This window comes from Netta rufina (assembly GCF_964035555.1).
Source record: "Netta rufina genome assembly, chromosome: 13".
In the NCBI taxonomy this organism is placed as follows: domain Eukaryota; kingdom Metazoa; phylum Chordata; class Aves; order Anseriformes; family Anatidae; genus Netta; species Netta rufina.
The window spans coordinates 4,028,472-4,605,187 of record NC_140136.1 but is presented as its reverse complement, the minus strand read 5'-3'; the positions used below and the strand labels follow the sequence as shown (position 1 = coordinate 4,605,187).

Sequence of the window (576,716 nt, the reverse complement as noted above, 5' to 3'; positions counted from 1 at the left end):
AAGGAGAAGCCAGGGAGAAGTAGCCGTACAAAGACTGGGTGTGTGAAAAGTAGCCTATGAAATTCAAAGGATTATTTCTTATTGCAAATGACCTTCCAATCTCTAAGGGAGAAAATGGAGGTGCACCCACCCTGTGGTCCAGGGATTGTTAAGAAGACCCCTCCAGAATCCGTATGATGACAGGAGTGAGAAATAGCTGTAAGAAACTTTCTTCTTTTTACCCCCTTGGTGCTTTTCCTCACTCATCCTCCTCTGATTACTGTTCATAGCCTCAGGACTGGTTGCCTGACTGAAGAAACATCTCCTAACTAGTGCCCAAATACTGGAGTTCCTCAGTCCCAGCACAGCCAGAGGGGAGAGGAAGGCCTTGTGGCTCTTTTGCTGGTTGCACAGGCGTCCCCGCGGAGGCACTTTGTAACATTAATACATACACATTGCTACTGCTCACCTCTTCTGAAACATGTTTCCACCCAATGGAACAAATGAGGATTTAAAACCCATGCGTGTCACAGGAATTTAAGGGTGTCATTGATCCCTCCAGTCACACTGTTTTGGGCAGCTTTTGTAAGGTAATAGGCTTGGGTTTAGACAGCTTTGGGAAAGGAGGCTATTAAGCAAAAAGGAAAGTATTGCATGAAACGGGCTAAGCAATTGAGGTGATTACACTTGTCCTTTGGCAGAGAACTAGCTGTGCTGGGGGAGATGCTGTCTCTGGACGAGCTGTTAGATACATGTCCTGGGCACTGAAAGGAACCGACAACCTGGTGGCACTTTATCCGAGATATTTGTGGTGTTCTGGCCAAGCTACAATTTGAGTAATTACATCCTTCCCACCTCTGCTGCTGTTATATTTTCAATCAGATGTAATATTCTTCATATCCTGTCCAAAACAACCATGTGCTATAAAAATAGCTATTTTTATTTATTTATTTTCCCACAGAAGTGACTGTTTTTCAGCTGTGGCTTACGGCTCTTGCAGACATAAAAAATAAATAAATAGGACTTCCATGTAGAATTATTCTGCACAAGCTGTATTCTCTTTTTACATCGACTATAACACCTGATCTTCCTGTATTAACTCAGGACCTCATTAGTTTTTTCCTGCCGAGTGCCTGGAAACACAGAGTCACTTCAGTCTGCTTGGCACCATGTGGATGCATAGGGACAGTCCCAGCTTGGAATTGTTTGCATCCCAAATACCTAAATCAGCTCAGGTAGTACAGAAGCCCAGCAAAAGTAGAGGGGCCTGGCTAGGGTCATCCACAGCTTTCTGTCTTGGCAGCTTCATGGGGACCTCCCTTCATTCAGGGGTTAAGGCTGCAGCAAGTTTATTGACAAACTGAAAAGCTCTGGAGGTTCCTCCAGAGGCAGGATGCCACCTGGAATTTGGATTCCTCCTTGCTGTGAGGAGAGGAAGACCTAGTCTAGGGAGACCTAGTCCCTGCCCGGAGCATCTTCCAGCAACAGGAGACAACCACAAAACCCAGGGCTGCCAAAGATCATACAATATATAGCTCTGCCTTCTTTTCTTTACCTTCTCTCACATTTTTTTCCTCCCCTCAAGGACTGGTCAGAGCTGCCAAGCTTCCCAGCAGCAATGCTGGGAAGAGGTTTTGAAGACAGGGAAGATGGTTGGCATGTTGGGATGGCAGCTCCCAGCCTGGGCTGCAGAGAGGAGCGCAGGAAACACAGGGTGTAATAGGGGAAGATGAGGGAACAAAATGGGAAATCCTCATGAGCAGGTCCTCAAATTTGGACTAAGCTCCAGCAGAGCTCAGAGAGGGCTTTGTCTGACTCAATACTAAAAAAGAAACTCAAGAACTGACTCATAATAAGAGAGCTAAACAGTTAAGATCAAGCTTCTGGCTCCATTCAAAGATTTTGCTGTACACATTGGACATCAGAATTCAGGTTGGAATCTGATACAGCAATAAAATACAGGCTTCACTTTTAGGATGGAAAGTGTAATTATTATGATTATTATATTTCATTCAAAATAAATCACCTGGTTGAATTCAAATATATACCAATATCTTGCTGAATCACAACCTTCAAAAACAAAGGAGAGGAACCTGATGGACATGCAGGCTGAACAATTTAACACTGAACTGGTTCCAGTTAGCAATGGGAAAGCATGGCTCTTACAACCTGCAGCTCCAGAAGAGACACAGTAGCGGGTTAGAGAAAAGACATTTCATGCTTGAGGACCTGGCCCAGAAACTGTCCCAGACCATTTTTTGATGTATTTCACAAACCTAGAGTCAAGCCTAAGGCATACAGAGAGGCAAAATTTCCACTCTAAAACCTGCTGGCTGCAGCACAGCTGTGGAGCAGTCCTAACTGTTATAACCACCCTGCAATGACTGGTGTTCAAAATAAATTGTCATATCCTTTCTCCAACTGCTATTACCATTTCTGTGCATGAAAAGTAAATGGATGTTTCATTTTGTCTGCTACTTGTGGAAGTGAAGTGCTCTTGTATCTGCCATACTCACAGTCTGAGGAATAATGGTAAAATACAACTTGCATGCTTAAGCTTCATCTATATTTCAATTTTTGCTAGCCCAGCTCTGACACTTAGGAGCATGAAGGGAAAAAACTAAAAATCACACCTTCTAATATAACAGCAGTGTATAAAAGTCCTCATATATTTTGCCAAAAATCACTTGAATATCTGGTTTAATTTATCAGTAAAGAACTTTATTTTTTGACGGTATCTATTTCTTGCTAGGGAAGATTTCTAGGTTGACGTCAATATGACTGTGAAGATGAACTTCAATTCTGAAGCAGCCAGCAGCTCTTAGTTTTTGAACCCAATGTCTAAATCTGATGGACTCATATTCATCTGTGTTCAGCCTGCAAAAGCTGACATCACACACCACCAGCTGCCACTGAAGTGAGATCAGAACCCAGCTCTCCATTTCAGCACAGCTAGCATCTCTGTTTGCCTGCTAGAGACAGAGGTTGAAGGAGATGCACTAGCTTCTATTAGACTGTCTGCAACAGCAGGAAGAAACAGGTGCTGTATGGATATGCACACGCTCTTTGCCATTTTTGCGTTATTATTTTTTTCTTACAAGCTATTTATCAGCCCACTGTTGTGCTGATAGGCATTACAGAAACCTACGAAACACACTTCTAGTTTTGCTGTCTCTTTCTTGCTAGTGCTTTTCCCAAATCCCAACTTACCTTCCCCAGCTGCATCCCAGGTGCAGAACCCAAAATGACAGTTTATACGACTGTTATGGTTTTGGCTGGGATAGAGTTAGTTTTCTTTGTAGAGGCTCACACAATGCTGCGCTTTGGATTTTTGATGAAAGTAGTGGTGGTAACACACCGATGTTTTCAGCAGAACCAAGGACATACCTGCCTCTCGTGCTGTCCTGCCAGCGAGGGGGCTGGGGGTGCACCAGCAGCTGGGAGGGGACACAGCTGGGACAGGTGGCCCAGGCTGGCTAAAGGGATGTCCCATAGCATGCAGTACCACTTTGAGCAATAAAAGCTGGGGTAAACATGGAGAAGAAGGCAATGTTCAGAGTGATGGTGTATTTCTTCCCAGGAAACCATTAAGTGTGATGAGCTCTGCTTTCCTGGATGTGGCTGAGCACCTGCCTGCTGATGGGAAGTAGTGAATGAATTCCTTGGCTTGCTTTGCTGGCATGTGTGGCTTTTGGTTTACCTAGTATGCTCACTTTACCTTGACCCATGAGTTCTTGCACTTTTACTTTTCTGATTCTCTCCCCCATCCCACCTGGGCAAGCAGCTGGGAGGTGCCCAACTTCCTGTCAGGTTAAACCACAACTACGAGGGACCCCTGAGATAATGATATGAGATAAGCACACCAAGAGGTGCTGCAGTTGCACTTCCCACCATGCTGCTGCTGTGGCCCACTGGGCTGTCTGTGCCATGGTAAAAAATCCAGGTGCTCCACCTTGGCTGTGCTGAGACAAGCAGCAAATGGGAAAATGGAGAACTTAGCACGATCCCTAGACAAAACATTTCCATAGATTTTCTCCAGAAAGTTCACAGTTCCATAAACACTAGAAGAAGATTTGTGAGCAGAATGGAACTGCTCCTTGCTGCCTAACTCCAGTGGAAGAGGTTTTGGCTGGGCAGAAAGGTTCAGCAAGGGCACACTCAGCTGCACTTGCTATGAAAATGCTTCCAACGTATGCAGTCAGCTCACCAGTGCACCACTGTACTGCTAAAGTTTGCTTTTGCTGGGTAAAACTTCTAAAAAATAACCTCTTCTTTAACATTAAGCTCAGAGCATAGGTATAGCTTTTGGCAATTTGTGGGAAAGTTTTCCTTCCAGCTGTAACGCAGCGAACAATCTGTTCTTCTGATCCATGTTATACATAACACAACAGGAATAATATAACACTCTAAAACAACAGTGACAGGAAAACATCTAAGTTCTGCAGCTTTTTTTCTTATCTGAGCCTCCTCTGCTTAGATATTACACTTCACCTGGTACTACACAGAAGAGCCTATCCAAGTTGGAATTGCTAATGGGCAAACAACAACTAATTGGAAATAACAACCTTTGCCTTTCCTCCAAACTCAGGATAAAATACTGTGTTTTGTTGTTGTTGTTTTGTTTTTCAGATTAAAAATTTATGTTTCATCTTTAAAAGGGGAATGAAGAATATGGTAGAGAGCTAGTGCTGAAAAGAGCAGGGTTTGATGTATGCCAGTGGTTTGTGTGTGTGAGTGTGTGAAAATATACATTGAGTTTGAGTGTATCTGTGGGTGTTTGCAGGTGAGAGAAAGCAAAAAGAAACCAGCTTAGTTCTGAAAAGATGTGCCTGGTTTTCACCCCCGCCTCTGGGGCAAATTTCAGCAGCTGGAGGCTGGCTCCCAAGAAGGGGCACTCTGGGGCTTTTCCAGGCATTTGTGACATCTACTTGGCAGCTGCTTCCCTTCAGAAGAAACCATCTGTGACAGCCAAGGGAGAGGACATCTCCCAGGCAAAGTAAAAGCCCATTTTGCAGCACAGCTTCAAATGACAGCTGGGAGATTTTGAACCGGATGTACTTGGTAAGGAACAGGAGCAAAGGAGGTGAGGGCAGCAAGCTGCTTCTCGAGGAGGTCTGCCCTTATCTGAACAAACGGCAGCTCTCCAAGGCTGCACAGTCTGAACTGATCATACCCAACTGAAGTCACCAATGATGGATGAATCTCTGTGGGTGGAGGTGGATGGGTTAAAGTTATCCTTCTTTATGGGAAAGGCAGCAAACACTTTTAGTCATTCATTTATCGCTACTATGGTGAAATGAAACAGTGTGGATTATGAATCTAGTCCATCCTTGCAGCTCTACCATTGCCAGTGCCGATCCACTTCCACCCACTACAGACACTCGCTGCTTCCTGGAGCTGTTGCTCTGCAGCGTGTCAGCTGGATTGTACCAAGAAGGGTGACACACACAAAAGCAAGGCTGACAAAGGCAAGAAATGACGCCCACCTCCAGCTCACACAGCACAAAAGCCAGAAAGGAGCCTGTTTCTTTCCATAATTTCACCTAAGTTTAACTAAAGTTCAATTGCCTAGAGGGGAAATCTCCTGCTCTTTCATTCTCTAGTCCAATTATCCTAATAAATAAATTTGCTGGCACATGTTCGTAAAAATAAATAGATAAAAATTTCTTTGGTGAGTAGATAAAATGACAGTCAAAGCAAGGAAACAACAAGATAGCTACAGAAGAGCAACACAAACATTATCAGGGAGAAACCGATCAAACAAGGTTCCCAAGGGATTTTAAAATGCCATGCTCTGCTTTGAACGCACACGTTTCACCAATAAAACCTTAACACACTTCTTTTTCACAGCATGAAGAAGCCAAAGGTCTAGTTAAATCTCTGCTCAAATAGGAATTTTAAAGATAAAGACCTACCCTATTAAATATCCACATAAATACACACAAATGCATGCACACACTGAATACTCTCCAGCCTTCCCAGAGTTTTCCTTTCATTTTAGGGTAACGAAACACTAATTGAAGACTTGACTTATAACTAGACTTTGATGAATTTTGGTTCCATCACCACTGAAAATGTGACCTCAAGTCAGACAAATCTGTCTCTGCAAACAGCTTTTAGCATTTTATACGTAAAAAATGTTGAGCTTATTTGAACTGCTGTCTTTCACAATGCATTTTATTTAAAGATACTTTTAAGTTATTGAAAAATCTTCTTTACAGATAAGGGAAGAAAAACTTGTTTTTGAGCTGAAATGAATTTTTTACCTTTCTGTTTACCAAAAAAACCCACCACCAACAATAAACAAACTAAATTCATGTGTATATATATATATATATATATATATATTTGCTTGGGTTATTTAAGAATAAAAAAACACCAGAAAATCAATACGAAATGGCTATTTTTATTTTATTATTGATACATGTCATCTTTAAGATCACTTCTGAACAAGACAGTAGGAATTTCTGCCTGCCATGTCTCCTTTCTGCCCTTTCTCTCTAGCTATTGCTTGCCTTCTCCTGTATGTAAATAATGAAACTAGCTTTTCCTGCTGTTCTGATGAATTAGCCCTCTGTCAAGTTGGGCAGGATCACATACAAGACAGTACCAGTTAGGACATTAATTACAGGTGTCAGGTCTGTTATTATCAGCAGTGTTTGCCGGTGTACTGCAATGCACAACATACAATTATCTTCAGAGAAAGAAAGTAAAGGCAAAACTGGAATTCTAGAACATCCAGGTTTCAGTGTAGTCAACAATAAAATTAAATTTTCCACTTTGGCAAATCATCCTAGCCCTGTCTCTCTTGCTGAAAATGTTCTAGGTAGTGATGTTACAAGGTTCAGAGATGTCACAGAAATTGATGCTATCACATCACCAAGGCAGGTATTTTTTGGGATATCACCAATGAAATGAGAAGGAAAAGGAGTGGGAAAAGATGGTAGAATGGCAGTAAAAAATCAAGCTAACTGGGATTTATTTTTGCTATTAAATACACTTTAACCCAAAGCACCATGCAGGAAATTTACCCATGGCTAACTCCGCACTCTTGGCTCTTCCCAGTAGAGGACAGAGGGAAAGGCACAACTTTCTCTGGAACAGCTCCTGCTACCCCGGCTTTGGCCACCTGCCGCAAACCTCACCATTTTTCCTAGTTACTTCCTACTGTTTATTTTTGTTAGGCAACTCTTTTCAGTCTGAAGAAAAAAAAAAAGAGGAAAAAGAAAAAGAAAAAAGGCAATCATAACTTGCCTTGGCTCCCGATCTGCCAAGGCTGTGGGAACGAGCCAAGGAGGCTCATGAAGACTTTCTTGGTGAGAAAGTCCCCTCCTCCCCTTCCTCCTGGCATTTCCTCACAGAGAGAACTGCAGAGCTGAAGGCAGAGGGAGCCTTTGCTACAACAATTAATTTAGGGAGAGATTTTCCTGTTTTTCAAGGCTGTCAGGATAAAACAGCCACCGGGCTGTCCTAGTCTGGCAGACTGCAGGGTAACCCCTGGAGCCCACACACTCAGCCTGGCGCGGCGCGGTCATCTTCAAGCACTGCGAGGGCAAGGGATGCTTTGCAGTAATGAGCTTTTACAGCATCTGGGTAGACAGAGAAATACTATGATCCCAGAGAAACTGTCGGTCCTGATGAAGTTACAACACATGCAAGTTTGGCACCGGTGTTGCTGAAGGTTCAGAGGCGTTAGCCCAAAGCTAAGCACAAGGAGAAGGCAGGAGGATGCTGCCTCCACACCACTGGCAGGTCCAGTTGTGCCCACAGGAGGGTAAGGGTTCTGGGCCAGGTTAGCTCCACTTAGAAGCAGCTACGGGAACCACCACTGGTCCTCACCTTCACCCACAAGCTACATCTTTCAAGCAGATAAAATGCTCATCATCTCTGCATTTTTGCATTTGTTAAAGGTGTGAATAACCCAGCACAAACACTGTCCTGATTCCTCCCAATTTTCAAGGCATTAAGCACTCATGTTGTTTTAAGTACACTTGAAAAGACACACATTATGTGGACATTGATGGTAAGCTACTATGTCTATTTTAAAACTAGACTAAGTGCTTGGAACAATTTTTTTTTTTTCCCCAGTAAAAATACCTGGTCAATTGATAATCTATGAGTTTGTCAAATGTAATATATTTATAGAAAGAAAAAGCCTATTAAAAAATTAAAAATATTTTAAATGATACATACTAAAAATGAAATGGTATTTCCAACTATATGTTTATACTTTGAAGCTCAAAAATAACAAGAACAGCCAAAGCCTAAACAAATAGAAGAATTTGTTTTCAGGTGAGTGAAAAACTGTATTTGCACCAGAATGATTTTTGATTAGTCTTTTGGTGGTAAAATTTATATTCTTCACTCATGTAGCATTCTCCCCCCCAAACCCCCATTTTATCTCCTTCTCATTTTTCAAGAGAACCTGCAAATCAAAATAAGAAAAAAATCAATTATCCATTTTTTTCCCTGCTTCTCTAACAAGGATCAGTCTTATGTGACAAAATACCTGCACGGAATAACTGTAAATTTTGTCATATACCACACACACTTGGGTCAATTGAGTAACAGCTACATGCTCTCAAAAATCAATCTATATTTATCACGTAACCTAACCATTCTGAACAAAAAGTGAGACACATTTTTTTAAAATGTGTTATGATCCAGGATGCGTGCACGTGTGTGTCAGTAGATGTGTGTGCGCGTATGCCGGAAAACATTTTGACCACAAATGGGGCTGATTATCAATATAATTATGCTGCAATCACACCAGAGGAGAGTACTCAGTAAATCAAACCCAACTGTCCGCCCACTTGCAGTGAAGAGACTAAAACCTGTCAAATCAGGAAAGGAGGAACAGGTGGCCTCATTTGCAAAAAAAGGCTGCTCCTCGCACCACCGGGTGCCGTACATCAATACTCAGACGCATACACACATTTATTAAATACAGAATATCACTGCTTTGTGTGCAGCACATTAAATATGCTTGTGGTGCTCACAACAATATAAAATCTGACACACGGGTCTCTTAATACGCCAAGAAAATAACCTGGGACTTACTAAGTACTGCCATAAGTTTTTGCCTTTTTAACTTTTCAAATTGCTCCTGACAGCAGTGGGCAGTCGGCTACGGCAGCACTGGCCTGGCTCAGCAGGACCATCAGTGGGTGGGTGCTCCTCTCTTCCCTCCAGGGAAACAACCCCCATTTCTGGGTGCTGCCTTCTAGTTAGGGCTTACACACACTCCATCTCAAAAAGCCCCACTGTCCCACCCAAGTGGTCACTGATCCTTTGCTGGACTTTGGAAAATCTGAATATAAAATTTCACTCCATTCTCTCTCCTGTGCTGATACGTTGGGCGGGGGAGAAACACCTGACTTCTTTTAGCAGGGGTTTAAGGAGTAAAGCTAGAGGATATATTTTTATTCAGTTCTGTGGAAGGGTCTGGATGGGCACTGTGTGGTCTAATGACAGTTCGTTATTTACTTGTGGTGGTAGCGGAGCCAGCATCCAAGGAAAGACTGAAACAGCCAGTGTCACAAAGCAGACAGAATAATAAAGCCCCAAACTGCTGAAAGCTACCATCAATTCAATCCTTATTGGAACTGGAAGGAAAAGGCATACAGGGCACATGCCCATCCAACCTATTTTGTCAGGAAGGAGATAGCCAGTGGCAACAGGTGTAGGAAAACACTATCACGAATTGGGATGTAGGCAGCTGCATTCACCTGCTCACACAAGACTGATCTCTAAGCTGTGGATATTGTAACGACCAAACTATGAATCTTCAAACTCAAGGTTAATTCACATTTTCTGTAATGGATGGGAAAAGCTGGAAATCCATCAAGCCTACAAATAGGAAGAAAATGCCTCTGAAAGCAAATGTCTCGAGAAAGTACTAGGTATTAAATGAAATGCAGGTATGACAAATGCTGTGGGCTCTCAAGATTCAAGTATGCTCTCTTTCCAGGGTTATCCAAAGAAAAAGATGAAAATAGCTGAGATGTGTTAGAAGTGAGGTTATGGCAGCTGCCCTGTAACAGGAGCTTCTAAAAGGCTCCAGTCACAGCGATGCCTCTATCGCATAATAACTAAAGGGAGAAAACTTCAGCATTTAACAGTACAGAGCATACAGCCTGAGGTAGCTAGGAAGTGCAGTTATGAGCCCAAGTACCGAACAAGACAAATTTTTAAATGATCTTCGGAGTCATAAAGTCCTCATTTTCCTAGTGGCAGATGATCTCATCTTTCAATTCCTTTTACAAGCATAAAACAGCTCTATTTAGGTGTTGGCACTCAGGTTGTAACCCTAGAGATCTATAGAAATGTGACAAATCTGGTATGTATGCATATTCCTTGTGTCCAGGGCTGAAAGAATACTTTTTATTCCAAGGTGGAAAACTCCAGGAGAAAAAACTATAAAAAGCCATAAAGACCTATGTGAAGGGGAAAGAAGACATTTGTCTTGACAATGATTCATTTTTAATTGTTGTGTGTGATTTCAATGGACACAAACTGATTAGGGAAAGAGACAATTTGCAAAGTACTCCTGGTTAGTAGCTGCATACACTTCACATTTTAATCTGTAAAATGCTTCTCATAATATCCTGTAATATCTTTCCCCTCTCAGTAATGTAGCGGGCAGTTGCCCACGTAAATCCCACACGAGATAGGTGACCCCTTTATGACACAGCACATACACCAGATGAGAGAGATCCTGCTTCGCTCATAAAACCAATCATTCTCCCCTAATAGTCTACAATTTGCAGCTATCATAAAAACACCCTAACCATATTTAGTAGGCAGCGGCACAATTCTGAGCTTGAAGGTTGAAGACCTGCACACATCCATCCCTGTAGCCAGACTGCTAACAGAAGTCAGTAATTCACAGCAAACTACCACCAAACGGCACTGAAAAATAAGAAGCCCTAGCGCGAGAGCAGGGGCCTCCTGGATCTTGCAGAGTTACGTGCCACCAGCCTGCACAGCACTGGGGGATGTCGATAAACTCTGCAGACAATACCCAGGGGTATCAGTAGGAGCATTGTCTTTCTGCAATAGCCAGTGAGGTCTGTAATGCAGAATATAACTTTTCAGCCAACTCAACATCTCACCACCTTCTTCTCCAAGGCAAGCCATACTGAAGACATCTTCCTTATTGTCGATAAAAATGATGTACGGCAGATTGCGGAGTTATTCAACAAACAATTTCCAAAGATCACCTTTACTACAGCATATAAAACAGATCTAGGACTCCCCTTCCAGGATGTCAGAATTTTATGAAGCATCAACACTACGCTTGCAGCTACCTGGAATGAAAAGAATGGCGCTTTGGGTAGATATACAGTGTTTTGCTTGCCTCAGCACATTCCCATGACTGCACAAGAAGGTTGCCTTGATGGGGCTTTTGATTAAAAGCACCATGGAGGTGATGCAAGGCATGGAAAATCATTTGCAAAAAAATCACCTGGAAAGAGCTGAGTAGATATTGCTTCCTACCTGCCCAAGCCTAAAGACCACCCTCAATGTGAATGGCCTGACCAAGCACCACAAATGCAGATAAGCTCTACTATTGATGTGCCTTTTTCCTAATTAATGTTGTTGAAACTGAAAAGATGGCCCTAGGAATCCATTATGCAAATCCCCCAAACGGGTAGAAGTTTTTGCCAACAAGACTGAGCATCACAGAATGATTATTTCTGCCATCAGTCAAAGCACTTAAGAAGGTGGCTTGCCATGATCCCAGCAGCAGTGAGGGCAAGCTTGGACCTAAGCACATGCTTAGAGCTAAGCCCAGGCTGTTAAAAGCATTTTTCTGAATCAAGGACTGAATCTCTTCACATGGATGCAGTGTTTATTTCTAATTGTAGAGATTAGTCACGAAGAGTCAAAAGACATACCCAAAACACATTTGTTACCCTGTTGCTCTGAAGAGGAAATATTTTTCCCATCATAGCATCACACACCCATCCTCGATTTTCCTATCAGTACCTCCCCTCCCGTAGCTATGTTTTCAAATCCAGGGACATCATCATTATTCAGGAATAGGCCCTTGAGCAAAGATGAAATGAAAGCAAAATTACCAACACAGCACTGACCAAGCACGCTAAATCCTACTCTACCTGGAAGAAACAACTGCCTTTGGGTGATTTCTATAACCTGCAATTTACATCTTATTTGGAAATGGTAAATACAAGAAAGTTAACACAAAGGAATCAACACTGGATTAAAAAATAGGGTGCCATAACAGTTACCTTCTGCATTTTAGAGTGCAGGTAGTAGGATATACTGCATGGAAAAAAAGGTAAATGGATTTGCATTTAAGTTTCATCACTTTTAAGGTCCCCAGTATCCAAGCCTCCCTTTAAAAGAGCCCTTGTGGACAATAAACTCTTTTAGAAAGTACACAGCAAAGAAGCAGCGTCTAATAAACAGACATAAAATTAGACTGCTGTAATGTTTCAGCTGTTCGCTTCCTTTGATGCAGGCAGCTGGCAGCAAGACATTTGAATAGACAGAAGAACAAGTAACTTCTAATAGATAAATATATATTTTTTCCATCATATATATATTTTAAACACTTATAAATTCACTCACACACACACATGTACTAAGAGGATAAATTTACAGGGCAAACACAAGTGAACAGTCACCCATGTAGACACTGATCTACCATTAAGCATTTAAAATAATTACAGGTTTTTAACCATGGAAACAAGAATTTTACAAGAATATTTTTGGTATCTTTTCCTTCAGAGCAAAAATTTCTCAGCCATTTGTATCTGAGCAAAACCAGAATTTCGCTACTGGAAAATCAGGAGTGCTGTTATTTTACAAAACTGAGTGACAAATCCAGGGGCACAAAGGATCAGGAGCCCTTCCGAGACTTTGAAGACCACCACCAGCAGGACTTCAAAGCCCACCCTCCACACATGGGTGCCCTCCACCTCTCACAGTGCAAGAACAAGGCTATCAGCTTTTGCTCTGCAAAGCTGGGGCAAGGGATTTCTGCTGGAGCTTTGCAACAAAACGGCATCCTCAGATTGACCCCCCCACCAAAATGTCCCTAGAAAGCGAGTTCTGCTAACACCTCAGTACGTGATATGACTTTGTATTTCGGTGTCAACTCACTGTATGGCAACTCTGTTTTCTTTTAGTACCTTTATCCTTGAAAATGGTAGCTTTTGCCCTTACTGTTTCCACATGAGGCCCTGGCCAGGCATTCTTCTTCACAGACTGACAAGATCTGCTCCCAGGGGAGCTGTGGCAGCTGCCCCCTCCCTCTGCACATTCCTGTTCTTATGCAGAATTGTGCTTCCAGGTACAAGTCCCCAGGAAACTTCCTTCAAAGGGAAAAAGTGGTATGGACAGTTCTACACAATGAATTTCTCAGTAAGACACACACACAGGAATCGAAGGATATTAATTTTCTGGGAAAGACAATTTCGCATTGCAAGCATTTAATTCTGCAAATTAAACTGACCTGTCTTTATACAACAGTGATCAACTAGTGAACCTCTGAAGAATAAAAAAAAAGCCTACCAAAACAAACAAAAATAAATAAAACTACTAAAAATCATTAATTTACTTGCTTCAAAAACCAGTAGGTACCATGAGAAGCCAAGATTCCTGCTTTATGCAGTAGGTCTCTGGCCTTGCTTTTCTGCTGCCCCAACCCAGTACTACGGACCTGGACCACCCTGGCTTGCAGTTCAAATGTGGCCATGCAGCATGGGATGGGTGGCTTTCAGGGCAGTCCCCAGCTGTCTGTCTCCTCCAAGCTTTCCTGAAGAAGCAGGAAAAACTGTTCATTACTCAGCTCCGATATGCTGTAATTTCCTTCTGGATTTTATGTATTTATTTTCACAAATGCAACCTGCCTTGCATGTCAGGCAGAAAAGTCACTATGTTATCAGGCACCACGTGTCAGACCTTATACCACATCTGAGTGCAAGCCCACCCCAGACAGACCGAAACAAATGATCTTTTCTAGAAGAAAAAAACATTTGGCCTGAACGCACAGTCAAATAGCTTTGTGGTTCTTTTTGCACCTGACATATAAAATATGAAAATACCCTACATTTCCATGTACTGCCCCCTCTGAAACACTGCGGACATTTTCATCAGATGCATGCCATAAAGGTACAAGTCCTTGAGATGTTTCCTCATTTACAGGATCTATCATCTCTCCTTTTTGCACTTGCATGATGAAAATAAAAATAAATCAGAGATATATTTTTAACTCTGCCAAGACCGGTTTAGGATGCACAGGTGTGTAGTCAGAAGGAGGGGAAGACACGAATCAAAGTATGCACCACAGCTCCACCAGGCAGGAGCAGCTTTGGTGCTTTGATTAGCAGGCCCAGCCCCAACACCTCCCCATCTTGTGGGGCTGCTCAGAGCCCACAAAGGACCTCAGAGGCTTTAAGCAATGGTGATTATTAAATTGGCTGATCCTGATTACCAGTGGTATAAGACAATATTGAAATTCCATTTTGAATTTCCTGGTTCTGAGACACAATGTGCTTTAACAGTAAGACAAGCCCGAGGCATGAACTGAATACACATGAGCACACAATATCTGCAACTGTTATCAATAAGAATCATACCTATGAAAACAAAACAAAAAAAAAAAACACACACAACAAAACAAACAAACAAAAAAAACAAGACAAAAACAAGTGCATAGCTTCTTATCTTTTTCCATTTGAAAAACATTCTTCTTACAGCGCCTAATACCTTACAGGCTTGTGTTAATGTGAACTATGGCTCAGATGAATGAAACGCTAAGGGACATGTTGCCCAGAGGATGTCAATGCCTCTGTGGATTTGGATGATGATCTGAGAAACCAGACAGCTCCATGGCAGGTGGGAGAGGGCTGCCCATGCCCAACCCATGAATAGATTTTAGGACATTTCATATAGATCTGGGAGTTAGCCTAGACACCGGGTTCTCTTTTGCTCACATTAAAAAGGTTCAAAAGAGCATTGCTGCTTCCTATAAGGCACCAGTACTGCTCTGTATGTTCCTTGGGTGCAGCTGTAATTATTACTGTGTCCTTAGTCACATTAAGCAGATACCCTGAGAGAGAAGGATGGAAAGGAAACAGACAGAAGAACTGAGGAGTAAAGGGTAATGCTTTCACATGGTTACAACTTCACTCCGTGACTGAAATTCCTGGAATTCTCAGTTGTTTCTTATCAAAGGGCTTAAAAAGAAAATTCTTCTTTTAATAAAAATAAATGAAGAAAAATTGATCTCTCATTTCCAAGAGATACAATGGAGATCACCTTGTAGTCTGGCAGCAGAATTGATATGATTTGCATTACCAAGGATGACTAAATGGAGTGTTAAATTATCTCAAAAAAAAAAAGGGGGGGGGGGGAAAGAGATGTAAATTGATATTCACGACATCAACAAGGTTAGAAAAGAAAAAAAGATAGTGAGTCCTTACATGTATTCGTGTACTATACAAGCATTAATCTTACATTCCATGGGCACTACACTACTCAAAACGGCATCTTCTGCATGATACCTCTAGGAAATGGTTCACAATTACATATACTACTGCTGAAATGCGATGCTGCAGCAATCAGTCTTGTCTATAGAAACATTAATTATTTCTGATAAATTCATTCTTTGGGCGCATTCTGAACACACAAAGAAAGTTTAGCAAGCTGTGAATTTGATTTCAGAATAAATATGTTGCACTATAAAGTTTCTGGCATGGAAGGGTTATGGGAGGAGATAGGGTACTGGCTCTGGCACATGTGCACTGGAATCTCTCCAAAAATATTTGAGAACTATCTAAACCATTTAATTATTTTAAAATGTTTTACTGGCAGTTCATTTAGATTCCACCATCATCCATATGTTTTTCTATACATATATGTACATAAATGGAATATTGCAGGAGTACACAGTGAAGCTCTGCTTTGACCGCACCACACAGGATATTTCCTTTACAGAGTATTTGCAGCTGCATGAGCATAAAACTATATTTTGCCCCCACACATTTAGTATTAGCTTAAGTTTGCCCTGGGCTAGTGTTGTCCCATAACTGGTAGTCAGCTCAGAACATGGGCAACAGACCCACGGACCAAAAGTTTCTGCTACATGCCCCAAGGGTCTTGCCACTGCTTGGAAACACAGTAGAGATCACACTTTAAAAAACATAAGATGAGTTTAATTGAGAAAAAGGGACTATAACCTCTGCTTAGTGCTGCCCAACCTCTTCTATCAGCTTTAGGGACTTTATTCCAAGTCTTGTAACAATTGAAGTGATTTTATTTAATTTTTATTAATTAAGTCTTTGCTCTTGGAGTCATGGGATTATAGGTTAAAATTCAGGCAATTTTATGATTTTATGACTGCATAGGAATGCAAGGTTTGTAATTGTTCAGAGAAAACTGCTTAGAATTATATTAATGATATAATGTTAGAAGTTATAATTTCTCCAGTCTTCTCTGGCCCATGTGCAGTGTGGATTTCACCCGGATCAATACAAATCCCTCCCCTCCCAAGCACCACAAAAAAGTTCATATGCCAAGTATCTCCAGAGTCTGAGGTCTGTCCCTACTTGCTTCTTTCATGGTTTACGAATGATTTTTCCTTAGTGTCAATTTTCATGTTTTCCTGTTGGTCCTCCATTTTGTCAGCTCTCTGGCAATAGTATAGATCTGACAATAATCAAGATATTTTCCTCTCCAGTGCCCAACATTGAATGAAAAAGGAAAGCATGTTACGATTATGGAAAAAAATATTAATGTTTGGTGAATATCACAAAGAAACGAAAAACACTGTTGAACACTTTCCTATTAGGTAAATAACATTGCCTACTTCTTTTCATTCATTTCTGAAAAGAGAAGTTGCAAAGAAATGTTTATTTTAGAGTGGAATCAAAAATTCTTGGAGTGCTTGAAGGTGGCAACACTGAATTGTTTACTCTGCCTCCCTCTTCATTCCCAGACTTACTGTATCTCTACAGAAATACAGCAAGCCTATTAAATCTACTGCTCACCTCACTGCCAAGGAATTTATTTATAAGAGTTGATTGAAAAATGTTTTCTATAATTCAGAATATCAGTGAAAAGATTTATTTCCCCTCTTTATCCTCCAATATTTTTGTATAGCTGTTAATTATTCTATTTTATGTAGATGCTACCTTTAGCTTTGCAGATACACATTTATGAATAAAATATTTCACAGGCGAGATCATAGATTAGGGCTAACAAATGCAGTAGTTATTTTTTCATTTGTAGTAACACAGTGACCTTTTTTGCATTGCAAATTTCACTGTATTTGGGTTGGGGTGAGGATATGAAATATGTAACATCAAATAAGGATATATAATATACTGGAAGTAGGTATCGGAGGAACAAGACATCTAGAATTCCCCTTGACTTAGATTTAAATATTTTCAAAGCCTTAGCGTCATACCACCCTAGTTTAGTTCCTAATGAAACTCAGGAAATTACCCTCTGATGTCCTCAAATAACCTTTATATGATGGGTTTGATGGAAGCAACATCTGACATAGCTTTATACCATTTATCATATGTCAGGAAGAGCATCATTTACTCCAGAGCCCTTTCATACCGGTAGGCATTAATGACAATCAGCCCAGAAAAGTTTTCAGCAGTGCAGTGTGGTTTGCAGGGAAATGTAAAATGCCATATTTAACAACGTGTCCATTAGCAGACCCCCAGATGAAAGCTAAATTAAACACCTGCATTCAGATCCTCCTAAACAGCATTTCCTGCTGTACTGACAAATAACACCTAGTTATTTTCCATGAGGGATGATATCTCTTTAGAGGAAATCTGTTGGAGAGAAATCAGTCCCAAAATCTCAAACACACGAGGATGTCTCTGCACATTCTTGTCCTCAGACATCTCCACTTCACAAAAAGAAACTGAGCCTGCCTTCTGTCTCTATTATGGCAGAGTAACAGTAGTGATTTAGAAAAAAGTAAACACTCTGAAAGATATAAGAAAGTGAAGTTATTCCTTTGTTTCTGTGGAAGAAAAATCTTTGTCATGTCTCAAACAAAACACATTCTAATGTCTGGTCCCATATATATTTACAATCAATTTCTATACAATAATTGAGAACAGAAAGAGTCCACTTAGGCATCTCTATATTATCTCATGTACTGTGTTCACAGTATTTTAGACCTACCATTTTTTTTTATTATTTTGTTTTTTTTTAAGAATAGTTCTCAGCTGACCTTCATCCTGAGAAAGGACTTTGAATTTCAACCTTTATTTCACCTAGTTGCTTTTCACTCCAGTTTTTATGCTGCCCCCCACCCTCAGCCTTCCTGATCTGTGTTTAATTCCAGTTTTTGGTGCTACCCACAGATAACTGATGCTTAGGCAATTATCTAGCCAAACATCTGTGCAGCCAACATGTAGTCAATTATTTTAATATTGTCTTCTAAATGAATCACTCTAATCATTCTGCCTACCTACCTCTGAAGCCAAATTAACTTGTCAACATCTTTTGTATCTTAAGGTTCAATTTTAGAAAGGTCTCAGCAACGGCCCAAATCTACTGCCATTGAAATCAATGGCAAAGCTCCCAGGATCCTCACTGGAAGCAGGCTTTGGCAAGTACAGCATGTTTATGAAAATTCCAGCCTTCGGGACAAAGTGTCCTAAATATTTTAATGGTGGCCTCTTTTGTGGCTTTAGAGAATCAGCTACCTGTGACGGGACTTGATGCACCTGCACAAACAGCACCAAACAGGGCTGGCTTTTCTGTGCTCCCTCTCTGCATGGCAATATCATACTTTCTGTGATTGCCTGAGGCCATTTCTCCTTTCTAAGTCCCCTTTTCCACCACACTGTTTATTTACTTCTCAGATTATTTATTTATTTAATATTTATCCTCCCCCTGTTCAATTTACCATTTATTCTATTTTCCACAGTGATGCAAACCTTCATGATTTAGCAAAACCTTGCATTAATCTGCTGTTTACCCCATCTTCCAGTTCATTAAATAGAACAAGGCTTAACACCAATCCCTGAAGTACTTCTAATGAATCTCCCTCTCCAAAACTGATACACCACTGTTTGTCCTTCAGCCAGCACGGACTCCATGTGATCATGCTTGCAGCCAGCTTCCTTTGCTCATCTTTTCCAAGTAGGATTTTGAGAGGCTCTGGAGTCAGCCTGTTATAAAATGTAGATGGATTGTAAGTACTGCTTTTCCTCTAATGACCAGTTTTGTAATTTTAATAAAGAGTCAATCAAGCTAACAATGGTTTGGCAAACCTCCTCTCTGAGGGATCCAGATTTCAACCTTGGGTGCACAAGCCTGGAAGAACAGATCTACACACAGAAAACTATACACAGAAAGCAAAGTGTTCATTTCAGCCACCTATTACCTTTCTTTAAATATTTTTCAGCAACAAAATCAGGATTTTGTTGACTTAGGATACCCAAATGAATGTGTTGTGCTATTTACTAGGACCAAGAAAGGAGATCTTGCCCAATGATAATCTTAAGAAATTACTTAAAAGCCTAAATTAAATACAGGGAATACTTATCCCACTATATTACTTATGTGCATCTGCTCAGCAGTGTCCTCACTGCCTCTGATGGGGCCACTATGGGGAAACACGGCCTGAGGTAGTCCCGTACCTTCCACCATGGCCATCTCTATCATGGAGGACAGCAACAGTGCTTGACTCTGCCCCTGACCTTGACTCCATATCTAGGAGCTGCATCTTGTGCTTCTCCACAAACTGTTTGCTGTAGTTAAAGCTCTGGAAGATCCATCTCTCATCCAGCACCAGCAATTTGCTCCTTCAGCATGGCTTCCCAATTTTTCTGATAAACTCCTTAGAGTACCTTTCGTAATCTGTGGTCAACTGCATTTGTCAACCACCAGATACTTGATCTGAGAAATTCTTCTCCTACACTTGAGAGCACAGTAACCCGTTTCCATTTTCTCCAGAGCAGCTCCATGAATATTTCATCCTCACACTGCTGTAAATACCAGGAAACCTATGGGGCTGTACTGCAAAATACAGCTGACAAAATTTAAATCAATGTGTTGAACAAGCCAGAAGTAGCTTGCTTTCAAAGAGCTGAAAACAGCCAGGAAACAAAGAATAGAAATACCACATTGATTAAAAATAAATAATTTTTTCATCTTTTTTTCATCTTCATTATATGTAATCCAAACACTGTAATCATCCACTTAATTTCTTTAAAAAAAAAAAAAAAAAAAACACACCACCATTCCCACCACACACAGAGAAAATGCAGGCGATTTATTCTTTAACGTATTTTTCCTGAACTGACCATGACCTCACTAGGTGTATATTTCTCTCTATTTGACATTATCACAGAGTGAAAGATTAGTTTTACCTTGCACGTAAGACTTAAGAAGAGTAAGTCATTGATCTTGGTTTTCATTTCTGCCACAAAGGGAACGCACAGGCATTTTTTCTTCCACAAATACGGATTTGGGTAAAAGCCAGCCGTACTTCCTTGGTAATATACACCACCAGTTTGTGTGACTGGCAACTGATGCTCCTGCCTATGAAACAGGAGAGCAGTGGCATTTGTCATGACATGTCTTTGACATTTTCCACAGCAAGGGGCAGATAATATCAAACTCTTACTCATACATTCAACTTCCTGGGGAGAAACAGACTTCAAAAAATAAACACAAGAAAAAATAGACTGTTCAACACTTGTCCTAAATGCTGCAAGGAAAAGAAATGTTTATAAATGTACCACACTGCAGGAACAGAGTTTATCTTTGATTTGCCCTCGTCAGCTCCTGTCCATACAATGACACACCATCCTCTGCTAGGGAAAGACTTGGCCCCAGGGTCCTGGTGGAGCAAAGAAGAGATGTGGGTTTAAGTCCTTCAAGAGAAACCTCCATCAGAATCTCTGCAATGAGAACGACACTACATTCTAAAGCTTTAATATATCTTCTATTGACAATGAAAAGAAACATCAGTAGAAGCAAAGCTGAGCACCCCATGAGGTCCATCTGTTAGTAACTTCCCACACGCTAAATCCCTCAGCAACTGGAAGAGCCACAGGGTTCACCATAACCTTTTTAAGCATCTCCCAATCCACGGGGCTGCACAATGACTGCATGCTGTGCTGCAGAGAACCTCTGCTAGGGAAATGTGACATAGTACTGGCATACAATTCCTCAAAATACATCGAATCCCCACCAAATGCAACTATCAGCCTGGGCAACACCCCATGTTCCAGCCACTCAGGTGGAGATGCAGCATTCTGCATTAAACCTTTGTGATGTCGACTTGTTTAACCAAGCAGTGGTTGGATTGCAAATGTATCTTCAAGCCGCAGCTCCTGCTGCTGAGGGAAGTGAGCCAAATGCTGGGAATGCCAACGGCAGCACTCAGCGTGCCTTGGGTCAGGTTCACCGACACAGCAGGATCTGTCTGGTTCTCTCTTGGTCATTTGAATAGTTGCTATTTCTTGCCTTTCCAAAAACATGACACTTTAAAGCAATTATATAATAATAATGAGAAATAGAGAAGTCTTATATAGCTAGAGCTCCATTATTTTTATTAAATCTCCTACAGTTCATTTTTTTCCCATAACATGCCTCCTTATACTCTGTGTTGTTTTAGTGAATTTGTACACTTGACAATTCACAACAGCTGCAACCTGAAGCCATAATTCATCCATATAAATGTGTATTAAAAAGTTAAATCCAGAGTCTCTTAATCCCTGCCCTAACCCTCTATGAGTTCAGGATTTTTTTTTCCCCCCACAGTGATCTCCTTTATTTAGCACATCTAGTCTATAGGCTGCAGCCCCACAAATGTTTATAGGCATGCCGAAGTTCACATGTTGGAAGGAGTTATTGAAGTCTACTGTGTGCAAAGCTAAATGTGTAGCCTTGTTTTGTAAACTCTTTGCAATGGAAATTAATTTTCTGTGTATTTAAACAGTGCTGTACCTCTCGTTGTTGATGTCTGAGCATGCAAAGATTTTAAAATGTAAAAATATGGGTATATAAAATAATCAGAGTAATAATCCCATGTAATCTGCATGTTCAAATATACAATATGCATGTAAAACTTAGCTGCAGCTTCTAAAGTAAAGAATTCAAGATTTAAACAGAAACCTAACAGAAAAGATAGCTGTTAAGAACAGGGAGAAACAGAGAATGACCAAGGACTGAGCCTCAGTGACCTCCAATCTATCAAAACTTTGCGCAGAACAAGAGAAAAATGCCACAACAACAGGAAAATAATACAGTGCTAACCTGTGGTAAATCAAATTAAGACTTCACCACTTGACTGTTCTGAATGAATGTGTGTTTTGCAGATAGTTACTTTACTTAGCATTACAAATTTAAGTTAGAGCATGTTGCATATAAGCACATCCATATTTCATGAACTTCTATGTAGCTTCGTAGTATTATCATAAAAGCGGTATACATTCCTTTCCTGGCTGTAATGGCAGACTGTTTTCATTTTAATGATCCTTAATACCATGCAGAGTGCAGGAATTCAAAAGATCATCAGGACTTGTACCTTTGAGATTTCCTCGCTGTCATTTTTTTTTTCCTCAATGGGCGTTTTTCTGCATGATTTGCCTTGATTTTTCACACTGGTCGTATTCTGCAGCTAACATCTAACTGATACAGACTCCAGAGCACCTTTGTGCCTCTCAAGGAACACAACGTGTTGGTAGGTGGGACGTTGAGAGCAGAATACTGGGCTCTGGCTGGGCTGGGCCAGCAGCCTTCAGACCATCAGCACTGTGTGATGTACCCCAGTCTGGTTTTCAGATATCTGAATTTTCTGAGAGAGAATAAAAGGAATCTTGATCAAATGTAAATGATGCTTTTGTATGGTAATATATTACTTGGTTTGGACTGAGCATTCAGTGGCACAAGGTAAATTTTAGACATAAAACAAAAATCCTTGCACTGAAGAATTTATAGCTTAGAAGAATGAGCCCTGGGTTTTATCCAAGAAAAAAACAAAAAACAAAACAACACTCCACAGTTTGAAGATATATTTGCAAGAGAGTTTTTCAGGATATTCTATTGATAACACCAACATCTAGAAAACTCTCCCACCATAGCCAAAGCCCTTCTAGTGATAATACCTGGATGGGGCCCATATGACACTATCAATAAGGGAATAGCATCAGATACATAGGCGTGACAGCGAACATGGATCTTCCTCCCACTCTATTAATTTCCTCTGCAGGAACAGAATGCTCCATGAGTACCTCAATTCCCCCCCAGAGATGAAAAAGAGGAAGATTACTATTCCACCTATATTTGTGTGACCATCTGAGATGTCTAGATTGCAGGTGACAGAAAGACTTGGTGTCCCAGGTCCTCAGAGGGGCTGGGCTCCCACTGTGCAGGAGGGAGAGGCACCGCAGCACCCAGGGGCTCTGAGCTGGTGCTGGCTGCAGGGCTGTCTTCTCTCTATTTTCCCATAGAGGGAGACCCCAAAACACTCCACACACACTCATGACTCAGTACAGATGCTGAAATTGTTTCTTTTTTCCTTCTTCCCTGTTAGCAGCATTCTCCTTTGCTTCCAGACCCTTTGAATCAATGAAGTGTTTGGCCTTTGTGCTGCAGTCTCCTAGGTGCAAACCTGTCTGCATCCATGTTCCTGAAGTAATTTGTTTCACGCTGGGCATTTCTTTTGCTCAAAAGCAAAAAGCAGTTTTGTTTGGAGCCTTTAACATGCTACTATATTACACGTGGTGTTGCTGGATCAAACCACCTGCAGTGGGACAGCTGCTGCAGGGTTCACACATCTGGGAATTGTCACATCTTTTTGTCCCACCTCCACAGACTGGATCGAGTACAGCACATTGCTGTGTTAAAACAGTAGTGCCAGGGAAGAACTTGGCCAAAATGCCTAGAGCACTCTGTATAACCTGTGTGGAAAATGAATCCAGCTCAGTGGAGCATGCATTATTAGCTAATGGGATATTACATCCCATCTATTTGCTTTTACCTTCTTTTAAAATAACATGATTATGCCAAATGCATAGTTAGGGTGGGATTTACAGGAACGCTCAGCCTAATGTCTCCCTGTGAGCAAAATCCCTATCTGCAAGATATCACCAGAAACAGCAGCACACAAAAATAAGGATTGTTGAAGAGGACAAGCTGTTGAAAAGATGCACTCTATTACCAGTACATTGAGCATGTGCTGTCAGTGTTTTATATGTTGCTATATTGGTTTAAACAAACAAGAGACTGGTGCAGAGCAAAGAGCCAACAGAAAGAATGATTTAAGATGAACCATCCTTCAGCAACCACTTAAGGGCTGTTAGGAGACAAGCTCTGGGTAATTGGATGGGAGACTCCACCTCGAGCCCCTGCTGAGCAGCAGAACCAGCTCTGGCCAAGCTCACAGCCAGGAAAAGCAGAAAAACATCAGCAAAGCTTAACAGCGTACAGGAAGCCCCAGTATTTGATGGGCTGGGTCTGAACACAAGTGACTTATCAGAGACAAAGAGAAGGGTTCAGGTGAGACAGATGTGTATAGACTGTAGGTTCTTTTAAAAGCACTTTCAATGCTTTGTTTCCAGTACAAGAGAGGGTACCTCTAAGCTAGCATTTTATGGCAGATCAGCAGCGCACTGTTGAACTGCACCTCTCGATCATCCCCACTGGCGTTTGGTTCACATCATGGAGCAGCCCTGAGGATGTAAATGCTGGGCTGAAACAACGCTGGATGATGTGATCCAGAGGCACATGGTGTACTCCCAGCACTAACAGGCAGGCAGTCAACATGGACAAATTAGAGCTAACTGGAAACAAAATCCTTTTACTCTGTAAATTTGCTCCTAGTGGGCTGCACTACCTCCTGATGTAACTGAGCTGTGCTGATATTGCAAGAGAGTCTGCTTATCATGGATGGCCCAAAAAAGGACTTCTGAAGGGAAGCAGCTTGCTTTCCCAGTCCCAGTTAGACATGGGTGTTAGGGGTGGGACTATATTACCTTGAATGCACCATCTTCGTCTTAATCAGTGGCAGATAATCAGAGAGCTGGTAGAGGTTTCACCTCTTTAATCCTCTTGGATATGGCTTACCCAGCCACAGTGCTGCCCCTGATGAGCTTCTTTTTCAAGACACTGATTCCTGCATAATCTGGCTCTATTTCATGCAAAAGCAACAGCGCTGGACACCGCCACCTGAGCTTACCCATAGCCTTCCAGAAAGGCTACTAAAAGCCTACAGAGTCCTTTTGACAGGCAGGATCTTTGCAGCAGCCTGAAGTTATATGTCTCCACTATGACAGTTATTTAGCTTTCACAATAAAAGTGCCTTTCTGATCTAAATGAGCATATTGTTTGGTCAACAGTGAAATTGTCTGGTGGAAAGCAACCAATCCAGGCAACGGAATGCTGCCAGCTCTGTCCACCCCATGGTACAGAAGCCAAAAAGGTTATCCAGTGCAAGCAAGGAATTCTAAAAGGTGAAAATAATAAAGAATACCACTATACCTCATGCAAGCATAATTATAAACAGGAGCTACTCCTAAATAAATAACTAAAAATTATTCATGTGCACTCTCTGAGAAGTCTGCACTGATTGCTCACTGGTCATAATTAGAAATAAAGCTGCATTAACTGATCCTACTATTCAGCAGGCAGGCTCAGGTGTGTATCCCCTAAAACAGACACAAAAATCTTGTTAAATATGATGCAGGACATCATCATACAAGCTACCTTAAACATCTGTCCTCTAATAATAAATGGAGGTCAAGCGTAACATTACAGATGGAAAAAAAAACACCAGCAACATTAAGAAAATTTAAAATTATACTCCAGATTACAGGAGAATCTCAGCAAAACTAATGATATTCTGATTTTCTAAAGAGAAGAGAGAGCTTTCCAATAGAAAATATATATATTTGAAAATCCATGCCAAAGCCAGTAATTATTAATCTGTATTCATTTTTCTCCTTCCTTTATTCTCCTAAGAGCTGAGTCACATAGCACAAAGCATTAAATGGAGAACTGCTGCGCTGCTGAAGTGCCACATGTTGACTTCATCCCTCCCTAGCCCAAGGGCAGGAACCAAGCGCTCACCTCTGGGACATTTTTTCACAGCCTGTCACAGCCACAGGAGCCCAAAGCTGCAATGAACACATCGTCCAGTCTGCTGTAAAACTTCCCCTGAGTCACCACACATCATAAAGAGGAACAAATATCAAATGATAACACCTCTGATAGCATACACGCACCCTGCAGAGTATAACCATGGGACCTGGAAGGTGATATTTGAAGTTTGGAGAATGCAAATTCAAGTAAGCTCTAAGTCAATCAGAAGTGACTGAAATCTGCTTTGGTCCAAATACTTGTTCAAAAAGGTCACAGCTGGTGTAATTATCCTTGCTAGACTTAGCATGCATTCAGCTGTACGCTTAAGACTGCCAAGAGCTGGAGTACATTCAGAATGCTTAAGTGTCACCTTGTTAAAAAAAATAGTTTTCTTTAAATCCAAAGAGGGTCATTAAGAAAAGTTAGCAAGCAAGAAGTAATTTCTTCAGGAAAGCCGTTGAAAGATTTGTCAAAAACATGCTTTCTTTCCCACACAGAAATTGAAATTTGGAGACAAACCTGGTCAGAAACATGAACAAGGACCCTAGTTGAAAGGGATCACGTGCTAATGACAACATGATGGAAAGGGAATAAGAAACCTAAGCCTCCAAAATGTTAATTATATCTCAAAGGGAAAGCAAAATCAATAAATGCTATTTCTAAAAAACTGGTACACAACAGCAAATATAGGTGAAATAAGTGAGCAAAAATATTGTTTTATAAGAATGGCAATTTCAGAGTAGTTTTGCTACTGTAATGGGAATGGATTCCTTTTATTTATTGTCATCACCACGGCATTTTGCCCATCTCTTTGCAAACAGTATTATGATAGTCTTCCCCAGTTATGTCCTGCACTAGGAACAGGCAGCACCAGCAAACTGCAGTGATGTGACAGTGCATGGCTCTAAAGGCAAAACCATAAAGATTTTAATGGCGACCTCCAGTACTCCTAAAGTGGACAGTAATGAACTCAAAATCTATAGGGGTACAGATTACTTTGGACAGAGTAAAAGGCAAGGGGAGAGGTTAGTCTGAAATGTCAGAAATATTAGCCGCAGAGAAATATAGTAAATGAATCAATGAGAATAGAGCTACTGGGTAAAAAGATTAAATGGCTAATAAAAGGGATATGCTACTGACCTCCAACATAGGAAGGAGTTGATAATGAGATAAGTAAAGCTTATGAAGATAATAAGGGTGTAATTATGGTTGAGTTCAAACTACTAAGTGTATATTAGGAAACCCCCGAGATATATTGATATAAAATTCTGGATAGCCAGTAGTAAATGATTACCTTTTAGTCCAAAGTGTAAGAGGCTCTAGTGGTACAGGACACATGACTGGGTTAGAGCTTAACCTATAACCCAAGAGCAGATCTATACAAGACATTTTACATTTTATTTTATTTTTTTTAAAGAAACATACATGAGATGGCACAGAGGTTGTGCAATGACTTACAGCTTCTACCTACTATGATTTCTGTTGCCACCTAGCCACACATAGATGGGGCTTGTACAGGTACAGAGATGTAACAGGAGAGAGGCTTTGCCCAAGAAACAATACCTAGCACCTAAGGAAAGGAATGGCAGATGGACAGGGTGTATTCCTTGCCCAGTTCTCATCCCGGAACCTGTGATCTTACTCTCATAAATGAGATTTTCCAGAACATAACAGCTTACATAGGGCTGAACCCTATAAAAATGCCACTCCCTGCTAGCAGCTTCTTTGTATCTTTGTTTCCCCATTTTTCAATTATTATTTTTTAAATCTGAAGCAAGAGATACCATCCACTGAATACTATCCAAATCAGACATTATCTAACAGTGCATGAAAAATCTTGTATTTATTGGAAAAAGCACAAGCAACTTGAAGGGTCACATTTTTAGAGGGACTTCATCTCAGGCTCCTGCATCAATCCTGCAATCAACTGACAGTGCGAATAGTAGGATTTGATTTCTTATCATCTAATTTGTGGGTGCAAACAACGGCCTTACACTGAGAAGCTTTGTGCACTTACAGTTTCCATCGACTTCATTTATACTTGCTATTTGTGCTTACAAATCAGGGAGATGCTTGATCTTTAAGTTCTATAATTTCCTCCTGCAATTGGTTGTACTCACAAAATTGCACCTGCAGTTGATTGCTGGAGCAGATTTAAGCCTGGTTCTGGAGATGCAGTCTATGATTTCAGAAAAGCTAACTTTCAAGGCATGTTGGAAGAGAGAAAAACAGCCCACATAAAAATGAGAGTCATGTTTTAGCAAAAGCGACAGGTACATGATTGAGTAAAATGGAAGTGACAGACAATACAAGGTCTTAAGAGATACAGTATACACTTCTATCTGGAAAATACAAACAAACACAGCCCAGAGAAACACTTTCCTGAGCAGCTGTCAATCAGAAAGTGGCACAAAAAGTAAAAAAAAAAAATAAAAATATGCAGATTTCTTATTTTAACATCTGAACTCTATTTTTCCTAGCTAGAGCATAAACTACAGTGTATTATATTGCACATGTGGCACTGTGTGTGAAAGTGAGGAACTTGTACAGACAAATGAGTACTTCATTGCAGAGCCTGTAATTGTGTTACTTGCATGTAGCCTCCATCATTGCATCATCACATTAGGTGTATCACTGAGCACAGGATTCTGCATTTATACTAAAAGTATCTATCCTTCCATTGTCTGGTGTGACTATAAAACACTGGGACATGCATAACTAAAAGATTAAGCAAGATTTTTTTGAAAGGACTTTCTCGGATCACAAAATACATAAAAAATAAAGAAAGATGAGTTGGAGGTACAATGACTTAGCTAACCTCACTTATTAAAAAGGTACAGGTGTGTGCTATAAGAGGGAGAGATGGGAACTGACTGTGAATACAGGGCAGTGAATTATTTACATGAAATGTATTTTTAGGACCATGAAAACTGCAGCTGAAAAAAGCTATTAGGCTACTTTGTCCATACTTTGCTTCTAATCCAACCAAAACCATTAGTGCTGAACCAGATCATGCATTTTTAATGCTTTTTCCACTGTTCTTAAATGCACCAAACACAATTCTTCCCACTTCAGGAGACAATTCTACTCTCTGGGGGGGAGGGGAAGGCAAGAGAAGGAGCTTTAACAAGCCAAATCTCTTCTGCCAGCATCCCATGGCTGCTCTTCTATTCCTTTTGAAATGTCACACTACATAGATGCCTTCAGATGGGCATGGTGAGGAGCTACAGCAAACTGCAAGAAAACTTTATACCTAAGAACAGTTCTTCAGCTCATCTTTCACGTAACTTATTTCTGCAGGTAGTCACAAGAGGAGAGAAGAAAGCTAGAAGGGAAAAAACTTCAGGAAGGTGAAATAGGTAGCATGAAACAAAGGTAATACTTGTCTCCTATGTGTCACTTTTAACTCCCTCAAACCTTGATATCAGATGTGCCCCGTTTCCAACTCAAAAGCATCTTTGTGTGTCAGATCTGCAGACTCCACTTTGGATCCAAAACTCACATTGATTTCTCCTCTTTTCTTCTCCCCTTTTGTCTCTTTTCACATTTACAAATAGCAAAGGAATTTTAGGTCAAACAAGGTTCCCAGATCACCAATTCACTATTTTTTAAGCAGACTCCTACAAATTTAACTCGTTTCAGCTCAGGTTATTGTGAGAGAGACAAGACTGAAAGCTAGGGTCCAACACTTCAGCTGTACTTATTCTTGATTTCCATCACTGGTTGCTCATAAGGAGGATGAAAGCTTGTTGCTGACATGGACAGACAGAGCCTGGAGTGAAGAGGCTGACCTTTTTGCCCAGAATTTGTCTTTTCAGGGGAAATGCCTTAAATAAGAATGAGGAACGGAGGAAGAAGTTTTCAATATGCAATGTCCTCTTGGGTCAATAGACAAGAATGATATACATGTACACTTCTACATCCTATGCTACATGAGAAGCCAGAGATCTAGTGTCCCAGCTGGCTTTAGCAGTCTAATGAATCACTTTGGACCTGATTTTGTCCTCATCCACTTGGCACTGCCTTGTTTTCCCACTGGAGTCATCTCTCTTGAGGAATTTGTTGCCTCTCCTTTTAGATGTATATGTGACAAATTTTATAAGATAGGTCTTTCTTAGATTGGGTTAGGAAACTTATTCTTTAAAAAAAATCAATTAAAAGAAATTAAAACATCAAAATTATCACAGAAAACTTTTACTTCTGTGATTTTAATAAATGAATAATTAAAAATAGCTGGATAAACTTCAATAAAAACTGTGTTTTTGTTTTAGCTTTTAGATCAGCTCCAATGCTGAGGTAGCTCTTCAAATAACACCAGGGAGACAAGCACAGCCAAAGCTCTTCTGGGCCTTCATGCCATTTACACAGCTTTTCCTGCTTATTTCAAGAGGGAAGCAAGCCAGCAAGCAGAGCTCTTGACCCTTTAAGTGTCTAGTCCTGAGGTTGAGAGCAAGAAGGGTCCTTAATCACCCGGCTACAAGCAGCTGGGTTCAAAGTGTGTGCTTAAACAGTCAAGCTTATAAATGCCTTACTTTATGCTATCAATTAAAAAAAGAAGGGATTTTTTTCCTTAAAAAAAAAAAAAAAAAAAAAGTCCTTCGCATCTCTTTATGGGCATGAGATGAGAAACAAGCCTCTTAGTCTTGTCTCTATATTCTGTGTTGCACTTTTGAACACTGCAGAGCAAACCCCCAGGGCTGAATTTTCTTTGCTCTGCGTGATGGATCATCAGACATATAATTCCCATTATTGCTAATGGCAGTTGTGTGTCAAATTACTACACACGGCATTTAGATGCTTCTCCTCAGAGCTACCTACGTTCCTCTTGCAGTACAAGCACATAGAATAATATGCTGGGATATTGTTACTTTTGGAGGTCGTTGGCCGTGAAAGTTTGTGAAATAAAAAATTTGCTCAAAGTTGTCATTACCTTAATACTAAAAAACTACATGCAATTTTCACTTTTACTGCAAAGCCACCACCACTTGATACTGTAGAAAGAGTGTGGAAAATGCCAGGGAACAAAATTTAAAGTTTATCCATAGGCCTCTATCAATGATAATTCCAGGGAACTCTGCTAGAGGTTAACACTAGTATATGAGAAATAAAATGCTATTGAAAAAGACTTGGGATATATATATATAGTATATTTTTTTCCCAGTGATATCTTCCAAAGAAACAGTTGGGCCTTGAAACTGCTGAGTAAATGAAACAGCAAGAGTCGCAGAAAGGGCAATTGCTGTTACAGGCACACATACTACCATTGACTTTGATGTGTTGAATAAAAGTTGTCTGTGTATCACAGACAGCACATGAGGACAGCTCTTCTCCTCCAGCATCGTGTGGAAGACGTGCATCCTGTGGCAGGGCATTGCAAGATCAGTCCCACTGATGCAGCCAGCATAGCCCAGGTGCAAAGCACGGGCAGCGGATGAGTTTATCTTTTTTATTTTATTTTTTATTTTATTTTTTTAATAATTTATTTGTATGATTTTCTCTCTTTTGTGGGGAGCACACAAAAATTGCTCTTAAACCCTTGAGGTCTCATCTCTGCCCTTCTTCCTCTACATCATACATTGTTTCCACATTCTGCCCATGCAATTTCAGCAAATTCACACTGATGTACAAAGGAAAATTTAAACAAACGTACATCTGCTTGTAGCTACACTCTGTTTTGTTTAAAGTGTAAGTAGGCATCTGCAATGGGAATAGACAGGTTACTGCTCTAAGACATGAAATATTCATAAAAACACCAGTGCAATGCCTCACCTTTGCCCCTTCAAATAGATGATGCTTTGACTGCCTCCCCAGAGCCAAGTTCCAGTGTCACAGAGACAGTAAGTAGCTTATTGTCGTTAATATATGATTATGTCATCTTTTAGCTCTCTCCATTAAAGAGACCGAAGCGTACATGTCTGAAAATTCCCAACTTGAAATGAAATTGGGGATTTCTTTCCCCACTTGCAAAGCAGCTCAGTTGTAAAATGAGCTGAATGGAGATTCACATGCAAAATGTTCTGCAACTCTTTTGCAGGAATCCTATTTAAAAGGCATCAGAATAGGAATTCTTCTGTACATTGTAAGTCTTCCAGCAGAGGGGGGAAAGAACACCCTGCTACTGGTACTCTCCTCTTGATCCACAGGACAACAATGGTTTAGGAAGCAGGTTAGGTAGGAAGCTCATTGCTTCCTTCAATGGAAGTTTCATTGACAAATTGTACCTGAATAAGGCGTTAGACCTACCCTGCTATGGCCACTGAAAGACAAACCATGTGGCCTCTTCCTTCTTATAAAGGAAGAGAAACAACTTATTTTCTACCACAAGACACTAATAAAAACTTTACAGAATCTGCCTCTTTGCTGGTCCCAAGTCAACTCCTGTTATCACCATTTGAGATCTGTGCTTTATCAAACCCAGTAGTCTTACAGGATCTCCCTGCAGCAATAACTAGTGGGATAAGTGTTCTCTGGAGACTGCAGATCACACCAGCTTCTTGATAGGATGGTTGAACTCATTGTTCACTGTCCAAAAGTCCTTGGGAGTTTACGGTCCTATGTTAAAATCTAAATCTTTTCATTTGAAGTGATACTTCATGATGGATAGTGTAAATTAGTTTAAAGTAAGTTTTTGTCAGCCAAAATAGATAAATTTAAGCAATGTCTTTCTAAGTGCCTCTGTGAATTAACATTTTCATAGTTCCCCCCTGAAACCTGGGGGAAATAAAAGTCTACTGGTGATTATTTCCCCACTTTTCATTGTCCCAAGCGGAATTTTTATTATTATTATTAAGATCCTTAGTAGAAGCCTTCTGATTTATCTAGCTGACATGTTAATGGCCACTAACCTGAGCCCACTTTTCTTTCTTATTTTACAAAATAGATGTTCTGAAATCTGTCAACTCTTGTTTTAGGAAGAGTCTGAGAAAAATCTTTCTGAAGATTTTTTTTTTTTAAAGTTAAGGAACCATGGATCTGAGGAAGAGAAGAACAGAGAGACTTCTGTTTCAAAGTTTTGGCCTAAAAAAGTGGCTCTCATCAAGTCTCTCTGGCTGTCTGGTATTTCACATGGATTTCTTGGGTCATATTTTTCATAAGAATAGCCAACATCAAGCATCAGCAAAGCAGTACTCAAATTACTGGCCACTGTTAATTTCCTCTATTTCAGATGACTCATTTTTGACTTTTATTAGGAGGTGGGAAAATCTTTCATCTAATTCCCAGCATCTTCATTCATGCATGACAACTTGTCTCCACTCTCCGCCTCTGCAGTATGTGTGAAACAAGATGTCTCAAAGTCTAATTCAAGAATTTAAGTACTGAGCTGAAAAAAATGCTGAAGTTTCTTATATTTTTGTAGCACAAGCTAGAATTATTAATAATCATAAAATACAAGGCCTTATGCAGACAGCTGTTTTACAGGTGGAGATACAGCAAACCTGACAAGAAATTTGGCTTCCAACTATTCTATCTGAAGTGCTAGAAGAGAATAAGAGGTCTAATTCTTCAAGGACATACATAACTTAAACCTTGTGCCTGCCAGCAGACTTCAATAGGCCAAGTAAGCATGATAGATTTAATTGTATGCCTGGGACATTGCCGAATTGAGGCCTAAGACTCCAGTGGTTGATTGATAATCTAAATTGCAAGAGTTCACGAAACTTGCTAAACAGCTCTTCCACAAATGCAGCTTGACTTCTGCCTTGTAAGATGATAATGGCAGTGTCTGCTAGCATTCACGTGTCTGCAAAAGAGAATGAAAAAGGCAGGCAAGGCTAAGCAGAAAAAAAAAAAATAAAAATCACTGCACTGGAAGGAACCTGGATGCCACCGAAGGGGAGGATATATTTCTCTGTCCAGACTGGCTGCCTCACTATTTCTGATTGCCCAGGTCAAGATCGGACACCTACCTGGGCCAGCCCGTGCAGTCTCTGAGAAAAAAGAGCTGTGTTTAAGGACAGACTAGAGGTGTTTGGGAGGCTTAAAGATGTAGGGAAGCTAGTTCAATTAAGTACTCATTAAATTTTGGTGAAGTGTCTTTGTTCAGAAATATCCCTAAGCCATTGCAAATAAGAAACAAACACATTTCATAGAAAATTCCTCAATGAATTTTAGCGTCACAGGCTTTGCACACACTACACTCCCACTGGTTGCTGCTAGACCTACTGTGTAATCCAACCTACACAGGTGCTGAAGCCATTTGTTTGGTATGCCAGTATTTTGAAAGCTTCTCTTACTCCAGAGAAGTAAAACAAGAACAGCAAAAAATATCCCATCCTCATTTTGCCTTTCAAATAGATCTGGTTGCGTGGGGAGTGACATGCTAAAAGGTCATATTAGTTGTGCAGATGAAAAATAAGCAATACAAAATTCCTTCTTGGTGTATTTGATGTCAGTGAAGCTGCTCACCGGAAATGAATCTGGCTTCATTTCCTCACACATGTGATATTAAAAAATTTTCTCAAGTTCTGGAAAACCTCTACAGTTCTGGTAAGCCCACAGTTGTTCTCCAGAGGGAAGTTTCTGTTAAATGACACGCCTTTATCCACCTCAGAGTTTCTAAGAATAGGATTAATTAGTTTTAGACATCCCACTATCAAAAAGGTTAAGTTCTTCTTCATTAGGAACGACCTCATCTTGTCTCCAATCTCACACTGCTATCATCTGTAACGATGCACCAGAGAGGCATCAGTTGTACCATGACCGAAAAGGCTGTTGGATGACTTGTTTATAACCAAAGCTTTAATTCATTAAATAATGGAGAAAACAACTTTTTAATGTGAGTTGTGTTATTGCTTTGCAGACTGAGCGCTTGTCTCATTGCTGCTGTCACATCTGGGGCTAATTTAATGAATAATTAAATAATTTAGCTTTTAACTAAATTAATCATTTAGTTAATTCATTAATAATAATCCATTGCACTTCTATGGTGCCTTCCAGGCTAAGATATCAAAGTGTTTCATGAGCATTATGGGGAAGTTCACCCTTCTTCCTCCCGCATATAGCCTGAGTAAATGGGTTTTATACGATAAACCACATTAGCCAGCTTCAAAGAGAGAAGGAATCCAGCTCTGATTATGTGGGAGGGTGACAAAGGATGGCTGAAACAACCAGTCTACCATTTTTAGCAGATGCACTTTCCTCTCTGAGACTCTCTTCCTTTGCTAAAACAGCACATATGGTGTACCCTTGGGATAGCAACATGGGTTTGGTTCCTTATTCTGATAAAGGATTTTTGGGTGCTCCACAGTCCCTGAATGCCTCAGCTGTCCATTGAAACAGCAGGGTGGGTGGAAACAGCTCCTCATTTCAGGAAAAAATACACTTAAGGTTATGAGGTTTTTACAAGCAATGGTGAAGTATGCCACCTGTACAGCCACCTATGTGAGAACACTTGCAACCAAGCTGCAAACTTGCAAATGGTAGCTTGGCTGTAAATTATCATCCCCATGAATCTGGAGGTCTGCAGCTTGTCTTCATGCCCAGGGAAAGCAGAGCCAAAAGACTGCTAAACTCAGACAGCAGGTTGGTGACAGAAGCTGGCACAAAAACAGCACTTCTAGTCCTTTGTGTGCCCAACGGATCCACTCTCCACTCACACTTAAGTAAGGTACTGACACTGTCCTATTTCAAGACAAGCTCTGGACTTGATTATATTTTTAAGCCATTACTAATAATTTCCTCATCAATACTCTATTGTTCCTCTTATTTTTATCTCTTTGATACCCGAATAACCTGTGAAGGTGGTTTCCAGACATTTAATATCATATTTCCATTTATAGTAATTTCACTGTCTCAGTTTGATTCAAGGAGGTGCTGTTTTTAAGGCATAATGGAAATTATTTTTTGTACATATTGGAAGAGGCTGATTACGTAGAATGTCATGGCCTGTTGTGCAGAAGCACAGTCACGAATCTCTCTTCTTTTTTTCTTCAAGTTTAAGCAATGCTAAAATTTCTAATGATGCTCCATAGCGACTATGTGAAGGAAAAAAAGAAAACCTTTCAGTATTCAGGCAAAGTAAGTGGACAAGAACCCAAATAGACTTAACTGTGATTCTGAAGGAGAAAGAAACAACAGCTTAAAAGAGCCATTATGTTCTTCAGTGAAGACGTGCTCATGCAATGTTTAATGAGGGAAGAGCAGAGGCTAAACTGATGTATAAAAGGGGGTAACACGATGCCCCAGAAAGCCTTGTGAGAGGCACAATAAAAAGCCCGATCTCTTCTGAGTGATGTGATGGTCAAGTACACAATTGAAGATCTCTAGGGGGATAGTGCCGCAGAGCAAACATGACGAAGCACCTTCTTGTGGAGATGGCAAATAGGAAGTATGACTCTGAGAAGCAGGCAGCATCAGAGCTGCTAAACATCCGAAGCACTTGTTAAGATAAGAGTAGCACTAACGCTTCTGGTAGTGAAAGCAACTTTCAGATTGTTTAAAGTACCCTGAAGATTTCAGTGACTGAAATTGCTGTGCATATGGGAAATATTAATTTAGGGAGGGTGGATGGGAGCATCGTGCAAAGAACCGAAGAAAAAAAGAAAGAGATCCCAGGGTGTCCTGAGCACCAGCCTGGTTAAGAAATGAGTAGCTCAGAGGTAGATCATGCTGATCCAGTCTGAACCACTGCATACTGCTTCAGGACTGACAGGAGCCACCAGTGCTAAACACATGTTGGAAATTAAAGCTTTATGACTCACATCTGCAAAATTACTGCATTTTACTCCAGATCTACATGGGGAGCCACCTCCAGACTATTTTTTTTTTTTTTTTCCAGTGAAACCTCATGGGAAGGGCAGTAATGGGATTGAAACAGCACTGCTCCTGTTATGATGGAAGTGTTGGGTGATCTACAACTAGAAGCCAAAGGAAATAAAGACAAAAATATTGGCCTGCCTCTTTAAAAGCATGCGTCTATTTACTGCAAGGTTACTGTTATCCTGAAATTTACTTACTTGCTTAAGTGCTTTGTAGGACAGAAACATCATCCTGAAGCTTAAACCTGAGCATATGTTGAAGTGCTTTTCTGAAAAAAAGCAAAGCTTACAGAAAACCTCAGCTGTAGTGAGCATCCAGTCTATTTAGGAGCCAGAACACATCAGCTCAGGTGTTTCCTCAAGCCAAAACCATCAAACATCAAAGCTCTATATAAACAGCTAAGTTTTTTAAAAAGATGATTATGCAGAAGTACTCACTGCATGCTTGGCCCACAAAATCAGTGGGAAAACCCATTGCCAGCATAAGTTTCTGTAGGCCAATGAGGCCAGTAGTCCAATGACAGCTTATGGCAGATCACAATCCATTTGCTAGGTATTTAAGAGTCTCACAACGCTTGCATTTTTGCTGGCTGTTGCAAATAAAGATAATATTTATTGATTAGACATCTAATGCTATTCAACTCTTCACAATCAGTGGCTTGCTTCTTCATTGATAATTATTATTAGGTGAATCAGAGTGAGAAGTAAAGGAAGTTAAAAGGACCTTTTTGAAGACATGCCACTGTACTGTCTTGCCAAAAAAGATGAATTTGTCCTTAATTAGGCCAGGGGAAAGAAAAAGGCTTCTATGGCCTATTAGCATGCTTTTATCACTGCACTCAAAGTTACAAATAATTAACAAAGTGAACCTCATGGAAGTCTGATTGGTCCTGTGAAACATCCCTTGTTAGTTATCACCAAGAACTGCCATGAGGTCCTGTCAAATTTTTGCTAATGTGCATATTAATGGATTTTTAGTAGGACCATTTGCTACTTCAAAGATCATGTATGTTGTCTATTTAACCTTGAAAAGCCCATTGGCTAAAAGTATTTAGGAATATGAAGTGCTTTTCTGCCTAATTTGTTCCATAAGCATCAAATGGAAGATGTGTCATTTGGAAATGTAATTTAGCATGACAGCTAGTGTAACACTCCAGTGCAGGACTTCTCTAACAATTGTTTGTTTATCAGCCATCTTATTTATTGACCATCCAATCCAGAAATTAAGAAGTAAACAACTCTTCATTTTGAAATACTTTGAGGGTTTTTTTTATTATTGTAATAACATTTGCAACTCAGAGTTGCAATCATAAGTGAGTGTACGAACTAGTTTAGCTGCTCAAATAATTAATCTTTACGCTGACATTATTTGGAGAAAAGAAATGAAAATCCTGAATCATTGAAGCCAAATCAAAATATACGGTGAGTCTTGCATTTGCACGTTAATATCACTTATTAAATTACTAAATCAACTAATATTTGTTAAACTCTTTGAAGATTAAAAGCACTCAAACACCATTCTTCTCACCATTACATATTTTAATGTTTTAGCACACAAAATGCATTTCATACAGATGTAGAGGATGCTTAAAATTAGCTTGTTTATATGTTTTGAGGATGCAGTTAATTTATGTAGGTTAATGACTGCTGTGGCATATTGAGGATGGTACACAGAAAATAAATGTTTGCAAGCTGACTCTGATCAAGTAAAAGAAGATTTCAGGATTCTGTTAATTGTCAGCAACAGTAAAAATCTCAGATAAAATTCTGTTCCTTGGCAAAAACTCTGGCAAACCTCCTTCGGTTGCAAGAAATTTCGTTGCTTTTCAGACTGGATATCTGCTTGTTTCCTCGATGAGAAACCAACATTAATAAAGCAAAGTCTTCATACATGGAAACCCTGTCTCAGCAAGGGGGAGCACCAAGACCTGACTACCACGTCTCCTGTCCCACTCCAGCAGGATCTACTTGGCTGATAGGATATGAAAAGGGGGGGGCACACACGACCATGTTTGCTAACTTTGTGGAGGGGAGAAAGAAAGTATCATGATTAAAGAAATGTTGAGGGAAGATTGTAATATTAAAAGCAAGCAGGGAAACTCCTTGAAAAATTGGTAAGGAGATGCTTGTCAGAACAATGAATTGCTTCAATTCTCTTTGATGGAGAGAAATCAATGCTTAAGCAGATTTACCAGGAACAAGACAAAAGTTCTTGTTTGTTCATGCACAAAGAAGAAACAACATGCTCAAGTTTAGAACACAAACAAAACTTAGAACTTTACCTAGTTCTAAAGTAGAACTAGGTAAAAGCGTGACCTTTTTAGGTCAGGAGGGCTAAGCAGCCACTCAGCTGCTGAAAGCAGGGTGGAAGCTGCCCTTTGCCCAGACCACCTCACAGCCTGATGTACTGGGACATTTCTTTGTAAAGAAGGACTCGAAGAAGGCACAAAATTGGACATTTCATTTCCTTCCTCAATATTTACTCAAATATTTAGATTATTACTAAATGGATTACCCATCATTTGCTGTAGTTTCATCATTCCCCTCCCCCTCTTCTCCAGGCTCACTGAATCTGATCTCAGCCTGTTTTGAGTGCTGAAAGCACTTCAATACTGCTTCACTTTGGCTTCCAAAGGCACCAGCTGACTGCTCATACCAGGTCTGATATTGGTACAGACAGAATAAAACCTGCTGACACATGGAAAACCACCAAAACAAACATACATATAAAATGCATGACCAGAGAGGCTATCGGTCACCACACAGGGCTTCCTTGGATGGCAATTCGGATTTAGTAGTCCCAGGCAACTAATTTGGTAGCATGAGTCTCATAAATCTGTTATATAAATTAATCTAAGTTTACCGGTAAATTTGCAACTATGCTTGTGATAAATAACACATTTTCTACATCCTAGAAGTGCCGGAGTTACCGCAGCAGTTTATTTAAAAAAAAAAAAAAAAAAAAAAAAAAAAAAAGAGACCGATGGCTATTAGTAAAGAAAGGTTGGTGGGGAGAACTCTTTAATTAGACCAATGGATATTGTCTTGCTAACTCTAGGTTCATTACATAATGGTTGATTACGTACTATGTTTCTCCTCTCAGATGCCCCAGATAAAATACTACCTACTGCAGGCCTACATTTCCATACTCCCATAATGTTTCCTTAAGCTTCAGCCGTGCATAACATGCTGACAAACTTAATTAAAAGTACAATTCTTTTCCAGTATGCATTAGACCCAGTTTAAAATTAGATCTGGTTTCTCTTTCACTTTCTGCAGCAACTGAAACTTCTGATTTTCCTCAAACTTTTTTCTACCTTGGACAACTGTAAGATAAATTTATGTTAACATAAGCCCACCCTCATCTGTGTTTCAATGTCTTTTAAAGACATGTACCTGGCAGCAGGGAAAACATTACCAGGTAGCGCACAGGTTAGATCCAGCATTAAGAAAAGTTTCAAACAGCCTGGAAAAAAGAAGTAATCTTTTTAAAGCCACATTTGGAAGAGACCGAATATAATTAACCTGTGAATTGCTATGCTTGTTGGCTTGCCCGGTTCAGAACTTCCCAGGGACTATTTATTTCAAGAGGAAAGCATAAATGCTACATAGCACTGACTTTATCAGTGCTATTTTAACTGAACAGCATCCCCAGAGCCACTTAAGGGTTAATCCTTTGTGCCAAATGAAAGGTAATGGATTTTGATTAAAAGGAGCACATTAGCAACTAGCAAGCCTAAAGCAGATACACATATCCCAGCTCTATATTTAATTTAAAGCCAGCACCCTCAAAGATGAATGTAAGACATTTATACCACTAGCAACTAATCCTAAAAATGTAGCACAACTGACCTCAGTGAAATGGAAATTATGACCATGGCTTAGCTGTAATAATTATTTGCATAAGGTTTTAGTGGCAAGTACGTTTAGAGAATAATAGTGCATAGATTCTTAATGAAAACCAGCCCAACTTTTGGAAGAAGACTTCAGTATGCTTTTTCCAGGTACATTTTGAAATGTTACAGACCCTCCCCACCAGAGATTTGCCTGCATGGAGAAAGAAAGCAACCAGCTCTGCTCTGCCATGGGCAAAGCAGGTAGTGGAACCACAACCATTTTGCTGCTCCTCCCACTACCAGACTTGTCTGCTGCCTTGCTCTAGCCCTGAACCCTAGGCCAATTTAAACAGCAACTGAATTAGTTCTTTGCTCTCTAGCTGGTTGGTTGGAATAGAACTTTTCACCTTTATCTTCTCTGCCTGGTGACCGTCCACAGCACAGGAAAGAAGTTCAAGTTATTATCACGTAGTAGCTGATTGCTGGCTTGTGTAAAATGGCTAGGTAGCTCAATTAGGGGACGGATCTGCATGACAGAGGCCCCCTGCAGGACTGGTGGAGATCAACCAAAGATGGACAAAATAAACACGCCAGGACCACCTTGCTACAAAAGCTCTGGTTTTAGGCAGAATTACAAAAAACGTTTGCACAGGTTCTCATGCCAGGATAATACTGAGGAACAGCTGCACATTATCTCACCTTTGAGACCTACACATGGTATCGCCTCCCAGTGTACTAGCCTTATAAACAAGAGTGGGCTGTCTTCATGTGGACAGTGAGGATTTTTATCCAAGGCACATCTGTCCCTTCCATTGATATTCTTCCAAAGCTCTGACAAATTATTGAAGGTTGTCCATTGATAACAACTCAGGAAGGAAGAAAATACCCAGCCCCAGACTATGTCCAGAACAAAAGCCAATGGAGCCAACCATAAAAGAAAGAAATAAAACAGATGTAGAGTACGTGGTCAGCAAGCAAAAGGCCATCCTTGTTTTAGATTTTAATTATGAAAATTTTTCTCTTCTGACAAGTGAAATGAATTTAATCACTCATGCATGGTGTGAAAGTTGAATCGTTTGAGAATTAAATCAAAATAAAAATGAAAACTACAAATGGGGCTTTCACTTCTACCAACAAGGGAGCCATCCTTTAGAGGTGACATTTCACAGGAGTCCCTGAGAAATGTGATTGTTCCTAGCATTAAGTAAATTATAGTCCCTGAACAGTGTGGAAATAATGAAAATGTTTGCTGTTTTTAAATAAATGCTATAAATCCCAAAAGGCTGTTTGAGCCTTGAAGTAGAAGAGAATAAAGTGTTTCATGCAGGAAAATGTATGTGTAAAACACCTGATGGTTTGGCTGGCAATCTCAAGACTTCACCCTGGTATTAGCTGATAGTAGTTTCCCCTTTTCTGCTAATGGGCTCACTTTTAGGAAGTTTCTTTTCCTCCCTCTTCTCCAGCTGACACTTATACATGAAATGACAATACTTAACTAGACGTGCCTTTCGCAGAAACAGGAATGTCAGTGCATAAGCCCAAACATAACACAAATAAAGGCCACATGCCATGTAATGTCACCCCAGTCAAAGAGGCAGAAAATGCGAGTCTGACTGCTGCTTGTGACCCCGGTGCTTCTCCTCTTCACTTCAGAAGCGAGGTTTGCATTAGGCTTGCTGATGCTTTGTTTGTAAAGAGCTTACACCTTTGACAACAGGATTCTGCTGTAATCCTAGGCAGCTTGTTTTATTCATACACAACCTGCCACATCTCATCGCTAATCAGTATCTTCTGATACTCTTCTTCCAATGCTTTTAAATCCTCATCATACCCTATTTGCCATTTCTTCTTCCAACTGTCTGATTATCGTGAAGAATAAAAAAAACTACAATTGTTGAAAATATGTAAAATTGTTGCTTAGAGTACACTTGTCATTTTGTCTTATCACAACAGCGTAAGACTCCAGCCTCAACATAGATATATTTAATACAACCAGATTGTGACACATTCCTTCAGCAAGGAGTCTCTAACACATCCACCCAGCACTCCTCCTGACACAGCGTTAACTGAGCTGGCTAGCATACATCCACCAAACTCTACAATCACGTATTTAACAAACCATTCCTAGAAACCCAGGCTATCATTCCCTGGTGCCAAACACAGGTGCACTGCAACAAACATGCTTGTTCCTTCTGTACGTGCAGTGCCTTCCTGGACTTTTCCCAAGAAGCAGCAACAGAAGAAGGAGAATGAGCTCTCTTGGCTCAACACCAGCCGTGACCCCACCTGCACGGAGCAGCTGCAAGACACGGCATTAACTCCTGACAAGTGGATTACTCACAGCAAGGAGACAATTCGGTTACTCAGAGGAAGGAACAAAATATGTCACCGAAAGGTTTAGGGACTATGGAGCAAACATATAAACATTGTTTAGACACCTATTTATGCATATATGAGCCTAGTGGGATTTGCAAAAGCACCTGCAGAAGTTAGTCACCTAATTTGTACCAGTTGTAAAGGTATTCAGAGCCTAATTGCTTAAGTGGTTTTGAAACTCCCAGTAGACATCAGAAGACCTTTGTAAATCTGCTCCCCTATGCAACCAGGTTTTTATGGACACAGACTATAAACACCAATGTACAAATGCTTATTCATGCAATTTTGATTTTTTTTTTTAAGAAGATCCATGGGTTCAAAAAAGTCCAGCTGCAAATTCATTACTAATCTGCATGCAAAACTGAGCTACATGTTGTATCATTGCATGCAGTTGTTTAAGCAAAACTTTGTATGAACAGAAATATTATTCCATCCTTAACTACAAATAGGCTATTTTTATTAAGACAGTGAAACCACTCTCAACATACTGATATTTGAGTTTTGTTTTAAAAAGCAGGCTTTCCTCTTCACTGGTTACAGTTTGTCCTTCAGTGAACTAAATTCCTTTACAAACATACATCTTGTACACAACTCACAGAAGAAAGTATCTCTTCTTTTTCATTGCAAAGATTTGTGTGGATAGCCTGACTCCATTAATTTCAACTGGATTGACTCTGTGCCATCTGTTTTCTGTGCAGCTGCTGTATTGTGGGAGAGAGGAAGACAAAAAAGTACCCTTCTAAGCTGAACGGATAGTATCCAGAAATAAGACTATAATTGGTGGAAAACCTTCTGAAGTCTGCTGTAATCATAACAGGCAAAGGGATTAGAGTGTGATCTAAAAGAAGAGATGCAGATTATTCCCCCCCCCCCCCCCCAAGAGGTTTTTAAACCTACATACATATGGGTTTCTGACCCTTATCCCCTAAAAATAAAAGGAAACAAACCCACCAGTGTGAGAAGCAATTAAACTCAAATCTGCACAAGCTTTCTCATTGTTTTGCAGCATACAGTAGACAGGTAACAATCCATCAAACTGTGACTACAGTGCCTTTAACAGGAAGGCAATACACTAACATACGTCTGCTGCAAACAGTCATTACAAGGGCAGTACATTAATCTTAGGATTACTCAAAACCAGGGTGGTGTTCTTCTAATCTCCACTCTTATATCAGTGATCTTAATAATTTGCTTGCACAGAAGCAAAACAACTGGTGCAGCCATCCAGAGAAGGGCATACAAACTCCCAGTTTCAAGGGGATGAATCATTTCCCAACAGGAGCTGGGAAAACAACCCCTCAGGGCATGCAATCAGTTGCACAACTGCAGTACAAAAGATTCATTCAACTCATCGCATGCAATATATCACTATCAGGCAGTGCACACTTTTGGTTTTCGTTTGTGACATTACGTGAAGTCTGTGCCTCGCCGTACCTGTTAAGCATACTTAGCACCAAGAATAACAGTGCTTATTTCAAGACTACCCTCAGCAACACTATTTCATGCTCTAAAAGCACTTCATCTTCATCTTAATGCTGCTGGTAGTTTTGGTCAACTTTGTAAATGTGTTACTGGGCCCAGAAACAATTTATTTGTGCTTGAACCTTTTGTGATAAGAATACTGCCTTCACAGGATTAAGCGATGTTACCCATGTATTTATGACTTGGGTAACTTGTTTTTCCCAGCTTTAATAAATAATGAAGTCTGGATGGTTTTGCAGTTGGGTTCTTGCCTTCCTGGAGCCATAACGTGAGTCGAGGGCAGCCAGAGGCAGGAGCTCACCAGAGCAATTCTCAGCAGAACAAAACCACCACTTCACAAGGACAGCAGCTGTAAATACAGCAGTGGCCTGGTAAGGAGCTGAATGGGAAAAACAGGCTGCAGCTGAGCATCTCCCCTCGTACCATGCGCCTATCTGGAGGCTGCTGTCTCCTCCTCAATGCTGAGCACCCTGTTCCTGCCTACATCAAACTCTGCCTAGAGGGCAAGATGAGACCAGCAAGCGAGGTGAAGCTTGACACATAGCAAATACTTTAATAATCCAGACAGCAACAATTAACTGAGGACACACCCCTCCCATCCAGGGCTTTCAGACCTGCTGCGTGTGGAGACGCTGTGTATGGTTTTTGGCACTGTTAGGAAGCAATGATTACATTCTTTATCAAATAGAAGTTCCGAGGGAAGCAATCCTTTTCTTACAAGCAGGATGGTCATTGTGACTTACATCAACAGATCGATAGAGAGGTGGCAAACATCCTCTGAGAACCTACTTGTTCACAAAGACACTTTCCAGAGGTTTTTCAGTTTCAGACTTACATTTTCCGTGCTTATTGTCTACACAACTTCGTGGTCAATAAGCTTACACTGGTGATGGTCTAACAACTAGCCTGTTTCCCCAGGACAGTCGTCTGTATGGCACTGTTGGAGCTCTTTAAACAATTCTGTTTGCATTTCAGCTGCAGAGAATGCTGATAAAAACCTGAAACTCTTTTCTGAAACTTGGTCCCTGAGGTGCACATAGTCCTGCATGACCCTGTCACGCTCATTCAGCATAAAGCTTGCCTCTTCTCTGCAGGCTTTACAGGCAGAAGATTAGCAGAACAGCACACACCTCCACTGACACAGCCCCGGTACCTCCAATTCAAGGCTTTCACAGTTTCCAGTGCCTTTATCTCAACTTCCATCAGCAACAGTGAACTCCTTTTGCCTGAACTGAGGCACACAGAGAATTAAAGCAGACTGTGGCAGAGTAAAGAAGTCAATCTCAGTCTCTTGAGACTCTAATTTGTCCCACACCCTACAAATATGCACCACAGCAACAGCACAGCACTTGAACCAACCCACCTGGACACCAGGCTTAAGTTGCTGCCTAGAGAGGAGGGTGTTTTCAAACCTATGTTCATTTATGCAGCCATTATATATTTAGTCCTACTCCATTCATACTGAAAGCAACACATTTGTTTGGATGAATGGGACTTGAGCTCTGAGTACTTTAAAGTGTTCATAGAGTAGATATTTACATGTTGTACATGGCAGAGTAATATCGTATTTACCTCAAACTTTAAAAACCTAAAACGTTTCAGATGCTTAAATATATGCCTTAAAGCTAACACCATAAACACCTTGTAAAAACAAAATTCCCAAGTGTTGGCAAGTAAACAAGCTGCAGGGAGAAAACAAAGAAAACACACACAAAAGAAGAATCATTGCAAGCTAACAGCAAATGAATAAAACACAGCCACAGAAGTTCTGTAGCCTCATTTAACTCACATCTTTCTATTCCCCTAACCACAGCAAACCAGGCAGCATTCTTAGTTACACCAATATAAAGCCAGAGAAACCCTATCAGAGGCCTGAGTTACTCTGAGCTCACAAAACCACACCTGAGAAGCAGCACAACTGATTTTCCCATCCATCTCCTCCTTTCTCTGGTTAGGTGTAGCACAGATATTGATAGCTCAGGCTCAAGCTTTCAAAAACCTTTGGGACTGCATTACTCCAGAAGGAACATAAAGCAAAGCAAAGGCATGAGGAACACTAAGGCAATATATTTACTGCAAAAAAATAGACCAAAACACAGTTATCATCATTAAGAAGAGAGAAAAGCTAGCCCTTTGTGCTGCCCCTCTCCCAGCACCCACACATGGTTGTTGTTACCTCTACGCTGCTTTGCTGGCACCAGGCTGGGCATTGCAGATTTTTTTCTGCCGAAAGGATGTGACTCTTAGAAGAGATGAAGGCCACATATCCTTCCCTGGTCAGAGGGAGGCAAACTGCTTCCCTGTGAGAGCAGCACTGTGTGCTGGAGAAGGGGAAGCAGCAAGGTGGGAGATGGTCAGAGCCAATGAGTGGCCAAGGCACAGGTGGGGACACCGCAGAAAGCAGCCACACAGGCTGCAGACATCACACACCTGCAGAGCCCTGTCCTAAGTGTAACACCTGACCCAGCCCAAATGGCACCAAAATTTGCTGCAGTGAGAGCAACTTGCCTCCAAGTTCTCAATTCTGCAAATAAGTTGCAAACCTCTCATTTCTGTGCTGCCTCCTTTGGAAGTTTTTGCTCCAGCAGTTGATGAAGTTTTGGTTCCTGCAGTATGCTTGTGAGCAGGCATTTACCATCAAAATTGTGGTCTGCTTAAAGAATACCTCACAGCTTAGAAAGGTGAATTATTGACATTGAATACTAACTAAAATATGTGTGTTTATACATTTAAATATAGACATACATATGCGTGCATTATATAACTATGAATAACAATAATTTCATATATTTGCCCTAAAGCCTTGATCCAACAGAGCTGCCAAGCAGAGGAAAATAATCCCAGAGCCCCATGTTGTACATACACACATTCTGACAGTTTGTAAACCACCATTTTGTTAAAGAAAATATTTGTTGCTACATGCATAGGAACACGACCATGAAAATGTGTGCTCAGTGTTACAAGGTTTGTCTGCGTTAGGCACAGGGCAGCCTATACATCTAATTTCCTGCCTCCTGGGAGCTCCTGCAGGAGAGACATTTCCATTTGGACACATCAGTGTCTGGTTTACACAGAACTGACTTGATCCAAAATGTTTGCTTAATATGTACAGCTTTGGAGCTCCTACTGTGCATGTAAAAAAGCTTACTTTATTATTACAGTGGCAATAAAAGCAATGAGGAGACTTTACATGCAAGAAGAAATACATAAAGACTGGGTGCAGCTGGACTTTGAATAATGTATGAAATCCAAATTTTAAGGCTGGCTTGGAAGATAAATGCAGTTCTCCAAAACAACTGGAACTGTCTGATCACTCTGGCTCATTGATCTTCAAGGGTTTTAGTGCAAATACTCTGGTCCAAGATACTGCCTTTCTCTGTCAAACCTCCTCTGAAAGAGTCAATATTAAGTTGAATTTCAAGCTACAGTGAGAATATCACAGGCTACTCAGGCAGCTCTAAATCCTTCTACACAGCTCTTAGGAAGTGAAACATGAGCAAAGTGAGAAGCAACTTTTTGGTCATGTAGCCAAAAAGTAGATCTGTGATGCTCTCCCCCTCCTGCAGACTGATGGACCAAAGACGGAGGAGCATGGGGCTCAGCTCCAGAAATGTTCTTGGATGTCCCATGACATAATTTATAATACCCACCATATACAAATAACCATTGTGGTCCTCTCCTTACCAGCTATGCTGTTGCAATACCACTATGTTGAGGTTTAAATCCAAATCTTCCATCCTCCAGCTGATTAACTGATGCATCTCTACAACAGTGGAGAAAGGCTGAAAGAAAACATCAATATACCAAAAGGTGAGCAACTAAAATTCAGTGCTTGGAATCTTCCCTGCAGCTCCCATTGCACCTTATATGAAGGGTATGGTCTGGGCTTGAATTTACCCTTTACAAAGGGCATTAGCAAAGCTCTCAACCTTTGACCCTTTCCATGCTGCTAAAGCCTCTGTGTCAGTTTTTTGGATCTGTGTCTCCACAATTTGCTTGTGGCCATGCTGGGAGGGTACAGCGACAGCATTTTCTGGCCCAGGTACTAGGTTGGGCTGCCTAACTTGCATTTGCTGATACAACATGCAAACTGCATGTTTACAAGGATTAGTCATCCATTCATACTCATTCCTCGGGCTTTCATAAGTGGTATTCTAAATGTTTAGATCTACATCAAAAAATGAAAAACAGTAATTAATGGGGAAAATGTGTAGAATTCTTATTTGTGGTCATGAAGGAATGAAGATTATAAATTTACTTTAAAGTCAAGTATTTAATGTGGAGAAACTTCACAACTGGTAAATGTGAAAAGCAATCTCTTCATCTTCTAACCCGTGCTGCTTGCTGAATACAAAGAACCAAGCGATTGCCTCAGTAATGGGTAATCACACCATGGTCAGGCACTAATAACAAAAAAAGAATGGACTTTAAGCAGTTGGTCATTAATATAAAAATCAGAGCCCTGTGGATCACCAGGGATGCAAATGGATTTGTCTTACTGAGTGTTAGCTTCCAGATCTTTTTGTTTCTTATAAGAGGGTAAAGGGTGTGTAGCAAAGCTGGACATGTGATGGACAGTACCGTTTCACTCACTTTGGCCAGATAGCATGGGTGAAAACAGGCATTAATTATCTCTCCCTCCTTGTTGCCAGCCTGTTACTGTCTGGAGGCTGCACATCTCAGGCAGCACCTGATGTCTTTTGGGCAGATTCATGATTAATCCCTGTGCTCTGTGGACCTGACATTGTGCTTCTCCCAGACGCCAGGAAAAGCATGAAAAGGTTTGTGTACACCTCCAGCTCCTCAGCAAAGGGCTGTTGACATGATGCCATCAGTGACAGGAGGTAGCCATCAAGAGATGGGTGGTGGGAGGGCAGCCCACAGCTTCTGTGCTGCTTTAGGGGTGCTGGGATAAAGGAAGGAGAGGCATTAGTGAGGTGCACAGGGGACCTGCTCAGTAGGCTCTAATTTCTGGAGGCTTCCTGAATTCTGTCTGCTGACATGGTGCCTTTCTAATCACATGTGCTCCTGGTGGGCATGGGACAGCCTGAGGGACACCAAGGTGTGGCTCGCTGTAATGCCAACGTCAAGGGGATAAAGAGGTGCAAAGGTACAGAAGTGGTGAGATTGTGTTATAAATTATTGCCTATGTTCAGCTGACACATTCTGGACTTCAAAAGAGGCATAAGCACTACTCACGGGTTTAAACTGTAAATCCTTTAAAAAAAAACATACCTTGAAAAACAAACAAAGACAATGCCAAATCTTCCCTCATTTCATTTATAGGTTAGGGTAGTTCAGCTTGTCAGTAGGAGGTAATTTGTTGTCTCTGCTCAGAAGATGCTCAGAACTGCCACAAAACTGCCAAAAGACACCAACTTTTGTTTTATTTTGTCCTTGCTACTCTATAACTTTAGAATAGGCCAACAATAAACAATATTTAATGTAAAGTATTAAAAGCAAAGTTCTCCCCAGGCTGAAACCTGGTGCATGGACTTTCAGGTCTTCATGATCATGTTATAAATCAACTGTGAATTAAAACTATGTCAAAACCTGGGATAAAATGGCTTTTCTGGTTGCCACTGTTTTTGTAGATAGTACAATATACCATGATTGGTTTCACAATTGAATTTCCTGCATTGCTAACAAGTGTGTTTCCCATTTGAGAATGATGCCCATTAACAGAGATACTTTTATATAGCAGACCAGGCAAACAGATACCCTGCGCTGAGTTTTCTGTTGTTCACAGTTTAATAGATTTACAGATTTCAGGTTCATTAGATCATTGTAGCTGATTTCCTCTGTGGTACACATCTTAGTGTCACAGAACAGAATAGGTTCTTTGTAGTTGTGCAGATGTGAATGCTGTCTGAATTTTATATCCATTACATTTAACAAAAAAAAAAAAAAAAAAAAAAAAAGGAAAGAAAAAAAAAAGAAAGAAAAAATATAATTGGCTAGGGGTTCAGAAAAAAATGCCAGGAGAACACCAGTTTTTCTATTGCTGAGAGCTAAGTCCCCAGTACTGTGGAAACAGTAGATGCGAAACATATTGCTGTGTGTCTTCACAAACATATTTAAAGGATGTGTGCTAATAGTCACTAGTTACTTATGCTTTTGCTGAAATATCTGGGGCCAAATCTTCTCAAAAATCCAAGTGATTTTTTTTGAAGAAAACTGCATTTTGATATGGAAATAGCATTTTCTTTTATAACTACTGCCATCTCCTCTTTACATCAGAGGTTACATTTTGCAAAATAGATGTGTAACTTCTACCTGCAAAACATGCATATGCATATAAGTACAAATAGATTTAATTACCCAGCTGCAAATATTCTCTATTCACAAGCTAAAATGCTGAGCAAAATGCAGGTGGCCAGATTTGGCTCGTAAACTGCATATGAAAACAGCAGTCCAGGGTATTGCTGTCTACCTGGATTCCATACTTGTACCTCGGCTGTTTCTCGACATGCTGTGATGTGCTTCACAAGTCAGGACATCCATGACAGCAAGATTAAACCCTAGGGAAGGCAAACAGCTTTTTGATGTGTTTGTTCTCCATGAGTCTGAGTGTATAACTTCAGCTCAGATTAGTGAGTACTCAGCCTGTGAGTATGTCCACTGGTATCAATGGAGAAATCATCAAAACTGCCCATAACATGGACAAGATAAACTGAATTGTAACTTTAATTTCTGAGTACTTTGGAGTGCTTTACTCAGATGTCTTGCATGTGAATAGCTGCTACTTGCATATGGGCATCAAAGGCCATACATAGACATTTGTTCATGCAGATGGCGTGGCAAACTGATCTTCTCTCTTTGACAACTGCCCCCTTGGTATAACAAAATTCTTCCAGATCTCAAGTGCACACATCTTACAAGAATTGGGTAGGGAAGGCAGATATGTCTGAGTTCTTGCTTTGCAATAAACTCATTCTCTACTCCCTGCTGTTCTGAGCTCAAAATTCATAAATGCCCATTATATTTTCACAGCATAAGAAAGTGCAGTTCATTAATTGTCGTGGTCTGGAGATGATGAGGAATAGCAACACATATTATCAGAGCCTTTCTCACCTTCCTGCTTCTTACTGCACTGGTCAGAAGAAAATAAACAAATAAAGATAACTGAAGATTTTGCTTGAAAATCAGTTGGACTGATTTTATTTATTTATTTTTCATCAGAAAAGGCCTATTTGCCAAAATGAACAAGGTTTCATAAATATGCACATGGGTTTGGCTCCTTTCTGCCAGAGCGCAGATGTGTTTTCCCCAGCCTGCTGGCAGATCCTTGGCTGCATGCTGAGGTACTGAGGCACCCATAGGAGCAGCCCCCTGTCTGAAGAAAGCCCTGTCTGGGACTGCAGGCCTTGGACCCAGCAAGATACCTGTAACACAGGTCCTCTGGGAGCCTGAGATTTTGAGCATACAAACGCTGGGTGCCTCAGCTCAGTCCTGGGTTGCTGGACTTCTTGGTCCCACCACAAGATCAAATTGCTTCCTACAGCCAGGTGGCTGGCTTTAATGTGGTGTGATCTATCCAGAGTAATTTATCTGGGATTTTTCTTCTGATAGGAAATTTCATATGGTCTGATTTTAATTTTTTTTTTTTTTAATCTACCAGGATGGCCAGCAGAAGGGCGTTTTAAAGCATATGGCTTCTCTGCTTTTCATTTTTAGAATAACTTTTTCATTTGCGTTTCTTCACATTTAACCTGGTCAGTTTTTTGTTCTATTTTCTCATGATCTGATTTTCCTCATTGTCTCCTGCTCCCAATTAACATTTAACTTAAGCTCAGAATTATCCTGAACATAAAGACTTCCCTTCCCCTCTAGGACTTCTCACATTTCCCTCAACCCCCTTTCCTTCCCTCTACCCCTAGTTTTATTTTGTTTATTTAGCTGAAAAATAGGATCCTCAGAAATCAGTCTGGAGCTGAAATTCACTTCTTTTGGATGTTTCCTCTTTCCTTCTGGGGGCTCTTGGATTCCCTACTTCCCTCTTGCTCTTACTGCCCAATCTCCAAACATTCTCTAGAGCATTTATTTCTTACGGTGGGAAAGAAAGAAAGTCAAGCAAAGGACCATGTTATTGAGTAGGTCATCCTGTTAGCAGAAACTGATGGCAAGAATAAAAATAAATCACAGAGCTCTGACACTTACTCATTTTAAAAGGACTGATGGGAGACAAGCATAAAAAACAAAAGCCCAAAAGCAGATTTGAACAAGAGGGCAAGAAACATAGATCTAAAAACCTAATAAAGCCTCAGCCAAAACAATCCTAGAGAGGAGAGAGTTCCAGCAGAAGGGAGCATGAAGAGCATATGCTTGACTCAGTCTGATTAGAGGAAATAAATAGGGACACAGCCAGCCTGTGAAAGGAAAATGTCCTGAGTCAGCATACGCAGACCAACCCAGGGGCAAGACTATGATAGAGAAGTACAAGACTCCCAGTGACCTTGTACATGTCATGCATTTAATTTTGGCATTCTTGTTTCAAAAAAAGAAACTGCAAATGTACAAATATAGACTGAATTCAAGGAAAAGCTCCCCTTCCCCCCCCCCCCGCCAAAAAAAAAAAAAAAAGAGGGATGAAAATAGGTGGAGTTTAAATAAAAGAAGACATACAAAAATCATTCATTTCTATAACAGAAAAACAAGATGAAGTTAACTTACTGAATAAAAGATGCTAGACTGAAGGCCAATCAGATTATCGAATTCACTGTTTCTCAGAACAAGAACAAGATACTGAACATAATGAAAAATAACAGGATTTGATTTTTTCTGTTCACAATGTGTAATTATTATGTAGCGTATTCTAACTGGATTTAACGGGAAATGCAAGTTGGTATTCTCAGCAGTTACGTGTACACATCAATTTCCCAGTTTTAAAAAATGAGCATTCATGTAATTTTTCAGGCTATTTTTTTTTCTTGTTTGCAAACAAGACCAGGATGACCATTAAGATGTAAATGAATCAAAGAATAAGACAATGGATTAGTCCAGAGGGAAGGATTAATCCAGAAGGAAGGTCGCTAAAATACAATCTCTCCCAGTGCATGCACAACACCCTGTCAGAACCAGAGTTTAAAATGGGCACGTTTCCAAGAGCAACATTCATTGAGGCTGGAAGAAAGATTCCCATTGACTTAATATATATTGGATCAGGCCTTCAGGAGGAAACATAATGTTCATACTTAATGCCAAGCACTGACCATCAAGGAAGCACGAGGTGCGGGCGAGCACTCCATTCAGGTACACTGCCAAGCTCAATGTGCCCCAGTGCATCCACTTCTCTGGGCTCCTGAAGTGCTTACAAGAGCTGTGCTTTTGCACTGCATTCAAGTCCGTCTGAAGATGTAGAGCCCCAGGACAAGCTGATATTCTTTCACTGTAAAAAGAAATATAAGATGAATGAGTGGTTTTGCAGGGGGCTTTTTCATGCACTGGAACAATGGCTTGAAGACATCCAGTAATGGCTCTCTACCGAGCAAAACTGCCTCTTTATTTTATTTTATTTATTTATTTTTTCCTCTGAATGTTTTGGGCTTTCCTTACTCAGAGCCTCCCTAATTTCTGACAAATTCAAGTGAAATAGAATTGATTGATCGATGTGAGCATAAATTTACACTGATGTAAAATTGATATAAGCAGAAGGGCAAATTTATTTCTAACAAATTGGATGGGAGCAGCAGAGAATAATAAGTCCAACACCAGTTCTGCTTCAAGTCTCATAGAGTTGGCCTCCATGGTTCACATGTGCATCCAGAAATAATAAATCATATAGAAGAACAATTATACATCATACATATCTGTCTTTCTAGAGTGTGGTACTGGGATTAGTTACTGGATTTTTTCTGTGATTTAGTTCAAAATTATTTATATAACATACAACTTTTCATATATGTTAATGTATATTTAAACAAAGAATGAAAAGTCATTCAAAATAAATCACCCTAAAAAAATCTATAAAGACTATAGCCCAGCTATATAATTGGATAAACAAAGTGTGTAATAACTGTAGGAGACTCATCTGTAGCTAAAGCGCCATGTAAAGATGTAATTCTCTATTCTTTTTAATGTCAGCTTCAGCTAGCCCTTAAAGTTTCTATAAAGCACAATTCACAATTCAGGGTTTTGCTGGGATGTTAAATTATACTTTCAAAATATTTAAGATTCATTTCCCACTAAGTGCCAAACTACATTTCAGAAAAAAAAGATGTAAATTCATAGTGAGAATTTAAGTAATGTATTCTGTGAGAGAACAGCAGAGTGCCACATTTCTTTTATAGTGACACATTAACCTCCTCATATCAGAATGTTGAAAGGAAAAAAAAAAATCCCTTCTATTCAAGAAGACCAAAAAGCTTTATTTTTCCCCATTACTGTTTGTTTGCATTTTTAAGATTCCTTTAAAGTAAAAAGCTTAATGCATCCACAGGAAGAGGACTGAAATAACTTCCATCCCAGACTTCTGGGGGAACTAGCAAAACAAACTGCAGGTCCAGCAATGTATTGCTGAAACTGGTATGAGACTAGTGTGACTGGGGAACAGCAAAGACAGTATCACTGAGGCAAGAATAGGTATCTTTATTTAACCCAATTTATTTAACCCAATGGCTAACCATTGGTTGTAGGGGCAATTTTGGTATGGAGAGTGATTTGGGATGCCACCAGTTAAGACAATAAGACAACAGGATGTTGAGACAATAGGATGTTGAAAAAATATATGCATTTGCCACAATCCACCAGAAGGGTTCATCACTATTAGTAAAGCCTCTGTGCAAGGTTCAGAGCTAACTGTGGTGGAAAAAACCTTCTGGAGAGCAGCGAACAGAACATGCAGCTAAGACTTTCTAAAAATAGCTCATGCCAAAATATCCTGATATTTTACTTGAAAACAAAAACCCAAAAGCAATAGATTAAGTAAGCAGAAGAAATGCAGCTGATCTTATTTATCTGAGTCTATAAAGCAGCTGATATAAATTGTTCTGGATGCTGGAGAAAGTGGGGAGCTTTGAAGTCCTGCTTTTTTGCCTGACAAAAGGCAGTTGTGAGAGGAAGGTGAGAGACTGAAAATCATGCCTGCCAAGGGCCCTGCTGAATATTCCCATTAATGATGCAGATACAAGGAGGAGAAGGGTGTGGATTATATCCCCTTATGACACATGTTGGGAAGCACTGCAGGTCACTGGAGGAGGGATCACAGTGTTCATTTCTCCTTGCCATGCCTGGCTTTCTTTTCCTTCTCTGTCTCTGGCCCCATGAATCCTGCAATCTTTGCTGTACAGTTATTCCAAAAGAAGAAAGGGAAAACAGCCTCTGAGGTTAACACACACCCTCCTGGAAATGGAAAGATATACTTTTACCTCTTCAAAACTGAACAGGATTGCAGATGCAGGTTCCCAGCTTCCCAGGAATGTGTTTTAGCTACTAAGCTATTACAAAAGGTGGCTGTGGTTGCTGCCTCCACTTCCCACTCCAGCTGGCCTCCAACCCTGGCATCAACAGCAAACAGAAGTCTTTTACTCAGTGACAAATTAATTCTGGAAAGGGGTTATGGGCTCTGAATCCCATTTTCACAGCCTCTCCTATCTCCTGGATGTGGGTCAATGTTAAACCCAGGATATATGGAGGATTTCAACTACACCCCTCTCTTTAGTATTTCCTAAGGCAGGCTTAAGTGTTCCCTGCTTTACTTTCTGCCTGCTCTGAATCTCATTCTGAGGCACTTAATCCTTTCCATTCACCCCGGAGGGAATTCAGGCATCTCACTCAGCTCTGCGAACTCTGCTGCTGGAAGGAGGCCTGCAACTGCCAGGCACCGCTTTGCTTGGAAATGCAAATTTCTGTTTATGAGGCTGAGTTTTGGGTTCTAATGACAGTAATCATCCGAGAGGGCATGTACCGACACCTTGCACAACAGAATTCAACTGTTGCACTAGAACCTCTTATTGAGCTCTTGATGCAGAGCTGTGGGGCAAATACTTGGCTCTGTCAGAAGTTGCTCATCAATCCATTTAAAGCAAGAGAGGTTCCTAAAAGGGGCTACATCCTCAGAGGCAGAGGAGGAATAGGAGAGTTTATCTGCTCTAGAACCAGTTCTCCAAGAACAATTTTTTTTGTTTATTTTTATCCCTCCTCTCTCCTCTCTCCCCCCTCCCCCCCCCCCCCCTTTTTTTTTTCCACCTGAGGAACATTTAAATCCAAATCCCATGTAAACAAGGGATTTCTTGAAAATAAGGTTAAGGGGTGGTGGAATGTAATTTTGTCTGAGCAGAATTGTCCCTACACAAGACAGGGAGGTTATTCCCCTTCAGATTATTTGGATCCCAGCATGGTTTCTGAATTGAGGCAGTCAGCAACATGAAATGCTGTCAAACAAGACAGCAGTCATAGCAATACTTAAACTTGTCCCTTCCCCGTGGGAAGGCAAGCATGTATTTTCCAATGAGCATAAATTTGAAGTGGAATCCCTTCCCATCCTGGAGCAGAGTCCCAGGCGAACCCACAGCATCACACTATACTATTGCAATCTGTTCAGCATGTATGGGTCACTATAGGCTAAAGTCCATATTTTCTGTGCCTGAGACCTGGTAGCAAGGCTACCCAGTGCCCTTGCCTGTTCCCCCATCTTGCCCACAACAGGTCTCAGGACAAAGTAGGCAACTCTGACTCACAGTCAAATGAAGTGGAAAGGAAATATTGCCAGAATATATTCATATATTCATATATTTATATATGAATAATAGGCAGTAATACTATTTTTATTTACAGTCAACATGAAGTGTTCACCCACAATAAACAGTTATTTTCTTTTCCCTTGCTGTACTTCAGCTATGCCCACACTTTCCCTAGTTGCATCTCACGGAAGTCTGTCAGCCTCTCCTAGCCAGGCACTGCTGCCTAAACGGAGTGGCTTCAGGCTCAGGAGTGTTTCACACTTTCAAAGAAAGATTCAGAAACTCATCAGCCACTGAATCATTTCAGCTTTGCACTGTAATATATATTACAAGTAGACTAAACTCTAAATTGGGTTCTTGGGCTCTCAGCGCTTTCTCTCCTGGTAAGGAAACTTTCCACTTTACATCCATTTTCCTGGGCGTTTTCAAAGCTTTTTTTTTCTGTGACTATTTTCTTTTCAGGTATCTTTAACCTGTCACGAGGGTTTAGTTGCTTAAACTTTTCTAGAACTGCCACTCAACAATATTCATGTAGTGCTGATGCTCTGCCAAGTGAGGAGTGGGAGCACCGCCCTTTCCTGGTGCTCCCTTCACATCACACTGGCTTCAGATCACATCTACACACAGGTGCTTTTCTGTCATCTCATGCACTCTCAAAATCATCCAATTTTCATGGCTTCTGAAAGCTTTTATAATTACTTCCCCACCTTCCATAACATCTCCTTGTCCTTTAGTTAAGTGGGCTAAGTGTAAGTACCAAGAACACAGCTGGGTGGATAGAGCAGGCCTAAGACTGAATAGAAGTGCCAGGAGCTATTGATCCAGGCGTCTTGCCTTTTAACACCATCTAGGAATATGAGGTTGGACTCTAACAGCCACTGAAATTCAGCACTGAAGTTTTGAAAGGGTTTATTTAAATGTATTTTCCTTGGCATTTTCCTTATAAGGTATAAAAAGCCTCTCTCTTGCTTCAGTAGTTATAATGCATATATTCTCTTGGACCTACAAACTCATTCTCTCTTGTTTGGATGCCAAACAAATTTATCTCCAGCTTTCATCTACTTCAAAAAGGTTTTTTTTGTTGTTGTTTTTGTTTGCTTCTGTTATGTTTGGTGTACATACCAACACTGTAAAGACTTATCAAGTGTTAACAGTGTTTATCTCTAAATTTTGCAATTGTTTTCAGATACATTGTAATGTGTTTTTCTCGTGTTCTGCTATATTTCATTAAGAGAATATTATGGCTTTTATAATCTTTGAGTGCTAGTTTTAAGATAGATGTATGCGAATATCTGTCACATTTAATTATCTCCTCCATCAAATTCAGTAAGTGGCCTATTAAGAGCGAAATGACTGGTTCATACACTCATTAGAAAAGGGAGATTTCATGGTACAACAAAGAGGAAAGGATTTTTTTATTTCTGATTCTACAAGAGAGAAAGAAGAAATCACATTGCTTAAAGAGGAATGTTTAATCACTTGTGCGAGCTAAACCAATCCAGAATATTTGTTTTATGCTATTGGTATGAGTTATAAATCCTTTGATCACTGTTTCAAATCCAGCTCTGTAGGTGAAGAATGTAAGCTATTATAATTAAATAGATAGTTGGTGGCCTATATAAGTGAGCTCCTGTCAGTTTACTTTTCAATGGGTAGGGCACAAAAACCCACTTGGGCTCACTCCTCACTCCACAACTTATGCGTTATTTTAAACTAAGATTACTTATTGGAAATGGATGAACTCTATGACAAAGCACCAAAGTAATTTTCCCTTTACAGTACAGTCAAGGGCAGTATTATATTCCCTATCTGGACTTGATCTTGAGCAGCTAAGAAAACTAGCTGGCTTTCTCTCCACAAAGACGTTATTCTGTGATGGATATCCTTGCATCAAAAGCATAGTTCTCATTGGCCATAGAGGCACAGCATCAGTGGTCACGTTGCCCTTGATCTTGACATCTCTTCGGTCCACAGATGCTGTACCTTCCTGGCCATGCCGAGCAGACCCGTGGTGACGGTCCCCAGAGCCCATGACAGCAGCTGTGTGGCACCGCCATCTCCTCTCCTTCACTTCTCCTTGCAGTGCCATTCCTGTGGTTGCCACATGCCCGCCTCTTTCGTAATTTAACGTATGCACTATATTATAGCTCAGTAGTGAGGTTTTTTTTTTTTTCTTCTTGCTCTTGTGCTGTCTTAGCTCAGAATCTGTATATGGTGTGAAAGAATAAAGTCCAGATAACACCGTGATTCATTTTATAGAAACCATGGTTGAAATTATTACTGTTTGCTACTCCAAACTATTCTCACTGTCAACCTGCAGCTTTTCATAACTAATCCCCCAAAAGAACCGTTGATTTATTACTTTATTATTTTTATAATCTGATGCTTTTCCAGGATATTAAGTTGTTCCATTTTTTTCCTAAACTGGACTTCCTCCTCTGCTTTCCCTCCCTCTGGTATGCTTCCAGGAACACCCTGGCTTTCTCTGACCTCCTCTCTTGCCCCTGCTGAACAGGATTCAGCAGAGGGAGAGACAGGGGCCATGGAGATGGTTTGGGAAGGGATGCTTGGTGAGATATCCAGTTCTGGGGAAATTAGCCATTGTTAGCTGTGTTTATTGTAACACTGCTTCCCCCTTCTACTTTTTTCTTTAAGATCTCTAAATGCTTAGATGTAAAATTTTTGTTATCATCTGCCTGGCACCCAAAACTACAATATTCCTTTCTTGTTGGTAATGGTTTTGTGCACCCACAAACCTTCTTTTATATTTCAGCTATCTTCTCATCCTCCTGACCTCCATGGCCCAGTAATCCCCATTTGGCCTTCTATTCAATCCCTTGACATTGTCCTGCATGTATTTCTGCAGACAGATAATCTTACTTTACAATTTAGGCATCTAGGTAAAATGGATCAAGAAGCCTGTTCTGCCGCTGAAACCAGTGAATAGTATTTTTCATCATCATCAACAGTAAAGTGTGTTTTCAAGTACTAGATTTGCTGCTGTGCTTCTGAGTATTGGATTTATAACCTTAGAAAATCAGGATCTAAGGATGTACATATATTATCTACAAAGAGCATAGCTATATGTAGTAATAGGGAGATTTTTCTACAGATAGCTTGTAGTGTGAAACTAATAAAGGTTTCATATAACAAAGCTACCCAAGGCTTTAGAGCGAGATTTCAATACAAGTCCTAATTTATATTTCACATTTAAATAAACGGCCAGATTTTCAGAAATGTTAACAAAAAAGTTTGCCTCTTTTGGGTTCATGAGCCAGAATCTGAAGTGAGAATATGAAAGAGAAGCACGTTGCCTGAGAGACAGACGGAAACCGCAACAAGTGAATATTTCTTCCTCTTCCCCTCATTTCCTCACTTCCCCTAGGCTCCCAACAGCCTGGTCTGTACTAGCTGTTAAAGGAGGGCAAGACAGACAGACTCCAATCAAGTTTAACCCAAATTTCTTCTTCAGAAACAGCTATAGTTCACCAGGGACATGATCCCTCTACAGGGAATGGAGAACTCCCAGAGGCGCTGCAACAGATAGGTGCACCCCAGCCCCTTCCCATCTTTACTTGCTGCTCCTGAGTGTACAAAAAAAAACCCACAAACCAACCAATCACCACCACCAACAAAAAGAACCACAATGCTTTGTGGGTGCACAAAAAACAAACAAACAAACAAAAAAACAACCAGCCATCACCAACACCAAATCTAGGCAGAAGGTTTTAAGAAATCTCTTCCATGGCCTATCCTATCGTTTTTATGAAAAACAACTACAAGCTCTCTGATGTCTTTATTATTTTTTAATGCAATTTTAACTGTTTAAAAGAAATTAAACATAATGGTTTATATAGAAAAAGGACCTGCTGTTCATCCTGATAAAACAATACCTATGTACTTGCAGGTGTTCCACAATATGCTTGGAAAATCTGTAAAAAAAAAAAAAAAAAAAAGCCTCGTGCTATATTTAGCTAATAAGAGAATGGGAGAAACTGCTACATTCTTTCATTTCGTTATTGTTTGATCATTTGATTGTTTTGCAAGCCTTACACCATATGTTGCTAATTGACATACAAAGGATGTGTGCTCTGTTGTCCTCATTAATTTGTAGAAACTAAATATTTTGTCTTCCACTTAAACTTGCTAAGATCCAGTCTGAAAAAACCTCTATAATTAGTCTCATACTGTTTGTGAGGTGCAGTGAGGGTGTCCTGGCTCTGTCAGCTGGAAGGAGGAGGACAAAGAGAAGAATAAAGCTTCATGAATGAAAACTGCAGGCAAAAGAGGTACTGGCGTGAGCAATTATATTTTGCAGTGTCCCTCTCTTAATAGGGCTGGAAAAGAGAAAACCGAGCTTGTCTGTAGTATGCATTAATTGTGGTAACCGTCCCTGTGGGTGTTGACCACATCTGATGTGCCAGGGAGCACCAACCCTCCTACCATGGTACAGCCCCAACCTCTGAGCCCCTTCAAAAGATTAATTAGAGGGAGGTGAAACAGGCTTGGTCCTTTCCCCACTTTGGCTACTTCTGCATAATTCCCACTGCAGCTGGGAGGCTGGCATGCACAGCAATGTGACAGAGCCTCGGGAAGTTGCTTTTTTTCCTTCCCTTAAATCAAGATGATTCAGTGGTTAGTTTAAAAGACCACAATCTCTGGACTGCTAAACTGTTGCCCAAACTCCACTTTTGCCCCCAGCACTGTGACTTTATGGTGCACAGCTCTGGAAAGCCTGAATTCACCCTCCATAAGAAATCCAATATCACTATAATGTTACAAGGCCTCATTAACATGAGTAAAATCCTCACATGAAAGGCACCATAGAGCGACAGAATTTTATCTTTTCCCTTTCTTATAGTGATTACTTTTCCATTCCTGTCACTCAGTGGAATGAACTTCATATTTATTTAGAACCTGAAAATTCAGATTTACTATGCAGAAAAGTCTGCAGAGTTGGCAGCCCGCTTTCCTCCTAGGTGACCCGTAATGGATGCATGGAGGCACTCCACCATCTTCTCCAGTACAGATTCTGGATAGTGTCCAGTGTCCTTGTATATTATCATCGTCTTTTTATGCCTCAAGAGCAGGAAGTAATCTGTGCTCTAAAAAAAGGGAAAAAATTGACCGCCTATCTCACTGACTATATATCCAGAAAAAGAACTGAACACAGCAGAGCAGCAGCTGAAGTTGATCAATCTTATGTGCCGTGGCTCTCACAGATATATCTTCCCAAAGATGAATTTTCTGTCACAAGTCCAAACCACTAAAGCATAAAGAATAGCAGTAGTAGATACAACTGACTATAAGAAGCAGGAGTCTGTGATAGTTATCTAAATACCTCATCAAAAATCATTATTTTCTGTCTCTAGGCTTGCCTTCCAGGTAGAAATGGAATATTGCCTCTAAACTTTATTAAGGAACAGATGGGTCTATGCTCCAGATCAGCTTTCCTTCCAGCAGCAGAAATGTTCTTCATCATGGAAACACGAAAGATTTCCCTGAAACTCATGAATTACTAACCAGTGCTGTGCTCAGTAAAGGGCTTTGTCAGTAGATCTTTGAGAAACAGAACAACAACTACAACAAAAGGCCCTGAAAAGCCCCTCAGCCAAATTTTTGGATAGTAGCATCAAAATACAGTTAGAGAATGTACGTATATTTCTCTAAAGGAGAATCAGAGCAGCTGAAGTTTGTGGTAGCTAAAGGACACTGACTTAGCAGCAACAGACTACAACCTGGAGCACCAACGGCTGCAGCTGGCACCTCTGCAGAGGTTTCAGCTGTGGCTCTGTGGCAGGACTGGGGCACATCTTGGACATGCGTGCCCTGGCAGAGAAGGCAAAGGCCGATTTCGCTTCGCATTGCCTATGGCTGGTTATCGGTGGCATGCTGAAGCAGGACTGCGTGTCCTCAGGTATCCTTGACCATGGTGGTTGTGCTGGTACAGCATGACCTAGAGCACATTCAAGGCCACACTACAAGCTGTGCTACATTTGTGTTAACCAATACCCAAATCAGAGAAAATGTGCAGGTTGACTGATTTCTCCTGGATGTTGATTATCCAAAAAAAAAATAAAATATTTTTTTAGTTTCAAAAACGGCTAAAGTCTCTTCAAATATGCCAAATGGTGTCCTTTGAGATAGATTGGTTTAGAACTGCTTCAGAGAGGACCATGTAGAAGCACACAGCTCCTGACTCAAAGCTCATGGAATTTAATGGAGAACCTCCAGCTGGAATAAGTAGGTGCCACTTAACAAGGAACACCTTTTCCTTGTTTTATGGTCCATTAGCCTATTCTAAATCACAAATTGCTGAATCAGGCTTTTAGCAATTCATGTAATGACTGTACCTCCTCTGTCATTAGAAATACCAGGTCAATTCTCAGACACTGTTCCTGGTTGATGAAGAAAACAGAATTTGGTTCATTGCAAGAATGTGCTGCATCTTTGGATGTTGTCGCCAGCTGTATTTTAACATCAGTGTTTTATTTCATGACAACTTTTCTTCTTCTGTGTAGACACCAGTTTACTTTCTTTGGAGTGCAATAGAACGTAAGAAAATTTACTGTTTTCTGGGCAAGAAAGGCTCTTGCTGTTCAGTGTTAACAGTGAACCCCAGATTGTTCACATAAAATCCTTACTAGTTATGTCAATGTGTTATCAGTTTTCTTGACATTTCAAGATGTCTATTTAAAAAAAGTACATTTAAAATTTCCCCTATATTTTTCCGCAACAATTATAAATATCAATGAAGTCAAAAAGTTACATTATCCCATATACTTTGAAATTTGATTTTGAAATGAATGGGACAATTGATTTAAAGTTCAGATAGAAAGCAAAGTCTTGAAACTACTCAAAAGCCTGGCAATATTTCAGCCCAAGCCATGATGTTTTAAGGGCCTCATTCATCCCATGGACATTTTGTGCTGGACAATCCATTAAGATTTTTGCTGTTCTGTTCTTCTCATAAAGACATCAGGGCCCCCTCCTTCTGTCTATTTTAAAAGAAGAAAAAAAAAAAATAAAATCCAATTCCTCCAGTTAAGTCATTCTTTGGCACTGGGAACACAGGAAGTAATTTCTCACTGCCAGCTGGAAAACCATAAAGTCTGACTAGGTCAAGCCCTTAATCCTTCTTCAGCATCACTGATCACATTACCACCATTATAGCAGTACTATATATAGGAAGAGGACAGGAAAGATGGTGCTAACACAGTCTTTCTCTCCTGACAAGTGGCCTTAGACAACTTTTCTTTGAGCTCTTAGAACTGAAAGCAAGAATACACCTTTTTGTTCCTCCAGAGTTAAGAAATACCTGGGAAGAAGAGCTTGGGAGAAAAGAAAATACAATTTTGAAGTCCAAATGTTGTACGCTGAAGTACTGTGTCATGTAAATAAATGAGCTATACAGTCTGCAGCATAGACAAATAAGTTAGGGGAAAAAAAAAAAAAAAAGAAAAAAAAAAGAGCATTTTGACTGGTAGGATCCATTTCAGATCCAGTAATTCCTGTAGTTGCTTCTCCAGAAACTCAGATCCCACCAGCTGAGACTCACAGTCGGTGCTTTACACTCCACAGATTTTAAATATCAAAATGACAGTTTCTCACATGTTGTTGTCCATCAGTAGGAGCCATGATTGCTGTTTGGAGAAGATGTGATTGCCAACCTGTGGCTGGCATGATTGCTCTTTGCAGTCTGCTATTCCTAAATGCTTTTTTTTTTTTTTTTTTGGGGGGGGAGGGGGGGAGATAGGAGGGGAAGAAGGTAAGTGGTTGGGCTGCAGTGCACTTCCTATATAAATGTTTCTGTCTTGCTTTCTGATTGTAATGCTTATGTAATTATGCTCTTTATATGTTTCAATCTATTGGTCTCTTTTAAATATTGACTATTCGGATAGGTATTAGGAACCTGTAAGTTTTCCGTGGACAAACTGAAAGAATAGAGAGACTTTATTAATATTCTCATTGAGATAGGGTTACCATGTATGACTAGTGCCTAAGAATGATTTTCCTAGGATGTTTAACTTTTTGGAAGGAGAAAAAAGAGAAAATCCATTAGTATCAGATGGGGAAAGTGGCATTATTAAAAGAGAATTCACAGCAGCTCTGATTTGAGACAGCTGCATGAAGCTTTTTTTGGTTCCACTGTACACAGAGCTATTTGTTTCCAGACATTGTCTTGTATACTGAGTGTATATGCAAACCTTGTTCTGGCCTCCAACATAACTATATATCTACAGTGAAAAGCACGGCTGTAATTGCTGGAAGAACATAGGAGTTATTGGCTCTTTAGTCTGCCTAGTCCAGAAGAAAATGATCCTAGGGAAAGTTCTTCTAAACCTTATTAGTGGCAGTTGACTTATGACCTATATCACAGTAATTTTTACTTCATATGAATAAAATCAATTGTGTTTCTCTGTATTGTAACTATCTACATCCACATTATTTGCATATCTAATCTGGTTTTGGATTGATATTTCATTTTGGCTAGTGCTGCTATGGATCATGCTGTTTTCTTTTAATTTTTTATCAGCTGTTAATTTGTTGCCTTTCAGATCAATTGATTGCGACTTCATTAAGTGAGAGGATAAACAGTGGTAACAGATGTATTTTTCCTATCCCACTGAATATATCTCGCTGGGTCCCGTCCATGGGGTTTCTCTTGCTTCTAGATTAAATGGCCTATTCTTTTTTTTTTCTGCCTCCCTCTAAATAGAAGCCTCTCTAGACTGCTAATCACTTTTATTGCCTATATCTGCACATCGTGTCTTCTCTGAGATAGGGTGGTCGAGTTCATAAAATTTTGCAGAGGAGAGCAAGAAAGGATGTTGTTGAACTGATGTTAATGATGAATCTCATAGGCCACTGGTTCCAATTCAAGCTACAATGTCACAGCTGAAACAATGTCAGGACCCATTTCACAACCTATTACAAAAGAAAAACCACACAACAACAGAAGCTCATAACCCTTTGGATGTTGCCCCGAAGACCCATTCACATAGACAGGTTCTGCAGGATATTGGATGTTCTCATCTCACTGAGCAGAAAGCATTCAGTGTTTTGCAGGGAGGGCTGGGCTTCTGGGAAGTTTGAGCCCCTTTCTGCTGCTGTAAAAACAATCTGAAGAGAAGGTCCAAAGTCTCAGATAAATGCCACAGAAATAGAATGGAAAAAGCAGAAGGAAATATAAAACTTGCTGCATCCAAGAAGTGGATTTGAGCCCACGCCAAGAAAAAAAAAAGTCAATACACATGTATGGAAAGAAAACAATATTTTATAGAAATTCAGAGTCACCATTTATCAGATGTTTTGTTTTACCATTGAAAAATAATAGATACACAAATAGTAAAGACCTTCCTCTTTCAAGAGAGTGAAAAAGATTCTCAGCTGCATTGAATTTATGACACTTTGCCTCCTTTTGGTGGCAGATCACTTGTCCAGGCAGCAGGCTGTAGTGCCACCAGTTGCTTTTCTGTGCACATTCACATATCGATTAATGTCCATCTTGATTTATTTACAGAGGGCATAGGCAATGTCCTATAACACACACTTGCATTAAGTAACTGTTGATTCATTTTGGACGTATGATCAAAACCGTTCTGAGGCTTCAAAGCACTTTCTCTTAGATTTCTAAGCTTCTTTTTTTCTCTCTCTCGTTTTGTCCTTGGGGGAAAAAAAGGCAGCAAAGGCATGCAAATGTAATCACACTAGCCTCAGATGATGAATATTAAAACTTTGAAAGGTTGCAGCTTTTTTTCTGCTTTATGTTGATGTATGTTTGTTGCCATGGGTATGTGTGGGCAATGTGTAGGTGGTTGTATTAATGCTTTGCAGCTCATCAAAAAGTTTATCTGTTTGAAGCCAACAATGATTATTGTGCTTGTCCATGTGATATTTACCCTTATATCTTATGTTGTACACTAATTAAACTGATGTAAGAGTGAATAGGTCGACACTATAAAAGTTAATGGCCCACTACTTTAGAACTCCAGACATTTTTAGGGTCATATTTATGGTATTAATTTTGAATGTCGAGCTGTTTGAACTCTGCTGAGTGCACTATTCAGGGATATGTCAAAGCAGCATCTTAACCATGAATTTAGCACTAGAATGCTTCCCTTCTTGTCTACGGAGAATATCCACCACATAGAGCAGGGTAAGTTAGGACAGAGTTAATTCTTGAGATGCTCCCTCCGACTCTGGTGCTCTGAATTGAAATCAGTATCTGTATAACGTTAATGCTGTAATTAAATTTCATTAGATTTAAAGCTCAACCTTTTCACGGTGAGTTAAAGAATACTCCTATATTGTTTTACTGATCATCACAGTAAATTGCTTGAGAAACTAAGTCTTGAAGGCTAAGATCCTCAAAAGGGTATTGAGATGTAGAAAAGACTTTGGCAGAATTGAAGTGTTTGGGTTAAAGGCTGCAGCTCCCCACTCCCCTTCCTCTCTCCTTAGGTGCACTAATATCTATACATAGGAAGAGGGGGCACAGTGGGCTGTATCTACCCCTAAGGGTGATGAGGGTGACCTGGAGTCACTCTGAGTCTGCAATCCCCTTCCCCAAAAACAATTGTGTGTGGTTGGGCTTATGGCATGGAGTGCCTATGCACTTGGGGCTTGGAGTGCAGCTCAGTACCCCACCTAACCCCTACCCCTCTTCTTCAGCTGGAGGATGACAGGAATACCACTGCATTAGCTCAGAGCTGCACACAGGCTAACCTGCTCGTCTTACTGCCAGCCTCTGACCAAACACAGGGCTGTGTGGATTCCTGAGGGTCCCCAGAAGTCAAGCTTTGTGGTAGTCAGCATCGCAACATCTGTGTCCTTTTGTCTCTCTTGCACTTCTTTAACTGCTATCAGACCCTCACTGAAGAAGCTTTCTGTTGACACTGATTGTCTCACTGGCTATTAGCCTGTCTCTAACCTTTGAGTTTATTGGAAAAATTATTGAGACAAAGGTAGCAAGGCAATTTGGGCATCATCTGACAGCTTCTGACTTCCATCAGCTCTCTTGGGCAGAGTCAGCGCTGGCTACTTCAGCATAACCCAAGCAGCGAGCAGAGGTGAGGAGTCCGCGCTGATTCAATTACTGCGACTATCTTTAGTGCCCTCAAAGGTTTGAGGTAACTTGCAGATCAGAAAGAAAGACGAGCTTGTAACTAGCTCAGTCCAAAGGCTTCTGAAGTTGAGAGAAGTCTTTTCATTGAATTCTGTGAGTTTTGGATCAGGGCCATTAAGAGAGCTTTGACAAGTGGGCACAGGGAAATATTAGAGGTTCTTTTCCCACTAGGTATTAAACAGAGTTGGAAGCAGGGAACTAAATGCAGCATCACCTCACCAGTATAGCACATGCTGTATTTCTATCTAAAGAAAACAGGTTATCTCTGCATCTATTCTGTTTGCCTTACAAACTAAATCCTGCAGCTTTCCCTCACACTCTCTAGTATCCTACTGTACTTTGTAGGTGAGTTCTCAGTAAGAAAATACTGTAATTGCAATTAATCAATCGTGCTGTGTTGTAATTAAATGACTATATCAAAGAGGAAGAAATTAAAACGGGAATACTTAAAACAACTATTCAGTGATATAATTACAGCATACCATACAGAAGCAAATTAGCTTCTGCCTATGTGAGATCTGACAAACTAATAAACACCTTGCTGTGTAAATGGAGACCAGGTATATTTTCAGACTCTTAATCACTGAAGCTTACAAAAGAGCAAAATGGCAAATCATTTTTTTTTTCTTTCCTCCTTTGTGAGTGAAGTGCATTCAGTGTTAGTCTCACTTCTTCATATACCTTTGGATAGTTTTTTCCACATGCCTTCCTGAGATGCTCTGTTCTTTCTTTTTGTCATCAGGATGTTTGCGTCCAGAAGGAACTGTCTAATTCATTTATTCACTGCTTCTTGGCAAGCAGAATTCATCAATGCACTCAGCAACAGTAAGGGTTATGAACCCAATGGCCTATATAATCCCTTTATTGGTGCTTTTTAGAAAAGAAGCACATTCAAACTTCTGCGAATGCATCAGAAATCTTAATGATTAACAATATGCACAAAGCAAAAAATGTTCAACAGGTAACCTTACATTTTTTTCTGAATATAATATCAGAGATCTTAATACATGTATATGTGAATCATCCTACTACAGAAAAAAAAATCAACAAAACCCAAAACCACACAACAACAATAAAATGTTGAAAAGCAATTATGTTAGGAACTGAATGCAAAAATGGAAAATCAGAGTTCAGCGAATCATTTTAATTTAATGTCACAAGAGACATAAAGCTAATGAGAAGATAGCATATTCATGCTGAAACGTGCAGTAAATATGACAGTGCATCATAAGAAATGCTCTGATATAATTCACTTAAAGCTTGTTCAAATCAATATACTGCTTTTTCAAAACGTGTAGGAGCTGTTAAGTTTATTTTAAAGAACTATATGGGCTTTAAGAAAGGAACAGTCACAGTGACAGACATTAAAACACTTGACTGAATTAAGGAACATTATACTGGATGTATAGCAAATGAAAGCATGATATCTCTGGAAGGGTTTTACAGTTTGAGAAATCTTTAATGAGGCATTTGAACCGCATGGAGGAACAGCTCTCATAGCCTTTGGAATATGACTACAAAGAAGATATTGATCTGTAGATGTTATCCGATCGTATTCCAGATTAAAAGATGACAAGATCTTCGGGAGGTAGCTGGGTAGCTGAGAAGATTAACCTGTCAAGGGGATACCCCATAATGAGATTATCCCAAAGTGAGACTTTTCACAGAGGTGGAGAGATTATTAAGAAGGAGAAACAGTGTTAAAAGGGATTTTCAGAGTGAGCTGGTTTTTGTTTGTGTGTGTGTATGTGGGTGCATGTGTACACACTTCAGTTTGACAGCTGGGGTTGGAATGCATGAAGGGAAAACACCGATCTACGTGATAGGACATACAAAGATGAAGCTCTGAGAATGCTTCTTTTTTTAAAGTTCATTACAAAGCCCACTCTTCACTCTCCCCATGACCCCAGGCTCCCCCATTGCTGTATTACGCAAAATACATTTTACAACCCCAGAGAGCATTTCTGACAAATAATCACCTGTGTGCTTTTGTTGCTGGCTGCAGGGGCTACAGGTCAGTATGCTACGATTGACTACTACTTGACTACTCTTCCAGATTTATAGGAACTGCATTGTGCATTTAATTCATTCCATGTATAGATCTATATATTTATATATCTGTATATCTGTGCAGCCATATAGATATATATCTTTGTATCTGTATATCTCTATATCTGTACATATATTAGTTCTTATATATACTGTGAGCCTGTCTCCTTACCTACTAATCTATCAGAATATTTATTTTGTGATTTGTAGTCACTGCACATGCAGATTTTGCTTTTATCTTGTACATTTCTGGACAAGCATTTACCTTTTAGAGATTTTCAGACTCCTAGCAGATACAACAGAACAGCTTCTATATCTGCTGTTGTTCCAGGCAGGAACAACCGCACCTAGCTAGTTGCATTTAAATGGTTGCCATTAAAAAGTTATCAGTCACCAAATTCAGAACAAATGTGTTTTCTGTGTTATGGTCTAGCATATATAGTGTCATATCAGTTTATTGATAAAGGGAGATGAACTGATTAGGTAAGTGTATTTTCCTAGTGTGTTAGGACATTTTGTCATCTTGACTCATTGCTTTCTAAGGATGAGTTTATAATATACATCACTTGGCTTTTCTGATGTCTGTGTGCTGTAGTAGCTATTCAAATGTTTGTTGTTGAAACAGCATGAAGGTGTTAGAGAAAGACAGCATGTTTTAACAACCAGGGCATGTCAAGGAAGTTACATCAAGGATTAATCAGATCTCTCTGCTGATTTGTTGCCCTGTAATGAAGCAATATAGTACTGAGTTAACTTTGAAGTTGGAATGATTACCACTCTGTAGTTGCCCTCTTGTTCCCGACCATCATTTATATTCTCAAGGCTGATGTCTATAATTCACACACTGAACGATCTCGTGCTGTCTGGGGAGTTCTGACTGCTCATAGATGGCTGTGTTTCCAAAGATGCTGCTGCAAAACTAGAGCTGGAGCAATTTCAGGAGAGTTTATTAATTGATTCTTTTTCTCTTTTTCAAAGATTACCTCCTACCTATGTTCCAGTTTCCTTCTGTGAAAACTCTGTATTTCAGCTGGAAGAAGCTCACAAGGCTAGACCTGATAGCACTGAAGAACAAAGATGCTCCAGCTTAATTGTGTGGATGCAAAAAGGCCTGTCAATCTCAAGAGCTCTGTGAGATACCTGATGAGTTCATGAGATATCAGGTCTTTCTGGTTCAGGTCTCTTAGGCAGCAAGGAAAGGTCAACCTGCTGCGGCATCTTGACAAATGTTCAACTAGTGCAATGATGAAAATCCTCTCAAATTATCTTTAAAATCTTCCATTTGAAAGTGTGCTCAGCACTGAAGCATGGTTTGTGCTATGCCTTGTTTTCTTTCCTTTAATCTGTCATGGAACTGTTCATCCTCCCTTCTCCTCTCCCTTGGAAAAGAAAGCAAAGCAAACTCTTCCCTAAACATCGGCAGTACCTCTTCTGAATTTTTATTTTCTGCTTTCTCTAGTAACGAGGTGCAGCAATATTTCCACCATTTGCTATCTTCATGTGAAATTAAGGGCTGCCCCACAGGACGATCATGGGGCTGTGCAGCTGAACTTGGCACACATGGCAGTCTCCTGCCTCACTCCCATGAGGGATGTGTGTGAAATTGCTGCGTACATTAGCCGCATCGCAGACAGAGGTGAAGCAGACGATATAAATTATGCAAATTTAGAAGCCATACCACACAAAAGGTTAATCTACAAAGCCACCGTACCTGGTAAGTGGGGAGAACACTGTTCATCTGGCTCCAAAAAAAAGGCTGCTGAGTGACAAGAAATGTCATAAGCAATGTTTCAAAAGGGTAAGTGAGGCAATAGGATTGGTCCCATTAAGGATGATTTAGGGACTACTTTTTATATTACATACATAAACTTGGCAGCAGTTGTATTTTCAAAAGAGAATAAATTTATTGGTATCAGGGAAAAAGGGCAACAAATGTGATGGAACAAAGCCAACAAATTAAAAATAATTTGAGGAAATTAATTAGGCTTATGTGCAAGCAAATATGTGATACTCTTTCCAGTGGGAAAGTATAAGGTAATGCAGCAGGGGGCAGAAAATAATTATAAGGCTATACTCTTAGGAGACATTGATCCTGGTGAGGACTTAAGGATCATTGTAGAAGATATAGTAAACTACTGTGTTATTTATCAGAGCAGAGAAAGTCCAGCAACAATTTCAAGAGCATATTGACTGAAACATGTGAAATGTAAAAGGTGAAACGGAAGGGAGGTTGATGCTCATTTCTTAATATTGATTTGCATTATAGTAGCAACTTTATATACCAGCCAAGTTCAGGATCCCATTCTGTGAGGCTCTGCATCAACACACAGTAAGAGGCATTTTATAATCTAAACAGACAGGGGAAAAAAAAAGATAGAAAAGAATTATAATCCCCAATGACAGACAGAAAACTGAGGCATAGAGATGGTAAAGCTTGAGCTGCTTGGAAAAATGTGACCTTTTAATTAAAAATACTGCTGAAAATGAAAAATATTCAAATTTTGTCACAGTTCTCATGGGAAATTTTGAGTTGCAGCTAAAACCTCAGTGTTTTGGGTTACAACAAAAAAAAACAATGAAAATATTCTTGCATGTCTTTTCCTACTCTGCCCTCCCAAGAAAAGCCTTTTCAAAGGAAGCATAAGCATGAATTCATTAATATGCACATTAGTTCTCTGCAAACCAGGCTTCCAATTTAAATAAACTTTAATTTGAAAGTAAATTTTCAATCAGCTTACATTAAGTTATTTGGTGTCCACCCAACGGAGGTGCGTGGAGGACTTGGACAAAGCCCTCTTCCACGCTAGTACAACCACAAGAAAATCCTTCTCAGAGACAGGGAAGAGCTGCCTAAGAATACAGGGCTTCTCTGCTACAGGAGGTAGTGAGCTGTTATGGATTTGCTCTGCCCTAATTACTACTTTCTAAAGTCCCAAGCACATACAAGTTCACGGTGGCTTACTTCACTTTGAATAGTGGAAGAATTCATCCGCTACTCAGTATGCCCTTAAAGTGTCTATGTGTGAAGTGAGGAGCTATAAATTCAAACCTTGCTTTACCGTGCACTAGTTTCTCTGGGTAGACAAGCCCACAGAACATTATAGTTATTTTAGCATTATGGGGAAACAAGATAGACACCATTAACATTTTATGAGCAATTTTGGTCCTTGAAATATAAGATGCTCTCAGCAGAGATTGAGTTGGTAGAGCTGCAGCAACGACAAAAAATAAGGGTTCAAAGGTTTGGGGAACGTGAGTCAAAAGGAAAGATTAGCTAGACATGGGGAATTATCGTAGAAAAGAGGTAGATAAACTCTTGACGAAGGTGACAGATTTATGCCAATAAGTTATCTGCACTACTAAATAATTCAGAAGAAAGAGGGCAGAGATTGAAGCTAAGGGAGATACTCATGCAAAAGCAGTTTCAGAACAGCTTCATACAAAAGTTTAGCTGCCCAGAGTCAACAGCAGGACTGAGATAAAAAATGACACTACACAAAGGAAAAAGAGACCAAATTTTTTACTTAATAGTTTTTCAGGAGCAGGAAACGATTTAAAAGCAACTATGGAGTTCTTCAATAACAAACTCACAAATTTTCCTGTTTAAATGAGGAAAGTAACCCATGCCATGGCTCTGGGCATTTCAGGCAGAGCCTGTCCATGATTTCTGCCCTACTGAGACTACTTGACTGAAGTGCAGTTGAACTGGGTTTGTAGCCAAAGAACTGGCAAGATACCCTGTCAGATCCAAGTTATTTATTTATCTCTGCAAGGACCAGGAGTTTGGCTGTAGCAATATCCCATTTATTTCCAAAGGTACCCCAAATGGGATTACTGTGACCATTTCAATTGGCAAAAGACCATTATTATGGAAGGTGTCGGGATTAGATTCATAGTTTACCATAAATGTAGTTTGCAGCCTGGCAAATTATTTAATTTCTCTGTTCCTCAGGGAAAAAAAAAAAAAAAAAAAAAAAAAAAAAAAAAAAAAAAAAAAAAAGGTCATATTGTTACTTTTTAAAGGCATTTTGAGATTTAGGATGGAAAAGTGCATTACAAAATTCCAAGTTAGCATGAGAACATTCTGTATAATTGCAGGAGGAAAGAACGAAGATCTAAAGGCTTCACAGAGTTAAAATATAGTAACATAATACCATGAAATCGGTTGTCAACATTCTTTTAAAGTCATCCAGGTAACCTTTGCCTATTTGTAATAATTAAATCCAGGTCAGTATTATTTCATTACATCCCAGCACAGTGACTTTTTCCTTCTTGCAAGCTCTTGATCAACGAGGAAATACTGCAGGAAATATTTTCCTTCTCTTCTTCAGATATAGTGCTCTATTCTTGAAAAAAATCCATCAAAGGGATATTAATTTTATGACGGGATATATCAGAAAGCAAAATCAGTGGAACTGTTGGCTGAATTATTCCTTTGCCTTTCAAAGATGTTTTAGTAACATCTATCAGTGTCCGTCAAATGTTAATAACACTTTAGAGGAAACAACTTTAAATTTCACCTACCCTTCAATAAACTTTTGACTTTCAGTGAATGGCTTATAAGCCTGAGAAACTCCTTTTGTGATATGTTTCTGTCTCTGACCACACTGAAACCCTCATTTTTAAGGGTTTAGGACATGACAAGAAAACTATACCAAGAATAAATTGATCTCTGTTCCTTCACTTTTTCCCCAACATTTAAAATTCCATTCTTTAAAAAGCACCTGGCAAAAAATGATTTACAATTTGAAGATCACAAAAGTAAATTGAGCTGGAACATACAGTAATTGAGAGCCCTATTTTCAAATGTAACAGGCTGAATTCCTAAACAGTCCTCTCCCCATGCAAACAGCAGTTTCCCAACCCTGTCACTAGGTGCAGAAAGTGGGATATAAAGAACAAACATCTGAAAAACAGGTCTGAATTGATGAGGAGTATTATACCGAAACATTAAGAACTGCTCCAGTGTTAAGTGATTATAGAAACGTACGGGCTTACATTAGCACTCAGTGCGAGATGCAGTGGATGTTAACACCTTCCATGAATCATCGGAACAAGGCATTGACATGCCTGTGCGCGTTTGAGGGCACTGCACAGCCCACATTGCAGACCAGCTGCATGTCAATGCAGAAGCTTGTTAGAGTTGTCCGTACGAGCATCTTACCAGGCACAACTTTCGGTCCTGGTGTTCAAATAATACCTGGGAGGTTGCTTCTCCTTCCAGTCGTAAGCACGGTTAGGATTTCTGAGGATATCAATATGCTACTTAAAAATGACAGAAAATACAATGAGTTTCACAAGTGGAGAGAACAAAACCCTCTTGGGAACTGGAACCTGTGTATGTTTAAATATTTAAGTAACTAAAGATGCAAGCTGATTTTCAAAAGACTTCTAAAAAAAAAAAAAAAAAGGTAAAAATTGTAGCAGAAATAAATAACCACCGCAGCATTGCCAGGCCTGTCTTGTTCTCTGTATGTGAGGAGCAGTAATTTGCTGGTTGTGCATTTCTCTTCCAACATCCCAATGCTCTGGACGCTGACATGACACTGTGAATGTGTATTGAGGGAGGGAGGCAATATGAGGGGCTAGTGCTTTGTATTCACAAATACTTGCTGTACTTTCTCCTAAAATCTAGCCATTTGTTAAAGAGAACAAAATAATGCTTATTCTTATATTGCATGCATTGCCTATAGTAAGATGTGGGAAATGCTGCAAATCATCTATGTGTCAGATCGCACTCTCAGCTCAACAAATAAATAATACATATTTACACCTACATACTTATTCCCCTGTGTATTTAGCAAAGGAACATGAGGGATAGGAGCACACATGGGACCAGAAAAAAAGTAGTAACCAGAATACATTCCTCTGCTTGTGCCAATTGTTTTGATGCAATAAATCATCCTGAAATGGTTCTCTGTATTCAAAATGATGTTTCATGGATCCCAAACAAGAAGTCAAGAGCTCACCAAGGATGACATTACAGAACAAAAAAAAAGTTCTGTCTTCTTGAAGAAATCTTCTCCATCTGCACAAGCATTTTCTATCTAAATTCTCTGAGAGATGGAACTTGCAAAAGATTTGGATGGCTCAAGCCCTCAGTGGATGTAACAATGTTCACAACTTTCACATACATGCACATCTGCCAGTTTTATAGAGTGCACTAAGACCTAGTTAGTCTCTGGAATTGGTATTTCAGATGGCATATAACATGGAAGGAGCTCTGTTGCCCAAGAAATGGAGAAATCAGCAGGAAAGGCCAATCAAAAGTGGTGCATTATAAGTTCCATAGTGTGCTACAGCCAATTTGAGAAAGAGCTTGTTTATTTTTATCATCATATCATTAACTAGGCTACAGCTGACAAGCACAACAAGGATTATTAGTTCTTATTTATTTTGATTTGGAAAGACGCTTGGCATTCAGTCAATAGTTTCCTGTCCCATGCTCTGGACATTTCCAATTTATATCCTCATTAAAAAAATATACATACATATATAGTAAGAGAGTGGATTGTTCCCTCTTCATGAATAAATAAAAGCAGTACACGTTACGTTATAGTAAAAACCTTAGCTCCTGCAGGCTGCAGGTCATTTCAATACTAGGTGTATATACAGCAAATCAAAAGGACGATAATTTATTCTTAACCACATAAGACAGCTCAAAATGGTTTCTTTACAGTTTCGAGACATGCATAAATGGAAAATATTCTCCAGTAAGATTGTCCCTTCATATGCATCTTTCAACAAGACTGAATACAGAAAAACACATATGAAGAGACCATTTCTAGCCAAGGTAAAACCATGCAGTGCCTTCAGTGAAGAATTCAAGGCACAGAACCAAACTTACATCCAAGCTGACTTGAATGGAGAAATGGAAATCTTCTGGGATCCATGTGCAGCAGAAAAACGCATTAAGGGTATCAGTTGGACCCATAAGACATACAGTGACCCTGTAATTACTGTCTTCACTCTCCAGTGACTTCTCATCAGCTCCAGGACCGCTACTTAAATTCCCAATCCTTCTCCTTTGGCTTTAGCTCTGCAGAAATTTTTATTGTGCTTGACTATTCCAGATATTTGTTAGAAAAAGATAAACACGGCTGCAGTCACAGCAAGTTGAACCTTTTTCTTCAATATTTCTCCTGCAACTGCTTTTTTTAATGATAACCAACCACATAACTATGCAAAGAAGCACCTTGACTTCTTCATGCTTCACCCGTGCTCTACAGGAAACCTTTCAGTCTTTTCTGTTTCTGAAGACAGACTGTTACCCAAGCATCAACTTATTGCTTAGATGTTGTCTCTACTCACATGCAGCCTCTAATCACATAGCATGTCTCTAATCATATAGCAGAAACCTGGGGTTTGAGTAGTGCAAAATTCAGCTCACAGACTGGGCTAGCAAGGAAAGAAATTAAACTAAAGAATTTTGAAGATTTTCTAAACTCATTAAGGATATCTTTCCTGGCGATGGTCAGGAGGAATTAGCTTTGTAATTATTTCAGAAATATTTGTGATTACTTCACTGTCTTTCAGAGGCCCCACTAAACAACGTTCCCCCATCTGCCTCTTCCATCCAGAGGCTGCAGATTAACATATAGGAAACAGTCTTTGCCCAAAGAAATTGCAATGAAATTATAAGCATGATCCACTTTATTGAATTGCGAAGTGCAGAATGCTTAATTATTAAACACTTGCCAAGTATGTTTTTCTCGGGTTTTGAGTCAATTTTTGAACATTTTGTTAAATATTGGAATCTGCTAGAATAGAGATAGAAGATTACACAGTAATTATTCTTAACTAAGAATAGATCCCCCAAATCCATTAGGAACCATCTTCTTTGTTGTTATCTTTACAAGCAATATGAAAATTGAACACATGGAGGTGACTGGCTCTACCTTAAAACAATTTCTTACTGAATTCTGCTCCTTTTTAGAAATGTACGTATACTTGTTTTTCTTTCTTTTTGTAATGGATCCTGTCTCTGGGAGTTGGGGGCAACAGTATGATTACTGGGAGTCACCAGATGGTGCTATTGTACATTGTCTGTCTTCTGTTCATCTGGATATCCAGGGAATCTCATGAAATGCAAAGCATCAGCTGTGGTACAGTTCCTCCCAAAATCACTGTTAAAGCTTGCCTCTTGCCTGAACATCTCTGATAAAAAATTACATTCACAGGAATGAAATCCATGAGCTTTTTCAGTGTAGGAAGAGACAAAATATTGCATGAAACCAGAAGGTCTGCATTACTCACATGGGTAACGGTTGGTGCTACGAGCTGACCAAATCTACCGAAGTTATGAATTGCCTAAGCAAATTCAGAAAGTAAGAAGGAACTTCTGTAGGTGCCATAACTGTAGACAAATAACACCTGCTTGAATTCTCTTGTGGGGACTAAAAATATTTTTGACTGCTAGACCAGCATGGAGATAAAGATGCAATGTTCAGATGCTTTATATTACTCGGGCAGTTCTGTCAACTGAAGCAGCTGCATACATATTGTAAAGGGCCTGAAAAATGAATCAACCTAAAAGTGTTTTCATGCTATTCGTTTCATTGTAAAGAGTAAGAAACAATGCAACCTGTCGTCTCAGACAGTATCTTACTTGCTGACTAAGGTTAATGCATTTCTTGGTGTGGAAGAAATGGTTTGGGATAAATTCCCTACAAACTGTCAGAGCAAGGAGCTAAGCGTGACTGAACTCACTGCTGCTAAAACCCATGACACCACATGAACTCAGGCAAGATTCGTGTTCAGCAATAGGTGTTTGAAGCAGCAGTGGCTCAGTAGGCTTTTGTGGAATCCATATAAAATAAGAGGTATGGCAACAAACAAAATCTGGCATAAATATGTGACAACACTGATTTCTTTAATCAGTGCCCTCAGGACATATTAGCACTCTGCCTCCTGGCTCCTCCATGGTTAATCAATAAAAAAGTGGTTTCTCTTTAGGGTTAGTGTCACTAGCAGGCTCGGTTAGACCTCCAGGGCTTTTTCCTCAGTGTACAAGAGACTTTTTTTTCTATTTTCCTTAATAGGTTTACAGTATGCAAGTGTTTTGCATAAATGCAGGGGCAGGCTGTCCAAAGCCTTTTTTTTTTTTTTTTTTTCTTCAGCTTTGGATTATGCTGGTGAAAGATGTTTGAAGGAGGCAGTGGCTGTGGACACTGGCACAGCAGCTCACACAGAATTGGCAAATTTCTGCAAATACTCTGTTGGAAAATCCCCCACCCAGTATTTTATAAATGCCCAATACACCAGCAACATTAGGTCAGAAATGCATGCTATCTTTGAAAGAACAACATTACATTACATATTTTCCTGCCTCTCTTTTTCCATTATAGTCCAAATAATGACATTGTGCAGAAGAGTTCATAGTGAGGCAGAGTTTGCAGAGAGAAATTAAACTCTTTTTTTACCAGTTGGAGTAATGGGTTCTGAGGAGCTCAACCTGTCCTTTGGCTTCAGCTCTACTTCCACTACAGCCTGCATGGCTTTCCCTCCATCACTTCAGCTCAAAGCTCCAAAACAGCTGGATCAGCTCCCCTGTTAGCTGGCTGCATAGAGGCACAAAAACAACACCCACCTGAAGTTGCTCTAAGTTAGTGATCAACAAGTGCCCCTCTGTTTACTTCTGTTTATTACAGAGAAAATAGTATTGATATTTTCTTCTTCTGTATTTCTGAGCCAATATCCTGTCATGGCAGAATAGGTCTTCTAATTTAATAGGCCTTCTAATTTATGTACTGACACCTTTCGAATAAAGTATAAAGCTGAAACATTGTCTGCAGCTATTCTTTGCAACTGATTTTAAATGTTGAAGCAGCATTCTGTCTACACTGGAATTCTGTTTCATTATTTTCTTCCTTCTTAACTTGATCTGTGATTAAAACTATATCTTCTCAGCTTTCCGTGCTTAAAAGCTGTTTTTCTGGAAGTTCTTCAACAACTATTGTTTTCTACTTTAAGGCTGATGGCACCCTGGCAACATTATAACTACATGCTTTGAAAAGGTGTTATGTAGATATATAATGATGTTTCCCAAAGAGCATACAATCTGATTGCTCACTTCAGAAAGCAGCTTTTATCACTTTTTATATAGTCAGTCAATTCACTTATTTAGTAAACTACATTCGATCTTGACATAAGAAGATATTTTGATTTATTTTTTTTTCCTGCTGAGTTTATTATCTCCTTTTGCATCTATTTTGACTGTTTTGACTTGGTTGTAATCATAGGTAAAATTTATTTCTTATTATTGGAGCTTGATTGTATGTGATTATCTGTTAAAGCACTTAGCATGTTTAATAACATTTGATTGCTATTATTTTTCATCCCTGGCTATCAGGGTTCAATAAATTGAAAGGGTTAATTACCTTATTTGCATACACTGAACTGTCTTATCCAAGGTGCACCCCCTAGACACTGGCTAGCAAACTCATCTGTACCCCTTCAGCTCACGGTATCTCACTTAACTACTTAAATTTTAGTGTCAAAGGGAGGGAAACCAGGGAAGCACCGACTCTAATATCTGAGTCAGCATTCCCACAAGCTCTCTTCCAAAAATAAAGCAGTACTTCAGTTTGTACATTCTGGCCTGGAGTTTTATTTTAATCCCTCTTTACTTAAAAGAAAGAAATACAAATAAGATATAAAAAGATGCAAAAAGCTTGAAAAAACAACTTCTTTGCCATAGCACAAAATTTTAGCATCTCTCTTGAGTAGGCTGTGTTTAGGCATGGAGCCAATACCTTAAGCTATATGTTTTATTATGAAATGTCCTTTTTGCAGCACCCTGAATATGCTGGGCTCCCAATAAGGGTGGGACACAAAGAGTTTTCTCCCTGTGTTCCCAGAGAAGTTTAGATGCTGGGAAGAGACCAGTGACTGTCCCCACACTGAGCCACCCACCTGAGCCATTCCTGGATGTGTACTTGAGACACGTTCACCTGAGCTTTCTCATAAGAGCTCTTGTTGCCTGGATGCTGTTGAATCTCTTTGAGACTCTCTGAAAAGTGGAAAATTGCCATCTCTCAGCATCTTATCTTTGCTACATCCCCAAACCGTGGTGCATAGAAGTTCCTTTCCCTAGGGCCGAAGCAACACCAACTGACTACACAGGATGTGGTGCATGCGTCTGGGGACCTAATGCTGGCCATTTTTTGGAAACAGACAGCTATCACTGCAAGTAAGCACTCAGGAAGTGATTTTGTTTTCACCAGATTGAAACTGGTGCCAGAAAGATAGGTATTTTATTCCCTACATGAGGGGGAAAAAATGCTTCTTAGAAAATATCTCTATTTCTAAAGAATACTTCTAGGCTCTTCCATGAGGACAGAATGCTGCCTGCATGAGCCAATCCTGTCTTTCCATCCCAAAATGATGAGTCCCCAGCCGCTATAATCACCATCACTGTGCAGAGATGACTACACCAGTGTCACCAACACTTCACTTCTTTTTACCACGCCCCCTCACCTTCTTAGACAGTTATTATTTTTTTTAAGAATGCATTTACGCTTGTGTCTCAGAGGAGATCAGTGGAAACAGTGGCCATAAACAGACACTTAAGAAAGCAGGAACAAGTCACTCTCATATGATCTTTCCCTTGAGAGCTTTTCCAGCTTCCAACTATTTGCAGCCCAGGGGATTTCCTGATCTGCTGTTAACCACAGCATCAGGAAAAAGGTTTTGTGGAGCTGACTGTGTCTTCTTTGATCTATTGGCTTGTCTGTGCTGAGTTCAGCTTAGAGCAGAACATGCCCAGAGCTGCTCTAATATGTGCCAGTTGATTGCAGCTCCCAGGAGAGCATCAACCTGTGGATACTGGCTATATGACAAGCAAGAGAATGTGTAATGCTATTTTTTTTACCAAGCATGACCAGTAGGTTTTCTTAGATTTACCAAAGTCCTACTTTGACTGAACACATAGGAAAAAATAGGGAATTAAATACCTGGATATGGGTAATTCTCACAGCATTCCATTTCTCAAAGCTAAGTGCTTTCTTCCTGTATCAACCAAAGCACATTTCCAACCCATGCTCTAGCTGACAAGAGACCGCAGTGCCTCAGATCTCCAGAATGACCCACAGCAACCCGATTTCACCTCCTTTGAGGGACGTACTCAGCAAAAAGGACAGTAACTTTCTGGACACAAGCTTACCAAGGCAAAATAATATGAGTATATTCTGTTCTAGTGCTAGAGAATTCCTTAATTCAAAGGACATTATTCATTTCACTTTGGAGCTGGACTTAGCAAAACACCATAGACTGACCCCTTCTTGGGGTTACAAACTAAAAACTGTATTAAAAACTAAGCCCAAGAGAGAAATTATAGCTGCACATGAAGCAAGGTAACCTTCTAGAATCCCAAGGGGGAAAGCAAAAGGCACAGTTTTTTTTCTTCATATTTACAAAGGCTTAATGAATTTTACATAAGAAAGATACAAAATTGAAGACAAACAACAAAATACAAAGAGATCTCAAGATACATTGCGAACCAAGAGCTCATGCATAATATACAATATTTCAAAGGCATGTAAAAAAGCAGCCCAGGAATCAGATGTTTTTGGTGTATACGGAGCAGCCTGTCTGGGACTTATTGCTCCTTATGGAGTAGTAAGATGCATCAGGCACACTGCACCTTCAGGATGCAAGAGGGCAAGAGGGATCCCATGATTTAGGTTGAGTTCTGGATCAACGTGCATTCTTGAGGATCATTTTAATATGTTCACTAATAATTGTATTATTATATTCATAATTATATTTGTATACATTATTACAATGCAACGCTCAACTAATTTAAAGGTCATCAGTGACCTATTAAAATTGCACCTAGCTGATTTTAGCTGCTCTTTGAGATGCCACTAGCTTAGTTCTAAAGTAATTGCATAGTGGTATAGTGCTTCTTTTTATCCAACCTGTTATTCAGGCCTTCTTAGATTGGTTAAAGTAACAGGACATTTTCAGATTTAAAATAAATATATAAATAAATACATCTTTCTGGTTATTTAAAGAACATTCAGTTTTCAAATGTATTTTTCCCTTGCATCAAAAGGACTTTTTAAAGTCATGTCTAGATCTACAGAGACAAATTTCCTTTAAGGCTACATAATATCAGACAGCTTTGTCACAAAAGGATTGATAGATCTAGAAAATTCCAAGAGAAAGGCAAACCCACAAAACTTCTCGGTGTAATTCCTACTATTCAAAACTCAGAAAACTTATTATTGAAGGCAAAATCATTATTTTAATTGGCAAATCTGCCAATAATATGGAGACATATCCAAAATCAATTTTTGAAGCCAAACATGTAAGACTAATCACTTTATTTCCATGCTTAACAGGTGCTGATACCAGAGGGAAAATACTAAATAGCATATGACACCCTTGAGAAGCATGTAAGATATTTATCTGCCTAAAAGCCATGACAGTTGCATAAAGAAAAGGTTGTGAATATAAATGGGGAAGAAAGAGTTTAAGGATGGAGGGTGAAATCCTGATGCAGCTGAAATCTTTGGCATTTGGAGTTCAGTGGGACAAGGATATCCTTTGGCATACCCAAAGCTTGTTCAGGCTGCCCAGTGTGTTCTTTCAGGTCAAGGTCCTCATAAATATGTCTTTATATTTTATAAGGGAGGTTTTGCTTATGTCTCTCTTCCTACAACCTTGTCTTTTTTCTGGAGCAGCTGTTAGGACACAGAACCCTAGTATCTGACCCCATTTTTAACTCAAGCCACTTTGGTTGCTGCCCTGCCCAGGGCAGATACAATTGTGATTCTGATGGAGGGGCTTTGCAGCTGCGTTATGTGAAATACAGAGCAGCACTGGCCAGTGCAGAGTAGCCGAAAAAGCCAGGAAACAGAGCTGTGCACATCTCTTATCACATACAATGAAAGCTGGTATGCCCAAAGTCAGGAGGTTTAGCAGCTTTGGGCCTATGTGTCAGCTGATGTCCTGTGCACAGAGATATTCAGACTTACACATTCTCCCTCTCTCCCAACTATATTATTCCCCCTAAAATATACTCATGCATCTGCTGTTCCTCTGTGAAAAGATGAAAGATTAAGCTGGCTTCTGGCTGGATGAGAATGGTGAAATGTGCTACCCATAAGTAAGCCGTATATTCATGGTAGAATATTTAAAATGACCCTTATATCATAAGAAGGGATTTAAAAAAAATCCATAACTGTGGGAATTAAGAGCACATCTCTCACATTTGAATTTCCTAGCTGATATTTGGTTGGGCTTTAGAAACTGTCACACAATAAAGCCATTAAAATTCTGTGGTTAATTTATTCCTACAATATTAACTTTCCCATAACTCATGATGAATATCTTGAGTTTGGATATGTCTTAGAAGAACTCTGACAATGATAACTTCCTTTTTCTCCTGTGTTTCCTGTGGATTTGTGTGTGTGTGTTTAAAAGAGTAACTTTTCTAACAAACTTGCACCGTGGATTTTTAAATAATAACTTTGACTTTGTACATTGCTAAAAAAAAAAAAAAAAAAAAAAAAAGAGAATAAGCTCCTTTGTACTTTTTTTTTAAAAAAAAAAAAAAACAATTCTGAGCACAATTCAGTATAACAGAGGCTTGGAAAATACAGATCCCGTTGCCAAAACAAGTTTTCTCACTCCTATTCATTTCCTAGACAATAGGTGAGGTCAGAAGGGAAATGAGGAGTCATTCCTTTAGTATGGGCAAAGCACTGATGAGCTACCATGCGTCATATTCTGCTCCAACAGAGCTGTAATTGCTTCCAGAACACCTGCACTTAGGCCAGATATAAACATACAAACATGCTTACAGAGGGAGGGCAAAGGAGTGGTGGTCAAATGAGGAGGGAGAGGCCCATGTGGGGAATGGAAATAACCCAGCCAATGAAGATCTTTTCCTTTAAATTGTGTTTTAGCTTTGCTTTTGTACAATAAACGAGGAAGCTCCCGGATCCCCAAAGGAAGGCTGAATGGTTCTTTCAATAGATGGAAGGGCCAGTGTCTAAAGCATTTATCAAGCGGCCCAGTTTTGACCACCTTTATGGTCTTAATCAGTTCCCTTTGCATCCTGTGTCTCAGTTTTCCTTCAGCAGCATTGCAGGAATAATTTGCTATATGTTGTGTTCCAAATGTGTTAATTTATGTCAGGAAACCTCGTATTTCTGAAAAGTAGGTAAATAGGGGAGGCATAATTCAACTACCTGTCCAGAGGTACGGATATAGGATAACCACTAAGCCAAATTGCCTGGGAGCTTCACAGCTGGGGCAAAGTTACAGTGCAAGCTCAGTTGCAATTATTCAGCTGCTAGGCACAATTCCATAACAGATATGAGAAAATACCTGCCACCACTCCAAAAGCCAGAGTTAGATGCTGGATGTCAGCTGAGGAGTTGGGCCCACAGAGATCAGCTGAGAGAAAGTGAGAGAAACAAAGTCACTTCCATGAAGCAGACCCTGTGGAACATCCCACCCAACACATACCTAAAGCTCTCCTTACTCCCACCCAGCTTAGTTCAGATGAAGGGTACATTAAGGAATGGCTTGCTTCTCAAGGAAGGGTTAGATTAGTTATTTTTTTTTCTTTATTTTAAAGTCAGAAATTTTATTTATTTTTCTTTTTGGCCTGGGATAGAGAAGACAAGCCTGAAGGATGCTAACCTGAAGGCTTTTGGGTATATATGTGTATTTATACACATATGCATACATGTATATGCAATCAGAATTATAGTAATTTTCATGTAGTGGTTTTTATAAAGTGCAGAACTGTGTGCCTACCCCTTATCAACTCAACATACCAGGCATTTTAATAGCAGTTCCTGGTTCGAAACATACTAGCTGGGTAAGTAGCAGTGCAGGTAGTTCTTAATACTCAATTCTAGTTCCAGAAGAAAAGGTTTAAGACATGAAAACATATATTTTACAGGTGCATACAACATTACAGTACAGCATTGCAAATTATTACTCTAGAACATTTTACAGCAACTCAATTTTAGAAGTTGAACATGGATTTTTTCTTTATGCTTAAAGGGCTCAGAAATGTAAAAAGAAAAGATAATATGACTTTCTACTTTAAGAGCTAAAGAAATAGCTCTCATAGTCATGATAAACAGGGATTATTTTATTTATTTTTGGAGAGAAAAGGGTGTGCTGATCTCTTCAGGATTTCTCTAAAATGTGCGATTCCTTTCTGACTCACCAACTGTTTTTATCCCCCTCCTGACTATGAAACACACCCTATTTCTTCTCACTGAAGTATCATTCTGTTCTAGTTGCCTGTTAGCATGTATGAAAACAAAACTCATTTACTATTCTAGAGTTTGGGCTGGTATGTAAGGAAACAGCAGCAGACAAAGCATTCAGCAGTCCCACAGGTTTTAAAGAAAGCTACATTAATGCCGAACTTCCTGTTGCCAATAAGCCCCTGGTGTAAGAAACAGCAGTAGAAGTTTGAGGTATTATGGAGGTACTGGGTTGGGTACGCAATAAAAAGCCGTGGGCTCACTTTCAAACTGCAAAACTCCTCTTTTGGTGTTTTTGTGAAGCTTTCTCAAAGACACTCCAGCTGCTTTTAGACTGAGATTGCCACCCAAACCTACTTCGGCAGAACTCCCAAGCAGAAAACCACGGTGACTGGAAACATATTCATTAACTGCTCAATTAATTCACCTCTGTTGTAGCCTTCCGAACCTCTGTCTTCCAGAATAAATTACTGCTGCCACTTCCTTCATTTCTTGCTACTGGAGAACCTCAGGCACAAGATGGGATTTCACTTCTGGTACAGAGTCTAGCTCTTGCCAGGTATATTTAGTACAACTTCTTGGCCTCAGGAAGTGATAGCAGCTCCGCAGGCATGGCATTGCCAAACCTGATGGACGCAGCAGGTCAGACTTGTTTTCTTCTGTTCTCTGGCAGTTCTTGGAGTGAACCCAGCAGGATTTCAGAAAGCACTAACCAGCATGTTTTTTCCTAATAATAAGGTCAATGTCAAATATGCTGCAGCTAAACTTACTCTTGAATTCATTTGCTTGACTGAATTTCTGTTCCACTATGTACTTGACCCATCTTCCCTAGAAGAAATTCAACAATACTGGTCCTCAGGGGCAATTTCTGATCATATGAGGATCAAGTTGTCTTGGACTGTATTATGCTCTCACATTGGCGGTGTGCCCTTTTTGTCCTTGAGACATGCCACTCAAGTTTACACACTTCTGGTTTCTGCCTGGGAATATAGTCTTTTTTCCAGGATTCAAGGAGTCAGAAGCTGCAGTATGGTATGGAAGCCAGAAGTATATAGATTACCAGAGCTATGGCAGAGGAAATTAGTCCCTCTCTCCTACATCCAGGTTTCTTATGTGACTCACATTAACACAAAATTAAACTTAAACTGTTCTGATAGATTCGTGGCAGCCAACCCTCGGGATGTACAAACTGGAACAAGGACAAATCTTCTGAAGGTCAAAAGGTATTTCTGGCAGCATGGAGGTATACCACTCCATAGAGTCCTTCCCTCATCCACTAATGGGTCTATCTCTGGCAACACCTAATGCGTTGCCGGCAATTAGTACTGTTCATAGTAGTCCCAGCTCAGCATTGGCCTCTACTGCCAGAGTATATTATGGAAAGAAAAGTGACCTGAGGTGTTATATAGCTTAAGATTTTATAAGTGAAAAGGATGCCATCTTATATATAAAGACTGAAGAGCACATTACATCTATCAGTTAATTTAGGCTTGGATCAAAAATGCCTTAGCAAGAACTTGCTTCTCTCACAAACCAAAACCCATTTCAGCTATTTCTTAAAATTACCTCACAATTTACATCAGCAGACAGCAGGCACAACAAGCACTGCTTGTCCTAAGAAGGAATGAGCTGAACCCTAGAGCCTGTACTCTGACCATGCCCTAAACCCTATGCTGCCTTCTTCCTTCCCCCCACATTCCTCCCAATTAATCCATAAACATTTTATCAACCTTTTTCTTATAAAATAGGACACGCATTATAAAGAAAAAAAAAATAAATTAGAAAGCAAACTTTCTGCTCTATTATCAGTATCCTTGCCTTCTAGGGCACTCAGCAGAAATATTATGAAGGTTTTGAACCCCCTCCTGTTTTCTAAGGCTTAGAAAAAAAGCAAGAAAGCACCTCTTACTTTCTAATTTATAACCCACCAGCTTTTCATTAATAATCTAATGAGAATTAGTCAAGATCATCCTGCTTCTGCTGTGAGTCCACCTGCAGTGGGCCAAACCCTTGCCCTGGCCCTCAAGGGCTGATTTTGGGGGGCTAGAGGCCCCTAATAACCCCCACCTGCACCCTCTCATCACCCAGGGCCACCCCGTGCTGTATTTCACCTCACACCAGCGGTGCTCTAGGGGCCTTTCCCCAAAAGTGGCTAAGCCCTGCACAGGTGAGCCCTGGAGAAAAATGCTGCTGCCTTACACACCTGCCCTGTTGGGGTTGGCAGCAGCCTGTGAAAAGTTAACTACTGAGGGAGATTAATTGCCCCTCCAGAAGTAGTTAATCATTTCTCTGGGGGTAGCGAGGAGAGGGGGAAAGGCAGGAGGTAGAGGTTTCAGACTGCGGCTGGAGAACAAGCTGAGTGGAACTGCAGGTAAGAGGTTAATGAATTATTATTATTATTATTTATGTTGGTAAAGGATATTTGCTGTTTTGGGGGCTACAAAGGTACAGTGTGTGGTTCCTTTGGTATTTTGGCTGAGGGCTGGAGGCTATGGCCAGGTCCCTCAGGGTGTGAGGCTCTGCCCAGAGTCACACAACATGGCTGCCGTGCTGGCCCGCCCCTCTGAGAAGGAAGGTGATGGGTCCAGCATGGCTCCTTAGGGCTGGAGCACTGTGGGAAGGGCTCAGGCCTGCAATTCCCCTCTTGTCCCCCTTCACAGGGTGGCCCTTTGTCTGTGAGGTACCTTATGTGGAAATTAAATGTTACTATCAGCTCAAATCTTGTGTTACTGCAGGTTTTTATCTTGGAACGAATTATCTACCTCATGGCTTAATTCTTTTTTTTTTTTTTCCCCCATTATTATTTTTTAAATGAGTCCTTTTTCCTGTGTAACAGGATGTAGATACGCTTTTGTTCCACTCAGTCACCACCTACTTCTGGTTGATCTGGAAACTCACTCAGCTGTGTGACCCCAGTTTATGGGGTTTAAGGCATTGTCCAAATCCCACTGCTCCCATATGGGCTGTGTGGTGTGCAATGGTACTGCTGGTGTGGCCCTCTGCAGGCTGTGCCCTGTATAGACCCCACAACCTTCAGAAAATTACAGGGTGCTTCCCTTGAGGCTGGGATTTACAATTTGGGGAAAGCTGAGACTTTGAAGGAGCTATGGGAGATGATCGGTCACTTATTTATATTTTTTAATCCTAAAGAGCTGTATGATTTTTTCTTCAGCTGTCTGGAGAAAAAAAAAAAAAAAGCTCTTAATGAAAAAAGGGATGGAATTTTTTTTTTTTTAATGTGTATGTGATAAACCTTTTGAAGTTATATAGAGTGTTATAACTGCTAACTGTAATTCCTGCTAAGTTTGGTTTTAATTGTGATCTGTTTTGAGTATTAATTGATCCTTAGGTATGACTAAAGGTACTGGAGCAAGTGTTTGTTGTATATGAGGGTCTAGATGTAAAAGACAGTATTTTCCTTTGGTTTTTGTCTAGTCCATAAGTGAAAGACGTGAGCTGCAAGCAGTAGACTAGCAGCAGTTTTGGAAGCTATCAAACCACGTTATTCACTGCAGGAAGCTCCTGCTGATGCTGAGGAACTCAAAGTGTTTGGCAGCTTCTTTGAATGCATATCCCTTCCCATCTGGCTACCTGCCTTCTGCTCCCCATGTCTCTGCTCATCTTCACCGGTTCAGTAGTCACCTGTGGTGGGGCAGAGCAGAGCATCGTGGCAGACGGCTCTGCCTGATGAGCAAGTAAGGGAAAAGTGGCAGTCAACGGAGATGAGACTTGAGAGCCTGCTGAAGATGAGGAAAGGGGACTGCTAAATAACCCTGGTGACTGCAAGAAAACAAGTCAAAAAAGAATAGGATTGTTTTGATAATGGGGAGTGGCAGGAGAGGTGGAGCTGGAAATGCAGAGTGTGTGGGGAATTTGTTCTCAATCTTTGGTCTATCTGCCTGGTGCTACTTGCTTGGTTGCAACACAACCAATCCAGAAAAAGCAGGTTCTTGAAACACCAGGTCCAGACAAGAAAAGTTTTTTGTCATTGAAGGTTATGCACCTTAGAAACTTTGTCCTAGATTCAAGTTCATTGAATCAAAAGCCAGTTCTGCAATTACCTGAGCAGTTAATAAAAATCTATTGCCTTATGATGGATTTTTTTTCTGCAGGCTAGAATTGATGTATTCATTGTGATTTGTGAGATTGAGGGGAAAACAGAAAATATAATCTGTATTTCTGCTGCACTGAAAAAATTCACTATGTTCTTCTGAGGTTTGGAAGAAACTAAAACTGCAGTGTTTTTTTTGGTTTTTTTTTTTTTTTTTTGATTTCTTGAAAGTAAAATACACCTTATTAACATTTTAATAAAGAGAATGTCTTTGCAGTGGTGCTCTGAGTTGCTCTCATTTTTCTCTGTGCAATTTGATTCTCTAAAAAGGAAAATACTATTGAGATCTGTAAGGCGTGATTTGTTAGACTGAAACTAAGCACACATACACCAAAGCAAAATGCTTTCTAAAGGTGCTGTGTTTGTGAGAGGTGCTTGCCCAATATGTGTGATGCAAAATGGGGATGCTTTGTGAAGAAATCATCCTTGTAAAGCCATTGGTTCTGGTCATCAGACTCTATCCAATGCTTTAGTGATGATGCTGCTGATCTATTTGGGAAGTTGGCTGGCTCTCAAGGCAGAGTCTCTTCTCAAAGGCTGTTTCACAGTGAAAATATGCTCAGTGCAGCCGAGTGCATGAATGAAAAAGCCTCTGGTACCTTCTAGTCTGGCAAAATGCAGCACAAAACTCAACTTACTCTGTCTTTTCTGCTGTCCCAGGTAAGAAATGTGTATTTTTTTCCACTTGCTTTCTTTCATATTCCTTCTCTTGTGCATTTGGATTTGGAAGTATTTGTAATTCAGGTCTGATTTCTGAGTAATTATACATTGCTTGAATTACTGTTGAAAGATGCAAGATCTCTGCTGCAAGCCAGTTGCTAGGAATGTAGAATCTCATAGTTCCCTGATTTACAATTACAACAAATTTGCTGTCTGATATATAGCATTTTTTTGTTTCCTTTCGGGGGGGAGGGAGGGGAGGAATCTTTCAAGTGTCTCAGTAGCAGCTGCAGCAGCAATATTTTCTGTCATATCAAATGCTGCAACTTTGATTTGCCTTTTTCCTCTGTGGCTTTTGCCGGGTAGTAGGCATATAGGCTGTTATAGGCAGCTCACATTATTTATTGCTTTTTAAAAACGGGAGGGGGGAATGCGGAGGAAAAATAAAATCAGACCTTGCAAAAGGCTCCCTTCTCCGTACTCTCTCCTGATAGATGTGTAATACTCGGTTAGTGACTTGCTATGTAGCCTTTCTCTTATTAAATGTAATAGATCCCCCTCTGCCAGAAAGCAGAGGAAAAAACACCCAGCCTTGAAAACACGGAGCTGCTAAAGTCCTGCTGCCGCTGTCTGTCAAAGCAAAGGGACTCGCTGGGCTTTGACTTCTCTATACCTTCTGTTTGCTCCCTTTTCCTCTTGCTGCTGTTTCAAGGTTTACTTTTTAGAAGCTCTGGGGAGGTTTGAGAATCCTTTGTTGTCCAGCACAAATGCATCTTTCTTTCTTTTGTCTTAGGAGCTTTGAAAACTCTTGCATTTAGTGGCGGTAGCACTGGCATCCTGTGCGCTGAGTAGAGATAAAAGTTAATTCCTTTTTGACTTGTGATTGAGTGGTTTTGTTAACCCTTAGGGGGTTGGTAGGTTTTAGAGCCAAACTAGTGCTTGGGACGCTGAGTCTGTGCACTTGTGTTTGTGTGACTGCAATCTCTGGAAAGAATTTAGTTTCATTTTCCAAATAGGAGGATAAGGAAAATGGTGAGGGCTGACTGTTGGGAGAGCTTTACTGCTGACAGGAGACACACCAAGAGTGTAAGCAGCAGTCATGTGAACTAACACGTACATGCTGTGGGTCAAGGCTGGGATATTTGTGTCCTGACTGAACCTGATAAAGGGGAGAAGCATTAACGGGGTGGCTGAAGTTGCAGGACAGGAGACTTGGTGGCTGGGGACTTGTGAGCAAGCACACAGGCATTTGGGAGGGTTCAGGGCAACTTCCTCCTTTAGAGAAATATAATAAATGAAAGCTACTGATCTGGGCCATAGGCATGGTGCCTGCAAGCACTGACGAAGGGTGTGTTTGAGGTGCAGGGGATGTATATGGTGTCCCTTGCGGGGTGTCCCCAGCAGCTGGGGCTGTGTGGGCTTGCAGGGGGCTCCCCAATAGGCAGCTCGCCAGCCCTGCTGTCTGGCTCCTGGCAGGGCAGAGTGCCTCTTGGACAGGCTAGGGTGTCCACGGGGCTTCTGCAGCAGAGAAGTTGTCAAAGTGGGCTGAGATCCAGCCTGAGCTGGCACAGCTGCCAGTGGGAGGCAATGCTCAGGGAGCTAGGGGGAGAGCGGGTAGAGGCAACAGGCGGATAGACTGAGCTGGTGCCCCTGGGCTCGAGACCTGCCATCTGATGAACTGCAGTTTGCTTGGCATTCTCTGTGACTCCAGTCCCTTTTCTTTAGCCCATTTTCTGTAGCAGACTTCTAAGGCCTGTTAAACCTCATAGCAGAATCACCCCCACCCCACCTGTTTCTGGAAACAGCATAACTGCGTGCTTCATTGACAACTTTTAGCAATACTTCAGCATTTCTTCTCTTCCCAGGCTGAGGCAAGTCCGAGCACACAGCAGGGATGAGCTTGTGGTACTTTGGCATAGCTCTGCATTTCTGTTTAAACGGCACCCCGCTTCTTTACTAGCATACATAACTTTATCTAGCAACGTCTGTGTCTGGTGATTTAACACACCTCCAGGATTACTTTATGTACTGTGTCTAAGAGTAAATGAATTAGAGTTGTAATAAGCAAGCATTCATACATCCGTCTTCAGGAGTGAGGATGTTGAGTATTGACAGGTTAAAGTATGAACTGAAGTTGATGGCATTCTAGGGAATGAAAAAGGGGAATTACTGAAACGCTGCTCAGCTTTTCTCTTTGACACACCACATGCACAACTTTCATGTGACAGGAAAAGTAAACAGAAGAATGTGAGAAACAACATATTAAACAAATGCAGCCATCTGGCTGTGTAGTGGTTGTAACACATTTTGGGATTTTTCATGAGTTTTCTTTTTTTTTTTTTTTTTTTTTTTTCTCCTTCCTCAGCAGTAGCAATAATGTCTCCTATAATACAATGCTAGTGGAACCAGCAAAGCTCAATTTTGATAAAATGATTTCTAAGCAGTAGCAATCTAGTAATGTAATACTTTCTGTGGAAGTAGAGGATAGGAAGAACTTCATTTCAAAGTAATGATAGCAAAGTTTAGAGTATAGAAAAAGTCTCAAATTGTTGAGACTGAGAGCATGAACTGAAATAAATGAAAGGTATTATAATTGAAAGATATTTATAAAACTGGTAACTTCTAGTTTGTGTGTTCTTAGTCTACATTTAATTCAACTGAATTTATTAAATATAGGAAAAAATCTTTCGAAGCATTAAAAGGATAAGGATATTAATGGGGAATCACTTTTTTGTTCAAACATTTAGTGGGCTGCTTTGTTGATTAAAAGTTGTACTAAACAGGTGGGTGATAAATGTTTTTTTCCTTTTGCAAAGACCTAGTCTACACTACTACCATTTATCCTGTTTTCACCAAGAGGAAAACTGAACATTACTTGGAGTAGCTGAATAAGATATGTTTCAAGGAACCCTTTAATTCATGATCACCTTTAAAACTAGAAAGCGTATCTATAATATGCAGCTTTATTGATCTGAAGTTGACAATAAAAACTGAGTGTACTCTGGTAGCTTGTGCAGTTCACTATAAAATGTACACTAAGCAGTAAATACCTACAGATTTCTAAATCTATCGAGTCAGAGGGTTTTTTGTTTTCCCCAAAGGATGGTTTTTAAGGCCCACGTACACAAATATTCTAAAACAAAAGTTGTTCACAGGTTTGCTTCTGTATGTTATGCATTACATGCAGGCAGATGAATCCGAGATAATTTTTTTAAAGTAAAGCACACAAGATGAGGAAAAAATAATTTTTCATAGCCTTAATAGTAACTGTCATGTTCTATTGGGCTAGAACTAAGTGAATTGGACAAAGTGTGTAAATTTTACAAGCTCATCTTTATAGCAAATAGGGACAATTAGTCCTAAAACTCTCCACAAATGCACAGACCACATTGCTGTATCCTAAAGCTTTTATTTTTTCAAATTTCTCCAGAAGAGGGCTCCATGTACAGCTTGAAAGTCAACACCAATGTGCTAAAAGCAAAAGAAATTTGTCAGCTTCAGGGGAAAAAAAAAAATAAAAAAAAAAAAAATCTTGCTCACAAAGTCTGTTTAAACAACATTAATTACTATGCTCAAATTCTGACCAGACTTTCCCTGTTGTATCTTGTTGGTGCTTGTTTAGTTTAAATAGGATTATAATCTCAGAATTCTAGAGGGAAAGAGTCCTATATCTCTTGTGCTATACCTGAGCTTTTAAAAAGATGCTTTAAAAATGTTAGAGAAACTTCATTGCCAATTACTGTGTAGAATTATTTGTACTGACGAACATTTTGTGAGCAGGCTCACACTTACTCCTGACAGCGTCAGGGCCTTTTTTTTTTTTTTGGCTATGTAGTCAAACATCTTCCTCTTGCATACCTCATTCAAAAGATGGTGTCTCCCAAAACACAGAACCATTCCAGCAGTCCTGCTGTACTATTTGTCAAATATTGCCTTGAAGGGAAGCTTGGCCCCTGGTGAATTAGTCTGATGTTAGGCAACAGCTCTAACCTTTTAAAGACATTCTTACACAGGACCTGACCAGACTCTTTACTGCTAAGCAAGGGGGATTTGATGTAATAGGTGAGTGGAAACTAGTCATGAAAATGCTGTGAGTTACAGCATTGCAGTTAAACTTACTTTTTTTGTGTACTACCTGAGCTACTATTTCTCTACTCCTGAGGCTGCTCGAGCAAAATGTTGGGACCTGGTTTCTCTTTCTGATAATCAAAAACTGAAAAAGGTTATTCTACTGTATATAACATACTTGTGCTATAATCCGTCGGGGCATGTTGACTTTATTCTTAGTAACTTGCCAAGTAAGAAAGGAGCATTTCTAAAAGACAGCTCAATAGACCAGAGCAACAGGAGCTGTTAGATCTATGTAGATAGTAACAGTGGCAAATATTCAAGAAGAGATGTTCTGTCTTTCATTTTCTTCCTGCTATTGGCTAGTTAAGTAGGCTCTCTCCATTCTTTTAGTATGTGAAGGCAAGCTACATAACAGCTGTTAGTGTTATGCTCTTCCTGCATCGCTGCTTGGAGCCACATCTCTTGCCTCTAGCTGCTGGTTTGTACCCGTGTACTGGGTGTGGGTTTGGCCTTTAAGCCTTTGGGGAGGAGGGGGCTCTGTTTGGGACCTCAGGCAGAAACATGGGGCTAGTGGATGGTGCTGCGGCTTCACTGGTTTCATGGAAATCACTTCTTCATTCCTTCTTTGACAGATGCTAACACCAAATATACTTTTTGTGTGTGTATCACTAGTAGTCTAACCAGTAGTCTTTCTTCTGTGTGGACAAAAAGACAATCTACCATGTCTGCTGGGGAGGAGAGACAGAGAAAGATAACATCCTCAGAAGACCTAGGTGGCCAACAGATCTTCCCTGTTAGCTCTGGATGATATTTGTGGGTTCCTAATCACCATACAGATGGGACCGGCCCAGCTGGGAGACTGTGTTTTTGTGTCACTTTGTATGGCCTGCAGCTAGAACAGTGTTAGTGTATACAAATCAGTAGGATATTAAAAGCCAAAGAGGAGTGAAAAATAAGGCTTGCTTTATTAACCACTGTTTCATTATTCAAAAGTCTTGGAAATTTGCCTACTGCTTGTTTTAGTGTTGACTCGTGATGTGGACTGTATTCTCTGTCAAATGGAAGAATCTGATTCTTTAAAAACCTTACTGTTTTGTATGTAGGGGACTCATTCCATTGCTAACTTATTCAGTATTTAATGGTGCAAACCATAGTTGAATATTGATTTGCTTGGCTAAAAAAAAAAAAAAAAGGAAGAAGAAATTTAAGATTTGGTTTGATGGAGCTGGTTAAAACAGTTCTAAGAACAGGCTAAAATAAATATGAGCTATTAAAAGAGGGATGGAGTGAATCTTTTCAGCACACAGCAGTCTATCAGTATCTCTAACCACTTGGAAAAGCTGATTCAGATATTTAAATAACTTCAGATATCTATGAACATCCATGTATGGATGTGTCTTGGTATCTTTAAGCAGCCCTGTTTCTAGGGAGTTGAACACCCACCTTCAAGCTTTTGAAGCATCTCAAAATTGGGTGTCAATATACAGCCCTCTGGAACTCATTGTTTTTTCTCATCTAAGGTTCCTCAGACTTCTTTTGATAAAGGTTCTACTCTCAAAACTGTGACTTAAAGAAAAACTAACAAACAAAACAAAAACTAACAGTAGCTATCTCTTTCAGTCTAGCCTCTTTTGTTCTCTTGCTGTGAACAACTAATGTTTAATTCCTTGTTGGTAGCAGCAATAAACGTTTCCAAAAGCTAGCATTTATTTTATTCCCAAGGACTTTGCAGTCTGGTATCTCATGAAGAGTAAATAATCTGTGTGTTTGAAAGTTATATGCTAACAACAGTACGGACAAAGTGTGTTTCTAGGAGTTTGAAGAAATTTTTGGCAAATCAGTAGTCACTGCAGATGGACCTTGTGTGTAACAAGGACTTAAAATGCTGAAAACCACAGGTTCTAGGCCATTAAGCTGTCACAGCACTTTTAATGTGGCTGCATGCAAAGAAATATGCATGAAGATGGAGCAAGTTGCAGGTCTACATCTTCACTTTAGGATGTGAGAGATGCCCATCAGCAAACGAATATGCCTGTAAGCTTTTTTTCATCTCTTATTACTTCTGTCCTGAAGATTATTGTTAAAGGTTACCCATTGTTTCGCCCCCCTGACAACAAGTGTGGGTGCTCCTTATCTGCTCCAGTGCAAAGTTGGCAAGGATGCACTAACAATAATGCACTAACAACTACCAAATCGTTGTTAGTGCATTGAGTTTTGTTTCAATCACTGTGGAGCAAAAGGTATTTTAGAACATACTTAGCACCCTGATAATTGGCTCATCTGCTTTATAGACAATCAATTTCTTTTCATCGTCTTGGCATAACTTGGAATTGTAAGAAGGGTTTCTGTTCAAAGCATCTTAAAGGAAGAGTCTCTCTGAGTAGAGTCAAATCACAGAATCACAGAATTTTCTAGGTTGGAAGAGACCTCAAGGTCATCGAGTCCAACCTCCAACCTAACGCTAACAGCCCTCCACTAAACCATATCCCTAAGCTCTACATCTAAACGTGTGGGGGATTTTGAACCCATTTGGAGTTGAATAAATGCCGTTGGCTTTCATTATAGTCAGTGTACAAAGGCAGAAATTAGCTACTGTTAATTCATTTGGATCCACTAGGAAATTAGCTCAGCATGCGTGAGTTAGGAATATGATCGATAGCTTTTACAGATGGTGTACAAGGATGGGAGAAAATCACATAGAGTGGTCCCTTCTTCAGACTGTTATAGTTTTCTTAACTTAAGGTGATCTTTAAAATGTAATAGATGCATTTTGACTTTGAACCAATTTTTGTTAATTGCTTGGGCAACCGAAAATCCTAGGACCAGTATTCCAAAAATCTTTCATTTTTCCCGACAAGTTTGCTGGCTTTGAGTTCCTCTACTGCCAAATAAGCTACTTACACACTTCTCTAGAGACAGCCCTATGTTTCCCCTGGGGAGCCACGTTTTATCGAACAACAAACATCTATATCAAAATGTGAGAGCTGCAGGTAACGCTGCTCTGCAGTTAACAAAGCAGGAAATCCAGAGCATCTGGTACTTTGCTCTCTAAGTGAAAGGAAATGGAATTAGCCATTAGAATTGGATGGGCATTTCCCTCCCCATTAAACCCATTGTTTCTGAGCTCTGTCAGAGGAAGCTGAGCAACTCCAACCATGCTACGTGGCAAGAATGGGTATTTCAGCTGTGGGCCTGAGCTGTCCAGTAGTTAGATAACTGGTCAAATTAAAAGGTGTTCAGCTTGACCTTCAGCCGAGATAAGATAACTGGCCTTACAAGTGCCAGGAAGTCATGGATGTTATCTACCATTCTTATCCAGGTGAAATGCAACATGAAAAAACTGTGGGCAAAGACAAATGAGAATGAAATTAAAATAGAACAATACATGAAAATCAGATTCAACTTCTGGATATTTCTATTACCCTGCTACCTGATGGTTGTATTCGGTGTCAGGCTAAGTGGCTTTATTCTTTTTGAAAATGTCTTGTGTTTTCATAATTCATGATCTCATTGAACTAACTGGACTATGAACTCTATAAATCCTGCCTTATGAATATCGATAACCCTGCTAATTTACTAATATAGAACTCTGATCTGAATACCAAAGTAGTTAGACCCATGCTCAGTCACTTTTTCTTAATACATGGTAATATCACTGCAGGAGATATTATTCCGTGGGACGAAGATGTAAGGATGGTCCTTAGAGCCCAGCAGTACTGGGAAGCACAGCTTTTTAAACCCATTTACACTACTGTTCTGAAATAGATAAGGGTCTGACATTTGCTTCTATTTTTTGAATTATTATTTTCTTCTTATTTATTTTAATTAAAAGGTCTCATTTAGAAATGATTAAGCAGAATATGATTTCCAGCTTTAAATGTCATCAGTAGTTTTTCCTAGTTGTTGGCTCTGTGCAGTTTGGTTATCAGAGCAGAAGTGCAGCATTCTGTGCAGCGGGGATGCTGATTATTGCAATCTGGCACACAGCATTTTAGATGATGATTTCAGATATGACATGCTACAGGGAACAGTGATAAGGTTGCTGCGAATAAAGCATGAAATGTGTCATGGGGGAATGACTCCTGGTCGTGCCCATCTCTTGACTTGACTTTTCTGAGTTTGCCGTAACAAAACACTGTTGTGCACGCTAGCACAGGAGCAGGTCTTCAGCAGACGTGGATTGATTGCATCACCCTGCTTTGTGTCATCGAGGTGAGGGATGGTTAGTATTGATGCCACGTGCATTTCTACCGTGTTCATATTGGGAAGCTTACATGGCTTCTATTACTGTTATATCTGTACACCCTGCAAATAATAATGAATTTATCCTTGCTTCCCTAAAATAAATGCTGAGTTACAACAGGAACATTATTCTGAAATGGGAGACAGCCTCCAACATCTGCCTGTTCCAATGACTTTAGTTCTATTATCTTAGTTGAGTAATGATGTAGGCTGCTGTCATTTTTGCTGCTGGTGTTGATTCAGTAGTGACAGCTCATTGTACTATCGAAAGATTAATTCTGATTGGAGGGAGCCCAGAATAAATTCAGTCTTCAGGCCAATCAGAAGCTGGTGCACATGATATGATTTTAATAATTCTGCTTAACTCTCAAGAATATAATTAGTTATGATTTGCCAAAAACCCGTCTATCTCTATACAGCTAATATTTTCACATGTAGAAGGATTATAAAAAGGAAGTGTTTAGCTGACTGCACAGAGCTCTTCTAGGCATAAGGAAAAAGTGTATTTGCTTATTACTGGGTTTTACATGATGGCTGCTGGCAAAATTCTCAGTTGGATATTTCCACCCCAATGTGAGATGTGGTCTCAGTGGCAGAGTATTCCTGAGCACCTGCCTGTGTGTGTTCCCGTCTGATGTAAGGTGATGGTACAATGATATCAATGGGATGATGTTCCCATCTTCCCTCCCTTCCACAGACTGGAGGAGGCAGAGCTACCGGAAGCCTAGGCTGTGCTGGTAGGTGGTGAGCTGTTGTGGCTGTTCCACTTTGGTGTCTACCTCCGGGAAGTCTGGTGTTGCTGTCCTAAAGGCTCATTGTGCCCCTTGGACTAGGGGAGATGCCATTTCCTGCAAGCCCAAAGCAAGAGAAAGTAGACTTGCATGGACTAATCTCCGACTTTGTGAAACAGATGCCTCCTCCTGTTTGATAGTGTCCCTCTGAAATAAGGATTCAATCTTTTCACACTTTTCTTCTGAAGAATGTAACTTTCAAAGCATTTGTTCTTTCATGAGCCAAAGGCATACAAGCAGAGAACCTGTTTCTTATTTATTCTGTGTGGGAACTAAACAGTGATAACACACCCGTAAGGGCTGCTGAAGGAGTTTGGCTAAAATAGAAATCAACTTGGTTGTCTGCCAGAACTCACGTTGAACCTGAACAACGCTGCTTTTCCAACTTGTTCTTGACTTTGATTTTTTTTGTATGAAAAGGAAAAAGTGAATGTGAATAGCATGAGCAGCTCTCCCTCCCTTACCTCCGGGCTGGCTGCAAGCATCAGCATACCTGTGATATCCTTGTTCAAATTACACTTCTTCTGCTCCAAAAAAAAATTCAGATGGTCCGAGTGCTTTTAGTTTTTCTTCCAGAAGTTCTGGTGATGGGAGAAACTGACCATTTAAAGGATTAATAATTTTTACTGCCATGTTTGAACTTGTCCTTTAGATAAGCCTCAGTGGGCCCTTTTGGAAAGTCCATCCTTGTTCTTTTTGGTGCTTGTAGAACATCCTTAGAGATGTTTCTCTTTTGGTGATAGATGAGAAGATGATAGGGGTTTTCCTGCAGCATGAGGAAAAACAGATGTACCTAAGGAGAGTCGCATTCCTTTGTCATCCTACATAGGCCCTGCTTATTTTCACTGAGTAATCTGCAGATTGCCTAGAGGTGGTACAGCATTAAATTGTAACATGTAGTAACCTGGTAAGTAACTGAGTGTTGTGCTGCCTGTACTTGTGTACTAACCCCATGCATTCCTTGGTAAATTCAGATTAACCAAAATGAAATGGAAACTACTATTGCCACTGGAGACTGCCAGTTACGCAAACCTACTTTGGGACTTTGACCTCTTAAGGCTCTCCTCCTTTCTTGAAGGTAGTCTAGTTCTAGTTGCACTTCTGTTGGTGGATTTAATTTCTCTCTTCCATTAATGGTATGAAGCTGGTGATCTCTTAGAGAGCCAGAAGTGCTGGGATAGTTACTACTAATAAACTTCCTGATGTAGCTGCTCCATTTCTTGTCCTGTTCCTTGGCTAACAGAAGAACAAACCTTAACATAACAACTGGAAGGGAAGAGGAAGGCAAAAGGGAGGAGAAAAAAGAATTCCATGTCTTGTAATTTTTTGCAGCTGCTATGATTTTGAAAATAACCTTTTATGCTTATTATGTAGTTAAAAGGTATATAATGGAATAGGGTGCAGCATTCAGTGTGACTCTGTTTAAATGAAGACATGGAAATCCGGCAATCTTACCTGATGCTCGTTCATTTAGGCTGACACTTGTATCTGGATCTGAAGCTGTTGGCATCAAGAAACAGCAGTACTTCTACTCCATTTTATATGTCTTTGTGTATGTATCAGCATGCTGATTTATGAGAGGCAGGAAATTTAATCCTTTTTCACTCTGCATCTGCTTCCCAGCTCTGAGCATTCATTAGCTGCCCAGCCACAGAACTCACCTCCTCTACATTTTATGTTTTTTTTTTTTTTTTTTTTCTTTTGCTTTATGCTCTGTCTTAATAGATGATATTTTTTAGTCTGCGATGTTCACACTGTTGTGTCCATAATCATTAAATCAATTCTACCAATGCTTCGGGAAACTTGTTAACTTGTTACAGGCACAGATGAAATAAAACTTAGGCATTGTCTTTCTGCTAATTGACTAGTTGAATGGGGATGGAATGGGAAGAGAACAGCTGACAAACAGGGATAAGGTCTGAGGCTAAAACAACCTTCATTGCTGGACAGCACCTTGCAGTCTCTTAAACTATTTGTCTGTCAATTCTCCTTTAGCTGTCTGAAAAGTTTATGTGTAGCAAGTCTTTTCCCACACGTCCTGTCTAACACAAGTATACTTTTTAACTGCATAACAAAAAATGAGCACGTCCCAGAGATAAGGGAGAAGAAGGAAAGGTTGGAGGACCTGGAAGGGTTTAGCTCTGTTACGGCTTTCTGGCAATAAATACAAAGAGAGCCAGATCCCAGGAAAAGCTCAGAGTAGGCAATGTCTGTTGCTGAAACAAGTATTATGGGCCCACTGTTATGTATGATCCTGTTTTACTTATTTTCTGACATCTCTTGGAGGCCAGCTGAAGAGCAAAGATTAAAGAGAAGAGAACATGACTTTAGGCATATCTGCAAACTAGCCATTAGTTTCCTACAGGTTCTTCCATGCTTAAAACGGGGGAAAAAAACTCTCCTGACAACTGAGCATACAATTCATGTACAATGGCTCTGCTTCTGACACTGTATTCCTGTGGTGTTTGCATGACTCACGATTCATCTGGCAGTGCTTCAGTTTAAGCCTTGATAAAGAAGAGAGAACACAGGAGAGTGTAAATACATTTGACCTTTTAAAATATTGAAAATAAAACAAAGATAGAAAAATAGTTACTTGGCATATGTAGAAGAAAAAATGCTATGATTGTGAGCAAGCTAGTGTTATTTCTGCTTTGGCAGCCTTGGTAGCACAGGGGTTTCTGGAGCTGAGAACTGTTGTTGTATGCCTGCTGTTCCCAGGACGATGTGTGCAAGCTCCAATGGAGCTGGGGTTGAAGTCAACCTTGATTTTCTCCAGTTCAGAGACTGGCCTGCAGTTGAGGTCTGTGTCGTGGTTTAACCCGACCGGCAGCTAAACACCACGCAGCCGTTCGCTCACCCTCCCCCCTCCCTCTCTGGGACGGGGGAGAGAAATGGAAAGTGAAGCCCGTGAGTTGAGATAAAGACAGTTTAATAAGACAGGAAAAAAAAAATAACAAAAATAATAATAACAATAATAATAATGATGATACAATGGGGATAATACGAAAGTAATAATAGTATGTACAAACAAGTGATGCACAATGCAATTGCTCACCACCCGCTGACCGATGCCCAGCCTAACCCCGAGCAGTCCGGCCCCCTCCCCCCGGCTAGCCACCCCTATATATTGTTTAGCATGACGTCAGATGGTATGGAATACCCCTTTGGCTAGTTTGGGTCACCTGTCCTGGGTCTGTCCCCTCCCAGCTCTTACTGCACCCCCCAGCCTGCCCGTTGGCAGGACAGAGCAAAGGCTGAGATGTCCTTGGCTTAGTATAAGCACTGCTCTGCAACAATTAAAGCATCGGGGTGTTATCAGCACTCTTCTCATTCTAAGCCAAAACACAGCATTCCACCAGCTACTAGGAAGAAAATTAATTCTGTGCTAACTGAAACCAGGACAGTCTGCTACATCCCCAAAAAAAGACATGTGGTGCCCCTAGCTGGCAGCTTTCATAGTTTGGGTGCAGCCTCCTCTTAGTACTGCTCTGAGCAGCTTTAAAAAGTGAGTAATTCTGTGAGTGCTCTCTGGTGTGCCTATGCCCGTTCAGTTAGCGCTGCCGGCAGGGTTTGGCTGTGCCCTGAGCTCACCCTTCCTGGAAGGGCTGGGTTTGTTAAAATAGCATTGTGGCTGAGTCAGAGGCATGCCAGGCCTCTTACACTGCTGCTCCCCGTTCTGGGACTGCTCTGGGAAATGTGCGCAGCTCTCTATGGCTCAAAATATGATGGGAACTAAAAATCCCCCTCTCTTCTTCCTTTTAAAACTGTTGCTGACTTCTGAGCACATTCCTTTGTTTTAAAAGCAGAAGAAGTACGTGCAGTACCTCTTTCCCAGCCTGCAAGCAAGAGATGTGGTGTTTTTTGTGCCAGGCTCTTGGGGTGGGGGTGGGTTTTGAACTAAGAGATCAGGGTTAGCTTTTCTCTTAGGCCTCTTTGGGGGAGACAGGGAAGGCCATGCAGCATCTGGGGTAGGGGATGCATCTCCAGCATGGTATTTCTATGTCTACCTTGTGTCTGGGGCACTGGAATTAGGATTTATTTCTGGGGTCAGAAGCTTAAGTAAATGGTAACAGTAGCTCCTCCTTGATTTGTTTGTAATAAGCTTCTGTCTGATATATGCTGGTCAAGTCCAGTACAGAAGGGAGAAACACTCTTCCCTTCTCATCCCACTTTCTTATTTCCTGGTTCGTGGTGCAGTCACTTTCTGTGGCTGTGGTTACATGAATTTCCTTAATAGCAAATCTTGAGCAATCTGCTTAAATAATAATCAGCATGTCTTTTAATTTGCCCTTCTTCCATAGGTTCTGTTGTGAATCACTGAACTATCTGATCAGCTAGCTGTGTTAGCACCTGTAAACAAATCTCTGTGGTTTTGTTCAGTGCTATTGGCAAAGCTTCTTGCTAAAAGGGAGGGAGGCAAGAAAGTGTGATTGCAGCTTAATGGGTAGAGAGCATCCTTCAAGCAAGGAGTCCCTTGGTATTTGCAGTAACTCTTTGTTGTAAATATGTAATTAGACCCTGGATAACCACTTGAACATCAAACTTGACGTCTTTTCCAGGCAAGGATTTTTACTGTTCCATTCAAAGTTATGTTCCCTTCAAAGTTAGTGGCTGAAGACATCTTATTTGTCTAACAGCCCCATTTCAGCTGGACAAAAGTAGGGCAGAGAACTTTCTTAAGCAAAAGCTGTGGCGCATCCTTAGGTTGAGAATCTCAAGCTTTGCCCTTCCCCACCCAGCAACGTCTCCATGGACTTTGTTTTTTTTTTTTGGAGCCTCTCCCTGCAGACTGTGCTGCTTCACTAGGAATTTAAACTGTATAACAGTGCCTTTTCCCACCGGCCACATGTGTGAGGCTGTCCCTTGGCTTGAATACAGAGTTTGGGGTCAGCCTTGTCCTGTTACCAAATATAGCATAAATCTTGCTGACGAGGTTTCCAGGCAGCTCTGGCTGGGCTTATCTAGGCAGTGAGTGTGTCTGAATGATAGAAGGAATTTCTGATCTTTGTGCTTATCACTGAAGCACATGCCCAACAGACCCAGAAGAGGGCTCTTCCTCGAGTTTCCATGTGGACCCTCTCATTTGAGCTGCTGCTTGCTGTGCCGTGCTGGCTGGTACCCCTGGTGGCTGCTGGCCCTGGTAGGGATAACCGTGCTCACAGCACTTGGAGCTTTGTTTTTCTCTTAACAGCCTCATCCTTCTTGAGCATCTTCATTTCAAGTGTCTGTTGAAGCACTGTAAACAGATTTCCTTCAGTTCTGTGGCACTACATGCTGTGTTGCAATACATTTTGTCTACTTTAAAGCTGTTAGTGATTCATTAGTTTACAGTTCCAAAAACCAATTCCAAAGGGATCACTCATCTCCCTAGAGTGGTGAAGATATTTTCAGGCTGGCTACACAGTGCTATGGCAATGTTTTTGAGACTTGCCTGGTTCAAATCCTGTGGCAGTGATACTACCAAAGGCTGCCAATTCAATGGAGGATTGCACACAGATTCCATGGGTGGGAAATTGCAATATTATTAGACACAGCTAATAATAGTTCCTCTTGACTTCTGAAATGTCAGAATAGTCTTGTAAGTGCACTTTGGAAAACGTTAACCTTTTGTTTGCTGCCAATAGCAGTCCCTAATGTGTTCGACATTGAATTGTGTCTATAATACTGAAAGGAAACATAGTGGAAATAGTCTCCATATATATAATATATCCACACACATATGTATGGGATGATTATCAAGGTTGTGACATGCGGAAAGCAAACTCCACAATCAGTAAGATTGTAAAGTAAGCATGTTTATTCAGCACTGGGTGACACAGGAGGTAGTCCCACCAAAGTTGTGTGTACCCCAATGTGGCATTTGCCTTGGTTATGTGTGCTGAAGAGTTATATATCCATGAAGTTTCTCAATACACCTCTACATCTGCATGACCTATCCCCCCTTTGTATTAAAATTAGTTCCAGGGAGTAACTTTCATAGATTTCCCCCTATCCATGCTTGCACAGTGTTTTCTGGCAGTGGTCTCTGGGGTTCGTGGGGATGAAGATTAGTGAGTCTTCCTCATCACTGCTGGTTGACCTCTCATCTCAGCGCAAACTCATAAGCTTCTCCTTAAACTGCAGATTCGCTTTCAGTCAGTTCTTGAAATGTGTTTCCTGTTTCTATCAAGAACTGCTTTTTGTTCACAATAGGTGGTGGACAATATAGTACATGTCCCTTAGCCTGTCTTATCTACTGAAATCCTTTTGGCTTCCTTTCACATGCTCATTAGCCTATTTCATCTGCTAAAATTCTTTTAGCCTCCTCTCAGTTTGCAGCATCAGTCTGGGGACCTGTGTTTGAATAACAACTAGAAAGATGAGGTTCTGCTACCCAAGATTTTGTAAGACCTAGTGAGCATGCCTCTGCCTCATTTTCCACATTTGCAAAGGGCTTTGAATCCTAGTAGTAAGAAATCTCTCTAGAATACTGTTTAAACTAAAGTGTGTGCTAACACGAAGAAGCAACTCTGTTTTCTTGGTCAGTTATTGGCTGTCAGGCTGTCCTGGAGGGACAGGCTTTCCAGAGTTTCTGAGTACATCTGCCAGGCCAGTTGCTCTAGAGCTGGGGATGGTGGCAGGGAGCAATAACTCTGCTTGGCAGGGAACTTCAGAAGTTTTCAACTGCTTCATAAATCAAGGGAAACCAAAAGTAACAGAAATCTTTAAATGCTCTGTGAAGCTAAGTTAATACGGTTTCTCATGATAGACGTTTATTTCATTTTGCTGTCTAGCACATCCAGCAAGGTACCAGCAGCACGTCTCCAGCTACAGGATTTACTGTAAGATGTTTATGGACTGCTGGAGGCCAATCAGGAAGGGATTTTGATATGTTGGCTCCAGAGTGGCAGAAACTGATAAAAGAAAAACTGCGAAAACAAGTTCTTAGTCAAAAGGTGCTAGCATTCAGAAAAGTTAGAAATTAAGCCATGAGCTTGTGTGTCATTTTAAGGATTTAATAAGAGCATGGCTCTGAGGTGGATGAGCTGAGAATCTAGAGATGCAGGACACTCGTCTACTGGGGTGACTGGGCTGAGATTGGGGTGCTCACCTCTTCCAAAAAACAGAGCTACAGGAGACTTGCATGAAACCAGGCCCTGAACTGGATAACATAACAAAAGGGGAAGACAAGTGATCTGTATTCCTCCCAAATGTGTTTTACAGCTATTTATTATCATTAAGAATACCTAGTGGATGCATTTTTCAGGCAGAATTACATTACTGCGTGCTATGAATAACCTTACATAATGAAGCGACCCCTTTTCCTGTATGCCACTATCTCTCACAGAAGTTGGGAAATTAAGTAAGATAATCATTTTCTTGAGGGAGGGGAAAACTTAAAATGCAATGCAAGAGAAGTAGCTCATGCAGTCCAATAGGAAGCCTTTAACAAAGAGGAGGCAATTACAGCTCAGGAGCCCCAGATCCCCCATCAGTACTTATATCAATACTTATTGCCCCTGGTACAGAGAGCCCAGAGCAGCATACCTTTTCTGGGGGGAGGGACCTTGGGAAGAGTCTTGCATTCTTTCCGTTTATTAGGACTGACTACAACTTGAATTACAGTAAACAGATTAATTTTTATTTTTTAATTGGGATATAAACTATCTATATTTCTGCAGTATATCCAATTGCCAGCATTTAATGCCTGTCTTAAAGATAGGTTGCAGTCATCTTGTGACAATGAAGATGTATTTTTAGTGCACTTGGGGAATTATGGTTAACAGAATGACTTCACCCGAAGGGGAAGCTTTGCTGTTATCATTTTGTTCTTGTTCAGTAATCTGAAATACATTCAGTACAGCATTGATGTCAACAAAGTAAAATAACACAGGGATCAATGGGTTTTGAAGAATATTTTACTTTTCTGTCTGATTTGTTGGGTTTTTGTTGTTGTTTGTTTTTTTTTTTTTTTATTTCTTCAGGAGTGCTCCATCATTTTCTTTGCTTGACAACTTACATTAAATGCTCACAAGCAAGATTTAATTTGAGTTGCGTGCTTACAAATCTGGGAATAAAAGCAGAGAAGAGTTCTATTGGAACATGTTCTTATTTCTCCTGCACTTAATATACCCCACCCTCCAAATCGTGTTCATCAGGCACAAAAATATTTTATGGTGGTCAACATGAGTCCTGGCAGAAGGGCAGCCCATCTCGCCCAGACTCACAGAAGTTGTCAGGCTGTACTCTCTTTTCAGTTTGTCCTCCTTTGTCACCTTGATAGGTGTTCATGTGCAAAGTCATTCAGGAATTATGGAATGAAAACATAGGTACTTGTAGCAATACAATGTCGAACAACTCAGTAGCATGTGTGACAATTGCTGGATCCATGTTTCTGTCATGCTTTAAACTTGCTGAAAGAAGTAGGTTCCTTTTCTCGCCGCATGCTGTCTGCAGTTAGCTGTGATCAAAGAAGAGTGGAGGTGGTCTTCTAGGAATGCTTCTCTTTCTGCATGAGAGAACAAATTACTACAGCTTTCTCCTTCACTGGAATGTGCTCACCTACCTACTTCTGAGTTTGGGCAACAACTGTTTTAGTGCAATAGTAGGACAGAGATTGAATTTTTCTCATACAACTTGACACTGCGCAAGCAGTCCTGGTCCTGTTTGCAATCTTCCATCTGAGATAGTCTGAGGGAGGAGCAGGAAAGAAATATGGTCCGCCCAAACTTCCCCGCATGACCACATTGGTGGTCTCTTTTCTATGTGTAGTGTCCTGGGCAGCTTTGAAATATATAACAGTCCTATAGTGTCTACCGTCACATATTAACTAGGAATATATAATATTGTTTTAGTGGCCATGGTGACATATTGACTGGAAGTCTTGCACCAAATGCTTCACAGCTGACTGCTGCAAATGGGTTTGTTTGTTTATAGCAAGTTTCAAAGTAGAGGTTAGAGCTAACAGCTGAGAATTAATTATTAAAATAAATATCCCATCAGACTCCTGTATGTGAAACAGCAGGCAAGAAATAAAGTAATTCTGGCCTATATGAGTGGTAAAACTTAAATATAAATTTGTATTTATGGCAGCCTGATATGTATATTAGCTCAATACTAGATTTTTTTTTTCTTTTTCTCAGACATCTCAGTATTTGGTGGAATGCAGCATTTAAATTGCAAGGCCTTAAAAAGCAGTGCTTACTCTTTAAATATTGTCATCATTTTGGCATTGTTCTTGAGAACAATGTTTGTGATGTTCCTAAAAATTTAAGGTATGTATCTGTCAAATATCAGTAACAGTTAAACATCTTGTTTCTTCCCCGCTTTTAATATCTATGGTGTTAACAAAAGATAAAAATCAGATCTTCTTTCTCTGAGGAGTCCTTACAACTCAATTAAGCCAGTGTTTTATAAACAAAACTGGCTTGAAAGAAGATAACCCTCCCCAAGCTTTTAGGGAATATACATGTGTCTAAACATCCTTGCTATTCTCATAACTCTACTTGTTGTGAGCTATAAGTCCATTCAGAATATTACCTGAGCAATGACATCTTCAGCATTAGCACAACGCTCTCAAAACTAAGCATTTGTGCAATCTCTGCTCTCAAGGACAAACAACCTAATTAGCTGACCTGCCTGAAATGTACACTAGTGTATTTCTGTTTACTAAGGCACAGCAAATTGCAGAACTTAGGTTTTGAAATCTGAAAGATCTGGAAGGAAAAGCATTTCACGATAGAGAGGTGAAATGAAATGGGAAGGCATTACTCTACCCCAATAAAGTGAATGCTACGTGTATGTTTGTGTATGTGAGGGTATATCTGAATTTTATATGCAGGATTATAAACATCATGTAGCTCAGGCAAAATCAAAGGTAAACTTTGTGGCTTTTGTCATACTACAGTGGCCTCTTTTAGCCGCAAAGGTAATGCTTGGTTTGTAACTCATTAATCTCTTAGTGTGTGCCTTAAGATTGGAGCTTTGCTTCAAGTTCCTTTAAATGAAGTCTGAGATCTCCATATAAAATCCAGTCAGAGCATGGTACGAATTTGCTCTTATATTTTGAATTCATCTGTTTTTGAACACACACTCACATGCCTGAAATGAAAGCAAACGCTCAAATGAGCTGTTTTGAAGAGCAAGGACAGTGTCTCTCTGAGTCTTCAAAGTGACACGTAGCAGGCTTGTAAGAAAGTAGCAAGCATAAACCCCTGATGAAAGCAGTCATAAGGAAAAGGTGATGGCAAAGCAGGTATGTGCATGTAGTAGTTTGAAGGACTGGCCTATCAGAGGTACAAATAAAGACTCACTGGGTTTGATAGCCTTTAAAGGCTGGTAGTTACCTTAAAGAGCATCATTCTGGACCATGGGGGTTTGTTCCTTCCTGTACAACAGGCTGGATCTGATCATTCTTAACCACAAGTGTTCTCTGCTTAAGCATGCGGAGTTACAGAGGGAGTTCTTATTTGAACAAGCATCAGTTGTGAAAATGATAGGCAAAAGTGTTTGGCTCTGCATAACTAAGACAATTGTCCTTTTAAGGTTTTTGGAAATCTTTGTTCCCAAGGGAGTACTGATCAGATATTTGGAAGGAGGCCGAAAGCAAAGTGTTAAAATATCTGCAGACCTTGGAGATGCATCAGTTGTAACAATATGCAGAACAACTTAGAGCAGACTACAAAGTAGTGTTTTTCTTTTCCCCTGTGGTGCGATGTTATAACAGAGAATTGCATATAGAGAAGGGAATGGAATGTTTCCTTTTTTCCCCCTTCTTTTAAATACAGTGACATGTCCTAATTTAGACCTAATTTTCATTCCTGTAACATTACTTGTAATAACGTCTAAAGTCCTCAGAATTAATTTGACTGGAAAAATTCCAGAAGGACTTTCAATTTTTCTCATTAAAAACATTATAGATGTCTTAATTAGGCACTGTTATTAATGGTAATATTACTCAATTTAGAACTACACACTTAAGATGTGGTTACCTCTAGCGTGATTAGTCAGAGAAGCTCTGCTACGCAAGGATGCACACCGAAATTTGGAACAGTTAAATATTTAGAGCCAGATGCTCAGCTGTGTAAACTGTGTGGCTACTGCTACCTCAGAGTTTGATATCTGAAGTTGTAAATAATGGCTTCTATCTCTTCTCCCTCATTCTTTCTCTTTTTTATTTCTGGTGTTTGGTCTCTTTTTTCCCCCTCCAGATGACATACTTAGAGTAGAAAGAATTTATGGAGTAATGCACGCACACTCTTAAGTATAAGATATTTAACTGCTGGAGTTAAGCTGGAGCCACTCTGCACTTGTATTTCTCTTCCCCATGTCATCCCAGGAAAATTGCTCTGACTTAAATAAACTCACCCCTGGTTTAGATCACAGTCCAAAGACTTTTTCACTGTGCCTTTGACTCTACTGGGGTGCTCTCCCAAGCATCAGGTTGAGTTTTTTGCTTGACTTGGTGAGGGCCTTCTGCTGCTCTGTGTGAGGGCAGTATTAGGTGGAATGTTTCATTTGCAGATTTATACAAACTTTTAAAGTATTCTGTGGATCAGCTAATGTGTGTATTTTCCTGTTAGAAGATTGAAAGGAGCTATTTAGTTTTACTCTTTTTGTGCCTGGCTTCATTAGTATAGAAGAATCCATGGCAGTTTTCAGTTCTCTAATTACTGGCTGTCACTTCCCTTTGATGTTGCTTCTGTTTATTGTGGTGGTGGATAGGAAAAGATGTTTGCTGCACTGCCTATTGTGTGCTGCTCTGTGACTGTAATCTGGGGAGCCTGCACAAAATAAAGCATGTGCTTTATGATTATCATCAGGGTACAGGACTTCATGTATTTAAAACAGTCTTCCCCCCCCCCCCCCCCCCCCCCAAAAACAAAACAAAACAAAACACCACACACATAACAGCAAACCCCCCTAAAACTCCACCCTGCAACAATAAATGCTCCAGCCCTTTAAATTATTTGGGAAGTGAGGTGTCTAAATGGAATTGAATGTCACATTGCAATTTTTTGTATGTTTTTGTTCATCCCGTCATTTAGATTCAGGGTGCTTTCGATTCATAAGATGGTGCCTTAGCTTGTGTACAAGCCCATTTGTGTGGCACAAAAAAGATGATCCTTAGATGAACTGTTTGAATCCCAGGCTTGTGTCATCTTGCAGGTAGTTTAACCATGAAATGAACAGTCACCATGCATTCAGGTTAAGATGGACAGATGTGCATGAAGCTGTTAGAGCAAAAGGCATCTGGATATATAATTACTGTATGGGATAGTACTGAAATCTCAAAACGGTACAGACATTTGCATCTGTTCACTGATGTATATAATGACGAGTTATTTGGGGTAGTAGGGTGTGAAGCTTAAAAGGAACTTAATGGATTTTCCTTTAATAAATCATTTGACTACAGCAGTGTCATTTTTTATTAGCTTGTAATTTTGTAAAAGTTAAAATTGAGCATAATGTTGCATATAATTCTAGAACATCTGGTAGCAATATCTAGTAGCAGCTGTTTAGTACCTGAAATATAAACAAAACATGATTTTACCCATAGTTGTCATAGTTAATTTTCCTGGAAGTACTGGTTTTGGAGTAGGTGCAGTAGGAAACATGGCTGGTCAGAACAAAGGATAGGTAGAAAACAAGATATTCAAACCTTGAAAAAATAGACCAGAGCAGTGTGTAAAATCTGCTTAACTAAGAATAGTGGCATATGTATTAAAAGAACAACAACAACAAAAACTTTACTGAAATCAAGGGTTTAGAAGAAATCCTAAACCAAATCACAGTCCTTAAATACACTGGCCATTTGGTACTGAAGTGCATCCTATTAACACAATCTTAACAGATCACAGAACTTCTCATTTATTTGTTAATTTATTCCACACTCCTGTATGGAAATTTTGCAGTGCTTTGAGTGTGTTGTACATAGGATCACCTTTCTGTCCTTTGAGTACCAGAAGAAAAATAACAAAAACTTCAAAACAAAGTAAAAATCAGGTGACAGGTGTTTCTTTTTTTTTTTTTTTTTTTCCTCCTCCTCTGCAGCTGACTTTTACTATCCTATTCTAATTTGAGATTCAAAAGAAATGTGTAGGCTGTGTAGTCATGTGGACTGGGGAGCAGACAGAACTGTGCCTTTGGGCTGCAGAGGTTTGTATTGCAACCTGTAATACCGCCCAGACACCCATTCTCAAGTTTCATGTCTCAGATTTTCTCTTTGTGTCCCAGGGCACCAGGTATATTTTATGAGTGAGGGTAAGAATATGATGTAGCATCAGTTACACCTGCTCAGGATCCCTTTGACATGAGGAATTTCACTGTTTTTGACATGGGTATTACTCATCCAAGGGCATTGCAGACATCCCAACAATTGTAGGTGGTAGAGCTGGATGCACACAATCAAGTAGCTGTCCATCTGATATGTCTTTATAAACATTTCCTTTTAAAATTTGCAATGTAAGGAGCAGAGATGTTAACAAAAAAAAAAAAAAAACCTGACTTTTGTGTTACTTGTAGCAGATTGTGGTAATTCTGAAGTCAGTGGAATTCACACAGCTGCAGGTTCAGATCTCAGAGGTATCGCAGAGCCCTGGAAGAAGCACGCATGGCATCAGCATCTTTTCCTTCTCTTCTGCGCCTCTTTTCCCAATTCCTCTGGGTTGTGAATTCCATTTAGGGCACCAATATTCTAGTAATCCACTTATCTACTCATGTTTAAGCTGTGCCTGTTCTGAATAATATCATTTCAAGGATAGAATAATGTTGATGATATTTGACACGTGAATAGATTTTTCTCACTGTGTTTGCGATAAGGATCCCTGACGAGGGCAACCCGTTAACCGTGGTGCTGGCTGGCTGTTTTTCCTTTTCACTTCCTAGTAAGGACACAAGAGGACTCTTTAAGAACATGAGCACAATGAAGTTTATTTCTGTCTGGGGCATTGGTTTTCTTTTGATGTTTGTTTATTTCCAGCAGTGATTAAAAGTCACCCTTCCGGCATCTTCATCTGTGCCTACCATGAATCTGAATATATTTGTTGCAGAATAACTAGATCTGTGACTGTATAGGCACACTTTTTATTAATTCTAGGCACATTTAACCAGAAAAATTCCTTCATATTTTTTTCTGTTACAGTAAAGTGACACTTCTAATCAATGATTCAGTTGTTTTACCTATAAGTTGATTTAAAAACATTATTCAGTATGTATGTTCAAGTGCAAATAACTTACGGCCCCATGCTGAACAATGCTAAATATCAGTAATCTTGTATTATTATTCACTGTGGATGACATTCTGGCTCCCAGTGGGCTGACTGTAAAACTGCCTTGGCCTCAGTATGCCTGGATTTCAGCATGTTACCTAAGTATTTCAGTATGTTACCTAAAAAATGAAATGATGAAACTTTAGTTCTTACTTAATCTAATTCATATTAATCAATTGCATAGTTTTGTATGCCATTATTATTCTAAAAACTGGGAAGCGTACCATAAACTGTGACTTAAGTCCTGCAGATTTTAATGCATCTACGAAATGTAGAGGTTCCTGTAAGTGCATATGCAGGGTACTTGTGTTCATTTCTAAGTGTTTACAGGATCTCTGCTGGATTGTGTGCAGTGGATTCTCTTGCTACTGAATCTTAGCTGTGTGGAATCTGATGTTCTTTCAAACAGCAAATCCAACCAAATCATCACCAGGCTACAGGTGCTGCATCTTGAAGAGTTTTTTCTATCCACATTGACAAATTAGGGTCCTCTCCTGGGAAAGAGGAAAGTATGGATTTGAGTCTCCTTTGGATGGAAGATGAAACAGAATGTGAATAAATGTTCTTGGCTTTAGAGAAGAAAAAGAGGACGCTAAACCATTAACTTGTCATCTTTCTGTGTCACTTGAAAAGGCTGATCCTCTGAATGAGAAGGGCTAGGATACAATAAAAGGAGAAATGAATTCTTTGGTATTAAATCTCCCCAGATAGAAGGAGCTTCTTCCAGCAGCTCTTGAGCTACCATTAGCTATTCACACACATGCTTAGGAGCGTGATCTAGCACTAGTCAACTATCTTGCTGCTGTATGTGTCTATACTATAAAATCCTCTCTCTCTGCATGAGGAAGGCCTATTGGAAATGGTTCCTTCCCTGTGTAAATTCCCAAATGTCCCAAGGGACTGTTGGGGGTACTAGCTGAGATAGTTGATGCTATGAAAAGCATTTACACACTGTGTGTATGTTTGTTTTAATTCCCCTTTTCTATGTGCTGGGTCTTCTGGGCTGCAGCTGTGCCTGACATTCCCTGTGTAGGGAACAGCAGAGACACCTCTGGGGTTGTCAGGTTCTGGGGTGCGAATCTGAAAGTTGTGGGACTCTGGCCTTTCCAGGGCCTTGTAGCCGATAAGACTGGAAAAGACCAGCAGTTGTTTCTCTGTAAATTGCTTAATTTCAAGCCTGCAAGTGAAGCAGGTTAAGGTGGCAAACATCTATTTTGTCTACGGCGTGCGTGCCAAGTATTGTCATGTCAAGAACTTTGTTATGGCTGCTTTCCTAATCCCTTTTAGCTAAAGACAGCCAAGCTCTCCTTGTAGAATTTTTAATTCACTTGAGTTGGGAGAGCTTTGCTGAAGCTATTACAGCAGTCCTGTGCTGGGGAAGGCGGGGGAGATTTTGGAGACTTTTTAAAACTCAACTGAATGAAGCCCTGAGCAATGTGGTCTGACTTTGAAGCTATCCCTGCTTTTTGAGCAGGAGGTTGGACCAGCTGACCTCCAGTGGCCTCTTCCAGCCCCAAGTAGTCAGTGACTGCAGTAATCTCACTATTTGTAGAGCTCTTGCAAAATGCTCCTTTCTCCTTATGGACATATTTATCTTACAAACTGAAATTGGCTTTTGGTTTTAATGTACCTTTTTAAAAATGGGAAAAATAGAAACTGTATATTGCAAAAGTGACTCCCTGGTATGCCTGCAAACTGAAAGTACATTTTTGATATCTGATGTCCAGAAGAAAAACTAATAGCATTTCTGTTTATGTCTTTCATTCCCTATAATTCATTCTGGCTCTTTGATGACAAATGGCATCAACTGCAATTTCAATAATTTCCAAAGTGCTGTTGTACCTTGTGTTGTGATGTAAGAGCAACTTAGGGTTGATAGGCTTTGAATTTGTCTTTCTTTTCTCAGCAAGCTAATGTAGGCTTTTTATTTTGCTGCATCTGTACACCAGTGTGTGTGTGTTGGTATTGTGAAGGACATTCTACTGTACTCTTACAATACTTTGGTTTTGAAAAGAATGAGGAAGTTCTTCCAGAGTTTGTATAACAGTGGAGGGGGCCCATTTAATCGCATCATTAAACAAATTCTAAACTTAAAGCTTGCTGTAACAAGTGGCTTGGGCTTGCCTTGTGCCTGCCTTTGTTTTGAAGGGGATCAACGGCTTTGTTAAATAAAAGCTTTAATATCACCAGTTCAGGTGTGGAGTCTTTTTATAATTCCACATTTTGGCTACCTTACTTTTCTTGCATTGCAGCAGAATCTAGAAATACTGTATCAGAAAGCCAGAACATTAAGTATATTGCTTATCTTTTCAAAACAGTTCTTGTAAATCACATTGAGAGAGGAAAAAAGCGAAACATGGATGGGGAAAGCACAATGTGAGTACAGCTACATGTATGAGTGTAATGCAGCCTTTCCAGCTTGTTAGCAGCCCTTCATTTATGCCTGCAAAAACAGGCAACAATCAATCTTGAAGAGATTTAGATTGAATAACATAGTGACTTTGTACATATTTATTTTTAGATTTTTTTTGTACAAGGGGCAGCATCAATCCTCATTGATTATGGGTACCTTTTTGGCCCATTACTGTATGTCTCCTAGTTAGTGAAATGTCAACTATTTCTTCTTTCCAACTGGTGATGTAAAAAATGATGGAAATACTTTCACAATGCCGCTATTCTGACCTGGGGAGAGCTATTTGCAAGACCATTTTATAGTCCTCATTTAAGTGTTTTGTAAAGTTCTCTGCTGCTGTAATGCATCAGTGGCTACTTTGAGTCATCTGCAGATAATGTGAATCAGGACCATCTCACTGTGCCTCTCTCTGATTTATTTGTTGTATCCTGGACTGGAAGCCTGGGCATGTGCAATTTTTGCTTCTGTGTCTGTGTGTGAACAAGCTCTGACCCAGGAACCTTACTACTATACATATAAGTAATGAATGTTAGGGGAAATCCCAGAGAGTTGTTTGAGGCATTAGATCAGTCTGAACAAATTTAGTGTGAAACATTCATGATATTGACTCTGCACCTGAATCTCTTGAACATGCTCATGATGCTGCAAGTATTAATTCACAGGCAGATCTGTTAATGGTGTTTTCTGTTTTGCTACCTTCTGGCACTTACCAATTAGTGAATAAAAGGCAGCTTTGAGAGCAAGGTAGGAGAAGATGTATTTATACCATCCAGATATAAGAGCCTAAGCTAGATACCTGTGCTTTCTGATGGTAATTGAGTCGTTAGTAGGCAAATGAAAGCATCTAAATTAGAAGCCTACTTCTCTCTTCTCACAGTGTCATGAAGCTGTGTGCCTGATTTTGACACCTTCTGTTGTGTGAATAATCTAAGCAACAGACTCATTTATTTTTTGAAGCCCTCTGAGCATGAAAAGGGGTGATCGAGCTGTGGAGACAGACCTTTGAACCCCTTCACTGGGGAGTTCAGAGTTCCCCCTTCACATGTAAGGCCCAGGAGACTGATTATGTTGGGTGAGAACAGTACTAGATGCTTTCTACAATTTATTCTTTTTGGTTTTGTTTGTGTTTTTCGAAGCACTAGAGAAAACTAGGCAAATACCTACCTGGGGTTATAGTGCTAATGAATAGAAAAGAAAGTCTAACTTAAGTGGTTCATGTAAGTATCTGAACTGTCTGAGGAGAGACCAAGCAAACGCAATCAACACTTCTTCTCCTTGCTGTAATTCTTACAAAAATATCCTATGCATTTGTGGCTTCACTACTATGCTTTTTCAGCTCTTTCCTGTCAGACATTGTGCAATCTTATGGTTCAGATAAAATGTTACTGTCAAACGCCCGTTTAAATCTGGTATAAAAGTGCTTTTTACCATTTGCATGTTCTGCTGTGGCACTTAAAGGCATGACCCTTTATTCAGTTGTATGATGTGGGATGAATCTCTGGCTAATATAGCAGAGGTCAGACTGCTTTTTAGTGCTGTCAGCCTCCATTAGCTTGTAATCTAAATACATGCAGCAGAAGTGGGGATGTCCTATAAATAAAGACCACTCAGGAGGCAAAATGGCATTGCATTCCACAGCTTGTCTGCTACAAACTGCAGTTATTTATTAACAATTAGATCCATATTTCTCATTCAGGAGCAACAATATGCTTTGTGAACAAGGAAAGTGGAGAAAACTTGTTTATTGTTCTTTGCTGGAGGGTTTTCTTACAAATCAAAAATCTTTGTTTTCGTAAAGATAATATCTACAGAAGCTCTTACAGAATCTGAGTGTTCCGATGCTGCTCATTGGGAAAGAGCTGCTGACATACACAGGTGAAACACAAGCAGTGGCTGGGCTGGTAGAGGTCTGAATTTGTGGCAGAAAATTTGTCAGTGTATTTGGCTTGGGTCATCAGCTTCCTTGCTCATTTCCACCAGCACTGTGGTCTGGCAGTTTCTGGTGCTCAGGTGAGTTGCTGTATCTGTGCGGACAGCTGTAATGAGAAACGTGTCCACCACCATCCTTAGCACAGTTATGTATCTAATATTCTTCCCTCAGTGAAAGAAGACAGCAGTATGCTTTACTGCGTAGCTTGTGAAAGGGTCTGGTTTTCTCAGAATAATCTTTATTTAGGCTAATTCAATTTTAATGTTCAAACATCTGTTTCTCCCCATACAAAGTGCAAGATTTTACTGTAAAGCTGGAAGAGGCTTCTTGGACTAAAAAGTCTTTATTGGTCTGTTTCTCTAGCGAGGCATCTGTTACAGCAGCAGGAAGATAGCTAATGCTAGCACCTGGAAAATAATGGTCTGGGTCAAAGTCCCAGGGCCGCGGGGATGCTCAGCACTGGCAGATGCTGCAGGGAGCTCTGATATCAGATGCAAAGTTATATCAGAGGGTGTATACTGAACGAGGGAAAATGCCACATTTAGGGAATGTTGCTACATATCATAATACCCAGTTGGCTGTGACAGGTGCTGTATTGCTCTAGTGAGAGCTTTAAGATGGTTCTAAGTTGGTTCAGTATACATGAATGAATATGACCTCTCTGTGTCATTTGGCATGTGATCTGCTCCTACTTTTCCCTCTGGAAGAACTCTAAGTTTACAAAAGACAAAGGTTTACAATGTGACTGCACTGGTACAATGGGAGAGCAATAGCTTTTGCCCATTTAATGCAATAGTTAAGCTAATAAGCCTTGTAGGCTGCAATATGCTATGCTGTTGTAGAAGAAAATGATGTGTTCAGGCACACACACAATAGTGGTGAGACATGCCAATAAATGCCACCAGTAGATATGCAAATACTGAAATAACCAAGTAAAAAGTGATTCCAGTTGTCCCAAAGAAACTAAGTTTGCCATGTGCACATGATCTACAGGAAAAAAAATGGCCTGAACTTCAGAGTTTAGCCGTGGTGCTTGTCTCTTCTACTGCACAGTCCAGATGAAAAAAAGAATCGGTGATTATGCACTTTATGGAGTGATTTCATTGATCCCTTGGAGCATCCTGCAATGCTGGGAGACCTGTCTGTCAGCCCTGTTACACTACAGGCTTCAGCCCACCTACCTCATCAGTTACTCAGGGTCTTGCAATCCTTGGCCTGTCTTCCCTCAATTACTTGGTTAAAAGCAGTTTTTGAGACAAGGTGCTTCTCAAAACTTGCCCCGCTATAAGGTGGATCTTCTTGGCACTTAGAATTCTTGGTGCCAAGCCAGAAGTACGTTTGGACAGAAGTTATCTGAATGCTCAGGAATCAGTAGGAAAGAGGTGAGGACATAGGAAAGAGGAGTAAGGGGTGGAGGATTTAGACAAAAATATTTTTGTTCTTTTAATTCCTCTTTTACAACATAAAACTATGCAATAGAAAGGGTCTACTGGTAGAATGTATAAAGATTCAGACAGCTCTCTGCCAGGGTTTCTTCCAGTGCTTGCTTACAACACAAAGGCTGATTCCATACAGCCAATCTCATCTGTATCTACCTGGTGTGCTAGCTGGCACATTGAGGATGGAGGAAAGAGCCAGTTCTGTTTTTATATCCCCTGCTTGTTCCAACAGAAGTGGTGATTTCTGTCCCCCAGGACAAGCTCTGGACATTTGAGGCACAGGTGAATTCTTGCACTGAGTGCAGGGCATAACCTCATCACAAAAAGCTGCAAATGAGTGCCTTGGCATGTGGTTTGCCTAGCTCTAGTAGTAACAGTATGGCATCTATTAACAAATGTTGACAAAGCACATGCTTTGCAAATCCTTTTACAGGCTTGCTTCTGATGCTCACACTAGGAATACTCAGCTCTGCTGTGCTCTCACCAGCAAGAACTTTAATAGGCTTTTTTCCCCCCCTGTCTAACTGCTCATTTGACAATTTATCTCAATGGTTTCTTGGCATCTTTGCTCAGTGTTTGTTTGCATGCCAAATCAACTAATACCTGCTCAGACTTGGCTTTTGACCTTGCTGCCACAAATTCAGCATCTGTGAATGACTAATTGAATGCTGCATACCAGGTGTGAACATGTCAGTGTATGCTACGCTGAATCTATGGCAGTCAAGCTGGTATAATTTTGCTTGTCATGGATGGGAAAGTAAGGGGGCATAGCAGGTAGGGAGGAAAGGCTGCTGTTTTCAGTTTTTCTTGCTTGGCTGAGATGGAGCAAGATGTTGCTGATATAAGCATCAGCTGGTTTAAAACCTGAAGTCTGAACCAAAAAAAAAAACCAGTGTTCCCTTTTGTTAGGGTTTTTGAGAAGTTTTCTTTGAATGCTTTGAAGGAAAAGGGTGTTCTACTTGATTTTAGCAACCAGCTTCATTAAACTGTCTTCACAAAGTGATATAACATGGTTTAGAGTGCTGCAGTAGGAGTTAAGAGTGGTTGCCTCTGGTGCTTGATTTGCTCGCTCCTGTTCCACCTCTCAAGATGTGGAAAATGATATTGACATCTTTTGGAAACCACATTAAGCTCTAGAATGCACTATTAAAACCCTAGATAAGAGCTGTCTATTGCTGTTTTGTAACTTAATCAGGAAAAAACAAAACATCTGGAATTCTGTTGTTACTAGGTTGTGTGACAGTGTCATGGTTCTCAGATTTGTTAACTATTTATGTTGCTTTATTGTACAAGGTTTCTGCAAATGGAACTACTTGAAAACATCTAGCTATGATGATTATAAACAAGAAAACTAAAAATCCACTAGCTTCCAGGCCTGGATATGATAGATAAGAGGGAATTAGTCCAGATTAGATATTGATTCTAATAGATGCGAACACCTGGAATGGGCATAGCATGGGATCAGTCCTTACTTTTCATTTAATTTTATAAGCTTTGCCACTGTAATGAGTTTATTTCCTGTTTCTTCATTGTCTCTGTACAAGATGCTGATCATTTGCTGCACGTTCTTCTTAGCTTTGCCCACTGAAAAATGTTTCATTATATATAAGATTTTTTTAATGAGAGAAAGTCTGAAGGATAGACAAAGATCAGTAGTTACTCTATCAATGACTAACATGACTGTTGAAAGCCCTGACAGAAACATTCTTTAATCTAGTTATCTGAGAAATTTTCTTTCTTCAGTGTTAGTATGACTTGTCTGCTCCTCATTCAAACAGTTTATACTAGTCCCATTATCTTACTCCTTTAACTTCTTTATACTTTACAGAAAACATAATTTGTTCCTTCTTAAAATTGTACAAATACATAGAGAGAAAGTTTTCTACAGATTGGAAAGATGTCTGTCAGCTTTATTTGAGCTTGTCTTAAATCTGTGCACTTAGTTTGAAGTCATGGATAGATTTTTTTCTTGTTGTAATTATCTGTACTTCTTAAGTTTTAGACCTTTCTCCAGGAATCCAAGTGTGCCGCTTTATATCTGGAAACATAAAATTTGAAACCTGTATGGAAAGGGGAACAGCAAGAGATGTGGAGCTCCTACTATACAGTGAGCTCCATATTTTGCTTGGTATGTTGAAAGGGGGAGGTCAGAATGTGCTTGGATAAACTTAACAAGTAATAAAAACACATGAAATGTGCTAAAGGATTATTTGACAAATAATTTAGAAGCTAAACATGAACCAAGTAAGGAAACTCACTAACAAAGAGAATTCCTTACCAAACTGTTGCCAAGAGATTTTACAAACAGAAAATCAAATTTCCTTGGTCTGTGCAAGCACTTGGGAGAAGCAGCTGGGGAGTTCTGAAAGAGAAATCCAAAGAAGAATCCTAAGTTTTTAGGTCTGTTTAAATTTGGTAAGTGAAGTGTTCAGGGAATATTGGACCACATCCCTACTTTGCATGAGTTGCTAGCTGTCCTGATGCTGGTGAGACTTGAGACTTGATGATTTCACATGAGATGAGCTAAACTGGATGGGATACTGCATTTAGAAATGCTGCCCAACTGTGGCTCCTTCAAGAATGTTCTGTCCTCAGAGGGTAAGACTCTCAAGGATTGCACACTATCCTGTTCTGCCCTTTTTTCTTTCCTTGCTTACTCTTCATGCCATTATTTCCATCCTGCTCTGCTGTATGCAGAGCACCTGGTTGTATGCTGAAAAAGGCTTCCCCCTCTGTGGCATGAAAACAAAATTTCAACTTCTGCTACTATAAAACATAACTATGATTCCCGCAGCTGGGAATTCAATACTGGTGTAACTGAAGTGAAAAAGCACCAGTGATATGATGTGATATGAAGTTGTTCACTTCCAGCTTACACATACTATCAAATTTTTTTTTTTTTTTTTTTTTGAGAAAAGGGAAAAATATTTTATGAGCTATGTAGTTCTCTTGTATTTCCTGTAGAACTGAGTTGTGACAAGATGTTCATACAGAAGTTTAAAGATGTTAAAGTAGCATATTTTTAAAGAGCTTAACAATATTATGAAATGAACTTATTTCAGAATTGACAGAGAAACAGTAAGCACCTTCTGCATCAGAGACTCAAAGATCATGTCAAACACACTCTGGCCATCTGACTCAAAGCAGCCAAGTGTGTTTAATGTTCTGTTCACTAGGGAGTTATGAAAGTGTTGAGATTATCCCAGAATCTGATTTTTTTTTTTTTTTTTTTTTTTTTTAGCTGCAATCTCATAATTTATCAACTATGGAAACTAACGTCTATTTTTGATATTAAAAAAAAAAAGTTTCCAAAGGAAAACTCACCATACAACAGCTTCATAATAATCAAGTACTAGAGATGATTTGGGAAGTCTTTTCTGTTCATTTAATTAAAGCACACCTCCTTCCTTATGAAAGAGGGCTTATTCAAGCAAACAAAATTTCTGGAAAATACTACTTAGAACATCTCAAGTGATGTGATTTGTATCATATATTAGGTGATACATTTGTATTATATGTGTGTATTTATATGTGTATAAATACAGAAAACCTACCAGGATTAGTGTTTTTAGTATTTGCTTACAACTATGAAGTAGTTGACTGGCTACTCAGCTTCTGTGTCATATAGTTCCTACTCAAATATTTTGTCTAACTGCTTGTGAAATGCGACAGCTTTCACAGCTCACAAGTTAGGAGCAGCAACATTTGAGCTATAGGTAAGTCATCTTCTACCAAAGCCATTCTAAAGCTGCAGGAAAGTGAAGTAGTGTGTGAATACATGAATGTGGAGTGGGCTATGGGATAAATAAAAGTATGGGATTGTCAGGGTGCTATGGTACAGATCACAAAGCTGTACGTCACGCTTTATTGTAGCGTGTGCAAAGAAAAGTTTATTGAAAGATTTATTATGCAAATAAAATGTCACAAGTGTTGGCACTTCAAAGGCCTGTGTATGCATTTGCCTTATAATTGCTTGAAGATAGAGGCTCTTGGATGTCAAGATTTTTTTTTTTTTTCCTGCATTTGGAGGATTAGCAAACTGTTTATTTTACTACCTTTAGCCTTTAAGTGCACTTAAGCTGTTTTTCCCAACAGAGCTGAATTTATGCAGAGCTAACTTCTTGATTGACATAGCAAGATGAGCATATCAACAAAATGTACGGGACCTTGTAGCAGACAGCCTGTTTCATTTGTGACCTTGTAATGCGTAATGGGAACCAGTGGATTTGAATTTAAGAAAAATACAGATTGCAACAAGTACGAGAGACTTCCCAAGGAAAAAAAAAAAAGTACATTGATGAAGATTAAAGCTGACAGAATAACACATTTTTTCCTGTTAATTTTATCATATCTTAAAAATATTCACTGCACATAATTTATTTTCATTTTCATTATCCTTTCAGCTTAGGTGGCAAAACCCAGTTCCAGAGAAGTTAATGGAAGCCTCTGTATTGACTTTAGAGGACTTTAGATCAGGTTCTGAATGGCAAAGAACAAGCCCCAAATATTTATGCATATTTATGAACTGTGTGAAAATTTGTTAATGATATGTTCATACACGATTCATTCTAGGCTGGCTGCGCTTTCATCCAAAAAGCCCATAAGCGTCTTTCCTCTAGCGTTCTGTTGTTAAATGTTGACCAAAAAGTCAATGGGATTCTGCCTGAATGAGGCACTGGGGATTTGGTCAGTGTTCATGTACATTAATCTTTAATATTTAGTGTTAAGGATTGACGCTTACGTGGTAAGCAGGCACTTTATGCATGGAAAGAAGATATTTAACTTGCAGCTTGATCAAAGCCATGTTCTCTGTTTGCAGTGTCATAAACCCTGTGCAGCCCTGGTGGTTCAGCACTGGACTGGAGGAACTGAAGGGTGTCCTTATTTTTTCCAACCTGCCAATATTTCCCATGAAACTTAAATAAAAAAGGAGGTACTTGACTCTGACAGTTTAACAACGGATTGCTTTATTTAAGCTAATTTAAGTTCTAATATATGAGAATGCAGCATGTGGCAGCTGGTAGGAAAGTTGCCTCCTTGCACTCTAGGAGGCCAGACCTTCCAGGTGAGCAACTGCCGTCAGGATGCATCAATCTTTGTGCAGAAATACCTTGATAGTACCATCTCAACTGTATTTGTTAGAAACAAAAATTGGATTAAATATGATAAACTGATCTCTTCTGAGGAAAGAGTGGTCTGTATTAATCCATGCAAGTACATGGACAGTTTCTATGTCTGTTGCTTATTCTGATGCCAAAGGATTAGGAATTCCATCTCCATTCACCTAGCATGGAAATAAGTGGTCTTTTTCCTCTTTCTCATCCTTCTGGAGTACTACTTATGTTTGTGTCTTTCCACTTTTCTAACTTTGAGGCTCTGTTTTGAATTGTCCCTTGGCATAAGGGCTTGATTCCACACTTCCTCCATGATATTTTTTTTTTTTTTAATTTGACACCTACTCTGAGTTTTGTACACTACAAAAATGAATGTATCCTTATATCAGCAGATAAGAAGGCATCTTCATACAATGGCTAATTGGGACTGACTGGGATGGAGGAGGTCACTTCTCAGCCTTGCTATTGCCTGAGGTAGATTATATTCAAATTGCTGGAGTACCTACCTGTGCATCTCAGTATAGGATTAGAAAATTACTTCTAAAAATAGACACAAACAACTGTTCTCAGATGCTGTAGCTTAGTTCCCTCTGTGTGCATATTTCAGCATGACTGGGCCGTGTAGTGATGCTGTGCTGGTCTGAGCCCTTCCTGTGTAAAAGCCAGGAAATGTGATCAATGCAATTGTGCTGGGGATTCGAGGCTGCTGAGGTAAGGTTAAGACTTGGATCCATTTAGGCTTCATAGCAGGGCACTCACCTGAGAAATGGTGACTATTAATTTTTCTCTTTTTCAATATGAATCTTTATTATGTTAATTTAGTTAATTGGTTGTACATAATTCTTTATCCTAGAGACTTCTCTCTGCCAATCTTCAATTAAACGCATTCTCTCTAGAATTTACAACATTCCTGACTACTCACCTCAAGTGCAAGCTCCTTGGATTCAGCTTGTAGGGCAGAACAGTTCTGTTTGAACTGCCATCACTGAAATATGACTGGGACATAAACTCTCCTGCTTCTTGTGTGAACATCGGTGGTACTAGTAGTTTGTGCTTGTAGTTTTGTGCTTTCAGCACAAGGATTGCTGGGGCAGATGACTTCTCTGATAGCTATTGAGCTAATTTAATGTGTTCCAGATAGATGAAGCAGCTGCTTGTTTATGCATCAAATCTGTATTTTTACCAGTCATTAAGCATGCAATTAGGAATGTGATTTTGGAAAGGCTGGTGAAGTATAGTTGCCTGTGCCTTGGTAGACCCTAAACACCTCGCAGCAGATGTCTGTTGCCTGATGGGAGTGGATGTTTTGTTTAAATATAAGACGAAACTGTTGCTAGACCTGAGAAAAGAAAAAGTATCGCTAGCTCTCAAAAAAGCTTTTTATTAAGCTGTGTTGAAGAAGGAAAGGGCTCCTAAGAAAGAAAACAGGCTTCATGGCCTAATGTCTTCCCATGAGCTGTTGCACTGGGTAGAACCTCCAACACAGATAAGCAAGTTGCTTCTTTGGGCTTCATGCCTGTAAGAAGTGTATTTTGTACCTGCAGGATACTGGTCCTTTCCCCATTAGCAGATACGCTTTTCTGCAAAGGCCACTGAAATTCTGCATAAAGGGGCAGTGCAAAGCCAGAGGGAATATGCCAAAAGGGGTAAACCTGAAGCTCTTTTGGTTCTTGTTACAGCACAACCGGTGCATGTGAAGTTTTTCTTTCTGGCATTGGGAAATGAACCTTGCGTAGGTTTCCCTTAAAAGCACAAGTATCTCACCTGAATTGAAATACTGCAGTCCAATAGCAATTGCAATAGCCAATCTTCAAATTCTAAATGGGATTCACCCCTATCTGGAAGGTGATAGAGCATCCTGATCGCTGTTCCCAAGGGCTGAATGCAAAAAATTACTTTCATCTTTTCAATTCAATGAGCCAGGAGTTGCTTTTGATCTGGCCATTGTTATCATCTGTACTCTGCTTTGGGCACATTATTAAACTGTATATTCAGCAGTTGTCATTCCCTGACCAATAGTACATAGAATAAATGTTTGTCACTTTGGCAGTCTACTGAATCTCTTATAAACAGAAGTACAGTCATTCTTAGAAGGTTATCCCTGCCATTACAACAGGCAAAGTAGGACACTGGGACATGTTCTGTGAGATGATTAATAGATATGTGAATACTACCATATGATTTATTATGACATCTACATTATCTTGGCTGAAAATTGCCTTTTCCTGATGTAGAAGGGCAATGTTTTCCCCACATAGTTTATAGCTATTATAAACAACTTCTACCAGCATGTTTGCTATCACGTCCTTGTCTCTCTCACTTTCTGCTCATCTCTTTTGTAACGGGTAATGTGAAACTGTTTTTGTAAAGCCTCAATCTGGACTAGCTTGCAAAATGCCAGGGCTCTGCAAAACATAGATCTTCTGCTGAGTCATCAGCAGCGACAGATCCTGGAGTTTTACGGAGACACAATCACTTTTGCTGACTTATTCTAATTTCAGTTTGGCTGATTTTTATTTGTTTTGGTCACTCTTGTTCAAAGTGCTGATATATCTAGGGTGTGAAGGGAAATAGCAGCCAGAGAAGCCCTTCAGGCTTAGTCCTATATTACAAAAATGAAAATGTGAACTTCAGAAAACTGTACAAATTTGACCCGCCTGTGCTTATCCCCAGTTCAGAGCAATTAAGAACTTATGTAGTTATGGTAGTCAGAACTATTACATCTAATGCAATTTGTGTGTGTATCTTGCGGTGCTTTTAAAAATCAAAACCAGAAATCCACAGATGGATGGTTTCTTTTTGGAGTCAAAATAGGTTGGAGTTGTTTAGACGACCTGAAAAAAAAAAATGTAGTGATGTTTTCTCCGTGGCTACATTTCCATTGATTCTCATGTTTGTAATTACCCAGCCTATTTCAAACTCTGTCAAAGAGCTGTGTAGAAAAGTAGTTGAGATATTACTGACTGATAGGAAATTTCTATCTGCACCCCCTTTTGTTCTCATTAGCTGCTTTTGTTCAGCAGATGCATTTGGAGCTGAGACAGGCTTTGAATCTTCTCCCTGTCTTTTCTGCTTCAAGATTTGTTTCTGCTCTCCACTTCATAGGGTCTGCTTGCCTGCCAGAGTCAGGGGATGACTTGTACTAATGGTAATGGGAGTTGGAATGTGTAAATTCAATTAGTGCTAATGGGAGTTAGGACTATGAATTTCCTATGCATCAGTACACTTTTTAGACCCCTACGCATTGTGTCTCCCCTTTAGCTAGATTTCCTAATTCCCTTTTCATGGTGTTTTGCTAGCTTCTATTTTTCTTTTTGTACTATTTCAGCAGTCAATCAAGCAAAAATCTCAAGTTTACTTAGACTGCAAGAGCATATTCTGACAATGGAAATCTTTCGTTAAATTTGTTTAATCGCTTGAAGTTAGTGATACGTGCCTTCATCGCGCATGGTCTGTGTGGTATGACACGATGCTCTAAGATTTGGGGGGAAGGACATGATTACAGCAGGCTGGTTTTAGACAGTGGAAAACTTTTCTAGGGTTGCAACTAACTAAAACCAAAGTTGCAAACTGCTATGTGTACTTTTTCTAATTCCAGATAATTCTCTACCATGTTTGTTATATTCATTCACGTCTGTCAGAAATATATAAACTGAATCTTACTTTAAAGGGATTTTTGTGTAATATCCTTTGTGAAATGTGTTCTGAGCATAGATTCTGTTTTGTATATTCTCATTTTGGCAACACTTTCTACAATACATCACAGTGCCAATTCAAGGCTTATTCTGGAGTTACCTCTTACAATAGAGGCAACCGTGTTGATTCCAAAGCACTTTTTGTACACTCACATGAACTTGTGAGTAACAGAAAAATCTGCTCTACAGAGCTTCAAGAACTGTGATGACTACTGCTGCTGCTCTAAGTTAGAGGATGTATCACAGAATATTAAAGAAACTCTGAAAAGCAAGCAACGCCTTCAACAAAATGATGATCTCTCTTCCAAGAGTTTTGTCTGCTTTAGATAGAGGTTTTGCAGCTGATCCTGAATGAGGTGTGGCCCCTCTAGGGACTGGAATTGGAGCAAGCCTAAAGACGTGGCATTTCTCTGTAATGTTAGAGGACTGGCAGTAACGAAATGACTGCACAAGGGGGTGACCCTGGCTCTGCTCATGTTTTGTCTGAGCCAGGGGAAATGGGAATGGTGTCTGTGCCCTGTGTGATCTCTGAGGAGCCCCAGTCTGCTTTCCGCTGAGCTGCTGATGACTCTTGCAGAGAGGCAGGCAGGGATGCAGCGACACCTAATTTTTTAGGTATCGGTCTCTTTCCTGCTGCCCTGTTGTCATCTCTCCAAAAGAGACTGTGGATGTAAAATTGGAGCAGGTGTTGCAATTGCAGCTCTGAAGAGCTTTTCTCTGGGTTTATTATTCCAGGTGTGTTGTACCTCTGTCTTTGGGATGCCAAAATTCAGATCAGCTTGCGATGCTGAGAAGCTTTGAAGCAGCTCTATGTGAACTAAAGAGGATAAACTATGAACACTTCATTTCATTCTCTGTTTGCCCCTGGTTCTATGGAAATAATGTTTGCTTTGCAGGCTAGCTGATTTTTGTTTACCTTGGGTTTGGTGGTGAAAGGGGGAGGGAAAAAATGACAAAAAAAACAAAACCATGATGAAACTGACTGGTTTCATGTCAAAGGTTCAATCTTTTCTTTTTAGTGATGGACAGTCAAAATGCAGTTAGGTCTTTCTAGACTGGAAACTACTGGAAACTGGGGCTTCGTTACTTAAATTGGAAGAATATGAAATGCTCAGAAGGTGCTGCAAATGCAGACTGTGGACAGCAAACCCTTCATCTTTCTTTGAGAGTTCATGTAGCGCTGCTGTATGGTTGCATAGCACAGTTCTAACCTCACGTTCTGTTTTTTTTTTTTTTTTTCCTCTTTCCATGTCTCTTTCTCCCCAAAACGCATTTTGTTTTACAGAGCAGTAACATAAAAGGATAATGCAAACTTGATAAGCAAAGCACGCTATAAAGCAAATCACAATGACAAAATGGAAGAGTAAAGGTTCTTTGCTGTTGAATCATAGAAGATGGACAAAACTGTTCATTTTTTTTAAATTATTTTTATTTTTTTGTTCTGTTAGGTACATGTTGGGATAAGTAAATAAGCTTTTCTTACTCTAGTGGCAATGAAAAAGCTGTCTGGTAACTTCTTCATTATTTGTTTTCCTCTTAAAACTCTTTTGTAACCTCCTCAATACATGGTCTTGTCTGCTCCAGTATTATTTTCATCCTTTTTTTTCTTTTTTCTTTTTTTTTTCCCCCAAAAGAGATTATAGATGTAAAACAACTGTGAAGTGACACTACAGCTTGAAAATACTAGAACATATGTGAATGACAAATCACTGGGGCATGTTTTCAACAGGAAATACTCCTCAGATCAGACTGTGAATCTGAAATTAAAAGGTTCCCTTACAATTTCTCTATCATTTAAAAACAAAATTAAAAAATATTGAATGAATTGTAATGGACTATTAGAACAAAGCTTGTTCTTGAGTAACCACCAGCATTTCAAAGCCAGAAGATCCTAGTTCCTTTGACAGCAGAAATATTTATTTGGAAGTAAAAAATTGAGCCTTTTAAATAGCAGTCTGGAAACAACTTGATTTCTGTTGTATTGCCTGATTTTTATTTTTTTTAAATTTTTGTAGGCATATGTCCTATACAGTCTTAATGCATCATCCATGAATGATAGTGCAATAAACACAGATGACACTGCAACATTTTATGTAAAAAACAAAATAACCTTTTTTATGTTTGTCTACATGGGAAAGGAAAGATAGCTGTTATTAAGACAGTAATGAATATTTAATTTACTAAGCAGAAGCAGAGCAGGCTTAAGTGGAGTCCTAATCTTCATTTTCTGTGTTCATGATGCATGTTTAACCTTAAGTTTTAAATAAAACAAGCATATTTTAGGATCATTTCATAATGGCCAGGAGTGGGAAGTGTAACTTCTCACAAGATTCAGCAGCAAGCTCTCGATCATAAATTATAAAGCTCAGGTCAAAGTAGCTTTAGTGGGGGTTTGGATGAGAGATGCTTCTATCTCATGAAAACATTTGAGATTTTAATGGTTTTCTTTTGGATTTTAGTGATTTTCCTTTTGGCATACTGTTATGACCCCAAGTTTTTCTAAAGTTTTTGGATTTTCTGAAACAATCAATAGAGGCATTCTTGAATAGCCAGTAGGAACAGAAGCCTGGTAGAGCTTGAACTGATCCATTGATTTGTTGGTTGTCTGGGAGGGTGTTTGTCCGTACCTGTGTAGAGAAGTACAACCAATGAAGGTTTTCCTGGCAAAGGTTCAGTCAAATCAGCATATTCCTACAAAAGTGTTTGGTCTAACAAGTCTAAATCATTCAAGAGGAGATAGAAACCTTCTAGCAGTTCTAAGCATGTGCTACATGAATGGTTGTTCAGATCACATAAATGAAGCATCCCCATGGCCTTGCGCATGGGTTCACACAAAGTGTGTATTCCCAAACATTTCTTCCCTTAATTGGATTGCCACAGAAAAATGTTACTGTTACTTGGCTCACTGAGAAGTCAGAGCCAACTTGAGCCAAACTCAATCCATCATTCTTTTGTGTTGTAAGCAAATCAGTAAGTGTCAGTAGAAATACTGACAGACTTAGTCAAGAAACCTAGCTAATTATCTCCTGTAGAAAGATTTAAATGCAAGAAATAGAAGCCTAATGCTTCTACCCTATGCATGTTTTTTACTGTTAGAGACTCCGTCAAATTCTCGTTAGATTTCAGTGTTTTACTGAATGTGAATACAGGCAAATATGCTGGCAAATGACAGAAAGGAGCATTAAAATGTCTTATGGGAATGGATTAGAACCTCATATAAAATGTATTCCTATACTCAGTGTCCAGTTAATATCAGTGTGATGGCATTAACACATAATGCCTGCTATTAATTCAATTTTAATTTTATCCTACTGCTCTTCCTTGAAGAGAGGAACAAAGTGACTGCCTGGAGTGAAAATCAAGTAGAGAATCTATTTGACTAGTTCAACTTCTATCTGCTGTTAACATCAGCTTCAAATGGAGAATATTGCTCTAGGAATCATTCAGCCGTTACAAAATCTAGGCCCTGATTTAAAGGACATTAAAATTAGTATTGTGTTAAAACTGGTTTTGCTGAAGCTTTTATATTAGTCAATAAGAAACTGTTCAAATGGAATTTGAATCAACGTTATGTATGACATCTCATTGTCATAAAGCCTCAGGTCAAAGCTGAGACTGCACAGCAGGGATTCTGATATTTCTAGACAAGGACACTTGGTTTTTGGTCACATGGTTGCTTAATCTCATTCTCTGCAATAGCCATTACCCTAATTCTATAGAGTTATGACTTCTCTGCCACAGAACACAGAATAATTAATTTGTGGCTTGTTCCATTTTTCTTGAGAACTTAGCTACAGTCAACTGTCCAGAAAAGTTAGGAAGAGCTCATTAAAATTTCAAGGCTTACCTTTCATGTGTATTGTTCTGAAGATACAGGTTGTATTTTTAGCATAGTTTGCATTTAATTTAAAGTTACATGAATGTAAATAAATAAGTGTCATCAGTGGTGAACAATCTTATACAAAAAGTTAAAGTATTTTTCTATTTCTTAATACATATTTCATGAAAATTTGATTAATATCTTGGTAACATCTAACCAAATTCTCTGTATTTTATAGGAGTGGCTGTGGAAACCTAAACAATTAGTTTTCTTTTACAGGAGTTACTTTAGATGCTCTTCAAATCTGATTTATCAAAAAGCTCAATGGCCCTCAAATCAGAAAAGAATCTTCTTGCTTTGCAGTGAAATGTGTGTGTGTGAGATATGAATGAACTAGGGTAATGGTGTCCTGTACACATCTCATGAAAGAGTGACCTTCATCTGCTCCTTTCTATGGATCCATCCAGGGATCATAATCTTAAAGCTTCCTTTGATCTCCTGAAGGTATGCTTGTGGGAATAGAACAGCTGATCTCTGTCCTGTGATATCATCTGTTCTGTGTGCCAGTGCTCTCAAAGGCTTTTCAGTCACATCTCTTCAATAAGATGGTTATGAACATTTCAGAGCATGAGTGAGAAGCAGTAAAAGGCAGAAAAAAAGAATATTAGGTAGACTCTATACAGTTGATAATTAAAATCCTAGAAAGTAATAGCTGTGAAGTGAGTAAAGAAAAGTACAATAAAAGCAAACAAACAAAAAACCACTTGATCCTAGAAAGCACAAAGGCAGAGTGCTTCATTTGCAAGGTTTTCTATTTCAGGTCACCTTATCATTGAGACAGCTTTCAGTTTCAGATGACAAACAAAAAGCCCAAAGGGATTCTTTCTCCATTCTGGGGGAGACAAAACTTTCAGTGCTGATGCTTGGCACGTTTGAGCTCTGTCTTGCTACAGAGCAGTTCTGCAGTTATGTACCTCACTGCTATTTTATGATACTTTCAAGGGATTAACTTGACAGGGTGAAAAACAGCAAGATGTATATTTGAGTAGAGATTAAAAATACAACACAGAGCATTCTATTCTCCTGTCAACAATTTCAAGGTGAAAAGCCCACCAACATACCAAGTAATGAAAGACACTTTGCAGAGGTTAGCATAATGTAACATGAGCATACAAAGAGAGACAGAAGAAAAAAAGTGCAACATCTTTGGTATGCTTGAAGCATTAAAGCACTTAGCTATGGCCTGAAGATCAATAAGGCAGAACATTCCTTTCATTATATACATGTACCATGTGAGCAGAAAACAGAGTAAAGATTAGGATGTGACAGTCACATATACAGATTTTTCCACTTCATCAGGATGCATATAGTTAAAATTTCACTTCATCAGTTTTCCTGAAGTTAAAACTTTCAGGTCTGTGATGAGACTGAAATCATTTTTTCACAGCAACCTAGCAAAGAATAGAGGGGCTTGTTGCATCCCTTTTTGTTGTCCAAGCAACCAGCTGAAACACTTTCTAATATGTATACTTGTGGGAGACTGATGATGAGATGCTATAGATGCATATGTAAATTAGTTTCTGAGAACATTTACATCGAGACAAGCTTCCCAAGTTAAATGACCCTGAGACTTTCGTATTTTCATCCTAGTGTCAAGTTGCTGTCTAGTCTTGATGTTTTTTTTTTTTTTACTTGCCCAGAAGACTGACTGAAGATGCTTTGAAATTCATTGGGACCTGCTTTGCTTTAAAATTGCTTTATGCTGTAAGTTTAAAGTAGATTAGAGCATGCTATTAAATCTGTTTGCTTCTCTCCTTTTCAGATTTCTGCACCTATAAAAGTGGAGCTTTACACCTCCTATTATTCATCATCATCAACAATAATAAAGATATAAATTTTCAGTAGAAGTGAGAAACTTTTTTTTTTTTAAAAAGTACATTCTTGCTTTAGTGCAAATTTTCAAACGCAGCTTAGTAATGAGAATAAACCAATAAGATTTTTATCTGTGGGGATTATTGAAAGCTAATAAAGGGATTTGTTTGTTATTATTTTAACAGTAGTTAACATTGCTCTGTTTGCTAAGTAGATCACATCTGTAAAATAAATAAATAAATAAAATAAAATTGTGCAATTTCCTATCACTAATCACCTTTGTTTGAATTTCAATTCAACTATCTGCAGTGCTGCTTCTGTTACAAAGTCTCTTTAAAAGGAAAGCTATGTCATTGTCAATCAAGTGTCTGATATATTCCTTTGCAAGTGCATGCTAAGATGGTTCTCCATATGAAAAAAGTCATGGGCTTGACAGGTGCATTACAGCCCAAACTTGTTTGCTAAGGTTATACAGCAAAAGATAGTGTAATTACCAGTCACATTAGAGCTATGAAACTAAGTATTCATCACATAGCTAGGTACTGAATAGCTCTACTGAAACCATTTTAAAGGCAGACTGTTATCCGAGTATTTTGAGATGATCAAACTAATGACCAGAGAATGAAAATTTCCATAGAGCACTTTGTGATAAAATAGAGCAGAAGACTTTGAAGGTGACATTGCTGAAAGCTCCTAAATGTTTCTGTTGTAGCAGAATTAGGTTAACACTAAATACAAGGTGTAGGCTAGTAAAGAATGACCTCTTAAATGGCATCCCTTAATGTGTTGGGCCTTAACTTCTTGCAGGCTGCCACAAACCTTTTCCCCTGAAACACTGATAATGTAGCGTTATATTAGGTACTTACCATGACTTCTACAGCACAAGCAGTTGTAACACTTTTATCATGTTTCCCCTGTCTGTAAGGCAGTCAAAGCCATCTTTTGTGCTCAGAGTGATTTAAGAACTGATTAATTCATGTTTGCAATGCACTTGAAGATCATCAAAGGGAAGGTGCCACAAAAGAGACAATTTTGGTGTTATTTTAGACTCCTGGCATAGCTTCTCACATATTGCTGCGCTGAAGCTACAGGGCTGTTTGTTTGGAGCATAAAGCTTCAGGTGTCATCCTACACGTGTAACCACTGCTACCAGCCTGCTGCTTTTCATGTAGTTCCCCCCTTTGCAAATGACAGATTCATCTGTACTCCTTTTTTTTTTTTTTTTTTTTTTTTTTTTTTTTTTTTTCTCTTCCCCATTCCCTGCAAAGAGCTATGGAATTCAACCAACATTTTAATTTTTACTTGCAGGGGGGTTGGAGTAGAATGAACTATGTTAGTTGAGGACCTGCTGTGCTGTGCTGTGCCTATAGATCTGAATCACAATTCCTGTCTGAATCTTGTGATGGGGACACAGCACATCTTTATGTCACCATTCAGTGTCTTTCTGAAGACTGTGCTGATGGTCAGTCTGTTATATATCTTGAAAAGCTGGGGAGCAACTCATTTAAAAAACTGTGATCTCATTTCCAAGGAAGTATTTCCAGCTTGAAATTCTAGCCTGTGGATCTTGTTAAGATTAAAGATTAAGGGCTTGCACCCAAGCGTAGTGGAGTTGAGGGGAGTATTTCCATTGAGCCTGACAGGCTTTAAATCAGACCTGTCCAGAACATGACAGATTACACTTCTAAATCTTTGTAGATCAGTTTCAATCATTCCTTATCTCCTGTGAATGTCTCCCCATTATTTTCTTTGTAAAAAATGTAAAAATTTTGATCACTTCTCTTGGTTCAGTTTGTGCCTTGATATAAGGTGTAAATTTATTAAATCTATGCCTTCTGATTTCAGATAAGGGAAAATAAACACCGAGGGAAACAGTGTTGTGCCACATGAAGTATGTAGTGTCAGGATGACAGATTCTGTAAACTCCTGGATTTTGAGAGTTACACTTTTGTTTGTAAGTGTAATACCTCATGGAGACAACTTGTGCTGAGGGGAAAGTGATTGCTGTGCTAGTGTGGTGTTTGGAGCTCTTAGGAGGACAGCACTGGCAACCTTCGTGCTGCCTGGGAGCATGCAAATAAGTTAATTCCACACAGTTCTCCAATCCCAAACCTTTCTGAGAAGAGAGAAAAAATTATTTCTATCCAAAATAATAATGATGGAGCTAGTTGAAATCTTGGGGCTTTCTATTGTGTATGAAATGTTTGAGGTGATTTTCAGCTTGGCTTGGAACTACAGTAACTCTGTGTTGGTGTATCTTAAACTTCTTATAGGAAATTATGGTGTTTTGTGAGATGTTTCTATTGGCGTAGAATTAACTCTTTCACTGTTTAATTCTTTCAGTGATGAACAGAAGGGAAATGAATGAAATGGGATGCTGAAATGATCGAGATGCTCATGAATTGATGCAGGGATTTAAAATAAATAAATAAATAAAAATGTATATTTTCTGCCAACTCCTACACGACAATTCTTTAACAATTTTTAATGTAAATTTTATTTAATGTGTTTTTGAAGATTTTTTGCTTAAAGGAAAATATTGACAAAATTGTTAGCAGTGCAGTTTTTTAAGGGAAAATTTTGTTTATTCTAACAAAAAAGTCTTTAAAAAGATGAAACGTTAATTAGTCCTAAACGTAGCTGAGTGGCTGCTGGTAACTTGTGTATTAGAGGGACACGCAGCTGCTGTGTTGAATGCGTGCGGCCTGGCAGACATCGGTGTGACTTCCAGTCCTTGGATGTATTTGTCCTGAGGAACATTGCCAGAGATCTTGCTGGGGCTCTTCCAACCCACTGGCATGCCAAAAAGGCAGATTTATCAAACTGCTTTGTCTTGGGGACAGTCTCTCTGTGGGGAACCACTATTGTTGGGTGACAGCATCACTGGATCAAGCTCTCTGCATTGTAGCTTCTGATGGTGCTGTGGCCTCAGCATGTCACTTGATGTCAAGTGTGATGATTTAGAGCGTGTGGAAACCCCCAAGACCTGTACTGTTATGGCTTGTTTCATAGTTCACTATGCTACCTAATTTCTACTGATTTATTGCAGAGAGCTGAACTAAATAGATGGATTATTTTAGAATTTTAGCTCCGGTTTTATATTATAAGTCATATCTTTAACAAGGCAAGTATAGAATTAATTGTGCTTCACTTTGCTGCTTGTTAATAACCCTAGATACCTCTGTGTCTTAAGCTTAATTCTCTCATTTCAAATATGCAACCCTACTTAACCTCAAGCTCTTTTCACAGTATGTATGTCAGGTTCACAGCTGGTGTAAATTGATATAGCTGTCCTACTGGTGCTCTACCCATGTTTATTTACAGCAGCTTTTCATTGTGTCTCGCAGTGCCTACTATGACAGAATAGAGTTGAAATAAGAAAAAAACAAAACTTTAATAGACATCCTTTCATTTTTAAAAGCAAATTTTTAAGAACTAAAACAACTGTAGGGGAAACATATGGAAGACTTTAAGAGTATATAGAATAATAGGAATATATATATATATATTTTTTTTTTTTCTTGGGGGGGAGGAGGTTGGAAGCTACTTGAAATTTCATTGTTCAACACAGAAAAATACGTCTAGCACATAGACGCTACCTCTTCAGAAATTCAAAACTAATTACATGTTAATTTGCATATCAAAGCAAATTACAACCTAATGAAACATTTGCCTGCCAAACATTCCTTTATCTTAATGAACAGAATAAGAATACCTATTACATCCTGATTAAAATGTCTTTGTACTTGTCCAACAGGTTACACAGTGTATATATAAAATATCGTTTCACTGTCTTACTGGCAACGGGAACCAAACAGATTCTAATTTATGATACAACTTTTCAGTGTTCATATCTGTAGATAGAATATGAACTGATGGGGGTGGAGTATTCCTTTTCCTTTACACTGAAGGTAGGAGAGTAACAGTTGAATTTGGAATGGATATCCATTCCACTGTTTGGAGTCTCCTATAACAACATGGAAGTGCCTTGAATGCGACAAACTTGTTGCTAGTATAGTAATAATATACAATTACCTGTTTGTCACCAAAATTCAGCTTGTGAAACTTCTGAGAATTCAGACATAAGGTAAAGAAATACTACAACCAAGGCTTTTAGGGAAAAAACTGCTTAACCTATGTTAGAACTAATTTATGTAATATACAAAGATTACTATAACTTTGACCGTAAATACAGTGCAATAAATCTGCTTTACTGTGAGTACTTGTGTTGGAGGAAATATGCTTTATTTACTTAATTAAAAAGGCTGCATACTGTAGCTGTTTGGGCTTATTCTCACTACTCTTTAGTAATTAACCAAAAGCTAAAATAAATTTGCTGAACAGGATTGTTCTTAATACAAATGTTAAATCATTTTTACCCAATGTAATCGTACCTGAATGGATGCAACTGTAACATGAGCCATGAAAGGAGATAAAGCAGCAACATAATGTACAATTTCCTACTGCATAATGGTAACTCTGAATAACACATGCTCTGGGAAGAAAAGTAATTTAAACTATATTACAACAAATGTCATATTTTAAAATGGAAACTATCCATCATACGCTGAAAGAAAGTGTTGGTGAACTACAGTATGTCTAAGGAATGTACTTAAAAATTCTTTTAGGAGTCCATTAACAATAAATTGATCGACTTAATTTCAGGACGTATTGTAATAAATTGTAAGCGACAGTTACATGTGTGTCCCCTCCCTGCCATGTGTAAAGCTAATAATTGAAGACTTAGTGGACAGCGATCATGCAGAATAATCAGATCCTATTCTACAGAGGATAAAGGCTTCCTTTTAGGAAATGATTAGCACATTTATAAATCATATTGGTAAAAATGCCTAATATTTAATTTAGATTTTTATTCCTGTGGATGTCAGATTTATAGCAGCACAGTAAATTTTCACAGTGAAAGCCAAATTGTGGAAAGTGGTAGTGGGAAAAAGGTATGCACCTAGGCTTCATAGTGGTTTTCTAAAACAGAAATCAAAGTATAGTTATTAAATCCTTTTCACTCACAGGTAATTCAAAAATATATATGTATATTTTATAGATTTAAATGAAGGCTTTCTAAAGGATATGAAAACTTTTTTTTTTTTTTTTTTAAAGCATTGGGGAGGGAAAAAAATATGATATCCTGCTGACATTGGACTGATGTGCAGCACCATTTTTTTTTCTTACCTATTTGCCATAATTGAAATAGTTTTATTTGGTACTGCTGGAATCCTCTCCTTACTTTTAATTGGTAATTTGCTGTCCTCCCTCTCTTATTTATAGGTGTGTTTGAATGTAAAAATGTGGAAAGTTCTGTATATGGGGTGCCTCACCAGCAAATAAGAGGCCCCAATGTGGCAGTAGTGTTCTAGGCAAGCTTGTTCTGCTTATTGTAATCAAAGATCTGTGTGTGCCTCTCATCCTTACTCCTTTTCTGAGTGGATATTTAGAAGGTAGCCTCTAAACCTTGATCAAAGACAGTATATTTAAAAAGAAACAATCTTGATCCAAAAACTCTGCTCTGTTCCTGGATCCATTTGTGCTTCCATTGCACTGGCTGAGAGGCCTTAGGGGGGACAGCATCATTCCCAGTGCTGCATAAGAAACATTCCCTTGACACAGCTGAGTTGTAGAAGAGTTCATTCAAACACCTGGAAAAAAAAAAGGGCAAGAGGCTATGAAATCTATGCTAGTAACGAAATATTTTTTCCCTGATATTCTCTTCTCTATTTTTATTTGTAATAAGCTTAAATAGTGTACAAAGTAAATAGATAAATGTTTTGTGGGGCTTCTGGGGTGGTGGTGATGATCAGTTTCTGCATTTTGCTAAGCTAGGATGCCCTTTTGTCTACACAAAATTGCCAAATAGGTACTGGCAAAGTTGCTTGAGGGCATAACACTAGAGGGCCTGTGATCACTTCTGCTTCTACACAATATATTAATTAAGGGATGTCTGGAGTAACTGACATTTATGAAGCTAAGAAATGTGCTTATGTGGAAGATGGGTGGTGGTGGGGAGTTGAAATAGATTGTGGTGATTCTTGTATGTTTATTAACAAAGAGTATTTTGAAAAAGAGTGGGACATGCTGCAGAATGGTATGCTGTGATCCAAAGAAAAATGTAAGGAAGAATTATTTCACCTTAAAATGTCAGCAGTATTTCTACTGAGAGGAATGCAGGCTGCAGTGTTTCAGTGGGGTGCAAAATATTTCTGTAGCCTCTGATCCTTGAAAAGAAAGGGGAAAATGGAAAGCTACCCAAGTTTGAGATTTAAATGCAAAACTCCAGTGGAAAACCATCTGTAGATGCAGGTTTTTCATTCTTGGAAGTTGGAAAGTGGTGGAAAAAGTGGAAAATCCTTTTTTTGTTTGTTTTGTTTTGTTTTGCCTGTGCTGCAAGGTGTTCACTAAGCTTCCTGGAACTGCAGCTGACTTAAGGATGTTTACCCAAGAAGCTGGAAGATACAGCAATAGCCCAGCCCACTCTCGTGGATAGAAACTTGCTGTATCCCTGCTGCGCCTTAGGTTTACCAAGCAGTAAAGAGTTATTTATTCAGACGGTTATTAGTAACACTAATGAAATGCATCAACATACTGTGACTCAATAGGAAAAAACTTGCAATTAAAACAAGTCTAAACAAAACTGGAGAGCTACAAGAAATATTGGGGGTGGAGGGAAACAACAACCCACAGTTTGGATGAGATAATTTCAAGTGTGTTGTATCTTATTTGGTATCTTAGTTAAATGTTCTTTTTCTTGTAGGATGTTTTGAGTAAGGGGTAAGAAGAATGTTATTTTTGTCTAAAATGGAGTACTGTGTCTTTGAGCATCCCATATTTATTTTTTTATTTTTTTTGGCAGATTACTGCCAGAGCCTGAAATTCTGTTTAGCTACCTGTGTGTAAAACATAAGGAATAAAGATAGAATTATATCTCATGTGAGAATTAGGCTATATGGGTCTATAATGTGATTACTTCAAAATTCATATACTGTGTAACATCTTTATACTTGCTTGAATCTGACTTAATTGCCTACAGAGTGTAGAAAAGAAGTGGAAAGAGTAGTTTATATCCAACAGTATTGTGGAAATTGAAGTTTCATCTTTCCTTAACATGTTGACAGTTTGCTTGACCAGGTGTGAATTAGCAATTAAAGCCTTGCTATAGCTGATCTCACTGGCTTATCAATTAACATCTATTATCTGCTTTGCACACCTCATGGAGCATGTGGAAGGGAGTGCAGGCTTATTGTTATAATTCTGGTAGTAAGCAGCTTTAATGTAATGTGGACTTCTTAGGAGAGATGTAAGCAGGTGAGAGGTGAAGGACCAGTGCAGGCAGCCTTTGCATCACTGACCTCAGGCTGAAGAACTGGTTTAGACTGGTGTACGCTAAGGTTATTGGGTTGGTGGCATGAATTTATTTGGACTCTTGCTACTGACAGAAAAATATCGCATCTGAGATGGGCTTCTGTCAGTCTGAGCAGACCATGAAGATCTGTGTCCTGATTTTCCTTTTTTTTTTTTTTTTTTTTTAAAGAGAATTTTTTTTTTTTTTTAAAAAGGGTCAAATTTACTTCCCAGTTGCACTGAAGTGTCGTGACAATAAATTCCTAAGCAGAGAAGACTTCCAGATTGTGCAGTGATTCAGCCTGTGCAGAAAAATAAAAGATACAAATAAAAAATGAAGGATGCTCCTCATTTAAGACATTGTTAATAATGTGTTGCTGAGACAGATACTCTGGCTGGAACTAACTTTAGAATATGACTCTTGTTTCCCAAGAAATGGGGATGAGAGTGTCTATATGGAGAACAATGTAGCCTAGGACATGTAGGAAGTTCAGCATTCACAGCTCCAGTATGGTGAAAGTCAACATTTTCTGATGCAACCGGCTGCATTTAAAATAACTAATTGGATTTTATTTACTTATGTGACAAAAATAGACCCCTTTGTTCCCAGGGCTGTGTGAATGTGATATAGAGCAGAGGTGCAGCACACGGGGATGGACGTGGCTCTGCTGCTGTGATCTTTCTGCTTTGACAGGGTGGGGAATTATCTTCTGCACTCCGTGCGCCTGAGGCTGAGCATCTTCTTATGCCAACAGGTTTTCTTTATTTTTGTCTTACAATAAATTGTGAGCAGGAAGGCTTACTTATTTTTCTTTAGCGGGGAAAATGACTGTAGCATGAAAAAGTGTAACTCGATTGAAGAGGACGGCCTAATCTCTCGGGTGCTTCTGTCCAGTTATATTTTTATATTTGATAAATAGACCTTGTCAGCCTCATCACAAAGTATAGATGAATGCAAGATGGACCGTGGAGAATGAGAGTGTAAGGCAGGTTGACAAAGCTGTTGAGATGCCTGACAGATAGTAGTTTCTAAACAATCCCCATCAAATAAACCACTGTATTGCTATATATAAATTCTTCCACCTACTGAAAAAGTGACTGATTGGGTTTGTGCGTAATTCATGTTTGGTATATTAATGGAATATAGAAATATTCTATAGTACTTAAGGGTAGAAAACTGAAGATTACTGTGATAAGCAGATACTACCTAAAAACTGCAGTTAGGTAATAGATAGGGTTTGTTCCCTCCCCAACCCCTCTAGCTTGATGACTAATTCCCTTGTGTAACGTGCAGAAAGCTGTGTTTGTACATCCCGTTCTCATGTATATAAATGTCTTAATCATGGCTAGCTCAGCGGTAAATAACATGCCTTCTATTTATTGCCTGCAGTTATGGGGGGGAACTCCTAACCCAACCTTTTAATCTGGTCCCTGATTATTGCTTTAAGGTCGCTTGGCAATAATTTGTTTAAGAAATAGTCACTGGAACATGTTTAGTCTATGTTGGAATGCTAATCAATAAGAGTTCATTTATTCTCCCCTTTCCTATTCCTTTAATCACAATTGATAATTGAATAGTTAGTAATCATAGAAATTTATTGACTGATGAACTGCTTAGCCAATGAAATGGCTTTCCCACCATTGTAAAGAGTGGGTAATATATCTGATTTTGTGTATTTATTTATTTTTATTTTTTTCCTGTTTCAGTCCCTTCTGGCCATTACTGTTCATCTGTGCAGGAAATCTTTGAATTCTATTATTTCCTATTGCATTATTTCCCATTCTGTTTCTCTTGAGTTGCAGACTTCTTTCTGCTGCTTTAGTCTTCAGCAGAATGGATATTCTCCAACACAGATTATTTCAGCAAGAGTAACTTCACTTCTGGGGTATTCCTGGGTGCCTAGAGGCCTACAGAGTGAGGCTGTGAGAAGTGACTTGTGTGAAGTTCTAGCCATGCTGCATAGCTTTGTTTTCAAGAGTTTCTTAACCATGCCTATCTAAATTTGGGAGAAACTTCTTCAGCAGAAGTACCCTGTACCAAATGCAGGATACGTCTAGTGTTTCAAGAGTCAGCAGAACTGGCCTCAAGTACTTTGACTGATTAAGGACTGAAAACCAGTGCAAAGAGCTTTGTTTACCAAATGAGTCTTTTTTTTCTGCTCATATTTGCATGCACATAACTGTGAAATGTCATAATTCAAGTGGTAATTAAGGCAGCATGTGCAAATCGGGCGATTCTGCATGCAGCTGGCCAGTTGTGCATGCACAATTACCTAAATTACAAATGCAATCACGGTTATTCCATGCACAAATAAGGCATACAAATGCACCTAAGCAGACTAAAAACTGTCTTTCTATTTTGCATTATAGGATGATTTCTGGATAATGCTATAATAGACCTGAAGTGGTGGATCTTTAGTCATGTACTGGAAGTTATTTGGTAGTGAGGATGTCATTTAAAATTGTCAGCTACTGGTTTGTTCTGTTTTGTGGGTTTTGCAACAGGCTAAGATATGGTTAGAGATTGGAATTAAATATGGTTAGAGACTGGATCTTCCCTTTTGTAGTGCAATGCATCTTTTCTGCAGTCTTCATGTGCAGTAACTTATTTCAATTAAATATTGGTGGTGAAGGTGGAAGACATATCAAAATTTACTGAATGAATGCTTAGCATGTTCCTTCCTGATTATGAATAGTTGTGCATGTCATTCTCTTTACCTTCTGTTATTACCCTGGGAAAGTCTTTGGTAAGTGTAAGCATCTTGTGTGCCTCATTGAACTAATTGCTACCTTGAAGTATCTGAATAGTCGCACTGTTTGAGGTGATAACTGAAGTTGAACAAGCCTCTGGAACAGGGCTTTTATTACAATACTACAATCACACTACTTAAAAAAGAAACAAAGTGAAACAGCCAACAAACAAAAACTTTAATGTTGTAATTTATTTTATTTCAGAGACAGAGGTCGTAATAATTTTGACTACCATTTCAAAGGTCAACATAGCGCTTCCATTTTCCCTGACTGAACTGTTTCTCATAGATAAGTAAAACATGAGTAAAATAATTAGGTGGTAACTTATCCCATCTAAGCAGGCTGATCTTGGGCTGAAGGAACATCCTTGCTGAAGCACAACGGCTGCAGGCAGGCTGTTGATAGGTTTGGTATGGAATGGGAGCAGCTGCACCTCAAGGAATAAACCATGAGATGACAAGTGAACCATGGGTCTAGGGGTGGGGGACCAGATACCTTGATGCCCTGAGGCTGTTATCAGTGCTAGCAAGGGGGTGGGAGGGGGAAGCTGATCTACCCTTTGGGGCAAGTATTCTCAGAATAAATGAATCTCTGCTGGGGAAGTACATCCCAAGTCACAGATACACAACTTTAGAAACTGTCAGCTTGAGCATCTCAGCTAAAATTAATTAGCTGAAATGATCATTGCTATGTACATGAGCATTCTCCCCTCTGACTGTCTGAAGAGGATCACATTGCTAATGAAGAGAGAGAATGTCTTAGAGTTTGTAGTTGGCAGTGCGTGCCTTCGTGAGCTATTCTGGAGTGTTAAATGGAATCTCAAAGATCTGGGACAGAGGCAAGATATCCCTCAAGGATACAGTACCCACTTTGCTGGACGCATTTATATATAGGCCATCCTAACAATTTAAGAAAAAGAGATCAAGCCAACTAAAATTTATTTCTTCTTGCAGTTACTGTTATAATAGAGAAATTCTCCTTCAGCTCCACCTCAGATGTCAGTTTTAATTCTCCTTCTGTGCCTGGACACAGTCTAACACAGATTTGCTACTTCAAAGCGTTTATAATCCGAATAGTCCTGACCGTCATGAATGATAACTTTGTGTTTAAAAATACGAACAAAAAAGTTCTGTATGTGGGAGACTGAGGGCTGTGAAGGTGGGATATCTTGCCCTTCAGCTACATAAGTAAATATAGAGACGCTAGCCACCTACTCTCCCTTTCATATTTTTCTTCCTCTAGCACTCTAGCAGCAAACATCGTCCTTCTTCCCAAGCATTCAGCTCAATGATCTCTGCCCTGAAGTTCAAACTGTGCGTGAGGTGTGGGGGGGTGAGGGATGAAATTGGACAGTCTGGTGTCTGAAGCATTTAATTTATTCATCAGAAGGTTGATTTGAACCCATCTGCCTGTTGTGCAGAGCAACAGCTCCAATTCCAGCCATAGTTATTCAAGACAAGATTTTGAGGGCTCAGTAGAGTTAGAATTGATTGCCTCTAAATTGTTATCTTCTGTTAATAAAAAGGAAATTGCTCTGTATCTTTCTTTTGGCACCAGATTTAACCTTGTTTCGCCTAAAATATGATCCCTTAATGCATGCCATTTTTATGTAGTTGGGCTAACTGTGAAGGCTAGAAGTGTATTTCAGTGGTAAATGTGATTATGAAAGGTTTTAATAGACTCCAGACCATGCTTTGCAATGGAAAAAACCTCTCCAGCTCAGAGCAGTTTGGGGCTTGGATTGTGCGGCTCTTACTTGCCACTGTCCTGCAGTGTTGCTGCACCCTGATTTGTAAGCCCCTCAGGGAGCTGCTGTCTCTGAAGGTTACAGAACCTGCTGGTGCCTCTTTCATCCACCCAGCTGATTTCTTCCAGGCCCATCAGAATGATGGTAGTGCAGGCAATGGTCTGGATCCCAGTAACATAGTTTACCTGGCTCTACTCCTTCTGCAACAGAAAATAGTTCCTGTAAAAGAGAGGGATGTAGTGTTGCTGATAAAGCAGAGAGTTCAACTTGGGCATACCAATGTTGTACACTATAGACCTTCTCAATTAATTTGTCAGGTTAAACAGCAAGACGAGATGTTCTTCTCTTAATGGTTTATCACTGTAGCACAGGTGGTGTTTCAAGTGACAGCAGGTTCCTCTGAGACCAGCATACTGTCATTGTTTTTTTTTCTCCCTTAGTAGGTTATTCGGTTTAGAGCAATTTAAACATGATCCTAAAAGTAATATGACTTTATTTCTTAAACTAGAACTTCTGGTGATTTCCTTGAGCTGAGCAATTCTCTCAGCAGTCATTTTAAAATGTCCATTTATAGCACAATGGCTTGCAAAATTATCCAATCTCTGGCAGTGCATTTGCTATTGGGTAATATGAACACTGCTTCACGTGCACGGTTTTGTCACCTTTCTGCATTTCCAGTGAAAGGTTCTTATCTTGCCAAGAACTTGCGCGTTTTTGGCTGTGTCTTCAGTTCAATGCAGTGGCTGATATTTGTGAGTTGCCTGGGTATGTGGCCCTGAGCAAACTGTTATGATGGCAAAATGTTAGCTGTTTTCTGTTTACCCATGTCCTTAATATTTTGGTATTAAGAAATTATGATGGATGATCATCAAAATCCTGAAATTGTCCCCAAAGTGAATATATAGTTGTAAGGAATATGAAAGGACTGTTTGGTCTCTGACTAGGAAAAGAGTAAACTCCTACAGATAACTAATAATAGTAGAGAAATTTTGCAGTTGATTTGAAAGCTGCTCGTGGAATCACTGACTGTGGCATCAGTTGAGTCTCTGCTCTGGAGCAGGATTTTCCTTCTTCCCAAGTCAGTGGCGGCACAACAGGGGGTTGTCTGGCTCCATCCTGCTCCATGATTTCTCCCTGGGGAAATTCAGACACATGAGTTTGATGGGAGCTGTTGCACGCTCCTAGAGACCTGGTAAGGACACCGAGGAGACCAGAACTGTGCAATATATCACAGTGCAGTCCTGGTATATGTTGGAGGTAGATGTCACCCAGGCAATAGATTGGCCTAATGTCTGCTGCTGGATCAACACGGGTCTCATGGGGAAAGGGGATTTGCTTCCTAGTGTGTGAAGCAGCATGTTTAACAAACACGGGTGAGAACCTGGCACTCAGAATTAATCAGAGGTGGACTTCAATCTCCTGGTGTGAATGCAGAAAATAAAGGTTCCCTCGGGATGTCAAAAAAAAGTAAATGATGTTAGTGAAACTATTACTTTTCTGTAGTTTAAAGTAACTGTTACGAACACAATTTCAAAGATAATTTCAGATGGCTTATTGGATTTGTTTCTGAAGCAAAGTGTGTTACAGCAAAAATAAATAAAAATCCAACAACATTATAGCTACTTTAATTGCCTCTTAATGTGTGGTGTTGCCAAAAGTAGAAACATGATTAAACGGAACCCGTTTCATTCTCAATACCATCTTTTTTCATTAGTGTTATAATGCTCCCTTGAATGATTTGATTCTTGTATTCAGACAAAAAATGTAACTGGCTGTTGATATAATCTTGTTAGGATTCAAGTGACCTGTCACTTCACAACAAACACGGTTATTTCTTGATTTAGTTGGCTTCTGAAGTGACCCCAGATTCGCTTATGCCTGAAATTATCTTGCAGGCTACAGATTGGAGTGTTCCTGGAGTGTTGCTATCTAGAGTGATGAGAAATACTTTAGTATAAATTCCAATATAATATTAATTGTATTAATGGCATGCAAATGAGGTCATGCAAAAAGAAACAGACAGATGGTTTCTTTTTACCTCTGCCATTGAGTTAAGTGATGTGATATGAAAGAGTGATGTAAATGCTTCTTAGACTGTAACAGCTCTGAAAATAACATAAGCAATGTCTGAGCTGTCACAGGTGTTTGAGCACTGACAGTTAATGGCTGATACAGATCCATGAAGAAGTTGCAGGTGTGATAGAGCTGCAGCCTGGTTTTATTATGGGCTTATTTAAATAGCAGTTCTTTGTTTACTTCAGCTTTCTGAACTTTGATAGACTTGCAGAGATATGTGGTGGGGAACCAGCTCTCTGTAATCCTGTCATTCTTCTGCCCCTTGTCTCTTTTTGCCTCTGGACTTTAAACTCCACAGGGCAAGGAGCAGGTCTCCTTGGATGTTTGTTTTCCTTAAAACAAAGGAGCACTAATGTCTACTGGAGGCACAGAGGCATTTCTGTGGAGCTGGTAATTGGCCAAATGGCTACACTGCAGGAACAAATTCTGCATCTAATTTCACCTTTGCACCCACACTGTAGTTGACTGGGGGCATAACTTAACCCTTCAGGACTACAGGCTGTGTTTTTGCTTGGTTCGTGTAGCCTTGATTGAAGGCTTTTCTTTCTTTCTTTCTTTTTTTTTTTTTTTTAAACTAACTACAAGTATTAATTTATTTTGGTGTTTAATTAACCAGCATGATACCAAAGGGCTTATGCTATTTCTTACTCCTGATGTACTTCAAAGGTATTCCAGTAACCTTTTTTATTTCTTATGTTTTGATTAAGAATGTAATTAGACTTTATGTAGCTGAATCTCTTTTTTACTACTGATAATTATTGAAATGCGACTTGTATATTCCAAACAAAATATCAGGATCCTCTTGTGTTAAGTATGTCTGTATTGCTTTGATTACTTTAATCACTTTTGCGGTGCAACTTCTAACACACATTTTTCATCTCTGAGACCATACACATCTACACACATTACACTGTCCTTCCCAAGCTGGTTAGGAGTTCACTTTTTCTTTGAAAATCTGATTTCCTTGCCATTAAATCTGTGTCTTCACTCATCAAATCAATACTTACAGCTGTAGAGTGTTAATTGAGAGTCAAAGGAAAGGCTTTCATTTTATTTTTCTTAGAATACTAGTTTTCAAAGGAAGTCCCTAAAATGGGAAGCAGAAAACCCCATATCAATTGCATTATTTATTTATTTATTTATTTATTTTTATGAACTAGGCAGATAAATAGAAGAAACGGTCTGATTTTTTGTCCTGGACATCCCAGGTATTTGACCTGCTGGTCAAAGTGTGACCAGAAGAGAGTATGCACATGTTCAGTTTCTTGGGTAACTTTGCTTCCCTATTTGTACTGTGGTTTTGTTTAGGAAGACAGTGGCCTTTTCCCAGAGTAAGAGGTATGAAGGCTCTTGAGCTTTTAAAATAATTATTTAATTACATTGTGGTTCTGTCTTAATCTTTCCCTGAGACCTCATCATGCCAAATGTGATGCTAAGCAATGAGAATGCCTCCTTAGAGGATTTTTGAAGTTAATTGCTCGTAGCCAACTGTACTGGAAATTTTCTCATGGGGTCCTTGCACAGGCTACGATGATAAGGTTTTCCACTGATTTTGTTGTTGTGGTATGGATATAGGTATTTTGGAGATGAGGTCCACTGCTCATATGCTGAAAGACCATCTTAGAATTTCTCTGTAGGGAACAACCACATGATCCTCAATATGTTTTTTTTTTTTTTTAATTATTATTATTGAAAAATAAAAATAAAAAAAATCCCCCAAAATAAATTTTTCTTCTGATCCTCAAAAGTTAAAGCTAAAAGCCCCTGTGGAGGAGACCCTTTCACGTCTTTATTTTATATTGGAGTTAGATTGAATGCAAAAGTATAAATAACTAAATAATTTAGGCAAAAGCAGAAGTAAATCTGGATCTCTGTGGAAGATGAAGCACTTAAAGTAATGAGAATGTTTTGATGACAATATTCTCTTTTCCTGTGAAACCAGCCTGCCGTAATGAGGAATGGATTCTGCTATTAATGTTGAATGTTGGCTTCATTGTCTCCCCTTGCAACTTCAGCATTACTTAAATTCAGTGGGGGAAAGATTTTCATTTATTGTTTCTGAGTGCCAAGACACAAATCAAGTGTCTTGTCAAGACACTTAGGCAAGTCTGGAGAAAAGTGCATCTAATTCTAGAGACAAATAGGGAGGCTGTGGCTGCTGAGCAGTGTTGTGTAGGCACTTCGCTATGGTGTCTTCTGACTTCACTGCTCTATCGTCTCTTACATGCCAGGCTGTATGCTCAGGTAGACAGAATGGCTTGTTCATTGGAAAGTAGCTTGGCCCAGGCCTTCACTGATGCCAACAATGAAATGCTCCATTTTGTGTTAGGTGGAATTATGTCCAGTTACAGAACTGAAACAGCTGTTTGGAGAATTGTTTGGCAATGAGAACTGCAAGAAAAATGTCCCCTGTCCCCATGCTCTGGAGAAGTGGAAAGCAGAGCCTCTTCTACCCATACCTGGAATTAATTCAATTTCCTCTAATACTTTTCCTTCACCAAGTATTTGCTTTCATCTCTTCCTTTGCTGATGGTGTTTGTGACAGGAAGAATGGTCGGCTTGACATAGAGATTGTCCTGTCACCCCTGTGATCAAATTTAGTGCAGTCATTTGGACTTCTGTTTTGCCTTCTGCTTCTTCACCATCCCATCGCACTCTGCTTGCCCCTTCTCAACATGGTTCTACTGCCTACTGGTGTGCCACCAGCAAGAGGTGCACGTGGCAGCTTAGGGGGCTCAGGCACATCGCGTGCCATCGTGTTAGTGCTGGTGCTGTGCTGGCAGCCCTGAGCTGCTGCCTGTGCTGCTCTGGCTCTGCCTGCAGCTGGAGTAGGCACCCTCACAGAAAAAACATGACAGTTCTCCCCATCTGCTCTGCTTTCTTCCCTCCTCTCTGGTCAGATGTTCACTTGGGATTTGTCGGGGCATATTTACCTGTGTGAGGTGGGACATCCCCAAACAGACACTTCCCACTGCAGTCTGAACCTGAATGTTCACTGGGACATGCTGTGAAGGAATAAACAACAGCCTGTCTCGCGTTGCTTGAATCAACCTTTTACCAAGTCTGATCAACTCCTATTTCAAATAACGTTCACCAGGTGCAATTCCAATTGTTTTACATGCATGGCAGTTATTTCCATAGTTCCTGCTATTGTGTAGCATGAAGTTTTCTCTTTCATCTCGAACGTCAGCATATGGAAATTCAATCTGCCAGTCAGCAGCAAAATTCGGTGCATGCTTGCAGCATGTGGATCAGGAAAAATTATGTTTAATGTCGCAAGTCAGAGTGTAACTGGGTACAGATGCCTATCATCAGTGTTTTGTGAGTATAATGGTGGCTTTTAGCCCTTGAATATACAAAAAGTATGCACTTACTTATTTTAGGCAGGACTCCATCCTTTCGAGATGAGTCACTGGCATTTCTGCCCAACCCCAGCATACTGGCAGAATTAGTTGCATTGTCTCAAATGCTAGGGGATATGTTTTCGCATTTTAAAGGATAAATGTTAATGTACAGCAGTAATCAGTTGGTGCAAACATTATTCTAAATCAGACTGATTAATGATTACATTATGATGGGTTCTATTTGGACACAAATCTGGATGTTATAGTTTTGGCAGCTGAGCAAAGACCATGTGTTTTGACTGCTTGGTTTGGTTCAGAAATCAGATGTTCTCTTCTGATCAGTGTCTGTAAGGATCTGGCTGCTTTCTAACTGTTTGAACTAGCGCAAAAGATGCAAAGCAATCTTACTGCTTTACATGGTCCAGATTAAAATAATAATAATAATAATTGTCCAAATCTGTCTTTTATATATTAACAAAAAAGAAAACTCGTATATATACATGAAATGCACTCATATACTTATGTTTATGTCTGGTGGAAAAAGTCTCTTAGAACATACTGATAATTTTGCAGGTTGTTCTTGATATTTGCTTGTTTTACCTGAATATTTTTTTGAATGGGCTTATCCAGACAGCAGTCCAAAATGGATGAAAGAATATGCATTTATATGCTGTGGGGACTCTGCAGGCTGGCTAACTCATTTTCCATGTGCATGCAATTCAGGTTGAGTCCCCCAAGGGCTGGAAAGTTGATGAAGCAAAATTGAAATGTAAAACAACCTTCTGAACTTCTTTATTACTAAGCAAGAAAAAGTTTTTCTATACTTTTGGGTAGTGACTCAGAATAAGGCTTGTTTGCAAATCCAGTAGAATGAAATGTAGATGTTCTGTGTAAGGAGTTGATTTTTACCTTTTGGTGTTTCTTTGCTCTAGAGCTGGTGTCACAGGAAAAAAAAAGGCTGGCTTCTATTTATTTTGGTTTATACTCCATTCAGTTACATCTTTTACACTGCACCTTAGCACCTTTTACTGCCAGATGTTCATCAAAATTTCATGTTACCATTTCCTATCTTTCCCCTTTTAATGACCTGATGATTGGCAACAGATGAGCATCCAAATATAAGAAACTATGGCTGATATATGACATAGAAGAGAGAGATCAAGCCAGATTCAGTAGCAGTTTGAGTGGGGAAAAAGAAAAAATCAATGACTTCCATAAAGCCTTTCCTGATGGACTTTCTGCAGAGCTGGGAGCCTACACTCTGCTAGATGTGCTGGCTCTTGTGTCACTCAAGCCTGGCACCCACAAGTGTTATCCTGATGTGTGGTCCTTGGGGAACCACTGCAGTTCTCTACTGCTTGGGTAAACTTTGGCTTTGCCAGCGGGGCACTATATGCAAGAAACACACATTTTGAGCATTCAAGATTTCTGCCCCTCTTCCTGTGTCTTTTCATCTGGTGGTTTCATGTGATCTCAGGAGATTCTGGAAAAGTAGATCTATGTAATTCACCAGGATTCATCTGTGCAAATGAATAACCACTGTCCATCCCATACCTGTGTGGAATGAACCTTCTTTCTTGTCAGGTGAAATGAAGCGCTGCATGGAGAGGCAAGGAAACATTTACCCTGCCTTTCTTCATTCATGCCTAGCATTCCTAATTTTGAAAGCTTCTGGGGCATAGGTGAGAGCTGCTGGCACAGTGCTGAGAGTGCTGCAGAACGCAGGCAGCCCTCTCACTGGCTTTGAGCAGCACGTGTGCTCCTTGTGACAGGGTTGCTTTCTGGAGGTCTGGTGCAAGGGAAAAGCCTCTTGCAGTAATGGTTTTTTGCTTTGGGGTTGAAATGAGCTGCACTGTTGTACTTGTAAGAAAACACCAGAGTAATTATATAGCCAAGATTCTGGAATTTGGTTGCTTTATTTGGAATAAATAAGTAGGCAGTTCCTCTACTGGTCCCTTTTGGGCTGAAGATTTTTGGCCACACTATTCAAGTGTGTTGTACTACAGAAAAGCACAGAGCCAGAGGATAAACAGTTATCTAGCTAGAGCTCTGCACTTCTATTTCTGGAAATACTAGGAGCTATGAAAATTCCAGAGACCTTTAGCAAGTCTGAAGACAATATTTAATGCACAGCTCTGGAATCACATGGGTTTATAAAGCAGAACAACATAGCTGATGTCCACGACAGGCGTTTCCAACATCAGTCGAGAAGGGTTGGGAAAATCATTCCCAATAATTACCTGATTAATTGTACTCTGAATTCCAATAACTGATACTGTCTTTATGTGGTAAACTTAATTTCACGTTCTGTCCTAGACTTTCAGTACCAAGCAAACCTTTCATTGCCTATGGATTGATTTAAAAAATAAATAAATTGTAATCTTGTTAGAGAATACTTGCATAGCAAATTAGTCCATAATAATCTCTTACAGAACTTGGATCAATTCTGAGGAATGTGTGCAACTGTAAATCACCCTTTTTTCAACCAAAATATAGCCTAGCATCTCCCATATACTTATGCACCCCGTGATTAGTGAACACTTTCATTCCATCAGCTTTCCAGCAGTGACTCTATCTTGATTATGTTGTTGTTAGAAATAAAGCACTTAAGAAAACAGTTGAGTTTCATTATGACTGTTTTCAGTAAATAAGGAAGGGAAAAATGCAAACCTTTCTAAAAAAGTGATAAAAGATAGTTTTCTGGCAGTAATGGGAAAGGAGAAATTAGTTTTCTCTGTGATAAAAGATGGTGGCTTTTTATCAATTACAAGAGCAGGTGGATCCTATTAAGTATATGCATGCATGTAGACAGAAAGTTTACCAGATTTTCATAAGTGACCCTTCTTTGGGTACTCCATTTTATAAATCTCATATGTATGTGAAGTCTAAAATAAGATACGTCTGTGCCTGACCTAGTTCTCTTGACTATTTTCACAGTCAATGAAAAAGATTAGACTTTTTTTTTTTTTGAGTGTAGGTCATGTTTACCTGATGTGCAGTCCTGTGATAGGTCTGAATTGTTATACTAAAGACGTGTCTCTCTCTAGAGATCCGAAGACTAACAATGAGTGAACACCATTCTTAGCTGTGGCTTAGAAAGAAACCAACCTACCCAAAAGAATTGAATATCAAACAGATGCTTGATGGGTCTAATACCGAGGTTCAGCACGTATGAAGATTAAGTACTAGTAAATGGTGATACTTTACAGGAAGTATCCACACTATTTCATTTCTGGATCTCATCAGAGTTTTACCACTATGGTTTATCTGTAAAGTTGCATCACTTTCTTAGTAGACCAATCTCTATTGCAGGAGCACAGCTTCTACCAACCATTGAACGCAGCTTGCATATTGAAAATCTACCAAACCAAAGGTCTTTCTGAGGAAGATCAGGCTGTATTTCCATGAAATTCATTGTTTTTTCAAGACAGATTATTTCGATTATTTATGTGAAGAATTAGCTCTTGGATGCTGCCACTTAAGCATTTTATTCTGAATGAGTAAATATTTATAAATCAAAGAATGACAAAATTTTCATTAGCAGTTTTTTTTTTCCGTATTGATTCAAGAAACAAACTCTCCTCTACATTCAACCCCCCTCCTGAAGGGAGTGATAAGTAAAAGTTTGCTTCCTTTCTTGTAAGAGAAGAATGCTGACTATGCTTATCTCATTACAGTTCTTCAATATATTTTATTTTTCTTTAGACAGATTGCACTTAGATTAAATTCTCTAATGAACTATTCAGCTGTGCATGAGAGCACAGCTGTTAATCCAGAAATTTTCAGTAATTAATCAGGATTATTCCTGTTACGGAAATGTGACTGTAAGGTGTATCCATCTCAATGAATCACAGCCACCTGTATGAACATTCTTTACAGCTTTTGGAAGTCTGGGCAAATATATTTATGTAACTTCCAACCACCTTGTACACACAGGTACTTTCACCTTCAAAAGCAATCTCCAGATTTTTTTTTTTTTAACATTTCTCTGAGAAAATTAGATGGTATGTTTGAAATAGTCTAGCTCCCAATGTAAGTTATGCTTACCTACATTAGTAAATGTACTTTTTCCCCCCCATCTTTTTATTTTTTAAAACATGTGCCATTATCTGCTACACTAGGGAGTAAAAATAAGTTAAGTGAAAGGAAAATCATGGTTAAAATCAGAACTTAACAATTAACGTTCACTTTGTGTGTGGGGGAATTATTGAGCACACAGCAAAATATACTTTAGTGAACAAAATAATGAAAGACTTAAGAAAAATACAATCATTTTAGAAAACCTTATATACAGTGAGCAATAATCAGTTCTCCGTAGTAATAACCAGAAGGAGCACTTAAATTTTTTGACATCCCTAATCCTGGAGCCTGGGGAGTGCTATAGAACATTTGCATTAAATTACTCCTCATTTTCACAGCCCAGTCTGGCCTTTCCATAGGTTTTGCTGCCAGTATTTGTGAATTTGGCAGAAACCTACAGATTTCATAGCTAATATTGTTGTCTCCTGCCAGGAACACCAGAGTAAGGTGCGTTATATGCTGCATGACAATTAAGTTTTGAAGGAAATCATGCTGATTTTAAGATGTGGCACCCAGGTGTCATAGTTTGTATCAAATTAGTGAAATGGTGTCAGAGGAGATACTCATGCATTGCTTTTGTTCTCTGTATTTCTATTAAGAGTTTGGATAAACTCTTGAAGAAAGGAGGTGAGCCTGCAGTTCCTAGAACTGCAGTGGCAGGAGGGCTGGAGCAGTTCTCCTGCCTTTGTAAGACGTGTGTGATTGCATGTGCATTGTTCTGCTTTTCCTTTGATTATACAATTCCCTGTGTACGGCAAGAAAGGCTGGGTGATGGGTGCCACTTCTTTCTATTGTTGCCATGTATTAAATTTTTGAGTGCCATTGTTCGCACTCCCACCTTAAGAGTGATGAGGAGACTTCTAGAAGTGCTCATTCTTGGCCCAATTCTTTTTCCATTTAATGTTTTCCTGTTGCAATCAAACTGTGCTTATTTAGTGGAACATCTTTCTCCTGGGTCAGACATAGCCCTATAGGATTAAACTATACCTGTGCATGCTAACTTTGCAGATCAGTATAGCTTTTTTTTACCCATGTAACCACACTGATTAGAAACCAATGTGTAGACAGGGTTATAAACACCTAGTTAACCTGGGGATGTAAGTTTTACAGTCACACAGAAGTGTTTAAACGGTGGGAGGATTTACAATATGCCTCATTCACAAACAAGTAGAAAAGAAACACAAATAAAATGTACTAACAATACTGTCATCCAAGATGTGAAGTATACACATTTTTATAATCAAATTTGTACATAATCTATTTAGAGGAATGGGATAGCTGCTTTTGAAAATCAGAAGTGTACCTGAGAACTGTGAGCTGTAGGTGAAAAGTAATTCAGGTGCAGGTGGTAGCTGATATTTAAGAGGTTTATGAGGCTTACAAGCAAGGCTTGTTTTGCCAGGCATGATGCTTACAAGCTGAGGAACCTTCCCCCATTTATTGAATTAGAGGAGATAATGCTATGTTTCTGTAACTTGACCCTATAGTCAATCTTAGAGCATCTGAGTTGGGATTTATGAGATTGAATGAAAAAGTTTCAATTAATTAAAGTGGATCAGATTAACTGTGGCTGGGAAGTGGAACTGATATTCTGAGGGAAGGAAAAACACTTCAAGAAAACTGTGTTCTGAATTTTTCCCAGTTAAAAAAAAAAAAAAAAAAAAAAAAGTGAAATAATAACAATAAAAAAAGCTAAGCTACTTCTTAGGCTATTTAGGGTTTCCATCAAATGAAGACATTGATCTAATACTTTTACATCCCTTGTTGAAATTATGTCCCTAAGTAGGCGATTTAATGAGAAAAAAAAAATCTCATCCTTGGCGCATAGCTCAGGTTTTTGATCCAGATTACTGAGGAAAAATATTTGGCATTTATTATGTAGCAGGTTAGACTTAGATGATCATTTTGTTTCCTTTTGACTTTAAAACCTATGAAATCTTAGGAATTGTAGAAGATTTACAGTTGCTTCTTTGGAAATATTCCCTGTGATAGTATAGCTATATTATTAAAATGATCCAAAGTCATCTTGGAAGTCAAAAGCTTTACATGATGCACAGGACTTTAGTCTACTGAAAAGCTCACCACGTAGCAATTTTGAGGGCAGGGAAATTAAAAATGCAATCTGAAACTTGGCTTTTCAGGTATAGTACTCAAGTGATTTGCCACAGAGTTCACAAAAGCAACAGCACTTCCGATTTCACCTTCTTTTGCTGTGTCTTTATCATTTATCACAGCCCTTCAAGGAGTTTCTCTTCAGTGCTACCCAGTTCCCACCTCGCTATTATGTCTCCTTATTGTGAGCACGAATCCCAAGTACAGAAGAAGCGCTGTCAGATGGGATTCTCTTTTGAAAGGCTGGGGAAGCTGCCTCAGCAGTGAAGTTGCCAGTCTGATAACTTTTTTCATCCACGTTTCCTAGCTGCTTTTACCAAAGAGACAGGCAGCAAGATGGGATCACTGTGGTGCCCAATATGTGGAAATGAAATCTTTTTCTCTTTAACAGACAGCTTTTGTTTGCTGTCTTTTTGGAAGACTTTTTTTTTTTAATCAAAATAGGGATTACAAAAGCGAGCTAGGAAAAGGAAACTCTATTGCTACAGCGTAAGTGGGCAGTAGTGGGAGAAGTCATGGATCAGCCTGGCGAAAGTACGTTGGTAACTAGTCTTGTAACATAAAAAGGGGTGGATTTGTCTACCGGCAGTAAGCACACACATTAAATAGCAGCCTTTTAACTCAGCAGATTGCCATTCCTGGTGGTGGATGCATGGGTAGGTAAGCTCTCAGTGGAAACAAAATGCTTTCCAGGCAGATGGATATCTTCCCAATGTGATTGCTGTGTCAATCCAGGGAATATTTTTAAGGCAGTGAAGATATGGAGGAAGTTATCAAATTAAGTTGATATAGGGCATTTTCATAACAAACACATTGAAAGGAAGTAGCAAGAAGAGATGTGTGGGGGAAATGTTTAGAGTCTAAGTAAAGAAAGTGTCTATCGTGTGCATGTGTGGTTGTTTGTTTATTTTAATTTAAAAGACATCTGAATGGAAAAAAGTCATGAAGCTTATTTTTCACTTTTAAAAATAACTTTATTGCCTGTGGATCTGCTGGTGTTTCATTTTTCAGTTGAGTACAAGACCCTCTTTCAAAGACTGTTCTTGCAAGTGCTTATGTCTTCTTCACTGAAAGGGTTGTTAGACATTGGAACAGGCTGCCCAGGGAAGTGGTGGAGTCACCATCCCTGGAAGTCTTCAAAAGACGTTTAGATGTAGAGCTTAGGGATATGGTTTAGTGGAGGGCTGTTAGCGTTAGGTTGGAGGTTGGACTCAATGACCTTGAGGTCTCTTCCAACCTAGAAATTCTGTGATTCTGTGATTCTCTATGTCTGTCAGTCTGCCCTTATACCAGGGGGACCCTTCCCAAGCAGTGTTACTTAAAAGTCAATCCAGTAAGTATTTTTACATCACATATAGCACGAAAAATCTCTGACATCGCTTCTTTATTCCTTAAATGTTATGGTTTCTTTTTGTCCTGCTGTGAGTGCATGAAAATAGGCAAAGTTGTTCTCTCAAATCCTGTTTCTTAAGACCATGTGAAGAAACAGGACTGGGAGAGAAGAGAGCTTAAGGGACTCTTAAGAAGGCCCAGACCATTGGTGTGCATAAGCAACACTAATGTGTTTGTATATCCTAGATAAGAAAAGATCAATTAGTTCATCCAGTTCTCATTCTTTGAACTGTTCCCATCTCCTGTAAAATTGTACCAACAATATTAAAACTTGTTCCATGGTGATTTAGTCATTTCAGAGCATCTGCTATTGATTTAGGGAGTATGTAGGTAAAACTGAACAGCAGGGAGGGAAAGGAAGGATACAAACCAATGTCATATATACAATGAAGTTCTCAAAGCCTCAGAGGAAGCACATGATGGCATAAGCATCTTTGCTCTATTTTCTGACTCACTGCTATGAAACAGAAGTTAGCAAGGGAAAAGTTCTCTACAGGAAATAGATACCCATGTGCATAATTAAAAATAAATAAATAAATAAAAATACCATGACTATGAAGTAGTCTCTTCAGCATAAAGATGTGCATATCATCCACGATTCATTTGAAGTTATTATGCCAGACAATACAAAAATAATACAACCTCTTATCATTTTCTATCCATTTATTCTTTCTGTTCTACTCTGTGTAGAAGGCATCATGAAAACCCTCAATTTTACTACAAATTGGTGTAAAATTGAACAGCCTATATTACGTATGTACTGCAATCCCCTGGCAAACAGTATGACATATCAGGATAGTTATTACTCTTACTTCATGATCTTATAAATGTGATTTTTTTAAATTTATTATGAGGAAATATTTCACTGCATGTCAGATTCAAAATCCATTATAATTTCTGGACAGATTCTCATTGATTTCCATAAGTTTTGGAACCATTTTTATGAGTTTTCAGCACAAAAGCAGCTTGTGTCAGTGTAGAAGAAGGGAAATTGTGAGGACCTTGGCAGCTTTTTCTCCATATTGCCTCAGAATGTGTCTCCCTTTCCAGAGTCAAGGCACAGCCGCCTTTGCTACTTCTGCCATGCAGAAGTGCTTTCCTATAGCTCTCCGCCTCATTGATTCTCCATCTGTTTTAATTTGAACATCTTTCTGGTGACCTATGTTCACATCTGGTGTAAATATGCTACTATTCAAAGTGTTTTTACTCTGTCAGTTACCATTTTCAGAGAGTGATTTATTATAATAGAAGCAGTGTGCTCTGTGCTGTAGAAAAGGGGAGAAAATCTAGGCATGGCCTCAAGGAATTCTTCTTGCTTGACTGAGATTTGGGAAACATGATGTTATATACTGCCAAGAGACGTAGCTCTGATAATCCCCCCTCCCCCAGATACCTGGTAACCAAGGGAGAAGGGAGGCAGAGGAGGCAGCTGCTATCTGCATTTCCTCGAAGTAGAGAGGGACCCAAGCCAAACCCCACAGACGTCAGTCACAAGTCTGCCAGCCACTCCAAAAGACATTTGATAACACAAAGGAGTCTGCTGGAAACCTGACCCAATTTTCACAGAGCATAGTGCCTTAATTGTAAGCCAATTCTTCTGTCCTTCTGTGGTTAGGAAAACAATGTACTTCATATAGGTAGGGCACCAGATTACCATCTGATAACAATTACATTCCAAGGTTGTGCAGATTTTCTCTTATTTCAACAGGAGATGAACATGGAAAGGAACAGCAAGAGAATTATGTTTGAAAAGGAATTTGAATATAAACCAGGTGGTTAATTTGCTCACATTAGTTAGCATGTTTAACAAGGGAGGGTGCAGTCTGCAGTCAAGTCTCTGGAAGAACATCTCTATTATTGTTCGCTGCATGGCTTTGCATTTTTTGCTCACTTTGCATTTGTTCTATAGACATTTTTCCCCAAAAAATCACAAGGTAGGAGAAAATGGCATATGGATGAGGAGAGGCTGTGTACATCTATTACATGAATTGTTACAGAAGAAAAGGATGCATCATCATGCTTTGATAACAAGCAAATTGGAAGCAATTACTTTTTTTTTTTTCTTTCGGCGAAAAGGGGATCACTTACAGTACTTTAAAATAAGACAATTTTTTCAATGGCCTAGAGAAAAATAATCTTTTTCTATGTAAGTTGAGACACAACTATTTCTTTCCATCTTGCTGAGTGTGAGCCATTCGTGGAGTATGAATGCATCTCTGCACTTAAGAAAACGATTGCTGCTGTTGAATTGAATAAGCTGTGGTGATACCGCGTCTTAAATACCAATGACTCCTGTTCTCCCTAGATCAGATTTTGATCTTGATCTTTATAACACATTTTCCATTCTGTGAAGATGAGTAGAACAAATTATTTTCTCCAAGGTTTTTGGCAACGAGAAAACTTATCGATGTTGCTATGTAGATTTGCTTATATGTCTGAGTAATTGTATGTAGAGTGAAATTCTGGGTGGTGCACTTACTGGGCATGACAATCCATATAGCAAGTATCTTTGTTCACAGTTCCTCTGGGCAAAGCACACTGTGCTCGGCATAGGTGGTAGACTTGTTCTGGTCCAGTGCTCCTTCTCCGAAATGTCTCTTAGCCATGGAAAATTACTGAGCACCTTCAGCCTCCATTGGCTTTAGAGAGAGTTGCAAATGCAGTCCTGTGGAGCAGCTTAATAGCTGCACTATGTGCTTTAAGGAAAGCTCTTTATATCCTAGCAGAAGCTCACATTTTAAAAACAAAACAAAAAAACACAAACAAACAAACAGACTCATGTCTAGATAAAAGCTACTTACACATCACAAATCATCAGTAGTGGGAAGAAAGCATGTTTCTATTAGACAACAAACAGCATGCAGAATAATTTAAATTGATATTTAGAAGCAAAGCCAAATGCAGATCTCAATTCATTGAAAGCATCCCTACGTTAAAATCTTAACACTTGTGTTCTTCTACTATTCTTTCTCGTGCATGGCTTTACTTGCATCTGTTTGCTATTTTCAAATGGGATTTTTAAAAAAATAAATCTCCAAGTAGTGTCGTATCAAGACTTATTTTTTTTAATATTTGCAGAGGCTGGATGAAAAAATAAGACAAAAATATGTTATGCTGATTAGAAAACAGTAGTACATTATTAATGAAATAAAACCAGCTTATTGGTTAGCTAATGTTAACAAATGCAACAGGAAAAGCTATTACCTGGTTTGTTATTAGGATTTTTCTTGTTTTATTTTCTTTTACTTAGCCTTACTGCAAACCAGCAGGCAATGGAGATGTCCATGTACCTTCTAAGGCTGCTGCCAAAAGTTACTTGATCTTTCTATCTCCTTTCCTCAGCTGGCTGTGACACTCGCACTGGCTTGGCCGCTCCAACTCCTTATCCTCAGTACCCTGGTGTTCCCTGCAGAGGTTTTCCTGCAGGTTTGCTTTATCTCCAATCAGTACAAGTATGGCTAATCTCTGACACTGCAATTTGAGGTTTGCATCCTGAAGTACAAATAGTCTACAATTTTCTCCAAGTCTTGATTCATTGAATCAATCTGTTATTTTTCTTTCAACTTTTAAATAGTCTTTCAATAGCTCAAGAGAAACTTAAGTTAACCACCTTGTTCAGTACAATTGCCCTCTCTCTGTTGCTATTATGCGACAGACTGACCTATAAAAGGATAGCATTATACTGGTTTATACTATACCTATCAGAATTACAGAAATCAACAAGGCAGCTGTAAGCCCTGTGCTAAGAGGAAGTTATCAATGGTGGTGATGGGGGAAATGCTCATCACTTCTGGTGTCAATTCTATAGCACTTGTTGTCTGAAAGGCACAATGGAACATCTGGAAGCAAGAGACCTTCTATTCAGGTAGCTGAAATTGCATTAGCAGCTCTCACATAAAGAACGGGATTAGAATGACAGACCTCCCCACTGACATATTTGTTTTTGAATAAACTTGTCAAATGCAACAAGGAGTGTCATGGCAAAACTTTCCTGCTTCTGCTGTGAGGAGAGCTTCTGTGTGTATTATGACAAGAGGGCTGTCTTTAATTGAGTTGCATTTTCGTGCTGTCTGCTGTAGGTAGATACAATGAAAGAGGACAAAGGGCAAGTTCAATTCATTGCTATCAGGCTTCCTTTTTCCTTCCAGCAGGTAACTGCAAAATAATTAGTGCATGCCTAAAACAGGTGTGTTGTTGAGAGAATTCATAGGGGAAGCAAGAAACTGCTGCAATAGCTTCACATTAATTTATGCTCAAGGTAGACTCACTGTTCTTTATGGCACAACAGGGGACCCTAAATATAATGGGGAATACAAACTAAAGAGGATAATAGAGAAGGAAGGCACCCTGCAATACCTTTGGAGTTTGTGCCTTACTCCTGCTTGCCAGAATCTGCTTTGGTGAGCAATCACTTAAGCATAATGAAAGTGTAGCTTACAATATAGCTTTGTAGAAACTAGGTCAGGTAAACTGGAGATATTATTGTAGCTTTGTAAGTTCTTAGTCTATAGTTTAAATAATAATAAAAATAATAAAAGAATTAAATGATAGTTTTCATTAGTAACAATTCTATTAGTAATAAACTATTGTGTTATTCAGTACGTTGAAGCCATGCAAAGTTGACAAGTCTGGTTTTCAATTTCTTAGAAAAACTATGTAGGCAGCTTGGTTAACATGTGAACTACTTCAGAATGCAGTTCTGAGTTTGGAAATGCTTCTCTTCAATCTTTATTGCTACCATTTCTTCTCCCAACACTTTATTTATTTGAAATTGTGAGACATGATATTTTTTTCCTGCAGTATAACCTTAACTAGTGTATGGAAACGTTTCTCCACAACTTGGCGGAGCTTGACTTTGTCTGTGTTACTCTGAAAGTTGTGAGTTGGTCACTAGAAACAACTTAGTTATGTTGCTGCTCTTATCCTCCTGGCCTAATGCTTCATCCTCCTTCTGAACAGAGCTGATCAGCCTGTGTTGCGATGCCCCACTAATGCCTTATACTGTTGGTTATGCCTGCTGGGTGTGCCTGTAAAACACCATGCTGAACTAATGAATATTTAGTATGAAATTCTAAAATTCTTCTTGATATCTTCTAAATAACTTTACCTTTATTTCCTCTTCCATTTGAAAATTAAAAATTGAATTTATTTAATTTAGATCATATCGTCTACAGTCGATACATCCTAGACTAGCAAACAACCTTTTTCTTCTATGCTGGTTTTAATAGCAATCTGTGTTTCCTTGGTGTGAAGAATGTGGCCTCTGAAGGCTACAGCTCAGGTGCCTTGCCTTGTTGGTATCCCTAATTCTCCTGTACCATTGAATGGCAGAAGTATGTAGCAAATTATCATTCAGATGGGTACCCTATCACAAGGGATGAGAGAGGCAAAATTACTGGTTTCTAGACCATGCAGCAGCAGTGAAGAAGCATAATATTGAAGTAACATGAATGAAACCATACAGTTTGGTTAAAATAAATAAATAATAATAAAAAATTACATGATTCACTCTGATTTGGGAGTCTTTTAACTGTTCATTTTGTTGAAAAATGGTAACAAAATGTTTTGACAGTTCAGGACCATTTTTTTTTTTTCTCAAGCACTTCTAAACTAGACAAATATTTTGCTGTTTATTTGTGTCCCAGAATACTCCCCCCCCTCCCCCCCCCCCCCCCTTTAGAACAGCAGTATTGCCCAATGGAGGGAAAATCACTCTAGAATTATTTTTATGGAATATTTTATCTAAGCTGTGCATAACAGACCACAACAAATGTCATTCATATTAAGTGAATTAGATGGTTTTATTTTATTTCTGCTTTTTGAAGTCTTATTCATCTTCATTTCTGGTCCTAATTTAATCTTAGCTAGTCTCAGACGGTTTTCTGCTCTCCTATCAAAGTGCTTTAATATTGACCTACCTTGAAGATATTGACTTTATTGTTTTTTCCCTAGGCTTTTCACAGGCAGAAAGATGTATATCAATTATTCAGTAGAAATTTTCTACCTACCAAATTTTTCCCTTGATATTTTAACTGGAGAGAGAGAGAGAGACCTTTTCAACATACTGATTTCTCACTACACTTATGATTCTATTTAATTAGAGATGGGTATCTACTAACGAGTTAACTAATAATTTCTAGCTCTTCAATTCTTAATGTGGTACTGGACCAAGTTTTAGAATGAGTTAACATTGTTGTGGAGGTAAAGGTTATAAAGTATATTAGTCTTGTAGTCTGTCAATCGTAGTGCAATTTCAAGTGGAAACTTGACCTACACATGCTGTTGGGTATGCGTTTGTATGAACCCCTCTCTAAAACTCCTTACTAAAACCACACAGGCCACCTGCATTTTTATAGCTGGCAACTGAACACTGCTTAGTGCAAAATGGATGCTCTTGTCTTTGTCATAGCTGTGAAGGGAATTCATGCACATGTGCCCCTTTGAACTGTCCAATAATCCTGGCAGCCTCTGGGAAGTAGGATAAGGGAACAGAAATTAAAGCCAAAAGAGAGAGAAACCAAATTTAGGCCACAGAAGACAGCTAATGACAAGAAGTAAATTGCCAAGTAAAAAGGCACAGAGTTTAAATAAAAATATGTGGGATGGGATTTTGGCTTCATTGCAGATGAGGCTTTCAAGAGGGTTAGGATTTTGCCCTTGTAGGTTGGCAGGAGAATTCTCCATCCTCTAAGCTGACTAGAGCAAGCTATGAAAGAAGACTAATTATTCCTTTTTTTTTTTTTTTTTTTTTTTTTTTACACCAATTTTTGGTGAGTATGGAAGCAATCTGAACTGTTAGTGAAACACATCATGTGCCAAGAAACACTGGTGTGTTTATATTGGATAGAAAAGTATGCAGCCTGTGATGTTGACCGTGCAATTTGGTGGTGCTGAATAAAGAACCGTCATGCACACAACACTGTTGTGAAGCATCTTCTGTGAGCTTTCTAAGAGAACATTCTGCACCCCTCAACTCTCAGTTCTCATTCAACTCATCTCTATTGTTGCTTGCTTCCCCCATGGGGCTAATTGACATTTACTAATGAGTTCTTCCTCTAGGTTCTTTACCAATTGAATTATACATATTTATAGATACTGTAAATCCCTTATCTCACTACAGGAGAATAACACATCATAGCAAACTCCTGCTTTTTGGGAATGTTCCTACTTTTGCCAAATCTGCCATGCCTAACTTTCTGGATTCTCTTTATTTTTGAAAGAAAGGAATAGAATGAGTGTTTTCCATGAGATGTGACCAAACACTTTCTCATTCTCTATGTGTTTGGTGTAATATTTGTTGCTTTTACTACTTGGCTTTTGTTTCTCTGGCCAATGTATACAAGGGATTTGTAATTTTATTTTTGGTAGAAGCAAACATAGTTGTCTCATTTGTATTATGGCTTTGTCTTTCAAAGCTTTTGTTGTGTTCTACAATGTAGATCGCTACTTTGAATTTTTAAATGTCCTGTGTGAGTTTAATACCTGGGTTACATTGAGCATAAACCGCTTGTAAGAGTTTTGCTTTTCAATTTTGTATATTAATATTGATTTCATGCAAGTTACTTATGAAGCATTTGCTGTCATCAAGGCACTAACAAGTGCAAAATAAAAAGGTAATATTTCAGTATACATGAGCTACTAGAATGACTGTCTAGTTGAGATTCATTTCATCATGTATAAAAGGCAGAGTCCTGTGGAAGCTGTGGATGGTGTGTTTGCTTGTCACTTCTTCAGTAATACATAAAGAACATCTGTGAGCACTGGGGCACGGAGAACTAAGAGTTGGGCTTGATTATAATTTTCTACTGAAAAGATCATAATAGCTAATGCTTGACTTGCATATCTATATATGAATGTAGCTATTCAACCTAATTAAAAAATAAAAATCCGACTTTCAAATTTTGAAGCCTTGTTCTTTATAGATCTCTTCTTCCATCTCTCTTGTAAAGCAAACCTCTCTCTTTAGAGGTGGTGAACACATGCAAGAGCAATATAGAAGGAAGTTAATGGTTGTATTCTAGATGTAGCAAATAGATATAGCTTAGATAAATTCTCAATTTTAAATCTATTTTTAACAGCTCAGGTAACAATCTGTGATTTAAAGTGCTGCTTGAAAAATAATTCTTCTTAACAGCAGTGGGAAAGTCTACTAGCTCAGTTTATCACTTCATCTTGATCTATGTGAAGTAACTCAGAGTTGGAAAGGACAGATACTTGATTAACTGGTCCATATACTTATTTGCTTATAAACCAGTGCATTAAAGGTTCCTCCCCAAAATAACTTTGCAGTCTTGCACAATATTGTTGTGAACCTGTATGTGATAGTGTAACTTAGAAATAATTTTGACATGAACATAGTAAGCATCTTACATTAACACTTACTGCTTTTGGATTCTAGTCTGAACCTCACAGTATATTCAGTTTGCAAAGAGAAAAATAGTTTAAGCTATCACTTTTTTAAACAGATAAGCAGAGCAGGGGGAACAACATAAAGCTAAGCACACCTCACGTTTCAGAGACTAAGGCTTTTGACATAACCTTTTATCTCTTGCATGCTCAAAATTGTTACTGATTGTCCCTCAAACAGCCAATATTTGTAAGCACTTATATGGTACTTACTCAAGATTTCAAATCACTTCAAAACACTTATGTAAATGACAGAACCTCCCTGCTAAGTATGTTAATTGTATTGTTTTCATTTACAGATGGGGGAACTTAGGGAGGTTAAGTGGTTTACCCATGGTGTGCACTGAGTTCCTCTGCTGCGTTCCAGGCTAAGAGAATGACTGGGCACACTGGCGCTAAGGAGCAGGTCTAGGACTTTAGCCCAAAGCCTGCTTACACCTTCTTAACTAAAATGCAGTACAAGAATGAGTAAACTACAGGTGAAAGCATTACTAAAGTAAAACAAAGCATCAAATAGACTAATTTGTGGTGCCTTCTGGCTTGCTTTTGGCTTGGTTCCTAATCTTGTTTCTCGCAAGAGAAACTCCTACTGTGCATAGCTGCTTCTTAATAATAGAATATTACTTTACTGATTAATATTTGTGGGACACTCAGTCTAATTACAGTTTCTCACAGCTTCTTTAATTACAGTAATACGAGGTTTTACTTAAGCAAAATATTTCAAATGAGTTTAGCAATGCTTTACAACTTAATTCTGTACATGGAGCACAGCAGCTCACTAGTGGGAGAGCAGAAAACAGTCCTTCCTGAACCCAGGACACATGTTTTTGAATGATAAGACATGTTAGTATTTTTGTTTCTGAATCCAAAGATGTAATACTGAGGATTTGCAGAAGCTAGGAACTCTGAAACCTCAGCCTAGGGAATAGCTGCAGTGAGCATGATTAACTGTGGATAAAGGGGAGCTCTGTGTAGTGCTATTGAGGATGTCAGTGTTTACTTGTAATTGAAACTGGAGACACAAAATTAAAAACCTGTGATTAGTAAGACATGCCAATGAAATATGTTTAAGGACTAGCCACTATCCTTTCCAATGAGTGTGCAGAGCAATACGAAGTTATCTTTCTTGGTGAGAAATTTTTCTATTTCTTATATGTGATTTGTGTTAAAAAGTGAAAGCTTAAATATGGAAACAAGCCTTGTGAAGAAATTAGTCACTAATTTTTCCTTCCAGAATGTCACATTTTAAAACAGTAGTTAGACCACATTCATGTTCATTGAATATCCCTGTGGAAAGTACAAAAATACTGGTGTTGGATTTTTGCCATGTGTTTAGTAGTAAATGTAAGCATATCGAATGCACAATATTAGTGAAAGACACTGGGCAATAAAAAAGTAGAGGATTCACTAATAGTGTGATGTCTGTCAGCTGTATTTCTTAGTTTTCCATTTGTATGTCTCCAGTCCTATTTTTCAAACATCACAGCTTAATTTCCTCTCTTGTCAAAGGGCAAAGCTTGAGAGCAGAGGATGTCTGTGACTATTGAGAAAGATATCTTCATTAACCAAAGAGGGGGAGAGAGGAATCCAAACAGGTTTCTATATGCCAGTCCCATGAAAGGAGGAATGACATTTTTAAAGTTACATTTTTAAAGTTGCAATCTGAATTTTCTACTTGATAAAAATTAATATTTAGAATAAACTTGAACCAGAATCTGGTGAACACACTATCTGTACTGCAAAGGACCTGAACACTTGCTCAACATGAGGATGAACAAGTGAAATGCTGAGGCAATTAACCCTCACTTTTTTTTGGACTCAAAACTTCTTTTAGACTTTGCTCTTACCCTTGGAAATTATTTTTATTTACTGAAGTAAGTCTGTAGTTTCTAAAATACTTGTTTCATAGTATGCAGTAAGACATATATAAACTTGATTATGAAAGTCTTATAAAATTTTAAAAAGAAATTATGATTCTAATTTTATATAATGTTGATGTATTTTGAAGTGTAATGCTTCATACTTTCACTATTAAAAACTGAAATTTTTGTATAGGAGATGAAAAACATTAACATGTAAAATGCTTCTATAATTTAAACTGCCTTATACTCTAGTATAGTCTCCTAGAACTCAGTCCCAAATGTGAAGTGCTGATTTAAATAAATAAATCAGCGTTTAAATAATACAAAATTGTTCAATACAGAACATGATCAGAACCCCAATCATTTTCAAATAGAAGTACCTACACAAAAATTGAAGCAGTTGAATAATTTTAAATTGCTTTATACTGTGCAAGCACAGAACCCCAATCACTTCCAGGCTGAAGCACTTATGAAAAAAAAGTTGAAGTGCTCCAGTAATTTTAAATTGCTATGCACAAGGAAAAGTGCTTTTAAATTATTGGATAGTTGAATTTGTTCTTTAAGACTTCCTATTGTTGTGTACAACTTCAACAGCTCTACTTATACAATCAGACCTTTTGGTGCATTTGACTAAACTTGTAAACAAGTTTAATAACCCCCTATTACAAATACTAATGGTAGGACATTCCATCATCAACTGCATATGCACTGGTGTTGGAATTCTCAATACTTTGGCTACTACATGTAGCTCAAATAAACTAGAAATCCATTTTCTAACTCAACGTCTTTAGCCTAAATCTATGATGAAAAATAGACTTCTGCAGATCCCCTCAATTCTAAATTGCTAGACAATACTACCTGTTCATTTTAGATGAATGTAAAAGCATGTTCTTATGTGATATCTGTCCAGGAATTTTTTGAACAAGGATGTGAATCTGACCTCACAATACTTTTAGTCGTTATATTCACATTATCATAGATGTGGATCTTGCTTTTGCAGCTTAAGGCAGACATTCAACTTTTCCCACAAACTTCAGTATGTTTTACGTTTGTTGCTTGTATATTTTGCTTGTGGCATCTCCTGTAGAACAGATGATAGACTTGGTGAATACAGGTAAATGTAGAACTAAGGAAGATACTCAAAGTGCTGTATACGAGATTAAATGGGGAGGCTACAATAACATACTGTTTCCTATCTACTGCAGAAACCTAAATTATTGACTTATAGATTTAAAAAGCAAATGTTAGTTTATTGTACACATTTCATTATGGAGTTTGTGGGATACAACCATAGTTATGTTCTTATGTTTCAGGACTGTCAGTTCATGTAAAAAAGAAAAAAAAAAAATCACAATGTTCATTTGGGTATACTTATTTTGTCCAGTTGTTCTGTATGGTTGAAATATATTGCAAGTTAACTGTTATATATTCTAGTAGTGTTCATTGATAACTGAACTAAATTCTACAATGAAGAAATAAAAATAAATAGATATTCAGTAGGTTGTTACTAAAGCATTCTCTAGGACTCACCAGATCCCCATGTAGCAGGATTTTCTTTGACTTCCTAATACGTGTGGGGTCAATAGCTGTATCTTTTGAATAAAAGATTTCATTCAGCTTTTAAATGGCAAGCAATTATAAGAGAGGGGGTTATAGACCAAGGTCTTCGTTTCATATTATTTATGTTCTAATTAATTTACCACCTAGTGAAATTCTTTTTATTTCCTTTTTTTTTTTTTTTTTAAATTTTTCTCCTCCCTTGACTACTAAGTGTTGATCTTTAACAGTTATCATGTTCCTAGCTGTAATGGGCTTTATTTCTTTGGAAAGGTCATTTGTGATGCAATGTCACTGTTAACACAAGGGAGTCTGTAAGCTTTGGATATTTTGCTTTGTTGTGATGTTCTCAAAAATGTTCAACTTGCTGTCTCTCCCCTGGGGCATGCTTCCTCTAGAGTCAGAAGAGTTGGTGCAAGTGCTTTTTAGTTTTTCAACTGTATTTTGTTTCATTAAAAATACTCCTCAAGTAACAGCTGGCGCTGCCAAAGACATGTATTTTTTTTGTTTGTTTGTTTATTGATTTGTTTTTACCTCTGTATGACTCTGGCAGCTTGGAAATTCATGCTTATTGTAACTAAATGCATAGGCCCTTGATTGATCAAATGAACAGTGATGCAACAAATGGGACCAAACAAATTAAAACATTTAACAAAATAAATTAAAAATTTAAATGGTAGTTAGCCTACTACTAATAAAAAGGCATAGGAAATGCCTCATATTTAGAAAATGAAAATAAAATAACTTGGGAAACATATCATTGAACATGAAAAATGCAGAAGCATGTAAATAATTTTAATAATCGGCTTAGGAAATGAGTTCTAGGCTGAAATTATGTTAAAGTATACTATAAATCTTCTGCATCTGTCAGATAGATAACCCTGTGTTATCTGGGTTACGTTCATACCAGTTTAATGAAAATAGGAAGTGGAGGAGAAGATAGAGACCATGTTGGCATCATGGTGGAAAGAAAGATTCAGGTGACTAATATTCTAATAAAAAAAACAAAAAAACAAAAAAACAAAAAACACAACAGCCATTTGATGTGCAGATAATGTTATGCTGCTACAGACTGCCTATAGCTTGTGGTTTTACAGAACGTATTGTCCTCTTCCCAGAATCATAGAATATTCTGAGTTGCAAGGGACCCACAAGAATCATCAAGTCCAACTCCTCCTTAAGACACAATCAGTTGACAGGTTTGCATTGGGGTCCTTGCATTGTAGCTATTTTTCAATTTTTATTATGGACGTTGAACTCTTTTTTTTTTTTTTTTTTTCCTCCAATACCCTTGATGGAATCAAGGGATTTACTTGAAAGTATTCATTTTTAAAAAATGTTATGTTTGCAACTGTGTGGGAGAAGGTCAAAAAATGTTCACCAAATGTTTTCTTGAAGCTGAAAAAGCAGACATTTTCACTTTCTCATACCTTATTTTATTTTTTAAGTTAACAGTTCTGAGGGTTGGTTCTTGCTGTCATAATGTTTCAAGGTAACAGCACCATGCATGTACTTATTGCACAAATCCATGCTATTCTCTGAAAGATTGTTTTTAGCAAGTTCATTTTTGGTTTTAGCTTACCAGTGCAAAAGACAGATATTCAATGTTACAGTAAGTTCAGTTTTGTGGTGTAATAATAATTGCTTTATTTTTATAACTTTGTGGACTATAAAGAGAACAATGGATGGAAGGTTGTACTTTTTTGATAATCATCACACTGTTGGGAAATTAAACCTAAATCATGTTCCTTATAGGTTCTAAACATTCTAACAAAACAAAACAACATCAACAAAAACCAACAGTATCTGCTATAAGAAGTATATGATTATATTTTTTTCTCTAATGGCTTTTACCACATCAGCATTCTCCTGTATGGAATAATGACTTTGCCCTGTGCAACTGCATGTGAAGGGTTATAAATATGTTTTTTTAAAAATCCTTAATTTATTTCATTTTTTTAAAACAGAGATTGATATTTTCATTCATCTAAGTGATTCATGAAGTCATTACTGCTGGAAAATAGGATCAACCTGTTTACTTCATTAGGTGATAAATAACTAAAATGTTCAGCATAAACCAATCTTTGTACAGGTTATTGTTGTAATGCAGTTTAGGTTTCGGTAATTCCATATCTTGCAGTATAACCAGAACAGAACTTTGACTTTCAATGTTTCTTCTTTATGCCTCTTTCACTAGTACAGAAGTGCTATTGAATGGCTCATTTGCATTATTCTGTGCCCTGTAAAATGAATTTATTATGCAGCTTCTGTAAATAGGCTAACCAGTTGTAATCTCATTCTAGTGTTGTAAGGGTTTCCGAAAAATGTGATTACTCTTTTCATAACGCCTAAAAATAAACAAACAAAAAAACCTTGGGGCCCAACCCATTCTTTTGTCTGAAGGGTTCTGTTTGTTAAATGGTGTCATTAATCATGATGGGTAGGTATTTACTTGGTAAATAATTGAGTAATTAAAAATATTATTCACTTTGAGCACAAGTAACGCATTTTGGCCTCTGTTACTAATCATTAAAGTATTTAATGAACTGGCATGATAGTTATTGCCAGACTTACAAAAATCCAAGCGATGTTCAGAGATGTCTATACAGATGAAACAGCAAGTTTATCCTGCAGTCTGAGCCATGTGGATACAATCCTTCTTGAGCTGGAGACCATTTTCTCACAGCAAATCCTGAGTCTCAGCTAATAAGCTCTATTGAGAGGGAAAGTTAAGCCTGGGCTCTGTGCTGTAAGATGCATGCCATCTGTGAGCAGAGCTGGTTCCCATCTGGCCAGAAAGGGCATAGGTTTAACAATGCACGAGGGTTTGCATCTGTATTTGTATTTCATAAAGATTAATCCTGATTCTGTTTGTAAAAGCCTCTTAACATTGAGAAGTGGAATATTAGGGAGCATTAGGCAACATATTTAAGGCTTAAGGAAATATGAACGTTGCTTACCAGGCCTTGGAGAGCCCTCATCTGGATTTTGCACATATGCAAACGTGAGCAGGCACAATGAAAGGTTACTGAGATGATCAAAGGAATGCACAGTTCCTATAGGATCAGAATAAAAAAAATTGGTTTGGCTAGCCTAACGAGTTGAAGACTTACAGAGGAAAAAAAGGTTAATTAAGTTATGAAACAAAAATTGATACAGGAATAAATGGCTATAAATTGACCATGAATGTATTTATTCTGGAAGCTATGAAATGCTTATCAGAATGAGGGGCCAGAACTGTGGAACACAAGAAGAATCAAATGATCTGGCCAGGAGACTATGCTATGCCTTCCTGCCACAGATGAAAACTAGAGATGGTTCTTTATACACAGACCCAAATTATATAGGCCTATATATGTGTTTTGTTTAGTTTTTGTTTGTTTAAATTAAAGCTTGCTCTTGAGTAGTGCTAGCTCATGTTTTGATGCAAGTTGTAATAGTAAGGACTCCAGTGTAAGAAAACACCCAGGGACCCTGTGCATTCAGTATGGCTGCAATGACACTGGTACAACCCCTGGCTGAGCTATGCTTCTCAGTGACCTCTGGCTTCGGAGTGTGTTGGCTGTGTTCACAGCATGGAGGTGTGTTCAAGTGTGCCTGAACCTCAGAAGAAACTTAATATAAAATGTTCTTGGTCCCCCACATTTTGCTCAACAGGGCAAAATGACTGTGACGCATCTTTGAGCTCTAGGCACTTCCTGGCAGCTTTGTTTACCCAAGTATAATTCCATGGTGGTATGCCATCTTCCTCCTCATTCTGGCCCTTCCTTTCAGAAGGAAAGTAGCTGTCTGTTCAGACAATAGTGCTGGCAAATTACTTCTCAAATAACTTAAATTAACAAGATTTCCAGTGTCATGGAAGATGCACACTTTTTATCGAATTTGTGATAAAATGCTCGTAATAAACATACGTTCACAAGGAAAGTGCTCGTAAAAAGAAAGTTCTTGTGCTAGATACTCTCACAAAAGAGTTTGTCATATTTTGTTTCTAGTTAATGGATGCCTACCACAGTCACACCACTTAGTGACAGGAGAACTGAATTCATTTCAGCCAATAAAGTAATTCTAATTTGCATTTTCATAGCCCACCCTTCAGTACTCCAAGTTTGACTTTCATTTTTAGGATGGAGCTATGCAGTAAATGGATATGTAGGCCCTTTAAAAGGATATTTATCATCCTTGAAGAATCTTAGTGCCAAATCTTAATAGCATTTCTTACAAAAATGACTTGAATTCACTATCAGATTTAAAGGTAGAGATTGTGAATACTTTTTTTCTGAGACCCTTTTCAGATAAAAAGAAGAGGTTAAAGCCTGAAACAGTGAAAACTTTCCTTCCATAGTGAAAATATTGAATAAAAAAAATCACCAAACCTTTGTGCTCTAGAAATCAAATTATTGCAAAATAGCTATTTTATTCAATTTAGTCACTTTCTGAGATAAATAATTCAGCATACCTTGATATAATATATATAAAACAACCTTTAATAATTATGCAAATAAGAGGAAAAGTTATTCAGGCTTTCGAGCTTTTCCCTGTGCCAACTGATGTTAAAAAGTACCAGAAGACAAGGAGTACTTCATGTCCAGTCTGTATGTGATTTGAAGAAACGATTGCCTCAGGATCTACTGGCACTCTAATTGGAGTCATAATGCAGAATAAGAACCTTACTTAAAGCAGTGCTCTTTTTAGCTGTTTAAGTATCCCTCTGTTAATTTCATTTAAATAGCTCCCTCATGTAAATCATGAGTAAAATCATGAAATCAGTGAATAGCTCTTACTGACTTCAGTAGGAAAGGATTTCATCATCTCTTTGCAAATCACTGCAATTGTGTGCATCTTAATTATTTTTTCTTCTCTGACAGCTTCCTCCTCATCCATTTTTGGGGGGTCTAATATTGCAGCACCTGAAGATAGAAAGGATTTTAAGATCCAGAGTTCTCAATCTCCATGATAAAAAATAGTTTTTCATGTGCAATTTAATTTGGTGTTGGAGGTTCTCATTATTCAGATTACTTTTTCCTCTAGGTGCTCAGCTCTTAGGATCACTATTTTATATGGAAATCTCAGGTTGTCATATGCAAAAAAATAAATAATAATAATAATAAAAAAAATCTAGTACTCATGCTTCCAGAGAAAAGCTCAGGTGCATACATTTTCATATACTTTTACAAGTAAAAAAGTACAAATAAATTTTATCCCTACTTTCCCACCAAACTGCCCACCCCCCCCCATCCCCCTCCAAGAAAATAAATCTAATTTCTAAAGAAATTACTCTTTAACTGGGGGCCTTTTGAAATGATGGGTGGAAATGTTCAAGATAGGTGTCATTTCGATTTTAACTCCTTTGTGGATTTTTATATTAACTTATTTTTTTAATTTTTGCATTTAAAGTTACTTTCCTGAAGTCAAAAGTAGAATGTGTTCTTATAGAATACTGCTTCATGAAATGAGATCTGTTTGCATTTGTTTGTAAAACTCATTGCTGGGCAGATGGTTTTCACAGGTGTCTGCACCAGTTACATCTCTGTTTAAATAAAACCTGGCACTAGAATGAATTTAACACCGTAGGAATATATGTGAAATGTAATTAATATTCTGAAGGTTACATTTTTAATAATAGAAAGTTGATTTAATGCAAGTAGGGCTAATGAAGGTGTGAGAGTTTTTACAGTTAAAGGTGAGCGAATTCACTTTGAGAGTGGCCAATCAAATCTGAATGGAGTTGCTTCATACATTGAATCTGGGAGAACCTAAGAGAACATTTGAAATTTTGGGGAAGGTCATTACAAAGATTAACTTTCCATCACTACAGAGGTAAAGGAACTCTGGGTTTTGAGATGCAGCATTGCCCAAAGGTACTTTAACGTCAGGGGCTTTATTAATCTCCATTGCGGCATGGTATAAAATTGCAGTCCTCTTCTGATTTTTTAACCCATGTTCTATGGGAGCAGCTTTCAGTGCAAATGTTGAGGTCAGTAAGGTCAGAAACATGTGCCTGCTGCTTTATTAACTACCAAAAAAATATAATAATAAAGGTGTTTCTTAGGCTTGATATCTCATCAGATGCGTAGTTCTAGCCCAGTGTCCAAACTTTCACAGGAGTTGTCTGAACTAGTGACATTTCCTTATAGTGACTGGTAATAAATTCAGAAAGTCAAATAGTCAGGATATTAAAAACGAGTCTTCACTCTGTACATTTCTGAAAAACATTAGGTTATAAAAAAATTTGGATTCTGCTTGTCAGTGAATAGAGGCGTTTCAGGTCTGAGTGGTCAAAACTCCATCGTTTGCTTCTCAGGCTTTTTCATGTGCAAATTTTGTTGCATAATGGTCATGTTCTTTCAAGAATGCAGCTTTTTTTCTTAGCAGTGGGTGAAGGATCCTTTTGTACTAATTGCCCAGTACATATTTAAGTACATGTGAAAAATGTTTATATACTCCAAATTCTACGTATATGACACTTTAAACATTACTTTCAGTGTATTTAGCTGAGCTCTTTCTCTAGGTAGCTATCAGCCCACAAACACTTCCATTGTGTTAAAAAAAAATATGAAATCTACATGGTGATAAATTCAGAATGTGTTTCACTTTGAACAATATTCTCTTTGCCTCCAATGTAAATCTGTGCTTGGTTTTTCTTTTCAAGATATTTTTAAAGACTTTTTCTCACAACACGAAGAAACTTAAGAGAAATTAACATGATAGACATTTAGTTCTATAGAAGAAGTTTCTTCATAAGAGAAGTAAATTAGAAGAATGCTTGTGCTTCTAAAAGATAATTAACTAAAAACTCTCCGTGTGGTGGCAAATCTAATGTCTTGTTTGACATGTTGAGAAAAAAGTGCTTGGAATTGCACAAGTAGAATAAAATGTTCCATTTCACAGCAAGGCCAAGCCTGAGTCTTGTAATTATTTCAAAGGGAGTAAAGGTCATTTTCTATTTGCTACATCAGTATTATGTGAAGCTTCTGTACCAGGCTTACAGAAGTTCACTCATGACCTATTTAGATTGCCCAGATTTCAAAGTCAACTTATACTGTCACAAATCTGATAAAATAGACGTATTCTCTTCTTGAAGAGAACTGACATAGATGATGTTCAGAGCAGGCTTTTCATTTATAGTTCTATAAGACAAGAGTTTCAACTTTAAGACTTCAGATGCTGGGAGATCACAATATGATTTGCCTCTTATTTGATGCATTAGTCCTTTAGGGGAAGAATTAGGTTCGTAGTTAAATTTCAGCATAGTTTGCTTGACTGTATTTTTGCGCATATTCATTTTGTAATAGCATGAGTCAGAGACAAGTATTTTAAAAATACATCTGTGTAGTGAAAATATATGCAGAAAATACACGTTTAAATCTCACTAATGTGTGCATTTGACCACTTAAGTACATACCAGGATATTTTTGATGATAGGTAATCAAGATTCATACACAATTTTGAGGGGAGGCTCTGAGTACATTTGTGTTTACAGATACCTTGTACTGGACGACTGAAGGGGAACACAGTTCAATTCTCAGCCTCTGTAGACTGCAGAATCTCCAATAAAATCAATATATCAGTCTCAATAACTGAATGAGGGATTAGTCACTCTGCTTTTTCAAGGTTTTGTAAGAAAGGCAGCAGTTACATGGACATATAAAAGTGAATAATAGTCGAGCGTATTGCACCTTGCTTCATGTATTACTACTTTAAGTCTTTCTTTTCTTTCTTGGTTAATCCCTCAAAGGGATAAATGCAGCAGAGGTCAGGGAGGAAAGGAAAGGTGTCTATCTGCTGCATTTGAATACTACCAGCTTAATTGTCATGAAATAGTCTGGCTATTTCTCAGTCTGTAGCACTTTTAGCCAAGCTTTTATAGCATATGTCAGTGACATGAAACAAATGATCCAATGCTTGGTTTCAGTAAGGAGAACTAATGCTGACCAGGTTAGGTACTGTTGCCTTTGATTTCTATAAATGGGATCATGTGAAACTTGGTGAGTGTGAAGTGCATGAAGAGAGTGAGCAGGAAATGTATTGCTCTGTTTAAGTGAATGGATTACAAGTGGTGCGGCTATGAGGGAAACATACAGATGTTAAAAACTTTGCAGGGCATCTTTGTAGGATTAGAATCAGTTTACCTAGACAGCAATGTTGTGGAGGTAGAACCATGAAATGTGGCTTTCAGGGCCACCACATTATCCTGACCTTCTTTACCTTGGTCATTATGGGTGTCCCATCTCTTTGAGTTTTTTTGGATGTCCAACAAGAAGCACATTAGCCACAACAATTTTGAGATCATAGTGCTGTGTACACCAGGTTAAGGCCAGGATTTGAAAACCACCTTTGGAGGTTCTGAAGCAGAAACTACTTTTGAAAATGAGGCTATGTTTATATTAGTTGAAAAATAAAGATTTGTGTTTTTCTACTCTCTTGAACTTTTCTCCTTTTGCCTTTCTCTTTAACCTCTTAAACTACTTAGTATATTTTTCCTGCTGCCTCTTTCTCAGGTGTTCTTGCCCCTGTGCTCTCATTTAAAAACTGCCAGGAAAAATAGCACTTCAGATTGTTTTTTGTACTCAGGGATAGAACACAAACCTTCAGAGACTGAGATTGGCATTATACCTATTTCCAACAAATCTTATTTAGCTTTTAAGCTCCCTCCTTTGTCAAGGTGTTCCTGTGGTGACAAAGATGTTTGGTGACTATATACTAAGAGTAATACAAATTGTATTTAACTTTAATCTTTAGATCCGTCTCCAATATGATGCACACATTTAATATTCAGTCTTCCCTTGGTGTAAAGAAGTTTTTGATTATGAGGAAAATAAATTAAATGTGACTCGAGGAAAAAAAAGAAAATAATCAGTTTACATTCAATTATTTAAATCAACTTAAAAGTGCTTAGTTTAAGCACGTATGTAAACTGAACTGGGTTCAATTGTGTTGTTAAGAGCAGCCTAAAAGCATCCTATGTCTTCATAAAGACAAATAATATCCTTTATTCATCATCTGAACTGAGAACCTAGCCCTCAAAGTTACTGTTTTGTAATCTCCGTGCCAGCGCACACATATAAAAGCAAAAGCTTACATGAAAATTATGTTTAGCAAGGTTTGAAGGGGGAAGTGTGATGTGATGGATATTTTGTTTTATGAATGTGGAGCCCAATATTTGGTTTTATGAGCACTGAGCCCAAATCCAGTATCATTCCCAGAAGCTAACATGATGGATGAGTGAGTGGATGTTCAAAGTCCATTTCCTTTGTTTCTTCAGGTTCTGCTGCTTGCATGTGCAGAAGATTTAGAATGCATCCCTGGATTCCAGCAAAAGGTTTTTTATATTGAACAGCCATTTGAATTCACAGAGGACCAGCCAGTTCTGAACCGTATGTTATTTTCATATATTACTCTTGTGCAGAAATCAGAATTGCCTATATGTTTGTGTCACTCCTGCCATTTATCAGAAAGCTTTTTATTGTACGTAGGGTGTTGAATATTGCCATGATTCTACCTGTGCTCCCCTGCATTAATCCCATATCTCTAGAGAGTTTACTTGGTTTAATGTATTAGAGATGACAAAATACTATATATACATAAATTTAGGATAATATGAATGTTGTGAAAACTTTAAATCATCCACTTTTTGAAAAGTAAATTTCCTTGGAAATTTTTAGAGTTTTTCCTATAATATTGGCAATTGCTTGGAAATGTCACTAGTAATTCCTCTCTGCAAATCAGGTTTAGAAGCTTGTATCTTAGAACTCAACCTCTCTTCAAAGCCAGTGTAAGTCCAATCCTTTCCATGAAATTCAGAAGACTGGATCATGCTTAAGGTCATCAGTGACAGAAACTTTTTACTACATGTATTGTACAAATGGATTATTCAATAATACTTCCAATGCCCAGGTGTCACATCCAAGCTGCTGCTGTATGCTTAAAGCATTAGCTAAAGGAGACTTAACTGTCTTTGAGTCCTGGTTTTAGTTCCTTCAAATATTTTTTTTATAAGCAAGTCATACAACTTGTTCATTTCTGTGGCTTTGGGACATTGCTGTCATTTTCATAACTTTCAAACGCATCCACGTTTGCACATGATATGTATATTACTAATAGTTCCTTAGTTATGCTTGGTTGCTTGCTGCTAAATCATGAATATTTCTAGATATGCCACGTGAGATAGCAGTACTACTCTCTAAATACAGTATCTAGATCATATAAGGCAGCGCATAGTGACAGTCTAGTGAAACCAAGACATGCAAAGCTATGTTACTCATTAAATGTATGTTTCCCATCTCGGTTACCTCCAGATACTATTACAACATATTGATATATGTGCACTGTTATGCTTGTTTGGATTAAGGTACAATATATTTGCATACGGATTTTAAAATACCACTAAATTTAAAACAAAACCAAAACAGAAATGCTATTCAGAACTGTAAGATTATACAGTTTAGAAGACAGATTTCAAACTTCCAATTTCTTTAGGTAATTTTGCTCTAAATTGATAACTCCCAAGATTGCTTTCAGGCATTGATAAACGTGGTTTGATTGGATTTAAACATTCCTACATTGTTAAAATAAAAATTTGTAGATTGCATTTAATCATAGATTCAGAGAACGGTTGAATAGAATCCCCAGCTCTCCCAGGTGGAGAGGGAGAGGTGTTCCATAGGAGCTCTTTATAGGAGAAGTGCTCCAGCCCTATGATCATACTCATGGCCTTCCTCTGGACCAGCTTTACCAGGTTCATGTCTTTCCTGTGCTGATGCTGCCAGTAAGCCTCCAATGCTGAAAACTTATGCAAGGAAAAACAATATTAACTAGTTAGTGTTAACCTGAATGAAAATAACCTTTGTTGTATTCTTTATTTGCTTCTGAATTTTGAGGCTGTTGCATGTCTGGCCAGATCTCCTGCTGATTTGGGCTTGCTCTGCTAAACAAGTAAAGGATATATTAACTAAGCCAGTGTTGACTGGTCAGCTCTGTGGTGAATCAGCAAACTGCACTGGTGTGAAACTGGCACATTAATTAAGATGCCATCATTAAAGTAAGAAGGAAAGAACAGGAGGAGATCTAGAAATGCCTGGAAACAATCTTGGAAATTAAATTATTTTAATAAGCAGACACTAAATTGGCCTAATATGTAATGTTCAACAAAGGCAGATTGTCGATGCATGATTCTAGTTAATTCAATCACTTGTAAATAGTATGTCCTTCATGCAGTGGTATTAAACCTCTGCACAGTTTCTTCATTTTAGCTGTCAACAGAATTGATATTTTTAATTGTCTGTTTGAATACACTTTGCATGCTCTTGCATCTTTTTATACCCATTACCCAAGAGCAGCATAATTTAGCGGTTGCATTGGAATGTGAGGCTTTCCAGGGCTATGTAAATTAATAGAGTGAATATGCAAAGCAGGTCTATAGCAGTGATTGCTTTTGTAGTCCTCAATAAGGAAAGGAAAGGATCTTCTTAATTCTTTTCTGAAGTGCTATAAAAGTCTTTTTTTTTTTTTTTCTTTTTTTTTTTTTTTTCCAAATTAAGCAAGGACCTACTGTACATTTCATTGTCAGCATCTTCCTAGCAATTTAATATAGGTTATGGCAGGTTCTTATGTATTTATTACTTTTAAATATGGCAATATTAATTATATTTTATGTTTACTGGTGGGAGGATAAACCCAAAGCAAGGGTACAGAATTTTATCTTTTCTTATTTTCACTTGTACTGATTCTTACCAAAACCAATGTATAAGCTGACTGTAACAGATATATATCAGCCCGGTTGTGTATGCATGCCTTCATTCCCATTAATTTCACTGGGCTCCTATTGCTATTTGTTATCTTTTATCCCATTGTGCTCAGATTGAACTGCTTTTTTATTGATTTATCATTACATCTCACTTAACAGCACCCTCTAGCATTACTCAGACAATTCATTATCCTAATTTCGTTTGTTGTATTTTACGATGGACGTTTTCTTTTCCTCATCAGACCACCTTCTGTCCATGTCCCTTGTGTTTTCTATGACCACACACAAAACCAAGCACTTCTCACCTGCTTGTGAACTGCCCAGTTCTTTTCCCCCAGTGCCACCTTCTTAAAACCAGATGGTCCCTTGATGTGTTAGGAGAGGATTCATACAGCCACTCTCTGGAAATACGGAACAGTCTTTCCACGTAACTGTTGCTTTAACAGGCAATAACATTACTGGATTTTTCTTCTTTGTAGCTCTTTTAGTTTATACCTAAGACTGTCTTCTGCAATTAAATAGAGGAGATCACGAAGATTGTTAGGTTCTTGATAAGGTGATAATTGACAGCATTAATTGCAGGTTTTACCTTTCTGAAACATTTGTGGCCATCAATATACTTTCTCATCAGCAAGCTTGTCTTCAGCAATGCTGACAAGTCACGGGTAGTGACAATGCTCTGTCATGGCAGGCTGATAGAAAGTTCCTAATCAGACCTATCAAACGTGGAAATGTAACCGTGTTACATTAATCATGTTTATACTTAACATACATGTGTCTGGGCTTTTGGGGGTACTTTTAATTGACAATAAATCAAATAATACACTTGAAAAATTGAGGCAATTAACATAAGGCATTAGGTGATGTGTTGTGCATACTAAACTGGGGAATACATTGTCAGTGATTTAAATGTCAAAACAAAAGAATTTTTGACCCTTACTTGAAAAGCTTTAATTTGGATGTTAATTAATGGCTGACCTCTTCTGTCTCTTACATGATAGATTGCATGTTTCAGAGCTTGAGCTGTTTCAAGATCACAGCTTTGTCTGTTTGCATTTGTGTGCTTTTTCATTCTGTGGATTTGAACAAAGACATTTCTATTCAGTCATAGAAAATCTTTATTTACTCATATGGTGGGAAATACATTAGTCTGCTTATCATTAATACTTGAAGGCTGAATACTTGAATACTTTGCTGTTTAGCAAGGCTGAAGCCTCCAACAGATTTCCCTTGTTTGAATTGAGTAATGCCTGTGGAAGAGATCAGAGAAGACCATTCCTACTGTTACAACATCAGGTGTGTACATGGATCATAGCGCTGATCATGCTCACATCGAAACATTTCATACAGATTCTCAGATAAATAGATGAGGGCTGTGTGAGATCTGTGATTTATCACATCCACTATTCCCACTGTTTACCGTGCCATTTGACTTTACAGACAGTGTGAACCGGTTGCAGAAATAGTCTATTGATATTACATTGTTACTCTCTATTTACTCTGATCCATACAGTTATCACATTTTTCATCTCCCCTGCTTCACTTTTTCTGCAACTTGTATAGAGCCAATGTTCGAAGCCTAATTCAATATACTGTAATTTGCCAGATCCTCTACAGAGTTTTAACATGAGGTTTTTACACCAGAGTTGGCTCTTCACTCTGAACATGCCAGGTTTTAGGTAATTAGAACTAAAGGTGGTAGTTGCAGCTTGCAAAATGACAAGTTTGAGTGAGGTAAGGTTTTTGGCTTAGTAATTTAATGCAGGCAAAACTGTCTAGACTTTTGGGAAACAATCAGGTGTGTGTGTGTGTATGTATATATATATATATCTGTAGCATGTCTTGTACTTCTTTACAAAATGTTGAAAAATAATTCTTGTGCTGGACGTGCGTTAGCAGGTTCTATAGTAATATGCCTGTCAACCTTTCTAACCAGAAAGCCAAATGTTGTTTATACTCCAAAATGCATCTCAATGTGCGTGTGGCAATGCATAGAACTTGAATACCAGAGCCTCACTTGAATGCATGATTAAGTCCAGGCTTCTGGGACTCAGTGTTATGCCATGTGGATGGAAATATTAGTCAGGATTTGAAGCCAGACATTAGGGATATCCCTTAATCATGCAGTTCCCCTTTAAATAGCTGCAGGAAGCCAAGTTCCTGTTACCAAAATTTCAGTATTGCCTAACTCTTACACAAACATAATGAGAAATTTTTCTGCATAAGTACTGCAAATAGGTATTGTTATTGTAAGAGTATTAATATAGAACACCTTGGGAATGTTTCTGAATAGATGCATGCAGAGCAATGTTTCAACTTAACACCGTCATCTCTTATACTCCTTTCACACATGACTAAAGCAAAAACAATTTAAAATCAAACAAACAAAACAAAATGGGTGACCAGAGAGTTGCCTTCCAAACAGTACTTGTCAGCTTATGAACAGGATCTGAAGGTTATTGTTTCAAAAATATACTTTGATTTTTATGCATATGCATTTAATTAAACTATTTTTTTTTCTTGCAAGAGGGTAAGATATTAGATGACAATGTGGAAAAAATAATTAGTCTCTGAGAAATGTCTTCCATGCTAAGTCAAAATCTCAAATGGATGTAGTCTGCTCTAGAAGAGTGATGGAGGAAAAGCCATATGTGTTGGTGAAACCTCCTCTTGCCATTATCAAGTCTTTATCATTATTCCAAGGTAGAGAAAATGAAAAACTAAACCCAGAAAAAGTCTTGTCTGTTTTGGTCAGAAAAGCCATGTAACCCTGGGTTTAAAAAAAAATAAAGGGGGGGGGGGGCGGGAGGTGTTTACAGTAATGCTTTATTAACTGCACTTATATTTGGAAGGTAAAAGTAGCAGATTACTTGGTTTGAGATCAGATTTGCTTATTTATTTATTTATTTTCATGGAGATTTTCCATGAATTGCAGAGAATACTTTTTGAAATATGTGTCTGCTTTGGTTGGCTGAAGCAAGCCAGCTGTTCTTCTAATAATCTAAATCAATGACCAACTGCTCAGTATTAGCAGGATGGGTCCATTGCTCAGAGCAGTGCAAACCCTGTATTAATAATGTCCCTAGGTGCTTTAATGGAAGACTTTTTCTGTTCGATTCCAGTTGGCACTTCCAAAACAAAAATTACATTAACTAAATTATCGCTCCCTAACCAAAAAACAACGCAGGCCAAGAGGCAGCCTCGTTCAGCTGTATGAACATGCTGGAAGGCTAAAATCTTCTAACGAAATGTAAGTATCTTGGCATAACGCAGCAAGCAAGTAGTCTGACATGAAATGCTGCTCAGGGCTGACAAAATTCATCAGGTCAATCCTCCTGAGGAAATGAGGGGTAGGGATGTGTGACATCTGGACATTGGAGCTGGGGTTGTGCTTCACCTTCAGCATCAGCCCATCTTTATCAGGAGGATGCTGCTTGCATCTGACAAACAGACATAGCATGAATGATTGCATGCTGAAATGTTCCTGCTCTTCTGTTTTAATTATCTTCATATTTCCACAAACTGCATTTCTGACAGCTTTAAATTTGAGCATCTTAGAAAAGCACCATGCAAAAGATGGCTAACCTGTTCCATTGTGCTTCAAAGTGCAGTGTGAACACTTGGCAAGAATTAATGGAAGTAAGAGAGGTTAAATCTTTCTTTAAACATAGAATCCTATTTAAGTTAATCATATCTTAAAGCATGCAAGTATTCTTGAAAATGATTGCAGACATATTTCATGATTAATTTTAGTTTTTAGAATTTCTCTCTGCTAATCCAAATCAAATGATAACTTTTGTATTGTGATTATGCTCAGGCTTCAACTTGCAGTTTTTCTTTCCCTTTGACTATTTAAAGCAGTCTTTCCTTGACAGAGCAATCTCTCTGCACATGTTGGCTACTGTCTGCTTTAATGGATGCATCTCCTTTTTACATACCTTTTCTGTGGCATGTGGTCTCTCCATCTCTGTCTCTCTCTAAGTAACGTTGGCAATAAACTCATGAAGTCTTTCAGAAATTTATTAGATTGAGTGCTTTATTTATTTATTTATTTTAGCTGGAGGCTGGTGGTTTTGATTTTGTCTTCCGTCTCAGTTCTGCTTAACCACCAGAACATTTTCTCTAGATAAGAGAAAGGAACTTTTTATGGATTGATTCTGAAAACTGTGGTCATTTTGGAGTGATTTTGTGTGCATGTTTGTATGCCTGGTACTGACTACTTCTTACTGGGCAGACAAGTACAGCTGTAGATAGTGGAGTAAGTGCATGTCATGTTCTGTGCTCTGAATATTAATTAAAGTGTTTGCTGGTAGGATTTACTGAAATAAGAAATTGCCTTAAGAAAGCCAGACTGAAAGTGATCAAAAATCTGAAATTCCTGTAGCAAAGAATCCTTTTTTAAAAAAGGTGGAAATAAAACTGGGAACACTGGGAGGGACTAAAAGATAATGCCTTTAGAAATCTGGGATGCTGCTCTTTAGACAGGGGCTCTGCTTTCAATATTAGCTTGGATTGTTTCCTCTCTAAAAATGAGTGCCACTTTCTCTCTCTCTCAAGAACTGAGGTGCTTTTAAAGAGAGCAGCACAACAGAGGTAACACTAAAGCAGTTTACAGGTAGCAGACAGCAAAAGAGAAATTCTGCACTGAAGTTGTAGCAACCGTCAGTATGTATTTGACATATTTGCAAAATGCTTGCTAGCAAGTTCCAGAACTAAAAGTATGTCAGATTGAAGTAAATGATAATTGATCTAATTGATGTATGGCACCATTCTGTAACCAGGAGTTCAGGTTTAGTTTTCTGAAGGGCAAATTGCAATTCACTCTTATATTCCTTTTCATCAGCTGTGATCCTCCTTTCAGCAGGATCTAGGTTTATATTACAGGCTGTTGTCCTGTCTGACAATTTTGGCCAAAATACTGCAGAGGAGATAATATTAAAAAAAAAAAAAAAAAAAAAAGTTGCTTTTTTATTTCCTTTTTTTTTTTTTTTTTTAATATATTCTGTAACTAGAATCTATGTACATGTATATTCTGTGCCTACCATACTGATAAGAAGCGTTGTTTGTAGAATACATTCAGGCACGTGGATTTTGTTTAACTTCTTTTGTGTGGTAGTGAACTAGTGGCAACAGAAAACATGCTGGTGTGCTAGAAAACCAAAGTGCTTGGTTTACAAGTAGGAATCCTGCAGGCTTTATTTAGCTGGAATTTTAATTACAGTGCCAGCTCTCAACTCCTACAATAAAACAGTAGGGAGACCACTATAATTTGACCTCTTACGTTAACATTAACACCAACCTATACAAAAATATAGCTTCAACTTTGAAGAATATATACAGTGGGAGGTAAATTGAAGGAATTCAAGGAACTATAAAGAAAAAAATTCTTCAGATAATGTTTATTTTCCAGAAGTAAAAGTGTGGCCACCAATGCAATGTTGGTGTGCTTGGCTCCCTGTACCCACTTTCTGGTACTCAAAAGCAACTTAAAAACTAAAAAACAAAAATAAAATAAAATAAAAAATCCTGCACTGTTGACTGAAAGGTAGGAAAAGTGTTTTCAGTTTTACCACATCTTGGGCATTGCAGTCCTTCTGCCAGGTTCAGAATAAAGGATGCTACATAAACTATGGAGAAAATGTTGATGTATTGATGACAAAGCCTTCATGTTTCCACAGGAAACTTAATTCAGGAAACTTCAGGTGCCCACTCCTGAATCACTTCTTTTCACTCTTCTGTCTGCTGTCCCTCACCGTATGGTTCAGAGGGGAGTAAGAGCAGTCAGCATTTGTGGATTACACACTGGGCCAAGTGCTCCATCCTGCTGAGTCTCAAAAGAGCAAGGTGGGGTGGGAAGCAGGAACGGACACCCTGTGCAAGGCTTGCATGGGACAGTTGATGCCACTGTGCTGCTGGAATGTGAAATGGGGAATTTTGCACTAGCCTCTGCAGAAGAATGTCAATTTTGACCAGTGGAATAGAGCACCATGAACAGTCACAAGTATGTATGAATTTTGGGTTAATTTTAGCTACAATAGTCCATGAGTTTTGGCATGACAGCTCATTATACATTTTTGGAGATTTTGTCATTGTAGAAAGGTGCTTAAGAATATTTTCCAGGTTTCCTTTGTCTTTTAATACCATTCAGAGCATCATTCAGTCAACTTTAGCTCCTTTTCATGGAACTGAATTGAAGCTGTAAACATAAGAATACTTTAAATGAGTGTTTTTAATGTTCCAGTAATGTTCCAGATTTGAATGTCAAGATTAGAAGTTGCTTTTATGTGACCTAAAATATTTTTGTTTTCATTGCCTATGGTTCCTTTATTTTGCTGCTCATTTGACAGGTGAAGCATGAACTGCGTGAATCTATCTTTAATTGTGTTTCCTGATGTTACGTTTCACGATGCTTTGTGTTATGGATAGCTTCCATTAAAAAGATGCATTATTTCTGTGCTGCCTTATGCTGTATGCCAGATATGCTGAGGAAGAGAAAGAATGAATGAGAACTTGTACTAATTTCCTGGAGTACAATATTTCAGGACTCCTAAACCTCACAGTTAGCAGACCTACTTATAGTTAAAAGTTGCCTTGAAGAGCTGTTGCGCACGTGGTGGTACGTCTGTTTTGCTGTGGGGAGCAGCACAGTTCCAATAATTGCTTTTTTTTGCACGTGAGGAGAGGCTTCCTCTGCTATCACAGTGCTTGAGGGAGGACGGTAAAGTGTTTGCAAGAGATTGCCCACTGGAAGAGAGGAACCAATGTGCAGCTGTGACCCTGTTGACCAAAGAGCTCCCTTAGACCTGAAGGACCAGGCAGCTGTGATGAAAGCACTGGGAGTTTCTTTAATTCCTCTCCAGGAATTCAGGAATTTGTGTTCCGGCATGAAGCCACATGCAAAAAATGATGCAGAGGGTAGGAAGGCAGCTACTGAGTGTTGTGGTCAGGAAGCTTCCCCGAGGTTCATTGTGGCTGCAAGGAAGGCCATGAACCCAGTTGCCTAAGAAAAAGAGTTTGATTGTTTATTTACTATTGTGGGTTTGTTTGTTTTGCATGTCGGGGGGTTGCTTGTTTTATTTGTTATCAATCTTGGCTCTTCCAGGTAAAGGTAGTATTCAGCCTGGTTCGTCTGTGGAGAATCAAATTAAATGTTCTGTAGGCAGAAGAAAATAGGAAATAGGTATTTTTACAATGCTCTAAGGAAAAGAGATCAGTATTCTGGGAGTTATACAGTGTGATATATAACCAAAGAGCTTACTTCTAATTCTTAAGAATAAGGTTTGTGTCGCAGGAAATTCTGTAAAATGATCTTAAATAATGGAGCCAATCAGTTCACTCCTCTGATTAATAAGAAAATACAATGCTCCAAATGTTCTGTAAGATTTGGTGTTTCTTCTGAGAAATGTCTGAGAGATCTTATGCAGGTAGGCAGAGGCATAATGGCATAATAGAATAGCAGCTTCTGCTGACTGTAAATCAAAATAAGAAACTTTATTAAAAATGAGATTATTACTTCTGGCACTTTTATTCTTTGAGACACTCTGTCTTTAATAGCTTCTCCAATAAAGTTAGAAGAAACTGAAGTATAGAAGCTTTAACACTTGCATAATAAATCTATTAGTTTTAATGCTCCTAGAAATATTAGTCATTGACTACTTACTACTGTTTTTATACGTCAGCATCACTTCCCAGAATTGTATGATGCTAACTACAGTTAGCGCTGATAATTAATTGAAATGAAATTACTTGTAATTGAACAAGTGCTGGACATACTTGATTTAACTCTTTCTGGTACCTTAGCTATGCTTTAGATTCTCATTAGCAAGGTACTTAAGCTCTCTCTATGCTTTATACTGAAATTCAATTCTACTTCAATGTAAGAATATGCTTAAGCTCTGGTAGCTTCAGTGGAAGGTTTTGCCATTCTTGAAGGACTGGACTACAGCAGAACTGTAAGGTGACTGTTACCTGTGCAGCCACACAAAATAAAAGGCATACAAGTTTTCTACTGTTTGTGTTTTCTGTGTCAAAGGAAATAATTTGGAGCGATTATGATCTGAACCATATCTACAGCAAGAAATACAGTTTTCCCAGATGGGTGCTGCTTTTGCTAAAGTTTGGTTTTCACACATAAATCTGTGCCCAGACTTGTCTTTTTCCTAGATGCGAGTGGGCCTGGATTTTGGTAACTTAAAAAATTTAGATCCACTGGTCTTTTATATTACCTGGTAATGACCTCTTAAATATAGTGAAGCTCTGGACAAGAATGAACTCTAAAAACAGGTGGAGAAAGCTGGTGCTGCACCCCCGCTGCCCATGGTACATGGGCAAGAGCCCCAGGAAATCAGGTTGGTGGCTGCTGGCAGGGCTCCTGCTGAGGAAGGTGGTGGGGAATGAGCAGTGGCTGCCCCTGGGCTGGGTGGGGAACAGCCCTTGCTAGAACAGCTGCCACAGCCCCCATAAGAACTGACATTTAAAAGTTTCATAAAGATATAAATATTTGCTAAGCGAGATCAAAGGCCAGGCTTAATGCAACCAGGTTATGGTAGGTTACAAGTAAAGGGCATAAAATCACATTCTCTGGCTAGCTTTACTGCTCATACTGGTCTCTAATGCCAGGCCTGTAATACAGTATTGTCCCTAGAGCTCTGGGGATTCAGAAAACCAAGTCACAACCACTGCTTTTAGTTTGTCACCTGTGGAAATGTCTGCATGAATTTAATAGGGCATTGCCAGTTTAGGAATGATGGGAGAGAACCATCTGGAAGATATCTCCTAATGGAAATAAGCACTCCAAATTTCAACAGAAAGATGGTGACTAGAAAGGATAATTAAAGAACCTATTGAGATGAAAACAACATTACCAAAAATCATAGAATCGTCTAGGTGGGAAAAGACCTTAAAGATCACCAAGTCAGTCTGACCTCCTGAGTCCCACCACTAAACCATGACACTTAGTGCCACATCCACACATCTCTTAAACACCTCCAGGGATGGGGACTCCGCCACTTTCCCGGGCAGCCCATTCCAGTGCTTGACCACCCTGTCTGTGAATAAATTCTTCCAAGCTAAACCTCTCCTGGCACAACTTGTGACTGCTGGAGGGAGTAGTTGTGAGATGTGCTGAGTGACAACGTATGCTGAGCCAGCTGTGCGTGGGACTCAGCCAACGAGTGCTGTGTGCAGGAGAGAACAGCACTGTGTGCCTCTCCTGCCTCTCTGGGTCGTAAAACCAAAAGCAACAACAGCAACAAATTCAGTAGAGCCTTCAAAGCAAGACCCAGGCAAATATAGCATGCTAGAGAGCAAACCTCTGCTTTTCTTCTCCTTCCCGTTCTCTCATCTCTTTGCATTTCTCTGTGACATGTTTGTGATGGTCTTCAAAATGTTAGGTACCAGGTAGTGTTTTCTCATCTAGGATTTCCTGAGGAGAGGAGATTTTACTAGGATTTACGTGTGCTGTTGGACCACATAGGAGAGTGAAATCTTTTAACTACACGCATATTCCTTGCTTTACCCTTCTGTTGCCTCTTCCTTCTATTGGAACTGTTGTACTTTAAATGGATTAATTACAAGTGGATCGAACAAAGAAGTGACTCTGGAGGCTGATAGTTTTCCACACGAGGGAATGTTGCTCTTTCAGCCCTTGCTCACCTGAGTACTTATGCTTTGCTAATGCTTTTCAAAAAGAAAATATTAAAGCCATCAGAAGCACTATTGATTTTTAAAATAGGTATATTTATAGATATTTTAATAAGTATTCAGGGAACTGGAACCTGCTTTTGATGTGTGCTGGAGAATACTTGTGTATAATGATTTCAAACTGTGGAAATATTGAAACATCAGCTTCAACAAGCAGAGAAAAAGTACCTCTGGATTTTCTATGGATATTCAAGCTCCATGCTAAAGTATCATTGCTATGATTATCTTTTTTCTTTTCCCCCTGCAATGATTAATTGGATACAACTGAAATGGTTTCAACAAAAGGGGCTGACATAGATTGTTAGTTAGGAAACTTGTGTAAAAAGCAGTGGGGGCAGTGCAAGCTCCAGAAGCTCTGGGCAAGGAGAGCAGCTGAACTGGGTCCTGGTGAATACTGGAGCTACTGGGTACATGGAGAACATCAACCACTCTTTCTCTTCCACCTTATAATCTTATTCTAGAACTTCTTATTTTTCCTACATTTATTAAAAACCCAGCCTTTATTTGTCATTGGGAATATTTTCACTTGCACTGAAAGACTTTTTTTTTTTTTCATTTTGGTAAGAAAATGATTTTTCTTTTGAGTTCAGTTCTAGTGGAACCCTTTCCCTCAATACCTCCTGCTTGGCAGATGAACCAAAAATAAATTATTTGTATAGTTCTAAGGGCGTCAGTAAATTGATTTCCATAGACCACAAGAGTGCATTTCCTCTCTGGAATGCCCTGCAGTGATCATTATTAGTGATAAATGACAACAGGAATTTTGCAGAGAAATTAATAACTTAGAGGTTGCTATGAAATGAGAAAAGCAACATGGATGCCCTTGAAGGATCCCAAGCATCTCTTTCTTTGTGCATCATCTACTTCATGTTCGTTAATAGATTAAAGGAAAGCTATACTCTGATTTATTTGCCATCTGGCTTACGACACAGCACTGCCCTAAAAAGCAAAGGAGGTTATGGAGCCATTTTATCTTGGCGTGCCAGCTTGCATGAGAGCAAGAGATGTGAACAGTTAGTATTTCAGTTGGTCACTTTTTTTTTTCCTCTTTCCTCAGAACAAAGCCAAAGACCTCCACTCAAAGTGATAATGGTTGATTTCTGTGATATCAGTGAATTTAGGACATGTTTCCTCAGCTGTATTTCAGAGACTTCATATGGGAAAACAATGGGAATATCTTCCCTCAAAACTTGTGGACCTGTTATCATAGAATTAATGTTTGTTTAGTGATATCATGGTGGTGAGATATTGATTAGTGATAGGGATTAATTGAGGGGTTATTTTAGTTTCTGAGAATAACATGCATGTTCTGCTAGGTCACCAGGTGTGGTTGTGTACTGCTTTTCCTTGGTTATGTAGTTCTGTAATAAGACACATAGATGCACCCACAAAATTGTGGGTGTTTCTTAAATCTAATAAAATGTTGTCTTCAATCAAATATATCAGTTCCCTGGGAATTTTAAGTAGGCTCCCTGTTCTTTTCCTTACATTAGTCAGCATATTCTTTTCTAATCATAACAGCAGGATGAACAAATAATTTCTAAAGAAGACTTTTTGAATATCAGAATCACATTTGTTTCTAATTAATTAACATCAATTTAAAGTTCCTTTTCTACCATGCTCAAACTAGAAATGGCATTTGCCAGTTCTACTTTCAAAACTGAACTCTGTCAAAGTCTAATGTTTGGTAATGAATGTAAATACACCATTCTGTGTAATTCCTGCCCAATTTTGTGTTAAAAGAAAACTACTTAGAAAGGTTACAGGAACTGAAACAAGGTAGGGAAAAATGTATTTTTGCTAAAGAAGGGTAGAATTATTATTGACTGTATTTTGATCTGGAGCTTCCAAGGGTTTGGTAGAAAACTACCGTGGTATTCTCATGCAACTTTAGAAGAACTGTAGAAAATGCTGAACACTGATATGTCGAATGCCATTTGTAGCTGACTGCATGCAGTTCTGTTTTACCTTTTGGAAAGTAAAATCAATTTCAGATTAACTTTGACAGGGAGGTGCTGAGGTGTGTGAGTCAGCACTTACTCAGATATTTCCACTAGCCTCATGGGAAGACTGAGAATTGTGATGGATATTATCAATAACAGTGCAAGCCTGAAAGTAAAATTGGAAAATTAGGTTAGGAAACACTTTCTTGCCTTGTCCTGGAACACTTCATGAAAAACTAAATTTTCAGTTAAAATTTATCTTGAGGAGATTTAAAACCTTTTCTCGCTGCCCCCTCTGCAAAATGATGCTGTTACAGTTTTTACTGCATTAGGGATTCCATTTTGAAATTTGGAACAGGTTTTTTGAAGTCTTAAACAGCATTAGCGTGTTTGGTATAAGTTGGTATGGCATGAGGGATTTCATTCTTATTATCCAAAATCTCTGAGCTATATTAATAACCCTTTATAATAATCTTTCCACTATTCTGAATTATGTATTTTTTTTTTACAGTAGCTTCATTGCAGAATTCCAGAAGGAAAATAAGCTTTTAGATGTCATCCTGAAACTCTTTACAATTTTGCATATAGTACTGCATATAATTCTGTGAGGACCTAATCATACATCCTTTGAATTCAATGAAACAATTCTCATTGATTTTACTGAGAGCTGGCTGAGGCTCAGTTCAAGCTATTGCCTTGTTATTGAAAGTGTAATAAGCATTTTGATTCAATTTTCAGTCTCTTTTGTGGTTGTATTTTAGCTCTGCTCTGCATGTCGTTCTGCTATATGTAGCAATATATTGGGTACTGCGTTCTCAAATTATAGCTTTTAGGAAGGAAATAGGAGAGAGAACTTGTAAATTAAAAAAAAATATTTTTAATTGCAGATTTAGTTGACTTTTCTTCTGAAAACATAAAGCAAAGAAAAAAACAACAAACAAACAAACAAACAAAACAAACACACACACAAAAAAAAAAAAAAAACAAAACAAAAACAAGAAGAAGAACAACAACAACAACAAAAAAAAAAACACAAACAAAACCAAACAAAAAAATCAAACAACAACAACAAAACCAAACCAAAATAAAATAATTTAGAATACATCATCTTTCCTCTTCGTCAGTGTCAGGCTCCCTTTCACCTGAGGAATGCGAAGCATTGTGTTTGGAGGAACACGGAGTTCTTGCTGGTGCTGTGAGTTAGAGGAGGAATCTGCAAGGTGGGTTTGTGGTCCTGCATGCATGGGTTCCTTTAGCTGAAGTTCCAGAGGTTAACAGCTCTGTTGCATACAGAGGTCTCTGATCATTGATTTTTAGTGGCTGCTGTTACAGCAAGTAAGAGTGGCATTTAAGAGAGACAAAGCACCTTATTAAAGTTAATGTCTTTGATTTGCCTCAAATCATCTGTAATCCATGTAGACTTGTCATAATTTATACCTCGCTTGGTCATAGCAGTAAGTCTAAACTGTCATGTAATCTGCATCAATACTTGTGCACAAGAGAAATTTCATGTACTGCTTACTGAAGTTGTTGTCGTGGTATTTATCTCTTGTTGCCTAGAAGGTTACCCTCAGCTTAATTGGTGTGTCTCATTATTTATATTGCTAGAGGGAAAAAAGGATTAAATATCAGGAGAGAAAGATAACAGACGTTTTGCTTCATAAGATAAATACAAATCAATTTCTGTTTGTTTCTAAACATGATAAATGTGGCCAGGTTTTTCAGCCTTCCCCCCCCCCACCCTCAATGTCTCGAGCCTCCTGAGGATAATCTTAATAGGATAAAGTGGCCTTTGAAAGGCAATTAGCGAGATTCCTATGAACTGGTCCATGCACATGCCGTGCTCAACACCCTTCTGATTAATGCTCATCTTAATTCCATTTCTTGGGATTTATTTACTCATTTCACGTATAATGTATTTAGTTCCTTTAACCCTGCTCTGTGATTTGCAAATACATTGCTGCATTTCAGCTTCACGTATGGCTGAGCTTCTGCCTGTTGCTCTTCTGAGCAGACCACAGCCTGAGTGCAGGCTGGTCACTGCTGACCTGGTGTTGAGTCCCAGCAGCCCAGGGCTGCTTTTCACAAAGGTGGACTAACTAATGAGCTTGATTGCTTTTGTTTTGGGGTAGTTGGAGCTAGGTTTCTTAGGGAGGCACGTATAAATTTTTTTATTTTTTTTTTGGCAGTTAGATAGCACTCTGAAAACCATTGTATGTATCTTTTGATGCTTTGAATTGGGTCCTTTATTAATCTAATACTCAGTTCACTGGTTAATGTTAAATTTTCACAAGAACATTATGCAGCAGTCATGTATAGGCTGTGTGGCAATGCAAAATGACCTTAGATTACAGTGAATGCAATGTCTAATCAATACAGATAATTAACATTGTAATGACACTTATGAAAAATGAGATCAGTGAGGAAGACGGTGTGGTTTTCAGGGCCTAACTCATGGATATGGCCTAACTTATGTGCCATATCCATGAAGATTATTTTTATTTCTTTCTTCCGTATGAAAGAAATTCCAGCATTTGTTGCTCTTTAACCAGTTTCTGTTCATGGCCTCATTTTGAGAATTCCAGGAACAGCCAGGATCCAGTAAAGTGTCCCCCAGCAGATACTTAAGATATATTCAATTAAAAGAGCTCCTTTGGTACTGTAGCTTCTCAGTTCAGGAAGACTCTACCTCCAGGAGGCTTTTGAACTCATTCTGTGTGTTGAAACACCTTTTGTGAGCTGCACTTCTTTTATGTTTATTTCAGTCTTTGGAAATTAGTACAGTGGGGGAAGTGAAGGTCCCTGCCATCCCACGCTTCCTCGAGCCCAAATGATCCAAGTGCCAGCCCACCTACAGCCCAGAAAAAAAGCAAACAAATAGATCTGACCAGAAGGTTTCAGCAAACAGCACTTCCCTCTTGTTCTAAAATTATATGAGATGCAAAACCTGTTTTAAAATTGTCCATTATTGAAATCGCATCCCATTTATGCCACATACAGAAACACTCTGTAGCTGGTAAATAATTCTACCTGCTAGAAGTAATATGACATCTGAGGCAGGGAATACTCTCCTACATCTGTTTTCAGTTAGCGAGAACCTTGGTAGATCACTGCTGGAGATAAATAGAGGAGAACCTTAGTAGATCACTGCTGGAGAAAAATGGAGATTAGTATCTTTTCCAGGCTCTACAGTACTTTATAAAATGAATTATTTTAATTTTAAAACAATGTGCTCTTGAAGGATAAACATGGATAGGGCACTCGGTGCTTGGGAGTTTTGAGTAAGATTGTTTCTTGGGATTGCTTGGGGGCACTTTGCCCTGTGCACACCTGTTGCTACCAAGGCAGAAGGCTGATGCTGAAGGGACCTGTAGGCTCCTATGCTCGCTTTCAGCCCATCATACTAAAAATGGCCTGAACGTTATGGGTCAGATCTGAACGGTATGGAGTTGGTGTCAGCACCAGCTGTTGTATTCCTTCCTCTGTGGGCTCTTCATGGAAATGTTTTCTACTTGGACTTGCATTTAGCTGGTTTCTCTGTATGCTGATCTTCAGCTGTCAGCTCATTTACGGGTAGCATTCATGCAGCACAGTGTATGTGGTGTGTGAATGGGAGCCAGCAATTCGCAAAGTCTTGTTCATGTTGCTCCTTAATGCTCAACAGCTACATCTTACAGTAGTAAATTGAATGTGCCTGGGACTGCTCAATGGCACGAGGGCCAGTTGGCACTGAACTACCTGCGTTTGTACCATTAAATTCTCTTACTCTCACAACCAGGGTGGCTGCACATTGTGTGATCCCTGACCCATGTGCGCTCCCAAGCCAGGTGTGAGAATGCACATAATTAGGCTGCGACAGGGAAGCACAAGCAGAAAATAGGAGCCATACTAAGTGGCATTGAGGGCTTTGGATGAACCTCTTAGCAGCATTTGCTAGATGGAGTGTTTGTTGTTGTTGTTGAGGATTGAAGTATAGAGGGAAAAATTTTAAAGTGGTAAAAGTTGGAGCGTAGGGAAGGTTATAAGACTGTAGGAAATGCATATGATTATGAAGTTAAAACCCTGGAAAAATCACTGCTTTTCCTTGTTCCTGCTTATTGCACGATGCATATAAGTACTTCCAGTTAAGTCACTGAGACTGCTGGCAAACTTATGCAAGTGCTTATGAGGAAAACATATTCTTATGTGGAATGCTGACGGGGAGTTTAGCTAACGATCTATTCAGCTCTGGGTGCCATACACAGATCATGAAACATTTACTTTCAATAATTAACTGTTTTGTACTTTGGGGGATTTTTTGTTTAGATTTTTGTTTTTGTTCTTTTTTAATCCTACTCATGCATCTTGATAAACATGGCTTTCTGCTCTACTCTTGGGGAAAGTTGCAGCTGCAAAGGTTCCTTGAGTTATGCCAATCACTTGCAGATGTTCTTCTGAAAGCAAAAATTAAATAGATTTTCTTGATGCCAATAAATTATAGGAAAATTGTACATACATTCTTATATCTTAAAAAAAAAAAAAAAAAAAAAAAAAGAAAAGAAAAAGAAAAAAAGTGCAGTGGTCAAATGCATCAAATACTGCTAATATAATGATGACCTCTTAGAAGAAAACACATTATGCTGTAGCTGTCTTCATATTATAACTGTGAAATACTGGTATACAAAAGTCAAGCTATTAAGCAGTGGGGAGAAATGAAGTGAAAATAACGTTTGCTTTTGTATGATATGGCTGTTTTGATAGGTCTGCTTCTCTTCCCCCCTTACACCATATTGAGTAATGCTCCTCTTGAAATCATAAAGCATAGAGATAGATCAAACATAAGGTAAGCCTTTGGGAAGTCAAATCCTACTGAATTTTGATGAGTTGGATCAAAATCCCAGTGACCAAAAGCTATTATCCTATGGTAAAAAGGAGCAAAACTGTAGAGAAAAATACACAAGATCCTTGTCCAAACTCCTTATGGTCAGAGCATTAGGAAGTGCCTAAGAAATATCAATTTAGGGACTAGACACTTACTCAGAACTACGATGACTTTTACTTCTTTATACCCCAGCTGCCACAGATTTTATGTGGGTAGGTCATTTGAACCAAGGTGCTCAAAAAGTGTTAAAGTACTACTGATGATCTGGGCCTAGGTATTCCTTTTCACATAAATGTGGAATCAGAATACTTCCTTTCTTTACAAGTGTGTTAGGAGATTGATTAAACTCAATTTTGCAAGTTATTTGGGTGCTGTGATGGGAAAGCTGAAGAATATTAAATATTTGCAAGTGCTGAGTAGATTTCTGTTATGTTCCAGATATTTGCTGGTGAAACAGGACTTCATTCATAGGCCATCACTCTGATAACTTTTTTCTTTTTTACCATTATTTTTTCTACCATATTTCTCCCCCCCCCCCCCCCAAACACACACACACACTTTTTTTATCTCTACAGAATGGAGGAGAAAAAAAAAAAAAAAAAAAAAAAAAAAGAAAATTCATTCTATTTTATACTTATCTCCTTTTAGGGTGCATGGAGAGAAAAAGACCTACTCTAAAATATTTGTGTGAGCTTTGAGAGGTTTAAGAGAAGAAGGGCACATTACCTGGCGTTGAGATGCCATAGCTGTAAGCTATTGCAATGTACTTTAGGAGGAAAGCAGGCTTTAGGTGTTTGATCCTCTGTGATTTTGGTCTTTTGATATGACAGCTGCTTTGAGCATAAATTTTAAGGTTTGATCCCAGTGAACCTTAGTGCCAGGTTAGACTGTGCAGTGATTGCAGCAAGGATGAGATGCATGCTTCCACATTTTGCCCATGTGGAAGGTGACTGATTTCCCGTACCTTGGTGCCTATCCTGGTGAATGTCCTTTGCAAAGCCCACAAGAAGGTGGCCTTGCTAGCTGTGAGTAGCACATCTTTTGTGTTCCTGCTGTTTGCAATACAGCTCTGAGGCAGTGTAGGTTATGTCAGATTGTGTTGTGTTTGCACAGAGAGTTAAACAAACATCTCAAACATTGCCATAATTTTCCTGATTGCCCACTGTATAAACAGCTTGCTGGTAGCCTGTCAATCAACTTCTACTTTAGTGTTACTAATTACAAAGAATCATTAAAATCTGGCTCAAAAAAAGTTGCAAGGCTCGTATCAGAAAAGTCAAAAGGTTCTAAAACATTCCTTGTCTCCTCATGAGATAAAGGTTTTTCAGAAGGCCTTTCAACCTGGAGGATCAAAGAGAGCGTTTTGTTTGTAACATGTACCCATCACTGCTTTGGTTCACTTTAATTGCCATTCTTGTTGGCTGTCTATTAGGAACAAAACTCACCAGTCTCTGCAAAAAGTATAATGTTAGTTTATGAGTAATAGATGATACTGTGTGGAATTTATTGCTGAATATAACTCAGTGTTTGAAGACTTAGACTAAAGTCATGCTAAGAATAATTTTTTGTTCCTCCCTCCCAGCACACTCTAATTAAGAGCAGCGCTTTGCAGTGAGGTGTTATTGTCTCCTTTGAGCCCTGTTCTTGGACTGCTCATTTATAAGGGCTCCCAATGTCTCTGCCAGCTCAGCCTGCATGGAGGAGACCTAATTTGAAATGACTATGCTCTCCAGAGCCCTATTAAATTACCAGCCCTCAAGCCTCCTGAGACTCCTGAACAAAGTCTTAACTTTAAAATACAAATGAAGCAGTTGATATGAGCATGTATGGCAATGCCAGTACATCCCAGACATGTTTGGTAGGCTTCTAATATACGGATCAACAATATCTGTGCCTGGTTCACTGTGAAGCAGGGAAAGTCTGAGCTATGCAGGTGTGCGAGGCAGTTGATCTCTTCTCCTGCGAACAGCCTTACTGAAGAATTGGTTGACTTTTCATAGCTGCTACAAGTCCTTATCTATGTAATGAACAAGTTTAGATGCTTGCAGCAGGTTTTGAGACTGATCTGTATTTGTAAGGGCATTGAATTAGAATTAGCTACAGAATAGAACCAATTTAATCAAGATAGACTCTGTAATTCTTAGTCTGTCAACACGCTAAGTATGCTGACAAAAACCTGTATGTATAATAATTACAAATGGACAAAGTTCAAGTCCTCTTTCCCCCTTCATATGTCTGTTCTGCAATTCTGATAAGTCAATCTTGTTTTTGAGAATTCTCCATTCTTACATAATATAAATTCAGTAGCATCCTTCTCTAAGCTAGTATTTAATTTCTAATCCTTGTAAATGAAAGCCATCTTCTGGGGATGGTTGCAATGGCTGTATCTGTTTTATTTGTTAATTCAGGGTGTATAACTGTCTTCTGATAACTTAGAAATTTCAAATTTATTTTCTTTCATGTATTTATTTTTAGAAATCTTAACGCAGGACGAACTGTATGGCTATTGCTGTTTTGGCTGGTTTTAATCAAAAAGACTACTTAGTATCTGTTTTCAAGTTGACTAGTGGAATGTTGAACATTCTAACTCCATTTGAAGGTTGGAAGGATGAAATCAGGTTTCAAAATGTCCGTTTATTTCATGACTTCTGCTAGATGTTTGCCATTTGCATTAACACTGGGCATCTGCAAATGTGGAGATGCAGACTCAAGGTCAGCAAAACTGAATGCAAAGATTTTGCAAGACTTTTCTGACACTTTATTACAAAATGTGTAGAAAACTGCTGATGTTGTTGGAATTTATGGAAAATTTCAAAGTTGCGAAGAATGTTTTTTTTTATCCTTTTTTTTTCTTTTATTTTGTGTTTGTCATCATTATCAGGCTTTAGAACAGAATTCAGATTTAGCCCATTGTTGAGAGTGCTTGACATTGCCAGGGAGAAGAACTAGACTAAGCAGAAGCTCATGTACATTTTTATAGTCCAGAGGTTTTTCAAAGCGTGCTCTCTCTGCTGTGTGCCTACTTAATTACTTAGTCATTTATCCTCATTCAAAATACTCAGTTGGTTATAGAAGTTATTGCTGTGTTAGGAAGTTTAATTTTTATGTGTACTGTAAACCTTCCAAGAATTGTTTTCCTCTCTAGAAGAATATCTTTCTTCCTGTGTATTGGGATGTTGATCATGCTTATGAGAGTCTTGAACTGTACATCTCTAAATATGTCGCAATCCACTCCTGCCCCCAAAGAATTTGTCAATAGTGTTAGTTTAAAAATATATATATACTTACTAATAAAACCTTTAAAGTATTACTAAACTACTTATGACTGTCAGATTATAGCATGTAATTATTAAAATTAATGTTCCTTAATGGACTTGTTATAGCTGGAAAAGTGTGTAGGTACAGTTAAGGTTGTTTAAGCATTTGTGTTCCATATATTAGTTTTCTTAACTTTTCATATCCAACACTTAATTTTTACCCAGATATTTTTTGTAGTTTTATTGAGGTTGGATTTAATTTTATCTTTGATAACAAAAAAATACAATGAGCAAAACACTCTTCAACTCAAGAAGGAAAACAGTGGTTTTTTTTTGTTTTGTTTTGTTTTGTTTTTTTCCCTAGTAAAAATAAAAATGCCCATTTTCTTTCTGTAAAAACAAATCTTCTGCAGTGTATGGTTCAACTAGTGTAGGAGGACAGCTGGAATTCAGTAAAGTGGTATTACTCATTGTTAAGAAACATTTTTATTTGGGTGAAAGCTGTTTTTGATTTGGCAGTGGTAGGAGACTGTTTAAATAAAATAGTATATTGTGTATGTGGCTTGGTTTATTGGCCAGCGTAGATACAGCATCTAAAGGCTTCAGTATGTTTTAAAGTTCAGGCTCAGGTAAAAACAGCTTAGTTTCTTGTGGCATCGGGTAATGTCTGCCCCAGACCTGTGGGCCTGTTAATCTCCTTCAATAAAATATGATTCCAAAATGCTAAAAAAAAACTTTGTATCATTAAATGAAGAGTAAATTCATGCTATTAAATGCTCAAAATATGAAAGGTAAATTTACATGAAAACTCAGCTTTTTTCTTCCTTGTAAAAATGTTCAGTAATTGCACAGTTGCATCCTATTTGTCAGTGGAGCTTTCTTAGTTATGTTTTATTTTGAGGGCTCAGAGAAATTAGTGTCCATGAAATTAATTTATATCTTAGATGCCTTTCAGAAGGTTATATGAAAATGTTGCCTTCATATTGCTGTGAAATCATTCTAAATAATTGTGCTAAATTATAATAAAAAGCTGTAGGATAGAGAAGACTGAGCATGAGGATAAAGGTCATATATAATTTCTCCTCTGTGATTCATGTGAGGCAATTTGACATTGCACAGTCAACTGAAAGGCATCTTTTTGCAATGGGATAGTTGGAGGCTGAATAACATCTTGACCGCTTTTTCCAGGTCATGCTTCAACTGGCAGTTTGTCTAGAGAGACTTTCTGTCCCTCCTTCTACTGATTCATCTAGGGTGTGGAGTGGAGGGCAATAAAAGATATTGGAACATACTGTGATATGTACTAATTAAGAGACTTGCTATGCTTCTGAAATTGGTTTTGAAGCAGATGTGAAATGATTTTCTCCCAAGTGGACCTACTAACTCTTGCACATGCTGCTAGCTTTCTTGACATAACATTTGTTTATTTGTAGTGTTTCCAGCACATGCTGAAACTTGTTGTGATGAGTGTTGTAGATTGTCACCTGGATTTCTGGGAAAAAAGTTATACAAAGCCTGCATGGGACTGGGGAAAGAGAGCAACCTGCATGGGACTAGGGAAGAACAGGAAAGACTTTGGTGAAAGCAATGGGAAATCAGGCTGAACTCTGACACCACATTGACTGGTTCCCTTGATAAATCATTCTGTGATAGAAGCATGGAGCCTTCTGCCCAGGCAGCATGTCAAGCGTAGTGACAGAAATCACTCTAATATGATACACTTCCAAGAAAGAATTGGTTGAACATGCAAATAAATCAACGTCTAGAAACAACACGAACAAGCTGTGTGCTGACATATCGATCTTTGAGGTTACTGGATTGCAAGACAACTGACAAACTGTGGAAGCAGTTTCTACTGCTAGATTGTGCACTCATCTAATCCAGGAGGGGAAAGGGCAGCCTCTGGGCTGCAATTGCAGATGGAGCCCAGCAACACTTGTACACAGAATTGTAAGGCTTGAGAAACTTGTTCTCTTAGGAATGCATGGCAAAATCACTCCAAGGCCAGTGCACAGCAAAAGCATATTTAAAAAAAAAAAAAAAAAAAAAAAAAAAGGCGCCTAAGTGATTGTCCAGGGTACACAAAGATGGAAAACATCTATGGCTTAAATGGGAAATGTCTTGTATTTCATGGTAACAGTGGGAGCAGTCAACTTTCTGGAGTAAAGAGCCTGTAATGATATATAAAGAATCTGGTGGTTCATTAAACAGTGTGTGATGCATAAAGACTTTCTGTGAGAAAAGTATTTATAAGATATTTAAGGGGGAGCAGCAAAAATGATCTAGAGAAATTGTGGAACCAAGAAGCTAGCTCATAACTTTCAGGTTGGTGTATCTGATTCCTGTCTTGCTTTTATCCTTAATCATTGTTTCCAGGGTATACTTAAGGCAATTATCCACAGATTTACTTTTTTTTTCTTTCCAAAAAGGGTTGAGCGTATGCTGTGCATATTAAACAGTCACCACAGTGTGTTTTTGTCAAAACAGATGATTATGAACATGGTAAAACATGCTTTTCAGTTCACTTGTGTTGGATTAGGATTTTAATATATTTTCTTTGAATATGTATTTCAAGATTCATTTTTTCATTCCATTTTCATGAAGTGAAATATTTTTTGCAGCTTTTTCTGGTTTCTCTGCCTGTCACCTTCACTGGATATCTGCACCATACTTACAATATTTCTGCATAGACTGACCTATTAGTTCAAAAAAGAACTACATGTTTTAAACTGATCTAGGTTTCTGAAGCAATTGTAACAACTGCTTTTGAATGGCTCAGTTGCAGTTTTCATTCTGATACTATATGAAAGCTCAAGTTTCTACAAAGCTGTGAATGTAAGTCATTAAAAGTAACTGGTAATTATTCTCTAATAAACATAGTAGAAAGTACCCGGAAACCTTAGGGGACATAGACATTGCCTGCAGATTGATTAATAAAAATCTCAGGACGCTTAAAATTCAGCCTGAAAATAAACGTGTATTTATTTATGTATTTGAGTCTGTTCCAAATTAACAGGTCTGTTGTGATCAAATTTGCTGTTTACTAACTACTAACTATCCTTTGCTCATTATCTTTCAACAGACTATTGCACATTAGGGGAAAACAGTTATTCCTTATCAACACTTAATTTCAGTTAGAAATACTTAAAGCCTCAAATATCTACTTTTTTTTTTTTTTTTTCCAATTCCAAGTAGCTAAATATTTGATATCTTAATTGTCTGCTTTTTATTTTATTTTGCTTGTAAACACTTGAGCATATGTAAAATTTAGTGCATCTACATTGTGCAAGAACCAAACCACCCAAAAACAGTTAGCCAGCATTCTGTCCTCATGAATGATGTGTACAACGTATGCTTCCCAGTTTGTCCAGTATATTATTTTCTTTCTTGAATGCATTTTGCTAAATCAAAGGTGTTTGTTGAAAGATGCAAGCAGAAAAGACAGAAGTGTTACAGCTGGAATATTTGAGAAAAGAGCCAAGAAAATACTTCTCATAGTAAAGCCACATTCATGGTTGCTTTCTGGTTTCAAGTGGTTTGTTTTTTATAAGTTTAAGGCCAGGTTCAAAAGCGAGCATTGAGCCAAAACGGGACCCTGAGGCAGAGAAAACAGAGGGAGTTTGGGTGAGCTCCTTAGTTTTGTTCAGGGATTGTAAGAAACCTGATAAGCATGCCAGGGTACGACGTCAAAGCAGCATGTAAACTGTGGTTAGCAGTCTGGTAAGCCAGAGATGGAGGTAATTGGATCAGGAGAAATACATTCCAAATACAAGGGAGGGAAAAGAAGAGTGAAAGGAGGAAAAATCTGAACTCAAACTGCTGTAAATATTAGCTTCACATTTGCATGGAAGAGTACCAAGCTTTCTTTGAAGAATTTATTTTTGTGCCATTGAAAAACACATACTGCTGTGACTTTCTGAGTGAGAATTGTTACAAATCTTCAAATCATTTGGTCTTGCTGCTGTTGCTGTGCGGGAGTATTTGATTAAAAGGGATGTTAAAGATGTTAAAAATGCAGTTTACATTCAGCCTTTGATGAATATGAAAGCTAATATTTTCATTATTAAAAATGTTACTTTTTTTTTTCATTTGTCATGTAGTCCCTAAGATTGTTGTAAAGCAGGAGAGGTTGTATATTTTGGAAGGCTGCTAAATGTCTTCCAGTTGAGGCATAAGCTTTTTAGGCTAGTCCTCTCTCTACTAAATCTCTGCACCTGAAGGCATGACTGGACCTTGGATGTTGATACTGGGGAAATTGTTAGCAAATGAAATAAGTGTACAGATGCATAGTTTTATCCCACCTTTCTCTAGCACTTATTTGAGATGACAGTGTGAGGTGTATCAGGAGTCTAGTAGGTGACTATTGTTATCAATGCAGAGAAACAGGCACTGTTGGAGCAATTTAGCCTTCCTGAGAACTACAATATCACAATCTATGGAGGTGACCCACCCAGTGACTATGGAGGGGCCTTACAGTGACTCAGCTCCTGTTAGAGATTTTTTATAGGCCTAAATTAAGTAGAAGAGGTCTATGTTTCCATGCATTTACTTTGGTTTACTCGATCCTCATTATGACAGGCTGGATTCTGCCAGTGTTTCAAGCTGGAGTGCATCAGTTTCTTATAGGTATGAACACAGTAATCCCCTGCTGAGGGCACTGCTGGCTTGGGGGTGCTTTCCCGTCGGGAAAAGGGACAGTTAAGGTTATTAAATGCAGCTGGTACAGCTAGATATAAACCACTGTCTGCTAGTGTACCATAAATCATGCTGCCCCCAAGACAGTAAAAATTGCATGCCATGGCCTACACCCAGCAAGCCTCCACTGTTTTCCCTTTTTAATGCAAACCATCCCATTATGAAATACATTGTAGTTTATCATGTACTGGATGCTCTTGCACCATGCCAACTCTGCTGGCATGAAGATCAATGCAACAGGCACACCATAACCTCTAATACTCTGGTTTCTGCTGTTGCACCGAGTTAGATAACCAGCTGAAAATTGCTGCACGTTCTATTTAGTTTTTCCTGATTTTATTTTATTTTTTTTTTCAAACAACTAGCTTTTTAAAAATAAACTGATAAAAAAGCCTGCTCCCTGCTGATATGGTAGTCACATTTGTTATTGCATTGTGTGCTAGGTGGGGACGAGTGTTCTGTTACTAATGGTTTAAGTCATGACTAATGTTATGTGCCAACAACAGAGATACCGATTCAAATTTAAATAAACTACCAAGGCAGTGTTTTACAGGATGTGTTTCTTGTTGGCAATTTGTTGTTCCTGACAGCCTAGGATCCTCGGGCTGTTATGCCAGCCACTGGGATTAGAACACACAGTCTGGGTTTATAAATGTTTCAAAACTGCCATGATGGAACAGCAGAATTTTAACTTATTTATTTATTTTTTTTTTTTTCCTTAAGGTAATCAGGTATTCTTTTGGAATTGGTTAATATGAAAGAAGCCAGATTTGGTGGGATTTGGTTTTATTTTTGATGAGCATCACTGTTAATACTTTGGTATTCAGAATTTGATCTGTAAATGTTGGGCCAACGTGAGCTGTGGTGTGCAGTGCAATGTTATGCTGCCAGGTCAGGTTCCTGTGTTAAATCTGAAACCTTTTATTCGTGCATACAAACAAACTTCTCCTCTGGTGGAGAGTGCTCTTGAAGCACTAAGCACTTTTGACCATTTTCTGGTCACAAAAGCTGTGACAATTCAGGGATCATGATGGTTCAGAACAGTTCCAAAAGGTACATGGCTATTTTAGCCAGATGCTACAGGAGTTGCTCTTACATAGAAATACTCCAGTGTATGTACTTTAATCTGAGTCCTGCTTCAGTTAAGTCATATTGGCAACATATCTGTCAGAGGTTTTATGAAGAATATTATTGTTATAGCCATGTTGCTCTCAGAATATTAACAGGATAAAATTTTTTGATGTGGAAGCATATTATAATAATTGAAATAATTGGAAGAAAGACAAACTGCTGGCTTCACAAGCCAGTCTTCAGATCTTAAGCAGAGGGAGCAAAATTCATTCTCCAAGCAGATCTAGGAACAGTATTTTCAGGCCAGATTAGCTCTGTTACTTCTGTAAAGTGTTGATTGTAATCACAAAATTTGGTCCATCTCTTGTCACATCTGTATTTGTTGAGGCCTAGTGACCTAGATTATGATTTGTTATGGTAAGTGGTAACACACAGAAATAGCTGAGGTCTCCGTGTGCTGGGTGTGATGTGAAGGTAAACGTTAAGGCAGCTCCAGATCCAACTCTTTACAGCCACCAGGCAATGCTTTGCTTTTCTTATGCTGCTCCCTACAATCTGTCAACTTCTGTCCGCTGCAACAGAGAAGGCTGTCAAACCTGGGAAGCTACAGGAAGAAAAGCTTCTATTTCCAGAAGACTATTCTACTTCATATGGCAGCAGATTTTGTGGGAAACGGCCTCTTTGAGGCAAACAAATGGTGGAAGTCCCTCTAGGTGAGGTAGACCACTTCTTCACAGCTCTGTTTAAATATTGAGGGCTTTCTTGCTGAATACATTACAAAACCATTCAATATTTTGCATTGGACATTCCCTAAGGACAATGAAAGCATGTCTTGAATTTCAGAGTGTTGGTTTTGGACAGTCTGACTTAATTTGTTTTTAATTAGAGCAATTCTTTTTAATGGGTTAGCACAGGACATAGCTGTTTGAGCTGAACTCCGCTGGGGCCTTCACCTTTATGACACCAGTGCTTCAAAATGTCCCCCTGACAGATTCTCACAAACTCTTTTGTAGAGTTTGACGTATTTTGTTATCTTTTACTGGAAACACTTCACAAGTGTCTGTCCACAGACATTCAATTCCAAATCTCCAAATTAAAAACAGTTCTAAAGAAATACATGATAGATTGGTGCTTTTTATCTATGTCCATTCATGAAGTGAGATTAGATGAAAGGCATTTTTATACAAAATGGGGTCACAATATATTTTTGTATCTTTGTACTATCTAAAATGTCAAAGTTAAATTTATCAGATGAATGCTTTGTGGTAGTGTAACAAACAGCTTATCAATCTGTTTATGATTTATTAAATCCTTTGATATGCCTGATGCTGTTGCTACTACTATAATACTTGATATCGCTCATGCCAACTTGTTTTTATTTAGGGGTCTTTTATGTTAGACCTGGTGTTTAGGAATAATAACATGGCCTATATTTGTGTTTCATGAGCTTTTGCTCACCTGAGTATTTTAAACTCTGTAAAGAATTGAGTCTATAGCCCAATACATTGTGGAACTTATACATTTTTAACATGATTACTTCAAAATATCACAAGCTTGTGATATCTACCACCATATTCAAGTCTTTTATTTTTTTGAGGCAGTACACTCCAGTTCACAGAGAGAAAAACAAACAAAAAAAAAAACAACCCACAACCTTGTGATCTTATTCGCACGGTATAAGTGAAACGTATTGCTCAGGGCTGCAAACTGTGCCAGTATTAATGAAGTTATTTTTATAGTCATTTTTTTCCTAGAAAATTATCCAGAATCATAGTTTGGTATAGTTATTGAGAATGATTTTTGTCATTGCTGCAGAAATACTGTTTTGAGGCTATTGGTCTCAAAGGAATAAGGATTAAAATATATTCTTAGAATGCTTTTTACTTTTTATTCAATGTTTTTATTTTTGACCAGGATGTCAACTCAGTGCTTTAATTAACATTTATTTTTATGGTGATGAACTGATGTTTTTGTTGTTGGATTTCTTTTTTTTTTTTTTTTTTTTTTTTTTTTTTTGGGGGGGGTGGAGGTGGGGGAGTGTTATCTTCTCCACTCCTTCCACTTCCACAGCCTTCTCCACTCCTACCCATCTAAGCCCCAACCAAAACATTAGTTGTGTATGGGATAGCCATATCTATTATTAACTGGTGAAATACTATTGAAAACAGTGGCACTGCACTCACTTTTATCAAGTAGGATGTTTGTACTCTCATTTTAGAGCTCTCTGATAATTTCTACAGACTTTCTTTAGTAATTGCATTTATAAAACTCAAATCCTCTTCCCCTGGAAGCTATAGCAAAAGTCCATTATAGCCAAGAATAAAGTGGTGGATTAGAATCAGGAAACAAGAATTCATTGGATATATGTTGGATTTCCTTCTTGTGATGTTTTGCACACAGTCATCTTCATAAAGGTACACTAAAAAAGTGCAAATATTGTTTTCCTACTTAGTGTTTCAAATTTGATGCATCTCAAAGCTTTTCTGGAAGATCGTTAAATGTTTCTGCTGATGTTGAAGACTTAGGTAAAAGTTTTTTACTGCAATTTGGCAGCAAGTCTAACCTTGCTGACCAAGGGCTGTATCCCACATGGCTTAGTATTTGAGCAGCCCCTGTGAAGCCAGAGGGAACAGCTGGCCTTTTGGAGAGAGCATTTCGATACGTTCAGAATTTCAGCAGTTCAGAATTAGCTTCTGATAAACCCAGCTTGCAAGGGATCTATTCTTAGCTTTGCTCAAGTGTGAAAGGTTTAGCTCTTCCTAAGGCAGAATTAACCACTAAAAATCTCTATTATGGGATTGAGTATTTTTATTTTTTTAAGTGAAAGCTTGAAAAAACAAAACAACAACAACAACAACAACAAAAAACAAAACTAAATTATACCCCATTAAATAAATACCCTGGCTGTATGTAATTCTGCTGCCCTCAGTTTTCTGATCATTGAAAATTTGTGTGTAAATATACGTGGCATTGGAATTATTGTGATCAAGTAGGATTTATTCCTTAGACCCAGAAGGAAGCAATTCATTATCTAACCATGATTTAATTCATTACTGTCATTCAGAGTAGAGGACAATATGCTTGTTAGATTCCACAGAAGCTATGGCAGTCCTCACCTTTCTTTTTTCCAGTACAGTAAGAGTTGTAAGCCTGCTTTAAGTATTATGCTTTATCTTAGTATTCGGTATCTAACTCCTGCTGCTGCATAAGATATCTTTTCTGTGTAGCTTTCAGTGATGAATAGAGGATTATTGTACAACATGCAAACCAGTGCACTTTCACACACAGTTTTGAAAGCTTGACGCTCTCATGAATTTCATTTTATCTGGAAACAGAGTCAGTCGTTTGATTATATGGCCTAACAATAATAATAAAATACAAAGCCAAAGTTGGGTTAGCTTCTGCCTGGAACTACCTGAAATTCTTATTTTCTTTGCCTTTCAGTGCAGAGTTATTTTTCAGGCATGCTGGGCCCTAGATAGAATACTCACATTAATTAATTGCTCATAACAGACAGATATATTAGTCAATAAATATTTTTTGTGGGTAATTAAACTGAAACATGAAGTTGAGGCACCCAGACATAGGAATAACTGTGAATGTATTGCAAATTCTTGTGTTTCTTTTCTACTAGATAACAAGAACGAGGGAACATTTTGTGTATCAAATGGGTAAAAATAATGGGGAAAAAACTCATTTACTGTTGCTCCAGAGTGTTTGCTGCTTGCTTACTTGTTCCACTGTTAAGAGTTAGGTTGGTGACCAAGGGCCTTTACACCTTCACAAAAAATAAAAAGCCACTCCCTCCCCCAAATAAAAGAAAAAACAACAGCCAAAAAACAAACAAACAAACAAAAAAACACAACTGCCACAATATTCTCACATTCAGAAAGGGAAATAAGGTTTCTCTGAATTTCATTAATGTGTTTTCTTAATGCTTTAGGGTTACTCCCAGCAGCTTAACCCTCAAAACCATGCAACAAAAGTAACATTATCTATAGACTTCAGAGTTACCAAGAGGTATTTTTCTGAGTTATTTAAACAGATCCAATAGTGACAAATCACTTTGACCAAAGCTATTTTCCATACAGTTCAGACTGTGTTAAAAGCTGTGCTATAATACCTATGTTGAAAGCCTATATTGAAAGCTGTGATCACTTATTTTATGTTAAAATATCTTCCTGCATGTAGTACCTTCCTGTTTAGTCACGATTCTGAGAAAATTTATGAATTCACATTAAAAAAAAAAAAAAAAAAAAAGCTTGTATTTTCCCCCTTCATTAGGCACTCCTCTAAGGATGCCTTATTATAACTTTGGCAGCACAGCAGGATTTATAATACTGAATACATTGTGTCAGCTCTCTTGTTTGCAGGAGGATAAAGTTCAATTATTCAGAGCTTTGCTTTAAATCCTTCCATTGTTGTACAATTAAAGGCATTCCTTTTTTAGTACTAAAACTAATACTTCAAGAAAGTAAGCTTTCAAGATGAAGCATGTGGGGTTTATGTATTACAGGTAATATATTGAGTTTGTACGAAACACACCAAGCCTATGAGAATAGCACGTGGCTGAGGAATCAAGGTTGAACACAGTTTCAGTTCATTTGGGCCCTTAACTCTTTGCCTTGACTGAAGACCATGCTCAGGTTGCAGAAAGTCCATTGACTGTATGGACTGGAGAGACGTTTTTTTTTCTTCTTTCTGTGCTTAATCATCATACTAAATACATAACTTTAGCTAGATTTTATGTAAATAAGTATTAGTGAGGGGAATTATTCCAGTGGACTCAAGCTATTTACCTGGGCCTTGTGGAAATATAAAACTAATTCTGGGGGGATACAGAGGACTTAAAAGTCCTAGTAGTTTTTATTTTTCCTCTTTTTTTTTTTTTTTTTTTTTTTTTTTTTTTTCCTGAGGGTAGAAGAGAACATAATATGTGTTAGTATGGGTGTTGAGTAAACTCATGTTCCAGGAAGCCTGCAAAGATTTGGATAGTGCATGAAGGAGATATTGAATTAATAGATGTATTATTTTAAATCAGGGTTAGTCATCTCAAAAGCAAAATCTGTATAGTTAGTGAAGTTCTTGCTTTAGTCTTTATTTATTTATTTATTTATTTATTTATTTATTTTTTAAGAGGCTGAATCTCAAGCAGGAATAGTCAACGTGTTGCCTGGAGCCGGAACGCTTGGCTTCACTTGACAGTCACTTCATCAAACTGCAAACTCAGTTCCATGTCTGGTACATTTGAAAACTACTCTTTGGACAATGGACAATCTACATAGACAGTTTTCTTGTGCATTTGGGCTCTGTTGTCTTGATAGATTTTTAGTTAGGCCTATAACTTGGTCATGTGACATCTAGACCACCAGTTTTCCATAAAATTCAAGGAATTTGAGTTTTTCAAGAGAAATTTAAGTACTTATTTCTTTGTTTCTCACTGAGCTCCCTAAGCTCCTTGAATCCTTATTTCTTATGATCTGAAAATAGGAGAGTTCTGAAATATTTCACTAACTTGAAAAGAAGTGTTCCATCTGACAAGTTCATTGCCTAATGCAAGTCCCAGAATTCATGTCTAAAGCCTATATTACAGCTTTGTAGCTAAAAGCAAGCTTGGAAATAAATAGATATTCACAGTCTTGGAGTGCAATAAAGAAACAGCAATTTTCGGTGTTGTGTTAGCATTGCTCATATTCTGTTCATATGACCTTTTCCTTTTTGTGGTAACTTGTATATTTTATATTAGTATCTCAACTTGTATATACATTATTTATCATAATAATGTTAACAAACACTGGAAAATTGACTACACACTAATATTTCCATGATTTCATAACTTAAAGACAATCCCAGTTTAGAAATATGATGAAAATTGCTGGCTTTTTTGAGGGCTATTTATTTAGTGAGCTATTTTTTGTTAATGCTTTTCTTCCACTGATTTTCTCACTGTAAGAAAATTTGCATAACTGGAGAATTTACAGATTGCTGGTATAGTAATAAAACAGGTGTTCATATAGATTTCAGAAAGTATCCTAATCAGCCTTTCACCAAACTGAAACCCTAATGTTACAGATGTGCCATCAGAGTTCTGCTCTTCTGTACAGCCCAAACTCTACTGCAGTTACATGCTGCCAGCCTAAAGCTGCCCGATAAGTCAGTTGTTAAGTAGCTTAGTGCATTATTTATAACCAGAACATCAGTTAAGATAAAGACTACACTATGCAGTGCTCTGCCCAGAAGTGTTCAGCCTAATTACAAAGTCAAGTGGTTTTGCAGACAAGGAAAAAGCCATAGGGCAGCTCTGTGCACAGCCCAGTTGGTTTTGAGTTACTTGTTAGCTACCCGTGAGTTTTTCTTCTATGCGTTTCCATTACTAGCAAAGGAATAAATTTGTTTCTGAAAGGAATGAGATTGAGGAGGCTCCCTCCCCCATTACTGTTGCTGATCCTTCTGTGAAGGACCTAAATAATGCCTTTACCTTTCTGGAAAGCTGCCCTTTTCATCTGTTTGTACAGTTATCAGATCCCAGCTTTTGTTTTCTCTTAGCCAAGCCTGATATATTTGTCTCTCTCAGTCATTACCTTAGATCAATATTTCTAACCCCTTGATTATTTGTATTTCTCCTCAGTGACTTGTCAATAACTCCATGCAAGGGAGTGCAATATTCCAGATGCCGTTGTATCAGAGCTATAAAAAGCATGATTACTGTCTTCCTCCATCAAGTGTGCTACTGCTGTAACTACTGCCTGAACAAATATAATTTTTCCCTTTGCCATGTATGGTACAATACATGCTTTGCCCCTCTGTGGGTTGAATTCAGGATAATATTTCCTGTGCCCCCATGTGCACACTGAGCAGCTATATAATGAGGGTATTTTATTTGTATTTATTGTTCCCCATTACAAGTGATGCTTAAATATAATTCTTTAGAAAACCAGGAAAAGACCTGGCCCAAATTCTACTTTAAACAGTGGAAGACATTCCTTTGATTTCAGAAGATTTTGAGTCAGGCCCTTAATATAGCACTTCAGGTACTATCATCAAGTAATAGTTTTAAATATTGTCTTTCTCTCAGTAGCAATTGCTCTTTCATTGTGGATCAAGATGCACATGTTGGGTTCTACATTTTAAACTTGTGCAGTCCACAGAAGTTGCAACTATTTTTTGACTTTTATTTGTATTATTGAATATAATGTAGTCAGAAAAAAAAAAAATGAATTTATACTTTATCCTTGGGGAAGAAGCATTTCTTGAAATCGTTATTTCAGAGCTCTTCAAAGATCAAAGGCTTGGAAAACTTTGAGGAAGAGTAAAGGCTACATATATATTTAAGTATCTATATATATTAATCAAAATGTGTTTTTTCCTTTGAAAGCTTGGGGAGGGAATGGAGGAGAAGAGTTTCTAAGAGGTGATCTTAGAATATATTAGGATATATCTTTAAGAGTAGGTTAAATAGTGTCTTCCAGACACGGGATTCATAATATTTTGACTCTTATGTGTCAAGAATTCATTTCATAGTGCATTTATCCACACGTACTTTTTTTTTTTTTTTTTTTTTTTTTGAGTTACTTGGCTGAAAGTAATTTGGTAGCCAACAGTAGTGATCCTAAAGAAAACAGGATTTTAATTAAAGCAGTATATAATGGTGACCTAGTTACTATTGTTTATTAATGTGAGTAGATGATAAAATCCAAGAGAAAATTGCAAAGAACGTGGGGATTTTAATTAAATGAGTAGAAGTGAGTAATATTTCCAGTGTGGAATCATCACATGCCAGATGTATTATTTTTTAAAATAGAAGAAGATATTAGACTGTTTGGAAAGTCAACTAAGATTGACAGATAGTATGCTGGACAAGCAAAACTAGGCACAAAGTTACTTATGTTCCCATGAATTAGTGTCTGTAAAAAGGCTGGGACAATAAAATTGGAAGGCTGGATACCTGGCTAGGAATGAGTTCTTAATTCATCATCCAATTTACCCAAATAACTGAAGCTAATGAGTACTCCTTTTTCATACTCTGAGGGCCCATGTGTTTGACGTTAAATATGTACTTGATCGCTTTGCTTGACATTAAATATTCAATGCATGGATAGGTCCTTTGACTTCAAAAGGATTATTGGTGTACTTATATAATACATGGATTTGAGCATTCTATTAAATTGGGCAAATAATACTTGATGGCATCTTAAAGGATGAGATCCAAATCCAACACTTCACTTGCTAGTACCACATGAAACTTCAGTGACTCTAAGATATTTATTGCTTGCTGGACAGGTTTGTAACCTGTTTTAGTTCACTACATGCCGGAGGATAATTTGGTTGAAACTTTTTTTTTTTTTCAGCTCCATAACTTATAAATTATGAAGAAATGTCTAACAAAAATGAGGGTGTTACATTTTCTACTTTATTTAAATGAATATTTGACTATCATGCTTATATACAGAAATAAGGTCCAATATTTTAGCATTTATGGTACTCTGAGAGTAAGAAAGTACTGGACAAATGAGGTGGCCATGCTTGATAGACAAAAACAGCTTTTTTTTTTTTTTTTTTTTTTTTTTTTTTTTTTTTTTTTTACTTATTTTAGGGCAAGAAGTTCCTTTTCCTTTTTCTTCTTTAAATAATGAGAATTTGCTGGTAGGTTTAAAATTTCATAACTTTCTTCTAAGGGAAGGATATTACTATTTGCAGTTTTTCCCCTTGTTTCCTCAACAACACCTCCAAAACAAGTGGCTTTTATGCTCATCTCTGGAAATTGAGTTTAGTTCTTCACACAGAAGGAATGAGAAAGCGCTTTTTACCTACCAGCAACGTTTGTACTTTACTGTAGTAGAAAGTACAGTACACCTCTTGGAAATAATTTTGTTTGGTGCTATAATTGTTGTTCTCAATAAATAAGCCATTTTAGAGTGACTAAGGGAGGCATGTTGTGCATCAGATACACCATGAATGAGCTTATATTCTGTTATAAAAATATATTATTTTTATAAAAATATATATTTATAAAAATATATTCTGTTATAAGAATATTCATCTTATATTCTGTTATCCTTTATCTGCTTAGCTAGATGAATGTCAAGAGATCATGGTTTTGGTGGATTGGTTCAAGAACAACAGTATCATTTTCACTTAACTGTGTATGTATTTGTGTTTTGGGAGCCTCTGCTCATACAATCAATTTTTATTATTTGTATGACAATGATATTGAGATCCCTGAGAAAAAAGCACTCTCCATTTACGTTAAAAATAAAAGTAGAAGGGAACTCTTCCCATATTAATTTGAAGTTTAAATCTCAACTCACCAATTGCTGGGACTTTTTGCCAATATTTTTAAGCCAGGTATTTGGGTAAATATCTAGTTAAAGTAGTCTAGATGTTGTATACAGCAAAATTGCAGTAATAGACTGACACAAATCAAAATCACAAAAACATGTTAAATGCATTTTTTTCATTTTGATTTCTCATCTTTCTGATTCAGAAGCCTAGAAAATGTGCTATCTCAATATAGATCTGAATCATCTCGTTGAATGAAAATATAAAAGGAGCAGGGATATGCTTCTATTCAATACTCTTAATATTGAGTAATTATTTAATTAAAATCTATTTTTGTATCTGAGATGAGATTATGTAGTGCCAATAACCTTGTTCAAGGGTGAAATTTAACATTAAAATAGAAAAGAGATGTGAAATCTCCCAATGATGAATCAATAATCAATCAGTAACACTCCCTAATTAAGTGCCAATCAGTTCTAATCATTGCATAATGCACTGTAAAACCATTTAGCCTAGAAAAGACTCCACTATCTCTTTCAAACAGTAACTTGTAATATCACAGAATGCATTTTAAAGTTGTCTTAAAATACTGCTGGTACAGTTCTGAGGCTTTCCAGGAGAATGAGAAAATTAATTCTATTATTTTCTAATAAAATTTATTTTCTAAATAATTCTATTATTCTAAATTTATTTTTCTCTTACTGTATGTTAGCTATCTTTAAAAAAAAAAAAAATAATAATAATAATAATAATACCCTGGTCTTTTACTTTAGTTATTTGGGTTTTCATTTGCATCCAAGTTTTTTTTCTCGTGCAGTTATAAGGTCATCTGTTGGAACTGAGTTGATCATGAAACAAAAACTGATATGGATTAAGTGCTTATTTTGGTTATATCTCATTCTGTATAAAATGTCCATGTCTTCATTCTGGAAATTTTCTTGAAGATTAATCCTTCCATGGTAGAATAGTTATGATACTTATCTAATTCAACTATTAGAAGGTATCTTATGAAGTATTTGGACAGAATGGATGGTGTTAACTAAATATGTACCTCTATTTATTCAGGTTGCAATGCTATGTCAAAGTGTAGAATAACAATGTATTTTGAAAATGCACTTTTAGAAGACTAAGGGAAGCATATCAAGTGTTTATTATCAATCTCATTTTTTTTTTTAAGTATTTATTTCTTTTATCTTTTTTTTTCTTTTTCTGTGTCTTAGTTTTAACATTCAAAATCGCCTGTCTACAAGAGAATAGAAGCCTTAACTAAGGTTCTTGGAATGATTTTGAAAATACTGTCGTACTTCCTACTCTGAAATTAGTAGTTTCTTCTGCTTCCATTGATCTGAAGCAAAGATGAGCCCTTGGCAAGGAGCTTACCTTGTACCTTCTCTTACAACTGACTTCCATTAATTAAAACTATGAAGTCAGAATACTCATTAAGTAGTTTAGTAGCAGATACTTAATTGCAGTGAGACTCAGGTCTTTGCTACAGCAAAAGAAACTTACAATTTAGCTTGTGCTTCATGCAAATGAAAACGCCCTGAACTACTACAAGTTGCTAAAGATGATTGTCAACTGTACTCCCCCTTCATGCCAAAAAGACAGCTACTGCTGAAGGTCATAAAAACAGGCAAACATGACTACTAGAATTGCCCAATAAATTAGACTTGTGATTAAAGGTTAAAGATTTTCTCTCAATCAATTTATCAAAACCTTTTTCACTTCAAAGCAGAAACCACTCCCTTTCCAAGGCTGTAGTATGTATCCTGTAGTATGCATCTGTTCAGTTTATTGAAACCTTCTAGGAAATAATGTTCTTTCTTATTGCAGTAAAGTGGTTGGGATTTATGGAGAGTCCGAATGGTGTGATCAGAGAAGTATCTGGCTATTACACTTGTGATTTCAGTGAAGACCCAGTAAAATACTGCCTTTGGAAGGGAGGAAAATATTGCAATGAAATGCAGAACGTGACCCCAGTAAACTTATGTTAAATTTATTTTTAAAGCATCTCTTCACACAACATATCTTGCCATTTTTTTATCAAATGGGCCAATTTTACTGTTGCAATTCTTGGTGAAACACTTAATTCCTATTTTACGTTTTGTCTGTGCTGGTTGGGTAAGTATATTCTTGTTACCTCAATATACTCCCTGGCCAATAGGATTAAGCTATATTGCAGTGGGAATTTCAGGTTTGGGTTAGTTAAAGTAAGATGTATGTTGATGTTTACACTTTTGTCTTTGTTTAAACAAGTGTAAGTTGAAGGAAATGGATTTGTTTTTGCAATTCTGCTTTCCTTCTCTTTCATGTTTTAATGAGATCTGTATTTCCAATTTGTAATTAGAAATGAATGTCTTTCATTACATTGTAAGGTCAACAAACATGTTTGTATTTTCACTAATTAACATCTTACTTTGGAGGAAACTTAACAATTACATATCCATAGAGGGGACCCCTAAGATCACTTCATTCTACCTACTGTATTCACACATCAGGTGGTTTCCTTGAAGTGGTTCATTTGACCCTGGCATTTTTGTTACTTAAAAAACAACAACAACAACAACAAAAAAGCCGGTATTGGCAAGCTGAGAAGAAATTCAATTTCAACCCTTGCACGTATCTTACTTTATTTTGTTTTCCAAAGCAAAGTGGAGCGTCCATCTTACTCCCTGTATTGCTACTTAGAGCTCGTGATCAAGTCAACCTGTAAACATTTCTTTGGCAAGCCCTATAAACTAAACTGATTGCTGTTCCTGAGCTGTCACTGTAAAAGGCATGCCTTGCAATCCTCAGTCATTCTTTTGCTCCTCACTGACTACCTCATTTTATCAATATCCTTCTGGAAGTTAAAATGGTCTTACAAGCATGAAGCCAAAGCAGAGTCTGTGTGGGGGACAACCTCTTCAGAATGAACTGAAAATAACGGAAAAATATCCAGGCTTTAACTACAGTGTATTATATATACATAACAGTCACACCTTTGTCAAAACACATACTCTTTTACACTGAGGCCAAAATAAAAACATGCATGTGTTCTGATAATGAAGATTTTTCTTAATAATCAAAAATTAGGTCTAGTTTATTCTGCTTCACTAAATTTTTTAAAGGTTTTTGAGTCATATTTTTTCCATCACTATTATCAGCAGATTGAAAATATAGTAAACTGAACATATGTTTTTTTGCTGTTCTGATCAGACTTGTAATAGAACATCACATAGAATCAATATGGAAACAAGCAGCCACAGTGACAGCTATATATATATATATTTTTTTTTTTTTGAAAAGGCAACTTTCATTTGTTGTTAATTTTACTTAGAAGCAAATTATATTCTACAGTGATGGCTTACCTGCTGATATTTGAATAAAGCAATCTCAGAATTTTTCTTTTTACATTATACTTCTGTAGCACATACAAATGATTACCATCAGCTTTCAAAGGCCAAATTTTCAGCTGGAGTAAATCAGGATATGTCTATTATAATCAACGTTGCTCTGATTTACATCAGCTGGCCCTAAATATAGCAGGCATGCTGTAGCTTTTTATTTTTAAGCAGAACTCCCCTGTTGAATTAAACAGAGACTTCTATTCAAAAATCGATGGCACAACAGACCTCACAGACTTTATTTTAAAACACAAATGATTTTTTAGTTTTAAATCTATATACAAAAATAGATTTCCCTTTGCATTTTCCCCCAATTACTCATAGCATCAGTATTGCTCTATTTACATAAATGTATCAGTGTGTATCTCCAGCTCCATTTGAAAGAATTAAACTTGAAGTTTTGTAACGTGTTTTTGTTGCTTATTGGTTGCTAAATAGAAAGACATGGTAACAGCACAGTCATGATAGAATCATATAATTTTTTTCAGATGTGTTGCAATATATCACATATATTTAAATACAAGTTCAGGCTAGGTTCTTTTCAGTAATAGTTACCAAACAGTAGAATAGTTACATATCTACACAAAGTGCTTATTTTGAAAATTCAAAATTCATATAGGTGTGACTGTGTATGGGACAGATAATGACTTATCCTTTGCAGGATTGTTTTATTTACTGGGCACACCAGAGCATCTGAAAATACTTTTTATTTTAAATAAACATTTATATTAAGAAACAGATTGGTTTCTGCTGAATGCTCTTCAGGCTTGCATCAAACTTTTCTGGACTCAAAGAAATAATCAAGTATATGGAACAACTTAAACATCAAGGATCTATTTGTTTCTTGAAAATATGTACTTCCCTAGAGAGAAAGACAATCCTTTTGTTTCACCAACTGCAAAACTTGGGTAATTTTGACTTTGAGTCTTTGACCTTCTCCTGCTATACACATTTGGACAAATAAACACTTCCACACCCAAAGACTGCAGAGCAGAGTTGCGAACAAAACCTGCCAATTTTCCATTTTCAATCAGGTTACATTTACATGAAAGATAATGGCTTACAAGTTGATGTCAGCGCTTCTCTTGCATTCTGATAATTCATTTCTTTTGAATTGAGAAGAAATTATATTTAAGAGCATAAAGAGCACCAGGACTTTTTGTAAATTATAGACAAATTAAGAAACTTTTAAAAGGATGACTCAGTCTACTAACCTGTCTTTTTCCTCATTTAAAAATGAACCCTACAACAGCTTAAAGCCCAAACAGGCATTTTTAAAAGCATGTATTTTCTTCTAGGATTATATAACCAAAGTCAGTGAGAGAAAAGCACTTAAAGTTGGTACATGTTGTATATGACATTAAAGCTAATTTAATTTGCACTCTTTGTAAAATGTTGTATTTCCAGTATTACAATAAAAACAGCAAAATATGTCATGTTTTGCAAACTTAGTTTAGTTTCTAAAACATCTTAAATGGTGTGTATACAGTGATATTATTTCTTTGGCTTATATATGTTTTTAAAAAAAGTTATGTTCATGTTCTTATCCTTTTGCTAGTGACATGATAGTTGAAGGAGGCAATACTGCAATAGCCAATAACTATATTTAATCTATACGTGTTTCAATGAAAACACAAAATTCTAAATTGTACATTTGCCATTCCTGTACCTTGTTTCATTTATGTGAAGTGCATTGTTTGTATCCCAGAACACGTTCTGGAATTAAATAGTATGAAGAAAACAGCACAATAGAAATCTGGGTTTTTGTAATTTAAATATTTTGAGTAGTGAATGAATTTTAAAAGTCTGTCTTTTGGCCAGTAACAGCAGGAGAAAAAAACTTTAAAAGGAGCTGATAAAAGGAAATGTTAAGAAAGATTTGGGGTGGGTGGAAAGAATGCTTAATGGAAGAGAGAGGTAAAGTAGTGCAGTGTGAGAGTAAATCCAATTTGGGATACATTATAACATCTGCCAAATGGGGGAGTGTGACTGAAAACACCTTGTGAACTTATATTTGCTTTGCTACTTACTAATTCACAGAATCACAAATTATAAGCTTCCAGATGAGGGAGCTCTCTTGGGAAATTCAGCTGGGACAATTGTATCAAAAATTGCAAGTGCTGGTTGAAGCTCTGTTTACTTGAGGTGAATGCCAGAAGCTACTGCTTTATGTTCAGAAAACTGTATTTAGCACAGTCTTGAAACAAGGCTGTTCTTATGTGCATTGGCAGGAAATCAGTTCAAACGCAGCTTCACTGCTAACACATGTAAGGTCTGTATGGGGTTTCCATCAAGCCCCATATAAAAGTCCAGGGAAAACTCTGGGGCATTCAAATTCTTGTATTTTTTTTTATGACACAACTACACGGCATTAAAAAGCAGCTCAAGAAGCTGTTATGGCTGCTACAAAATATAGTCTTAACAGTGCTGATACCTACAGTGTATTCAGTATCCTCTTGTGTGTCTTTGACTGTATATGTATTTTCATTCTGCTTTAATCATGGAGCCTTAGAGAGGAATTGTTAGTCTAATCAGCTTTCTATACTTGTGCAGTCTGATTAATGTCTACTCGGGTAGGTTGTTTGTAGTATACTAAAGATCTTCATGCTATGGTCTCAGCTGTGGCGTTTTTAGTGTTCAATGCCTAGTGATAAACAGGCCAACTGCTGAACAGACGCGTTAACCATTATTACTCGTAAGTGCTGCCTCAGCTGGCTGTGAGGGAGTCGCTGCTGGATCTGGGTCTACAGTCAGGGTCTGGAAGTTGCGATGGGTTGTCATCTGTAGAGAGGCCCTGTTAGAGGTTGTAGATACTGAAGATCCAAAGCACCACAGGCAACACTTTTTTTTTTCTTTCTAATATATTCTTGATTTGATTGCAATAATGTGTTCCTCCTCTGTATCTTCTGGTGTTGTCTCCAATTCCAATTTATGCACATTGGGGAAAGTTCTGTTTGTTTGCCCAAAGTATTAAAGGAATTGAGGTTCTTGATGAATTCTGTAACTCAGCCAACTATTCAATAGTGGCCAAATCTAGTTACAGTTTTGTGCTGGCTGTCAGAAGGGGATTGTCTGATATGAGCAGTAGACATTCCAGGTGTTCCACCATTAGGTCTTTTCCTAGTTTATCCAGGTATGGAGCTCCAAAGAGCACAATACTCCACATCCAGCTTGGGGATCTTCCCATACCCTTCCTGCCTTTGCCAAGGAACTTTGTGATTTTGAATAACACGAGTTCCCAATGGAAGAGAGAGTAAAATAAGTGCTACCATTTTGTGAATGTTCTTTGATGGAAAGTTAGCAAGGATATTCCACTGTTTCCTGGGAAGATGAACTGTTGAATATACATATATATATATATATATATATATATTCTTTTTTTTTTTTTTTTTCTTGTGCAAAGGTACAGGTAAAGGCTATGGTAACATCAAAGAGTTTTGAGAGTGTCACCTGAAAACTATCAGAGCCTTTAAAGCTTTTGTATAGCTTTTGCTTTTTATTTCCAGCCTTTATGGTTAAATACTGCGTCTGCTACGCTGAAGTTGTAGGAGAAGTATGACATCAGGCATCATTGACTCCATGCTAATTGACCTTTTTTTTATCCTCTTCACTGTTAACCACAACACTTACATCACTGTGTAGATCAGGTTAGTCAGCCTTGGAGCAAGGGGTAAGAATTTTTCCTGTAGCATAACACATCTTTTGTGATTCAATTCCTGACCTAACTGTGGATGTAGAAGCAATTTGTTCACTGAAAAAGCTATTAATCTGGGCTGTTTCATACTATGTCCACTACTCAGGACCATACGTGGTGAGAAGGGCAGAGAACATGCTTAATGGACCTGTATGAATCATTTTGTCATCTTCCTGGAGGCTAGGTCTGTACAGAATTTCTTGTAATTATATTTTGCCTTCAATGTTGAAACGTCCTCAAGCATCTGGAAAAATTGATATGCAGTTATCAATATTTCAAATATTAACTGCCATGATACAATCTCTCAGAGCAGAAATACCTTTATCTCAGTTAGTATTGTAGTTCAGGCCTACCTTGGTTAAAATTTAAGTAACTCTAAAACATTGAGCTAGCTGTATTTTGTTTAATAAAAATGTGGGAGACTTTAAAGAGTGGCCACTGGAGCAATCTCATTTTGACAGAATACCTTCAATTATCTTTCTGCTTTGCACTGTCTGTTTTAGAGTTGCAGCCCTGGGAACTGTATTGAGCACAAAACTGAATAAGGGCAATGGTTGCATTGCAGTACTGCCATATCAACCTAAGCAGGCGGGGGTTTTTTGAGTTACAGAGTGGAATTTGTCTGGGTATCTGTCGTGGTTCCGCTCGAGTGGGCAGCCGAGCTCCACCACAGCCGCTCTCTCACTCCCCCTCCTCAAAGAGGAATGGGGAGAAAATATGTGAAAAAGGGCTCAAGGATTGAGATAAGGACGAGAAAATCACGCAATAATTATTGTAACGGGCAAAACGGACTCGGCATAAGGAGATAGTAAGATTTATTGCCTACAACTAACAAGCGAGAGAAGTGAGAAAACAAAGGAAAAAGCAAACCAAAAGCACCTTCCCCCCCCATCCACCTTCTTCCACCTCCTCCCCCCGAGCGGCGCAGGGGAACGGGGAATGGGGGTTATGGTCAGTCTACAGCACTTCTTCTCTGCCGCTCCTTCTCGGTCACTCTCGTCCCCTGTGCTGTGGGGTCCCACCCACGGGATGCAGTCCTTGATGAACTGATCCGGCGTGGGCTTCCCACAGGCAGCAGCTCTTCCAGAACTGCTCCAGCTATGGGTCCGTACCACGGGGTCCATCCCTCAGGAGAAAACTGCTCCAACCTGGCTCCCCTACGGGCAGCAGCTCCTGCCAGATCACCTGTTCCTGCATGGTCTCCTCTCCACGGGCTACAGGTCCGGCCTGGAATCTGCTCCGGCAGGGGTCTTCCACAGGCGGCAGCCTCCGTCGGTGCAGGGCCACCTGCTCCACCGTGGTCTCCTCCATGGGCTGCAGCATGGGACCCTGCTCCACCGTGGTACTCCATGGGCTGCAGGGGGACATCCTGCTTCACCATGGTCCTCACCACAGGCCGCAGGGGACTTCTGCTCCGGCGCCTGGAGCACCTCTCCCCCTCCCTCTACACTGACCTTGGCACCTGCAGGCTGTTTCTCACTCCCTTGACTCTCCCGGCTGCTGTCTGGTGCAGCGTTTTTTCCCTGTCTTAAATATGCTCTCACAGAGGCGCAAAACAACATCACTTATTGGCTTGGATCTGGAAAACAATGGGGCCCTTCCCAAACATGGGGCAGCTTCTAGATCTTTCTCACAGAAACCACCCCTATGGCTCCCTGCTACCAAAACCTTGCCACGTAAACCCACTACAGTATCTTAAGCTTTTGAAGTTGTTTCCGTGTTAACTTCTTCAGTTTTTTTCCTTTGTGGACTCAGCAGCAAAGTTGAGGCCTTACAGTGGTGCGGTTGTGCTATGTGTGTAACTAGGCCTGTGGAATCTAGTTCTGTACTTCTAAGCCCTGGCTATGAGAGATCTTTCTTCAGAAGACAGATACTACAGTTATGCCTAATTTCAGCTACTTTTCTTCCACAATCCTTTTCCTCAAAGGTGTACATGTTATCTCTGTCTCAGTAGCAGTCTGTCACAGGGGGGCCCGTTCATTAATGTTCTGTAGGTCATGTAGCAAATGTGGTGGAGGGCTTCCTGCATAGCTCAAATTCCTGCTCTGCTTCACTTCAATTTTTGTATTTCCTGTACAATCAGTGGAGAATGAAACTCCTAAAAACTTCCAGATGTAGATTCAGTCCATCTTATGCATTTTCAAACCTATCTCTTATTTCCAGCTTTTAAGTCAAGCTGTTGAAAATGGTCAGAAAACTTCCCTTTCAAAAGCATCAGGCCTCAACAAGAATGTTAACTCCATTTGCTCAAAATCTGGGTTGAGCCACCTTCTGTGGTGAGGGGAAGGATTTGACTGACCACTTCTACCCTAGTGAAGGGATATAAATGCTTTCGTTTGTGAATCCAATGGGGAACCTGAACAGGAAATCAACAGGAAAAGTCCAATTGATGAAATGGTACAGAAACAGGCCATTATATGTTTATATTTCTCTTTCAAAGGTGAGTTAGTCACCAAAGTGACTTTTTTTCTAAAACTAATAAGCATCTTTTCCCTACTAAAAGTGAACAAACAGTTGCATGTATGATCTTCATTACTATGCCCTCCCTTCATTTGGCAGCATCTTCTAGACAGTACTTTTTAAACTTGAATGCATGCACCAAAAATAATAATGCTAATAAAGGGACACAGACCCCTTAGTTGCTTGGTTATTTATACGTACTTTGTACTTTTTGCAGTATCACACTGACATTTTATGCTTTCCTCTAGCAATATATTTTATGGAATAATTGCTTTGGGTGGAATGAAATTAACTGTTCAAATATTTGACTTTCTTTTCTTACTCTACTTTATAACATACAGCCTTGCATTCTTTCCCAGAATGAATTCCTGAAAGACAGAAGTGTTCTTCCTACCTAAGATTATAAAAGTCAGATGGAAGGATTTATTTTCCTAGTTGTATCATTTTGTAGGCTAGAGGAAGAAAGCTGAGAAACCTAACCGTCATGTCCTTGATATGTTAAGAGAAGGATTTGCCTTACATAGGTTAGGAGGATTTGACCTTAAAGTTATTTCTCAAAGGATAAAAAATTATTTTATTTCTTATTTTTTCTCCTAATAGCGGCTATTACTTCAAAACTGTCTTGCTATTTTGTAGTCTATAAAAAAGGCCAAAGAGGCACCTTTTCTGTAAATTGAAGTAAATCTTAAGCTTGTAGGGAAATGGAAGTTCTCACAACTCTGTTCCCACAGTATAGTAGTGATTGGTCCAAATGCATGGAAACCTCTGCATGGAGGGGAAAACCTTAAAACCATCACTACTCTATATAAAGAAGATTTTATTTCCATTTTTATTTTTAATTTTTGCAAAGTGGCTGGTTTGATAAAACAATGGGATGCTATAGGATGCTGTGACAGCTATATTGTCAGTTACTCTTCTCTTTGTGGACGTGGTGCAGTGCTATGTATATATTGTCAGCGATTTCAGAGCCTTGCTAGAGTTGTCCAAGCCTGAGGGAGAGGCTAGCATTTCTACTAGGTGAACTGTTTGCTGCTGAAGTTGAAAGTGCAGAAACAGGAGTGTGAAGTCTGAATGTGTGTTGAGACTTAAAGGAACTAAGCCTTGAGATATCATGCCAAAACTTGTTTAGAGCCCATACCTGGTTCTTGATACTGAGGAGAGTCTGTGAGTGTTTGTGCCTAATATAATCCTTCACTATGAGCATCTGGTCTTACTCTTATGTCTTAGCTTCTGTACTCATATTTCTCCAGTTTCTGTCTTCTCCCTCTGTTCTGCCTCAAGTAACTCCCCAAATACTGTTCTCCCTTGTCTTTGTGTCACTATTCACAGTGCGTAAGGAACAGAAGACAAGTTATGTCATTTCAGACACTTTTGAAAACCCTGCTTGAATAATTTATGCTTCAGTTGTGATAATACTTCAAAGGAAAAGTGGCCTTAGCGTTGGCCAAGAATTTCAGATATATGTGAGCTTGGTAGTAGCATACTCAGTGAAATGATGCAATATTTTTTTTCTTTGTTTGCAGTATAATCAAGGTAGAGTATGAAGTGTTTTGTATAACTATTTGTGTCCTGTGCCTCACTGGGAGAGAATTATACCTCAAAAGCCCCTTTTGTTTCCCATTCACTAGTATAATTTACCAAGGAATTCCTCCCTTTTACATTTTTTTTTTTTTTTCCCCATCAGAATAATAACAACAACAACAACAAAAAGTATGGTAGACTGCAGTTATTGAGACAGGCTTCAGTAGCCTTTCTTAGGGCTAGAGGAGTGGAAGAGCCCATGAATTCACTTTCAACTCATTGTTTGGAAAATGGTCAGTGGAAAAGTTTGTTGAACAGACAAATATATTTTTTATGTATTGAAGTGCTATCTCAGCCCCGCTGGAATTATTTTGATGAGAGCTTTCCTTTGCTCTTTCCTTTTTTGTGAGGATTGTCTCTTTCTCAGAGAATGATGCTGTGCATGGGTAGCTTGCTGACCATATGGAGCATTGGGAGTATTTTGTTGAATGCTCCATGACAAATAAATCTTTCACTTTTCAGCACAGTTATTGAGTTACTTAGCTTCGTGCCTTGTGTGGCATGCTGTTTTTGAATTCTGTTGCAATAATACAGTTTTCTGCTCCTGAGACCCAAATAATATTGCTTTTGGGGAGTACTCTCTATAGCCACCAAGCATGATTCTTTGGCCAGCATAGGTAGGTATGAAGAACATTTAACAAAGCAAGTATTTGCTGGTAAGGCCTAAACTATCAGAAAAGAGTTGTCAATGAGGAAAGAAAAGTGTTAAAGATGGACTATAATATGCTGCTCACAGTAATATAGAAAGGAGACTTTAATAAATGCAAGCTCAAGTCAACAACATTGTGTTGAAGGCAGCTGTCAAGTTTATAGAAAATATAGTCATGAAGCTATCATTTATGCTTTTGTAATGTATAACTTAGAGAAAAGCTCACAATGGAAGAGCACAGTAACTAATTGACAGCTCAGAGGTTGGGATTTTTTGTTTTGCTTTGGTTTTGCAGAATCTGTGTTAAAAGTCCATAAGTGCTTGCTTTTTCTTTTGTGATTCTAGATTGAAATCAATGAGTTTTGTTTCCTTAGTTAACATTAATTAGGTGGGATTGTGGAATCTTTTAAGCTGGTCTTTAAGATCCAAATTGGCTGTTTCCTGGTTTTAATGACACCTTATACATTGTTGAAGGTGTTACATAAATGTGGCAAGCTAGTGTGTTTTTAACTACCTAAATTAACACTTCCAGCAACATTCGGGAAGATAAATGGCCTTTCAGCCTTATCTGGAAGCTCTAGTTTCTTGCATGTAAGGCTATTATTTAGCTATTCAGGAGAAAAGAGGGGCTCTACTTTTAAAGTCAAAACAATCAGGCCCAGATTTGCAGAACTTCACACACACTCAAGTGCATATTGGTCTCAAAAGTACACAAACAATTATGGTAAGCAAACACACCGATGATCCATTAGGTACCCAAATAGACATCTGTGCCTGCAACTGAGGGGAGTACGTGCCTAACTGCTTCAGCATTTATTTAATATATCAGGACTTTACATGAGATCCCATCACCTTGCTCAGGTCTTTCCAGTGTGTGCCAGAGGAACTACAGAGGATGTACATATTTCCTTAAAGTGTTCAGATTGGGGAAAGACAGCTATCATTTCTTCAGCTATTGGTAATCAGGACACATAACTTGAGTTGTTTATAAATTCAGATACTTATTGGTTTAGCATCATGGAGAAACTAGAGAACAAAGATGTTCCTGCCAATCTACCTGACCACAGATTCATGGGAACACCACTAACTCTTTACTAAAAATTTATTAACTCTATAATAAATATGGGGAGAAGTTTCAAATGGAAACTACAGTGTTAGTATTTGTCACAAAGGAGACATTTGCAGAAATGCTTCACATTTTTAATACAAAATTATATGAGGTTATGTAACTATTTAGTTGCAGAGCATGGCTTAACTAATGCATGTTAGCATTACAAATTGTACATCTGAAGGTTTGTGCAGAAGAGATTTCAAACCAATCCAAGCACAAGATAGGAAAAATATTTGAGAAATTCTTGTGATTACCAATATTTGTAATTGGTTCCATGGTTTACATACTATTTGAGAAGTTCCACTGATGGGAGTTTCACCTGCAATTGCTAGCAATCTTTTATAAAAGCATAGCCTAAAATCATTCTCTTCTTTTGTTGTTGTTTTTCAATTATATTATGGAGCTAAGCAAGGGAGCTAAGGAAGCACTGCCTTATTACTTCTACAGAAACATAAATGTTTTCTTTACCCTGCTAAGTCCAAATGTAAGATCTGAACATGTTGATGCAGGAAAATCAATTCATTTAGTAGGGGGAAAAAAAAAAAAAAAAAAAAAAAAAAAGTATTTTCTATTACCTTGCAAGATTCTTTATTTCTGATGGAAATAATTATTTTTTTTCCCCAATAAGTATCAGGAGTCATCAGTGTGTTTGGAATGGAGGTTATTCTTATACTAAAATGAACCGTGCTTTTGAATGTGAGAGAGTTGAAAGATGTGGAAAAAATATAAATCATTTTAATGCCATTCAGAAGGGGGCCTGACTAATCAGTGTTTTGTTAGTGGCTCCTTGCTGTTTGGAGGACAGAATAGTATAATTTAGTGAAATATTTGCACTACAATGCTTGCAAATTTGGGAAAGTGGAATTTGGATTAAGCCAGGATTATTTTTGATCTTATCCCTCTCTGCATTTTTTTGGTGAATGTGAGCGGTGCTGACATACGTGCATAAAGGAGATGGCTTATTTTCTTTGAAGTGTCAATAACATTGTCAGGCATTTATCTAAGTAAACACACAGCAGAATGATTAAGTCAGGGTGAAGCTGAATGTATGAGATACAAATTAATTTCAGCATTGTTTATAATCTGTACACTACATAAAATGGGGAATGCTTAGCACGGGGGAAAAGTACTGAGCTATGTAAAAAACGTCAAGATGAGATATGAGAAATTAGTTGTTATGTAATGAGTTTTGGAAAGAAGCCCTGGTTTGAATCCGTAAAATCATTAGCAAAGACATTTCCTTACACCAGGATGATGTCACCTGTATTTGAAGAATGGCATTTCCAGGGCTTCACAAAATGCTGAGGAATCTATACAGCACTGCGGCTAAGGGGGGATGTTGTCTACTACACGTGTATCTTGCACCTGGCACAGGAAAGCTCTCCATCTTCTCCAGAATCTTTGGGCAATATATAATTATGAAAAAAAAGAAAGGTGAGAAGGAACAGTATTTCCGTAAAGACCAGTATGCTGGTATAGTTGCATATCAATTCTACAAAATATCTTCAAATTAGAACCTAACAAAACCTTCTGAGATCAATGCAAGAGCCCCTTTGTATTAATAGGCTTGAGCTCAGATTTCTAATTAGTTCTGTCAGTGGAGGCAAAAGAACTTACAACAGGCAAGTATTTGTTTCCTCTTTACAGGGGAAAAGCATAAATGTTCAGGCTAAAAGCTATAGACAGATGAAGAACCATTTGTTCTGAATCTCCCCTCTAAAGCAACAAGTGAACAAAAACTTGAAGCTGTGTTTATTTCAATGATGACAGTAAAGCAGACATTTCCTAGAAAGCATGGGGTGAAGCTGAACTTCAAACTCCATTTAAAAAGACCTCTCATGCCATCTGATTACATGACAATGTAATTTTCTGCTTTATTAAATACCTAGCTAATGTTGTATTGAAAACTTCAGCACATATTGTTTGGTTAATATCTAAGTTGTGTTTGTACATAAGATGGTTACAGCTATTTTGATACCACTCATTATTAAAAAGAAAGTCTGTACATAAAATACAATGTAAAGATTTATTTTTAGTTTTATGTTTAAGGCATTTATTTAAAAACACAGCAAAAACAATTTTCAAAAATAGAGGCAAATAGTTAAATTACTTCTTCAAGAAGGCAACATCATCCTATATTTATAGTTTGGTAAACATAACATTAATCAGCTGGAAAATGTTCAGCAAAATATAAAACCGTTATGGGCTCTAGTTCAGAGAAATATACGTAGTGAAACATATATAGCTTCTGTACTTCAAAAGGCAATGCAAAGCTGCAGAACCTGTGGGAAAATCAATTTTCTGCGGCATCAGTGGCTTGCACAAATTTTTGCAGAGCACCATCTAGATTACTTTTTTTTTTTTTTTTTTTTTTTTTTTTTTTTTTTTAATTTAACTGATTTACTTCTGTTCCTCTATTTATTATCTGGGCTGCAAAAGCATTCAGGTTGATCCTTCAAGTACCATTAAAATACTCCTATAAAAGCAAGTAAAAATAAAAGGTTGGTTCTGCTGAAAGAAGCAGCGTCTCTTGTTTGAAGTTGTATGAGATGCATATTTCTTCTTCTGTTTTGCTTTCATATGCTATGGCTTCAAGCCCGATTTCTGCTGCAAATCAGGACGCAGTGTTTTGGGAATCTCTATCAACTCTGAGCGGTCCCAGTAAGAGACCTCACTGGGTAATTCTCTCAATGACATCCCACGTTCCTGTGGATGTTTCTGAAGAGGGATGACTAATTCCCCAGCTCAGTAACATGCATGCTCATCTTTGTACCAAAAGGCAATTATCAGACAGCTGCAATTTGATCAAATCTTCATTGAAGGCAATATACTGAACCTGCCTACACACATTTGTCCTGCTGAGAAGAGTGACAAAATGTGTCCCCAGTATAGTTTTTACGGGTCTCTGTTCTGCAGCAGGATGATTTTTTGAGAATCATCCCTAGAGAATGAGCATGCTATCTTCCCTTCTTTGATGTGCTGCCTAGGGACATCAAAGAAAAACTTATATACAAAATACATCCTCTTATTAAATGCTTTGTTTATAAACCACAGCTACAATTACTAACATAATTTTAGGTTGATATTTGAGATTACATTTGATTTAATTTTTAGATTATTTTACTATTTCTCTCAGTGTTTTTCATTCCTATCATTATAAAGGTGCATTTCTTACATAAACTTCATTCCTGAAATAAGCAGTCTGAACACAGTGCATAATCTACCCTTATTTCACAAGACGATACTTTCTTATTTGGATCTTTTCAGTTGAGTGCCCTCTCCATCACTGCTGGCGTTTACTGTTTTGAAGAGAGACGAATGTATTACAGTAAGCGGTGTGGCTTTACTGGCTTGCAAATATTGTTCAACCTTGTGAAGCAAGATCAGGCTCTCTAATGTAAAATGCATTACTACTAACACCGGCAGACTCAATTATAGTCTTTCTCTTCCAAGATACATCTTCTGAAAAAGTGATGGGAAAAGTAAACTTTTAAAAGTTTGAAAGAATGGTGAATTTTGCAGCTTGCAATGTTTTTTGTGGCCCTTTTTTTTTTTTTTCTTCCTGTTCCCCCTTCTGCCCTGTGTTTAACCAGGCAGTAGTCAGGCCACGCTTGTGGATGGGAAAAAATGGTTCAGTAGTAAAGGTGCTAATGTAGATTGACATGAAGCTTTGCAGAGTTTGAGATGGAAGTGGCCTAAAGTCATGACAATCTTCAATTGTGTTAATGTTGAGGTGAAAAATTTTTTTCTTTCACTCTTTCACTTGAGTTTGAACCGGATACAGTGAAACACTTGGGAGAAATCTTGGGGAGGAAAAAAAAAAAAGACCAAAAACCCCCAGTAGTAACGCAACCAAAGAGCAAGAAACCCTGGAACTCACAACAGGGGGACTCAGCTTTTGCTTTGGTACTGATGTATCTCTGTCTGTAAGTTTCACGGCCTCTTTTTGGCACGTGATCTGTAGTGGCAGCCGTGTGGGCTTCCCCATGGGGGTGTGCAAGAGCCCCAGGTTCTAGAGAAGAGGGACTTCTGGCAGAGGTAACCCAATGGGATGCCAGGGTGCTGCAGCCAACAGCAGAGCACCCCCTCCTGGTATTAGATTCATAGATTCAACCTCTATGCCCTGAACCTGCTATTTAGAAGGGGCTGGTCCCTGTCGTATCTTTCTGTCTCTTTTGGACTCTTTAGCTGTGAGCTGTTGGGTTACCCATGACGTGTTGCACGTCCAGCTTAAGGACAGCTTGCGCAGCAACCAGCTGGGATTGGCAGCAAGAGCCCTCCTGCCTCAGGCAACAGCAGCACCTTTATAAATGGTCGAAAATACAGGCAGATAATGTCCAAGAACTCTCCTTTCTTTCCTGTGTATTTTAGTAATGGCGTTGGCACTGAAAATAACTAAAATAATGACACTGAAACATCCATTGAAGCAAAATATAGCTGCGTCTCCACTAGAGCTTTTGTCTGTATGGAAATGTCAGAAAACATTATATTCAGAGCACAAATTGCAAGTATAGACCTGACAAAGTAAATTTTGAACTGTGTACTCAAGTGTAATGCTTGAAACATATTCCAAATTGGCAAGTTGCAACCAATCATGGAACACAACCAGTGCTCCAAAAAACTGACAGAGCCCATGTTGAAATCTGAATAATCGCAACTGCATTTTCATAGTAATTTAAATGGAAGAAGCATTGGCAGAAATTCATGAATAATTTACATATAAGAATTTAGCAATCTATAGTGAATAGAAAAATAAATGGCAAACCCAATAAATAAATGATTATTCTGAATTATTTGCTCTGCTCTGGTGTTTGCTAAGGAGTGTCTTTTTTGGACTTTCTTAAAACGCTGCATTTTAAATTCATACTTTTCAGGTAAATGCTGCCTTAAAGGAATAGCATAAATATATATATTTGCTGGGGGAGGGGGAGGGAGTGGAACAATGTCAACCTGTAACATAGATTGTTTTATTGGAGGTGCGTATAAAAAGATCTTATATTACATGCAGCAGCTGCAATCACAAAATTTGTAACCTTAATGAGAAATGTTAGTGTATACATATATAATGGTGAGCTATGCACTGCATCAGTTTTTAATTAATTATGTATAAAGATTTAAGATTTATAGAGGAGGTGACATCTGAAAAGAGAAATCCATAATTCCCTTCTGTGGCTTTGAGAATGTGATATTATTTTAATAAGCAAGCAATTAATTTACACAGCACCAGTGTTTGTTTCTGCATGGGATGGATATTGGGTCCATTAAAAATAAAGAAAAAAAAAGAAGAAGGAAAAAATGATCGTTTATCTGGTTTGCCTCACTACCTCACAGTACTTCATTCAAGAAAAGAAATTTTTAAAAAAAGAAGAGAAAGCTATGTGGTTTTACTGTTTGGATGGTAGGGTTTCTTTTTTTTTATTATTTTTTAATTTTTTATTTTTTATTTTTTATGTTTTATTTTTTTTAAACGGGGGAACTGATTGTTTTGTAGTTTTTAAACCTCTTTAATCTCATTGTTTATCTAAAAATACTCAAAATATCTTTCTGATATAACTCTTAGGTGGTATTGTTACATTAGTTTCTTGGGGTCAGTCCTCATAATGAACCTTTCAGACCTGTGACTATTACTTTTTGGTCTAAAAATCCTTTAATATTAAAAATTCTGTGTTTTCATTTGTTTTTGTTTGTTTTGTTCTTGCTTAAATAAAAATAAAATCCTCTTAATATTAATGGATTATTCTGTTTGACTTGAAGTGAAAAAATTGCATTTGGAATAACAGAGAGAAGAGAAAAACAAACAAGACCTGAAAGGTTGTCTCTGCCAAATGTAGATAGTCTTAGTCTTATCTTTCTCCAGGAGCTCAGCAATTGGAGCATATGTTTTGGATTTTTTTTTCCTGTTGTGTGGAATCAAACACTTCCCACTAATGAAATCCCCTATCTGTCCTATGGAATTTGAGAATTCACTCAAATGAAAAGTATCATTTTTGAGTATGTAAATTCCTTATCCATTTGCCTCTTACCCATAACACTGCATAGTGTTATAGACTCTGATTGTTGATTCTTGTTTTCTCCTGTTGATGGTACAGTATTGATGGTATTGCTTACACTAACTGGAGAAGAAGTGATGCCTGTCGAGAGACTGGTCTGTGTCATATAAGTAATGCCTAGCTGGGGATGGGAGTAGGACCCTGGTATTTGAAGCTTGTGTGAACACCCGAACCAGTGCTGTCAGATTCATGTGCTCTCTCCTTTGCTGTCATGGAGGTAGAAAGCACTTCTCCTATTAGCATTAAGACAGCGTTCTTCCTTCATTGGGAGTGAGAACTCACCTTTGAGCCATTTCTTAGAGAGTGTAGATAATACAACATGAGAGACCTTCAGCAAAGAAAATGAGAACTTTATCTGGAATGCAAAGTATGATAAACAGTTACACCTAACACAATTAACCCAGGATGGAGAAGGGTTCAAACTCACTACATGGAAATCTAATGTTCTGAGAAGCAATTGGATGAGGAAAAAGCATATTTTCATTAAAAAAAAAAAAAAAAATCCTATCTTAGAAACGTATGGTATTTAGCATGGCTTAAAAAAAAAAATAATTCAAAATATTTTGGTGAATTTAACTTAAAAATGCAACTAGTTTTGGGATGAGTGTGCAAGCATTTCAATAAAACCTCTCACTGCAACATTTTCACTTATATCCAACAGTGGTGGATCAGGCTGAAGACTGTTAAAAATTGTATTGATGCCAAAGCCCTGTAAAGAAAAACACTTTGCTGTGTCCTGAAATGTTTTTCTATAACTAGGAAATCTCCAGCATTGGAGAATGAATTGATCTATGACACCTGCAAGCAGGGAGCAGTATGATGGCAATGTTTTTCTTCCACAGAATGTCTTAAAACAGATTTTGAATCACCAAAGTAGATAATCACATTTTCTGTTCACTTTAATGTTCTTTCTTTGCATGCATTGCTGTCTAATTAAGTTCTCTTCTGGATAGTAGTGTAAATAAAAAAATATGTCCAGGTACATTTTATTCCACTCCTAATAATTAAAGGCACTAGGTGTCCAGTTTCCAAACATTAGTGTCTAGTTATTGTCCATATTCAACATTTGGATGCTCATGTTGGTACTGCTGAATTTTAAATATCCTTATTTAATCCTAAGTACCAATTTGAGCATCCCAGTCTAACATTTTCAACACTTATATATGTGCTTGCCCTTGAGATGAACTTTCTCAGGTAGTTTCTGTAGCTGTGCCTGATTTCTGTAGGCCACAGTGTGCACTCTGAACTGATTTTTCAATATCAGTAGCCAAAATCCATTTCAGTGCAAATAAAAAACTGGCTGCTTCTGTAGAGAGACTGAAATAAATTTAACATGCCTTTGCCTACGGAAAGCTTTGCTGTTTCTGAGAGTGACAGTCTTTGTAACATTGTCTATTGTCAAATGGTTCTTTCAGGTGGTAGTTAACTTTCTGAGCCTATTTTACAAATGCCTATCAACCACCCTTGTGGTTCTGTATTTCTTCCCAAACAAAATGGTTCTGTCAAAATGTCTGCAGTTCTGGGCTGTGCAACTTCACAAAGTATGCTGATTCAGACCATTATATGTGAGTAGCGACCTAGACAGACCCATGGCCGGCTGGCAAATCCCTGTGGCCAGACTGAGTTCTTGCACTAGCTCTGGAAGTGGCTGGTAGTTGTGATTTCAAAAGAGCAATTCACAGTTACAGAACCTAGAACTCCTCGTATACCAAGTTGGGATAAATTTGGTTTATTTTCTAATATAAAAAGGAAGGTTTTATAGATACTTGGAAGAAAAACAAAACAAAACAAAAAAGCAAAACACAACAAAACAGAAATATAGATTCTCCTTCTGGAACAGCAAGCGAATGCAATAATGAAATAATGTTTCTAGTCTGGTGTTTTGGAAAACCAGAGGATGAATGTAGACACGGTAAACAACTCTGGAAGAGTAACTAAGTTGAGCAGTATAATGTATTGTCAGTTAATATATAGGATCTTTCTATGGAAAGGCAGCATCAGCAGAGGAGCTGGTGGCCTGCAGGCATGCAAGGCATAAATCACCATAGGAGAAACATTTCCTTGAAGAACTGAGTGCATTCATTCTCTGAACTTGCTCCGTCTTTTGCTCTCAAGATGTGGGCCATGCACAGTAGCATAGAGACTGAGTACACAAACAGTATAAAGGGTTGGTCTGCAAAGACAGCCAAAGATATAGGTGAATGTAAAAGGTACACACTTTATTTCTTAATTAGTTGTCCTGATTGGTCAGCTAACCAACTTTCCATATGCCAGGGCTGCTGGGCTCTGATTCCTTCTGTAGAGAAATGTTCTCCTGTGTTGGAATCGGGATATATCTATGTTAACTCTTCAGTGTATAGGAAATGAATAGTAGGGCTGTCCTGTTTATGCCAGCACTCTGGCTACAGTTTTGTCTTCTATGAAAGCTTCCATGGTGAAGAATGTGCTTGTTCTAGACTTCACTGGCCCAACTTCATAACATCAACGGACATGTGACAGGGCTGTACTAAAATCTGTTTTTGTTTAGCCTTCAGCTTTACAAAGATATTTTAATAATGAGGTTTGGAAAAGAAAGGTCTCAGAGGTGATGATTAAGAATTTGCATTCCTAAAATAATACAAGATGAACAACTCAAAAGCATGATGTTAACAGTGCACCTATATCACTCTACATTGAAATACAACAGCAGGCATTGCCCATACAATAATATCTCATTAGTTTCAAGAAAGCAGGAGTTCATAATAATAGAGTATTTATGCAAAGCAGTGGGGGGCTGGGGAAGAGAGAAAGAGAAGGGAGGGAATGAAAGTTGTCTAGTAGGCTGAATACACAAAGCCTTTAGTACTTGAGAACTAATTTTGTTTTTAGTTAATATTCATTGATGCAAGTTCTAGTCTATTGTTAAATGATCCTAGTGAATAATTACATCCATTACTTTGAAATGTTTAAGATGAGTGTGGTGTTGTAAAACCAATCTTTGTTACTGGAATCCTCGCCAAAGCTGCATTGTGGAAACCATGTTGACACTGGTTTGATCATGTTCTTGGAGTCTGCAGGGCTCTCAGCACGTACTCAGAACTGCTTCTGTGCATTGTATTTACATGCATTATGTAACCATTCTCGTTTTCTTGGGAACTGTAAGGATGGTATTTCTGTATTCTCAATTCCCTGGAATTTGTCAGCTTTTGAATGTGATCCATCTGTTGATGAGTGAATGGCAACTGTTTATTCCAGAATGAAGCATGTGCTAAAATGCAAACGTACAGCCTCCAGAAGCACTGAACTAAGTTTAATTAGCTCCAGAGTTCATTTAAACTTCAAACAATGAAGTTAACTCACTAGTCAGAGGAGTTAATAATAAATATCTTGCTGGATGCTTACTAGTCAGGGGAGCCGATGATACTATGTTTATTGTTATATGATAAGGCATTTCTGATAACCTTTCTGTTCCTAGATCTATAAATGTCTTATAGGCATTTTCTGACATGGCATAACTCTTTATTTATGCCTCAATTCTCAAATAGAAATACTACAAAGCTGCTAAGTGTCCATGTGTAAAAATGTATTATACCATGTCCCTTGAAAACTTTTGGCAAATGACATTTACCAAACAAATTCTGTTTATCATGGTTGTAGCCATGAGCAAAGTACAACACAAAGGATATATCAGTGTTTGGAACAATGGCACTTTATTGTATCACAAGAGACTAATGTTTTGGAAGGGGACGTGAGCTGGAAAAATGCACCGATTTAGTGATTTTTTTAAATGGGTTTATAACCAGAAGCAAAGTAAAGATTGACTGATTATTATCTTATCACTTCAAACTTGCTAAGCATTGTAATCATTACAGTTATTCTAATGTGAAATAAAAGAGACAGTTATTCAAACAAATATGCTAACGTTTCCGCATTCTAACACTACAAAGGCAGTAGTTTAGGAAATCTATATCTTTAATCCCCAGTGCAGTCATCGGAGTATTTGCAATTAATGACAACCATACCAAGTCTAAGAGAAAAAAAAATATTAGAAATTGTGCATTTTTCATCTATTTGAATTAGGGAAAAAAAAAAATTACAGTAAATACTATTTTTTTTGGAAAGGAATTGAATGAGTAGATGTAGACTTTCCACTGAATGACTGGCAATTTTGTTGTGTTGACAATTATGTTGCTACATAGAATTCACAGTCATAGGAAATAACTATGTAATTTATTAAATCATAGAGAGTATTTAAATTGGTCCATACTAAGTCAGTATTGTAATTACTGTGTGGTAAGCCAGCATCTTGTCTGATCTGTCCCAGCATGATTACTATATGAAAATAAATATGACGCTGATAAGAAATATAAGAAATATTGTTCACTAGAGGTATTCTGGTGTCCTTAATCTCCACACTAGGGATTTCTGTTTTCATTTTTAGTGTTAGGCTTTCGTTCAGCAAACAGGCCCGTTGTGGGTGTTCATGTCTGGAATGCTGGCTCAGGTAGCTTTTCATTACACCTCTTTTTGTTGACTATGGAGTTTAAAATAATGAAAAATTCTATTGACTGGTTGCAGCTTTGTGTAGAAACTGTCGATTATTGGCTTAATCCATACTCTTAAAGCTGACAAAAAGGCTTGGAATCAAACATGGCATTAATTTCAACCTTAGCTTGTGGTCACGCTGATGCTAACCATGTGCTGGTAATATTATGTACACAGCGTTTACATGAAAGTGGATATCCACATTTAGAAACCAGCAAGCAGCCACATGGCACTACCACTCAATGTATATTTGAAATGTAGAATTTGTTAAGTAATTAACACAAGTTTCCTCTATCATTTCCTTCATATTCTGTGATATGCAATGCCACTTGTTTGAATATGAGCCTCCATGTAGCAACACCACCCTTTTAAGAAGTGAACGCAAATAACAGTACCACCTAGCTTCTTGAATAATTTTGAGTTTTATATGCTACCTATTCTTTGTTGTTGTTGTTGTTTAATTTTTACTTAGTAAAGAGAGGCAGAAACTTCAGTAGTCTGATGCTCGTTCCTTGGTTTATCTATGTAAACAACTTTCACATTGCTTTTAAATGATCTTGACTGACAGAATTTACTTTCCCTCAGGTCAGTTCTTTTGTGGAAGATGCCAAAGACTGTCTTTCTTTAAAGTATAAAAGCCTGTGTTTGATGTGAATAGAAACTGTTCTGGGAATGACTGTGTAGAGCAAGATTACATGGTGCAATTTTAATTACATTGTTCTCAGCAGTGCTACTTGTCTGATCATAGTGTGAGAGTCAAAATTCAAACCAAGGTTATTTGGTTCTGTAACCATTAGTCCGGCTCTGGTATTGTTTGAAAGAGATAACAATAAATTGAGCAAGTTTAAAATCCAGCAGAGTTTTGAGAGGTGGCTTTCCCGGTTAATCGCATAGAAGTTTTGTACTTTATAGGCTGCAGTTAGGAGGTTGGTTTTCCATGGTTTATGGAACGGGCTGTGTGTTTGAATTGGGTTGATACTCGAGTAAAACAGAAGTTTAACCATCAACTAATTTTGCAAACTGATACGTAATTTAGATTTCTGAAGGTAGTCTCAAAAGCTATTTGTAAACTTTGTCCAAGGGCTGTATTTTAATAACATAGCTTTTAGAGTAAGGACTGAAAAGGAGCTTAAGTCTATTATTTATGCATTTATTGGAAAAAACAACCAAAAAAACCTTTTTACTGGTGACTCTTTAAAAAAAGAATATGGAGGGAACTCAATCGAAAGAACTCGGTTGAAAACACTGCAAGAAAATTGTTATTTCTCTGTCAAGATCATTGATAGAGAAGGTAAGGCGGCACAAGGCTTACCCATGTAAATGAAGAACTTTGTTCCAGTTTGTCCCTGGGAAAGTTGAACTATCCACTGAATAAATGGCTTGAGCACTTTTTCAGGCATGGTATTACTCATTCAGCAGCTGGGAAAATAGGCTGGCAACCTACAGAATCCATTTTGAAAGGAAAATATTACACAGTGGATTTATTACTCACTCTTGTTTCCTTTTATGCATTGTAAATGATGCGTCATTCTCTATTTCAGAAACAAACTCCTACCACTGAGTGCTATTTGGAAATTAGTTGCACACGGCACAAGCTGAAACCTTTATTCCTAGGGATGCCTTTTAAGAAAACATTACTGTATGCCAAGAAAGACTTTTATCATAGTTATGATTCCAAGAGAAGGGCAGTTGTAAATAGACGTCCAGGTATTTCTGGTTTTGTAACATTTGCTAGCATGCGTGACCACTAGTTTTATTTCTTAGGGTTGAAGTTAGTGCCTGTAGTTAGAGGTGAAGTTGATTCTGAAGTTCAGTCTTGAGGTTAGGAAGCAGTCTGTGCAACTCACTCTTGCATTACAGATTAGTGTGAATTTATTTCACACGGAAGGTGAAACCAAGACCCAAGATTGAGAAGATGAAGGCAATTCTGCCTCTGGACAGTATCTGTGTAAAAAGCACTTCGTATTGATAGCACGTTTAATGAAAAGCTCTTGGACTTTGACTTTTTGTCTCAACATACCGCTACAGTTAGAGAGAAAGATTAAGCAGTACCTTTTTTTTCCTCTACCCATCTCCAAAAAACAGGTGTACAATGGTGTGAGTGGCTGCCACGGATTGACTATGGGATGAAAGATAGTAGTTTCTTCTTCCAAATCAGAGGTACTTGTACTTCCAACTGAAGAAACAGACAAAGCAGACATTCTCCAATGAGACCCAGTATTTCATTTCTGACATTTAGTAGGCTTCTTAATGATGGCCCAAACTTCAGCTAAATGTAAATATCTGCACAATTTAGTGAATCTTCTGTTCATCTAACAGTGTATCAGAATTCCAGCGATTCACTTAAGGCTTATAGAAAGCCAGCTGAATATTGACAAAAGCACGTGCCATAAGAATTTAAAAATAAAATAAATAAAGGAGAGGAAATACGTTATGACAGATCACATTAAGAAATGATAGATCACTGTAATTATAACAAACCGACCTTGAAGGCAAACAGTTTTAATTGTGAACTTGAGGGAAAAAATCCCTGTGACCTGCAGCTAATTGTCTAGTTAACTGAAAACGTTTACTAAATAAATTTGTGGCTTTGGAGACATTTTAAAAACATACTGGTGTAAATAAGGTATTTTTGTGCCGGTTGGTGCTGTAGTTATTTCCTGTGAGTGATTGCTTGTTGTTACTTTTTGACATCTGCTGGCAGCAATTTATTTACATAGTTAAATCTCCTGGGACCCTGTTTCTTCTGCTGAATATAACCTCAACTGATTAGTTTTCAATAAATTGCATATATCAAGAAGCTTGGTTTGGGTAGCATTTAGGGTGACTGTTCAAAGATCAAATGTATATTTGTGCTGAAGCCAATATGCATGGTCAGGAGTACACTGCCTCTTAAAGCTTTACTCAGAGAACATTTGAAGGAAAATATCCATTATATCCCACTGGGAATTTCTGCATGAACTCAGACTTCTGTCCCACCTTCCTTTTGCTATAGGATGCAATTAATTTTCTATCGACAAATTTCTCACAGTAATTTGCTGAACCACAGCGTATTGAATACATTTGAATGTCTTTGATTCTGTCTGCTTGTGTCCTGGACTCAGCCTGTGAAAATAATTTCATTGTATGTTCTCCTGGGATTCTCAGCAAAATGTTATGTAACCCTGCGAAGATGGAAAAGTATTGATCATTTGCATTGTGATGGGAAACCCTTTCATTGAAACTAACAAAGTTAAAAAGAATCTTTCCTACATATTGCTCCTGGATTTGGGGTCATTTGGACTGTTTGGAATCAACACTGTCTTAGCAGTGAGATGTCACATTCCTCCAGAGATCTGACAGCTCCTCTGAGACTAGCTACACAAATGTAATATCAGTATAAGTGTCCTCTGCATTTCCAAAGAGACAACAGCTCCATTTACACTGAACTATGTGTTGCGCTCAGAAGATCAATGGCTGTGATATAACATCTTAAGTTTCATTTTTTATTTTTTTCTTCAAACACATTCACTGACATCATATTTTTTGTTGAAACAGTAATTTTTCTCCAGGGTTTAGAACAGAAGCTGTAGTATTACCATGACTTTATAACGCAGCCACTGACCTAAGCGATCAGTCAATAACATGTCTACATTGTAATGAATAAGTTGAGATAACTTCCAGCTGAGAACAACTCATTACAACTCCTTCCACTTGATTAGATTTTTGCCCTAAATGAGACAACAGGCAGCAAAAAAATGTGTGAAGGTATCATGCAATGTGAGCTGGTGAAGTCTGCCTTGGGGGAGAAGTGCCTTCAGTTTGAGTTGTAGTGTTTGTATTTTTCCATAATTTCAAGGAGCTAGAGATTGCTGATGGAGTCCTGTTGGTAGAAGTGAATTTGCTGAAGAACATGAGATGCGATTGTGGGGTGTTCTGGCTGAGAGGAAGAAAAGAGTGAGCGTGGTGGAAAAGGCAAGAATTAGTAGGGCCAGAATCCTTCTTAAAAAGATGGCAATTCTTGACTTTGGTGTTGCTGGAGTCATTTTGCTCATACAGCATTCTGTGCTCTGTGAAAATACTCACTGAAGTCCCCAGCAACATAAATTTTGCTTCTATGCTGAGCTGGTATGAGTTGTGCTGTTTGTGGTTGTTCAGCTCTAACTCAGGGTACCTGATGCCATACCAATAACTAGCCAAGCAGCGTTGTGCTGTGCTAGAAGAGAGGCAGAGAGCTTGGTGACATGAGAAAAGATGTCAGAATGCAGGGCTGGGTATAGCAGGAGGCAAGGATGGAGCAGAGCACTGCTAAGGTGGCACTTCAGTGGGGAGGGAGCTGCTCATTCTAGAATCACACGTAATACCCATTACCCAAAAGCAGAGGAAGCCTTTAGTCTAGTATCACTTATAGCTCAGTTGAAGTGCACTACAGAATTTCAAAGTGTTAATATTTTTTCCAGCTCTGCAAGGACTGTCAGTGGTAGCCAGGTAACATGGGGAGAGGGAAGGGACTGACATGATTATTCTAGCAAAAACGTTACACCTTTTATTGGTGGTGGCTGGTTTCCAGGTGAAATACCTCCTGTTGATCTATGAGAACCTTATCTGCTGTCGGTGGTATATTCTTCCCGTGTATTTTTACAATGCAGAAAAAAAAATAATAGTTACTATTAGTAGCTACAGTACATACTGTTGAAAGGGTGTTTTCTGAAGAGCAGATACATATGCCCTAGTGCCTACTGGATGAACTGCTGGCCTAATTTGCACATTTTAACAAGACTGTGCTCAAATCTCATCATCACACACAAATTGCATGGAGATGTTTGCCAGTTTAGGTAATCAATTTGTTTTTTCTTTTTATTTTTGCCAGGTTAGGTAATCAGGGTGTGCAAGGATCAAGTCTGCTGTTTAGTTTTTGTTCTTCAAAGTTGAATATAGATGCACATTTGTGTGTTCAGCAATCCTTGTAATATTTTGATGAACTGTTGCTTATGTCTCCACAGATTTTGACTATCTATATGCTAAATAACTCATCATTATAATTTATTTCAGAAGGCATATAAAGAAATTACATAGATACAAAAGAATCATAAACATGAAAACATAAACACACAGTGGAAGATAACAGCCCAGCATTGATTTTTTTTAAATAATTCTGTTGCAGAGCTAGAATTTAACATCAAACCATTAAAACAAAACAAAACAAACAAAAAAATGCAAAAAGTTTTCATAAAATTAATTTTATTAATTTTATTAAATATTCAGTAAGATTTTTTTGTGTACGTGAAGAAGTCTTTTAGTCTTGTGTGCAGCTTGTCTAAGCCACAACCCCATTATTTCTAAAGAACATTTAGATATTAAATAATGATTAACTCACTTTTGAAGGAAAAAATGTGTCCCAATTTTCTAAAAGTTGCTGCTTTGCTCAGTTTTTTTTTTTTTTCTTTCCCTAATTTCCAATTATATATATATAAACCATAGTGATGGTAAATCTTTGCTAAACGTGCCAGAGTTAGGATGATTGAGGTTAGGGCTAACACACAAAATTGTGGTATGCTTTACTTTTCAAAATAAGTCTGGAATAAGTCACCCAAGGAATTCAGCATCACCATAAAAGGTGGTTCCTGTTGCCTGATAATTTTTAGCTTAGATTTCAATGTAAAGGAACTGGCTATGTAAAACTTAAGTCTGAAGATGGATTTTCTAAAGTAAACCTGCAGCTTCTCCATGATGGGTGCTTGTTGCGTGGAAGGAAACTTGCTTTACTGTTGCTTGTTCCCAAAATCTGGTGGTGGAGTTAAAGTAGTGGCTTTCTAAAACAGTGTTTCTGTGCCAAACATACCGTTTCCATCGCTCAATGTCCAGTGCAAGTGAATAAATATTCTGATTGATTTATGTGCTATGAAATGATTTTGGTTCAAAAGATTGGAATGAACTATTGACACTGTTTTTTCTGGAATATAGTCCGCTTCCAGAAGTATTGTGGGGCAAAATTTTTCTCTTTCAGCTCTTTCTTCTTTTCCTGTTCAGGTATTTTTGAAGAAAAACAGCAGAAATAAACAGGCTGTGGGCTCCCTGCCAGAACCCATGTTCCAGAGATTCTTTTTGAAGGCCTCTCAAAGGAAGGAGAAAAGCTGTTTCTCCTAATTGACAATATTGCTGGCTTGAAAAGCAGGACTTCTTTGTTTCTGAGCTGCCTTTGTCATAATCTGTTCTAACAGTTGCCTTCGCTAATCTTGAATGGATTTAGGTTGTCCAGATGTTTTGGTTCCAGGGAGATTTCATCCTATCTACACTGACAGGCTAACTGATCTCTTGAAGGCTCATAACACTTCACGTCTCTATTACTTGGTGTTAGGCTGCTGTGTGACACCCGGCGCCAGTCAGGCATTCAGCAGCACGGCTAACACTGTCATGGGGTGGCCTGTTACTACCATCTCCTTAGTTGCTTGCCTGCTTCTTTCAGTCAACACCATTATTTATGGCTAACAAGAGCTTTGGTAGGTTATGGCACTTCATGATTTTTTTTTTTTTTTTAATATATATACAACAGCACTCAATCACTTTTGCTTCAACAATCACTTTTCTCATTGCAGTTAATGAAGCTCAGCTTTGCCGGTTCCTATGTGTTTAACTGTTGTATTTTGCTAATATCTTTGAGCAGGGAAGACTTTTTAGAACAGACAAGGGTTCCCTGCTGGGCTGGAAAGTTAGCTTGCCTTTGTGCAGCTCTAATGTGCTTATCTCATCTCTTTAGACCTCTCACAGGTACAGCTTCCCATAGAAGAAAACAACTTGTCATTTCAATATGATCTAAAGATACTTGTTAAAACAGATTAAAAAAAAAAATACACAGGATAAAATTCTGTTGATGCTATAACTCCCACTGACTTGAACATGGCTAGACTGTATTTACACAAAGGACCCTAACCTTCATTACTATAATAATTAAGTCTCTGTGTTTGATATGTATTTTCAGTGTGAAATTTCCTCACTGAAGAGCTGTTTTGTTGCTAGCTATCATTAGCTAACATAAAAATGTGTACACATATATAGAGATATACAGAGGATGTTTCTCTATGTTTATAAATACATATATTTAATTATTCAAATATCTGTAGAGATTGTCAGAGAAAATTATGGATTCTGTACTTCTGTTCAAAACAAATTAAACTTCTGAGAATTAAATTCTGAAAAAAGAAGACTGAAAAAAGAAGACTGAAAGAGGAATATATCAGCTTAAGATGCTTTTGTATATAAGAAATCTATTTTAGCTTTTTTTTTTTTAATCTTTTTACGTAGTTTACTAGAGATCCAACTGTTAACCTTTCAATGTTTTAAAATGGTGTTAAAACATTTGTGGTTCATTATCATAAATATCACAGTTGTGTAGAAACCTCACATATGTAGCACATCATAACAGCAAGGTGGGATGTACTGAACTGATGAATATTAGGAACTTGAAATTTCTTGCTGAGGTCTATTATAGGTAATATTTCCAATCACAGCTTCCATTCCCAATCATTACGATAATGGACTTGTGGTTTTACACAAGAATCCTTTTTCCAGCAGTTGCCTTGATAATGATAAACTCAAAGTCAGTGATTAAAGCCTTGGGATGCATGCAGGTATTGTTAATAATGGTGGACAAAAATACTCTGTACAGTTTGTATGTGAGAGTGCCTTCTTACAGAAAGGAGTAAAAGTCTAGTATAGGAGGCTGAGAAATGAACAGAGGATGATGAGTGACATGCATGTTGTTTTTCATTGGGAGATGCTTGGCAGTATTTTCATTCTGCTTGTATGGAGTTTTGGAGCCTGTCTCATACCATATGGCATATTAAGCACAATAAAGATGTTCATTTGGCAGCTGGAGCATGACTAGGAACATCAGAAGAGTCATATATGCATCAATAAATTAAGAATTCTGCTTTCATGTAAATAAATATTAGATCATTTTTTTAATTGGCCATTGAGTTCTTGACAATGAGACACAATCATTTTGTGGTCATGCCTGGTATAGCATTTCCAAAATTCTAGTTTATGACTATAGCTGAACAACTCCTTTTATTTATTTATTTATTTTATTTATTTATTTATTTATTTGTAATTCTATAGCACCCTGAGTTGCAAGTGGTCTTTTTTTCTGAAGAGCTTACAATCTAAACTCCTTAAGCTCTAACACAGTGTGTGTAAGAGGTTGTGGGAAGATTCAGTATGTGAGTGCGTGTGGACAGTTAACAGGCTACCGTTCATCCCATCTGTTATACTGCAGCTGGGTAGTATGAATAATGTTAGGTCCCCATCTCATGGCTTTCCTCATACCTAATCTCTGTGATAAGTGCATGAGCATCATGAACATCATAATCCATCATAAATAACCATTATCATGGTTGTGAGGCAGTGAAATGTTTTATGCTGGGATACAGCCTTTTCATTTTAGAAAGACTGCCAGAGGGTTTGGTATCTTCTTTCATTGAAGCATAGCAGACTCCTTTGGGCATGTGCTATCCATCCTGCTATTGTAGACCTTGGTAACTGTTCTTAATTTTTGGTATTAGGGTACTACTTAAATAATCTGAAAAGTTCTTATTGAAAGAACTGTTTGTAATGGGATGTTTTATTTCTGAAAAGAGATATCCATATTTTCTTCCTAAAACCTAGCACTTCTGAACACTTAGATAGGCCAGTGAATTGACTCTGAATTGACTTTTTTTTTTTTTTTTTTTTTTCCCCCAGAATCCACATGAGTTTAAGGAAGCAAATGTTCCTGGTGAGGGGCATTGTGAGAATTACTGGGAATGTAACACAACCTCATACAACATTCCCCAGTCATCCCAGTCCAGGAGGCATCATCATTCTGATAAAGTTCTCATTTGCCTCTAACTTCAGACTAGAGATTTTATCTAAGGCTACATTTCTCTTCAACTCTCTTAACAATTTGCTTCAACTTCATGTTGGCCCCTGGTCCATATAATCTTCAGTGTTCTCTATCCTTATGATCTCTTCATCTCCTTCCACCCACTTCTAATTTCTCTCCTACATATCAGTACTTCTCATAGCCCTTTCATTTTCTTTCCCTCTCTTTGCTATTAACCTCGTCAAATACCCTTGTTTCTATGGTAGATTTGGGAATTGAAAGCATGAGTGCTTTTGGATGAGATATGGTAAGAAAAGTTTCCCACTTTCAAGGAACTTTACCTCAGCCCTTTGATGGAAAAAGTGCAGTTTCATAAAGTAGGGCCAATAGGTGAGCAAAATATAAAAGGTCTGAAAGTGTCGAATTCATAAGTCCAAGTAAACATAAAATATAAATTCAAGTATCTCTCCTAATTCAATGTGTCAAATCTGCATGTGGTCTTTGAACTTCTGCAATGCATACATATGGCAGCAATGTGGGAACCTCAAGAATTCTGAGTGCTGAGCAGCAAAGTGGGAGAATTGTATTCCCAGCCAACTTCACCCCTCTTTTAGAAACATAACACGGCATGGCTTCCTTCTGAATGTGGTATTTGGCTGGGTGATATTATAGAGCTGAACTCTGACTTTTTTTTTTTTTTTTTCTCCAGTGATTACTCTGCTACAGTCGTTAGGCTTTTCTTTTATTTAAGTTTTAGTAGGAGTCTTTCTGCTCCTGCTATTAATTTGCCACAGATGCCCATTTTTTCCCAGTTGTAAACTATTAATAAAAATTAATATAAATATATATTTATAAGCGCTAGCAGCTTTGCCTTATGAGAAGTACATATTTATTCAGTAAAACAAGGTAGCTTCGCAAAGCCATGTTTGATTGTTTTTTAATGGGAGGAGAAGGGTATGTTAAAAGATAATCCACTCATAATTTATCAAGGCTATAATCTATACAGTGATTAGTATAGAAAATTTCAATTTCCCATATTTGTGGTGACAGGGAAACTTTGTCTCTTTGTGGGTTGATAGCTTTAGGAGATTGCAGAGAATCTGTTAAAACGCCTGTCATGTCACCATCATCAATTGCAATCAGTAGTTTTACTCCGGGGAGGCCTTACCAATAGAGAACCTTCTATCAAAACCCTTCTGTGATCACAGGACCCTTTCTGCAAGCAGTTCCTGGCTTCAGAGAGCAGCTGCGGCTCTTTGGGCAGCACAGATGCCAGCCTGGTCTGAGCACTGGGAAATTGTTTCAAAGTGCTGCTGCTCCGAAATTCTGTGGTTCGCACCCTGCCTGCCCCCAGCTTTTACTGCAACATAAGACTTTGCAAGCCGAGGTCTGCGACGTGACAGACTGAGATAGATTTGTCTGGAGGGACTACAGTATCTGAGGGGAAAAAGAGCTTTTTGTTTCTTTTTTATTTATAATCTCTCTTGCTTTCAGCAAAATTCAATGAAATGGCAAATGGGCTGATGAAATTCTGGTTTGATATCCCACTGTGAATCCAAGGATAGTACTCTTGCCCTCAAGTAAATCTGAGGAAATGGGAGCAAGCTTTCATTAAAAATACGTAAGCAAGCCCAAACCTTGTGAAGACCAGATCCTTCAGGTATTGGGATCGTTTTTCTAAAAGACGCTTGGTGACATTAAGGTTTGGATACTTCACAGTAAAAGGGTAGTCAGGCTTGAATTTACAGGTTCACAACATAAAGTTCTTTTAAAAATCACACTGCAGGCACTGAATTTCTTTGTCAGAGTACAGGGTGCCCATGTTCAGGGGCTGCAGAGGCCTCTCAGTGAGGTGAGACCTACGCTGCCCGAGGCAGGCCTCAGCCAGCTCCAGCCATTTCCAGAAAGTTCTGTGGCAGCCCCCCCTCAGCGCGCCTGAGTCCTTCAGCGACACCAGTGGCGCCTCAGCGACAGCGTATTTAAGAGCAAAAAATCCTGCCTGGCAGTGAGAGATGAGGGAAAAAAAGTGTGAGAAAAAGCAATGTGAACCCCAAGGGCAAAGGAGGAGATAAAGGAGGTGGTGCTCCAAGCAGGTATTCCCCTGCAGCCCATGGGGAAACCGCAGTGGAGCAGGTGGCTGAGTCCTGAAGGAAGCTGCGGGCCACGGAGAGCCTGTGCTGGAGCAGGGGAAAACATGAGGATGAGACGAGGGCAGAGATAAAATGTTAGGTATAGACCACAGCCCCAGCCCTTTGTGCTGCTGAGGGGAGGGGAGGAGCTGGGAGTGAAGGAGTGGGCTGAGTCTCAGGAAAAAGGGGTGGGGAAAGAGAGGATTTAGTTTTGTCTTTGCTTTTTACCATCTAAATCTATTTTAATCATCCATAAATTAAACTGTTTTTCCTCAAGTTGAGTCTGTTTGGCTTGTGATGGCAATTGCTAAATGATCTTCGTGGCTTTATCTTGACCCATGGGCTTTTTCATCTTATTTTCTCCCTATCCAGTTGAGGAGGGGAGTGAGAGAGCAGCTGGCTGCTTACTTAAACACTTAAATACTTAAACAATGTCACAAATCTTACATTCTACACCTTATTTTGAATTTTGGGCTTTTTTTTTTTTTTTTTTTTTTTTTTTTTTAACCTTTCTCATCGATATTCATCATAAAACACAGTTGCATTCAAATTCTGTAACCAGCAACAGTTCCTTTTCCCCTGTGGTGGTTCTACTCTGGAATTCAGTCCCAGTGAATGCCCAGATAGGGAGGTTCTCCACAAGGTTCTCTGGCAGCTCTGGTTTCAAGTTGGCCTGTCTGGAAATGGATGCAAAATTTGATTTGACTTGCAGAGGTGTGAAATTGTTCCAAAGAGTGTTTTGTGGCCATCCCTTGTGAGATTCAGTTTGTGTTTTAAATCACTTATAGCAATTACACAGTCTGGAATAGCCTAGGTTTTGGTGAGGTCATGAGAGAATATAGGATTTTTTTTTTTCTTCAAAAATAATTATCAAATACAACAAGATAATTTATACAATGAATTTAAACAATTATAAAAAGTGCTTTATTTTCAGTAAAACCATATTGTCTTTGTTCTCCTATAGTCTCTATCCCTGTCTGTAATGCAGTTTTTAAAGATCCAATAGAAATGAAATGTAAAAATAAAATAGCAAGAGCATACAGATAAGCGAAAAGACTGTAGCAGCAGTAACTTAAGGAACAGGTATGAAATATAGAACAGATTGTCTGGGAAGAAAAAAAAAAATCACCACACATGCAAATATATCTTTCAGAGATGTCAAACCAGGAAAAGTTTACTTAGCAATTAAAAGTTTGTGGTGAACACCTCTTAATCATATGGCTAGTAGTCATAGCAATGTTTATTCCAGTATTTTGTGCAAAGTGAATCTACTGGACTCAGAGAAGGAACTAGAGGCAAAACCTCAGATTTTTATCTTCAGGGATGTTTTTCTCTCTATGTCAACCTTCATAAATACTTTAAATATTCTATGTAAAGTAAAACAGGGCTTTTGACAGCTGTTGTTTAATTGAGAGTTCTCCTTAGCTTAGTAGTGCAGCTTGTTTACTATGTCACGATCCCAGTAGTTAATAAGAAATGTTGTAGGTTGATTTTTCCACTATGTAACATTTTTGCAGTAGAATATAAAGTTGAATATTCTGCAAACAACCAATCCCAAAAATAAAGAAAAAAAATTTGGGTTATCTGAAACCACTTTGGCAGTAGAAGAGCCTTTAAAGCTCCCTTGTTACATTGAGGAGAATAGCAAGGTCTCTGCTGCTGCCACCTGATTTGTAGAATTAGGTGTGCATTTTGTACTTTTAAGTGATCAGAAAATACTTATGTCCAAAATGTCTAGTTTCTCTCTTCCTTCCCCAATTAACCTAGTAAATCTGCTTATCCTTCTGCAATTGCATATTCGTAATGTTGTCTCTGAAATAATAACCATACAAATATAAAGCTTTGAAAGTTTTCCCATAGATTGGAGCCATTTCTTCCTGGTAGACAAGCCAATAACATAAAATTGTTTGAAGTCTGTGTTCCAAAGTGGATACTTAAACTTGTGGTTTTTCTTTTTTTTTTTTTTTTCCTTCCGCAGTGGTATTTGATGACTGCGAGGGGAATAACAAATTGAACTTCGAAGTTTCTAACCCAGACTTTAAGGTGGAACATGATGGGTCTCTAGTTGCACTAAAGAATGTATCAGAAGCTGGCAGAGCCTTGTTTGTCCACGCACGGTCTGAGCATGCAGAGGATATGGCAGAAGTTTTGATTGTTGGAGCAAATGAAAAACGTGGTGCATTAAAGGTAAGATTAATAAAAAGGACTAGAAGAAAATGCCAAGAAGCTACTGTTAGATATTTACATTGACGTGTGTCATTGAGGACTGTAAGCAGTTTCAATCTGCTAAATTCCATCCAATCTGCTAAATTCCATCAAAATTCCATCCAGGCATTGTTGTAACACTTTAGCACTTAGTTTAACTTAATAAAATATTAATTTTCCATGTTTTGAAAGATACTTTACATCCTCAGTTGTAAATACCAAATATTCATAAAGAAATGATTTGTATAAAAGAGCCTGATTATCAAAATTGTCTGGTTCTTCTGGTGAACATTATGCTAGATAACAAGTTTGGCAATAACTGAAAATGGAAAAGTCATACTTCTGAATATGTAATTTAGAATTTTTAGAACTTTCATGTTCCCTGCAAGTCTAGGGACATAGGAAAGAATTCCATGCTGTGGAAATTAAATTTTCACATAGGTCTGCTTATCTGATACTACTATGTGTTATATTACATAAATGTGTGCATGCAGGTAACAATCCATATTTACCCTCTATCTGTTTGCACTGCTGATTTTTGTTCCACTCTTCCCAGTGAATGCTGCATCCATTCTTTTCTACTTTGGAATTTCAGTGTAATACTAACCTCATAATATGGGGAAAAGTGCTTCACAAATTGATTGAAATGTTTACTTCACACCCCTGAGAGTAGCAAAAAGAAATGTGAGATAGCCTTCATTTCTGTGTCATGGCATTTAGTAAGAGGCAGGCAAGACAGTGACTTACTACACAATTAAGCCTGGTACCCTTACAAACCTATAATTTCAAGGAAGTATAAAGCAGCCATGATGAGAATGACTGATCTATTGTCCTATTTTGGTATTTAGACTTTCAGCTTCCAGCATTTTCATTATATTTCCAACAATGGCTTAATATAACTTAAGTCTTCCATTAAAACAATTTAGCTTTAGGGGAAAGGTTGAACAAACTTCTCAAAGTCTGTGGCTGAGGAAAGGTTTTGATCTGCACTTTAAGCAGCACAAGATGTGAATATAGATTGCCAGCAGGGGAAAAGTATCAGAATATGTAACTGTGCAGAAAGCTGATCAGAACACTTAGAGGGAATTTAATTTTATTTAAGTATGCCATATCTTCACAAAGTTTAATTTTAACAAAGTTGTACTTGAGAGACTGTCTTACTTGGAGCTGTGGATTCAGGACCATGCACTGTTGAATTCAGAATAGAAAAAGTACACTTGGAGGAGCTGGGCATTTGGCTGTCCTTTGTCTCAAACTAGCAGGACATTTTCCTTCTGGTGCACTCATAAGAATGTGAAAATGATTTTATTTTCACTTCACATTTTGACGCTTAGGAGCAGTTTCAAAATGGGGTTTCTCATTCTCCAGTGAGAAGTCAATGAAACTGTGGAGGAGTTTGAAACATCCCTGACTGGAGATCCAGAGTCCATGGGGTTGGTTTCTCTGCAAAGATCTGATTCTCTGAGAATCATATTCTGGAGTTTTTATTCTGGTTTACTTAGAGAAGCAGCCTTTCCATGTCTTCAACAGGAGATAGCCTCCCTGAGTAGGAATTAAGATGTGTATTTGCACTGACTACAGCACAGCTTTATCAGTGACGTTTTCTCTTTATGCCCTATTCAGGGTCTGGGTAGTCTCTCCTCAGAAAGTTCCAGCAATATTCATTAATATGTAGTGTTGAAAGTTATTACCAGATGAAGTCAAATCTAATTTGGTCCCACTCCTGGGTTCTGTTACAACCACTTTGAGTTGTTCTGGAGAGAGAAAACCAGTCTAGATCTGGTATATTCTGCTACTTTCTGGTCTTCCCTCATAGGTGGCTACTCAGAGTAATCTCATAACATCATCTCTACCTGCATTCATCACTTATTTATGGATTTTGATATTCAGCTCATAACTGGAAGTTTGCTTTTTATAGTATGTTGATCCTTGGTGTCTGCAGTGCCTTTGGGAGTTAAATGTGTTAATGTGTCCTGGGAAATCCATGTAATGAAGATCATCCCCTACTTCAAGACAACATGCAGGTCTTTGGGACTGGCTGTCCTACTCTGACCTCAACCAGCATTCTGTAACTGTTAAATAGATGGTTTTTAGCAATCATTTCAGCTGTTGTTTGCCTATTTTAAACATAACAGTCTTGTCTTTCTATTTGTCATACTTAAGAAGGATATAAAGATTGCAGCATCCTATCTGAAGTGATTTTATGATAAATTTGAACTTAATCTTCTACTTTTACAGTCTGAATGTATCAGCATGGAAACAGCAGAACTGCTCCATCTGTTTAGGCAGGGTGTCTTGGCTAAGAAGTGCTCAGATGGAGCCTTAGTATTTCAGCATAATTTTGTAGGGTTAAGATAAGCACGTGTTAGAGCATTGCTTAGCATTCAGTACTTAGAGTACTGTACCTTGTTTAATTAGGGGATAAGTAGTTAAATATTTCCTCACTGCCAGCAACTGCCTTTTCTTTTCTGAAAGCCTGTAACCTACATCTGTGAAATCCCATTGTTAATGTTTCTAATTGCAAATTCCCAACATGTTTGGAAATGACTGACAACAATGATTTCTAATGTGCTGACTGACAGTCTGAGCCTGGAAAGAGACAGCACAGTTCCTAAAACTTTGAAGGGTGGTTGCTACCAACCATATTTTAGAGGAATATTGGAAGTATTTACAGCTGATATATGGAATGCAAAGAAAAGGTTTTGGTATTCTAGTGGTTGAAGGATGTGATCCTTTCCCACTGAAGATGTGGTAAGATTGTAGTTAGCCTTACTGATCAGTTAATCAGTGATTAACTTTAAACTACCTCTGTGGCCATAACACAATTGGTGGCTGTTCAAATACCACTTACTGTGTAATTCTGCTTTTTTAGTCTAAAAGTTATGTTTTCTTACTCTTCTGCCAGAGACATATTGGCCCTGCAGAGCCTGAAGCTTTCAATCATAGGATGGCCTTGACTACAATATGAGGAGATAGATGGCTCCTCAGCATCATCACCCAACAGTTGCTCTCTGATCAAAGAATCTTGTGCAAGATCTAGTGTCAGAAGAACCAAAGTCTGTGTGTTAGATTGCAAATAGATTTCTACACCCAGCTTTTAGTGTCTATTCCTGCTATATTTTTGTCTAAATATATTGGGTTCCCCCTGTCTTAACAGAGGGGAAAATTCTCAAAAAGCCACTGTCATTTTTGAGAGGTATGTGGTATATGACTGAACAGAAGAGTTGTCATGGGCCCATGGAGGGAGTAGCATTACAGGGTGTCGTCTTCTCTGTAGCAACACGTGTGTGTGTACTTGCACCCTTGGGAAGTCGGTGGAAGAAATGAAGTTCATTTAGCTTCAGCTTGGGGCAGCACTGATTAGGCATACACACAGTCTGTGCTTATGCTCTGCATTGCCCTGTGTTTCTTTAATTCCCCTTTCACACCACCAGAACTTGAGTGCTTTATGAGATTAAAAAAAAATAAAAAAATAATGGAAATATTTTTATTCATCCAGGATTCCCAAAATGAATTTTTGGCTCATTCTGAATAATTCATAGAATTGATAGGGTTCAGATCTCTAATGGAAAAAATAAATCACTCACAGAACCCTGGTAGGGAACAAACTGACAGAACTGATGAGTGGCAGTAGTTATTGTTCAAAATTATACCTCATCCAGTGCCTTGTCCCTGCTTTGTTTTGTAGGAATAGTAGTTGGAAATTTCATCACATCTGAACGTTTAACCAGACATTAGGGGTTTTATTTATTTATTTAGAGTCTGGGTTTGTGAAAGACAAAGTATAGCTAACCTTTTGTAGAGTCCCATAAAAGATTGTGGGTTGAGAAATGCAGCAAGCTGGGAATTGAATTGTGTCCTCCAAGGCTAAATAAAATGGGTGTTTGTTAGATTATGGAGAGGGAGAAGGACTAATGCTGGATTTAATAACTATACTCCTAGTACACTAGGAGCTAGAAGAAAACCTTTGGAAATGATCTTTCTCTGCAGATAGGCTTTTTTTGTGTGTTGGCAAATGCAGCCTTTATTTTTCCACAGCAAAGGGAGTTATTTAGAACTTTTATTTGTTACTGCATCACAGACACTGAATGGGGGGAGCTAGATATCAAGAGGCTGGCACCAAAGCAGATAAGAGGGCAGGCAGATATTCAGAAATTCTAGGCTGGTAGTAAATTCACTGTATGGTGCTCAGCAGTTGTCCATACAGAAGGATGAAATGATTAAATAAAAACTGTCAAACCCTCAGGACACTTTTCAGGCACTAGATGGAAAAGGAGAAAGAAAAGAAGATATAAGAGGGAGGAGTGCACCCTGAGACAGCATGCTGTAGACGACGGAAGTTTAAAGTCGTCTCCAGCAGCAGCTCAGATTGAAGGAAATGAAGTTGCTGCAGTCCTGCTACTCTGTCCAGTCCACTTTGTAACAGTGAGAGGCTAGACAGATAGGTTGCTTGTACTTTTCCTTTTGTCCAAGCATTGTTTTCCCAACATCAGTGCCATGATATGTTTATTATAGTGGGGATGGGAGTGTCAGCCTGTCTGAGAACTTCCCCTGCTGTCTTGCAGACCTGAATTCTGTTTCCTACTAAGTCACTGCCTCGATATTTGTGCAAGTTTCTTTAAGTCTATGCCTCTGTTTCCTCTGTTTCTGTATCAAACAGAAATAATGAAACTAAACTCCTTGGATCTAAATGTTAGCATTTCTTGTTTGTGTCTTACTCTCTGCTTTATCCCTGCAATATAAGGATTGCAAATTTTATTGATATGAGATAAAAAGTACCTTGAGCTTTAAAACCTACATGCATAGTTTTCTGCCTTAGATGATAAAGGATCAATAGTCTTATTATGAACCAGGATTCGCTCATGGAAAAAATACACAAGGTAGTGAGGGGTTGAGTTTTGTCATCTGGCAGTTCAATCACTTATTTAGAAAATAAGATCAAAAATCAACTGCTCCGCTATAGTGAGCGATCATTCCCATTAATGTATATTAGCATTTTTTTTCTTTTCTTTTTTTTTTTTTTTTTTCAGTTCAGAATAGAGTTTCAAATAGGTTGAAAATGACTGCAAAAGTATGAAGATGGAATCACATATGAGATATTGACAAACAGGCTAGAAGAGTTTCATATTATTAGATCTGCATACAGCAGTTGCTGCAAAAAGTAATGCATTGCATAAATAAAATACAATGTTTTGTTTTCATTTTAAGACACAAAATAGAGTAAGTCACATGGGTACATCGATATGTACGACACACTTATGAGTTATTACACTGTTCAAAACAGTACGTAGAATACAATTACTTTCAGAAAATCTGTGGAGATACTTTCCCTTTGGACAGGAGGATTTCCTTAAGGCATATAAACATGGTTTTCTTAAAGAGCAAACAAATGAAAATCCCACTTCTTGCTTTTGTTCTCAGTTTGCTAGAAAACTTAACATAGTAACATTTGCCTATTAGCCATTAAATGATCAACTTTCTATTACTACTTTTATATTTGTTCATGACATTGCAAACACTGATTGACTTGGACTTCATGCATTAAATACTGAGCTGTAATTAATTTTAGAATTTGATACCTGGACATTGGTGATTTTTTGGTAAGTGGCTTTTTCTCTGCTTTAATCATCAATGAAAGGATGCTAGTAATTTTATTTATTTATTTTTAAGTCTGCAGTGCTACATTGCATGTTTCACAGAATACATCTTAATTAATGTCAGTGAAAGCAAGAGCTTGTTCTCATCAATGGGTCATTCTGTAGTATCATTTAGCTGCCTTTTTAGCTATATTTTTATAAAAATCCTCTGTGCACCACTTGTTGTTGGGAAACAACAAAGAACTCCTTTTATATAAGAAATCTCCTTAGCCACTGAAATGAGCTATTTTCTATAAAAATTCCAGTCACTTAATTTCCATTTTTATCCTTCAGCCTGATCCAGAACCTGCTGAAATAATCAGATTCCAGCAGACTTTAGATCAAACCCTCAGAGCAGGAGTTTTGTTTGACTGTGCCTTTTGGATGTGATTTCTGCACCTCTTTCCTTGACTGTTGCTGAGTGACCCTGCAAATCCCATGGCACAGTGCACATGGGTCGTGGTTTTTCATCTATAACCACACTCCCCCTTTACTCAGCTCTGCAGCAGAGCCTCACCTCTATCGATAGGCTTGTGCTTTCCCTCAGGCCTGGGCTGAATTTATCCTTCTGACTTAACTCTGCAAATTCCCACCACCAAAGAAATGCAGGTTGCGTTTGCACTGGCTTTGGAATTTGCTCTGACAAAGATCCATTTATCTGAGAATTATCATGGTGCCAAGAGATGTGGCAGTTGCCATAGCAACAATTACATATTGTGTTGAATACCCAAGTAAATACTGTAAAGAACATGAGCCACTGGTGGTTTTCATTAACTTAACATTCCTTATTTGGCTAAAATGTGTCTTGTAAGTTTATTCACTGTATGTATAAATGCTTAGATCAAACATGTGGGCTAGCTTTCCTTCCCTTTTCCTCAGTGCACAACTTCAGCATGTAAATGAGATGTACTTGGTTATTTAAGGAGAGAAAAATGGTCTTATAGACTAGAAATATGAATAATTGACTGTGAAACAAGAAGCTGTTAGCTTCTGTGAATGTTCAGTGCTTTCCTCTGTGAATAATTTCTCTGATTTTACATGATCTAGGGGTGCATTTGCCCTGGAAAAGGGACTTTTGCTTGCCAATAGAAAACAGATCTAGGACAAGTACAAAATATGGCTAACAGGAATTCAAAGGTGAAATGAGGTGATTTTGGAAACAAATCCAATCCTTGTTAATTTTTCCAAATTATTAATGGACTAATGAAAAATGACAAGCAAAAATATTCTAAATGAACACTTTCTTTTTAAAAGCATCTAAAATCATACATGCATCTCCTTTTAGCACTGAATTGCATTTAGCCTTTCTGTTCTCACTGCAGTAACAGGTATCTTCCACAGGCCCTTTTTACTATTGCTTGCTGTGTATCCGGCATAAATTTACTTTTTTTTTTTTTTTTTTGGAAGCTTAAAACCAAATGCAGTTCTGGAAAGGAATCAATTTTATTTTCTTTTAACACACACTTGGGTCTTATCCTTCATCCATAAGACTTAATGGCAAAACACCATAAATCTCAGTGAGAGAGATTATTCAAAGATTGTTTAAGTCTTCTATCTGAATTAAAATTCACCCTGGCACACGGTGCCAAGAAAATACCTATCTACCTCCTACCACTAAAACATTTTTATGAGGGTTTGAATGGTAGATGAGTTGCATGAAGACCTTTTGAATTGAATTAGCTTTTTCTTAGCTTTTTTTTTTTTTTTTAGATCAAGGATGCTAACTGTCCAAAATCCACTAAATTTTGTGCAAGAGTGATAAATCTTCATGTACTGACATATACATATTTTTTCAGGTTACTCTTCTGAATCCAGCCTGAAAGTATTCAGACAATATGGAGAAAACAATTCCTATTTTTTTGTGTTAATCTCCAGAGATTATTGATGAAGTTGTGGAGAAATTGTGCCAGAGGTGTGGGGAACATTTTAAAGAAGCATTTAGAAAAAAAAAATCATTGCAGCTGTTGTGGTTTAACCTGGCAGGCAGCTAAGAACCACAAAGCTGTTCACTCCCTCCACCCAGTGAGATGGGGGAGAGAGAGTCAGGGAAATAAAAAGGTTAAACTCGTGGGTTGAATAGGACAGAACAAGTAATGCACAGTGCAATTGCTTACCACCTGTTGACTGATGCCCAGCCAGACCCTGAGCAGCAGCAACATCCCCCAGCCAGCCACCCCATGTAATTGTTCAGCACGACGTCCTGTGCTGTGCAATATCCTCATGGCTAGTTGGGGTCAGCTGTACTGGTGCTGTTCCCTCTCAGCTCCTGCTGCACCCCCAGCCTCTTCGCTGGCAGGACAGAATGAGAAGCCAAAAAGTTCATGATTAGTGTAAGCGCTGCTCAGCAGCTACTAAAAAATTGGGATATTATCAGCATTATTCTCATCCCAAATTCAAAACACAGCACCATGCTAGCTATTGGGAAGAAAATTAGCTCTATCCCAGCTGCAACCAGGACAGTAGTAAATGAGAATATAAGAGGGAAGGCAACAGGCTAACCATGATTTAGTGAAACATTAAGCAAGATCATAAAGGATAAGTAGATGTCTCTTAGGATGTGTAATTTCATGAATTTATAAAGCGGCTTTCATCCTGTAAGGTCCTTAATGCGTAACCATGGCGCACACAGAAAGTGTGTGTGTGCATGTCTGTATACATACATCTGCAAAAAAGAGGTATTTGCATTCAAGTATAGAGATATTTTCTTATATTGTTAATACATATTTCATAATCTTTTCACATCAAGATATCAACAGAGTCATTTTTAAACAGGAGCCCTGGAAAAAGGATGTGGTGATTTCCATATTGTGCTAAAGTTGCCATGATATCCTTAATCTCTTCAAAATTATAATGAATCAGAAATGTTACCAAAAAAAAAGAAAAAAAAGAAAAAGAAAAAGAAAAAAGTGAGACTTCTGGTACAGAAGAAAATATCTCCATTCTTCCATGTTCTCTCATCATGCAGGAATGATGAAGGCAATGTATGACACCTATCCCAGTTTCACCAGTGATACCTCAGATTTATTAAGGAGCAGAGACAATTCTGAGAGGAAATTAAACTCAGTTGTGTTCAAACTAAACTCAAGGTTCTGTTTTTTGTGTCAGAGACACAAAATATTGCATGTATTTTCCCACTACAAGCTTTTCCATCAGCTTACAGAAACAGGGTGGATTTGAAATAGAGCCATAATAGGAGAAATTATTCACATGAAAGGATGATTTCTGGAATATTGTGTTGGGTCTGTCTGAGCTGGAGTCACCTTTTCCCTGCAGCAGCCCACACAGTGCTGTACTCTGCACTCGTAGCTGGAACAGCACTGATATCACTCCAGTGTTGTGTCTATTGCTGCATAGTGCTGGCACAGCATCAGGACTCCTTCCAAGCCCCCAAAAGCCAGCAGACTGGGGGTGGGCAAGTGATGGGGAGGGGACATTGCTGGGGCAGCTGACCTAAACCAACCAAAGGGATATTCCATAACACCTGATGTCACACTCAGCAATAAAAGGGGGGGCTCTCGTGGGGGAGGGGGCTGTTCCTCCTGAACAACCACTACGCGTTTGGGGCCCTGCTTCCCAGGACGTGGCCGAACACCGCTCGCTGATGGGAAGTAGAGAATAATTTTTCCTCTCTCTGTGCTTCCGCGCGGACTGATTGCTTCTTTTGTCTCTGTTTTTTTTCTCCCATTCCCTTTCCCTTTAATTAAACCTTTCTTATCTCAAACCTCGAGTTCTCTGTGTTGTATTTTCTCCCCCTTCCTCTTTGAGGAGAGGGGGAGTGAGAGAGCGGTTGTGGTGGAGCTCGGCTGCCCACCTGAGTAAAACCACCACAAATATGAGTTTAGTCATTTCTCTCCATCTGAGACATCAATAATCATCCCTAATGATTGCCCCAATAGTTCCATGCTGGTTTTCACAAACCTGAAGGACCATTTATTATGTTTATTATAGTAGCACCTATCTCAGCACACATCTTAAGCATTTAATGGGGCATCACAGGATAAAAATCTACATTTTTCCTCCTCCAATAATTTACTCTACCACCGCAAGGACAGATGGCTGCTTTTGGACCTGAAATTCCTTATTTGTTGATCATTGTAACTGTTGTTTTTAAGAATATTCCTATATATCTTACTTTAAAGCTAGATTTCTCTTGTCTCTAGAATAACTGGGAAAGTTAAAGAAATATTCAGCATAAGAATGACAGAGTTAAAGTTTAATATAATTTGATATCTTTGTATAATAAACAACTCTGTTAATGTGTGCAGTCATCTTGGAGTTATTAATCATGCAGCTGCTCACTTCTTATTTCACCACCAAATCAAGCTGCATAACCTTTGCATTAAGCAGTTGATCTATCTTAGAAAAAATAGTTTTAGTTGTGTGTATATCTCCTCCTCTTACTGAGAGGGTATATAGGGATAGTAATTACACAAGAAGAGAATGGAAGGGAAAGCAGAACAATTTGAAGTGGCCAGTAGTCCTGCTATGGCCAGTAGTTGGTTGCTGCAGATACTTTTGGTGCCACTAAAATTCCTTGGTATATTTTATTGCTATGGAAAGGAAGATTCTTACCCTAACCTAACTGGCAAACAGAGATAGGAAAAGAGAGACTGAATTTTACCTCTAGTTTCCTAACAGATCCTTGCTACGACTGTCATTTGTTGCATAGCAGTAAACAAGAAGCTTGCTGGTGAGTGATGGAAATAGATTTGTTAAAATAATTTTAGTAATTGTTCTGGTAAAATGGTTTGATCTAAGTTTTAGCAACAGAAAGTCATTGTCAGCAACTGTTCAGACTACCACTACAAACAGATACACTCTACTTTACCTGTAAGTCAGCAAATACCCTTGTGGTTGATGGTGTTCAATATTTGTTGAATCACTTAACATATGTTCGAACTGAGCAGAAATCTTGAAATCATTTTGTCTTTTCTTTCTTTTCTATCTCTAGAATTAGCCTGTGGTTTGGGAAAAAAATGAATCATGGGTATAGCATATGCATCTTTTAAAGATATGGAATGTACTGTAATCCTTTTAAAATAAGAGCTGGATCTAGCTCTTATTGTACTGGCCCTCTTGTGAGCTTTTATATATATATATATATATTATTGAAAACTGTTGTGCCATATAAAGATGTATTTTCTAATCACCCAAAAGAAAGGTGACTGTAAATTTTATAAATATATGAAAGACTGTATAAAAATTTAATTCTCAAGTATTGGCATAATTATTTTTTGCTATAAAGATTTCAAGTGTATAATCCTGTGAAGTGTTGGCCTATCCTAGGAGATGCTGAACACTTTATACGTGCATTGACTGTAGTATATCTTAGTACCACCTGACGTAGTCTTGACCTTCCCAAAAAAGAAATGCTCACAAGAAATCTGATTTTGATTGCGCTGTGAATACTTTAAATATAAAGCTGTATCAAAATGCAGAGGGTTTCCTACAAACACAGGAGTGTAGTGATGAAATAGTCTGTCAGCCCCTATGAAATGGGCATTTTAGTGCTCTCATGAAGCATATCAGTTTGGCTCAGATATCTTTGAACTCACTAACAAAGGTTTCAGTAAATTCAAAATTCCTGATTTGCTGGCAAATACTACATGTTGTAGTTTGTTCTATCTGGAGGGGAAGAATATTTTCTCAGCTGTGACTTTTTTTTTCCCCCAAGATGAAATGAAAAGTCAGCCACTCCTGTATGAGATGAAATTCATGACTGCTGGAAGACATTGCTGGTAGACAAAACCACTAGTGGGACCAGGTGTACTCAGCTGAATATGCTCCAGCATAGTAGCATCTGGCAACAAGAATATTCAGACTGGATATTCTATTCTTATTGCCGTTGCTGATATAAGCTATAAACACATGCCTTAGATTATGATTGTTTCACTGGTGTTCTGTGTTTGATGTGGCATGTGTGAATTCTAACAGTACTTTGCAGCAGAATTGACTGATAGAATTAAAAATACTTAGACTGAGTTCCTGATTTAGGAAATGCATATTTATTATTTGTTTTGGTACTGGCTCAGTCAACAGAGATTTTATCAATTATAGACTGTCTCATTTATTGCCATCAATTATATCCTACACTGAACCTCCATACTGAGAGGTTTATTGGAACTGTTCACATGTATTTAATTTCTAGCTAAGTCCATAGAAACATTATTACTATAATAGTGGGTCATTGAAATCAGACAAGTGTGACGTGCTTCATGTTGACCCTCAAAAATCGGGAACTAAGTAAGAGGAGGAGATGTTAAAACTTCAGGTTAAAGTCAGATCTGGCGAAGATTTGACTCGTGTAACACTGAAACTCACAGCTGACAAAATTCCATGTATATGCGAGGTGAGGCTTGAAGCTTTAAGTTACAGGGTTGATTTTAGGCATGACTATTCACAAAACCGTGTAATTAATCAGGAAATCATAGAAAGCCGTACACCAAATGCAAACTCCATTAAGTCAATAGGAGTCATTCCACCGACCTTAATGAGCTTTGAATTTACTCATAAATCTGCCATGAGAAGTGTCCAAATCAAAATTTATTTGAGGGTGACCTTGATGTTAATTGTTAATGCATCCATGTTGTTCCATTGCCAGGAAAACTGAGTGTATTAGTGGGACTGTCATTCAGTATAGTCATTTCTATTGGATGCTATTAGAATCATGTTGATATATACATATAATATTAATTGCATGCAATGTTAGTGGACAGCCACAGTATGCCAGTCATCTTGCTGGTCTATAAGATAGGAAAATGAATTTCTTCAGACATCTTAAATGACACTTGTGCCTTCAGCTGAATCCTTATGATATTAATGTTTTGTTGTGTGTTTGTTTGTTTTTTTTGATCAAGCAGTTCTTTAAAGGATTTCAGGTTTCACACTTCTTGTTTTTTTTTGTTTTTTTTTTTGTTTTTTAATCACAGATTTTATGTATTGACTGTAATTACTTAAAGATTATATTTGAAATTTGTAAATACCATAAGGCAGATTCTGTCCAGTCCTATGATATGTAATAAATTTAACATCTGCAAGGAAAGTTCAATAATCTGTTCAGTCATCTGTATCCCAAATGGAAGTACTTACTGTTTTAACATGGGATAACACAGATATAATTGCTGTATCTTCTAGTGGCAGAAAACTATGGAATACTCGAGGTGTGGGATTTTTTGTTTGTTTGTTTTAATTTAACAGCTCTCCTGATTCCTTGTCAGTGCTGCTAATTATTGTGTCTTTTCCTCTAGTTAGCTCTTAATGTGTTAGGCTGTATTTAGGATCTTTTTTTTTTTTTTAATTGAAAATGTGTTTCAGAACAATTGTGAATTAGATAAGTGACTTTATTGACCTTCAGTCTTTAAGACTATAAAATGAGAAAATAAGGTGAGAGAAATTAATCTTGGTTCTAGACAACAGGAAGATAAAACTCCAGTTTTCAGTGTTAGAGTATGTGTTTAGGAGAATCAAGGGAGAGAGCAAAGACAGATTGGATTTGCATTATTTCTCCTTGGTTTTTCTGTGGCAGTATAGAGAGACTGACAAAGACTGTGACTTGTAAGACATTGTTTATGAATGTTGTAGAAGATATGCCCAAAGAACCAGCCAAAATAGAGGTTGGACAAAGAGAAAAAGTGTTATAGTATTGACAGTTTCCATTGTTAAATAATACTGCCTCCAACTTCTGTGTATAAAATGCTCTTTCATTATTGAAAGGTAAGGTGTTTAGATAAAAGGTAATAAGGACTTTTCACTGTTTGCAGGCAGAGACCTCACAATTTTGAAGTTAAGGCCGTCTCACTGTGTTATTGATTTAACAAGTAGATGGTTTAGAATGGAGTTGAGTTTGAGCTCAGTTTCGGGGGGACAGGCAGCAGCATCTTGAGGGACTTGTGTGGCCTGCAGACTGCTCTGCAGAGCTCACTGACTTTGCTTTTCTCTGGAAAGGTAATAAGCAATTCAGCATATACACGTAGGATGTACGATCTTTACCTGCCTTTACCTTATGCTTATCTCCAACAATTTTTTCTGTGCTTTTAACAACTCTGTTATTATTATTTTACATGTCCATAAAGAGTTACTTATAGTCCCTTTCTGATAATGGTGCACTTTTACGCAAATGAAATGTATTTTCTGAAAATATGCCACTGGACTTGTGGTATGGAAGTCCTTTTAGCAGATATCTCTCTCTCTATAGATATATATAGATATGCTACACAGCTTTTGTGCCAACTAATGAGCATAAATTATAAATTTTTAAATGCTTCTTCCATTTATTGTTAAGCTTAATGCCATTTTAAATTATACCTGAAAATAACAGTAGGTTTTCAAAGCCTTTCTTTAACCTTTAACGTGCCTTAACTTTTATCATGAAACAACAATTAGCTTAAGTCATTCACTGTAGTAGTTCTTTTATTTTGTTTTAAAGCATATTAAGCATGTTTTTATGCCAGAAAGTTTCTTTTTAATTCTCATTATTTCATATCTGACACTGTGTTAACAGGAACATGACTTAACAGTGGATATTGATTTGCACATAGTTTTTTCGTTTCACTTTCCTATTCAAAAGGAATCAGTGCTGACAAGTTAATGAACTCCAGCTACAAATACATAGATAAGCCAAGGAATGGGTTTAGTACCTGCCTTGTTCTAATTATGAAAGGTTTTCCTTAGTGACTGTTTCATGCTAACTACAGAGAACTTGGAATAGTCTGTTCTGACAGTAACCATCAACAAAGCAGAGACTATCTGGAGAAGTGACATAATAGACAGTTGTTTATGGAAACCTCTTAACAAGTCTAACTTCATTTATCCCAGTATATTTAAGTCTGTAATGTTTATATGTGGAACACAATGTAGACTGAGCCAAAGGGAACTAAATTCTAAATGTATTTAGTGAGAGTTCATAAAACTATGCTGCATTATAGCTTCTATTTTTAAATTAATTTATTATACAAATGAATCCATTTGGACAATAGAAAAGGAGCTCAGAACTGTAGAACTACTCAGCAGAATTTTCTCTAAATATGCTTGTAAATCTTTTGACTTCATTGTCAATGAATAAATCCTTTAACTAAGATGTTTTCCCTTGCGTATTGGGTTCTTTTAAAAATGTATATTATTCCAATTTCTATTTTATTGTTGTTTAACACATATAGATTGGTGCTCTCAGACTGGAAGAACTGTAAAACAGGGTAAAATTGTGCTCTCCAGTAACCAATGCCCATCTGTTATGTGTGCAGACTTTGTTGTGGTTGTAGAGGATGAAGAAACCATGGTACTTTGCTGTGGTGTAGATTTACTAGAAGGTAATTCCCCACTGCCTAGGAATTTACTGTTAGGAACTATCTCCATTACCAACAGTAGTGCAAAGAGTTGTTAATCTAATCGGGGAATTTGGCCACCTAAATCACTAGCAGACTTTTAGAATTAAAGACTTGCTTTCTAAATGTTGGCATGGGTTACAAGACTGAAGAAGTAGAAAGATGGGTAGGCCATTTGACAGAGAAGCTAGATATATTAGCTAGCTTGTGAAGTAAATTTCTGTGGTGACCTTAAAAGGCAGGGAACAGTGCGTTTCATATCTTCCATCATAATTTCTCTTTTCAGAACAGGGTGGAGATGGTCATGGCATTCTGCCCTGAATTCCATATGCACGCCTTGCCAGGGGTTGCTCTGGCAATAGAAATAAAATCTCATCTCCGGGGAATACACTAATGATATTTGGCCAACAAGACAAGAGAAATAAACAAAAGTTTAAAACTGTATTTTCCAAGCTATGTCTGCACAGTATTAGGAGCCGGCTCTGCTTCCCTGTTGTGCTGAAGATGCTGACAGGCAAAGTCAAGGTGCTGTGACTTCTTGACTTCAGAGGGAGCTCTGATTTTTCAGGAGGAGAGCTAGACATGGAGTAGAAGAGAATACCTTTTTCTCCTTTCTGCCCCAAAATAAACAGAACTGAAAACAAAAACTAAGTAACAGCAGTAGCAATAGTATTAGTTATTGAGTAAAACAGGATGAGAGGCTAACAGGTATTTTTAAAATGTACATCCCAATTATTATCCCAGTCTAGCAGCTGGATATACATGGGACAAATCTCAAGCAGGATTAAATTCTTTGTCTTTTTAGTACTGTTCATATTTTCCTAACTTGAGAAAAAGGTGAAATAACAGAAAGATTGATCTTTATTTCAAGATTAAAGCCTCCAAATCTTTTGAGTTGAACTTTACTCACCTCTTTTGAAGAGGTTTGAAAAGCTGTTATGTAATCATATCTTTCATTTTAGCTACAGTTGGAAACAATACCATCAACATATCATAAAAGTACTGTTTTTATTGTGATTCTATTTGTATTGCAAGAGTAAATGTCTCTCAGGACTTCCAGCACAAATTTGCAAGCTCTAAAACTTCATGATTATCTAAACTAAGCCTCAGACAAGCCTATAAAAAATTGCAGGTGTTTTATGCAAACGCAGACTTGTGTTTTTGAAGCGTAGCCACAACTGACATGTGCAGCAAGGTCACTTAAAGTTTTTGCTGTTTTAAAGGTAATGCTAGTTTCAGTGTATTCCTTGTATTAGTACAGAACAAATGCCTAGATGCATTGGATTTCTAGAGCTGTAAAGTTTAAATGTATTTGCAGTGCAAGTACAGATTTAGTAGAACACAACTAATCTATATTCCTTCATTATTAAATACAAAAATTGAAGTGCATTTGATTCAGAGGAAAAGGAAAGAAGAAAAAGAAAACAAGCTGTCTTGGAGTAATCTTGTTCTAATCCTTGTATCTGTGAAGAAAACAATCTGAAACTGCAGACTTCAACTGAAGTCTCACATAGTCCCAGTGACTGAAGGGGACGTGGATCTCTGAGACCTTGGTGAGGTGTCACTGAGATGATGATTTTGCGTCAGTACCCTGACGTTCACGTCAGCAGCTTTAATCGAGCTCTTCTCTGCATTTATTTGCTGTAAAGAGTCCTACAGCACTGATAAACTGTGTTTTCATGTTTTCTTTCAGGCATGATGCTTTAGAAGTGCACATCAAAGTTTTGTGGGCCACCTTAGTGGCTCGTCACACTGTTCAAGGAGCACAGTGTTGCCAGAATTAGGAAGGAGTAACAAGAAGGAATCCCATTTGGACAAATTTTATAGGAGAGAAACTGAGAAAAGAGTTAGGGGTTAGTGAAGAGGATGGCTGGGAGATAATAATAAGATAAATGTGGTGGACAGATGTCATAGAGGACACTGACTTTTTTATTATAAGTAGATAGTAGGCGGGAAATCAGAACTCAAAACCAACAGCAGCAGCAGCAACAACAACAAACAAATGGAAAATAATAATAATAACAAAAAAGCTGTATCTATTCTTACAGGTTTCCTCAAATTGTTCACACCCCTTTCTCAATATCAGTTTCTCTTTGGAGCCTGTAGCACGAGTCTCATAAAACTTCGCTAAGATTATAATGCAATACCTTGGCACCAATCTCTCTTGTTTATGTGGCCATTAGTTCAAAGCCACAGACAAGCAATTTATTGGGTATGAAAAATGTCACCTATGGCACCCTCATTTGCATCTGAAAATTGATTTTTGTCACACTGGGATTTTAGGACAACCTTTTTTGGCAGCCAACGTTGCCACAAAGCATAATAAAAATAATTATGTGACCACAAAAGCAGGTACGGTGCACTGTAAATTTTAAGTCTCTACAGGGTTGTAGTTGGCAAGGCATTGCTGATGAGATTGTGAGAGAGTTACCTGTGGTAATCTTTCTTGATGATTTAATATTGACACCTAAACTTAAAACATAACTTCTGATTGCTAGCAAAGTGTGTAACAACATAATGGTACTTGATTATGTTTAGTCAAACACTCCAGGATGATAGCAGAATATTAGAAATGCCAGCTGAACAATTGATGAACTATTAATTAAGATTTCTAAAGTGATAATTACTGAGACACAAACAAGGAATGTTTGTGAAGAAAGTACTATAAAACACCTTTTGATGATCAGTTAAAACATATAATCTACTTAGCATTTTTGTAAGTGCTAAGTTAATTCATTTTTCATTTTCTGATGTATTTGGCTCTTAGAGTCTGCCAAGTTTTTGTCTCTTCACTGGTGAGACAGTTAATTTACATAGGAAGATGTCATTGTCCGTTGTGATACTGAAAAATCCTATTAATTATCAGTGTTAAGTTTCTCAAATGCTTTCATTAGTTATTTTGGCAAAACAATTCCCCAGAGTAAGATATATTTATATAACAAATTCCACTAAAGCCGAACCAACCATAAATGGATTATGCAAACTTGTTTCCTTTCTTGTAGATAAATTGTTTTACAGCAGTGTTCATTATAAGAAAGTTCTTTGCCCACTGTAGTACTTTATCAGCTCAGAATAATCTACAGCTTCAGTTTCAATGGTAAAAAGACACCATTCTTTAATATGAATGCAGCTTTTAATCTTAGCTCAGGATGTTGGTTCTTTTCTTTCTTTCTTTTTCTGCCTTATTTAAAAGACAGGCAAAGGATGGCAGTTTATAAGCTCATACTCCTTACACCAAGTTTCTGTATGCAGCTATGAAGGGAGCAATATACTATTGAAAATGAATGAACATGATCTGACTGAAATGCATGTTAGAGAAAGGCAGGAGAAAAAAGTGAAAACTGACTCTTATTTAAAGGATGTGTAAGTTTTTACACAATTGGATGCATGTGGTGGAGAAATTTGGGTTTATAGAAGAGGTTGTTTTTGCTAAAATCAAAATTTATACCTTTGTTTTCTAATCAAATTCATATTCAGTATTTTAATACTTCATTAATAACACTGGCATTCAGCTGAATATGGAGAGAAATGCTGACAGAGTGACAACACTTCTGGCTGTTTTTGTGGAATGCCTTTACTTGGATTTATGAGATAGGCTGTTAAACAGTAAGCAGCGGCTGTGCATACATATTTCACATTCACCCAGTGCTGTTTCTGCTAGCAGAAGGATTTGAACTTAATCATGGGTTAGTCACAGTCCTCCCAAAACTAAGCCTGTTTTAAATCATGGGTGGCACAAATATTTTGCACTGATGTCAGGCTTCAGCTGTTAGGCACACTTGCTTCCTTTGGCGCTCACTGGCATTGGCGTCCTGCAGAGCTGCTGGCTTGATGGAGAGTACCAGGAATTTTGTCTGTCTTTGCCTAATTGGCGGTGAGATGAGACCTTGGCTATCACATTATAAAGTCTGGAGAAAACTCAGATATATTTTCTTCTTTGCAAATGGATTGATTGTCCATCAGTCCTTACAGCTTGGGTTTAAATATTTACTGAAATAATGATGATTACTGTTGTTTTCTAAGTTTCTCTCCATCGTTTTAATTGTCTTTTCTCCTTCAGGGTTTATTATGTTTGGTCTTTGCAACTTTGGCCATATTTTGAATGTAGACTTTATGGTTTGCAGCAGTAGCCTGAGGTAGTTTGAGAGTGTGCTCAGTAACATAGTTTCACCATATTTGGTTCTCTCCAATGGCAAGAAGCAGCCTCTGCTAGCAAAACTCTATATTTAGTTTTGAATGAATGATTTTGCTTTTATAAATCACTTGTTTCAGTAGAGAATAGGAATCATTGTTACTGGAGCAGAAACACTTAGGCAAATACAAAACCAAAAAGGTGTGAATTTCAATGTTTCTCATACTGATCACATTAGCAGAAAATAATAATAATAATAATAATAAAATCTATTAAGTTTGTATACCATCTACAATGAAATACTAGGAAATACTTTTTCAGCATTATTGAATGAGGCATGGTTGTTATGAACAATATGAGCAGGACTTCTTTTTTCTTTTTCTTTGTTCAAAGTTCAGAAAAAGGCAAATAACTATCTATACAAGAGTGAAAATAGTAATCCCTGGAAAGTACTGATCAATAGGAGATAAATTAATAATTTCTATATAGATAACTAGTAAAGGAATTACTGCATAGGTTCTATCTGATATTATAGCAAGACTCTTCCAAAGTTTCAACCTGTTCTTTATTTTCTTCATGTTTCTGTGAATGATGTCTTAGCCAAGTAAGATCCCTAGGCCACTCTCTCCACTGATTCTTGCTCTTCCTTTATTTTTAATGCTTATGTTTTTTGCTTTTGCATAGTATGTCACTAGTTTTCCAAGTGGCACAGACATTATTTGCCCTGTCAAGTCTTTCAGATCACCAAGATAACCTTTTTGTTTTCATCTTGTGCTGTAAATGTAATAAATCAAATCCTTGCCAAAAGCAAGTTTTGAATTTTATATCATGAAATTTGCATTTCATGCTCTGTTGCTTATTCACAGAAGCCCTCCAATCTGAAAAGAAAAATAATACCACATGGCTTGTGTATCTAATACAGACAAATGTTTCCAAGCAACTGCCTGAGCAATCTGAAGATCAAAAATTACTCATCTGAGAAACTTGCATATCATGGTAGATAATGTATTTATTCACAGATTTCAAGGTCTGTTAGTGGACAGTTTGTAAACTGAGACAGGGCCAAAAATGTATCAAATTATGAATGCTGTAATTTATTAACCTCTATTAGATAAATTCAGCGAAATAGAACTATTTTAAGTTAAGAGACTCTGATATTGTGTTTCACTCCACTTTGAAATGTTCAGGAAATAGCAATCACAACCTTAAGCACTAAGCTGATAGCTTGATTTTGCTGTAGTGCTACATTCATATACCAAAGGGAATGGTGCAAAGGAAGTTGAATAACAGAGTAGAATTAGTATTTTTTTTTTACATTCTTTGGAAACTCTGCACTTTATAAATGCAACATGCTGTGCATAATCTGATGTACACAATGGGTTTTCAGTCACTTTTTAAAGTAGGACATTTGTACTTGGCATGTGTGACAAGAACTGAAGAATTTATTTTATGAATTCACAGTGCTATTTAAATACAGCCCATTCAAGGTTCTTCTGGGGCTAGCTGCATGATGGATAATTATGAGGAGTAGAGAGATTTTGCTGATTTAGCTCAAGCTGTGAGTACTCAGGTTTTTAATTCTGGAATTCTTCTGTTTAGATTCCAGTATGTCAGCAAAGGCGGCAGACATCACAGGTCTCACTGAATGACTTCACTGCTTTTGGAATAAGATGTTGTGTTAGATAAAAGTAGACCTTACTTGATAAGACTGAACAAATATGAAATATGAACAAAATGTTTGCAAGCAAAGTAGATATTAGATGTATAATATTCTGCTTTAGCCAGTGCTCAGGCTTATGAATGCATCCCTTCTCAGAAAGACACTGGATTAGAAATTGCGATCTGAATGGAGTTTTTAGATCTGTGGGGTGTAAGTGCTGAAATAATGTGATCCACTGGAAGGTCTCTGGAGGCAACTGTTAAAACGGAAAATGCTGATTCTATATATCTTCTCTGTTCCCTGTCATTACTTTGAACAATGGACTGTCTGTATTCAGTCACTACTCTGTAGTTGATAAAGGGCTATGGAGTGTTCTCACCCTACTCTAAAACTTGTGAGAGTATTTATTTTTAACATTCTTGGATGCTGTGTCCCACTGACCAGAAACCCACAGCAGGTAACCCACAGTCAACCCTACAAAAACAAGTTAGTAGAAGTAGCAGTGACGTTGCAGAACAGATGGCATGCAGGAAGGTTGGATCTGTCTCCTCTTGGCCAGGAAACTTGAATAAGACCTGTTTACTTGGTGTTTTGTGTAGGTGGTGACTGTTCTTATCCCATGGAGATATGTAGTTAAAAGTCAACAGGTATGAAGGAGGGAATATAAATATTTGTATGCTACTATGGCTGCAGGTTGCTAGGGCAAAATGCTCAGATCCAAACATATGAATTTGAATGATATATGGTATTGCACTATCAGTGTCACATCTCATGTATTGTAAAGCTGCACTTGACTTTAGTTTCAGCTGTTATAATCCGGGGGGGGGGGGGGGGGGCAGAGAAGCAACTGCAAACTTCGGTAACCTGTAACTGTTGCCATTTGATTTTTTTTTTAATTATTATTATTACTTTTTTTTTCTTTTTCTCCTGAAGTATGGGCATTGTCCTGTGAATTTAATCACACCATTATAGTGGGAACAAAGAACACAGGAGTTCAGGGAGTAAGAATAAGTGTCTAAAAGACACTACTCCACAGTCTCTTACTTGTATCACAGAACAGAATTAAGCTTCTGATATCGGACACTTACTGTCTGTTAATTCGTTTGTATTGAAGAATAAAAATACAATCCAAATTGTGAAGTGGATTAATACACTACCGTTTTGGCTCTTTGCACTCAGTTAATGCCTGTTAATTAATTTGGTCTGAATAGCTGGACCAAGCTGTGAAGTGGATTAATGTACTAACATTTCGACCAAATTTCAAATCTAGTTTGGTGAATGAGAATTTTTGCCTTAGCTTGGATCTAAGTGGGCATTTTGTCTTCATCACAGACTACCACTCCATTTGTCAGTCTGGCAGCTCCTGTATTGGAAAGCACAAGAATGCCAGCTTTGTAGAGCACCATGCATGCATAGTAAAGTCAAATAGAATATATCCAGGCTTTTTTTTTTTTTTTGAGTTTTGTTGTGCAGATCTATGATCTCAACATAATTCATTCCTGCACTGCAATCTCATATAATATATTATTTTTGCTAGTAGTCAATACAAACCTGATCTAATGGAGAGGAGGAAGAAATTGCTGTGGGCATTGCAGCATTACATTACATGAAGGAATGTACCAATACTAACGGAAAGAAAAGTGTTGAAACTCCCTTCCAGATAAATAGTCCTTGATTACTTCAAGAAGAAACAGACCTCTCAGATTCTGAATAAAACTTGTCTTATTTTTCAGCATAAGGTAACTGGCAGATTTTTGCAATACACATGACCACATCTTCTATATGTAATCTGCTGTGCAAAGAAAGTGATTGATCTGGGTGTGTCCAACTGCCTGCAGTTGCAGACTTTAAGCTGCTAAAATGTACAAAGTATGGTTGTAGCACATATCATTTGTGAAAAATTTTCTGGGTTTTGTGAAATTGCAGACCAAGGGCCAAATAGTTCATTTTCCCCTCCGAGAATTTTATGGGATGGAAAAATGGCAGGAGAAAATTGGGTTTAGTGTGTATTATGGTGGGATTTCTCCAGCTCCTGCATGATATATAGCACATATAAATCTATTCTTTGCTGCAGTACTTCATGCATGTCTTGTCAGCTTCTAATGAGAAAGACAGGGGTTAAAATAAAGGGCATCATGAGGGGCCGCTGCATTCTTTCCTTGAATGAGTTGAAGAACCTGTGCCAAAAGTGTTCCCAAACCTACAAGGATTTCAGAACTTTTGATACTGGATATGCTTTCTGTGAGGAACTGGAACTGGTTATTTGATAAAGAAATAGGAAATAGGTGAAATAGGAAAGCTTTGGAGGTGTAATGCCCAGAAGGATATTGCTGAAGAAAAATGCGTAAGAGTATACATGTACATAAAATAAAAAAGGCATTCCGTTAAACAAAAATACAAATTTTAGATAACTTCATTTGGGTAAAGTTGTATGATCAAGTTTCAAGAGAAACAAATTCAAAATGAATGTTAAAGGATGAGCATTTTCCAAAAGCAAACAAGACTCATAGAATGACACTGATACCTGGATCAATAGAAAGTGAGGGGTGTTATCTGGGATTGTGGGAGGTGTTCAGGAAATATAGAAGGATCGTGCAGAGTTTAAAGAATAACAAAGTAAATAATCAATGTTTTGAATCAGATTATGGGTTGTTTTGTTGGTGGAGTGGGGATAATGAAGAAACTGAACAACAGCAAAGAATACGTGGTGATAGAGCTTGAAAATGTTGTGTGTTGAGGTAGCAAGACTGAAAAGGTTTGAACTGTAATCACAGCTTGGAGCCTTGGAGGGGATAGGAAGAAGTGTGTTTTATGCACCCATTCAGATATGGGACCAGGACTGCAGCCACTAGATCTATTAAACAGCATACATGATTTTAGCACACAGTATTATTGTTTTAGGGTATGATGAAATTGCTTTTGTGCAGCACTGTTATAATTCAGTGAATTTCATAGCATTTGAGCAATCCAGAACATGGGTATAAAATGTGTTAGTTTTCTTTCACATACTTACTTCTCACTGCCCTGAGGCAACAGATAGAAAGCTGTTTTTCCAAGGTGGGACAACAACTGCTATGAATAGGACTAATTTTTTTGTGAGAACTAAAATTTCTTTATTAGGAATTGTCCCTATATCCCAGTACTGAAACATGAAACAGTTTGCTCATGGCTGCTCGTCCTGTTCCAAATTTGTATTTGTATCAATTGTCTGCTACTGATGTACAGATTTTGTCGTCTTTTATAGGCTAGTGCCCCAAGACAGTTCATCTTTGATTCATTTATCATGCCTTAGAATCAAGATGTGTTTTCTATATGTTTTTTCTCCTTCTCACTCTGGAGATTAGGGTGTTTTCATCATGCCTGAAGCTTGATGGAGTTAAAGGGAAGCTCTTATATTATGAGTCTTCCAATATGAGTGAAGAAAGGAGTCTGTTCAGTGGGTAGGAATATGAAAAGTAGGAAGTTAAGGCTTTGTGTCCATGCTGTGCAATAAATTTTCCATGTGGTTTTGGTTAATTCTCAAAAGGACCAGTTTTCTGAAAGGTTTAAATTGCTTCAGAACTCCAGCATGTGTCTAGTACTATTTTCAATAGCAGTTTGGTATCTTACTTCAACAGGCGATACTTTCATTAAAAGCAAAACAAAATGCAGAGAAAACAAACAAAAACCTACCACCTGTTTTCAAAGGTAAAGTTTTGTAATAGGACACTTTCTTCAGGCCGGATGCCTTGGCAAAGGCATCAGCAAGTGTTTTCTGTATTTCAGTTACATTTACTTAAGGTGCTGAAGGTTTTGGGACATGTTTCACAATTTTTTATTTTTTGGCATGCTATAAAATCACTCTTCTTTGTTTGCTTTGCAACTGGTGTAAGCACAGTAGAGGTGGGGAGAAGGGTATTTTTAATGGTGATAAGTGATGTGTTGTTAATGTACCTTGGTGAAGACAGAGGCATAAGGTCAGCCGTTGTCTTTTTCTGTAAGCCCATATTTGCAATGTTTTTGACAGATGCAGTCAGTCAGAGCTTGTTTGGTTGCTTGTGTATAAGGGGTATCTCATTATATTTAATGAGCAGTGTGGAACTGGTATGAGATTTTCTGAAAGAGGGGGTGATTCACATATGGTTCAAAATGCAAATAACACCCACTAAATGACAACAAGAAAAGTCTGGAATGTTAATTTGAAATAAATAAATAAATGCTTGATTGCCAGTTCTGTATTTTTCTCAGAACAGGTAACTCCTATGGTTAATGTGTACAGAAAGGAAAGTTAACGGCAGTCAGTCCATTATGATCCTAGAAAACCTTTCCCCTGACATAGAATAAGGCAGGTGTGAAGATAAATGAAACTTATACTTGAATAGAGACGGGGCTTTTCCACCACAAAAGATGCTGCAGAGGTTCAATAGAATGTATCATTTCATAAAACAAAAGTTCAGATTTGTCTCCATGATAGTTTACATTATTTGTCACATATGCATTACAAAAATACATCAGAACAAATTAGCATTAAAATAGCTGTGATTTACACATTACCAAATGTTTAAAAAAATAAATAATAATTTTATTATTATTGACTCCTCTGAAGATAAAGTAACTTCCATCCTATAAAAATACATATAACACAGCTAAATGAATCTACAGTAGCAAAGCTGTAGTCTGAGACTATGAAGCACCTATGAAGTTAAGGGTATATTGGCTAGACTAAGGATCTGCCGTTAGGTAGCAATCAAAGCGGTAGAAATACCTCCCCCCCCACTTAAATCAAGTTACCATAGCAATTTCCATTACTCAGATGTCATATCTGGCCATGCTGGAAGTTCTGAGGTAACTGAATCTCCTTAGCATGCTAGATTTTGGCCGTATTTGTTCTTTTAAATTATAAAGTGTGATTTTTTTTAGCATGACATTTATGAGTATTGAGGACAGACTACTTTAGAGCAGATGTTTCTGTATATGTTATTGACCTTAACAATTCTCAGTTTTATTTGATTTAATGATTTACTGGTGGTATGCAGTTGTTCTTTGAATTGCAAGTAAAGTTCAGCATATTTCTTATTTTTTTGTATTGTTAAAAATATGAGAAAATGTTTTTGATGTATTTATTTGAGAAATCATTAACTATTAATTCTGCTGTTAATACTGTTGATAATAACAATAATCTGATAGAATTCACTTATAATGAACTTATGAGACGTTAAGTAAGAATTGCAGCACAAGTCTGAAATGCCAGCTGAGAATTGTATAAAAATATTTTTTAACTTGATCTGCGTGCCATTTTATTTTCTGTCATCTTAAGCAGTCTTATTAGTAGAAAGACTGATACACCACTGAATACCACATCCCAATTGCCATTTCAGATTAATTTCGTTTGCAGTGAGCACCCATTTACTTTTGTTTATTTTTGGAGTAGTACTTGGGATTGATCCCATTTAATACCATCAAGCTTAGTATATAAAACCAACAAAATGGCAAGAAACTCGGCCACTTTTCTGGTCACCATTGTGGGTTACAAATTGCTACTCCAGTGATGTTTCCAACACTTTTTGTGACGAATCGATAAGTATTCAGCCACCTTATTCCCATGACAAGTTCTAATGAAATTTTCTTTGCTAAGACTAATGGTGCCTGCTACTGGATAGTGACTAGGCCATTCATTCAAATATTCAAGAAGTGCAATGACCCCAAGAACCCCTTGCGAGAAGAAAGGGAGAGAAAGAAAAAAAAAAAAAAAAAAAAAAAAAAAAAAAAAAACACCAAACCATCAATAAACAAACAACAGACTGGAGAGTTCTCAAGGGAACTGAAGAAATTCATACTTGTGTAGCATCACAGGTTGGGCAGACTGACACCTCTCACTAAGCTAAATGTTAGCAAAATGAGGTGGCTTTGTTGCTTCCTTAACTTGAATAGGGAATTGAGATTTGTTACCAGTGAATCAGTGAACAGTGTTGCCTTGTTGAGTTATGAACTATTGCTGTTAAAAGTACTGATTCCGTGTCTAGAAAGGGAATTTAATAAAATGAAAAATAGGTCTAAAAACTAGTTATGAAATTTTGAATTGGACAATGAAATGATAGTTAGATGATAATCAGGAAAAGAGCAGCATAGGCCTGACAGGGCAATTAAACAGTGAAAATAAAGAACCTGGGAGGATTTTTCTCCTACCACTTTTTTTTTTTTTTTTTTTTAATTGCAATCAGAGAAACGGAATTTATATTTCTGCTGCACTCTTCTTAGAAAGGCCTATACTTATTATGACATATATATTTTCTTTAAACCTTTTCTTATGGATGGATGTTTTTGGAAGCACACCTTTCTTAGGCTTCTGTTTGTCACACAAAGCAGCAGGAGTAGGAGAAGCAGTCGGCCATCACAGCCATTGTCTCTTCAGGTGCTGGTTGAACCCCATGTTTGTGGGCTCTCCAGACTGATGACTCCAGACTCCAGGCACAGAAGCACTTGTCTGGAGCCATTGATGCTAGAAAGATGTGGTAGACGCTGTAGTCTCTGATGAGCTAGGTCCAGCAAAGATCACAGAAAACTGTGTGGGCTTCACTTCAGTCAAAGGCCAAAAGGAGGCTCCTGTAATTCTAGCTTGATATGAAGCAAAACTTCCAACTCCTTTTGGAGTGATTTCATATGCCTTGTGATTTGCTTCTTTAAGAAATTGTAAGTGAATTCAGTAAAAATGCTTATGTATGCAAAATATCCTCCTTTGGATGGGAATCTTTTCAGTGTTTTGACTGTTGAATCAGGTGTTAAATGCACATGCACTTTCAAATTTCTTGGTTTCTGTCGTATATACTGGTTGAGGATAAAGCCATCAGTTGCCATCTGCTTGGCATTAAGCAAAATCTTCTGTTTCCCTCTTCAGAAATGGGGAAAACATTATGAACTAGTATAGGAATAAACGTGATACAAGGATCTAAATACGTGTCATACTCATTTCCAATGACAATGCATCTGGGAGGTTACCCGTACATTTTTGTGAGCTGAAGAGAAACCATCAATGTAGTAGTTAGCATAAGTCAGAAGTGTGATCATTTTAGCACTGCTGCAGTTGATCTAAGGAACTGATATTCCCTCTCAGATATACCAGTAGTCATTTTTCCTCCTGTCCTTAGCAGCGTCACAGATCCATGCCAGCCAAACTGCTGTGCTTATAGCGTAAGTGATTTTGAAAGCTGCTCTGTGCATTTGCCTTTGGACAGAATTCAGCTCTTTCCTTTTTATTTGACACTTCAAATATTTTTGCCTTGAACTTTCTCATGAATTTTTATTGGGGAAAGTTCTTTTGAAAGACAAAAATAGGGACCCAAGTGACCGTCAGACCAAAAGATTACAGAGAAGTGGCAAAGCCTTTGGGAGAGATGGGAACTCCAAATCAGGGTGAGCCTTGAAAGGTTATGAAAATTGGCAAAATCGTGAGAAGGGATTCTCTGCATGGTTCTCACTGCTCTTTGACTTTACTGTGTCTAAAGCTGACAGTTGTAGGCTTGTTTCCCTAGCTGCTGCTTGTCATCAAATTTGCAAAGTCACACTAAAGCTAGTAGATGTAAATCAGTGTTCTGGCTGTGATATACTCACTAGATGGAAGGCATCTATGCAGGTGGCAGCAGAGCAGCCTGTGGAGTTCTTGACTGATGTTCAGATCATGCTATCAAGAAACCTCATTCATCTTTGCAGTTTTATAAAAATATAGCATAGAGATGAAGCTGTCCTTAGGTTATAAAGTAGCAGCTATTAAAACAACAACTTGGATTCCAGAACTGACTGAAAAATTATTGTATTAAGAAAGGGGAGAAAAGTGTATGGTAGGATGTAACTACCTTATTGAAATTAGACATTTCTTTCACCCTATGATTTGTTTTGCAAAATTGTCATGACAACCTGAACAAATTGTAGTGATCTAAACCTTTTCCAGTTTCAAAATTAATTCCCAACACAGTACAAATTGGTACATTTTTTTATTATTATCTTTTTTAAGAAAGGTGTCTGAGTCAAGGTGAGAGCTCTGGGAGATGGGAAGAGGCTGTCTTTGACCTCGGTAGCTGCTGAGTGTGCTTGGAGGAGAGGTTTGTGGAGGCTGGAGGATGAAGCAAAAATGAAGAAAATGGCCTCCGGAAAGCTGCAGTTTGTGCACTAAGAAATTATGGGAAGGGAAGGCAGAGGTGTGATGGACAGAGTTTTCCAAGGGCTAGAGGCCACTCTGAAGAGTTTGGTGTAGCTCATAACATGCTGAATTGCCTGAAGCTCAGCTGGAACTAAATACCTCAGAAAATGCAATGGGAAAAGAGCAGGCTTGTGTATAAACCACTTCTATTACTGTTCTTTCAGATACAGTAGCATGAAGTTTTCACTATGTAAAAGAAACCCACTGTCTGATATTCTGTGTTGCACTGAGTTTTGGTGCCCATTGCTTTTTAACTTACAAGTTTTTGGTCCTTTTTGAGAGATCACTATCTGGGGACAGTCTCAGCAAATCACCTGTAAGTTCTGTTTGACCTAAAGTGTGGACTGAGAAATGGCTGACTATAGAGGTGACTTGAAATGTGATAATGGAAAAATTATCTAAAACATTTAAAGTGTGGCTTTTTAAAGGTCGTATGGAAGTATTTGAGGGAAGCCAAACCTTGTCTAAGATTTATGAGTTAAGCAGTCCTCTTGTTAGGAAGGTAGACACACTTAAGTTTAAAACTAGTCAGTAGGAATACAAAATGAATACGGCCTGTCCACTGTTATTGTCATAAGTGGAATAAATCAACAGTTTTAAATAGTTTGATATGTTATCACTAATCACTGGAAAACACATAATATAAAACTTAGAACATGGCAGTTCATGTTCATTTTACCTGAAGATATAGGGATTGGAAATAACAAATGCTATTTTGAAAGTCATTGTACTTGGTCTTTTTCTTTTTTAGGAAATTTTTAAGATAGAAAGCAACCTTGGAATTCCAAGACAAAAAAGGGCTATTTTGGCAACTCCGATATTAATTCCAGAAAATCAAAGACCACCATTCCCCAGATCTGTTGGCAAGGTAAGTCATCAAATAATAGAGTCAATTTTTTATGTTAAGTAATCAATGTATTTCTCTTAAAATGTTGTGATGCCTATCAAATTGGTAGTAATATCCCAGACAAAATTAAGAAGCTTAAAGCCGAACAGAATGGATATTGTATAGACAGGTGAACACGGCTTTGTATTCATGGGAGACCTTAATAGCATACATTCTAGTAAAAAAGTATTAATTGAGACTGCTATCTGCAACAGAGGTTACTGTGTATCTACGTGTGAGGCTGGGGCTGAAATCTAGGCCAGAAATGCCATGAAGAGTATCCTACTGCATAGTGTGGATTATTTTGTGTCTATTCTTAACACTTGGTAGGAATTCAGAAGTCATGAAATAGAAAAATGTCCTAAGTTCATGTCCTTAAATTCATTTCTAGCATCCAAAGACTAAGCAAGTTTTTGCAGACATTTTCAGTTTGATTTTTTTGTTTGTTTGTTTGTGGTTTTTTGTTTTGTTTTGTTTGTTTGTTTGTTTGTTTGCAAAGGTCTGAAAAAGAGGAAAGTTTCTCTTGTGTCTGCAGGAAGGTTTTATGAATGAGAGTTCCAACAACACGTTTGGTGGCTAGAAAATGTGACACCCATCTACAAGAAGGGCCGGAGGGTAGACCCGGGGAACTATTGGCCTGTTAGTTTGACCTTGGTGCCAGGGAAGCTCATGGAGCAGATTATCTTGAGTGTCATCATGTGGCAGTTGCAGGGTGATCAGGCCCAGTCAGCATGGGTTTATGAAAGGCAGGTCCTGCTTGACGACCCTGTTCTCCTTTGATGATAAAGTGACGTGCTTGGTGGATGAGGGAAAGGCTGTGGATGTGGTCTACCTTGACTTCAGTAAGGCCTTTGACACCATTCCCCACAACATTCTCCTCAAGAAACTGACTGCTCATGGCTTGGACTGGCGCACGCTTCACTGGGTTAAAAACTGGCTGGATAGCGGGGCCCAAAGAATCGTGGTGAATGAAGTCAAATCCAGCTGGAGGCCAGTCACTAGTGGTGTCCTTCAGGGCTCAGTACTGGGGCCAGTCCTCTTTATCAACGATCTAGATGAGGGGATCAAGTGCACCCTCAGTAAGTTTGCAGATGACACCAAGTTAGGTGTGTGTGTCAATCTGCTCAAGGGTAGGAAAGCTCTGCAGGAGGATCTGGATAGGCTGCACCGATGGGCTGAGGCCAACTGTATGAAGTTCTACAAGGCCAAGTGCTGGGTCCTGCACCTGGGGCACAGCAACCCCAAGCAGAGCTAAAGGCTGGGAGATGAGTGGTTGGAAAGCTGCCTGGCAAAGAATCTGGAAGCACTGGTTGATAGTCGGCTGAATATGAGCCAGCAGTGTGCTCAGGTGGCCAAGAAGGCCAACAGCATCCTGGCTTCTATAAGAAGCAGAGTGGCCAGCAGGTCTAGGGAAGTGGTTGTCCCCCTGTACTTGGCTCTGGTGAGGCTGCACCTCAAGTACTGTGTTCAGTTTTGGGCCCCTCACTACAAGAAGGATGTGGAGGTGCACAAGAGATTCCAGAGAAGGGCAACGAAGCTGGTGAGGGGCCTGGAGAACAAGTCTTACAAGGATTGGCTGAGGGAGCTGGGATTGTTCAGCCTGGAGAAAAGGAGGCTCAGGGTACTTCTCAATAGGTACCTTAAAGGAGGATGTAGCGAGGTGGGGGTTGGTCTGTTCTCCCGCATGCCTGGCAGGACAGGTTGAGGGAAAATGGGCTAAAGTTCCTCCACAGGAGGTTTAGGTTGGATATTAGGAAATACCTCTTTACCGAAAGGGTTGTTAGGCATTGGAATGGTCTGCCCAGGGAAGTGGTTGAGTCACCATCCCTGGAGGTCTTTAAAAGACGTTTAGATGTAGAGCTTGGTTTAGTGGAGTGATGTTTTAGAGATGGTTTAGTGGAGGACTGGTTAGTGTTAGGTCAGAGGTTGGACTAGGTGATCTTGAAGGTCTCTTCCAACCTAGACGATTCCGTGATTCTGTGAACCCCTTTTCTAGAACTTCAGATATACAGCTAGAATACAAAATCATTCAAATTGAAAAAGAAAATAACTATTAAAATGGCTACTTAGGCAACATAAGTTGTAATTATGTTAATATATTTTGCACAATGGCAATTCTGAAACAGGAATCCTATGCATTGCTCTGATTTTAGTAGGTGTGACAATGGCATAATGGCCTATATAGCTGTAGAGTATGCTCGTAATTCCTACCAGTGGGATTACTAGAGCTATATGCACAGATTGAGGGCAAAATTTTTCTCTGGAATGTGTAATCTTCCTAGCTGGTACCTAATCAGTTACTTGAATAATTAGAAAAGATTGTTTTCCGTTCAGTACAAAGAAAGAATAATCTCTGAAGATTTTTTCTCCCCTTTCACTCTGAATAATTTTTTAAAGATATTTCTCAACTTTTCCCTTCATGTTTCAGTGTTTGAGAATTAATGATCAATAACTTGATATTGTTGTTTAATATACTAGTGATAAATAGTTAATTTTTAAGATTTCTGTTGCACAGTTTTAAAGGAGTGAGAGAATTAGAAGGTTACTTATACACAGATCTGCAGTCATTTTTGTTTTTCTTATTGATTATTTTTCCCCTTCACTCTCCTTCTTCCCCTACTGCCTGTGATTACTTTAAAGTTTTAGATCTCAAGTGGTCTGAGTTGCCTCTAGAATTGCCTCCATTAAGTATTTTTATTAGTAGTTTAGGATGATAGTCCTGGTAATGGAGGTTCCTTAAACAGAATGAGATGAATCTGATATTGTTTGTACTTAAATGTATTCCTAGCATCTTGTCATCTTTATTTGTTATCATTCTTGAAATGCTAGTTAGGGATCACACGTTAGATGCGGTAGATGAGGTACAAACACAGAAGTATAAAAGCATCTGGCAGTCTGTTTTTCAAAGGCCCTGAGACACCTATTCTCAACTGATGTTTAAATTATAGGAACTGCAAATGATCAGCACCTTGAAATACTTCGAGCTGTCATCAATTTAAAAAGTCTTTACATATATACATATATTTATTTTTTTTTTTCCCCAGTATATTTCCAATTTAGGTATCTAGATGACTATTTTGGCTATAGTCTGTTGCAAGGAGTAACATACAGTGAATAAGTGATGAGTGAGACAAAACTTTCAGAGATATTTAAAATAAGGGAATAAAACATTCTAGGTCAACTGCAGTAGTTTGCAACTGAATGCTTAATAAAGCATAAATAAAAAGGTTTAGAGTCTCAGACATACTGATGGTAGGAAAGACAGTCTATTGTTCCTTAAATAAAAAATTCAGTAGAAGTCAATGCTGAAAATAAAGACCTAAAATAATTGCTTTTATAAGCTGCACGATGAAGTCTGTACTAGTCTAGAGAACCTTAGACACCCAATTCATGTACTCATTTCAGCCACAACTTGCAGAAAAGGTTGATCATCTTTCTCATTTAACTTTAGGTGTTTATTGTGAATTGTATGTAGCTTCATGAATTTACAAGAATTCTGCACACTCCTGTGAGGCAAAAGAATCACAATTACTTCCCTCTTCCACATTATTTTGGGGCTTGCCATTAGAAGCCTCAACAAGGTACTGCATGGGCTGATGAATTATAGCTACTGATGTGTATGAATTTCTCTTGAACTTTTCTGTCTCTCTATTCTGTTGTAAGCACTGTGAAGGGGACATTGCAGGCATATTTTTTAGCTATGGTTTCTGTAGTGCTTGGAGGAAGAGAAAACTAACAAAGAATGCTGATCCCAAGCTTCTAACTAGGCTAATTTGCATGTTATGATAGAATTAAAAAAATGAAAGGGAAGAAAAAGCACATTCTGGACCATACTTTTGTCATGTAACTGCCAGCAGTCAGGGCTGAGGATTTGTGTAGGCTTGCTGTGAAGGGAATGGAAAATTCTCACACCTCAGGGGCTCACCTCGTCTGTCCAAGGCAGTGAACAATGTCCTTCTGAGCTCCACCGTGACGGGGGTTCATGCTCAAATTCCTGTGAGCCATGGTTGACTCAGCCAGGAGCCAGGGTCAACTCAAGCTGAACTGTGACAATTTTTCTATGAGAACCCTGTTCTTTCTGTACTGCTTAGCCCCATATATATATATATATATATACAAAATATAGAGGTTTATGAAAAGGACCGTACCTAAGGAAGTTTGTAGCATTTAAACAAACGCTTCCAAACTTCAGCAAAATTTTGTTTCAGTATGCACTGCGGGGCATTTCATGTTTTATTCAGACATAGTCAGGCACCCTGTTTGTATGAGCTATAGGATACAGAGCAACCCATAAGTTTACAGACATAAATACTGTATATATGTATTGTATTTTCATAACCCATATTGCTATGTCTCCATCTCCATTGGCAAAATCTCAAAGGGAAACTAAAGAGTAAAATTTAGAGAAGGAATATACAGTTTGACTATAATAAAAATGTACATGTATATTGAACTTGCTTCCTGTAAGGACGAACACAGCTGATTCAGTTGGTCAAGCGTTATAGTGAGGAAAAATGAATTAGTTCCAACTCAATGCAGCCATTTTCAGAATAATTTCTATTTCAGAAAATTGCTTTCTGCCATGTCTGGTGTCTGAGAGAGACTACAAAAAAAGGATAACAGATGTTTTGCATTCTTTCCTTATGGTAACATAGTGGCAGGTATCCAAATATGCCTGGAGACTCCATCACCTGCTAGAGGGTCAGAAGGTCCCTGGGTGCAGGAGATGTCAGCACTGTTTCAGGGTCTGGAGCAGCTCTGTGTGGCGTTTCCAGTGATGTAACGTTGGATCTTCATATTGCTCCACCTGTTGTGAGATTGAAGTGCAACATGCCACTGTAATTTCTAATTGGAATGGCATGAACGTATTTAACATGTCAGGCTTATTTCTGACTTAAGCATTTAAAGGAATGTATCTTCTGGAAATATGAAATTCTTCGGGTGATAAAACATAGCAATAAACACATTTAGGAACTAAGAATTCTAATGCAATAATGTGTTGGGGTGGAGGGAATAACTATACACTTTGCTGTGTGAAAAACAATTACGACGTTTGTTTTGTTCTTATCTTTGTTACACTTTCTGCTCATCAGAAAATAAAAGCTTTCCCACACTTTATTTAGTCAGGATAGTGATAATTTCAGATATGAGTAGTTCTGTTTGATTCTTGTGGTGCAGTTTGGATGTCCACATAAAAGTTAGGTTTCCAGTTGCACCCTGACTGTTTTCTCTTTCTTCCATTTATTTCGGAAAATTACCAATCTAATTTATTCCTCTGTCCTGGCTGCCTTCTATTTCCTAACTCATGCTAAAATTGTGTTGCCTGAAAATGCATAAGGTTGTTTGGAAGTGATTGCAGCAGCTGCCAGCAGTTGAGCTGCTTATTAGCACTTGGCTGGGTGCAGGGCAGATGTGCAAAAATAGAAGAGCAGGGGGAGAAAAAGTATATATTTCATAATTAGGAAACAATAGCATAAAAAAGAAAATCATGGTGATTTCAGAGGACCTTATTCATTAGGATTTAGTGAAATAACTCAGGAAGGAGATATTGCACTGGACAAGTGGAAAATTGGATTGTTTTAATTTAAAAAGTTCAAATAAGTACTTGGCATAACAAGGAAATTCAAGTGTAGAGGCTGTTTTCTTTGCTGTTACGGGCTTTCTATCATATCCACTTAGGCATAAGGTTGGTTAGGGTATCTATTAGGTTAAAAACTATCATAGATGTGCTGTGCTCATAGGTAAAGAAATCTCAGGTTTTAGCAAAATCTGAACTTCATATTATTCTTCATTCTTGAGGGAGAACAGGGAGATTAAAATATTTTAATACAGTCTTGGTAACATGGGTTTCTGTGTCCAGATGGCCCAGGCTACAACTGTTGACTGTTATTGATGTGTTTGGTTTAGCTCTTGCTGATAAAGCAGAGGGATATGATATTCAATTTTTAGTCTCTCTCCATATGTTACTCTTCCGGTTTATTTGTCCACATCAAGTCAAATGAAGTACAAAACAGTGGGGTGCAGGATTATCCTTAATTATGGTGATAGGTTATTTGTGAGTGCACTAAATAATACTAATTGTATTCTACAATTAACTTAAGGGTGGTGGTTCTATGCATCTGTTTGATGACACTCTCCAGACACACTTTAACTGTGATGATGAACTGCATGATGGTCCTTTTTGAAGTTTAATCTTTGCACTAACACAGAGCTCAAAGTGCCAGAAGGTAATTGTGAGGACAGTTGGCATGTTCCAGCTCTTCACACAGATCTTTGGAGAGAAGGGCATCTGCAAAGTGAGAGTGTTAATAAGCCCAGAATGATTTGCTATAGATTTATTGATTGATATATCATGAATCCGTGATTCTGTTCTTTAATTTAAAGGAATGCCCTTCATTATAATGAGTATTTTAATTATTTTAACAAAAGATATGGAAGCCATGAGTGGGCTGGCAAAAATTGGCTGGACTTTTAATGGTCAGTGAAGGCTGGAAAACAACAGAGAAGAACCCTGGAGATTCTCTAGCAAACAATTTCTGAACAAAGAAAATGCAAAACTTTGGGTTTTGCCAGTAAGAAAATGTGTTTCTTAGTTGCTTGGCTGTTTGTTTTGTCTTTTAGAAGACAAAGGGGGTGAGGCAGGACTGTTCAGATGCTTAGTATCAGAGAGTGTATATATACTCCCTGCTTTTCATCTGTGCTAATGGACGGATAGCTGCCAAATGACAATTAGATGGCAGAACTGTCATAAGCTCAAGAAAAAGGTAATGCAGGCAATCAAACAGAAGAGAAATCTCTTAATATCTACGAGGAGTTGTGTTCTTTTTTTTTTTTTCCTTTTTTTTTTTTCCTTTTTTTCCTCCTCCAATTTGTGAATTTAAGGCAAGTGAAAACACAGCTTGTCTGTTAATGCAGCAATAGAAAAACCTGAAGAGGAGAGGAAACTGAAGATAACTGGATGGAAAAGCTGCTGGAAGCTTATTATTTCTGAGTGGATATCTGATTGAGGCTTTTTGTATATGATAAATTATATGCTTCACAGAAGAGAAGTGTTAAGTACTAAAGATGAAGCTGGAAAAAATGCCAAACTTGAGTCAAAAGTTTGAAAAGAAGGTGATAGAAGTGACAAGGGAGAGATTATCATGATCTACAAATCTTTGAAGAAAACCTAGAGAGACGTATCGTAGATTACAGAAGGACATGTAAAAGACAACAGGAAACAAGATCAGCCAGTGAAATAAGAGCTGAATTAAGAAGAAGATTATTTACAGGCAGATTAGGCAGAAAATGGGGGATGAGGCAGAGATAGTGAGGGAAAGGAGATAGCTAGGATTGTTGTCCAGGTCTGGAAGGTAATGGTGTACACTGACAGAGAACAGAATAATGTGCAGAACAGAGATGCCCCTAAATGCCTTTCCAACACCAAGAGAAATCTGTGTGATTCCTTACCAACATCCCAGCTGGTAAACTCCAAGTATCAGTTCTTTTTCTGAATCTTTATCAGTTACAAAAAATGATGCAGAAACAAGAGAATGCATTCCCTACTATAGATCTAGAAGTTGGTCTGAGCTGTGTAGGAAAAATCCACTGGACTTTTGTTGTGTTCAAATTATGTCCATTTTGCTGCGTTCAAATGATTGCCACATCAGATCTAAATGATCAGACTGTGCCAAAGAGTATGCTCAGAAAAGGGGAGGTGGTTATCACCAAGAATTCTGCCTTCTCCAGGAGGCAAGAATATTTAGGATGTGACAGCTGAAAAAGCGGTGCCATCAGGGAGATGCTGGAATGATTGACTCCGGGGAAGCATTGCAGGGTGAGGGCCTCTTTCAGAGAGTGGAATTGCTCAGGTACAAATTGTTCTGGCTTCTTACATCAAGGTTTGATGGCACATAAGGAGAACAATCTTCTAAAGTGTACAGAAGAAATGTGTCTATCAATCTGCGCAGGAAAAGACACATCCACAGATGAGGATCCATAAACTAGCAGCAAACAGAGTGGAAGAAAGTTGTGCAGAAAAGGGGAAAAAATCTGATATCAGTGAACAGCTCTTAGGTAATAAAGTCAGTCTTAATAAATAAACTTCCAGCTAGGAAAAAGATTAAAATTAGAGGAAAAATATCCAGTTATGTTACTAGTATAATTAGATTGGGCAGAAATATATACATCTGAGATAAGTTTGTTCAGCTTAGTACAGTGCGTGTTTTATTTATATTTAGAGTGATGGTAGTGTTTTAAGGCAAAGGAAAATACTGGCATAATAGCAAATAGATGTACGATTTTGGCTGAAGATCAGGAAAAAAGCTTCTGGTCCCCATGGAAGAATTAATTTTCACCAGTATTCTAAGTAGGAGAATACAAAGTTTGATAAATATACAGTCAAAATTGTATAATATGCCTGCTTAAGGTCATGAAAAAACAGATAGCAAGAGGTTTTCAAGAACACTAGAACTGGAGGAAATGTGTAACAGTTGAGCTGCTGAGCTGGACCAAAATGGACCATTGGAGATGACGGTTGTGGCTTTCTTGAAGGGATAGCACACTTATGTACTTCGTGGAAAAATATCAGCCTACCTCAGCAATGAATGTAAATGAACAAACAGCAGTCCATTAAATTAAAGGGCTTTTGATGCAAGTTCATGAATTATTAAGCTACAGTAAATTAATTTTCTTTAAAGGATATGTATTTGATATCCCAACAAATCATTACGTGAAAACAGCACTTCAAATTTATCTAGTTTTCTGAAAGGTCTCTCTTCAAACTTCCCTTGTTTACTTAAGAAATTTTAGAAGAGTCAAACTTGAGCAGCAGATGCATTGGAAAACTGGAAAATAATAAGAATTTACCATAATTTTGCAGTGTTTGGTGTCGTTGATATAGATAAAAGAATTTTTAACTATTTGAGGGATGCTTTCTAATCTAGTTACTATGGTTACAAGTTTGTTGGAGATATAGCAGTTCTATGGCAACGATGGAATTACACTTTCTACCCAATATTGAAATATCCAGTACCTAATTTCCTGCTCTGTAATAAATCATGCTAATGACCTTAAGTAGAGCACCAAAGAGAGGAGAATTTATTCTCTGAAGCTGTTCAGCGAAGTATACTACAGTTTAACTGTCACATTGTTTGTGTTAACTTTGATCTCTGAAGTTGATATCTTAAACTGTGTTGCAGATGAAGATAGAGGGGAAAAAAGTCAGTCCTTGCCTGTAAATTACCTATGTAAAATAACTGAGATAAAATAAAACACTGACAACTAATTTTTCATTCATACATTAACTGAATTTTAGATTCACTTTTAAGGAAAATGTGTTTGGATTGTTTTTAAATACAACGGCTATTTCATCTCTGCCCAATGATTTTAATGATGCCCAATATTACATGCCTTTCCATATTTTTTTTTTCCTTAAATGGGTAATTATACTCTTCTTTACAAAAACAAAATAAGCTTTCTCGAGACTCAAAAATCCATCCCCTTTCTAACTTTCTTGACTCAAATAAATTCTCAGATTTGTGTTTTAAGGCTCGTGTTTAGGGTGTGATTCTGTACGAGGTTTTACTGAGCACACCTTGAACAGGGAGCAGCCAGAAAGTCCCATGTGGGGATGCTGAGTAAGTTATTTCTTAGTAAGTTAATCTTCTGAGTAAGGATTTCTGTTTGCTTGGTACCTTTAATTTGTAAAATTGCTCCCTTCAAATCCACTTATAGTAATGTTTCCTTTTAAGGAGTAAAACGAACAGACTTAACCAGCATTACATAGCAGTGTGCTGTGTTAATATATATTACTAGCAAGGAGGTGAGTTCTGCAGAATACGGAAGTCAGTAGAGAGAGCAGTGCCATGGAGCTTCCTGTAAATCAGTAAAGATATTTCAGAGAATTACAGAATTATATTTGATAGCTGTGAATTTCCAGACAGCTTAGGATGTGATCAGCTTGTTACCTGACTACTGTTCTTTCTCTATCCAATCATTTTCCTGTTTCATTCCAAGTTATTTCTTTGGTTTCCTATTATGCAACTAGTAAGTCAATAGTCGAATACAGAGCAATATCTGCATGAATTAAATTTTAGGAAGAAAACTTATCCCTGGCAACCTACAAACTTAAAACTATCATACTGTCATCCTTAGTACTTGCATTAAGGAAAGACTTTATAAAAGACATTTTGTAGACTGGACTGTTGACAAATTTGATATTACTACATGTGGGTTGTTAAAGTGGCATTAGGAAAGATGACTGGTAAAGTATTTCCAGAAGGAAAAACAATATGCATTGCATATGGCTCATGTAAGGTGGAGTAAACAGCTGTCACACACACAACAGTAGTCATTTTCTTCCCTCTGACTAACTGCTGGATCTCTTCAGTGATGACTAATTGTAACCTCTTGTTTTGCTCTTGGATATATTACACATAGACAATTTTTCAATTGCATGTTTTTCTCTCACATTTATACTGCTGCATAGTAACAGATCAATGTGGTAGGTGAAAGAGTGTGATGCTGATATATATGATGGCAGGTATATTTCAGTTCAATAAACATTTTTCCTATTCCTTCCCAAGACTTTTTTTACTCTTTCCCAGCTGCCCTCTAAACGGAACTTTCTTTTTTAACCTTTCTGTTTAATCAGCTTTATCACTTAGCTTGCAACCCTATTTGTGAAATTGAGAAATGAACTGTCATTTATAGCGTACAGGGATGAAATGACTTTTGTATCTTTGTAGCTTTAAGTGTGTAATGAGCAAACTTTTTTTTCCCTTACCTTATTTAAAGACTAGCTGATGTCTTTTATCATGGTTAATAATATGTCATTTTGAAGTAAATGTTACTCTGCTCTATTGACCTATTTTTCTTTCAGGGTCAAATACATAAAAAGCATGAATTACTTCATTGTAATCACCAATCCATTATTGAATTAAAATCTTCAATTTCCTTTTGCCCATCTTTTGAAAAGAATATTCTAGTCTGACCACTTTACTTTCTTAAAAATCAGTCAAAATGAGAAAAATTACTTTCTGCCATTGAAACATTACTTAAACAAAAGCAAATGAAAATTCAGTCAACTGTACTTATGGATTAACCTGCTTTCCAATATTCTTTAATTAGATTAGAAAGAGCATTGATTTTTGTTTTACTATCATATTCTTTAAGTTTTCTGAGACTGTTTATGAAGTCATGTAATTGCTGGAAATTCTATATTTAGAATTTAAATACAGGAATCAAGCTCTCCATTTTAGATTTATATGCACATACATACTCAGAAATGCATAGCAACAAATGAGTACAGGCACACACACACACTCAGGCTCTGATGTACTTTCTTCTTGGTCAATGCTATTTGTTTTGTATGTGCTCTTTCGCCCAGTTTTCATCTATAAAATGCTGCTCTGAACACATTAATTCTATAGGAAAGTGTATCACTTTCGTCTGCTCTTATGCCAACAAGTATCATTAGCATTGTTGTTCCTCCAGATTCTATTCTCCTCCTTTCTCATATTTCTGAAGAACAGCTGAATGAAATGGATTATTTATACAAATGCTAACTAAGAATTGAAATATCTCTTAAAACAATTGCAGGTTTTGCAAACACATTAACAATTTCATCTAGTGTAAATTGCAGTTTAAGCTGAGATGCTCAGGCTTTATAAGCTTGCCTTTACCAGTCAGCGCTTCCAATGGAGTGACAATTTGTTCAACGCATACCAAGTGCTTTTCTGTACCATTGTACAACGATGTCTGACCTTAAGAATGGTGCAACTAGCAACTCCCATGTAGGTGGAAAGGACTTTTGGTCAGGGCAATCATCTTGGGAGACTGTAGGGAGAAGGCAAGCTTGTTGGAAGCAATAAACTGCAGTTTTGCTTTAATCATATTTATAGGAAATATTGTTAAAGTACCTTTGGAAAATGTTATTTTAATCAAGGTTTAAATTTGTCTATCTTTTCTGTATCATAAGTATTTTCACACTGCTTCAGAAGTTCTGCTTTTCATTTCTACAACACATGGAATAAATTATTAAACTTATATTTTCATTTGAACTTGCTGGAGATGAGAATGGATTTTGGTAATAAAAGTCTGTACAACAATGATGTCCAGAAATTGAAAGTAGTAGTGATCCCTGTAATCCAATAACATGTGTCTTAATGTATTTTTTACTTATTAGATTTTCAAAAAGAAGAGGAAATGTGGATATAGCTTTATGCGGATGCAAGTTGAATTCAGGGGCTATATTAATTTAACAAATTCATGTCCAGACCTGATGTACAATATATGACAAGTATTTTCATGAACAGTTGAAGCAGTAAAGGCTGGTTTCCTGCAAATATTCATTTCCTGCAATAAACCCAGGTCCTCTTACCCATGATAACACCTCAAGCACAATGACCCTAAGTCGTCCCACAGCACCACTGGTGTTATTTTCTACTTTCTGTCATTTCAAACTGGGTGAGAGAAAGCACATCCTGGAGCTACACCTAGCCAGACTGGCCAATGAATATGCATGTGCAAAACAAAAACTCTTCTTTTGTCTTTACAGCTGTTAGCGTGTCTTTTTGTCATGTAAGTGGCTGTAATTTTCATAGAGCTTTTAGGAACTTTGGATTTTTATTTATTTATTTATTGTCAAGTTTGAAACTACGCAATAAGCTTAAAAGGGATGAGATAGTTTGATCACCTAAGTAGTATGGTGTTTTGTTTTGTTTTGTTTTGTTTTTTAGGACACCAGAATAATAAAAGCAGGTGTTTTGCCATTCTTAAACAGATTCTTTTCTACTTGACACATAAGCCCTTAAATGTTACCGAAGAGCTATTGTGGGTTGGATTAATGGTTACATCAGGCTCATTCAAAGACCAATGCGATGAGGAGTTCACAGACTATGTAAGGGAAAAACTTTACAGATCTATGTGAATTTTATCACCAATAAAAATTAATGAGCGATACAGAGCATGCTGAAATTGTGTAAATAGGAAAACATAATAAATCAACTTCGCCATTAATACTGTGCTGTTGGGCTTTCTAGTGTGAATTTGCTAAGGGTCACTGGAACATGAAAATTAATTTGAATTAATAGAATCTATTATATGTGGATTATTAATTTTTTTGAAAAAAGAATATAGTGCTATTACTGAATTTTAGCAATTTATATATATATATATGTGAGGACCTTACAGTAATTATTATTTAATGTTATCTCCTTCAGAAAAGAAAAAAAAAAAAAAAAAAGCACCTAATCATGATACAGTCAATAATGCTTTGGGAAAAAAAAAATAATAATTGTTAATGAGAAATCTTAAAAAATGGGCATATTGTTTCCTTCAGGGGATGACTGATGAAGAAGGATACACTTTTTAAGTAGAAGAATATTGACTGAGTTGGGTTGTTTATTTTTTATTTTTTTAATTTAATTTTATTTTTTAAAGTAAGATTCCACAAAGTTTGGTGATTTGAAAACTTGCAGATGAAAAGATACAGGTGTAGTTCACAGTCACCTGCTCTGAGCTCTGAACATGTTAGCTGCTGATGCATCCTCCAGCTCATTTTTTCATTGACAAGCAAGTAGACTTTGACTGTATTTCATTATGTAGAAAACTTTCCAATCCCAAGCAGTCTTTTAATTTTGGGAACCAATTAAGCAAATTCACTAATCATAATTTCTGTATGTAATTTATATCAGATGAAGATGTGTACAATACTATGTTTCTGAATTCTAGTGCAATATTTACTTGCAGAAGAAGTAAGAGCCAGAAATAATTTGTTCTTCACATGCTTTTCAAAAGAACAGTTTTCTAAAATTCTTATTAGACTGTCAGTGTTAATTATATTTTTGGAATTAGACTGAAATTTTCCTCTCAGCTTATTAAATCAAGGGCTAGAGGCAAAATGCACTGAGGCTGCCATTTTTTTGTCCTTCATTTTCTCAAGCAGGGGCTCCCTGCTGCTTATGTCATGAACCATGTGAACCTTTTTGCAGTAACTTTGAAAGTAAGAAAGTAAGGAGTAGAAAGGCTGGAGAAATTATTTAATTGAAAATGATTAAGTAGCAGTATATGGTTTCAGTCATGAATTTAATATCAGGAGATTTTGTTTTTTTTTTTTTATAAATTTTTGACCAGAAGTTAATATAAACAAATGTCCTTCCTTTGGTTATTCAGAAAGACTGTAGGAGAGTTTCTCAAAATCCCAACATCCCTTGAAAAGTAAAAGTCCTGTTAAAATGGGAGAGTAAGCATAATTTTGTGAAATGATTCCTAAAGCTGAATAAACTACCAGCAAAAACATTTTAGTGTTCCCTGCAAGGGAAGGCTGTGTCACACTGCAGATATTCTCCATTAAAGAAGTGGACAGGACTCTGAAGGAGCATGTCAGACTGAAGTGTCAAAATAAATAAATGGGTGTAGAATAAACAAGGAAAAACAACAACAACAACAAAAGGAAGATCTGCAGAAGGATTTAACAGTACTGAACGATCGTCTTTATTGATAACTTCAGATTAAGTTCATAAAAAATTTGGGAGCAATTCTGTAACCACTGTGGATTGCTCTCTGAAAATGTCAGCTCAATCCTTAATAGTGACCAGAGGACAAATAGATTAATTTTGTGTTCTTCTCATGCAGCCTTAAGAAGGGTTCAGTAGACTTAAGCTTCTGGGAAGGACAATGCAGATAATCAGGGGTAAAAAATCAGGAGCTGAAATAGAACAGGACATGCTGGAAAATAAATAACTAAGGATAAATATGATAGTATTCTAGGATTTGAGATAGTGTGGAGGAAACACACTAAGAATAATATATATATATATTATTTTTTTTTCCTGCTGAAGAACTAAGGAACTTCCATAGACTACCAGGTCATGGATAGAATGAAAATACCAAATAATAATAATAATAAAAATCCCTGATTTTTTTCAAAGATTGTGGTACTGTAATATATAATGTAACAAGATCTTGTGGATGCCAAAAATAAAGGGTATTCTTGTTGCTATTATACCTGATTGTTTTTGCTCTGCTGTTGGTACAGCATGTTATTGGTCATTATCACCGATTATATGAGCTGACCCATGACCATTCTTCAATAATGCAGTATGCATGATCAGTCTTTGAATTACATTTTATTTTACTGCTCTTTTTGCAGATAACAGTCTGCAAAAAGATTTGAGTGGCTGTACAAGTGCCTCCTTTGCTGTTCTATATTCTCACAAGCCATCTCAAGTTTAAGCTTTTGTTCTAAAAACAATTTCTATCACGCAAACGTATCGAGAAAGCAGAGAGAAAGGGTGAGGAATGTCTGACTCATTATTTGTGTTCAAATATTGCTTTATTATTTATAGAGTCATTCCACATTTCCAAAGTATGTAGGCAATGTTAGAAATAAAAAGCTATTTCTGAAAGCAATGAGATTTAAGTTACTGAGGCACACATTGTCAGTGAAATTTAGGTGCCTCATTTCCTTCACCGTGAAGGTGTATAATCTGCAGTTAGAGAGTGGAGTTAAACAGTTACTTCTTCTGATGTTTTGTGAGCATTTGGGCACCTCCAGCTCTACTGTAATGTAAAAGAAAAGATTATAATGTCTGATTATTGAAATAGGTAGAAAAATGCAATGGCTGGTAAGAACCACTGCAACTTGCACCTAGTATAACTCCTTGAGAAGTCCACCAAAAACCGGTTGAAAAGTTCTAGATGCTGCTGAATGCTGTGTGGTTTCTAGAATCACTTAGAAGGAAGTCCATAGTGTTTACTATGACTTAGTTGGGAGAAAAGTGCTTTCCTATTTAAGGCTACTGTAATTTAATTTGGTTCCTACTGCTATTTATACCTATGATGTCACGCTGACATATATAGTGCCTTTAGGTAAAATTGTCCTCATGAGTTACTCATAACGCATGCAGGAGTTAACCCTGGAGTTTAGGGTCATTTGAAGCTTGGCTTTTCAGTTGGATGATTTAAGGCTTCAGTTCCACTTCTTCCTCTACAATGTGCTGTTACTCAGAGAGGCGAGGGGCAAGCAGATGCTGTGTGTTATGAATGAGAGGACTGTAATATATATATATATACATACGTATGTTTCAGTGAAATATACTGCCGCAATAGGTAACAATTTAAGTATACAGAATATGATGTCTGACATCAGCTAAATACCATTGTATGCTAGCAGTTTTTTCATTAGTATATGGTGGACAGATATGCTAAAGGTCAAGTTTTAAAACACTTATGGTTCCTGCGTTTTGGAGTAAAATATCAAAACTGTAACAAGACAATAGTGCAAGCAAATGACTGATCACTCCTCAGACCTTTGGTTCTAATGAGGATCTATCCCTTGTCTTAATTGTTTAAATTGAGGGTTTTACAGGATTAAATTTCTGAACATCATGTCACGTTTAAATTGTCCAACTGGTCTGCAAATTTGGTTTAATGCTGATACACTGTGTTGCCGACTGAAAATTGCTAAGATATGCCAAAATGATAGATCTAGTGAAGTAGTCCTAATTGACAAGAGTTCTGTTTTCTTGCCTATTGATTTCTTTGGCTGAAGTTAAAATGAATGATTTATAATTGAAAAGAATTGACTGTTCTTTCTAAATATCAGTTTCAAAACATTCTGTGCTCTTCATATTATTTGATAAACCTGGGGCTGTTTTCAGATCTTCCTGTATCCTAGACACAATAACCGTGCCCATAGAAGCATATGTATTAAGGTGATTTTCATTATTAATAAAATTAGTAGACCTTGTTAAATTATTTTGTCTAACTTCATGATGTGTTGCTGCTTAATTTGTGAAAAACAAATAGTTACTAATATCATTATATATATATATATATGTATTTGAGAAAAGTGATCATATGCCTGCAGCCTTAATTTTCAGTAAAAATTAAACAAGAAGGTCTGATCCTGGGGAAACTAACCTGCTTCATTAATCTAAAGGTTTGTTTTACCTTATTATTTATCCCTACAGCTTGTTTGCCAGCCCTGCATTTCACTTAAATTAGAAGAGAAAATCACATATGCTTTATTTCTGAATTCCTTATGAAGCGTGATGTGCTCTTGTGCCTTCATTGTTATATGCACCAGCAAATTATCCAGAGGCTCTCCAAATATTTTGATTCTATTTTGTAAGATTCACTAAAATTCTAGATAAATTCAGTTCGTTTTGCCTGAGAGTGCAATATGATTGTTTCTGTATCAAGTAGACAATAAGAATAAAAGCAGGTGCACTATTTGAATAACATGCTTTGTATGTGTTATCACTAGATGCTTTAGTTGTTCTGGAACTACACTTAAATAGAGGGAGACCACAATTAATTACATATGAAACTGTTAACCTTTTCATTAGTTCTAAATCATATAAATATGGAAATAATCTAATCCCATATGAAATGATAAACTATGGCTTGTGCTATTTGTTAACATTCAGTTGAAGAAACGTCTATGAAACCTTGGTATATTTTGGAGCTACACCCATGTAACTGAAGCCAGATGTGGCCATAGGTGTTTATAGATTATCACTTAATAAAACCAGTATCAGAAAGTGGCGGTTAGTATGAAGTGGAAATAGCCTTGAAATTAACTTCTGTTTCCTTTTAAAATGTGGATTCTCCTTTCTGTGTATCAGCTGTGAGCCAGTGGCCTGTTATGGCTGTAATCCCAAGGCTGCAGTTTCAGCTATTGCTTGAATAAGGCAAAACCAAGGCCCAGAGTAGTAGTGGCTGCTTAGAGCACAGCATAGCTGAATCCTCTCGCTCCACAGTACAGGTGGAGAAGGTCCTGGTGGGATATTTATATTTTGCCAGTTTAAAATAGTTCTGGACACCTACATCTCTGATTTCTATTTTAGTTCCGTGACTTTAAGATGGGTTACGTTTGTTGCACATAGTGCAAAAGAATGTTGATTTTAGTTAATTAAAGGACCTACCAAAAAAAAACCAAAACAAACAAACAAAAAAAAACCCCACACAACAACAACAACAACAAAAAACAAACACACACACACAAAACATTTACTCAATGCAGAGCACCTTCCAGATTCAAACACCAACATTGCATTTCTGATGATGGGAGCCAGGAAGCCATGCACGCAGACTGGAGCCACTAGAGGCTGCTCCAAGGCCCTGTTGTGCCAGATGTTACCAGAGCACAGATTGTTACAGCTTTTCTGTTGGATCTTGATGTTCCTCTAAAAGTCACAGAGCCACATTATAACAGATTCATCTCTACTAGACAGCTTTTTTTTTTAAGACAGGTTTAAAATTACTTTAGCTTCTTCTGGTGGATGCAACAGAACCTCCTTGACTTCTAAGTCCTGCTACAGGCAAGACCTCATTGCTACATGAGTGCAAATTCCTTTCTAACATTTAGAATACTTTATACAAACATCCTACTTTACTTTTCTAGCTCTACTTTATTGAATATGAAGACTTCTTGAATTAATTTGTCTATTTCTTTTTTCTCCCATCTCAACTAAAGCGTTAAACTGATTTTTTTTTTTTCCATACTAATCGCTACATTTACATTCTGCAAGTTGTAGAATGCATAGCCATTATCCACCAAACTTCCATATCTAACAGTTTAATAATTTAACTACTCAAACTTTCACAAAATCTTACCATTATCTATCTATCTTTTTTTTTTTTTTTTCTCCTTTTTTTTGACATTGAACAATGTTATGATAGGTAATTGTATGTGACTGGAAATCATCTCATTTTTCACGCATAGAAAAGATAATAAAGATAATACTATTACAGGTGGGGAAAAAAGTCTTCTACGCATTTAGTTACAAGTGGATTAAAAAGCCTAAGAATGTTTTTGTGTGCATGTGTTTGTTTCCATTTGAAAAAAAAAAAAAAAGTTTTAATTGTATAATAGTGATAATTTAGATTTATTTGTTGATAACTGATAAATTCATGGGCTGATACTCACTAGCAAATTTATCAAATGTACTGGTGCCTTAAAAAAATAATTCAATCTATTTCTATTGCCTAGATTATTTTTATTCTTTGCTTCAGGCAAACACTGGGCAAAATCAAACCTTTTATTATAGGACTTCGTGTATATTTACCTTCCAGTTCTTTCCTCTCAAAAATAATTTTCATTCAAACTCATGAGCAGAATTTGTAGTATATAGGTTCTCCTTGAATGCTAATATTTGTTAATAACCATTGATGTGAGTCTGAAAATATAATTATTACATTAATGGTTTATGATGTTTTATTTCTAGTCTGCAGGCTATGATATCATGAAATATTGTCTTTTTTGTAAGCATATATGTTATGAGAAGACACAAACTATATATTGGTGGACTCAGTTTCACAGAAGATTGAAAAGCTCAATCATATATGAATTGAAAACAGAGATAAGTGATCAAAAAATGTTTTTGAAGCTGGTGAAAGACTTAAATCTATTTATTTATTTATTACAGTGGTGTACATGATAACAGTAACACTTGTTAGGCTGCTTAGAAAGTTGTTTTCTCAAAAGAAAGAAGAGTACTTTACAGGTTTCAATTTAGAGCTTCCTATAAAGGTCATCTTAAACTTTGGGAATGTTTCATATATAGGCAGAGCAACTCAGTTTAAACCTGTCTCTAATAATTATAGGTTATAACATCCAAAGCTTAACATGTATATTCTTAAAGAAAAATAAAATGTTACTCAAGGTTTTACTAAATTGTGAATTGGTACATTTAATCATTTAATTTTTGTTGTTGGAGTCTTTTGCAAATTGGATGTGAGAATTATAGCTTCATTTTGTTGTGCATGAGTTTTTTGTTTTGTTTTGTTTTTTAAATAGAGGCTGAGGAAACCAGAAAGATCTTGATTTATCAAATTCCTTTGGAAACAGGGAAATATTTTGAAGAATCTATGTTATCTCTTAGAGGTGATTTTTGCTTGTGGAGGTCAACAAGATATTGATTTGGGTGAATTCTTGCATAAGGTTTCTTAATCAAAGAGATCACCTAACACTTCAAATGCAATGTAATTAATCACTCAACAAAATTAACACCATGTTTTTTGCTGTGGGTTGTTATTTATTCTCAAAGAGCTATCAATAAATCTTTATAATCTTACAGTCACGTGTTAAAGCTAAAAGCAAGCAGTTGTGCAGTTCTTTCCAATATCCTTGAAAGCAGTTAGATTTTTAAAAAATGATTTCTGTAGGAAATTAAAAAAAAAATATATGGAGTTGTCTTTCTAAATGAGTCATTAGATGAATGCAGGTTAATGTTTGTTTGCCATTAGGGAAAAGTCAGTTGTAATTTGGATAATTAAGAAAAACTTGGTAAGTATTGTCATTGGAATAGATCTCCATATGTTAGAAGGTTAATTAATAGTATTTGCATTTCCTGTTACAAATTTGGGCCTTTTTCCACAGACCAAAAGCCATGGTAACCCAAAAAAGACATTGCTGCTGCTTTCTGCTTTACTTCTTTGTTTAAGGCATTTCATCCAGCAGTACCGCAAGTATTGATATGTAGTTTGTTTTAGTATAATGAACTGAAGTAATGATTCATATCTGTACCTGCAAATGACGAGCATGTATTTGACTTGTACCTGTAAGCCTTTAGGTGACTGTAATTTCTCTTGCCAACTATTCTAGGCTGAAGTGAAACCACTGAAAGAACATTAATGTTTGCATACACATACATTGAACTATATATTTACATAATGAATAGTTACCAATTTTTGTACACACATATGCATGTGTTTATGCATACATATTTATATAAGCGTCAATAGGAGAAAAGACTAAAAGACATCCTCGGTTGGAATGAAGACAGCTTTTGGCTTGCTGAGTCAGAAAATATAGATGTTATACATAATTAAATTTTATGGCTTAGCTTCTAGTATTTCTAAGAAGGAAATTATAAAATTTGATGAATGAATTATTACACTAACCTAGAGTGATTATTTTCTGTGGAAATGAAGTTTGAATAATTAGTGTTGTTGCAAAATTGAATTAAATAGTTTTGTATTGGAGTGCCCAATCAGGTATGCTGAAGCATCTTGATGCAAATGAACATCAGTAATATTTTATTGTCTGTGATTTTGTTGGAAAGAGCTCTTATAAAAATGATGAACACTTGAAGACCTTTTTACAATGTATACATGAAGATAAAGTTCTTGTTGGGTGCCAGTAAAAGGAACCATATTGATTCCATGTTAATTACTGGTAATGTGTAATATCCTTCGTCTGTGGGGGTTTGGAAGTTTAGCAGTAACTGTTAAAAGTACAGTTCCAAAGACATTATGCATTTCTGTCAAGCACCATACAAAGAACATATGTAAATGTTACAGAATGGTGCCCTACAAACAGCCGGCCACCTTACATTATTGTACGTTTAGCACATTGCATCTGGAGGCTCAGCAACTTGTATTGAAAACTGTTAGGTAGAAATGAAACTCCTATGGAATGAATGGAAAAAATCTCCAGTAAACTAACTTTGTTTCACCTTAGAAGCAATCAGACTTCTCAAAGTAGCTTTCTTTTGAGTATTTAATATTAGCACTGGCTACTGCCACTTCTGTGTTATATCTCCAAACACAGCCTAAGCAATGAGGACCTGAATGGTCAGAAACTAGTCGAGATTTTCTCTTAACTTTAATAGTTCATGAAGGTGCGTCATGCATCATAAGGATGGCTATGGTGTGTCATATAATGTCAAACTGAAACCAACTTTATAATGGATTACAGTAATAAAAAAAAAAAAAAAACAGATAAAGGAAAAGAGAGAGGTGGGAAAATAACATTAAAGAGCACTCATGGGTGCTTGTGTTTTGATTTTTGATATACTTTTCACAGCTTAGGACTTGCTGTTTTCTGGTATGTCTATAAGTGCAGCAAAAACAGCTTCTCTTTTGACTGTTTGCTTTCTAACCATTCACAAAATTACTTAAAGAAGAGATTTTTGATAAACTGAGTTGTGTATAATAAAGTTTCATTTCCTATGATGGCTCAAAATTCTCAACCAGGGAGTAGAAAATTCAGCATTGAATAACTTGAATGGAATATTGGACTCGGCTATATAAGAGTGCAAGCTTATAAATAGTGCCTATTTTTTATCATGATTTCAGAGATATAATTTCTTCTTGTACTCATGAAATATTATTACAATTCTTGTTTAAGACCGAAAAGATCTGGAAAAGTCATTTGTGCAGATCTGTGATTACAGGACAGGTTGCAGTAGCAACAGAGAGATGCAGTAGCCTGATTCCCAGGCTAGAGATGCTTTGCTGGCCTCCCATTAGGCAGCTTTTCCCAATGAATGGCTTTTTTTTCTTTTTTTGTGGGGTGGGTGGGTAGTGGTGGTAGGATATTTGTTTTTTTTGTTGTTAGTCCAGTGTTCTGAGTTGTCATATGGAGGCTTTATTTCAGAAAGGTGTTCCAGGTATTGCTATTCACTGAAAATGTATGTCTTTGTAGCACAGTGAATGAACATTAGACTTAGATAATTTTTAATGCTGACTTCTTGAAGGCAGTAATAATATATCCGGAAGATAATAACTGAGATGGCAGACAACAATGCATCATAAGTATTATTGAAGATTAATTGTTCCACGACTAAAGATCCTCAAGCTTTTAGAAGTGTAACAAAGTCTGAAGTTCTGCATCTTGACAATGACTAGTTTTGAAATTGTGTTCTTTTTAGCTAATTTCATTGTGATTGATTCCATAATTCCGCAGCATGATTTCACGAAGAGTGATATATATTTAAGACTGTATTGCAATTATTGGATAGTCATCTGAAAGCTTCTTAACAGACTAATGTAACCCTGTCACTAATTACAACTCCATCAAGTTGTTTATGCATTGGAATCCATAGTTTTAATGCATTATGTTTCTAATTCTAGCAAGAGTCAAGCAATCAGTAAAGTTAAAAGCTGACCTCTTTAAAATGAGAAAGTGAACTCAAGTTAGTGGTAGCTTTTTTAACTGTAAGTTTAAAACATTTCTGAAATGTGTTGAGGATTTTGAGTCTTTATCATGGAATATAGGAGGAAGGAAGGAATAGGAGAAGAGCAAACTTTATTGAAAAGATAACAGGAGACTGAAGGGAGTGTCTTACCATACTTTGGTGACACTGTCACTGTCAAAAATAAATAAATAAATAATTACTTCAGAACACCGAGTTCTGAAATGAGTCTGAAGGCAAAGTCACCTATGAAACTGCTAGCAAAACCACTTTCAGGTAATGTTTTTACTATTAAAAGTAGGCCAATCAAATACTGGTGTTGTTAAAATGCTTTTCAGCCCCATCTGGAAAATACCAACACATGAAAGTTAGGGTGTCCTTTAGAAATAGTAGAGAGCATGAAGGAATTAAGTGCCCAGAAATGGGGAGCAAACTTAACATGGGACTTCCTGGGTCTTGGTGAGTGAGGTACCTGCTATGCTGCTGGAAAAACCTGCACTTTCTGAAGCTGCCAGCCTGTTTTTTGAATGAACGTGATGTGTGCAGAGCCCAGATTAGAGTAAGTGCTCCCTGGCTATGTAATCATGTCTGCAGTGCTTTGCCCAATAAAGTGGGTAACCCTCACTCAGCAGTGAAAGACCAGTTTAAGGCTAACAGTCATTAAAAGATTTGAAATGCAAATTTGTGGTAGCAATTTCACCAGCCACATGGATTTTTTTTTTCCAGTTTTAGCTAATGAGAATTCAGTCTACTACAGCTAAAGAAGCAAAGGCAATGTAGCACAGTTGGTAGCATCTGCAAAAGTGAATAAGGAACAAAAATGGAGGGAATAAAAAAAAAAGTGTGGGAAAGAATGTACATTTAAAAGAACAAAGTAAGGATCCAAAAACGTTTCTGAGAATCAAATATTTTGGCATCCATCTAACCATTCTGCGATCTAAGGTGCAAAGCTGTCCAGGCTTGTGGTATTAGCTGATGGCTTGGACCGTGGTGGCAGCCTGTCCACAGACACAAGTGGAACAAGACCTCTGTAGGGTTTGGATTGGCATGGATTGTTGCATGTTACCTGAGACGTGCTGACAGTGCAGGCTTCCTTCTCATTTTCCACAGATTGAAGACACTTTGACTTAGCCTAAAGCCTTTATGTGACCTTAAGTCAGGCTGAATATTATACTAGTGTGAGTAAGACTGTTTAACTTCCAAGCTGTCATTGTAAATGGCTCAGGATGGAGTTGAATAGTATTTTTGTGTTATAAATGAGGAGGATAAATCTGAAAAAGCTTCCCTCTGCCACCCTCAAATTCATTCTACTTCACCTCTGTTCAAGTTTTATATTCACACATATCTGGGTTTAGTTTTTATTCACACATATCTGGGAATTATGCTTTGTCTGTGTTTATTTTTTTTTTGGCTATGCATTAGAATCAGATCAAAAGTTGAGTAGCAATGTTTACGCCTTTTTATAAAACTACTGCAGCTTTGCATGCATGTAGGTAGAAATGTTGTAATAGTTTGTGATGACATCTGTTAACTTTGAGTCAATATCTGAAAATTCAAATCATATTTACCTTTCATGGCTTGAAATTAAATTTCTGCCTTTCAGTTCTAATCAGTTGTAGCTACATACCAGCTGTTTTGCATTCACCTCTGGCTGTTGAACATTTAAGATAAAACGTGAGGTGGACCCATTGATAAAAATGGGAATGAGTTCAGAAAATGAAAATTTAAATCCTTTGTTTATGGTAAAAAGAGCCATAGAGCATTGTAACTAATAAAATCATTAAGTGCTTCATCAGATTAAAGTGTTTAAAGTTTTAAATATTTGAGATATCCGTCAAACGTAGCTGCTGTCTGTCCTTGACAGAAGCACCATCGTCTGCTGAGATGCAGACCTGTGACCTCTAGATAAGTTTCTATACACAGAAAAATATTTATCTTTATACTATGACCTTCCATGCACAAGGCATGAGCCATGGATTTGTTTCCTAGGGAACTAGTGGCTGAGAAAAATCTATAATTAGATCTGTGGGTTGTTTGCTACAAATGGGAATTGGGTGCTAAGCAGGTTCTTAAAGCATCCAGAAGTATTACATTGACTTCATATAATGGAACAAAATTTTTTAAAATGCTCTTCATCATAATATTGCTTTTTAATATCTTCAATTTAAAAAAACTAAATGCTCTTGATAGACTACTTATTCCTCTATGTTCATCTTAACCACAAAGTATTCTTAGAAGTCTAGACTCCACAGGTTGTTAGTTAAAGCAAAATAAAATTAGACACAATCTTCCAACAAATTTCTTCAACTTAAAATGAATTTTAATTTTCAAGACTGTTTTTTAAGTGAATCATTCTCACCAACTCCATTTTTCTCACTTTATTACTTCTATTCGATTCTTCAGGTTGGCTCTGCAACCTCAGTGTCTCATTTTGCAATTCCAATTATTCCACCCGGCTGGAAGTTCCCACTTAATCCAGATCTTGATTTCTTTCTTTGCTGCGTGCATGGATCTAAAGATAACATTTGTAGCTCAATCTGTGGGTAGTAATTGTAGCTGCAGGGAAAGAAAGTGACTAGTGTTTTTTGCTTTGTTTTGTTTTGTTTTTAAGATTCCCCATTCAGCCCAGGGCAGACTTCTCTAGACCTTATCAGCAGTTTATTTTAGCCAGGGCACAGTACAGCCAAAATGGTGCTGTGTTTCTTCCAGTCCAGTGCTAGATCAGACAGCCTTATGATTTTCTGGATATAGACAGTACTGTGAAATACCTGGAAACAGTTACTGTAAATTGACTATATTCTCTTTTCTCCTGTTCCTTGAAGATTTTGCTGCTCCATATGTGCTGGTTACATGTTATGCATTTTGTCCATTGTCGTGAATTTCTGCAATTAGAAACCATTAAACATTGTCTCTGCATTTCTGCCTTTTTAGATCAATGATAGGTTTGCAATAGACCCCCTTAATAAATGTAAATAATCATTTTATTATTTTTTAAAGGACATTCTTTGAGATTTTCTTCATGTATTGTAGTCAGTCAGACTTTTCCTAACAACTATAGCTTTGTAGATTCTTCAGCTAGTTGTCACTCAAAATATGGTGATCCTCAAATGCTCTCAGCTAAGAGGGTGTGTTACAAGTTAGTAACCTAAGCATTAATTAAAATATGCTTATTAAATGCCTACTGATAGGCCAAATCAGCCACAGAAATAACCAGTCCTTCTGTGACAAGCGATACTTCCAGGTAATTCTCCTTTGAGATTACAAAAACCTGTGTTCATAAATTCTGTGCTGCCAGTAGGAGGAAATTATTGTGTGCTGATTCTAGAGTTTGCAGATACTTATCTGAAATCAACTACTACTTAGGAAAAAGGGGAAGTGAAAATTATTTGTAATGCATCTTCTTGCTCTTTATAAATTAAGAGCAAAAGAAGTTGAAGGATTACCTGCTACAAAAGATAACACAAATCATTATATGTTCATAGACTTAATTTACTTCTGTCTGAAAGCAAATGCTTACTGGTAGTAGTCCATATTGTTCAAATCCTCAGATTTGGTAGATGAAGTCTGCAGGCCCCAGTGCTATCGCTATTCTTCAGGGTAAATTGTTACATTGGTGTAGAACTACAACAGTGAACCTCAGATGAAAGGGAACCACTGGGACACAGGGCTTCCACATACATAAACTGATTGTGTTTCATTTGTGTGCTTGTGCATCCTGCTACAAAATTGATCTGAATTTTGTAAAAGTCTATGCATAATTACAATCAAAATCCGTTATGTTGAGAAGATATATTTTGGTTGAAGATAAAATGTCCTATTTGTGTTGACTATTCTAAAAAGAATGTTTAAAATGAGCACTGGTGATGAAATTACTTCACCGATTGTTTATATACTGTATAATTTTTATACATTACAATATGACATTGAATTTTTCATCTGTGGAATTTATTAACCTTCGCAAATTTCAGAAGCGGAATTGTTTGTGTTATAGGGACTAAAACCTTGCATTTTCACTGCTGTAACAAAATATAAGTTGGTATAGTAACTTCTTGAAGCACAGCCCCAGTGCAACAAAATATTTAGGTATGCCATCTGCATTTCAAGCACTACAAGTTCTATTTTCTTCATGTACCTGAAGTTCTAAATATGTTACCTGATAAGAGTATTCATTTTTTTAGATTGCTTCAGGCAAGGAATGTTTGTACGATTTGTAGCTCCAAATCAGTCTTGCAAACATGCATCAAAAATATGTTAAAACTACGAACTTTAATTCTCACAATGGTATTCCTAAATGTGACACTTCCTGTAATGTTTTCAATGACAAAGCTCATAGTTAAAATGTTAAAAAAAACCAATGCTGTTATCTTGAGAATATCATTGTATGATTTTTCATTTTCACAATTAATTTCAGTTTCAACTTCTGTTTGTTTTTTTTTTTCATTCCCACATTGCATCTGTGATGGTGTAAAATTTTCCACGTTTGAGGTATTTGAACACCTAGTGCTCAATACTTCAAAAAAATTATATAGCTATTAAAAAGGCTTCAGTTTACAGATGCATTTTACAATAATACGTTGTCTTGTTTGAAGAACTTTTTTTTTCTCTGTAATCTCTGTGTTAAGAGGTCTAATACAAAAGAGTATGAATAAGAAATAATTGCTAGCCTTGTAGTAGTACTTTTGCCCAATAGTCACCTTTGTACTTTTAAGTACAAAAATCCAAACATTTTTTGGTAATACGTTTCTCCCAGTTAAAACTGAGTCTTTGGAACCTGACACGGGATTTTGAAGTTAAAATAACTGAATTATGCCTTTCTTTTATGAGTTAAATCTTTCATATACATATACATCTTGCTTTCTCTAGAAAATATATATGAATATATTCTAATTTATATATTCTACTTAGGACTGTCAACAGCATCAAGCCAATATTTTGTAGATGATGATACAGAAGCACTGTTTGCTGTTGTTTTCTCCAGCTTACAAAACAAAACCTTCACCTTGACTGTTTTCCTACTTCAGTTATCACTGGAGGTTGGGTCCGTGTTGTGTATTCCCATGGCTGGTCACATTTCCTTTTTCATTCCCTGCTTGTGGTTTCAAAAGTGCTGCTCTAGTGCAAGCACAAATATTAGAATTTGAGTGATTAGCTGATATGCTGTTTTAAGCGTCGGGGTTACAGTGCATGGTCTAGAAGATTTATACAGCTTTGAAAATCTTGCCTCGCACATAGACTGGTGACTGAAACCTGATCTGGAACTATTTTGAAATTCAGGGCTGTAATATTGCCTCCGCTACTGTATTACATGAGCATCTTTAATTGCTGATGGCTCATTCTGCTGTTTACTTGAGTTTTGCAAATATTGTTCAGGCTAGTCTACACCAACCTAGCTTGTTTCTTGGAGAACATACTGAATAGGTATTTGTTCAGATGCATTTCAGCTAATAATTATTTTTTAAGTTTGATGATTGTGAAAGGCAGTTATTGTGGACCTTAACAGCAAGGCTTGCTTTGTGAACAAGAGAAAAGTGTAACATAAAATATATGCTGTCATTTGTAGTGTGTTTGTTTTATCTCTAATTATCATGAACAATGGACAGAGTCATGTGGAGAAACTTAATTTCTGTTACCTTTAGGTATGTCAATAAATCACCTGAAAGTTCTTTAGCATCACCCAGGTATTGAATGAGTTCTGCATTTAGGCCCGAGTCAGAGGGAAGGTCTGATTTGGCCAATATGTCTCCCTTTGACAAAGAGCAGAACTAGGTTGCCAAGATAAACTAGATGATCTGATCCTCAATTAATGAAGACACATGTATTAAAAACCAATAAACTAATAAATTATTAAATCCAGCAAATTTATTTGAATTGCTTTAAAACCACAGTTTTTGTATGTTTATCTTATAGTAGTGAAGTAGTAGATATAGAAGAAGGTTCTGTAGGTTAGGGGGGTTGCATAATGATAAGAATATTTTGCGTTTGTCTTGATTGAAAGATTATTTGAGTCAGAGCACAGAGCACAAGGAGCCTCCAGCTGTAAAGAGTGGTTTTCAGTATGGCAGGACAGGAAGTGTCTGTTCGAATATTTGTGTGTTGTCTAAACAATGGGCCTTAAACCATGGTTTTGCTCTTCTGGAGTACAGTGATTAAAGAAAAAAATAGTTCAGTGCTAAATATTCCGTGGATAATTTTGCTTCCTAGAAGAAGAAGGAGAAGGTGAGAAAAACATGACCATGAAAACCAACCAAAAAAATCACAAAACTAAAAAACATGCTGGAGGCAGTTTAACACTCCAAAGTGAAAAGTATTAGGACTGGAACCAAATGTACCTCTCTGAAGGTGGCAATCATTTTCGAATTAAAATTGAAACTAATATATTGTACTTCTAATTCAGACAGTGCCAAGAACTAAGAAATTACAGAACTGATTGCAGCAAACACCTACTGAGGCTGGTGAACTCAGATGGTACTGTTAAGGACGCAATTACTACGGCTGCAGAACTGTAAAGTGTCTCTGGGGGTAGTGTGGTTTTTGTACTTCTATTTCTCTTCTTCTCTTGAGAACACTGGTTTACTGTTGTGGTGTACCTGTAACAATAGGGGGATCAGAATGCTGAAATGAGTTTAGCTGGAAGGGATACATAATGTCAGGTGGAAAACAACACTTGGTAAATATGTTTTGGCTATGGTTCAGCAAAAAGCAGATCCCGTCAGCTAAGTAACGCTCTGTTTTCTTGAAAGTGTCTCTTAGTTGAGCCCTATACTCATCTCTGCCTTTTTTTATTTTGTTTTGATTTTTCAAAAAGAATGGTGTTCTGTCTTCAGTGCTATAGAAGGGGTTCTGACAAGGCTAGTGTGGATCATGTCAGTTTTCAGTATGTTTATTCTCCAGTGCACCCTTCACATGGGAAAATGCTGTTAACCCTTGTTGAGGTGGGGAAATGAGGCATATCTAAGTGCATCTGTGCTGTTCTTTGGGTCCTGGGGGAGGAAGTAGCCTTCACAAGTCTGTATTATTGTGGGATGTTTGGTAAGCAATTATTCTGTCTACCCCATCTGCCCATGTTGGTTTGGTTTGGAAGGGACCTTTGAAGATCAGCTAGTCCAACACCCTGCCACAGGCACTAACCCAGGTTGCTCAAAGCCCCACCCAGCCTGACTGTGAACACTTCTAATGGTGAGGCATTAGGAGTGAGGCATTCTCGTCATCCTTGAATTAAGAGGTTTTATATGCAACACATAGCTACTGTCATACGGTGCAGATGTTTTCAATATTAGAACCTGCACTGAAGCACTGAAGGTCCTAAAGCTGTGAAAAAAAAAAAAAAAAAAAAAAAAAAAACAACAAACAAACTGGAGATAAGCATTTCTGTCTGTAGGTGGTAGCAACTGTGGAAACTGAGCTTTTTTAGAAATGTAGAAACAACGTCCCAAAGCAAACATTCCAGCAGAAATAATTTGGCCTTGCCTGTAGATTGGGAGAGCATTGTTGTGTAATATGTTGTAACCTAGGAAATTTTCATACCAACAGTGCTGTGTTTTAGATGGCATTCAGAATAGCAGTCTTGCCAGAGGAGATGTCAGACAATCCTCCTGTTCTTTCTTCCTTACTCTTGCTGAAGCACCAAACCATATGGCAAATTAAGCCTGATTTGTATTAAACTTTTCATTGTACTGAGCTTAGTGTGAACTGGGAAATGCACTTTCTTTGAACTATGCAGCCATTATATAAGCTTCTTAATTAGGAGATGTTAATGTTCTTCTTTACATTCCTGGGAGTATGTAGCTCCCTCTTGTGGCTAATTAAACATTTCAAAAATATCATACTGAAAATTACTTTTTAAATTACCACCGTTGCATCAGAGCAAGTGATGCAGTGGTATATGGAGCATCTCTAACCTGGGTTTCTTAATACTCCATCAAGCATGAGTTGCTGTGCAATAACTAGATGCCTAACTGACTAAATAGATAGGAGAGAAGCCTCTGCACATGCTTGAATCAGGACTGTGCCTGCTTCCTGAAGCTTTAAAAAGGTTCAGCGGACACATCCTGTCATTTAGACAAAAAAAAAAAAAAAAAAAAACAACTCTGCTTTCTGGTAACTTCACTGACCCCGTACACTGTATGCTGAGGATTGGTTGCAGTTAAGGTTGGGATGAGATATGGGATGCAATGTAGCTCCAGGGGGAACAAATCTTTCAGGTACCACATTGGGATGTATTGCTAGCAAATTCAAGATTAAGGTCTTTGTCAGATTTGGAGCAAAGAGTAAGTTTTCCCTCCAGTCAGGCTTGTAGGGATGCTTCTTACTGCTATTATTATTACTCTTCTGCCTTTCTATCTAGTGTGAAGAAGGATCTGTACATAATTATCTGGAATTTGTCTTATAAATTCCCTTGCAGAATATCAGTAATGTCCATGAGTTGTTGTGCTTTCTTTCTGTGGCTTCTTGCAGCTGGGGTTTTGGCCTATCCTATGTCTCAAATTTGTGATGAACAGTTAGGAAACGTTAGACCGCTGTGGTGGGATAGGACTCTTGTGCAAACATCTCTGAATTAGATTTTTGTGCTGGTCTGTGGCTGAAATGGTGCCTTTCAAACCACTCTTCTTATATTATATGTAAAGGAGCACTTATTAAAAGAAGTCTCAGAAATCAGGACAAAGGACAAGCAATTCAGCTTTTCCCTACAAAAGTCAGCAGTGGTCATGACACTGCAAAATCATAAGCATAATAAGGAAATAGAAAACCATACTTGTAAACCTGATGTAACAAACGAGCAAAACCAGAGATTGGTCAAAATATGTATTGAATATTGGGTAGCTTTCAGCCATTAAGTTTTAGCTTCATCACAGAACCTGAAGCACAAAGTTAGTTTGCCCTTTTGTCACTTGCAGTGTTGTCTGCCTCTGTGTTTTGTCATGACATGCTCAAATATACACAAGGAGAAAATTTAATCAATTAGCATTTCTGACTAGGAGGAGGAAGGGGATAAAAAAGTGAAACAATTTTTACTTTGAAATTTCTCTATTTCCCAAAGGGTTTGAAAGTTGAAACTTTATCTCTGAAAATGCTGATTTTCTATTTCATAACTTGTGCCTATTTTTTTCCTCAATTAAAATAAAGGAATAATGATTATGGAGTTTAGTCAAAATCTCCCTGCTCAGTAATCTGCTAACCGGTGTTGCTGAACCCACAGCAATAGGGCAACAAGTGTGTATTTTCTCAGGGACATTATTAAACACCCCGCATATTGATTATTGCAAAATTGGCACAGGTCCAGATTTCTAATGCCCCTTGTTCCTTCCGATTCCTGAGCTGTGATTTAGACTAGCATATAAATACTTGACTTAATGTTTCTGCGGAAACATTAACAATATAAAATTTCTAGAAACAAAAGAACATGAAACAGCAGTGGGAAAGAATGGCTTGGCAAGATTGTCAGCCTTAAAGGGCAAGATTAATTTATAATCCTTCTAGATTCTGGTGTGCAAGTACAAATTTGCAAAGCATGTAGTTTATAAGAAACATTGTGTAGCTATGCAAGTTTACATATGCTACTGTCAGTAATGTAAGACAGCCTTGAAATTGGATTTTTAGGGATTTTTTCATATGGGAAACAAGATAGTGATAGTAACCAGGAGTTTTCACTACACGCATATGTATATAAGTATTCATGCATTTGGAAAGTGGAGGAATTCCAACTGTGTGACTAAGCAGAGTTCTGGGCAGGATACCCAGATATTTCTGTGAGGAGATTTTTCCTTGGTTTAAAATCCTGGGAAAGGAAGAGTATAGATGAGAATGAGAAAGGGGGGAAAAAATCCCCAAAGTCATCTATTTTGAAATTACTAAGATTGCTAATAAAAAGGGATGACTAATTGGAAAATAATGTGTGATGGCTATCTGATATGATAAGAGTTGTGAAATAAGTATGCTTTATGCCATTTGGTGGAATGTCTTTTTTTTTTTTTTTCACTTGTAGGATTTGTTCGCAGCTAGTTTATCAATTTAAATGGGAAAAAAAAAAGAAAAAGAATTAAATAAAATGTCAAATGCTAGACATGGAGTGAATACAGTAGCAACGGAATAATAGAAATTTTAAGTAGTGAAATAGAAGACAGTGAAGATAAGATAGCAACTGCCTAAGGACCTGACTAGCTTTTCCATGGTTTAACACAAGAATTGCAGTGTTTTCTGAATGACTGAAACCATATTTTATATTTTCATATTGTTGGCTGGGAATGTGCCTCAACATTAGGATAAAGATTGAAATTGCTTATGTGGGTTTAGAATGATATTTTATTTTATTTTATTTTATTTTATTTTATTTTATTTTATTTTATTTTATTTTATTTTATTTTTATTTTTATTTTATTTTATTTTATTTTATTTTTATAATGTGGCCTGTAACTTCTTGTTTTCTGCCATGCAGGTCATCAGGAGTGAAGGGACTGAGGGAGCAAAGTTTCGACTCTCTGGTAAGGGAGTAGATCAAGACCCAAAAGGAATTTTTAGAATCAACGAGATCAGTGGGGATGTCTCTGTGACCCGAGCCCTTGACAGAGAAGCAATTGCCAATTATGAGGTGAGTACTCATAGCAATAGGATCTTTGCCTCTCTGTTGGTAATACATACTTTTGAATGCGTATTAGCTGTTGAAAAAGACTGCAGTTACTGAAGGCTAAACTGTGAGACACCGTGCTAAAAAATTTCCAGAAGAACCGTTTATCCTTTGGAAATCGTAAATGTGTGTCTTCTTACATGCAATCAAAACTCTGCTCTGCTTTCTACATGTATTTCTGTCACTTTTCTTCAGTAGAACTACTGTCTGAAATTCACGTACGCATATGATTTGTGAATACAAAATTATGTTTGGACAAAAGAAGTTATTTTGGGAAGTTGCCTCTGAGGTACTATCTGGTTATACTTTCTACTTTTGGTTGTCAAGTTGTCAATGGAATATACTATTCATCTCTATTTTGTAGTAATGGATATTTTTAATTGAGCTGCAGAAGATCCTGTTAATGTCAGCAGATACATTGTCAAACGTGTCTTCAACAAAGATTTTATAAAGGATTCCTTTCCTTGTCAATAAAAGCAATGTTTCTCCTCACTGAAATACAGCAAGTGATCTTGGAAATCTGTAAAATAACTGCATCATGATGTCTTGAATTGCGTAGTATAAATAGAGGATCTGTCAATTCATGTTTTTTATCTCACTCTGGAAATGTGCACTCAGTTAAATTGTGTCTTGGCATTTCAATATAGATGAGAAGCTGGATTCAAAATGCTCAGTAGATTTGTTCATTGCCACTTCTGCCCCAGCATAGCAGATCTGATCTCTGTATCATCATGCAGAAGGGAGTGTGTACTGCTCCAGCCTATGAGGGGCTTGGGGTCTGCTGACATTTCTGATTGCTGTCCCCAACCTCTTAGTTTTGTCTTCTGCTGTGTAGTAATTACTACTTTTGCTTTCAGTGCTGTTTCTCTCCTACTCTGGAAGAGTTTACTAGTTTGATGACTAGTCATGCTTGCCCAAAAAGCATTGCTAAAATGTACCATATGTTGATTTTCAACACTTAAACATCTATTTCTCATCTGGGTTTACAGTGAAATGTATGTTAACCACTTGCATAGGATTTATGGTAGCCACTGCTGTCTTTCTTAAAAGAGAAATGTTGCAGTTTCTCTTTATAATACTGTTCCTCATCTTCATTTTCCAGCTGTTTCCTATTTTATCATAGTGGCTTTCTACCTTAATGTATTGAGTATAAACCTTGATTTTTTTTTTTACTGGAAAATCATAGTAGTCTTTTCAGCCTAATGCATCAAACCACAAATGGCCCTCCTATCTGATCTGGCAAAGCATACACTTAAATTAAGACAAAAAACATTTCCCTAGAGAAGTCTTTTTGAAGCAATGCAAATTATATACAAATAGTGCAGTGTAGCAGATTATCCAGAGCAATGCAAATGTATATCCTAATAGGTTGTAGTGCTTCCTAACCTGTTATATAGCACTCTGCTCAGCATGCTCACTGGCATCCTGTTGTGCAAAATGTAGCTGAAAAGTTCTGCAGAAGGAGAACCCTCAACTTGATTTAGTCTGTCTTTGAATCCAGCCTGTTGTTTTCCAATAAAGATGTTTCATGGTGTCAGGAAGGCAGTGGGATTTTCTCCTTGATTTCCTTGATACATTGAAAGATGAATTACCAAAAAGACTGATTTTTGTCAAGTTTTTTGAAAAAAAATTTAACTTCCTTCCCCTACCCACAAAGTATTGATTTCCTGAAAGATTTATTTCAAAGCAAAAGGCAAAGAAGAAAAGAATAGATCTCCATGAAAAAGTGCAAGTTCTTTGCAAGCCATCTTACTATCAAGTAAGTAATCAGTGATGGGGCAAGGATGAAAAAATTAAATTTGTTTGAATCATTCCAGCTACACAGAAGGCTGCTGTGTATTAGCACTGATTTATTTCCTATTCTTAGTGCATATGCACTCAAGGGATGAGAATTAAAGCAGATGTTAATAGGGCACAAAATTGAGCTTTGGTGATCACAGTATTTCATAGAACTTTGCAGCTTTTACACATCCACGTACCACAAAGCACTATAAATGATCTAAGGGTATTTAATCTATTACAAAAAATGTTGTTCTTTCTACCATTGAAGGTTCAAGAGTAGTTTTTGCTGTCTTGTTTATCCTGGAGGAATATTGAAAAGCTTGTAGGACTTTTTCCTATGATAATTCATTACAAGAGAAAAGTGATTAAATTATACGGCAACTGAATTCCACTCAGAAAACCATTGATTGTCTGAGTTAATTGCCACTTTCCACTGTTTGTTTCAATTATTTTATTTTTAGTAAAGGATAGAAAAAATTTCAAAGAGTGAAAAATCTGAGAGTTGGGGCCTGCTAAAGTCTATCTGCTACAGCTGAGTTGCATGGTACTTGTGTGTTGAGAAGAGTTTACTTCTTTAATAGCAGAAGAAATTAAAGCTGGGAGAGGAATAGAAGGCAGATGCATTAACGACCTGAGCCTCTAGCCCCCTTCCCAATACAGACTTATTTGATTCATTTATTATTATTATTATTATTTTTAATGAAATTAGTCAAGTTGTTCAAAAGTGGACAAGGATATGAAATTCCACTGAAATATTAATGTCAAGGGTGATTAATTGTCATAGCAAATATGACCCAGCCACTTGCATCTTTGAAAATGTGCTGATTTCTGTTGAGAAAATGAAACTATCAGAGGAGGCTGGATGTGACAGCAGAAGTCCAAAAGCCACTACAGTGAAATTAGCCATAAGTAATTTTTTTTTTCTCATGTATATGAAATCATGGTAATGAAATCCTATTTGCCAGTGGAAATTGGTAGATTCTTCTGGTATGTTTGTCCCTTTAGCTTTGTGGGGTGCCTTCTTAAAGGCTGGAGAATGTCTGCTAGCAGCAATTTTAAATGAAAGCTCTTTATGAGGAAGTGCAAGAGGATAAGAGGATGTAAGGATGTTACTATGCCAGCTAAGATAAATTGTTTTAGAAAAGTTTGTGGAAATTCTTTTTCTTTTGGAATCAGAGAAATGGATCAGAGAAAGGAATGGATTTACACTGACTAGTTTTATTTTAGGGTTAGTTGCCTGTTGGTGCAACTACTAAATAATGGTCTGAAGAAAGGACTTAGGCAGACTATAGTTATATTATTGAATTGTTTCTGGTTTGTTGAGATAAGCAGGTCACATAGAGCCCCTACTTAATATAAGAAAAAGGCATTCCATTTACAAATATGCTATCAAAAATAATGTCCTTAGTTTTCTATCAAGACTTGAATGAATAAAACTGGTTGGAAATTTCAGGGAATGTAAGATTGTCTATCTAATATTAAAAATTGCAGGTGTTTAAAACAAATACAGAAATTTAGGGAGGACGTATTTTCTGGTTCAAATCACTGAGGTACGTCCAAAAATTTCTAATAGTCCGGGAAATTCCTGGCACACTTCAGTTCTGCTGTCTTTTCTGATTCCAAAAGTACAGGAATTTTATTGACTTTCAGCTGCATCTTTAGGCAATATCAAAAGAATTCAGTCATGCTAATGTCTGACGACAGAACTGAAGGATTCCAATGAATTTGGAAGTCTAGCTGTGTTAAGCATTGAAAGAAAAGGCTAGTGAATTGGGAAACAAAGGTTCAAATACGAAGCCAGTGAAGACTGGCTGAGAAACAGAGGTTATGGGGTAACTTGTTAATTGAAAATGTGGAGTTTTTCCAAGCCTCACATTTGCACAGATACTATATGTTCACAGGCAAAGTGCTTGCATGAAAGTACAAGCAGATTACCATGATTGAGATGACAAAAATTACTAAGTTAAAGAACTATGTTTGGGTCTTTATTCAAAGATTGGATATGTCCAAAAGATATAGGGATAGGAATCCATTAATGTTTTTACAGTTCATATATGAGATTTTGGTTAGGCATTCCTTCTTTCCTAGGTATGTCCGAGTACAGGACAAAGACTGAAGCTGTATAAACTCATTTCCTATCACTTCCCATCACCATGTGATCCTTGCAACAGTAAAATCCAGTCCTGTTAAGCATCAGTGGCAATGTGCCATCTAGTCAATGGTTGGCTTTCAGTCAGGTGTCAAGATGCTAAAGGATGGTGCCATCATTGGTGGGCTTTTTCATAACTGCAGGGTGTGTGGAAGGGAAATGATCAGAAAGTGATCCTTTGCAAACACAAAATGAAGTTTGATAAAACCATTCAGCGACAGTGCGCAAATTAGAGCTGTGAACAAATTTACATAGGTAATTTGAACTGTTAATGAAGAGTTAGTTTTAATTATTTTTTTTAAGTGAAGAGCTTTATTTGCTTTAGAAAATACTTCACAAGCAGAGGTGAGAAATCAGTTTTCAGCTTTTTTTTTTTTATATATATATAATGACACATCACACTTCTATGAAAGGATGCCTTGCAACTGTTAGACTGAGATATTCAGAAAAGTTATGTTAACAGTACTGAAAAGTAAATTAGGACTATTCCCTATGTATTACTGTTTCTATACATTGGATAACAAGTAGACTGAGAACAGGCTGAAGGATTCAGACCAATGAACAGCAACCAAATCTTTAGCATGAACTGCATCAGTTCAAGTTACATGAGACTGCTATTTCTGTGACTGAGACAAACATTTACAGAGATGCTTGCAGTCCTACTGGATTCTATTTCTGTGCTTCATAAGGAACAAAAAAATGGAAATGCTTCAGAGGTTTGAGGAAAACTGGCTCAGTCAGGTGCCTAGGAGTATTTTCTGACAAAGATGTTCAAGTACTTGAATGTATTTTTGCATATAATGAAAGCGGTATAAAAACCTAGAAGTAAACAACTGTAATTTATCGTGTACAGAAAAATGAGTTTGTCTTGTGTTTGAGTATACTGCAGCCACATCCTTTTCAGAATGATTTAACATACCCTGATACTGAATCTCTGCAATATGCAGCATGGAGATAGATAGCGCACACAAGTGTGTTTCTCTCTCCCTTTGAGAATGAAAACCACAGATTTGCTTCTAATTTCAAGACAGGTCTAAACTATGTTTTTATCTTGGTTATCTGCACTGGCAGAATTGTATGAAATTTAAGTGATCTGCTCTGTCTTGAGCTGAAACCAATTATTGCTGGGAAAGGTCAGACCTCCGTCATCTCCCAGTAATTTCCTGAAAAGGAGAAGGCACTCAGCATTCCATGGGAGGAAGGGTTTTGGTCTTGTGGGGATGTAAATTTCAGTCAAATGTGTTTGACTTAATTAAAACGTAAATGATACACAGAGAAAACATAATAATATAATGGTGCTCCCAAACTACATGTGTTACATCCAAAAAACATGGAATTGTGGCAGAGTACAAACTTGTCAGGGAAGAATCTTGATCATTTGGCAATGAGAAAAGATTTCACTTGGAAAAAAAAATAAAAATAAAATGGAGCAGTTCTTGTGTAGCTATTGAATTTGATTATTAATTAGCTAGAAACTTATTTGTATAAATAGGCTCTAGTTAGATCAACTGACATACAGCTAAAAATTCTGGAAGTGAAAATGATCTCTGTAGCTTACATTATATAAGTATACATAAAGAGTTCATAAGATGTCAATATAAAGAAAAAATATAAGTTTATAATATGCTTGTATGTGTATATTCAGCAAAGTGTTCACGTGTTGCGAGTAAACTCAGAGATGACAGCCCAAAGTTTCAGAGCAGCGAAGTTTCACCACTGTTGGCAGTGGGTTAGGTTGTACTAGTGTGCTTGTGGCAACGAAAGTTCTGCAGATTGTGGAGCTCCATGGATTTGTGGTGCTTGATTTGAGTCTCTGCCTGTTTGTCTCTTTGCCTTATTAAAGATCTGCTGTTGGCTTCTGTATTTGCTAAAAAAGTATTCAGCCCCTAAAATGGCATTATATTACAGAGGACTGTACATCTTATGGAACTTGTTCTTCATTCTCACAGTATTGAACTAGTATTGGTCTTTGCTTCTGACATGATTGCTCAGGACTTAGCACTGCTTTCGCTTGTATTAGAAGAGACTGAAGTAAATTAATCTGTCAACCTAAAAAAATACTTTTCATCTAAAAAGTAAGAGTGATGAATTAGTCAAAAAATGGTGTGTCCTGTTCTTCTGTATCAAATGGATTTAGACAAAGAAGACATGTAAAGAGAATGCCCTAAACTTGAGGAAAACTTGCATTATTATTTTTTTAATATAATTCATATTTTTTTAACCTTTATTATAGAGAGAGAGATTCTAAAATGAAAGATTGTGCTTTAGGAAATTTTACTTTCATTTAACTTGAAAATGCAGCACTGAGAAAACCCAGCAGCAGACTACATCATTCAGTGAGATCTGTATGGGCAGACTCCTGATTTAATTGGGAACTTTTGGCATTTGTTGTTCACTAAGATGAAAAACAAGGTGATCATCATAACTGTGTGCATACATCAAGTATTTGTGCATATACATTTTACATAGAATCATATTTTGTAAAACTAAGATTTAAATAGTTGCTTACACAGCTGGGATGTAAGTGGGATGTCAAGATACTGAGAATATCTCCTTTCTTCACAATTTTATTATTATTTTTTTATTGGATGAAATGAAAACCTGACAGAAAGTCTAGTTAAAATTCATGTTGTTTTTATGTATATTCTGCCATTTTGTCTTGGGGGAATAAGATATTTATTTTGTATAAACTCTCCAATTTACCATATCTTGTTCATTTTTACTGTAAATAGTCTATTCAATACATACTGCAGATCTAAATGTTATGAGATATCAGCAGGGTACTGTGATTCATTTCAGAAATCACTGGCATCCTCATATCACTTATTGTGGAAAGCACACAAAAGTCAACAGTTGGTTTTGTTAGAGGGCATATGCTTTATTCTTAGATCTAACTGCTTGCATGGCTTTGTCATTCCTGCTGTTCAACAGCACTGTCATGCCATTTGTAGGAGGAACAGAATGAAGTCTAAAGGGAAAAATCAGCAAAGGTTTGTTTATACCCTATAACTGCAAAGAGAAGGTAGTGGGCTTGGATCTCCATGCTAAAAATAACTCAAATTCCAAACATCAGGCCAAATTAGTGTTTTCTTATTGAAGAGTAGGAGGTGGAAATGCACAGCAGTAAGAAATAAAGAATGATTGGAGTTTACTGAAACAGTAACAAATGAGACAAATTTTGGTTTCATGTTTGGTTTTGTTTATTTGCCCCCCCCCTTTTTTTTTTTAATGACTACTGCTTGGAAATAGAACGCCATTCCTGAAAAGAATAATGATGTGTTCAGTTACACAAGAGGAGACTAATAATATTTTTGTCATGTAATGTTAATAGTCTGTGAAACCATTTTTGCCAGTTTTTATTAATTGCGTTGTAAGGCATTTAAAAGTCATCATGATACTGCTTCACTCTTTAGTATGATCTGTTTGTTTCTTTTCCTTGTCTACTTGTATTATAGCAACTGTCAAAAGTTCTTGCAGAAGGCTCACTGTTCTAGGTGAGCCTAGAAGTACTTGGCATAAATACCTGGAAAGGCACCACTGCTATTTCTCCGAACCTTATGTTTTCCTACAGCAAAGGGAAGGAGTGTGCATTGTTTTGCAAACACAGATTATTGTTTGCAGCCTCATGCAGCGATGGATGTGGCAGCACTTTTTCAGGGACTGCTGACATGCTGTATCTCTGGCCAGGGCCCCTCAACTCTGTGTGGAGTGGAGAGAAGGACTAGGTGAGCTCCTGCAGCTTAGATCTGTACCGCCGCCCCCCCCCCCCCCCCCCCCCCCCAGCGCACACACAGACACACAGACACACACACAGACACAGACACACACAGACACACAGACACACACACACACACTTTGTGTACCCCAGTGCTGTAGCATTTGCCCATTTTCTCTGCTGTGTATTCAGACATACCTGTTTACACTCGTGTTTGCAAAGGTGCAGTCTAGAGGAAAAATGGGAGTATTCTTTTTTTGGTTGGAACAAGACAAACAACTTGCTTAGGAAATCTTTTTCTTCTCAGAAACTTCTCTTGGGCCTATTTTGGTGCATTGGTATTGTTCTAGCTAACCATAGTTTAAGCAGGAACTATTAATCTTGTGTCTGTGAATGGGGAGATATATGTGTTTTGTGTGTGTGTGTGTGTGTGTGTGTGTGTGTGTGTGTGTGTGTGTTCAGTTTCATCTATTGCTGGGTTTTTATTTCTTGTTTATTTTCCTGGAATAAGTGCACAAGTTGTGAGGTTCTAGATCCTTTGTTAAGCATACAGAAACAGTGTGTATTTTGAAACTGAGCACATTCTAAAATGAGAATATTCATTATTAATCTACATTGTTTCCCCATCCCATCAAAAATCACGTTTCCTCCTTCTGTCTTTCTGTCTTTCTGTCTTTCTGTCTTTCTGTCTTTCTGTCTTTCTTTATTTGAATTCATTATATTTTTATGTCAATATTTTTTTTTTTCTCTGCAGCTAGAGGACCTTCTGTCTCCTTTCTGACCTCTTGTTCTTTATGTACCTGAACAAAATCATATTACCTCTCTTATCCTCTCCTGCAATCTTCTTTTCATTTTCCACCTTTTTGGGTCTTTTTTTTCCCTTGCACTTTTAACTTCATTCCATAACCTTTCTACTCCCCCTGTCTGTCTTGATGTTTTATGTCATTCACTTACATTTTTTCTAAACTCTCTGCATTTCCTTATTCAGACATACTGACCTGTTTTAGACTCTTTATAAATTGCATTGCTAGGGGTATGCATAACCATCATCTAAGCATAAATTTGTTTTGCTATTTTACAGAACCTTTCCACTGTCTTTGCAAAAGTTTTCTGCTTTGCCCATTCTAATCCGGTGTGTTCATAAATAAATTCCTTTAGAAACCTGTGTTCTGGAAACCCTGAACTTTGGATTACTTGCTAGCTGCCTTTTCTAAAATTCTAGTGAAACAGCCTAGGTAGTTTGTGTAATGATAAGGAATTTGATGGAAAAGGGAGTTTTATTTACATTTTAATGATTTTTAGTTTGTGTATCTCTTCAGTCAGGTTAAATGTATTAATTTAAGTATATGGTTGCCTGGAAAAGACTAGCATTTCGTTTATGAAATATTCGAATATGTGCAGTTAAGCTGTTTTCAAAAGCCAATCTTTCTTCATCTGCTCTTTCTTGCACCAATGTTTAGGAGCCATAATGTGATGCAATTGTTTGATAAAGCCCTTACAATGACATACTCAGGGTTTTTATTATATTTTTTCAATGTCTGCCAGAGACTTTGAGGAAAAATGGCACTATGGACCATGGGGTCTTCATTAGTGGAATAATGAAAAAATATCTGTGGATTGTAAAAAGAAATTTTAAAAAAGTTTGATGACTGCAGTCCAGAAGCCACTTCCCCTTGTCATCTTCAAAGCTCTTTGCGAGATTTTAAGTCCACTGCAGTCCCACAGATAAGGCAGGATGACCGGTTCTGGGTGGGTGGTAAGAACATTTTATGTTTTGAACTGTGGAAGTGAAACTAGAATCCATCTCTCCCCCCTCCCCTCCCCCCCCCCCCCCCTTTTTTTTTTTTAATTTGGTGGTGGTGGGTTTTTTATTATTTATTTATTTTTTTTTGGCAAGTATATCGGCTAATGTTTGATGGCAATTGACTAGTCTCAAGTAGTGTGCCATGGGTATAACTAACTGCATAATTCGGCCCTGCAGTTTGACCTGGGTTAACAAATTGACTGATGCTGCATGAACATAAACAGAATCCATTCCCTTATTGCATCACACATGAACTCTGTAGTGTTTGCAAGAAATGAAGTGTAAGAAAATGCAAGTTTTGTGAATATAGGTCTGACTGATAACATTTGCCAATAACAAAGAGAATCGTTTGTCTACCCACTCACTTTAAAACTACAACTGCACTATGGTTTTCTGCTGTACTTTGATTAAATACCTACTTAGGCACAAGTAGGTATTTGTGCATAAACACAAATGTGCACTATCAGTCTTTTGTAATTACAGCATTTTGGAGTTATCTGTGGAGACTTTAGTCACTCTGAGCTGTAGGCATCCTACTTTCACCATCTGAAGCATTACCCCTCCCAAGAATTTAAAATATACGTGTCAGATCTTCAAAGTTTGCATGAGGATTTTATACTGATGTATTGAGTTCCCTTTAATATGGCTTCTGGGCTTTTTTTGACCCATGTACCTGATCTTTCAAACTCTCTTTGGCAGTTACGTATTTCTCTCTTTAAAATTAAAATATGACAGGACTCGATAGGTGGAGCTCTAAGAAAACCACCGACAGTAATGAAACTCATAAAAATGTAAGAGTTGGCATTGCTACCTATTGCAGGCAGAGCTGTAAGAATCTCCATTTTCCCATTATTAGTCTTTTGTGGTGAAAACTTTCATGAAAACAGGCAATTCTGTGTTCACATTTTTCCTCCTTTAGATCTATTTCAATGCATAATAGCAAATGAGTGAGAGAGTTGTATTGGACTACAGCTGTAAATAAAGAACTGTATGAAAAGGCTTCTAACATTATGGAAATATTAGTTGGCATCGTTTTGTTGACATGGAAATGAAGAAAGTCTTGCTGTATTCATCCTGGTTTACTCATGTAATTACAAATAATTTTTTAATTACATATTTTCCTTAAAACCAAGGTATATTTGGTGAATGTCCTGGAGGCTTTTGGTGGTGGTGATTTTTTGTTGTTGTTTTATTTTGTTGTGGAGGTGATTTTGTTTGCTTATTTTTTATTTTCTAGTAGCTCATTAACAAGACACAGCTTTAGTTTAATTATTTTATCAGCTGATTTAAGATGCATATATCAGTACATGTAGAACACCATGATGGATCTTCCTGTTTTGAGGGGCTTTCATTCTAAATTTTCTTGAAAGGATAAAATGGGTGTCAGTAGCTACTGGCAAAACTCATTGTGCAGGTGTGTGACTAAATTAAAGTTTGCAAGGGTGGATGCAGAAACTGTAATCCTGATCCTTTTGAAGGTGCTACTCCATATGGAAATTATTTCTTTCTTCTTTTTTTTTTTTTTTTTCCTCATCTAATATATACATAATATACATAAGAGTTGATGGGTTTTGAAAAATTCAGGTCTATGTTTTTGAGAGATATAAAATTCTAGGACATTTCCATACTGTCACCAGGGTCTTGAGAATTCCTTCCTGTTTACACCATGCATCCAAAAGGGCAGTGCTTGTTGAGAGCATTTCTACCATATTCGAAATATTTCATCTAAACTTGCTAGGCTGCTGGCAGCAGGAATAGGGGCTGGTAAATATTCTGCTTGGATCTTTCCTGAAGCCTGACACTAAAATGAAGATGATCATAAATATTGTCCAGTTGGCACTGCAGGCTTCTGAGTGGGAAAACACATGGGTAAAATATTGGAGAAGGTGATATGGAGCCAGAAAATCTCTGCTTGAAACTGTTATATGCATGAGAGTCTTGGAGTAATATTAATTTATAATTTCTTCTAGCTTTTGTTGTTAGCAAATCCTGCTATGAGTTTGCATTTGTGGATTATATTTGCAAAATAGAGAGAGTTCATCTTTGCAGAATTCTTCCCAACCTCTGCTCTACCATTATCCTTAGTATTTATTTTACATAATGGTAATTCAGATATCTGAATGCAGTGCATTAAAAATACCTATTATCTATTTGAGGCTCTGTGATTATATATTTATTTCTTAAATGTATTATGTGTACACAGGTGATATGAATACAGGTTACAGATTTTATATGTGGATGTGAACAAATAAAGCAGTGTACTGCTGTTGTATTTATGTTAGTTTTAGAAGATTTAATAGATTTAAATAACAGGATTATGGTGTACTACTTACAAATTGTTAAGAGGGAGGAAAATCTTGACAGTTTTAAACTACCAGTTTTTCTTGTTTTCTAAAACAGTTTGTAAAATAACTTGATTTTTTTTTTTTTCCTTAACTTGCTGCTAAGGAACAGGGAACGAGGACAAAATGGAGTAAAAGAAATTGTTCTAAATATGTTATATATGCTCAAGATTCCATGGAACTTTATTTTACATTTTCTTCTCTAAACAGGACAGAAAACATTTGGCATGGAAGAATACTGTCCTAATTAGTCATTTCATATGAGCTTCTATTTTCCCAATGATCAGTGGGACAGCCATGCTCACTGTGTACAGAGGAACAGAGTTTCCTTCACCAGTCTAGGGATTTGCAGGTCTGAAGGCCTTATTCCCAGCAGTTGACGCTTCTCCTCAGTGAAGGCTGCAATTTTGGTCTCAATATTAGATATGTAGAGCTTCCAATGGTGACTTAAAGAAAAAGCAGCAATTTTGGTACTTGTCAGGACTAGAGTGTTTCTAAGTTCAAATCTTGGCATATGATTATTTGTATCGTGTGCTGGCTATGCTCTGCAGGGCATGTCTAATGACACTGACCTTATTGAATTGTGGATCTGCTGGACATGAAACCAATAAATTAAAGCCCAATCTGCTATGTTTATGGGCTTTATGAGCCAGCAAACTGATTCTCCAAACATGTAATTTGCTTGTCATTCAGCTTTGCAGAACACGTTTGTGGCAGTACAGAAGCAGGAGAGTGTAACTGCATTTGTAACCTTTACTATATTAACAATACATCAACTGGAAAAATACACTGCATTTTGTCAGGTTTTAAATTGCAAAATTAATTTTCAATGTTACTTTTAAGGTACCAAGTCATCTACTGATACTGGTACTTAGTTCCTATCAGACCTATTTGGAATTGATATTGGTAATATGTTTATTAAAGAAAATGCTTTAAAGGAATTGGTGTATTTGAGGATGTGCATTTAATTTCACTCTATTTCATTATTGGTAGCTTTGATCAATACTGTGCTTACTACCTCTACCACATGCTCCGAACTTGTAGGAGCAAGTGTATAAATCTTTTCCCTGGTCTATTCTGGCTGATCTAACCATGCTGAAATATAGAAAGGAAGCTGTCTCCTAAATTCTGGTGGGTGAAATTAGTGAATTGATTAGTTGAATTCTGAATTAAAATTACAATTAAAGGCAAAATCATCTTTCTTATCCTCCAAGTCATTTCCCAGAAGTATAGCAGTCAGATTACAGGCTTTTGACATGGGTTTGTATTGGGAATAAATACTGTTTTCAATAACTTTTACCTGTTTTTAAATCAAATCATGACAATAAGAGCAATTAATAAGCAAAAAAAAAAAAAAAAAAAAAAATTAACAGTTTTTTCAGCTCACAGGGGAAGGAAATTCCATTGATTTTTGAAAATACTGAAGATGTGACTCAGTGAAAATAATTACAAATAAGTACCATAAATGTAGCATATTTTTTTTTTCTTAATATTATTTTTTCCAATGGACTCTGCTCAAAGCATTTAAAACAACAGTGTGGACATTGTACATTCAATTGCAATTAGTATTTACAGAGCACTGATACATGCTTTGCTGTAACAGTCTCAGGGCATACTTCAGGCATACATATTTGCATTTGAGACTTAACCTGTACCTTCCTCAGTGACAGATAAAATGCCAAGGGCTTTATAAGCATGTTCATTCCTAATACTGGCAGTGTGTTGTTACCCTGCTATGAGTTTTTCCTTCATTATGTTTTGCTGTGAGCTTATTTGAATATTCATTGGAGCCTTTCTGAACATATTTTTATCACTTATTGCATCTCCATCATTATCATTTGAACTTTTTCATCCATATATATGATTATTCAATGTTATAGGCCAATGTGACCACAGAACCTGAGCTTTACATCTCAGCAATTCTTGAAAAACATGCACAGTTTAATCACTATATCCTACAGAAATCCATAGCACATTCTAATCTCCAAAGATGCAGTTTGTGATTTAGTAAATGCTATTCTTCATATAGCATTAGTAGTGTAAAACAAAGCTGCACCTATGTTGAAGGATATTTTGTTCCTGCTGATACTGTCATTTGGATGATGTGAAAAAATGATGTACTGATATTAGTCAATTTTATTTTTTGTTATTTAACACCATAAGTTATGATATTTTATGACAACTGTGTGATTTGGGTATGATTTCCACCAATTATATGTTCTGCTCTGAATCCCCAGACTTTTGAAAAGTATATGAGTAAGGTAAGGCACATCCACCAGGTCAATTTTCTTTTATCTTTTCACAGAGAATGGCAGGAGATACGTATGAAGCTTATAAGCATCCTTGTGAGACAGAATTATTAAAGCTGGTTATTAATGAGAATGTTTTCCTTTTTATAACACAAAACTTGTTCTGTGCAAATAGCATGTAGAAGTTACCAGCTTCTGTGCAGGCTATTTACTTATCTCACAGAAGAATAAAGCTTAGGTAGGAAAGGAAGGATAGTAGGAAAGGAAGCCAGAGGTTCTTTGCAAATTGGAGGTGAAACGTATCACTCTCAATATACATACACCTTATTTAAGTAATTCTACTGCCCATTGACTTCACCACTAGATGCCAAAAATCTCTTAAAACAAGATTCAGCTCTTCAAAAGATGTGGTAGATTATCTTCATTTTTTTATATGGCTCTATTTTTACAGCTTTTTTAAGGTTAAGTATGCTCTTTTTTTTTTTTTTTTTTCTTTTCATGTTGTGAAGCCAATATTTCAGTTTGCTTTGTCTTTTGTGTTTTTGTTTCATTTGTAACTTTTTTCAAACAGTATCTAGGAAATTCAGATGATTTAAATATCAGTTTTCTTAAAGATGCAAGGAGTGGTTTTCTTTCTTTACTCATGCTCTCACAGCAAATCACAGATTCTACTCTTAAAGTCAGATACAAGCACACTTACTAGTAGTAAGTGCTGTCTTATTCTATGACTCATGTGCTTTAGCTCATGCATTTCTCTACAGTGGTGAGGTTGAAAGTGAAGCGATAGGTGTTGTCTTAATAATATCTATCTTTTGGGGAGTATAATTGCATCAATAGTCTTATATTGAACTAAGACTAATCATTGGCTAGCTGCTTTCCACCGAGGCTGTAATATATTAAGACAAAACCTAATAATCTCAGTAGCACTGTTCATGAGATAAGATTGAGATTCTAATATGAGCAAGAACAGAAGAAATAGATCATTCAGAATAAACTTTGCTAATAAACAATGATGTATTGTGCTAAATGTGGTGCTTATTAATAGATATGATTTCTTTTTCTAGATACATTATGGTATTTTTTCAACATGAATGATATATAATAATTTTTATTGTTGCTGGATGAGTAGAAATGTGAATGTAAAATTGTGAGATATTAAAGTTTTTAGAGGTTTTCTACATGGGACTTATTACAGAATGTACAGAGTGATAACAAATTTGGCTAGTTGCATTTGAAATCTGTAGATCTGACAAGTACAATTGTGCAGGAAACTAAGTTCTGGTGTTATGTCTCAAATACATACAATACATGAGGTGCCAGGTCCAATTAACAGTCTGATGGTAGTAAATCCATTATCCTTGGAAAGAGAATCCACCATCAGGAGACATTAATTCAATGTGACACCAACTGGGGTGTTTATATACAGCTAATTGCAGTGTCAGACATTCTGCTCTAATTGAGTTTAATTGTGGCAAAATTGGAGTTAATTAAAAGTTAATGGTATAGAGCACATCATGTTGTTATAAACTATGGGTACATGTTTCATATCTGTATTATTGTTATTTAAATGGTGCTTTCAATTACTGTGCCTCATATTGGCACTTTGGAAATGCACTGTAATTGTCTTCATATCACTGAAAGTCTTTGTTTTGAGTAGACACATAGAAATATGTTTATTTAAATAAATAAATAAATAAATAAGTTTATTATATCACAAAGTAAACGTCACATACAATGTTTCCAACCTTTGTTAAGGAAAGGGTTGATTTCACCAGACTGCCAGTAGAATATAAAAAAATAATAATAATCTAGCTAACCTGACAAAAAGGATACCATTTTTGACTTTGTCCAGCATACTTCAGTCAGGAAATCTCAGGCTCCTCATCTTTCATGAATCCATCTTTTTCTGGTTTGTCCTATCTCTGGCTGTTCTGTCAGCATCTCTTCTGATGAATCTCTTTTCTGGGGGATTTTCCCTGAGAAGTCTTCACTTTCTTTTGTCTCTGTACCTCTTGTCTGCTCCTTTGCCTATATATACACTGACAGCTCCATCTCTATGCTGACCTCTCTCTTGATGGAGTCTTATATCAAAACCTTTCTTTGACATGCCCTTCTGGATGTCTTACTGCCGATTCAGGAATAATCATTTCATCTTCCCTCTTCTTTGTCAATATAGACAACACAAACATCCTCCTGCCAATCAAGCTGGTAAACCGTCATCTTTTCTGCTTGCTCCATATACCCTTTCAATGTACTAGACTTTGGGGTCTTCCTCCATTATAATTACAAACTTATTTTGTCCTTGCATACTATATCTCTCATCCATGTCCTCGTCTTCTCAGTCTTAACATCTCTTTCAGCTTTTCTGTGACAGAGATATCCTGACTTAATTTGCTTTGTATGTATTGCTTTTAAAATCTTTTTGTAAGATGTTGGAAATTTCCAAGCTGTTTGTTGTGGAAACCAATTTGTTTTCAAAGTCAAATAGAAATCTTATTTGGAAGAAAGATAATATAAATTTTTGAGCTTTCTCTGTTTACATGTCAGATCCATAGAAGCATTTTATCCTCTTGAATAGCAAAGATTATTTCAAGATTTTTTCTAGGACATGCACTGTGACTGTGTTATTCGAGTACTGTCAGTGGGATGTTACAGGTAGCTTCAGCTAAGTCAGAGGGATAACCTCTTCCTCATGAGTTGTCAGTACTGCAGAAAGGATGGGGTCAGTCTGTTACCAGATGGTCACCAAAAATCGGTTTTCTTCTTCATTGCTTAGTGCATTTTTATGAAAGATGAAACACTCAAGAACCTCTACCATATGGTCAATTGCTAATGCAATGAATCCTCCTATGTCTCTCTATCTGTCGCACTCATTTTTATTGTTTGTTTTTTTTTGTTTTGTTTTGTTTTGTTTTATTTTCCAATGGTACTATATTCTAATATAAGACCTTTAAATCTGATTCACTACAGTAGCTGGAATGCCATGATCCCTGAACTCATGTTGCTCTTAAATTTCATTTTGTGGTTATTTACTAGCAGCCATCCCGCTATTTTCTCCCTAACCAAGCCCAAACTCTCTCTGATATTGACAAGAATGATGTATACCTAGGAAAAGATGAATGGTGTTGAACTCAGACAGAGCAGCTGGCGTTAATGGGTCAGGAAGCAAAAGTGTAAGTGATACTGTACCTTTTAAAAATGAAACTTTTCTCTTACTCTTATCACATATGATGGGTTATCATAGTTTTAGCATTAAACTTCCAATGATCCATAAAGCCTGTTACAGTTTCCAAAGTTTCTGGCATATATTCTTTTGACTGACTTAAAATATAATTTTTCCCTTATTTTACCCTTTGATTCAGATGTTTTAAAATTCGACAGATGAACTTTAGCACCGACACTTTGATAAACATATGGACACATGAACATGTATTTGTGGTAAAAGTATAGTATCTGAGCAGTCAATGGGAAAACAATGAGCTAATTTGTCAAGGAGTAAAGTGGCAGGTTGTCTAGCTAACTTTGTGGCAAAAGAGGTCATACCTTTAGACAGAAGAAAGGTCTAATTTATATTACTCAAAAACTAAAAAGATATTCTTTCACTTTAAAATACATAAGGAACTTTACATTAAAGTTAATAGAAATTGTACTGATGTCCTCTGTACAGATATTTTCTAAATGTTACTTTTCTACAACACAGTGAAGTAGTTGCATAGAAATAAGTGAGTTATTTAGGGTTTTATTTGTTTACTCACTTATTTTTTCCTTTTCCTGCATGACTCATTTAGTCATGTGCAAATACACTGAATGCAATTATATTGAATGCTTGTTCTCTAGAACTGTGGTTCCATGTACAAATCAGACATTTTGGTATGACCAGATTAATGCAAGAGAGATAAATGTTATTCTAAATATATGGATGCACAAATAATGCTGTATTTGAAAAAGCTTGTTATGGTTAGGAAATGATGTAGTAGAATTACTGACTGCTTTTCATCAGTTTTAAGTAGGTTAATGCTTTATTCCATTATCTTTTTCATTGTAGGCCAGCAGTTTCCTGAATCCTATATGTTTTTAAAGCTAAACAACCTGAAAAAGGCAGGATGTTTCACTAATAGATAGGATAGTCATTTAAAACAATTCCAATGAGAGGAAATGTGACATTGCAGCTGCCTAACAGCATTTTGTCTTCTGCAACATTTTTCATTAATCTTTTTGTTAAACAGTTTTCCCTGTAGAAATTAATTACTTTGGTATCAGAAATTTTAATTTTCAGAAAACACAAGTGAGTTATACTACCGTTTCTTTAGATGCTATCACACAGCAGGGCAATAATCTAATATAAGCAACAAGCTAAAAACAAAAACAAACAAAAAAAAAATCATGATTTTCCTAAAGCTGAGAAGTGCTTTCATGATATGGTTTTGCTTAACACTAAAAACTGGCCCAAAGAAATGAGTAAAGACCAACATGAAAAAGCTGTCATAGTTTAGAAGGTACAATGAGGTTTCCTTTCTCTGAGTACTAAAACTGGGCACTGTAAGCAGAGAGTAGATCTGTATTCAAATATTTTTAATTCGTCACAACCAACACATCTGTTATTTATTTATTTAAAGAGATACATTTTACTGGGTCATAGTGCGTTCTAATAAAAGTTAACTTCTGTCCTTACCAGTCTTCAAGTATCTTCTGTCTGCTCAATTTAAAGAAAAAGTAGGGCAGTTTTACTTCAAGTCCCTGGCTGATTTGGTACCCAGCATGTGGAGCAGTGAAATACCTGACCTCTGTAGAGTTGATGTCTACGTGGTAATCCATTTTTAAAGCCTTTAAGGAGAGTGTACTCAGTTTCATTCCATCTGCACTAGGCTTTGATTAAAGCTCATTCTAATTATACTCTTGGACTCTTCATGTATTTAAAATTGTGTTTTGTGTGTGTACAATGACTAACTTCCAGAGGTCCCAGCATGTAAACTATCTCTTGGGAACAGTATAGGCTTTCTTCTGAATTGTAGTCTAATCTGAGAGGACAGACAGTGAAAACTGTGTCTTTTTATGTGCTGCTTTTAAATAAATAAAGCACAGGGGAGAAGGGGAGCAATAGAGCTTTCTACTTTTTGTATTTATATGGATATTTAACATAAAGGAAAAAAATCTCAATCATAAGAAGTCCACTTCTGATTTTTATGAATATGTTGATGTGTCAGGGAGCTTTTAGTTAAAGTATGTAAATAATTGAAGCTAAAGTATTTTATGGTCATTGGAAGTTTGAGAGATTATATTTGTCAATTTTAAGTAAGGACATCATCGTAGTTAGAACCTAAAGAAAAACAAACAAACAAACAAACAAACAAAAACCATAAAACAACTTTTTGTCAGTGGCAGTAAAATTAACATTGAAAATACCTTTAGGTAGGAGCAGCAGTCGCAGAACCCAGTAGAGATCGCTGAAATGAAAATATTGTGATCACATTATGAAGCTTGTGGGAGACTTAAGGAAAGGGTTATATATATATATATATATATAGCATATAATATATATGTATATATAATATATATAACATATATATATATATGTTATATTAAGAACAAAAGAGTTCTGGTAATACTTTAAAGTCTGTGTGTTTGAAATTTTACTGAGATTGATTATACTATGCAACTTAACATCCAGTCTTGTGGGGAGGAATTAATAATTAATGCTTCCAGTTATACACGTAAGAGGTAAAATGTATCTAAGATATTAAAGGCAAAAAAGGGTAGTCCAATTCTATACCAAAATAGGTCAGTTACAGTATAGTATATGTCCTAGAATTTCATTCTCTCTAAAATTTAGTTGAGCTTTGACTTAAACAATTTAAGGAATCATTACAGTAAATGCATATATTTGACCAGCCATTTCCAGAAAATTATCAAGGAATTAGGAAGAAAGGCATGCCAGAGATTGCATGCAGCTGAAGAACATAGAACGTGGAAATAAAATGTTTGCTACCTTTTCATTTGTTATAACATTGTAGAATATGAACATCACTTTGTATGGTAAATTGAAGTAGTCCAAAATACGGCATAATGAACTGTCAAAGAATATAATGTTCCAAAATGTACCATTCTGCTGTTATTTAAATAAATAAATGATTATATATATGATTACTAAATATATAATAAATAAATAAATATTGATAATGCTTGAAGTGGAATTTTGCTATCCTAAACTATCTGTATTCATATGTATTTTTTTTTGTTTGTTTTTCTCTCATCCTTATAACTACTTGATCAAATATTTTTCATTTTTTGGTTTTACTTCTGTAATACTTTTGTGACAATTTTGATCAGCTTCTCTCAGAGCTACGGTTCTTAAATCTGTATATCTGTGACATAAGATATTAACCTGTAATTGAGAGCATCTTGGTTTATTTGCTCTTTGTAGGCTCATGGTCACTATGTGTATCTAGGATATTGCTCTGAATACCTCTGCTACTGTAATACTTAAAGTTTTAGTCTATAAGCAGTATACCTTTTCTTCACTGCTCTGTAACAGTTACTGTCTAAACATCTTCAAAGACTGAAGATGCCCCTTTTCAATTTATATTCATTGATTTTTTTCACTTTGCTGCTAAAATCTTCAACCTCGGTGTCAACAGTAATCTAGTTGCATTCTGTGCATTCAAAGTGTGGCCCAATATCATAAAAAGAACATGAAAAAAAAAACAAACAAACAAACACAAAACAAACAAACAAAACAAAACAAAACAAAACAACAATGAAATTCCATGACTATGGCTTAGATCTCTAAGTGTTGACTGAGGATGTGTGCGTCTGTGTAGAGCCGTGTATTTCTTTGTTGTGTATTTTCTACACTAATTTTCTGTATTGTTGACTACTTGTCTAAGGAGGGGAATATTTCCAACAAGAATAAATGCCTCGTAAACAGAATTAAACCACTGATAAGGAAGGGCAGCTTCTTAAAGAAAAAACATTAATATCTAGAAATAATTGCAACCAGAAAATTCGGTTATTTTGGAAAACTTGAAAAATAAATGTTTTTTTAATTTTGCCACTGTTTTTCCATGATGATTTTTTCACTTCTGCTCTTTCACAAGTCTCTAAGGAATATTTTAAAGCAAGTTTTAGTACTTTCAAATGATATCAGATAATCCTTAATATGAGCTCAGAAGTGAAAGTGTATTGCTGTTTTTCAGAGTGAGAGGAGATTGCTGAAAAATTATGAAGGTCCTGAAGATGTTTCTGTCCAAATTTATCTTTTAAACTTCCTGATTGTGGTATAATTTGATAGAAAACCTCTTTTCTTTTCTTGAATGAAAGCCTTCTCTCATTTTACTCATACTCATGTTGATCTGATTTACAGTCTAGTAAACCATACTACTGATATTGGCATGACACAGTCATGAGTGTAATACTCTTGGGCTTTTGCAGGGGAATAGATATGACCATCATAATTTCTGTATTTTCTAGAATATTCATTTATTGCATTTCCCAGCTTCAACTTCTGCCAAGTGTGATTGTTACCAGAATAGTTTCTTGTGAGGAGGAAAAAAGAAGAACGACAGCAGATGGGATGTGAAATATACTTAGCTGCTATGGACTCAGAAGAACTTTAAAAAAGTTTTGTAAATGAAACACTTTGATTTTAAGATTAAACCAGGTGGTTTACAACAAACTTGAAGTAATATCCAAGCTGCCAATAAATCCCTTATGGGAAGATCTTCAGTGAACTTCAAGAGAATGAGCCAATTGCTTGGCTCACATTTGATGAAGCAGTGAGGTATAAGAAGCAGTTACTAAGAAGTTCCCACTTTTTGCCATCTGCTTCCACCAAGCAGTAAAAGTTTCCCTTCCATCACACTTTGGGGATCCTGATGCTTCTCAGCTCCTTTAGCTCTCCCATCCTTTTTCAGAAGCTTTAAAAGAAAAAGTTCCAAATACATTCAACTTATGTTTTAGTTTCTTTGTTGTCACAATTATTTTATTTTATTTTTATTTTAATTAGATAGAAACAGAATGAATTCTCTTATGGATCATTTACATGTATATCTCAGATTGTGAGAGAGACTAATAGTCTGTCTCAGTAACACAGTGGCTCCTGCTGTGATAGCCAAGTATTGGGATGCTGTGGCTTGGGAAATAGTCTTTTTGCTCTTATTTTTCTGATTTTTGTATTTTTGTGCAGTTGAAGCCTTAGCCACAGCAAACCTGTCCTTGTGATCTTGTGTATTATTATTAAATCACAAGAAATACTACAGCAACATGAAAACAAAATTGTCGTTTTGAAATTATGATGTGGATCATCCTTACTTTCACCTCCATAATGGTTATTATAGGTCTCTCAAAACCATCTTTAATAATACAAATACAAGTAGTTTTAAAAGTTGAGCTGAACTGAGATGCTTTGTTTGTCCATGGTCTCTATGATCAAGTCCCAGATAAGAAGAAATAAAGGAGAAATGTTAAATAAATAAATAAATAAAATAAAATAATATATGTTTTGTGGTATTTGCATAGTCACATCACAAGTGGTGATGATTAACATTGCTTTTCTTCTGAATTATACTGGATTGTTGTAATGTATGTATTTGGTGAGATGCAATTTAATACAAACCTTCTCTATAGAAGTTATTTTTAGTATAGTAAGACAGACCTGTATAAATTAAAATGGCATGTTTGCATTATTTTGCATTTTCCTGGAAGGATGGAAGACAATCCTTCTTAGAGACTTCTACCACTTAGGTTCTTCTGCCACTAGCAAAAATTCTTTGCAGACATCTCTCACTATGCAAATCAACAGTGTAAGCCTAGGTGATGGCAAAATTCTTCTCAATGCTGATGAATTTAAGATATTCCTGTCTTCTGCTCTTGATCTATCTGCTGGAATTTATTCTAAGAATTAAATACTTTCTGGAATTAAAGAATCTTAATTTTAGTCCTAACAGGTTAAGAAAAAATAATCCTCATGGAGTTTTGAAGTGGAGTTTTTGAAGGCAGGAACTTACCTGGAAAGACTCTTAGAGCCACAATTATAGCTCTACAAGGGTGTACAGCTTTTCTGAGGACACAATTTTTCACCCTTGAGGAACAAACCATAATGCCATTGATAGACTGAAATGCATTTACCTCTTTAAAGTAAGGAGTAGTTTCTGTAGACGTTTTCTTACTGCTGTGGCCTACAATTTTAACATTGAATTACCACAGCAGTAATAGAAGGTGTCAAGGGAAACCGAACTCGGACATTTGTTAAGGAACACACCTCACAATATTGCAGAACCAAAATACTTCTGTAAATCCATGTCATTTTTGGAGGATATCATAAATTCTTTGAAGGTGCCATTTTGGTCAGAGGTGGTGTGTTAGTGACTTCTTTAAGGGCAGGTATAAATGTAAATCAAAAATAATAAAGTTATCTGTAGATTGCTGTCTGAAATGTGCACTTGTTTAGAAAATTCACACACTTTGTTGATCTCAAAATAGAGCTCATACTTATTTGACATACTGGAGGTAAGTGACAAAAGTCTCCTAAGATCCAGCTCAGCTCTTTCTTCCCAACCTCAATGTTCATTTATTTATTTATCTATCTAGTTAGTTAGTTAGTTGGCTATTATTTTAAAGCAGCTGAAGTATTTTCATAGAATCATAGAAAGGTTTGGATTGAAAGGGATCTTACAAATATCTAGTTCCAATCCCACCTGCTGTGGGTAGGCATACCTTAATAATTTCTTTTATAAATTTGAAATTTGGATTTTATTTTCACTTTCAGTAATATAAATAAATAAAAATTGAAATTTCCCAAATCTTTTGCAAAAGAGATCTATCTTTGCACTGTTTGTTTGTTATCACCTACATTTTTTGTGACTGCATATTTCTCTCTTATCTTTATAAGAGAATATTACAATAGAAAATCTCATAGTAACAAGTCACATGTGTGTTTTGCTTGCAGCTTTAAAAGCAGTTGGGGACTGGAGCCCCGATGTTTCATCCCCTGTTGAAATCCAAGGTTGTTACTTTGTAGGTTGTAAGAACATAGACTTTGACAGTAATCAGTTTATTTCAGCTTGGGGATATTTTTTTATTATTATTATGTTCTTGGTTTGGAAGTTCTGGTGAACTCTCTGTCTAAATATGTATATATATGTATACATATTTATCTTGAAAATAAACTGTACTGCAATACGAAATCATTTATTTGGTAAGTGTGCTGAGGTATATCTCAGCAAGTCTTATCTTTTGTACCAAAGCTAACCATTTTAAGCTCATTAGGTAACCTCATTAACATGCTGAGCTTTTGTTGAAACTGCACAGTGGATATCTTTTATTTGAAGGGAATTTCATTCAAACATAAATATAGAGTGATTAAAGAAAGTTCAGTTGATGAATTTTAGGAAGCTTAGTTGTACTTGTGGAAGAGAAACGAAGAAGGGGAATCAAAGTTTAAGGCATGGATTAAGTTGTTGGCAGAAGAAAACTATATCCCTGTACATTGGATAGAAATAGGAAACATAATGTATTATCCAAGAGGCTTTTTTTTTTTTTTTTTTTTTGAGGCATTGTGAAATCTTACAAACCTGAGTGATTTAGAATATTTCACATTTTCATGCATTATTTCTTACTATATTGAGAAACAAATTGCTAGAATTATATATACACTTTTTTATGGTAAATAAATCAATAGTTCTGGTTACATGTTGTATTGAATGGTTGAAAGAGGAGAATTTGATGAACAAACATATGGTACCGTGTGTATGCGCAGAGAAGACAGGGACATTAAAGTTAGCTCAACAGAGAGTAAAAGATTCTTGTCTTTCCAACTGGACATAACTACTTCTGCAGTCAAGGTCTGATTAGCTTAAATATTTAAAATAGAGGTTTAACCTTAAATCAGGTACTCCTTGTGTAACTGTACAAACTTATTTGGAATCTAGTTTGGTAATTTTTATTGTTTTAATTACTGTAGTGGTTCTAGATGATATCATTTAAAGTTGATTGCTCTTTCATGACTTGATTCACCCAACTTTGGTTGAGTTATCAATTACTTGAGATAGCATTTATTTCACGTACAAGATTGTTCACGATATTAATAAAATTTGCTTTTACATGTCAATAACTTCCCCAGAAATGCCTGTTTATGCCTTATGTTGTGGTTGAGGGATAGCTCAGCCAAGATTAGTGGGTTAGTTGGATATTTGGAGATTTGAATCTAAAATATAACTTTTCTATGGGAAACAGTACTTTTACTTTTTAGGGAAGTGTGATTTGGAAACTCAAATACTATATTCCAAGTAGACCTTTCAAGTGAAGCATTTCTTTGAAATGTATTTTTAAAGCTTAAAATTATATTTTGTTTTTAGAGGAATAATATCATTTCAAATTTTGTCTACCTGAAAAATATGAAAACTGTATTTTTACAGAATCTAGCCTCAGTTAGATTAATACATCATCTAGCCTCATGCTAGTATTTATGTCCTAATAGTTTTCAAAGTTTTGAACATAAAGCAATCTGATAATTATTTTATTCTGTTTTTTTTTTTTTTTTCACTTTATGTAATCTTTTTTGAATAAATAAAAATGTATACAACAATGATCATATTTTGAAATTTTAAAAAGCAGGTTTAAGGCAGTGGCAGTAAGTTTTTAGAAAGTTTTAAATTCTTTGCTTTCTTGTATTTTTGTATTTTTGAAATTCATTTTCTTTTGAACAACTGTTTGTTTATGATTACCTTTACCTATTTGCATAAAAAGCAAACAAACAGAACAAACATGCACAGCCTGTGGGCCTGAATGGGAAGATCATAATTCCAAGAATTAGTAACACTGAAATAAAAAATATGTATAAAATTTTATAGGTTAATCTTTTCCACCTTCCATAAGGTGGTTACTGCAATATGAAAGCAATATGAAATGCTGAATTATTTGGTAGAAAAAGATCTATATGTTGCAAGGAGAAAGTATATAATTTCAAGTGTTTTTTGTTTTTGTTTTGTGCATTTACTGACAGTATATGCTTGCAAAATACAACAAAAATTGGTGTGTTCATGGGCACAATAATATTTTTTCCTTCAAACGTTGGTATCATTCTAACACGACTTGAAATAAACAGGCCATAATTTTGTGCCCTTGCTTTTTTTTTTCTTCCCCTAAGATTAGCAAAAGTGATTTCTTAATAGTTTAGAGCTTTTAATGCAATGTATTTGTTTTTTGTTTCCAGTTATATTTTTCTGTACTTCTTGATCCATATAAGTTTACAGGAAAACATACGTATTTTGGAATGAAAATATCTGAGGTGTATAATAAATGAGAATTTGAAGACATTTTTTTCATGGACTTGTTTCATATCAGCAAGGAATTTGATAGACATCATAGTTTAAAAAGAAATGACTTCACATGACAGGGTAATGTTAAGTATTCCTAAATTAAATCTAAATTATTTTCATGGCCGCTCTTATCTTTCACATTGTGAAACTGCTGTAAAGGGTCATTGATGCATCATAGAAGCAGAACCACAGTTTCAAGAGAAGATTGAGGAAGTTAGAATGACTCTTTGCATCAATTGAAAATTTATTTCACTTATGCTAAAATTTGCTTATGACAGCAAATTCTAACTCCATTTTCTGGTACTATTATTCTTCAGAACATTCATTTTGTTCAAACCCACATTATTTGAAGAGCATCACAGAAGATATTATATCATATAGTGCCAGTGAATGTTCCTGATTTTAACACCTGAATATATGCAACTCTTTGACAGACCTTATTGCTCTGTCACTACATAATATGAAGCGGCCTCCTATGAGCTGAAAATTGAATCAAATGCACTTAGGGTATACAGGTTCTGCAATAACATTCAGCATAATAGGATCTAGCAGTTATCATATCTTCTGAATTACCAAAGACATCACTAGCTCATGAGGGTAGCAATTCAGCCCTAATTATTATTTAAAAAGGTAATGTGCTGAATAACTTTCCATTGGAAAAGGCTTCTTATAAATATTAATGCCTTAGGAGTTACCACAATATGGTAAATTAAGGTTGTTGACCTACTAACTTTTGTTGTGACTGAAGGACAAGATATTTGATAATCCACAAGAAAATGAATACAAAATTCTTACAAAAAATAATTTTAGAGGGATTCAGTTAAGTTGAAAAGATGATAGTCTTATTTTTCAATTGTATTTCAATGAGTAGTAGCTTAATGTGTTGTTGAAAAGAAATTCAACTTGTGTGTCTTTTTAAGATTAATTAACCCTTTCTGATGAGTGTGTTTTATGACTACAAGCAATGTGCTGACAAAAAGTAATCTCACGGCAGAAATTGCATTGTAGTCTTGAAATCTTAGAGTCAAGAGAAGCTCTTTAAAAGATTATGAATGTATATATTCATTTGTTTGCTTGTTTATACCTAGGAGAAATTAGGTCTTTCAACAAACTGTGCAACAAACAAACTTTAATATTCATCTGCAGTTGTGCATACTTCATTTCTGATAAAAGCCAAAGAGGCTTGCTTAAAGGGAGAGGAAGGTGTGAATGTGTCATTTAAATTCTTTGTCGTTGGGAGCAGCAGTATGGTCCAACTGAAATAATTTTCTTCAGTGAGGAAATTGTCGTGAGTGTAAGTCTGCTCCAAAACAGAAGCAGCATGTTATTACTATCTCATATATGTGTGTGTGTGTACACGGAGATATGATATATGTTTATGTGTATTTCATAGTTATGTATTAATTCATTATTTTCTTAGATGATGATTCTGAGTTTCAATTCCTAGCTTAATGGGAATAAATATTTTTATAATAAAGGCTGAATCTAATCGGTGCAGTACAGTTTTAGCTGTCTTAGCATACTGACAACAACTGAACAGGCTTTTCACATTTTTAAACACATCAATCAGGTAGCATGGTCGGCTATGTTGTGGAACACTGAAAGAAGCAATGCATACTGCTCAGCCTGTTTCCATGCCTGTCAATCTGGCAACACATTCATTTCCCAAAGAAAAGCAGCACCTTTTCATAATATATATTTCAAATATAACTGAGTACTGTTTCTTAGCAACAAGAGCTCAGTAGCTGGTGATCCTGAGATGAGCCATTGAATAGGGGTGAAACGTGCTCATGTGCTCATGAACCATGGTGCTTCAATTAGCAGGTAGCTCACAAAGCTATTCTGATACTAAATTTCTCTCAGTAATTTTTGTTACTTTTTACTAAGGGAGTAAAGGAGCATTCACCTGACCCCAGCAATGTTCTGGTCTTTACTAGGAAAAGAATATTCTTTTCCCTCTTTGTGAATACAACAAATCAACTTGAATTGCACACAAAAACATATGTGGAATAAATGTGACCTGACTATAAAACAGATTTATTTTTTTTTATGAATAGGACCTCGAGAAGTAATTACTCACAGCTTGTTTTAGAGAGACCTACTTTCTTTCACTCTGAAAAGAAAATGTGTGTGTGTGTCATACTGTAACAATAGCTTTGAGTGCTACTGTTGCTGAAGAACTTCACAGATAGTTGAGCACTTTCTGACAAGAGGCATTTTCATAGACTCCTATTTTTATTCTGTGGCTAGTAAAGGAAAAGAGGGGAGTAGGGAAGCAACACCATAAAAGATATAGTAGCCCAGTTACATAGCTTTCCCTGTCTAGAAATTTCCATCCTGGATCCAGATTTTACTTCTCTCGCCCTTTTAGAAGTGTTTCTTATAGTTTAAATAGAAATTTTTTAAATCGGTGGCACTCACAACAGGTCAGAATATACCAAGGCTATGTGAAGATCTTGAGGAAATTACACAGAAGTCTCGTAAAGGGTCCTTCCATATGGATTCTCTATAGAACAGAAAGATACATGAGGTGATGTAAAATGGTTTTTTGTTAATTGACTTTTGCAGTTCCAAGTGGCAATAGCATCAATGATAAAAATCTCTGGTTCTTACCTCAAGAATTCTGTCCATTTTCCTGTGGCTGCTTGTTTTGATGAAGCAAGACTATAAACCAAATTCAGCATGTCACTAAGGAGACTCCAGTGTTTTCAATGGGATTTAGATTAGCAAACAGTGTAGCAAAATAATAGAAAAAGAATAACTTCCCTTGGGTATTACGGTCTTTGGATTATATTCTATATAATTCATAGCTGTGAGAGATGAATTAATAGATAATATTGAAAGATGAATCTGGTTCTTCATCTCCAGTTTTATTTCTTTGAGTCATGGTAAAATCTTAAATTTAAAGGAAAATGGCTTTTGATTGGAAAATTGTTTAATATCTTTGAAGTCAGTTGAAAGGGAAAAGTCATCAAAATTAGTGAGTGGTTTGCTATTATACTGTCCAATTACTTGTGCCTATTTGGATAGACCTTTAGCTTTGCTTAAGCTTAATTTGCAGAACATACATGTATGCCTTAAATATTTATCTTGTTCATTGAAATACTATCTAATATTTTTTGTAAATAATCACTCTTCACTAATCAGATAATGATACTTGATATGCTGCTTAATACTAGATAATAGATTCCATTTATAATTAAATAACCTTAGCGAAGTGAGAGTGTTAAACAATCTAAGGGGTCAATTACCAAGTGCTAACAAATAGTGCATTAGACATTGTAGCTATTACTTTAATAATTATCATTCAATTATACATTTATAATGTAAAAAGCATATTCACCAAAGGCTTTATATGGAAAAGTCACCAAATTCATGTAGGTTGTAAATGTATGTTGTATATTTAAAAATAAATAAATAATAAAAATCCTAATTTTCTGCTCTGCTATCTACTAAACTTACGTGAAATGTTACCATTTATTTATTTATTTTATTGTGAGATGGAAAGTGCTGTGTAATGTGTGATTTGTTTATTTGTACAAAAGCCACGATTATGAGGGGCAGTGCCATGAAATATTAAGAGACTTGCCATCTGTTTCTGCAAAGATGTTAGGTGTGGCTGTAGTCAAGGCTGATTGCTCTGGAGTGGGAGCGAAGTTTTTATATCTACATTCCATATGGTACAAGCAAAATATAGTAAACTGAGTATTTTCAGATCGGATACACAAGGTTAAATCCTGTTTTACTGCAGTCCAAGCTAGCTTTGTTACTGCTTTCAGTGAGTACAATTGGCATTTGGTCATTTTAGCTATTCATCTTCATTAATTTTGAAAAGATTTATGGTATTTGTGTTTTAACTACCACTACCACTTTTAGCAAATGTTCTGCATTTGTAAAATACAGGAATTTAATTGAAATTAAAAAACTGACAATGGAAAAAGAAGAGCTGTCTAGAGCAAAGTATTCAGAGTCAATCATTGACCATGATGGTGCCCAGATATATGTTGAACAATAGTTTTCTTCTTCAATTATAATATCAAAAAAAAAAAAAAAAAAAAAAAAAAAAAAAGATTAAAAGGAGTGCAAACTCATTTTGCATTTTCCCTGTGTTCTACCACCTCTTTGCAAAAAGAAGGGAAAGTATAGAAAAAGTGAGAAGAACCCCAGAAAGATCCTAGGCCTTAGAAAGGCACTGAAAGGGATCTCATATACGATGACTCATCTCATTACAGTTTGTGGCATAAACTGATTCAACTCCATCATCACTCTGGTTTTTGTACACTCAAGTTCCCATTGAAAAGCTGACTCAGACCCTTGCTGCTCTTGTTAGAAACTTCCCTGACAGTCCAAAATAAAGTTTTTTTTTTGTTTGTTTGTTTGTTTTAATTGTCATTTGCTCTTGTGCTGCCATCATTCTATGCCTTTGTTTCTCTTTTCTGATGTCTGTCCACTGCTAGACTTGTAGCTAATATCACAGATTTTTTGGTATGTGAAGTAATCATTAGATTTTGAGGGTACTGCTAGGTTTGAATTTCTGAATGCTACTTCCAAGTTCTCTTTGGGTCTTTCAATTATTGATTGATTTCTATGTTATGATGGTTCACTTCTAGCTACCTTGCCTTTAGTGTTTCCCATGTTGATGATGAAATACCTACGTAAAGATCTATCAGGATCTAGGAAAAGCCATCCATGAGATCTACAGAGGACTTAGTTGATAGTATTAAGATTTTAAACATTAATTCTTCCCAGCTTAAATCTTGGCAGTGTCCAGGTAGTACAGCATAGTTTGGTTCTGAACGATTACAGCAAAATTTGCCACAGAGATTGTATTTTAATTTAAATAACAACACTGTGATGTCTTCACAGTTGCGAGGGTATCTTAAATTTAGATTTTGAGCTTATGAATCGGGGCCTGTCTCTAACCATGTAGTTTAGTTTATATGCTGCTCATCCAAGTAAGCATCTCAATTTATTCCTGCTATTACCATAATAGAAATAATAAGCAGCAATAAGGTGAAATAACGTGAAAATAGAGAGCATAGAATTTAGTCAGCAGTCTTTAGAAATGTTGTTCTTTACATTTTCAGATTCTGTGCTGACAGTTTACTGAAGGAATGAGTGCAATTTGCATTTTAAAGGTTAGTTTACAAAATTGGCTTGGCTCATTAGAAAGTCATGGTTGGGTTTTTACAAATCTGTCCCTTTTCCCTGCTTATCCCATTCTCTGCCCTATTCATTTTTAATCTCTGCATATATGCACAGCACTTCCATATTCCAATAAAAGATAAAACTACTATTAAACATTTCATTACAATAAGCATCTTGCAACAGTCTTATTCTGCAACCTGCGGAAGATGTTTAACAGATTTTTAGACTTATTTTTCAATGCCCATTACCAAGCAACCTACAAGATTGTAACTGCAGGCCTATCAGACTTGTACCCACTTCATTTTCAGACAGCATAACTGATAATTCCATTTAATCTAGGTATATTCCTTGCTGATTTTTACACCTTCCTGAAGCTTCCATTCTCATAAAAGATTTATGTAATTGTGTTGTGTACTTTTGCTCTTTCTTTTTTCATGTCAGCTAGTGTCTATTCAGAATGTGCATTTGGTATGAAAAAAAAAAAAAAAAAAAAGTTCAATTATTATTATTTTTTCTCTTGGAAATTTTTAAAAACAGAAAAGCAAAAATAATATTAAAAGCCTGATTCTGACTTGCACACAGATAAAGTTCACTATTCAGGTTCTTGTGGGGGCTTCTTTCATTCTGGCTATAAAGAAAAGCATAAATTAGGTCCTGTCTACATAACAGCCTATTTTTGATTGGAGTTTCATCTCCATGAAGGACAAACAACTTCCTTATGTGTAATGTTTCCTCCATAACTACTCTTCAGAAAGGATGCAAACGTTTCATACCATGGGTTTGTCTTTTAATATGAGTAAGTGAGGTCAGCAGCAGGCATTATCCAGAACTGGATCTGCCAGTGGAGGTACAGCTGGTGACAAGTTGCATGGGACTTTGAGGAAAGTGCACAGGTTGCAGAATGACTACGTAGGTGAGACTGTGAAGTTAATCTGATAGTCTCTTTTCATTATCTTTTAGTTCAGATCAGGAGGGATGTTTAGAAATTAATCCTCCCAATAGGTTTGGAGATCCTGACCTGGAGTCCTTTTGAATGAAAGCAAACTGGAAGATGTAGTTCAGAGAACTTTCCATGCTTGGGCTGCAAATGCTCATAATCAGAGGGAGGTTAGTGGGAGAGGTGTGGAGCACAGGTGTCAGGTCCTCAGCATCGACTTTTGGCTCTGTAGGTCTCCCAGACTGGCCCACCCCTGACTCTGTGCTCCTGTTGTTTGGACACTAACACCATGTGTCATACTATTGCGAATAATTATTTATTCTAGTGAAGATCTGTACAAGTTTGCAACTATGGATTCCTTTCATATTAATGAAGGTTTTCATAAAGTGCAATGCAATCCCCTTAGGTCTGCAAAACCGAGTATAAAGGTGTTTTTTTTTTTTTTTTTTTTTTTTTGGTTGTTGTTGTTGTTGTTTTTTTACTATTTCGTGAGAACCATTAAGATGATGGATATCCCTATAGCATGTCAACCTTTTGTAGGAAGCATATAGGATGTTCTTGTTTTCTGAGTTGCAGAAGCAGCCTTTTTTCAAGAGATTTTGCCTCCTGTACTGAAATGTTCCTACTTTGTTCAATCAGAAATTAAACACTTAATCAGCAGGGTGTGTGTGTGTGTGAGTACTTTTATTGTTTGTCTTTTTGTACTCTGTTTGCATTACTCTCTCTAATATGAAGTGAAGTAAGTTGTTTGGGCACATGGGTTTCCTGTCAAATATAAAAGATGAGTAATCATCAGAAAATAACAACAATAACCACTATGGAATATAAAAAATGAACAAACAGCAAAGTATGTTTTTGTTACTCACAGAAACCTTTCAATGTATGAAAGTGATTTCACTGAAAATCTAGGAGTTCTTCCTTCCTTCGTTTTATTCATTTTTCTTTTCTTTATTACAGATACCAATCTAGAGTAACTTAGTTGAAGATACAATATGGATGTTAGGGATTTAGAAGTTATAAAGGAAAGTGTTAAGAATGTGTTTGGTTTGATGATTTGGTTAGTTTCTCCACTTACTGTCAAAAATGGTAACAAGCAGGATACTCCAGCTGTCAATAACTCTTTCAGCAGCAGAAGTGTTACTGATTACAGTGTACTTTGCCAATCTTGTAATAACAGTGGAGAAGTGTAATACATGGTCGAGGTCATCTCTAATCTTTGCTGCTGTATTATAAGCTGGTAGGAGCATACAATGCCACAGAGTGGAAAGCATGCTCTCTCTGTAACAAGTTCTGTGACATTAACAAGTCTTCAGAAACATTTTAGACTCAGATCTTCAAATGAGATGCAAATGTTCAGCTGGCAAAAGTCAATGCAGTTCAGCTGATGTCGCTGAATTCTAGGAATCACAGGCAGCAAGATAAGATACTTTTATTAACAATTTGACAGTCTGGTTTGATTTTCCTGACTTCTGTCATCTGCATACAGGGTCCATATCCTTTCCTGAAGGAGCATTCTTTGTGTACACTAAAAACTGCTGTCTTCATCAAAAATCATAGTTTCCAGAGTTTAAAAAATTAAAAACTAATTGAGTTGCTTGTGTTAATTATGAGTGAATAAATAGGCATTGGTTTTCTAGTACATTCTTACTATATTGTTAAAAATACAGATGCTAATGTAGGAGATGAGTTGCTGGTACTGTATATACTTATGGCTGTATTAGGATTGGATTGGTTCCATATGATGATCAATTGTTTAAGTAGCAAGCATTTCAATAGCACTTAAAATTGTACTCATATGATTGACACTAATGATTCTGAAGGAGACACTGTATACTGTCAAGTGCGTAATTTGTTTTTTTTTCTAAATATTGCTTGAATACGTATTTATTCAATAGACTATAACAGTGGGGGAGAGATTGTGACGATATAGCCAATAAATAAGATGGTTAGCAATTTTTTTTAAGTGCCTGAAATACATGCCAACAAAATCCAGCATGATGTCTGTGAGGAAAGAGATAATCACATACTTGTAAAATTCTGTAAAGACAGAGCTGTGGTTTTGGCCTAGTAGCCTCTAGATTTTAATAATCAAAATTGTTAATAGCTTGAATATTCCAGTGGGATAAGCTTCACTAAAACATTTCATAGTATTATTGCTTATATCTTTTATCAAGTATTTATATGAAATATTTATTTCATTTTCTAAACATACAAGTGATTGCTTCTTGAGAAATTGCTGTCCTGATCTGAATTCATGTGGAACCAATTGGAGTTTAAGCATGGTAACATTTATCAATATGTTTGGTAACAGTTTGGTCTTACATCTGTTTCTCCACTTTGAAGCTGAATTAATCTAAATAATAGATAGTCTTCATTAGTGGGGAGTAAGTCACATGTGGAGTCTTGTGGGAAATTGTGTCATCTACATTTGCTTCCCATTCCTACTCTAGAAAACACAAGCACCAGTGAGGTGGATTTTCATGGTGTTGAGTCCATCACCCCCAGCCACAGGACTTGAATGCAATCACCTGGGACAATTAGCCACATTCAGCAACCTCCTGATTTTCCTACTTCCTGAAGGCCCTCCTTGAGTATGCTGTGGAACATGCTGATAGCTATGGCCTGTCCTCTGTGTTTAATTTTGCAAGGTGTCTATATAGTAAAGTCTCTGGTATTAGTAATAGTTTTATATCCTGTAGAGCAGAGAGGATTTTGCATTGCTGTTATGTGGTAATGGTAGCAATCTACTGTGAGTATGAAGCAAAACATAGCAGTCTCTGTAAAAGATTGTAAGGTGGTGCACAAATATTGGCTTGACCTGCCTTCTTGGTACAGCCTTCCTGGATTTACAGCATAAGGGTCTCCTCTTTGTGAAGTTATCCTTCAGAAAGTCTCTTCATTCTTTGGTCTCAAAAGCAGACATAGAAACAGGGTGGAGGAAGACCTCACCTTTTACCTTGTACTTCCTTGACTTCTCTGTTTTTAAAGGAAGACTATAAGATTACTGTTCCACTTCAAACCTAAGGTGCTAACCTTAATGAGAATTGTGCGCATTGTGCCTTTTTGAAGTGTGGAGAACTGCACTTCATCCGTGTATTACAACCATGTATTACAAAGTGCAGATAGTCACCTGCTAAGGGCACAGGTGTTGTGTGTTTTTTGTTTTTTGTTTTTTTTTTCTTTTTTCACAGTACTTCCCTCCCTTCCCCTTGCTGTTAGGTGTTCCCATTATTTACTAAATGAATGAAATAAAGGAGAACTTACCCATAGCCCGTACTAGTACTTTGGATTAACAATTTTATATAACCCTTTCTTAGAGCTAAACTGTAGGCTCTGCTCAACATATGATGCATTAGAAAAACAGATTTAAAAAGATTACAACTTCAAGGATCTGATACTGGTTGAAGTTTTTCAATTTCTAAATAGTAATCTTTTGTTTAATATTCTTAGTGAATTCAATCTCCTTAAGTACAAGAAACCTTTAATCAGTATATGCAGTAATAAGTAACACTGCTGTTGAAGTGGTGAATGCTTTGTTCACACATTTTTAAGTCTCGGGGATCTGTGTTGAGAATAACAGAATGTCCTTTGTAGAAGATTATTTAGATCATAGGCTTTGTTGACTGGTAAAATAGTGTTTATCTTCATAATAAGAAAATGCAGGAGCTTTAAAGCAGAATAAAGAAAACCACTGAAAAGAAGTCTCCTTTCACTCCAATCTCATTTGTTGAAAGAAAATGCATATTAATTAAAAATTTAGACACTTCATTTCTGTTGCAAGGCTCCTTGCAAAAGACAAATTATTTTATACATCTAGTATGTGGTAGAACTGACAGATGAGATTAATATGCTTCTTAAATTACCATTACCAAGGGTCAATTAATAAGTGAGCTAACCTTGTGAAAGTCATTCTGAAAGACTAGTTACGGATCTGTAATGGTCCCTGTCAAATTACATAGAACTGAGAAAATGAGAAAGCTGTCAAATAAATACGATACCAACTAATTACATTCTGCATAAGGTAAATGAGCTTTTGTGGTTGTTGGTAGAAGGAACAAGAAATAAGTCTACAAAATGTTGCTGATAATTGTATACAGATTTACTTGAAGGGAACAGGTGTGTGCAGAAACCTGGCCTGGTAAGGGAAACTAAAAATTCTTAAGTCATTGATGTGATGTGAAAATTGAATGAAAATTAGAGAAATTTTTCTTAGGCTATTGTATTCTTCATCACCTTGGTAAATGGAAAATCCCCACACTCTTGTCATTCTTTGATTATGATACAGCTTTTATTAGGCTTCTTGATCTCTAGATACTAACATACTAACTTATACAAATGAAGGTTTCATTATGACAAGAAAAAAATAGCAATGTCTCCTGTGTGACAAAAACAACAACAACAAAAAACACACCACAACAACAACATAAAAAGAAAACTGGTATTAATTTCCTTTCTGTGGGAGGATTTTAAAAATACTGTTCCTTTCTGGCTGCATACCTGCAGGCTGACCAAGTGTCATATTATTCACTAATCTTACTACTTGTGATCAGGATACAAAGCTACAGCAACAAGATCACAGAAGCATAGATAGTTTGCATTCTTCAGAAAATACTGAAGTGTGACAGAGTTGGTTTATGTTGAATCAACATCAATGATAAAACCAGTAAGTGACTAAAAATAAAAACTATTGAAAAAGTAATTAACTATAAAAGGACTTACAATAATAGCATTATAGTTAAGAACTTGCTGCTTTTATTACTTTCGTCTATTATATATTTATATATGTATTTTTAAAGTGGCTAGCAGTTTTAAAACATTTCCAGCAACATAATCACCTATAAAAGAAATTTGGGGGGGCAGAAGGAGGTCTTCTCAGCTGTTGGCAACTGGAAATAGGTTTTTGCATGATATATTTCAATGTGAGCCTACTTCTAACTTACTGGATTGTCTGTTAATTTACCTAAATGCATCTATTACTAAATATTATATGGATATTACCCAAATAATTATAATCCAATGACCCAAATTAGCTATATGGAAGGTCAAACATGTATTTGTATAGCAAACACTAGGTTTGCTGTGATAATAGCAGTGGTTGCTCATGCAGCTGTTTTCTAGTAATCTGAGTTTAAGAAACTTGGTATTCATATGAATATTTATAGATGAAAATAATAGTCATGCTATTGGATAGGATAGTCATACTACCATATGCTTTCACGAAGCTTTGATCTGGAAATGACTTATTCCAGTTCTTTAAATGTTTATTGGGAAGGTCAAGTCAGAGTGTACCAGAAATGCCATGTGATTGAAGTGATCAGTCAGCACAGCTATTCAAAGCTGTATTCAAAATCTAAGGGCTGAAAGGCATTCAATTACAGTTTTTGATGGATAATTTTAAATGATAAATATGGTTCCGAAAAGAGAGAAGAGAAAAAGGTTAAAAAAAAAAAAAAGTTTCCACAAATTTATTCGTTTCTGCTTTCTATGACCTTCTGCTAGTTAAAGCAGAACATAAAGCAGAAAAATAAACTTAATGCCAGTTTTCTTTCTGTTATTTCATTAATAATAGGATATTTTTCTAACATTGAATATCCTACCTAGATCAAGATAGTTTTAGTAAGCAACTTCATTTTAGTTAAACTCTTGCACAATGTAATTTACCTGCTGTCAAACTCAGTTGAAGTGACACAGTCTGGCACTAACATATTCCAGAACATGTCAGAGTTTGATGAGGTATGAATATTGTGTTTAGTAGTATGCATTTTTATAAGAATTTCTCCAGCCTTCTACTAAACAGACAGGCATCCTTCTCTCTTTTTTTTTTTTTTTTTCCCCTGCAAGAGAATCTTGGTCTTGTACAAATTTGGTTCCTTCCTGAAGAGGCAATCTACAGACATGCTTATTTATACAGACATGCTTATTTATTTGACCTTTTAGAGGGAGAAATGAGGGTCTGATTACTTAAAATACATTTCTGTCAGGCATGTTTGCTGTGGTTAAAGTTTACACTTTGAATTCATTAGTGTGAAGCTCATTTTTCTTCTCATAAGGGGTAATTCTTTTTAAGCAGTATGTGTAGTAAAATTACGGCAGATGACTAAATTCAGTCCACTCATCTCTCTCTCAGCTGTGTCCATTTAATGTTACGTAAGGTATTTGTAGAAGAATATATAGTGCCACCTAATGAACAGTTATGTGATCCTACAGCCTTGTTTTTGAATTTGAAAGATTGTGAGACACAACCGAATTTGTAAAATACTGAACATAGAGAAAAATTAACAACCTACTGGAGAATTTATTATAGAATAGAATAGTTCAGTTAGAAGGGACCTATAAAGACCATTGAGTCCAGCTCTCTGATCAGTTCAGGACTAATCAAAAGTTAAACCATTTTATTAAAGGCATTGTCCAAATGCGTCCTGAACACTGACAGGTTTGAGGCATCAACCACCTTGCTAGGATGTTTTATTGTATTTTCATTCCCTTTGACATAAAGTGGAACAGAGAGCTTCTAAAATAATTATTCTTGGCCTACTTTACATTTGAGAAAGTATTTGGAGATCGTACTGCTTTCCTAGGTAGATCAAAAAATTTTAAGTTGTTTTTGCAGGTTGATTCTGCATTTCCATTGTGTTTCTTCCAAAACGTAAACTCATTTCTGTGACATCAATTCTTTCAACATTTTTTTCATTAATGTCTTCATTATCTGTGTTTACTGAACACCTTTTTATATGGCAAGAAAAAGTGATCTATTGTTTGTTCCATGTTTCTTAATATATCGTACTCCTTATAGATATGGTTGCTGTACAGTTTTAGTCACATTGTTTATCCAGATGCTATATTTATTTTGTGTCATAATGACAAACCTTCGGTTCTTCAAGACACTTCAGTTGCAAACAGAATAGTTTTACAATCTTCAATAGAGTCCGTATCGCTGATGGATTGCTGCTGATTGGAGCTCAAAAATCAAACTTTTGGTATTGATTGGACAGAGGTTCTGTATGTGTTTTACATTGAGCTAGCAACTTACTTAATAGTGATGGATTTATAAATAAGCTACTCTAAATAAAAGAAATTATATTTCAACCAGCAATATATTGACAAAAACTGACTTTGCCAAGTCAAAGGAGAACGCTTCTTGGTGGTGTGGGAAAACTGAATGAAGAACCTTTTTGATTTTTGTAACTAATTGTTTGTTGTTTGTTTGTTTTCTACAATCAAGTCCTATAGTTGTGTGTTGCATGCATTAACTTAAAAAATAGGTTATAGTAACAATGGAATAGAGACAAGGTGGAATAGAGACAAGATTAGATTTAGTCACAGATTATGTCAGATTATGGGGAAGAATACTAGGTACAACCTTATTTTTCTGCTTTTAGACAGGAACTTGTACAATAAGAAATTATTATACTCACTGAGGCTATCTGCCATGACATTAGTAACAATGGTGACACTTCTAAGCTATCATTAAATAGATATATATATAGATACTTATAGACATAATAAATATGTTTTGTGAAAATCGTATTGTTGACGTATCTTTTTTTTTTCAAGTTTTAACATACAAATTAATATACACATCTTTTTCAAGACTTTAACATAGACAGGCCTGTTATTTTTAGAAAAGATCTGTACTGTGCTGTACAGTCTCTGAATCGATGCAGCTAGGCTCAAAGGGAGTAAATGGAGTAAAATAGCCACAGAATGAATGCTCACCACTTTGTGAGTGCAATGACACTTTGGCACTATATAAAGGAAGGTTGAAATATGCAAGAACTCATAATATTACTTTGGAGCATAAAATTCAGTGGATCTGTACAAGGGCTTCCTGTTCTAGGTCATCTAAGTCTTGCAAAAAATGGTGTACCTCAGTAGATTTAAACAGGTCAGAACGATGGAATATTTCTACTGTGCATTCAATTTTCCAGTTCTATTGTGGTAAACTTGTTTCTTGGAAATTACAGTTGCCTTTATTTGATTGTTATTAGTATGTAATAGGGCATTATTTTACTTTTGCTATAACTTTAATTCACTCCTGGTGTTCTGTTAATTGAGTATCTACACTGGTTACTTTTCTTATTTCAGTTACAGCATTGCAATAGGAGAAGCAAACTTCACTGCAACAGGTTTCTGTAATGAGTTCTGTATGCTTATTCCTTTTATGATCATTTATTTTGAGGGTACAAGAAAAAAAAAAGTCTTGCTGATTGCGATAGTTCAAAAACGCCTTTTGCATTTGCAATTTTGGTGCAAAAGGCATTTCATAATTTTTGTGACTGACTATATCCGGGCTTTGTTTTTGTTGCAATAACATCAACTCTCCAATTCTCCTTTTGTCAATATGTAAGTGTTCTTGTACTATGCATATGTCTTTTTCAGTTGCATCAAGCAGTGTAAAAAATGCAATCTGCAACATAATCATTTTCCTTGAAAAAAATGTTTTAGTGTTGTATTCTTATACTTTAAAAAAAAATAAATAAAAATACATTATGAGTATTGGAATTTGGAATATCTCAACACGCTGTTGTCATAATTTGTAATTTAGGAAAAGCATGAGGGAGAGAAAAAGGGAGGTCTCATTTAAATCCAAAACCAGAATAGGCAGAGAAGTATAGCACAGAGAAAGTACTGAAAAGTAGTGAAGGGCAATAGGTTAGAGGTCTTTAGATTTATTTTGAGATTTATCTTTATGAAGATGTAGTACTAACAGAGGATTTGCTGTTCCGCATGATATTTTACCTGATGTTATAAAATATGAAGTGAAAGCTCAGAAGTAAGGGACAGTGCTGATAGAGCAGATAGTTTACTAACAGGATGCCTTTATTAATATACCCAATGTTCAGAGTTGAGTTGGGTATCTCAGCTAACTGAGATATCCAAAGCCAAATACACACACACACAAAAATAAAATAATAATAATAAACAACAACAACAACAACAACAACAAAATCCAGGAAGTTGCACTGGTACTTGTGATTTTTTCTTTAAGATGAATAGTTTTACCAGATGATGCTGTCATCAGAGCTGAAGACCAGTGAAGCATTGCATGGAGTTCCTGGGCTAAATGTAAGCAATAAAAATAGATGTACATGAAATAAATTCTGTCTTTTGATGTGTCACTGTATAACAGACCCTTGTTGATCATTTGGGAACTACATTAGAACTGTTTGACTGCTGAAAGGGACCATTACTGTGTTAATTTAGCTAATCTGAGGCTCATTGACTAAATCTTTCTTATTGACAATTAATGTAGAAAGATGGTCCAACATGTTAAGTTACAAAGATTAGGTTTAGAGAGAGAAAACAGGTAATTAGAAACAACATTTTATTTCAGATCAGGCTGCCCTTGGCATATCTTTTATTATGTATGTATCTGCCAACATCTCTACTAAAATAACATGTGGAAACCATTCAGGTATTTCCTTTCTTCTTTATATGAAATACATACCTTGCCATCTTTGGCAAAGTAGAAGAAACAGCTATGCTGTTTTACTTGAAACAGAGAAGCTGCTAAATATTTGTCATCTGGGATGTGCTAATCCATTTAGATATTACCAGGAAGATCAACTGTCTGAATTATAAAAGTATCTGCCATAGACATCCTCTCGGAAAAAAACAACCTGGCATTATGTGAAATTCAATAAAGCTGACTGTAGACAAAATCAGCAAAAACTCATTTAGTTCAGAATAACAGGAAAAGATAAACAGTGCTTTGTTAACTTCAGTGCTCGTATATCATTATAACTGCTAAGGCCAGGCAAAGAATACAGGAGGGAAATGAAAGGAGAGTGCTCACTGTGAATATTCCTATGATATATTTAACCAATCAGATGTCAAAATTCAGCATTCCTAATGTAACAGAGCATACAATCTCTTATGATGATTTGGAGGAATTTCAATATATTTGCTTTTACATGATTTATGTAACCAAACATAGAGTAGATAGCGAATCATGTAGATGGCATTTCCAACACCCAAAGCTTCTATCATCAGCACTGAAATATATTATCTTCAGCTTAGCAGAAAGAGTCAGCAAAGCATACAACGTTTACCAGGAAAGAACGTGGTGAGGGAAGAGATCTGTGCTCGGTGGAAGTTTGTTCACCTCTGTGGTTAAACAGGCAGGCTCTGGTTGCTAGTGCAGGTGCATTGAGTAGACGAGAGGCTGCCAGAGACTGACAGACAAGTTGAATGAGATTTAGCAGTGGAGTAAAAAATAATAATAAAAACCATACCGAAACTGACTGTATATGTGCAGACACAGGGTGCTTAAGAGTTCCTTATGATGGCAGTCAGGGTGCTGCAAAAGGGAGTGGCAGATGTTTTGCCTCATAACACAACATTTCTCAGCAAAGACTCTCTGTGAAGGTTTTTGTTTGTTTGTTTGTTTTTGATATGCCGTTTGAAAGGGTTTCATAATGTATGACTCTTACACTTTTCAGTACAGTCATCTATAGATATAGATACAAAGAAATTTCATCTAGTTCTCTTGATCTGATTTCTACAGACTAACCTTTAAGGTGAAATTTAAAAAGACAACACAATTCCATCTTGCAAAGGTGTGGCAACTACAGTATAAGATATGCTGATACTGTTTTAAATTTTGAAGAGAGGAGCAATTTTATTTGCAGAATAAGCAAATTTCTCAGAAGGGAAAAAAAACGGTTCACTGGGAAAATATTGTTTCCAACTTACCAAGTTTTTTCTCTTCGGTGACACTTAGAGGCCAAGCACACTTACTCCCTTCTTAGGGCTTTTAAGGACTCCTGGCTGCAGTTTATCACTTGACAAAACTGACAGTGTGAAGATGAGACATCATCCCAGGAACACTGACAGAGCCAGGAAGCTGGGCAGCAAGGAAGCAGCATGCTGGGTGCCCTCGAGTACAGTTCCTACAGGTGCTCTTGTAAGCCTGGTTTGTTGCTTTGAGATAGATAAACCTAGTTACACGTACATTAGGTGGGTAGAAGTTGAGTGATCCTTGACTTCTAAGACCTTTTCTTACCTATTTGTAGGAACAGATATTTTAAGCAATAATAACAAAGTAAAATATGTGTGTGATATATACCTGACATTTACACTGGCCTTTATTTCTTATGACTAAATAAGTCACTTTTCTTGTCACTCCAGTTTTTTAGATCTTGGCTTTTTGTTGTTGGTCTGATTAGTTATGGACTCTCTCTGACCCTGTTGCTTCTTGAATCCTTCTGAGAGATGAAATTCATTACACTCTTGCCACTTCTTACATGCTGTTTAGAGTGATTTTCAAGCAGTAAGAACAGTGCTGGAATACTGCTAGGAGCTATTTAAAAGTGCAAAGCCATTTTTCATCTTTTCTTACATATGTGTATTTTTTGCTTTTGTGGTACAGCATAGAGCCTAAAAATTCTGGCAGTTTGTTTTAATCCTTTTTTTCAGTACTACTTCCTTTTTTTTGTTGTTGTTTTCTTTTTTGATTTTCTTTACTGCGTTTTTGTTTGTTTGTTTGTTTTTGTGGTGATTAGACTTGATTGCTTTGTGAATCCTGATATCCCCCTCTACTTCCTCCCCTTCCTCCCTCCCCCTCTCCAATTTTCAAGTGGCTCAACATGTGTTCTCTTGTGATATGGGAAGATTTTAATTAGTTTTTATGTAATCATCCATAATACTTTTGCTCTGTGTGAAGTGCACATGCCTTTGTTTGAAGAGCTGTATTGCTCCACAGATTCGAGGCATGTCCTTCTCATTTGCTCACTGAGGTTATTTTTGGAGTAGACGTTCTAATTTCATAACTCCCAGACAATATTTAACAGGAAGTATGTTTCAGAAGTAATTTTAATTCTATTTTTGTAGGTGTATGAGAGTCCCTTAAAAATGTGCAGCAGCTTTCTGTTGTGAGGACACAAAAGTATTTTCAGTTGTTTTGTGTCTATACAGCTGTAGAAAAGTGCTTAATGGGGGAAAAATGAGACACTGAGAGGACAATTAGGTTTTCAAAGCTCTTTCAAAGGTGTTTTGATTTTAATAGGATATATTACCCAGTCTTGTAATGCACTTTGAAAATCACACTGTGCACATGTTGGTAGCTTAATAACCTTTGTAAATCTAATTTTACATCACTTGCTCAGCAAGAGATAGAATTTCACTATCAGTCTTGTATTTGGAGATCAAAAAACCTGGAAGCAAGCTTGATTTAAATTTTGCCTGGTGTATGGTTTTCATGAAATCATTTCATCTGTTTCCTCTCCCATCTTTTGCCTATATTATACATATAATTGATTTTCCTTTGAAATGCTCTGTTATATTGCGTCAGTTGGTCCCATCAGTTATATCATAACTAGTCAGGATAGTTATGACCAATTTAAGCACCTAATACCTCATTTCCATTCACTTGTAAAATGGTGACAGTGATTTTGAGGTCAGGCTTTCCACAACAAAGTAGAGAATTTTGTGATAGTATCAGTATCTTCCTTTCTCTGCTTCCAATTCCTTTGTTCACTGTGACTTTTGCATAGCTAACCAGTAAAACCCAGTTTTCCCCTATGCAATTCAACTGTTGGGATTGTAGTGTCCCTAGACAGTGACGTTCATCAGAGTGATTGGATTTTATGAGGGGTGAATCTAGGGCATAAAATGGACGAAAGCTTTGAAAATTGCTGGTTACTAGTGTTTGATCTTGTACATAAAACTAAATATTCCATGAACATAAGAAGGAATCTGGCATGTGCAAATAATTGCTTCTTACAAATATTTAAATCTTAAAAATATGAAATCTTAAAGTTTAAGTTACAAGAACTCACAATTTGTCTGCTCCGGGCTGATGCAAATAATTGAAAATAGCATCTACTTCTTGATGATCAGTTTTGCTTTTAGTGTTTATAAACTACCCTGAGGAATAGGTGGTAAAGATATCAGATTGTTATCCATTTCATTTTCTTTTTCTTCATTAACATGCAAGAAAATTTCTACAACATTATTATTATTTTTAATGAGCTGCAAATTTTATAAAATTTGAAATTGGATTTAGTGTTGCCCTGTAGAAAAGACAGAGTTCATTTTGATATAAGCGTTCTCTAGTATTAAGTATCTACTAATAGATACTTTAGATACTTAATAGCTTAAGTATCTATTTTCTATAAATACTTAATGTATTCTTTTCTCTAAGGTTTATGCTATCGTCATCTGTGTATATATATATATATATTTTATTTTATTTTATTTTCTGTTTTCCTGTTTTGTGATCTTGTTCACAGGAAAGGGACCTTTTCATGCTGACAGAAGAGAAAAAAATCAGGACTTAAGTTCTACAAGAAAATAGCACCTTTCTAGCAATATTGTGATTTAGAGAGACACAGCTGTGGGAAAAAAATACATTTACTGTGACACTAATAGCATAACAGTATATACATTCAATTAGATAGTGAATTCATTGCTTAGTTTAGTGCTATGAAAGAATTTACTATATTAAAAACAAACAAACAAACAAAAAAAAAAAAAACACTAAAATGTATATATAGCATTTTAGCTTCATTTTGCAGCAATGAGTGTTTTTCACTGATGGCATCTTCTAGGCATGTTCTGTAAAGTGAACTGCAAAACAAGAGTATTGGTGCTAGAAGACAGGCAGTGGTACTGCCAGTATGGAATAAAGAACCTGGAAAACTCCAAGTCCCATTGTCACTAGATTTGTTTTCAAACTGGCACTAAGGAAGATCTGAGCTGCTCAATGCCAGCTGTTTCAGAGAGATGGAGGATTTCTGATGCTATCTCAAGGAAAAGGGAGGTTCACATACAATGTGCTTTTGGAGGTCAGCCTTTACTGAACAGAAAGTGGAAAAAGCAATGTCATTTTGCTTCCAATTTCTAGGGAAGAATAGACAGTAAGATATTCACATTACAAATATATGCTATGAGTAAATGTGGAAAATAGACAGTAAGTTATTTAATTAATGAAACTTTTTTGACTTGGGCTGGTTTTGCTTCAAGAAAAACATTTGAAATGACGTGGAAATCTCATTGTTACTTATAGCCACATATAGGCAAACCCCTCTATGGACAAGTTCAAGTACAACTCAGATTTGAAAAGTTAAAGGTTGTTATTAGTAACAGCTGTATGAACTTTGAAAATGCAGTTTGTTGTATTTTCTCACCTCTGTTCATTATTATTATTAGTTTATTTTTTGGGGTAACTTTGCTCGAGGCTTCTCTGGACACACCTGCACTTCCTGCAAAAAAAAGTTTTGCTATCAAATGACATCAAACTTCCAACATATACACAGCACAATTTCATGAAACATCCTTGCTTTACCCTTTCCTTCTGTTGTTCTATGGTCTTGTTATGAAGGATTAGACCAGTCATTCCAGTTTCTTTTGCTCTTACTTCCCCAGTGAAGAGCTCTGCACAGGTGTGAGTAAATAAACTAACCCACACTTTCTTACAAGTCTAGTAAAGTAAGTAAATACATGTACATACTGTTCCTGTAGTTTTGTTTTTCTTAGTGAGGTTCAAGTTCCAGGAAATTTAGAAAAGTAAAATCTCAGAAAGAATAAAGTTAAATATTTATTCCCTGTTTCTTTGTTTGGAATTACTTGCTATTTTACAGTTCACAAACCGAAATAGTGTGACTCTGCAGTTGTGCTCCTTATGTGAATGATGATTAAAAATATTAAGAGCACTACATTTTAAACAAGTGGGAGAAGTCTCTGGCTGTTTATAATATTAAATTCCTCTTCCTTTTCACAAAGCTTCTATAAATATGTCTCCAACGCCTTGTATCTAATGTGATCAAAGAAGACAAAGTGACACTTGCCTAATGAAGAATTCATCCTTTGTCATGCTTTTGGGAGACAGAATTTGAGTTTTGTTGGAATTTTTGTTTAATTAATGCACACAGTTAAGAGGTAGTTGTGCTAAGAAAATGGAAACTATGAAATAACTGTTGGGTAATTTCAAGTGTAAGATAGGTCAGTGAAAGCTTTATTTTAGCAAGGTCATTGTTAAGGTTGATCAATGACCTAATCTGGGGAATACTGAACTGAACCCACTGTTACAGTTTGACACATCATTGCGAAGTTTATGGTGTGATATAAAGAAATATTAATTAAAGATGTTTTGAGGAATCTACTACTCATATGAGCCCACTTATTTTCAAAACTATCTTTCCCTTCTTTTTGGACTTTAATGGTTCAGACATTTTGCTGAGTAGAATTGGATAATCATGCTACCATAAAATCATCTACTTTTAAACATACAGTTTTGGAGAATGCATTAAAGTGAAAACCTTTCAAATCATGTACTGTATACTAAAATTCCTACAATTGTTCTGAAAGAAAAAAATTATTTTATTTTTTGGATATTGGCTTTGATTTATATTCTTCTTTTGTTAACTGAAGTTAAAAAAAAAAATAACAATAGAATGAAATTATATGAATTTGGAATCTGTTCCCACTGTAAATTCAGGCACTATTGCTTTCTTCAATTTGTAGACTGTATGAGGTACAGTCTAGGCATTGCCCAATTTACTATTGTTTGCATAGAAAAAAATTGAGCATTCACAGAAGACTCAGTTGCTGTTTTAATAATTTTTTTTAGTGAAATTTACATTACTGGAATTCTTTAAAAACTTTATAGAGAGTCATATTGAAAAACATGGAAGTTTTGCAATGAAATCTGTATTTTCTGAGAGGAACTTAAGCACTTCGTGTAATAGGGCAGGTATGCTAGGGCTGGCTAATTCACATGCAGGATCTAGCTCTGAATGTGAGACCCAAGTCTTCCCTTACAGATAACTGCTATCTTTTTTCCATCATCCACACAACCTTGCTGAGGTAATTAATACCGTCATCAAGTAGCTTGAGATAAAATTATCCATATCTATTAGAAACACCGCATGTTGGGTTTTATATCTTTGTCTCCCTTTGTGCCATATAATAATCAGCTAATATTTTATTCATATTCTTAATAGCAGGAAAATTTAATTGTAATGTGTCTAAATTATTGTCTTCTCTGAGTTGTTCTAGGTAATTACAACAAATTTTGAATGCAACTTCTCAGTGTAAAGAGAATTTCTTTGCTACATTTTATGACCCAGAGAAAGCCAACTCCGTTTTCTTTCCTGAAAATTGCTTTTATGAAAGGTCCCTAAATCCATGAGGCTTTTCCTGTTGTCAATCCACACCTAGGAACTGATGATAAACTACCCTAACAGGTATTCTCAATGGTAATTCTAACCAAAGGAGGAACAAATAGAGCCAGGAGTGGTCTCTATAAATATATACCTCATAATAATTGAGACCTGGGCAGGCAGTGGTACAGTAGTATTTGTAATGACACAGTACTTCTGTGAGATTTTTTAGGTGCAGGATGAGGCACATTTCCTCTGTCCACCTCACCATTTTCTGGCCTGCTTTTCCTGCTGTGGTGGCTGCCCCTCATTGGCAGCCAGAGGCCCACCCAGCTGTGCTCCCTGTTCCCCTCCTTAATGCAATGGGTGAGGGAAGCAACATGAAAAATTGGTTGGCTGAGAGAAAACCAAAGCACCTGGGCAGTGTTTTTTGCTCTTTCTTAACTACCCTCTCCCTGGGGTGCTACCTTTGTTGCTAAGGGGCTCAGCTGCACCCTGAGGTGGGGCCACCGTGGAACCTTCCGGAACCATCTGGAACCATCTGGAACCATCCGGAAACAGTGTGAGGCAGCCACGGCTTCTCCTCACAGAGACACCCGGCTGTTTGGGTGCTCCTTGCCCTGGGGTGGACTGTGCCATTCTGGAAAGCTGCTGGTTTTGCATACTCAAACAACTGAATTTATTATTTTGGGGGGTAAAGCCAGATGCAAGGACCACGTAGCAAAACCATCTGTTGAGCCAACTGGAAGAAATCTGTAAGAAACATTCTTATCAGCAACAAATTGGAAATTAAAATTAGAAAGCAGTTAATGACTAAAGAACCTGCATTAGACTTTGAAGATAATTGAGCTCTAAAAGGTATTCCAGGTTTACTTTATGAAAAGCTTTAAATTTATGATATAATTTGGTGTGGGCCATTGGCTGGCTGGCTGCAAAGTAAAAACAGACATTTATATGCAAAGAAGGAATGTGGCTATCCAGAATCATTTCACCAAAAGCAATAAATGAACGGAAACAACCGTCCTGTGAAGAGAAACCTTTGAAACTGCTTGAAGTAATGGTAAGGTTGAGATTGGTAATCTTTTCCTGTAAATGTTATTGCTGACTACCGTAGTGGAAAGAAATCAAGTCTATATAAATTACAAGAGAATACTTAAAAGAGGTTTGAACAGCTTAGAAAAGCTTACTAAACTTCCGATTAAATCCTTATGAGTTTGAGTGGACAAACAGGCTAAAATCTGTTCCTGCCTGCAGTTTTCAGTGTTACATTGCTTCTTCTTGTTTTATTGGTGTGCTTAATTTTATCAGTGTTTCTCAGTTATCTTAACAGCAATGGCCAAGGTCTGCTTTATATACTATCATGGCAATTTTTGTTGTGAAGCATGAGGTTCTTATGAACCCTTGACTATCCTTTGTAGTTTGTGTGTATTCTTTTGTCATAAATGAGATTGGGATTTAGCCTTTGGAATTCCTGAAAATATGGTTGGTTAGATTATGATGAATGTAACTTTATCCTTATGAATGTAATTTCCCAACTTTTAAGTTCAAACATGAGAAGCATAGTCAGTCTTATCAGGTTTTCACATAATACCTAGCTACAGAGCTTTGCAGGCTTTTTTTTTTTTTTTTTTTTTTTTTGTCAGTTTGCCCAAATCTATTTATGCTTACCATTTTTCTTTCAAGTTATGTTGTTGTAATCAGGCAGGAACTTAGATACTTTCTGAATGTTAAATTACAGTCTGTTGCTATCAAAAGAAAGAGTGCAGTATCTGTCATACATCAGTCAAGTTTTATATTAAAAACAGAAAAGCCTATTTTTTTTTTTCTTTATTGAAAGACTGAAATCTCACTCTTCTGATAGTTAGACACAATCTAATTTTCCACTGGTTTTATTTACAGCCTGTTTAAGGTAATGTTTTCTGTGCCAGTATTGTCTTTTTCTTAAATACTACTTTCCATTGCATGTGCTTTTTGTTTTCTTAAGGTAAAGTATATTTTCCCTGGTGCTTTTGTTGTTTGTTTTGTTTTGGGGGTATGGTTTGTGTAAGACAAGATCTAGGCAAGCATTTTTTTGTGTATCAGCCAGGTAAAGACAGGTGGTTGTGATTAGGTGCTGCAGGCTTTTAATGTTTTCTACAGAATGGTTAGGACCTACAATTTACTGTGCAGAGACTAATAAAAATGAAGTCTTCTGTCATCTTAATAAAATGAAGCAGACAACATGTAACACTTTCTGTGGACATGTTACTGGAATAGTTTCGGCAAGGAGGACTCAGAACCAGTGGACTTAATGATACTTATTAATAACTGCAATAGATTTATTGTGTCTCCTATTCTCTTCCCACAGACTTCCACAGGTTAAGGAAACAGACAAATGTTAGATCAAGCTTTGCTTTAGATCACTTGCAATTTCTGTGAAAGCAGCTGATGTAGTTATTTTAAACCTAGGAAAGCCTTTGTTCTGTCCAGTGAGCAATGTATCTACTTAATATTGAGAGAGAGATTAAGAGCAAGTTATCTTGAATTTGAAAGTGAATTTGCTGGAATTTCACAGAGAAATATTTCTATTCTTTCATTCCCCAAAGCAATTAACATAGTTTTGATGAGTCAACATTTACTTAGATAAATCTTTCTGTCAGCAGTTTATAACTGTATCTAAAGTTTTATCTAGCTTTAATGTAGTTCAGAAGTAACACTGCCTTTTCCTTTCTAGTTCTCCTCACATCATACACAATCCTAAAATTATTACATTGGCTTCAGAGTCCAATGTTCTTCAAGGCCTCAAATGTGAAGGGGCATGTTCCCCTGTAACACTTCAGCTGTGCTGATGCCATGAGTCAGTTGTCTTCATGTCAGAGCATTTATTGGCTGTTAAGTCAACAAATCTAGTAAAAAATATCATTTTTATCTAGTAAAAAAATAACATTTGGAAAGGCTTGCAAGAGAAATTACTTGAGAAATGAGGATGAGCAAAGTAAGTAGATGCTAAAATGGACTGTGACACTACTTACAAATAGTGCAATGAGACATCTTGCTTACAACATGAATACTCCTACTTATATCCTGCAAGTTTAGCTATGAAAGTAGAATTCATAAGTGTAACAAACGACATAGATGTGATGATAAACATCCATTGTTATAAGGAATTAGAATTCTGACCTAATTCCTGGTAGGACTTATCACCAATTTATAAATAACTTAGAGATATAAGACGTGACAATGTCTTATAATAAATAAATAAACAGAAATAAATAAGCAGAATAAACAAAGTGCTCAGAGACTTCAGCCCCTGCTACTACCACTTTCTCGGGGGGGGGAGGGGGGAACAGAAGAAAATGATGTTAACATCTGTGCCCAAGTCCATTTTCTGGCTGGCTTAACTCCATTGAAGAGTTGGGTTTAGGGATGGGTAGAGTGGGTGCAAATGATAACTGTCTCTCTGATACACTTATTAGTGTTTTTACCAATGTCATGGTGAAGAGAGAATTGCAAGTATAGAATGCAGCTGCAATCTAAACTGACCCTTTTTGTCATCATGTATAAGAAGTTTTAGTATGGTTTGCCCTAATGACTAAGTTTTTAGTAACTAATTCTGATTTTTTCCATCAAAAGAAGATTGAGATATGCATGATCTAATCTTGCTTTCCAGGTTTTGGGAAGTAAAAAAAAAATATGTGGCTTTTTGCCCAGCAGATGTTTTCGTACACCAGGATGTGAGGGGGTGTGTGTGCATATATACCTGTTTATATAAAACTGCATATGTTTTGTCCTTTTATACCTTATTAAAAAAAAAATGAACTATCAAAAATATCTAACATAATACCTCATGCCATGATCACTGAGAAAATGTATTTAATGTCCAAGGCACTAAGGCACTCTTGCCTTTAAAAAAAAAAAAAAAAAAAAAGAAAGTTCTTAACAGCGCATTAGAAGATATGTCAATTATACTATGATAGTTCCATACTTGTACTCTTTAAATGTGGTTGAGAAAAGTAAAGGAACAAATTATAAGCAAATCTTCCCATGATTAGTATCAAATTTGGGAGTCTTTTTTCTTTACACTCTACCCATTTCATTCTTCAGGGAATATGGTATTTTCAGTCTATGAAAAGATATCCTGATGTGAATGTACATCTGTCATTTGCTTAGATTTAAAACCTGCTGTGACCCTAGTCCAAGTGAATGGGCTGGAAGTGGTAACCCTGGCAAGGTCTGTTACCACAGTACTGATGGGAGCTTTTTTTCTTACTCTTTGTTCACTGTGATAATGAACAACTTCCCTCCTTTTTTCTTTTCTTTTTTTTTTTTTTTTTTATACAGCTGGAAGTTGAGGTCACAGATTTAAGCGGAAAAGTCATTGATGGGCCAGTCCGCCTAGATATTTCCGTTATTGATCAGAATGATAACAGACCAATGTTCAAAGAAGGACCTTATGTTGGTCACGTCATGGAGGGATCCCCTACCGGTAAGTCCATGCCAGTCATATATCTGTATAGGCATACTGAAATGAAATCTGGATTCAAATACATACAATTTTGTGAATATTTAATAGTCATGGAAGCTTAATGTGGTGACGTGCTTTGCTTACTCTGAATGGGGATAGATATTCCCTTTCAATTCCTTGTATTGTATGTTGATAGGACTAGAACTAGGTGTTATACTTTGTTCATACTTTATTATTTATGCAGTTCCTAGAAATCATGTTGACTTTTTAGTGAGTTTAGCATTTCTGCATATAATTGCTATTGTTTGATCAACTGTAGCTGCGATCAAAAAAAAAAAATCACGTTTCATATAAAGTTTACTTTCGTTGTGACAAGTACACAACAAACCAACAAGGCAACTTAGACTATTTCTTCATTCAAGCAAGGAACATGCTTCATATTTTATAATTATGGCTGCCATTTGGAACATTATCTCTTTCCTACTGTAGTTCTCTATCACATTCTTGATTTACTTCAGATATTGATTGCTTACTAAGAATTCAAAAAAAACTTCCTTACACTGTTCTACTTCCATTCTCCTTGTGTTGTAACTAGTTTCACCATAAACTTAGGATACATTACTATCAATTTTCTCTGAAATTTCTAAGCATAAATCATCCAATAGTATGGAACACTACTTTATTTTCTCATTCATACTACAGCTTCTTTTTGTTATACCTACTTAAATAAACATTCCTAGACCACTGATGCAGGTGGTGTAGTTCTACTAAATTCAATGCTCCCAAATCCAGCATTTCAGCAACAGAAAATGATGTGAAACAGCTCAAACTCTGCAGTGTTTAAGCCTCTAATGTATGAGCTGTGTGCTTCTGCAACCCTTCCAGTAGTCTCATTTCTCTGCATCAAAGCAGAAGCTTAGTCCTCGTATGTGCTAGGCACGCTTCACAGACAATATGTTGTGTAATATTTAGCTGTGATTTAATTCCAGGCTATGGGACAATATTTGTTTGGTATATGCTGGATGTTCTTTCTTTCCTCAACCTATATACAAAACTTCTTTTCACTGCTAAGGATTTTTTTTTTTAATTGGCAGTTCTGTTTTTGCTCATCAACAATTCTTGCTTTTTTTTTTTTTCCTTTTATTGAAATTTCTGCTTCTAATTCAGTATGTGTGTTCCTCAGTCCAACTACCACTGAATTCTTTAATTCCATAATCCATTTTCTCTTGCTTCTTCTTGATATTTGTCCATGTAACATTTGACATCATCATTGTCTTACCAGTTAATCAAAGTTTAAATAATTTTGCTCAACTTCATCTTTTTTTGTTATCCTCTCCCTCTTTCCCCCAGGTATTCATCCTGTTAAACTTCATAAGCTCATTTTTTTGTGTGTGTCAGGAATACCAATATTTGTAAAATTATTTTGTGCAAAAATGAACCTGTGTAATCAATGTCAGCAAGAATCTGTCATAGCTCTGTACACAAAGCTATGGCGTCTGCTCAACAACAATTTTACGTTGTTTACATCTGTTTTCCATACTTCTCCAAACTTTATGGCATGTATCTTAAATTTATTCATCAGGTTCTGCTGTTGTGCTGCTCCCAATCAATAGTTCCACTGCACAGCTTGATAGAAACCTTTATGTTCATGCGTTTGCATGTATGATTCTTGATTCCTTCTTATTGTATTAATATTGTATTGTTGTGTTTCTTCTCTGAAACTTTTAAAAGAAAGGGTTTGTGTACTATATATAACCTGAATTCCTATCACAGGCATCTTCATTCCAGCTATAAATCAAACCCATTAATTGAAAAGTGTTTTTTTGTTGTTGTTGTTTTGTTTTTTTTACTGAAAAATCACTAATATACATAAGTATCTTGGTTCTGTATTTAAGATCACTGGGTCAAGTAAGTGTCCATGGGTTCCAATAATTCAGTGATTAGAGATATGTAATTATATAGGCAAAGATACATGCTGTGAAACTTGTCTGAAAGATTTTGATGCCTTGGTAAGGGATTCAGATGGGATTTAGGGATTATTTTGCTTTAAGTCATTCATTGCTGGGTTCCTGTGTGTTTTCTTGTGGGGCCATAATTTTAGCATTCACAAACCCTGGAATTTTCTAGTGGCTTTCCATATATTTATTTCCATGTATTTTAATTTTATTAAATTTAAACATGTACGTTGTTTATCACTCACTGGAAATATTTATTGGAAATATTGGAGAACTACTAATAAATTAATTTTGGAGAGAGTATTGGAAATTTAAATTCATAAATCTTCATTTTAATATTCAAATTAAGCTTTATGTTGGACTTCCTTCATGTTGCTCTAAGATATGTTCTATCTTTTTGTTTCCTGAAATACCATTTCTCCTTAGTTATTTGAAAGTTTAGTTCCTTAATTATGGAAAGACACAAACTTGCTTTTGCAGTGATCACTATATCAATAGTAATGCTAAAGTGATGATTGTCTCAATTTTTCTAAAAAATCATACATTATCTTTTACAAGCTTAAAATTCTCTAAGTTAAATTTACGGGAGAACAGTGAAATATTGTGCTATGCCCCTTTTAAGAATCTTCTTTTTTGTTGCCACTGAAACTAGTTACAAGTAGAAAAATCACAAGAACGCATGGAAACAGTATGTATTTTTTTTTTAATTATTCATAAATTAAATGAATTTTGTGTATTGTCCCAGTGCAGATGTGTTTTGGTGGTGTTTTAAGATGTTATCTGTGTTGCTAAGGCCGTGCTTTTCACAGAATCACAGAATTTCTAGGTTGGAAGAGACCTCAAGATCACCTAGTCCAACCTCTGACATAACACTAACCAGTCCTCCACTAAACCATATCACTAAGCTCTACATCTAAACGTCTTTTAAAGACCTCCAGGGATGGTGACTCAACCACTTCCCTGGGCAGACCATTCCAATGCCTAACAACCCTTTCGGTAAAGAGGTATTTCCTAATATCCAACCTAAACCTCCTGTGGAACAACTTTAGCCCATTCTCCCTCGTCCTGTCACCAGGCATGTGGAAGAACAGACCAACCCCCACCTCGCTACAGCCTCCTTTAAGGTAGAGAGCAATAAGGTCGCCCCTGAGCCTCCTTTTCTCCAGGCTGAACAAGCCCAGCTCCCTCAGCCGCTCCTCGTAGGACTTGTTCTCCAGACCCCTCACCAGCTTCGTCGCTCTTCTCTGGACTCGCTCATTGTTTTGATTCACCTTTTGTTTGTGTGATTTTTTGAACTGACAGTAATCACCACTGGTTATTTTGTTAGTTAGGATATGTATGGCATCACTTTATGGCAGATGCAAATGCCTGGGCATAGAGAATACAAAATATTATATTCATTACACTTAAAAAAAAAAAAAAATCAAGCTAGGGCTTGCCATAACTTATAACTTATTTTCTGATTAACGTATTTGAATGGTAGCTGATATAGTAATATATTTATTGATATATTTTCATGGAGTGATTCCATGATATAGGTAGTTATGGGTAATTGGTTTTCATGGAAAACTGTGAAATTCCTGAAAGTACCTTAGTCACACTCTAACAAATGTACACTCAAATATATGTTTAAATTTACTAAAGATAGTTTTAGATTTTTAAGGTATCCTTTTCCTGAACAAACAACGAAGTTGATGGCTATGTATTTTTTAGGTGAAAAAAAAAAAAAAATCTACTAGAGAAATAGGCTTTTATTTTTATTTTATTTTTACTTCTGTTGGTTACTGTATTCTCTAATTTCAAACAGGGTACTGAATTCAGCATCTATTGCATCAGGGAAATAATAGATGAGCCTGAATCATTGACAACTATGGTGTGTTTTTTACTGACTGTAATGGGTTTTGTGGTAACTGTACTGCTGATTTCTCACCTTTTTGTTTTCTAAGTTATGACCCAGTTTATTTCCTATTGATCTCTGGTCTATCAAGCTGCCAACTCTAGGGTCTGTGCCCTACTGCAGATTCAGTGCATTAATGAATGACTTATTTTATGGATTATATAAGCAGAAGCATTTGGGTATGTCTCACTCCTTAAAGAATGAAAAGAGAAAGCTGGTTAAATGAACATGGCAGCCATCTCATTTCACTTGCTAGAGGCATTTAGCAGAAATTATTTTAAACACATTTGACATCATGTGACTTGTAACAATATGCTGCAAGCCCAACAGGGTAAAATCTTAACTGAAGTGGTTGGAAAAATTGCTCAAGAATTGCATTTAAAAAAAAAAAAGTTTTCAGCAATGAACAATAGCCTGAATACATTGCATTTCAGCTGAAGAGCCCCAAAGCAGGACTGATAGATGTCTACAAATAATTGCTGGAAATAAAGGAATGTTTAAAAACCTTCAAAGAGGCAAACAGAAGGAACTAAGAATAGTAGCCTAGAGGGATGTTCATTATCACAAAATAATTATTTGTAAAAATTGATAAAGCATGAGGAAGGGTCTGTAATACTAAGTACTGTTGACAGCTGTGGGCTTTTAATAGGACATGGCTATGATTTGGATAAATAAAAACTGGTTCTTAAGATGGTGGCTTCTTATTGAGAGCAACCTGCTAGTATATTCTTTTGATAATTCAACTAACTAGCAGTTTAGTACACTTATGAATGAAAATGAGATTGGATATAATAGATGAGAATCAAAAGATACCAGGAAAAGTAAACTCCAGGAAGTCTGGCTTAGCAAAATGGTAAGGATATATAACATAAAACCTCTTCCTTTGTCTCTTATGTGCCAGTAGTCATCCTCGATACATTGCAGATGCAGTAGTCTTTTCTGGCCTGTGGTTTTTAATTCCTTGATATGCCTTCTGATTTATGAGGTAAGGTTACCAAAGCTTTAAAATGACAAATTGCGTTGAATTTGGTGAGCTCTCCAGGACCACTTCTTTCTTGTGATGTGTAAATTCAGTAATATTGGGGGGAAACCCACAGGGGTGTTTTTAAGAACTTTCACAAAGAGCCATCAGAAGAGAATAGTAAAGCAAAAAAGTCTTTTTGTCTTAAGTAACATCTGAAGTTCTCCAGTGTCTTCTGATTCCATCTGCATTACGGTAAGATGGTATTTCTTCTTACTTCAATCATTTTTGTCAGAATAAGTTACCAAATTGTGCATATGCATACACTTATTTGTGTGGTTTTATACACATTGCAACCATTTCGAAAATAAAGATGATGCTCTTTCTGGAAGATGAATTTGGAGGGGTAGTTCAGGATATAAAAACTTAAATAGCATAAAAACAAAAACAGTGTAAATATCAACACCTCTTTAAATAAGAACTAAGCATCATTTGATGTTGTAAATCTGAAGAAGAATGGATTGTATATATGTATTGTGCTGATGATTTGCACTTTGAATTTTACTCAAAGTATGACAGGGAGATTTTCAAAGGTTTGGAGAGTTGCACACAGAAAATCTGCAATTGATTTAAAGGAATGCAAACATACTGTGTAAAACTATTTTGCCAAACAAAATGCTTTCCACAGCAGAGTATTCAGGAGCAAATACTTGAAAAGCAGTTTGAGTGAAGATAGAGTTCATGACCATAATGAGAGTAAAATATAGAATGTTTGAATAAGAATTGCAGGAAATGTAATCAAAGGAAAGAGCCACATTTTGATACATCTCGAAGTGTAGTTCTAAGTAAAAGCATGTACTTGAAGTACTGCCGACACTAATGATGATCTTAAAACAGTGAAAAAGTGAGTTCAAGACACAGCAAAAATGGTTTAGTGCTTACAATGTATAAGGAGAATCAAATAATTGCAATCACTTATTGGTATTTCTTTTGATATGAGGGATTGTAATAAACTCTTTAGGGTATGCAGCTACAAAAAATTCTACCGTGCTTACCAAGGCAAATATCAAACATACATTTAACTTTTGTGTGATGGAGGCTTGTATATATTCCTTGTAGAACTACTTTGTATGGTATGGCAATACTGATGCATTTTGGTACTAGAATAGAAACTATTATTGGCTCTTTGTTGTGATTTTTGTTGTGATTTTTATTTATAGGAATCTCACCATACCATAAATTAAATCTTTAATAGCATGCCTACTAGACCATGTCTTGGTCTCAACAGGGTGGGCATGATCTGCTAGCCCTGAAGAAAGTACTTATCTCACTGTGTATTTATTGTACTGGCTTGATCCAAGTTACTTTTTTTTTTTTTTTCCACCTAAGGTAAATAAAAGAAGGTGTTTTTGTTTTTGTTTTGTTTTGTTTTTTTTCCATTTGTTCATTTACAAGAAGAAAATACTGGGGAAAAGCTTGTAAAGGTATGGTTTAGCTTTACATCCTGTGTGTAACCCAGAGCTAAAAAATGGTTCAGTGGTACCTATTCTTGAGAGAGGAAAAAAAAAAGCTTGTCTTTGAGCCACTTTGGCTTTGCCTCTGATTAACAGAACTGCTGCAAACGTGAGTGTACATTGCAACCCCACTTATGGGTGGTGCTTTAACAGGTTCTGAAGACCTATCAATTCAATCTCATTTTCTGCCTGCTAGCTGCTTAAGGTATATAATGTCCGAGATCATTATTTCATTTTAAAATATTCATAGTTTTGTTAAAATCAGCAGTAGAGAATTTAGAAGTATGTATAGATCTGAGCTGCAAAGCTGGAATGTCTCAGTAAAATCCACCTCAAAACTATCTCCAAGTTAAATACTTGAACTTGAGCTTTTTTGATTCAGAGCAATGTCTCTTGCAGAAATACTTTGATTTTAGTGGAGGTTTGAAATGTCACACAGTTAATTATGAAACTTATTACTATGAGCTGTTGTAGAAAACAAAAGTATAAATTGGTTCAAGGAATTTGATTTATCCAGGGTGAAAAACTTCCTAAATGGCTTAGTTATTCTGTATTATGGTATTTAATTAGATTCTGGCCTAGGAAGCCTCTGATTTAAAGGAAACAGAATATAGAAAAATCTATCTTTAGAGATACAAACTGCTATGCTGAGTTACATCTAAAGCCTAGCATCCCATCTCCCTCAGTAGATGATTATGAGAAAAGTATATTAAAAAGGATTGTATGTTCTGTGTACCAATGTGGGTAGTTTTATGCATACTTTAAATTTTAACCACAAACTAGCAATCTTTTCTTAGGATTAATCATTTGCCTTTCAATAAATATGTACTGGTGTCTGTGAAGCTTTTTGTAATCTAGCCTGTAAATATAATGGACATGAAGTAGTTAGACTTAGCTTAGGGATCCTGGTATTCTAGTTATTGTCTATGTATAAAAATGTCTATATACAAAGAAAACAAAAGATGTTCTGTATCTATAAATAACATGTAGTTGTACTGTAGCAGAGAAGGATGTACATCTAAACTAACACCCCTGTGTGTTTTTGGAGGAACTTGAGAGGATCAACCCATTGAAGTATTATCCAGTCATTAACAGGTTGCCCAGCAGTGCCAGTGTGGTTAAACCAGCACCTTCTGAGTAAATTTAAATAATCTCAAGTGTAGCAATTAGCAGTTCACTCGAACTGAGTGTCTGGTGTGAGCGTCTGGAAGCAGGAGTCTGCAGTTCACTCCAGGGTTCAATTATTTTTGTTTTCTGGCAGAAATAGGTGAGAGTCAGAAAAGGCTCCAGATCACCTTGGCTGCGCAAGCCACAGTGGCTGCCATTGTTTGTAAGGACCAGAAACAAGCCACTCCCCTTCAGCCCCAGACAGAAAGTTCCCTTTGACTTCTTATTTTTATGCACAACTGATTTGCTCACTGCTTCTCCTGCTAAAGTAACTTTGGTGAAACCTTTCCTCTAGTTATGCGATGATATACCAAAAATTACTCTTACAGCCATACAGCCAGATCAGCATTAGTGACTGATGCTAAAGGTTATAAACGCATTATGGTCTCTTTACATTGGACACTTCACATAGTAAAATATCCTCTGTAATATACTGGCAGGCACATAACAATGAAAGCGAAGATGGTTAGCTGGCTCGGCTCTTTTTGTGTTATAGCCTAGGTTCGTTGAATAAAAATAAGCATGTTTCTGAAATAACTTTTTTTTTTTTAAGTGCTGGAGTCCTTTCTGGTTACTGAAAAACTAGGTCTCAAGTGTATTAGTGTAATTCAATTTGTAATTCTTTGCAAAGGGAAATTTATGCATTAGTAAAGTTTCCCCTTGCTCTTGCATCTGCTAATGTATAACTCTCAGAAAAGGAAAGGGTGGGTTTGAAAGGTTTAAGCAGCTTGGGCACTTGAGATGACCTTATCCTTAGAATTGACTAACTGAAAGGTACTGTACTGCCAGGAAAATATATCTGAAAAAAAAAAATAATAATAATTAAAAAAATACACAGCTCTGTGGCATACTGGAGAGCAGAATGATGCCACAGCTCTCTTGATAGGCTTTACTAGTGGTATAAAACCTCAGTTTGTGTAGATACAGTCCTAAAGCACCATTTTTGGATATTGCCCATCATCTATTTGCAGGCCAGCAGCCCTGCAGGCGATGTGGTGAGTTGTGCTTTAAGTTAGCGGACTGTCAGTGGCCACACTGCTGTATTTTGTTCAAGCCCTTTGAGGTGTGTGAAAAGGGTGTTAAATCTTCGCAGCTTGCAATCATGTGCCATAAAATTGTTATATGATTTGGAGACTGATGGCAGTAGATACGGTAGCTGAAACCCTACTCCCACTTCCCTGTCCTCTCACACAGCTGGATGTAAATCCTGGAGTTGTGTTACCAGGTTTTATAACAATGGGGCATCATTTCCTTTGACAGTAATGCCATGGTGTGGCCACTACTCCAAGTGCTGAATGGAAAAAGGCCTGTAAATTGTCAGTGCAGGCAGGGTTTGATTGCCTTAGTATACAATGCCAGGAGCAGCCAATAGACAGATCTATGCCACCTTTATTGTGAAAAAGTCACGTAGCTGAATAGAAAACATTAAATTGCAGGATTATTTATTGCCTTGCAGGTTAATTTGATTATATTTTTCCCAGTATTATTTGAAAGCTACTAACAGATCATGTCTTTAAAAGAGAGAGGAGAGAGCTTCCCTATATTTTAAACTTTTGTTTTGTTTTGTTTTAACCTCTTTTTTTTTTTTTTTTTATTTATTTCTTCCATGTTTCTCCCTTAATTTCATGCCCCCTTGGGGTTTAAATTGCAGTCTGTAGTCTGTATTCCCAAGAGGTCAAAGGACAGTTGTACAGTAGTACAGACAATTGTGATACATGAAAAACAACTTTAGTAAGAGTGATTGGACAGTATAAAGTACACAAAAAATCATGATTTTACACTGTTATTTTTCTTCATAGAAATATTCAAAATAGTTATCTTGTCTTAGGTATATCACCCAACTTTCAAAAAAAAAAAAAAAAAGAAAAAAGATGGGAAAACACATTTATTATTAGAAATCTGGTACTGTTAGTAAGCACCACTAAATTGCTTGAAATTTAGTAAGATAATACATGTGTTTTAAAATAATGTTTTTGTTCCCTGAGAATGTTTTGGCAAGGTTGAAAAGATTATGATTGGCTTTCTTAAAAAAAAAATCAAAAAAAAAAAAATCATGTCAGTATAAGATAAGCAAAGAGCACATGAGTGAGTTAAAATCATACACAAGTGTGATAGATTGAAGGTGAAGTCTCGGAGTAGTGAAGATAAATATATTTTAAATATGGATCTGAGAAAATGTTACATATCCAAGGCAATGATTTTTGGAATACCCAATGTAGCTCATCAGTGTTGTGATTCAAACATACAGCAGTAAAACATGATAATCATTATTGCAATTGTTATCAGAAGGATATCTTACAGTTTTTACATAGATATAAGTTAGACTATTTTATAAAACTCTAAATCTAGACGGTGGGGGGAAAACAAACATATTTTTAAGAATCACTTTTCAATCAAGAACTTGAGTTTTAATTTCATCTGACATTTTAAGAAGCACTAACTTCTGCAAGACCAAAACACAGAGAATTACTCTGAAGCTGTCTCATAGCTAGGTACATAACCTAAGTATATTCACTTCAAGTTTGAACCAGTTGGATGGAAGGGACACAGGGACACGTTATAATTTAGACTGTATTCACCAATGGATTACAAATGGTTTTCAGGAGCACTTATGCTTAAAAAAAAAAAAAAAAAAAAAAAAAAAGTTGCCTTCATAGTTGCTACAAATGAAGTTTCAAAACTCTACCACACTAAGATTTCTTCTATTGATCAGATGCCAGAAATAAAACTTTTGAAGCCACTGTTTATATATTATGTCTATTTCGTAATTATGAGTTACTGGGATAACAGATGATGGTCTATTTGAAAAAAAAATCTTTTGAGAGTTTGAAATTTGGCTCTGTTCTGCAATTACGATAAAAGCAAAAGTATTCAAGTTCTTGAAGAAAATTGCATAAATGCGTCTAAATTAATTCAACTTTATAATCATCTCAAAGCAATTGATAAGAAAATGTCAGTGGAACAATTTCACATGGTTGACTTTTAACACTATGAATTGTTTTTCTGATTTTCTTTATATACAAATTCTGGAGAATTGACCCAGTCTTTCAAAATGTCTCAGTAGTAACAGCATAGCAACAAAGCTAAGTGTTTCAGTACAAGAATAGCTCTAATAAGTTTTCTTCACGTTTGTTAAGAGCAAAAATGCTAAGAGCATTTGTTTTGATTCTTACTACCGTTATATCTCTATAATACTATAAATCAAGTCATGGTGTAAGAAAATTGAAAACTGTGGAATAGTTCACATGGTCTTCACATCCATTAACTTACGTGGCAATGTTCCGATATACCTGTTTCTTCCTGAAGACACTAACTACCTAACCAGCTCTGGTTTAGGTAGACCTGCTGCTAAGTTTTTCTTTGTTACAGTCTTGTTCCAAAATTAATTCCTTTCCTAATATGGAAGTTTATTACCTGGAAGTGTGTACCCCATCCTAGTAAATAACTCAGAAGATGGGACGCACAATTGTTACAATAGTCAACTGGTCGTGTCAGTACAGCAGGGTTTAGCACCTACTTTCCAAACAATTTTCAGGAACAGATATCAGCTCCCTTTTAGCTCAGGACACAAATCACCTTTCAAGTTCTTTTCAGCAGGGATAAAAATTTTAATTAAGTACACACACCAACAGTATTTCTTGGCCTCACTGGTTTAGGGCTTAATAGGCCAGATTACACTTGATCTTGCAGAGGGAGGTAAGATATACTTCCCCTGGCTGGGGGGTATGTGGAAGGTGTGTTGATGTGGGACAAGGACAAAAGCAAAAAAACAACAACAACAAAAAAAAAAAAAAAAACAACCAACCCTGCAAATTCAGTTTGTCAAACCTGTTTTAATTTTCTCAAATGAAAATACACTAATCAGTTGTTCAAAGCTATAATCTATCATCTGTGGTGCTAAACAACTCCTCTGGGAGTTGAAACCATTGTGAGTGTCTCAGTATGTTTTTACAATCAAAATTCCATGACACTTGTTTAAATAACATTCTTTTGAATAAACATTCTCTTTTACGTCAGCAATTATAGAAATGGTCTCTTCCTTTAAAACAGTTTCTAATTTTGAAGATGTAGTCATTTGAATATTCTTTATCTGTCATTTCTTGCCATCAGTGCTGTGCTACTGCGGTGTATCTGAGAAGTTTGGGAGGCATCTGAGACATTTAGGTTAAAGGGAGTGCTAATGAAAGATCTCTTCGTGTTCTGTCAAATGACAATTTTTTCTGTCTGCTGAAATCTGGTATTGTTAAATCAATGGGTGTAGGAATGTCAATTAAATTGATGCTGGCTTCTTATTACTACGAAACAGTGTACTAAAAATACCAGAGTTTTGGTGAAGAAGTTTTCAATCGTATCTATTTAGCATGGCAAAAATAATTTTTGCTACATTACCACACCTTTGTTTGATTCAGAATATGGCAATAATGTAAGCCTGAATCTGTTAATAAAATATACACAAATTTCAGAAGGGCGACAGTGTCTGAGTTGGATTCTGCCCAGGACTTTTCTTCAGAAATTAAATTCAGTTACCTTCCTTTTATTTCATATTATGTTGCATGAACCATTAATTAACGTCATTGATCTTGTAGTCTGAATTGTATAGCACCTGCAGAACCCTTTCTAGGAAGCTTCATAACTTAAGCATTGCTACCCAAAGCTCTTGTAGTAAATTCTCTGATTCAGCACCTAGGTAGCACTTACTTTTCAAAAAGTTCTCCTTTGGGGTACAGTACCAATTATAAAAGTGCAATCACAGCAGTTGCATGATACTAAAATAAAACTTATGCAATAGCATATAATAGCAAATCAAACTATTAAACAATATACAGTTCCTTTCTATATGCAAGATTAGGTTCTTACTCCCACAGGCTATGTAAGTGCTACACTCAGAAGAATTGTAAACGTTTGCAGGATTGGGCTGGTTTTGAGAGCCCTGGAATGCAGCCAGGGAGAACAAGACAGGGAAACATCCTGCTGATCTGTTTGAATTGAACTTGCTTTGGATTCTTACACTAAGAGACTGAAGATCAACTCCTTAAACTGAGGAAAAATGATATCCAGCTACTTGGTGACCAGGATCTGTGTTATACTCAGGTGTCGTAACATTAGTAGCAGCACCTAAATAAAAGCAGTTTAAGATTTTCATTTGTCAAATCCTGCAGTAGTCAAATAACGTTGAGGACTGTTCATCCAAATCTTATTGCATAGAAAGCTGAATACCCCCAAAGTCACTATGAGAATTTCTGGTAACTTAAGAGTGGTCATATTTTGAAGGAGTAGTCATATAAGGGAGAAAAAAAAAAAAAAAAAAAAAAAAGTTCAGCAAATGAAGTTTATGATGGAGTTAAAAAAAAGTTGCAACAGGTGGTACTGTTCTTGTTATAGCGACTTTCTTAAGGTGATGGAACAAGAGGTCCCCACATCTGAGAATAGGACTTGGCATAGGAGCTCAGCATCCAACTGCAGCAGGGAGACCATAGCTATGGAAAACAAAAGCAACAGAAGCACATCAGCATGTTTTAGCAGACAGAGTAATGTAACGTGAAATTGCATATATTACTGTTTGGACACGCTTGCAAACATTACTTTGCAAACTCTTGTTTTTTAATTTAAACAGCTTTGCCTTCTTGATTTTTAAGCTTAACTATATCATAGTTCCTGTTAATAAAAATCTACAATACTCAAAATCATAAGACAAAAAGATAGGCTTACCTTTTGGGCTGCTTGTGATCATATTTATTTGGCAGTTTAATTCTGGGAGGTTACACTTTCAACAGGTTTAGTATGTGCTGCAGGCTTACTAAATAAGAACTGAAGAGTTGAAAATTGATCTATTTTTTTTAGCCAGGGCAAAAACGTTAATAGTATAGCTTTTCCTTTCCAATTTCATATTTTGAAGGCTTGCCTTTGCTAGTTAAGATAATGTAGTTTATCCATCCTTTGGGCTCTTATTTTCTCATTACTACAGCTGTATCCAAGAAGTGAAGGTTGAAATTGTGAGCTTCAGGCTTCATTGCAATTGAATAAAGTTTTAACACTTTTTTTTCTTTTTTTTCTTTTTTTTTTTTTTTTCTTCAAACTGAATAATCCTTTTGGAAGTAACCAAAACTTTTAGTTTTCCACTCCTAATGGTTTCTAGCTTACAATTTGACTATCAGTTTATTTACAAGTAGCTACTTATAACTTGTAAGTGCAGTGGAAGGGCATCAAGATTTAGAATGCTTTCATCAATTCCTATATAGATTAAAACAGCAATTACAGTATTAGCAGCATACCCTTCCAAATAGCATGAATAAGGAAGTCCATGCCATTTCAAAAAGCCCCTGCACAGAGGCGTTCAGAGCTGCTTGTTATACCACCTTCTGCCATGCACTGTAATGTGGGAAACTGTTTGCCAAGAAACCTTTGTTCTGTGTGGTTTATTGACTGTAAATATCTTTTTCCTAAATGAAAATAAATCAAGTTTCCTGACAAAGGCTGTGATTGTTTTCTCAGGCCTCACCCACAGACAGATGCTGTGCTTATGCATGGGCTGTAACAGGGAAAAAGTTCATTCATTCCTACCATGCCTCTATTAAATATAATATTGCATAAAAAGTTGTGTTATATTTTGTCATGAATAGTATTTTTTTTTTTTTGTATTCGTTTGGCCTGTTGTGGGGTTTTAAACCATGTGGGCTACAGTAGAGAAAAAATGTCTCCCCTGGCTTTTGAATTTTGTCATTTTCATAAGCATGGCTGTGAGAATGGTGAGGGTGAGCATACTTAAATAGTAATAAATTTACTTGGACTGCAGCAGCCAAAGAACTGGAAAACATTGGGGGGGGGGGGGGAGGGAAAGGATTAAGAGAAACAGAATGAGGTAAAAGGCTTTTGTTGTTGTTGTAGCTGATTTCAGGGCTTAAATTATGTTTTCTCTTGCAAATCTGGTGTACCTTAGCTGTAGGCTAGTCCCTGACAAGGTCTAGGAATTACGACCTGTTGAATGCTAAGTAGGTGGTGTGGACCAATATTAATGAGGGGCTGTGGAGCAGTCGTCTTATTACTGCCAGCCAAAGGAAAAAGAAGGGTATTTCATGGTTTGCTACTATGCCTAGGGATATCAAATTTACATATGGCCTAAAACTGCTGATCAGAGCTAATCTCCATGATCATTATAGCTTGAAGAAAGGTTTAATATTCAGGATTTTCAGAAGTTTTTCTGAGCAAAAATAGGCTGCATGAAAGTGGGCCATTGGCAAGCCAGGAACGTGTGCTGCTGTCAAGAATTTTAATGGCTTGATGCTGCAAAGTGAGGACTTGTGCTCCAGTCCTTGTGCTCAGTAAAACTTTTTTCAGTTTTATTCACACCTTATTTTGTTAAGTCCTTGCTAAAGCATGCTTTTTCCCTGGATCTATCTGGTAGATCTTCAGAATGCAAGAAAGAGTGAAATATGGCTGGTTGGGAGAGTCTTGGCTGCAAGCATAGTTGTGATTGTTGTTGGATGCCCTTAAAGTTCCTTCTCCTTGAGAGTTTTTCCTGGTAGGATCAGTCAGTCTGCAGTGCAGACAGCCATCTTAATTTTTATTAGCGCATGGAAAGAAGGGGCACAAAATGTTTCATGAAAAAAGAATCACTTTTGTTTTTGATTTCTGTTCTTTATGATCCTGGTCCAAACAAAATTGGAAGCTGAAGGTAACATGTGAGGTGAGAACTGTGCTTGCTTCGCAACTCTGTACATGGTATCCCCAAATAATTTATGTCAAATTTCTGAGGAAATCTGAAAGTCATTTCACTTCTAATGATTTCTAGTCAAATGGCAGGATTTGGTTTGTAGATACATTTAGGATCCATATGTGCATTTGCCTGCAGACTTCATATGACTTCTGCTATTTAGTTGGCATTTGCTCTAATGCAGTAGCTAAAAAATTCTTACATCTTCCTCAAGGATGTGATTGCTTCTTAAAGCATAGGTGGAAGACTTTTTAAGAAATGAGAGTCCTGGTCAAAAATTGCAGCTGAAAAAAAAAAAATTGCCAGTTGAAAATAGCATCTTAAGAAAAGAAGACTGAAAAAAAAAAAAAAAAAAAAAACATGCTATTTTTGCAGATTTTTCTTTTTTCCTGGGCACAAAAAAAAAAAAAAAAAAAAAAAGTGAAAACTGAAAAACCAGACACTCCCCGCACTGTCTGTTTGCTTCTGCTTCAGAAGAACTATTACTTAAATGCTTGTAACAACTGGTATCTCTGAGAAAGAGTTGATGGGGCCTGTCATGGTTGCTGTTTTTATGCTACTCCAAACAAGCTAAATTTTGTGGCTTCTCTTTGATCTGTATAGTATCTTTTTCCCATTTGGCTGTGGGAAATATGGGATGTTTTTTACATGCCAGATCAGCATGTTTTCTCATCTCTCTGCCCCTGCTTTGCTTCTGTCATGGTCCTTGTTGAGGCAAAGCGCTTCTGAGTTCTGAGGGCACAAGCTTAAATGTGTAGAAATCAAGAGTTTAAACAATTTTTCTTTACAGATCTGTTGATTTCTTTTTGCGTCTCATACACTGTGTATTTTCTCATGTGTTAAACTGCAAGACCCAGAAGATACATTTCTTAAAGGATATAAATTTGCGTTAAGTTTTTAAAATGTGTAAGGAATTTTGTCAAGTGAGCATCTTGGATATATGAGGTTGCTTTGAAAGTCTCAGCTTTGATGTGAGTGGTAACCTTGTCAGTGGTATGTTACACGGTAAGAATTTTATTGCTTGTAAGCTGTCAAGTAGTACATATTTCTATGTGCTGGTAGATGACATTTTTTGAAACCCCCTCGTCATATGTACGTACGTACATGTAGTTTGTTTTCTTGCAAATCACTCCTGGGATTGGATCCAGTGAAAACTGGTCTGAGATAGCAGTTCCAAATTTTTCTGAAGCATGATGAGCACCTCCACCTGTGTATTTTTACTTTTAAATATATTACTTGGGCTTTTAAGATTAGTCTGGGAGACCACTTGCATAAGATGCAGAAGTCATTACTCTCCTACTTTTGATTTTTCAAGTTATTTTTCAAGAACGTAAGTCTTACTTTCTAATTAACTATTTTCTTGCATGGTTGGAGATGACTGCAACAGTTGGCAACTACGAGTTGCTATGGAGACATATTCTTTAGGCTTTGTTAGGTGAATGATGATACTTAGATTTACTCATCATGTACCTGGCGTATGTATGTACATTTACATCTTAATTCATAAAATTCTACTGTATAGTTTAGATTTAATATTTGTTAAATAACATTATATTCCAAGTTTTGGAAATTCCTTTCAGAGTTGGACAAATAACTCTGCAATATCTCAGGGAGTTTTTAAACTGATTATGGAGCATGAAAGTTGCCTCTTTGTAGGTCACATGGGTTTGTTTATTCTCTAGGATGTTAACAGAGACAGTTGACAAAGAGAGCATCAGCTGTAAGTTTGATAGAAATAAGGTAGGGAAATGAAGCCCTACTAGACTTTGGGTTAAAGTTTCTGTTAGTGAGGGAGTATAAACTTCTTCAGTGACTCTGTGAGTAGCTAGTTTGAAATAAATTTGAAATTCTTATCAGTGCTATTCTTACCATTGCTCTGCTCTTCAAGCAAGCTCGGGTTCAGATTCTGCTATTTAAAACAATGCCTGGAGAAAACCTCTGGTGTGTAGCACAGCTGGTGCAGTGAAGTACTATATATTTGAGAATGGCCATTTGTTGGTATAGATTGGAAAAGCACTTAGGAGTTTGTAAGTGAGGTCAAGCTGTGATTTGTCATTTGGAGTGAATAACTGTAAAGGATGGATTACTCTATATAGTCACAGAATAACGAAGGAGGAAGGATCTCTGGAGGTTGTCTGGCCCAGCCCTTCTCAAAGCAGAGTCAACTTTATAGTTAGATCATTGTATAGATTGGTGTGAAAAACCTTATGGAAGAAAATAGATCTTGGGCCTTCAGAAATAGAAATAATTTAAACCAGATTCCCTGAACAGTTTCTAAAAGGCAGACATGTTTTTGAATGGAATGCAGTTTTAGTTGAAATAAATAGCTGTGCAAATGCCAGACGGAGCTGTTCAATTATTATTCAAATTTTGAATGTTTTGACCATGTTCATGGATTTTATTGCTCATAAAAGTTATCTGCTGCAGTTAATGCAACAGGGAAGCCAGTGTTTTCCATTGATGAAATCTGTCCTGTTGCCACAGGTCAGCAAAGGGCTTATGCACAGTCTTAGCTTCTACAGCAGTTTGCTTTAAGAGCTTATGTAACTCTGGAGTTCCTGCTTTGGGGTGAAATGAAGCAACTATAACATCCTGCCTATGTTGTAAGACAACTATTTTTCAAATAGCATTCATCCTTTGTTGTTTCTATTTACATTTCTTGGAAATTCAATACACTATTAGAAAAGACAAATGTATCCAAAATTTATGATATACTAGAGAGCTGCAAGTTATTGCATATTTTTAAGTTATTGTTCTGTAAGTAAGAGAATACATCTGAATAAAGAGTCTTGCAAAACTTTTACACTGCAGCAAAAAGCTTAAAAATATAACCCTAATTTGCCCAAGAGACTAAAAATTAAATGGATTTTAATACTCCTTTTTATTAATTCATTTTAATCTCCTGGTTTTGAGGTCAAACTCTGGCTATTCAAAGCTAAGTACGATAAGTATCACTGCATGATGATTTTAGGTACTAAGAAAATAATAAAGTTAACAGTTTGCAAAACTCAGTCATTGCATCTCTTAAGATTTTTTCTTGTGTTCATTAGGGAAATACAAGCAAACCTGATTGAAACGTTTTAGTTTTGCTGCAGTTTTGCTACAGTTTGTCTCTTGGTGCCTGAGTTCACACATCATATGCAGCTGCATGGCAGGATGGTCAGCTTCTGTTTGAAGCAAGGCTTCACATAGCCACAGAAAAGCTGCCTCAGGGCCAATGCTAGGAATAAAAAAAAAAAAAAAAAATCAGTAAAATGATAGGATCTAATGAGATTGGCACTAAAACCTGATTTTCTTTCTTGACCCCATGCACATATACTGAATTTTTGCAAAATTTTATATTTCAAAGCTAAAAGCAGTCAGTGTGTCATATTGGTTTCAAGTACAGTTTTCTGTTATGAATAACTTTATGAACCCAACAATGAAAAAGAAATATTTAGTAGTGCAGTCTTCAAGAGAGTATTTCAGTATTGAACTCATGCTTTACCATTCCTGTTTGTGTCTTAAAAAGAAGTGCTCAGTATAGAGAAGGGGAAAAAAAAAAAGTTTCATTGGTTCTCTGCTAGCAATCATGTTATCTTGTGGATAGAATGAATTCTTGGGATTTATAAACAAAAATATATTGGGAGAGCTCCAATGAAGAATGGTTCCAAATCTTTGAATAATGAAAGGATGTGCCTATGACAAAGGGATCATTGAGGGATACTTAACTGGTTCTAGAAAAATGTTCTTAGATTTAAAAGGGAGTTTGTGTTACATTTTCTTTTATTAATATATAATAGCAACCCCTCCAGGAATTTCCCTAGTGTCATACCATAAATAACTAGCTGAAATATTAGAAGTAATGAAATGCTTAGTGTTCAGAACTCCTTAGTCCTAAAATGCTAAAAGCTACATGAATATTTAAATAATGTAAATCATTTTCTAAATGATAAATAATGTTGAACCTAATATTTTCTTAGCAACTTCTAATATGTAAAACATGCAGAATTTTTCAAAAACATATAGCAAATTCATAATTCTCTACTTATTGGAGAAAGATGTAATTCTTTATATGTGATTGTACAAATTACTAATGTTTCTTGCTTTTTATAAAGTAGTCACTAAGAAACAATAGTCATGTTGGCACACAATACCATTGAAATAGTAGTTCTGTTGAAGCATAAAGGATGTTCACAGAATCGTAGAAGTTTGGATTTCATTTTTCTTTTAAAATTTAATTCTTTTCAAGGTGAAATACTGGGTCTGGTAAATACACTGGGAGCTTTGCCATGAAAACTCAATACTCTAAAAGTTCAATTGTCAAAATGTTTAAAAGATTGTGTCAAGCTCCCAAATGCAGTCAATATCTACAAGAAACCAAGAGCAAACAACAACAAAAACCAACAGGAACTTAAAATGTGGAAGGTGGTTGAGTCATGCATCAACATATCTCTGCAACCATCTTCAAAATAAAACAGAAAAATAGAGGTGTAAAATAGGAGAAGTAGGAGCATTCATCTAATGAATAAGTGTATTATAGCTTGGTCCTATACTTCCCTCTAGAGTCAGTGTGAAGAAATAGGTGTCTCTAAAGGGTGATTAATCCTCCAGTGAGTTAATGTGATTTAAGTATATTAAATGTTTTGTCATCAGTATACTCTATCACTCTAGATAACCAAATGCTTTTAAGATGAATGTCATCAGGTTAACACCAGGCAACTCTCTTAAGTCAAATTAACATTTATGTTGAAATACATCTTCATTGTATAGATGTCTCTTGTATATGTGTTTAAGGGTAATTATTAGGTTGGTTATACAGACTTAAATAATGTGCTACTATGTCATAGATATTTTAATTCTGGTAATGAGCATATTCTGCTACAGAAAAGGCTAGTGAAACAAAGAAATGGAAATTTTCTCAAATTCCTTCTCTCTATTTGTTCTTGATTCATCTTACTTACTCATGTGTGCTTAATTCAATGCTATTACTAGAAGCCATGGTCAATCATGGTGCATTACCTGGGTACACAGCAGGTGAGATCTCATATTTGTAGTTCTGGTTCACTAAAACTTCCACTTTTTTTTTTTTTTTTAAATCAAATTTGAGTACTAATTTTAGCTTAAAACAGGACAGTGGAAAGGTGAAACAAGTATTTTCCTTTGTATTTTGAATTGCAGGTTTGGTTTTTAAACATTACATTTATAAAAATATTCTTTTAAATGAAAAAAGAGAAAAAGTGTTGATTCAACTATGGTAAATGTTTCTATTTAACTTTTTTTCTTCCATTTCATGAAAAGAATTATCTTATTTGAATCGTACTTTCTTAGTTTCAACAATGACAAACCATTCCATAACAATAAGGACTGAAATATTTTAAGCAGATCAGAGCCGGTTTTAAATTGATAATTTTCACTGGCTTTAGCTTTAAATGAAAGAAAATGCCCCAGAAATGCTTAGAAAAGGCCCCAATTTCCATTAGTTGCTCAGCATTTGTCAGTCTTCAGTCCATGTGCCTATTACTTCATTTCATTTTCTATTTACACAGTTGTAAACTCTTTTTTATTGGTCCCCTCTCATTTGCTGCAAAAAGTAGGTGATGTGAAGGGAAAGAGATGTACAATGAATCAAACCCCAGGGATTGAGAGTGATTTTTAAAAAATAAAATTAACTTGTCTTTTCCTGCTTAACATTAACCATTATAGCCCCAATAAAGACCATAGCATGTATTATTCATTTGCTTTAAGCTAATCACATAGGTCTTGATTTTAAAAAACTTTTTTCTGTTATTTGCCACAGATGGGTTAATAGACTGGAAGTATAATTCAGGTACTGACTCAAATTCTCTATCTACAATGTCTGTTTATAAATAACAATTCTCTAGAGATGGCACAATAAAAACACTCAATAAGGAGTGAGTTGATAATGTAATTAATTTATATTAAGGAACAAGCTTCTCCTTGTATACTTGGCCATTTGGGAATTTATGAACAAGTCAAACTGTTCAGTAAAATTAGCTGGCCCCATTTCTTCCTATTACAAAGCTCAAATAACTGTTAACATGGTACCTATTTATTCATTTATTTTCACCTGGAATTGTAATCTGGCAGAATATTGGAAGCATGTAGTATAACTTCTTAATTCAGAGTAAAATTCGTAGGTCCAAGACCTCCATGTAGCTTCCATTATGTATAACTCTAAAGAGAAAAGCAAGGTATAAATGAGGGAAGAGGAGGGGATGAAGAATTAGACAGATTATGAATATTCAGGCATGCAGTAATAACTGGAAAGTAGAACAGAAATAAAGTCGCACAGGATCATGTATTCTGCTGCACAAGCTGCATGTTGGTTCTTTCATAAATTGACACTACCACTGTCAGTGAGATAACATTTTGTAATGATAATTGGTAATTTGGAGACAGTTAGGGTATTGTTTCTGGGTTGGCTTCCTCTTTAAAATTGTGTTGCTAATACTGTCCTTTACACTTAGACAAAATTCAAGTATCTGTGAAGATCTCCAGCTTAATAGCTGTGACTTAATCAGCTCTGCATGTCCTCTTAAATTTGCTTTCCAAAGGCCCTTGTCTTTTAGATGCTACAGAAGCCTAGGCCTAGATTTAGAAGAGGGTAGCTGTTGTTGGACAGGATATTAATTAGGGTGGGACCCAAAAACAATAACAAAAAGCCAGAAGTCATAGGGGATGGAAAAAATCTCTGGTCTTGTGGACAGGAGACAGAAGATTGCCCTGGCAGAGCCTTGCTTGTGCTCTCTGCAGCACTGCTACAGCAAAGTCAGAGGACTGACTCTGGTGGCACTCTGGAAGTTTTCATTTTCAGGAAGAGGAGGTGGAAGGGCCCTTCAGAAGGGTACTCTCATCACTCATCTCAAGTTGGAAGGGTATATCAGGTCTGAGAGAAGCAGGATAAAAATTAACAAACTTTTTCTTATAGCTTTTCAGCTCTACTCATTTTGGAGGCAATTTTTATAGTCTTTAATGCTACTACTCCAGCAATGAGTAATGGTAAATGGAATAGAAGTAAACTTCAGGGCCATTTCTTCTCTCAAGAGTCCTCACTCACTACAAGTTTTTTTTCTATGGAAGGTTTCACTCTATCCCAAAATGGAATTTTAAGCATAACTTTGAAATGCTTGTAGGATTTGATATTTTGATCATTATGCTAAGTGCTTGCATTATTGTGCCTGCAAAAGGTGGTAGGTGAAAATTTCACAGTCTAAGTAGCATAGATTTTATTTTTCTTATCGTTTAAGATAAAGTGCACTTGTAGGAGTTGTCTTCGGTGTGCAGTGTGTTGTGCCAGGGATGTTATTTCAGTAGGACAGCTGGGCAATCTTCCCAACTTTTCACATTGGGCTGTGGCAGTTTGCACCCACTGGGAAGATGAGTCTTCATGCAGTCATCTTTCATGAAATTGCTTAACTTGGGATTAGTGAGTTTTACAGCAGACAATAACAAATCTTTCTACAAGTTCCTTATCTGATGATGATGACAGTGTTTTGTTGATGCTGCTGTAAGTTGTTATCTATCTGTCACAATCTAGCCATGGAGTAAAATCAAATCTAAACAGAGTCATTTCATTAACATGTATATCAGACTCAAAAGTAATGATGACTTCTAAATAGGCATCAGCTATCAAACTCGTGTTTCTTCTCATGAGAGGAAGAAAAAATTAGTGTTTGTCAGCTTCTTGGTTGTATGGTTTGTTCGTGTTTTTTTTTTTTTTTTCTTTCTTCAAATGAATGAATAAGAAAGCAGTCGTTTATCAGCCCTCCTAATCTCAGTTCATTTGGATGACAAGATTAGTGACAATTTTTACCATAGACTAATTTGAGTGTCAAGTAAAAGCAAAAATGCAACTACATGTCTTCATACAGTAGCATGACATATTAATCATATCTTATGAGTACTTACTTTTTTCTTAGTAGTAATTGCAAATATGTTTACATTTTGCATAAAATGAAATGGCCAGTATAATCTTAAAATCCAGAAGTCCTAGAATGAATCTGTTTCACAGCCTGTCTTCTGTGTTAATCTTCTTCCCTGCAGACAGTTAACTTGGCAAACAAGTCAGCAAATGTATTTATCTCTACAGTTGATTCAACGTGAAGTTAAATGCATAATGGAATTAATATTTTAACTTAGTTTAATTGTTCTTCATGCCTTGGAAACAATATTGCAGGTATCCATTTGAAAAGAAACCTGATCCTTCATTTAGACTATAAATTCTGTCTACTATGAATATGGGAATGTAAGCATAAGCTAAGGTATTTCCTCAGCTGCCTCCCTAAACATTAAAGTGACATAAAATGCCCAATGATCTGGAACTCTTTTTCCTTGAGATCTCAGTTAACAAGACTTTCAGCTGTGGCATTGGAAAAGAGGAATTATTGGGAGTTGTATTTTATGGAGTGGAGTTATAAAGTGGCTGATTATAATTGACTATTTCTCATTTCTTAATTTTAATGTGTTAGCTTATCCTGGAACTCTTCTTAAAATCAAAATACTGGGGGTCCAACTTCTTTCACTGTATCACAAACAGAGTGCTTGTTAAAGATGGAGTTCAAATGTGATGCCATTAAATATCACTTTATTTATGGCCCATTAATGTAACGAAGAGCTATGCACTGAGAATATAAAATCTGGACGTCCTCTTAGGATTTTATTCCTAACTGAGGTTTTTATTTAGCGTAACTGTTGATTTGAATGGAAGCTAGATTAATCTAACAAGCCAATTTGATGTTGATTTTGAGTATGTACTTTGAAAAACTACATTGCAGCAGCCAATCTGTAAAAACATTGGGAGTTTTGAAGAAATCTTTCATTTAATTGAATTTTACGTAGCTAGGAAAATTTTTACTTTCTTACTCTATCTTTGTGTCCTCATTTTACAATGCTTTTACAGAAATGGAAACTTTTTACAATCACAAAAGCTCAATACGTGAACTCGAGGACTTCTACAAAGGGAATTTTTTCTTGTTGGTTTCCCATTGCTTTGATGTGCTAATTTCTGTCAAGAGTAGTTTAGGAATAATTAAAATATCTTGTAAAATAGGCCTCTAGAGAGTCTGGGAGACACCTACTAATGATTTTCAAGAACTACTGAAGGTGACACTATTCCTCTATAGTAAATACATTGAAAGCTCTAGTATTGAAACTTGCTATGTTGTTTTATGTCTTACATACTTTAGGTGAGAAATCAAAGAAAAAAAAGGCAAAGCAGAAGAGAATCTATATATTTATGATTATGGGTTTCTGCTATCTAAGCATACCTTTTTCTTAATTCCTATGTCTCATTAACACTTTTATTAATTGCAGCTAGCAAATTGCATTCAACTGAAGCATGCTGTAATCTTTTTAGTGGTTCTGTTCTTTTATATATATGTGTGTGTATATATGAATCTGGTACATTATTTTCTGCAAAGGATGTTGGATACCGTGTTACATTTACTAATCTAATATAGACTTTGTGTTGTTAAGGTGTCTCATAAATTAGCAGAAATATTTAGCTTCTGGACTGCTGACATAGCACTATACATCGCCAGTGGAATTTGGCAGATTGCTGCTATGATGCCACATCATTTCTATGTTCAGGGTAATTGACCCAGTTATTCAAAATGTTAGTCTTTTTTCCACTGCAATTGCAATATTTTCATCTTAGTCAAAATACTTTAATTTTTTAAATTTATTTATTTTTTTTGGTGGTGGTGTTTGTTTTTTGGTTTTTTTTTCTTCCCTTCAGTTCTTAACTTCTTAACTTTTTAGGGTTTGGTTCTAACTGTAGAAATTTCAGAGGAAATCTGTGGCTAAATGTGTACAGCAGATCCCCTACTTCACTTGCAAATGACCAATCTTTTTATATGTATATAAAAAAAAAAATAATATGTTGCACAGCTTGTAGTTAATAGAAGCCCCAAAAGATAATGAGTTCTCTATTGCAGAACAGATGTATACTGCTTCTTTTATCATAAGGAATAGATTTACAGGAGAAAAAAAAATCAGTAAGCCTTGAAAATTCACAGCTTTTCTGACATTCCTTGCTGTCTGTTATTACATGAAAAAGGGCACTGTGGTAGCTGAGAAGTCATAAGCAATTAAATAAAAGTTGCAAAGATACCAATTAAATGTGTAACAGACAACTATATGTTGGAGAGTATATTAAAAAAATGGGAAAAGGACTAAGAGGAGGATCTATTAAGCTACGGAAAATATTGGCTGGTAATTCCCTGCAAACACATGAAATGGGGAGTAATTCAAACTATCAGGCAATTGTCAAGTGATACTGTAGAGAATTTATTAAAACTTGATGATGATAACATGTTTTTTCAAAGCAATATGACTCATTCTATTCTATGGCTACAAAGTCATAAGTGCCCAGAAGTCCTGTCCAGGAAACCACAGGATCAAGTTATGTGCATTTGAGTTAGAAGTGTGCTGCAAGTCCGTGGTCTCAGTCAACATCACGTCCAAGAGCAGGCCAGACCTGTTAATGTGTCATTTGTAATAGAAATGAGAGATAGAAATATGGTCTATTCCCTGTTTGGACACACATGCTTCTGGTTCATCTCAGGACAGTATTGTATTATGAGCACAGTTTCCCTCAGCACCATCAGCAGTATTTTTTGTGAAACTAAGCTGAAGTGATACCCTAATTGCCAAGTTGCAACAAAACATACTATTTGTGACAGGGAGTGTGCATGAAGGCTGTTTGAAGGGAATATAGCTCCTAAAATATTTTGCCCTTATTTCAGATCCTATAGAAATGTTCTTTGTTCAGTGTTAGGAGCAGGCAAGCACGGAATCACCACGCAGTTCTCTGTTGCACCGTCAAATTGTACTTTCCCTTCCAAGACTTTGTAAATCAAGATATGACCACAGCCACTAGGTCCAGCATATTCTAATGTGCCATTTCTGTGCTAAATTAGCAGTTATCTGAAGGACAGAGAGATTCAGAAGCAGTGGGGTGTAATTGTTTCATAATTACTTAATATTTGGCATGAAATTGTAGGTTGAACTGGAACTCCAGTAGGAAAATAAAGGCAAATCACAAAATCATACGAACTCATGAGAAACACCTTTAATAACAAGGTAATATCAGAGCTTTTCACAGCTTTTCTGATTTAAGGATATCTTTTCAGGATGTATGCTTATTTTGAAAACTGCTTTTCATCCATAATGCTCAAATCACTTTGCAGCATGTTTTATTTTAATAGTACAATGATAATTTTCTACGGTCTGCTTAGGATGCATGATTTGAAATGCTGAAATTGTTGCTAAACTATTTCAGTTTTACTGTAACAGCATTATTCCTGAGCCATGCGTTTAATATACCTTAAATTAGTGTGGTCAAATAATAAATATTATTTTAATAGATCTTTCTTTCTCCATTCTTTATTAGTTTAGTTGGAGGAAAACACTTCTGATAAAACAGTGGTGTTCAGCTCTCCTTTAAAATCATTTGGTTAAATTATTTGCTTGTGGATTTTCATGGGTCCTTCAAGTAGTCTAAGCCATAGCATAGCATAAGCTACATGTATGTTTTGCCTCAGATTTCATTAGACTGCTGATCAAGTGAATATCTGCAATTGATTTAGTAAACTTTTTGGACAATATTAGTTTCCCTTGAAGCAGCAACCTTGGCTGAACTTACATTTTCTTCATGGAATAATAATTGAAAGACATCTGAAAGAGATGGCAGACTTGCTCTTTGCTTACATTTTAATCAAGCATATAACAGTTTGCTACATGCAAGCTAGTTAAAGCTTTGCTGAAACACTTGTAGTGGCCATGATACTGAAAGTTGCTAAGCTATGTGCATATGCTTATGGCCTCTGGCTTTCTGATTATGAGTTGGTTTCAGATTTCTTCAGAGCAGGGGGAGCTGCTACTCCCTGAAAACATACTTAATTATTACATTTAGTACTGTGTTCTCATGATATCCTAATAAACAAGAAACACAATATGAATTGAACATAGTAATAAAATAGGGTCAATATACAATTGTACATAGTATTTTTCTGGGATGCATCTCTCATTGATTTTAGGGAATCTTACGCCTTTATCTCCTTTGGGTAAGTTTATTAGGCAGGGTTACGAACCCTTCACATAAAATAGGAGCTATTTTACTTGTGAGTTTAGCACAGACCTCTCATGCAGTGTGCTGCCAGCAGATGTTAAACTCGTGGGGGACCTTCTGAAGTAAAACTTTCAAGAACAAATCCACATTTAACTCCTGTTATGAGAGGAGGTTGCAGGTATCAAATAATGGCAGTGTTCTTCTCTAGTTTTTAAGAATGGGAATTAAAAAACTTCCAGCAATCACAATAGGTGAAGTCTTCTGGGAGTTGAAGATGCATGTAGAGAATACATATAATGTATGTGGACGTAAACTTTAAATGCAGAATATCCCTTTATATGGAAAGGAGTCTTTGCTCTTTATCTTGCCTGCATTGTTAGCTTCAGATTTACTTGTATTTTTTATTTTTTTTTACCTCAGAACATGTTTTGCTAAACAGTTTGAATCTCACCTTTTTTATTTGTATAGAGACCGAGGGTTCATTTCATTGATTCAGGGTTCTTGCAGAATCCAGTGCTGACTGCTTTTTGTGGAGGTTTTGTAGCCTGTCTCGTGCTGTGCTTTCTTTCTGTGTGTGCTGGAGGTTTTTGTGTCTTTTGGCATATCACCTTCATGACTAACTGTACAGATGTTATTTTGCTTTGGCACAGACACTGTTACCTTTCTAAGTAGCTGTGATATATCAAAACAATAAGACAGATAAAGCTGAAGGACACTGCAGGGTAGAGGAAGATCTTTTATTCTGTTTAGAAGACCTAGCTGTGGGCCACACCTTCATTAAGAAATAGGTTCCTTTATAAATCACACTCTAGGTGCTATATATGCAAATATCATTAAGGAGTGGCATATTATGTGGGTGATTTCAGATTTTTTTTTCCTTCTGTCTGATTGTTTGATTTCTTTGCTTTTCACCTTTCTCTATATCTCTTTAACTCAGTTGAAATGCTCAAACTACCAGATTGCTAATGGAATTTAGTGTCTGTTTCTTTCAGGATTTGTAAACAGACAAAGTTCAGCAATATCTAAATTATCAGCAAAATCTAAAGCCTTGTCCTGCTGTTGAGTGACATCTTTTCGTTGCTTTTACCACTGAGGAGGCTTTATAGTCTCAAATCCCAACAATTTATTTTCCTGCACTTTTCTCATTTTCCCCAGAAGGCTCGCAGATCCTTCGAGGTGCTGAAGTGCATCCATTTTACTCTGTAGAAGGAAAGGAAAGGAAAGAAACTCAGCTTTTTGAGGAGGTTGCCTTATACCTCTCAAGACTGACTTCATTGTTAAGTGAGAGAGAAATAGAGATGATCTAAGGAGGGATTAGAGGGACTCAGAATGGTTGGTGTACGCACAGGGATCAAATTAAGCAAGGGCAGGTACTGCAAAGATTCCTTGCTGGTGTTTGTGAATGGTGGAAACCTCACCCAGAACAGAATTATCATAGCAATAATCTTCCTGAGCAGAAGATGAATAAAAAATTAGCTACTGCCTGCTTTTTCAGAACTATTCACTTCATCCTCAAAGAGCTTTTGTGGCAGCAGATGAACTGTACTCCAACGGGGACTCTCACTCTCCTTGATTTTAACAGGAACATGTATTATTACGTTAGACTGCATGTCTAACTTTTCCATGGGTAGAGTTTGATTAGGTTAATTCTCTTGTTTCTGAGCTGGGATGTAACCACTGTGAAAAACTGGGAATGTGGGACTGGAACAAAAGTTTCATATCCAGATCTTCCTCTGGCATTTCAAGATGAATCTGTAAGGATTATGTTAGGGAAGATTAGATGCTTTGCCAAGAGACTTTCCTTCATGACATTTTCTTGTGATCTTTAACTCATTTTTTTATAACATATGTCAAAAGAGCTAAGAACTCTGCTTCTGTAGCTTTCCAACAGCAGAACTTTGTGGATATTTGTTTGGAAACAGACACTGTATTCTTTAGGTTCCTCTCTGGTTCAGTAGCTGTTATCCAGTGCAATACAGAATCAACACTGCTATATGGACTTCATTGAAAAAAGTCATTGTCTTGACAGTGATATTTCACTTCATTCTTTCCTAGGGCTTCCTCAGCATCACTTCAACAATTTTAAGACTTGGGTAAACTTGATGCTTGGGTAAACTTGATGCTAAATGTGGTTTCTGCCTCTAGTTCTTGGAGGGAGAAGGAGGGGAAGGTGATAGTTCTTATTGTTAAAAATAATCTATATCTATTATAACTTAATTTTGATATTTTGACAGATGAGATGCAGAAAAAAATGAATAAATGACAGCCATACACACCTGCCATTTAGTATTTTTTTTAATGACATATAGCTAGTTCATGTGCCAATAATATAAATGATTACATGAATGTAATGTGTCCAAGAATAAATTCTCAGTCACATTAGCAAGCTCATAATTGCAAGGATTATATAGAGAGTAATAGGAAACTATCATTTTAGAGAATACTGTGCTAATTGCTGATGGCAGGAGGCCATGGAGGATGGATTCACCTTGCAAATTTTGACTGCATGCTGACCACTTAACTGGTTTAGAGAAGACACAGGAGAGCTGATTATAGAAGAGTGAAAGGCTGCAAAAAGGCCATAAGACTTGTCACTGATGTGAGCTACCTAACTATTCATATCTCAGCCAACGACCTTGAATTCTAGGATAGGTTTCACAACAAACACTTCACAGCATTTGAGAGGAAAATATTACATACTGGGAAGGCTTTTTCTCAATTTCTTAGTATACTAGGATAAATGAAACATCACTTCCTGATGTTGCCATCTTCTGCAACAAACAAAATCCAAAGAATTAAGACAGTTTTGTTCACAAATGTAGACTTTGTCTAGCAATGTAAGTTCTGGAGCCAATTCAAAATTCAACAGTACCCCATGCAAGTTTGTAGTTATATGAAATAGTGAAAAAGCTGTCACAGAATGTTTACTCCCATAAAAATAAAAGAAACGTGGAACCATATGTTCAAATGTTAGCCAGTAAGTGAGTATGAGAACAGGAAAGAACATAGCATGAAGTCAACACTTCCCCAGTGCTAGCTTTTCCATCCAAATTTCTAACTGGAATCTTTTAGCAACAATGAGATTTTCTATGCCTCTTGCCAGGGTTAACTTTCAATGCATGAAGTTTTAGCAGTTAGGAAGTTTTAATAGGCGAATTTTTTGTTATGCGATAACAACTTGTTTGTCAAGGATTTTATTATGAGAAAATGATTTTTCTCATTACTTGATATTTTAAAAGCTTTTTCAGCAGTTCTATAGTTCTTTTGTAAATATATAAGGCAGGAGGATACTCATCTCAATTCTAAATAATTGGGATTTTATATTGTAATTCCATTTGTTTGTTTCTGCAAATGTTTTAAACTTATGATTCACTGGGGATGAATTTATACTAACCTGTTTTTTATTATCTCATTTCATACTACACCTTTTTTAATATAACACCTACTGTGCTATTAGTCATTGCAATAACTCACATTTTTCCCCATTTGCTTCTCAGTCTTTTTTTTTTTTTTTTTTTTTTTTTTTAATACACAACCATTTTCCTTCCTGCGGGTTCTGTTTCTGATAGTAGGGGATAGTCTAGGGGGACTTGTGCCCAGGAATAGAGCACCAAAAGCAAAGAATACACTGTGGAGTATTAACGATTACAGATAACATGAGTGACAGTTTTCCAGCAGTGGACTCAAACTAAAGCTCGGAAGGGGTATGCACTTCTCATCAGCATAGTGTTCATATAGCTATTCTTTGATCAAGTAAGAGATGCAAAATGCAAAAGGTGAAGACGCACAAATTAAGTGTTTTGAAGGGAGATCTTGAGACTCAGTGTTTTGGTACACTCAACTGATATGGTAATTTTTTATGACTTTGATTATTCTGTAGATACTCTATAAGAAATTGAATAAAATCACTTATGAAAGTCTTGGGTTGTCTTCACCTACCTCTGTATCTTCATAGTATAAACAGTGCTTATTTTGTATTGTTCAGTAAATTGATAAAATATTTGTCATTTCAGTTTTGTGATGGGATTTCTTTTGGTTTTATTGTTTTTTTCGCTAACATCTTGAAGTTACACGCTTTTCATTAGAGTTCTGCTCCCAAAGTAGTAAATGTAGGAATGCCCTGGGCTGACTTCAGTGTTGATGCTGTCATAAACCCTTGATTGTATCACCTGAATATTTCTCTTATTTTATGCTGATCAAAAGTTATAAAGAAAGCATAGACTGTTCTAAGTGAGTATAGGCCTACTGCAAGAAAATAAAAATCACTCTACTTTTTTTGTCTGTTTTTCACCTTTCTATTGGAACACTTAAGGTTAGCAGAGTAGGGGCCATCCATGTGCTCTAGATGTCAAATGACAAACAAAGAAAAGTATTTTCCATGCACAGTAGTAGATAGAGGGCTCATGACCACTTCTTGAATATCTACAACTAACACTTTGGGGCTTGGTACTTAACAAGGTTTCTTCACTGTTCTTATAATTCTTTTGAAAACAGGAGATGGTTGAGAACAAGGTCTTGAGAATGCAACTAAATCTTGCCCACTGATGTTGGTATTGAGTGTTCTATAGGGCTTCTCTTTTCTGAATAAAGAGGAATTTCAAAGATACCGTTGCAATGTTTTTAATCACAGACAGTTCTCCTGATGGGATGCTTTTTCACAATGCTTATTACAGTCTGTTTTCAAAGACATACTGTAGATTGACAACCTGTATTCTTTTTGACAGGATGATTTCACTTTCTTTCAAGTGCAGTTTATTATATGGCATTGAACGAAATTAACTTCTTGCTGTATGTTTTCAAGTTTGTATAGCTTCTTTATCCCATAGGATACTGAGGATAAAATACCAGCTTTTTACATCAGTGGCAAACTGAAATACCCTCTGGCTATGCTAGGAAGTTCTAGAGAGACCCCAGCACAATGTCTGTGACATCTAAGGTGAGACAAAACCTTTGTTTAGAATCTGGCTCCCAGAGTCACCTTAGAGTGACTGCTGGTCTGCCTGCCTCAGCACTGGCTACCCCAGGGGCATGTATCATAGGTGATACATAGCTACCTCCTTTAAAATGAATTCATAAATATTAATTGCAAATGCATGACAGTGGACACAATAATCTATCTGGTATCACTGCTTCCTGTGTCCAGCTAATTCTCAAGGGTTTTGTTTAGGCTTTGACCAAAGCATGAAGGAAATGGCCTTCCTCTTGTGGAGAGTCAAAGTATTTACAGTAAAGAGGCTGGGTGTTAAATCAGTATTGTACCATGTAAATTATTATTCTTGCAAGAGATGGGAATATATTCTGATGTATTTGAACATATTGCCCCTTAATAAACTGCTGAGCAGTTATATGTATACCAATGGAAATGTGCTTAGCCCTAGGAGAGAAACCGATGTCTGGCACTTCGATGCAAAGGTAACAAGCTGCATGAGTATTAAATGTGTGCTCTTTCTTGGTTTAGAGAGCAGCCAAGAGCGAGACTGCCTGCTCATGAGAATAGCTCTTGTTTGCAAGGGGTTGTATGCAGTGCCTGTTAAAAGTAATGTCTTCCTATTTCTCTCTGTTTCCTGTCTTCCTTTTGCTTTTTCTTCCTTACTTTATTGATCCGATGTGCTTTTGCCCAAATTGATCCCTCGGGTTATAGATCAGCCCTTTAAAAAATCTCCTTGATAAATGGAGAAGCTGGGAATATACTTTACAGCAAGTATTTGGTGAATTTGTCTACTTACAATGTGGGCAAAAGTTGTAGAGGGAGAATTTGAATGTGATCTTCAAAATATCTCCTTACACCATGGGAGTAAACTGATTTAAAGAAGCCAGACCTGTTCACCTGATGGTGGGCAACTCAGGTAGTATGTCAGAATGGTTGCCTTTGTACCTGGAACTTAGCACTTCAAAGTTTCACGTACTAGATATTGATTATAGAACAGTGTATTAATTTGAGTAAGTAATATGTGTTCTTGTGATGTTTTCTCAGTTCTAGAAGATTCTTGAAATCCTTCTTTTTTTCAAAGACATAATTAACTTAGACATTTCCAAAAAATAACGTTGCAAGAAAACTAATAATAATTTTAGTGCTGTTCACGTGCTATTAACACGTTAATATGTAATTTCTCTGCTGTTTTCTCTTAATTTATAGGTATTCCATGCATGTTTCAGGTTAAGCCATTGCACTTGCCAGAGCTCATTCTTATTACCAAACTGAACGGTTAGCTATACACTGTGACTGAAATACCTTTGTGTCTTAAAACAGCCTTTTCAAAAATGTATTGATTCATGCACAAGTAAGGATTAGTGTAATTCATCATCTTATCGCACTAATGAATATTTAGTTGCATTTAACACCTTGGTGCTACAGAGGGTACCTGGGTTGCAAGTGCTTTGTGTCCCAGACTTTATTATTGTTGCTCCATCCTCATCCAAGAGGCGGGTATTTTGTCAGTGAGCTGTGCTTAGTTTTTTTGCTACAGGCAATTTCTTCCTTCAAAATAGTACATAAATAAAATATTTGTTCATGCTTCGCTCTCAGAGCAAAGCATACAGAGGAAAATGTTTACTCTCTTATGCAGAAAGTGATATCTGTTGCAAAGAGTAAATCCTCGTTTTCATATTTAATGAAACTATAATCAATGGTAATGGATGAAGATTGCATTAAAGAAATCTTAATGTTCCTCTCAAGGGAAAGTCATTTTACTGGAAACAAACTAGTTAGTCAGCCTCAGAAATATTATTTATATATATATAGGACTGTTATACAGGCAGGTTTTCCAAGGACAAAGTAGGAAATGTAACAAATATCAGTTGTTTTTCATCTTCAGAGGTTTATCGCACATGATATTATGCAGATTTCCTCTCTGAAACACAGTACTATTCTTGTGTAAGTTTACAAACAAAAAAGGTTGAGATTAGTAAAATATTTATTTATGCCCTATACTTTGTGTGATTTTTTTCATGCAGATGCAATTAAATGAGTCTTGATAAAAGCTAAACAGGAAGATTACAAAGAATAACCAGCAGTTAATCAAATGTTTCTTATCTCATGTTATATATGAAATCAAAATGTAATTTCAGTTGTTTTAACCATAGAACCTCCATAGAGCTCTGTGCAGTGCAGTGCTCCTCTGTGTGCCAAAATTTTTGCTACACAGGGGAAACGAAGGCCAGCAATGGCATGGGCTGCTGGTTGGCTGTGCAAGCAGCTCCCGTAGTGCCTGTGGTTTAGAAGTGTATTGCAGTCAAAAGCCCTTTCTTGTGTCTGGGTTTGGGCTGCAAGTTCCATCTCGGTGGCACAGGCATGCCATTATTTAGTGTGAACTAGAAACAGTCTATTTATTTTGCTGCTACATTCCACCATGACCACATAGGATATATTCTGCCTAGTTTACAGCTGAAAGACAGGACATGTTTGGCTAAAGGCTTCAGTATAAGCCTCTTGCACAGTGCAATGTGCTCATGATGGTCTAAGAGCGTGAGTAGGGTATATCTGTAAGGTGAAAACAGTACTTTTTATTTGCCCAACAAAACAGAAAACAAGACAGCTTTGGGGCACCAAACTCATTTGAAAAGTATCCTTGAAGTAAGAGATTTGTGCCTCAAAGCTTGTTTGTTTTCTTCTAATTAGATTAGTTGGTCAGATAAAGCCAGTACTGTTTTTCTGAGAAGAAAGGTGGTTTGTTTGCTTTGGAATTCAGTGGAAATTTCATTGCCTATGCATTCTATAGCTGACCTCTTAAGTTCGATGAGATACCTGGTATAGGGTTCAGAGCTGTTCAGTGAATTTAACTGTGGAAGATCCTGTAGGTATAGCTATCACTATTACTGTCAGTACAAGGAATGTTTTAATGGTGTAAAGAGGCAATACAAGTTGTGATACACCACAAGAGCGACTGATGAGACACTTGGCTGAATGGAGGTTGTTTTCAATAAGCCTGCCTTTGACTGGGGAAATTAAAAACCACGTAGAGCATCTTGATCTCTGCCCTCGTTTCCTGAAAGGCTGTTAGTTTTAGCTTGATATAACTGAGAATCAAGTATGTTTCTTCTGCATTGTTTGGAAGAAAAGCTGAATCAGCCCTTTTAGATCATATGTTTGATTGAGGCTCAGAATGAGCCTCATTTCTCATATGTGTTTCTTAGAGCAGTTTGTATTGCATATACAGAAGAACAATACATTGTTTTACAGTTTTGCAATTAAAATGCAGTTGAACATCATTGATCTGAAGAAGAACAGTATAGACAAAAAGAAGTATTTGTTATGGTTTCAAGCAGAAGCTGAGTATAAAGCACAGTCTGTACTGTGGGGCTGCAACATTTCTGGTGAGTCTCAGACTTCATAAATGCACTTCCTTCTGGTCACTGCAGCCTGTTGTAGAGGGGAGAAAAGAGGCACAGAAAAATCTGGACTTTGTGTCAGCAAAAATAGATTATTGGAAATACCTTTAAAATAAACATTCTTGTTCCTACATGTGTAACCTGGTGCACATAACAGCATAATGACATAGGCTTGAACTTGACAATCTGATTGGTTTTCTGTCTTCTGTTTCTATGACTTTTTTTAACAAGTCTTTTTAAACTCGTGTAGTTGCAAAATAAACTATATAACAAATCAGAAATGGGGAAACTGAAAATTATGATTAGTTTGTGGCAATATTATTGATGTCAGCAGTAGTAACATTCAATAATTATGCTGTGTTAATGTGGAATAAAATATAGTCTAGTTTTCAAAGAACTGGATCCTAAGACAGCACCTCTCATCACATCCTCTGTTCAGAGAAAGACTTATACATGACAGAAGTGTCACTGTCCGTGAAATATTTATGTAGAAAGTACTTGGGAGACAGCTCGCTTGCTAATGCAGATTTAAATTTAGGACCTTAAAATTGTGTAGTTACTTAACATTTGAAGGTGGTTGAAGCCTGACAAGGCAGGTTTCAGTATATCCAAGGACAGAAAAGATGATGGCAGTTTTATTATCTGTTGGTCTTGTGCTGATGTGTTTCAAGAGGTCTGTTTCTCCTTGTAATACGTCTAGCCTGCACTCTCTGTATAGGTTGTACGTAACAAAATAAACATTTTTAATTTTATGCAAGTCTTCAGAAGAACAATAAGAGACCACTAACCAGTTGTGCAGTACATTAAAGTGCAGTGATTCATAGAGCAGTATGACTCTGCACGCTCTTTGAATTGATCACTAACAACAGCTTTTCATTCATTCCTTTTTTTATGTGATGAAATAACCTCTAAAAACATGCAAGGATGAAAAATTTTCACTTTCAGAATCAACAGCATTATTACATTTTCTAGGTTGTCTCCCTTAGTTTCCAATCTTATAGTTCCATTTGGTTACATCTGCTTGAACATACATCCATAGTGCCCTCTGACTTTCTCTGGTGTAGTAGGAGGTCTTGGGCATAGGTCTAGGAGTTCTTCTGACTGATTGCTTAGCACTGCATTGTACTTGCCTATAGTCTTTCTGTAAAGGTAATGCTGCAGCTGTTGATGAATCAAAATGTAATTTTCCATCTCCTCGCCATCTTTTCCTGTAATATTGCCATCAGAAGAATTCTTGATGGAGATCACTCATTTCTACTATAACTCTAGGAATATGATGATCACCCTGTTATTCATAAGTTCCCTAGAAAGTGGTTGGAATTGTTAAGTTAGAAATTGAAAGATCTACCAAAGCTTTCTGAGTATACAAGAGGAATGGTCTTCTACTGTCACAACATTGAAAGTTCTTTCCCTTCTGTAATATACCAAGTTTCATTTGCTTTGACTTTTTTTTTTTTTTTTTTTTTTTGGTACCCCTGCATTGCTGGCAAGTAGGTAGTATCTAGTACAGATGAGGGAGGTATAACTGGCAAATCCTGTTCTCTTCTAGTAGCAGGTATGATGCTGTGCTCCCCTACAAATTGCCCAGGTCTGAACATCACAACACTGTGTAAGTGTTGTGAGATGGGTAGTAATACCTTTTGTTAGCAGCACAAATTAGTGAAGTATTTGGGGTCATGTTTCATATAGACTGCTGCTCAAGGTAAAATTAATTGTCTGATGTCATCTTTTCTCTGATTTCTGTTCAAGGTCCTTTTTATCTGTTCCATTTAGGACAGGAAGTATATAGAGATTGCAAATGACTCATTTTCACAGTTTCAACTGATCTTAACAATGTTGTCAGGTGGTTAGTCATAAGCACAAGTATCCCTATCTTGTGAAATCTTTCTTGCTTTATTACAAAAGCATAAATGTTATTTATATGGATTCTGTTTAAAGGAAGGAATTAATGTTGTCTTACAGTAGGATGCCAGGGATATTTGCTCTGCAAGTCCTCATTTTGTGGTTTAAAAAAATGTTTCATTACTGAGTATAGAAGAACTTTTTTTGTGGCTGTAAGGAATTTGCTGTTCAGGAAAACATTCAAAAGTGTCATAAAGGAAGATTAGATGTGTAGGAGATTATGCAAATGAAGCTGTTTTCCTATGGAGAGAGGAGGGATCTTTAAATCTTTTGTTTAGGTTTTGTCTATTTGCCTACATGAAACAAATTGGAGGAATCAGATTTTTTTTTTTCCTCTTTAAACTCCATTTGTGGTTAGTCTTCTGTAATTGCTTCTCTGTTACTATGTTTAGGAATCAAAACATTAAATGGAAATTTTACTTATGATACTTTCTAAGGTGCCTTTGAACATAAAAGTCAATATCTTACATTTCATAGTTATTCGTGTCTGATTGCCTTATGTATTTGTATATTTTTCAAATTTTCTAATTGAATATACCCTATAAAGAAGGAATACTGTCACTTCTGTACAGTAGAATTGCAAAAATACATCCTTTTTGCATAAAGGATATATTTATTTATTCTAATGTCACATTTCAATTTTCAGTGATTTCAATGAAAGTATTTTCAGAGCAGGAGGAGAAATGATGTTCAGTTCCTTCTGTGTAATAATTGTGATGCATTCCTAGTATATTGTTTTTCATTAATTCTAATTGCTTCTGGTGTATGCAGCAAAACAGGAGCAGTAGTAATACTATATCTTCACTGATTACTTTAAAAAGCATATGCTTTTCTTTCTTTCTTTTTAATTACCATAGCTGGCTGATTAGGTAAGAATTCAGGTCCTGGACAAACTTGTATGATGAGCAGTAGCTTGTGGTTAGGATAATATTATATATACCTAGGAAAGTGAAATCGTGAAGACCTGAATTTCTCAGATACTTGATTGTCTCTGTAATCTTATCTTCAGGCTCACAGGTGAAAAACTGTATCAAGAGGTCAGTGTGTCAATAGTGGAAAAACTTTGATGCCTTACTGGTAATCAACGTGAAATTAGTTTGAGGTCTCAGTCTTATTCCCAAAATCTGCAACAGAAAGAAAAGGGGGGAAAAAAGTGATTTTTAATTGATGTTAAGATGAGTAGTTGAGGATTTGTGTAAAACATGGTTGAAATCTTTAGTCTAACCTGTCCAGAGTAGTACTGGCATGTTTCAAAAGAGCATGAAAGGAAACCTTGCAGTGTTACCTTCAAATTTTACAACTGCTCTTTCCATCACTGGACAAGTATATTTTGTCTTATTGTCAATAGAACACTAAATACATTAGCGTCGTTTCTTTTTTACAAGAAAAGGGGGGGGGGGGAAGCATGTTGCACTTTGTAGGTATGTTTTTCTGTAGGACCTTAGGAGATTGTGTAATCAGTTATCAGCATCTTAAGACATGCACAAGAAGCAGGACACGGGGAGGACACTGGCTACCAGAGCTAAGAAATGGTGGTAAGCTTCTTTTTTTGTATTATTTGAGTCGATCCAAATCAATGTGGATAACTCAGGTGAAAATGTCAATGAAAAGAATTTATGTTTGAATTTCATTAGCACTGAGATAAGCAGATTAAAATGAAGTTACTTTTAGTTTAGGTATGACATTTTTCCAGATCTATACATCTAACGTGTGTGTATTACCACTTATATCTTTGTGCGATATGTACAATTATCTACATTACATATTTAAATAGTATTATTCAAAATGAAATTGCTAAAGAAAACCACACAGTCAGTTATAATTGTACGTATATTAAAATTTATCTCTGCTTCACAGCAGTACATTTAGACTCTAGTTTTAAGAATGTATATACTGTCAGTTCTTAAAGCTTTCATTCACTTTTATGAGCATGTAGTGCACCTGCACTATTATTCACAGAGTCGTTGCCAATATCAAGAAATCAAAACTTGCAAGAAGTTGCCACATATCCAGTATCAGAGTGTCTCTACATGCAGAAACTAGGAGAGAAGAAATAATGAAAACACTTTGTAAAGTTTGCCTGCAAAATTGAAAGTCATCATTTATACTCTATTCCCATCTAAATGCCTTATACATGGTTAACAAGTTATGTATAGATGTTTCATAAATGTTTAATTGAGGGTCACTGGTTTGATTTTAATTATAGCTTATAAACATCTGTGCTGTGCTTAATTTATAATCTAATAAACTAATTTGTAGATATCTACAAAGATCTAACTGCTTTAGAAACACGCACACAACTAGAGGATGAAAAATATCCTTACCTACTTTTTGCTGATTACTTTCCAACTACTGTGCACTGGTGCCCTTTTGCCCTTTTGAACCATTTCCATTTAAATCCTGTTGAAGCATTGCCTTCATGATGCCAGTGCCCAGACCTTGCTATATCAGTGGGGAAAGCATTATTTTAAAATGAATATTTTTAAATCAAATTTGAAGAGTACATTCAATTACATGAAATTATTCATGATATAACTTTTTGCCTGCACATGGGAATGCAATTGTTTGAAGCAGCATGAAGTATCTGTATATGGATCTCAGGTAGTATACACACCCACACCATAGGTTCGTAACTGAAATGCCAACAGAACTTTTATCAACTTAGTTTTCTACATGTAGATGTGATAAAATCACTCTGAAACTAGCATAACCAGGTTGTTTTGCAGGTAGGATGCAACAGAATAATATTATGAACTACTACTAAGAGTGCTGAGCTAGGAAAACAAACAAACAAACAAATAAACAAAACTGTGCTTTTCTGCATTCTGTACTATCTGCTAATTTTGCAAAGGTAAAACCTGATTTATGGATAGGGTCTAAGTAGACAATGGCAGCTCTTTTCATTTTATTTAGTAGAGAACCCAGGTGTGAATGTTGCTTCTAGCAAAACTCTTACTTTCAGCACTACCAGCAGATTCACAGATAGGAGTGGGGAGAAAAAAGTTTTGTCTCAGACTGTGTTTTTAGGCACCAGGATGAACCTATTCCAGTCTGAAGTTGGCAGATTCATTATTTTGCTAGAAACTGCTTTATGTTATTTCCGTATGCAAAATGTCAGTGCAAATAATGTAAATATTCTAGCATTACTGTTGCCATCAAAGTAACCATTTTATAATTCTAATTTTTCATGAATAAAAGCAGTTTTGTTCATAAACTCATAGACTGAAGGACGTATAATTGTTCTTGAAAATGTTGCAACTGAGTAGAAAGAAGTCAGCCTATAGTGAAGTTGGCGTAGGACATGCTTCTGGGAGCTTCTCCTTTGTAGATAGTTTATCAACTTCAATTTCAGTTGTTCTTGCTATATTTTACTCCAGCAGATAAAGTATCGGTTAGTATGCTACAGTATTTCATGGTACATGAAGCTGAGAGAATAGCATACCATGAAGGCAGTAATGTAATACAGAAGTTCTGTATTTATTAAATACAAAAGCTGTATGGAACATTAGAGGAACTTTTTCATTCTGAGGTGTTTTTAACATGAGACTGAATGTGTCTAAGTTTCTACTGTGCCTTATGGTACTAGTTCCTTCTAGTCTCAAACTACAAGCACTCAAAGGGCAGAAATTATCCCTGGTATTTAATATAAAGAAGTAATGTCACCTTACAAAGTCTTCTATGTTATTAAATATATTCTATTTCAGGCAAGTATTCGTGTATATTTTAATTATTAGTTTTATTAACCAGGAAAGTCTGGAGAATTCAGAAAATATATATATAGGAACAAATCAAGTGTCTGAGACCATTACATTTTTAATATTGCACAGAAAGCTGGGGGTACAACTGGATATACAATAACAATATATATATATATTTCTGTATTTTTGACAATATAACTGTATTGTCACCAGATTTTAGTTTGAAAAGTCAGTGCTTGCATTGAATATACACGATTTGTTCTTTATTTTTTAAATTTTATTGATATTCTGTTTTACAGTATAACTGAGAAACTCTTATAAAATACCATGCCTTTTACTTGCTTTAACAAAATTGGTATGTTCCGTTGGAATCCCTATCTCTGCTTAAGTTTTTCAAGATTTATCGTGAATGTACAATTTAAGCTACAATTTTCCAAATTTAATACATAATCTGCGGATATAAGTCACTATGGCTTACTTAAAATTGTTGTAGGTAGGTATTTTGTTGTATATAACAGACATAATTTAAATTTATCAAAGTAAGTGAGTTTTTTTAGTGGGTGTGCAGTTCAAGGGGTGGTTTGGAAGTTACTTTTCTGGATAAAAGTCAAGGAAGTTACAGGACTATATCTGTAGTGGCAATTCTTTGGTACTCTGCCCTATATTTTATTTTATATATATATATATATATATATATATTATTACATCCATTATAGGTGTAATAGCTGGATGAGATCATCAGCATATTGGGGAGTGTATGGTAGTGTCAAAAAGATATTAGAAGTCATCTAAGAGACAAAAACTATGACTCAATACTGACCCTGACTTAGTTGACTAGCTGGAAAATTTACAGTTCACATCCATAGAAATTAAGATTTCTTTTAAGTTAGTGAAAAAAACAAATCACAGAAGCACAAAGGCTATCAAGTAAAGCATTTCTTCCTTGATTTTTCTAACTCAGGATTTTCATGGAAGAAATCCAAACAAATTAAATATTTGATTCTGAGGGTTGATGCCTACTAAAATTGTGAGTATTCCATATACCGTGCACCAGGGCTTCTAGGTATACAAGAAAAAAAAAAATTGCATATCTTTGAAAAAATGTTATTTACAGATTGCCTTTAAACTTGTCTGTATATTGCTATTAACAGTTTCAGCTCTGGAAATTGTCAAAATCAACAGAGAACCCAGATTAGGGCCACTTCTGTCTGCTCTCATGTCCCAGTAGCTTGTGCATTTAATTCTAGTAGGGGAAGGAGAGGGGTGGAGTAGACACTCACCTGTGATGGCTCCCACTAGCATTTGCTGTCCTTGCAAACATTAATTATACCAACTGAAATCAGATGTTTGGGGAGAAAAAATGATCTGCTTTGTACAGGGGTGACTGCATTAGTTGGTCATATAATATTATGCCCATTTCTAGCTGCAATATTGCCCATTTCTGGCTGTGTTAAGCCCAGAAAGCAGTATGCAGGTCTGCCTATATGCAGAAATAGTTTAGGATTCAAGCAGGTCTACACAGTACCACAGTACAGGAAAAAAGTTGCCAGTGTGGATACCCACAGACACAGCTTCATCCATCTGCACTCCAAGCTGCCCCACACTTGTGCCAAGACCAAAGGCTATGTTGCCACGTTCATATAAAGCTCCCTGTAAGAAATGAAGCTCAGCTTCAAAACTGTATAGCAATTAAGGTCATGGCAGCAGGAGAGCTTATCAGCTCACTGCAGATATGGTTTATAGCTTCTGGACTTTAGTTAGATCTTTGCCAGCCAGCTTGGAGAGCTGAGGAACAAACCCACTTTTGTCCTCAGAGAGCCGAGACATGATGGAGAGAGTATGGAAAACGGCTTATTCAATTAGGGGGTTTTAGTAGCTAGTTGAACTCAGTTCACTGCAAACCCTATGAACCACTTAAGATTCAAGTGTGGTCAAGCTGGAGGCTGTGTAAATGATCTTGGTGGAAATGCAAAGTGTGGTGTCATTTGAAATCTGTTTCTTAGTCTTCCCTCTTGTCGCAATATACCTCTGACTTGTTTTCTCTAGGCCTAAGAAAGAATGTGTAGGTGCTTACAGATAAATATACTTAAGCCTGTGACTTGGTGGCGCCGTGTTTGCACGTAACTCACCAACCCTTTATGATCTGTAGCTGTCCTATTCCTGGCAGTGATATATAGTGAGCTGTTCTGTGCTTAATTATTAATTTTACATTAAGGAGTTCCACGTCAATATTTAGATGTTTTATGACATACAGAGCCTTTTCCATACCCATATTTTCTCTGCAGGGACATAATGTAGTCCTTTTAATACTAAATCAATTACACACAAAGTTAAAATAACTTGATTTGCTGCTTGAGGTTCTTTCTTAACATGATGCATCAATTTTAAGGAAGTGAGTACCATGGCCTTCTGTTAATCTTTGCAGACCTCCACTTTTTGAGGGTCAAGAGTCAGTGCAGACTGGAAAGCTGTCCAGCACAAAGCTAGGGCATGGCTTCTGATACATTTCATACAAGCATGTTTTTTTATTCCATAAGTAGTCATGAAGTGGGAAAGAGTCTCTTTGGAGTGTGTGATACTAGGAGGAAAGTACAGGAGAATCATTTTGATCTATCCCTGTTTTCTACATCTTCATTGATGGACAGAATTAATAGGATTGATTTCATATTTTAAGGACCTGGGAGATATCTTTTCTGAGGTTAGATTTTCTCCAGAGTTAGTAATCACTTCTAAAGATGCTTCACCTCCCCTTTCTTAAATATTCAGTTTGTAATGGAATAAATTTCATCCAAAATTGCCAGTACATCTCCAGGAATTATTAAAAAGTGTAGAAGACTTAGGTACCTGGCCTAAAAAATGATTGTAAATGAGTGAAATGAATCATACTAAGCCCAAATTTGCTGTGCTTAGAGGCTTAATTAATGATATAATTCTGGAAAGAATATCAAGGCAACTATTGAAAATATGACATGCACAAAACTCTATTCTCGTTACATAGTGTGTATAGATTTTTGAAACCTGTGATTTATAAGGTAGTTTCTAAGATCTGCTTTAAAATCATACAGCATACTCTTACAGTATTTGTATCATATATTGAATTCAGCTATCAGTGGCTTTAAATTAAAATTTAGCCAAAAAGAGGACTTTTAGTGGAGCTGCAAAGATTTCTGTATGCAGATATTCCAATCTCAAGATGAGGAAATGGCTGAAAAACATTCTAACAGCTACTTTTCTGGAACGCTCTTAGGAAATGAGTTGAAGCTATGGACTTGATTTAAAGGCTGACCAATTCAAAGTGTAGCTTTCCAGAATAACTGATTGTGTTTATCCTTGCTGTGCATGGGCTTCTTTACTGTGAGAAGCTACTGAACTTCATTCAGGAGAATGTATGGGAAGGAATGAATCATTCTTAAGAGTAAAGGATATCTTCCCAAGGTATGCCTTAAAATCCTCTATGGATTTGTTCAATACTAAATTCAAGACCTTACAATCAAATACTCCACTTTTGTTTGTAGTCATAGCAGGAATTATTGCATCTTTGATATGATTTATCTAGAAAAGTTCAGTGGAATTAATACAATTCTCTGGACAAAGAACAGGGAATAGTTGCCTAATTCATTTATTGCAATTTAGCAGGGGAGAAGTTCGTTATGAAATATTATCTGGTCAGGATGATTTTGAGTAACTGTAATAACTTCAATAGACACTGGGAGACCAGTCAAATTTATCTAGTAGTATATCTGTAGGAGGGGAAATAAAAAGAAACTCACCTTAGAAGCTCCTGTATTAAGACAGAAACACATCCCTTGGGGGGTGGGGGGGGGAACTTTCAGATGTTTAATAGATCAGATAGCTAGGACTTGACTTTGAAATCAATGCAAAGATGAAATTAGAAAGATGACATTAGAATAAGTGTGCACTCCAGTTCTACAGAAAAGCCAGAAATGATGCAAGATTTGCCCCCTTCGTTATGAGGTCTGATTCTGTTTTCATTCAGACTGATACTTTTATAATACTGAAGCACCCTTGGGTTATATAGATTAATTTTAGATTGATGTAGCTGATGAGAATCACAGCGACAGAATCAAGAATAAGATGGGTGCTTCCATTATATCCCTGTTTTGTAACATGAAATTAATGGATAACCAGTTCATATTAATTGCAGGTAAGAAATGAAGATGGCAGTGACTAAAGTGGATGTTGGTGTATTTTCATTATCCATGTGAGAAAACAGATTTTTATATAAGTGAATGGTAGTAAGAAAGAAAGGGGTCTATTGTAGCACAGGTATAGAAAAAGCATTGATCATCCTTTAGCTGTTCTCTTCCATTTCACATATACTGAAGTGAGAAATTAGGAAGTTAAAAAAAAAAAAAAAAAAAAAAAAAAAAGAAGGAATAAAAGCATTGTAATACTGTGTATTCCAAAAATAGCGTTTCAAGGTCGTTCCTGTATTCTGTAGCCTCACCTAATATGAATCTTTGCTTTAGTAGAGCTGGGCTGATTTAAATCAACAGAAATTCTGGACCACTGTCCCAAAAAGCATTTCCAGTCACGGAAAACTGACCTTGCACTGAGAGATCATATTAAAATATAATAATATTACCTTTTAATCAGGAAGGATGCCAGTATACCTTACTTAGATGTAGCAGAATAGTCTAAAGTGGTTTCTGTAGTGTAATGACATGTTTTTGATTAAAGCCCACTGGGACAGGAGTATAATTGCTGTCTTTCTTATAAGATAGTTTTAAGAAGCCAGTAAATTCCTTTACAAAAGTAATTGAAAGAATGAGATTTTCTATCTATCAAGTGTGGCACTGATCAAAGGGCTGTTGAAATCTGTGGAAATACTCCCTTCTTAGAAAAAATGTCTCCATTTTGTTGTTGTTGAACAAGGCTTAATGCAGAACATGCACAACCAGGAAGCTTTGGTTTCTTATTACACATGCCACACAAAACATATTTTTACAGCTTTTTTTTTTTTTTTTTTTCTTAAAGACAGTTACTGTCAACATATTACAGTTTTCTTTCATTTTGAAAAAAAATGAAATTATGTTGAAATGAAAAATATTCTCATTGCCTCTTTATTTTCAGTGTTATTAGATTTTAATATACTACTGGTTTAAAAACTAGATTTGACACTGATCTCTTTCATTTCCATTAATTTTGTTTAACTGGTTTCACTGCTGCCTTACAGATAGTTCTAGCTTAAAAGCAAACATAACTGACAAACATTGGAGCAGTTTTCGGTGTTGAATTCCTCTATTTAAAAACAAATAAGCAAATCCTCCCCTCCCACACACAAAAAACAAACAAACAAACAAACAAAAAAAAAACCTGTCTGAAGTGTTACAGTGTTACTCTGATTCTTTCTCAGCTGCAATATGTCTTGTCCATGGTGACCAGTAGTCCATATTGATGGTCATATTAACACACGTTGCTGCTTCCTCTTTACCAGTGCAGCCAAATTTCCTTTCCAAAGGATCCTGGTGCTGCAGAAGGGTGGTGAGTTTACAATATGGCTGGATCAAGGAGCTGGGAAGTGCTGAGGTCTTCAAATTCAGAAGCTTTCATAGCTTAATGGACAGCTGAACGTGAACTAGGTTTCCAATTAGTATGTTCTGCTTAATAAGGACTGAGAGAAGAGCCTGTGTTTGTTCTTCTAGTCTTTCCTATAGAAATTCAGAATGCTAACTCTTAACAGGACTGAATGGAGACAAGGCGAAAATGTGAATGATGGCTAGGAAAGTGAATAATGGCTAGTTCTCTCTGAGAAGTTGAGAATACAAATAACTGTCAGTCCTTTTTTACTAAACTAAGTCTCTGAAACATCTATTTTCTTTTCTTCATATATCTTGATTAAGAATTCCTCCCTGATTGCAGGCTGGGAAAAACGGGATATTAACTTCTCTTTTGAAAGAAAGTTAAATGATTAATTTTATCTAGTTTATTTTCTGTCTTGAGGTTTAGGGAAAGCTTTCTACCACATTCAAAAGATTGTTTCTCATGGGTGTTTCTGGGTATGAAATTTATATCAGGCTTTATATAATTTGTTACTTTAAAAATTGCTGTCTATTAGAAACATGAGTTGCTCTGGCCAGTACTACACCTCCCTGATAAACAGGGAAGAGTAGAAGAATGGGAAACTATTAAAGTAAAGGAAGAGTAAAGCTAAAAGAAAACATTTGGATTATAAAACAGAGATAAATGAAAGCTTAGCAGAATGTATATTTTAGTAAGCTCTGTGCTTAGCTGTTCTAGACTATAAAGTTTGCATCTGCATTTAAACAGCTTGTATATGCCTGAAATCAAATTTGAACGATTGCAGGCAATTCCAATTTCATACGGAAGTGGGAAAGCAGCATGGTGAATCATGTGAGTTGTGAGCATCTCTGACAAAATATTTCAGCTGTCAAACAGTTCAGATCAAAGGGCTGAGTAAATGAGGTCACTCTAGGCAGAAGGTTCTGGGTTTCAGACATTTTACCTATGATAGTTTTGTAAAAGGTTTGGAAAGGGCTTAACGTTCTGTCTCCACTTGTGCAGTGACGGGTTAGAGTGTAGCTGGCTATTTTAGACTACCTTAGGGCTTGAGCTGGCTTTCTGGCAGATATACACCAAATACAGTCATCATGGTGATAAGTCACGTAGGGATTGTAGAAATTTCTTTGTTTGAGGTTTTCAGAAAAGAAAAAAAGCTGATATTCTGTATCTTTTCAAGAATGGTCCTGCACTGTTTTTAGGGGACTGAATTCAATGATATTTTAATGTCTCATATGGTCTTTATTTCCTGTGATCTTACGATTGACTTCTAATGCTAGCCAAACTCCAGGGGGAATGTGGGTCCTCCCTTTTCTCTGTGTGTGTCTATGACTGAATCTTGCACTGTGTGCTGGATAGCTATTCTTTTGCACGTAAATCACTGTTCTGTCATATTCACCTGCTGTGAGATGTTCAGTGAATATCATCTTTTACATTAAACCATTTACTTCAAGAGAACGTGTTATATTGCTTTATGAATTATGTTATCTGACATACAAGATTATGTTATGAATTGGCAGTTAGAATATTAGAACAGTGGGACTTTTTATGGCTTATGGTCATGATTCAAGAAGTAATTCATGCCTTTTCTTAATAGACTGTACTGGTCAAAATGGAAGCAGATATGAGAGTGCTGTGTTTTTACTGCTGATCCTGAGTTTAGGCAGAATCTTAGTTAAGGAAATATCTCTGGTTCAGCAAATGGTGGTTTGCATAAATCTACAGCCTGTTCATATTCAGAGGAAGGGGATTGGTGTTTCTTTTTTTTTCCCCATCTACAGCTTTATTGTTCTAAGCCCTCCTTCAGCAAATGTCAGATAAATTTGTAATTCCCGGTCCATCTGAAGAGTCTGCAAGCAATCGAGTGTGATGACTTACTTATGTTTGAGCAAGGAATGCTTATTTCCTGAAGGTGTAACAATGATGCTGGGGGGAACAGGGGCAAACTGCTCAGTGGAAGACAGAGCTGTAGGTAGGTGTTGTTTGGTGAAGGGTCTCTAATAGCAGCACAGCAGTCACTGTTCCTCTCTACTTCCTTTGGTCCTGTTATATGAAGATTTAGATTTGTATTAGAGCAAGGGTAAACTTGGTTCAGAAATGCATCATGACACTTTCCCCTGTCTCAGGAATCCTGTGTGTTAAAATATTAAACCTCTTTATTTTTAATATGTGCAAAGTTAATATTTTTAAAAAATTGAGGAGCTCAACACATACTCTGAAATACGAAGAGAATGTTTCCACCAACCAGTCTTGCTCCTGATACTCAAGAGCCTTCTATAGACATGTCACCACAGATGAATATTTCTTTTGTTACTTCTGTACCTGTGAATGCTCAGATAGGTGGGAAGCTTAATAAGCAGTACATGTGACACAGAGGAAAAACCAGGCTTTTGCTTTCCCATGATGGACTGGTAGCTGGCAAATAGCTTTGATTTTTGATTTTGAATATAGAAACCTGATGAAAATAAACTGGCACATAAAAGCAAGGAGTCATCTGAATGAGTTATCTTTTTAGCAAGTGCACTGGCCGGCTGGCAGTCGGTACCTCAAAGCTTCCCAATTCATCATTCTATTTTCACTAATTTTCTTGTAGGCATAAATTGCTTTGTAGAGGTCTTTTTAATTCATGGAAGTCTCATGAAAATAAAAGGTGAAAAGAAGAAAAAACCAATTCTATTAATGGACTTGCTAAGGGAATGAGTGACTTTAGCTCTTCTAACATTTCATCTTAGCCATCCAGATGAGCCTTCAGACAATAAGAGATAGGAAATGAAACCTAACTAATGTTACTCCTTAGGCAAATGCAGATTTCATGGTACCTGTAGTCCATCAGATAAATAAAAAGACTACATGCCTATTTTTTTTTTTTTCTTCCTCTGGAAGAAGAGTGCACATGATCTAATATGTAGGTTATCCTGATCAGGGACCAGGTCTTCTGTATTTTGTGCAGTGCAAGATCTGTGATAGGGATCTCATATATAATTTTGGTATCCTTGGTTGGGCTAACTATTTTCAGCATTTTCTCTCAATTATTTTATGCTGAAGAGAGATACATCCATAACAATGGAGAGACAAAGCAAAATATACCAGAGTATCATCCATGTCACGTAACTGCAGCTAACACAAATTCATTGACTGACGTTTCATATGTCAGTATCTCGCCTGGAGCTGCAAATACACTAAAGCTCTTAACGTTGTTTTCAGTCACAGAATGCTATACCCTATGATATACCTAGAGACATAGAAAATGTTCTCTCTCTCTGTCTCAAAAAAAAAAAAAAAAAAAAAAAAAAAAGGCAGCAGTGAATAATTTCTGCTACCTATGGCTTCTTCTGTCTGTACATTCTAGCTGTATATCTCATGAGAAAATTATTGTTGGTATTGCTAATGGTTGACCTGCCCATATTACTTCACTGTTTTGTCATAATGTTCAGCTAGAAATCTCCCATTAGTTCTACCTCAATTTACATGCTTCCTGGACACATTAACTCTCTATAGATAGTAGCAATCCTTAACAGTTCTTCATCTCTATTTAACATCACTGAAATTTCTTCTGTGTATCGACAGCAGTTAGTAATTCATTCCACCACTGATATTTCACCAGTGCATCTCTCCAGTCCTGCTGGCTGCAATATGTTGGCATGCCCACTGTGCTGATCAGTGATGCTATCTAAACTCTAGTTTAAAAAGTGAATATATATCCTGCATTTGCCAGACATCTAAACAGATGATGTGAAAAAATCCTGCAGGATAGGAAATTATTGTCCTATATAAATCTGAGATATGCTAAAAGACCGAAGTCATTAATTCTTACTAAATGTCTTCTCTATTGAGCAAAGCCTTCAAGTTTTTAATAACACGCATAAGTTAATAATTGTTGTTGCAATTCAAATGCATTTGATTGGAGACATAATAGACCTTTATTCTTATATTTGTTTTGCTTCCCTGGGGCTTGTTGTCTTTAAAGTACAAAATGACAGTTAAACATGTAATTAGTTATGATGAGTATAGAAGTGTTTCCTCCTTTGCTCCATTTTCTGAGTTGGTGTTTTGGTCTTTTTTTATACAGCAATAAAGTGTTCTAGAGATGTTAGTAACCCTTTTGTTTTCTTCCTTTTTCTTCCCACTTCTCTTTGTTCTCCTTGGGCTAAAATAGCTTTATTTCTCAAAAGCATACCTTTGTGGAACTGGTTATTTTCAATATACAGAGGTACACCTGAACTTTTGAAGAAGATGGAAATAGAATTCAGTGAACTGGTCATGTTAATTATGAAATTGGACTCTTTCTGCAGTACGTGCAGAAGACAGAACTGAACATACAGTGGAAACAAACAAAAAAATCTACTTTTTAAAGGAAGTTTTTAAGCACTAACTCAAAATTTTTCAGTCCTTAAGTTGAATATTTTAATGTTCTATTCGAATTCAGAGTCTTTTTCTAAGGGTTTATGTAAAGACACTTGTTCACATATTTGATGAAGCTAGAAATAGGTCTAACGTCCACTAAACTTCAGTCCTTTTTGTAAATTTATTTTAATAGCAATAAATTGCACTTAAATATAACAAGAGTGAATGAATGTTACCTGAGTCACGTTGAAAGACAGAAATAAAAATGCTTGTATTGCTCAGTAAAACTCTACAAAATTTCATAAATCACAACATGCATCAGTGTAACACTCAGTTACACCTGATGAATCCTTTGCCAGACAGTTGGGAACAGGATGTAGAACAGTTGCCCTCTATGCCAGAACCGGAAAAGGAGTTGGACACAAAGTCATAAGGCCACCCAGAAGAAGAAAATAAAAATAAATAATAAAAAAGGGGCTCAGGCTGTTAGTAGTAATCTCATCCATCAGCTGAACTGTCCCTAGCATCCTCTTGGCATCTTGAAATTCAAAAAAAAAAAGGGGGGGGGGGAGAGGAGGGGAGGAAAGGAAGAAAAAGGTTATTACAAAGTAAATAACAAAATGCCAGAGAGCCTTTCCCAAGAAACCATCTGCTCCGATTACCACAAAATTGTGTAAGCATTGTGCTTTACTTCTTAATGTCTAAAGGGAGCTTTTCGCCAATATTTCCAAGCCAACTTACAGGCCAAATGAGCAATCAGCAGATTGATAGCTGCAGCCTCTGGAGCAATGACTTGGCTAGTGGATATTCCTGATCGATGAGCAGCTCTGGGAGGTGCAAGCACAGGCTTTGAGTGATTATGGTAACAGTGAAACTGCACATAAGGTGTGGCAAATAACGCATGAATATTGAAATACAACACAGGATAACTATACCTTCACTGAGAGAGACTGCTTCAATGACTATCTGCACATCATCAGCAGAACTATAAAGTTGCTGATTTTGCAGACATTTGTTCCTCAGCTTGATAAGTTAATATATATTGTTTAACATGATAATGTAGCAAGCTGTTGTTTTGTGGTTTGAAAGCCAGCTGCATTTGATTGATGCCAGGAATGGAAGTATTTATAAAATGACACTGAATTAGAAGTAGTCAGTTTATGGGTCTGGGGAAATGAATCTTTTATGAAGAATAAAACTTTATGATGAAGGAGTAAAACTGAGGAGGCATGCATCTTCATTTAAACTCTTTTGGACCGGATGTATGAGGTAGAACCTTTTAAAATAAAAGTTAGTGTGACTGCATTTTTAGGAATCAAATCTCTAAACATAGTCTTTGTGGTGGCCCCATCCTAAATGTATGGTCACATTTGTACTCTCAGTGTACACCCCAACTGAGGCTAGCTCTTATCTGGAAATACAGTTATGAGACTTCTACAACAGGTTCTTGGAATATGATTTAGCTCCTGGTTTAACACTGCTGTGATTTTGAGGCATCAATAACAAATACCCATTATAACTTTTTTTTTATATGAGAGGTGGGTTTACTTGTTTTGTTTTAATGGAGTAGAATACACAGGAGGTACCACTGTGCTTTGAGATGAATGGACAGTGAACTCTGGTTAGTTTGCAAACATACTTGTGAGTATGCACAGGGATATGTTTCTGAGTACAAGCCATTCTCAGCGTGGCTGCAGAAGCCTAGCACCAGTTTTCAACTCAGTGCAAGGTTTCCTTGCTGTTTTCAGTAACAGTATTAAGCAGCTTCCCTGGTGGTTGTGGTGATGAGTTTATATAGGTGGTGTTTAAAGAGAGGTAGTTCTTTTTATTGATGTTCACAAACAGAAAACAGATAAAGTTTTATACAGACTGTACTAATGTATAATGACATCTAAAGACAATTTTTATGTGCATTTTTGCATCTATTATATGAACTTGTGAGAGTAGAATAACTTTTGCTTAAGCATACACATTACCTTGATGTTAACTAGTTAGCAGTATCTCAAAATCTTTGGCAGAGGCAAGATAAAAACAAATGGATCATATTCTCAACACCTGCCCTACTGGCACTAGCATCTCTGTGCAAAATGAATGTGAAATTCTGTTCTTCTGACTTACTAGAATTTTTTTTATCTTTTTGCAGCAGAACAGATTACACAGAACAAGATCATGTCCAGAGAATAGAAAGGTTAAAGAACTGCAGCTGGCAAATCAGAATCAGATTCAGCCATTGTATCAAGCCAGTTTTATGCCAGAATAACTAGCGATTTGGGGATTTACATCAGATCTTAAAATCTGTATGTGCCTTCTACACTCATCATTAGAAATATTTCAGTAAAACTGTCTAGGACAACTGTATAAATAGGATTTCCACCTGAGTATGCATTTGAATCAGGTTTGAATCTCTGCTGAACATAACTCCTCTAATAGATGACTAATGGTAGAAATTTAAATTCATTTAAAAATATAGTCTGATGTACTTGAACATAGCATCCCATTAAATTGCATTTTTCAAGGATGAGTCATGTACTGACTACCATTGAATTTCATTTTGAGTGAAACACTTTTTGAGCACTCTAAGATCTCTTGAAGTCTTGCCCTAACTCTTATTTATTTCAGTGAAGTCTTGTGACTTGGATGATCTTCATGAAACGTTATCTAACATGAATATAAATAATCTTCTTCAAATACAATAAATACCTAAAAAATAGCACAGTGTGTCACAAGTTCCTTGTACTTTTAAAAAGAGGTTGAATATTTATCCTTCAAAACAGAAAGATGTTTTTTCTTTTTGCTTCTGAAAAAGTCTCAAAGTAGTTGAAAATATCAGGGCTAGGATCATCTTGTAATATTGGAAAACATGGCATGGCATCCAGTGGTAAGCTTCTTTTTGAGCTGTCTGACCTTTAATCACTGGTGAATAAAACCAACATGCTGTCAGATCTCTGTTATATTTCTCAGGGGGGTAACTCTGCCTGAAGTAGCAATGAAGCAAAACCTTTGAGAGCTTGTATTCAAGGTCACTACAACAAGAGGCAATACTTTGAGAAATGCAGCAAAAGAAAAAAAGAAACATCTAAACAAGCCAGTTGTGGTTGTTTAACAGTGAGTGAAGCAATTATGTCAGCCTGTAGATTAGTTGTTTTTATTTTTACTGCAATACTTCATTTTTATTTGATTTTAAGTAATCTGTGCTTGAAGACCTTCACAAAGAATAAAAGCTCACTGCTTATTACCATACACGAATGTTACATATTTATTTCTGTTCTGCAGGCACTTCCAATGTAATGTCTTAGGCCTTGTCTGTACTAGAGGGTTTTAATCCCTTGTAGTTACTTTGCAAAGTCTGTATGGATACTGAGGACAAATCTTACAGACCCAGCATGAAGTGAAAATGTATTTCAAATGTATTCCAGGCTGGATGGGGCCTTGGCCAATCTGATCTAGTGGGTGGCATCCCTGCCTGTGGCAAGGGGGTTGGAGTTGGACAATCTTTAAGTTACATTCCAACTGAAGCCATTCTTATGATTCCTCATGACATTTTAGAGTAATACTTGTCTATTGAAAGTCTATGGGGAGTAAAGAGTTAGATGCTATATAAGAATTGAACTCTAGCAAAGAATTATAATTAACTTTGTGGTTCAAACATTACATGATACAGTTTCACTACTTAAGTAACTTAAGTGCAAATTGGATAGTTGATGGAATTTGATAAATTGTTTTGGTTGAGGTTTTGAGGCAAAGGAACAGATACCTTCTTATATTCCCTTGTTGGTTTAAAATTTGCTAATAACTTTTGCAGTAATTTGTTACTTAATTTTGATCCACCGTAGGAACTAGTTCACTGATTTGATCACAACTTTTTTGTTTGTTAGGGTTCTATTCTTTGTTCAGGAAAATATTACCAGAAATGCTTTAGTTTTGGTGTGATGACATATTGCTTTTAGTTATATTAAAAAAAATACATAAAATTATATTTATACCTAGAAATGAACTGAATAAGTTTTAATGGTCTAGGAGTGAATATCACAGATGTCGAATTACTTCCTTTCCTTTGTTCCCAAATTACTTCACAAAGCAAATAAATGATGCTATGATAGCCTTTTAATTTTGTCATCGTCTGGTGCTCCTATCCAAGAGAGGGCAAAATACTTGATCCCATGATGTGGGAGTATGTGCTCCATTAGGTAACCAGAGAATTGGCAGCACCTCAGTTGCCTCTGTATTAACTGTGAAGTAGAAGAGTATTAAGGTTTTTCCTCTGTAAATTATTTAAGAATCTGTGCAATCAGCAGCATTCACCCTGTTGCTCTCTATAGCAGAAGTGTACGCTATAGCATTTTCATATTAAAAGCAACTTCATCACAATAAGGATAGTCTGGCAATAAAGGTGGGTGTTTTATATTGAGAATGATGCAATAATCCCATAAGTATGTTCAAATCAAAATTAGAATAATGTAGGCTTTATTCATGATAGAATTTGTCATACTGACAGAAGGATTAAAATGTCCAGCCAGTTTTGAAACTGTGCAAGAATTCAAAGTACAGAGATCTTTCTCTTATTTCCGCATTGCCGTCTTCATCATGGATATCTTGTAGACTTTCTACCTGTAGAATCTAAAGCATAGAAGATGCATCTGCACTTCACCCAGTGTAATGTTATTAATGTGGATAGCAACAAAGTTTTTGGTTAGTAATTTGTCAGCTGCAAACCAGAAGCACTAACAACTTTTTGTTGTTGGCTCAGTAGTAATTAAAAAAAAAAAAAGGAAAATTGCAATTACAGACTAAGTATCATGTGAAACTATTTAATGGTCTTGATGAGATGATTATTTTGTACCCACCTGGTTCTCACAGGTGAAGGCAGCATAATTTTAAGTGTTCTCGCTAACTACATTGTCTGTCCATCTTTCCCTTAGGAACAACTGTGATGCGTATGACAGCATTTGATGCTGATGACTCTAGCACAGACAATGCTCTTCTGCGATATAACATCATCAAACAGACACCCACCAAACCATCTCCAAACATGTTCTATATAGATCCAGAGAAGGGAGATATTGTCACAGTGGTGTCACCTTCAATGTTGGATCGTGAGGTAAGTTTCCTATCACCAGATATTTTAATGTTCACGTCTATAATCTCCTATGATATTAGGAAATGTTCAGGAGTATTGTTGGGGTTGGGGGTTGGAATGATCAACTTTGAGGAGTCTTTTATAGATTTCTGTTAATTTCTTATTTTGGCATAAGAAGGTACGTTCTGTGATCACTATTTATAAATCTAATAGTTCATTGTTGGACAAGACTTCTGGTGTTGGTTGATGAGAGCGAAGATCACAGGAATAAATGGAAGTCAAACTAGAGTTACCAACTGACTGTTTGGCAGCAAACAACAAAAAAAGCAAATTAAAAACAAAAAAGACCTAATAGTGTGTGTAGCTTGCTATGAGATTGTTACAGTTCAGTGCTTTAAATCTTTTTTCTAGAATTTTGTTTTTATTGAGAAGACTTATTGGAATAATTAACTTAGTACCAATACTTAGTACCCCATGAAAATACAAGAAAGGAATAGTAAAGGGACAGATTGTCTGCATGTGTCTTGGAGGTGAGCTACTATCACGCAAAAATCTACTACATTTATTGTTGATCATTAACATAATGAGAGCATGAACAGATAATAAAGAAAACTTATGTATGATAATTTCAGATTCAGAAGGCAATAAACTAAATTTAGATGTTATCACCACGTATGAAATCTGGAAACCATTACAGTGATGACCTGAAGAGTTATTCTGTACATAACCACTTTCCTCAGTTATGTAGGGCTGTGTGCTCTTAGGTTCCTCGAGGCGACCAGGTTCTTTCCTTGCAGTCTGCTTCAGGGAAATCCAAAAGATCTTAACTTGTCACTCTTCAACCTTGTTTTATTTTGAGTGTATATGCTGATTTACTGAACTGGTCTTTTATGTTGGTTAGATACAGGACTATCCAATGTTGTCAATATTCAGCATGTTATGTCTTATTTTAACCATGTGAAAACAATACCTATACCACATACACATTTTAGGTGACTCATTTTTCTGCATTTTTTTTTCCAACATCAGACAGTTCATGGGTAAAACAAATACATATTCCAGACACACGTTGCAATAAAACTGAGGTTTAGGCCTTTAGGTCTTTTAAGTTCAGAGGAATTTCAGTTCTTTCATACTTGTGTGACTGGCCACAGAATCATGCGCAAATTAAGATGTATATAATCACTACCTTCTTGCCTCTGATTTCCCTTCTAACTTCATTGTTTCAGTTCAAAAGCTTTATACTGTTTTCTAAAGTCACTTTAGGTATTTTTATTCCTAATAGATAACTGTTCCCCAGATTAAACCAATTTACTCAAAATTAGAAAATCAATGGAAGGGAATGAACATGCCTGCTTTTCCTAGTATCTTCCAAAGGTCACTGGTGATTCATGAAATAATGATGCTGTCTCCATACAAGAAGTCTGGCCACAATCGAACAGATATTACAGCTCGGTAGTATATTCAGAGAGTAAGATCTGAGTTCCTCATGATTTGTAATAGTAGTCAACTTGTTACCTTTACTTTGAAGGTGACAAGGCAAACTGCTGTCCTGTTGAAACTGCAAAGTAATTGTTATTGTTGCAACACATGCTGAATTGTTTATGAGTCAAAATGTAGAGTGAGCTGTATAAAATTTTAACAAAAAACAAACAAACAAACAAACAAACAAAAACATCTGCTGTTAAAGACCAGTCTAATACTGACTTGTCACGTGAATGACTTGCTAAAAAGCAAGTTTCTTATTTCTTCAAGATGCTGTGTTGTCTTCTGTCATCTTTGTGGGTTCAGCCATTTCTGCCCCTTCCTGCTTGTATAGGAACTAGTAGACATACCTCCCTTTTTTGGATCTCTAAAGTTTACCATTCATATGCAAAGATGTACATCACCTATTTTAAATCAGAATAATAATTTTTAGGGACAAATGGCCTAATGATCCTGTTCTGAACAATTCTGGTTACCAACATAATCTTGCTACTATAAATACTTCTAGTCAGTGTCTCAGGATATAACGTATTATACTAGGATAGATGCAAACGTAGAACAGCAAGTTGTTTAAGTTTTCCATTGACTCCTTGGAAAAGCAAATGAATGTGAACAACTCAGCTGCTCCTTTTTGATGATTGTGATTTTAGTCAGCATTGTTTGCAGGTGTAGCTCATGAAGATGAACATAGTTTTTCCATGGGGGAAGATTTATGCTGGGGAATTCCAGTTTCAGAATCTGAAAAAATGGGTTCTGGTGAACCTGAAGCATTGTGACTGCCAATTCAAACCATCAGCTTCTCCTAGATTTTACTTAAACTAAAAAATTTACAAAAACTACTAATTTTTCTGTCTTTTGCTAGCTGTATTTATTTTCCGTATGAATCATAAAAAAAAGCTATTACTAGTCAAAAGGGGATTATCTTCAGTTCTTCCTAGGACATGTACTGTTTAAAACTGTATTAGCCTTAGACACCAAATGAGAAGCTGCATTAAAGTAGAAGTTTCTCAAGGATATGAACATAGAGAAGGAGAAAATTGTTTTGCATTAATCACATCTATAGGCACCAGAGGTTGATATAAACTGTTTTAAATTATGCTAAAACACCGATTACAGTTGCAAGTTCTACATCTCTTTTTGTAATTTTGACCACCACTTGGATTTTGATGCTTTTGGGAAACTTTCCATTTCATTTAAGATAAACTAGCAGCATGTAAGTTTTGTGTTGTGTTTTTGTTGCTTATTTGTTTATTTATAGTATAATCAGTTTCATGTTTGTGTATCAGAGAAAACAGGAAACTGGGTTTATTGTGTACTGCAAGATGCCTTGTATCTACGTCTCACTATCTGGTAGGTTTGAACATACTCTACAGCCCATATTACTTTGTTATGCTTCAGTGTTTTCATAGGAGTTGACATGACACAGCCTCAGAAATTCTTGTTTCAGTGCAAAGAATCAAAACAAAGGTATTTACCCAAAAGTAAAACGAAGTGTGGGCCTCAGTTTTTATTTCTGATTAAATATATATGGGAGAATCTCAGCATTCATAAGTAAACATCTAGACTAACAATAAATATAAGGAGATAAAAATCAAGTCAAGCTTTTTTTTTTTCTTTTTTTTTTCTGGTAATATTTGAGGATTGAAAGTGAATTCTAAATAGATGCTTTTTCAGAAAAAAATAAAAGAATTAAAGGGAAGAAAAAAGATGAACTTCTTTCTGGTGAACCTCAGGCTGCACCTGTTCTTTTAGCTGTAGAGGATCAGTTCAAAATGAATTTTGTTTAATTTCTACAAGCCTTTGAAATTTCTTTCTCTGTGACTTAACAGTTATTAGGTGTCTTGATAATGCTTTCAGGTGTGGAAAGTGACTTCATACACTTTATGAATGTTGTTACATGCATAAGGCAGCAGAAGGAATATGTAATGTGAAAGTCATTTCACTCGTTTTAGGGTTGCTTTCTTTCTATACTATCTAGAAATAGAAAAGTATTCTCAGGTCTTTTCTTTGGGTTGCATGTCCATTTGCAGATCTTCAACCTAGCTATTTTATTTTTTTTTTGTTTTAATTGTTTGTTTTGTTCTAATTATTTAGAAGATACGTAAGATAAGACATAGTTTCAAAATTTTGTAAAGTGAGAAAATACATCTTTCAGCCAGATCCAGTTTTCATGAATTAGAATTTTCCAGCAACTCTACTAGTAATTGGACGTGGTTTTTGATTGCTTAACAAGTTTGAATAGAAGTTTAAATTAGCACAGATAGGTGACAGTGGTTGCTTTGAAGTTATTTCCATTGTATAATATCACCTACAAAAGTGTTAAACAACAAGGTCATACTCTCTAATATGCAGAAAAAGTGTATGTAAGAATCCCACATTATATCAACTTCTGAGTGCTTTTGATTCCTATTGACATCTGCTGAGGGAAGCTGAGAGTGCTTCAAGCCTTCAAAGAAAAACTCAGCACCATGCAGGATTTATATGGCCTGAATCTACCAACTTATATTCATTTGTAATTTTTTCACATTCAAAATTTTTCCAAAAGTGCATGATCCTCAGGGTTTGCATCAAATCTCTGTTAGTTTATTCAAGAACATCCATTTTCATTTTCAGAAGGCAGGTAAGGACATATTTTTGAAGATTAATGAGCATTTTATTCTTGCGAGAGCTAGGTAGGCATCCTTGAATGTGTCAGAGATAAAGATTGAAGAGTGTTAGGGGGCAAATTATACCTCCAGATATCCATTGGAGAACACATTTGATTCATAGATTCAGATAAGGATGCCCTCTACCAAAGAGTGTGGTCTAAATGATCCCAAATAGAGAAAAAAAAAAAGGTGTCTGTGTGTGTAAAGGGGGGGGGGGGGGGGGTCAAAATGAAAGTAATCTTGAGAAGGTGTCCTGAGTTTTGGATTTTAGGAATGGAGAGTCCATTTCAAAGTGACACTTCCCTGCAGTGAAAGAAAAATAACACTTCTTGTTCACAGGAGGAGAAAACACTTGTAAAATGTAGAAACAGCTCTTAAATTTCTTTTATGGAACAGTAATCAGTTTTTCTGCTTACCCACAATGCTGTTTTGCCAGTTACAGACCCTTGGTCTGTAGGAAAATACCTGTATGATTAGTATAAATTTTGCATGGTACTATAAGTACTGGTCTTATAGTACTATAAGACCGTTGTCACCACAGTTAAGTGAAATATTTACTTCTCACTGAGGAGTAATATGCTTTTGATAGGAACTGCTGTGTTTAATTTGGTTTAAAGTTTAAAAAAAAATAGTTTGAGATATCTGCTTTGTGCTGGACTATATGCTGTTATATATGTTTTTTAAAAACTCTTCTCAAGAAAAATAATTCAAGTATTCTGTGATTCTGAGAAACCCAGGGCTGGAGTCAGTTAAATAAATGTGAGTTCTCCAGTGAGACTGACACTCAGTGTGCCTGCACAAAGCCATGACACCACTCCAGCAAGCATTTCCTACATTTTTAACCTTTTGAATCAGTCTTGATGCATCTAAATATCATTATTTGCATCATATATACCTGTCCCTCTCTTTATTACTTGAAGAGATGGAGCTGATAGCTTTATGCTATAAACCATGAGAAACCTGGAGTTACACTAGCCTGTCCTGCTGATGTTTATGTAGACTACTTGTAATCATGTAATAGCAGGCTGAGGCTCTCACTTTTCTGGATGACTCTAAGCTTTAAACAACAACTGCAACAACAGAAGTCTGTAACACCTAGCAGATACCCATTCCTGCCCACACATTTATGAATGACTGTACGTTGACTTACAATTTTTCAAGTCAATGCCAGTCTGCTGATACATATTCACCAATACACTGGTTGCACAAAGGATGAATGCTTGCATAAATGTTCTTTACAGTATTCAACCAGTTTTGCTGTGATAAGTAAATCAGTGTTCTTGTTGATAGGGCTTAAGTTCTCTGAAGGCAGACCAGTAGAAAACAGAAAGACCTTCTCCACTTCTGCCAATGGACACTATCCACTTCATCCATATTTTCCATTTTGAGATATGTGTCTTAAGCAGTCAATATACTTATTACTTACTCGATCTAAATGCAAATGCTGAACTAACAGTGCACACTCAGTTTTAATGAAAAGATATTAATCTTTTCAGCAAATGCATTCCACATTTGATCTTCGTATTAACCTCTAAAATATTCATATTTACAGTGATTGTAGGAAAATGTATACCTTGGAGCCTACCAGCTCTGAGTTAGAATAATTGTATCATTTTGTCTTGTCTTTGACAGAATTCCTACTTGCACACCTTTACCTTATAGCCGGACCTCAGTTTCTACTTTTTTTTAAGTGACATATATAGCAATATCTAACATTTCTTTCTTTTCTACTTAGAATACATGATAGAAAAGGTTTTTTGTTTTTTTTTTAACCCTTAGTTAATGCTTTCCTTATACTATGTTTTCTGATTCCTGAAAATATGGCTTTTTCTACTTCCTTTTCTGTGTTTCTCTCTGATGCTAAGGGAAGAAAAAGAATATGCCCAGCTCTTCTTGAGGATCTTGGATTTAATTCTTTGGTAGGCTACTGGCGTTTCATTCCTCTGATCGTGCATTATCTGCCATAGTTGGAAAAACAGGTGTTTCTCAACTACTCTCATCTATTGATGACTCCAAGCATATTTTGAAAAAACGTACTCCTAAAATAACTTGCTTTCTGGGAAAGCTCAGTATTTTCCAGAAGAAGATGTGAATATGATTTTTCAAATGTGCAGTTTTCTGCACTGTTTCATGTTTGGCTTAGAGTTTTTGGTGTTGATATCTGTGGCAGATTTGCTGATCCTCTAGACGTGCCACTCATCTAAATATCATGAGTTTCTCTGACTCTGATACATTGCAGAAATATTTTAAAATATCTTCAAGGCATTTACTAAGAGTGGCACAAAGCATGATAACAGCTTCCCAAGTACTTTGAATAGAGGCTGATAACTGATGTATGTTATCTTTTTGGGTAGAGTTTCTTTATTTAAAAAATGGAAAGGAATATTAGGTCTATAAATGTTCAGATACTAAAATCCCAGTATGTCAAATGACTAAGAGAGGAGAAAAAAAGTGGTGTACCTTTAAAAACAAACAAACAAAAAACTTAAAGTAACAGATTTTGCAGAAAGAGATGGTAAATTGCTGCTAAATGCTGGGATATATTACAAGTACAGAGGGTCCAATGGTAGCTGAAGTTCGTCTACAAAAGAAGATAATAAAACAATATCCAGATTAGTGTCATACCATGTGTTTTGTAGATGTCTGTGTCAATGTCAGCTTAAAAAAGAGAATAGAAGGGCCAAAAGATGAGGCAAATCTGAAATATGCACACTTCCCATGTCTTTCAGTCTTTTCTTAGGGCTGAGGAATATTAAAGGAATACCTTTCTACAAAAGGTAGAAGTGTCTGTCTATCTTAACAAACCCTCTTTTTCTACAAATATCTCTAGTTTGTAGACTGGTTTTGCTGTCTCTGTAATATGAACTCTTTGTTGTAAAAGTAGTGATATACTGCCATTAAAAAAAAAAATCTGCTTGAAAAAATACTTCTGTTTCTATCAAATCTTAAGTTTGATTTTTGCACCAAATACTATTACTTTTAGAATGCTTAGTAATTTCTCTACAAGAAATACCCAGGTAGCACCTAGCTTCTATATTGTCAATTTATAAAAATTGTATTTGTAAATTCACAAAAAAATATTTGCATCCGTATTAACATCCTGGCAAGGGAGAGTATTATCGAGTGCCAGAAATTAAGATTACACAATGGTCATGTTCCCAAGAGAAGACTAAGAAAATTCTTAGATTAAGAATTATTATCCAGAAGAATCTAGCTATAAAACTAGTTTGGGTCTAGATTCCATGACCCCATTGTATTTCATGTGTTTTTAGACTGTATGTAGGAAAAACTGATTAAAACTTTTTTTTTTTTTTTTTTTTTTTTAAGATTTTATCTTAATACCATCAATCAGAAAATACTCTCTCTCGAAGTTGTATCTATCCTTGTTCTGGAGCATATAATTAAAAAGTAACATGAATTTATAAATGTATTTTTAGCTTTTCCTCACAGCGTAATTGTATTATTTTGGTCTCTGTGAAGCATTAGGTAGCATTTCTCTATTTAGTTGTCAGCATCTAAATATAGAACTGTATTCAAAGTTGTTTTTTTTTTAAAAAAAGGCAACAAAACCCCCAAAGCACACAACAAAACCACCTCCTATATTATGTATATACAAACATTTCAGAAGCTCATAATCTAAAGCTTAAATGAAGCTACGTACTCACATGGTTGATTACTGTAGAAAAAGGGTCAACTTACTACTGAAGGGCTAGTCTTTATATGCATTATGTTCTTTTTTTGGTATGGTTATGAAAGTTCTCTATATGATATGTTTTTCTTTTTTCTCTTGCTGGATGATCACTGAATTCTGCCAGTATAAGAATTCTGCCTTTTATGCATATAATTCAGTTTTGCTTATTACTTTTTTCTGTTTTACTTTTGACATCTTTAATTTGGTCCATCTTGTAGCATGGAATTTTGTTTTCAAGGCAAAAAAAAAAAAATAAAAAAACCTGGGGGGGGTTGATTTTCTTGAGAGGAAATCTATAAAGTATCATTCTTCCTGCAGAACAAGTATAAGTTGATGCCTTCAGGACCACATACATAAATCATTCCGAAGTAAAGATACTGCTCACTTAGAAAAGTGATTTGTAAATACTTTAAGTTAGTGCCATATTGTACTGCTATTTTTAAATAGATACCTCCATCTAAAAGATGAATTCTCCCTTGTGTGTTGGTGGTATTGCGGAGCAGTATTTATGAATGTTGGCTTTTTTTTTTTTTTTTTTTTTTTTTGACATACTACATATGTTTTTAGACTACGTTGCCTGACAATACTTACTTAATAATTTTTAGAAAAATGGACCACAACTTGTTGTAGTATTAATACTAGGATTTTGCCTTGTGTAAAGTCTGAAAGCATGCTTAGACAGGCCAAGCAACATGCACACTGCAAATGAAGTGGGATACGTGAGGTGGTAGTGGAGGGAAGAGGAGTTCTAATCTTTAAAATGTAGGATAATTCCATTGACAATCATAAAAATATTTCAGATTTAAGGGACTGTAACAAAGAGAGACCCTAGAATCTGGCCTTTGCTTCTTCAGCGAAGAGGAGGAAAGGAAATTTTATTCCAAATGTACTTCAATTTAATAAACATCTGTCATGTATATTTAAAACTGCCATTTCGGGATTGTAATTATATCATCTGAAAATAAGTCTTCCTCAAAAGAGAATTGAAGTGACAGGCTGAAGAAAATGAAACATGACGTTGCTCGTTCTCCTTTCGTCCTACAGCTAAAATTTAAATTAATTTTCTTCTTTTTGACAGAAAGTATTTTAATTGGAAATTATTTTTGATTGCAGTTTTCAGAGAGGAATGGAATTTTTCTAGTGTGTGTACAGAAGTTGTTCAGTGTCTCCATAATATTTTACTAAATTAATCATTTGCAGATATTTTAAACAGTTGGCAGCTGTACTGGTAAGTTCTAAAGAAGGTTAAACAAGTAAAACATTTGAGGCAAGAATTAAAAGTAGTAAGATAAACGTAATGATTTTTACCTTTTTTTGTTGTTCCTCAGCACCTTTGCATACATTCATGTTGTGTTTGTTGCTAATAGTTACCTGCTTGTTGGGATAAATTAATATTTGGTATTAGCAGTAACTAAACTGTAAAAATTACATATGCTGTCTCAGTTCAGTTTAAGTTTACTGCTGAATTTCACTTTTAAAAATGTTGAAGGAAAGTTATGAAGTCATAGTCTTATGGGAGGCACAATTCTCTATAGCTGTGTAAGTTCATTTACACTCATTCCACAGTCTGTTAATGAACTAAAAGATCGTAATTAAATTTTCTTCCAATATACTTTCATTTTCAGTTTTCAGGCCTTTGAGTTTCTCCTATTAATAACTTAATCTAAATTTCACAGAGGACAATGGCACTCATGCCATGACCATCATAGATGGTAGCTTTCAATGCTGAGACAGATTGAGCCAGCCTATAGGGATCAAATGTAGGTGTTTGCTCTAATATCTCACTTAAGCATTATTTCTGGATTGACATAAATGGTTTTTTGACATCTGATTCAGATGTCACCAGACAGTGAAACACCAGAAGGTACAGGAATGCAGCTCTAAATAGCTATCTAGGTAATAGTTCAGTGGAAGCTGCACTTTAGAGAGTAAATAGGTCTGCATAGTAATAAAAAGACTGTGTGGGATTATCAGAAAAATTTCAGGATTGAGGCAGTTGCTACTTTGACATTTACTTCAGCATTGGCACTTAACTGCATGCATGAAAGTCTTGGGCAGGAAGAGTGACTTGAGGAAAAAGGTGGTTCTGAGACACCAAAATGCTGTTTCACCCATAAGAAGTGGCAGAAATTCTGTTGCATGTATTACCTTTCTTTCCTTTAATCTCCGTTGTTTTAGAAATTTCTGAATCATCTGTCTGCACTTTTGTTAACGTGTCCTTGAAGAACTATAAAACTTAGAGACAAACTAAAGAGACAAAATTCCTGTAGAACTCCCTAAAGTACTTCTATCTTTTAAATGAATTGCAAGTGGTAGATGTTAAATGCTGAAATACGAGACGTTTTTCAGAGAAATGTATTGGAAGTGTACCTTCTAGTATCTAGAAGTCCAAAGATTTCCACTAATATCATTAAATGTTTGAGAATACAAAAGAAAGATAGTAAAAGCTGTGCTGATGGTAATGTAAGTCTGATTTAGCCTTTTTCAAGGTAAGTGAAAAGTCATCTCCCTTGATTCTTGGGGCAGACTTTGCAGCAGGCCCAAGGCAACTGTACAGCTGAACAGGGGAATTAGAGATAGCAAGGCTTTTTCCTGGACTTCTGATTTCTCACCATAACCAAATTACAGCATTAAGGCTTCATCTTCTTGACTCAAAGGAAAAATAATCACCAGGTTCTGTACCCTGTCGTCTCTTCACTTTTAAAGGTAGCACTTTCAGATAACAATAGGTAAAAGCATTGCTTTTAGCAATGTGGCTAAAGAGATGGTTGTAAGAGGTTCAGAGAAGCAAGCTGTGTGGTTCAGTTAGAAAATTTCAGCACTTCCAAGTAGATTGTTTTTCAAACCTGTTTTTCTAAGAGAACTCAAAAGGTCCCAGTCCAGTTAGGAAGTTTTGGAAACTGTTGTGTTTTTCTGTGCTTGCAGCAACAGCTTAATGGTGAGACAAGGTGGTCTGATCTGCCAGGTCCCTGTCATGAAAAGGTAATGTGACTGCCTGCCCAACCACCTTCCCATCACCTCGTTTACTAACTGAGCAAGAAACTGATCCAGTAACAGAAGCTTGCTGGATTCCTGAGTTGAATGAGCTCATAGAAATGCCTAAAGTCTCCCCATGCTGTCATGGGCGAAATGGGGATGAAGCCATGTGGCTGAGTGGGGGACCAGGATGTGAAACAGCAGTGAAAAGAATGAGTGAGCCGTTCCCTTAGCTCACTTACACCGGTAATCCTCTCCTGGATTTGTGATTTATGTCATGTATGTAGATAGTCTTATTGATGTGAATTGTTCCTTCTTTCAAGCATGTGTAATGCCTGGAGGCTTATTTAGAAATCCAACATGAAGCTTACATTTGAAAATTTTGGTGCAGCACTGTTTTAAAAAATTAAATCGAAACAAATGAGCAACAAAACAAAACCTTCAAGAATAATGCTTCATTTCATCCAACAGAAGAACAGCAAATAAGGCTGGAAAACACCTACCTTGCTGGCCACCGGTTGTAATGTATCCCAGATTGTACCACCACTCAGAATTCACTGTACAGGACTCCAGCTCTCTGTAAAGGGCATTGATTTCCTCCCAAGTACAGAATGACACAATTGAAGGCACTTTCCATCTTGAAAATAAAATAAAATAAAATGCTCTCAGTGCTCTGTCATTACAAACAATATGGCCGTTCTTCACCAGGGAATAAGAAAAGGGATTTTTTTCTTACATAGTAGAAAATTCCACTAGCAATAGCCTCAAGCTTGCAGTGAATTTTCCATCTTGCCTAATTCATTAAGGGATGGGTGAGACTACACTAAGAACTGTTTTTAGGTGATAGGAATTCTTTCAAATTCATTTCTCTTTGGGTGCCATGAAGTAGGGAAAAGGACTTGACTGAAAATGTGTTTCTTGGCAGCTAACAGATCCTTAAACTAATAATTGTGAACTGTCCATGTACGTATCCATTTATATATGTGTAAATCTGTGTAAGTATATATGCATAATGTTTGGGAGGTCTTCGGCTGTTTTTTTTTTTTTTTTTTTTCCATTGAGAATTCTTTGAGAGATTTTTATTAGTGGCTTGTCCTTAATTGGAAAATGTGATAGGACTGTGTTGTGGCTGTCATGCATCAGCATGAAAGAACAGTTGCATAACATTGAAAGGTATAGATACAATTAAATCAAGCTTTTATTAAAATAGCTACAAAATGGAGGGTCACAGCTTGATTTTAAAGAGGGTGTAGTCTTTTAAAAACAAAATCAAGAATTAAAGCTGTGTAAATCAGCAGTATTTCTTTTTTTCAGCTGTCAAGCAGGTCCTGTTTTTCTTTCTAGGTTGGAAAAGCTGGATACTGAATACCTGTGTTCAAAAAGTTTCAGTAGAAACTTCTTCCTTGTTAGGTGCTTCCCACTAGTATCAGTGTTTCCTATGTTGCATACTTTATGTTTCCTATGTTCCATACTTTATATTTCATATTCAGATTATCAGCCTCCAAATGAGGCAAAGAGTTTATGTGAGGTGACATGTCAGAGTTATTTTGGGGAGGCCAAGGTGTTTTGTTTTTGTTTGTTTGTTTGTTTTTTTCTCTCTTTCACTTAGAAAGGTGGTAAAGCTCTGGAACCGGCTCCCTGGGGAAGTGGTCATGATAGCAAGCCTGTCAGAGTTCAGGAAGGATTTGAACTCTCCAACATATATGTGGGCTGATTTTTCTGGGTGGTCCTGTGTGGAGCCAGGAGTTGGATGTGGCGATACTTGTTGGGTCCCTTCCAACTCAGAATATACAGTGATTCTGTATTTTATAATTCTATGATCTTAGTGACTTGGTAAGTTACTCCTATTTGAACAGAGTGGGCTTAAATTAAACAGAGGATATTAGTTTCCAATAGATAAAATAGATATGTTTTTCTTTTCATCACCTCTGAAATGATAGAAGAAATGTGTAATTTTTGTTTCATGAAGATAGAAGACAGAAAACTGACACAGATTTTGGAATATAAATTAAGAATTTAGATGACATTTTGAGGAAATGGATAAGCAGAAGATGCCTTGTGCTTTAGTTGGACCAAAGCCTGTCTTTTTCAATCCTATCCAGAGAAGATAAATTATATAGCATAATTCAGACTATGACTGATAAGTGTAATGGATCAAATAGAATATTCTAAGTTTCAATAAATAGTAGTAAGAAAGGTAACTTTCTAAACACTTTCCTATTTTCTGCACAGCCTATCTCAGAAAATAATAGACAGTATCTTTAAAACAAATCATACAATGCACTGTGGAAAACATACTAGAATATTTTATATCATTTTAAGCATGTTTTTTACCCAGTTATAAATATTGAAGAAAGCTGGGAAAGTGTGTTACAGCGTTTTGCCCATAAATATATTTCCTATTCATATATGGGCATAAGAGTAATCACACAAAGATATGGTACCTGATTTGAGACTTCTAGGTGAATAAGTATTCATGTTGCAAATAGGAGGTAAAGGCTGAGAAATGAATAATCACTTGTGTAAGAATTCTAACAGTAATGAGCAGAGAAGAAAATAATGAGTGGCAAGTAGTTCAATTTGTGAGAGATTCACTGTACCTAGTTTAGGCTTTCAAACAAGATGTGCTCCTTTATAGTCAATGAGGAAAGGGGATTTGGATCCAGCATGTTTTGTGGTCCATTACAAATGCCCGTTTCTTTTCGCTGATGGAGATATGTTGATCCAGAATGACCATGCATAAGAACATAAATTAGATATCATGATCCCACTCCTCTTGGGCATAAGGAGTAGGTGACTACTCTTATTAACTACCTTATAAAAGCTTCACAGGAAAAGTTGGTGAAAAAAAGAGAAATTCTGCTTTGCGTAATCATTTCCTATCCCCAGAATACTGTTCTGCAGATTCACTATTGTAAAAACATCTGGAAATGTATGGCTATATATATGCAAAATCTCAGTCACATGAATTCAAGTTTGCAGTTGAAAATAATTCTAGGATTTTCTTCTTCCTTTTGGCCTTCAACTCAGAGGACATCTGAAACTTGGAAGAACACAGAGCTTTTATTTCTGTGGTACGTGGATTATATTATCTAATAGCAATCTCTGTCATAACAGAAAAGAGTAACCACATGCTTAGCCAGATAAAAGGCAATGCTTCATCTCCAAAAATCCTCAATCAGTCACATAATTTATGCCTTTTTTTTTTTTGTCTATTTGTAAAAGATTCATAAACATTTCTCCTGCTACTGTCTGCATCCATCTGGTTCCTAAATAAAATGAATTAAGAGCACATCTAGCTGCTATTGCTATTCCATTTTATTTTATTTCTTTTGTAGTTGAATACCCTTCTCAAGTTGCTTGGCTGGGACCTAACTATAATACAAAACCCATCCATTTCTGCATTTCTCTTCCAAAATTCTACAGTGAAATGCATGCTGATGTTGGCAGAGGCTGACGAAGAGAAGCACAACTAAGATTTATCTCTTTGTTCAGTCTTTCTCTGTAGTAAGGAAAATCTCAAATTGCCTGTCTACCCATCTACCTTTTTCTGGGTAATCCATCTTTGGAAACAATCTTTCTTAGGTATAATTGTCTCTTTGGGAGGACCAGAAACTCCTGTGCTGGTGGCACGCTGATTTATTTCTCTGCTAATCCTCGTGTGTTTGGCAACAGAATATTATGGTAGCTGGTGCATTAGAAATTTATATCTAAAAATAATAACTGGATGGATGATGACAGAATAAAAAAGATTGGCTTTTGACTATTTATCGTAAAGCTATTTTCTGTTTCTACTTATTTGCCTTTTTCTTCTAAAGCTCTAGTGTGGTAAATAATATCTTTTCAGTGGCTCTCACCTTCTGATGAATTTCTTTCTCAACAAACAACACATATTTTAGAAAATAATCTATATTTTTTAAAGTTTTCAACATCAGTGAAGCTAAATAAAAAATACATATAAAGAAACCATGAGGAGCTGGAAATGTATTAATGCTGTAATAAAACATTGGTCAATTCACCACCCTGGAATACATCTGAGCAAAACTATGGGGCAAACGGCCTGTGAAGAGAAGGAGAGATAGGTAAATTTATTGAAGACAGTGAAGCACAAAAAATAGCATGTTGAGTTAGAATTTTGGGTAGTTCACTTGTATCTATTTTATTTATGGGTAAAGGAAGGAAAACAGATAAAGAAAAATAACCAGGACCATTTTCTGAGTAAACTATGAAATAAATATCCTATATAACTTATCAAATGTATAAATTTGGAGTGGAATAGGAAAAGAACTCAACAACACTTATGTATATGCTTTTTAAAAAACAAACAAAAAAACAAACACCCTTCATGGGCAAAGTACTCATGGTTCAAGATACTTCCTTTCCTACATTTAGAGGTATTTCTTAAAGATGCATTTTGATGTAAATTGAGAAATTTTCTAGCGTGGAATTAGAAATACTTAATTTTCAATCTTCATGCATAACTTTGCTGTGTTTAAGGTTTCAAAAACATAGAATGAGTTATCCAAAAGGAATGTTTTTTTAGAAGGCATACAAAAGCATTTAAAGAATATACAGTATAGAGCAATCAGTAGATATCAGTGTTCATCAGATGTGTGGGATATACCGGTGAATGCAATGGAAAAGTGAACAGGTGAAATACATTTGTGCTATTTCTGAAGAACTCTGACAACTTTAGTGAAGAACAGTTCATTTCTGCATATCCAGATGTTCATATAATAAGGTGCTATTTAAAGTTAGCACAAACTTTCCTCTATCTCTCTAGATAGCATCAGACTTTTGAAGTCTTTTAAAAGATATAAATTGAGTGCTTCAGAAAAAAAATGCAAATCAACACATATAAGCGTGGCAGAAGAATGGAAACAAGAAAGGGTTTGAAGTGTTATTTTATCCATATTGTTTTAGACTTTGTGAGTCATCCAAGCTTCTTCTCTTCTGTAGAAAATTGCTTCAGAAATTGCTTCAGGCAGTTAGCTCAAAAATCATGTTTCCAGATTTGTTCATAGACATACTACACTTGTTCACATCTGCTCACTCTAAATGGACACAAATAATTTGGTTGTAGTCCCAGACTTTGAACTTTAGCAAGGTGCAAGCTTTTCTGAAATCTCTGCATATTTTTACATATAAATATTTGAGTATTGCATTAAGGAATTCTTTTTTTTTACCTCTTTAAAAAAAAATAAAAAAAAAATAATCAGTGAAGCATTTCCTAATATAGTGAGAATAGAGATGGGTGAAATTAGATGGCCTCCTCCGTATTTAATCAATAAAAAAAAAAGGATCCATTTCAAAAATACTGACTTTGCCAAGAGGTGGGACTGATCAACACCTTTGAAATTAGACTATTTTCCACATAGGTGGCTAAAGAAAGATTTAAGAACCTCATTTTAGACAACCAGAAAGTCACATTCATTTGTATTGGCTTAATCCTATTGCTTGAAAAGTAAATGGCAATAGAGAGATAATATCAATATACCTGGTATCAGTAATGAGGAAGTAATATTTTAAAAATATAATTTACATAAAAATGTTCCTCAAAGACATGCACTTCAAATACAAAGGATATGAAGGATATAAAATGAGCTAATGGAAAGAGGAAGACAGCAATACATTTTATTACTTCCCCTTTAATCGTATCAAAATCCATTTTCAGTTAATCTGTTTTTGATATGCAGAATGTTAGGTTCTTGCAAATTCAAATAGGTGTTTCATCTGAAGACACTCTACTCTGTAACCTGTAGTTCACTTGACCTGTTCCTTTTACACGCATGTTAGCACATAAGGAAATAACAGAAAAGCTTTGAAAATCATTTACCTAGAAAAAGCGTATTTAATGCTTACTACAGATCACAGGCTTAGATGTGGATTTCCTGTTCATGGGTATAGTATGTTTATTTTCCTACCAAATGAGGTCTTTCAAATCTTGGATTCCTCAACAAATGGGAAATTATTAAATGTCAGGTTTAAATCAAGTGGATACGGACCCTAGCAGATCAATGCCTTCTTTTTTTGTTGCTATTTCTTTGTATACAATTGGTTTGTAAGCATCATACATGGAAGCCATGACTATATTATATTACAGTCTTAAACAGAGGTAGGACTACTCTAGTGTTGTGTCTTCTTAAAAAGATCCTATTTCTATAGGAGCAGTCTGAAAATGTTTCTGTATCTTTGTTTATTGTGAAGAGCTATTTGAGTGGTTGAAGAGCAGTATGGACAATAATGGCATTTTCTGTGGAACATATATGGACTGTTCTGAATAGGTAAAGACCTCTTTGACTGTGGTTTTTACCCGTGAATCTTAGGTTGAGGTCTAACCGAGCTGTCAGAATGAGCTGAATTTCTTCCTAGACTTGGGATTTATTTTCTGCTTAGGCTTGAGTGATTGTTGTATGGTCTTGAAAAACAGTACACACAATGACAACTGAAGCAATACCTATTATTTTCAAATATGTAAAGATTTTAGGTCATACTTTATGTAATTGTATGTTTGCTTTATGTTTATTTTTGATGTTTTATTCTATGAGTAGCGCTCATTTATATTAAACCATCACACTCCTCAAGTGCAGAAAGCCCCTAGTTATTTAGTTTTGGTTGTTGCAAATGTTGTTTTGGATGTTGCAACTACTGGAAATCAGGTGTGCTTTACATTTCATACAATAGTTAGATAAGAATATCCTCTAAATTTACTAAATCAGTAAGATTAAGTTAATATATAAAACATGTCAGAGTGGCTTAAAGTAAAACAAGAAAGCATATTCAACATTGCTTGCCCTTAAGACGACTGTAGTGAAAATCCAAATCCAAGAAATTCCCTTGTAGATGAATTTATCTGCCTCTGCAGGAATCTACAAGCTTGACTCAAGATGGCAGTAGTTATGCAAACATATGCACAGCATAGGAGTGGTATTATTTCAGCATAAAATGCATGTATATGCACCTGAAATTTTGGTCATAATTTGAGATCTGTGAAACAAGACTGAAACAAGGAAGTAAAACTAATAAATATTGTACAGTGTAGTCTGAATAATTCTTAAACTGAACTTGTTACATAAAGAATACATGTAGTTTTCTGGGACATTATTGGTGGAAAAGCTAGTGTGTTGCCTAATTTAGGTAATACAGGAGGCAAAGACAGAAGAAAAAAGCTCTGCTGAAATTTGAGTTTTGGACATACCTACTTAAAGGTGGTGGCAGACCCTTTTTATGCTGCTGTCCTAGGTGAAAAACACAAAATGCTTTTCATTAGTAAAATTTTGACCTATTTATACTAAATAATTAAAGCAACCTTTTTCTCTCTAGTGGAGACGAGGCTTGTATTACAGGTTTTCAGAAGAATAAGGAATAAAGATATTGGCATTCAGCAGCAGAGACTAGCATTAAATCTGTAGTAGACTTGTAACCATTTGGTCCATTTGTGAATGCAGAGCCTCAAGTGCAGACAGCATGATGCTGCATGAGTGCAGGTGGTATGGACAGTCACTGAAACTAATGGGTCTTGGGCAGAGGAAAGCAGAAACAGATTTTACGTGTTGGCTCATGGCTTTTAGCATTCACAAAAAACAGGGTACATGAAGGTGGAGTCTTATATATCATGTTTTTCTTGTAACCAGTGCTCCACTGATTCGTGTTTGCTATTGCACTTCTCCACAAGTTAATACATATCCTTCATTTTAGAAATAAATATTATGCCCTGTAGAAACTGCTGTTTTTTATTATTTCATTCTATTAATTACTTAGGTTATTGAAATGCTTATTTGCTGAACTGAAATGTTGGGAAACACTGCCCATTTCGTGAAAATACTCAGCTACTATTTTTAATCCATTACTTTTGCCATCTGAGATTTTATGATGTATTTATAGTATTTTGGGGAAAAAAAAACAAAAAAAAACAAAAAAAAAACAAAACAAAAACAGAGGCAAGTTGAGCAGAAACACTTTACAAGCTTGTAAATTCTCATGAGGCTTTTCAAATAAGCATTCTCTGTAGTGTTAGATGGGTATGCTTATGAAATGCAAGGGTTTTTATTTGACTGCACTAAAAAAGAGAATTCTTGATCTGTCCCAGATACTTCCTACTTTCCAAAAACTTTTCTGCATGGCCTGATTTTAACTGGGCCATTTGATTTCTTGTTAACTTTGGTCTGTACAAGAAACAAAACACAGGAGACAAAATATTTTTTAGAAGTAATTTTAAGCATGGGAAGTTTAGTAAAAGGGTGAAGCATCATTAATTTTATCAGGTCATATAATCAGAAGGAAAAATAAGTCTAAATAATAGAAAGGTCAAGATCATAGGTATCTATAGTTATTCGCAGAGCTTTATGGGGCATTCATTATTGTTGATATTCCCTGGTGACTTGTAAACCTATTTTTATAATTGACAAATAAATCTAATTGCTTTACATACAGCCATGATTTTTATATTTTGTTTTCCCTAGAGCTAAGTACTGAAGATGTTGAAAATGATATTCTGTCCTCAGAACATTTAGTTGTTAGAAGTGAAAGTGGTACCTCAGCCTCTGTTTGAACCTTCATTCTGAGGTTTGAACTTTAGACCTTTAAGGCTAGTAAAAAAAGCATTGGAAAAACTAACATCGCTCTCTTGCAGCTGTATATAAGGCTCTGTCTGTAGTGCTAAGAAGAAGAAAATATCTCATGGGTGCAGAGCTTGTTTTAGGCAAATTTTGTAGTTCTATTGAGAAAGAAGAATCTGTATCCCATTTTCAAGACAGAAATGTACTGAGGGTTTTTCTAGATGACTGACACTGAATATGAGCAGGCATATGCTTAAGGACTGCAGAATGATTGTCCTTCATTAAAACTTGGTTATGAAGTAATCATTTGCAAATCTGAGTGTGGCAGTGCAGTTGAATGCCCATGACTGCATATGCATGGCCCTTGCTAACTTGCTCCATCTAGGGGATACTTTACATAATTCATTTTTTTTTCACTCACATTAAGCCTTTTAAGTCAAAAACAACAATTAAATGACATTTACACTAGTGTAAGGAGGTCAAGACCTAGCCTGCAAACAAAAATTAAATACACTTTGTAGATACAATAATATGATCATAGCACTTGTTTTACCTCCTGGTATTTAGTAAACGTATAAAAACAGTGTATTGCTTTAGGGTCTGACTTTCAGCATTACTTCAATATAGGCTCAACTTAAGCTGTTCAAGAAAATATTTGCAAAATGTACATTTGGCCCATATAGAGGCTTTTATGGACCACATATTTAATATATTGTTAAATTATTCAATTTTGTATTTTTTTATATATATATTGGAATGAAATTTGGAATGTTTTAAAGCCCTTGAAAATAAATTAAAGGTAGATTTTATGCTGAACATGGTATTTTCCAAAGGGCGTTTTGACTCTCATTCAGTAATCTAAAAGTACTTTTAATGTCTCTGAAACCATTTGCCTAATCCTGAACCGCAAATGCTGGTGATAAGCTGCTGCTCACCTTCCTTGCCTGACCATTCCCTGTGTTGACTCTACAATATAGAGGTATTCTAAATGAAAGCCCAAGTCAGTCGTTAGCTGTGAGAAACACACGTTTCATCACATTAAACATTGCTAATTAGCTCTAAATGGTGCTTGGGCTTGAATCAGAACATTTGGCTTTCAGCCAGATATATTATTTCTTATTCATTAATACTGATTTTTAATGTATTAACAATGTGAAAACTTTCATTGAGCTAAAGATGTGCATATTATTTTCATCAGTAATACTAGTGTCATTAGCAGGGTATTTTAAAGACATTTAGTTGCAACAGGCAAAATCATATGCAAAATTAAAATAACTGTCACCTCATTAGTTACAACTGCATCAAAATATTTAGTTTGTGAAGTAGCTCATTCTTAGACGTGAGCTGAACAAAAAACATCGCATCAGTCTGTTGCTATTCTTGAAAACCCAAGGATATATGTTAACAAGCAGGAGAGTAGAGCAAGTTAACACTAGAAATAAGTTTGGTTTATTGTTTTTGAGTTTTGAGATGAAATTGGAGAAATAGCGTGCAGGTATTTCGCCACTAAAGAAAGAAACAAAGAAAAAAAGGGGGGGGGGGGAGGGAGAGAGAGTTGTGAAAGAAAAAATCCTCAATAAACAGGTTCCAATTAGGGACCCCACAGCAGTGTGAAGGCTGAATTTCTGAAGATCATAATGCTAAAAAATACTGCATTGAGACACTTTCTGGTGTGAGGTCTCACTCATGTTCCCAGTTGACTCTCTCCCAGAAAGCCAAGGGGTGCTTTAGTTGGTGTCAGCTGTAGCCCTGCTGGTATTAAAGGACATGGAAGCATGCATCCCTTGTGGGTTTTGTGCTTTCTGAGTGTCACTGGGTCACCCAGGGATGCCAGCCAGGAAGTCTGTCCTTCAGTGGTAACTGAGCCATCAGATTGGGATGTGGCAGCTAAAAATTCAACCTCAAATTACACAGGTCAAACATGTATGTTGAAACCAGACTTGGATCTGATTAAGAAATCAGACTGATTACTGTAAAGGAGTCAGGATAGTGACACTTCCATCAACTTCTAATGCTCTGCAACAGTACTTCATTCAAAATAGTCCGTGTTGTTTGGACCCTCTTTGGGTACTTGCCCAACCTTTCTAGCTTTTATGTACGCTCATTCTCCCCTCTGCTCCAGCCATGACCTCCTCAGTGCCTTTGCCCTGCAATTGCATAGCCTGGAGTCATGCTTTCCCTTGCCCTCACCCGCACAAGGTTTTGAACTTTGCTGCCTGTCTCTTTTTGAATGACTGAACCACTTGCAGTTTTGGCATTTTCCTTTAACCTTTCCGTAGATTTAGCTTATGGCCAGATCTGTGTGCGCTCTCCCTGTGATGCTCTCTGTTAGACACTGGAAGTATAACTTGTATTGTCTTGCAATGTACACAGCAAATTACTCTTATTACTCATTTCCAGTCTTTTGCTGCAGCAATACATTATAAAAGAAATAACCACCAAATCTAACATAAAAGGGCAAAAAGAGCAGCTAAGCTGAAATCACAGCTGCTTTTCTATGTTACCTATTGATGGTTCGCTGCTTCCAATTGATTCTGTTTGTGACCCCTCTGATTCCAAATTTCCCAAGTTCTTGTCCCATAGTTGGAATGCCTCTCAGTGCCTTTGAGGGCAAAGCTAATTATTATTGCACAAGTTCCATAGGTGGGGAAGGTTAAGCCTAAGAATATAAAATGCCTAGCCCAAAATCAGCTAGAAAGCTTGAATTCATAGAATTCACTTAAATCACAATTAAAAGTATACAAGTAGAAATGAGCATATCTAGAATTACTCTGTTTCTAAATTAGCCCCTGTGAGTGTTCATTTTCTCTTTTTAAATGCCTTGCAGGTGCTTAATGGCATGATTAATATGGAACAAAAATAGTGGCTTCTTGCATTATTTTTTGCTTTAACAGTTCGGTTTTGTACTTAAGCAATACAAGAAGTCAACACCAATGAAGAGCTCAGTACCTTGGAGTATATTTTCCACTTGTTTGACAGTAAAAGTTGCACCTGCACAAGTTAGACCACCATTTTGAAAATGAGTTTCTGTAACTAGAAAATTGGGCTTCAAAACTTACAAGAGAAAGCTTTTTGTGCAGTTTTAGCTCACGCTTTAGCTGGGTTAGAAATTCCACACAAATAGTTCCTCATGCAGTAGGCATCAACAGCTGTGGGTGTTTTAGATGTGGTTTAGGAAGGGTAATAAATATTAAACCTAATCTTTTGTGGCACTGATACAGACATAGATTAAGTTGTCTGCTTAAATAGGTGATGGTATTGTTGTTAAAGGCAGGTAATAAGTTTCAGTGTGTGTGGTACAGGGCATTCATTTCTAGGCATAGCTACATATTTTATAGACTTTATTTAGAAATCAAAAGTGAAAAGTCTGAGTACATGTCTGTATGTCTCAAATATTTATTTGTCATCCCAGCTATTGCTCAGTTGAAACATTTGGAGCTTCTCTATCTGATCCCATGAGATGTCCCATAAAAGAGTTTTGCCTGTGGGTATCAATATCTATATGCAACACAGCTGTTAGACTCAGCAGTGTGATAGATTCAGCTTTTATGAACATAATGAAATGGAATTTTTAAATGCAGTAAAAACAGACATAAGACAGCATATCAAACAGAATAGAGTCCGTCTGTGTTCTGCCTTTCAGGAGTGCTGTACACTTCTGTCACATTCAAAAATAAGAACTGCTCAGGAGATTCTGCATCCTACTTTCCACATGCTGAAACAAGGGCTGCTCTGCTGTGCACAAATCAAATCAGGCTGAATTGCATATTAATCAGAGCCCCTTTAGCAATGCTTGCCACTCAGCAGCAAGACTGTAACACTTTCATCCTTGCACAGAATGTGCTGTCATAATTGGTTTGTGTTAGGTGTTAGAAACATCTTGTGACTGAATGACCTGTAACTAATAAGAAGCAACGCTCAAACGCAATGAAGGTCCTTGTCTTCCAAGCACTATACAAATGGGTTCCATCTGGCAGTATAGTGACTTAATGTGTGATTTATGTTGGACTCTTATGTGTTATAGGGTGTGAGATTTAAAGATCCTCATCAGAATGCAGTGGTTCCTACTATGACTTTGAAGCTTTTAAACCTTACAGGAGGCCTGAAAGACAACATAAGTTCAATTAGGAAACGAATAAGAAATTTTAGATTAGAAATTTTAAGAAAAGTTTGATTAAACAGAGCACACCTTTCTTATCCTGTTTAGTTTTCAAAGGATATCTGAATGACTATAAGGATGAAATGGAGACTGTTTAAAAAAAAAAAAAAAAAAAGCGCCACCATGGTTAGAATACTCACTTGGAAAGCATTCTTGGGGTCTTCAATATAAGGACTTAAACCTCAGTCTGTCTTTACTGAGACTGTACTGGTGTTGAACTAAGTTCTTGGTACATATTTCATTGAAACCAGTGCTTTCCAAATAAAAATTATGGTTTGAAGGATCAGTGTTTCCTGATAAGAAACATTTAATAAGAAATGTACTAACTGGTTATAATGAAAACAAAGATTGTATCTTATACTTTGGAGATCCTGGTATTTTGCTACAGTAAAAATGGAAAAACATTTCTTGAAACAAATGGAGTATTTCTTGACATCACATGCTCAAGGTAAACCTGATCAGCATGTTAAGTTGTACTTGAAAAAAACTGGGAAGATCGCTGGTGGCTTCATGCATGCCAATCAGCTTTAACACTGCTTTTCGCACTGACATTTTTTCCCCTCTCATTCTTAGTTCCTTCTTCCAGCAGTCTTACGGTTCTTAATAGACTCCTTTGGATGGGAAGTATTTCTGCTGTATTTGCTTATTCTTGGCTGGGAAGAGTATGATTGAATGCGTTAGATTGGTAGCTGAAGGGGTGCTGTCTGATTGCCTTGTCTTGTCTCCTGCAGATTGCAATCCAGGGGAAGTGGGGTGGGGGAACGTGGCAGCAGGAGGAGAACAGTGACAGTTTTTCTTTCTCTGGGGAGAGCAGCAAAGTACGCTCATTTGGGAACAGGTATCAGGAGTGCAGGCATAAGAGAAAGACTGCAAGCTGAGAGCCTCTCATGCACAAAACAACAGGAAACACCCAAATGGAGCAGGGAGCAGATTTCCAGCCAAGCCTCAGTCATTATGGAGAAAAAGAGAATTCCTGGGAGGTCTGTGTGAGTTTGTTACAGTTTGAGAAGGCAGTGAAAGTTGCTGGAGGAAGAGCAAAATTGATCGCCGCCAATACCACACAGAGCTCAAGGGGAGCTTTTTTCTTTTTTTTTTTCAAGTTGTTTTTTAATCTCTTTCACCTAGAAAAGCTTTTTTTTTTTTTTTTTTTTTTGCCTCTAACTTTACATGCCTCTAACTACTCACCCACTCTACATCCTGGACCTTATTCTAGCTGCTACAGGTAGTATTCTAATATGATGCAGTTCAGAGATTGATAGCTTTGTCTCTACCTTAATGCCTAGCTGACTCATCCTTGAGTAAAGGTAGTATATAAGGAACTCTGAACTATAAGGTTCTCTGAACTATGTCCATCTCCTCTCCAATTTCATTTTTATGGATTCGTTTTGCTTTCCCGATTAGATTTCTGGATATTATTTGGTGATTTTCCCCTTAAGGGTCCTATAGAAATTCTGATTGAAACTGCATATATTTCCTCTCTTGCCCTTTTTTCCTGCCCACCCAAAAGGTCTTGGTATTTTAATTCTGTCTTTAAAAGAGGGTAGAGGAACTGAGACTAGAATTTTAAAAGAAATATTGAAGTAACCTTATTTTCTTATCCTATTTCCATCCCTGACCTACAAATGGTAAAATACTATATTTTTCCTGCTCACCATCTGCATCCCTTTTCTATTTAGTATAAAACTTTTAGATGAAAAGACTGTTCCTGTAAATACTTTTTGAAGATGTAGCATACTACTGACCTGTAATATTTCTGTTTTCATATCTACAACTAAGACAGCTCTTTATTATGCCTTCATATGTCTATATTGAGACATATGAAGGCTCCTTGTTCTTTTTGGTGCCAGGAGGAATAGCTTTGGTCCATTCAGCTTATCTTGTATTACACTACTAGCACTTCAGAAAAAGAGCATTCCAGCACTTAAGTGAAGAGATATTAAATAAAAATAAATACATCAGAGAGATGATGAAGAGAAATGTAAGATTTAGTTCATCTCAGTTCTGTACACTATCCACCATTACTGAGCTAAGAAACCTTACTAGACGACATATTACGGCAGGGAGCTAAGCTGCTCCATCCTTGACAACTGTGCTGCATTCAAATGTGTGTTCCTACAGGGCTCCAAAACAGCAGCAAGGCTTCATTAGTCAACCTAATGTATCCAGCAGAGCAATAGGAGATGCCTTCAGAAGGCACTGTCTTTTAACTGATGATCAGCAAAGGCAAATCACGTTGTCCAGTCTAAATCTCCGTTAGAGCTGAGAAGCATATCTCAAAGGTGTTTTTATTGCAGTTCTTATTACTACGTCTTACCTAGACCTTCAACAACCTTGCCATAGGTCATTCTTCCACTTTGGGGACTGTTTTACTGTCCATAATACTGGTGCATAGGACTCTCAGTCATGGACCAGGAACCCAACGTATCACATAACAGTATGAACACAATATAAAAACTCCTTAACCCTTCCTTTAAAAAATTGATAGGCATGTATGATAGACATTGGGTATGATAGGCACAGTGAAACCCCAGACTTTGTCAATGTGATGGACGATAGTAGTAGAAGCCTGGAAGACCAGATTTTAGAACATGCTGAGGAGGACATTAACAGAGGAGGGGTACTGTAGCACATCCCCTGACACACTGAGTAATGCCTCACATAAGCAGGGTCATTTCAGGAGAAAGCATGAGAGCCTCTTCCCAGTGCTAAATGATAGATACTAACTGGGATGGCGGCAGTAATACATAAGAAACTTATCTGCTTGTTAACTTACCTTTGTCAAAACTATTAGTTAAACTTAAGCAAACAACGAGTTCTGGTCGATCCTTTATGTACTGAGATCTGCATTTCAGACCCAGAATGTGTGAGAACCCAGAAGTGAGCTGTTATATACATACATATATATATGTGTGTATATATATATATATATATATTTTTTTTTTTTTTCTTCCAGGATGACTTTATAGATATACAACTGTGTTGTCCTGGAGGCATTTTATCATGTATGTCATCCTGTAGTAATTGGTGCTCTACTACTTCTTTACTACTTTGAAACACATACTTTCTGTGTTATATCAACCACTTCTTGCTGTTAGATGGTTAGTCATGTCACAGGGAAGCCCCTGAAGCTTTAAAGTTATTCTGGAAGAGGGGCTGTAACTTACAGCACTACTTTTTGAAAACCAAGAAAAAAAGCATAGTGTAATTCTCATTCCCCAGAGGCCTGTTTTTATAATAGATTTCCACTCACCCACCTGCCTTCTGTGCATAGCAGGGGATATACTTTGTATGATTTGAAGTGATAATTAGAAATGATGATTGGTGGCCACAGGAGGGACTGCAGATCCAAAGCAATAAATGTCTCAACAGAGTGAGACATCACCTTCTCCTAAAATGGTTTAATACCACAATTCCTTGGAATTAAACCCTTGAGGTCCTAATTAAAGCACTTAGAAGTGAAATAGTATTTATAGTTTACTGTTTGCAAGTGGTATCATCATAAGGGCATAAAGAAATATTCCAAACTAGAATTGGTACTACTGTATTTCTTTTGAATAAATGAAATTTTAGAGAAGGGCTTTTTGGTTGGCTGTTTTTTTTTTTGTTGTTGTTTGTTTGTGTGTGTGTGTGTGTGTTGTGTGGTGATTGTGGTTTTTTTTTTTCCTTTTTTTTTTTGGGGGGGGGGAGAGGGTGTGGAGGACAGGGAGTATGCTATCAAATATGTTATAGGAAGAGGACATTTATTATTCCAATACACATTTTTAGGAATCCAGCAGTTTAAGCTGAGGATCTGGTTTTGTGAACGTGTGCCTTTTTATTTGGTGACACAGCTATTCCTTGGTATCCCACGGAGAAAATTCCTTTTGCCGTGTAATGGGCAAAAGCCTACTGAGATGTAATACAGGCAGTCTAAAGCACACACCCAGGCTTTCGCAGCAGTGGTCTTGTGCAGAGCATATTTAAGTCTGTTTGGCCTAACCTCTGTTACCTTTCTGCCTTTAATACTGGAGACTGTTATTCCAAGGTGTAACAAATGTAATTGGGAAGGCACCTGTTTGAATACTGCCTTGACTGGAATTTAATTTTGCCTTCTAAATTAGCATGTTTCATTACTGTCCTTTTCCCAGTGATAAACAAGATAATTCATTTTGGGTATTTCTGCACCACAGAAACATAAAAATTTGTCAACTGTAAATTGCTGTAGGTGTCATTAAAATTCTCCCTAAACAAGCTGAATACATTCCACATATTTTTTCAGAGACACTTGCAGCTATTTTTAAACCACCTGCTGTGTCTATACATATTCAGACCATAATGGGGAGGCACTGCTGAGCAATTCAATAGAAAATCATTTAAATAGAGAGGGACATAAGAGCAAGAGATAGAAAGTTCAGTAAGTTAATGCACTAGTTTTAAGTATTTGTCCCCCCTGTGATCTCCCCCATACACTCTTCTTCCATATGTCAAGCCTCAGATTTGTCTTGGGTTGCACTAAAATAATTTTGGTGTAATTGCCTTCCAGTCTTACAGAATTTTTTGTTACGAAGCCGGTATCTTGTAGCACCAAGGGAAAGCTTATAGAGTGTCTTTAGAGAGATGTTAGCAATGATGTGCAGATTGGCTGCTTGTAAGCATGGAATTATAACAACTAAATTGCATGGAAGATTGCTCAGTGTTTGTCTTGTGCTTTGGGTAATAGTGAGAACTCCTGTGTATATTTGCACAAGTGCTCAAAACCCTATGTAATGTCCTTTTTTTTTTTTTTTTTTTTTTTTAATCTCTCTATTCATTTTTAAGAGGCCCCCATGTCTCTTTAAACTGAGTTCTAAGTCTTGTTCTTACAAGACAACTCTTAGGGGAAAAAAAAGAAAAAAGAAAAAAAAAAAAAGATTAGCTTTTTTCTTAGCTACGTCCTCCAAGTAAGAGGAGGATAAACCAGAGAGGGAGAACGAGGTTGCTTTGACTACACTTCTTTTCCTGGCAGTTTTATAGTTCCTCAGAATTTCTAAGAATGGTTTGTATATATGTACTTTTACATCCACTAGTCTTCTATTCCTTAGAGCAGCCAGTCTTTCCACCCATACTTTGTGTTAAAGGAAATTTCATTTTTTTTCCCCATTAAAGTGAGAATAGCAATAGAGAATAGAGGCTCTTCTGACCATGGCAAGCTGGTATCTGTTAAGAGGGTGGAAAAGTATCAACTTATTTCTTATTTTTCAACCTCTTTTTCCTGTTTCTTATTTCAAGCGTGTTTTTATTTGCTTGAAGTATGTTGCAGCAGATGACTTTTATCAACAAGAAATTCTGAATCCACAAAGCAATCAGGTAGTGACCAATAGTCCCTGATGTTAGATACAGCCCAGTGCAGCTGCAGCTGATTTGGAAAGTCACTAAGACACCAGTGATGGTAAGCTGCACTTTCTAATGGAGGCACAGATTCATCAGGAGCAGTGGCAGGGTGGGAATTGTGTGGGATAAATGATCTAAAGCCATAATTTAGTTGGCTTCTGCTGAGTAGTTTAGTAAGTCAGGCCAGCCTGAAATAAGATTGCATTATACAGTAGCCTCAGGAGATAACTCCTAGCCTGTGGTTGGATGTGGGATTTTGGGAAGCTGCTAGTGGTGCTGCTTTTAGTTTTCTCAAGTACGTTTTTGTCCACTTAAAATCAACTTGTTCAGAGGCACCTTCTGTAAAGCCTCAGTAGGCCAAAATATTTAAAGGGCAAGAGAGAGAAAAGAAAAAAGTTGAATTTCTGTAGATTGACAATTATATTCTATTCGAATAGCCAACTTAGGAGTAGTGGAGATTCTGCTGAAGCTTCATGCAGCTTTGAGCAAGTAATGAGCAAGTTAATGCTGGGCCTGGAAATGGTGTAGCTACATCAGCACATTGGTGAACTGCCGCTAATTAGCTCTGCTGACAGAGCTGATTAGGTCCAATGGAGGGCTATATTAACATCTCTAGTCCTTACAGGACACCAGTCAAGCATCTCTTGCTGCCCTTTGCCATGTAATAACACCCTCTGGGATCACTTTGTGCTGGGCTCTGTTGTCAAGTTAGATGTATCCCAAGGTATTTTGGTGAATCAGACACATTGGCAGGTTGCAGAACAGAAAAGAAATTCTTTCCAAAAATACCAACAGTGCCAACAGGGACAGGAACAATATTCAGGGTAGGATCAATAATTGGTGTCAGATTCCTCCTTGAAGGATGCATAGCCAATGCAGCTAGGCATTAGTTTGATGTCCAGTTCTTCTGCAAAGTGTTTATAATTGAGGTATTATATGACAATATCATAATTTTGTAAAGATACATAAAGTGCTGTTGCAGAAGCCACTGGCTATACTGTACTGCTAGCCAAGGTATTTTGCCTGTATATGAATGTTACTAAAACCCAACCTGTCCCTCTTCCCCTTAACTTTAATGGTAAACGTGGAATAACCTGAGTGCGGCCTCACAACCTGTGCTTTCAGAGTGAGGAGTGCATGGTTACATTTAACATTAAGGAATTGCTGACAGCTTAGCCCATGAAATGTTTAATTTATTTCTCACATAATTTAAAATAAATGATAGACCAAATGACCTAAATGAGGCAGGCATTATATCTGTTTAATCTTAAGTCCTAGCAGAAGGTTTATCATATTTTAAAGTCTTTCATTATTAGGTCAGTAATAGAATGCAGTTTGCTAGTGACTGAATTTTCATTATCCTTGATTTTGGTCTTTAGATAGCTATGATTGTTTATTGTGCCCTTTTAAAAAAGTGAATAAATTAAGAGAAAGTAAATCAGAAGAATTTGTTATCAGAGGAGAGTGACAGATGTTACTGAGTTCAGGTAGAAGGGAAGAAAATGGAGGAAGAAGATTGATGGAATGAGGTGGCAGTGTTTTGAAACTCACAGGCACAGATATGAAAGGGAATATTATTTTTGAAGGGTAAGGGACTTAAGTTTGATATTTTCAGTTACAATTCAATCTACTTTGTGAATCTCTTTAACTATCAATGCTTGGCTTTTATACAAATCTTTTTTTTTTTTTTTTTTTTTTACTTCCCAAGAAGAAATCAGAGTGACTGTTATTCATTGCCTAATGGTAGCTGATGGTGTCAGTCTAAGATCTTCAAAACCAAATAGAGTCCAAAGCAGTCAGCTAGCTTTACCTGAACTGGGGAACATCATCTGTTCCACCTGTGATGGAAATCTGGGTAGACAGACTTTTCAGTCAGTTCTAGTCTCAGAAACTATTAATGTATCCAGATCCAGAACTGCCTGTTCATTTATTGCTAGTGCCAAAGTGTGAGATCACTTGTCAAAAAGACTGTTATTAGTCTAAGCCAAATAACCCCTCATAACCCAAATGTTTCTGAAGGAGGAATAAAAAGGAAATCCCCAAAAGTGTCTACTGTACTTTGGTGGCAATGGACAGATCTTCCCAGATACATGCAGGTTTAGCTGTACAAGCAGCCCATGAGAGGGGAAATCCTGTTTGACTTATTTTCTTTTCTATGTTAAAGCTGTAATGTTGCAGATGTATCAAAAGATTTTCAGCCTTGACATCTGTGCACAATGTCAGTCTTCCATGCTGAATCCTACATGTGCTACCTGTATTGTAATTCCATGTTTCTAAGCACATGACGTTCAGCAACAGTTGAAAAGGTGCCTTCTGATGAAAGAGAAATTTCATTATTCTCTTTGGTCATGCTCTCAAGTTAATATCTGAGCTGTATATTCACCAAAGTAAATACATGACAATTCCTTTAAAAGCTCTTTTCTTCCTTAACCTCCTTCTCCCAAATACAAGCCTAGACTGCCAATATTCATGCCTTATTTTAGTCTTTGCTTAGGACAGGGTAAAGGACTGGATGGTTTTACTAAATAAAATGTTGTTTTGTGTTAGGAATCATACGGTATTCCAAGATGGACAGATTTGTAATTGTAGTCATGTCCTGGAAATCAGGATATTTGAATCATCTTCCATGGCAACTCCAAAAATTTTCTTTGTGACCTGAGGAAACGTGTAAATTGTGCTTCATTTTTTTTTTTTTTTTTCCTGCTGCTACATACATTTTTCAGTATTGCACCTCATACCAATTGATTTGTGTTTCTTTTGTTTAATCTAGCTATATCGAATTCCAGCCTTTCAGCTACAGAACACAACTGAATGGCTTTAGAATTGATACATCAGACACTGGCCTGATATTTTTGGATTTTTTTAATTAATTTCTATCTTGTCATGACATGCCTGTTGCTATAGAATAAATTGAAACAGTTGGAAAATAATGTTCTACTACTAATTTATATTCTGAGTATTACTTAATGTCAAAATTAGTGGCATACAGTTGTCTTGATGCAGGTGAATCAAAGTTTGCAGTGTCAAGTCCAATTCTGCTTCTATTTAAGATGATAATAAATCACCCACTGAGCTCTGCTGTGCATGTTGTGGCCTATACTTTGTGTTTTTACAGCTTGTTTAAATCTCTAATGAGGACAAGGAATAATATATGCTCATATTATGGTTTCATTATACGATGTAAAATGTCTGTAGGAAAATACATATCTAGTCAATCATCAGTTTGATGAAAAATTTTCTCTTTTACTGGCTAATGCTCCATCACTTTAATACCTTACAGTCAGATTTTACATTCACCTCATGTCCTCTGTGTCTACAAAACAGCACAGACAAATAAGCTGGTGTCCAATGCCATTATAGTGTAGGCTGTTAGAGCCCATATGGTGTTAGTTTCTCAAAAATAAATCACACTGAGAACTGTTGGATACATACGTGGGCCTTTTCCAGTTCCTCTTGAAGAAATGTTAGACAAAAATACTTTAGAAGAGCAGTAATACATGCTTTATATAAAACAAATGAACCTATGATGGATTAATAATTTCAACATTATTTTAAAAGAACAAATTTCAATTATGGTTTAATAAGCCACATACTGTAGTTTAGTAGTTACTTTAAAATCAGAATTACAAAACTTTAAAGCAAATTTCTAGAGCAAGACAATGTACATTCTGCCTAGCTATCGTATTTGTGCTAATGCTTTAATGTACATGCTGGACAATCCTGACTGTGTCGCCTTTAATTATTCTTTTATATGCACTATATAGACAAGCTTTTCATCCTTTGGGAAGTAGAATCCTTACCTACAGCTCTAGAAAAACAAGTGGAAATTCAATATCTCAACAGGGTTGTGGTTTCTCTCAGCAATACCTAAAGCTTCCTATGGGCATGCAAGGGTCATCCAGGCAGTTGGAAGGTAAAAGGTCTTTTAAAACCACATACTCTTTCATAAAATGAAAGCATAATATCCTTTTCAGTGGCAAATTAAATAATATACTTTTGAAAATATAAAAGCTACTATCTAGACAGCATATTCAGACTTCTCCAGGCTGATGCATTAGGATGCTTGTTATATTTGAAGTGATATGCAAGCATGCATGCATGTCCTAACTTGACCCATCTGAAAGGTTTATCTACAGGAGTCTGTATTTACAGATGTGCCATATTCATCTGATTTTATTTTTATTTCCAAACAGGAGAGATTAGTAAGGGAAAGGACTTACGTGAAGTCTTTGAACTTAAGTGCTACTTATTTTCACTGTTAAAAATGTCACCAGGATTTTCCAAAAGGATTCTAAGCTGTTAAACCTCTTGCTATAACAGATTAAAAGGAATTGCCCAAGAGGAAGAAAACGAGCAAAAAACTGGCTTAGAGGATGATGTTCCTGACTAAATGTCCAGCTGGGATAACTTTATTTCCCAATCCTGTATTTTTACAGGGTCATTTGAAAAGTCACTGATTTGCTGTCTGCCACTAAAACAAAAGAATACTAAACTAAACCATGGGAAATATTCTATATGATAGAAAATCTATCTGCATTTCAGGAGCTGTCAAAGTGAAAAATGAAACCACAAGCTTGGCCTTTAAAAATATTAATTTATTTTTAAAATGAAATGTAAAAAGTGCTGGGAAAGAAGTAACCTTATCTTCAGGAAGAAGCAAGCAAGGCTAAGTCCCTATTACATTTCCTAGATCTCTGATGGCACTTTCTTGCCAGCCTTAAATCTAAAAAAGGATGTAATCATCAATTCTAACTGCCATAAAATCCCTGAAGTATTTTTGCTGTGTTATTAATGAGGCAGTCATCAAATTGTAAAAAAAAAAAAAAAAAAAAAAAAAAAAGTAATTGTTGACTATTTGTCTAATGAACTGTCAATATCCTGCAGTATCTAATGTGAAGTTCTTCTATGAAGTCACTCAAAGCCTATTTTTAACTACTTATTAAGGATTAGGGACATTTCTGCAAGTTTTAGACTATTGATTCCATGTAGTAAACTATTACCAATTGATGAATCTATGATCTTTATCCACAATAAAATAATACCATACATTCATATATGTGTACGGTTTTAGGTGACACCTTGATATTGTTTTTGTCAAAATATGTTGGAAATTTTTATCACAAATTACATATCTTAATTTCCTATATTTGGTTTTTGGGCTTGGCTTTGTTACCTAATATGCATAGTACAAGTGGGAGGAAAAAAAAAAAAAAAAGACCTCCACTAGTGTGGAAAGAATGAAAGAAGTAATCAAACAGATAGGAAAGTTAGCTGTCACAGTAGACTAGTTTTTAATGATTTTTTTTTCCTATGGTTTTCATAAATATACCCCTGACACCAGGGCTAGAAATGAATATAAGTAGCTAGAGAGTAGCCTGAGCACTGGATCTGTTGGTTCTGGAGGACAGGAGAGCCAGATCCTCCCCTGGTATAACCCAGTGTGATTTCCTTGCTTCTCGGTAGGCTGTGCAAGTTCATACTGCTGAGACTGTGATTCTGAATTCTTGTTGGTTAATGCCTATTGTATACTCTGTCATTGCAGATAAAGGGTATTGGAAAAGCAGTAATGAGACAATTGTTTACAGATATGGACTTCTGCCGTGGTTGTGCTCATTGTCAGTCCAGCATCTGGGCTGATTACTGCCCAGAATTCACTCTAGTTTCATTTCTTAGTGATAGGTAGTTGATTCTTCCCTTCTATATGAAAGTCTGCCCAATTTTCAGGTCTACTAATGGACAATGAATTCTGAATTGGTCTTGCAGAAAAAAGGTCTTGCAGGCCATGAGAAAGGCGTGTTCATTGCTCTTGAGAAATTCTTCTTCTGTCCTGTTTGAGAGCTTCAAACACTACTGGCTTTAATGCACTTCCTTTTGACTTGTAGAGGTGTTTATTCTTTCACCTTCTTCATTTTGAATGGGAAGCTGTAATGTCTGTGTTGGTGAGATGGCTGGGTTGCAATCCTTTTATAGGTGGATGAGATGCAGCTTTACACTGATTTTTATTGGAACAAGATAAAGGTCTGCCTGGACAAATTGCAGGTATGAATAAAAATGACTGTGTACATCCCTTCAAAGCCTAGGTTGGTGGTAGAAGTATTTTTGGTAACACAGCAGTGCCGGTGACAAATTTCCAGAATCGTAGTTTTGCCTTTAAAATTTCCTTCCTATTGATCTTAGGAGGTAAGCCAAAATGAACACTGTCCTTACTTTTGTCTGTGTTTTGAAGAAAGCAGAACTCATAATGCTGGTTAGATGGCTCTAACCAGTTAATATAATTACCCCATTTCAAATATCTGGTTGTATTGAATGGAGGAATGTATATAGAAGCCTCTCACATTGGTCTTATGATGCCATTTAGAAAGTGATGGTGAAATGGTGTTGGGACTCACTGCACTGTTTTCAGCTTGGACTCACAAATGTGAGCAAAGCCTAAAGGATTCTCCAATGTTTTTTCCCTTAAGTCTTTTCAACACATCTAACAGATATCAGATAACTGGGGCAGAGGTATTTGGCAGAGAAGTGGCTGCCTTGCTTAACAGCTTGTCATTGGTACCAGTCAGAGCACAGAACTTCACACAATTTGCTACTCAGATAAACTAGTGGGAAATTGTAATATTTCCATCAGACATAGACAAAAGGAAAGAGGAATTGTGTCTCTGTAGTTGGCATATATGGCTGTATGAAAAGTAAAAGGCTGTGTGATACCCCTACCCAAAAATGGTCTAATCTGTCTGCTTTCTGAAGATACTGGGAATATAATAGGAAGAAATCCACCAAGGAGATTGTTTCAAGTGTCTCCAATCATGGCCTGCCATTTAATTTTTGCCTGTATGTTGTCATTTACAATCTATGCTAACTGCCAAATGTTAAAGCTAAATTTTTGGCACAATAGGACTAAGACACAGCTTTTGCTCCCTTGATATTTTATTTTTTTTCTGAGATTAGCCTTTAGTCAGCGTGTATTGAGCTTCAAATTATTAATGCCTTCAAATTTGCCAGCACAAACTACTGCATGGACGGACAGAAGAAGTTAACCTAATCATAAGACAGTAATTACAGTAGTTAAACATATATTGTAATTCTACAATTACACATCAAAAATATAGGATGCAGCTCAGCATCATTCTTCTTGAAATACTGCCTATGATGATTTTTTTTCCTTTTTTTTAAAAAAAAATTTTTCTTTTCCTTTTTGTTCTCACCTCCCACATGCTCCCAGTTTCTGTTATTAGGCTGCCACCTAGTAATGGAAATGAATGAAAAGCTGTTAGAGAAAAGGATAAGCCTACAGCACAGAGCCCTTACAGTATAACCACTGCAAACCAAGAGAAGCAGAGCCTTTAGTTTGTTCTTTGCATTCATAAATACACCTGCCATTTCTTTCTGAGGTTTAATTTTCCTTGCAGCTTGTTTTAATACTTCAACCAAGTGGAAGTTCAATATAGGAAAGTATTGTAATGAATATTTCCCATTGTTTTATTTCCTAGCACCATAACCAATGAGGCAAATAATCCATGGCCATTAAGCTTTCTGTATAAAGAATTGGAAGGTATGCAGAGCTTACAGTAGCATGAATAAGAGATCCTTCCTTATGACTTCCAAGGTTGACACAAAATATTTTTCAAGTGTGCTTGATAATCTTTCAGCCTTGATCTATTTAATATTAGAATGTTTTTATGTCTTCTTCAGGAAAAAAAAAAAAAAAAAAAAGTTATATCTTTTGGCCGCTGAGAAACAAGAAACTCGGGGCAAACTTTACAAGTGGCTTTTTTTTTTTATTATTTTTTATTTTTTTTTTTTTTAGCAGTGAAGCTCAGTTGTTGTTCCCCAGCTAAAAAGATGAGGTCATGAGGTAAAAAAAATAAAAAATGTTCGTCCATCTGAACACTTACATATCAGACTTCACGTGATCATTACAGAGCCCTGTCACATCAAATAAAAGGTAGTGATTAAATGGTAGAAACTAAGTACTTCCTAGGAGCTTAGAGGATTTGAAGTTAGTCTCAGGAAAATGAGTATATGAATGTCGATTCTTCAGAAAATTTAATAAACAAGGATATACATAAAACAAACTATCTATGGAAATATCCCCACAGCCTATTCCCTTTAAAATTTGGAGGCAAATATTCCAATTAGAGTCACTCTGAAAAAAGTAGTCAGCAACTGACCTGACCTGAAGCCCTTCCCTTCCCACTGTCTCCTAAAGCAATTAAACTTTTGTTTTAATTGGAACACTCAGCAAAGATTATAATATTAAAACAAACAAACAAACAAAAAACATTGAATCACAGAAACCTTGCCTGGTAGAGATTAGGACACGTGCTGTTTTCTTTTACTGTAGTGCTGTATTTGTGGAGTGCAGATTTTCAGCTAGGCAGACGAGCTGGTCAATTAGTATGGCCAGGGAATAACATGAGGGATATGCACATCAGCCATCTGAAGCAAGGAAATTGTACAAGTCATTATAGAAATTGGGAGGGAGTCTTAATCTTTTCATCTATAACTAACAGAGAGGAAGTGGTTGGAGTTAAAGACTAGGAACTGGAAGTCTCAGTCTGCTTCCAAGTCCATGAGTGATTCTCAGCCTGACCGCGGTCGTGTCATTTATCATTGTTTCAATTAACCTGTCTGCGGTGCGTTGCTAGATCCAGTTAATGGATATTTTCGGTGGACATCAAGATTGTCATGTAAAGTTGCATTTTGGTATCATTATATCTAGTATTATACTGCATGCTAAATAGATGTCAGTACGCTGTAACAGGAGCGTATTGCTCCAACACAGGTTTAAATAGTACACTGTTTAGTAGCTGCATTCTTACTTTGGTGCAAGGCTTAGATAAAGAACTCGTATATACATATATAAAAAAAAAAAAAAAAAGACACTTCTAAGGATGAAATCCTTGTTGTATTTGAAGATTTGAAGATCCTTAACCAATGTTTGTTGTTTCTATTATGTTCAATGGCTTGAACCCATACAACCACCTATATAGGAATTAATGGTGCATCATAAGCATGGATTTCTTACAGGCTTTGACTTATGGCAAACAGGGCATCTCTAGACAAACAAAGGATATGATCTGACATTCTTTAATATAAGTGCTTTTGTAGGAGTTGTATTGTGTCTAACAGGTGTGGTCAGCTGGGCATTTTGAATATTGATAGAAGATCTCAGCTACTTTGTGTTAAAATGCTTAGATTCTATGGGAGCATATCTCAGAAATGTTGGTGAAACTCAATGTAACTTTAAAAAAAAAAAAAAAAGAAAGAAACACTTTGTAATTCACATTAGAAAAGCACTTTTAAATTCTCTCTTTTTTCCTCTCTTTTTTTCCTTTTTTTTTTTTTTTTTTTGTTGCGGTACTGTTTTCCTTTAAAGTGCTCCTCTCCTGAGTATTGTTAGGGATTTTGTTTTTCTTGATCACAGTAGTTGAACTCATCTGCATTTCTAAGTCCCAAGAAAGTGTAACACATCCATCCTGGGACACACTGTGCTCCAGGGCACATTCAGACCTTACAGTTTTTAACACGTTGCATATATTACTGTTGGCCAAGAATCATGCATTTCATTCAGCATTTCCCCATCAAGCCTGGAGAACTGCAGGCAGTTTTGCTCCCATGGAGAGAGAACCTTGCTCAATTTTGTCTCCCATTGTGATATCCCTCCTGACAGGAAGCACAGCTGAATGTGTGAGTTTCTCATTCAGTGCCTTTGAAATATTTTTAGAACTGGGGTAGATGCAGAGAAGGCAAAGCTGGAGGAGAGGGAGGATAGTGGAAGATAGCTGAATTCTGCCTTGATAATCTATTACCAGCTTTTAAATTCCCTGAGAGAGAAAGATAGATGTTGATTTTTTTTCTGTTTTACTTTCATCTGTGTACAATAGTTCTGCTTTAGTAAATTAATACATAACTCACATAAAGTTTGTTTTGTATTTTCACTAATAATTGCATTCCTGCTTCAATAAACAGGATCTTACTAGGCTTCTGATACTGAACATTTGACAAAGGCAGTCATTTTCAGTGTCGTCTTCATCTGTTTATTAAGCTAATTATTTCACTACATGCCTTCTAGCCTGTCTAGCCTGCCTTCCAATCAGCTCCACTTTTTGTAATGTTAACTCAGCGTTTTTTACCTTTAGAAATCTGTTTAACTCAATGACCTACATAGGCTTTTAAGGCAGTAGAAAATTAAATACTACTATTTTGCATTTGTTTCTTATGCATTTGAAAATTCTCTGTTCCTTTTCGTTGTCTCTCAATAAGGTTTATGCAAATAATATTAAAATTTATAATGAGAATAATATTTGTTAATCTTAGTTCAAATAGTGGATTTGTATTAAATCGTAGTTTGAAACACTTCCATTGAGAGGGGTGCGGGAGAGAGAAAGAGAGGGATATTGCTTGGACGAGTTTTATTACCGTTTTGCTCTTGTTAAGCTTGAATTGTCACTATGATTATACACCCTAATTTTTAGTATTCAATATTAATTATATTTAAATCCCATTAGATTTACAGTTGCCGTGCCCACTTCAAATTTCTTTTACAAAACTGTTTTGAAGTAGTTCCACATGAACCTGATCCCGCAACTCTGACTCTTTTGTTGGCTTCAGTAGGAGATTTATGCATACAAATTAATTATGTAGAAGATTCTTAGATTCAGTAAAGGTTGCAGGACATTCCAGATTGACTACTTCTTGTAGTCTCTGACCTGCAGAAATGTCAGGAATTAGATCTTGATCTGGCTGAGCTTATCAAATGTACCATTGGTTCTAAAAGCTGTTGAAGGACATCCTTAAATATGAACTGTGGGATTCACGCATTTCTCTGGTATTCATTCAAGACACAGAAAATGCTAATCTGTAGAGAGCTGAAAAGGTGCCTCAGTCATTTATTTGGTGTTATCACAAATCTTGATGATGTGCCAAACAGTCATACAAAATTATATTTGTCTACATGTGTCTAGGATGCACTGCACTGAAAGGATTTTGGTTGCAGTGCAATCCAGTTTGTTTCACGCTATTAAAAGCTCTTCCTTTGCTTGTGGGCAAACTTGTTTATCAAAACATTTGGAGTATAGCCTGAATTTATCTGTACTATAGCTCTGTATTTGTCTTCTGACATATGAATTACATTAAAATACCATGCTGGGGAATACAAGGATGTATGGATCCCTTCAGACATCCACACTACTTGGATCAGGCCTCCAGGCACAGGCAGTAAGCAGGCACTGCACATGTACCTCTCCCGAACAGATGGATGGGGATTTGGCAGAGCTGAGACAACCAAAATGAACAGGTTAAGAGCGTGCCATAGACACATGGAGCACAATATGCTGCTGGATGAGTAGCAGGCTACTAATCCTTCCCCTTCATAGCAAGAAACAAGGGGAGCAGGACAGGGCTGTTGTTTTGAAAACTCCCTGTGCTTCCCATGGCTAATATAAGCATGGTAGTGCTTCTTAGATCCACAGATACAGCTACTACTTATCAATTTCTAGCCTTGAAATACTCTTATAATAATGGTACAGATGTCTCCTCCCAGTTCCTTAAGGGAGACAAGTACTCCTTCCTCCTCTTTATTTTCCTGCTAGCAGTGCCTCCGATCCCATTATCTTCTTTGCTGATTTTGTTGTTTTTAGTCTACAAGAACTGTCTGCAAATGGCACTTCAAGTTTGCAAAACTCTTCACAAGTAATTCCTTGACCTCTCCTTAATCCCACATCCACTTATATCCTACTTCATATACTCACCTGCCCTCTGTCTCTCCATGCAGGTACAACTCATTCACTTAAATGAAGTTTGTTCTAGCTTAATACAAAGCAGCAGAGTTCACTTAGTCTTTAACACTTATCTATATTTCTTTCTTAATTCTTCAAATCACTTTTTTTTTCTTTCCTCTTTCTTTAGTGTGTTTAGTGTGACTCCTCATGAAGGAAAATTGCATATAAAACCAGGCCTCCTGGTAATTTCTGGCATTGAGTAGCATGAATGAAGGATATTTTGGTACAATATTTAGTGTATAATATGCTTTGCAGTCTTAGTTCGTTTTAACCTTATTTATACCAAATCTGTAGATTTTGCTAAATTACATATGATCTAAACTGGTTACAAAAAGGCAATATTAAAAATTTTAATTGAATGTCTCATTATTAAAGCAGCATAATATTTCTTTGGTCCTTTGCCAGTGCAATATCCTGATTTAAATGATCAAATGATTAAAATGAAATTGGATCACTGAGTGTTTCTCCCTGAGGAGATAGTTGTGCACTCTGCTTCCCATGGGAACGTGTCACTGAGACCTGCTGAAAGCTGAAGGGAACTTTCCCACTAATTTTTCTGGAGAGGTGCCCCTGGTCTTCCACAGCTTAGACCTTCTGGCAGAATATTTCCTTGAATGGGAAGGCCAGGATGGCAGATCCTCAGGAACATTCCATCAGTGTTTTGTGGTGACTGGGAGATCAGGGGGAAGCAGACAAAATTAGCCACTTACTTACTTTTTGAGAACAATTAATTCAGACAAAAATTTTAATGAGTGCCATGGCATTACAGCAAATAAAAATATAATGTACTTCCTATAAAGCAAAATTTATTTCTGTGAAATAAAGTCTTCAGCCAGGTTTTGTGCCAGAAAATTACACTGCTAAACATTTAAAAGAACATGCAACTGCTTGACTGTACAAATGAGAAGGCAAGTTTATATCCCTATAATATTTCTTATTATTGGAGCACTGTGTCCCGTATTTTATGTCAGGTATGTGCCAGGATTCTGATTAATATGCCTTTTTGTGAGATTTTTTTATTTAAAATCAGAGCTATGCGTTTATTCAGTCTTGCAAAATCCTTGAAATGAAAATTCTTCTACATGTATGATCTTCCCACACTTTTTTGTTTATTTTCTTTTGATTTTCCCCTGGGTCGCTACATTCAATTCATACTATAAGTAGATTTTATCTTGGTATGCTAATAAAACATATGAATTAGATCTCTTATTTCTTTTACAGTGAATGTGTAAAGCTCTTGATGATTGATTTACAGAAAGAAGCTGTGTATAGTTCTGGTGCACAGACACAAAATTGTAAGACAAGCAAACTTTAGCAGTTAATATTATTTATCAATAGCAGCTGTGCTATAGTGGAAAATCTGCACAATGCACTGAAAGAGTATCAGACATTTAGTCTGAGAGGGAGAATAACCATCTTGGTTTGGCTGCAAGAAAACAGTCTGACTTGGAGGGGGAGGGGAGCTTGGCTAAGATTTTTTTTTTTATTTGTGGATGCTCTGAGAAGATATAAGTAGGATTATGAAAGGTTTACAAAAATAAAACTTACTAACCAACGCAGAAAGTGTAGGAATTCCAAATAAGGCATGTAATTATTTTTATCAAGAAAGAAAGCTGATAAAAAGATACTTAGGATTAAGTAAGAAAAAAATGAAACTGGAGAAATTTTAAATGGAAAATTCTTTTTTTACGCCTTTCATCAGAAAGTAAATCCTATGGAGGGGTTGCTTTTCCACCCCATAGTGTGATAAGCCATTTTGTAAAACAGCAATAGTGTAATTGAAATCCATTTTACATCATTTTCCCTTGGATGATTTAGAATTAGATCAATTTATATTCTGCAGCTATAACCCAATGAGAGTGTAAATGCAGCCACTAGAATTGTTTTTGTCCATGGGCAAAACTGGTATCATTTACTGATTCATTACACTCTCAGCAGGGTCCTTTATTTCAAAAGCTACCTGGAATTATTACTGGCAATAGAACACTAAAGTAAAATAAGATTTGCATAAAAAATTAAAGTTAAAGGGAAAATGATAATAGTGATTAAAACTAACATTTGATGACTATTTTGATTGGAATACCGTGTTTAAATGTCTCAAACAGACGTGGAGGGTTTTTTACCCTCTAACTCCAACTTAGAATGCATCTATTTAACTAGAATATTATGTCCCTAACAATATGCCTGAAATAATAGACAGTGCTTCTGTTAATATTTAACAATATAAACATCAGGCAAAGGTTGTACAACTGGAATTATAGAATATGCTTTTTGCATTAGGGTAATAATTTTAGAAATAACCTCTGTCCATCTAGGCCTGCTGATGTACGGTTGTCATAGCAAGTCAGTAATTGAGTTTTCTGGGCATTTTGACCACCGGTACAAATTTGCAAAGCAGATTACACAGCAGAAACACAATTTCCATCCTGACCTTTATAACATTGCTTTCTGTTGTGGGAATTGGAATGTTTATGGAGGGAAATACAGCCTAAGTGCACCTAATTTGTAAGAATGTGATTTCTGACATTAACCCAGTAAGCTTCATTTTGATTCATTTGATAACGGATTACGTAAAGATTTAGCATTAGGGAGGTTGCATAAAACTTATTATCTTTTGTTACCAAGGTGGAGAATATTGGTTTAGGTGATTATAAATTGAAACTGAAGGAAAACTTCCACGTTCAGCTGCTGTGTAAAGATCCTCAAGAAACCTGTTTCCCAGTGGTCAGTCACAGACCTTAACACGTTCTCGTACTTCAGAATAAGCTGGGTATAGTAAAAATGTTAAGCTTTTGTAGATCTAGACATGCTGTTTGGGGGTAAGGATGAAGCATCTACTTGAAAAGCCTTTGTAGCAAGTACCACCAGATGCTTTGTGAGATGATCCATACCACCGTAATCTCTTGACTGCCCTTGGAACTTTGTGGGATCTGTTGGTTTTTGCCCCTGCTGTTGTCTGCTCACCTGGTCTCTGGAGTATGACCTTTCTGGCACTGGCTCCTTACTTAAAGGCTAGCAGTCTTGTCTGTTGTGGACTGGAATGCTATTTTTCTGCATAAGCAGATAGAACAGACCAGAAGAAGCAGATCCGTAGAACTAAACAGTTGAAGCTGAGGACCTGACATCCATGCTGTGTTCTGCAGTTTTTAACTTGAGACAGCTCTATTCTTGTCCCCTAGACTCAATCACACTGGTGGCTGGGAGCATGGCTCCTGGGGCACGTTTTCCAGTTGAATTTCAGCTGAAAGCAATCTAGCTGCCACACTCCAAGACCTCTCCATGATGCAAACTGAAGTGTAGTAAGCATGAACAATGGGAAAATCCACTCCAAAAGGTATTTGCTAATCAGTGCAGACACGACAGTGTACCCTGCATGGCACGTGGTTGGGCAGCCTTCTCTAGGATTGCTATTCAGCTGGATGCTTTTAAATGGACTTGACTTGCCAGAATATCCATATAGGATGTGATGTTTGATGAAAAGGTGAAGAAAGGCATTGTATGGATCTGCGATGTCTCAGAATGACAAACTAGATTAGCACAAGTATTGCATTGGCATCCAGGCAGATCTCAGTGGTATAAACTTTGTTAATCTAAATTCATCTTTAACAAGATGATAGACTATTCAATGGTGATGGATCATAAAATAATCAGCGTTATGTTTCACTTAGTTTCTTGCAGTGTGTTCCTGCAGAAATGTGTGCCAGTAAGAGCATCCTGGGAGTACAAAGGCACCTACTGTCCAGGATTTCAGCTTCATTACTGGTGTGTTGCTTGGTTCAGAGGTGATTTTGTGAGGAAAGAAATGTGCCGGGACAGTGCTTAGGCTGAACACAGCTTCAGATTTTACCTTTGTCTTGTTCAGGCTCTCTTATTGATACTTTAGGGATATAAAGGTCAGACTGAAAAAAACTCGTGCTTTTTAAACTCGTGCTTTTTTTTTTTTTTTTTTTTTTTTTTTTTTTCTTGACACACTTGTGAAAGGCAGTATTTACTTCCTGGAACTCTTGAGTATCCTCCTCCTAAGGCCGGGATTCTTCAACCAGATTCAGTTTCAAGGAGGAACTGGTTCAAGCACTGATAAGCATTCTTCACAGGTCCTTTTGTTTCTTTGTTCAGTGAAGGATTCCTGTGTTTCAGGGCTGCAGGTACAATGTATGTTTACCAACAAGATCACTGATAACTGATGTTGGCTGCTGTCCACACAATTTAGGAAAGCAATTTGTTTCCTGTAAACAGAGGGGAGTGCTGACCAGCTGCATGTTATTGCTGTTGTATGAAATATTTATACCATGAATTGATTTCCTCACCATGGGTTAAATGCTTAGAACTTCTCATTAGTCCCCAGCCCTGTGTTCCACAAGCACAGGCACAGACACCCTGTTGCTGTTACTGATGAAGATTTCCCAAATTCTAATGTGATTATACCTGCAAAAAGGAAGGAAATATTTCCTTCAGTATCACAGTTTGAGGAATCTAGGGGCTCTTTTTTTAAAGTGTATATTTTGTGTGTATGTGCTCTCATGCTCTTGATGCCATAATGGTTTGGAAGGCACCCTCATGCACTTAGTTCTGTGTTGTTTTGAATGCAACTCTGTAGTAACCCAACAGTTTTACAAGTAACACAGAATCTTATGTTGTGGTATGAAAGCATACATGTGCGGTTATTCATAAACAGTTACAGCTTAATAAAAATGTGGAAATAATCTTGGGTAGCCTATTTAAAGACAGTGCAGATGTGATGATTTATGCTGGGCTGAGGGTCTTCTTGGGCTTGATACTTTGGGATTTGCTCCTGATTTTTTTCCTCTTAAAGTTACAGCAGACAGCCTTAACTCATCTTTGTGTATTGACCTTTATTACGTGACCTTAGCACTCTTCATATGCTTACAGAATCCTCTTGGCAGAGGTATTTTAATACAGAGGTATTTGAAAAGCTGTCTCTACTGATAACCATGATAGGTTACGGTGTTGGGGAAATCTGCCTCTCCTTTTATGCTTATTTTTACGTATGGCAGGGACTAAGAGTGATTAAATAATATGCAACTACAATTTATTAGAACAACTTTGCCCTTCTTTCTCTTTGCAAATTGTCTGCAAACAGATTGTACGACTCTAATATGTTAATGGCTGAAAATTATTTGAACATTTTTTTAGCAAATATATTTTGGTCTGCAGATTATTTGAATCATAAATTGTGACTGTTAAAATGAAATATATAACACTACAAATAGAGCTGATTGGGTGTTACAGGAGAACAATTTTTTAGGGAATTTATTGATTTGTCAAAATGAATGTGTTACAGAAACATGCCTATTGGGGAAAACAAACAAAAGCCACTTTGTTGAGAGAAATATCTGTAATCCAGAATGGAATTCTTATTTTGAGTGCTGCTGATAGCTAGCTTGAGGCTTGGTTCTTTATGAAGCAGGTGGGATGGTCAGGTTGAAGTCCTTGTTCATACAGGAGAACAGGATCTTTCCTCCCCTCCTCCTCCTGGTGGGATGCGCTGATGCAGACACTTCATTCTGAGAAAGCAGTTTTGATGCACTCTGGAAAAAATAATTAAGTTGGCAGAATTTATAGTAGTTTCAATATTACCTTAAAAGTGTATTAATAAGGACTACAATAAATGGTGGCTCCTACATCTGCCAGTCAGACTTAACTTTTCTGATCATACGTTCTGCTTTTTCATTAAAAAATCCTTGGAAATTTTGGAATATTAGCAATATTACAGTGTTGAATAATGAAGACACTAAGGCTTGTAAAGCATTAAACATCAGAGAAACTGTTTGTCACCTGCTTCATCAATAGTTTCTTAATTAATGTGAAAGTGTACAATGTTTTCTATCCAGCATTGAGTGTGTAAGAACTGGTAGGTGTACAGTCAGTGAGGAATAGATATACCATGGTTTCAGTACAGGTTTGATACTACATTAAAGGGTAGCAGAACACTTGGCACTTGGTGTGCAGGAAGAGTGAGGGGTTCTTTTGGGTAGAGCACTGTGAATGTCACTCAGTTGTCCCCTTAGGGGAATGCCGGCCTTTGGGTATGCAGCAAATGGGAAAGAGCATTAGGGCAGCATGTCACTTTGTGAAAAGTCAGCACCACAGGACGTTATGGATAACTGAAAGGCTGCTCCAACAAGGACAGGCTTCCTGCTCAAATTCTGTATGTGAATTACTCTCTGATTATAATATCCAAATTACATCCTTCATCTCCTAAAAGCTATGCCTGTGGCTCTGGGGAAGGTACCCAAACTCCATTGAGCCTTGAGGCAGTGAGCTGGGCTGCCATGTTAACACAGAGCCTGGAGAAACTTGGATTTAGCAAGCACGATTATACATGTTCTTTAAACTCATGACAATCTTTGGAAGAGCAAAGAAATAAGGACAGTGTTAATAACATGTAAATAGTGTTAGTGACACGTAAATGCAAAAGGAGTGCTTGTGTTTTTCAGGTCGTATAGTTGCAAAAGGACTGTAATGTAGTTTGCTACTTTTTAATTCAGACCTAGTATTGGGGAGGGGCACTTGTTACTGCTATTACTGGCTGTTGACAGAAGGCTTAGGTGAGATGAGTGTGGTAGTTGTATTCCCAATACCTCCAAGTATATAATAATAGATTGAGTAAAGGGTCTAAAATCAGCAAGAGAAGTTGTATAATAATTGATGCTTTCACACTGGAATGAAAGCTTTCAGCAGCACAGTTTAATTGTGAGGAAATTTTTTATTTTTTTTTTCTCCTGGGGGGAAAAAAATATATGTGCAGTAGTCCAGAAGGAAAGCTGAAACAGTTGGTGTTTAAAATAAAATAAAATAATAATAAAGTGTATATTTAGTGACATTTGAGAATAGCTTCCTTGGGACACTGTTATTCTTACTCTGTAATGCTATTCAGATTTGCTATAGTACTTTATACTTCTAGTGCTGTGGACATGGCAAATGTTTTTTTTCACTAACCATGGGCATGTAGTGAGTGGTTGCTGCAGTTCAACATGACAGCCTGTTCCAGACAGATTATACTTAGGAAAATATGGTAAAAGTCAATGTATAGGTACTGATTTCAGTGGTGTTAATACCTTTTACAGCAATTAAGGATTTTGTTCAGAATACTGAATACTTGCTCTCTTCCCAGGGTATATTTTCAGGCATAGCCTAACTGACAGCAGTAATTCAAATGGAAATTTCAGAGTAAATGGAGCTTCAATCATTTTTGTCCTAGAAATTAGAGAGATTCCTGATCAGTAACATTCTCAATGTAAGGATCATTCCTAAAGTGGAGTTGGTACCTGCATAAATACTGTGGTGTTTGTCTCCAAGAGCCAGGATGGATACGTGAATGAGCAGTAAACAAATAGTTTTTCTCTGCAGGCCTCTAATATTTCTCAAAAGAAAGCCTGTCACCCCATCACAGTTGGCTGCCTTCTCCAAAATGATGCAAATTCAGTGGCAACTCTAAAGCTTAATTTGCATATACATGATTTGGGTCAAAATTGATAACTATACAGAAAATATTGGAAACATACACATGTAGTTCCTGTATTTCTACACTAAATATAACAAACATACCCATATATATTAGGCCTGTAGTTAGGTCAGCATTGTAAAGAATTGAAGTTCTTATACTCTATGTCCTTTATATTAAATAGTTACAGGTTTCCTCCTGATGGGAGACAAATATCTCTGGCCTTAGATACAGGAAGGTATCTGTATTAAGCATTTTGGAACAATTTATTTTATTTTTTAAGAACAATTGCTGAAAGAGAAAATTTACTCATCTTTTTGCTCCCAGATATGCGTATGAACTATATCTCTCCCGTGGGTAGTAAACAGATATTGATTTTCTTCATAACAGAAGTACCTTATTACAGTGATTAAACTGTAGACCTTCCTTTATTATATGAAAAAATTGTAAATTGGTGAGCTAAAGAGAATTAACATTACAAATTTGTTTTCGTTTTTGTATTCATCTAACTGTAATTCATGCTCTGAATGCAAAGTCTGTCTACAGTGCCCTTTTTACACAGCAGCAATTGGCATTTAAAATAAATACTGATATTATGATTATAAAAGCGTTATGTCTGTTAGAGCTGTTAATAGTCACATTACTTCATTTTTTTATTCTACATTTGTCAAAATCCTGACAGCATACTCAGTGTTAGATTGAATGTTGATATTGTTACTCAACAAGAAGATTGATTATGTCTTAATAGGATGTATTCAGTGCATACTACATGCAATTATCATCTTAAGTGAACACAAGCATTTATTTAGCATTAACTGAAATTATTTAAATTCAAAGAATTTTTCTTTCTGGTTAGCATTATATTATAAAGGCATTAGTAACAACTATGATATGGTAGCATACTGCTGATATATTAATATGCATGAATAAGTAGTTTATAAACAGAATTATAAACAGAGGCGTTGAGGCCTTGTTGCACTGCTATAGAAAATACTAATATCCACAAAATAGTACAAAACTCTATTGGCAGTAGGCATTAAGATAGCTTGTAAATACACTTAAAACCCCTACAGGTGTTTTGAATATTCTGTACAAAGTTTGTTTTCTAAACAGTGTTTGTTTTGATCTTAGCAACTATTTCATGTGAATTTGGGAATTCCTATTCTCCCCTTATTTTTTTAGGTGATGTGTTGTAGTGCCAAATGAAGTCTGTGGTATTGTGACACTGTTGAGAGCTGTCTGCTCTTTTCTGTACGTGCAATCTGTAGGTCTCTTATGAAGGTCTCCAGCCAGGAGGAAATGCTGGAGAGACAATTTCTGGGACAGTTTCTTGTGAATCTGCGTTTCTTACTCTGCTTTTCTTCATTTTCAAATAAAACATTTGACCAAAATGTTTGGACTTCAGAAGTTAAGCATTTCATTATATGTTAGGCACATAAATAAAGGTCTTGATTTTCAAAATGCTGAGTCCATAACCCCAGTGAAATGGTGCAAAGCTGCAAATGCATTCATTCATTTGGTTTAGGAGCTTCAGGAGGTTTGAAAAATTTGTGTACTTTTTTTGATGGTGTAGAATAGCAAACTACAGTTGCTCTTCCTCCTCTCACACATAAATGTAGTTACCATGGCCATCAAGTTTAGGTGAACAACAAATTATCCACTGCTTGGATAGATTTCTTTGTTAAAGAATGATGCCACAATATGGTTTACATGTATGTTCCTCACCTCGGTGCTGCTTTTTGTGATCTTAATAACACATATCAAGATTTGGACTGTTACTGCCGGTGGTGTGAAGCACTACCTATGGCTTGCATCTCTGAAGTCACATAGGTTTTTTCTCGTATCTGTAGGAAATATTAAAAGCTTAAACCTTGGCAGAAAATCATAATTATCTGGTTCCATTCTCCACTACCTACCAGTTATCATTCGGTTTATTCTAATTGCATGTATCTACACTGAACTGTTTATTTTTCTCTGTTGTGATTAGATCCTGCTGGCTTTGTCAGGAATCTGAAAATCTAAAAAAGTGCCTTTCTGGCATCTTGATGCTTACCGGTGCTGATCCAGCTATGTCAAGGCAGCAGGGGAGTGCAATCTGATACCAGTGTTAGCACTGGTGAGAATGGCAGTGGGTGGACCTCCAAAGAAAAGCACTCAAGACACAACTCACCTCCTTGGCAATCCAAAGAATTTGCCAGCATCACCCCTGCCGTGGCTAAATGACTGCAGTGAAAATTTATGGGGAAAGGAATGGATCTCCTGCTGTAATTATACAAACTCTCTCAACAGTGTTACCCTCCACACAGTCACAGCTGATAAATACTAAGCCACACAAAAAGCAACTTAATGTTTGTTTATTCAATATAATCTATTTTCCTTTTTAGCTGTAGATCCACTTTCTTGAAAGTTGATGCATATTTATGTTGCTAATGTCTCATTATCTAAACAGCGTTAATTGGATTGTTTTTGCGGGAGTGTGTTCTAGAGGCTAGGTCACTGCTTGGAGAAAATGTGAGGCCTGGGTTTAGTGACAGGCAATGTCAGGGTGCAGCAGCAGTCTGTGCAACTGTGGGTCCCCAAATCCTCCCCTGTTAGTGGTGTGCTGTATTTCTCCCTGGACCACACAGTGTAGTGGGGATGGAGGAGGGAGGAAAGGCTGGAGGTGAAGGAGGGCTGCTTTTCTCTTCCACACACCCCCTCCACAGGCACTCATTTCTCAGGAGGCAGGAGCAGGCACAGGGAGAGGGAAGTGACCAGGAGCTGCCAGGCTCCTGATGCTGCTTGGCCCTGGTGGGCCCCACACAGGTCTGGGCCCTCCATAGCATCACCTGCTGAGGAACACAGATCCCCAATCCCATGTCCCAGGATTTACCAGTATTGTGATAAATCACACAATCCAAGTAATTGCTGCTAGTGACTGAACTGAATTAACTGGGCTAGAAGCATGAGAAATGTTGAAAAGGCCTTTACGTGCATCTCCAAGTCTAAAGAGAACATCTGATGGGAACAAACCTCTGCTCATGGGTTTGGACGTGTTAAGAGTTGCTTTCTATAACAAAGCAAATATTTGGTGACAGAACTAGATGTAGAAAGTGCTGCATAGCAGGAAAGTGTGAAGTATTCATAATGATATGAAATACTACTCAAAATTCGATGTTTTTCACATTCCATTGCAAGCTTAAACATTGGACTCCTGTCACAGAAATTTCTGCTGCAGTAGACACAATTTCTAGCATAAATGGGCTTGCTTTCAACAGAAAATGGGACAGTTTTCAACGGAAGAAAGGCCAATTTGTGAGTAAAAATGGGCCTCTTTTTGAACAAAAGGTTTATAAACATGAAGCAGTAAATAGCTTTGCAAGTTTTCCATGCAATAAAAACAACTTGCTAATGAAAATAATGAAAAATTTACAGTTAGGGGAGGGGAGAGAGGCTCCATGCAGTTTTCAATACTTTGAAAGCATTTTAGAAAAGAAATATATGAAAACTGTAAATCATGTTCCACTCTATAACTTGAATTTGTGTTTGAAAAATGTCAGTAATTTTTCTTTGTGTATATTTCTCCTATGATATAAATCAAAATCCTGTTCTGAGTTTGCTGCCTTCTGAGATGAATTTCATGGAACAATGTTGTAAGACTTAAGGAAATACTTTTCTTAGGATCCTCTTAGTGGCAATGGCACCCAATTTTCTAGTAGTCCATATGTTCTTTGAACTAAACATATCTTCTGGCTCGACTCATTGATTTCACATGCAAATATATTGCTTCATAATAGGTGATCAGATGAGGAACTGACCTGGTTGCTTTTGTTCTGACCTATAAATGCTTCAGGATTGAAGTACATATACTAAGCAATTAGGGCCCCCCTTTTAGACATGCTCCAAGAAAGATGATGTGAATACGAGAATATACAAAGCACCATTTAGTGAATACTTTCCAATCAGTTAGCTGTGGAGCAGACTGTGTGGCCCAGAGGCTGCTAACCTTTGGTTAGAGCTTGCTATTGTAGAGATGAAAATTAACTATTTTCTAAATTTTAAACAGTGAGAGGTTCTCTGCTGTGGGATAAGCCCTACTCCAGCTTCTTTGATTCTGCTTTATAAGGCAGTGTATGGGTGGCAGACAGATCACGGTGTTGCTATATGGAATTTCACACCAGTTTTCTCCTTGCATGTTAATTCTCTGGAAGACTGTTAGCTGAAGGACATAGATGAATGATGTCAAAGATGTTCAGCCTTGATTCTTGTATGCACAGATGGCTGATAGAGCTAGTCTGAGGTTAAAAAAGCACTTGAGCTGTGGTGCCCTAGCTACCCTTTCAGGTACCGTTACGTAGCTTTGCTCCTGAGCTCCAGACTTGTTTTTCAAGGAAGTTTTGAAAAACCACCCGAGCACTGGTGATCCTTACCATATAGCTTTAAAGGTGACTGCAGCACTTTCCCATCTGTGTACTCCATTGATGATGCAGCACATACGGTTTTTGTGCAGATGGTTCCATATGAGATGGCCATACAAATGTGGAAAATAGTCATTTTCATTAGGTACCCAGTCTTGTCTCCAGTGAAATCCATGTCAAAACTCTCTGTGAGCTCCATGAGAGCAGGTTCTGAGGCTAATAACTCCCTTTGATCGAATGTACTAATACTCAGTTGTCCAGTGAGCATACAGATGTACTTCATGTTTAATGTGAGAGAGGTGAATTACATATGCTGTAATATTTCCGTAATTATTTTTTTTCAAAGTCATGGCTGTTTTTCAAGGTTGCTTTTCCTCTGGACCTGTGCAGTTAGCTCTGTCTAGCTGCACAAGAAGTAGACAATCAGATCAGTAACCATAACACAAAAAGTGGCTAAACATATGTAAAATTGTTAACATTACTGTTCACATTTGTTACGTAGAATAACAGGCACTTGTTGCCTGTTTTAGAAACTACTTCCCTGTTTCTTACAGAGAAGCAAATTTAGATGACCATTCTAAATGCTATTATGCAGAATGAATGAAATTTAATAAATAAAATGAATGAAATGAATGTATATGTAGATTGTGACATCAGTATTTAATTATATATCCATCATAATACTGAGGAGGTAAACTGCTGGATACTGGTGCAACGAAGTGAAAGCTTACTCTGAAAGAGCAGGTGTATTTTAATTTCTTCCCTCTTTACTAATCTTCCTGAATATCAGGATAGGTTATGTACTGTTTACCAATATTTACTTGTCTTCCTTCCTATTATATTCTAAATAAGGTTTCCAGCCTAGCAGCTGAAGTTCAGAGAAGGTTTTGCTTCTGCTTTGCTAAAACCTGAACTATGTCATCATATTCATTTCTATGCTATGTTTTGTCAGACCAAATTAAGTTTCAGATTTTGTTAATTTTAATGTGAAGTAAAAGTTCTATGTAATTATTTGGTTTCTTGAACCCTTTCCTTTTCTGTTATTTTTCAGACTATGGAAACCCCCAAATACGAGCTGGTTATAGGAGCTAAGGATATGGGAGGTCTTGATGTGGGGCTAACTGAAACAGCAACTGCCACTATTCTTATTGATGACAAAAATGACCATGCACCAGAATTTACCAAGAAGGAGGTAAGAGTTTGCCATCTGTGTTCTACAAACTGTTGCCTGTAATTGTAAGTAATACAGAAATGTTCCTTAATGGAAAAGGAAAATACTTAGACGTTTTTTAGCTAAATGTGATGGACTTTCCAAGAGCTGTTCTTTTACATTAATAAATTGGTATGCATCATTTCTAAAGTGCAACCACAAGGTAAAAAATTATGTCAAGGGATATAATTGAGAGCTTGGCTAATGGGATGAAAACCTGTACAATAAGTTTGCTAATGGTAATTTTCTTGTTTTGTTCCTATGAGGAAAACAGAGCTCTCCCTCCAGCCTGCATACTAGCTTAGGGCTTTTAATGATAGGGAACATGGATGAAAGCAGTGTCTTTTGTCCTGAGTTCAGCACTTCACCCACTTCACCTGTGAGAAAGCTAGTCTTGTCAGTTCTGTAACAAAAAATCCAGTCCTGAAAGCATTAAATTCAACCTACAGGTGAAATTTTTCAAGGAAAGTTTTTTGTTGTTGTTGTTGTTTTTCCCTGCAAGTTGAATTCCACTGAACAATACTAAGAAGCTTGTAACAAAAAATATTCACTGCCTGCAGGATTGTGTGGCTCTGCTACAGCCAAGTTTCTGGCTTCAGGGAAAGCATCCACCCAATTTCCTGCCCTTCACACACTATTCTTTTCCCTCACCTACATTTATTATTAGTATGGGTTTTGTTTGTTTGTTTGTTTGTTTTTTTTTTTTTTTTTTTTTTTTGTTCTTCTGGTATCTGGAGAAAATTAGAGTGTCTGAAGTTTTACCTAATAGCAGCTGGTTTGGATTCTGCTATAAAGTTTTCCTGAAGCTGTGCGAGTTTTAAGGAATATTCCCAAAAGATGAGAAGTAAGCACTAGGGATGCTGATTTTCAGGTAATTTTAGAAAAAGAAAATGAGAATCTGTTGTAAAAGTCTTGGTTTTTCTTTAGGTTTTTCTTCTTTTTTTCTGTGTTGTTTGTTTTTTTTGTGTGTTTTTTTTTTTTTTTTTTCATTTATATATATGTATATATATGTTTTTTTTCCTTCTGGCCTAATTTTAGCAGTTTGACAACAGATTATATTGAAATAAATTACTGCAATTTTACTTGAATAATTACTTCTTTTATAAATGCAAATTGGATAAGATTAAAAAAGAAGGGATGAGATTATTATTATTATATATATATATATATATTTTATTTTTTTTTAAGCTAAAAAGAGTAAGAAATAAGAAACAATGACAATTTTGCCAGCAGGAATGTTAGCTTTTGCTAAGGAATGGCAATAGCTATAATTACTTGCTTTGGCAAGACCATTACAGCCACCTGAAAAGTACTACACGTGCCTTATCCAAACCAAGAAATCTGCTTCAATTATATATCGTGTTTTTTGTATGTTTTATATATCTTTAATATTTTTCTTTGGTAATTCAGGCTAATGTTAAAATCTTGGGTGCCTAGTTAGGCCCTTAATCTACTGTTAGATGGTATCTATTTCTGTGGAAATTCAGAAATGTTTATAAATTCATTCCAGTTAATGATAGTAAAAGGTAATATGCACCCTTAGAAGGCTGGCTGGGTCATTTTAGAAATAATTCATATAAGAGATAGCATTGTCTTTGAAAAGTCTGGTCTTGTATGTCTTTCTTACAATTTATATGACATGCAAATTTTCCTATACAGATGACATTTATTTTATATATATATATATATATATACATATCTACAGTATAACATGGTTTTGAACCTTTAACTACTATTTAGAGATGTTAATGACCTCATCAGTCTTCACTCTACCTTGCTGATTCTTATTCTTATTTCATGAATAAGGCAGGAAAACTCAGTCTTTAGGCATATGGTATTGGACCCCTTTTGAACATATGCTCTATTAAAATATGTAGTGTAAGGGGAGGGATAGTGTCTATTAATAAAGCTAATGCCACTTTCTTAAAGTACTTAGCTATTGTATTTATATGCTAGTTGTGTACCACATGCTGTGATACCATTGATTTGAAGAAGACTTGAAAGAACAAGACATATTCTTCAAGATAACTTTTGAAGTAGAAAGCTCAAATACAGTAAATCTGAAGGTTTGATTTTTTTTTTTAATATACAGAGATTGGCTTCTCTAGCATTTAGTTTATATAGTATTGCTGTATTTTCTCAGCCTTCTCTTTAAAGATACTTCATCTCAGTCCCTTTTTCCATTTTATAAAACAAATGAATATTTACTGACCTGTGTTTTCTTCTGAAGGTATAATTTCTGCCTAGAATAGCTCTGCTTTTATTTGTTATATGCTTTTGATGTAGCTTGATTAAGTGAAGTTTTCAATGCATTCTCTTCATCTGTAAACACAGGGTCAAATTCATTACTGATACAACACAGTGAAGGACAATAAAGTTGTACCAACTGGATTTTATTCTAAATATTTTTCACCAACCTTTAAACAAAGATCTGGACACTGTATTAGTACAATGCAAGGCAGTACAGGTTCTGGACTAAATGTTTTGTGGAATGTGTTGCTATACATACCTCAAAAATATATTATTTCAGTAACATTAATGCTAAGCCAAAAGGTTGATGATTTTTCAAGCCTCCTAAGTTGAAAATTTATGTATTTCTATATATTCTTTTTCCAAGAAGCCCTGCATGTTTTAAAAGATATATCTTTGAGTCCTCAGTTCAAGGCAATCTCAGCCATGCTTGAACATGTCTTTGTCAATTGAGGATAAGTTTCATCTCTTGACACTGGAGTGATCTCTTCCTCTTTTTTTCTTACAAAGCCTATGACTGTATTGTGTATCTTTGAAACAAGTTTATGGATCTACACCTAATCAGTGGTACTTTTCCATGTACTCGTATGTACTATATTTATTCATTGGAGGCCAGGACCTTATACACTTATTCAAAATGCACATTAATGGGTTTTATTTTATGTTTTCAGAAAGGTCTAAATGCTCCTTTGCTGCTGTACACTGCTTTGCAGGAGCCTCTATTGGGTTTATTCAAGTTTTGCTGGAAGAGGAAATGTTTGGCTAGTGAATCTGTTCTTCCATCTGCTATTATTTTTCCCCAGTATACCACAACCATACCATTCTGATGCAATTGTGGCCTTTGTGCTTAGGGAAAAAATCACTGATGGTGCTTTAGGGCATAACTACAGAAGTTGAGCAACCTGGCTGTGATCCAGCAAAGCACTTCCATTAACTTCAGAGGAATTGTTAAAGCCCTTGAGATTATAAGTATGTGTCAGGTACTTTGATGGGTTAATGTATTAGACGTTGCTCCATGAGATTCAGCCCAGTTAATTATTTTGTTACTGCCCCATCACTATACACATCTCTCAAAATATCTGCCTTGTTCTATTTCACGTATATACTTACCCCTACTGTTCATAATAGGCTCTGAGCAATGCAAAAATCCATTCAGACTTGCAAACTCTACCCTGCTTCCTCCAGGGGTTCAAATAATTTCATCTTTAATGCCTAAAAGAGCAATGTTTTAAAAACTCCTCCAAAAATCCTTGAGTGAGGTAACCGGGTCTACCATTTAAAACATCGCAATGGCCAGGAAGGACATCACGCCAGGTTTAAATTACAGAAAATGAAAATAGAGATATTTGTAAAGTTAGTGTTTTTGTTTTGTTTGTTTTTGTTTGTTTGTTTGTTTTTTAATTTGCTATCCTATTTCTTTAATATGAAAGAGTTTCTAAATGAAAATTTTGAGTAATTACTCTATACAACATGTATTTTGTACCACAAAGAGCAATTTGGCATTTCCTTTCCAACAAGTTAAGGCCTTAGGCTGAACTTTTGTTTAGTAGCAAGGGACTACTTCTTTAAAAGGAAGTAATGCAGCAAAACGTGGAGCAGGAATTAATCATTCTGGAAAATTTGACATCTGGTTTGTGTACTCGTGGATATTCAAACTGCACAGGAATGAATTAGACTGAGTGAATGCTAGTGGTGCTGGTATTATTTTTAAACCTAACAAATTAAGAAAAAATGATTTTCTTGTATGACTTTCACAACTTGGGTCAGGCAGCTGCAGTGTTGTGTTCCTGCAAAACCATGATTTTAGTCTAAAGCTAATGTCACTGTGGTTGAAGAGGGATGAAGGATGAACAACGTAGCATAAGCTGGAAGGCACAAGCTGGCAAATACTTCTATTGCATCTGTTGCTGTAGGTATTTTTCTGGCCAGTCCTTCCCCGAGACACAATGGAGGAAAACCTAGCTTGTTTCAACATGACAGTGATATATACTTTGTCTCTTCCTCCTCCTCCAAAAAAAAAAAAAAAAAAAAAAAAGAAAAAAGAAAAAAATCTGCTTCTTCTTCAACTCCTGACCAGTATATATGCTCAAACATGGAATTCCACTGAATTCCTTTGCCTTTCTCTCATGGCTGCTGTCATGATTTTTTGAAGTATCTCTTTCCAAAGGAAGAGGATTCTATTGTTCTTTAGTAGTACAATATCTTTTCTTTAATATAAGATATATTGCCTTTCCTTAGCAGATGTTTTCAGGGACTAGAGAGAAGAATGCAGTGATGTGGGTTAAAGGGACGATTCTTCTATAGTCCACGTAATTCTCATATCTGTTCTTCACCACAGATTTGGGACAGCAGCATATCCCATGTCATACTTGGGCAAGTAGCAGGACCTGTCAAAGCATTCTCATTAGCATATTAGAAAGAGAGGCTTCATTTGGCCAGGGTATAGTCTCATTCTTAAGACAGTTCCTCTTTCTTCTTCTTCCATCCTCACCATCAACTTGATCCATTTCTGGGAAAAAAGCATGTAAAATACAAAGAATTCTACCAGGAGAGTAAGATTTTTTACTATTTTAAATTTTAGGGATCTATGAATGTAGTTGTTTGTTTTTTGTTTTTTTTTTTTTTTTCTTTTTTTCTAATGTCATGCAAAATGATCTTTCCAGTTAAGTGATTTTTCCAGTTAAATAAGGAAGCTTGCCTCCTGTGAACACAATGAAATTTGTATAATTTGACAAAACATCACTACAGTGATATTTGAGATATAGTGATGCTGTGAGTCTTAAATGAAAAATATGATTTGCTCACATTTGAATACCTACCGACTAATGGTTTATAAAAGAGTAATAACTGACTAATGTGTGCTTTAATAAATGATTCATCAATTCCTGTAGAGACCTGTAAGCGAATAGGTTGCTTGTCACTGTGATTTATGATGACTTCCAGCACTATCTTCTGATTCAGTTGTGCTACCCACTGGGGTAAAACAGCCCCTGGAGTACAATATGTATCTCCGTCTGCTCGTGGTTCGAAGAGGATATGAGACTTTCAGAGCACCATCTGGAGAGATTTATTTTTCAACTCAGGCAGTTGAGAAACACGCTTGTAGCTTTGAGAGCCCCTGTCTTGATTCTTGGTATTAGCTAGATCATGTTGAAGACCAAATACTGAGTTAAAAGTACTACTGAGGTTCCTCCTGTCTTTCTTTTCCATACGTCCTCTAGAAAATTACTTAATGTTGTTGTTTTCCATGCTATACATACCGTAGAAACACAGGCCAGATCTGTCCATTTAGTTTGCTCATTTGAAAACAATAAATCTTGTTTTCCCTTTTTTGGAGATCTGGAAGTCAGCCCTTGTCTTATCTTGTTTTACAGGGAAAATGTTGCCCTTTGGGACTCCTAAATAATCTCCTTCCTTTGAGTGTTTCATCATTGAGAAGGACCCTATGTTTGGACACTAACAATTCTGTAAATGGTACATGATTCCCCTTGCAACTTTCTCCTCTAGACCCTTACATGTGTTTTGGAGAAATCACTAGCAAGAGTTATACCTGTGTGCAAAAACGTAGCAAGTGTGCTGTGCTTTGACTAACACACAGTTCAGGAGCATGACAAGGTACCAGCCTTCTTTAACTTTCTTTTACTTTTCTGTTGGAAGGGAAGTGAGCATGTAAGCCAGACTGAATGCAAGGAAAAGACAGTAGGAACTGCCAGCTTGGCTCAGCAAGGTGGTGAGAACAAGTTGGCCTGGCTTTTTCCTGTTTCACATACCATTCTCTCATGCTAGGTATTGGAAGGCCAGATGACTGAGCTGAGGTACTTGAGCAGACCTGAACAGATGAAAAGAATCACAGAATAACAGGATTTCTAGGTTGGAAGAGACCTTAAGATCATCGAGTCCAACCTCTGACCTAACGCTAACATTCCCCACTAAACCATATCCCTAAGCTCTACATCTAAACATCTTTTAAAGACTTCCAGGTATGGTGACTCCACCACTTCCCTGGGCAGCCTGTTCCAATGTCTAACAACCCTTTCAGTGAAGAAGTTCTTCCTAACATCCAAGAAGCAGTTGCCAGGCTAATAGTTAAGACATAGAATTGTACTGTGGCCTAAATGATATGAGAATCAGCTTTAAATTCTAGCAGCGTGTTCAAGTTGGAGCAAACTGTCCCCAGTACTGCTTTGTCAAAAAAAAAAAAAAAAATAGTTTAGTAGAATGGATAAAACCGTTTTAGTAAAATCAGATGGACAAAATGCATGTCGGAATTTCTGTTTGGCTCCCATTTTTGGGCTGAGAATTTATGTATGCAGAAAGCAGAAACCGTATAGAAACTCAACAGACCAGGACGAAGCTCTACCAATGTCAGTAAACTCTGGCATAAAGAACAGCTTTAGAACAAGGCCATCCTCGTGTTTTCTAGAGCCGTAAATACAGCTAGCAAGTCTCCTGAAGTGTACCTTACCCTTCAGAAACCCCCTATGGTACATAAATATTTGCACTAGCTTTTTCATTCAGTTTTACTTGCTTGTCATACTCTTGGAGCAGCCAACCAACACACTTAACATTGCTGAAGCCCAGGTGTCCAAGAGTCCTCCAGAAAACAGGTGAAAGACACTACCTGGTGTATTTTTCACATGTAAAGAGTAGAATTAAAAGAAAATTTCTCTGATAATGGAAAACAGAGGAAATAGGATCAAGGCAGGATTGATATTCCTACGTCATCCTTGTTATTTGCCTGTCTCACCTGTTCTTAAAACATACAGAGACTGAGAATCAAAAGATTTCTCTATCTGTTTCTGTTCAAATCTTAACAGTAAAAGAAAATGCATAGTCTGATTTTAGCTTCTTTTGCCAGAACTTAAGATCATTGCATCTTCTGTTGTCCTCAGATATGGAGGGCAAATTATGCCCTTCATGTCTTTTTTATTCATGTGTAAAGAGGGCTATGCATGGAGAAGACCTGTAGTTCAGAATATATTATTATTTAATAAAAGAAAAAAATAATTCTTCTGTTAAACCTGTGACATTCATTTTTCTCCCATAAATAGTAACTCAGGACATTAGTTGAAATCAGAAGAGATGAAGTTGTCCCATAACCGACTTGTGTTCTTTCATGTTTAAACAAAGACAAAGATGAAGATGTAAATGTGTTTCTACTAGAATTCATTTGCAAAGTATGTAGTAATTTAGTTTGGAAAATATCTATTAGTCAAGTGGAAAGCTATTTATCAAATCCATGTGAAAGGAAACAAGCATCTAAATGTGTTTTGTTATTTTTTTTTTTATTTTTTTTATTTTTTTTTTTATTTTTGTAAATGAAGACTGAGCTTTCTGTTCTCACTGCAAAAATAATATTTGAAATTTACATTCTACAGTTCTATAAACTGCACCACTTCTACATGGTTAGTAATTGGGCATTGCTCATTCATGTGTTAATGTCCAAGGCATTCAGTTTTCTCCACTGTTGTGAGATGCAAAATTCTTCCAAAATCACATAAGCAGTTTAGGAATCTAAGTCTTGAAATAACCCGGGCATTTTGATCTCATTTATAGAATAATTTTAGATGCCAAAGAGAAAAGCTTGCTAGATTTAAAAAATGGATGTAAAGACACCTAAGTCCCATTAGAATTTTAAAAGCTGGTGTTAGGAGCATAGATTGCTTTGATTCTCAATGTAATTAAGATCCCAAATGTTTATCTTCTTTCTAAACCTAATCACTTTCAAATAACTTGGAAAAATGCCTGTGATCGAGAAAAACGTTAATATTTCAGGATTGTGTTGTGGTGGTACCAATCTAAGGACATCTGGAAGATTTATTTAAACAGTCTGGCTATCTGGATAATTAAATTACCTTTTTGCTATTTCTTTTTCTTCTTATTCAATATTGAGTGTCACTTCTTATCAGAATTAGCTGGTTTGAGGTTTCTCACGTAACAAGAAATGCTCAGCACCATTCAGGATTGAATTACCAATGACCTTAAAACAAACACTCTACTGTAGCATTACAAGTAGGAATGGAATAATTTGAGAGAGGAAGAAAAACAAATGTTTATGCTGTGCATTGACTGAAATTTAAGGTTGGTAAGAAAAAAAAAGTGTTCAGAAGACCAGTATTTCCTGTACTCATCCAGATTCAAACTGTGTGCATAATAATTTGTATTCATGTGGCTTTCAGTGAGCTATCTGCATAACCAGTGTAAGCACTTTGTTCAAGAACTTCTGCAAAATATGTTTAACACTGAGTCCATCCACTTATCACATAATTAGAGCTGGATACACTGCATAGCAGTAGGCAGCAGACTTCTACATTTATCTTTGCTTGTGAGGGGTGAGTTCATTGCTTTGTTTCTCTCCACCAAGGTCATGAAATACATGAAGTTGTCTATTTAATCTCCAGATAAACACATTTCAGTGGTACGTAAAACAACAGAGTGCCTGCTTTATAATCTGAAAGCAACTGAGAAACACTTGTATAAGTACAGGAAAGGTTCTATGAATAGAAATGATCATTCAAACAGTGTGAAATTGGGGAGGAACAGAAAGGCACTTCACTGCTTCTCCAGATCTGATTTTTTCCCAGCATTCTTGATCTCCAATGAGCTCACATAGTAAACTTGTATTTTTGCCAATCTGTTTTTTTTTGTTTTTTTTTTTTTTTCCTTCATCCCCTGTTCCTTCCCTGCCCTTTGTTTAGTTTCATTGATTTGCTATGATCAGCTGATCTGAGCAGTCCTGATGTGAATGTCTGCGTGAGTCCTTGCCTTTTGTAACCCTTTGGTTATACTCAGAAGGTCAGCATCAACTCAGTGGTAATAACAGCAGTTCTTACTACAGCTGGTAAATTCTCACCGCAAAACCATTCCAGTACTGACTATCCTCTGAAGACTTTCTCCATCTGCTTCTGCTAACAGCAAATATCCAAACAGTGTGAGCAACAAAAAAGCCATAAAGCCACAATTTATCGCTCTCTTCTGCAAGAAGTGAAGGTTAATATGCTTTCTCAATGTGGTCTGTGAAGTGTGAACTTTACCATAGATATTAAGTTCTGAATTACAAAGCAAACAGTAGCAGTAAGGGTTTTGACTACATTTAGCACAAATACAAGTTTGGATAAGTAACCGGATGGTAGAATTAGAAAAAGTAGAAATCAATGAGGAAGGAAGGTTCAGGGAAAGGCTCTTGAGAGTCGCACAAGCTAGACAAAGATAACATAATGTTTCTATGCTTAGGCTTGGATCATTTCTTCAAAAAAGTTATCCGTCATTGCTAGGAATGTCTATGTGATTTTCCAATTAAACATTTTCTGTTCAGCTGGAATTTTGCAGTTACCTTCAAATTAAATTAGGACTGTTTTCTAGAGATTGAGGTTTTATCATAAAGTCTAAAAATGGAGTTTTTAGCCTGAGAAATTAAATGTTCTTGTGTTTTTTTGTTGTTGTTGTTCTTGTTTTTAATGAATGTGCTGCTCAAGCACTCCCTGGAAATTTAGCTTAATTTCACTGTTGTCCAGTTTTATAGCATATTGTCCCTCGTAAACTGTCCAGGGAGTTCCACCTTCAACACCGAGTGCAGGCAGAGCACTCAAAGGAAACTCACACTAATATTTTTCAGATAAGATGTGAAAATTAGCATCTTTTTTTTTTTTTTTTTTTCTCAAAATGACTTTTGAGTTCTGTATGTGGAGATGTCATTAGCCTGTGTAACAGTCAGTTGACTGAAATCCTAAATTCTGCGTGCAAGGACAGTGGTTTTTCATACTTGATATATTCATTTCGGGGTGGCTCCTAAACCATCATTACATCATTCATATTCAGCCTAGGCAGTAGTAACTCTAAATCTCCTTGTTTGACACAACACAGCTGATCCAAGGAGCAAAACATAGAAATATTGTTAGATGTGTGGCAAAATCACTCTAATCCTATGAGTTAGGAAACCCACACTGTTAATATGCCTCTAGCATCTGTAGGAGTTCTATTTTAAAAGTAGGATTAAACAAGATAACACACTATAGATCTAAACATATTCAATTTGCAGCAGACAAAACCCTATTTAATAGCAATTACACAATATGTGCGAGCTGGTATCATAGTAGTCATTTATATGAACAGAAGGGATTTATAAAACTGAAGTATATTCATACAAAAATAACAGCTATATGACTGTGTAGGTCATTCCACTAGAGAGTTTTGTGATCAGTTTATCAATTTCTTCACTGACAAGTGAGATTTTAAGATTTTTTTGTCAGCAACACTAAAACTGATTTGGCCACTACAAAATTTGCTAACCATCTGTGCATACGAATCAAAATGTCAGGATTATTTAGACAAAATATCTTTTTTCCTTCTGCTGTGGAACATTAAAATAGTGAACCGATAAAAATCAACATGCTAAAAGGAGCTGTACATTTATTCAAGTAAAATTGTTAGTAAGTGCCTATGAAAGAGACTCATTTAGAAAGCAATAAAATTCTATAGGGCTGATCGTCTCTTGAAGTTACTGGAATGAAAATGGTGTTGATACTTTTAAGAAAAAAAAACAGATTAGGAGATTCATACAGAACTCTGCAGTTATAGTCTCTGTTGAGGAAAATGGTTCAGGAGTGTAATTTATTCATACCCTTGTACTTTCTACTTTGGCTTATTTCCAGGACTTGTTTGCCTTAGAGTCCCAGATGCTTATTTGCTTAAAGGGTAGCCCTTTCTCTAGCCGGCTGTCTAACAGTCACTTAATATTTATTTGTTTTTACAAATGTTTTCCCCTGTGTTCCCACTCCATATGTCACAAGAAAATGTATAATCTCAGCACTACACAAAGTATTAACTTTATCCTCGCTTTCCTGTTCTAGACTTTGACCCCATTATGAAAATTCCCTGAATCCAAGTTGGTTACCTGACCCTATGTTTCCCTTCAATGCTGTTGCTCTGTGGTCAGTCCTTGTTAATTTGTCTTAACTTCCATTCTCTGATTCCACATAGGTTGATGAAGCTTTTTAGAGATTTTTTTTTTTTTTATTCAATTCTCTGCATATTTTGGAATATCTCCAGCTACTTACTTGCCTAGTCTTCTTGATATCTAATTTGCCTAGTGCTGAAATTTATCATGTTTTTATATCATCCTTCAAAATTCACGTTTCCTGCTTCATCAGTGTCTTAAAAACAAACAAACAGACAGCTCTTCTCTTTTGGTCTTTCTTATTTTCAAGCCTGCTATTTGGTTAGCAAACTGTAATTAACCTTCTCTGAATTTTAATAATTACCTTTAGTTTTTCCTTCTCCGAAGTCCTTGAATCTGTCATTGACTCTCAGAGCTTGAACATCTAGTATCCCTTAAATACATTTCTGCTCTTGTTTCCAGTTCCCAATTCAGCTCCACCAAGGCTAATTTCAGTGATGTATCCATTGACTGCTCTTTGATAAGCGTGACACCTCTTTTCTCTCTCTTCCTTATTTTTGTCACTTTCCCCACTGTCTTTTGATATGGAAAGCTGTTCCTGTAATATTTCTTAAAATGCTGTGTTTCTGTCCTTTGTCATCGTGCGACCTTCTGTCTTCATTGTTCTTCTCCTTTAATTTCTGTAAGATCTTACTCCCCGCCCATGAATTCTTCTTCATCCTCTCACTGCCTGCTTCCCCTTGGGAACCACCTTTCTGTTTCCATGACCTAACCTGATTGTTTGCTTATGACTCGCAGAAGTCTATGTACACTCTTTGTCTTCCTTCTATAAATTGAGTGCCATCACTGTCTGCTTCCCCGCATCATCTCATTTTTTTTCTTTTATGCTTTATTTCCTCCTCCTCAGCTCATTTGTTTTGACCGTCTTCAGTCACTGAGGCCAACAGTGCCCATACGTTATGTTGTACTGTCAGATATTCTTAGATCAATGATTCTTCTTCATTTAGAAAGACTGATGGTAAGGAGAGTGCTGCTGTCCTCAACAAGTTTCAGGGGTTGAAAGAAATCTTTTGGTTCAAAAAAAAGTTTGAAAAAACTAGGTGGTTATTTGAGAAACTTGCAAAACATACATAAGAAAAATGAATCCTACTAAATAAGCTTATATCTAAACAAACAGCTGTCTGTTGCTGAAATCATACTGAGGAAAAAGATTTATCTGTTGTATTGATAGTCTTAGCTGCCTGTATCCAAGCTATGGCTCCCATTCAGTGTTCTATAGAGATGTGAATACAGGATTAGGCTATAATATAAATCTGGATTTTATATGTATGCATGTGTATATAGAAACAAAGGTCCACAGGTGTTTTTCTACCTAAACCAAAGACCAGATGCTTTCACACCCTAAAATTGCATTTGCTAATATGGATTAAATCAAAAATGAAATTTGGTTTGGTTTTACTTGTCTACTTGAAAATAACTCACATTTAAAAACAGAGAACACTGTAGTTGATTAATTGATTTGGTGTTGATCTAGGCTAAGAAAAAAAGTGTATGTTTGAAGACAAATGAAGGGCATGTTTTCTAAGTTAGCAGCTCTGACCTTTTCAAGTTTTCTATCTTAAATAATAATTGAAGCCATGAGTAAATAAATCCAACTTTGCCTGCAGATGTTGAACTGTAATGTCCTTTTATTCGAACATAGCCACTGCCTGATATTAATGGCAGAAACAGTTTTATCGTGCCCCATGCTGGGGCTGACTGGTAGTCTCTAGGAACTGTTTTCTTTCCTCCAGCCACATGATTAAAATACAGTTCCAATCAATAAATCTGTACAGTTTCTGTCAATGGTAAGTGTTCGCCCAGGGGTCTTCTGTGTCCCAGAGGTATTTATTTTTTTCAGTTCTTCTGTATTCACCAGAGAACCAAATTATGATAAGTCTTGTTTACCTAGGCCACCCATTGAGGTTGTTTTTGGACTGCCTGCTGGAAATGCAGTGAGCAATACAGAGCACACAAACACACTCACAGGCTGGTAGATAGAGATATAGATGTTAGCAGTAAGATAACTCTCTTAACAATATGGAGATCCAGCATAGCTTCTGTGAAGAGTTTGCTTTAGGAACATTAAATATTTAAGCATGCATCCTTTGCTCATTTGCGATGTGAGCAGATAACTGTATAGGATGGATCATAAAAAGAGCTCTAAGATCTTGATGTGATTTCAGCTGAACTTCACCACTTTTCGAGGATGTCAGGATTGCCTGTTTTCCCTTTTCTTGGATGAAGATCATCACAGTTGATTGATAAGGCAATATGTGAGCAACTAATCGATTTTAGATTCTCTTTCCTCTAGTAGCAATTGCTTTAATGCAATTGATTAAAAGGAAATTTTAATGATATCACTAATTGTGCTTTTAAAGGAAACATGAAAGCTACTATTGAACTATTAATTTATTATTCCCCCTGGTAATCAATTTGAAATATCAAAACATTAATTTTTTTTTTTAAAGTGACATTTCCTGCAGTGTCACTTGTTTGTTTCTTAAATTAGCATGTCATCCTTGGAAATAATGGTAACATGGAAGCAATGAAGTAATTGTAGTCAACCCATAACCTTTTCCACTTCCGATTTTTTGTTATGGGAGGTGCAAGAGAAAAGAAGTGTTCCTGCCTGTATTTAATAGAAGGTAGTGCATGTTTCCATGCATACATGCAGCCAAGAAAAGCATCTAGTTTGTTTCTGTAAAAGACTCCCTTTAAAGGCAAGTACTAGACTGTAGCTGTCTATAAATGCAAACAAACTAGGCACTAGTCAGCGGAAATAAATGCGTTCAGCTGCATGTTGCACATCTGAATTATTTATTCAGAAATAATAAGCATGGTTTGTCAACACTTACACAGAGGATTATCTGTGTTACATAGTAAAGCTATTGTCATGTCTTTGCTGACTAATTTGTAAGTGTTCAGGGAGCACCTTATTTGCTTTTCAATGCCCAGAGTCCAGGATATAGGTTGAAGCTCACTTATTCCATAAATTTATTTTTCTTAAAATCATAAAGTATGGCCAGCATTACAAATGTTAATGCTACTATTATAGGATAATAATTTAAAAATACCAGTGTTCTCAGAGGGCTCCAGCAGTGTGTCATTTCCCTGCTTTATTAAAATGAATGAACAGATGTACAATTTATTTCTGCTGAACTATCATCTAAATTCATAAGCTATTTCTCATGTGTCTGAAATCCGTGTTGGTTTCCCATTTTCTTTGCCTCAGAAAAAAAAAATAAAAAAAATTACACTCTCACATTTATCACTCTGGGGATATAAACGAGAAGTATACTCTCCACTTCATTCACTTTAGACTAATATCCTCAGTACAATTTAAATCCCATCTCTTCAAGCCTATTCAGCAAAACCTAGGCACTGGAACACCCCAGGATCTGATTGCAAAACTCCCTTGCCTTCTACGTTGAAGGCTGGCAGGTGGACTCTGAAGACACTATCTGTTCTCTCCGACAGAATGAGGTGGCACTCAGCTGTGTTTAATCTTTTTGGTTGGCATTTACAATGCCACTGGAAGCAATGCAATTTCTTAGCAAAAAGTTGGGGAAAACAAACAAGGAAGGAAGGAGCAGATAATGACAAGTAAGAAGGAGGGGTGAGGAGGTTGGGCATAATTGTAGTGAAATTTGTAGCAAAGGAACACACATTGGCTTGCCCCAACCAGTGACAAAAATGTGTCTTATTTGTCTTGTGGCAGTGTACAAGCATGGCAGGTGCTCCCTGGAAGTGATAAACAAACAAAACAAGGCAGTGCAGAGATTAGATGGAATAAAATTATGGAAGCTTAAAAGCACATGAAACAGACACGTTGCCATGGGAAAAAATGAGTATAAAAATCCCAGACAGTGTGCTCTCAGCCTATTGCCATTCTTATTTGTTGGCAATGTTTGTGGGCAATGTAAGGGTGATATTTTGCACTAATTCCATGTGAGGAAAGAGTGGATAATATGCCCTGGGGGTGCTGGCAGCATTTCTTCTGTAAACTGTGTTTCTAAGAGTTTATATTGTAAGTGAGCTGTAAAAATTTTCGATGGTTTTGTAGTTGACAACAGAATTCTCAGGCTCAGATATTTTTTTTTTCTTGGTTTGTTTTTATTTTTCCCTGATAAAAATCACTTTGGCAAAGGGAGTAGTGGAACAGAATGTGAATCAATCTGCTTTCTTCATTTCATAGTTGCTCTGGAATTTAAATGCAGGCCTTTAAATACTTCTTTGCCAGACAATTCTTGAACATCATGAAGTAATGGTTGAGGTTTGTAAAGAAGCATGATTTTCTTTAGAAGATGTCTCTGTAGTGGCAGGAGCAGTTTGTCCCCATGCAACTGCTAAGACAGAGTTGTTAATTCCACAGTAAGAGGGGAGGAGTTATAATTGGAGCAGATATTTACAGTGACCACATTGTAGACAATCTCAAAACAATTAAATTTGGGTATCTGGTTCCCTTTCAATCCTTCCCTAAGCTGAGATCATAATTATTTTCCTCTCCTTTTTCCTTGTGTTTTCTTGCCAAAAGAGAATGGTACAAGATAGGAAGGCAAATGTCAGAAGTATAATTTTCATCTTTTATCTGCAGAAGGGAGGGCAAATGTGATTTTGTAGCTAGATACTGTACCTCTAGCAGTCAGCCCTAAATCCATTGTGCTGAAGAGTCCTGCATGGTGAGGAGCTTGAGACTGGGAACTCAGTGAAGGATTTCCTTCCTATCACTTGGTTTGGGGCAAAGACTTTTATTTTATTTTATTTTATTTTAGCAATCAAGTTAGCTTCATGGAAGTTAATGAGTATATCTGCATTTAAAATGTTAGAAAGCTATGAAAAGTGCTTCGTTCCCCTTTCTGCTTTGGATTTTGGACTTGGTCCTATCATGAAATCTGCAGGGGAAAGGATCTCAAGATATAATGACATTCTGTCCTCCTATCTGTACAATTTCTAGTATTTGTATATCTTATTTTCCCTTCAAGAGCTTTGAAAGTTCAGTCTCTGTGGTCCTCCAGCAATCTATATCAGTACTTGAGCTACCCTGAAGTTTTGACTCATCTGTAATGGGAATTTTTCTTGCCTCCACTGAAGCCCATTGCTTCTTGGCCTTTTCCACTATGAAGGTGGCACATAGACAATTCCCTTCTCTACAGCAGCCCCGTGTGTATTTTTGCTATGCAGGTTAGTTCAAGCCCAGGAGTGTGAGAAGTCTGCCTGCTCTCCAATTGCTCTTTGCCTTCTGTAGTGTGGGCAGGAAGCGGGTGCAGTACTACAGCTGGGGCTTCCCAGTGCTGAGCAGATGGAAGATTTCCTGCTTCTGTCTTGCACACTATACTTTTTCTTACACATCTTCATGCAGTTTTGCTGTTTTCACAACATTAAATTGCCTTTATTGTCCACGATTCTTTTCCAGTAGCAGAGTAAGTGACAAAACTAACATCTGCCATATGTGGTTTCTTCTTCTTTCATCCTCACCACAGGAGGGGAAGAGTGTATGGATTTTGAGCACTTGGATGCAGCTGTTTATTTTCTTCTTATATGTGTGGTTTTGTGTTTAATACAGAGAAATTGATTAAATCATCCAGATGTTTTCTTTTTAGTTATTTTGGGTTTTGTTATGTAACCAGCTGAGGATATTTCATATACAAATAAGAATGTATAAGTACTGGCTAGGGACCTTTGTGTCATAGCTAGGCACACTGTGATCTTCTCCATGCGATTCTGCTAATATACCTAACTTCTAACCTGCAATTAGCCCATAGTTCCTATTTTGGGTTTCTCTTCAGCTAAGGGAGTTTGACAGCTGAGTCAGGCTTTCTGCCGTGGGCAAATGTGCAGAGGGGCCTAGGAGGAGATTCAATTCCAGAGTTAGTTCTGAGCAAGTTTCGTTAATGCTTTATAAGTATATAGCATTTTTCATTCCAAAGAACCCCAAAGGAACATACAGAAAATGGATCCTCTCCATGGGCAAGCAGAAGATTAAACTGCAGCTTTCTGCTGCTTGCAGGGAAAAGGGAGTCTTAAGACTTCGTTTCCTTTATTAAAGGATCCTACTCAGGAAAGCTGCTTTAATTTCTAAAGGAGCATGTCCAGTAACAGCTAACCCTGGTGTTGTAGTGTTACCCTCAAAATCTTGTTGTTGGGCAAAGGGAAGTCCACTTTGGCCAAAATTTTATTGTTAGCATAATTGAAAACTAATCCAAGGCTATCCGATCCCAACAGCCATTATTAATCCAGATCTAATGACAACTGGAAAAAAAAATCCTCTGTGCAGAAAAAGTGTCAGTAATGATAGTAATACAGTTATAAAATTGTCACACATGCTTCTTGGTTTCTACTGCTTTATCTGCTCTGTATGCTCACCTTTTCCTGGTTCCTCTGAGTCTTAAAGGTGGTGGGTCCAATTTAAGTCCAAAGAAAACAAAGTTGCAGGCAGTTGGTGAACGGTTCCTACAGAGCAAGCCTGACCAACCTCTGTCCTGTGGCCTTGCAAACTCACAACTTAGGGCTATTACTAGCAATGGCAATACCATGTTCCCATATTGCTCTGTGTTATCTAGGACAGCACTTTGGGCCCTATTCACAGAAAAAGAAGTTTGAGTATATCATGGTTGATGCAGAGTTCGTGCAACTGCGGCCTCTTGTCTTCACTGCTGCGGGAGTGAGCGAGTGATGTGCTCCAACACATTTCAAAGTGTGATGGAAGCTCTCCATCATCATTAGTCCACTGAAACTGTGTTAACCAACCCATCTGTGTGTCAGAAAGCAGAGACAGCGGCTGTGGCAGCAGCCTCTGGACTCAGAATAAAGAATATCAGTGATCATCAGGATCGTTACATAGGATGTAAAACTAACCAGTAGGAGTCAAACCGATCTGCTGGGCCTTTGTATTCATGTGAGAAGTGCCTAAGGCTTTCAGGGACTAGTAAGGGATCTCTTTTATAGTTCATCCCAGGCACAGTGTGGACTGCTTCCATTAGGGCACACACGCAAGGGTGCTGGGCAGCCTTAGTGTAGGACCGTGGCATAACATAAGTAATCAAAGCCTCTGCATGGAAGAAAAATGAAGTGGGACTCAGCTAAACAATATTAAAAATCTACCAAAGGCAAAAGAAGAACTAAAATCTGGCAGTGGCAGGAGGGACAAATGGAGAGAACTAAGAGGTTTTCTCTGAGCCACCTCTAGCATGTGTTACAGGGAAAAATGCTCTGAGCGATGAAAGCGTGTGTGTGTCTGTGAGGATGTTTGTTATACCAGTTAATACAGGAATCTCTTCCTCCTCTGGTTTTTCTTTCACCTACAAAGCTCAATGTCCCTGACTTTATGAGTGAAAATATCACAAGTAATTGAAGCTGCAAATCCCAGCAGAATATTAAATTAGAAATTAAGCAAAAATGCTCATCAGTTGGAGCACAGGAATCCTGGGCAAATTTTCTAATGCAGTGGTACAGCAATTGGAATAATTTTTTCCTAACTGCTTCACTAACTAAATTGATTGAATTAAATGTGTTCTATGGTGCTAGCTAACCTCTGACCCCAGTTACTCAGGATAATCAGGGGGGTAATCAGCCTGCCATGATCTGAGCTCCAAAGGAACAAGAATATTGTAAGGTTCAGGGAGCCTACGCTGGCATTAATCAGATGTCATCAGGGCTTGATTATAAATCCTAAAGACCACCAAATTGATACAACATGGTTTAATTCACTAAAAATTAGGTATCTACATATTAATCACCAAGAAGAATATCTGAAAGTGATTGCTTTTCTACTAAGTGAAGTCAGGTGTCAACGCTTTGGAATGTCGCACAGTTTTGTAATAAATATAATGATCAGCATCAGCACAAAAGTAGCATTAGCCAGATTAAAAAAGATTTTGTTCTAACCTCAAATAGATTTTTCCTCCTGTTGGAGTTTACAGCTCCATTGAAATCATTCTTCATGTTTCAACTCTAATTATGAGCTTACTCAGAAGCAAGAAATAGTATATGTTTCAAGCTACCTGCTAACACAGCATTTTTCTCACTTCCAAGTGAAGAAAGGGTGGCTGCTTACAGTGTGCCATACAGCTGTGTGTAGGAATTAAGTGATATTTATTGTCCCTTAAAATTACTTCCCTCAGAACTGGCAAGCTCAGTTGAAAAATCTGTATCTAGAAATTTGCGTTAGGATCCAGTTAATTACTGGTGTGCTTGCTTGCTCTCTTTGGGAAGAGTTCAGTGTGGCAATTTTGATGCAGATGTATTAGCATATTATGTAGATACTTGCTACAGAAGAAGGAGAAGCAGTCTTAAGAGAGAGTAATAGCACAGATGCTTAATAAACTAATTTTCTTCATACATGTACTGACTTAATGAGCATTGATCCTCATGGAAAAGATGTATTTATTTTTTTTTATGTAAACCAATGATATTATCAAATGCTTGTTTCTCTTATTGGTGTCACCTGTGTTTCCTGGGAATTGCTTTTATTTGCAATAGAAACTTGATTTGCTTGAAATTAGAGGGCTTACACCACTTCTCAAGGATTTTTGAGCATGCTGCCATGTTAGCTGTGTCTCGATGAAGACATTGTATAAAGTCTGGACATTCCAGCAAGTCAGCTTCAGTGATTACTTGCTGTCTAGATGCACTGGACTTTCTGCATATGTTCAGACTAACTGTGGAGCAGATTTGTGCTGATTTTCCTTACATTCTATGAACACACTGCAGTGATGGTCTTTACAGGCACGATAATCATGATGTGCCATGCCACTGGGACAGGCCATTTGCTGTTAATGTTCAGGTAATCCCTGCAGCCCATACATGATAGTTCTGGTAGGCTTGATCCACCGTACATAAGCTTCATGGTATGCGCAGCTTTCTGTCCAAAGCACACATGTGGTGCCTTGACCTGTCTTAACTTCCCTTTTAATTCTTGGTGTTCAGACACATAAAGTGAGAAGCACTGCCGTCAAACTTGTAGTTGTTCGCCTTGTCCAAATAGCTTAGAGAGTTATTCAGTAGCTTAAGAGAGAGTTCAGTATCAGGGTATATAAAAATCCTTAGTTCATTCTTTATCTTCTGTATTAATAAAAAGAACCAAATGGCACTTATTTATTTACAGCAAAACTTATCCAGCTGAGGTTGAAAAGGTGTTTGTGTTTAAGAAGGCTGTGTGTACAGAGAATGTATGGTTAGGTGTACATAAATTGCAGGTGAAAAAATGAAAGAGCTCTCAATGTTCTGTCTGCAACATTCTAGACAGGAAATAGGCACACAATGGGCACTTACAAAAGTAATGTTTCGCTTTTCTTTTTTTACAAATATTTTTCTTTCAAGAAGAGATGAAATGAGCATTGGCAGAAAGAGCTGGGCAGTGGGAGATGGAGACCGTGGGTAACCTTAAAGCAGAAAGCAATGAATCCATTTAGCGTATCTTTGCTTTCTTCCTGACCTTTTCCACATCTCTTCAGAGCCAAACTGCGTAGCTGTCTGCTCCATGCTTCAATCACTCTTCAGCACTGTAGGTCTCAATATATGCTTAAATCTCATGTGTTTTCAAAGCAGGCCACCTCAGCTGCAAGTGAACTTCTCTCAAACTGCCTTTTGAAAGCTCACATCACAGTACTGTATGGGGAGGCTCAGATCACTCCATAGTTATTAGTCAGATAGGTTGCATTTATTTCTGTTATACTCTCTTCTTGACCTTGGAAAAAACTTTTTGTTGTTGTTCTAATGCGGCTGGAGACCCCAGGACCTAGCTGTTCCCTTGTCAGATTAACTAACAAGAACACTGTTTTCCTGGATGTTCAAAATAAGATCAAGATGTTTCTGCCGTGGAAGGAAAAAACAGAAGAGAGACTATTAATCGTGAAAATTCACTTATGTCTGTGATCACTGAACTATTCTCCTTGTATACATTTATACACCTCCTTTTTGATATAGCAGTAATATTCATATTCAGTGTATATTGTGTAAACAGGATGTAGGCTAGACAATCTACCAGAATTACTTTCTATCAGAAAGTAATGCATATGCAGTAGAAGAAACTGTGTGTGGTAGACTTCATTCATTATTTTGCTGGTAGTCTTGGAACACTTGTGTTTAGATGGACTGAAACACGGAGTGTTGGCCTAAATTCTCCTTTCCGCACCCAGTTTTCCTCAGAAAACAAAATGCTGGCTAGAGATTTCATTTTTAAAATTCAGACAAATTCTGTATCACTGCAGATAAAACTGCCTGTAAACTTCCATCTGTACCTCCTGCCTCCACTGGCACAGTGTGAAACTTTGCAGAGTTCTTATCTGCTTCCAAAAGAGAGTTTTCAAATCGGACTAACTTCAGTCGGCTCTCAGCTGGAGGGGCTTGTAAATCTAGGGCATCTCATCCCCATCAGTTGGCACAACCTGAAATGCCAGAAGTTTGGGGAATTGACGAAATTCACTGCTAAAATATTCTAGAGATACCAGTTACTTTGAATGGTGCTGTTAGGCACTGCGCACCAAAGACCACGTGAAGAAGCTTAACCACTGTCAAAACATCTGTTGTTGGCAGCATGGGTTGTGATCAGCTGTAAGCTGGCACAATGAATAACTACCTTCTTGAGAAAAAATCGCCATGTCCTCTCTGACCGTCATTAGCCTCAGCAAGAACTCTATGTGGATTGATGGGGGAATTCTTGTAAAATCTTTCTGCTGCTAAAATGCAGTGGAAGAGACTGAAAGAAAAATCCAGCTATGGTCATTTTATCTAAAAAATACATCCAGGATCTTAGAAAGAAGATAGGCTTTCCACTGCTCTTGATGGAGAGAGCAATTAGGAGGAAATAATACTTAGCTAGGTTGGCTGAATACATCACAAGTGGTCTCAAACGTGAAAAGCAAATTTCTCACTGGTCCCTAGGTAACACTGTTGCTGAACCAGGTGAATAGGTGTAGTTTGCTCTTTCAGGCTTGGTCAGATCATCATTTTCTCTGATGCTGTTGTTTTAAATATAAGGTTTGTTCTTTCTAGAGGGGTGTGGGAGGAGATTATTTGGCGAATAAGAAAAGAACGTCACTATTGCTTTGGCTTGTTCTCAAAAGTACCTAAAGTGTAGTAAATATTATAGTCACCTTTCTGTCCACCTGGAGAAAGAGTATTTTCTATGATCTGACCATCATTCTAGAAGTATTCATTGCATTTAAGGATATTTGAATTATTCTATAAATAAATTAATGCATGTTGTATTTATAAGTGGAAAAAAAGAGAATGAATCCTTTCTAAATGTTTTACGTATGCTAATAATAATAACAATAATAATAATAAATGCCTTCCTTTTGAATCTTTAGACCTCTGTACTACATTTGGTGTATTCCCATTAGGTAATAGGCTTTGATGCAGGCATTCAACATATGATTAAAATACGTTAGAATTCTCTTTTTGCCTTCATTCCAGCTTCAAGAGGTGGATTGAGAAGTAGTCAAAATTTTGTGTAAGCAAAGGTCTTCAAAACAACTCCCCAAAGTAGCTATTTCCAAGTGTCCTTCACAATCACTTACAGTCTCTGAAAGGCCTTTTATTCTACTGCAAGCATGTAAATGAGGGGATAGGAATACATCATCATCTCTGAAAGAGATTTGAGCCACTGTTGTGGGGAAAGAAGCAGAAAGGAAAATTTTATTCATTCATTTGTGAATTTTATGAGTGTCTTACTCTATAAATCTTTCAAAGTTTTCTAAGATTTATGATGTCTGCAAGAGAAATAAAAAGCTCTTCGCATGGCCACTTTGGCAAATTAACAGGCAATTCCTGCTGCACCCGGCAGGTCATCCATCCATCTATTTTACCCTGTTACACTTGCGTTCTGTTCCTGCCCTACACCACCATGAGTCCTAATACCTAGAGAGTTCTTCAAGAGATCCAACCGAGTCCTAGAGATGGCTTGGCTTCATTACATGGAAGGCTGCTCACAGAAGGATTTGTACATGGAGCATGGGGAAACAGCCTGATTAATGAGTTTTGTTTCTTTGTTTGCTGCATTACTTGGACTTCTTAGCAGTGCTTTTCCAAGCAGACTGATGAGCAGCAAAACAAGATAAAGTCATGCTGAAACCCTCTTGCCTTTCCTTTCATCATTCATGCATATAATATCAGCATTGCTAAGCATCTTTGTGTTTTTCAATAACAAGGCACAAATTTATAGAACCTGCAGAAATTATAGCCATATTACGGAGAGCAGAATTTAATCTCTGGCCTTCCATTTATCTAATTAATCCTTTGGATTTGTTGCTGTTTTTGCAGGTGGCAGCATACAGTGAACACAAATACCCATTTGGTGTTTCATTATTGAGAAGTACTTCTGTTTTGTAAAGTAACTGGCCTGTGCCTTGAAAGATCACACAGCATTTACATTGCATAGCCTGTGAAATTAATTCCGAAGTAAAAAGGGAAAATGCATCCAAAATGATTACGGTCAATTTCATATGTTCAGAAAGATTTTTTCTAAGCTACAATTGAATTCTTTCTGTAATTTCACTAAGGAGATGGAGAATATTATGTACTTAGAAAAAATACAGAATAAACTAAAAGACACACTTTAAGTTAAGAAATAATGTAATGCCTACAAGCCTGCATTATAGCAGTAAGAAAATGACAATTACTAAAGACTGTTCAGGTGACTCATAGCTTTAATTTGTGTTTTGCATCTAGTTTACACCATCAAATTCTTGTCATGCTATGATAATGCTTTATATTTACAGGGTATCTTTCACCTAAGTGGCTTCCAAAGTGCTTCATGCATTGCTCCATGTACAGATTACATCAATTTAATCCATTACATTAATACAGCTATCTCTGCAGCAAGGTACAGCAGCTATTCGAGTCCATATGGTAAAGGCTATGCACAGTTTAAAGAGAGAGAAAATACCTTCAAAATCTGTAGAAGAGATTAGGGAGAATGTACTACTAAATTACAATTTGCCCTGGCCACAAAATTAAAAATAAAATTGCTGGTGTGAAGAGTTCAGGTTGGCTGCAGTCAGTCAGGTTTTCTGTTTTATGGCCCACCTGGAGCCCCCAATACTAGGGCAGCACATGTGGTCATTGTGCTGAAAAGGTGACTGAAGAATCATCAGAATCACTTTGTTCGATGCTTAAATGTTATGGTAAATATTTCCACCTAGTATTTATTTCACCTGCCTCACGTCTGAAGTCTGATGAGCTCTGAGCACCAGATTACTTGCTTTATTGTTAGCCAGCAAGCTGGGCTTTGTGTCCCAGTGAATTTCACAAGAAATTCCACATTAGTGACATAACATCCTAATTCCTGATTGCTTGAATATGCAAACCTTTGTGATTACTCTAAAAATCTATTTGTCTTTGGAGATATTCCAGATACAGAGCTACAAAAAATACATTATTTTATTAACAACAAAATATTGGCCACTAAGGTGCACACATGCTGAGTGACAGCATGTGAAGTAAAAGAAGTAAAGACAAACAGCAAACAGATTGCAAAAGATTTCTTAAGCTTGTTCTTGTATTTTCAAGAAAGTAGATAGAAAAATGTGGTTGTAAATGGTGGTCTTCAGTGAAGAAGGACAAATACAATAATACAATTTCCTTGGGGAGTTTGTAATGGAGCTGTGTGAATTAACATATCCCATTATTTCTCATCTTTTGTGATATATAAATGGGGAAACAAACAGATGATGATAACACAGAATACCTTCAACTGGAATGTTACCCTGATTAATGCAAACTGATGTGCAGTTTTAATTTGGTTGTTCTTGACTGGGAATCACAGCGTGTAGAATCCTAATGAGCCATGGAGTAGCGATCACCAATCCCAGACACGTATATCTCACGTTGTGTTTGCTGCTTGTGGCAGCTCTTTAATTTAGGTTATGTCAGCAGTCCACTCTGAGGCAGACGTTTTTTAGTGACTTCATAAGGGCATTAAAGTTATTCCTGCATGCTCATGTCATTGCTGGACAACAAACACTGAGGTGATTCTGACGCAGTTAAGTGCATTTGTTGTTCTGTACTCTGTTCTCTGCTCAGTAAAAAAACCCTCACTTGTTATGGAAGCTTTAAATAAGACTGTTGGATAAGAAATTGGATTTAAACCTCCAAATATAACACAGTGACTAGAACTTGTAGTCTGTATTAATGATAAACATAATTATATTTTTTATTAATATCAAAATTAAATGTTTAAATGACAATAAATGACAATTAAATGGCAATGTGGCATATCACTCACAGTGCAAGTTAACCTTACATATTCAAATGCTTGGTTGTGAACATAGCTCCTTCCAGCCAAATGTAGCTCTGTCCCAAGGCCTTCCAAATTATTATTTTTAATATGGGTCCAGATTATGGCAGTTTAAATAAAGTTCTGAACTCATCTATTTTATTCTTAATTTATAGCGGTGCTTAGGGGATGTGCAGATATTTAAAAAGAGTAAAATCAATTAATTCGTGATCCAATTATTTGTGTTAGCCCCTGTGGGGTTTTATTTTAGAGCATTGGATCAGCATCTCCCAGTTAAGCACTGTGCTTTGAGAATGTAAAGCTTTCATGTTGAAATATGATGAACCTGTGGTTATCTTTTCCCTATCTGCAAATTTAATTCCTTTTTTTTTGTCCTTTAATGGTTTTAAAATTCCCTTCTTGCCTTATGTTTTTGAAAGGGACCTCATGTAAATACAACAGATTTTTCTAAATAACAAGAAGCTTATTTTTTATATAAAGGTGACATTAACAGGCAAGAGAGTTCACTTTCTAGATCATATGCCCTGTATTTTTCTGAGCCTCTATGTTTCACAGTAGATATTTAGCTTTTGCAATCACAAATCTGTGATTTATTACACTTTTCATGTTATAAATTTAGAGTAGACCCATATGACAACTTCTGTGATTTGATCATTCTGCTTTTTCATCCATCTTGAACAGAATTTAGTCTAATGTTCCAGACAGCTTCAAATACCCCCTGCGTTTATATGGTCATTTCTAAAATGTAGGGAATGCTAGGGGCGAAAGTACCACTATGCTTGGAATTATCCATCTTGGCACAGCCTTTGCCCATAGACGTTGTCATTTCCTTGATCTGCAGGTGTCAGAAGCTCTGCAGTTTTATGCCCCTAGCAAGTGTATGTGCCCTTTCTGCATTGCTAATTCACTGCAACTGAAGCTTCTGAGAGCCCTTCCTAAATAAGGAGAAAATAAGAGTGCAGAAGAGAGCCAACCCCAGCTGAGATACCTTTGAATTAGATATCCTTAAAATGACATTAAATATTTTTTTGAGATAGGTGGCACACCACAGCAACCTTTTCCATCACAGTTTGTCACTGGTGGATGAAGCATACTAAATTTATCTCACTGGCTTCATAATTATTCATCTAAATAAGATAAGACAGATTTTAAAATATTTAACCCTAACAGGTCTAACTGTTTGCCAGGTGATGGAGGGAGTATTGAACACTTAGTTGAATCAGACTAGTGGACTAAGGACAAGACTTTCATGAAGGATCAATATGAATTAGGAGCAGATAAGATAAGAGTTAGATTCTTTACTTTTCACTTCCTTGAAACCTTGGCACCATTTTACATAGTTTAATAGGAATTATTTGGTATCGAACACTTGTTGAGAAAAATTCTGACCATTATGGGTCGGCTGATGTGTTTTATACATGATCAAACTGAGACAGTAAGAAATAATACAAAAATATCAGACTAATCATTTATTTTCAGTTAGATTAAAAGGTATCCAAGTATGTGTTCCAGTGACAATGTTTTTTGCTGAACAGGAAGGAATACAATCTTTGTAATAATTCCTCTGTTATTTTCAACATCCTGAATAGAGCGTTTCTCTTGATTCACTTCAAAGCAGGAGAAAATATTGTTATATTATCATTTAACGTTAATTAAACTGCAAATGAGCTTAATGATCTGTCCAAAACAAAGCTCAATCACAACCTGTTACATATTAACTATCAAAATCAAAAGAACCTTTAAATTCTTTGTTAAATGTACCAAAGAGGAAGGAGATAGCCAATCATTAATGTCATCCTTTTATAAAATCAGATTTGAGGCTGGATAACTTGAATTGAATGCACACAAATTGAAAAAGGGCTTACAAATATAAGTCAAATTTGTAGGGAGAAATAAATTATTAAAAAAAAAAAAAAAAAGATAACAGCAAATGTAGTTGTCTCCTCTGTAATTTACTATCAGGAAATATATTTTACCTACTATATGCCCAGATTTTGAAATCTCTATATTAGTAAAATACCATTTTCTCACATTCTCACAAAATCTTCTGTAGTGTTATGACGATGTGGTCTTAAGACAGGACAAGAACATCTGTCTATTCAGGTCCTGAAGTCGCTGGAGTGATTTTTGCTCTTGATTGATATATCAAGCATTGCCATTGACAATGTAGCTTTTCAGTAGTGGAGGTATATCAAAACCTATTCGCGTCATTAAGGTTTGTAATTTTGAACTTTTGAAGGCTTAATCCCCAGAAATGCTAAGATTCCCTAATAAACCAAAATAGTACTGCTGATGTTCAGCTCTTCTGAGGATTAGGTATGTTATCATTCTGGTTTATCCAGCTCTAAAGCAGGTATTATCTTATCACTCTTACATACAATCCTTTTAGCATGTCAACTGTAAGTATTTGAAAGGTGAGGAGTGTTATTAAGTCTGACCCTTACAAGCTTTTTGAATGGTTTTCTTAATTTTTTTTTTTTTTTTTCTACATAAATAAGATTGATGTTATACACTGTTTGGCTGGACAGTAAATTAGAATTTTCTCATATAGGGTTTGGCCAGCTGAATAAGACAGCAATGCAACAAACTTCACAAGGTCATAAAAAATTCTTCCACTAAAAAGAGAAAGTAACACTGACATAAAGTTATACAGACAAAGTGATAGCATGTTCAATTATTTTAGTGTCTTAGAGCAAACCCACCCGCCTGCCCAAAATGACATGTGGACACTTTTTGTGAAAACCGTTTTACATATTGATAACAGTATAGTGAACAATTAGTTAGGATGTGGAACTTTATAAAAATAATAGTCTGAAATGCAAGACTGGATTATTTGTAAAAAAAAAAAAATTACATTAAGGGACAAGAATGGGCTGTATTAGATAGCTTCCTATGGTGCATAGCTTTGAGGGTAGTTCCCTTTCTGACAGCACATGCATCCATGCAACCCTGTATATATTTTCAGGGTTCACTTTTCCAGTAATATGAGATGAACTGTCTGTGGTCAGAATTTTCTAACGCTTGATTACTATCACATTTCTATTTATCTGCTCTTTATTGAATGTAGAGTAGTAACGTGTGCTACCTTATATTTCATGGGTGATAATGTATTATTTAGAGCCAATAACATTCAGTTTTACTCAAGGATTACATCTTTCTCCTGTTGTGATAAATAATTAATGCTGGCTTGTATATCTCATCTGCGTGGTCATTAATTGAAAATATTAACAATTTCCTCTCCATTTTTTTTTCTAGTTTCAGGCCACAGTAAAAGAAGGAGTCACAGGTGTAATAGTAAACTTAACTGTTGGTGACCGAGATGACCCTGCAACTGGAGCGTGGAGAGCTGTCTACACCATTATTAATGGAAATCCAGGCCAGAGTTTTGAAATCCATACCAATCCCGAGACTAATGAGGGAATGCTCTCTGTTGTCAAAGTAAGGATAATTTGCTATTATACTGCATTATTACTGTAAGTTACATCCCCTGGATTTACTACATTGGAGAAGGCACAGCAAGGATAAGTTACTCAAAAATACATACTTGGCTACCAGCACTTGTTTCCTTAAGCCAATATGTATAACTCCCTTTCTGTTACAATAACCTTGCTTCTTTAATGATAACAACCTGCATGATGCTAACAACACTGCCTTTGTCCTTAAGTAATAGCTAGTTTTTTCGGAACCATCACAATTAATTAATAGTGAGACTTTACAGTGCTGTTTTTTTTGTGACTGAGAGCACAATTAGAATTCGAGTGCCACATTTTGTACTCAGAGGACACATATACAAATACCAGGGAAGTAAGGAATGTGGCTTCAAACTGAACTAGAGTGCTGCCTTTGATTCCACATTTCTAAAGTATCATAAAACAAACAAACAAACAAACTAAAAAACCCACTACCTGTCTTTGTATGAAGATAGTTGAAGATAATCCTGTATTTAAAAAAAAATAAAAAATAATAATAATCCTGGTTGCTGCTTGTACCAGAATATTCTCTGTTTGAGAATGCCTCAGAAAATGCATTTTCAATTCTAAAGAGTAATGGAGTATTTTTCCATGGCAGGGGGTTTGGTTTTAATGTAGGAGTTGAAAAAAGAGCCTTATGTTATTTATCATATATACCTATTAAGTGTAACTCTGCTCTGTTTGAAAAATGTATATAATATCATAAATAAGCACGTACATGTAAGAACTGTATGTTTGAGGTATGACAGAAAAATATATGCTCTTGGATACAGAGACATCTCGATCTTTCATTAAGTGCAACTGGTCAACTTGCAAATAATAAAGCTCAAATGAAGCTGTTAAAAAATAACAGCTGAATAGTATAACAGTATGAATTCTTCAGCGTGATGAAATAGAGGAATTATGAAAATTTCTAGGAGCCCATGATACGTCTGTTAATCTCAAAGCATGGTGAACTTTCTGGTTTTCACATTATATTTCCCTTTTCCTTCACATGAATGGTAATATAAATGAATGGTATATAAATATAAAGGCAGGAATTATCTTCAGTGTATTTTATAACTACTGCCATGTCTATCACTAAACTCTGGCCAAGCATCAGATGCAATAGATGCAAAAGAATGCTGTTGTCCCTTTCTGGCTAATTTTTTTCTCCCACAAACTTTGAGTGGGAAATTGAATGAAGAAATGTGTTAAGCACTCTCTTTGCTCTTTCTATTCTGATTTATGATGTTTTACAGCCTTTAGACTATGAGATTTCAGCATTCCACACATTGCTGATTAAAGTAGAAAATGAAGACCCACTGGTTCCAGAAATAGCCTATGGCCCCAGTTCTACAGCAACCGTTCAGATCACTGTTAAGGACGTGAATGAAGGCCCTGTTTTCCACCCAAACCCAATGACAGTGACAAAACAAGAAAACATCCCAATTGGCAGCATCGTGTTAACAGTAAATGCCACTGATCCAGATACTTTGCAACATCAGACTATCAGGTGAGTGCAGTACCCTCTAATTTTCATCCCCTAGAAAGTGAGTGTCTTTTGTGCCCAATAATTTGTCTGTCAGTACAGAGTTAAATTAAAGTCATTTGGGCTCCAGATAATAAAAAGTGGAAGAAGTGGCCTCCTTTTTCCTGCAGTGAAGAGATTCAGTATGATGGAGACAAAGAACTGCATTAGACAGGGGACAATAATTTTCCAGGCTATGAGAGTGTAGTGGAATAATCAAGTGCCACAAGTAATAGATATACCTTAGCATAGTGTTTCAGAATAACCTTTAACCTGCTTGTTTACACCTTTTCCTTCATGAGAGCCAGAGAAAACATGTAAAATTGAAAACATGGATAGAACTCATCTATTTTACATATTGATTATATTGGTTTATGATCATTTATAATGTTCCTTAGTGAAATAGTGATTGTACATCTGTGTTCAAGGGCTACGGGACAATATTTCTCATTGAAACACTGAAGCTACAGTAAGCTAGGACTTGTTCTTGCCCAGATCAATGCAAGTAAATGCTGATTTCTGTACTATGGTAATGTAATCTATACAGGCACCATGCCACAAGGAGCAAAACTGGGTATTAAGTGATGCCATGGTCTTATAAATTGATCCACCTCTACTGGTCTTTTGTTTTCAGATTTGTTTTTATTTTTATTTTTTTTTTATGAAAGATCAACAGTTTTTTCCCTAATACTAACTTGGCTTTACAGACTGCTTTTGTTAGCGTTCGAGGACTGCAGATAAGGCACTAAAGTTAAAGTCTACATTTAGGTAATTTTTGTTTTTTGTTCGGGAGTCTAATTTCCCCTAGATATCAGCGTACATCTATAAAAGCATAAATATCTTTGTGAGAACGACTTCAAAGCTTTACCTAAACAATGTGTAACATCAGTCTACACTGTGGAGGTAGATTTCCTTACTATTACACGATTATTTAGCATTGATTTTGCATTTCCTTAAGAAGGTCTGGCATAGGTACTGTTTTACAAAAGGAATGTTGATTTGCAGAAGGATCTTGAAGATGTTCTTTTTCAGTAATAAATGTTGGTAAGCATGCCATTGTAAAGGACTGCACTGACAATCTTGGATTCAAATGAGGAGAAGGTGAATTTTATCAGGTGAGCATTGTCATCTGCAATAAAGAAGGAAAAAGGCAAGGCACATAATTAGAAGCTTCAATTCTCTGCATCACCTAAAAAATACCTAGTTAATGGAGTGTGAATATTTCAGTTCTTTTTATCAAAAGAAATTTTGAGTTTTGCCATTCAGTTTATCTTCAGATCAGTTTATCTGAAGGATGATTTTTAGCAGATGTCATTTCCCTTGTTTTCTAAATTTATTTGTGTACTGAATGCATTGATATTCTTAATTTTAGCTTTTGCTCTAAGGATTTATTTCTTTCACTGTTGTCACACAGATTTGTGTTGATGGATGGTAAAACTATGGGATTTCTATTGCATACAGCAATATGACCTTCAGCAGCACTATTCAGAACGTGGTTTGTGTAGTGAAAAGATATTTATGCCTTTTGGGATTGGGACTCAGTTTAAGAAAAAATTATTGAAGTTCTCCATAAGTTTACATATTTCCATGGCAGATAAGTAGAGTCATAATAGTTATTCTAACAGTTGATTTTGCAATTCTAAAAGAAAAGAAAAAAAAGTCAAGAAAAATATTTGGATTTGGTTATCAGAATGAACAATCTGGAACCTATTATCTGAATTTCTCTCCTTGACCAACTGAGTTTGCTGAGTTTCTCCTATCTGAATTGCCACTGAAATTTTAGGAAATACTATTAAGTCACTGAAAACTCTGTTAGCTTTGTGTGTTGTGTGTAACCAGCTGCATAACATAAACATTTTTTGCAGTCCACCCCACCTCACAATTGGTTGCAAAGGAGCTCTAAAAGCTTGACCATTACTGGCTCATAAACTATGAAGAAGTTCCTCAGAAGTGTGTTCATATCTGTGCAGCTAGAATCTGGAAGGTTTTTAACCAAAAGCAAGATTTTCTTTTGTATTCTGCATATGCAAGAACAGAAATAAGCTAGTTTGGGTTGGGAATGAAGAATTATTATATATGGAAACTATTTAAAAGGAAGTGCTTGTATAAGTTAGAAGAAAATAGTGTAAATATAATGGAAATCTGGGAAAAAGTGGAATGCAAGGCTAGTTTCACTACCTTTATGTCCTTCTGATAAAATTACAGAAAAGCATAAAATAGCATTCTTAGAAGATACTTTTAACACTGACCAATATGACTGAAACACAGCTACCAGCAGTGAAAAAGGAAGTCTGCAGTATATGGGAGCAGCATCTACAATTTGGGTCATGTGAAATTGCATGTATAAAGGCCAAAGCTACTCACTGGTTTGGGTCTGGCAGAAATGTTTTTGTCTTAAGTTCCTACAGACAGGTGTTTGTTTAGAGTTTGGGCCTACATCCAGGGCTTTTATGCAGGTTGCATGCCAACTTACATAATTCTCAGACCATTCTGTAATAATTACATCATCAGAGTCTTTACTCTGATTATACTGGTAAAATATAGGCCATGCAGACACAGAACAGAATTTTTAAGAAAACATTACACTAAATATCAGTGACAATGAGAAAGCAATGTTGTGTGTCTGCAACAGGCAATGAATATCAGAATGGCAATGAATGTGAACAATGTCCATCACCCACAACAAAGTATGTGTCTATTCAAAATGTGCAGACATACAAACAAAATAACAAGAGAATTACTAATTTTACTTTTTTATTTTCAGCCTATAACAACTGAGATATGTCTAATTGCAGCCTTATTTTTTTGGTTAGTTTTCTATATAAAACTTGTTAGAAGGGGCTGATGGCTATTGGTAATCAGGAAATTTAATTACTCTACTAGATATAACATTATAAATGCATTTCAAGAACCATGAACAGTGTATTGAAAACTTTCGTACCACTGTCCACATGTAGATTGAATTTATAGTTTGAACACTTCATGTTTGAATGAGATTCAAATTACTTATCTCTTTGATAAATATGGCTTACGTTGTAAAAATTCCTAAAGACAGCTGTACTTTTGAAGCAATTTTCCTTCTTATTGTTCAGCTTGATGTGTTTTTGCAGACTGAGAAATTTCATTTAAAAGCTCAAGCAAGCTGGCAAAATATATTACACTGAAAAAAAAAATATGACTCTGAGTATTTGTTAGACTCAAAACCACATAACAAGCTCTAGCTATCTGTTTTGCACACAATTAGCAGTGAACTTTCATGCTGTCAGCTCTTCTCTGACCTACTGATGCTAACATTTCAAAGAAACTCAAGGGAGAAACATCCTATTGGAAACAAGAACCACTTGCTTATGTTGACCAGCCAAATAATGTAGGAATCTAGTTTAATCTTACTCTAAATTATACCCATTTAAAACTAGGGTAACACTGACTTTTCCCCAACTATGCCCAGATTTATGATTTCCTGTGAAAATGCTGCAATGAGTATAGTGTGCTTTGTACCATGGATGTTATAGAAAGGAAGGAGCAGACAGAACAAGAGAATTTACCTGAACACATACATTTGGGTGGTGAGCAACATTTTTTCCTCTGTGATCACTGCCAGAAAGAAAAAAAAATTATTGAAGTTGGATCGCATTTCTTAGATTCATTAACCTATTTTTAAAGTATTTAATTTCCTCTCATTTCTAACTTTTTTAGAATTAAAAAAGAAAGAAATCCAGCAGGCACCATTTTAATTATAACCCAACAATTTATTATTAGAACACTAATGAAGTTTCTGAAATTTGATTTCTTAATCAGGGATCATTGTTATTTTTGTGCCAGATTTAAGAGTTTAATTTTGGGTGCCTCTTCCCAACCTCTGAAATTTTAATCAGAAGTTTCAAGTGTACATGTCAATGAGAAGTTAAAGGCCAAATTTAATAACATTTTTCACCTTGGGAAATTAAAAGAAGAGTCTTACTCTCTGAAATCCATTATTAACAGTAGATCTTAATTAAACACAGTTACGGTCCTCAATATTTTGTCTGTGTGGAGAGATTGGTTTAAATATTTTTTTCCTTTCTGTATTCAACAAGTCCAGGATATTCAGTAGTTAGACTTTTAACTATGTGTAAATAAGTTGTTTACTGCAGTTTATTTGTAATTTTTAATTAAAGCAGTGTTATTCTCTGGTTTCATGGTTTATCGTGGCGATATATTTTTATTACCTACTGTGCTCTTGGATTTTAAATTATTTATGTAAATATATTATTGCAGTATTTATTCTCAGTAAGCAATTTGATTCAGTGCTTCAGAGATATCTTCACAAGAAAAGTTTATTATAGCTCTAAAGCATATCTAATTCATTAAGTAGAATTAAAATGAAGTATTTGGAGCTGGAGAACTTAGAAACAGAACCCAAACTACAATAAGTTTCATGGGAATACAAAAGGTTGCCAAAAATATCTAAAGCAGTGTATGTAAGCAACTTGTGTGTGTGTGTATTTTTTTATCTGCACCTGATTCCAGCTGACTCCACATAGTATAAATTATTTCTGGAAGCATGGAATAAGGTACAATGTCTCAAAAAAGATTGCCTAAAATTCTGTAAAATAGTGCTGAAACTATGCTGAAGTGGGATCAGTGAGTTTATTCAAAAAAAATCAGTTCAGTGAGTTTATTCAAAATCTCAAATACTTGATAAAACTAAGGAAGATTCACTGGGGAAAAAAAGGGGGGGGGGCGGGCAGGGGAGAGTTTACTTCTGTTACTTCTCTTGTTGCTACCAATCACCACCCTTGTATGAGTGAATATATAAGCCTTGAATAGTAAGGAAAATTTCATGTCTCTTGCTGGGATTTTTTCAGAGATTCTGAACCCCATCAGAACTAGGGTGAGACTTCAAATCATGTTCCTCACAATCATTCGAGGGATCAATTTTACATACTTTGTTTCACATCATGCCTTTTAAAAGCACTTTTATTGCAGATGGAGGTCAAGAAACTTGCTGTTTGGGATACACTGCAATCATTTGCAGAAGTAGTATATAATGAAAGACAGAACGTCCTGAAAAGTGAATGCTTATGAAGTAACATACTTAGTCATTGTTAAATATGTCTCCTAGAGTCTGAAGGACTTGTCTTTGATTCCTAACAACAGGAGATTTGTTTTCCTTCTGCAGACAGAAGAATAGTTCTGTTGTTATAAATGAATGTCTAAGCCATGCTCTCTGCATGCAGCACCAGAGTTTTTCACTGTAAGTTACACCCAAGAGCATCTTGAGTTGGCTCTGCAGTTTTATTTATGACCTGCCTGAACCCAGCCATTGGGAATTTGTAGCACATCTCTGGATCTGAAGTTGCCATATATTGGACAATGGAAATTGTGTTTTGTTTTGTTTTGCTTTTTTCTTTCTTTCTTTCTTCCTTTCACAATTTTAAATTAGAAGGAAAGACAGGTAGAGAGAGAATCTGCTCAAAGCAAAACTTTTTCCCCTTCTGTCTTTCCTGCAAAATTTTGAGACATGGAAAACGTAATTCTAGAGAACTGTATGTATTAGGGCAGGCAAGCAAAGCCAGAAAAGGAGCAATCCAATTACTTCTAAAAGACAAAATTTGGCCAATTCTCTCATGCTACACAATTACCACCTATAATTTTAGGTATTCTCCCATCAGTAATTAGCTCAATAGTCTTTTTACTGAAACTGTTTCTTGAATGTGTTAATACTAGCAGTGTTGGTAATCATGGTGATATGTATATGTGTAATTATCCTAATAGTAATACATTGTCTTTTATTTTCCTTGCTTGACCAAATGGACTTCCACCTTTTGCTTAATAAACGAAGCATACCACTCTTTCCCTCTACAGCAAACTCTTTAGGCCTGCATAAAGATGGGAAAGGAGCAAAATTGTGTCTGGAGCATACTGTCTCTCTTTTATTCTCCTCTTATACCCGTGATCACACTGATTTAACTCTAGAAGGTTGCTAGTGACTTAAGAGCAAAATCAGGCCCTGATTTTCCTGTTCAGCTGATATGAAGCTGGCCAGCACTATTCAGACAGATCACAGAGTCTGAATTAACTTGGTGGAAGCAACTGATAAAAATCAGAATCACCATTGTGAATTCCCAAGATCAAATTTAAGGGAATAAAAGTAAACAGAGTAAAATCCCAGTGCTGGGATCTTAGCAGAACTGCCAAATCTGGAAAAAAGGCCCTATAAGAGCTATGGGCAGCATCTTACACTGACCATTCAGGAAAGTCACTTTGAACTCTTGTCAGCTTTGATATTGGAGCTGTATAGGACCTACTCTTCCTCAGGGTAGTGAACAGGTGTTGATAGTTTGCTTCCCAAAGTCTGTTATTCAGCTCTTTTGTTACTCATAGGGATTCCCTGTCTTGCTTACTTTACAGCCAACCTGTCAACACCTGCCATTTAACACCCTGGGGAGTTCCTAGGAGTCCTCAATTGCTTCCAGCGTTTCTCTTAGTAAACAGCTCAAAGGCTCCCTAGTTGTTTCTTTTCACCCTGTTCTTACTGATATTCTCTGTCTTTGTGTAGAGGCAGATGTTAGCCCTCTTCTTTTCTGATTTTGTATATCTTCATTTTTAGTTTATTGTGTTCAACAACGATCCCATCTAACCAGTTGGTGCTAAGTTTTGATATCGCTTCTTTTGCCTTGCAGGGAGGTGTAAATGCTCTCATGCTCTCTTCCCATGCTCTCTGGTTTATCTACGCTAACGTCTTAGAACTGGATTGTTCTTCCCAGCTGTTGCCAAGGTTTTGGGGGAAAGATTAATATATGCGAACAGGTAGCTGTAACAGCTATTTTTCCTTATCCTCTCCTAGTATAAATGGAGGCCCAGCAGAGAGCAAATTTTCACCCAATCTGAGTGAGCCAGGTCTCCTGAAGAACAGCATCGCTTTCCTGAGGGAGGGGAGAAAAAAAAAAAAAAAAAGGCGGTGGTGATGTAGAGGGTGTTAATCCCTCTTCGTTTCATTAGTTCCTGAAATAGCAGAAGTGTATGAATTAAACTGTAAAAGACAAGCTAACACAAGTGTCTCAGGAATTTTAAATCCAGTCATTCACAGTTTTGAAGGGAACCTATCTACCAGAAACCAGCCTTTATCACTCCTGACAAGACTTGTCAGAGGATTGTATTCCTAAAATTTTCTATCTGCTCTACTCTGTTGGCATAAATTATACCTAATATGCTGATATTAAAGCTGTATATGATAAAATTGAGAACCTGTGTTTCCATGTAATCAAATAAGCCACAGAAACCAATTTTAACTTCCCTTGATATTACCTTAAGAATCTAAAATTCTTGATTAATAAGGATAAATGTAACATTTAAGGGGAGTTTAATTAGACTCTCTGTCTTTTTCCTGAATAACAATATTATGCCATATTATGATTTCAACCATGTCAGCACTCAGAACGAATCTCTGTGAACTGTGAAATTATAGGGCACATTTTTCATGTCACTGACTAAACAATATTGCAGATCTTCTTGAGAAGTATAACAATAGGATATATCAGTCACAAGTTATGCTTGCAGTGGAAGTCATATCCTAACAATAACTCACTTTGTCATTACTGTTCTCTTCTGGTTTCAAAGAAGGCAGGATTTTGCCTCTGGAAAAAGTAAAGTGTATCTTGATTATAATAAGTTGGCCATCAAATCTGTGGATGCCGTATGAGGAGGCAAGTTGACAGGGAAGGAGGTGGTAGGAGTTCAGTTAATGTTTTATGGGCTTTGAATTCTTGAGTACAACTCAGCCAAACTGGATTGTGCCTGCATGTCTGGATGTAGCTGCAACAGTTTTCAGCGGTGCCTTTACAGAGTTTTATTTGCACTGGTAATATGTTAAGATTGTAACCCCAGTGACCAGTGTTATTTTATAACACGGCAAAAGCTGGGAAACCAAGTACTCAAAAGTTTGCCAAGGAGACCAATTACGCATCTAGGCCAGACTCCTGTCACCAAGCAGAAGCGTATAAGTAAGCCATTCTTGTTCTTGTGGAGCTCAGCGCTTCCCTCTTTAAAGCATTTGCAGATCTCAGATGATACCAGAACAGGTGTTGTCAGGTATTCAGTTCCTGATTGGAAACAGGAAGCACTATAATTCTTTCAGAGCTTTTTGCCATGCTGTGAAGATATAAAATGCTGATGTTATGGCTACATTTCATTAATTTGTAGTCTCCAGAATAAAGAGAGAGTAAACCATGGACATGCTGAATTCAGTGGTAAAATTCCCACTGAATCTGAGTATAGGATTTCATCTCAGAGCAGAAGTTTTCTGAAATACACAGAGCTTCTGATATATGTCTACAACCACTACTGAACAGCAAAACATCCCTAGTCTGGCTGTTTCAAAAAATGAAAAAACCCATCTTTAGACTCACAAATGATAATTTTTACAGAGGAATCTGAGTTCAGTAAGGAAATTGTCAGAAGGCCTAAGCACTCATTTTTACTAAATGGAGCTCTGCAATGTTACTGTAATAGGAAAAAGTCTTGTAGAGTTCAACTGGAATTTTTCTATTAACTTAGTAATAAGGATGCCAATTTCTGTAAAATAGCTTCTGAGTAAGTGTGAAATTATGCACTTTGTTAAGCAGCAGTAACCCTGCAGATCCATTCTTGATTCAAACATGAATTGCTCAGGACTGACTTCTTCCTAACTTTATGACCAGTATGCTCTCGGTAAATATGCCTATAGAGACATGCCTGCCTACATGTAGCTAGATAATTATTATCCATATGATCCCTTGGGGCAGCTCTGTTGGGTAGTACTTGGCATAGCATTGCCTTGGAGATGCTAACCTGTATAACCCACATTTCATTGAATTTTCCAAACCCTGGAGAATTTTTACACATTTACCTATTTTAATGTGTCTGTCAGAATAATGTTTCCTTCTTTTCCTTTCCAAAGAGAAATTTCCAATAGAATTCTACCTGCCTAAGGCATGGCCTCTCTGGAGGTTCAGCCCTGGGTCATTGGTAGCATTTTATACATAAAAACCAAATGCAGCCACAGAATTTATCTGATTATGCTTCAGGGCTAAAACAAGATTTATTTTATTTTATTTTATTTTATTTTATTTTATTTTATTTTATTTTATTTTATTTTATTTTATTTTATTTTATTTTATTTTATTTTATTTTATTTTGTTTTATTTTGTTTTATTTTGTTTTATTTTGTTTTATTTTATTTTATTTTATTTTATTTTATTTTATTTTATTTTATTTTGTATTAATAGGGCTCAAGGTTTGTTGCTTCAAAATGGAGAACTTAAAAGTTGCTTTTGGCCATGGAAGCAAAGTTAACTATGACTAGTTATGACCAAATAGTGAAAGACTGTTGGTAAAATGTCTTTCTTTGTCAAGAAGCATCACTGTGGCAAATTAAGGTTAAACAAACAACTGTAGTTCTTCCATTTCTTGTCTTTTCAGTGCTTAATCTCATAACCTCTAATGAAAGCTTTTTTTCTGTGTCATAAATGAATACTTATGTGAAGCTCTTTCCTCTAACTTCTTCAAATTCTCCGTCACTGTCCAGCAGATCTCTTAAATGCTGCATATTTGTCAGGTTGCTTAATGTACATCTGGAAGGGACACGGCTGTTATAATGATGAACACGATAGAATAATTGGGCTGTACAAAGTAGGCTTGTAGTAGGCAATGCATCAATCAGAGTAAGCATTCAGAATATAACTCTATGGAATCTGGCTTTCAATGTTTTTGTTCAACAAGTGAAAAGTAGTATTTCATTTTTCCGGCATTCCTTGAAGGCACAAGCAGGAAGAGAAAAAAAAAATAATCACAGCAACCTATAATAAATGTAACAACCTAGACTTGATGACTTTATAAATAAAGCAACTAAGACTTGGTTATACACAATCCTGAAAAGTGATGAGGGCCAGACAGGTAGGAGGGTGCTCCATGGATTTTAAAGTGCATTTGGACAGCTTGAGTGCTTAAGAACCTGATTCATAGAGATCAGATCAGGTAAATCACACTTCCCTTTTCATTTGTCATGGCCATTAAAGACAGCGAGTTAGGCAAACCAAAGTGAGTGGCCTAAAATAAAGGAAAAGTTATGACATGATATCACAAATTGCTTGAACATTTCTGACAGAAAGGGATTGCACTTTTTTGTATATTTCAGTGTACTCAGTCAAATAAAACTTAGCAGTTTATTGGTACATAGCAGTTAATTATTACAGTAGGAAAATATTACTGCAAAAAGAATGAAAGAGAATTAATTTTTTTCTGTAAGAACTGCACCATGAAGTGCATAGTGTATTCAAAATCAGCTGGGAAAACTGAAAACTTAATTTTTGTTATTACTAGCCGTGAATAAATATGCCTTTTTCTTCCTATTATTGGATTGGACAGTAGTGTGATTTTTTTTTGAATATTACATTCTCACATTATCAGACATGCTACTGAAGTTCTAACCTACCCTTTCCTTCTTTGTTATTAAATGCTACAATGTTGGAAAGTATTTTAACTCAGTGGGTATTAATTCCTCAGGGCTACAAAACTATACAAATGCATCAAGACAGACTATTTTCCTACTACAAATACAGTTATTTTTAAACAAAGCTAAACTAAAGAACTAAAAGGAAAAACATCTTAATTGCTGCAATAATAATACCAGAGTGACATATTTTCTGGAATTAGTTGACTTCTATTTCTATGGAAACAAAGATATTAATTTCTTGGCTCTTCAAGTGATTTGAAAAAAACCTTTGAGAATTTCCAGTTATTCCAGATAAACTCAGACCATTAATCGAACATCAGACAGCCTTGTATATATTTTTCACACAGACATTGACATGAAATTTGCATCATCATATTCATGTATTGTAATACACAACTGAAAACATAGTCGGATACTGAGCAATGGTAAGGATGTTGTTTTCACTAGGACTTCAGTTTAACATGAGTTGTTGCATATGTGCTTCTGTATACTTTTCCAAAAGTAATGCCCACGCAGAGTGATTCTCACATCTATGTGAATAACTAATAGAATTTCCTTAAGAAGTGCTTCTTGGACAAATTTATTTTGTGTTTGCGTGTAAAATACTTTTAATGAATTAACACTAGGATTTCAGAAAAAAAAAAAAAAAAAAAAAAAAAAAAAAACAGGAAAATGTAGGCTGCTAAAATAAAGTTGTTAAAAGCCTGACTCTTTTCTTGTAAAATAACCCCATCCTTATTCCTCCTCTGGCATTGACATTTAGAGAATCTAAGTTTCATAATAGATGCTTAGCAGATGAAATAGGGAACAAGAAGTTTACTAATTTTTAACTAACTCTTGGGTTTGCACTCAACTGAGATCATTCAGGTTTGATTCTGTTTCATTCTAAAATATAATTGGACATTAGGAGAAATTTCTTTATGGAAAAAGGGTTGTGTAGCACTGGAATAGGCTGCTGGTTGGGTCACTGTCCCTGGTGGTCATCTAGACATGTGTAGATGTAGAACTTCGTAGAATGGTTTAGTGGTAGACTTTTTACTAGGTTAAAGGTTGGACTAGATGAGCTTAAAGGTCTTTTCCAACCTGAGTGATTCTGTGATTTTGACTAGGTTGGGAATTCCACATATTTTCTCCCTAGAGATAGCATTTAGAACATTCACATAAAGGGTTTGAGCCAGGAAAAGCCTTTCATTCCCCACTACCAGTGCTGTGTACTAGGAGGAACTTGAATCTGCAGCACGCTGCTGCTTCTGCCAAGCTCCCTGGTGGTGGGCAGGGGAGAGACGTGGTGGCATTTTGGTCTTTTGAGCTGGCATCTATGTTGTGGCAGGTGCAGGAGGTGGATTAATGAAGCAGTCCAGTCTTCCTGATAAAGCTTTACTGTCAGACACCCATCCCACAGGTACAGAAAAACAAATCGGGAGATGTGTAAATTAAAGCATGTGCATGGGGCTGTGTAGTGGTGTGCACAGGGGGATCAGTGGGTGGCAGGGGCTGATGGGAGCCTGCAGTGGCAAGAGCAGCACGGGGCTCTGGAGGATGACATGAGAGGCCAGGGGTGATGCCACAGCCTGCCACGGGTTTGCACAGCTCTCTCCCTGTTGAACAAATCCTCTCTAAGAGGTGTCAGTTATTAATTCAGTTGTTATTGTGAACTGGTAACATGAAATACACTTCTGGGGATCAGCTCTACATACAGCAAAGGCTATAAATAATGGCTCAGGCAGTGCTCTAATGTGAGGAAAAACAAGATTCAAGCCAGCTTTTTTTGCCTGGATCAGGTTCAACTCTACTCCCAGGTTCAGCGTTTTCCTTTTACTTGGGGGAAGTCTGGATTCCAATGTGGATCTTTGCCACTCTAGATTAGGCCTGTCAAATACATGAAAACACGCTCTTATATGATTAGCAAAGAAACTACATTGTATCTCACCACAATGAGCTTCTGGAGAGAGAACCTGCACCAGCTGCATACTTTTATTAGCTGTTACTTACACACTTTGAACAGAGCTGGGTGTACAGTGGTGTGCACTCAATGGGGACAGGAGAGCAAACAAGCTGGAGTGGGACTATTTCTCTTGCCAGGCCCCTAACTGCAATCTGCCAAGAAACTCAGAGCCACGTGGAGGCTTTTATAAGTCAGCAGAACATTATTGCTCTCCTATCATCTCCTGCATTACGGTGCTTGCCTTAGAAATAGCTGAATCTTAGAAATGAGTCCTGTGCAAGTTCAGCCAACTCAGGAATGTCCCAGCTCTGTCAGCACAGAAAACTATTTCGATTACTTTTCTGGCAGTATCAGCTTCTTCACAGATTTTCTTTCTGAGTTGCTACTTACTGCATGGTCAATTTATTGTGTGTTAAATTTTGTTCTCTTACGCTAGTCTCTTTTTCTCTTTGTCCTTTGTTGCTAAGCTAAGAAAAAAATAGTGAAAATGTTTGTGCTGGTTCATCACAGTAAATAGTCTTATGTAAGTGTTTTGGCTTCAATACCTGATACGGCCAAGGGATCCGTAATTATTTTTTTTTTCCTTGAAGAAAAACTTCATGGAATTAGGATCTGGTCCCAAGTTACTTTGTTAGAAGTATTTGGTCTTCATAATGAATTTTATCTTTCATGGATTTACTTAGGCATAGAAAATTGCCACATGATCAATGTGATAGCTTTTCTGTAAATGCTAATTGCCAGGTCTGTCCTTTTCTGTAGTTACACGCTCTTCATAGCAGATACATCACACCCCTGTTTGAGGGATCCAAGATAGATTCTGCTTCGTTGTCTTTGTTGCTTGGAGCCTTTGACATTATCTTTGCTGACCTTGACTTGACAGACTGGGCAGACATTTCCTTGGTGGCATCTCTTTTACAACTTTAACTAATGTTGTCCACTGATTCCAAGGCTGAGGTTTGTGAGTCTGGCACTTATCTTCTAGAAAAGGTCTATCTTTTTAATATATTTGCTTTTTCTGGCCATTATCCAGATTTTTCTGGTAGAATAGATTTCACAGAGCTACTGCATTTTCAAGGCCTCTGACTTTTAAGCAGCTGTCCATTCAGAAATGTTTACTGTCTCTTTCAAATCAGAGATAACAATTTGTAAGATTCAGTATTTTTTCTTTATTTGGAATTGCGGTGTTTTGGCTAAAACTTAATTCATAACTTTCATGACTTCTATAAGAGTACATCTCTTCCTCCTTGCCCCCCCCCCCCCCCCTTTGTCCAGGTTTTAATTAAAACAAAAAACAAACAAAAAGGCTATAAGTCATAAATGCTGGGCATGTTTTTCCCTAGGAAAAATTCTAAGCATTGTCTAGCACTTTGAGGATCATAATTTAGTCTTCTGATAGAGGGGTAAAAGTAAGTTTTCTTTTTTTTTTTTTTTTTTTTTTTTTTTTTTTTTTTTTACTAGCCAGCATGATAAAAAATACTTCACATTTTTTCCTCTTTCAAATTCCCATTTAGGATCCCTCACATAAGTCAAGGAAGCATTTTGTTTTTAATTTGTGTCAAATTTGTATTCAAATTTCCAAGGATTTTCTCTGGCACTGAAGAGGTAAAAATGGCTACATATAGTAAGGCGATAAGAGAGGAGAGTCACACTATTAATAATTCTGAATGCCTTGAGGACAGCCAGAGGCCGTGGTCCCAGTGATCCCACATGTTTATGTTCTGAAAGTGTTCAGATTTAGACATTGTTCATTTCATTTGTGTTGTTTGTTAATATTCTTCACTACCTAATGAACAGTTGTAATTAAAGGGAGTTGTGTGTGTTTAATATCAAAGGAAGTCATCCTGCTAAATCTGCTGGAACCAATTCAAGAAATGTCCTCCTTGGTATGGCTTGCTTCTCTGGCAATAGGGCAAATGACCCATTAGTGTTCAAAGCTTACTGTTTATTTTCAGTGTGACAAGGAGTTATTCCCCATCTCTGGCATGGCCTAGTCCTTTAGGATCTAGATCCCATCTAGATTTATACTGGCCTGTAATTCTTTGAAAAGTTCTGATGAGGAAAATGGAACAAGAGGGCAACAAAAGAGGCAAGCAAGCATGAAACAAACAAATGAACAGGGGTTACCTGGTACACTAACCTCTGCTTTAAATGGCATCGATATTGTGAAGGCCTTAGATTGGCACAGGACATAAACTGTGCTAAAATGATTATTCGTATATTAACCAATTTGTTATGCATTCCTTTTGGAAATTAATTTGCAGAAACATTAATCCTGTTGCTTCCCTATGAGACGGGTCCCAGAGTTAACAGTTTTGATGGGGACTGGAGGAGATCTCATGAACAGCCAAGCATCACACAAGCACAGGCTACAAACCTAGAATGGTTGCTCCACTGCCCTGCTTCTTGGGGAGAACACTTCACAATTCTGGGAAGTACTAGCCAGGGAAAAACTGAGGTTTTATGGCAAGCTGGTCAGAGTAATCCACTGCTGGGAGCAGCCTGGCTCCTGGCAGTATGATCTGCAGTGCAACGGGAGTTGTATTGATCGAGATAGACTAATGCTTCACAGCAGTGAGCCAATTCTCACCTCTTTTCTGTCTATCCCTCAGAAAAAAAATACCTCCCACTAAATCTGGAGAAATGTGCTACTTCGTGGCAGTGTTCAATAGTGACATTTTAGTAGTGAATCTGCTGGGCTCTTAGGAAAATTTTCCTATGTTTGAGAGCTACCAGGACCCCAGCTTGAAAGAAAAGCAGCAAATGGATTTGCAGTGGGAGAAACTGCTTTTGCTGGAAGCACACTTGCAAAGAATTGGCATATACAGAAACTTGATAGGGTTTTACTGCCAAAACCTTCTCTAGGTACTGTATAAAAGAACTTCCAGCTCTTCCCGTTGATTAGCTTTTGAGGCACAATTGCTGCAATGAAAAAACTTTTACTGATTTGCATGTCAACAATTATTCTAACAGTAACAACCTGATTATGCTAGGTATGTTAGTCCCAGATATGGTGTATTATTCCCAAGCTTTAGGAATAATTCAGATAGTTATAGCCTCTGGGTTCATTTAACCATAGCCCTAATCACTTCTGATTAAAAAAGACATAAATGCATTTGTTTTGTTGTTGTTGTTGTTACACATCAGCTTCTAGGATTTTTTTTTGCCCTGAAGGAAAATAATACTACTACTACTACTAATAAAAAAACACTGAATATTAGTTCTTGGTGTAGAGAAGTGTTTGGAAGACTGTACAATGAAAATAACAAAAATGTTTTCCTTTTCATAACAGTTTATTTAACTACCTCATTATTACAGTTTTAATAATTTCATTTGATTAATTGCTGTAGGTTTTGGTGTATTATTATTATTATTATAATTGCAATGACTCTACAGTTACTTTATGTTTACCAAGGGTTTTACTTCTATTTTTTTTCCACACAAATAACTAATTAGTCAACCATTTTCTGAGCTCATATTTCTCAGTGGCAGGGGACTAGAAACTGAATTTCATCTAATTTTTCATTCTGTTTTCATCATATCATTGTAGATAGAGAATTGTGATGAAAGCAAACCTGCTAAAGCACTGATGTAACAAGGAAAATAAAGCCAAAATTATTTTTGTTCAGATGATGAGGTGGGGTGCATAATTTAGAAGTGCCTTGCAGATGAAAACAGAAGAAATTACTGTCTGTACTGTGGCTGCAACCCTACAAACTGTTCCTTTTGGGCACAGAACCATTCCCAGTGCTAAAATTTACTAGATGAGAGCCCCAGCCTACTCACCATCCAAGCAAAGCAGCTCATTGCCTTTTAAGTCTCATGCAGAATAGACTTAACATTTCTAACACTTTATTTCCACTGTGCTCCCTCTGATTCAGTGAGTAGCGGGAGACAATATTGGGTATATATTGATCTGTCTTTAGCAGTAGAGATGAGCAGCTGAAGCTCTCTCATTTGACCTTCTATGCGAAGTCCCATATGCTCCAATTTGCCTGTACTGGCAATACTTCATTTTTACTTGAACAGGACAAAAACATTTCTGTGTGAGGTATGCTACTTAATTCTGTCTGTGGGGTCTGCACTTGGCTCTGAATGTAGTTAAGAGAAAATTCCACAAACAGATATATCTCAGCAGTATGAACCCCTCCCACTCACATAAAACTATATTTATGTTACAGCCCAATTAACTGCAAAAAGGATTTAAGTAAGCAATTTTTTGTGGTTTTGTTTTGCTTTGTTATTTATTATCATTCCGGCCAAGATTTGTTGTTTGTAGAAAATACCCTTGTGTGTGTTAATTTTTATTATTTTTAATGGAAAAAAAAAATTGGAATTTTATTTTTTAAAACTGGAATAGAATGTTACAGTATTTCTAGGTGTACTGGCATATTGCTGTAGACCAAGTAGCATCTAAAGTTTCCATTTTATTTTGTCTGCCTGTTTAAATATGTTGTAACTAAAAAGGTGCACACTTTCAGTCGTAAAGATCAGAAAAAAAACTAACAGCTTCAATATTTCTGAGAAATTGTTTTCACACTTCCAGCAGACTTTACGGTCACTTATTACTTGGTTCAGACAAATACCATAAGAAGGGCTGTAGGAGAGACAAGTCATCCTCCCAAGCACTGGGCAGTCTCCTTTTCTTGCCATACATTTCTGTATATTACTCATAACCTGAAAGGGTGACTGAAAGAAGACTCAAATGGAAGCTTGTTCTAGAGAATATTCTGTGTTCACATAGCATGGAGGAGTTTTAGGAAAAACTGAACTTCTTCAGTAGTGTGCTCAGCCCCATAGTACCACAGTGTTCCTGCTTTGGTTCTCTATAAACACATTTCTTTAGAACAAGCTGAAAGGAATTTTTCTTGAGACTGAATCAATGGAAAGCTGATATTAACATCAAGTGTCTGACCGAAAACATGAATGTGTAAACCTTAAAAAGCAATGTATATCAGTCGTGTGCAGCAGTGCTGATTTTAGTAGTGTGTATATCCTGTCCACTCCACATCCTAACAGATATGCGTGGACTTGAAAGGGAATTATTACATTATTTCATGTGCCAGATCGGCATTGTAGCCAGAGAACTACATGGCTATTCAGATAGTGTTAGAATAAAGTATGTGCATGCTTATGTTCATACATAAACTAGAAACTCAAGAGGCACATAGGGATCACCTGGGAAAGAGCTTCTGCAGTGAGTTACTACAGAGATCATCATGCCCAGCCTGCAGAGCTAAGCTATGCACTGGTGCGTAGCTAATGAATTCACCCTGGAATATGTCCAGTTTATCACACAGAAACATGAATTTTCTGACCAAAAAAATGCATAGAGTGACTTGTGGCACAACATTGATGGGGATTTTAATTTATTTTTTTTTAAATTGTACTCTAAGTTGACATTTTCAGCCCTGCAAAAATACAGACAGTCCACAAGCCCATAAATCTGTTCCATGAAGCTGAAAAATGGCTATTGCATAAATCCTCTATCTTCAGTAAGTTTAAAAATGCGTCTGACCTAATACCTTTCTCAACAATGTTGCCAGAAAATGTGATTTACTTCAGGTTTTATTTTTTTGTTAATGATGTATTTATTCTTATCAATAATAGCATATTTCTGTTAAATTTGCTTCTTTTATTTTAACATTTTTTATTTTAAAGAACCTACCCAAAATAATTTGAGCGTGCCTGAATCTCTGCAGGAGAGCACTACAGGAGATATTTTACAGACTACTGCACATTTAGCATATAGCCATACTTTTAGTAACAGCATTTCAACCCAAATTGAAAGGCATGCATTTTGTATGATCATATATTTAATGGGAAAAGATGTCTAACTATGCTTGGTCTGCCATTTGCAGTGTGTAAGTCAAATATGGGGAAAATACAAGTAGACAGTCTAGGTTGTTTTTCCTTTCCTTTCTGAGTTTTTAATAGTGTCTTTTGCAGGTTGTTGTGTGCTTCTTAAATCTCTTAATAGAGAATGTTTATGAGGGATATGTAGATGTCAAACCTACCAGATACAGGTAGGTTTACGATACAAAATGGGTCTTAAAAACTGTCAGTGATGGTATTGTGGAATAACAGATTTTTTTAAAGCCTTGAGGATCAGGAATCAACACATGTGTTTATGCACTTGATTAAGAAAGATCTGAAAGAGACCTTTAACAGGATATCAGCACTGTTGCCTTTGTCATTTCTCTTATACCACGTATATCCTCACCTGTAGGTTTTGAGAGGAATAAATGTGTAGGTTTTGGTAATATTCTGTGATGAAATACTTATGCTTCTGTTTTCTCTGTGATCTGAAATTCAAAGTTGCTTTTTAGTTTGTTACCTGTGATGGAAATGGTGTTTTAGATTGTGGCCCCAGTACAGACAGGTATCTGGTCTAACTTAAAATTTACTACTAGCAGTCCCAGTATGGTACTAGTAATGGTGTGGAGAGTTCAAGAAATGTTTGCACAACACTCTTAAAACACATGATCTGATTTATTTTGTTTGTGTGTGTGTATTGGCCTTTGGGGATGATAATCCTTGTGGATCCCTTGCAACTCTACAGATATTCTATGATTTTGTAATGCAGGATATATTTTTTTTTCTGTTCATTTATATTACATGGATGAAAAGGAAAATGCAAAAATTAAAGAGCTAGTTCATCTGGCTGACTTGGTAGGGCTGCATGTGCTGCTAGCCCTAGGTAGGTCTGCGTGTGTTGGTGTCCTTTTCACTGGATGACGAAACAATAGTCATTATTCAACAAAAATCTCCATTAGCTATTATGAGTACTTATTACCAATTCCCACAAAAATGCCCAACTGATAATTCAAATGTCATATGTATATCTGAATTGTCTAGTAGCCAAATCTACTGTGTACAAACCATAGACCTATTGCAAATAGCATATTGAGCTATTAATGTCATATATACATATTGATGACACATATACATATTGGTATTGCATATATGCATAATATGTCTATAATTGAGGGAAATGCCCATTGTAGCCCCTTGGAAAGCACAAGGCCTACATGCTTTGGTACAGAGCAGTGTGTTGAAAGCAGTGTGGAATATGGGAATTAGAAAGTGCCAGGGAAGCATTGCATATTCATTTGCCAACAGCAGTGAAGTTTTTATATGTACAGAAAACAATACTGATTAGTTTTTGTCCCTATCTCTTCTAACACAAAGACATTTACCTGTTGACATGCCTTTGTTATTTCAGGCAGTTTTATTTGAATTGCTAATAAATCATGAGAAAAAGGCTTAGCTCTGAATTATTACTCAGATATGCCTGCAGAACACCCTAAGCAATAGCAGAGTTATGCTGAAATTTTTGTGATCTCGTGCCCATAATAGTAATTACATAGTTCTGACAACACTGCCACACTAACTCATTTAAAAGGAGTTGCAAAAGAAGTCTCAAAACTATTAGGACAGACCAGTGCCAACTGCACTGGGGCTGTGTGGTTGGCATTGGCACTTGCTAGACTGCAGACTGTTGCTGACTGTTGAAAGAAATGCCAAAGAGTGTAATGCTCACATGCAGGCTCAGATCCAGGTGTTTCCAAATTGAACATCAAACTACCAGCCCAAGTTCAGCACACAAAAAGGAGATGTGAAAACACACTAAACACAAGGACCATGAATCACGTGTGACTGACCTGTATGAAGTAGTGCTTAGGGGCTACAGTGGAAAATTTCAGGCAGTAGCTTTCTTTCTGGATATTATAAGGAAAGTAAACCTGTATATTCACTTGGATCTTGAAATTATAATTTCTTTTTCATCAACAGTTGTTTCAATATCTGAAAAAAAAGGGAAAACCCACAACGCCTCCAAAGAATTTCTTCCAATGGCTTTACTGACACAAACATTGAAAAAAAAAAAAAAAAAAAGAAAATGTAGAAATGTAGTTAGAGAATATTAGATGTAATATATGTCAGAGAATTACTATTGTTTGTGTTCAGTATGGTGGGATAGCAATTAGAGACCCTGCTGTGCCAGGCTGTGAATATACATACACAACATGTAAGTTTCTCTCCCAAAGTTTATAACCTAAAACCATATAGGAGCTGGACTACCTTTGTTATCATACAGTCAAATAGCAGAAAAAATACATGTGTCATCATAAACAAGTCTAGAGTATATTTCATCTGGAGAATCACTGTGTTGCAGTTGAGCTTCCTTTGTGCTCTTTCTGGTGCTATACACTGCCATAATTTGTGCAAGCAAAAGGTAATGTTAGCACAGGGGAAAAGATGGAACATGATGATGGGGTGCAGGTTGATCTCTAAAGCTCTACGTCATGTCATCTGTACTATAGCATATGCAGCACCACATGGTTTTAATCCAGATATGCAATGTTATGCTTACAGTTTGAGAAGTGTTTTTTATCTTTCTCTTAGAACAACACTTTTTATATAGGTGTGTATATTTATGCTGCGATTGCTACATTGATCTCTCCCAAATACCTGTAAATGTTTTTCCAAAGGTGGTGGACTTGATATAATGAGATGAAGTTCATATTTGCTTGATTTAAAGATTATATAATATCTGTATTTAGAGGATTTTTCATTCAGAGACAAAAGGGAGTTCTCATGCTGAGCTCTTAAGCACAGAAAATATCAAGTTACCTTCCCCACTGATCATTTCACTTGAGTAGTTCATGAAGAGCTCATAGAAAAAATTCAGAGACTGTCATTATATGGTATAGTCCCAGCAGGAGCAAGAGAGATATGGTAACTTCAATATGTAACTTAATTGTAGGTGAAATGCTGTGGATTCAGAAATTTGGATAATGTGAATGCTTTTCATTCAAAATACAAATGTGCCTATACTTTTTAGGGGAAATATTGGGTGTATTCAACTCTGTTTTTTTTCCTTATGTCGGCAGGACCAGGATCCATAAAAGTTGCAAATATGATTTGGAAATCTAATGTCTGAATAAGCTTTGTTACATTTCTGATACAGACTCCCTCCAATCAGATTGAACAGATTGAAACACTATGAAAATGGTTACTATCAATATTTTGACACTTTAAGTTTCACCCAGGACCAGTCAGCATACACACGCATACATGCGTACACATGTATGCAGAGGAGAGAATGAATTTTGAATCATCTGGGTTTAATTCTGTTTTAAATATAGTTTAAAAAAGCAACTTTACAATTTGCAAATGACAGTAACTATTTCCCCGCATCTTTAGAAAACTGTTCAAATTATTCTTTTCTGTTCTGCATCTCAGTACTTTTGATGTCTCTCATTGTCCTTTAGCAATCAGCTATAGATGTTATACTTTTAAAAGCTCTTCAAGGCAGAAATACATCCTTACCATTTTACCGCTATGAATTGGGTGTGTAGCTTGAATTAAATGACTTCCCAGATTCCATCGTGACAGCGCCACGACTTGGGAGTACAAATCTCCAGGTCGTAATCACGCTATAACAGTCTTGCCCAGTAGTCTACTACAGTGGCATCTTAATGCCTGCAGTCAGCAGTACAAAGCCTAACTGAAGGATCAGGTAGATATTTCATGCGGCCAGTACTGCTGTACCACTTCTGTTCTGTTGCATCTTGTTGGTTAGAGAGTCTCTGTGGAAGGTGACTTGAGCAATATCCAGATGCACAAGGCTGGAGAACCTCCACCCCAATGAGCCTTTCCAGATCGCTCACCTTAATTCCTGTCAGTGCTGCACAACAAGCTGGCACAGATGTGTCATTCAGCACAGATTTGGCACTGATTTTTTCTGTTGTGGTGATACTCAGTATGTTCAAAATGCTTCATTTTGCCTTCCTTCTCTTTCTGTTAAAACATAAGAGCCAAGACCTCTTGACTCCACATGGGAAAAGTCTGGCATCTACCAAGCTCTAGAAGTCAAAAGCAGCATCTGGCTCTGTGCCTAGTTGACTGGCTGCTCTCCTTTGACCCCCTGAGCTATTTGACTGTTGGCTGTGAAATTGTTTTTTTGTCTAGTGCAAGGTTGTGACTCTGATTAGATTTCCATGTCCATATTATCAACACTGTTCTGTGAAGAGTCTTCTGTGCTAATCAAGCCGCTAGCCACAACCACCATGCATGTCTGCTAGCAACCCCAGGAGGTGTTCTCTGAATGATTTACCTGCATTACAGGAAGAAGATGATGACATTTAAACATTTTAAATTATTTCCATATATATGCTATTTAATTTTAGTTCTGCACTGAATAGGCAAAGTGCGTATTTTGATTTGTATTCTTTTGTTCTGCAGCTATAGCCTCTCTGCATCTGTTTGTAGGTCTGTATCTGAAATGTATACCTAATGTTTTGCAGTAGATGATCCCAGTCTAAGGGAATTGTTTGTTTGTTTGTTTGTTTGTTTGTTTGTTTGTTTTTCTGCTTCTTTTGCAATACTTGCCTTACATATAATGCCAGGGCATGAACATAGTGCAAGGAAATGACAAAGAAAATAGGCTTGACAAACAACAACACTTACTCGTGTCCTGGTGTTCACATAAAACCTTGGGGACTGTCACGTGTTGACATGTTTTAAAACTAAACAACAGAACACAGAAACCTCACAAAGCAGCACTAAATTTCACTAGTGCAATGTAAAGTCAGGAATAAGCAGTAATCGGCACTCCAGAGAACACAGTCCTGTACACATCTATACAGACTTATCAACGTGCTTATGATTTTCAAAAACTGAGTGGGTGCAAGTAGGCAGAAACATTTATGTTTAACCACCTAAAAAATGGTCTGATTTTCAATACTGCCATACAAATAGGTCTCACTACAGTTAAACGTAAAAAGTGAAGCTCTGTATTCTATATCTGTGTTTTTGTTTTGTTTTGTTTTGTTTTTTAATAGTGCTTTTCTTAATGAGTCTATTCTAAATCTTTTTCTAGCAGAGTACTCAAAAAAAAAAAAAAAGAATAATCATCTGTACTGCAATGTACTTACAATAAGTAAAAAATGTGGTAGGAAAGACAAAGTACTACTTTCACAATATCCTGTGCCAAATCACAGGTTATACAATTCAGTTTTTTATTTGCACAGCCATCAGTGCTTTGTAGAGCAATCAGGGAAGATAATACAATCCATTTTAAATTCTCATTACTTTAAAAGTGTTGAATCTTCTTAAATTGTTTCAGGGTTAATTGAGAATTCGCAGTTTTACAATAGACTACGAATTGTTTAGGCTGCCCTGATTCCATACTTTTGTGCATACCTTTGTTGCAAAGTTATAAAAACAACAATAAAAAAGAAACAAAGAAGTGAAATGAAATAATGATCTGCATTGTTACTATTCTAGCAATTTGTTTTTACAGAAGATAAAGCTTCTGGATTGATTAATATTTACATAGTTAAGTGGAAGAACATGTTGGGTTGATGGAAAGTCTTAGTGTTTGGTTCTTTTTCATATAACGTCTATGGGGACGATTTCTGCTCCTGGGGAAGACAGTGGAGAAACTCTGAGTGACTTCTGTGGGAGCCAACTGTTTTCAGTGTTTGTCTCTTTTTCTCATGAACTCCAAAAGGTTTGTTACAGTTTGTTACGCGGATTTAGTAACTCACCACCACTTATTTTTACCTTTTCAGAGCACACAAGAGACCAAATCATGCTTCTGAAGTAGGAATTCAATGAGACCATGTCTTTGTTGGCCTGCAAATTTTCCTTTCTTCTACCTATTGCCATTTTATTTCATTTTACCTACTTTATTTTTCCCCTTCTAACAATCTGTTAGTTTTGATTATTCTCTCGGGAGATACTTGCACTGATAAATTATTTTTCGCGGCATTATCACATAGGACACCTTTCACATGAAAGGTGTTGGCACCTTTCACATGAAAGGCTTGGCACCTACTCATTAAATAGTAACAGGTTTCATGTCAATTATTTACAATTTAAAATATCTGTAGATTTTATGTCTGTTCATGACCTATAACAATTCACTACAGAAAAAGGTTAAAAGGTTATTATAGTAAGTATTGACTATATGATTGGAGGTTTTGTTTAAAATAATAAACATTTAATTGGAGAGGGAATTCATGCCAGTTCATTCATCTCTGTGTTGTTATATGACTTAATATCTTTAACTCATTATAGAATCAGAACATTCCTACATTTATTACTTCAGTCTAATAGGGCAGTTCTTAGTGCATAAAGTTCACAATCTAAATATTTCCAGTAGTGGGGTCTAAATATTTGTGCTGATGACTGCAAACAAAGCACAGCAGTGAATTATGTTACAGGATCTGGGCAGACAGCATTTTCAAATCCTTGTTTGAACAACACACATGTGGTTGAATTGTTCCAAGACTCCGAGCATCTAAATGAAACCATTAGAAGCAGGTAACTTTGGATTACAAACTACAAATCAAATGTGTACAAATTAGGGGGTCTGCATGTAACCAGCTCTTGCGTTAGATCTAATGAATCAAACCTCTCTTTTTGATACTGTACACCACCATTTATAGCATCTTCAGTCCCGCCCGAGATAAATAATTTTAATAGAAAAATGAAAAACACTCAGGCAATAAAAAATAAAACTGCTAGTCCAGACAGAATTTTGAGTCTGGAAAAATACTGTGAGAGAATTTATAAAGTTTGTAAATACCCCTGTTGTTGCAGAAGTCCATTGAAAGTGTTTAGGTACTCTACGTATCACTCCAACCTGTAGGAAACAGGTCATATGTAATGTTTCAAATATTGATTTCTGTACGAAGCTTTGGGGCATCTGTACCCAAAAACATTGACTCAAACTTTTCTACCTTTCTCTTTCAAATGAGCCTAACAGTAATGATCCACCTCAAAGGAAGGCACAAGGTTTAAGTTGTATTTTTTAAGCCTTAAGAGATCTACCTCATAAAAGCCAGTGAGTGCAAAGGCATATTCTTTTGTAGTAATGTAATTAGTCTATGTCTAGATATATAATTTGTTAATGACTTTTATCTTTTTATATAGGTACTCAGTTTATAAGGATCCAGCAGGCTGGCTAGAAATTAACCCTACCAATGGTACCATTGGCACCACTGCTATCCTGGATCGGGAATCACCTTATGTTCAGGACAACATATACACTGCTCTCTTTCTGGCAATAGACAGTGGTGAGTAACTATTATGGATTGTATTCATTAAAGTATATGACTTTTTTTTTTTTTTTTTTTTTTTTTTCCCTGTTTGAAAGCTCATCTTCAAAATGTGCACATTAACAGTAAGCATATGATTCAGCACTTTGGTAAGCAGACACCTAACGGTATCAGAGGTCATTGTGGCAAAACAGAAAAAAAACTTTAAATTTAGAACCACTTTAAGGCTACGTCTCACACATATATTCCTGTGCTGAGATCTCAATATGAGATGGAAATAGTATATGAACAGTCTTGGAAAGTTATAAATAATCTTTTTCAGAGTTAATTTCTTCACAATATTTGCGTAGTTAGTAAGCCTCGGGCACCTAAATACCAATAACAACCCATCCCTGATATGCTGAATTCTATTCTATGAAATGACAGTGGCAATAAAAACATAAGTAAAAGCCCTTGTTAAAATGCAGTATTTTTTACATATTACATGGATTAAAGTTCCTTCTGTCAAATATAATCAAAATTAAAGTGTCTAGTGAAAACTCAGTAAGTGACTTCAGTGGCACAGAAAGAAAGAGAAAATCCTGAGCATTTCTGCAAATCTCTAGAGCTGATGGCACAAAATAAATAAAAGATTTGTCTGCAATATAACAGCTAATATGTTAACACTTTTTCACAGCTGCAGCTGGTTTAGTCCTGGTGATGAATTGTAAAATGTTCTTTTTAGGAGGGTAATTCTATATTTTTGTAGCCACATGACTCAGGGAACATTTGCAGGGCCTGACAGGAAAAAGAAAGTATTATCTTCAATATAAAAGAAAAAAAATCTGCTGACACGATGATTTACTTATCTATTCATATACGTATGACTAGAGCAGTGTGCTCAGGTGGCCAAGAAGGCCAACGACATCCTGGCTTGTATCAGGAACAGTGTGACCAGCAGGGCTAGGGAGGTGATCGTCCCCCTGTACTCAGCTCTGGTGAGGCCGCACCTCGAGTACTGTGTCCAGTTTTGGGCCCCTCGCTACAAGAAGGACATGGAGATGCTTGAGCGGGTCCAGAGAAGGGCGACGAAGCTGGTGAGGGGCCTGGAGAACAAGTCCTACGAGGAGCGGCTGAGGGAGCTGGGCTTGTTCAGCCTGGAGAAGAGGAGGCTCATGGGCGACCTTATCGCTCTTTATGGGTACCTCAAGGGAGGCTGTAGCGAGGTGGGGGTTGGCCTGTTCTCCCACGTGCCTGGTGACAGGACGAGGGGGAATGGGCTTAAGTTGAGCCAGGGGAGTTTTAGGTTAGATGTTAGGAAGAACTTCTTCACTGAAAGGGTTGTGAGGCATTGGAACAGGCTGCCCAGGGAAGTGGTGGAGTCACCATCCCTGGAAGTCTTCAAAAGACGTTTAGATGTAGAGCTTAGGGAAATGGTTTAGTGGGGACTGTTAGCGTTAGGTCAGAGGTTGGACTCGATGATCTTGAGGTCTCTTCCAACCTAGAAATTCTGTGATTCTGTATTTGTCTTAAGAAATTTTCATAGAAAAATGTAGCTCTAAACTTATTTCTGTTTTTACTTGCTATTGAATAAAGATCTTTTAAATGCATCTATAAAATGGGGTACACTGGGAAATGTCTTAGGATAAGAGTAAAAAGTCAGGATAATATTTTTTTGGCATTATCAGAAGGACAAATTTGCATCCTGTTTAAAGGTGGAGTCAAATATCCTCAAGAGAAAATGTGGAACAGAAAGTTGAATATTTCTTACTGTGGAAATTGGTCTGAATGAAAATGGATTTTCATAACTTTTTGGGTAGAACTTTATCGTGCTCTCAGGGCAGTAACACTCATTCATCCATTCCAAGCCAGGAGCCTTACTGCTAGGTGACCCCTTAAGTCCCAGAACGCTTCCCTGGAAACATTCAAACTCTGGAAAAACAAGAGGAGGGAAAGGTGTCTGTGCACTGAACAGCAGAAGAAGGGAAGGTATTTAACATGGGTTAGAGAGGAAGGAACCCTCTTCCATTGAGATACTGGGTCAGCATCTAATTCTAGCATCTGTTGTGTTTATTTGTAATTTGGTCGTCCTGTTAGCACAGGAGCTGATCTACTTGAACATTATTGACTTCTTTGAATGAAGTAATTAGAAACCACAAGTGTGTATTTAGTATGGGGATGCTAAGGTGTTAATAATGATCATTCAGAGTATTGTACTACTTCATTATATGTAGCTCAGACATATGTGGAAATAGCATTAAATAGCAGTGCTTAAATAGGTGGTATTAACCTTGTGGTCTGTATCAGCCCTGGATTAATTAACAAAGAACACATTAAACTTAGAAGCAGGTTGGTAACTGGAAAAATTGCTGTTGATTTGTCTAACTATGTAATAATGATATCTGGGGGAGCTGGTAGGAGCAAGAGCTGCTCTGGAGCTCCAGCCTCAATGGGCAAAGCCAGAGGAAGATGCTTGCACATCTTCCCAAGTTCAGTTTCTGACAGTACTGCCAGGAGTTTCAGCAGTGTTAATGTCAATTGATAGTATAAGGGATTGCAGACATGATGCTTACTGTGGAAACATCTGTGAGTTATGTGCTAATTTTTAACAATATTTGTATTCATAGCATATAGAGTTTATATAATTACAGAAGGGATCCGGTTGTCCCATCATATTTCATTTTTTTTATGAAATAAAAAAATGTTTTTAACATTTTTTGTCACATATGGTCATTGTTTTTAAAGTGACCATACCATTTGGGTGCTATTTTAGTTGAAGAAATGACAGCTGAAAACAAAATTTACAGTGATACTTTTTTCATACCATTTCACTGATGTCAACAGAGAATCTGTCACTGGATTCATCAGACACTAGCTTCTGGTTATTACACTTCAGTGCAGGGGACAAGTGCTGGGGCATTTTTCTTATTTGTAAAATGTTGAAGATTTCTGTCAGAAGTAAAACCAGGAGCTTCATGGTTGGTAGTTCTTTATATAAATCCATATATCTTTTTTTCAGTAAATCACAAAAGTATTCTTTACTGTCATTCAACTCTAAATTGAGTCATTTTACTGCAGTAAGTAATACGGTTGTTTACAAAATTATTTTTGAACTTGATGCTCTTTTTCAGCATTGTCTAATTAACTGAAATGTAGCTAAGTAAGTATGAACTACATTACTTCTGCTCTAAACATCTAAAGGTTCCTGTACCTTCAGAAACACAAGTGAAACAATGTGTAATAGCAAGTTTGATGGACACGGTATTAATTTTATAGATAATAAAGTTTGACCTTTCATTGAGGAAAATTTTACGTTAAAAAGGACTTTTTGGAATGAATATCCTAATTTGCTCTGTACTTTTGATTTCAGTAAAGGTCAAGGTAGTGTCTTTAGAATTTGAAAACTCTTTATTAAATACTTGTGTGGACATAGAGTCTCTGGTCTATTAAAGAAGAAATTAAATAATGGTAGGAAATATCATGAAGCAGTGTTAATACATTGAAGTGTCATGAACTGTGTTTAATCTGAGAATGAGCTCATAATGGGACAAAGTCATATTTATGCAAACTTAGAAAACATCAGAGGTTTCTTTCAATTAACGAAAGTGCCAACAATAGAGATCATTTTATTTATTGAATTCATTATTCTAATCAGTAAAAACAATGCAATATCACCACAATACAGTGCAATTACTGGGAGTGTATTTGTAAAACTAGTATAGATTAAATAAAGGCAAGAAGTCATTTCAATTTGAGAAATCTGCTTGCATCAGACCTTCCAGGAGATCTGCTGTGTAACCATGTTGTAAGGTCATCCTACACATGGTAGCACATTATGGAGTATATGGAGGACTCATAAAGCAGAATACATGTATGTCTCTATGTTTTTCTTATAAGGTCAGTCATGCTAAAAGACTCTGCAGGAAGGGTCCATTTTTCACCTACATTCTTAGAGTTTACGTTAGAATTTAGAAAACATAAGGCAGGAGAAAAACATTAGTATTATGGAGGGGAAGCTAAAAAATAATCTGGAAGATGTATGAAATCTAAAAGAAAAAAAAAAGCTAACTATGGTTTCTCCTTTTCTTTAAGAGAGAGGAAGCAATAACGATATATATTCAAACAGTCTTAAGTTAATGAACAATGTTATTGTAGTGAGGCACAATATCCTAGTTAATGTTCCCATTGTATAGTCTTTTCCATCTCTTTAGAAGAAAAAACTTGGTTACCTTTGTTTCCATAATACATGGAAAAACCACCTATGCTGTTCAGGTATGTAAGCTGCTGGTGAAAAATGCTGAAAAACCAATGCTCAGTCTTGCTGACTTGGCTTAAATACAGTTCTCTACTTCCCTCTTCTGATGCCACCTGGGCAGGGCACAAATAAGTTAGCAGTGTTCTCCCACTGAGACAGAAACTCTCAGCTATTGCCAGTGAGCCAGCTTCTGCCAGGTTCACGTTTTTAATAGATACAGCTTTCAATATACTAAATCGCAGTAAGCAGAGTTTCTTACAGCAATAACCCAGGAGTGAAAACCACCTTTTTCTTTTCTGAAAGTGTTTTGCTCCCTGTGTTCCATCACCATCCCCAGCTTTTGACATCTTAAGTGTTTGCATGGCAGCCATCCCTAGTATAGGCAGGATGTCCAACAGGACGGTTGAGCTGCAGGAAATCAGCTTCAGGAGCAGTAATCTCTATTTCATGGACTATACGTGAAACAATAAGTTATAAGAAGCCATAAGAAGTTATGTCTAGATTGGAGTGATTTCAGTGTTTGCCTCGAGTTGCACTGGTCATTATTTATTTATTGATTTATATTTAAAAAGGGAATTTGGGTTCCATGACCGTATCCAGTTTGCCATTCTAAGGAAAATGAGGAAGGATTCAGAGTCTAATTTTCACTTTTTTCCTTTTTTCTGGGTACTACATAAACTACTTTCAGGCATTCATTGTGCTCTTCTTGATACTCCTAATCGTTAAAAGGAAAAATTTTCATTCTGTAGTACAGGTAATGAACAGAAACAGACAACAGCTAGAAAAAAATGGAGTAACAAAGATGTGTAACAATTTGGAAACAGAATTTTTCCTTACATGTATCTAACCTGTCTTCTTGCTTCATATGTACGTAATTAAATTACCACAGATTGATTCCACCTAAAACATGCTATTTTTGAAGAAATCAGGCAATTAGTTGCCATGGCTACCCAATTAAGCCAGTTTTATACTCCTTATCTTAATTGCTGTATTAATTGAGAAGAGAAAATAAACTGAATACTCATCCTTTTCTTGCCATTTTAAATTTCAATAAAATATGAATCGCACACGAAATATTGTTTTAATTTGTCATCATGGACTCATGATTAGAAAAAGAAATTAGAATGCTGAAAACAGTATTTAAGACGGATGGCATATGTCAGTAGCAATTCAATATGCTGAAAGAGCTGTGCTCTTTTGAAATGTAATTACTCAAAAATAGGATCTGCATATATTATCTGAATGAATGAAGGATTGCAACTTTTAGCAATTATTTATTTTATAAATCAAAAAAATCAATATGCCAATGCATATTTTTAAAATAGGAAATTTCAGCTCATGGGAAATTTGGGACCTCTTTTATAGAAAATGTCAGCGTGTGGCATTTATAAGGCCAGTTTCTGAGTATGTCAGATTCTGAGCAGCACATCCATATCTTAGTATCTTCCCACTGTTGGTTCCATTTACTTTAGTTGAACCATTAATGGAGTTCAGCTTGAACACAAAAAGTATTGGAATATGCCTTTCTGAATGGGATTTATGCCTGCACAGAGAGTACCTGCTGCCAAATCACCAGGCATGCACACGTTTTCTGATTAGAAAAACAGCATATGGAGGAAAAAGAGAATTATGAGGGAGGAGACTCAGAAATTTCAGTTAAATTTTCATAGCAGTATTGTTATAAAGCATGAACCATTATTTCTCACAGTCTATATCTGAAATATAATCACTTAAAGAGAGAGCATGTTACATAGTCTAACCACATACTGCACAGTCTGAATGCATAGCTCCCTCCAACACTTCGGAAATTTCTACAATGTTCCTTTCATTCTTTGTTCTCCTCTTTTCTTGCCCTATTGAATACAACAAAACAGCTTCTCCTTCCCGTATACATGAAGATGAAAATAGAGAAACTGGTGAAAAAAAACACATCCAAGGAGAGATCGTAGGCAGTCCTACAATTTGTAGTTAGTTACATGGGAGTAAAATGAAGGAAATTCTGTAGACATCATTAGAGTTGTTCCAAATTGACCTTTGATATGACTATGATTCAAATATGGTTTATAGAAGTTTAAAGAGAGAAAGCTTTATTCATGATGGGTCAGAGGAAAGGTAATTGTGCCAGAAATTAGAAAACTCATATTCTCAAAGGCTTTTTTTCTGCTCAGATATGAAGAAAAATTGTTCTTACTGTAATTGCTCAAACAGTTAGTTCCACCTTCTCATTCTGTATCCATTTAACTGTTAGCCAACTAAGAAGTAGCATCTGGAAAAAATAAAAAAATAAAAAAAATTAGTCTTTGCGGGTTAAATAAATGATAGTGCAAGATTAAAAAATACTGCTAAATGGTAAACCATAAATAGCAAAATTGAAAATAAATAATTTCCATTCTATCAGCTTGAGAGAAAATCTGTATGGCAATGGATACCCTACAGATTTGGCAGAGGACAAACCACTTGCTCTAGGAATTAAATGGCCTTGTAATTTCTGCATCATGACATAGAAGGACATAAATAATATGTATTAATTTGATGGTTCTGGAAGCTTAATTAAGTAAGAAGAAAATAGTGCAGAAGTCTTTTTACCATTCATAATGAGCATGTAGAAAGGGACAGTTCATGCTCTATTCTTCCTAAAATACTGTTCTAGTTTCAAGCAGTACTATGGCTTAGATCTACATGTATGTAGCCACTGGATTCTTTAAAGCGGTTGATTTTTCTTCTTTGGAAATTTGATAAATACCACCAGATTCCCTGATCTCCAATGCTCTTCAAAAAGAAGGTATATTAATTTTAAATTAAATTCCTTTTTTTCCTAATAATTCTTAATTAAACATTGTTCTGTAAAAGCAGTTCTATAAATATTGTTTTGCTGTAAAGACCAAGATAGAAAACATTAATGTTTTATAAACAGAATAATTTATATATTTAGCTTTTGATGCCATTAGGTGAACTTTCCAAACTTAAGTAAAAACATGTATTCTTATGCCTTAACTCTTTATGTTTTGTGTCTTGGGATTTTGGTAGTTGATTATCAATCCTTTGTTTCTTAACCGCGCCACTAAACAAATTGTATTATGTACAAGTATAAACTGACTTTCATCTGATTTAGCAAAGGCTACCTTTCACATAGCATGTGGAAAATTATTTTTGTGTTTGATAATACTTATTTATCCCTTGTGCAACTTGTTCTGCTTTAGATCAAATCAAGTTTGGTGTCAAACGAGAAAAAAAGTCAAGCTCAAAGAGAAAATATTTCTTGAAGATTTTCATGTTGGTTTTCACAAATGAAATTCAGTTTAGCTGAAAAAATGTTGTTATATCCAATTTGTTTAGCTAATAATATCCTTTAAATCTACAAATTAAAAAATATATATATTTTAAAAACACACTTCTAGAAGATATATATCTCGGTTATTCCAAAGAGGGACTTTGGAATTAAAAAACAAAATAAAATTCAGAACTCAAAGCTTAATGAAGGATGGATAATATAGGTTTAATTATTTGATTTTAGAGGCCTGTTAACCGAAGAATATCATTTTAAGTAGCACTGTTCAAGTAATTGTTTTACCTGGATACATACTTAAGAACATTTCCACAGCTTTAAGAAATATGCTTTTTCATTTTCAAGAATAATCTAAATTCACCGTAATTTCAGATGTCCCAAACTGTTCATTTTCTAAGTTTTGAGTATGTTTTTGAATGCTTGTATAACGTATTCAGGGTCATTTAGGCTAATGGTGGCACTTGAAAATAGGAAAGCTGGAAGAAAAGGACTAAATCTTTCATGATTTTGTTTGTGTGTGTGTTTGTTTATGTTGCATTTAAACAACATTTCCATCTTGCAAATATTCTACTAATTTAGAACAATCATTCTATCTGGCTCCTGTAAGTACATGCCAGCAATTCAGTGTAAATGGATGTCTATGCTTAACCACTGCATGCCCAACCCTACTCTTAGAAGTGAATGTAGGGTCTAAACATGAAAACTGTTCCAACAGTGAAGTGCCTAATTAGTTTTTCCCAGTGTTATTGTTGTTGTTATTGCTCGGTTAATGGAGGAAAACACCATTGCATGTGAAAATGTCAGGCTGGCATGGCTCACATGCTGGTACAGCCAGTGGTATGTTTCCCAGGGCTTCCTTAGCATTGAGTGAAACAAATGTGTGAACTCAAAATGCTCTCATGAAAGTCACATATTGAGTTAACATCATATAAAAACAACTTTCATATAAATGATTTGATGCTACATAGCTATTAACATCTTCACTGACTACTTTAAAGCTTCTGTAGATATGTCTACATAAAGTGTGGTGAGACATTTGGACATGATTGTGGACTTACTCATGCAGCATGGAACCATCTATCAAACTTTTATGATACTAACTGTAGGATAGAAATGCAGGTGCAATGAAATAGGATGCTATGCAGGCAATCCTTAGTCACATGACATTTCCTTTGGATACCCCCAAAAATTAAGCCCTTGACTTTCCCTGACTTCTAAAGATGTTTGGTTTCTTACTGTGCTAGGCATATTTGAAAGTCTCACTTCCTGCGTGGTGTTTGCCAACTCTGTATTTCTGTTGTCATGTCAAGTAAATGAAAATAGTTGTTGTTGGAAGATACACTGATGAGGAATATCTTAATTCAGTTTCAAAACAGGTCAAATATCATCTTTAATTTCAGGAAGCATAGTTCAGCCATATTAGAAATCTGTATACAACAACATCACATCTCTGTAAGAAAATTAGAAAGGGGAACGTGAAATGTCTCTTCATGTCCATAAAAATGTTATGCTCAGATTAAATGCATCATCAGCCATTCAACCATATGATTGCTTGTTAGACATGCCATTTTATGCAAGTCTTGATACTTCAGAGAAATGTCATCTTAGTCCATGGCCATCGTTGTCCATAATTGGTATCTTTTAAGAATCTAACTACCTGATTCGCAGCCTCATTTGAGTAGTTAGATGTCTAAATGCCATCATTGTTCCTATGGGAACTTTCTGGACCAAAGCTTAACGCTAGTTTTCAAATTTCTTGGCCAGGTTTTTCTATAGAGGGCTCATATCTTAAGACATTATATTAATAATTCTGATATGATTCTGCCTAGCTTTTCATTAAAATACAACTAAATAAAAGTATACATATTATATTTTTCTATAATATTTCTTTTGATACTGTTCTTTAAAGTAAAGGTAGCAACACAGTCATTTATGCTGATAGCACTAAAATTAAATTTAACGTCTAGATCTTCTAGTAACAGTTCTTTGCATTACAGAGTCTGATCCACAGACAATAGATCCCATCATATTCTATGGTGGTATCTAACTCATGAAATAGAACTACTTTTTTTAGTCTATTTTTTGCTCATTGCATCTTACAACAGCAGTAGCTATTGCCGAACTGAAGACTGCTATCAGAAGCTTTTTGTGTGGTCTAATGCTAGGATATGAAGACATTAACAGTCCTAATGCAATTCAGATAATGTATCATAGATTTCCAATTGCAGCATGATCTAAGACAAATCTGTACATTTTTAGTGTTCCCAACCACATTTTCAGTCTCACAGACCTTAACTAACTTGGAAGACCTTACCTGCATTACAGTCTCATTGAAGATTACTCATTAAGGTTCTCAGTTTTGACCTAGATTATTAAAATCAGGATTCAATACCAAGCTCTGATTTTCTTTCAGTATCCAAACTAGCCATCCTTCAGTCTGTTTAGCAGCTTTTACATATGTGAGTAATGAGTAACACGATGAGATTTCATTCATATGCTATAGTATGTTCACTGCTATGCCACTTATGGGAGCCTTAGGAGGAATGTGAAATTTTCTCTGTCCCAAATGATTCTAAGTACCTGCAGGTTCAAAGAATTCAGCCTCAGTAGGAATAGCCAGTTCAGTGGCAAAAATGGGAGCTGAGCTCTTTTGAAAAGGTGCTTCCAAGGGTTATCAGACTGAGCCCTTGGTTTAAGCCTTAATTATCCTTTCAGCTAAAGTTTTACAATAAAAATTAGAAGTTTTATTTCAGAATTTAAATATGCTAAGGAACTCTTTCATTTCAAAACTAGAGCTGTCTAGAGATCATGGGATTTTTTGAGTGTTTCTTATTTCAAAGGCATATTACTGTCAAATTTATAAAAGTCATATATTCCCAATGGATATGTTGTGACCATTTTTCCTTGATTCACTTTTTGTTGCATTTTTTATGACATGCATGTTAACAAGCATCAGTTTATGACCTTGACATTAGCTTATTTTTTCTTTAGGAAGACTTTATAAATCACTGAAAGATTTTGTTTGAATCATTAGAAATAAAACAACCAGAGAATAAGTCATTGAAATGGACAGAAGCAATTTCCTTTCTCCTTATTTGTGCGTAATAGTTGACTGGCCCATAAGCCATATAAAGATAGTGAAACATTAACATAGCAGAAAAAAATGCAGCCATATCTGCATTTGACAAAATAACAGTACATTCATAATGCTGTTGGCTTCTTAATTTCAAAAGGCAGATTTTAATATTACTGACTTCAGAGAAAGATAAGAAGGGCAGTGCATATGACATTATCAGTCCAGTGTGGAAATAATGCATTCAAAATTAAAGACAGCAGTTTAATTAAGTGCATGAAAGGCTGGCTTTTATGATCATATTTCAAATACTCGAATGTCTTTTCATCCATTCTGCTGTATGACTTTACTTAATAATATATCAAGAACAAAAAATGTATTGGAGTCTTTCTGCAAATTCAATTAGTCCAATAAAAAGTGAAAAATAATTTCTTTTTCATTAAAAAGAACTCAACCCTAAACCTCCTGATGACAAAGTGAGAGATGGGGGGGAGCTAAGGAACTATGAAAATTCTGCCTTTGTTATGCATTTATGTGTGCATGAAACAGATGAAGTGTCACCATTAGTAACATTTGTTATTTGAAAGGACTAATTGCATTCTGTTACAGTTAGGAGTTTATCAGATCCAGACCACAGAGTATTTACTTCTCCCTTGCTATGCACTCACAGTGCAGCAGTAATTCCATAGTTTGGTGGGCTGCTAAAGTGTACCTCTTTCAATGATAAACTCAAAACCACTGTCACATGTTGCAGTACTGCTTTACAGGTTAAGAACAATCTCTTGAATCCTTTCGACCTGCTGAGGGGTTTATAGGTAAGGGAAGTGCAGAGATTACAGATCTTGAATAGTAAACCAGTAAAATGAGCAACACAAACAACTCTTCAGTAAGTTCCGCATTTAAAGTGGGAAATTAGCAAGTATGGTATATAATGAAGGAAAAAATGTCCTTTTGGAAAACTTTTAGATCAGTCCAAATGGGATAGCAAAGGGATCTGTAATACGATTTTGATATTTAGACCAAAATCAGTAGGTTACTGGCTCAACCATGGCACACATCTGTAGTGACTGAAAGTTATTACTTGTCAGCTCCTCTCTGACCTCTGTGAAATGAGGTGCTTGGATCAGTCTGGCTCCCAGCGGGCAGATGTCTCCATTACAAACACTTCCAGTGCCATGGCTGGTTTGTCAGTCACAGCCTCAGTGTAAAGGCTTGTCCTGGTACCATGGTGAATAAACACCATTCTCACCTCTGAAACTGGATCTTTCAGGTCAGGGCTGAGACAGGCTGGCAAATAATTCGAGAAAGCTTGAAACTCCACTGCTAGCACAGGATGGCTCTGGGAAAATAAAAGATCTCATTTTCTAGCGTTGCAGGCTGGCAGGTTTTACTTCACAACATAAGTAAACGTTGGGCCTAAGGGCTGTTGAGGAATGATCTGCTCCTAGTCTGTTTATGGGTCCCAACCATACAAATTGATTCTCTTCTGCTGTCATTTTTCCTCCTATTTGTCTTGTTATTGGTTCTTTTAATACCACACTGTCTATGTAGGGGATGTTTCCCACTATCATTCTCTCAGTATGTGTCCATGAACAGCTTCTGTTCCAGATACCTATTCATGTCCTAATCTCATTTTGACTTCAAAATATTATTCTTCCAGAGGTTTCCTTAGAATAATTGTCCATACTGTAGAGAAACAGATAGGGTGCATTTTGAAAATATAGCAACAATTTACAATAGTGACTCTTCCATATCTTGAAACAGTAGTTTTCATGTAAAAGAAGGAAGACATATAAAAATTATTTTCCTTGGCAAGCAGAGTAAGAGAAATGTTTATGAAGTACGATTTAATAAACACTTGTGTTCTTTCTTCACTTAGGTAACCCTCCTGCTACAGGTACAGGAACTTTACACATCACCTTGGAGGATGTCAATGACAATGTCCCATCCCTTTATCCAACACTGGCAAAAGTCTGTGATGATGCAAAAGATCTCAGAGTAGTAGTACTAGGAGCATCAGACAAAGACCTTCATCCCAACACAGATCCATTTAAATTTGAACTGAGTAAGCAATCCGGCCCAGAAAAATTGTGGAGAATCAGCAAGATTAACAGTAAGTTTATTTATTTATGTATTTATTTATTTATTTATTTTTCTTATGCATTTAGTCCTCTTGCCTCTAACTCAAAGTATAATCACCTCGAGGCTGTTCATTATGTGAATTCAACAGCAGCAGTGCATGGAAGTCCTGCAGGATGAATCCATTACTGCTGCTGTCCAGTGTTTTTTTCTAGGACCAGCTGCCTGGTGGGAAATACTAATAGTTTGTCTGCATTTTGTCTGACACAAGATTTTTTCTCCTCTTAATACATCATCCAAACTTTTCTCTTTTAGTATTGCTTTAAAGAATGTCTACTGATGACCTATAATTTTGTAAAGGTTACCATATTTTTTTTTTCCATGGAATTTGTTTGCAAGGGATGCACAAAGCTTTGCTATAGGACAGCATGGATCTTTTGCATGGGCTTTAGCAGTACAACTGAAAAACTTGCTGATTTCATGTATTTGAACTTTAGAATTCACAAATACAATACCCAAATGTACTGGACATATATATATATTATCATCAGTAAGAGCATTTTAGAATTGTGAGGACCAGAACTGGACACAGTACATCATGAGTGGCCTGACACTGAGTGGGATGATCACATCCCTATCCCTGCTAGTGATGAGCCTACTGATGCAGCCAAGGATCCACTTTGTCTCAATTGTTGCAGTGGCACACTGCTTACGTTAAGCTCGATGTCCCCCATGTCTCTTTCAGCAAGGCTGTTCTCTGGACTTTTAGCAACTCATTTCATATTCTGCTTAGAAAGGACTAAAAATGTCTGTGCCTGCCTGAAGGTTATCATGGACAGTGTGAAGGAGTCATTTTCTTTGCTGTTTCCCTGTTTGCCAGTGATGAAACCACCCTGTGCTAAACCTCCTAAAAGAGCACACCTGGCTACTAAGAGCTGTTAAGTCTCACTGTTGCTTAGATGAAGCAGAACTGTGGATCTGAAGGGGCATTATTTCCCTTCACTGCTGCCTTAGTGAAATTGTGGAAGCAGTTAAGCAGTTTCACCTGTGCTTCCTTGCAAGAAGGGAATTTTCCTTTGGCAAATAGATAAGTTCTTCCCTCTCGTGTTGCTTTGGGGATGACATGCCTTAGCATTTCATTACTATATTCATTTCCACAGTAAACTCTGCCAATAATTTGAAGACCAAATAATATATTTAAACAAAAGGGACTCTTGAAAGTCTTTCTTTTGATGGGGTTTGGAATATGTTTGCAATTAGCTGTAAGCCCCTGAAAGAATTTCTGTAACTGCCTCTTCTTTATGTAAGAAGTACAATTCTCTTCAATTCAGTTCAATTCTCTAATCTTTTTCTTAGAGTGCTCTCATTTTCTTCTTAATTTCCAGGAGTAAATGTGACATATCTGATACTGTTTACAGATTCCTCTTCTTACCCAAGTGACTACTATTTGGCTAATTCTTACCTCCTGATCATTTTCAGATACTCATGCCCAGGTCGTCCTGCTTCAAAACCTGAAAAAGGCTAATTACAACATCCCAATCTCAGTGACAGATTCTGGAAAACCACCTCTGACTAACAACACAGAACTGAAATTACAAGTGTGTTCCTGCAAGAAATCCAGAATGGACTGCAGTGCAACTGATTCCCTTCATATCAGCATGACCCTGATCCTTCTTTCACTCTTCAGTTTATTTTGTAAGTCTTTTCTTTAACTGTAAGTAATGAAGTGTTATTTAGCTGCTTATCTGTGCACTCTATAAGAAAACTTACCAAGGGAGAAGTTAAATTCATACATTGATAGCATAATGCAGTAACTTTATTTTTTCCCTGAGGAAGTAGCTACATAAAAGTAGGAGGGGAGGGCTTTTTCACTCTCACAAAGTAGCAAAAAATGCCTGGTTGTCAAATTAAGAAATAGAAGCAATAATTCTAAGAATCAAAGAGAATTAAAGCTAGCATATGATAAACTAAGAAGTACCAGCTGTAGTAACAGATTTGTGAGACACTTTCTTTCATCTCTCCCCACTTGAATTCAATTCAAAATCAGAAACAGGAGATTAAAGGTGTTCTTGTAACAATAGCTATTCTGGGTCACCATGAAAATGAGTACTGCCTGCTTCGATCTATTCCTCTGTATGAAGTGCACAAGCAACTGGAACATAAGGAACTTACTCAAGATTCTGGCCTTAGAGACAGACAAAATTGATAATCAGAATTGCACATCTGGGTTGGGGGAGAGAGAGAACTGATGCATACAGAGGACGCTTCTGCTGCTTCTGAGAAAGCTTTCTAAAAGTCTTATGAAATTCCTAATCTGAATTAGAAGGTGATTAAAAATAAAAAATCATAATAAAAAAAAAAAAGGAAATCCCAGAATAACTGCAGAGTAGAAATTCAAAGCTACAGAATTTTGACGTCTAACCTAGATATGTACCTGTGACGGTTTTCAGCAATTTTTTGATGTCTGTTAAAAAGGAATTGCTGTATCCCCTATTGTAGCAAACTATTATTCAAGGATTATTACCATCATCTTATGTTAGCAGAATGCATTGCATGGTGAAATACTACCTGAGCCATAGTAAGAGGCCATATATTCTTGATGAGGTACAGCCTACCATGAGGCAGAGGTAGAGGTCAAGGCAGATATAGTTTACACATCTGAGGCTTGGTGTATGCTTGATAACACACAGTGTCAATTTTGTTTTCTTATAACATATTACTTTTATCCCAAAAGGTTAGCATGAAGGTCATTGTGAGAGAATTAGAAGTAGCTGATGTTTGTGATGCTCTTTGAAGATGAAAAAGACTATATAAATGCTAAGTGCAAATTCCTGTTCTTTGTTCCAATCAGTGACATCTGAAGTATCTCCATTGGCTTTGCTTCAGTTGTTCTGAGTTTAGTCGACTGGAAACAAATGCAGACTTCAGCTGTTAGAAGTAATATGTTAGAAATATGTGACAGTACATGACACCATTGCATCATTGATATAAATATGCAGCCCATTGATTCAAATATATTCTTGTTACCACTTCATAAATGTTGCTGGGGCTACACTAAGCATGACTTTCACCACTGGGCTAACATTTTTAGATACGATTTGTGCTTGAACTTTATTTGCATTATTGAATCTGCTTAGAATATATTCGGGTGGAGAAAAGCATTTGCATTTGAAAGTATTCATGTTGACGTTTTCTAGCCCCCAAAGAGGTCTGATCACTTTCCTTAGATTGAGTTATAAAAAGCAGTTCTAGGTGTTGGAAAATGCTTCTTGAGTTGATCTTCTGACTACAGATCTTCCCCAGCTGAACTGTGGGCGGAATATAGGCCCCTGGCATCTGAGCACTGTGTGGTGCTCGGAATGACACAGGGATTCCCTGTCCTACTGTAAAAGATTAAGTAGCACTGAATAGTCTTAACAACGTGAAAAAATAAGACATGCCTCAAGCCTTTCTAGGCAAGTCTTATATTCCTTCAGAGTGCTGTAATAGTAAGTATTGAGAAAGAGAACTGTAATCTTAAGCAACGAGTGGAGTAAGAATGTGCACGTAATCTGCCAGCAGTTTATTCAGTGTTACTTACTGGTACCAGTCTGTTCTCTGAGCAATAAAACCGAAACAAAGGGACACTGCAGGTGAGTTGAAGGGATGGTGAAGGATCTCCTCCTTGAGACTAAGGATGTTTGTACACAGTTGTTGTAAGTGATAGCATGAATTCTCTAGCTAGGTTTCAGCATAGCCAGATGTAGTCTTCAGCACAGGACTGTATTGTTTTTCTTTGCCAACATTTGCTACCATTTAGTTGTGTATTTCAGTTTCACCCAGTCATGCAGAGGGAGGGTAGTACTCCGTGTCTGGTACAGTTATCTATTCATGTTTGTGCAAAGCCAGCAAGCATAACAAACATTTTCCTTAGGTGCAGACGGAGACAGAGAGATGTGAAAGAATGGGGCCACGAGACAGTTTAAATAATGTGGTTCTGTATCTGAACTTCTATAAAATCATAGAATGTGCTGGTATCATTGCATTCCCAATTCATTTCTACACACAGTTCGTTTATAGCTGCGATTAGTTCCATTGCAATGTTTTGTCTAGTCCAAATATTTATCAGAGTAATCAAAGATTACGATGCCATATAAACAAAGAGAACTTTAGTGCTTATTGAACAGATGAAATATCCCATTTCTAGTGGCAAGTTATGGGTTTAATTTTTGCAAAAGCCCTTACGAGGCTCACTTTGCTCCCAGTATTTATGTTTTATGAGGCTCTTGTTCCTAGGAGGTAAATCCTTCAGTCAAATGAACTTTGTTATTCATGCCAAAGTATTTCTTTTTGTATTTGACATCTGGTGTGAGGATAGATAGCCCTGTGAAAGAGCTGTTCATGGTAAAAATGCCCTGCATGAATTTCCTCCCTTTACAAAACATCTTGGTATTATCATTTAAATGGTACAATTATTATCTATACTTAGAATATGTGCCTCTTTTGTAAGTCATGGAAGAAGTCATATGTGGCAGATTTCTGAAGTAACTCAGCATAGAACTGAAGAGCCTGATTAAAACTGTAATGCATGCAAAAAGCAGCAGTCTCACCTATTCTGTAGCTGCCTGCTGTGTTCAGGATATTGAGAGATAATGGTATACAGACTAGAGAGTTGCCCAGATATACTTATAACAATAGAAATTTTAGGAGTTCTTGTCAATCAGAAGTAAGAAATGTGAGATAATGAAGTATATGGGCAGACTGCAGCTTTTCCACAACAAAACAATAAACTGTTTGGTGGAATTAAAAGATGCTGAATGAACAGTTGATTTCTAGGTCCTACTGCAGCCAACATAGAACCAATTTGTTCAGATATAACTTAGACTTTAGTAATTCAGATTGAGGAAGAAGAAGATATCAAAAACTAGATCTGGGTTCCTAGTCAGGGAGCAGGACTACAAAAATCATACTTGAGGAAGGGAAAAGCAGGAGAAAAAATGTATGTTATGGGGCATGACTGGTGCTGAGCCTGAGATTGCCCATGTTGTTCCTTACTGCTCACTCATTTCCTCATATTTTCAACTGACACAGGTAAATTATCTCTGTTCGGATTGAACGTAACCAAAGTGAGGGGCTCAACAACACTAGAGGTACAGACGGTACCTCCGGAAGGCTCCCAAACATTTTCAACAAGAGAATATCTACAAACTTCCTAATGATGAGAGGGAGAGAAAACAGGCCCCTTACTGCAACCTACAAAGTGGTAGCTGACATTTAATTTAGGTTTGAATGAAACATACCTAAAAGGGAGAATAGCAGTCCCTGCAAATTTTGCTTAATTCTCATCAATTTAAAAACAAATGACTGTTAAGTGTACTTTTTACATTTAACAGCAATCTCATCACAAGATATATTGAGGTTGGTAAAGTTGTTCTTTTTCTACACTGGGAGTGATGTGTCAGAGAAAGTTTCTGTGAAAAATTCGGTTAGAACAAGTCAAAGACATAGATTAAAGAACTTTTAGGATTTGAGTTACGCACAAGTGATGAGGAAAACATGACAAGTTAAAAAGGTAAAATATCAAAAACAAATCTGTGTATATTGTCATAATGAGCTCAGCAACAAAAACCCTATGGAAATCTGCAAAAGAACTACTCTAGCTGGCAGGATTAGGCTTTATATCAATGACAAAATATTTATATTATTATTTAAGGGACTGTTTTAATTCTGGAATTTTAATTTGACAATAATTATTTCACTTAATTGGCTAATCATAGAATGATAATTGCATTTCATATTTCCTTTCATATTTTACAAACATAAAAGATGAAGTTAGATTCAAATTCATTGAAACAAGGTACTGAAATAAGATTCAAAAACACAGCAGTCATGTCTTGAACAAGGAGACTTTGGAGCATTCATTAGTAGGTCAGTCACACCAGAAATAATATTTTACTTAGTCTATTTTTTTTTTCTCACATGGAAATTTAAACACTTCATGTTAAAAAAAAAAAAAAGCAAAAAAAAACCGACATCAGTAGTTGACAGTCAACTAAGATAAGGTTGTTTTTTTTTTGTGTGTGTGTATGTGGTTTTTGTTTGGTTTGGTTTGTGGTTGTTTTTTTTTGTCGTTGTTAACCTGGCCAATTGACTTGAACCTACTAAGCAAAATATTTACTATGAACAGAAAGTAAGGTGAGAGGCTGGAGGGGAAATAGTGCTATGAAGACTTTAAAGGAGCTGGAAGTCTCTACATTGGAATTAATTTGTTAAACTGAGAATGGAAGGCCTCAGGTGTGTTGAAAAACAGAGACTTGGACAGATGTCAGTACTGTGATTGCAAAGAAGCCTTAAAGACAATCTTGAATTTAACTTCTATTAATTACATTCACTTTTCCAATTTTAATGCCCCTCCTCCCCTACCATAATATTTTTCTGGTTTGAGGCATGCAGCTACAGTATCAATAGACAATGTTTTATTTTTTTTCCTCGTAAATTACATGTTTGGTATTAAACCATTAGAAACATTTAAATGGTATTAGCTGACAGATTTGAATTGTCCTGAACATGGACAGGCAGATTTAAAGTGTTATTGTTCACTCAGTTCATTTTCCAAAGCAATGGAACCATCTGTGTTTCTAGTACATCCTGTGTTATTTATGCAGGAACATCAAATGTCTGAAGACTGAAGCAATACATACTTGAATGGCATGAGATTAAGACAGATCACAGAAAGTTTCAAATGGAAAAGACCTTTAAGGTCATTGCTCTTTCTGTTCACAAGTGCAGTTTGGTTACCCACAGATTCAGTTTTCAGTCTTTACTGTGAATGGCTTGGCTGAGTCTTAGACAATTGTGTAATTAAGTTTTTCAGGGCTCAACTAGTATTTATTTTTGTAGTATTTTTGTTCCCTTCCACCCCCCCACCCCTCCCAAAAAAAAAAAAAATCCTGTTCTAAAGAGGAAGCTTCAGAGGAGCTTGTTACAAAAGGTGACTTTGCTAAGAACAATATATACCTGTAAATTTATTTATGTTTATCCTGAACCTTTTAGGTTGCTTTAGCATATTTTAATCTTCTTTAGCATTTTTCTATGTTTCAGAGCAGTGATAATTAAAACAAAACAAAAATTTAACTAGTACAACTAGGAAATTTTGCTGAAGAAACTTTCCCATTTCTGAGAAGCAAAATATTCTTATATTGGCCAGAATTTCAAAAACCGGGGAGAGTTTTGCTGTGAAAGTTATTTGTTTGCACAAGTCTAATTAAAGTTCTTTTCTTCCATTAGAGTACATACCGTGTGGGTATATAACCTGGTACCTAAATGACGATACCCAAGTAACTGAAAATACTGACAATCAGTGAGTTCCAGAGGTATAAATCTCAATTCCTAAAACTAGTGACACCAGCAATTCCCTCTATTACTTTAATACTTACTATCTTCGTTACAGGTGCTTTTTTTGTATTAACATCATTATTGTTACTGCTAAGTTATCAGTGAATAGAGACACATTCTTGAATGTGTGTAAGAGAAAAATACCTTCTTTTTTTTTTTTTTTTTTTTTGGTCTCTTTAGATACTTTGCTTGATTACATTCTAGTAAGGGAAGGAGAGTTTAAGGGTTAAGGGATTGAAGTCAAATCAAGATTGTCATGATGTGAGTTTCACTTGTACCACAGACATCTGTGTCAAGTCTTCTAATTTCTGTGTAGGTGTACTCAGTTCTGCAACCTGTTGTGCAGTTGGCTTTGGGAGCCCACCTAAAGTAAATGGGGCTTGAAATAACACAGAAGTCCATATGCACATACACAATTGTACAGAGGATGTTATACCTAGTCATATACATGACAAGTAGAAATACCCTCAAATTGTACATAAACATATTTAAAATGTACTTAATTATGTTAAGTTTTATTGAGTTAATTAGGTAAGAAGTGACAGGTTTTGTACATTTTAAACCATTCAAACATGTTCCAGAAATATACCAATTGAAAAAACACTACAGTTTAGATGTGTGATTGTGATGTAAAAAAATAAATAAATAAATAAATAAATAAGCAAATACAGCTAGTTCCTTTAAATCTGTAATATCGTTCCTGACAGTTATTCTGTATATATGCAATGAAAATTTAAAGAGACTGGTTTGATAGACCATTTAGTGGTATGAATTCAAAGGAACATTTATGTTTTCATTTTCTGAACAGAAACCGTAGATTTATAATATTTTGTATTTCTGAGTGACCACTTAAAGTCAGCTAAATATATAACTTAACATAATTATCTGAATTGTTCTGGGGTGGACTGTGACTAAAAACTAGAAATGAACTGGTTACCACTTCATTATTTTTTTCTGTCAATAATGGCTACTACACATAATGGGATTTTTTTTTTCTTTTAAGTGTCTACTTCCTTGGATATTTCCCCACTCTGTGACATCCCAACACCTCAGAATATGCTCTTCATGCTGACAGCTTGATGTTCAGTTTTAAATGTGATATGTGATATTGAAACTGAATAGAAAGATTAGATTGGGCCTGAAGGTTAGATGATGTTACTTGATGAAGTAAGTTGGGATTAGTGTACACCTACAGATCTGAGAAATAACATTGCTGAAATAGACATCTATAGAGGCTGTCCAGGAAAAGCGATAGACTACAAAATGTGGGGTGTTTAATAAAAGGTTAGATGTGGTACTTAGGGACATGGTTAAGTGGGTAATACTGGTGGTAGGGGGATGGTTGGACCAGATGATCTTGGAGGTCTTTTCCAACCCTTATGATTCTACGAACTTATTTATGCATATATTCTACTTACTGATAACTATTAGTAAACTAACCTATGGAAGTTGAGACCTGACTGCTTAAAGTTATACTGTGCTTTAAAAGGCTGGGTTTTTTATATTTTTTATGCATTAATGAGAAATTAGATTTGTTCAATGCTACTGTTTCAAAACTGTACCTATTAATTTCACTTTCTGAATATTTCCAGTTTTTCAGCTAAGTTTATCATATTAGAGCATTGGAAAATGCATTTCCAGACTGCAGGTAATCACCTCTGCAATTGTTTTGTTTTGAACGAATCAGAAGAGAAAGGGAGAATTTATTTAGTGTTGGTCAAATGAAGGTGACATTACTCTGGCAAAGTATCAACTAAAATCTGTAACAATGTCAAATATAAAATAAAATATCTACACTATTAGCTGCTTTACCAGAGAAATTACATCACCCCCAGTAAGATATGTCAAATCTGTAGTACATGTAAATATGAATTGTATTACATAAACATAGCACTGCACTGGGTAATATATGCTTCTGAATTTCAAAGTCTTTTAGTTGCTGAACTTTTGTCTTAGTATTACCTACATGCATGTACATTTTGCACATCACAAGAACAGCCCAATAGGGTGCGTATATGTAGGTACAAGACAAGTAGGAGAAGCAGAAACAAGGATTCAGCAGTGAGCAAGGCCAGTGCAAGAAGTTAGAAGAGTGCGTTGGTGTATATCAGCACTGTTCCAGATCTGCCAGTATAGTTTTATAATAAATGAGTTAGCAGTGTGCGAGAGACTCGGAAATATCATCTGCTGGTGTCAAACAGATACCCTTTGAAAACGACTTCAGCCTGAGCAACCTATTCCCCTGTGCAAGCTGATTAGTTTGGATTGGCATGTTTCTCCCCAGTCTTGCCAATTTTGGCCAATTGCTTAGCACATGCCGACATTTTAGCTCCTGAAGTTAAATATTGACATTGATATATGAGTGCCTACTGGAGCTTTGAGTAGAATTATAAGACACTCATTTCACACACACAGTACTAACGCATACTGTGTTTTTCCTAGCATTAAGAATTTTGGAATCATCTCCTCATATATAATTTGTTTCCCATTTATGTGATGTTATAAGCTGCAAATTTTAAGGATAAATTCACTTACTTCTCTCTTCTTTATAAACCTTTTTTACAATGTTATTACTGTTCAATGAGTTCATGCATTTGCTCTAGCCACAAGCATACCTACTGCTACTCCTGATACTAAAAATTGATTTCTTAGCTGCTGGAATAAGGTTGTGTGTTATCTGTCTGGAGACAGCTGTTTCAGCCTTTCAAATTCAGTGAGAGTTGCAATGAAAAGATTCCCTTCTTCCTTCAGAAGACAATTGCAGGACAGTCAAAACTAGTGACCACTAAAATTTGGCACACAACCCAAAACATAGCCAGTGCATTGGACCACTGAAGAGGTTACAGGTGAACATACACAGTTATTATCTAAAAAGCGTGTATATATATATATGTATAACATAGTTATTAAATTACTATTTTTACAGAAATGTACAAGATATAATTTATAGGCAAGTGGTGCAAACACTATGACACTTCTGGTGTTTAAAACAACCCACAACAAATCAACCAGTGATGTACATGAAAACAATTTAAATTTTTCTAAGCAAGTTCTACAAGAAGGCTATATTAATAACTGTGTATCCAATTAATGCTCTTTTATAGATGCTAAAGCCAGGAAAAAGGTATCTGAATGTTGATTAACTGTCTAATCAAAAACATGGTTCTGATCTCTTCTTCCATTTTCCCATTACTCCTTTAACATTACCGAGGTTTTGATAAAGTCCATGATGTAATGGAGACCTTAAATTATGCAGAGATTAATGTAATATTTCTGATGAGAGGGTAATTAAAGGAAATCTAAGGAAATGGAGCATGCCTGAGTTGAACTCCAGACTTCAACTGTGTTAACTCTCTTCACTATGTTAAATGAAAATTACAGGATGAATACATCTTGGGTAAAGTTCACTCCTGTACAGAGGGTCAGCATGAAACCTAAATGCCTTTAATTTTTATAAGGTTTAAACTGCCATTTAAGACACAGGATCTGTAACGGTGGGGAAAGAAGGGAGCTTGTCTGGTCTCATAAGGTACACATCTTTCAAAGGCTTTGGATTAATCAAGTTGTTTCTGTTTCTTTAAAATAAGCAGGGGTATGGGTCAGTAATTTACAAACATGTTCAGAGAAAGCTAAGGCTGCAATGCAGAAAGGTAAAGTGTCTGGAAATCACAAATAATTTTCTGAGCTAAGTAGAAGTAATTTGGCAAATGAGGTTGTTTACTGGCTGATTAGGAGGGTTCTGATGGACCATGAGCTCTCCAGATCCTGAACCATGGTAAACAAGGTTACATGCTAAAGGCTGTCTTTTTTTTTCTAATATCATTATGCATTCATGGTTTTAAAGAGTTATGTGCATTTTTTTTCTCCATTGTCTTTTTTCATATGAATCAGAGTAGGGAATAAACATTAAATTAGTGTGAAGTAGACAGGTGGCTGCAGTCATTGAAGAAATCGATATTATAGACACTGTCTTTATTAGGCGGCTTGCTCCTTTTTTGAAGCAATTCAGTGTCTGAAACCACGATACCTAGATGATGATTCAGATATCAGTCCTGTAGAGTCTTCTGCTACCTACTTCAAACCTTTTGACTTTCCAATCAACTTTAGTGGGAGTAGAAGGGGGATTTTGTTCCATCTTAGGTAACTACATTATGAATCTCCCTACCCTAAACTGCATACTTAGACCTATATTCCTATAGCATTATTACACTCCATCCAGATAAAGACATCCAGTTTTCATTTTCTTGACCAACAAAAGCAAAAATCATCCTCCAAAGTACTAATGCCAACCAACATCATCCATTTACAATAACGAGCCCTGAATTCTTATCTGAGACAAATTAACCATAATAGTAACAATTCAGACAGCAAGCACATAAGAACAATGCTGTAAAGTTCACTTACCTCATATTTGACTGCTATCTTAAAAGGAACGTGGCTGAACATTTCTCTCAGGAATAGAAGAGCTAGAGCAGAGACCTGTGAGATTAAAAATGGCAATGATCACATTGGAGACTGCGCTGAGAGTGAGTTCTGGAGAAAATAAGTTCTATATAGTTATGCTAGCTTTATGCTGCTTGTGCATTCCCCAGATACTCTAAAGGGAAGGAGTGAGAGGTGGCTATTGGCAATAAAAGAACAACGATGTACACATCACCTTTGTGGCTTTCATACCTGCAGCTGTATACAGCAAAACAGTTGGAATCATGGATCATCATGTCCAACCTAGCAAGCCATTAACCTACCTACTTGTAGTAGGTAGACAGAAAATCTCATTTAAAACATGGTTTTAATACACGGTGTGCAATAATTGAGTGCTGAGATGAGCTAAAATATAGTGATGATTTTTACAAATCTATATTTTACTACAAATATAAAATAATTACTATGCATAATGGTAATTAATGTACAGATCTAAACCTGCCAGGTATAAGCTTACCAGGACATTAGGTTCCTAAAAGAGCTAGTCAGCATGGGTCAGCAAATGTTCTTGCATGCATTTGCACATTTTATACTCACAATATTCCTTAAATAGTAAGAACCTGTTGCTGAACACAAACTGTAAATATAAAATGCATGAAAATGTGTCAAAACAAAACAAAATTAAAGTCAGTGGATAAACACTTGAAGCCTGTCATCTTTAGGTTGGTTGTTTAGAGATGAGAATGCCCTAACACTTTGGCAGTCTGTGTGTATTTCTGGAACTTTCATTTGGTCCTTGTTGGCAGAAGAAAGAAAGAAAAGCAAACAAGAAAACTACAATTCCTCTATAGAAAACAATAATACACAATAGCAATCCAGCTGGGAAAATAAAGACATTTTAAATACAATACTTGATCAGATCTGCAGAGAATATATACTAGAGCAGTTCTGTGATTTCTATAGCTCTGCTTATATTCATCATTAAGGTTTCTGCACAATACTTTGGTCATTTTTGATTTCTGTAGATTTTGTTTTAAGGGCATTACTAGCCAGAATGCATGTCCAATAACGCACCTTATAAGATTATATCAGAATATTTTTAGAAAGTAAATTTTTATCGACAAACTTTGACATTAACCACAGAAACTAAAAGTTAGTCTAACTTCACCATTGGATGCAAGCAAAAAAAAAAAATAAAAAAAAAATATATATATATATATAAAATTCACCATTGTTTGCAATAGAAAGAACCAAAACAGATTTGGTCTTGAATAGTCTTACTGGAAGTACTGAAGTTAGTTAGCTACATAACTTTTATAGCCCCCTAATTTTGAATATTGGAGCTGTTTTAAAAGTCAGAAGCAAAGGATATGTACTATTCCTCCAATCAACGTTTAGAACAAATTATTTTAACACAACTTTAATTAAGGCTGGTGAAATGGCTGAGCTGGATTCATAGTAGTCTTATCACCCATTGCTAAATGTCAAGATTCTTGTAGATCTGTCAGAAGAAACACATGCTAAGGAGAAAGCTTTTTACAGATGCTTGCAGGGAGCTACTCCTATTACCCAAGAAAGCCTGGGGGAAAAAAAAAAAAAAAAAGAAAAAAAAAAAAAAAGAAAAGAAAGCCCAAAAGGTTTCTTTGAAAACATGTCAATGAAAGTTGGTGTCATAGTGTATGAATACGAAAAGGTGGTCATGTGGGGATGATCCATGAAAAGACACGCATTAGGGAAGAAGCAATGGAGGAGTCACAGTAACAGAGGTGTTGTTGAAGTGGCAGAGTAGGAAAATACTCTGTACAGCAAAAGACTGTCAGGATATGAACTATAGTATCTTGATTTTGACAAGGGCTGTGAAAACATGTTACAAACCTGCTGAGGAGTGCCTGGGCAGGGTATTTAGCTGTTTGAATGGCTAGAAACAGCCATTTGGGATGATGTGTGAAAGAATCCTCTAGATTAAGATGCAACCTAAATACACAGACCTAGAAAGAAGATTCTGTGACAAAAATGTTCTCCATTTTGTCTCACTTTTTAAGTTTGAATAAGATGATAGTGTTGTCCAGAGCAATCAAAAGAATAACTGGAAGGGAGTGCTTTAGGGGAAAGATTTAAGAGCTCAGTTTTTAGCTGTGAAGAGCTGTCTGCTAAACATTGAAAAGGTAGAGGTCAACATTGTAGCCTAAATGGAAAAACAGGTAGGAAGAGTAAGATCTCTGAACTGCCAGCCCTGAAGCAATCGGTGAACGTGTATGAATGGTAGCACAGAGAAAGGGAAGAAATTGAAGTGGGGAAAACAAAATTTCCCCAGAAACCTGGAATGTAAAGAATAAGACAAAGACGTGCAGGAAAAGTGATTACAGACCTCATAGGAAAATGACAGGAAGATGTAGTCACAGGAGCTGAGGGAAGCATCAGATTTCCAGGCATGTGATAGAATGTGTCAAAGAGAGCTGACAGGTCAGATGATGAGGTTGATAAGTGATTTCAGTAGAAGGAAAGTCAAAGGAACTGCAGTGCTTCAGGATGAAAGGGAGAAGGGAACTGGGGCGGTGTTTGGAGAGGCAAGTGGGGAAAAAGGCAGGGAAAATCAAAAGCATGCTTACATTTGTGAGAAAAGCTAGCCTTCAACTAGTACTGTAAAACAAACAAACAAACAAACATATTCATAGTTAAAGCTGACCTAACTAGTTTTAATATATAGTTTACTCAGGAAAGGCAAGGTGCGTGATAAGGTAGTAACATTCATTGCATCTGTCAATATGATGTAAAATATACAAGCTTTTCTTCAGGTCTGCACATAAATCAACATATATTGCCCTTTATTTACAAGCTGTTGGTGAAGCAGTCACTAGCTGCTTGAATTTGTGTGATATTTATAAATTTTGTGCTGACAGATTGCTCTAAAGTTTCAGCCTATGGATTATACAGCAATTCAGTGTAAGAGGTGCTGTTCATTCATCACATACCAGTGCCTGTCCCCAGCAAGGAGACCTCCAGGGACCTCCAAAAGACTCAGAGGAGCATTGCTGATTCAAAAGCTAGTATTATTTACTTGGAGTCAGGCTTGAACAAATGCCCTTAAATGATAATAAACTTCATTGTGACTTGGAAATACATTTTTTTCAGATAGTTTGTGAAATCAAACTCCCAAACTTTTGCTTTTCACTATCCCAGGAGATCAAGTTGTTTATGAGAATTTAGTCCCAGCCAGTCCTTCATCCAAACATATCCAAACTCTGGCAGTCATGCTTACAAAATTCCTATAGAAGCCTAGAGCCTAATTTTGTGGTCAGACTTTTTCTTTAAAATGCATGCTAAAAATCCCAATCCCAAGCAATTCCAGATTTTATCTTATTTGGAAATCTCAGTGGCACTTCTCAATTCAGTGAGCCCCATCCATCAGTTCCCTCTATGAATTCTCATACTTGTTTAATTTGCTTTACTGACCTTTGTTTAACAGAACTGAGGCCATGCTGCAGGGGAAGGGCAGGCTGTGGCGTGCTATCCAGGTGTCTGTCTTGCTGTACAGCCCATATGGACAGGCCCCTAGCTGGAGGAATTTAATATTGAAGCCAGTTAAAATAATACCAAAATAATAACAAGAAAAAAGCAGATAAAGTAAAAACAGCCTTATCAATAATTATATTAAATTTGAGTTGCCTTGAAGGAAAAGCAGATAATTAAAAACAAATAAAGAGCACAGCCTAACGTCTATTAATGACCGTGATGTTACTGCTTCTTCTGTAGTTGTCTGTAATAGTAACAGAATTATATACTTCATCATTTAAGGGTACAAATGCAATATACATTCGACAAACATTTCCTGCCTTTGTGTCAGTTTTCATGTGCATGCTTGATAGCAGCTGTGTGTTTTGATGCCACAGTCACCTTGGCCCAGGTTACAGAGCCCTGCATCTCCATAAGGCCATTGCTACACTGTTGTGAGTTAATCACAGTGGGCAGCTCAGCACCACACAGCTGCTCACTCATTGCTGCCCCAGTGAGACACGGAAGAGACTGAGAAGGGTAAAAGCTAGAAAAATCATGGGTTGAGATGATGAGAGTTCAACAGGTAAAGCAAAAGCTGTGAGCACAAGCAAAGCAAATTCATTCACTGCTTCCTATCAGCAGGCAGATATTCCTGCTATCCCTTCCTATATATTCCTGATACATAGGAATATATATATCCTATATAGATATTCCTGATATTCCTTCCTATCAGCCATTTCCAGGAAAGCAGGACTTAGCACACATAATGGTTACCTGGGAGGGCAAAGGTCATAACACTGGATATCCTTCTCCCCATCTTTCCACCAGCTTTTATTGAGAAACGTGATGGCATAGCATATGGAATATCCCTGTGGTCAGTTGGGGTCATCTGTGCTGGCTGTGTTCCTACCAACTTCTTGTGCACTCTAGTATACTAGCTGGCAGGGCAGCATGAGAAACAAAGAAGGCCTTCACACCATGCAAATACTGTTCAGTAACTAAAACGTTGCTTTGTTATGAACTCTCTTTTGATCAAAAATCCAAAGCATACCACCATAAAAGCCTCTAAGAAGAAAGTGAAGTCCATCCCAGCCAAATCCAGTACAACCAGTAAACCAATACTGTAAGGTCAGAAATTGAATTCATTTGAGAGGGGCCAGACCAGCATCAGCCCACAAGCAAGCTCTAAACTGACGTCCAGATGACCTTAGCTATGTGTTTTGTTAATATCATTCTTATATGTTTTTTATTTAATGGTTGGACTTGATGATCTTAGAGAGCTTTTCCAACCTAAATGATTCTATGACTCTATTGCAAAGCCAAATATTTGCAACTCAGTACTGTCCTATTGATGCCAAGTGAAATTGGAGGAAAGAAACCCATTATCTACAACTGATAGATTAGCCCTTAATCTTTCTTTTTTTTTTTTTTTTTTTTTTTTTTTTTTTTTTTCTAAGCTTGTTTACTAGCTTCGTATTATCAGGGTACCCATCTAAAACAGGAAAAATCATTCAAGTTGTGCTACCTTCACTTAAAATAAATAAATAAATCAAAAGGTTAGGCAACAAAGATAAGATTTGCATTTCTGTAGCAACGTTAATAAACTATGTCAGCTCTTTTAGTCCCTGGTATATTCACAAATTAGAATGTTATTCTTAAAAAGTATATTGTTTGTTTGCTCTTTACTAGTCAGTGTGCACACGCAAGGGAGGCTTACTGGCATTTTACTTGCACTTTTGCACCAACATAACTGAACAAGGTGTCAGATGGGTCCTGAATTAGGTCCTGACTCAAGATTTATGTTCAGGCCTCCACTCTACATCTTTCTGAAATGCACTGCAAAGGTCTCTGTTTGCTCCAAGTGACATTTTGGGATTTCCTCCTGGAGATTTCTGTCTTCACAAATAATTGTTTCTAAACCTGGATAATTCATAGCGAATTACTGATGAATGTGCATCTACTCAATAAGTAATTTGGGGGGGAGGGGGAGGGCAAGCTAAAAGGTACTGTGATCTGCATAGTAATAATCATACCCATTTCCCATCATTTAGGTCTGTAAGAACTCCTGACATTTGAAGCTGTCCTACCACGTTGCCGTGGCAACAAGAAAAAAGAAAACGTCAGATCTGAAGACTGCAGTTTACAGTTACTGTTCTTCACTACTAGGCCTCAGTTGCTCCAGATTCTGTTTAATTTGCAACCTCACAATCTGTCCAACTATACATTGGTGTTTGACAGCCTCTACCCTAACTTCCATTTATTAATGGACTCCTCTTGCAAGATGCAAGGTTTATGTGACTTTTCACTGAATGTTAAAAGACCATGACATCTAAACTTGACCTTCGGGGAGCAGAAAACAGATTGACTCCATTTTTTTTCTAACTGTTGACTTGTTGCTATTCAACTGTTCAGAAAATATTTTGTCTGTGGGTTAGTATTTGTATATGTATGAGTGTATGTATATATATATATATTTATATGGAGAGAAGAGTTATAGGACTGGTTTAGCTTTTATAAAATATTCATCTGGACTGTGCAAGTGACAAAGCAGAATAATACAGCCACAGATGAATTGTAACTATTCTGTATGGCTAAACCTACTGTATTTGCTGTTTATGGTGTAGCCAGAAGGAGAGAGCCTATTGCAAGCATATCACTAAAAGAGCTTCTTTGTTGACACCAAATTAAGCAGGCCCAAGGCTCTGCAGCAGCACTTCTTGTACCTCAGGTTCAGCAAACAGGAAATGCAAGTCCTCCTGGCTCGTTTCTGATCTGGACTTCTTTCCTTATGCCCCATTTGAAATTTAAGATCACCCAGGAACACAGCTCTTAGACTCCCCTTGCAGCGGGAGCAGTGCCAGGAGGTAAGACGAGCTCAGATTTGTGAGACAGTGGGGAGTAGTCAGCTGCGACTGGCTCCGTGTGGGTTGCTATCGACAGCAGTGGGACATGCTGGGCCCGATTTTAAAGGGGGTAAAGTCAGTTTCCTTTATGTTCCTGCAGATAATTATTTGCTGGGGCAATTTACAAAATTTAAGTCTTTTGTCAGTTCTGCAGACACAGTTAAGTCAGTAGATGTCTGCATGAGAAGCTGATCAGAACAGCATAAGCAAGGTATTTCTCAGAAGCACTGGTCTCTCTCTCAGCCTCTGCGCAGCTGTCATCACACATACATGCGCAAGGAGGAAAACAGATACCCTATTATATAAATATATTCACATATATATATAGTTTTGAATATATATATATATATATACATACATACACATGTACACACAGTTTCCAGTTAAGAGTAACAAGAGCATTTCTTTGTGTGCATAAACTTACCACACTTGTTTGCAGACATGGGAAAAAAGGGTGTTCGTTACATAGGAATATGAATCCTTTTATATTCTGTGAGCATGTAAGGCTGAAAAAAAAGAAAAAAGAAAAAAACTAACTGTATCAAGATGATCATCTTGTCGATAAATTGTAAATGATCCATCAAAGCTCACACCAAATTTTTATAAATTTAACACAACAAGTATACTAGTGACAGACTGTGGCTTTTATTAGAGCTTGCCAGTAACTAGGGTAAGGTAAGTGTCTTAGAATATTTTAATAAACTTGCTTATTTAAAGTTTAAACAAGAAAGCTTCCTTATGCAATAGAACTTTGCAGCTGCATTCTTTAGTTAGCATTTTTACAGTACTTATGAGTCATACTGTATGTTGTCTTTACTACAGTGAGATTATGAGCATATCTTCCACATCACATATATGTTTCAATAGTAAAGCTTTTTGGAAACATTAAAAACTCCAAACATACATTTAGTTTTCCATAATGCTACACTAGATATTAAATGTGTGTTGGTGGTTAAAAATTGCTGTACAATAGCTTTTCTCTGACTTCCTGTATTGTACCAAATATGACAACAGATTTTTGTTTTGTTTCTATTCAAAAGGAGTAATAACAATGGCAACAGAGGAAAAATTAGTTTGTGCCGTGAGTTTCCCTATCATTGTAAATTTATTGATAAGATACAAGCTGCCTTCAAACAAGAACCTGTTTTTCTCTTCCAGCTTAACTCCTGCAGTCCTAGCCAAGTGAAATCTCCCACTGACCTTGTTTCTCTTGCAGCACGCTCTCGGTGTTTCGCTTTCCACAGTGGTGCTTTGAGGTTAGTGCGTGTTTCTGTTGAGCAAGGAACTTCAGGAGTGGGCTGTTATGCAGTTGCAGGCATTTAAAAGGGAAGTGCCTGGTCTCAAACATTAACATGGGCATGCTTCTAGTTCTCTTTCTCTGCCCATGCCTTGTAAAAATCATGTGCTGCTGCTTTATCATCAGCAGTCATGTCTTATAAAAAAAAAAAAAAAAAAAAAAAAAAGGCAATGTTTTCAAAAGGAAAAAAAAAATAAATCAACAACTGCCTAACACTACTGGATCTTCAGGATACATATTTAGTGACTTCATCCAAGCGCACCCAAAGACGAACTGCACTCTCCGCTTTTATCTATGAAAACTCTATCTTGAATAAAAGAAACGATAATATCCTCCCCCCAAAATACTCTTTTTCTACTTGCTTTCTTCCTGTTTCTATCAAGCAAAACCCACCTCTGGAAGAGACACCCATTGCCATTTGTGTCATTTTTATCAAGTACCACATAAAGCTACCCTTTTCTAATTTACACCAAGGTTCACACAGCATTTGGTGGATCATCCCAAGGACATCCAAAACCAGAAACAAAGAAAAAATTCTTCTACCTGGAACTGCACTAACAATGGATAGACTCTTTCTACTAATTTGTGCCCAAGGACAATAAATCTTTCTTCTCAGATAATACTGCAACCTTTTGACATGTAGAGAAGTCAGTACAATGGCTGAAATGCTGAGTCAAGATGTGTCGAAGGCTTTAATCACCATTATCACTTTATCACTCCAACCAAATTAAAGTCACCCAGCCTTCACTGTGTATCTCTTTAGGCCTCCGACTGAGCTAATCACTGGACTACCTAAGCACTCAAAGAGAAGATGAAGCTGCCATGTTAATGTTTCTCCACCGTACCTGAGAACCAACACTTTAACAAGTGACTGTGTCACATTCTGTGGCATTATACAAATGAGGAACCGCATGAGAATCTGAATTTTCTTACCTGAAAATAAGCTCAAAAATGCTATTCATTACCTGAAACAAAGGAAAAATAACATTTTTTTTTAGTTTCTCACACTATCATGAAAAAGCAGAGAGGTTGCAAAATTAGTTGGTGTTTTTGTTTTTTCTTTTTAGTTAATTATGTTTAACGTGTTCAGCCAAGCTTGCTGTTTTTATAATACAACGCTGATTTCTCCCTAGCTATTTTGGTCACTACAATGTTTATTTCAGCCTATGTTTGCAGACATACAATGCTGTCTGGTGTCAGAAAGGCAGTGAACTTGATATTTTTGGTTTTGAAACATCATGTCTTGTGCAAAAACCATTTCAATTTAAAAGAGTATCTGCTGTTAAAACACAAAGTGGATATAACAATCAGCAAGAGGAGTTCATTAGCAAGGTAAAGGTGTCATTTGTGGTGTACTTGCTAATTGAACTCTGTCTGTACACCTCATGCTTGTGCTCACGATATGCATATGTGCATTTATTAATGTACATTTTGTTCAGTAACTGCAGGTCTGAAGATTAAAACAAAGGGAAGCCAGCTAAAATTTCCTACTGGTTAGCAAGGAAAATTAGGTAAGAGCGGAACACTGGCTAATACACTTTCTGAGCCCCATTCTCATCTTACTTACACTGGTGTAAATTAAAGAGCAACGCCATTAATAGTCTTGTTTGAGCTTCAGTTAGTTGTATTTAGATGAGATTTTTAATTTAAACCTCTCCACATATTGTTTTTACTGGTCTGCTGTGAACAGTAAAGCACAGATGACTCACTTCCTTCACCAACCACTTTAACATGTCTCTAAGGAACCCAGCATAATTTGGTTTAACCTTTATTTGAAGTGGCTGTGGCCTGTAGTCAAGTAATTTGTCCTGGTCTCTCGTGTAGCCATTTAAGTTAGGTATCACTGTAATACAATCCTCATTTATTAAATTGTGGACTTACAATCAGTTCATAAGAACCTATGTTAAATGTTTTGTCACTAGAAAAGGAAAGATGTTATAGTAACAACTTTCACATCATTGATCTTTCCTTTGCAAGACTTCTTGCTGAAACACTGAGAAAAATGCTGGGTTTTGTCTCAATAGTGCACTTAGCCATTTGAGACACAGCAGAATTTTGTACACAAATAATTTTACACCTTATCTAAAAGCCAAGTTTCTTTCTGAATGGGTTTAATAATTACTCATATAATTAAAGTTAAAAAAGAAAAAAAAAAAAAAAAACAACACGATTAATCATGTTAAACAGAGTCATGTCAGCCTGAGAACAGCAAGTCTAGGACAAAACTCTGATCCTATCTTTCCTTTGTTGCATCTCTAGAGACTTAGTTGTCTGAGAGATATGCTGGCCAATGGTGACAAAATGAGAAATAACTAAAATAAAAATAATTTTCTATTAACTCTGATCTATAATATTTAGAGTTAACAAGCAAAGTATTTCAGTAGTAGTTATAACAGCTATTCTCTTTAAAGCAGATATAGCTGACTATTTAACTGTGTAAACCATATAACCCATTGACTACACTGTTTTCACATCAAGATATGCTAGTTGGTTTATATTTGTCCAAATGAAATGGATACACTCATCCACTCTCCGTGGAAAGTTATTAGTTGCACAATTGCTATGTGTGTGTATATATGTAGATATATAGAGATATACACATACATATATAAATATATATATATATATACTATATGCAGATGGAGACTAATACAACATGGGGACTTGGAATAAGCAGTTTAATCCAATGATTCACAGATGAGTTAAGAGAAAGCTTGTGTTACGTACATGTATGCCAAACCAGAGTGATTACAAAAAAACAACAAACTCCACACACTGAAATCCAGGCTTATTCCAACTCTCATGTTGTATTTATGCTACCTGTAGCTGTCCCCTCTTAATAAAATTTATATCATTTGAAGATATCTGTAATTATTTACCAACTCTCTTTTTTTAATTTTTTTTTTTTCTTTTTTCTTGTCTACATATCAACTGGTCATCAAAAGTGGAAAGGGAAGGGTTTAGAGCCAGAATTCTGCATTTCTCTGCTTTTGACAGGACAAATATTTAGGAAAGTTTCATTAACCCTTTGACCATTACACTCCTTCTCTGCATCAATAAGTGGCTGTATTTGATCATTTGGGGGTAGAAATTAATGTAAAGATAGACTATGTGTATGTACATGCATACACATCACCCGGGACTGTAGAGCAAGAGCAAGTCTGGTGAACTGATTGTGAATTCAGTACAAACAAGCTGTGTTGTTACTGCCATTTCAAACAGACACCGCCTGTAAAAACATATTTGCCCCATAACAATCTCTCTATCTCTCTCTGTTATCAACAAGATGTTTTTATGAGTTCCTTTCCTTCCTTTTTTTTTTCTTTTTTTTTTTTTTTTAAAGCTCAAACAAGGAGAAAATATTTTGTTTGATTAAAAATAATAATAATAATTCAGCTACTTTTCCACTTAATTGTTCCTTTGGGCCCTAGTTGCTGAATTGCTTGCTGTTTCTGAGGTGTAAATAAACGTTTTGATTTCTGACGTGGTTGCAAAGAAACTTGTAATTTATTTGTGAAATGCTCAAATAAAGGATGTATGGGCTTTTAACTTTTGTCTGGGCGTAGACCTTGCTGATGCAGTATAGCAGGAAAGAAGGACTACAAAACGACCATGTGACTGTCAAAGCACTGGAGTAGCCTGAGCTAAATACAAGAAGCTCCTACATTGCTCTAAGCAAAAGAGATGAATTGTGGCCTCCATCATCATCATGCCATGTTTATAGAGTGAAAATCTGGAGGTCACAGATGTAATTGAAGTTTGACCATACAAGAAAGCAGTAGTAGATTATTCAGCATCTATTCAGCTAACAGTAATGCTTTGCGATCTGAAGCCACACTTTCATTACAAAGAGTCACACTGAGTGAAATCCAGGTCAGATGTCCCTAGTCTGAATTGTGTGCAGAAGCTTTAATGGATTTTTGTTGCACCTCCTTTCTGCTTCACCTGTTCACCTTCCCCACCTACTACCATCATTTCAGCTGACGTAGAAGAGATATCCAGAAAAGTGCACATAGTAACACTGAAACATGCTGAACAAATATCAGTTGGCAAGAACCACATTGGCAAGCTACAGAAAGGATGGCATTGCTGTCATTCAGTAGTACTCACTGCTGTTATGGCTGATGACACGATGGCATTTAACAGTGAGTATTGCCATAGTCTGTAGTCATGTCTGATATGCTCCCTCCCCCTGCTTAAGTGCCGTGGCAGTATCATCATGCAGATATGAATGCAGATGTGGTCTACTTGCTGCCCTGACTCATAAAGTCTTAGTCCAACATTTAGTGCCCATATGTCCTTCAAGCCTGTGCTGCTCTAGGACAGGTTGTCCCCAGAAGTTTGCACTGCTCTAATGTTCTGTACCAAGAACTTCAGGCTTTATTGATGAAGTTTATCCCTTTAACATGCATTCCTAATAGCAGGACTCAAGGTTTATAAGATGCTATTTTCTTTTTTGTCCAATCTCTATTTATGAGAGGTAAGGAAGCTGGGTGCTTTGTGTGCTTTTTCCTGTGCTGCCAGCTGCTCCCAGTCATTGCAAAAGTTTCCAGCAGGTGACGTAATAAATAGTAGACCAGAACCAAGGCCAGAATAAAGAACTTAAAGCTAGGCAGAATTAAAATATTGCAGGGAATTTGCATCATAGCACTATGACAGTATTGCCTTTTTGCCAGGAAATTATTTTTCCTGCACATAGCCTGAGATTGTTGGATTTCTGAAAATCATGTGAGTTGATTTTTTTTTTTTTAATGGTTTTCTAGAAAGTTACCTAAAGTGACAGAGAAGCATAAAGATAGAATATCCCTGAAAAAGAGTTTTACTGCATTTGAGAATAGAGGACACAGGGGAGGAAGGGCAGTGCTAGAAGGAAACATTTGAGTACAAGCCACAGCAGTTTCCTTTCCCTGAGATCCACCTCCACGGGCTTCTGCTTTGTATCTTTGCCTATTGCCTAACGTTTATCAGGCTTTGAATCTAAAGGGGGCTTTTTATGTGGTCCGTAATAAGTAGAGGATGAAACAGTGTATATGACACTTGCAGTGTAATTGAGCAAAAGGTCATTACCTGAAAGCCATGGCTAAAGAGTGTCACCTTCTTTGGTGTCAGTTGAGATCATTGTCCTAAACTAATGCTGTGCCTTTTATCTTAAAAGGGTCATTTGAAACACTATAAAGTTAAATCATAAGTAAGGAAATAGTAACAGAGAGAGAAAATGCTGAAGGTTTTTAGTCAGGTAGAAGTTTTCCATTGCCCTTTTGACCTTATGCCTCATCTAACAGCACACCTTCTGGATTGCAGTCTTACTGTTACTTGCTAACTTTGCACAGTTCAATCCAGTTACATTTTTTTGCCTGCAATAGTAAATCAGAACAGCCTCTTCTGGCTTCAGTACAACCTTCTTACCTGCAGAAACAAAGCAAGGGTCATTGTTCCTGCTGTAAAACTACCGGGATGCTCTTCCTCAACTGCCACGCCTCTGGCCAGACTCTACTCAGCCACCTCCTGGTGCTTGATGACCTTCGCTGCTCCTGCAGTTACAACAGCATGTAAGTCACTGTAGTCCAGTACATTTCAACATTATTTTATATTTTATAACTCATGACTCATTTTCTGGTTAGTGTTTTAATTGTGGGATACTCACTATCATCACTGTAGCTGGATGTACTTTTTTATGACTTCCCATCCAAATTTGAAAAGTGAAAGTATTTACAGTACTTGTTTACTGCAGGCATGCTGAAAATTCAGAATGAAAAACTGTATCTGGACTCTTACATTTAACAAATTGTTTGCAAAGTGTTCTTCAGTTACAATACTGGAATAATTGACCTGGGACCAGGATACTCATAAGCAGCTTCTCTTGGGGTACATATGAAAAAACAAACACCTCTCACTGTATTGTCTTTCCAAACTGAAGACATACTTTAACAGAAGGATAACAAACCATAAGTAGACTATGCTTACAGACTGGATTAAATCTTCATGTCACTAACAGGTTTTTAAAATTTTAACTTTTATAGATACAGCCATTGTTGTTTACACTGGTTATCTTGCTTCATGCCAGGAGCCACCAGGGAACAAATTTTATATGGGGCTAATTTTGCCATTCTAGTTATCTTGCCAACTCTACACTTGCTGTAATTGATCTGCTAGGGACAGTGGCAAGATAATAAGTCTAGCCTGCATTTGGAAATGACAGCAAATCAAACAGTGCTTCTTTGTACACAAATAAATAAATAAAACATAACAACAGCTGTGTCTCATTCTTTGTGCTATTTGATCAGCTGCAGTAAACACCTTCCAAGTAGCCATAAAACAGGGATTATAACCTGCCTTGGGGTTACAGCATGTATTATTGACTTGGCTGGTACCAAGGGAGTTAGTTTTTGGTGGGATTTGAACCACCTAGTTCACTGGCAGTGCTAAACAGCTAGAACACTGAGAGCTGAAACTCCCCAACACATAAAATAATTATGTAATTGTAAACTTTTTTCTTTTTTTTTTTTTTTTTTTTTTTTTAAGTTGTCCAAAGCTAATATACACTGAAATGTTCCCTATATCTCCAAGGTAACTTAACTGTCATCATCCTTCATATCGAACAAAACCAGCAAAACCTCTAGAGAGCAGGTGCCCCAATTAACAGATATTCAGCCTGTCATACACTGGATTGCCAAAATCAAAAAGAACAAGATCAAAATACTTATTTCATAATGGGATGATAGTGAATGTGACAGAGTCCAACAATAAAACAAAGTAGAAATGATATATTGCAGTAACTACAATAAACCTTTTTCCTTTAGACAGTAAGTTTAGAGGAAAGATTTAGACTTCCTGGTGCACATGTTCAAGCTGTGGCTATTAGCTCCATCATGTAAGAACTAGACCAGTGCTAGAAAGCTTAGCCATGGTACCTGGCAAGTTTTGCCATTGTTACTAATGGTAAAAAATGCATTAATCCATTTGAAAATGTCTCACTTTTGGATGCTGCACAGAGAAATTTAAACAATAGCAGCTCTAGAGAGCAATCCTTTCTTTGAGCTGACTAAAAAACCCTGCACACTCAGCCCTGCCAAGGGCTCAGTGCAGCTGCTCACCATTGTGCTGGCAGAGGTGACGGTGGCATTTTGACCTGTGTGTACTCATCAAGCTGCATTCTCTTCTGTTTTTACTTCCACAAGACCACCAAGTGCCCTCTTCTCACTCTGTTTTTGGCGGTAGGGACAGAACTGCAATGTAAAGGTAGAAACACAGAAATAGTCAGAGGGCACAGTTCAAAACCATGCTGGTGTCAGAGCCAACTGGAGACTCAGCCTCCTGGCAAGTGCAGCCACCTCAGCACAGTGACCAAAGAGCCAAGATGCAGAGGCACCTTGTGCCAGTACCTCACACGGGCACTGGCTTGAGAGCTGAACCCTGCCTGGGGCAGGGACCACAGCCTCAGCCACTCAGGCACAGGGCTGGAAAGGTCAGGTAGCCCCACGGCCGCGTGGCTGCCAAGCAGTTGTCAGACTCTGCCCAGGACACCTGCCAGACATTAAACCTGTTATTAATCCTGAGGGACATA

General features: G+C 37.0%; 1 protein-coding gene across 1 annotated transcript; it reads left to right on the top strand.

Moving 5' to 3' along the window:
• Positions 1-91,274: 91,274 nt before the first annotated feature.
• On the top strand, positions 91,275-572,701 carry CDH13 (cadherin 13). Its single transcript, XM_084294592.1, has 14 exons — positions 91,275-91,393; positions 180,975-181,086; positions 254,665-254,873; positions 284,564-284,680; positions 318,038-318,190; positions 371,090-371,234; positions 427,224-427,402; positions 480,941-481,081; positions 509,779-509,961; positions 511,235-511,488; positions 536,865-537,007; positions 549,462-549,695; positions 551,141-551,356; positions 567,004-572,701. The coding sequence occupies exons 1-14, from the start codon at positions 91,349-91,351 to the stop codon at positions 567,009-567,011; spliced, it is 2,139 nt and encodes a 712-aa protein (XP_084150718.1). The 5' UTR covers positions 91,275-91,348; the 3' UTR covers positions 567,012-572,701.
• The last annotated feature ends 4,015 nt before the right edge of the window (positions 572,702-576,716 follow it).

Coding starts and splice junctions, on each gene's coding strand:
- CDH13 (XM_084294592.1), top strand. CDS start 91,349: ATGCAGCACAAAACTCAACTTACTCTGTCTTTTCTGCTGTCCCAG. Junction 284,681..318,037: donor TCCCCAGATCTGTTGGCAAG/GTAAGTCATCAA, acceptor TCTGCCATGCAG/GTCATCAGGAGTGAAGGGAC. Junction 511,489..536,864: donor TTGCAACATCAGACTATCAG/GTGAGTGCAGTA, acceptor CTTTTTATATAG/GTACTCAGTTTATAAGGATC.